This window comes from Centroberyx affinis, unplaced genomic scaffold (assembly GCF_046629955.1).
Source record: "Centroberyx affinis isolate AG114_WGS23_722 - 3 ecotype Tasmania unplaced genomic scaffold, CSIRO-AGI_Caff_v1 ptg000392l_1, whole genome shotgun sequence".
Taxonomy (NCBI): domain Eukaryota; kingdom Metazoa; phylum Chordata; class Actinopteri; order Beryciformes; family Berycidae; genus Centroberyx; species Centroberyx affinis.
The window spans coordinates 286500-860321 of record NW_027279060.1 but is presented as its reverse complement, the minus strand read 5'-3'; the positions used below and the strand labels follow the sequence as shown (position 1 = coordinate 860321).

Genomic DNA, 573822 nt, shown 5'->3' with positions numbered 1-573822 from the left:
TCTCTCCCTTTCATTACCTGGCCCGCTTCATGTGAGGGCAGTTGGATAGAGCTGCCTATTGCCTCCGCAGAGCAGCTTTGCGGGCCTCCCTCATGGTGGTCCCTCCTCCCTGCCCCTCTAAAACTACCCATGGCTACTTTTAAACTTGTGTCGGCTGATTAGACTTGGGCTGCATCCCAGTCCACCGCTCAGCCCCAGCAGGGATTCAGCAGGGAACATCGCATCCAATGCATAATTTCTCAAGATGGGGGGACTCACACTGTGCCAGTGAGCCCCACTCCTGCAATGGCAGACGTGTGAAAAGCTTCTTGAAGAAATAAATAACACAGAATTGAGCAGTAGAGAAACAACAAGATTGGTCCCTCTCTCCCACACACACAAAAATAAAGGAGTGACCAGCTGAGTATAATTCCATTTTAATGTTTTCTATTGGATACAGAGGGGTCAGATGTTCTCTGTTTTTTTTTTTTCCAGGGAATAAAGCTCACCTTTCTATTTCCCTCTCCTATTTCACCTTCTTTCTCCTTCCTCCCTATCTCCTCCTTCATCTCCCTCACTCTCCATAAAGGGATGCACAAAAATGCACTCTGCAATTCTCTCTTCTAAAAATTCTCTTAAGAGTACCACATCTTAATTAAAGGTTTTATGGCTTTCCTAAGTTTCATTTTGTATTGCTTCTTCGGTTATCTTATCTAAATGCTATAATGGAAGGCAATTTTCTAAATCTGAAGAGAAAAACTGCATTTATGGACCAACAACAACAGCAGAATAATGTTATGAAGATATTCGGCTGCCTCTCTATCTGCCAAATGAGGAGATTGCAGTGTCTCTTTCATCGAGTTCTAATCAACGCTGAACATGTGGGAAACTAATGGTGTTTTTCTGTTTTCACAACGGCGCCCGCTTCACCTCTGAGTGGGACAGTATGCTGGATTGAACAGATTATAGACTCTGCTGTACATAACAACAGGTCAAACGTACAAAATGTGCATCTTTTATTTTTAATGGCTTATGAATATTTAACTGCCAGGGTCACTCGGCAAAAAAATTCCACAGTGGAAATCAATAAATTGGATTTTTAAATGGAAACCAGGGTAAAACATTTGGTCTCACAAAAAGTACTATAAATTACCCTGAGCTTAATCTCTTGAGCACTCTGCCAGAGAGAATAAGCAGCAATTTGTGACAGCATTGTGTGTGTGTGTGTGTGTGCGTGTGTGCGCATGTGTGTGTGTGAGAGAGAGAGAGAGTGTTTACATGTATGTGTGCATGTACAGTATATGTACATTTCATTATCTGTTGTGGGCCTTCTCTTCTCTTTTCCGCTGCTGACTCTACTTTTTGGGTGACTGTCTGTACCTATATGACTTAATTCCAGAAGGCCTTATATGTACAGTATGTGTTTCTGCCACTATAAAGGCATCTCTTCTTCTGTCACGCTCATGAATTAAATTTCTAAGTCAAGAAACATGAAACAGGAATAAAAAAAAAAAAAACAGACTTCCACCGTGACTGGATGTGTGCCAGCATACTTTGAGCCATTTTTCCCCAGCTTTTTTCTTTATCCAACAGCAAAACGTTTTAACTGGGGGCAATTGTGCAGACCTATCTGCCAAGGGTTTTAGGGGGAGCGATGGTGATTCCATGGTGCTCGCACCCCCTCTCGGTGTTGTAAACAGGAGCCAGCGATTCCCCATTGGGATGATTCTGCATGCAGGTTGGAAAGAGAAAGCTGCCGGCCCCCCAAATGCATTCCATCACCATCGCCCCGAGGGTCCACTGCTGGAACCTTATTCCGACACATAGGAGAGAGGAAGGACAGAGAGGGTTGGGGGCATAGAGAGGGACGGGGGTATTAAAAAGGGAGAAAGGGTTTCAGAGGGACATGTTGAGGCGGATGAGAGGAAGGAGTGGAGCTGAGAGAGGGAGGAGACAGATGAAGAGAAGGATGAGGAAGGGAAATAGAGACCTGAGTGTGTGAAAACAGTAGGAATAAAAAACCTAGAGTGAGATTAAATGCTTTCAAGGTATTCTGTCTGAATTTACATACCAGCAAATGCTTACCCAGGATGATTGTGCCACTGCAGCCTTGAGGGAAAGGCTTTTGCGTGTGACTTCAAAAATCAGCCCAGCCCAACTGTAAGCAGTACAATCTAGCATCAGTGATTTCTCTAGTCAAATGTTATCTGAACTGTCCTCCACCTTCTTAGTGAGGCCCCATACAGAGCTGTGGGTTAGTGATAGGGGTCATACTGATGAGCAGTCATGATGCAGTGTGAGTTTGGAGCAAGCTGGTATGGCTCAGGAGCTGGTGTCTTATCTTGTGCGTGATTTTTTATTTACTTTTGGAGCCCAATCCTTTTATCTGTGATCTAACCTGCAATGACGAGATAAAGCTGCACTGACTTTTCCATAAATGCACTTATCAGAGCCGTACAAGCTCTCCACTGCCAATGAGACAGACAGGACGATCACTTAGCATTCAGTATGCATGCCTTCACCTGCACTGCCCTGTGTTTCACACACTCCTGCCCACAGATACACAAACAAACACAAACACACGCACACCTACACGCACCCACACACACATAAACACACACACACTTGGCCAGTTGTGTTGCTGTGTCTACAGGCTATTCACGGTAATAGCTTGGGCTTTCAGCCCTAAGTGTGTTTTTTTCTGTTCCAATCATACAATAGTGCCTGCTGAGCTGGCAAGTAAGAATATCAAACAGCAAATGAAATTCCTGAGAGCCGTCTGCACCAACACCAACTTGTAACATGAATTTTTCATCATTTGTGGTGGTAATATTACCTCATTAGAGTACTCAGGCAGCCATTCAATAAGCATGGTCATTCTCCCTGCCAAGACTGGATCAGTGGCTGTATCAAAACAGCTATTCACCCCCCTCCCTCCATCTGCACACACACACACACACACACACACACACACAATCATGGGGAACACGCCATGAGCTGACATATTATGAGGGCCACATGTATACAACACTCTGGAGATGTACATGGAGAAGGCAAATAGTCATTGGCAACATATTGACTCACATGCACAAACAAACATGTGTGTGCATGTAATAATGCACACACACACACTCACTCTCTCCCCTCTCTGTCTATCTTTCTCTCTTTCACTCATCCTCCTACTCCTCATGGGATCAAAAGGTATCAGACAGGGAGCGAGGCAGGCAGGCGGGGAGGAGGGGGGGTGAAAGAATTACCAGCACAATTGCGATATATTTACAAATATTATTCCAAGCAGGTTTTAGAAAGCCTAAGTCGCAGTGATCTGGTATATTCATTACTTCACCAGCTCTCCAGCCTTATGCTCACTGGCGGCCGACAGCTGCTAGCTCTTTTGGTGGGTTGAGCCCAGTCTCCTGGTGGAGTCAAGAGAAAACACCATTTTCACCTGGCTGCTATTTATTTGCAGGATGAAAACATCACAGGTTGGGACATTGCAGATCCGCAGCATCTAGCAGGTGTTCAGCACACGTGGTAGGGAAGGGCTAGCTGGTTATTTATTAATTTCCCTGCCTCGGAAAAATATTTACATATCTTTGCTGCTGTGTTTTCTGCGGGAGAGTATGTTGTTGTTTTCTTCTCTCTTCAGTAAGCAGTCAGTGTTTTTTTCTTTTTATGGCAAGCCACATATTTTTACACCAGTAAACAATAACATGCACGTAAGTTGCATATGCTGTTCATACAGACCGCAGCTTCCCAAACACAGGCTGCAGAAATCTCTTCATGGTGAGGAGCCATGGTGCAAGCAGAAAGCAAATAGCAACCATAGGCCTTGCCTTGGATGGCCTAATTTAACAATAGAAAATACATTTTAGAGTGAATAAATAAAAAGGTGAGTGAGTGAGTGAGTGAGTGAAATAGAAGGACTGACCATCTGACAGTGGGACTAAGTGGGAAATAGTGGGAAGCCGAGTCTCTTTATACAGTGGTGAGCTAAAGAGGAAAGGATTTGGTGGCATGCTGGGAGAAAAGCTTGCCCTAATGGACAGGAGGCGACGCAGGCTGCAGAGAACCTAGATTAAGTAGCATGGTGGATGCCTGTTTGTGCTTATGTGAGTGTGTGTGCGTGCGTGTGCACATGTCCATACAACTGTGTGTGTGTGTGTGTGTGTGTGTGTGCGTGTGTGTGTGTGTGTGTAGGTGTGTGTGTGTGTGTGTGTGCGTGTGTGTGCCCTCGTGTATCTACACATTTGAATGACTTTGCCTGTGTCTGTATGTGTTCTGTAATGATTGCTATTCCTGACCTTCATTTGGAGTAATTTCAATGTTTTTTTTCCAGGGCATACAAGTGAGGATTTATTTGGCAAGGAAGTCTGCCCCAATCTGTTCCTGTGATATAACTATATATGTTTCAACAGGTCTTAATCCACATTACACGGATTTAACATGAGATACACAGGGATTTGAGAAGATCAGCGTCTGTTCAGAGACAGAGAAACAGAAAAAAATCTCTTTTCCCCTCTTTTTGTCATCCCTGTATAAAGTGGGGGGGGGGGGGGGGGGTGCTCCAGACAGTTATTTTTTTTCGTAATCTTTTTTTGCATGTTCATGTCAAATATATTGTGGTAACACCACCCACATCTTTCTACTCTCATATATAAGCCCCAAATCCTTTATCGCTGTTGTTGTCAAGTATGCTTAGCACAGTGATGTTTCTTGCCCAGCCCCCAGCCCACATTATGTTTGCTCTTGTAATCATCTTATTTACCGGTTATGGTCCCATAAAAGCTGCCTCTGATGATCTCAGTCACAAGGATTCATCATGATGAAGCATGACGTCCATGATGGCTTTTCTCTCCATCAAGAATCACTCCCTGACTAACCCTGGTTCCTCATCTGTGGCGCCGCTCCACCCGCTGCCTCTGTGTCTGGTGGAGCCTGGTGCATTCAGCCTCTGAGTTCCCCAACCTTCATCATGCCCGGCCCTGCAGCGCGCGGCACAGCCTGCGGTCCACCTCGGTGCTAAGCTCCCAATCTGGCACAAGGCCGCTTAACGTCAAGAGGCTTTTGCGCTGTATCCCTTTACATTGAGCAAGACAATTAGGCTGGAATCTAGGCATATAGAGACCCAGTTAGATTTCCCCCTTTATCTTCATCAAATCCGATTCAAACTGATGAAAGCAACCACGAGCACACTGGCAGCATAGCTTTCTCAAAAGACATTGTTCCCGGCAACCTTTGAAGAGCTCCATTTTGCTAAGCTTTTGGGTAAGATTTACATTGTGATAGTATCAAGAAAGTTAGAGGGAAAGAACATGGGGATAAAACCCAGCTGGTTCTATGAATGAAGCCTCCCTTGCAACTCTAGTGATTCTTGATCTCTGATAAGGAATGATATTTAAAGCAGTACATGGTTTGTGCCTATGAAGAATATTTTTTTTGCTGCTAGGACATATAAAATATCACTATCTCTCCAGAACCGAAGAACAACAGCTAAGTCAAAACAGGAACTAGGAAGATTTGTTTGGAGGGGGAATTGTGTTCAACAGCCATGGCTGCCTGTGTCTTGGCCTCCGTCAACCTTATTGCTTTGGTCCTGTTTCCCAGCCTCCCTCTCTGCTCCAATATGATAAGATTTACTGGCATGTTCAAATGGGTAATCTTGTTTATTCACTGTAGCTGTTTGGATCCCAACATCACCGGGAGAATTAAAGCCTCCGAATCTCAGCAGGAGGTCAAGCGGAAAAAAAAGGAAATGTAGTTTTCTATCTGTATTCTGCCTCTATGTTGTTGTTCATTAGTATTATAACTATTGCAGGGCTCTCCAGCCCTGCGTCCCGATATGTGCAAATGTGTGTGTGTGTGCGTGTGTGTGTGTGTGTGTGTGTGTGAGAGAGAGAGAGAGAGAGAGAGAGAGAGAGAGAGAGAGAGAGAGAGAGAGACATATGAGAGAATCTTTCAGGAGCACAGGGAAACATGCTGGATGTTGTTTCCGTATTAAAAGGTTGGTAGTTTGACAGCCATGGGTCAGAAACAGCCTTGACTTCTGGAATCCATACCATTGATCCAACATCTAACCAGCATCTAACCGTAATTTCTAAATTGCAACTAAATTATTTAATTGATCTGTTGGAATAGCCCAGCAGTATTTGGGCCAGGAGGGGCAATGGAGCTGACAGCCTGTGGGTTAAGCAGGGAGGTGTGGTCAGTCACATGAGCACGCTCTCTCTGGCGGAGATCTTCGATTATAAGAGGCTTGTAATGCTTTTGCACCCCCCCACCCCCCTTCCATTCAGCTAAGCCCAGGCCTTTACCAATTGGTCTTATGAGGGAAATCTGCAGACATTGAGAGTTGATCTCATGCTTTTTTTTTTTTTTAACCACAAATCCTTTTTGCAAATCTTTCTTTTAGAGACATTTGACATATTACAATCTGTGTTACTTTGCGGACAGTGTCCTTCGCTAGCCCCAAGACCTTAGAAGGTAAAGATTTGACCCACATCGTAGCCGGTTGCTGGACCTAATGTTGTGAAATAGGTTGAGCTTAATCTGTGATACACTTTGACAATCCTTCCATGAGAGCAGCATGAAAACAATCCCGGCTGAACAGATGTAATCTTGGGATTCAGATAGCAGCAGCACATAACAGCCGAAACACTGGCACAACACGGCCCTGACATGGCAGTGTGCACGTCATGCAGCAAACAGAGTGGGCCTCTGTCCTCTTGGGGCCAGCAATCTCTCCATCAGTGAAGCGGTTGACTCACTGAATCCAATTCAACAGCAGGAGAGAAACAAACCGCATGGACAAGACTTCTTAGGTGACAGAGAGCTTTTATTTGCTCTGTTTCTCACTTTCGCTTCCTAATAGATAGGACATCAAGATACCCGCAGGGAATTGTTTGTGGTGGTGTGTATGTGTGTGTGTGTGTGTGTGTGTGTGTGTGTGTGTGTGTGTGTGGGTGGTGGGAGTGGTGGGCAGGGGATGCAGGTTTTCTATGGTTGCATCAGCTATAGTGCTGAATGTGGATTCCTGGATTTCACTCACGTATAGCGGGGCCATTGAAAGGAAACAGGTGGCGGAGTATGGCGGGGGTGAGGGGGGGCTATTGTAATTAATGCTGCAGATGCCGCTTTCTGCAGCGCATCTGGGCAGTGCTCTCATTTCCAGAAATCTCCTCCAAATTCTCTGCAAATCCCTGCGGCTTTCAGAATCCCTCTAAATCTCTCCGCAACTTCTTCTATTTCCCCTTGTTTCTTGATTTATTTTGCCCTTCTCACCTCCTCCTCGCTCCTGTGTACCTTGTTTCCATCCCTTTTTTCTTATTTTGTCTCTGATGGCACATTATTTCCTCTCCTCTCCTCTCCTCTCCTCTCCTCTCCTCTCCTCTCCTCTCCTCTCCTCTCCTCTCCTTCCCTGTCTCCTCCTTCACTGGATTTCACTCACTTGCTGTCTTGCTCTTTCTCCACTCCCTTGACTCCTCAGACCCTTCCAATGTCCATTTCCTCTTTCTTCCAACTCCGCACCCCACCCTCACCCGCCGCACCTCTGCACGGTTCAGCAGACCTCTGGCATGTGTGCGTGTGTTTGCGCGGCCCTGTCACAGCAGTAGGAAGCCCAGTCTCCTCCGATTACAGTGTGCTCAGGATTAGAGGGAATATGCTCTAACATATTCAGCCTGGTATTACGCTGATATCCCCTGACGCTGCTTCACAGGAGCACCACAGCCAGGCCAGGACGCCGCCTCGCCGCAAACGGCACGCGGAACACCAGGCGGAACGTGGCATCAAAGCTGACCAAATCAGGGACAACAGGGGGTTCAGTTCTGAGGCAGACATGGAAATACACTAAGTTTTTATGGATGAGAGGGAAAGTGTAGGAACCTTTTAAATAAAACATAGGGCAATTTAGAGGGCCAGAGAAAGCGATGACGGAAATGATATACTGTATGCAATATCATCTGCTCCATTCCACTCCACTGTCATTTTGTAAAACTGCAACATGCGATACTTTCAGGAGAAAAAAGTAGACATATTTTGATTTGCATTCATTCACACATCAAGGGCATATTAAAATAAGGGCAAAGAATTCAACGATCTTCTGAATTTTCTCCCCCCTTATCTCCCTCAGCTCGGCAAGCGCTGTGCCGATGGAGCACAAGGGGAAAAAAAGCATCTTTGCATAAAATAGCAAGTGAGCAAAATCTAAAACAGTTGGTGAGGAACTCTAAATAATCACGGTGCTTTTGGAGATGAATGCATTAGCATAACTTAGTCCCGGCGAAGTAATCACTCGTCTCAGGGTGAGAAGATCCCCTCCAGGCTCATCTCTCTCCTGCTGCTTCTATCCCCCTGAGTTCAGCCTCGGCAGAATGACTGACCCCCTGAGACTGAGGGGTAGAGGGGACGCGTGGCAGAGAGGAACAAGTTCGAGACCCCCGTCGATCTGTAGCAAAGTGCCTCTGGCGAGTGATAAGATCATAGGCTGCTAAAAAGCATCTTTTGGTCTTTCTTTATCCACAAATGACTCTAAGACACTCTATGACCACATGTGTTGAAGAGATGTTGAGTCTTCAAAAGAATCTAGTGGCCATATCTGCATGAATCCATGGTAGGGAATCTGCAAATGGAGAAATAGATTCATCTATTTCTTTTGAAATACATTAGAGAGAGCCCATATGTCTTAATACAATAATAGCACTACCCTTACTACTAACCCTACTACTTTCACTGCTACTAGTACTGCTACTACCAATACAAATACCACTGGTAACAAAATGTTTTATTTTTCCTGGGGCTACCTAAAAAAATAAAAGCATTTAAACAAGATTACAGTTGTTTTCTTATTAAGTCACTCAAATATACAGATGAAGAGGTGCATGTGTTTTGTTTGTTTGTGTGTGTGTGTGTGTGTGTGTATGGGGGTAACGGTGGTCTTGAGTATTTGCATTCCTATGGAAGTTGTCTTTATTTAGATGCTGAGGAAATCAGAGGGAGGCTAAAAGAGAACATTTCCACTAGAGCCAGGGAAATACAAAGCTCATTCACAGCTGACAGAGGGCCTTGTGTGCTTCCACGTCAGAAAGAAAAGTGCACATTAGCATAGTCGCATAGTCTCTCTCAAGTTCCTAAAGTGCCACATATGGATGCATTTCATAAAATACTGCATTTCAATCATGCCGCATGTTGGATACTGTCTTGTGGTACAGTGACATATTGTGGTGCATTCCCCCTCCTCTCTGTGCCTCTTGTGTGTTTTATGCTAACTGGCCCATTAGAAGAGTACCATGCCTTTAAATCTAGCAGCATGCTGTACTGTAGCTTGTGTTTTCTGCCCACATCACATCAATCATTTTCCTCTTTACCTCCAATTCCTTGCTTGTATTTGCTGATATGGCCGCCTGAAGAGCTGTTTCCTCCTTTAAGCAGAAACAGATAGTACATGAATGGCTTTTGATAAACCAGAAAAGTGTTTTTTTGACTTCTTGTTGTGGGTGTGTGCGTTTCAGAGGATTTTTTTGACACTGAGGCTATCTTCCATGTTGGGTGGAGATACAGCCCTCTGAAACACACACACATGCAAGCACTGACATGGTTGTGCATGCACTCAAGCATGCATGCACACATATATACACTCACACACACACGCACAAAAGGCAAGGAATATAAAGGAATCTGCTCAACAGTTATTTTGTTTGGCTCAACTTTTCCTGTGTTGAAATGTGAAACAAAAGCCCTTGAGCTGTGTTCAGTAGAATATCTGCCCAAGCGTCCTAGTTTTGGCTACAGACCTTACTGGCATTGTTGGCAGTTGGCCTCTCAGTACCATGGCCATGGCTGTGTGTGTGTGTGTGTGTGTTTGTGTGTGTGTGTGTGTGTGTGTGTGTGTACTGATGTGTTTGAATGCTCTCATGTCCGTGTGTTGGTTGTCTGCATGAGTTTGGTTGTGGGGAAAGATGATTTGGATGGGAATACGTGTTGGTTAACTGACTTTCTGGCAAGGCCTGAATGAGAGCAAATGAAAGGAGAAGCCAGGAATAGAAGCTGGGGATGAATGGAGATGGAGAAGAAGATAAAAGGGGTAGATAAAGGCAGTGACAGCCAATTCTCAGAGTGTGTGTCAAGCCCCCTGATGTTACAGGTGCTATGGACTTTCTTCAGCTTCCAGTTGCTAACACATCTCTCTCCCTCTCTCTTTCTCTCTCCCCCTTCTATCTTCTCTGTTTCCTCCAGCCTGAGTAAATGTCAGAGCAAGCTGCTGCACTTCCCAGACCACGCCGTGGGAGACAGACCAACCTCATCGCCGTGGCAACCCTCTGTTCTGACTCAAAGAAAGAGGCAAGGGAGGAGAAGAAAGGAACTTTTATGCCTCCCCCCCCCCCCCCCAGTAGTTTCCTCATCCCCCCTCATCCTCGTGCATTGTAGCCCAGGCCTGAACCATGTGGCCAAGCTCCCAGGCTTCACTCTGGCTGGCGAGGAGGAAGAGAGGAGAGAGGCGCTTACAAAATAGGTGAGGAGGGATTGTCCAGTCTCCTTGGTGGGGGATTAGGAAATGAAAGCGAGATGCAGCAGAAATATTGGCAGGTGTTCTATGGGACATGAAGCCTCGTTCATTCCCTATCCTTGATATGTACTCCATAAACTAATTTAGAAAACACAGCTCCTCAACTCTGAAAAAATCCAGCCAAAGAAGCTTCTTATGAGAGGTAAAGAAAACTTCACTGGAATTACCAGCAAGCCAGCTTTGCAAGGATAGGAAATGGTGCTATTAGATTTCCCAGAATACTTCCTTGGCTTGGAGCCATTGTGTTTGGTGGCAATTTATACCAGCAGGAGACTGTCTGATGCTTTCTGCTCTGGTAATGGCTTTCGTCTCCAAGCTGACCTGTCACCTCTAACAAGAAGTGTACCTGAAGGGACTTCAATGGTCTTAAGGAGTGGTCATAGGAACCTGGCCAAAGACTGTCAGTCATATCAAGAGTAAAGACTATGTTTTCCAGTGACAGCGCAGTAGGTTGTGGCACTACATTGAGTTGCTGAAATGACAGCATTTAGCCATGACCCTCCCTGAGGGAGAGGTAGCAGCCTGTTGGAGAGACAAAAAGTGAGGGGGGAGAGGGATGGAAGCGTTGGGGTGGCAGCGGGTCAGAAGTGAGGAACCATCTGGTTGTAGGTGAGGTACCATATTTAACACTGGCCAAGGCCCAACAGTGTCTCCAGTGCATCCAGGTTTCTATCTGTTTGTAACCCACCTCCCTCTGAAAATCTCTCCCTTTTACTCTGTCCTTTTTTTCCACTTTTCTCCATCCCTTAGGGTATCACAAACACACATACACACACACGCGCGCACACACACACACACACACACACACACGCGCACACACACACACACACACACACACACACACACACACACACACACACACACACACACACACACACACACACACACATTTTTATCCCATTATGTATGTCTACTCCATCCTTGCCACATCATGCGGCTTTATTTCTCTCGCTCTCTGTCCTTTGTTATCTGTTCATGTCTCCCCTATTCTCATGTCCAGAACGCGAGAGACTGCCTTTGACACACACGCACTATCCCCTTTGTCCTTTTGTGAGAGACGCATTTCTTTTCACCCATGCCAGCTTAACTGCAGGCTGTTAGGTGAAGGTTAGGGTGCATCTATGGAGGAGAAAGACATTATTCTCCTTCACGTTTGCCATGCTTACACCTACTGGACACACGTGCTCTCCCGTTTTGGTAGTGTGTGTTGGAGAGAGAAACATGTCATGCATGCAGAATTGTGTGTATGAATACGTGTATGTGAATGTACATGTGTGTATGTGTACAGTATTTGCATGCTATTGTGAATATTCATGTGTGTGTCAGCAGTTGTGCAGAGCGGTGCTACTCTCTTTATGAATCTTTTTTTGTCCATGATAATCAGTGGGTGCACATATATGATTATATGTTCCCTCATTAGACCTTATTATGTTATGTGCATGTGCGTGGAGGAGAGAAGGTACAGGCTATCTGTGTGGGAGCTGTGGCAGATGTGTCTGATTGACATCATTTTCATGTGAGATGTCCTGTTTGGGATGATCTTGATTATGTGATTTTGCGTGTGTGTGTTTTTGTGTGTCAATGTGTACGCCTGCGTTTTTGTGTGCATGCGTATCATATGGTGTGTGTGTATGGACTGTGTGTATGCATAATAGTGTTTTCTGCTCCACTGGCTGTGCCGGTGTGTGCCTGTGTTCAGGTTGCATATGACCCCAGCTCCGCTGGGAGGTCCGTGTCTTTCATGTCCCCTGTTCAGCTCTCCCTCGAATCTGGGTCAAAGGATAAAAGAATACCCCCCCTCTGCTCCGACACACACACCGACACACACTGACACACACTGGCCTCTTTGAAAAATGACTTCCTGGAGATTTGAGTGGTAAAAAGGTGGCAATGTGGAGGACACTGAGGGGAACAACTTTTAGAATTCACCTTATGCATAGGAGCAGCAGCCGCACACTGTCCTAAATCTAGAACCTGTCCACCTCTCCCCATAAACAATAGTTATTCACTGCATTGCTTACTCGTCCAATCCTTCCCCAGTTTAACTTCTCCCTCTGTCTCCCTCGGTTTGTCTCTGTACATCTCACTGTTGACATTGCATAGCCCAGATGAGAGTGCTGGATTTGCAAGTCGGCAGCAAGTCGATTAGGAATGCATTGTGGCTCAGTGTCTCCTGGCATCTCTCTGTATGTCTTTCTGTTTCTCTCTCACTCTTTCTTGCTCCTGCTCTCAGACTCTCCCTCTCTCCCTCTCTCCCTCACTAAGCTTCTCCAATAAGGCTGATGTTCTGGACCAGCTACAGCCCTCAAAGGAGGGAGAAGCCATGCTGGGGCATTTGTGTGTATATGTGGGTATGTGTGTGTGGGTGCATGCATGTATGTGTGCATGTATGTGCGTATGAATGTGTGTGTGGCAGTTAGGGAGGATAGCCTTTGCCAGAGAACAGACTGAGCTTTCTCAGTCCCCTGAGTTTCTGAGCACTGGCTGTCACTGAGGTCTTTTCTTTCTATAGTAAAAAGGACTGGAGGGAAACAGGGAATTGTTCCTGCACTGGGACACCCTGCCCTGCTCATAACTTCAGCCCCATGGGCCTGGGGCTCGGAGCAGGGAGGGTGTAAAAGACCCACTGGCTGCCCTAGATAAAGGCTGCAGACCCCCTACCAGCAGTGGGATACAACCATCTGGGAGGACCCCTTGCAGTCCCTTACATCCACCCAAAACCCCACACACCTTCATACACACACACACACATGCATAGCCTCTCCAAAAACCATGCTGGGCCAAGGAGGACACTGTCAGATTGATGGAGAAGCCCCTTTGGCACACTTTTGTCTGTGTCCCCAACAACTCTTTTATAATCCTCCACCACAGAGACCCTCCCCATGTCTCCCAACAGTCTGCACATTCTTCCTCTGCTCCCTCCATGTCTCCATCCTGCTCATTGTTGTTGGACCATTCCTGGTAGATGGTGGTGGTGATGGGGGGGGGTATAACTTATTTGTCATCATATGAGCAGTCAGCAGTGTCTGAATAAGGGTCCATAATGACAGAAAAGTGGTTTTCTCTTTCAACCAGAAAGTCGACAGTGGAAGGTGCTGAGGGAGTGAGGAAGGAGAATGAAAAGAGAGGGATGTTCTTCTTCAGAGGTTGCCTCAGCCATAACTATTTGATTTCTCCTCTCCAATGACTCAGGTTCTGATCTTCTCCTGTCTTTACCGGCGGAGCTATGCGGGGCAGGAGTGAGGCACCCTGGGAAATTACCCTGTCGACAGACGGCACACTGAGACTTCGTTAGCACAACCACCCAACCTCGCGCCTCTCCAGCCTGATCGAACAGAGCAACTCTCCATGACAGAGTAAACAAAGCAGAATCACAGGGATGATGAGGAAAAAGAGGAGTGTTTTTTTATGAGATGCAACCAGTGCAAACCCCTGAATACCTGTGTTTTTTTTATTTGTGTTTATGTGTGAGTATGTTTGGGGTGTGTCCATGTGTATGCAATTGTGAGTGTGTGCAAGAGTGAGTGCAATTGCCTTAGTGTGTTTATATTTGTTTAAATATGTATGTGTTTGAATATGTGTAGGTGTGTATAAGTATGTGTATCGTGTGTGTGGTGGTGGTGGTGGGGGGGGGGGGTTGTGTTATACATTTATGCAAGTATGCATGTGTATGCTAGTGTGAATGTGGCCATATCTGCATGTATTTAAATATATAATATATATTTGTGTGTTTGGGTATTTGTATTCATGCAAAGTGTGTGTTTGTGTGTGTTTATATGTGTGTCTTTCTGTCTGTCTATCTATCTGTCTGTCTGTCTGTCTGTCTGTGTGTGTGTGTGTGTTTCTTTGTGTGCTTTAGGCAGAGAAGAATGTCTGTGTTGTGGAGAAAGAAGAAGCAGAGGAGAAGTGTAAGTCAGAGCCTGCAAGTAAACAACCAGCAGTAGCTAACTGTCAGTCTTCCTGCCTCTCTTTCTCTGCCTCCCTCCCTCCCTTCCTTCTTTACTTTTCATCCCTGCACTTAAACAAACATACAGAGCGATTGTGCTGCCAAGCTGCTGAGGAACTCATTTACCGAACTTCCGGGCTTTGCCTTTCTGCTCAGCTTTTTGTGCCTAAATTGATAATTGAATCGACTATCGCCGTGTAATCAATTAGGGTGTTCATCCTTGGCTCTGAATCAAACAGTTAATTGGCTTGTGCCACAGAGAGGTTGAGACAGAGAGCAGACTGGTGCAGGAGGGACTACTGGATTACTACAGATGGGCTCTCAGACCTATTTGCATTGTGTCTGCCTTTAAATCCTTGATTGCCTTCCTGGTGCAGAAATTGCTTGGGTGCAGGCAGCACACAGGTTAGGACTGGACCTTAGTGACAAATCCAGCCTGTTTCAACGATGAGGGGCAAGAATAGATGGAGAGAACACACAGTGGGTCGTCTCTCTGCTTTGATCACAATCTTTCAGACAGATGCATGGAGGTTTCTCTTCCATTAAACATCCTTTGTTACTTTTTACCCAATGTCCGGAAAAATTCTTTGCCACCTGCAGTCAGCACTGCTTTGTCTGAGCGCACAGAGAGCAAAGCATTTCAGGTCCAAACAACCCTGCAGTATTGATCCACCCCACACCTTATTCCATTTTGTCCTTTAAAACATGCCTTTTCACTCGGTTGACTTCTATTCAAAGCTATCCAGTGAGACTTGTGTCAATGGGGATGCTTGACTTCATTCCATAGCTCTGGAAGCCCCCTGGGGGCTAAGCATAGGCTGCTAGACCACGGCAGGCAGGGGGCTAATAGGCCGGATAGGATTGGATAAAAGAAGAGGGGGGTGGTCGCAAAAAAGTTTTAAGACCAGGACACCACCATCTGCTTTTGTGGTGATGAGCATCAAAGCCTGAAGGAGCCCTGTTGGGTCCCCTCTTTCAGATGGCCGTCCTACATATGGGCTTCATATTTCACCAGGACAGACAGTCAGCTCGGCCTATTGGGCCAGAGCCAAGGCCGCTATTCTCTCTCTCTGCATGGTTTCCAGCCTTAGAGAAGAGCAGCGAGATGACTTTTATTTCTCCTGAGAAATGTGGCTAATAAATGACCAGGCTTGACCCAGAGGATTTGGGCCTGCACCCCCACTTCACTAAATGACGGTATGAAAGAAGAGGGGTTCTGTGTGTATCTTAGTGTTGAGAAAAAATGTTAGAGAAATGGGTCAGTGCATGGCTGCTACTACATGCTCCCAGGGTGATTAATTATTGAAGTGACTAATACTACATTTGCCTGGCAGCACCAGGGACTTCAGTCCACATTGGTGGCACCACAACCAGAATCGGCCCTGCAGCATCTTCTATATCTATCTATCCCTCTTCTCTTCTCCCCTCTCTCCTTTGTTCAACTTTAATTTACCCCACTTCCCCTTAATTTCCACTCATTTTATTATTTTGCCCTTACAGATTTCTCTGTTTTGCTTTTCTGTCTCTCCCACTTGACGACCACAGACCTCATTATCTAGCTACGCTTTTTCACTCATTCTCCTGATCTTTCTCCCTCCCTTCCTCTGCCTCTCTCAGCCCCTTCATTGTTTTCCACCTCTATGTCTGTCAGTGGCTCAGCCTGTATCTATAAGGAGGACTGGGGGATAAGTGTGCTGGTTGATGTGAAATGCGAAGGCCAGAGAAATATAATATCAGTGCTGATGGAAGCCAGCCAGTCTTGTCTGACTCTGCTTCTCCTCCGCCTCTTGCTAGACTTCGCCTGCCTCAAGGTAGCATATGGCATTCTCTCAGACTGCTGGACTCGTTGGCCTCCCACACAACACTGTGCATCCATCTCTCCCTCACTCACAGCTCCTTTATGGGCTCTCCAACGGTTATTTTCTCCCTTACCCCTCTCCCCTGATACTGTGCAGAGCCCCATCCCTCCCCATTCTATTTCACACAGCCACACTTCAGTGACGTTCACTGCGGAGATGGCTCAGGTCTGGCAGTTGGCGAGAGGAGGGCAGTCGAGGCTGGAAGGCACAGTCATTAGTTAAATATTAGCCAGACTGTGCTCTATTCCCCCAACATGGAGGGGAGGGGTGCAAGAGTCATACCCGTCCCAAACAATGGGCCATAAGGGGATGGCTTTGTGCCCTCATGCTCAGAAATACACGTACACACAAACCTCCTTACCTTCTGAACTCATACAGATGGTGTTCTCTTTGTTATATCTTGTACATAAGGTACATCTCACCCCTTGAGAGACGCCTTAACCTTATGATGGCACAACCAGAAGGTACAAATACAATGAAGGTGCAGTCACAAACAACAAAAGACAAGGCCCACAATTACACACAATTGTACAAGCGAAAACATGGACAGAAGTAGTGAGAATTGTATTGTGCCTGTGCTGTAGAGATATAAATACAGAGATGGGGGACAAAAACATAGGTGCCACAATAGAGTTGAACAGATGGTTTACACTGTGACTGTTCTGTAAATAGGTATTCTTGGCGCATTTTTTATATTATGGCCATGGGAAAATGCCATACAGCTCAAAGTGAAAAAGTATGCAATAACCGTCACTGTGTGCCCAGTGAGAGTCAAGGTAAAGCAGCAGATAAATAGACGGAAGTAGATTTGGGATACATCTAGGGTATTTCTAACATTTCAAACTGCAACATCATCATACATCAATTTCCAACTTTGGTGCTGTAATCACAGTTGTGCATGTTTGTCATACCTCTTACCTGATGATGCTGATGTTTCTGTATAGACAATAAAGGACAGTGCCATTCTCTAAACTACTAGTCTGAATGGAAAGCACGAAAAATAACCACCCAAGTTTTTATTTTTACTCTGGATGAAAATAAATCTGTGGTTATTATAGGTAGTTGCAATATATTGTGTGCAGTATACATTTTTCCTTTTTTTCCCTCAAGTTGATTTCCTTCATACCAGCACCAGTTGAGAATTATTCTTCTGGGATGTGAATTCTTTTCTGATTTATGGATGAACGATTATAGGAAGAACACCATGGATACCCTGTCAGTCAGAATTGCCGGTTTTGCTAGGAACCATGCTTTGTGTATGTGTGTGTGTGTGTGTGTGTGTGTATCTTTCTGTCTCCAAGCATGTTTGTGTGTGTATTCACGGTGCACGGTGTGTGGGAGCCACAAGTCGCGCGTGTGTAGCATGCAGCGTGCAGGACTCATGCTGGCTGCGTGGTGAAGGGTGTGAGGGATTCATGCTGCGAGTCTCAGAGATCATCTCTGCCCTACCCAGGAGGCCTCTGGTCAGACAACAGCTATCTCAGCACTCTCCCTCTCTTCTAATTTTTTTCTACTCACCTTCTTCTCCTATCTTCTACCTCTTTGCTTACCTCCTCTCTGTTGTCTTCTCTCCCCGTTCTCTACTCCAAGAATTATGCCCACCACAGTTATATGACCATGCAAGTCTTGATATAAAGCATGAAGACAAATGATGCACTTAATTATAACACACTTAAATAGCAAAGAAGTAATGATAACTGTTGTACCCCTGCAGAAAAGGTAAGTAAAGTAGAGGTAATTCTACAGATTTGGCTCAGCTGCTTTTTTTCTCATGACCTGGTTATAAAAGCAGCCATTAGCTATCACTATATTGCTCTAATGCCACACAATGACCACATTTATATGGACAGCAATAATCAGACTATTGGACTTATTCTAAATTAGACAATATTCTAATTAAGCTGTTTACACTGGTTGCTTATTCCTGGTTGTATTGTTATTGGTCCTATTCCATTCATATTCCTGTTTACTTGCTATGGAGCAAAGTCCGATTAATAGGACAAAGGAGAATCACTGGAGCTCATGGACAGTTTAAGCCTTTATTAAAAACTTCATGATATCCATTTCCCTCAAAATCCTGAGCATGGTGACAGTTTCAGTCTCACCCAAAAATGTTGGGACTTCTTTCTTTTTTTCTGCTGTCAGTCATCTTTTTCCTCTGTAAACAAGTTCACAACCGCTGGAAGGCAGAGCGTGTGTCACCAAGCAGTCGGATTGCTGCTTGTGTCGCAAAAAGCCGTGAATACTCCGATAGACAGTCATAGTCGATTAAGGTGTATACATGTCCAAATGTCCTTCAATAATGTGACTAAAATTGGAATACTTATGCTTACTCCTACTATGACTGGGTTAATATTGGATTATTGTGTGCAAATTTGTTTGGTTAATTTCCCTGCTATAAGCAAATCTATCTATCTATCTATCTATCTATCTATCTATCTACCTGCCATATAATGTAATTTATGTGTTACTCAAGCCAAGTGTTCAGGTAACTATAGAGAGTGCAGAAAACTGCACTGAAATTGCAAACCATCTGTTTCATGGCTTACCGATCCAACATGACTGCCTTGTTTCTTACCTACGAAGTCACCTCATGTCTTTGTGTGTCAATATTTTTTTGAAAAGAGGGAGGAGGTTGGGGTTTGGTATTTGCACTAGTGACAAAACAAGCCATTCACAAATTTTGTCAGCTCTCAGAGCCAGAGTGAGTAATAATATATGGTTATGAAGGCAGAAATAATTTAGAGGGTGACAATTCACCCATCTCCTATTACTGAGTGGGACCTGACGCCCCATCTCTTCCTGTATAACTACAACTTATGAACACTAATTTAGACAGGAGAAAAAACACTCCTGTCTTGGATCAACAAAGAACATGTTGAGAAGATTCTGTAGAAACACCTCAGGGTCTCGAACAACATGCACATGGATGACATCATGTGCCAGTTAACTGATGGATGAGAGTTGGTGTGTGGCTATTGGGTTAAAAGTTGATCGGACAGTTTGAGTCAATACAGTATAGAGAGTTAACTCACTGAGCACTAGGCATGATTTCAACATGGTACCTATGCTTTAGCTCTCATATAGCCCAGGATCATTTTGGCAATGTATAACCTAGTTTTAGACCAAGCAGTAAATACATTATTACATATTTAAACAATGCATAAACAGCTGTAATTATCAAAAATATGCACCAGAGTCCATATGTGCAAGATAATGCTTTATGTTTGTCATATACCCCTGAAGACTAAGTCTGAGTCTAAACTTTCACTTTAACAAGCACTCCTAAAAAACATCCAATATGATCTGCTGAAAACCTAAAGCCATAATGAAATGCATTTTTAGAGCATCTTGCATCCTTAATGTAATATATTTTTTGAAACAGGATATTTGGGGCGGGACATAACGTGGGGAGGCATTATTCAAAAGTATTAACCAATGGGATATCTGCAGGGAGAGAAAGGCAGTTTGATTTGATGGGAAGGGCGGAAAGCAGGATTGTTCAAAAATCTGTGATGGCTATTGGTTGGAATTTTTATTTATGCCTCCTGGTACACAATGAACTCACCACTAAAGATTTTCTGTTTTCCAGGAAGTAATGAGATTTTGATATAAAAACACAAGAAAATGTTTTTTTTGAATAAATTCTCAAATAGTTGTATGGTATAATAGTTAGAGTGAGCTAGACAGGCAAGAGTTGATACTCAACTTCTTATCGAGTGACTATAATGTATCACTCAAAAATCTACTGAGTTTCATGTAATAGTCATAACTGTGTGAAATATATATACAGTATATTCAGTGTCTGGGCTATGGTTAGGGTCGGGGCTAAATGGGTCAGGGTAGGGTTAGGGTTCAGCTAAAGTCAGGTTGGTAACTATCAGGTTTGTCACAACATTGGACTATCCAAATAAAGTGTTACCCATACCTCCTTTCTTGTGCAGCATTTGCAGTAGTAATGCTAAGTGGCCCCTCCCAACCGAAGTGAAGGCTGTGACATTGTGAGGAACACCAGCCTGGATGTTCAACTCCTGCTGCCACACCCATACGCTCCCAGCTCTGCACTTTATCGTTTTCCAGAATCCCCAGCAGAGTCAACCGGCCAGGCACAGGTGTGAGCAATTAGTCTGATTCGGTAATGTACCCGCCTGCTCTCGGCTCTTTGCTCTCCTGAGTCCCAGACAGGGTCCACTGGGCAAGTACCAGTGCAATTAGTTCAATTTGGGAGCGTCGATTCATCCAAACAGCAGCCTCCCAATGCACATTCTCACAACAATGAAACACAGCACTACTAAGTAATGCTCATTTTGGTGCAGAAGGTCTGTATACGAATCCACAAAGTCAGCCTCAAATACACTGTCAAATATGCAGCTCCAGAAAATATTTTTGTTTCAAGACACTTGTAATTAGTATGCAGCATCACAGCACACATACCTGGGGCAGGAGACTCAAATTGCCAAAGCAGGAATACAATCAAATATTTTATTTTTCTAATCTGTATTTTCATCATATGCGCCCTACAGCAAAATTATTTAAGTATGTTCATTTATGTTCCTAATACTCACGGTATTAGTGTTAGTCGTTTTACTTTTAGGCCTATTTATCCACGCTTCCCAATGTGACACCTTGCTTGCCAGCTTAATATTATCTGTAAATTAAATAAACAACAAATATGTACAACAGACGTAGATGAAGTTCTCTATCCTTTATAATCAGAAAAGGAAATAAGCAGTGAAGGACATCACTCGTCCTTTGTTTTTCAGTGGAGGAAAGCTAAGGTCTGTGTGTTCTGCTAATCATTCTGAGTGCAGAGCTTTAGGAGGCAGCACACCCCAGAGTTTCTGTATTATACTGTTCCAGTCCCTCTTGCACAAACCCCAACCCCCTTACAAATGCCCAGTATAAATAGACCAAATTGGACTGGAAGGAAGTGATCAGAAGGGTGAGCCATTAGTTGACCAGTTCAGTTGGCAGACTGGCCGCAATTTCCGTGGGTGTAATGTGACATATGAGAATAAGTGCATAGTGTGTCCTCTTCCCTTACTTTCATGGAAGTGTCATTATTTGTTTTTCATTTAAGTGTCATTATTTGGTTATGTAACAACAATCAGCTCACTCTAAACACAGGAAAGGATGCAATACTGATCAAATTTCATGTTTCCAAATAGGACGGCTATCCATGGCAATTAGCTAACATCAGCGCACAATGCAAAATGGCTTCAGTTCAGCCAAGTTCAGCAAGTGTTAAATCAGCAAGCATGATAGCTTGACCGCTTGCAAAACTAAATCTGTAGCTCTGTCTTTGAAAGTATCTAAGCAAAAGACAAAATAGCCAAAATATAAAAGAAAAAGCTAGGGCAATAATGTTGGCATTTTAAGCTAATGATGTTACTATATTGTACTTACTGTCAAAAGCAATGCTAATGTAAAGAGTTGTAAAACTTGCTAAATATAACATATTTTTGCAAAGATGAAGTTAAACAATAACACCAAGATAGTAAGCCTCAGGAACATAATTGAATGCACTTACATTATACTGCTGTTGCAAAAATGATGACAAAGAAGGTGAATTGCAATTTTTTGCTTCTCATAGGCAGAGACACTGAGCACAGATTTTTTGCCCCAGGGTTGCGTGCGCACCTCTTACTGTTTACAAACAACAAACCGCTCTATTAGTTCTCTGGATTCTAACTTCAGGAGGATGGATGGGTAGATTCCCCTTGAAATGTTAAAAAGTCATGTTTTATGCCATGTGATATTTTATCCTGCTATTTTGATTAACAATAGGACAAAAACACACAAATACTTAGTCTCCCATTGACTGTATGAATACTCACGCATGCACGTACACACGCACACACTCACACATACAGTATATGTATATTTGTATATAATGATGTTATATGATGATATATAATGAGGTTAAATCTATTTAATTTATCGTATTGTACATTGTTATACTTTATACATTCAGATTTTTTTCTAACAAATTACTATAGGATCCACAGATTTTTTTTCTTTTCTCATCAATGCTCCGGCCAGTGCTCTATGTTGCTATGCTATTATGAGTGTTGAAATATGTATTTGATGTGTCTGTGATTGAACACGGAGCTTGTGGCTTGGAAGTATATGGCATCCCAAAACGTGACTCTGTGGGTGCAAGAGCATAGTATGTGTGCCAAAGGGAGGGTGCTGATACACAGCACAGTTACCCCATTCACACTAATTGAGGTGCAATCCCTCGACCATATGGCATATATTTGCCATGCACACATGCACACTCAATAGCACCTCCATACACACACATTCATACCTCTTTAATCAATTAGTCTTTGGATTGCAGGGGAATGTCAGCTGGTAGCACTCATGAACCCTTTAGCTCCAGTTCCTCACACACACACACACACACACACACACACACACACACACACACACACAGGCAGACTAAACCTCCACCTCCACCCCCTCCATCCCCTGACACCCTGTTCTCCCTGTGTATATAATGTGTGTATTATGTATAAGTGTATTATGTAGATTGGTCCTAACTGTGCTGCCAAAAAAGAGAAACAGTTTTTTAAATCTTTGATTGAGAAGTATCTTTGAATGCTAAATGCATAATGTATGTAGTTGATATTGTAAATGGAAATGGAATATGTGAAGGTGTACATATTTCTTGCCAGGTGCGTGTGGCACATAATCATGGCTGTAGCGGCACTTGTGGTTACAACTGTGTCAGTGAATGGACCTGACGCGCCTACCCACAACCCCCCTCTCACCACCTTGCGAGATCAGGAATGCATAAGCACGTTCGGCCTGTAATGTTCTGCACCGTTTGCACTGTTTATGCAGCCCGCACACTCATTTAAATAACCTTGATTACTTTATTTCAATGTGTGTGCGTGCACGTATGTGTATGTGTGGGCACGTGTGTGTGTGTGTGTGTGTGTGTGTGTGTGTGAAAGAGAGAGAGAGAGAGAGAGAGAGAGGCTATTCCAACTACAGCAGTAATGTAACAGTGTTCCTTGGCACTTTTAATTTCTGTCGATTATGACAGTGTGTGCAGCCTGGCTTATTTGTTATTATATCATAAAGTCTGTGTTTATTCTAATAAGGCCTATAATGAATGGCACCATTAGACTGAGTTCAGGAATGTTCACCGGCGGAACAGCACTGATTGCCCATTCAGGTTTCCACCCTGTTTTCTTTAGGGGGGGAAGGAGGGGTGGGGGGGCTTGGGGCTGATTCTCATTATTATTTCTCATCCATGTTTCCCCTCTAATTAAAAAAGGCCAACCATCCATGTGCAGTTTGTTTCTCTATATGTTTAGCTCTAGGAAGGAACCATTCCGTGTCTGTGCAAGTTATTCTTATTCAAAGACTGTATAGTGTTTTTGCTTCAGCAGGTCACACTGGGAAAGCAAAACAAAACAAAACAACATTGATCAAGTTATTCAGTCTGGAAACTGTTTACCTTTGGTCTGTTTTCAGCCACAGCTGAATTTACTCTCCATGTTTAGGAGCTGCCAAGATGTAATCAGAATTGGGAAATAAAGACTGAGAAATAAAGACTTTCAATCAAATTATATGTTATCTGTTGTACTTGCATCCACTGAGGATTTTCAATTTACCTTAAAAACGAATGCACTCCATCGCTGTATGGAACTGCAAAGTGTATTCAATGCAACTTTAATCAGCTCATCCCCCCTGTTTTAGTTGGTTTTCTCACACTTTTGCAATTAAGCAAGAAATTCTTTTGAAGTTGATTGCCCCCTTCTCTTTCATTGCTTTTGTCTGTAGTTATTCAAATGAGAGCATAGCGACCTGGCATACCGCACTGTATTGTGCCTGCCTGCTGAGTTTATACCACTGCTATAGAACGTAAACAAAGACTGTTTAATTAGGTGCCTTACACTTTATTAGTCCTTAACTCATACTTAACACACACACACACACACACACACACACACACACACCCCACACACACCCATAAACACAAGCAACCCCCTTGTATACACACAGCGCTGCCTGGCCTCGGCTTAACTTATTGAATAATGAGGTCCTTGCTTGGCTTGAACAAAGGACAGTTAAACTGCAATGAGGGCCAACTTGTGTGTGTGTGTGTGTGTGTGTGTGTGTGTGTATACATGTGTGTAATTGTGAGTGTGTGTGCATAGCTGCCTTTGCATGTATATGTGTGTCTTTTGGATGCTGACAAGGGGGAAGAGCTTGTTAAGAAAAATGTTTTCTTGGCCAGAAAACACCAGCTTTCTGCTAACTGGCCTTTTTTGTCAAGATAACAAAGAGGAGAGGGAATATGCAAAATTTTAAATCTTAAAAGTGGCGAAACCACCCCCATCTTTAAAAACATATGCAGGCACATGCGCTGACATCCTTTGTCTTGACTGCTGGCTTCTCTCTATAACTCACTTGCTCCAGCCTCCTCCTTTGTCCCTTTGACAACTTTGGCCCAGTGGACTCTTCAGACCGGTCACCATGGAGACCCCCCCCTCCAGTGGCGTGGGAGTGGTGGGGGTCGGGGGGGTCAAGCTGAGGGACTGTTTTGGCAAACGGAGCACGCTTCATTAGGCCTTTTGGCTTGGGGTTCATTAAAACTGCAGGAGAGGACATTCCAGGAGACTCTATTAACCAAGCAGTCCTCTGACATGCTGTCAGGCCAACAGATTTCAAACATCTTGTGTTAAACCGCCCTGCTCCGCCCCTCCCCCCCCACACACACACACACACACAAAGGCACAAGTGCACACATAGACACACACACAAACACATACTTGAACACACATGCACACACACACATCCTCCCTACATCATTTACGTCTTTTTGCGGCTCGGCCACCACACTCTGCCCTCCCTCACCCCCCCTCACACAATAGCCTCCATCTGTTGGTCTGTTCAACTTTCCCTGGTGGCCTTCTGGGGCTTGTGAGTCTGCAGGTGGAGGAAACCACAGTCACCCTGCCACGGCTCCTCTGACACCTTCGGAGAGGAGTAGATATTCAGAAGGAGAGTGGCAGAGGGAGGGGTAATATGTTTTAGGAGTAAACTTGAAAGAATTGAAGTAAATACGGTTTATGAGGGATGAAGTGCTATCGATGGTGGGGCGGTCTGGGGTGAGATGATTAGGAGAGAGAAATGGGGTGGGGAGGAAGCTGTATGGTCAGGAATGAAGTGATGGAGGGCACGAGGGAAGAATAAAAGAAAGGCACATGCTCTCTGAGCCACCAGCGGTCCATATATTTAAGCCTCTTATTGCTCAAGTGGAGCACATGCTGGAGAGTGTGGCTAAAATGACTTGGTGAATCCTGTCAGATTGAGTCACGTGATATAAATAAATCAAAACACTTTGGTTAGATCAGAATGCAGAGCTGTGGCACTTCAGAGACCGGCCTGTCAGATCAGTGCTTTTGGCTGTCCACTGTAAGAGCAGGTATAACTGGATTATCCTTGTTTCTATTTCCGGGCCTTATCATGTAGGCTCTATGGTTGGACAGTTCAAACTGGGAAGATTACAGTCTGCAGAGAAGAGGTTTAGCCTCGTTTGGAGCTCTGATATGTTAATTAAAATGGATTTTCTGAAAACGGGATGGGCACGATGGCAAAGTCCACCTCAACAAAGCCATAAACCCATCTGTTGGCAGAGGTGTATTTGGGCCTGATTGTGTGTGTGTGTGTGTGTGTGTGTGTGTGTTCTTGTATTTCTATCCATGTGAGAACCAGCTGAAGTTTTTCGACTTTCGGAATGAGGACATTTTTGTGAAGTGAGGTAATTTTGGCCAGTCCTCACTTCTTCAAGGGGCTAGTTTAGAGTTAATTAAAATTTAGGGTTAAGGTTAAGGGGACCAGATTTTTTTTCTGGTCCCCTTAATCCAAAAACATTTTGTGGTTGCCTGGTAGTTATTACTCCAGCGGGGATGTGCATTCTGTAATAATCACAAATAACGTTGATCTCCACAGGATTGAAATCACTGAATTACTCCTGTAAAACTACATTACCAGACCTCCTCTAATGCGGGATAAAATTCCTAAGGTCCTGAGGTAAAAATTAACAAGATCTCCCTGGTAATACTGCTAATGCTGTTGGGAGAGGAGGAAATCTGCAGACATGCAGGGATGTCTGGTCACTCAAGTTAAGGCTGAATTAACATTAGGCTTAGTACAGGGAAAGGGTTAAGGTTACAGTAGGCATGTAGTGGTGAGGGTTATGGTTAGGGTTGTGGGTTGGGGAATGAATCTATGGAAGTCCTCCCAGAAGGTAGATGTACAAAGATGTGTGTGTGTGTGTGGGCCTGCACGCGTGTGTGTGCATGTATATGTGTGTGCATGTATTTGTGGACAGCAGAACATAAATAATAGAGCACTAGGGTTTTTGTTATTAAAGTGGCATTTTACTGCTTAATGGCATTTGTTAAAGGCTCCTTTTGGACCCATTCAATATTGTTTCTGTTCATGCCTTGTTTTTGCCCCCGTTTTTAGCTCGCCTGGATTTAGCTCGGTTTCATCCTCTAATCCTTCTGTTTTGTTAGTGACACTGGGAGAACAGCCTGGGCTGTGTGGCTCAGCCCCGCCTGTCAAAGCCTATAACATCTCTCACCAGGATCAGGTTATTGCCTCAGCTCTGTGTATCTTTATATTGAAGTGCCTGTGATAGGAGGCTCTGGTAGACTGTGTGTGTGCGTGCGTGCGTGTGTGTGTGTGTGCGTATTGTACGTGCATGCACATGTGTTTTTTTTATGTGTGTATTGTACGTTGGTGAGAAGTGCCTATGAATAAGTGAATGGGACACACAAGACTGGGTACAACAATTGTCTTTTCTGACCTCAAATTTCAATATTGTCCCCTCATCTCTGCACCCCCCCCCCCCTCACACACACACCTCCTTTTCCCTCCATTCGTCCATCACCACAGCGGGGTGATAGATGGGGCGGCGGAGACGGCGAGCGTTAAAGTTTGTGGGCCGTGGACGGACAGCTCGGCATGAATATCAGTGGCGTAGAGTAAGCGCTGGGAATTGGATGAGAGAGAGAGAGAGAGGGAGGCGTCAGCACTTTCCCTCCCATGCATTTTCACTCAGCTGGATTGAGTCTTATTATCTGACCCGGCTCCTCTTCCCTCAGTGACCTAATAATATTGTTTCAGTGATCCCGCCCAGCCTCTGACCTCGTGACATCACGCAGGAATCTATTAGAGTAAGAGTTCCACTTGCTCAAAGAAGCCTGACACTTTAACACTTTTTAGCTTTAGCTTATTTCCCGGGCGCTGGTGTGATCACATGCACCAGCAGCCCCTCTGTGCTATCCAGGAATCAATATTACTGTAATGGAATTAGTATTATACCGTCATCAGTTACAGCCTGCTATCTAATGTTATTAGTTTATTAGTCTGATGATGCGGTTTTCTACTATAGATCCTCTCACATTGGCTTAGCTGCTCTGACTTGTGTGTTACCATAGTAATCCTCTTGTTGTACTTTACCTAGATTCAGGTCGGTATAAAACCACGTCCACTGTCTGTAGAGAAGCAAAGGGCAAATCCTTGTCCTTCCCTCTGATTGGTCAGCGGCGCGGTTATTTGTTATTTACAGCTTTGTGCAGGAAATCAGAGTCACAATATCATTGAATTAACATGGTTATGTAGGAGCTTGTTAGGCAGCTGAGGTAAATGGAGCAGATTTGGGGAATAATCCTTCCCCAATCTGGACACCACAGCTGGTTGTCCCAAACCCTCCTCATCCTAACACACACACGTACACACACACACACACACACACACACACACACACACACATGCAGCTCTGAACCCCATGCCAACATGCATAGGGACACAGCGATTGGGATTGAAGGGGAGCAGCAGAGAGAGGCCCAGGGAGGGAGTGTCGATGTGTTTAATTGGGTTTTTCCAAATCCCTCTTAACCCCGATACACATGCTGTAGCATCACTCGGTCTGTGGGTCGTCCGCACCACAGCAGACCACCATGAGAATCTCTCCTCAAAAACTTGCTGGCGCCGGGATGAGGTTTGTGTCCCTATTCAGACTTCATCACAACGACAGACTTTTGAAGGAAGTGTTGCTGAAGGGGATTAAGCAACTATCTACGATGTCAGACTTATGAAAGTCCTCTTATCTCTGTTTGCTACTGTCATTTTAGTGATGCCTGTAATTGTCATTCCTAGTTTCTGGTGATGCGTGCTCTCAGTCTGCGCCTGCCTGTTAAAGCTCCTTCTCCCGTGGTCGACTGAGAGCCAGATTGGCGAGGAAAAAAAAAAAAAACATGTTGACCTTGTCTACAGATTTAGAACACAGAAGCATCACTGATATGGCAGCTGTACTGTGGCGGGCAACAGAAGCTGGAGCACCAATCAGATCATCAGGTCGGACGGCTGTAGTTAATGCCAGGGCTCAGAGTGTGGATGTAATACTCTCCAGCTCAATGCACAAAGACAATTCAGCAGGCCTTTCTCAAAGCCCTCCGAAGCCTTGAAGGGTTACCGAGGCCCTTTTTCATTAAACAAGCCTCTTCCTAAGAACTGTGGAGGCGCCGAACGAGTTAAATCCTCTTTTTTGGTGTGGATCACATACTGGATGTTGAATATCTGTGTCTCTCTAGGCTCTAAGTTACTAACCCCAAGCTGTCATTTGCAATTCGTAATTAAACATGTTTTTTTTTTTTCTTTTGACAAGTGCCATGCTCTGAGCTGCCACATCACTGACAGTTATCCAACTGATTCAGTGTGCGCCCACGCCTTCCGCACAAACACACACACACACACACACACACATACACAGGAACTCAGACACATACCAAATACGTCACATGCAATCTCCCCCTTGCTCCACTTTTCTGTATCAATCTCCTGGACGTGACCCTATCTTTTCCCTCTTCCTCATATTGTGTTGCTTTTTCATCGTAGCGCTTATTGCTTTCTTTGATTAATCTTCCTCCTTGGTTTCCCTGCTGCACTGGTCTGAGTCAGTAGACTTCCTGTTGGTTTTCAAAACAACTTTTCATGTCAGCCTTCCTTCCTCCCATCTCCCCTCTACCCCCACTCCACCCTCGTCTTCTATTCATCATTCCACAGCCCATTTTACAGTATCTTTCTGTCTCCTTCCTCCATTCTTTTCTCTCGCTCCATTACCTTGCTCGTTCTTGTCCCCTTCATCTCCCCTTCTGCCTGTCCAGCCTCCTGACATGAATTCTTTTTACCCTCCTACTGCATTTTCCTCCTCTTCCCCGCATTTCCCCTCTCACCATTCATCTCCAGGTCCTCTGTCCATCTCCCCTCTCTCCCTCCCTCCCCTCTCTCCATCTCTCTGTCAGGCCCGGCTCTCTCCCTCCTCTCCCTTCGTCTGGCAGTGGAGCGGCTCCACTGTTAGCCGTGTTGCTGACAGTGCTGTTTGTGTGAACTGAGTGCTGAGCTTCACAGCCCCCTCGCCTCCCATTGCCTCCCCCCGTTCTCCTCCTCCCCCCTCCCTTCCTCCTGCCTCCCACCTCCATACCCCTCCAGGCGGGGGAATTAACCTTCCAGCCCTGGGCTGCTGGGCTTAATGACTGTCTGCGGGGCCAGCTCCAACTACACAGCCCAGCTGCTAACATCTGGGCCACACACACCCACCCACACATACACAAAGAAGTACACACCACACACACAGTAGATACTAGACATTGACACACATGCAGTATGCACAACACAAGGTTACATTCCTTGAATCCTGGCACCATAAGGGCGTATGTCATTACCCTGCTTTCTTTATTGCCTGCAGTGTATGTGTGGAAGCTTATTAGCACTATTCTCACAGACAATACATGCACTGGTCTATCGTTAGTGCATGGCTGAGCCCATAGAGGAAGAACGGACACATCAGTATAACCGCTTCTCTACTTACATTGTACAAATAGCTTTCACTGAGTCAACACAGAGCTACAGCACAAGTGTGGGCTGTGTGAAGATCAAATGAAAAATATATGCATGTGGAAAATAAACATGACCTTTGAGTTGTCTTGCTAGAAAAGCTTCCAATACGTTTCACTGAGCAAATGCTGGTATTCTCCAGCCACCATTCAGTTGGAAGTATATAATTGACAAAAGTGTGAAAAAAAGCAATATTCAGCAAGAAATCAAATATTCAGCTGTTGAAAGTGAATTCTTTGGCCTGTCTCCGTCTCCATCTCTGCAGTGGAGCAGATCACCCCAAGAGTATTCAGTATAGGAAATATAGTTATGTGGATACTCTCTATTCCATTTATTATGTATGAGCATAAATGTTACAAACTAGCAGCTGTGAAGACATCCATGTTGCATCTGTATCTTTGAGGGCTGCTCTGCTCCTTCCAAGCCAGCACAGTGAAATGCTAAATAATGGGAGTCCTGAATACTCCCCAGAAAGGCAGAATAGAAAGAAGCCACCTGCATGCTCCTCTGCTCTCATTACTGGCTCACTACAATTATGTCAAGCTTTTCATTATGAATGAAATTATACTAAGACAAAAGATGCGGGCATCAAGAAGGTCCTGCGACTTTTGAAATGGTCACTTCTCTACTATGGCCTTAAAAATATAGAGATTTCACAGAATCTTTAAGGCAGTCACACACCTCTCTCTCCTCATTCTTCATTCTCTCTCATTGCCTCTCTCTCTTTTTCCCTCCCTCTCTCTCTCTCTCTCCCTCTCTCTCTCCCTCTCTCTCTTTATCTGTTTTTCTCTGTCTTAGAATAAGGAGTGAGAGAGGGGGGAGTCCCACTGGCATTCCTTAACATCTCCGTTGCTCACTTGTGTTCAGAGAGCCATCTGTAGATCAGGAAGACAAAAAGACGCTCCTGAGCCTAGGCGTCACTCAACAGGTAAGCACAGCTCTCTTTCTCTCATGCAAATCCACACACCTATTCAAAGATTCTTGGCTTTTTAGAGGGAGGTACGTCCTCTCTATGTGTCTGTCTGTCTGTCTCTCTCTCTTTCTCTCTGTGCACTCTTGGCAGACAGATGAGCGGGAGTTGGTGGAGGTTGAAAGAAGGTTTTGCCTCTCTGTCTCTCAACTTTCTCCTGGGGAGAGCGTGTGTGTGTGTGTGTGTGTGTGTGTGTGTTTGTGTGTGTGTGTGTAGTAAGACAGAGCGATCCAGTAAACTTGAAGACTTTGAGCTGAAGAGGGCAGAGACAGAAACAAAGCACACAAACACGATACTTGGGTTTCTGTGCTGGACATGCACAATGTCAAGCTGCTGCTGAACTACTGGTCCATGCTGATGTGATTTAGCCTGTCTGTCCTTGGCTGAGGTCTGCTCTGTCTGCGCTTAGCACACCCAGCCAGGCAACACTAATCAGACTGCCAAAGGAACGTCATATTTTCATGCACAATTAATGATTTGGATGTGATTAGGTTCTGTTGATAATCTAATCTTCATCTTTTGGAGAGCCTCTCTATCAGTGGTTCAGTGTTAAAGCAGTAATGGGTTCACAACATAGCTTCTATGAGCTACAGTAATTGAACCCACAGGCAACTGGTGAGATGGGTAGGGGGTTAGGCTGGTATTAAGATGTATGACCACATCTGAATTGCATGGCTGCATGGAGGTTGAAACTTCATTTTCTGCACATTGACTGATTTCATGGGGTTTCGCGTCAAATTGGTGCAGGATTGAGTGTATTGAGTCGTTTGATGATGTTATGAAAGAAGCCATTAAAAATCTACCTGTCGGGGTCACGCTGAATGGTTCAGCTGCCTCTAATGCCCTTGCGGGGAGAGTGGCTGGCTTGTCTCTGAAAGCGAATCAAATTTCAAATCAAACTTTCTAATTTGCATTTGTAAAAAGTTGGCGAGGGACAAGGTCAAAAAAACTTGTGGCAGCTGGGTACGGCTGTAAAAAATTTTGGTCTTTCTTATGGTTAAAGGATCCCATCTATTATATTTGATGATAAATTAAATTGCCTTTCAATCTGGCATTTATGTGTTTCATTTCTAATAACTGTTAAATGACACAACACAACTGTTCCACAAATCGTATCACCTAGAAACTGTTTTGGATACAAAGGAAGGAAAATATATAAAAGAACATGTATCAGCAAATCAACATTCTTGCGGCTGGCTGTATTTTTTAAGCGATTAAGGCAGGTATTTGACTAGGTAATAGCAGTGTGGGGAGGTCAGGCAGGCTGTATCTGTGCTCATTAAGGGTCCCCAAGAAAACGCTGAGTCGTGTGGCCAGCAGAAGCCCTTCATTGTTGACCAGTCACTTCTCTTCCTCCCAGTTAGGACCTGCAGGTTGAGCTCTAACCCCGAAAAGCAGACGGGAAGTTCTGGCTTTTTCATTAGAGAGAAACAAAAGAAAGCAGGTGCTTCTGATCTGGAGATGACCGAATGGAAATGATAGATGAGAAAAAGAAAAACAAATTGGCCAACATCAAATTTAGGCAGGGTAAAATACTTTTTGTGTGTGTGTGTGTGTGTGTGTGTGTGTGTGCCTGTGTGTATATGAGGCATAAAAAGAGAGAGACAGACAGAGAGAGAGAGAAAGTGAGAGAGAGAGAGAGAGGGAGAGAGAGAGAGAGAGAGAGAGAGAGAGAGATGGGTACTTTAAACCTCAGAAAAGACTTCTTATTCATTGAACAGGGAGGCAATTGCCCTTGTGTGTTCAAAGTGTATGTTGGGGGCTCTGAAATACACAAATGTTTTTGAGAGCGAGAAATAATTGAGTGTGAGTTAATTCTTATCAAAGCCTGTTGGAGTGCAACTAATCGACTGAGGGGAGATGCCTCAAAGAGCTGTTGCCTTCAATTCATTTTGTCTATTCAGATGAGAAAATATTTAGTTTTCAATTAAGTAAATCACTATTATTTGTTCCACCGCAGCAGCAGATAAATTGAAGTGATTACAAACGGACTTAAAATGCACAGAGGGCTCTTCCAGGCCAAATAAAAGAAGAGTATTTGATGTGAGAGTGGCATGTAATGGGCACAGACCCACAGAATGGTCTATACAGTCTCAACTCCAAACTGTCGATTCACAAAAAGAGCATGCAGTGATCCTGACAGTGCATCATAACACTTATCCATAGGACATTCATTGCAAAAAAAACATATGTAAATATCATCTCCATAATCCCATATCTTCTGTATCCATCTTTTCTAATCATCTTTATCTAATGTTTGTGGATTTTTCTTCGTGTGGTTGTTCCAGGACTGTCGAAGGTCAGGCATCAGAGTGGAAATGGACTTCTTGTCAGCTTGGATTGTCCTCTCCTCTGCAGCACTCTTGTTCTCTCGGCTCTGGGGTAAGAGAATCAGATGTCACACAATGGAGCTCTCATTACAACAGCTGCGGCCTTCTGAGTCACGTCCGTGTTCACTCCATTCAGCTGAGCAGTGGGCACCTTGACTTTGTTGAAGACTTCATCAGATTTTCTGTGTAACACAATGGCTGTGTTTACTTGCACAGAGAATTCTGTTCTCGCCCGTCTGCTCAAATAAACTGGGTTTTAAATTGACGCATGTAAACATCATAACTCAGTTAGACTAACCTGGTTAATCTCATACTCTGATTATGAGAAACCCAGTTAAAATGACTGTCTTATTCCAGTATTAAATGGATTACTATGGCATGAAAATATCGTTCTCTTTTCACTTTTGGTTTTTGCTGCCTGCACAACTCAGACTTGCATAGCGGCTACATTTTGATGTCAACAAAATCCATGTTGGTGAGCAGTATTTACCATTACTATCACCATTGGGATCACCCTTCCCTTCCCCTGTATTAGAAGTAACCGCTTGCTCAGTCAAAGAGGGGAAGCAGCAGCTGCATCTTATTAACACTGTTTTGCTGTGGAACTATTCTACCTGTGGACTGGACACCTCAGGTGGAAAGGAATATTCTGTTAACTTGTTTATTCATGGGAACAGGGAGACTCAATGTCAGGATATCAGATGTTCATGGAAACAGCCTGAATAATACCTTACCCTATAAGACTATAGTATGGCCAATAGTCAGGTCACTCCACGCCTGTAAACGTAGCTAGTGTTGCTTGCTGCTTTAACTCAAGGTAACTCTTGGCACCATGAATGGCATGGTGATGTGTTCATGTTACCCTTGACAGTTTTCACAAGCTGATCATGTCCCTTTCTCCCCGTTCATCTCTGGCATTGAATAGTCTGTACAAAAAAAGAAATAATATTGACACAATTCCACTTCTGCCACTGGCTGTTGTGTGCAGGGTTTTATTATTATTGTTATTATTATTATTATAATTTTGGAAATAGCAAGATTTTACCTAAAGAGCTGTTGTGAAAATAAGTTATTGTATGACTTGGCTAAGGAATGTGTCACTGTCATGCAAAATATAAAATCATGTATCGTTATTTAAAAGATATATATATGTCAGGTCAAATTGCAGAGGAAAACAAATAATTACATAGCATGTTATATAAAATCACCATAATTTATGATTACAATGGTCATTTTAAACCAAGCTAACTTGTTAACTGTTAACTGTTTATCAGAAACATTTTGTCACTTCCATATGTTAATATGTGCTACTACCTTATTACAGGAGAAGGCGGCTTAGCTCTAAATAGACATTTTCTTCAATAGACTCTCACCTTTGAGGTGGTAAATACCGTAAGTGGGCACACTACCAACCTCTACATAATCACTTGCGCTTCAAACACAGGGCCGACGGATGCAGAAAGAATAGTACAGAACAGCTGGAGCAGCAAGTTGGCGATTTCTTGGGATAAACCCCTGTCATTATCCAATCAAAGGTGTACAACCTCTGTAGAATAAGCAATGGAGATCAATATGTCAGTCAATCAATCCATTCAGTTAGCCCCACCTCAAGAAATTAAGAGATGAAAATTCAATTTGGCCCCTACAGTATTACTATACAGTTTCTATTACTAGAGTATTATTTACCATAGTAGTACTTCAACAGCCATTGTAGATCACTGTTGAGTATTCATTTATGTAAACTGTATGCAAATGTGCCTCTGTGTTTGGTTGTTTGCATGCATCCTCTATAATGGCCAATCTTGCCCTTCATATTTGACGTGAGGTGACTGGTTCAGCCTTGATCTGAGAGCTCTGCCTCTCACTCATGTTGTCAGGCGCAACAGAGCATGCACTTCACAAACAACTTGGTCATTGCTTCAATGAAGGTCAAGATTCAAGCAGCCTAGCGGAATCAGGCTAGCTTGTCTCTGTGGGGCATTTTTTAAACGAGATTCACGCTTAGATATTAGGCGCTAATTAGCCTAAGCAGTTGCATTTGGCTCCTTGGATTGAATTTATCCACAAACCCCTATGTATAATTATCCGATAATCCTGGCCCCAGCCTTAGAAGCTCATGGGTGGTCTGCTCTAAGGTTACCTTCCTGCTACAAGTGCAGCATACCACAGCGTGTCACCTCAGAGCCTGGTTGAAGGATGACCAACTCCACCTATGACAAACAAGGGGGATTAAAGTGATAATCATTACTCTCCCCTGGAGGAATTAGCTGGTGGGACATCGACAGTGAAGAAAAACCGCAGGTGAAACAGGTCTCAGATGCCCCGTTCTTCTCTCCTCCCCCCTTTCCCTATCTGCATGGCCGAGGGGGGATTTAATTCACAGTAATTACTTTATTGACTCATTTGCAGGGCCGTATCACTCCAGTTTCCCATCAATAAAACATATGCCAGGATGAATAATGTGGCCAGACACAATGGGGTTCCTTCTCAGACAAAAGACCATGAGACTGCCTCCCTGTGGTGTATGTTTATGTCGTCCTCCCTGCCCTCTTTGCTCTCCTCCTCTCATTTCCTTTAAACCACTTACTCCTCCGTACTCACTCCCTGTTCTTCTCCCCCCTTTAACAAAAATCCCACCAATTCCCCTTTTCTGCTATTCCATTCCACCCCTCCTGCTCCTTCCACCATCCTTTCCTTTCCTCCTCCTTCCTTTCTCATCTCCAGGAGTGGAGGCGCAGCAGGCCTTTAGGACCGAGCCCAGGAACCTCACTCTGCGCATGGGGGCCACAGCTGTGTTAAGGTGTGAGGTGCTGCGGGCCTCGGGGGCCGTACAGTGGGTGAAAGATGGCCTCCTCCTGGGACCCCAGAGGAGCCTGCCGGGCTTCCCACGCTACAGCATGATCGGAAGCCCCAAGAGAGGTAAACAAGGATACTTAGAGGAGCCTTTCACAGTGATGAGTATTGGGAATGAGGTGTCGGGCCTCTTGGGCTTTGCTGGACCTATTCAAGCTAAATTGATGAACTTTATGCAATAACAAGCCCAGAGGACAGACACCAGAATGACTCTTCATAACTAGTAAGCTGCCTAACTCTGTTAACCCAAGAGCATGATGGCAAATGTACTTCTTGACACAAATAAGATAACATAATAAGATGCTATCAGTATTAGATTTCTCTTGATTTTTCTCATTTTTATTGTTACATATGTTGTAGATCGCATGGTGTTAATTTTGGAGTGCTGCTGTCAGCTCAGGTAACATACAGAAACAGCACATATTGATGTACTCTAAAGTAAATGAGTTTATGTTGTTGCTATGGCTTCAAAGTGCTGTAATAAACAAACACAGAGATCTCAGGGACCTTATGGCACACTGGCTCTCTACACAGGGACCATCTGGGACTGAGGAGGTGACGTGATTGTCAACAGCCTCTCAAACATCCCCCTCACTGTCACTCACATGTGGAGAAAAAAAGAAAATTAAAACCTCAGATTGTCAGTGCATCAGTGAAATGTTGCAGGGAATAAAGTGTGTTGCAGTATCTGCACCACAGTCTATAAAAAGTAATTGCCAATTAGAAGGCAATCCTGAGTAAGAGAAGAGCATCTGTTCCTGATCAGCCGGCAACGAGACAAGCCGCATGTCACTGTTCCACAGAGTGGGAGCTTGCATACAGACGGCCACTGACACACAAACATTGACAGACACAGATGCCAGTGCACACACTGTCCATGCTTATTCATGCCTGTAGTGTACATACACACAGACAAACATATAAAACACAAAAACAGTTGCCAGCTGATTAGTTGCCAATCAGCCAATCAAGTATGACAGCAAGTACAGTGTTAGAAAAAAGTTGGAAATTGTCCAGACAATGACATAGGCAACACATACACATGTACACAAGGTCTCACAAACTGGTAAACACTCAAACATAAACTCATAAATAGAACATCCATCAACACAGGAGCACATTACCAGGAAAAGAAAATGCAGCGGATACTTAGGCCCGCAGACAAATGTATGCAATCACTTTACACAGCACAGTAAGGGCAAAATCACTTCAAGATGACACTTGACTGCACTTGATACCCTTCCAGTTTTCACTGATTGTCACCATCAGTGATGTTTATTGATACTTAAAAAAGCCTGAAATTACACATTCACACAGACCGGCGGTGATTTCAACATAGACTTACTGTAGCTGTAACACCCTCAGTTTCTCTAACTGCAGTAAGAGTGTAAATGTGCATAGACATGACTTTGTGTGCAGCTATGCAGATTTTACACACACACACACACACACACACACAAGCACACACAGATACAAATTATTTTAGATACTAAAGCACAAATGTAAGTGTATGTAAGTGTAAGTATGTTCACATGACATGGGAGCAATTGGAAAACAATCCTCCAACTTGTAAAACAAGCACAGATCCTGTACAGACCCACGGCGTGTGTTCAATTCTATGCACTGAAGCACTGTGACACAGTTAAATTAGCAAATTACACTAACGTTACTTAAATACCACAACATTAAAGGCACCTACCATTTAAGTCTGTATGGCAGCGAAGACGAGTTACTGTCTGCAAATCCCCGTTACTGACTGTGGAATGTGAAGTTTCACTTTTGTTTTCACACCACCACCTGTGTGGATTGAGTTCAATGCTGCTGGTCTGCTGTCTGTACATCTCCAAATTACAGACATGACGTGATGCGCATGTCAGGCGCATTAGAGATCGATTTAGATTTCTACTGACCAACTTTTGATTTTGTGCATTTTGTGCCTCTGTATGGGAAACACTGCATCTCACAGTCAAAAACGCCCTCTAGAGACCATCTGACGAAGCACATCATCTCACTAAGCGTTACCTGACTGACTGACTGACCTGAATTTGCCTCGTGATGCCCGTGATGCCCCTGGGAAAACACCATGTCAACTTCAAAATCATACATAGAACTTGAACATTTGGGTTTATGACGTGGCCTTGATTTGATCTACCTATGAATTCTCAACACAGAAATGTTGAAACAACAAATTAAAACATGGCATCAATTTATGCAATCAACTGCAAGGAATGAAAGATGTTTTAAAATAATAACATAAAACTTTATTAAGTAAATCATTTTCAGACTTGAACAATATCATGAGACATCATAATGAATAATTGCTGGGATTTCTTGCTGACATTGCAATGTTTTTGTAAATATTTTATTTTCAGGTTTTAAATGTTTAATAAAGACACAAGGTACAAAACCAAGAAGAAGTAGAGGCAAAAAAGCAAATTAGCATGGACCCAGTAAATACCAGTTCAGTTTGTTAATACTCCAGTCTCAGTAGATGCATATATAGTTCTCATCTATATATTATAGAAATGGTCCCTTCAGAAACCTGTTTTGTGATTTGGGCTTATTGAAACCTATTCTTTCCATCTGAATAACAAATATCATTTCATCTAGTCATCTTCGAAAACAAGGTGGATTTGAAAATCTCCAGTCTTTAAGAATCAGTTTATTGGCTGCAAACATGCCCAACATCTACTGCAATTGTTCATTATAAGATTAATTGAAAGGTAATGGTGGTTTCTGAGCATCTAAAAATGGCAAAGTTCTGGTCAGTCACTTTTGGAAGCTGTGAAAAAACATTCAAATATTCTTGACCAGAAAGTGTGTAATACAGGACAGAGCCAGAAAAAGATGTGATAAAGACCTTGCAGCTGCCTGATGTGTGAAAACTGTTTAGCTTGGTTTTTGAATAGTGAAGGCTGTGTAGTAGGCTACCTTATATTAAATCAGGTTGTACCTGGTATTTATAGAGCAGCACTGAATACATGACAATGCAAACCAATCTGAGATGGTTGGCGGTTACAGAGACAGTAAAAAGATTAACAAATTGGGAAACCAGGTTGTTGGAGTCAGGAGGGAGCAGGGGGAGCTCGTACAATGAATGGCTCTTTGGCGTAGTCTTAAATTGTGAAATGTTTCCTCTAACATAATGCCTGATTCGCAGATAACAAAACAATTTTGAGGCAAATCATATTTGGTACTCAGCTAACAGAATGATGCAAATTGGTTGTCTATGTCAGGATCACCAATAGACGCTACTCAGCTTCCCTCCAAACTGCAAACCCTCGATCTATCTGTGTAGGCATAAATGATTGGGTACTGACATTGCAATGTTATCCATAAATAATAAAGTTGAAATCTAAGAGGACAGTAATTGTTTAGTGGGAAAAAATCTGAGAATGATTGTCCCATTTGTCCATATAGCAAAGACTGCAGGAACACTCTGTCATGCTGTTACAGTAAGTTCAAGCAAATTCAAATATGAAAACTGTCACACAAAAAAAATGTGGCATAAATTTAGTTCTTGCAATGAAAACAAAGATGTTAACAATGATTTTCATGTTTTTGTTCAATTAATATAGATGTAGTCCAAACAAATACTGACAAAAAACACCATTCTGTCGTTAGAGGATACTACATGAAAAAGGCGTATCATAATTAATTACTTTGAACTTATAGTATTATTAGGTATTATTGATTTTTTTCCTAATTGTTATAATGAACTGTAATTAGATTAGGGTAGATTGTGACAAAATGCCTCTTTGGCTTTGAGGCCAATATACACATTCTCACTTGGGAGAAGATGGAATATATTTTGCCACAGACAGACATAACGGCTATTTAGACATATCCAAAATTGTTGAAGGCTGTAGCTGAAATAAACACAGAGTAATGGACAAATGAGCAAAAAGTGTTGCAACCCTCCGCCATCTCCCCTACCATAAATATACACTCTCTGCAACTTGATTGCAAGGGGAAAATGATTAATAACTTCAATGTCTCTCTCTCTCTGCACTCAATGATAACTTAGATGTGAAAATTGCTTCTGGTTGGTGTTAATTATGTTGCCAGCTTACTTGACACATACATTTTTAGGCCTGGGTGGTTGTCAGACCAAGATACTATTTTGCACATGTTAGTAGGCTGTGAGCCAGAGAATCAGAGCTGGAAAACCAACCCTGAACATCATCTAATCCCCACAAGTTATGGCAATGCATCAAACAAATCAAGCCCTGTTGGCATGCCAGACTATCAGGAGAGAGATACAGAGAGAAGGACTCGGCCTGGCATCAATTAATAGACAGTTTATTCAGTCAATGTTTTGAATCTGGGATTGAATTTCATTTACCATACTGGAAATTCATTCTGAAACAAAAATGTCTCTGCTATGAATATACACAACCACTTGCATGTCAATGCAAATGCCTGCAGCAGGAGGTTCTCAGCAACTGAGATGTTTCCATTCTACAGAAATAGTCTATTCAGAATCAAATACCCTGACAAAAGTCAACAGTCTGTTCGAGAATAGTGTTTTCAGTTTATGGAGATTTTCAATCTGACCATAAAGCAATATCATGGGCTACTGCAGAGTTCCAAGTATTGAATAGCTCACTACAAAGCATATCATTATAACAATTAGACAAATGCCAGACTTTCATTGTACAAACTGCTATTGTTAATTTCCCCATATTTCACAAGTTGAAAATTGCCTATAGCTCAGCCACTCTAAAATCAACACAAAAGAATTAGGGCGTACAGCAGGTACTTATGGATATACATACAATAGATCTGAACAAAGAATGTTATTTTCAGAGGAGTGTGAACAAGAGAAATAAATGGACCCATCCTCGTTGTAATTACTTATTTATTGTGCAAGTCCTCACAATCACAAGATAATGTGTCATTATAACAAGAATAAATCTCCCCATCTCTCTTCCAGGACAATACCATCTCCAGATTGAAAGGGCCGAACTGGAAGATGACGCCCCTTATGAATGTCAAGTGGGCCAATCCGAGAGCAGTCGGGCAATCATTTCCAATATAGCCTGGATCAATGTGCAGAGTGAGTAAAACCATGGGGTTGGAATGTGGGGGTTATGAGCGTTTATTTTATGGCAGACCATGAAAATAATGTATGTATGTACAAAGGCACAGTGAACATCCTCAGCACCCCAGAAAGATACAAGACCTCCTGACCTGTAATCTGCATATAAAGAGCTGTTAAATATTCATTTATATTGATAAAGAGCTTTAATCCGGTAAAGATAAGGCAGTTACTGTTGAAGCAGTGCATACTTGAAGTTAGAGAGAGACATTTTAATTCAATGTGTCCTTGATACAATATAATTCAATAAGATTCACTGCAGTTTCTATTAAGTGCAGTTCATTGTTGCTTTGAAGGTGTATGCTGCGAACACTGCAACAAACACAGTCGTCGTCACATTGCCACAAAAGCGAAAAACGAGAAGCGAAAAAAAGAAAAACGTAGATTTTTCGACTTGACTTCTCAACCAATATTTATTTCTTGAATAGGAAAGCACTATGCCATCCCTACATGTCCCAATAGGTCTATGGCTTTAACCAGCAGCTGCACAGTACATAGTTTCAGTAGAGCCTCCTTTCCCTGGCAGCCTCGGGGTGATCCGTGTCTCTCCCTTGCACAGGAATAAATTATAACAGAAGTGATTGAAAAGTTCCTACTCAGACATACGCTGGTATAGATGTAATTGTGCGACTACACCAGACCACCTGTTGTCACTTTATAACAAACAGCGTCTCTCTCTCTCTCTCTCTCTGTCTGTGTCTCCCTCTCTCTCTCTCTGCCGTGCTCTCTCGCTCTCTCTTCCTATCCCTCTTGCTTGTGGGAGCTAGCCCATATGTGGTGAGGAGAGGACTCTAAAAGAACCTTTCTTCTCGAGGCACAGTTCATTTACTTACATCCCCCTCCCCATTCTCTCCGTCGCACGATTTCTCCCTCCCTCTCTCTCTCTCTCTCTCTCCCTCTCTCTCGCTCTCTCTTTCATGCTTTCTCTTTGGTGACCATGGAGAGTCTATTTGCTGGGGGGTTGAGGGGTGGGGTGTGTGTATGTGTGTGTGTGTGTGTGGTGGTGGTGGTGGTGGTGGGGGGGTGTTGCCGTGGCGATTCTAGCGGCTTCACACTCCTCTGGGAAGAAAGCAGGTTTTTCTGACATCAATGGGGCGGTGGGAGGGATGGTGGGTGGTATGGGATAGGGAGAGGCACAGACCCAGCAGTCTCATGTCCTACAGCAGGCCTACACCTGCAGCCACAGCAGGCCTCACTCCCACATTTATTACCACTGAGAGGCCTATTGTATGTGCGCCCCAAATTCACAAAGTCCAGAGAATGCTTTTGGGTGAGTCGAAAAGGTCAAAAATGTGTGGGAAATATGTGTGTTGCATCTGGTTTTTGGTGGTGGTCGTACTTACCGTGACCGATACCTACTGCTGTCCTGTGTTCCCGACATGCTCAGATCTGAAAGCCCTCCGCACTTCTCAGCTGGTGTGTTTGTCCTGCGTCCTGGGAGTAGTTTCCAGCTGCTGGCCATTCAGGATGGACAGTTGCAGCTGTACTGTGACAGGAGGCGAAGAGTGAAGAGACTGACGTTAGAAGTTTACTGCAGCCTTGGTCCTAAAGGGTCATTTGTTCCACCCCACCAACTCCACTGATTCAAATACGTGACTAATCTGGGGCTTGATAATGAGCTGATGAATTCAATCTCTTGTTAGTGCTGAACTGGGACTGGAAACTGTGCATCCTTTTGAAGAGCACTATCTCTGATGAGTTCCCCACAGACTTCTCCATCACTGAACTACAGCTCCCAAGGCCCCACACCCCTGACCAGTCAACCATGGCCACATCCCATCAAGCCTTGCATCAAATCAAAACACTATAAACTCTTTATGAGGAGATAGAGTGGGGGAGAGGGGGAATGTGAAAACAAAACAGAGAGTGCTGGTCATCTAATTGGATTCCTGGGTCAGAGGGAGCGGTATCATGACTGGCTAATTCAAGATGGATCACCGCAGGCAGTAAATAGCGGAGATGGAGGCAAAAATGTCAATAAGCCCCGTCCACGGGCTTACAAAGAGATGTTTTCAAGACATTTCTATCGGTGCAACATAACTCCTGTGTGTTTTTGCCTTCCTGTGGAGCTTAGATAGGGGATTACTGCAATAGGCAGATCAAGTGGCAGAGGGTAATCCATGACAATAACAACCTCAGCCCCCCCTCCCCCTTACCCATCCTCCTGCTAAAACTTACCCCGCACTGTGCCCGTCACATACCTGACACATCCTCTGTCTCGGTTTATACCATTAGCTTTAGCATTTAATCCTATTAATGAACAACTCTCTCTCGCTGAACTGCATGCCTGTACAGATGCCTCCTGCAAATGCTCAAAACACTGTTATTTGATGTGTCCTGGTTTTAGACTGTTACTCATTCAGTTGCCATGGCTGGGTCTCATGGAGATGTGTATGTCTGTGTGTGTGTGTGTGTGTGTGTGTGTGTGTGTGTGTGTGTGTGTAAGCTTATTATCAGTGTTGGTTGGAGGTTAAAGGACATTTTAGGAGCCAGTGCTATGGTGAGGTTTTTGCGGTAGCTAATGAGTTTAGCACTTGAAGAGTATATAATGAGCCTTCATTTTATGATTCCCTGTTATGAATAATGGAACAACTTATAAACGGAAGGACAAGCAACATAGAACATGGTGACTTTATTCATCTTTGTTCATGAAAACGTTTTTTTACAGTTGCCCAAGATATAACCCATCAGACGATGGCATGGTGTACACAAAGTAGTGTGAATACTACAGCGCCATGTCTGTGTTAAAGTGGTCTATACAATTAGCAATGCAGGCAGACACTGTAAAGGAACAATTGAAATGTCTTAAATTGTCTTGTTTCTCTGTGCTCCTGTGTGTTTGTGTCCTGTTTGTTTGTGTGTGTGTGTGTGTGTGTGTGTGTGTTACTTGCTGTGTTATGGTTGCTGAGGAAGAGGGATACTGTTAACTATGATTTTAACTGTTATGTAATGGACCCAAAACAAAAGACAAGGGGTGAGACGGCGGGGGCGGGGGGCGGGGGTGGGGGGATGGGTAGAGGGGATTGTGGGGGTTATTTCTGTCCCAGACACCTGCTCCACTTCTTCCTCAGAACAGAGGAGAAACAGACGGAGAGCTGAAAAAGAGGAGGACTGTTTCAGAGGCGTTTATTCCCAGAGAACATGCACCTGAGACCTGCAGTGTATGTGAGAGTCACAGAGAGAGAGAGAGAGAGAGAGAGAGAGAGATGTCCATGTCTTTATGTACATACTGTATGAGCGAGTGAACACATGCTTGTGCGTGTAAATGTGCATGCATGTCTGGTTTGAGCTCATCTGCGATCATCCATGTGTTCCAGGGATAAAACTGATCTGGCTGTCTAGTGTCTGTCTGGTGCTGAGAAGTCTGATGTACTGGTCTCTATAATTTTTCTCTCCATCAATTCGCCATAATCAGCTTCTTAGAGACTGTTTTACCTGCTGGGTCTTCTCCAATATTTTCTAGAGAATCCGCTTGGTATCACATGTTAGACCCTGCATACACTGTAGTCTGTTTTTAGATTTAACTGAGATGAAGGTAGCTTGTCTGCACATTCGCTCATCTGTGTCAGTGTGTTTGTGCGTGCGAATCTGTATGTAGACTCAAGTTTATCTTTGGGTGTTTGTGTGCAAGAGAGAGAGAGACAGTGTGTGCATCTGTATGTGAGTGAGAGAGAGACAGATAGGTGCAAAGAGCTGCTTATGCATATTGATGTGTGTCTGCTAATCTGCTTCTTATCTGCCTTATCCATCCATCCGTCTGTATTTGTCTAATGAATCGAATTTTGCGGCTCACTGTTCCTTGTCTGAACGGCAGGAGCAAGCCTTTGCGTGCCTGTCTATTTTTGTGTTCATATATGTGACTTAATAAGAGAGAGGGAGCAAGAGAGAGAGAGAGAGAGAGAGAGAGAGAGAGAGAGAGAGAGAGAGAGAGAGAGAGAGAGAGAGAAATAGATAAGCAGACAAACAGGCAAGCAGACAAAGAAGGGGGAGAAAGAGTTAATTAAGAGAAGGATGTGTGCACTCTGCTCATTGCCTTGTGTGCATGTCTAGTAAATTGAATAGAATGTGTGTTTTGTTAATGTCCTCATGTGCTATTGTGTCTGTATATATATATATATATATATATATATATATACTGTATATATACATATATATATATAGCCTGTGTGTGTGTGTGTGTGTGTGTGTGTGTGTGTGTGTCTGCGTTCACCCTGACTGGGCTGATTGGGTCACATGGCTTGCCTGAGTGGAAGTGATGGATGCAGGGCTGTAATTCCCAGTCCAAGCTGGAACACACCTTCCCCCGCACTTCCGCAGTTTAACTGCAGTGGTCAAGAAGGATAGCATGGGGAGAGGGGGTGGGCTAGGGCTGCTACAGAGAGATGATGGAGTGAATGAGAGATAAGAAGAGCAGGCGAGCATGAGCGAGCGAGGAAAAAATTAGATACCTGCCCGCCTCGTTTGCGAACATGTCATTTTTCTCATTTTAGGATTTGTTAGGCCGCCAGACGCTCCTCAAGCACAACAAGTGATGCGCCTATGTGAATCGTGGGGGCCTGAGTAGATTGAGAGTGCAGGGGCTGTCAATAGATGCATGGCCCAGTCATCGTCTCAGGGAAGAGGGGGGAAAAAACAAACAAATGCATCTCATTATTGCAGCGCGCGCCTCTGCAGTGCTCTGGGTAACCCATCACGGTCCACACAGATTCAATTGCTTCTTTTAAATCAGTTTGAAGCTGCAGCCACATCTCATCTGTCTCAATAGCAGACTAGAGCCAATAGGCCACTCTGCACACAGCAACAGCTCCTCCTAGTGGTGGGGAGTTGGCCAGAGGAGAGTGGAGAGTGGCTGGCTGGATGGCTGGTTGGTTGAGTTGCTGGTCCGGTTGTGTTTATCCACACATAAGCAGTGGATTAATGTCAGCATTCAGCACTCGATGTCTTCTGCTTGATTATGAGGTGATAAACAAAGATTGCCTCTCTTTACCCTTCCACTCCTCTCTCTCATTCCTCTTGACTCTCCTCTGCAACCTGTCTTACTCTCACTTTTCATTCTTGCCCCATCTCTCTACTTCTCTGTCAAAGTCTTTCATCTCTCTCACACATACTCTTTTCCTTCCTTTACTTTCTAACTCCCTCTTCTGTCTCTGAACTCAGGCAGCCTTTGCAGTTGATCTCTGCTGAAAAAAAACAACCTTAACAGTAACCTTAGTTTCTAATTCTGCAGGCTCACCCACTCACTGAAAGCTGGCACAATATTGAATATGTTCCTTTTGCTCTACTCTATCAAGTTTCTGTAGTGTGTGCATGATTGAACTGATAGTCTTGGTAAAGAGTGGCTCACAGATCTGCTGAAATCTCTTTGATGATTAGTTGGTGACAGATTTCTTAATTCACTGCCAAACAATTTCCTGTCCCTTGTGTTAAAAGCTATTTTTTTCTGGAATTCCTATTTATGGTCAGATAAAAGGATTGTGGAGTAGAACAGTGGAGAAGTGAAGACTGCTTTGATCAGTCCAGAAAGCACATATTTAGCTTGGGGTGATCTGAGAAGAGAAGTGTTTGGTGTTTGCTATGATAGATTAGCAGTGGCTTGGTTTCATCACCATTTCATCTCTGTATTCTCCCCCTGTCCACAATTTGTATTCCAACTCAACAGAACATCAAACCTCACTGTAGTAAATCACTCAAAAGCTGACAGCATGACATCCCAGTCACTCCCAAATGTTATGAGAGCTTATTAACATATCCTTGAATAAACCCATCTAATATCCATCTGTGATAGCACCAACTTCCCAAAACTGTTGTGATGAATATTACTGCTGTGATGAATGTTAACTCTTGAACTTGTGTCACTCATTCAGTACCCCCTTCCAAGCCATACTTTGTAGTGGACATGGCAGCACCTTGGGTGGCAGGGAAGACGTACACAGTCACCTGCATCGCCCCTGATGCGAAACCCACGGCTGAAGTCACACTTTATAAAGGTGAGTCAGCCTTTCAACTGCGGTAAAGTTATCACATTACAGAAGTATGACAGAGCTGGTCATGGTCTGGCCACCATGGGAATAAAACATGGATTGAGAGTTTAAAAATAGTCAACAGTAGTTGATTCGAAGGACTGACAGGTTACAACAAAGGGCAACAGCCTTTCCCATATATTCTGCATTGTGGCATCTCTGTAGATCACACCTTGAATATCTAAACATAAAACAGTGCAGAGGATAAAATGTGAGTTCAGTGAGGATTTCTTATTCCACATTATTCATAATAGCAGAGAGTTAAAAGGAGCAGACTTAGTGTGGGAGGAAATAGCCTGAACATTTGAAATTCCAATTCCACTGTGTTTACAATGCCACATGTACAGTGGATATATCACACATTTCCAGTAGTTTACAATAATAGCCACTATTTTCTGTTTTTGCTTTTTGCTCCCAGTTCACTCTTAGTATACTGTACCTTCCCTAGGGAGAGAGAGAGAGAGAGAGAGAGAGAGAGAGAGAGAGAGAGAGAGAGAGAGAAAGAGAGAGAGAGAGAGAGAACAAAATTGAAATGAGTAGTATATATAAATATACAGACAAACATATAATACTCCAATATTTACCACTGCACAGAAGAATTACACTGATGTTACTTCAGCAATCACTTCTGATGTCACTTCAGCAATGCCATATATATCTATCACTCTCTCTCTCTCATTCTCTCTCATTCTCTCTCTCTCTCTCTCATTCTCATTCTCTCTCTCTCTCTCTCTCTCTCTCTCTACACACATATATATATATATATCACCATGTGTATCATATATATATCACTCTCACTCACTCTTACACACACAGGCACATGCACACATTTACAGACAATATTCCTCCTTTTCTGTGTGTCCTCCCCCCACTGTGTCTTTCAGACGGAGTCGAGCTGACAGGTGCAGAGTCTTTCACCATGTCTGGCTCAAAGGATAAGCTCCTGAACACGCATGCTGAAGTAACGTATGTGTCCGCCCGCCTGCCAGACCCATTCTCCTCACCGACCTGCTCAATCTCTCCAAGTCTGTCTTCGTTTCTTGTATCTCTTGTTTTCACCCCCCTCTTATTTTCTCTTTCTGTCTTAGTGAGTATAATGAATGTCTGCACACACTGAGCTGTTACTTGGCGCCGTGTGAGTGAATTAGCTTTTGTCAAATACACAAAATTACATTTCAGCAGCAAGATAGATCCGATCCTTGCTGGTTCGCCAGGTGCCTATACATTAAACAGGGCCATAGATTAGTTTAATCCTGCCTGTCTCCTCTATTTCAAAGATAATAACCTCTTGTCATATCCAGAGATAACATTGGTACTGAGGTGCTGCAACGCTGTTCAGCTCTATTGCAGAACAGCCAAGGTCTTAAGCAATATTGATGCACCTTCTTCCTATTCACACTGAGCTTACACGCCAGTGGGCCATGTTTGATTGTTACGGTAGACATTGTACTGTAATTTGACATTGAAGACATAACACAGAAAAAGTGAAGTGGGCTGACAATAATTCCAGGTTATTGCTGGTGGTTGTATGTCAGGGACTCGTTAGTGGACCTTACACCACAAAGGGCATTTGTGAAATTACTGCCACGCGGCTCTTGCAAGTGGCCAGACAGGACCGCGATGTGATGTTTTTAGCTTTGGCACTTTGTATTGCCCGATATGAACCTTCCTTTATTTTATTTTATTCCTCTTCTCCCCTTTTCCCTCCACAGGGTCACGACTCTGAGCTCTGACAACGGGAGGCAGCTGGCATGTCATGCCAGGAGCCCCGCCCTCGCCCAGCCTCTGGAGACCACAATGACCATGAGCGTGTACTGTGAGTGTCTCGACCTGTCTGGAACCTGGCAGTCAACACCCCACCCCAACCCCCCCACCCCCCACCCCCGACCCCCCACCACACACACAAACACACACCGACCCAACCTCGGGGAGGCCCAAGGGTATCCAGCCTTGTGTGCTCAGTCTGTGTTAGCAGTCCAAGGAGAAACATTCAACCTGAGGCAAACTCACACCTGCTGTGGAAAAGCAGTGAGTGTGGCTGCCCCCGGGTCACAAGGCTGCCCCTGGAGGACAGAGATTGATACGACAACAGCAGCAGGCCGAGGCTGCTGTCACTTTAAACACATAACACTGCCTACTGCAGTGGCAAGCAGTGGAAATCATACACTAAACCTGGCATAAGATTTGAATAAGTTTAGTTAGATTGCTGTTATTTACAGTCCTAGACACCTCAAGTCTTATTTCCCCGATGTTAAACAAAACACATAAACCAAACATTAGACTAAGTGAGAATGATTATATCAATGAGGCTTCAAGAGCAAGTAGCGGATTATTTTACAATGTAATCATAATGACTAATATGAGAAGTTACAGCAACCACAGTTAATAATAATGGATCATACAAAACAAACCAACTTTCATGATCATCAGCTCAAATTAAATTTAGAATCCACTGAGGCGGGAGCGGAGGGGAATGGGGGGGGGGGGTTCTATTGCTTTATCTTTCATGTTGGTATCACAAACCCTTTGAAGTTATATAACAAGATTATGTGACTGTAGGTAAGTTTACATACATGCTCTCTCTCTCTCTCTCTCTCTCTCTCTCTACATTTGGCCTTGCTGTTTTTCTCTTGTGTGGCAATGCAACAATATGAGCTAGTGTTGCTGAATGCACAAACTGTCTGACACCCCAGCTACTGTTTACCAGTTCTTGCATTTTTTTTTTCTCCAGACTCTGTTGATCAGTTGAAGTAATTGATTGTTTAGGCCTGAGAGTCCGCCCACCTGCTTCTCCTGGGCCTAAATCATGTTGTTGATTAAAGTGGAGCAGGGCTGCTGACACCTTCAGCAGTGAACACAGTCGCTCTCCCTCCAGCTCTGCTGCCACCCCCGTATTATCCACAGGCTGACTAGACACCTTAATGTTGTCTCTATCTATACTCCTCCACATTAGACGCCGCTGCTGCTGTTTTAACCACCACCAATAACTGTGAACACTCCTCCCGTCCTCACTATCTCTCTGCTCTGTATTAAACAACGGGGCTCTGCGCTAAGTGCTAATGTTGCAGAACGTGGGACCACCGCAGCAGTCTTACTCAGCACACCAGCCTATCAAAGCCAGCGCGGTGGCCATTTTCAGCCAGCCAGATTGTTAGCAAGGTGGCAATTTGTCACGCTGGCCCAGGGTCTGCAGCCCGCTCTCTGAAACTGATTGCAGCAATAACAAAGGCCCGTCGTCCCCTAATTTATTTTACTGCGTATATTTTATTCAAGGAGGCTGTAATTTATTCATATTCCATGTTGCCTTATTACTGTTTAAACATCTGTTATTTTGCTTTATGGACTGGATCCAGCTCGCTGCTCCCTTAATACTTAATGCTTTCATCAGATCTAGACCTCTTATCCCACAGTCATGTTGAATGTGCCCAATTTATCGGCCCTGTCTCAACAAATAGGGAAGCTCCCTACTCAATTGCCAAGACTGTTCTCATCTTAGTGCATATTTTTTACTCTTCTCTCCTTTTTATATCCTTTCTATCCTATTGTTGGTCACTCTGTCCCCCTCTTTCCCTGAGTCGCTTCATCACTCCATTTCTCCTCACTCACCTTTTTCTCATCACTTTACCATCACCCTCCTATCAATGTCATTCCCCTTAGTCTTTCACCATTCTCCACCTTTGCAAATCCATTTTGTGTTCCTCTCTTGCTTCCTGGCAGTCCCACCTCAGCCTCCAGTTATTGAGGGTCTGGAGAGAGAGGAAGTCAAAGCAGGGAGAATGCTCAAGTTAGTGTGTGTATCTCAGGGTGGGAACCCCCTAGCCACTCTTCACTGGACCAAGGTAAAGCTGCTGCATCATCAGCTCCAGGAGCTACTCATAACACACCAACAAACTGGGAAAAATGAGCAATAGTAGATCAAGAACTTACAGTGTAACCCATAGCAACTGTACTGTATTGACTGTACCATACAGGAAAATATATATTTTGATTGTCCAGATATATTTTGGATATACTTGATATAGATGTCAACAGCACAGTGGAAGAAAATAATTTCCCAAATATATTTTGAATATACAGTACATCATCTATATGTAGCCTACAAATACACTTTTGTATATTTTGAAATAAATCAAAACATATCCTGAAGTATACAGTATGTGAAATGTGTGTGTGTGTATGTATGTGCATGTGTGTGTCTGTGTGTGTGTGTGTGTGTGTGTGTGTCAGAACGGGGAAGTTCTGTCCACCAGTTGGGAAGAAGACATTGAGGCGCGGAGGTCCAGCAGTGTGCTGTACCTGCAGGTCGCCCCGGAGGACAACCAGGCAGTGCTGCGCTGTGAGAGCGTCAACCTGGTGTCCCTCAAGCCTCTGGCTCTCAGCCGCAAAATCACTGTGCTGTGTGAGTGAAAATAACACTTAACATAGTGCACAGTGCTCAAACACACACACACACACACACACACAAACAGACACAAAGCCCTGGCAGGACTCACAGCTATGGATTATTGAGGATATGGACATGAGGCAGAGGAATATAATTTTGGTCTTAACTCCAATACCAATACTTTTGCTGTCCCAGCACAAATTCTAATGCTAATATTGTTAATGAAACTAATGGTTATTATGGCTGCAGCCCATATTTCCGTCTGCATTAGAATCACGGCATGCTCTTTCATAGCCAGCTAATTTAGCAGAATTGCTTCAATGCACAATCCCGAGGCAGTAAAGGCTACACTTTGTGCGACGATAACGCCAACGGTTAATAGATTATACTTTTCTTCTCTGGATATAAGATGTTTGTTTCAGCAACAATAAAACAAATACAGAATTAATATTCAACAGCTTTGGAGCATTGAGTCTAACAATAGTCTGATTTCCACTACAGAGCCAGATGATGTAAGCCAGATTGTTAAATGCGATTCGATGAATGCACTTATTTTATCTAAATATGTTTTGAATTGGGATTGGCCCTGGCAAAAATCTCTTGCCCATGCTGTGAAAAAGTGGCTGAAATTGCTCCAATGCTCCTCCCTTCCTCACTAAGCCCCCACCAAGCCCTGGTGCCGTACCTCCCAGCCATCCATTCAGGGATGTTGAAAATGAGCTGCTGACTGCCTGTCTGTGCTTTAGGCGCTGGCAGAAGCTGGAGGGCACAGAATGAGTCTCGCTGGTGTGATATGAATATGCCTCTTTTGCCTTACGGTGCCTGCGTCATTTCCACGCTCTTTGTGTGTGGCATGCACGTATGCGCCCCCTTTCTGTGTCTCATGTGGGATACACTCCAATACGCATATGATTTATACACATGACCCCCCCCCCCCTCCCCCATATCTCCCAGCTTAGTCCCCAGCCTTTGTATTCCCCCCAGGGCTTTATGCAGCTGCATCACTTTGCCTGCAGCTATTGTACCCTGTCTCCCCTTGTGGTTGAAACTAAGCAGACTTTAGAAACCATATTGAAAACCTCCAGAGAAGACAAGTTGCCACTCAAAGTGATTTTCCTCCTCACCCCTAATACAACTCTGCTTTTCACATCCAAAAATAGTTGCACTGCCACTGTGATCAGAATAGGTAGCTGTTCCATGTGCTATTCACGGGGCGATATTTTTACTGACTCGTCTTAACATATTTGTGTATGTGTGTGTGTGTATGTGTCAGTTGAGCCAGAAGAGGTGATGGTGTCGGGTTCCTTCGGAGCCATCGAGGGGAAGGAGCTGACTCTGTGCTGCTACACCACCTCCAGTAACCCTCCTGTCCAGATCCGCTGGTGGCTGGGCTTCAGGGAGCTCAACACCACTGTTGTCACCATGGAAGAGGTGGAGCTACGCAGTACACACTCAGCGCCAAGCATAGATCTTTAATTGGACAGGCAATAACATATTCTGTCAAGAGATGATGTACACAATGGGTTACGGCTGCTGATCATGCGTGCATTTTAACTGAATATTGAAAAAGGGCATGCTTTTGCTTTTGTGAACTCAAGGCATGATTTGATGAAGTGCAAAAGCATTGCCCTTCAGTCAAGCTTGCCTTCGGGGTACGAACAACAAAAAACTATTACAATGCTTTCCACTGAATTAAAAGCATCCTTGATATGAAATTTGACCTCATGTGAACCCCTATACATAGATGAAAGAGAACAGCTTGACCATGAGCAGTCTCTGAATAGGCCTGCTGCGGCTTTGCAAATGAATCAGCATCCATTCCAAAATGAGTATTCAGCTGCTCTTCTTCTCTTTTGTGTATGTTAATAAGATCAAAGTGAATAAAAGCTGACACGGAAGATGAGCATTATTAAACAAGCTCTTTATTCATCTGGCAGCAGCATTTTCATTTGATCTTACACAAGGCACTGAGTGTGCCGTGTGTGAGCTTTAATGCATCTGAAACAGTGTGAGGTTAATGAAGACTGACACTCCTGTCCAGTCTCTTTGTTAGAGCCTTCCTGGCTGTGGCTTTTACAGTAATCACCACAATAATAGCCTTAATAACCAGATGTGCTGCATAGGCATGACCACTATAATGCAGGTGCAAAATGCTGCTTTGCTCAATTTATAACAGTGTGCAAAGAGGAACAGTCAGATGAATTTGCTTATTTATTATAGACCATGCACAACATCAATTATTACAGCAGCTAATTTGCCATCTGTGTTCGCCAAGACAATACAGTGTGGGTTGTTTTTCTTCTGTAGATTTTCTTCTCCCTCCTTAGACTGAGTATGCCAGAGCCCAGAGGCTGGCTGTCCCCAGACTGAACTGTCATGTGTGCTTTGTGTCTGCAGGGAGACAACGGTGGGATGACAACCATGTCCAACATGACCCATCGGGTCTCCCGGGAGGAGAACGGGCTGCCGCTCACCTGTGAGGCCTTCAACAAGGGCACACGCTTCTCCAAGACCCAGACCACCAACTTAAATGTCTATTGTGAGTGAGCTTGAGTCTAGTTTCTTGAGACAGTTCTATTTTTAGGAGGTGTAACCACCACGTAACCACCAATTCCAAAAGGAAATTTGTCTTTCACTTGAAGTGATATTTCACTTTGGTACAATATTTTCACATTTTAGCAACCACATCTCCATAGTAGTTCAGGAGCAATCACCTGCCAAGGAGATACTGTCACCTCCAGCATTCAGGGATTTTTCTTTTGCCATCTCTTCATATGAATAGATGCAAAAGTATGACCCTGGGCCTACTTTGCCATGTTTTTGTTAGAAGAAGTTTTTAAGACCACATTTTTAAAATGAAAACTACAGGTCCCTAGACTGGCCAGTATTGCTGGTTGACCTTTGATGGACTCCTATAGAGGTATGTTAACTAAAAATTTGAAAATATTCTACGGAATATCACTCCAACTCTCTTTGATCCCACCGCCTTTATCTCAGATCCTCCTCTGAAGGTATGGCTCGACGTTCCTCCCCAAGAGCTTCCCCTGCGCTCAGGAACCACAGTCCGCCTCCTCTGCTTCTCTAGTGGGGGCAATCCCACTGGGACCCTCACCTGGCTCAAGGTTTGTGTGTGTCTGTGTGTGTGTTTCTGTGTGTGTTTTGTGTCTATTTCTAGATTTGGGTTTACATTTAGAGGGTAACAGCCATTTCACTAGTAATTAAAAAAATAGTACATATAAAGTTCTCTGTATAACTTCTGTTTTAGGATGGAAAGACTGTGCCAGGTGCATTGAGGCAGATGTCCTTTGATAAGGGTGTGTCTCGAGAACTGATCCTGGTCTTGAGCCCCAGTGACAACATGGCTACCTACCGCTGTGATGCCAAAAATGAGGCAAAGAAGGTCATCTCTGCCCAGACCAAGCTCATGGTTCAGTGTGAGTTATACTGGAGCGCTAGCCGAGATATAACACATAAACATAGCCTGACCTTTATTCCAATCTTTAACTACAATATTGGATGAACTGAAAAATGGATTTGATATAAACTCATTCACATAGATTTTCAGCCACTACATTTTATACTCTTGATCTGATATGGGAGTCAAAAAAATATGGTCAGCAAAGTTAGACTTTTCTTGTTTACTCCACTGGTCCTCAGTTCCAGCAGTGAGTGTGAAGATCATAGCCAAACAGAAGGAGCTACGTCGGGGCCAGATCATCAGTCTGGAGTGCCTGTCAGGAAGCAGTAACCCCAAGGCCAACATCTCCTGGAGCTTGGGCTCGCTCAGGTTAGGCCTGGATTTGGCCTGTGGGTAGAGAGGCCCACAGCACAGGGGCCATTGGCACAGACATGATGGGGGCTTTTTCATAAAAAATAAATTAACTGCAAGTCAACATTGAGACTGAGTGATCTTTACCATGCTCGATGGGATGTGTGTCCTAGGCTCAAAGGGGTGGACCAGCCACCCAGGAGGGCAGAGTTTGGCGGCGTGTCGGTCCGCAGTACCATATCCCTGAATCTGGCTTCACAGCACCACAACCAGAGGGTCGTTTGCCAGGCTTACAGCCCTCTGCTAGCTGAGGGGGCCAACACCTTCTACACACTCAATGTGCTGTGTAAGTAAAAGGCTGAAAATGTGCTCTCTCTCTCTCTTTCTCTTTCTTTCTTTCTCTCTCTCTCTCTTTCTTTCGCATATATCTTAATGATACATAATAATAATCCATAATGGCATGGATGTAAGCTACTTTGCTGGTGTGCTTTTGTGCGTAAATGTCCATGTATAGTATGTGTATGCATGTTTGTTGTTTACTGGAAACCTTTGTTGTGATTTGCGGGTCTGTTGAGCTCTGCAGCAGTGTGTCCTAATTGTGCATTTGCTTTGCTGCATGGCCATGTTTGTCTTTGATGCCATTTCACAGGCAGCAGCCAGCCCCTGCTTCAAAGCTTGGTGCTGTGTATGAGCATGAAGGAATGTCACTGTGTGTTTGTGTGGAGCTGCGGTTGGACAACAGTACTGTCATTCGTTGTTTTAATGCCTGTCCCTCTCCCTCTCGCATTGCCTCACTCCCCCGTTGCCTTCGTGTGTGAAGTTGGTTAGATCTGGAATTATTGGTGGGATGTCGACTTTTTACTGGTTTGACTCTCATTAGTGTCTCTCTCTGCTTTCATGCTCAACATGTTTTTTTGTGTGTCTTTGTGTTCTCTCTTGCTGGTTCTTGTCTTTCCGCACGCCTGAGTTTGTATCTGCGCCTGTCCTCGGGTGTTTTTAGTGTAAATCAGAATTCATTCATATCTGTGTACTGTATCTGTATTAGACCCACCAGAGTTCAGCCCAGACCAGCCGAAGCAGGTCCAGGTGGTGGAGGATGACATGGCAACCGTCCCACTGTTGGTCTCAGCTAACCCAGAAGAGGTCTCTTGCATTTGGCTGCACCGCAGGGAGAAGCTGGTCAAAGGTGATCCTGGGCTCTGTGATGGCTCTATAACCGGGTCCTAGTTGAGCTGAGCCAGCAACTAAGCACTCAGCTCTGCCATTCAGGGTCTGAATAAAACATGGCAGGTTAGCCAGCATGGGAGCCTGCCAAATGTGATTCTCATTATGGCTCTAATGTATGCAGTCTAAATGAGGATTGCTGTCTCCCTGAATACAACACAACCATTCCAAACCTGGCTTCTGCTCCACGTCTGTGTCGTCAGGACACTACTGTAGCCGCTTTCTCTCTCTTCATTAACTCCATTACCTCCATCGTAGCCCCCCACCACAAACTTCCTCTATCCCCAATGTGGAAACCCACCTATTAAATTTTGAGTGCTGTGGTACAGAAGGTGTCCCTCACACAGCCTATTGTTGGCTTAATGTGGGAATCCTGCCAGGCCAATCAATAATGCAGGATTAGATGTCACTTAGAGACCAGTGGCCAGAGGACATGCGGTTGATGAGCGTGTAATGAATACTTAATTTACCATTTGTGTGTGTGTGTGTGTGTGTGTGCGTGCGTGTGTTTGTATGTTTGTAAAGAGAGGAATCCACGCTACTACTGGTCAGAGGATTCCTCATTGGAGATCAAGAATGTGACAAGAAAAGACGCCGGGGTTTACAATGTACAGTGTACGAATGACGAGGGTGTCAACCACACCTCCATCACCCTGGACGTCCAGTGTAAGTACCTATACACAGCGAATGGACAAGAGCAGACCCCTACACACTCGCACCCATATGCATGTCCCCAGTTTGCCAAGTTGCCAGTGTCCTCAACTCAACTTATATGCTGTGCTGGAGCCAATGTCCTATTTGTTAGAAATAGAGAAATGTTCCATTTGCTGATGAAAACAAAAGAGGAAAAACTAATATTTTAAATATTTGAAGGACATTCACATATGCAAGGTTTTCCTGATGGGCATAGAAAACTTGTCTTTCACATACAAAATTGTGCCAGAATTAATCTGAAATGGAAACTGAATGCCCTTCAGCTGTAGCCTACTTACAGAGTTTCAGGTCTAAAATAATGTCATGACCAAAACACAAGATTGAGACAAATTCAGTCAACAGCAGTGACTCATTCTGTCCCAGTAAGATTATCTGCTAGAACCCTTGACCCAGAGCAGAGAAAGACCAGTACAGGACTGGATCCTCAGCTGTGAGAAATGGCCTTCTGTAACAGAATACAGTGAGCTTTGTTAGTTAAACAGCCCCATAGCACTAAGTGCCAATAATATATCTGTGGGGGGTAAATGGTTGTTGACCAGTACGAATGACTGAATGATTACTTGACCTAAAGAGCACATACCGTAATTCTCCTAAGCACTGGCTTACATTGCTCTTTACCCTCCCACAACTGCCCGACATGATGATGATCGTATGTTGTTTTAAACAAACATTGCTGCTCTCTGCACCAACATAAGACTACAGTTTGTTTTGGTTTGACTGGCTGGATTTTCCTTTTCCATGTACATGCTGTGTCATGTTTGTTACCTATCATACAGGTAGATTGGTTTGCATTCATTATTAGTGGCACCAGCACCATCATCTGAAGTTTTCCCCAAGTCTTGTTTAATTACAAGTGTTTTGACGGTTTGTTCACAATTATCTTTGCAAGCTTGTTTAATAGTTTAATTACAGCAATTTCTAGATTGGCCTAAGGACCTCAAGGCAAGGAGCCATCACACATGCCTGAGGAAAAATATAGAAAATTAACTTATATAGCCATAGATATATGGTACTTTTTAAATCTATTTTATTTTCTCCTGCCCACAATCCACCCACAATAATTCATTATTTTTCCTGAACCTAACCTGCCCGATCCACGGGTATACTCAATACTTGTGACCTGTGGCTCACAAGTCATCACTAGTCTCCATTAAATAATAATAATAATTCCTTTTACTGCAGAGATAGAGCAGGGTTTTGCTTGTTAATTGTCCATTTTTGCTATAATAGGCTTTGAATCTGTAGGCCTGTAACAGCAGGTTTATGAACATGTCCATGGCTGCTAAGTCCAAAAAGTGAAAACAGTATGCTCAACTCCCAGAGAAGAATTCACTCGGTGCTCAGTTCAAAACATCACAACTTGAAAGGGGAAACCTTTCTCATTGACTAATGTTTAACAATTTATTTGGGCAGTATCAACGGACATTTCGGCCTTCATCTAAAGCCATATAAAGCCTTCATCAGCATGTAAACTATAAAACATACAAATCACATGAGTTCATATACATGTGACCGGGCCCAATAGAAATAGGAAATTGTCCTGTACCACCTATGGCCTAGGACGTACAGACCCAGCCAAATACTTGGGCCTTACCACAATGTTAGATTTAAAAGGTTAGAGACAGAGCGGGAGACGTGCATTCGGTACACATAAAATATTTATTTAATTTGCTGTAGGAAAAGAGAAAAACTGCTGCAAAGAAACTAAAAGGAACAGGTTAGTCCGACAATAATCTCTTTATTACAAATCATAAATATGGATAAAATATTTGACTAGCCTAATGCAGGTTGTAACAGCAGAGAGCAATAATTTAGAAAAGCCACCACTAGGGGGCAGAGTGAGACAAGGGCACGTACTGCAGGGAGATACTACAACCCCAATAACGACACACCACGTGCACAATACACACTAGGATACAGCAGATCCAATGAACGCTAGGTGAAGAGGGTTAACTGCAAACTTTAAAGCTCACCATACCAAAAGCTTACCACACCGCATGCAGTGAACACACTTTAGGACCCAGTCTACTTCCCGCAGCACGGTCCCTCTGCTCAAAAGAAAGAAAGATACAAATGCAAGGTCTAGTACACGATGAAATAGTTGGTTCATGGACAAGCTTATTTTTAACAATACGGCGTCTTCAACAATATAAAATTCCAGCACAAAAGCAGGAATGGTCTCATACACAATATAAAAACATATAATGTCCAATGCTCTTCAGATAAAACAGTTCAAATAAAACAATCAAATAAGTTGCTGGACAAAGTCACATTAAGCAAAACAACACTAGGCAAAACAGCAGCCTGACATGGAATCCTAAGGGAAAAGAATGCAGGTGTCAATCCTCTATACTGGAGGGATGATGTTCATACATTACCTCGGAGGGATTAACCCTCCTACTCTTACCACTACCAATAGGTACCTGCATGGAGCGTAGGATATGCTTGGTGTAACACCGGAAAGGGTGACTGGCCTATCGCTGCCTGGAACGTCTGTCAAAGGCCTACAGCACGGGACCAGTCTGAATCCTCACCATATAGGAACACACCTACAGTATTGAACATGTGCATATTGGTAACACATTCTTATATGAATGTTGTGGAGGGGCAGGTATAATAAACTCACCGCCTACCTCATAACCACTGGGCTACAGCACAGGCCACACAGGAATCACCGAGGGACAAAGCCACCCTAAAATCTGAATCACCAAAACAATATAAGACTATGAACTACATACTACAATTTCTCAATCTCAATCTTAGTCTTGCATTACCTGCATCAACTGTATTGCAGAGGAAGGAGAAGTACCCTACACACCAAACTTTTGTCAGGCTCAAACAAAGGAAGGCTAGCTGACACACCTGTCCTTATGAGGAGAATGGACTGCTAATCAGTTCCAATGGCCCGCCTACTAAAGGCGGTGTCCTCTACCTAAGGTAGCAGGCATCACATACAGGTGACAGGCAGTCATGTGACTAATCATTTAGCAATGTACATGGGGTTTCCTACATAACAATGACATTTCAACAACAAAATACTGTAAAATGTTAAAAATACTGTAATATATATATATATATATTTTAAGACAATATAAGGCAGAGCTTTTAATGGATGACCATACTAAAATCACTAAGCGGCTCTCTATAGGCTGTTGACATACTGCCCAAATAAATTGTTAAAGATTAGTCAATGTAGTCAATGAAAGTGCTGGTTTTCCTTTTCAAGTCAAAGCTGTTAAGTATTAGAACTATCAGTGTATACACACACACACACACACACACACACACACACACACACACACACACACACACAAACATACACTTTCAGCCACAACCCAGTGAACCTGCTTCATTCATTAGCCCCACATGCAAGGCCCTCCACCTCTACAGCTGCCCCAGGCCCAGCCTCAAGCCCCAGGCCCTCTGCCCCCACTAGTAATGATTTAATAATAGCAGTGTTGAAAATGTAGGTCTGACTGTTCCACCAAAGCCCACAGTACAAGCCTAATGGATACCGCTGTCCTGATCTGATTGGACTTGACAGTTGTAGATATTCATTATGTATGGAGGATTGTAATAGCTTTTATGGGTGGCGGTGTAACCCACTTAACAATGTCGTTCATGGTTAACAGGCAGACGCGGGTGGATCCCACCAACCCAGAGGTCTGTGAGAGGACTTGTATGTCTCTCTGGTGTTTCCCGCCGCTGTTCTGTGTGTGTGAACATAGGTTTAGACAAGCAGGCACTAATGGCCTTATTGTTGTAAGTACATCACACCCACGGGAAGAATAAAAAGCCTCTGAGCTGGAGAGGGATGAAGACAAGTAGAGGAGCCATGCAGCCAGGACATATATGATGAGGAGATGGGACAGAGGGATGGATGGATGGATGGATGGATGGATGGAAAGAAGAATCAAGTTAGGGAGAGGTGACCAGCCAGTCTGCCTTAGTTAGAATGGACAAGTGCTGTCAGTGGAGGGCATTCTGGGTCATATGACTCATTCTCGGCTTGGTTAGAAAAGCATCCGTACTGCTCCAACATATCGAGAGGTTAATGGCTTTGTATTTCCAATACAGAGGCCAATTAGGATGGGGTTATGAACAAGTTGAAAGGCAAAGGAGTGGATGAGTAATTATAGCAATGCGGTCTGCCTGTGTAATGGGTTGGCAAATGGTTCGCCCCGGGTTGGCATGTTAACCTTTCTGCCTTACCTTAACCCGGTCTCTTTGTTTCTCCCAGATGCCCCCAGTGTGAAAGCTGAGAAAGACCGCGTGCATGTGAACTTGGGGGAAACAGCAGACCTGATATGTGTGGCAGACGCCAATCCCATTACATCTGGCATGTTCTCCTGGAAATGGCTGGTGAGAGCTGCATACATAGACACACACACACACGCACACACACATACACAGAAACACGATCAGCCCCTGAATTGTATTTCCTTTATCTGGCTTTCTTTCTATTATTTTATCCGTTCTTACCGTTTATCACTCGCCCTTCTAAATGCACAGATGCACCATATTTCACTGGCTCTAACTATCCCTCCACCCCACCTCTCCCTGTTCCACACTCGGCCCAAATCCAGAAAAATAGCTTTCATTACGGCCGCGCGACTAAAGGGCACATTCGTCAACGTGGCGTGGTCTCTGCGTCTAGTGATTCTCGCTCCAGCCTCTCCCACCCCCTGGCTGTGTGTCCTGCTCTCCACCTGCACCCCCCCCCCTCTCCTCTCCTCCTTCCCCCTGGCTCTCCAACTCTTGGCATTATCTCTCTCTATCTTCCTCCCCGACTGGCCCTGATGGTTCTGCGCTCTACTCTTGCTCTCCGTCTACCTGTCTTGCTCTCTTTCTGCTCCCCATTCAAGGCATCGCTCACTGCACCCCCCCCCCCCCAACCCCTTCAGCTCTCATCCAGGAGGAGGGAGGAGTGTATGGAGGGATAGCTGCTGTCCGCCTCTCATTGCCCCTCACTCTGTCTTCCACAGGGGGAAGGGAAGATGGAGATGGGAGAGGAGACGCAGGAAGAGGAATCTGGCCTCCTGACCATCCATGATGCGACTCGGGCTCATGCTGGACGTTACCAGTGCACAGCCAGTAATGGTATAGCGCCCCCTGCCAGTGCAGATGTGCAGCTGGTGGTGCACTGTGAGTTCCTAATGTTGGTTCTCTAGGTTAAAGGAACAACATGGAAAACTGTAGGAGGGGAGATGTTTGTGGGAACATGCGCGTGTTTTTGTACCTGTCAGTGAATACACGTGTACTGCATCTGTAAAGCATTGTATCTGTTTATGCATGAGTAACCTCCATGCCTGCTCTGCCTTGTGCAGTCAAACCAGAGCTTCAGAAGGGAGCCCAATGGAGGAAGGTGGCAAGTAGAGGGGATGGCACCAGTACAGCTGAAGTAGTCTGTCAGGCAGAGGGTGTCCCTCGTGTCGACTTCTCTTGGGCAAAAAACGGCATGCCCATGGATTTTGCAAATCCCAGGTTGGAAAATAGAGATAATTCTACAGTAATAATAATAATTCTTTCACCATTAACACCGGGGCTACTGTCAGCATTTGGTTGCATATTGATGAATCCTCACAATTAGATTAGGTTCTACCCTAATATTATATATTCTTTTGCTACTAAATCCAGATTTAGTGCATTTTTATACTTTGCTTTTCACTATGCAAATACCTGTTTAATGCTTCTTTGATGTGTGAAATTGGGTGACTTAGTGCAATCTGCAGGACATCACAATCCCTGCTGTCTGCCTGCTAAGGATTTATCTCTTTCTTTGTGTGTGTGTGTGTGTGTGTGTGTGTGTGTGTGTGTGTGTGTGTGTGTGTGCTGTAGGTATGAGGAGCGGACTGTGAGGGAGGGCTCCTTTCACACCAGCACAGTCCTAGTGGTGAATGTGAGCGCAGCGCTGGACTACGCTGTCTTTACCTGCACCGCCCGCAACTCCCTGGGGGAAGACACTCTAGACATCCAGCTTGTCAGCACAAGTATGCCTGTGTGCATTTGCATTTATGTGTGTGTGTGTGTGTGTGTGTGTGTGTGTGTGACTGATTGATTGATTTTATTTTACAGATTTTAAAACATACATAACTTTGATATAGCCCCTAGGCCGCAACCACACACATATAGTAAAATTATCAAGGAATTTAACACACAGTAACGTCACAAAGACTTATTGCCATTGTGGTCCTCATACAAAGAGTGAGTGTCTGTGTGAACGAGGTTCCATCCATAACACTTACAGCATATTAAATGAATGGCAAATGACCAAGGTTAAAGGGTTAGGTCACATAACATCCAGGGATCATGCACATCAGTGGAGCACAAATTTCCCTTTGGCCCTAATTTGGCAGCATCTCAAAATAATTGTGTCTGTGTTTCCTTGTCCGACATTTATCAGGCTTTTCCAGCACCGTTACAATAGTGTGTGTGGGCCCTTGAGCATGCTGAATTCTCTCTGCTGGAGAGAGACGGTCCTCCTGAGCGTCAACCCTTTAGGGAACTTATTCCATTGCCATATCTCTACCTTATCATTGAGCCTATAGCACTACTTCGCTTCTCTCCCAGATAATGCTGCAGCGATATGTTTCCCTCTCCCAGCATGCTTAGGCTTACTTGCCTCCAAGCTACCAGTGTATCCCTGCACCACCACCATCATCAACACACAGTCCCGCTCTCAGCAAAGCCCCACAGCTGTCATTGGACACATTTAATGTTTACCATAAAAAGCGTAAAATACAATCCAATATTCGCCCTGTTTTTTCCCCACTCAGTTTTTTTGGCGCTGTGAATATTCATAATTAATCTGACGCAGCGATAATACATTTTATATGCTTCCTTATCATTTGAGAGCCTGAGAGGAAGAGAGAGTTTTTTTTTTCCATTGCCTGGTGCTTTTTGGATTTGAAGGAGCCAGAGATCCAAATAAGGCTGACCTCTTTGCCCTGGAATCTTATGAGTGGAGCTGATAGTGGGAATTATTTACTCTGCAAACTGAGCTGCAGCCTGGAGCCAGAGACGAGTAGAGCGTCCCCTTCTTATGTTGCTGCTCAACTATCTCTCCTCCTTCTCTCCTTGACTATCTCTCTCCCTCTGCCCCCAAAACCACCCCTCTTTTTTCCATGCTCCAAATGCAAAATAATCCACTTTCTCCTCACTACCCTGACTGAAGCAGTGCCCTGTGTCAGACTGAAGGCCTTGTTAGCCTCTTTGATCTTTGTCCACAAATTTGATAATAATCATGCAGCTGCATCCTTCAGAGCAAGACCTTGGTTGGATAAATTGAACAAATCAGCCACTTTGTTCTGAGAGGGATCGGCTTTTAGCTCTGCTCATGTTTCCCCTTCATTCATACAACAATACTATCTATGTGTAGAAAATAGGGGATAAGGAGTGCTGCACTGTTAAAAAATGCAAAGTTGCTGCTGTCAAAAAGGTGCTCTTTGGAAAACAGGAGAATAAATCATGATGAAAATTGGCAGTGGTCTCTATTTAGAAGTGATACAACAGTGAAAATGTGGAAAAACAAGAGCCATTCTCAAAAACATTAACCAAGCAAAAAACTAAGAAGCCTTTATTTAGATGACTCACAGTGACATCTTTAGATCTGCATGCCTTGACTAGGGGACATGTGTCAACTGAGCAAAGCAGCAAACACACCCAGTCAGCAATCAATTACTACAACCACTGTGGCAGCATGGATTTTATAGTATGAAAAAGTCCAGTCAGCAATATCACAGGAGACATACAAAGCCAAGTAATCAGTGATTGCTTGTTTTACTGCCTCACTGTCTACCTGTCTTGCTCTCTTTCTGCTCCTCTTGCACGGCATCGTTCACTGTGGGGGGGGGGGAAGTGACTGTCCTCTCATTCCCCCTAACTATGTCCTCCACAGGGGGAGAGGAGATGTAATCATGTAATTATGATTATGTCTCCTCCTTGATTACATTTTATTCAGTTGTTGTTGTTGTTGTTGTTTTTACCTGTCATTAGCAGTTATTTCCAATTTTCTTTATTAAATCTTGCACACTTTTAATTTTTAACAACAAACCTGCTGTAGCACTTCTAGGAATGTGTCCTCTGAAGCAAAAATAAATGTGTGATGAGCGTCACTGTCTGATACTACATAATTAGGCTGACTCACAGACACTCACAGATCAGACATTTTACTGAGGTGAACAGTTTAAGGAAAACTCTTAATAAGATGGTGTAGCCTGGCTTTTTGAGACTTTATTAACATAACTGATGAAAAAGATTTCTTGAGGCACAGCAAAAAGAAAATCAAGTTTTCAATCAAAATAATAATATTGTAAAAAGGTAAGACACATGTGCACTATGTTTGAATGGAACAGGGGTGTGAGGTAGCCACAAGGGTAGCTGCACAAAACCTTGTAAATGGGTAAAAGACAATAAAATCTTTTTTGCCAAAAGGATAGAGAGAACTGCATTCACCTTCAGCATTTTTATTTATTCAGTTTATAACAGTTGCGAAGCAGAAGGGAGACAGTAGGGGAGACACAGGAGACAAAGTTCTGTATGGACTCGATTCTAGGCCAGCTGGGGCACATGTGTGACTCCAGAGGCAGCGGATATAATATAATCAACTGTCCCTGGGCACATGGCTCAGTTTCTGAGCACATGAAGTGTTTTTAAATAGCCACTGGGGGTGTTACACTCCTGGTCAGCATTGTTGCAACATCCAGTGTACCTTTGCTTTTAACACCTTTTTTTCTTTTCTTCTCACACCCAGATCGCCCGGATCCTCCCTCATCATTCCGCCAAGTCAGTGTCACCCATGACTCGGTCACTCTGGAGTGGATCCCTGGCTTTGATGGCGGTTTGGAGCAGCGTTTTCGTATAAGGTGAACTGTCATGAAAGGATGTCAATTCAACAATGACATCCTTTCATCATCAAACAATACTCACAAGGGGAGTAACTGGAAACTGTTGACAGTGCCTTTTGCTTGACAGATACCGCTGGCCAGAGTCAGACAGTTTCCTGTACGTGGACGTCTTCCCTTCCAGAGCAACTACCTTCACTGTCACTGGTCTTTCCCCTGTCACCACCTACAACCTCTCTGTAAACGCCCTCAATGCAATGGGAGAGAGTGGCTATGCTGACAACAACGCAGTACTGACCATCACCACCGAGGGTCAGTTTGGAGTAACCCCGACTTCACACTGACAGGACACCATGATCCATTCCATTCCATGATCAATCTTTAAATCTAACATAATGTTGCTGTTGGGTGAAAACCTTGTATGTTCATAAGGCCAACTTTTTAAGAACTACACTTTCAGTTTGGCCACCATGCATTTTTAAATTTATCCATTTAGGTTTTAAAAGGATTTCAGTAGCCCGAGGCGGTAGAGTTTCCTCAACACATAGAGAAGCATGGAATCCTTCAGTTGAAGTCAAAACATGAAAAACACAAACATTGGAATTATGAGGTTTTCGCAGGACAACAGCGATAAACTTGCTCATTCCATAATGTTTTGTAGCAGTGTGTTATGTTATTTGTGCAATTCTCTTTACTGTGGTCCTTCTTTACAGAAATGCCAGAGCCAGAGGAGGTCCCAACAGACGATGACTCAGGCTCACAAAGTAAGTCTTTTATCACAACTCCCTGAAAAAGCTCTTAAGGGCAGTTGGAAATTGCTGTTTGCACAGCAGCTAGCTTCATTTGGCTAAATCATGTTAATGTATGCACCTCCAAGGCTGTTAATGTTTGCTCTTTGAGAGCTAGCGGTTGTCATGGCACCCACCCATACCTTTCCCCATCTGCTAGTCTTTAATCAATAAAGACAATTGAGAGAGTGGTTGGGTCTGCATCAATCAGTTTTTATTATCATCACAAATTTCCATCTTCCTCCTTCTCTTTCATTTACATTATTATGCATTCAACTAATGTCCCTAATCTTTTGGTTGTTTTGTGAACTAGGTGTAACCGGCCTGCCAACCTATTTGACAATAACGTTCACAGTGGTGTTTGGAGTCCTGCTGGCATTGAATTCATTGGGTTGCTTCCTGGGATTGAGGTGGAAAAAGAGGCGGGGCCAGACAGGTAACCATAGTGATTTTCTCATCTATGAACGTGAAAGTGTTTTCTCCCACACTCTCTGTCATTACAATGTCCCAGGCCTTCAACAAGACTTCAAAGAGATTACTCTGAACCTTGGTGCAACTGTCACCTCCACCTCTCAGTCTCATCTCATCTCTCCTTGTCCCTCTCTCTGTCTCCTCTGTCTCCTCTCCTTCTGCTCTCTCTCTAAGTTTCTCCCTGCCTCCACATTCATCCTTCAAAGCTCTCCCTTCTGTGTTTCTTCTGTTCCTTTTATCTCATTTGCTAGCTTTATGTCCTTCCTCTATCTCCCCATCTGTCCCTTTCTATTTGTTTTTCAGCATAACTGTCAGGTTGCACCCCCCCTCCCCCCTCCCCCACTATCTTTTATTTTGCACTCCTTGCCTTCTTCTGCCCTCTGCCTTTTGCATAGACTTTTCACCTCTTACTCCTCTGTACTTTGCTCTGTCTTTATCTCTCACTCTCTGGCCTCTTCATTGCTCTGACCTATTTCAGTGCTTATAAGATGATGCCCCTCTCTTCAAGTTCTAATTTCCTAATACTAAGCCTCTTTCCCCCTGTTTCTCTTCCCCCTGCAGGGGGTGGAGAAGGCAGTGTGTTGGATGGAAAGAAGGGTGAAGAGGAAGGGTAAGTTAAGGTTCTGCAGTAGAACTAATAGAGGCCTGCATCCAATCTACTCTACAAAGTCTGAGACCTGACCCATAGGCTGATCCAGCTGCTAAAACAGCCGAACAGGCAAAACAACAGGCTTCTGTCAGTTTCCATTTAGATTAGTGTCATCAAGCAGGCACCGCAATCCTGCATTAATTGGTTACATGTATCACAAGCTAAACGCATTCTCATTAAGACCTTATAATGTGTATAAAGGATGTTGCTATGAGCTCTTTGTGTGTATCTGTGTTTGATGTTGGGGATTAACAGCTATTGGAAGAAGAGAGCGAAGAAGAGTGTGTGGAACGAAGGAAGGCATAGGAAAGTAAAAGGGGATGTTATGGAAGAATCTGCCCTCCCCTTTCAGGTCCAGCCAGTCCACTGTAAGCAACTCCAATAGGTATGAGAGCAGAGAGAAGATCAACGCCGCGGCCCAGCGCACCCTCCTCATCGACTCTGGATCTGAAACAGACAGCAACGTGTACGAGAGCTACGCTGGTGTAAGAACTGCGAGAGGTGGAGGAGGGGGGAGGAGAGCGGGATGGGGGGAAGAGAAAAGGGCAATCGAGAAAATATGTAAAGACACGGAAAAGGTTGAGTAAACAGGTGAGGAGAGGAGAAGAGGTTGGGCCGGGGGTGAAGGCATCTGCCAGAAGAGGAAGTGGAGAATTCAGGCATAACAAGGGAAATGGATAGATAAACTAATGAAAACCTTTAGCTGTGCTCAGGGATGGAACACAGATCAATACCTCACAATTAGCATTCAAAATACACATCGATCTCAGAGAAATTATCATTTTGCACTTTGTAAAAGGCCAACGAGGATTTGAACCTTGAAGAAAAATGTTGAGTGAGGTATAACAAGACAGATAGCACTGTTGTATCAGGACGGGGTCTAATGAAACCATAACTCCCCATGGAGGCGGGCTTTAGCTAGCCGTGATTTAAAACAATTCACACTTTATGCACTCAGTGCCACGCTTCTGCGGGGAGTTGTCATGTACATTGGTGTTAAAACACATGGAATTATAATTCACTTAAATAGATTAGAGATCAAAGTTAACCTAATTCTATCTCTTGTTTCTGTTTTACTTATTCCAGCAAAGCTCCCACTACTATTACCCCACTAGTGACTACTGGCCTCCTCTCTATCCACACCCTGAGGAAACTCACAGGCCTGGTGAGACACACCCAGACCACAGAGGCAATCAATGACCTAAGTTGTTGTTCACATAACATAAATGTCACCAAAGGTTATCCTCATCTAAAAGTACAGAAATAGACCGTCTCTCATTTAATCGTCCATCGTTCAATTCCATATTATCTTAATATTTACAGTATGATTAGCAACTTTTGATTTAGAGGCACATTTTTTCAAGTTCAGGTTTGTTCATTTATATAGCCTGACTGTACAGATAATTAGCCTAACATTGGATTGATCAGGACAGATCCATACAATTAGTAGAGTTAGTATCCTTCACGTCAGGAGCTCATAACATCCCTTTGTCGATCTTCAGGTTGTGATATGTGTATTTATTTATTTCTGCTCTTGCTCTTCAAGATGTCACCCGCTACCCAGTGGAATCTCAAGGCCATGTGTATGAGGATGTAAGAGACTGCGGTCTGTATCAGGCTGTACTGGGGTCCTCTCTCCCTTCCCCTCCTGCCTTGTTTGACCACAGATTGCCACATAAGAGGAGCGACTGGATACCACCTGCCTACCCTCAGGTCTGTAGCAATAAACCAAAACACTAAGTTATGGTGGTGCTATACATGACTTAAATGTCTTAATGCAGTCCAGAAAATATACAGCTCAGCAAGGTAGATCATATACCTTCAGCATTTTAGCACTAATGCTGATGCAACCTGTCTATCAGCAGGAGACTGGCAGAGTCAAGGAGTCCATGGATCATCGTCCACCACACAGAGATTATGATCTGCCTTTTGAACTTCAAGGCGAGTTAGTCTAGAACGAGAAGGTCAGAGCTTTGTTCAGCAACCACAATGCAGCACTTCTGACTCAACAGCAGACCTTCAGTTCAATGTTGTACAGCAGATGTCCAGTGCAATGTTGTATACACTTATTTATTTAATTATATTTGAATGGTATCTTTCAAGCTGTCTTGAATGCAAGTTTTTTTTTTTTCCATTCATGAACGTTTTCTTTAAAAGCTTTGGATGTACCTAAGAGGTGTGACAGACTGAACAGGCTGAACAGAAGCAAGGCAGAGTGATTTGAAAGCTTCAGAAAGCTCATACAATCAAGTATGTCAGAATATGAAACCATATGGGGTTTTTTTATGTGATACCCACTACACAGACTCTCACTACCCTGTCACCAGTTCAATTTCTTTTCACCTCACTTTTTTCCTCCCACTTCCTCCCCCCGAACCTCACTTTGTTCTCTCACCTCCATGCTGCCCCTCCACCCTGCAGCCCAGTCAAGGTCACTACCCACAGTTCCCCCTGCTTTGGCCTGCAGATACACAGTCAGACATGAGTCAGTCAGATAGAGAGACAATGGTAAAAGTCGGACTCATATCGCTCCGGCTGGCACTGGGGTAGAAGCAGCACAGAGTCATTGTGCCACCCAAGCGGAAGGCATCCTCTAGATGCCCTGCTGCTATCCATTGCCCTTTTGAACAATCCAGCGTTGACATGTGTCGCTCCAGGCATCTGACCGAGCCGGAGAGACGAGGGCCTACCGACAGTGGCCTTTCCCTCCTCTGGCCAATACAAAGAGGTTTAGACCTCCCAGCTAGCCGCTCCAGTCTCTACAATGGGCTAATAGAGAGCGCTAATTGAGCGTGGTAATGTGTTCAGAAGGTAAAGCCATATCTTGGGCCAGACTCCTAATCCTGTTTTCTCTCAGATTGAAGTTCAACTCCCAACATCAGTGAGAGAGAGAAACCATGCAGGGAATTTGTCTTAGTGAGAGAGAGAGAGAGAGAGACCAAGAGAGAGAGAGAGAAGTGCAGGGGTTGAGCTAAGCTGCAACTGTGGCTATTACAGTAAGTGTACTCTTGTCCTGTCTTTGGTTTTCATTATTGTGCAAGTGGTAGTTCAAGGAAAAGTAGTTCATTGCAGGATTTTGCTCCTCAGTCAACATAGATCTGACCAATATAAATCTATTTATGATGTACATTTGCTTACAAAGAGTTTTGTTGTTACACATTATATCACCCTGACAACAGACAGTATATGCATAAATATTGGGTATGTTCTTGTATTCCAGTAACAGGGTCTGCATGCTCTGTGTGTCAAATTTGAGTCAAAAAATACAACTTCCTCAAAGTTTCCATTGCTCCTCCAAGTTCCCTCTGCTTCATTGTATGCTAAAACAGTAACTGGGCTCCTATATCCATACACAGACCCACTATGCATGCACGCTGTTTCTGCTTCCTCATTCTCCCTCAAGCTCTATTTGTCACATCATTCTCATGAACACACACACACACACACACACACACACACACACGCACACATACATACAATGACACACACATATACAGGGACAAAAGATATTATCTTTATTTACTGATCCCAAGGAGGGAAATATAATAAGCCACAGTTTTTCTATTTTAATGAGGATGATTTGGACTGCTTCAGGAGTTGTTCTATTTCTGGGCCAAGGTTCCCACGAGATCTTACTTATTTGTGTGTTATTACTGTACTACAATAGAACACTCTCATCAAATCATTCTCAAAGAATAATTGCTGCGGAAATATTTACTTATGTGAGAGGTGATATTGAGAGATGGCTACACTGTTACTGTCCACGCATTTCTCCACACCAAAAAATTTTGTTTCCTCAGTGGGGCCTGACTGCTTGGAGATAAATCTCAATGATTCACCGAACTGGTGGTGCTTTCTCTCAATTAGGCTTGCTATTCTCCATCATGAACTGTCAAGGCATGTTTGTCTCATTACTGAACAATTGTTTAAGTTCCTGTCAAGCTGACTGCTGTGTTTCTACCAAAGCCTGCTCTCGCTCGATGCATCATTTCTGCTCAGGGAGGAACAGTAATCTGCTAAACTGAAGGTTTGACAGCTCAATACTGTACGTCAACATCCATTTTTCTTCCCTCGTTTCATGCACATTTTGATATGTTATGTACAGAAGGAAGATCCCAAGGGAGCTGGAACACACAGCCTGCATGAGTGCACAATTAAGTCAAAAGAGAAACAAATAAGAGACTTTAATTAGCTCAGCACTGTTTCCACGTGCTTCTTACCCCTCTCCTGAATGTTTTTATTTGAAACAACAAAAATGAGATTGAATAATACTCCTTTATCACCATCACGGGATGTGTTATCTGTAGGGAACTAACTAAAAATTTGTTTGAGTTCTGCAATTCTGTCATTGCTCTCATTATTCAGATATTTCTATTTGAATTAAAGAGAAATTAAATTAAAAAAACAACCCCAGGTCTTAGAAATTAGAACATGAATTCATTGGCTAATATTATTACTCTGTCTCTGGCTCTGCTCTCCCACTGTCAGTGAAGAGAACATAAATTGCCTTCCAATATGGATGAAAAAATAGACCTGAATGAGTATAACGTTAGTTCATGAAAGACAACTTTGAAATGAAAACACAATGAAATGTTAATATTTGATGAGGACCGATTTGAATGCATGCTGAAACTAAAAGAGCATTGTGATCCTCTTTAAATATGGATGTTGGTTAATGGTTTTGATGGCCTGGCATGGATACTGTACCAGGCCACATGGAGAGAGAACACCAAATAAAACCATGGGTTCAAACTGTACTATAGAAGACTAATGACATTTGCATGTAAAGCCTAATGGCCCAGGGGGATTGCAAATAAAAGGAGTTGAGTTATGGTTATCTATCATATAATAAACATTGCACTCTTACACACCACATGGGTCTCTCCAATATCAGATGCTGTATTGTTGTGTTGTTCTTGTTTTTTGAATTTGCAATTTTATTTCCATTTGACATAGCAATCCGTACATTCATTTTTTCCTCATGTTTTTGCCCAAAGGTTTACATTTAACAAAAATATATAAGAAAAAAAAGTTAATGCTTGTAATCCTATATCAACCTGAGTGTATTGAATATTTTTCATAAACACGTTTGCATTTGTTTGCATGTGTTGAGATACGTATATTGTAATATATTGTTGAATGAAGACCCTATATATACACATATGTATTCATAAAAATGCATTTGCATGCGTATGTACCTATCCACATATCTACACTCATACATATTAATATGCACTGAGCGGCAAAAAAGGGAAATAAATAAATAAAATAAATATGTAAATCAATTAAATTAAATCAAATGGAGAATAGTCTATGTAGAAAAGACAAAAAAACACAAATAATTAGATAAACAGGTAAGTAAACAAATGATTATGTAAATAAGTTGATAATTAGAGATTGAGAATAGTGAATGATAAATTATTTGTTAAAAAATACTGTGATTGGTTACTTTTAGCCTGTCAGCCTAAACCTCACATTATGATTGGCTTGAGGGTGGGACTTAGCAGAGTGTGATGGGGAATGTGCTTTGAGGGTGTGAGCAGTTAGTTCAGGTTTTATAATTGAAAACTGATCTGGGGGCATTGCAGATAATTGTGAAATAGTTGATAGCAAGGTTCTTGATGTTTTTGAATATGTCAAGTGATTCAGAAAAAGTGATAATATTTAGCTTTGGCTAAGTGGATAACCCCTCCTATTCAAATAATTAATTTAAATACATTTTCTGATAACATTATTTATAGCATTTACTAATCCTTAGTAAACTGTTAAGCCATAAAAATAATTACTTGATAGTTAACAATAAAATAATAATTAAGTAATGTTGAATAGTTATACAGTAAATGTGTTAAGGACGGTTATTGTAAAGTTCTTTGGAGAAACCATAGAGGTGGAGAACGTGACCACCGAGACAAGCTGATCCCAAAGCTCCCCCGACTGCTGTGACAAAGACTGTCCTCTCTGTTTGGCTGCTGAATTGCAGTCTTTGTCCATTGTAACAGGCTGAATTGTGCTCCTCTGTTGGGTAATGCTGTAGGGTCACAGTCATACACACCGCTCCTGTGGCCTTGAACAATCTGCAAATATTCCATTTAACAGCTTTGCAATGCCACCATTTAACTGCATTTCAGTGTGAGAAACATGGAGAACTGAATATCTGCTTGATCTTCTCTTTCCAAGGGAAAATGTAATAGAGTCAGGTGTGTTTACAAAACAGAGAAATTTAATTTATGAGGTTTTAGATAAACAGAGCTGGACCTCTTGAGGGCAAAAAAGAAAATCTTTAAAAAAATAAATAAAAAAAATACTTGACAAAAAATGCTGGAGTGGGTATTTAATGTAGGGAATATACTTGAGTGCCACAAATATTTCAGAATAAACAAAGTCAGTGTGTTCAAAGGTGGAAATTAAATTAAATTTTCCACCAATAAATCTTACATTGCTTAGTGAGTGTACTTTTACCAGCTATCTCCAATTACCACAAGGTCATTCATTTCTAATTTGTTGAGATAGTAGCATTCAGGGAAACAGATGACAGATGGGTTGTGAGACATACAAACACAGAGAGAGAAAGTCAAATAGACAGAGTGACAGGCAGGCAAAGCCCAAAACAAAGGTGAACACGCACATACAAAAACACAGAGACAGACAAATAGGAAATACAGAAATAGGAAGACAAGCTACCATGCTGAGAGCTGCAGACAGAAAACCTCGCTGCTGATCGTAACAGAGAAAATGAAAGACTGGAATCTGAAGGACAAGAAGTACAGCTGCTGCATAAGAGAAAGACAGAGGAGGCGGCCATGTCATGAGAATGAGAGTGGGTGAGCGAGAGACTGAAAGAGAGTTCAGGCAGTTGGATGAGGAAGTAGTAATGGTGAGCACATGGGTGTGGTTGACTAACCGTTGCCCCATCAGCCATTAGAAGTGACATACAGAGGAAAGCACCGTGGATGATGAGGCTGTGGATACAAATCTGGAAGCAGACACACCCCAGGATGGATACTAAGGTGAGCATAATAGCCTGGATGGATGACTAAATATCAGAGGGCTGAGGGGTGTTTTGGTGGAGGGAACTGAGAGGAGATTGATGGAGGATGACAGACAAATGGACGAATAGACAGACGGAGAGTGAGTGAGAGTGCTGGATGTGACAAACAGGCAGGCGGGTCAGGGTAGGGGAAGGGAGAGACGCTTGTACAGCCCAAGGGAAACAGGCCTCATCTTGACATATGCTCTGGAGTGAAATGAAGATTGGCATGACCCGCTAATCTGAGCTGTCACAGCTCATGATGGCCACCGACGCTCACCTGTCACGGCGTCCCGAGCCCCGAGGACGAGCTGCCACCAGGATAGGTCAAAGATCGAGGTTAATTTCTGCCGGGGATGGATTCAAACCAAGCCGCTGGCCCAGACCCCCGTCTAGCTCTGTATCCTCTGCATGTGAAGGAAATGGTCTGTACCTGTGGTGTTTGACAGTGCTGTCTGTGCTGCTGTGAAATAATATAATATTGGACAGGTTTTTGTTGTTTATAGTTTTATTTTACTCTAAGGGCAATATATTTTGAGAGGGAGGAGAAATGTTTTGTTTGCTCTCAGAATGCTGCTCTCTGACTCAGAGCATTTTGATTACTGTATAGGGTTTGTTTTGAAGCGTCCTCATATGGCAATATGATTTTAATTTGTGGCAGTGGCAAACTCAAAAATATGATCAAGTTTGATCAGTAGTGGAGCAAAGTTCAAAACATAGACGTGTGTGGGAGGATTCCAGATATACATGTGGCCATTCTTCTTTGACAAATGAGACAAAGTTGGTTATGATGTTTGGTTAGTTATACTATTTGACATTCAAAAAAATAATCTATCTTGCAATCTTGCTGTGTGAGATATGTGGGTGATTGAGGCTCTGCACATTCAGAGTAAGAAAAAGCGGCTATGCAGAATTAACCTCAACGAGTATGTCTTCCTGTCTGTTATAGTCACATGTAACCTCAGTAACTGAATACGGAACAACAGGGTTTTACAGTACAAATTGTTCCATGGAGAATACTCTCTTAACCATCTGACTTTTAATCTACCATTTACCTTCACCTTGTACTCCTGTCCTGGTATAACAACTGGAAAAACATTACTGTGGCTATAGAGACAGATTATAAATCAACATTGTCTTTATGTGCTAATGAGAGTTGATAGATGTCCGGATGTCGTGTGTCTGCTCCAATCCACTGTAACAGATTCACCCTAGTGGCTGCATTTATGTGACCTGTATTCATTATAGAAGTCACCTGTGTTACTCAAGGGGCTTCGGATTATTTTGCAGATTTCAGTTGAAGTAGCAGAGGTCAGCTTGCATTAAACACAGGATGTGTTGCAACTGTACAACAAGTTGCGATACAATGGAGAGTCTGTTTTACTCTTCTGCTCTCATTGTTTCTTCCCCCGTTCCTCATCATATGTTTTGTCTTTCAGATTCATTTGGCTTACATGACTTTTTTCATGTTTCTCATATTAAAAGGTGAGAACACAAAATCTCTTTTTCTCTCCTCTGCACTCAAACACCTACAGGTGAATTCACAACTTACCCTCTGCACAAATCCAACAAATCTAAAATAATAATAATAATAATTAGAGTCAGCTATAAATCATCAGCCCCCTCAGTAAAATCTTGAAGTCAGCTTACATGGGTTCATTAATTTAGTTGTAATCACAGTAGTAGCTTGAGAAACTAGAGGGTTTGTAGTGCTTCAGCATTAATTGGAAGGTGCTGAGTGAGTAAATGGACAACGGCCTCACTGTCCCGTAGCCCCATACAACAATCTAGCTCTGTTTTAGCCAGAGGTTTTCTGAGAGCTACTTCTTTGTAGCTGTGCCGCTCTGCCCCACTCACAGGACTATTATTATGACATACTCTCAGTGCGACTGCAGCCCTCTTTCCCTTCCATAGCCTGGCAGACACATCCTCAAGTCTGGCCTCCGCCAGGAATACATCACAGCATTGTTGGAGAAAGTCACTGGGATAAACAACACTGTTCTTTGTTCTTCCTGCAAAGTAACATTGCCACACTATGAGGCTTAATCTGTGTTTTTGGTTCTTAAAATGTATCTTTTCCTCACAGTGTCGAAGGCTCAGAGCCCCACAGTCCCAGATCCAACGATGAATATGACCGGCATTATGGCACGCTCAGCAACGCTCACCCCTGCTCCTCCTCCCACTGGTACAGTCCTCTTGGCTATTCTGAGATGCCACTTTGCAGCCTTTAGAGTCTGCAGGCTATTTCATATTTTCACAGTAGCTTTCCATGATCATTAATCTCAGGACCTTGTTCTAATAAAGGCTGCTCTTAAATCTGTGTCGCCAAGACGATGAATAGAAATCAATGTCCATATTGCACTATTGGCTTGCACACCCGTGTTTTTAATAGGTCTTGGTTTTCAGCGTACTGTCTGTAGAGTTTTTTTTTTTTTGCCTATTTGTATTTTATTTTATTTTTATTAAGTTTCAAATTCATATTAACCCCTCTTGGCCCCATGATAACAAAACAATTTCCTTCACAGCACCTTAAGCATAACAAAAGGACAGAAGTCTTTCAGTCTTCCCTAATACGGCAGCTACCTTTGTGTAACAGGAAGAAGAGAGACCAGAGTCACCAGAGTCACCAGAGAGGCGGACCCCTCCCCAGGAACTTCCCCTCCTGAACTGACCGCAGGCCAGAACATTACTGCCAGCAAGCCAGTGAGCGACAACGGCACCACAGCAGCAACTAAGGCTCCAACAGGTACTGCAAGAGTCATTTAGTCTTAGTATTATTGAGTCCTAAAATCGTACTTTTCTTAAAATAAGTGACGAAATATGCCAGTGGGGTTAGATAATTTCACTTGTTTCCAATGCAAATCAATTTGTTTCAAGAAGTTTTTAGAATCAAGTGTCATTTTCTTGATAGTAGTGCAGTGATCTGCCTTATTCTGACTTGTTTCAAGATATTGGCACTAATTTCTAGAAAATTCCTGAAACAAGTGAAACTGCAAGTGGAGTTATCTCACCCCATTGGCAGAATTTTTCTCTTGGTTTACGAAAAATAAGATTTGAAGGATGAATATGAGACTAAATGACTTGTTAAGATGGACGTTTTTTTGTAGTGTAGTCTGGTCTCTCGTTAGCGCTGTATACAAGAGCATCTAACGTACTGTAATTCCAATTAAACCAATGTCATTTTCATGTTTCTGCCCCTTAGCTCCCAGCACGCAGTCGACACCACAAGCCAAGCCCACAACCACTCCAGGTACGAGCATTTCCCTCTCATTGACTTGCCTGAACACCCTGTTGGTGGAGCCATTGAGTTTGGCTGGAAGATAGACCATGAGCACTCTGGTATCACATCCCCCTCACACCAATTGCAAACACTTAAGCTTTCACATCAAGGATGCAGAAAGCTTAAAAACTAATTATCAGGTAATTAGAAAATGTTAAACTCCCTGTCCTTGTTGAGATATACAGAGGAGTATTTCTGCTGCATTTCACAGCACTGGGGGAGAGAGAGTGAGAGAGAGAGAGAGGGAGGGGGGGTGCTGATATGCTTTAAAAAGTGTCGTTAGACTAAATTTCCTCTGAGAGTCGTACTATTGAAATATGCAGAAATTCAATTAAAAAAGGAGTTAAACGTGGGAATGCACCTGGAATTTAATGAGAAGTAATTATGTATGGACTCATATGGCAAAGATAAGAAGTCAGTATGTCCCAGAAAAAATATATGTTCCAATATGTGAAATTATGCTATAACATTATGAAACTGGGTATTAGATATTATAAATGTTAAAGACAAAGGGAAAAGAGAGCGAGAAATTCAAATAAATCAGGGAAACTAATGTTTTTATTGTCTATTTTTTCAGCATCCACAGTGACATCCTCCCTATCCATACCTAAAAGACCCACCAAAACGCCAGCCTACGGTAACTCAAAATTTTCCTACTCCATAGATACCTTAAATGCCACAGGCGTTGCGGTTTTGTTGTTATCTCATGGCAGACTTGACAGTATCACAATTCCCTGTCTCCCAAACAAAACCCACGGAGGACTGGGAGAATAGAGCACCTCACTTCCTCTCTTGCCAACAGATTAATGCTTGATTGTACCTCACGCAAGAGATAAGATATTTATGTCCCCATGCTGTGCTGGTTTACGATAAATAGGTTTTTGATACACCATCAGCAGCACGTCAACTGGGCCAGTAGATCTGTCACGCCATCTCTGACTGTTGTTCCCTGGTGAACATCTGTTTCTGTCTTTTTCTCACTGTAGAAGCTTCCTATGTTGTACAGTCAAAGTTAATTCAATACATTTCTCTATACTTTGCTTCTTATCATAGATCCATCATGGGATGAAGATTTCACCTATGGTAAGAGGCTCAATTTGATTGTGTCTTTCCCCAAAGCTTTGATACAGCACAGTGCAGCCCATTAACAGTATTGTGTTTCACATGTCCAGATTATGATTCCCTCCGCCTTGCTGGACTGTCCATCGCAGGAGTGCTCTTCATCATGGGCATCATGGTCATTAGCTGTAAGTGCGACACTTAAAGCCACCTCTGTCTTTGGAATCTCTTGCATTTTGAACCATTACTGTATTATTACTATTATTATTAATATGACTTTTACTGACCTCTCCACCACCCTCTCTCTCTCTTTTGCCTCATCACTCGTTGTAGGTGGCAGGGTCTGTCGAATGCCTAAGTGTCGTGTGGGGTCAAAGAAGTAAGTATGCACATTACAGAGATTGTAATGCTTAGGGGGCATGGTGTACAGTACTGCAATATTATTCATTTGTACTTCAAGAACACTAGATAATGTTTACATTTTGTAACTGCGCAGTGTGTTTGAAGGATGAACGACAAAAGGGATGCTTTAGTAAATCAAACAGTCCATTGTGCCTGAAGGGTAGCTGCGTTTATATAACGTTGCTGTAAATTGCAGTTGAATGAGTTAAGTAAGTGAATGATTTTGAGCTCATATGATACTGGATAATATACAGTAAAGAATTAGTCACTTCAGACACACCTAATAGCTCAATAGACTGCTGACTAAAATCTATGTGAAGATTAATGGATGACAAAAATTACGATTAAGCAATTTGTTGGGCAATACTGTAATGGACTGAACTGCAAACCAAAATGTTTATCATTTTCCTGACTGTGTGGTACATTTAGGCTTGACTTATTGTTTGATTAATTAGTTTTGTATTCTTCAAGTGTTCTGCGTGTTTATTTTCCAGGTCATACCAAGTGGGCAGAGCATAAGCAGAGGACAAGTGTACAGTGAGAGATGTACAGAGCCACAGGAAACCATCAGAGTCCATCAGGAGAAAAACACCAATCTGGCAGTGTGTGTGTGTGTGTGTGTCTGTGCACGCACCAGTGTGCACGTGTGTGTGGGTTAAATGACTGTACCTTGCTTAGGAACAGCGAGATGGAAAAACACTGAATAAACAAAGGCAAAATGAATCATGCTGACAATGAAAGAAAGAGGCATTATCACCCGGTTAATCTTTGTTAAATGTTATTTCCATTACTTGGCAAAACTGAACTGAAAAGTAAATTGATTATCTATCCTGGCGGCTAATGAAGAGATGATTCATATTTTAATCACACCTCCAGCCATGAAGAAGGCTAGTTTCCTATCCATATTGTTTCTTTGAAAATCTTGTAACCGATAACAGCTGCGGGCAGAGTGTCTCTTAGCCAGGATTATTAAAGGTTATGAAAAACAACCCATAACATCCCATATTTGACAATCTCGCTAATACCCTCAAGTTCTATCAGGATCTAAAAACGAAGCTAGGCCACTTCCCCTTCCTGATAGTTTCTGCATGCTCTTTACACTTTTGATCTCAACTAAAATGTGATGTTTAGTAAAGGGTGTCTAAGCCTCTTAGTGGCTCTGTGCTTGTAAGTGAGTAAAGCCCTAGATTAAACAAGATCCACTGGCGCATTATGCTTATGTCCATATGGCACCAATATGATGCAGACAACAAAATGAGAGAAACACAGCAAATTTTATAACGGATTTAATGTCAAAATCAACACAATCCAGAGTTCAGCATATCTAGCTACATAATATAGTATTCACTTTTCTAATTGATATCAGAATAAAATTGAGACTGCTGTACAAAAGGAATTAATTCAGGATATACCTACTGTAATTGTTTAATGAGAAATATGGTCTTGTATTATTAAAACACTTAAAGTTGTTACATATAAATGAAAACCACTGTGAATGTCCTTGGCAAACAATATTAGACATATGGATTAATCTGGATTAATGAGTGCATATGAGGATAAGTGAGTACTTAAAATCTAAGTCCAAAATTCAACTTTGTTATTGCAATAAGACACACAAAAACACAAATATCGTACATAGAGACTTTTGGCAAATAAAAATGTATTTTTTTTAAAAACACTAAATACAAAGTGTGCAGAAAAGGCATCATCCCTGAAACTGATCAAGCATATAAAAAGTCCTTTTAGCCAAGATATTTTTTCATCAAAAGGCACATTGCAAATGCATAGCTTGGTTGATTAGTGAATACATACAATGATACAGTTTTCTAAGCCCTAGTACAAATGAGGCAGGTAAGACGGCGTCAGGGAGTCTGTGCCCTGTAATGCTCCTATCTTAACCAGAAAAGAATCAGCCCGATTTAAAAAAAAAAGGCATGCCCTTTCCACATACATCATGATGAGACAGAAACAAAGCACAACAGCTTTTGTTAAATTTACAAGAGCAGCGTCACAGCGGAGAGGTTTTACAGGAAGAACAGTGGAATAGAGAGTGGTCGCTTGTGTGGGGCAGACTGGACAAAATATTTCTCTTTGGATTTCTGCACATTGTTTGGTCCTAGGCTCATTCCACAAATCTGTTTGCTTTGTACTGTACATTTTGGAAAAGCATTCAAAGAGAAGACATTCAGAAGTTATTGCATTGCAGTTTGTTTGTCCAACAGAAATAGCATTTTCCATGAATAGCATATGAATATGAATGGTTAGACTACAAAGACTGAAACTGAAATGTTTTGTACTGCATTTGTCAAATTATACTCCCTTTGAAATGCTGACACATAGGGAAGACTTACTGGGCTACACTATGCTTATTAGAAATACCACATACACATATACACAGTGCTCAAATGTGAACACTCAAACATACTGTACATACACAAAAACAAACAATCACACCTGGGATGCTTAATTGTCACGAAGGCACTATAGAAAAGATCTTCATCCAGTGTATACACTACAGTTGTTTTTGCTCTCTAAAAGTCTGGCTGGAATCAAGCCAAGCCCAGCCTCCAGTCATGAGATTAGAGTTGCAAGGAGCTTGAGTGTAGGAAAAACGTGTGATTCTGTTTTGACAAATCCAGTGGTTTCAACCCCATGTGGCCATTCCCAGAGTTGTTGACTCCATAATAACTGCTCCTCATGAAGCTACAAATGAAAACCTCCATCATGCCAAACAGGACCATGTCCCCTTCTCCTTTAACCTTTGCCAAGGCAACTTCCCTTCTCTGTAATATGGGAACAAATAAGCCAACCGGTGCCTTGGTCCGAAAGCTTCTGTTCACAGGGCACAATTGATTTCCATTTAAATGAAAAGGAGAAGCAGCGATTGTGCCGTCATACTCAGTATGAATGAAACATGGCCATCGTGGGTATTTTCCCAATCATCCCCCACACTTTATTTGATTCTCAAGATTTCTGCCCCCCTCCATCCCTCGCACACACCCAGCCTCTCTGTACCAGCGTATGAGGCATTAATCTAACTCTCCCCAGCCATCAGAGAGCTATTTACAATCTGTGAGGCTGTGGACGTTAAAGTGAAAGCCTCTCAAACGAAAAAGAGAAGGGGAAAAGAAAACATCATCATTCATGGCGGTCGATTAATTCGCTGCCTTGCAAGAGGGTGTTCAGACCGGCTTTTTCCACTTGTTTCTTTTTTACTGAGGCTGAGAAGAGGGGGAACAAGCTTTATCTTCCTACTGCATTGCCTCCTGTCACTCCTAATGGGCCACGAACAGGAGATGTCAGACAACTGAATAGGAGAATGAAGTGAGAACTGGGCTGGCTTAGCATGGATTAGTATGGTTTGTCTTATTCAAACAAGACCCATTCCACACAGGCAGGTCTGTTCAAAATGCACCAAATCAAACACAAATATAGTTTCACCAAATAGCTGGTGGAATAATTTCTTGTTTCAGGTGGTAGAAAATGGGGAGTTCTGGCTGTGCTAAATTATCCCTTTAAACAAAGAAGCTTTTCCACTTTAAGCCATATTCAATGGCTTTGATTTGGATTCCTCAAATAGAATCCAATTAGAAGGTTTGAACGTGTTCCAAATGTCCCAGGCTAAACTGTGCATATATGCAGAACAAATGTCTGGGACAGAGACAAAAGAACACAACAGCAATATTTAAAAAACAAACAAACAAACAAAAAAAAACCACACACACACATTACATTTTAATTGACAGGGAGTGGTGTAGGAGCGAGGAGCAGAGAACCGTACTGTGAGAAGCAGGCTGTTGTGCAAAGAAGTTTGCCCATCCTGAGTCAAAGAGTAGGATATGATAGAGCTCAGTGCATTGGTCAAATTATACTATCTCTTGCTGGTGTGCTGTGGCGGTTGGAGCTCTTCCAGGGACTAGACTGCCCCTTTCTGGCCCTGCTCTGTAGGCACAGAGTAGATCCTGGAGAGAGGGAGGACAGGCCACAGGAAGGAGAGAGGGAGAAATAAAGAAGAGAGACGGGGTGAAACAGAATTTATTTCATCTTTTAGATATTGAGGGTTTTTCCACAGTTTTGTTAGCAGGAAGACACAAGCAACATCCCTGTGTGTCAGAATTGAGGAAATGCATGTCTGCCTCGTGCTGCAGGCCTCTGACAGGTACACGGTGACTGCATCACCTCAAAACACAGCTCATCCCCAGGTGGGACTTATAAACCTGGCAAGGCACTGTTGATCCAACAAGCTAGGGGTTGCTGTGCGATTAAGCCTCTTTTCAGCAGAGCGATCAGTCAGCACCAAACACTGCCAGAGCTGACTGCAGCCCCGGGAGGCAGCCAGTAATCCTGCAGAGGAATTTAACCCTTACAGATTGACTTGGGTGTCTGCTCCACAATGCCGGATCTCCTGCCGCTCTGAGATCTCTGGAGACTAATCTGAACTCCGTAACCCCACTAACCCCTAACTGGCAGGTCACGTACTGTATTACTGCACCCCATAACAAAAGAAACTGATTACTCCGCAGAAAGCTGACCCACAGAGCTAACCATGGTTACACAAGCAAAAAGGGTGGGAGGGAGGCAGAGAGACGGACTCTCTGCTCAACTGGTTTAGGCTGTTCTGCTTTCTGATTGCTGTTGGCAGATTGTTGTCATGAAGCCAGGATGAGGTTTACTGCTTACAAGTTGGTTTATTCTTGAGCAGAGTTGTCTAGTCAGGCCTCAGTTCAAGGGGTAGACCTTGGGACAGGTTAGCTCTTGTCCCATTGGGTCATACAGGCCCGCAGGCAATCTCTCGAGGCTATTGTCTGATGACTGAGATGGAGAAGGTGATGGGTGGAGTGGGTGCACTGGTGGTGGTGGAGGGCCCCAGGCTGTGATGCTAATTGCTGTACAAGTCCAGACGGGCTCAGCTGGGTGGATGCTCACAGTTGAGTTTTGCCACATGACTGTGTTTTCTGGTTTTGAGGCTGACAAGTTGGGTGAAGTAGAGCAAATTGGCAAGGACTGTTACCCACCAGACTGGTTCTGTCACCTGCTGACTGACTTAGCGTAAAGTGGAGCATACATACAGTATCTCTGTAAGACACTGGTATGTGCAGACGCTACAGGAGGGAAGCACTTCAACTTCTGAGAGTGCTAGTGAAGTAAACAAAAAATGGGCAGTGTACCTAACAGCCGTGGGCGAACACTATGAACAAAACCATCTTAAAAAAAAATAAAAAAATAAAAAAAAACTTTTTGCAAACCAAAGACAAATACAAACTTAACTTTGAGAGTAGAAAAGTGCATAGAAATGTGACCTTACCCTTGCTGCCGGTTGTGCATGTGGCGTCTCACCAACACTACAGCTGCAAGAGAAAATGGAAAAGGTCACAGCTACACAAGAGAAGAGTTCATATTTGCTTAGGTATTAACAGAGCTTTACGGGGCACAGGTGAACTACAGCAATTCAGGTCAAGCACCACAGGGCTTAACAGCAGTGCGCTCATCAACTGTGGGAATATAACAAGCAGCATTTCACAGATAACTAAAAAGTGTGTCTCATCAAGACATTGAATACTTACCGACTATCGCTGCAACTGATAGAGCCACTACACTCACAGCTACGACGATGATGATTAGAGTGAACTGATCTAAAAGACAACATCAGTAATGTTAGATTAGCTTGACGTGGAAGAAATAAACAACAAAAGAAGCAAAAGAAATTATAGGATAATAGCTGCACATTATACTATGAATATTTGTACCATACAATATTACCTGGGAGACAAACCCTAAAAGAATCAGTTCAAAATGAAAACGGATTTATATCACCGATTATAGTTCAGATATATTCCAACCTGAGGTTTCTGCTACACCTGTAGTTTTGTCTACAATAGAGCCAGGATCACTTTCGACCAAGATGGATTTTTGGCCTGGAATCTCTGTAATAGGCAATGAGAGAAAGAGATAACACAAGCTATTATGATTTGTACATTAATAGTATGTGTACCTTTAGAAAATGCAACCAGTATAACCAAGGTTATGATCAAACTAAACAATGGTCTGCTGACTTCATGACAAACATTGACATTTCAAAACGGTGAGAGTTTGAACAGTAAAGTCATTCAATTCATCAGGTGATCATCTTAACTGTGTTGATTGGACCCATAAAGCAGATCGTTATTCATCAAGAGATGCTTTCAGGTAGTGCGGAGAATGAGGATCAGAAGGGTGTGTGTGTGTGTGTGTGCGTGTGTGTGTGTGTGTGTATGTGAGTGGAGGAGGACGGGGGTTCATCAGAGGAGGCCTGGGTCCTTGCTGGGAGGTTGCTGCTCCAAGAGCCGACTGGCTGCAGCCCTGTCCTAAACAGATCAGTAATTCTATCAAAGGTCCATCATAGAGAAGATGAGGAGTGACGGGGAGAGGTGCACAGAGAGAATGAGAATGCCAATGTTGATTAGCTGACTGGCAGGACGGCGGAGATGTCGACGTGTTCATTGGCCTCTCGGCAGAATCCACAGGACTCCTCCAGGGAGCTAATTGATTCCATTCTGGGTTTAATTATTGGGAGGAGGGAAAGGCAACAGGGGCCACAGCCCCTCACACGTCTCACTGGGCTAGAACACCCTATACACAATGCTGACTGACTGACAATAATTACAGAGGCCATAACCTCACATACTCTCCTCTGGACAACTGCCATTACAAGGTTTGTAAGAGTGGTGCAGAGGCAACTGGAAATCCCACTGCTTCCTCTCCACGCTAGGACATTTAGGTAATCCCATATAACTCACCAACTGACTTGAATAAATCCTCATCATCAAGACCTGTGGAACAAAGAGAAAAATGATGCATGTAAAGGCATGTACACAAATGTATGTACACATAAAAACTAGTGAAAACTAGCTTAGCGCTACTTAAAATGCTTGCCAGCTCTAAATAATAACAACAAATGCATGTGTTTTTCTATGACAGTCATGGATACAGAAAACACTTCTAATCTTTTAGCAACACTACTTACTGAGATGACAAAGGCTTTGGGGTAGAAAGCGGTTATAAGTCATTTGTTTACAGTCTTGGATAACACCATGGCTAGTGAGTAATGACATTTATAGGTTGGGCATAGAGAACAAGACTAGAGAGTCTAGACAAGACACACCATTGAATAAAGGGCTTCACAGATCAACGTGCCTCTGTTTTTCTTCATTTTACAGATAAAGATGCATGACATACCTTCAACAGCTGATCCTTCACTCTCCTCCGATGAAGCTGCATGAAGGTGGGGAGTAAGGAACATTAACTCACAATACAATTTCACAAAAGGTTATTCATTACATATCTGCTCCAGAGCACAGCCACTCTCAGAGGACCTCTAGACAGACTGTGCTGTATGATAGAAAGACTGTGTGAGCTACAGTCAGTTTAATGGTATACTTTCTCAATGTGTTTCTTTGTCACTAGGGGCATTTAGTGGAGTCTATCTATAGCAAACCCATGAATAATAGTTTCCCCAATAGCTTTTTGCCTACTTATAGAAACAGACAGTTAATGCCACTCATATTCAATATGTGTGTGGTGCTACTTATCTACAGGAATAACTCAAAATACCGTATGGGTTGGATTTTCCTATACAAGGAAATTACAGTAATGTGAATATCATTGCTCATTTCTTTACTATTTTTCTTGTATGTACTAACAAATTGTTTCCACCACAGTAGCACCTTCTGTCTTAGGTAGCTGTATGATTCAAAAGTGAGTGCATACATTTATCCTGTTGCACACAGTACAGGTACTGCACGTACGTAGGTGAGGAAAACATGCAGGCGTAGAGATGTGTTGAGCCTGATTAGATGTTCATCACCTGAAAGTTGCGTGGAGATGAGAACGTACCAGTAGCAGCTGGCAGCAGCAGACACAGGAACAGCAATCGCATCATCTTCAAATGCTGCAGGGGGAGAAGAAACTAAGTTAAAAATATCTGCTATTAATATTCAGCCATTGATGTGGGTGAAATCTTGGTGTTGTAGCTCATGTGAGATCCCGCTCAGCAACAGTCTCTATTATTGGGGCTTGTCTGGCTGGATATCCTTTCTAAAAAATACACTCCTGGCTTACAATTTCAGAATCACATACTGCTAGTCAGTGGAAAACTACAAATTCCAAGGCCCACCAGCTGCCAACCAGTCCATGCACTCTGTCAACTGGTATAAGGTCTGCGTGTAAATCTAGAATGTAATCTGAGGTGGGTGGAGGCAAGGGGGTCAGTGAATGAGAACCGCATTTCCCACAGTGCTCAGCAAAAACCTGTTCTCTGGGCAGTCCGTCACAGTCAGCTGGCAACAAGTGTCTATTCAACATTTTCCTCTCCCTGTGTACGCAAAGCCTGAGTACCGTGCCAGGTGCTGATTTACATAAGTAAAAAACAAAACAAAAAAAAAGGTAATTAATTAATTTAGTGTATCATGCTAAGTGATAATCCTGTTGTGATGCTTCTAGACAAAGAAAAAAAAAAAATGTATGAACTTTATGGTAACTTAAACAAATATCTCAGTGTTGACACTTGATGACCCTTTATCAGAGAGACCAAAAGTCACATTTGCTTTGGCTGTGGGTGATTGGTTTTCCTTGTTCTTCTTGAGAAATCTCACAACTTCCTCATGGCGCAGGGCCCAAAGCAGACCTGCCTCTGCTCCACATCACTACCACACAGATGTGAAACACAGATGTTCTTAGCGCACTAAACAAAGCCCCAGCAGCCAGCTGGGCGAGCACAACACAATCAGCGGTATTTTTAAACGTGGAAACTTGGGAATGACCTCTTCTCCAGTGGAGGTCCCGCCGGACGGATGAAGTCTCATTGGTCAAATTTAGCCAGTGAGGCTGGCACAGAACCAGAAAACAATACAGACCCATGGCACACTAGATAGACTAGGAGAATTCTCCTATTGACATGTGTGCCAAATGTTACAGGCGTCTTTTCATTGTTAGCCATGCCCATTGTGTCCTTATTTCCTCCATAGTTAATGACTATGTGGAAAGAACGGAGGTGACCTGCATTGTTAAGGGACAGACTATCGAGCACAGCAGCAAACCACTAAGTCACCCACCCCACACCACACTCATCGACTACTGCTCCATACTCATTACTGTAATCTACGGAAGCGGAGGTTCCATATTTGGTTAGTGGAAGTGAAAGAGAGGGAGGTAGGGGCACTGAGCTGGAGAATCAGTTCATTCGTTCAGTAAGGGATTTGATGCCCGAGAAAGGCCTGACATGGGGAATCTGGGCATATAATCTCATTTGTAAATGCCGCCTTGGTAGCTAATGTCTACAAACTTGCATGGTACACAAATGTCCATGCTGCAGGGCTGCAGAGGGAGTGAGTCTGGCCCAGTCCACAACAAGACTGTCCGCCTGCTAAATCAGCAGAAGAGCGTGCCATGGAAGGAGAAATATGTTGGTTAAAGATGTTAATCAGACGACTGAGGACTGATTTGAGAGGGAGCGTAGTGTGGGCTGTTCTGGCCTCACGAATAGCTGCAGTAAATCTCCAAACCCAAACAACCTAAGAAGCCGCAAATAAAATCCCCTTCTGTATCCAATTTGCTTTTCAGAGTCGCTTTGGGTGAAATAATAAGCTGATCCAATTTGGAAATATTTATCAACACAGTCCACCGCCTCTGTATCAAAATGGCTCCTGAAGCTTGTATTATTTTTCAAATTGGGTAATATATTCTTGTACATTTGAATGCCGATTGAATTTGCTCTTTAATACCAGACCCAATTTGCAACTTATGATAACCAGTGGCTTGCTTATAAAGGAGACATGCCAGCTATCCTCAGGCCAGAGATTCAAACATCATAGATCATGAATCTAAAACCCTACAAATCATAAATAAGGAGTGCAGCACTGCAAGAAAGACAGAAAGTGTACTGCTAGTGCAAGGTGAACCGCTCCTGTTTTTGTTCCTTTTGTTTCCCAAATGTAGTTTCTCTCTGATAGGATTAACCCTGAGCAGCATACCTGTCTGGCCAGGCCAGGCCCACAGAACACCTAAATCTTGTTTACCAGGCTTAATTTTGAATGATGAGCACTATCCACTCCTCCCACCCCACCCAGTAGAACCTATAAACAAAACACACACACACACACATAAACAGTACTGTACACAGCAACATAGACTATCTCTTTCTTATCTGCTCACACAGATAACAACCTCTCTCCTCCACTGCACACTGCTGACATGACTTTGACATGAGTGATAACAATCACCAATGTGAATAGATATTAGAATTACTGTAGACTGGGAAGTACACAGGAGAAGACAAGTAGAGGGGAGGGGGACTGGAAGAGAGAAAGAGGGGGAGAGAGAGACAGAGAGAGAGAGAGAGAGAATGGGGGGTAGATCAGAAGACAGACAGTAGCAAAGAAAATTTTTATGATTATCATGAAGATGTGTGGCAAAGCTGAGACAAACAGGCTCTAAGAAAGATTGAGAACAGCAGACAAAAGACTGAGTGAGAGTGAGTGAGGGAGACGGAGACTGAAGGAGAGCGGGAGAAAAGCTCCCAGATCATTTGTTATTCATTGCCATTCAATTTCAAAATGTGGTAGCTTTCTATGGTTCAGTGAAGAGAGAAAATATTCTTATTGAAATGTTTACTCAACTCTGTCATCTCTACAGGGGCTGTTTATCTAGGTGAGGTTGATGTAAATGTTTTTTGTTTTTTTTCCCCGCTATATCTCTAAAGTAACGTATTCCACCGTGCCACTGGGCCACAAACAACAAGGAAACTCATAAAGAAAAATATAACAAAACTCACAATACCTCTATCGGTGCCAAGCATATCAGTGAGCAATCCACCATCAAAAAACAATGAGGATGACATCTGAGTTGTTATTCTCAACTCAAATATAGTTTAAGAATGACACATTTAGCATTAGGACAATAAGACCATCAGTAGAACATAGTTCAGAGGATATGAGGCCGTTTCTGAGAATATCTTGGAGACAGATATCCTGTCTGTCTCCTCCTCTCTGTCTCTCTTCTTTGCTACTTTCTCTCTTTCTCTTCTTTGCTTCTCTCTCTGTGTCTCTCTGTCTCTCTCGCTCTCTCTTTGTGGTTGTGTGTGTGTGTGTATGTGTGTGAAACCACAGAATAAACGAGAATTAACACAGAATTGGTTCTACAGGGGGCACTAATGTGTTGGAATTACACACTGGGTAAACTTTTTATCAGATGCAGACTATGCTGATGTTCTTTGTTTTGTTAACACCACTATCACAAGAGCCACGCTACCTACCACAGTCACACACTGAGGGCTTTCTTGCTGCCGTCTTTCATCCTTACTCCAAGAAATAAGCAACACAAAGGGTTCAAAAAGCTCTGCATTGACTAGATGCAAAAGGTTCCACAGAATTATAGAAATTTGGTGTCACTGCTTCTCATGTTAAACTCTTTTTGGGAAGCAGCTTGAGTGACAACAGCAGAACCAAAAAGGTCCGACAACACTGACATTCCAGAGAGACATCACACACACACACACACACACACACACACACACACACACACACACAAAAGAACAAAGGAAGTGAGATGACAGTTCTTGCCTCTGCCAAGTCAGACAACTTGAGTTTCAAATTTACAGCAGCGTCACCTAACAGATTACCATAAACCTGCTTCCTTATGGAGCAAGTCTGAACATTTGAATGGCAAATTCAAGTTACTGTCACGTTGACTCGCTCTTTTGTATAACAGTCAGATCTGCATTGTTTCAGATATCCCTCTCCATGAGTTACAGTCGCTGAATGAAACAGATGACGGTGATCAAGGAGTTTCCTGAATTTGGGTGAAATTGTTGATAAGAAAGCAAAGGAAAGCTAAGAAAACTATAACCATGATAGCATATGAGGAAACAGCATCAAAGAGTGCAGCTGTAGCTACATAGTGATGCTAATTTTAAAAAGTCTCGATTACCATTCCTCGTTTGTTTATTGATTATTTCCATACTGGCAACATGCTAGGTTATAGATAAATAGATTAGGCTATACATAACCTACCAATACAGAAGAGAAACACAAGTCTACAGTAAAAAGATCCGCACTCAGTTAGTGGAAGTCAAGAGATTCTGGATTAACATATCCCCCAATTAATGAGTGTCTCTTTCTCCCCTTCTGTCCTTAAACTCAAGGCACTCACCACAAGTGTGCAGCCCCACAAGACCAAGTGAACCACAGCGGTGAACTCTCCGTTGACAGGAAGCTCTCTGCTCTGAGGGCCAGGCTGAGGAGAACTTATTCTCACCGAGTAGGGGATTCACAGCCAACTCATTACCAAATAAAAAAAAATTAACAATACGTCGTTGCCACATTTTTTCAGTCAAACTTTGCCGCAGCGGAAAATACCTCTCTATGTCGACTCTGCTGTTTTTTTTTATATAACTGCTACAGTTTCCTATAAATATGTGAAAGTTTTTAAAAAATAACAAAAATGGCAAAGTCTCTCCATGTAATATTATTTGCCACAAGTTCTGGGGATAAGTGGCGCAATATATGACTGACAATTTATTATCAGCCTATTTCATCTATTTGATAAGTTATCGGAGGTGGGTTTCCTGTCTCTCTTAGACGTGGCTTCCAAATAGATTTCTGGTGGTTTTTCGCTTAAATATAATGCTAAAAGTTACAAGATCAAATTTGGACCCCCTAAAGTATGGCAAGTAATATCTTAATGATGGAAATGAAAAAGGCATCTGCTCCAACCTTTTTCAATGGAACTGTGATGGATTGTAGGCGCATATGTGACTTGATGCAGTTACTGATGGGTTTAATTTGAAAATTTTTGCATATATTTGACTGTATGGTAGTTTTATATCATAGGCTAGTCTAATGCAGATCACCTGGCAGCTGCAGCCTACTAATTAGTCGACAGATGATGACGTCCAAGTGGACTGATGAAAGGTTATAATTGGCTTGAGAACCGCGTGTTTCGGCGTGCTGCTATCTGTTTCTTTATTTCTTGTCCCTGGCGTTGCTCTATTATCACAGCAATAGGTTTCGGTGTTTGGCGTTTCCCTAGGCGTGCAAATAGCCTTTAAAATATCAAGTTAGGGTTAGACGGAAACGAAGCAATCGTTGTGCACATGTAATCAGTAATCAGTAATCAGTAATCATGTTTCCAGTAATGCAGTTTGTGCTGCTGCTCCAGGTGTGCCTCTTAGGATTTGGTAAGTGGCATAACAGAATAGGCTGTTCCAATTCGTGTTTGACTGGAATGTGATAGGCTACAAAGATTTTTTCCACAAACTGCAATATAACTAGGATACAGTCAAAATCTTCTTCACTCAGGCCATGTCCAATTTTGACTTAATAGTGAATGATTAGCAACAAACTTGCATCATCGTTTGGTTATTCCTCCCTCACCCTGAAGCCTCTCAAGTCTCAACAGTTCTGCTGTCTACCTTTAAGAAGCTTTATTTGTCTAGTTTTGAGTTATGGCTGGGGTGTGGCTATGTCTCAGCCCTTGAAACAACAATGACACTCATCTGGATAATGTTAAAATGAATTATTGTCAGGGATAGGTGTCTTGAAAAAGCTTTACCCTCGTGTTTTCTCTTCATTGGGATGTGATTAGGAGGCATTAGTGTTTGTAAAAATAAAACAAAACACACCACAGCAACACCCACTTTATCTTATCTGTCAGTGCTATCACTATAACTTACAGTGAATTGTAGATAGGAAAATAATGCAAGTTATGTGTCAAGAGATTCCTAAGATATTATTTACATAAAAATGTATCTCTTCAATCAGTGGCATACTGACTTCTGAGCAGTATAACAGCATTTGTCTTTGGAATCCTGCTTCTTCCTTTTGCTTTTGTTTCATTACCACACATGTATTGATATCCTTAGCTATTAGTTGCTATGGCAATCCATGCAGCTTATGCTTGTGCTAATAGACAATTGAACAGTAGGAGATAACATGATAGTCTTATGCAAGTCACCCTCATACACATTTACAATATTGTATTGGTTGAAAGGTAGACTTACATTTAGATGTTGAGCTGTTGTGCAGAGTTGATTCTATACACTACTGGTATGTCGTTGCTCCCACGCCAGGATCCTTGTTATCATGGAAACTTCCTGAGAGTGAGTGTGCACGTTAATACAGAGGTACTCCAGTCAGGAACTAGGAGCCGTGTTCTTCATTGGCTGCTGAGCTTGTTGAAATCTGACACCACCACTCTTATCTGTTACACAGCTAGACTTACTCACTGCACATGGTGGGAAACATAACTCTGCTCACAATGGATCGATGTAATCACTTAACTGCAAGTGTATTATTTCCTGTCATAAAATTGTCATCTGTTGTCAGAGTAGTTTATCTTTAGCCTAATCATATGTTATGGTTCAGACTTTCTTGCGAGTACATGCATATCTCCTGCAGTTGTGATGTGGGAACATCCTAAACATTTGTTTTATTTTGGTTTTATTTTCATTCAACATTCCATAAACAATGTCACTCAATTTTATATTGTTCTTCTGTAGGCTTGTCCTGGGCCAGTCCTGGTTGGAAGTTTCTCATGATGTTTCCCCCACATAATGACCAAACACCAAATGTCAGCCATCAGATCACTATCACAGCCACAGGTGTTTGGAGCTCAGTCACTGTGAAGGTTCTGGAAAGCAGCTTCATACAACACATCTTCCTCTCTGCTGGCCAGTCTAAGACCATCCCCTTGCCGTTGTCTGTGGGAATGACCAGTGCTCGCTCCTCCTCTCTCCTCAGTGTTAAGTCAACACGGCCTGTTTCAGTTCTGGCCTCATTCTGTACCCAGAACGGTTGTGATCATAGCCTCCTTCATGATGTGTCCTCCTGGGGGACCCACTACTATCCCATCACCCCGAAGTTCCCTGACCAGACTGCTGTCAGCCAGATGGTGATCACCAACTCGGACCACAAGACATCTGTGGATGTGGCCCTCTCAGGGGAAGTGGTCTTCGAGGGCAATTTGTACCCCAGGGGTAGTATCCTTAATTTAAGTATAGGGGCGCTGGAGAGTGTTCATCTCCAGAGCAACACCACCCTCTCTGGCTCAGAGATACACTCCAAAGAGGCTGTATGTGTTGTGGTGGGTTTTACCTGCTACAAACCAACCACTGGAAATTGCTCTTATGGATTTGCTGATTTGGAACCAGTCTCTCACTGGGGTTTTGATTACATTATCCCTCCCTTGGTAAACACTGGCATGAGCTCCAATTTCTTGTTGGCAATGGCTACTATCAACTCTGAGCTGGATATCACTGTCGGCATTGGGCGAAAGAAGGTGTCTGTTGTTAGTGGTGTCATGGACGTCATCCCACTGACGAGCTCGGATGAGATCCACATTACTAGCAACAATCCTTTTCAACTTGTTTATTTCACACATGGCAATGGACAGCGTTACTCATCTCTAATAGTGCTGCATTCAGTAGATGATATCTGCCAGACTCTGCCCTTGTTCGATTCAGTTGATATGAGTGAACAGCTTGATGACAATACCCATAGCAGAGAGAACTTCTTGTCTTCTGCTAAATTATCCTGGGGGCCAAACTTTGCTCAGCCACTTGATAATACAAAGTCCAGCTCTCTTCACACAGATACAGATGTGGGACTCTACCTGAGTACTATGACCAGAGAATTGCATCCGGCAATATGTGAGAAAAGTATGTATTAAGAAATATTTTTGAGCATTTTCTGACTGCCTTTTCCTGCAAAGTAAAACATTTAATTGTTCTATGTTTTTATGTTTTAATTACCTGCTCTGTGCTTACTCTGAAGCTGCAACATCTTGTGAAGAATTGCACTGTGGTCACAAAAGGAAGTGCATTATGAAAGATGGAAAGCCACTCTGCTCTTTGGAAACTAAAGTATGCTCTGCATGGGGAGACTCTTACTACCGCACCTTTGATGGAAGAGATTTTGTCCTTCAGGGGAACTGTAACTACACCCTAGTACAGACCACCTGTCCAGGCTTAAATGCTTCTGTTCCAGTACAGATCAATATAGCCAGAGCGCACTTGAGCAGTGTTACCATCTCTGCCATCTACACAGTGCAGGTCTACATTCAAGGGTTTAATATCTCCATGGTTAAAGAAGACAAACATCAAGTCAGGGTAAGTGTACTGTACTTATTCAAATAAAACATGCCGTTCTTTGTTGCTCTCCATGTTATCAGGGGGGCCATTCACATACAATGTGTTAACCATTTTTGCTTTTACAATCACAGATTGATGGACAGAAGAGAAACCTACCTCTTGCCTTAGGAAATGGGTCTCTGAACTTATATCCAAGTGGCTCCAGCATTGTCTTAGATACTACTTTTGGCCTGGTTCTGCAGTATGACTGGGACCACCACCTCCAGGTTGAAGTTAGCCCAGAGCTATATGGACTCCTGTGTGGTCTGTGTGGAAACGCCAGTCACAACTCCACGGGTGACTTCATTGGCCCTGATGGGACACACAAGACCCAGGCTTTGGACTTTATCCTCCCTTGGAGAGTGGACAGTGATACAGGCTTCTGTACTGAGGATTGCGGAGGTGGTGCCTCATGTCCAATATGTACTACAAGCCAAACCAAATCATTTCCTGGTGACATTAAACATGGCTCTGTGGGGGCTGGTTGCACTCTCCTGCAGAGCAGTGATGGACCTTTTGCTGAGTGCCACTCCTATGTTGATCCTGAGCCATATGTTCGTAGCTGTATGACCAATCTGTGTGTTGCCAATGGAGCTGCCTCTGCTATGTGTAGGGTCATGACAGCCTATGCCAACATCTGCCAGAGGCTCGGGGCCAGAGTTGCATACTGGAGAAGCATAGCCAAGTGCCGTGAGTCTTAAAATTGTTTACCATGGAGTGATAAACAACATTGTCCATAAAGAAGGCTAAGAGCATGTTCTTTCTTTCACAGCCATGATATGTCCTATGAACAGCCACTATGAGACCTGTGCCTCTGCCTGCCCTGCTACCTGTGGTAACCCAGATGCCCAGCTTGATTGCTCCTTGCCCTGTGTGGAATCATGCCAGTGCAACAAGGGATATCTGCTCAGTGGCGGCAAGTGTGTACCATATAACAAGTGTGGTTGCATCCACCAAGGTTCCTACTATCACCCCAAGGAGAACTTCTGGATTGACCAGCAGTGTCAGAGGCAGTGTGTTTGCCAGCCTACCTCCAGGAAGGTGATGTGTGCCCAGTCCCGTTGCCAGGTTGGGGAAGTGTGCAAGGTTCAAAATGGAGTCCTGGGCTGTCACACAGATGGGTCAGGGGTGTGCATAGCCAAAGGAGATCCTCATTATACCACCTTTGATGGGCGTGACTTTGACTTCCACGGTAACTGTACTTACCTACTCGCTGCTCATTGTCCTAGCTGGGGGGACCTGGAGGACTTTAGTGTGGAGGTGCAGAACCAGATGAAGGGCCCTACCAACCTTTCCTTCTCTCGGCTTGTTAAAATGTTGGTCTCTGGTTATTCCATTGAGATGTCGTATGACTGGAGTAACATGGTTAAGGTGAGTTCACTCATTTAACGAGAAAACAAAAAATGCACACCAATGAGGGAGGTGCTGGCTATAAGAATATGCTGAAGCCAAAGAAGGAAGATAACCGCACACTCAAGGCGATGCCATCAAATGTTTTAATCGACGTGAAACCCTAAAGGGTCTTTTTGAAAAAGACCTTTTAGGGTCGAAACGTTGATTAAAACATTTGATGGCATCGCCTTGAGTGTGCGGTTATCTTCCTCCTTTGAGTTCACTCATTTGCCACAATACATCCCACCAAGCTAATGTTATTTCCACATGTAAACATTCTTCCAATTGTTTCAGGTAAATGGTCTACTCCTGAGTCTTCCCTCTGTGTTAAGCCAAGGCAAAGTAAAGATCTACATGATTGGGCTCTCAATGCTTATAGAGACTGACTTTGGCATTGTTGTGACATATAACTCAGACCTCCTGACTGTCCACGTGCCAAGGGTCTTCTCTGGTGGTCTCTGTGGCCTATGTGGGAATTTCAACGGTGATCCGGAAGACGACCTGATGGCAGAGGGGGAATCTGACATGTCTGTGGCTGTCACACGCTGGCGAACCAACAGCGGACATGGCTGTGTGGATGTGCCTATGAACACCTCCCAATGCCATCCACAAGAGAATGATGTTTATCGAGGAAAAGACTTCTGTGGAAGGTTACTGGATACAGAGGGAGCATTCCAGAGCTGTCACAAAGCTGTTGATCCACGTGGCTTCTTTGACAACTGTGTTTATGACCTCTGCTCTGGCAATGGTAACCAGACCACCCTGTGTCAGATTCTGTCCAATTATGTTGCTATATGCCAAGAAAATGGAGCTATAGTGGATGAATGGAGGGCTTCTGATTTCTGTAGTGAGTAATTTTGGTGAAAAGAAGTTTCATTGCTTTTTACATGTCTAATGTGTATAGGGATACAAACATTTAGAATTGAATTGCTTAAATGGTGTTTAACTAACATACCTCCCTCTGCTTCTGTAGGTCTCTTCTGCCCATCTAACAGTGAATACCGCGTATGCTCCAATCCTGTGTCTGTCTGCGTAGAACTCCCCAGTCCTTTAGCAATGACCTGCAAGGAGGGCTGTTTCTGCAAACCTGGTTTCTTCCACAGTGGTGGGAAATGTGTACAAATCTCTGAGTGTGGCTGCATTTACAATGGAGTTTACCATGAAATCTATGATAACTTTTACCCTGATGAGCACTGCCGGGTGCACTGCGCCTGTGTTGGCCATGGTCAAGTGCAATGTACCAACCACACATGTCCAAATGGAACAAAATGTGCGATCCAAGATGGCCACCGGGCATGCCATGCTTCACAACCTGTCAAGTGCACACTCATGAGTGGCAGGCACTTCAGGAGCTATGATGGACATAGCTTTGACTTTCATATGGGAAGCTGCCGTTATGTTCTATCCCAGTTTTGTGACAAGGAGCAGTCTGACCCCATCATTCATATCCAGCAAGGCCGGCTGTACCTAAGGGTCTATGGAGTGAACATGACTTTGGAGATGGAGCACTGGGGCAAAGTAAAGGTAAACAATAGCACATTTACCAATATGAGCTTTTCAGTATGCCTTGATTGTGTTTAATTGTCCTTTGTTAATTCTTATTTTCCAGGTTGAAGATGTTTTATGGGGTCTTCCTGCTCAGCTTGAACACATGGCAATTGTGCAGTCTGGTTTACTGATTCATGTGGTGGTGGACACTGGGGTCACTGTCACTTATGGTGGACCTAACCTAATACAAATAGTAATTCCTGCCTCTCATGGAAAAATGTGTGGGTTGTGTGCAAACTTCAATGGCAACGCTACAGATGACACACAGAACCCCAATGGCAACCTTACGAGTGATGATTCCATCTTTGCCTCCTCCTGGGCACTTTCACCATCTGGAACCAATTGCTCTGAAGGATGTGGGGATTTCTGTTCAGTGTGCAACTCTACCATGGCAGCTGAATTTGCATCTGATAACCTCTGTGGCATCCTGTCAGCTCCTACTGGATCGTTTAGTGGTTGCCACTCCACTGTGGATCCACAGCCTTTCTTTCAGAATTGTGTGAATGACTTATGTATGTCTAATGGGGATGTAGCACTGTATTGCAGTAGTTTGAGAGACTACTCATTTGCATGCCAAGAGGCAGGAGCTGAGGTCCAACCATGGAGGGGCGTAAAGTGTTGTAAGTATTACTGCTCTTGACTGTCTTAATTTCATCTATTAATCTGTCATGATGTGCCAGTACATGTAAATCATACTGAATGCACATGCAGCTTGTTAGAAATTTAACAAGCTGTAACAATGATGTTGCCAAATTCATGAAAGGGTGTCTGGTGTGTTTGCTTATTTTTCCCCCAGCACTCTCATGCCCTAAAAACTCCCACTACAATATATGTGTCAGTGCATGTCCTGAGTCCTGTGCTATTTTATCTGATATCCCCTGCCCATGGCCCTGTGTTGAGGGATGCCAGTGTGACTCTGGCTATGTGCAAAATGGGAATGGCTGTATCAAAGCTGAGGAATGTGGTTGCTTCTACCATGGGCACTACTATGAGGTGCGTGACCGCAAATTATTTGGTTTATATCAACTAGCAGTTATAAATTTTGCCTTCATCAGTGCAGTTCATGTGTGGTTTTACAGCCAGAAACTAAATTGCTAACATGCGGTCTGGCCACACGATTGCAGCTTTCCTTCACTTCTGAGAAACCCATTTGATTGCTGAGGGTGTATTCTGTTATGACACATTGGCACATTTACATCTGACTCCACTGCAGGTGCAGTCATGAACATGTTGCCACAGTCAAGCTAAACAAGTGTATCGTGCCTCAGTTGGCCCATGCACTGTTAGTAACATGACTCATTAATGGCTTGGCTGAAAGTGCACGTCTCTCACCTGTACATGGTGCATGACTAATCCCAAAATCCTAGGCCTTTGTGTTATCCTGGGTTGTCAGTTGGATGTTTGGTGTTTAGAAAACAGTTGAGTAACACACACTAACAGTGACTCATTGTTCTCTGTAGATGGGGGAGACATCTTGGGCTGAGGGATGCTCTGAGTGGTGTAACTGCTCTGCCCCTGCTACCATGTGCTGTGAGCCGGCCTCTTGCCCTGAGGGACTGAGCTGCACCCTTAACGATACCTGGGGCTGTGCAGGGAAAGGTAGGCCATGCTGGTTCTGCTGGGTTGGTTGACATTTCCTCACAGGCTAAGCGTTGTTCACCTAGCTGCACCATGCATACTGATGACTTTAAACACCTTTTTGTTCACAAATTTTATATGTACAGTTGATTTGTGCATCTTATCAGGGATTTTCTGAAACCTGTGATTGACACCACAAAGGTGATTCATTTTTGCTCCCCACGTCCTGTCACTTAACTGAAATGAGGTCAAAGACTTTCCCCCTCCCCCTCATAGAGCACATTACATCTTTACACAAAATGCCCTACCTGTCTAGTGGGAGTGAACATGATTACACTGCTTGTCAATCAATCACAAGTAATAATGCACCTCCATAATTTTGTCAAAATTGTTTTGTCAAAAATTGTATTTTAAATATGTTGTATCACTAACTATTGAATGTGTATTAACATTGGAATCCCATCCGAATATAAGGCAGTTTTTTTCCACTTTGGAATGAATGTGGCGTGTTTGCAGTTGAACTCAATGTCTTTTAATTTATTATGTTTAAGAACTGGCAGACCGTAATAATCACAAAAATAATGGGTAGACTAATATGATTTGCAAAATTTAATTCATTCATTTAATTGGTGAATTGTAGTAGTCATTACATCTGTTACTCAGAACAATCTGGTCTGATAAGGGCTGATGTCTGCAGATATTCTGGCAAGTTATACACCCCCAGCTGCTTGTGCTTTCTTCCTAAACTGTAAACATTAATCAGAAGCTTTTTTCCCTTTTTATTTTTCAGATGAAGAGCATAAACTCTGTGAGAATGGAGAGACCTGTGGCGTCCAGAGCGAACCTCAGCAAACCCAGTGTTGGGTGTTGGGAGGTGCCCACTTCTACACCTTTGATGGAGAGATGTTTGAATTCCAAGGAAACTGTACCTACACTCTTGTCCATATATTGAATAATAGCAGTGTGAATGATTCATTTTGGGTCAGGGTACAGAAAGACAGGACCCACAACAAAGCTTCCTCTCTTAAGGCTATTCATGTCAAAATGGCTAAGGACCATATTGCTATCTACAGATGGGAGAAAGGCTATGCTTGGGTAGGTTTTGAATTTGGAAACTTGCACAACCACATGTCATCGTCACAGCTTTGTACTCGATCCAAGATTTTTTCTTTTTTTTTTGTTTATAATTGCAGAGTAGATGTGTTCCAATTGGACATCATTCAACAGCATTAGCACCTGGATAATGCCCTCTTATTGATTGGCAGGTTTTCATCATGGACATTTTAAAATGTTATTTTCACTACATAGAATCTGAAACATTTGTTTGGGTCCTACTCATTTTATTTGCTCAGTACATTGCCAATTTTCTAGTGATAGAAATAGATTCTAGTGCATACATCGATAAACTTCCATGGTTTGAAATGTCACTGCGTAACTACATGTGAAATGCACTTTGCATTGAATTGTACAAAATGTCTCTCCTGCTTTCCTCATAGATAAATGGTTATAAAAGGCTCCTGCCTGTGACTCTGCAGTTTGGGCAAGTGAAGATTCATCAGAGTGGCGTTTTTGTCGTTGTGGATACTAATCTGGGCATCCAAGTCAAGTATGACTGCTTCCATTATGCCACTATCCTCTTCTCTAATAAAACTGAAGTGCACGGTATGTGTGGGAACAACAATGGGATCAAGGAAGATGACCTCAGCACCCCACAGGGTGTAGCTGTTAATGCTACCACCTTTGGCTGGAGCTGGAGAGTTCCTGATCAGGAAGCCTACTGTACAGCAGACTGTGGAGGAGCCTGCCCAAACTGCTCTGCTGACCAGCTACAAGAGAACAATGTTGCCAGTCATTGGATCTCCTTGCGTGATTACTTGTGGTCACTAAATGCTTTCTACCTGTGCCGTGAAGTGGTAAACTACACTGAAGTCTACTCTGTGATTAGCGTCTTTGACCTGTGCACCAGTCAGGACCCTCAAAAGGCCCTCTGCCTGGGCATAGAGGCCTACGCTGCTACCTGCCAGAATGCCCAGATCCAGATCGGAGAGTGGAGGAATAGTACTTTCTGCCGTAAGATAAGCTTTGTGTTGCCGTGGGGGAAATAACTGAAGTTGCTTGGTATTTAAAATGTCTCCCACAACTGAATGCTTAATTAATTTGTTGCAAGTGTCTTGTTTCTCATCATTATAATGTGTAGATATGCTTCCACGCATGATTACACCCTCAAACCCCCATAACATGTTCTTAAATACAACTGTTGGATTAGCTTCAAATCCCACTTATGTAGTGATACTATTCATAACCCAACAGTTGCTTCTATCAAAATGTATATGCAATGTGGCTGAAAATATACTAGTTGATGTGTGTAGTTATCCTTCCTTATCACTGATCATTCTCATGTTCCTCTCCCACTTTCTGTCTCCCAGCAATGTCCTGCCCAGTGAATAGCCATTATGAGTCCTGTGGCACAGCCTGCCCTGCCACCTGTGAGAACCCGTCCAGCTCAAGCCCCTGCACCCTGGCCTGTGTGGAGACATGCCAGTGCGACCCAGGATTCGTCCTGGACGGTGATGTTTGTGTCCCCTACCCCCTATGTGGCTGCATTCACAACGGCTACCGTTACCACAGCAACCAGACCTTCTGGGCTGATGAGGGATGCACAGAGCGGTGTGTTTGTGACCCCCAAACCCACCAGACCCACTGCCATGTGGCTTCCTGTGGCCCTGATGAATACTGTGGTCTCCGCGAAGGAGTCAGGAGCTGTGTGCCACACCCCTGGCAGACCTGCATATACACTGGTCATCACTTTACCACCTTTGACCAGCATGACTATGATTTGCAGGGCACCTGCCAGTACCAGTTACTGGGCATGTGTGGGCAGAGGCAAGGCCTTGCTGCTATAGAGGTTCATGTCCAGACTGATGGACATCTAGAGTCACCTCTTCATGTCTTGGTCAATGTGAGTGGTACACTGGTGGAGATGAACAGCAAAAACACTGAGAGGATAGAGGTGAGTGCCAGTATCCTGCTGTTGCCATTACTTCTGCTTAAATGTTCTAGCTCATAAATTTTCATGCCACACAAAGCATTAAATGACTGTCACTCATCTATGAATTCTGGACACTGCTAGAGAATCAAATTATTTATGAACTATTACAATCAAGGCAGCCTTAACAATTATGGAATTAGATATGAAAGATTAATTCTGAAAATGTGAGTGTTGAATGCAATGTTGGCACCCCCTACAGGTGAACGGTGTCAAGAGGAGCATGCCCTATCTACTCAGCCCCACTGCAATGGCTTCCTCTATGGGGATGCACACTTACATTCACACAGACTTGGGCTTTGTTTTCAGCCTCAGCGTACAGGGCAGAGTCAGCATTAGCCTATCTACTAAATATGCCAATGCTACCTGTGGCCTGTGTGGTAACTTAAACTCTGACCCTGCTGATGACCTCACGGTGACTGGCACCCAGCAGCATCTTAGTCCTGAGCAGTTTGGAAAAGCCTGGAGAAGTGGACACAATCCTTGGTGTGTGGAGGGCTGTCTAGGAGGAAGTTGTCCAAAATGTTCCTCTGAGCATCTGGCTGACTACTCTGACCCAGGGGCTTGTGGGAAGATTCTGGAGGTTAATGGACCATTCAGACACTGTCATGGCAAAGTGGACCCCTCTAGCTTTTACAAGCGCTGTGTCAGTGACCTGTGTCTTCATGGAGGTCTCCAGCCTGCACTGTGCAACTCCCTGGCTGACTATACTGCTGTCTGCCTTTTCCACAAGGCTACCATTTATGCCTGGAGAAGACCTGGATTCTGCTGTGAGTCTTAATGTGCTTCCAGCTCTGTTACGCAAGTGAATTAAATGAATATTCTCTACAAATGTAACTGTGATGTTCGGAGTTCAGCATCATTGCACACCAAATGAAATGTGGGGTGGAAGGGGGGGAGGGTGCAGAAGCATGTGCGAGCACTCAACATTTCATCATGTTTGGTTAGTTGTTATTGATCACATATCAGAAGGAATTGCCACTGTGATTATTTGCATATGAATCAGATACATGCCTCTAGGTACACATTTTAATGTGGGGTTTGTTTCCTTGTGCATTTATGACTGTTGAAAAATTTAGTATGAATTAGATACAGTACCCTGTGGCTGAACAGCTATTGGTATTGAGGCCACAACCTCCCAGCTGCCATTGTGCCACTAGATGGTACTAATGCATCACTGGTCAACCCTAACCTTGTCTCTTACTTTACAACTTTTTCCTGTTGTTCTGCCCATAGTGACGCATGTCTCTTTCTACCTCCACAGACCAGTCCTGTCCCTCCAGTACCAGCTACAGCATGAGTTCTGCCCCTGTTCACTTCTGCCTCGGCTGGCAGAATAACACAGTAGAGATGCCTCAAAACACTGGGGAGAACTGCCTCTGTGGAGCAGGCTTGGTTCACAGTGGCGGCCTCTGTGTCCATCCAGAGAACTGTGGTTGCTCTCACCATGGAGAATACCTCAAAGCAGGGCAGGAGCTGTCTACCTGTGAAAAAAGCTGTTTGTGTCACACTGGGGGTCACATGACTTGTCGTAATGTGTCCTGTGGGAAGGATGAGGGATGTACACTTATTAGGGGTGTTCAGGGTTGCCACCCCAAACCCAAAGAGGCACGCTGCTCTGTTGATGGTAGATCCCAGTACACCACTTTTGATGGACAGATATTTGAATTTTATGGTTCATGTAACTACACCCTGGCCCAGACCTGCTCTCTCAAGGAACTGGATGTGGAGCCTTTCATAATAGCTGTACAGGGCAGCCATACGGGAGTCAGGCAAATATACCTGCAAGTCTATAAGATGTATTTTAAGATGTCAAACGATTATCCTGGAAAAGTTCAGGTAATTCAAGTAACAGTTCTACAATTTTTACAGTAACTGCTTAGAGATAAAGCATTGTAGAATAATTTTAATTATTTTAGCACAATATTCACTAATTGTATATTATGTATAAATATGAATCATTTCTCTTAGGTAAATGGAGTTCTAGAGAACCTGCCGTTCTCCCAGAACAATGTTACTGTGCTTCAGAAAAGTGGATGGCTGACCATCAATGCCTCATGGTCCGTCCAGCTTATTTCAGACCTACACAACCACATTCTGGTCAAGATCCCAGACATTTACGGCCAGACCACCTGTGGCCTTTGTGGGAACTACAATGCTAATCCCTCAGATGACCTCCAGCTGCCCAACAGCACTCTGATCTCTGATACTGACATCTTTGGGCCATCATGGAGGTTGTTTGATACTGATTCATCTTGCAGCGACATATGTGACAATGCCTGCCAACGCTGCCGGTCCCCTGTACCCAAGTACACCTCGGACCTGTACTGTGGCCTCCTCACCCAGCCTGTGGGACCTTTCTCCCACTGTCACCAGGTGGTGTGCTCAAAGAACTACTATTCATTCTGCATGGCACATCTCTGCATGACAGAGGGGCAAAGCGGGGCCCTGTGTGACGCACTGCAAGCATATGAGACAGCATGTCAAGAAGCTGGAGTGAAGGTTGGCCTCTGGAGGAACATCACAGGCTGTGGTAGGTCTGACATCTTAGTAGTGTGGCAAGTCAGATAATGACAATATACAGTTTTTGTTTTTTGTTTTTTTGTTTTTTTAAATGGGTCAGAACTATTCATCCAGATTAAAAAAAAAAAGATGATGATTCAAAAATAATTTATATAGCACGTTTGAAAACAATTTACAAAGTGCTTCACAAATAAAAGCATGGAGTAAAATATAAGGTAGTGTTGATAAAAACACATCTAAAATAAGAATATACAGTATGGGAATACGGTATGGTATTGTATACAGTATTGTACTGAAGTAGTTTTTTGGGGGTTTTTTTCTTCTTTCTTTCTTTTACAGCATACCAGTGCCCCCAGTTCAGCCACCACAGCCAGTGTGCCAATGCCTGCTCCTCGCTGTGTCCGGAGGTTGGACAGGCAGTGCAATGCCCAAGAGAGTGTGAGGAAGGTTGCCAGTGTGATGCTGGAAACCTCCATGATGGCCATGCCTGTGTGTCAACAGGGCATTGTGGGTGTTCACAGGATGGGAGGAGGTTTAAGGTGAAAGAATAAACCATGACTCTGTAAACAGTCTAACAATCATGCTGATGTGCTTGGCTGATAAATGCATGAAGTCATTAAGTCATCAAAAAAAAAAATATTTGCATATCGCAAATGAAAACCCACTGAATTCAAAGACTCTTACTTAGTTTTAGTGAGCATTTTGCCTCCTATGTTTTAATGAGCATTTTGCCTCCTCACAAAGTCTTTTACCTATACACTGTTTGCATTGGCTTTATATTACCTTTGGCTCTACTGTGTTTCTATTCAGGCCTCTGAGAGCAAAATTATACAAAACTGCACCATGAAATGCACCTGTGGGCCTCCTCTTGTGTGTGAGGACTATTCATGCTCTGCCCAGCACAGCTGTGTAGTTTCAGATGGAACCATGGGCTGCAGCAAGGCTGGTAAGTATTGGCTATGTTACAACAATTACATTATCTACAGCATGACATTTAATATAGAATAGCAATTTATATAGGATAGCTCCTAGTGCAATTAAAGTACTTAACATTTGTGGTGTTAACTGAATTAATTATCCCTTTCTTTGAGTAGTGGAAAGCCCAGATCCATGTGAGGAGAGATGTGATGAATCAGAGAAATGTTCCCTGAGCAATGGTGTGCCTGTCTGTGAGACCCCTCAGGGTATGTGCTGGGCCTGGGGACACCCACACTACCACACCTTCGATGGGCTCGACTATGACTTTGAGGGTACCTGCACCTACCTGCTTGCAGCCAGCCGAGGGGCAGCTTGTGGTCTGACACCCTTCAGTGTGTCGGAGAAGAGTGACCGCTATGGCAGCACAGGAGCAACCTCCACACGGGTGGTGACCGTACAGGCTTATGGGCTCATCATCAAGCTCAGCAGCGAGAAGGGTAGAGTATGGGTAAGTAGTGGTGTGTTTCTGAATGACAAAATTGCTCAGGTTTTGCTGTTGGCATTAATGTGTTTCCCCTTCATTTCCAGGTTAATGGTCTGGTGGAATATCTCCCTGTCAGTTTATTACAGGGCAAGATCCAGGTGTCCCACAGGGAAGGAAAGGTTCTACTGAAGACTGACTTTGGCATGCAGGTCGTCTTCGACTGGAGCTCCACCGTTGCTGTGACTCTGAACCCACGCTACAAGGGCAAAGTCTATGGGCTGTGTGGCAACTTCAACGGTGATCCTCTAGATGAGCATACTGTAACCACACATGGCTCACTTCCCATTCAGAGTGTGGTTGACCTGGCCCAGGCATACAGGCTGTTTGATGGGGACCACAGATGCTGTACTGATTGTAAGCAGACAGCAGATAAATTGACCTTGGCCCCAGATCCTGTTCCCAACAACACCTCCAGCTACAGGAGACTGTGTGCAGTCCTCATGGATCAGAAGGGGCACTTTGCCCACTGTCATGGCAAAGTCAATCCAGATTCCTTCTACCAAAGTTGTGTAGTTGACCTCATGCAAAATGGAGAGTCGAAAGTTGCTGTTGACCAGGCTATGAAGTCATACTCTTTGGTTTGTGAACAATCTAATGATGACTACCACAGTGGGGTGATAAGCGGTGAGTAATAATGTTAAGATGTGCAGTATATTGTAGCTACAGTAAACTTTAAAATTTTGACTATTGTGTTATAATCTATGAATGACAAACCAATAAATCATTTCAGATGTGCACTGCCCGGCCAACAGCCACTACAAGACCTGTGGCTCAGCCTGTCCTCCATCGTGTGAGTTTAACATTGCCTACTGTAATAAGATCTGTGTGCAGGGCTGCTTCTGTAACTCTGGCTTCGTCAAGAGCCCAGAGGGTTGTGTGCGTCCGAAGCAGTGTGGCTGCACAGACTCCATAGGCAAATACCACAGTCTCAACACAACTTTCTGGACCCCTGACAACTGTGGTCAGCTCTGCGTCTGTGGTCCAGCCACCAGAGAGATCCACTGCAAGCCGACCGAGTGCCCCAGAGGACAGTTCTGCAAGCGGCTAGGACACATAAGGGTCTGCCAGCCCCAAAAAAATCTCAACTGTACCATTGTCTCTGGGCTGTATTTCACTACCTTTGATGGGCATCATTTTGAATTTAGAGACAGTTGTGCTTATTCATTGGTTCAAACCAACTCCAATCAAACTGATCTGACACCCTTCAACATCACCATCTCTGATGCAAGGTGCCACAAAAGGCTTTTTCACAGCCTTAACTTGAAACTCTCTGTCTATAATTTGGAGTTGGTAGTGAGCAAAGATGACCCAGTAAAGATTTTGGTGAGTGTTTGGCCAGTTTTTATTTTTTAAGATGAGCTAATGTATGTAATTTGTGTAATGATTGATTGGTGTAACTAGTTAGTGTTGTAATTGATGTAATCTAACCTAGCGATATTTCTCTTCATTCACAGGTTAATGGACTGCACAAGCCCTTACCATACTCTCATCAAACAGGCCGTGTAAGAGCCTATCACACACCTTCATCCCTGGTAATCCACATTGACATGGGATTACAGCTGGTCCTCTATAAAATGGGCACTATAATGGTTATCCTCCCCAGCACTTGCGGATCTTCTGTCTCTGGTCTTTGTGGGAATGCCAACGCCAACCCACATGATGACCAATTGATGCCCAATGGAGAGCATGCCCAAAACACACTGGAGTTTGCCCACAGCTGGAGGTCTGGAGGGGCAGATGCCTGTAGGTCCAGCTGCGCCTCCAGGTTGAAGCATTGCCCTGCAGAGGAGCAGAGGCTTTTTGAAGGCAGTGATTTCTGTGGGGTGCTATTAAATGAGCTGGGGCCATTTGGAGACTGTGCTTCAGTGTTGAGTCCCAAAAACTACTTCCACAGCTGTGTGGCAGACTCTTGCTCTTATGGGGGCCACTCCTCAGCCCTCTGCAGTTCCATCGCATCCTATACTGCAGCCTGCCAAGCAGCTCAGCTGCCTATCAGGCAGTGGAGGAGTGATACATTCTGTGGTGAGTAAATGCATTATCCATTATCAGTCAGTTAAAGTTGTATTTGCAAATGTATCACATGATGATGGGGGACAAAATCTCACAATTGAATCTGCAGTATTAAATATTTGGGTTCGTTGAGGTAAGACAGGGGAGACTTAATACTTCTATGTGGCATCTTGGTGTGACCGGTTAACACTCTTACATTAAAAAAAATAGGGTCTCATGATTAATTTGTTGGTCTGCATGATTTGCTTAATTCATTAAGGTAAAGTAAGACTCTCTGACCATTTCTCCTCTAGGTATGTTGTGCCCTAAGAACAGCCACTATGAGCTGTGTGGACCTCGATGTCCTGTTGTATGTGCTGGTCTGTCTTCCCCAGCCAATTGTAGTGGAGGTTGCGAGGAGGGATGCCAGTGTGACCCTGGCTATGTCCTAAGTGATGGTCGGTGTGTGCTGGTTTCGGATTGTGGCTGCATGCATGATGGGCAGTATTACCCTGCTGGCTATTTCTACCCTGGGCACAGCTGCCAGAAGTGTCACTGTAGGAGAGGAGAGGTGACCTGCAATCCTACACCCTGCAGTCCCCTGGAAAGCTGCTTAGTAAAGGATGGTGTTGCCAAGTGTAAGCCTCTGGAGTACGGGGTGTGTCAAGTGTTGGCCGGCTTTGGCTACATCACTTTTGATGGCTTGGCTCTGCCTCACCATGGAGCTTGTACCTATGTAGTGTCAGATCTTTCCTCTAAAGCCATACATGACTATACTCTGCTCCTTAGCTTTAAGGAGAGAAATGGCATAACTCATAAAATCAGCAGAGTAGTGTTTCTGTGGCATTCATTAGAGTTGTCAATTGACCCTGAGACTCCATGGAAAATGCAAGTAAGTTATCCATGTATGTATGTGTTGATGGTTTATCTGCAAAGATTTTATGATGCTAACATTTAATCGGTCTGTATGCTTTCAGGTCAACAAGGAAGAACTCTCCTTACCTTTTGACATGGGTAAAATTAAAGCATACCAAGATGGCAGCAGCCTGACTATTACAACAATGTCGGGGGTGAGAATTCAGTTGTCCTCCACCCAGTACCTCAGTTTGTCTGTACCACAGGGTTACGAAGCCACGGCTTCTGGCCTCTGTGGGAACTTCAATGGGGACCGGTCTGATGACTTGGAGCTCCGAAACAATCATCTGACCAAAAGCATTGCAGAGTTCCTGTACAGCTGGGCAGTAGTCACCCCTGGACAGCCTTGCTACAAGAATTGTGGAACAGCCTGTGATGGATGCAGTGTGTCCCCTGAAGCCATGATGGCCTGTGATGTACTATTGGCCAGGAATGTTGTATTCAACCATTGCTGGAACAGTGGCGTGGAGCCCCATGTTTACAGAGATGTATGTATCAGAGCGGTTTGTGCTGGGGCAGGGCACATGGAGGCCACATGTCTAGCACTGGAAGCATATGCTGCAGCCTGCCAAGCCAAAGGAATAACTGTAGGCCCATGGAGAAAAAACACTCCCTGCTGTAAGGCAATAATTTTTGTCATAATTTGGATGATGAGTGTAAGATCTATTATAAATAGTTTTATATCTGCACAGCTCTCCAGTGTCCTGACCGCAGCAGCCCAAGTGACTGTGTTGACTCAAGCTCCAGCTCGTGTCCTGCTCTCCTCCAGCTTGGTTCTTCAGCAGTGGGCTGTTCTGAGGGCTGCCAGTGCCTCAATGGAAATGTGTTTGATAGGGAGGAGTGCGTACCTCACAGTCGGTGTGGGTGTGTTCTTCATGACAGATATATCAAGGTAAGCCTACATGCTTACTGTAGGCAGTATATAGTGACCAGTTTTCTGATTTTAGTTATTTTATACATCAGGGTGATATGGTGTATCTTTAATGATGAGCAAAGCTCATGTAAACTGGTTAAAGTAACTTCGGACTTCCTGTTGTTTCTCTGTTCTCCCTTCCTCAGATGGATGAGCAGCTGTACACTGAGGACTGCACCCAGAGGTGCTGGTGCCATCCTGTGGGTGGGGCACTGTGTGAGAAGGCAGCCTGCAGCCCTGGGCAGCAGTGTGCTCTGAGGAATGGTTCCTGGGGCTGCCATGAGCAGCCAGGAGTTTGTGAGCTCAGGAGCAGCCTCCAGGTCTCCACCCTCAGTGGGCAGCAGCTGAGCTTGGAACCCCAGTTCTCTTACCGCCTGGTGTCTCTGTGTGACGAGGCCAGTGAGCAGTGGTTCAGCCTGATCTCCTACCATGGACCCTGTCATGGCAGCTCTTCCAGGATTGTCACGGTATTGCAAATTCTCCTAAAGGGATCATCAGTTGCTATCCAGGAAGGCACAGTGAGGGTAAGAATCCACTGAGGATTTTTATTTGCACAAAGTGAACCACGTATTGAATGTTTGCCATCAGCAAGGTTTCTGTTTGGTAACTGATTGTTGCACCCACAGGTGAATGGACACTTTGTGTCCCTCCCTTACATGCTGCCATCAGGTGTGTCCCTGTCACCTGGTGTGACCCAGGACAAGTCAGAGGTCACAGTGATCCTGAGGAGAGATGCTGGGATGGAGTCGGAGCTGGAGATGGAGATTGGTGTCACCATGGTGACTGTCAAGCTCCCACTCTGGTACTCAGACAAACTGTGTGGTCTCTGTGGAAACCACAACGACCTCCACTCGCATAAGTCTGTCAAGTCATGGGTCCTCCCAGACTTTCCTGGCTGGTATGTGAATTTCTCTTCACAGCAAGAATGTGTGGCTTAATTTTATTTACGTTTTATTGATGTTTTGTGTATTTTCTATGTTGTAGATTAATAAAATTTTATTCAATGTTCTCTTTTTCTCTCTCAACAGTGGCTTCAGTGGATGAAGACTGACCATTTTAATGTTTTCAATAATGTGTGGTGTTCACTGTGTAGTGTTGAATACAAACTTTTGATAAAGACAATTTTGTATGGTCTGTCATTCAAACTCCTCACATGGTGTCCCCTTCCCATAACATAATTTCACCTATGGTGGGTGGCATCCTTATGTGATAAGCCCCACACCTTTTTTTTTTATTTTTTGTTAGATAAAGTCCTCTCCCAACCTTGTGTTCCTTGCGAAAGAAAATGTAACAAGGGCACACCTTTTTCTAACTCCACAATATGTATACAATAACTAAACCAGACTTACTGTGGCCAAGCCCATGGGTTTCTGACTACATGCAGATCAGTTAAATATTTGACTTGTCGTTTGATAGGCAAACTTACAATGCAAACCTTTTGAGGGTCAAGTTGTTTTTACTTTCTACAATACCTGCTGCCTTGTGTACATTACAATAAAACAATGTAATGAGGGCACACCTTTTCTAAGTCCACAATATGTATGCCGTAACTAAACCAGGCTTACTGTGGCCCAGCCTACAGGCTTCTGACCAAATAGATTAGATATTTGACTTTTAATCATTGTTATTTGGAAAGCTAATGTAAACTTCTTGAGGGCCAAGTTGTATTTACTTTCTACACTACAGTATCTGCTGCAGTTCTTGAGTGACACACAAAACTAACAGAAACCTCATTAGGCCAACTAATGCCACTCTTTACACCAACATTAGTTTTAACAATATTTGATTAATCAATTCCATTTCTATTGACTGGGATTATCCACCTCTTTGTTTACATAAGTATGGGCTAGTTTAATGGACACTGGGTCTGATGGGCTACCTCAGATGTGCTTTTTCCAGTGAGGAAATAACTAAACTCATTCATTTAAACATCACCTCTGGAATGTAGCATGTCTGCCTGCCTTTTTACTGATCAATTAGAAAAACAGTAGTGCCCCAGGGCTGTAAAATAGAATCTAATGAGCCTTCCCTGCCAAATAGGTTAGATGGACATTGCTAGAAATTCAGATTGGTGTATTATGAGTAAGTTCTTATGCGCTAGCATCATGATGCATTGTTGGTGGTGTGAAACTAATGTTTTCCCTAACTGATCAATAATATCCTCATCTCTTCCATCAATTATTTATCCCTTGACACAAAATGCTGAGTGGAAGAAAAGTGTTTGAAAGTCCAGCAAAAAGTTCAGGGCATTGAGTATCCATTAAGTTTTCATGTTGCATCACATTTTTACAAAACGAAAAAATGATTTACAAAATGTATCATTATGTAACATTTATACATGACACTTGCTATTCTGAATTGCAGGTGTCAATGTTGGAAGAATCCAACATTTTGGAGCATTTTTATACCTTTAAAATTGATGCTGATGCCAAATATCAGTATGGTACCAATATATACACTCACCGAGCACATTATTAGGAACACCTGTACACCTGCTTATTTATGAAATTATCCAATCAGCCACTCATGTGGCAGCAGTGCAATGCATAAGATTATGTAGATACAGGTCAGCAGCTTCAGTTAATGTTCACATCAAACATCAGAATGGGGGAAAAAATGTGATCTCATTGACTTTGACCGTGGCATGGTTGTTGGTGCCAGACAGGCCGGTTTGGGTATTTCTGAAACTGCTGATCTCCTGGGATTTTCACACACAACAGTCTCTAGAGTTTACACAGAATGGTGAGCGGCAGTTCTGTGGACAGAAACGCCTTGTTGATGAGAGTGGTCAGAGGAGAATGGCCAGACTGGTTGGAGCTGACAGAAAGGTTTCAGTAACTCAGATAATCTCTTTACAGAAAACATCTCAGAATGCAACACATCGAACCTTGAGGCGGAGGTCACTTTGGTAGCCGGTTGACATTGAGCTGAAAGCTGATATATATGATATATAATAATGATATTATATATCATATATATATATGTATGTATGTACTGTATATATATATATATATATATGTATATATGTGTGTATATATATGTATATATATATATATATATATATACACACACACACACACATTTATTTATTTATTTATTTATTTTTTGTTTTCCCCAATACCCAGCCAGATTATGAAACTACATTGTTTGATGTGGGCTCAGAGAATCCTGGGGAAAGTCTGTAGATAAGCTGTGGTTTTGGTCTTATCACACTCTTGCTTTGCCCAGTCCAAAATGGATAATGTTATTTGGTTACACCAGAATATATTGAAAGTGGGTGACTATTCTATCAAGATTGACCTATATCTGCCTGGTGTTGCACATCCTGTGGCATTGGAATTTGTGCTGATTAAAAAACAAAACTGGGTCATGTTACATAAACATTAAGAATGAAAATCATGATCAATGTGATATTAATCACTATGCTATCCAAATACCTATCTCAGTATGTTCTAAATTTTCCACATAAACTGTTCAAATTGCATCCAGGAGAAAAGGTACATGGGCTTCAAGAGAAAGCTATAAGGGATGATGGGATGATTTTATTTTTCAATAGAGTACAGATCCATGGGGCAGGAAATGCTGATACCTACAGTATCAATGCGTCTCACATGCATGATGAATTCCTGGATGTCAGGACGTACAGTTGGTGTGTATCTGGGTGTGTTCTGACTCATTCAACAGTGCAATGGTATATTGCAAAAGTAGTTGGTATTGGACCTCACACCCATGTAAATATACAGCAGGACCTAAATATCATTTCCAGGTTCTGCCCTAGTTTGTTTAGAGAAAGAGTAGGTGTCAATTTCCCTCTCATAGCCCTGTTGGACTTGTGATTGGCTGTTTGTTTTCGTTCATAACAGTATAAATAAGGATGGAATAATGTGGGTTTCATCATGCTAATGTCCCTTACCAGGTAAGCATTGTTTTTTTTTAAGTCAGAGATGAATTATATTGGAAGTTATATCATATTAAATCAATTATATTACTCAAAAGTTATTCACAAATGCTGCTGTAACTGAAATTGAGAACTGCTGTTTTTGTTTTGTGTTTTTTTCCCCCCTTTCTTTCAGCCATGGGGACCCAATTGTTGCTGTGTGCTTTGGTGGCTCTACTCAGCTGTAAGTGTTTCTTTTGTTGTACTGCGGAAATTTTATAACTGCGGCAGTCAATTTATCAAGTTTAAATTTAACGGGAATCTTTCTGGGCTTTCGGGACCCACTGCAATGTTGCATATTTTCACTCTAATGTGAAATAACCACTTGTGTCCTCTTTCCTATTTGTCATGTAATTTAATAATGTTTTTGGCATGAAGCCATATGAATAGTGATGTAAATCTTATAATTATGGAAAATCTTAGATAGTTATATCCAGTCCACCAAATAATCCTAGCTACCATTAACCACTAATACTGAACCTGATTCAACTTGGCTAGCTCACTTAATCAATTGCAGCGGCTTTCCTCAAACCATGGTGTAGAATTCCTCAGCATGACATGTAGCCAAGTGATCGCTCAATTTGAAGCAATTTATCCATGTTGTCAACCCTATCAATTGAGAGCATTGCTGTGCAGCCATCCTAGGTGCATGGGTGAATGGAGTAGAATGTTAAACAGGTGAAGAATTTGAGAGTGCAGCACATAAAAGATGGGCATCTAAATTGAGATTTGCTTTTGTTAGGAATAGCATTTACCTTCAGCTTCTATTGAGTTGAAACTATTATACTGAATGGGTGAAACAGAAGTGTAATCTAAATCCCTCAGGCCCTGACTGAGCCCGGAAAATGTTCTTGCCACAGCAAAAGCGCAGATATTGATAAGACTGCCATTATGCAATTATATTGTCTGCATAAGTGACTTATTGAGTGCTGAGGGGAAGCAGCCAAGTGACTATTCTTGAGTGTAAAACTCTCACAACTGTTATCAAGGAAAAAAGTAATCCATCCATTATAGAATAGCATTCATCCCTCTTTTTAACTCTGAAGTAAAGGTATTTTGCAGTGAATTTGTCTTTGGTGTCATATTGTTTCTTTGTACTGTGTATGCGATCCAAGAAGTCTCAAGCCAAGTTTTGTATTGCCAGTCTGTGAATCCTTTTGATTGTCTTGGCACAAATAGTCTTATTCATTTCCTAATGCTTTTTGACATATTTTCTTCTTACATGAGCTTTGAGAAGCAGTGTTTTGTACCTGACTACCTACATTTGGGTAACTTGAAAAATAGTTTTCTTTTGACTTTTTATTTTTTTCATCGTATGCTTCCCTGCTCTTTGTTTTGTCTGTCAGGTCCATCTCATGCGGAATGGTCAGGGCGGGAGTTTGCTGTTTCCTTCATGCAGAATTATGCATCACATTACGATACCCCTCGCTTCCAGGTATACATCACTGCCCTCCAGACTGCTGCTAAAGTGACAGTGAAAGTGCCCCCCTTAAACTTCAAGCAGGAGAGAACTGTGAAGGCTGGGGAGGGGGTCACCATCAGTATTCCTACTGGTGTTGAGATGTACGGCTGCCAGAAGTCCTCTAACGCGGTGCGCATTGAGGCGTCAGCAGACGTGACTGTATCCTACTTAAGTTACAAGCTGTACACAGCAGACACCTCTGTGGTATATCCTGTCACTGAGTGGGGCACAGAGTACTTCCTCTTTATACCTGCCCATTCTCCCACTGGCACCCCAGAATTCTCTGTGATCAATGGAAAGGAAAAGAACAAAGTAGAAGTCTTCCCAAGTGGTTCCATTAAGTTCCAAGGTCGTCTCTATGCCTCTGGCAGCCGGATGGTAATTGATCTCCAGCCCTATGAGAGTGTCCAGCTCCAGAGCAGGTATGTTCTGTCTGGCTCTAGAGTTGCCTCTCAGCACCCTGTTGCTGTTTTCACGGGCCACACCTGCACCATGCGCTTCTCTGCATGTAACCATGTTTTTGAGCAGCTGCTGCCAGTGAGCAGCTGGGGATCCAACTTCATTGTGCCTCCCCTGAGCTTCCAGACACGAACTGACAGTGTCTACATCCAGGCCTCCCAGCCCACCCGAGTCACTGTCCAGAAGGGGAAGCATGAAGACATTTTGTATTTGAAGAGGGGGCAGTCAAAGGACATCAGCATACACCATCCCGAAACTCTGTCCATTCAGGCTGACCATGGCATCCAGGTCCTTCTGTTATTCAACGGTATCCGCAACTTGTTCCAGTTCTATGACCCTTTCTTGATGACCATCCTGCCCACCAACCGCTTCTGCTCCTCTTACTCCCTTGAAGCTCAGAAGGGCTTCAAAAACCAAGCCCTGATTGTGGCAAAAAACAGTGCATTGGCAGAGCTGCGCATTGATGGTGTGACCCTGCCCCGCACTGTCCAGTGGAGAAAGGTTGCAGGGACAGATTTCTCCTGGGCAGAGATGTCCTATGAGCCGAGTCCTAACAGCAGACACACCGTGTCCAGCTCTGGGTCCCGCTTTGCTGTTTACAGTATAGGAGTCAGCCAGAGGAATGGTTATGGTGCCCCAGCACAATGTATACAGCCAGGTACAGTGAACTTATAGCTGTTAAAGTATTTCTCAGGCAAAAAAAAATCCAACTCCATGCAAATTTTGTTCATGACATATTAACTATACAAAGACCAAACATTTGACATTATGCATAATACAACTGGGACTATGTGTGAAATAGGCATTGATTGCATTGTCTTTCTAATTCCCCAGGTGGATCTCAGTCCTGCAACAGTGTGACCTGCAGTGCCAATGAGGTGTGTGAGATGAAGGGTGAGAATCCCTCCTGTGTTCCCAAGCCAGTGACCTCCAATTCTGGTACCTGCTGGGCCATGGGAGACCCCCACTACCGTACGTTTGACGGGCGACGCTTTGACTTCATGGGTACCTGCACATATGTCATCGCTAAGAACTGTGCAGCCAATGATAATCTCCCCGCCTTTGAGATCCTGGCCCAAAACGAGAACAGAGGAAGCCTCAGGGTGTCTTATGTTGCCCTGGTGACAGTGAAGGTGTATGGTGTCACCATCACAGCGGTTCATTCTGAGGCAGGTCGTGTGAGGGTAAGGCTTCCCATTTCTGTTACTACAAAGGCATATTACAAATATGATCATAACTTTATGTTATTGTCATAGAACAGTTTTCATTCATGTTTCTTTGATTGGGAAGATGGAATGATCATGAAATGATTGCATTATGACTGGTAACATCAATTAAAATGGCAATTATAATGGCTATATAATTGTATTTTCTCACACCCTCTTTTGTGCAGATTGACAACAGTCTGTGGAGTCTGCCAGTGACCTTGAAGAAGGGCAAACTGATTATGTTTCAGAGCGGTCGCTCAGTGATCATCGAGACCGACTTTGGTCTGACTGTCCGTTATGACTGGGAACACCATCTGGTGGTCACTCTGTCCAATACCTATGCTGATAAGACTTGTGGTCTTTGTGGCAACTTCAATGGCAACCCCAATGATGATTTCACCACACCCTCAGGCTCCCAGGCTGGAGGAGCTCTGGCATTTGGGAGCAGCTGGAAGGTGCCAGGACTGGTGAAAAATGCTCTGTGTAGAGATGAGTGTGTAGGTGGATGTGAGCGCTGCGAACACGAGCAGCGGAAAATATGGGAGGGTGATGCGTTTTGTGGGCTCATCACACGTGTGATTGATGGACCATTCAGCAAGTGTCACGCCGCCATTGATCCCCATGCATACCTGGAGAACTGTAAATATGATGTATGTATGGGAGGCGGCCTCCGGCAGTTCCTCTGCAAAGCGTTGGAGGCTTATACTGACGCCTGCCAGAGAGCTGGTATCCAGGTTCAAGAGTGGAGGAAACTTGCACACTGCCGTAAGTGATCTTAACAAGCTGGATAGTGTTGGTTAATCGACATACTGTTTTTTTATATGTTCTTCTTAGCATTCATCTCATACTCTCCATTCTATTTCCTCTCTCAAGATACTCTCAAATGTCCAGCCAATAGCCACTATGAGCTGTGTGGCAGTGCCTGTCCTGCCACTTGTTCTGACCCTAATGCTCCCTCCAAATGTAAGCTCCCCTGTGTGGAGACCTGCACCTGTAACACAGGCTACATTCTAAGTGGAGGTCAGTGTGTGCCTGCTGCTCGCTGTGGGTGCACCTATGAGGGTCGATACGTCCCCGCTGGAGAGTGCTTCTGGGCTGACCAGGCCTGTGGGCGACGGTGTCACTGCGTTGCTGGAAGTAGACGCGTGGAGTGCCAGGATAAAGGCTGCCGGGCAGGGCATCAGTGCCAGGTGGTCGAGGGCGTTAGAAAGTGCTATCCTGTCTCCTACAGCACCTGCCAGGCCACGGGTGACCCCCATTATGTGACTTTTGACAAGAAGAGGTTTGACTTCCAGGGGACATGTGTGTACCAACTGGCTGCACTCTGCTCCAAGGACCGGGAGCTGGTACCATTTGAGGTCCTGGTGCAGAATGACCACCGGGGCAGCAAGGTGGTGTCCTACACTAAGTTAGTGGAGATCAAGGTCTACTCTCTCAGCATTGTCATTACTAAGACACACAAAGGCCGGATCATGGTAAGGGCTACATCAGGCTTACATATAACAGTACAGCAATGAGCAGTTAATCTTTCCTGTGAATCACTTACACTAATCTCAGTATTCAAATACCATGGTGTCTTCTCTCCCAGGTGGATGGTGAGCTGGTCAATCTGCCAGTCACCCTGAGTGACGGAAAGGTGTCTGTGTACAAGAGTGGCTGGTACGCTGTGATCACCACAACCTTCGGTCTCAAAGTCTCCTTCAACTGGAACAGTGCTGTGTTTGTCAAACTGCCCAGCACCTATATGGGAGCTGTTTGTGGCTTATGTGGCAACTACAATGGCAAAGCCCAGGATGACCTGATCCCAAAGAACGGTGCCAAAACTGTCCGGCCAGCAGACTTTGGTGCCAGCTGGCGAGTGGCTGAGATCCCAGGCTGTGTCGAAGGCTGTAAAGGAGTCTGTCCCGACTGTGACATTAACCAGAAGAGAACATATGAAACGGGGGAGTTTTGTGGTCTTTTGACGGACCCCGAAGGGCCATTTCGTGACTGCCATGCTAAGGTGGATCCAGTTGGCCACTTTGAAGACTGTGTCTATGACGTATGCCTGTACAAGGGCAGGAAGGATGTGCTCTGTCAGGCAATCACATCATACACATCTGCCTGCCAGGAAGCAGGGGCCAAGGTATACGACTGGAGAACCAATAAATTCTGTGGTGAGAAATGTATTCATTCTAATAACATGATTTACATAGAAAGGCCAAGTGAGTATTATTTACTGACAGACAGTACATACAATACAGTACAGAACTGACATTGCAAAGCTGGAATGCAATCAATGAATTTAAAGAATGACTTAATTTTTATTTTAACTGCTCTGTGAGTCTAGCCCCTATTTCTATCCACACTTGACTAGGTGTTTTCAGAGTAGTAGCTTTACAAACCCTTCCTACATTTAAAATCTGCATTCTAAATTGAAATGTCACTGGTAGTTTGAGGGTATGTACGTACCCTAGTTTTCAATTTACAATGGTAATAAAATCACCTCATCTTTAATTAATGTCTCTGTCTACAGCGGTGAAATGTCCACTCCACAGCCACTATGAAGTGTGTTCGACTGCCTGTCCTGCCACTTGCCAAACTCTGTCCGCTCCACAGGGTTGCCAGGCCCACTGTGAAGAGGGCTGTTCCTGTGATGAGGGATACATCCTCAGTGGAGATAACTGTGTCCCTTTCTCACAGTGTGGCTGCCTATATAGTGAGCGCTACTACCGCATCGGCCAAGTGTTTTATCCCAATGGGAAGTGTGAGGAGGAGTGCAAGTGCAAACAGGATGGAGAGGTAATAAATATTAGAATGGATTGATACTGATTAGTGTAAATATGCAGCATAGCAACCTTATTCTTATTTCTGAACATCTGTTTTTATTAGGTTGAGTGTAAGAAGTTCTCCTGTGGCCCTAAAGAGAAGTGTAAGGTGGAGAATGGTGTCCAAAAATGCCACCCTGTTGGTAAGGGTGTGTGCCATGCCTCTGGTGACCCCCATTACCTGTCTTTTGATGGGCTAGCATTCGATTTCCAGGGCACCTGTACATACACACTCACCAAGAGCTGTGGGCTGGAAGGCACCCACCTGGTGGCCTTCTCAGTTCAGGTGGAGAATGTGCAGTGGAACCGGATGATGAACCACAAGGTGGTGTCTGTCACCAAGCTGGTTGCCCTGGAGGTCTACGGCTTCACTCTCATCATGAGGAACAACATGTTCGGAGTCCTGGTGAGCAAAGGCACCTGTTCCTCATTTGAACAAAGCTCTATATCAGCCTGTAATACATGATTAAATGATATCTAGTGCTTTTATCGTGTAGTGGCAGATAGCAGAAATGCCTAAGAGATGTAATGCAAGCCAGATAAACAGATTTTAATATTCTTGATATTATCAGTTCGTCATTTATTTTAAACAAGACCTGTGCCTTTCTTTCAGGTGAATGGAGTGTTCAACTACCTCCCTCTGAATCTTAATGATGGAGCAGTGAAGGTCTATCAGGAGGGAATCCATTATGTTATCACCACAGACTTTGGCCTGCTTCTCACCTATGATCTGGTTTACCATGTCAGGGTCACAGTACCTGGTAACTACCGTGGTAAGACCTGTGGCCTGTGTGGAAACTTCAACGGTAACCGCAATGACGACTTCCAGATGTCCAACCGTCAGCTCACCACAAACGTGAATATGTTTGGGAGATCATGGAAGGTCACCATCCCTGGTGTGGTGTGTGATAACGGCTGTGAAGGGAACAACTGTCCCAAATGTGACCCAGCTCGAAAGGCTGTGTTCATAAAGCCCACTTACTGTGGTGTTGTCACAGCACCCAAAGGTCCCTTTGCAGCCTGCCACAGTAAACTGGACCCACAGCCCTACTTTAATGACTGTGTGTTTGATGTGTGTGCTTCCAATGGGGACGGAAAGGTCCTGTGTGACAGCGTAGCGGCCTATGCCTTCAACTGTCACATGGCAGGAGTGGACATCAAAAACTGGAGGACGGCTTCATTCTGTCGTAAGGAGAAATTCAATTCCATATGAAACATGTTGTTGTTCTTGTAGTTGAAACTTATTACTGTTTGTGTTAAATGTCTACACAGGTTTATAATATCCTCTTTCTCTATCTCCCGATTATTTATCTCAGCCATGAAATGTCCAGCCAATAGTCACTATGAGGTGTGTTCAGATGCCTGCTCCTCAGCCTGCCCAGGCCTCTCGGAGATAGTCGAGTGCTCCACCAGCTGCACAGAAGGCTGTGACTGTGATGATGGCTTCTTATTCAATGGACAGACCTGTGTTAAGGAGACTCAGTGTGGTTGCTATGACAATGGAAAGACTTACACGGTATAGTTAAACACCTCTGTCTATACAAAAAAAAAATCATCAGTCATTCCATACACCATACAGATGTTTAACTCGGAGAGAGCTTCACAATGAGAGGATGAGTGACTTAATTGCTCTGATGCATTCATTTGCACTATTGTTTGTTTTATATGTGTTGTATATAATTTCATCTTTATTTTATGTATAGCCCAAGGCAAATTTCCACAGTGGTGGACATTAGACAAATTGATCTTTGACATGTGCACTGAGAATTCCCCCTGGGAGTTATTCAGAAGATTGTCTAAATTTGTCTTTGCCTGACAAAGTGGAATAAGTGTGAAATAAGATGAGCCACTTGTTATCCTGTAATTTCCCCTGTGTAATGAACACATTCTGTGTCCCCAGCCTGGTGAAGTGGTGTATGAAGAGGACTGTAAAAAAAAGTACACCTGTGATCCAGTGAAGGGCCTGGCCTGTGAAACTCACTCCTGCCCCAAAAACACCAAATGCATGGTCAGGAAAGACATCAGGGCATGTTTCAACACAGGCAAGACACACTAACTCATCCTGGAGTACTGAGTACCCTCATACTGTCTATCAAATAAGCTATATCAATTATGTATAATACTTTAATCATCCATAGATGGTGAATACTTTAATATCTGTGCTTTTGAGTACAATTGTAATTTTTGTGTTAATTTCCCTTTGTTTAACCTGTGTAGATCCTTGCAAAGATGCCAACTGTCGTGTCAAGGAGAAGTGTCGTGTAGAGAAGGGTGAGGCTGTGTGTGTCCCCGAGTACACAGGCACCTGCTGGGCCTGGGGCGACCCCCACTATCACACATTTGATGGTCACAACTACGACTTCCAGGGCACCTGCAAGTACACCATCTCCACAACCTGTGGGAATCTGGCTGGCCTAGTTCCATTCTCAGTCACTGAGAGGAATGATAACCGGGGAAACACAGCAGTTTCCTATGTCAGGGAGGTAGATGTGACCGTATACGGGTTCACCATCACCATACGCAAGAACCAAATTGGTCGGGTCACGGTAAGAGTTTAGTTGAGCTTCTTGCTTTAAAGGTTCAACTGTATTTGACCTGTAGTATTTTTATAGTATATTGTTCTGATCTATTTCCCTCAGATGAATGGGGAGCTGCTGAATCTACCTCTACAACTGGGTCAGGATAAGGTGTCAGTTTCCCAGCGTGGTCATACCGCAGTGGTGCAGACAGACTTTGGCCTGCGCGTCACCTACGACTGGAACTGGAAACTGGTCATCCAGCTGCCCAGCAGTTACTACGGCAATGTCTGCGGTCTGTGTGGCAACTTCAATGGTAACAGAGGTGATGAGCTGCAGAACCCAGCAGGCAAAGCTGTCGGATCAGTGATAGAGTGGGGCAAGAGCTGGCAAACGGCTGACCAGGACAAGGCCTCTCCATGCTGGAACACATGTGAGAAAGGCTGCCCCACATGTGATGGTAATCAACGTAAGCTGTATGAGACTGAGGCCTTGTGTGGGGCCCTCACAGCCAAGACCAATAGTGTGTTCCAGAGGTGTCATGCAAAATTGGACCCCCAGGCCTTCATGAACAGCTGTGTGTATGACATGTGTTTGAATAACGGAGACAAGAGGATGCTGTGCCAGGCGTTAGCCTCCTACAGTGAGCAGTGTCGTGAGGAAGGCATTATAATCAAGGACTGGCGGAAAAAGTTTGGCTGCCGTGAGTATCTGACTGTGCAAAACTATCATTTTAACTTTTTAATCAATCAAAGATACATTTCAGTCAATAAATAATTGAGAGTAGCATTGATTTTTTGCTTAATGGTCTTTGAATTCAAATTTGCTCCTCTTTGATCCAGCGATGAACTGTCAGCCTCACAGCCACTATGAGGACTGCGCTAGCCCATGCCAGGCATCCTGCCCCTTCCCTGAGCAGCGGCAGGCCTGTCCCAGCACCTGTGTGGAGACCTGTGTGTGTGACAAGGGTTATGTCCTCAGCGCTGGTGTCTGTGTGCCTGCTAAAACATGTGGTTGCTCTTATCAGGGCCGCTACTACAAGTCAGGTCAGCGCTTCTGGGCTGACGAGGCTTGTGGTCGCCTATGTGAGTGTGATACCACCCTGGGTATGGTGACATGCCGAGAGGCTTCTTGCTCTGCCAACGAGAAGTGCGACCTCGTGGACGGAGAGCGCACATGCCGACCAATCAGTTATGCCAAGTGCACAGCCTCTGGTGACCCACACTACCGGACATTTGATGGGCGGAGGTTTGATTTCCAGGGCACATGTGTGTATCAGCTGGTGGCACTGTGCTCCAATCAGCCTGGGCTAGTGCCATTCAAGGTGACTGTGACAAACGACCACCGGGGAAGCAAGACCGTATCCTACACCAAGACTGTAACCGTAACCATCTACGGGGTCTCCCTCACCATCAGCAGAGAGTACCCCTTCAGGGTCCTGGTAAGTGTGAACATGGACGTATGGATAGGGATGATTTGATGAGAGACTGAATGGGTAACCTGACACATGTAGTAATATGCATTATGGAGGGAAAGGAATGGGACACAGCACATAGTTACAGTATTAAACATAAAAACAGGACAGATATTCTGAGCCTCATTCAAATGTGCGGGTGATAATGCCTTCCGTCATTGTGCTAATTCTGCTATCCCTGGTGCTCTTTCACATATATATTTAATTACACATTAGAATTTGTGATCCAGGCGGACTTAATTAAACTAAGCTTTAACTGCACATTAGAATGGATTAGCAAGCACTGGAGAATTATTAAATCTATAATCTCCTATAAATATTCCTCCCTCTCACGTTCTCTGCTCTTCAGCTCATTGGACAGCTCGTTTCCTTGCCATTAGACTACAACGGTCAGCTAAATGTGTATCGCAGTGGCCGGACAGCTGTAGTGGAGACAGCTGCTGGTATCACTGTGACCTTTGACTGGCGTAGTGTGGTGACTGTTACTCTGCCCAGCAACTACCAGGGCGCAGTCTGCGGCCTGTGCGGCAACTACAATGGAAAGCCTCAGGATGACCTGGCCATGCAGAATGGCCAGGCCGCCGCTGATGTCACCAAGCTGGGGGAGAGTTGGCGGGTGGCCCTGGTTCCAGGCTGTTCATCGGTCTGCCAGGGGGCAGGGTGCAATGGCTGTTCAGACTCCCAGAGGAAAGTGTACAGTGCCCAGAAGTACTGTGGAATTATTGCTGACAAGAAAGGGCCTTTCAGAGAGTGTCACAGCCGTGTGGACCCCGCTCCCTACCTGGAGGACTGCGTGTACGATGCCTGTCAGTATCGTGGTCACCAGGGTTCACTTTGCAGTGCTGTGGGAGTCTATGTCTCTGCCTGTCAGGCCCTTGGAGTCACCATCCACTCCTGGCGGTCAGATAGCTTCTGTCGTAAGTCCGGGTTTGCGTTTTCATATTTCAGGAATGTTATCGTAACATAACCTTTTACCTATAAAATTAATAAACTAATCTCCCAGGCCTAAATGCCTCTCCCATGCTTTACCTCATTCTTCTCGCCCCTCTCCCTCTTCTGTCCCACAGCAATGGTGTGTCCAGCTAACAGCCATTATACTCTGTGTGCCTCGGCTTGCCCTACCACCTGCGCCAGCTTGACCTCCATTACCACCTGCCAAAGGCCCTGTACAGAGGCCTGCCTGTGTGACAGTGGCTACCTGCTGAGTGGGGATGTGTGCGTGCCTGTTGGAGACTGTGGCTGCTCCTATGGTGGTCAGTACTATAGGAAGGGAGAGGTCTTCTACCCAGAGGCCAAGTGTGTGGAGCAGTGCACCTGTGGAGAAAATGGTGCTGTGTCCTGCCAAAAGACTAAGTGTCGCCCAGGAGAGACCTGTAAGCTTGTAAAGGGAGTAAAAGGTTGCCACCCTGAGGGACAAGGCAAGTGTGTGGCTTCTGGTGACCCACATTACATTTCCTTTGATGGGCGGAGGTTTGATTTCCAGGGTACCTGTGTCTATACGTTGGCGAAGGTGTGTGATGATGGCAAAAGCCAGCTGACACCATTCACCGTAACTCAGGGGAATGAGAAGTATGGAAATGGAAGAGTTGCTGTCACCAAGTCAGTCGCAGTGACAGTCTACGATTATGTCATTTACATCCAGCAGAGAATGGCATGGAAAGTCATTGTGAGTTAATCAACTTTTTCCAACTCACTTCTGTGATTGTGTTTTTACATACTTTACATATTCACAGAAGCATGTATCATTAGTGATTCTGTTCTCCTCCCTCCTCTGTCCAGGTGGATGATGAGCAGTTGAACCTTCCTCTCAACCTGGATAATGGGCGTATCACAGTCACCCAGGAGGGTCGTAACATAATCCTCCAGACAGATTTTGGCCTGAAAGTCCTCTATGACACTGTCTACTACGTCGAGGTGATCGTACCATCCACATACCAGGGTAAGATGTGTGGCCTTTGTGGCAACTACAACAAGAACCCCCGCGATGACTTCAGACGTCCTGGTGGTAGAAATACGAACAACGTCGATGACTTTGGGAAGGCGTGGGTGCTGAACCTGCCTGGGTCGGTGTGTGGGGGCTGTGGAGGGCAGTGCCCAGTATGTGACCGGGCCAAGGCTGCCCTGTACGGCAAATCTGACTCCTGTGGCATCATCAGTGCTCCTAACGGGCCTTTCAAAGCTTGCCACAGTAAGGTGGACCCAGCGGCATATGTTTCCAATTGCGTGTTTGATGTTTGCGCCCTGCGAGGGGACAAAGAAACCCTGTGTAACAGTGTCCAGGGCTATGTTCTGGCCTGCCAGAACGCTGGGGTTCAGATCCAGTCATGGAGGAGCAGCTCCTTCTGCCGTGAGTTAAACACAACACTATTTCAATAATCCACTGCTGAAGAATTGTCAATGTTTTTATTATGTTTTATACTATTTGTTTAATCTAGGTGTGTCTTACAAATGCCTTCTTCCCCTGCAGCTGCTACCTGCCCTGCCAACAGCCACTATGAGTTGTGTGCTGACACTTGTGGGGCGACCTGTGCCAGCCTTATCTACCCCATTACCTGTTCTGACAGCTGCTTTGAGGGATGCCAGTGTGACGCGGGCTTTGTTTCTGACGGCATTCAGTGTGTTCCCTTGGACAACTGTGGGTGCGTCCACGATGGCAGATATCTGACGGTGAGACTGCACTCAAATCAATTTTACACTGTTGTCATACATGGGTAATGTGAAGAAATGGAAATTAGAGTCATGGTATAACAAAGTACAGTCGGCATATTTATGGCAATAGATGGCCACCTACTTCATGTCATAGTATTTACACATGAATAGATGTAAAATTCACACATTCCATTCACAGGCCTGGAAGATAATCATTTTAACACGACACACAATTTATGTTTCCAGGTGGGCCAAGCGGTGGTGAACAAAGACTGTAAGTCCAAGTGTGTGTGCCAGGCCTCGGGGCTGGTGAAGTGTGAAGAGCTGGCCTGTGCCAGTGGGGATGTTTGCAGTGTAAGAGACGGGGTCAGAGGTTGCCATGTCAAGCAGAGCCACTGCAAGGTCTGTCCTACTGCCCACCTCACCTCCTTTGATGGCATGTCTGGAGCCATAGGAGCTCTCGGGGCATTTGAGGTGGCGTCTCTGTGCGATCAGACTGCTACCCTGTGGTTCCGTGTGGTTGTGGACGTCAGGGTCTGCAGTAAAGGCGCATCTCCCAATGTGGCCACCGTCTATGTGTTCTTCAATGACACCACCATCACTGTGACCAGCCAACATGTCACCTGGGTGAGAGGGGCTGGGAGGGAATAGTTTGTGTTTGAAGATGACGTTAAACTTTTTGATATTCATATACACTATTTGTTTAATTGACGTCAGTAATTCCATTGTCTTAATGGGTTTTGTTTTTCCCCGTTCTTTCTCCCTCTTTATATTAACCAGGTAAATGGCAGGAAAGTGTCTCTTCCCAGCAAACTGACCAATGAAATATCTGTCCAGATCGCAGACAGAACTGTGATCATTGAAAGGGCATCTGCTGTGCGAGTCACCTACTCATTTTCACAGGCGGTCACCGTCACTGTTGACGGTCATCTATCCGGTAAAATGTGTGGTGCCTGTGGCAACAACAATAATGACTCCAAAGATGACATGAGGACTGCGGATGGGAAAACCACCACTGATGTGTCTGTGGTTGTTGGCTCTTGGACAGCTGGGGACTTCTCTAGATGGTGAGTATTTGAAAAGCAAAGCATCTCACCTGTAGAAATTTAATGGGCAAAAATACATCACTACATTTGGTGTTGTGCCAACACAACAAAATGGCCTTTTGTGGGATAGGGGTGCTTGTCAGAAATAGTCAGATCTGCATGAAACAAAAAAAGAATTCTAGGGAGTTGCTGTCTTCTTATGTTTTTTTTTTTTTTATATACATCACTACATTGCAATAGCTGTGTGACTAATGATGTTAAGAGTAATTGCTGTAATACCACAACCACTTTGCCTCCTTCTCCTGTGCTTTTAATCTTAAATTCTAGTTAAAGCAGAAGTTTTAATCTTGAACTCTATCTTACCCTTTATTATGCAAACTGCAAACTTAATTTGACCACTGAAATTATCAAGCACAGATCAGCGAGAGATGGGACGGTGCTATGACCATTCAACCGCTTATTCTCTTAACAGCAAGAACTAAACAAGGACTCCACAGAGCCCTTTTAAGGGAATGAGAGTGTGGTTTTTAATTGCATTTGGTCCAATTTAATTAAGAAATGCCAGAGAATCCCCTATGGTAATTACTGATTAAAAAGCAGGTGAGGCTGACAGGCATGGCCATCAAAAGCTACCAAGCTTGCAATCCAATCGCTGCTTGTCATCCAAGGACAGTTAAGTCTCATCTGGGTGCAATATTAATTTGAGCCCTCATCTTCAGTGCTGTGTGCCAGCCTTAAGTCAGTCCCTTTAGAGAATGAAGTTTTGTGCATCACCTTTCCTCTCTGCCTCCAGTGCAGTTGCTTTTTTGGGGGGCTTTGTCTCATCACTACACTCTAATCGCAAACTATGGACCGCTTAGTTATCATTAGAGGTATTTTGTTCTATTATCATGGATCCACAGTTGCCCCTGAGTGCTTGCATGCGCCTTTAAAAACAGCAGTTGCCAAAGTGTTGTTTGTAATCCCTTTATTCTGCCTGAATGAATGTGACTTCACTCTGTTCCCATTACCTTTGACGACAGTCTTTCTCTTTTACATTCCAGTGGCCTGTAGAGGTGCTGGATCTTTGGTGATAGACAAGCATCTGGTGCACAGGTAAAAACAGTCCCTTTCCTCCAAAAACAGTGGATTGATATTTCCTCTTCAATGAAGCGGCCAAATGTAGCTGAAAGCCTTGTTTTTACCCTCATTAAACAGGATGAAGAATGTGAAGTCATCAGCTGAAGTTGTTTACAGCCATAATATTAGCCATATTGCCTATATTTCTGTATTTCCTCTTGATTCTTGCAATCTATTCCTCACAACATTCACTTTTCAACAATAGAAAGATACTTATGAACTTACATTATTTCTATCATTCTTAACCAACAACTCCATCTAGTGGAGTAAGAAAGCATATCCTCTCTGTGTCTGCGTTCCACAACACTCAGGAGCTGAGCGTAATGAGCTGTCAAAACTAACTTGTCTTAAACTTGTCTTTATACTTGTCATGTTTTGAACCTGTGTATGTTTTACAAAATGCTATCTCCTTACTGTTCTGAACAATAAACACTTTTTCAATATGGTATGTGTAATACATATTTCTTGCAGCTAAAGAACTCATCTCTAACAGAGCATTCTGAGTGAAAGAAGACTCCTGTGTGAACTTGACTAGGCAATATCGGCACTCGATGGGCCTTGGTGTAGGAGGAGAAAGATATAAAACTATGAAACTATGAAATCTTAAAAATAAAGCGCTTTCCGGATTCACCAATATTGTTGAAGAGGCCAAGTCAGGCCGTTTAACTTTCTGTAACCTTGTCTCCAAAGGCCAAGTGGCTCTGCGTTTGCTGGTGGAATATCACAGAAGGCTGAATGTGGCAGTGTGGTGTGGGTTTAGCTTGGGAAGCCAGTTCTCACACTGCTGAGAATACTGTAGCTCACTGACAGACTGTGTGTTGTTGAAGACCACAAGCACACTGGTGTTTTTTTTTTGTTTTTTGTTTTTTTGGTTTGAGTTCACCTCACTTACCCAGTCTCATAAGCCTGTAATCTACAATTCAATGCAACAGCTTTCTGTGTTTTGATACTGCGTCTATTTCATAGTTAGGGGTTGAAAAAAATTAAGGTTTTCATGATTTACAGTTCATTGTGAAATAATGTTTTAGTATCAATTGTTTGCATCGAAACTACAGGGAATAATTTATCTGCACAGTAGCTCTACTGTAGCTCTCCTCGTGTTGTTTACCTCGGTGCAGGGCAGCCTGGGGTAATTTTGGGGTGTAACTCTGTGGTGGAGCGTTCACACCAGCAACCCCCCCCCTCTCATTCCTGAGACAGATTACAAGTAAAGACCAAGGAGGAGCATTGACTTAACACAGCCGAATGCTGAAGCAGAATCTCCATAGAATGCAACAATAATTCACTTTTAATCTGTTAGTTTCATATCTACGACCCGCAAACTAAACGCAACTTTTGATTTCACCGCTGTTTTCTTGGCTGAAGTTCTACAGTTGAAGGGAAACTTTTTTTTTGCAAACATCAGGAGTTCGGCGCACTCGGGCGGGGGAAAAGGTCAAATACACATAATTAGAGCGTTTGGTAACTCATACACGGTAAGTTTATCTGATTCTCCGAATTTATGCTTCTTAAATTATTTCCCAGAATGCATGTATCATACCACTGCGACGGTTAGAAATGTGCATATAATAAAGTCTGGATTCCAAGATGCAATTCATCTAAGCACTTTAACTTGCATGATAAATAGGTTTTTTAACTACGTTTCCCCGCAAACACGGCTTCCAACCCCCATCTTTTTTTACAACTTCCATCTGAATGCCTTTCTGAACATGTGACCATGTTAATTCCACCAAACCACTGGTTCAGTGATGTGGTTTTCCAATTCAACCCTTTGACGCACAAACTAAATCTGTTGTTTTCCACAAAGGGGGTCAGAAAGATCAGTATGTTGATTATGTACCAGTGTTTTCCATTGTTACTGTTGTGGTCTGTCCTGCCTAGAGTTGCCACGCAGTCTGGGGAGATCCAATTTGTATTTCAATAGGGAGTTTAGTGTCACATGTTTAAATTGTTCCGTTAGTGCCCTCTCCTGCCAGCCAAATCAGTGGAAAACATCAATATTTGCAGGATACATTTTTCTGTATCACTGCGTTACGAGAACAGCTGTCTGGACCCGAACAGAAAAAAAGGTCATTGTATGCGGCTAAGACACCATACATGGTATCAACTGGCAAGTTACCTGAAAAGTCCTGAAAAGTTGTGGTTGCGTGATCAAATGTAATTGTACTCCTTCAGCAAGATTCTCTAAATTGTTACATTATTGTTTTTTCACGCACACATAAATAACCTCAGTGGTCATAAGTATCAATGTAGCCTAATGGAAGCCGAGTCAACCAGTCTTTTTCTCAAAAATGCAAAGTCCAAAACACATCTAACTTTACACAAACACGTCTCATGGGCAACCATGCCCAAAACTTGTTTGAGAGAGTAGAGGAAGTTGAAATTGTTCTCATCAGAACCTGTTATCTGCGACATAGTGATAATCCATTTCCATTGTTTAAATATTGCTAAAAGGACAACAGGGCGGGCCTATTTGACCTTGCGTATTTATTTAAGGGTTAATGTAAGCCTGTCTTTTTTATTTAATTACAAGCTGTGTCCATGTAAATCCCACTTTATGATAAGCCAAGGTAATTAAATTTTCAAGTGTTGCTTTATGGGCTTCTTTCCTGTCTCCCCATTATATTCAACTACATCAGTCAGAAGGCTAACAAACAAGATTATTGGATTTGGTTCTTTTTAGAATAGCTCGCCCTGTATTTGTTTGATTAAACCTGATTGGCAGGCCTTTGTTGTTAATCCTGCTCTCAGGGTTGGACTGTTCATTTCTCTCCACTGCAGCTCCACGTTCACACCCCCACTCTAGTCATGCATGAATCCCCAGCAGTGCTCTGTGCTTTGGGTAAGGGAGGAAAACCTTGGCACCTAATGTGGGTTTTTATCTTTGCAATGCAAAACATTATATTCACTGGCTTCTCTGTCACTGCCACCCATTTATAGAGCTAAAGCTGCATGCACCTATCTGCATGAGACTGGTGTCATGCCTCTGTACATGGGATTCTATTGGTGCAATATGGTCAGATACAAAATCCTGACCAATATGCTCTTTGGACATGCATTGCGGTACTACTGCAGTCCCTGTACAATCATGAGTGGGAGTCTGGTTGTGGAACCGTAGCCTGGTGTAAGAGAATCTCAAAGAATGTACTAGATAAAGTGTAGAGAGAAAGCTGTGTGTGCATGGGAAAAACAGCCCCGGGTGGTTTGTGTCATGACACCATGATCCATGTGTAGACTAGTTGACCCGCCAAGCGAATGCTAATGAATCATGCCTGTGACCCACTGACCAAATATCAAATGTAACTCAACACTGGCCTTGCCTTGCACCCCTCTACTGCCAAGCCCCATGTTCTGAGCCTGAAATAGCTGCTCTTCTCTTACCCGGAGTCAGGAGGTCACTATAAGACATGCTGCATATCTAATAAGATGAATGATTGTAAGAATAAAATGTATCCTGTTATGTAGTGCCTAGCCAAGGCAAAGCTTTATGTCAGACAGGTATGCAAAGTCCCACAGATTCATCAATAATGTCAATCCAAGCTTTAATTCAATATACAATATATTAACAGAGTTGATAAACTAAGAGTGGCCTCATTACTGATCTCTAATGGATCTGGAAAACGAGAAATAGTTCCCCCTAACCTAAACTTCCTCTAAGCTGGCTGGTTGGTAATGTTTGGGAGAAGCGAGTAGCTGGCGTTGATTTTGAAAACAGACCCTCTCTGTTAGCAAGGGAGTTAAAGTTGCTGAGTTTTCTAAGGTTGGAGGGAGTCGGTAAGTTACAAAGTTTCATCTGTAAATCGCATAACAAGGCCCCACTTTACCTGTCAGTCCAGCAGATCTCCTCCTCAAGACGCAACCATTGTGTACCAAATATAAGCAAATCTCCAGCACATAAACAAGTAACGACACTTAGTACTTTTCTTCAGTTTATTTTTGTGCTATTTTTACTTACATCCATGCCTGTTTGTTTCTTATCAGCGGGTAGAATGGAACTTGCAGTGTTGGTGGCTTTCTGCTCCTGGCTAGCTCCTGCATTGGGTAAGCATCATTTTCACTAGAGGTTCAAAGGCTTTACAGGAGGCTGTTCCCCTGTAGGAATAGACCTGTGTCAAGCTTGTGGTTCCATAGTTGTTTATTCTGCAGGCTTGATTTTTGGTTTGTCCTAAGCTCCCGCAATCCTAAATGAGCTGGTCTGTCTATATAACAGGATCAGCGTTTGGCAGGGAGATGCTCGGTAAGTTTACTGCATCAGAGCGGTCACTGGCAATGCATGGCCATTGTTTTGGTTTTGGCTGCTCACTTGTTTGGTATGGCTGCTTGTGATACACTCCTATTGAAATATGTCACCTTAATATTACCTTTACAATGATACTGATTTCAGCATAACTCTACATACAATATTGCATCTTAACTAGCTCACTGCTGTGAGAAAAGGCCATGTCAAACTAGTGTAAACCATTCTTCATGCAAGGGATTTGAGTAGCCTAATCATTTCTCCGGACTGTTGCCAAGTTGCTCATGTTATTGTAAGGCTATGGCCCTTAGCTGTTTTTCTGTGTGCACCGCATGCCATCAGATCAAACTTGATCTTGAGCAGATTGCCTACACTAAGCTTTTTTCTTTTTTACAAAAGCAAACTATACTTCCTGCCACTGAAACAAGAGCAATAGCTAAATGGTCTGTATGATACTGTGGCTAGGAGAGTGACATCAGTATTTACTGCCTGGTAATGAAGCCAAAGTGAACTCTACCATCTGTAACTCTGTATGTCAGACAGACAAAGACAGACATTAAGTCAGCTAAGTTAATCACATAGATCAGTGACAGACAGCTATTGGCCCTCAGGTCGTATCCAGACCCCATATTGGACCTCATAAAAGTCTCTCACCTATGTGCAGTCATATGTGTCAGCACCCAAACTTATTACAATTGGAATGTACTTGTTTTAGCTGGAAACACAGACATCTCCATTTAGTGACATCTCTGTAGACAGAGGCCACTGGAGCTTTCTGAAGTGACTTTCCATGTCATCATTCCCATTTTCCGCTGGATTTTCATTTACACTGTTTTCAACAACCAAACTGTACATCAGTACAATCATAAGAGTTTGCTGAACATTAGAACACTATTCAATGAATATTTTAAGGAAAATTGTAAAAAAAAAAAAAAAAGAAGAAAAAAACCTACATAAATGTGATTAATTCAGTGTGCAACTACAATGCTACATTGTTCTCAGTCCAAAGGTTGCTCATATAACCAATGTCAAACTAATCTGCATTGTGTCATTATTACCATAGTAATAATTTGTCAAGCTTTTCTTTGTTATTCTGGTTATTTTCCCAACACATTACAATAATATCCTACCAGCAAAGTTAAAAAGACTTAAGCATAAAATGACTGTGGAACAAAAGGACGTGCTCTCCACTGTGACAGTATATTAAGGTTTAACAATCACTGTATCATGTTCAACAAAATAGAAGTTGAGTTTGAAGGTAGTGCACATATCCACCCATTTTTAACCCATTTTAAGTTGTTTTGCCCCACCACCATCAATATTGCCAATTGCTGACGTAATTTCACTCACACTACCAAATTGAATGCCTTATAAATGCTAATGGTCTCCCTGCTTTTTTTCACAGCTTCAGTAGCAGATCAGGCAAAAGGTGAGGGTTTTTTTTTATTGGCATGCTTTTGTTTCAATTGAATAGTAGCTTATAGAATGTATTACAGGGTTAGATCATCCACTTAGCTGAATGAAGCTAAGTTGCATACTCATTTCAGCTGGCATGCACATTGCAGTTGGCACTTGACTCCAAGCAGGCTTATATGACTAAATGAATGATGCTGGCCCCAAAACTGCTGAATAGCTATCATATCACAGGCAGTATATTCTCTGAAGTGTGTCAGTGGGTAAATCTGCTTCTCATCTGTTTCCCCTCTCTCTCTTCTCCCCTGCCAGATTATGACAGTGCTTTTCATTATGGTGAGTGTTGAGCAGATCGACGTGTGCTTTTAACGTCTGACCCTGCACAGGAAACATCTGGGAGGTCAAGACGGGTTTGTTTTTCCAGGAGCGATGGAAAATATTCACCCTGGGGCCAAGCTTCCGGAGTCCCACTGCCAAATATTTCTGATCCTGCCCACTATGCTTTTTGAGTCCATCTTAGGCACCAAACTGCACAGATTGATTGAACATCGTAATTTAGATTTGCAAATACCCATCATGGTAGTTGTGTGCTTGTGTTTTTATCAGTAGTTCTAAGGGAATAGGCCCTTTGCAGAAGTCTTATAAATGCCATAGCACATATACCCGACGCCCTGTTGGAAGACCACTGAGAGCAGGTGGAAGACCAGCAGCTCGTCAGGGCTTCTGGTGAACCTACATGAATACTTATAAAACTAGTCAATATAACCAATTTGATGACACCCATTTCAGTTTGTCTTTCACTCTGTTAAAAATATCAGTTTTATCTGATTAGAGTTAAGAAAAACAATCAGTTGTAATCAAAATCTTGCAAAGTAACATTATAGTCATGCTAAAGCCTTACACTAAGGCCAGGCCTAACGCCAAATAAATCAACAGCCATGTAACCAAATTTGTGATGCCTCTTTTGCGTAGCTAAGCAATGAGAGCAGTAGATGGTGCTCCATCTACTGTTCCATCCATTCTTATCCATTATAGTCATCGTTTTTTTTTGTTTTGTTTTGTTTTTTCAGCTTGATATGTAACACATTTTTGGAAGTCTATGGTTACTTCTCTGCCGTTTTTCTTGCCTTATTGGAACAGCCAGCCTCACAACAAAAATTGACCATGATGTTTGCAGTGTTGACAGCAGCAGTCGGACTAGGTAGCTGCGTTGAGTTATGTGGTGGTCTTCCAACATGGCTGCTAGGGGGCTCTAGAATGCTTTGCAATGCCTCAGTTGAATCAAACTGGTCAAATGTCTCAGAATTATGATCAAAATTTCAGGGATTTTGGAGATGAAAGCTTTGCAAGAAATGTGACAGATTTTGCACAGGTTAAGTCTGCAGGTATTCACAAACCATGCAAGGATCATTAATGAATTTGTTCCATTTCAGATTATGAATCTCTGAGAATCGGTGGCCTGGTTTTTGCAGTGGTACTGTTCCTCATGGGCATCGCCCTCATCGTCAGTAAGTGTTTGACCGCCTGAAGTACACAGCAGATGTGTTATGCCTAAGTGTCATTGTCATCACATTGCGTTCCCTGTATGTCTCACGATGTTCCTGATTCATACGGTCCTGATCTGATCTTGCACAACCTCGGCGCTCAACACCCTCATGCTCCATGTATCATATCGCTTTGCCCTACATACCGTACCCCAATTTTCACTTGGAGTATATCTTTGTCCTTCCAAGACTTCCCCTCGTACTCTACCAGCACATGCCGTTACTGCCAGTGGTAGCCCTGTAACCAAAACCAAGCAATAAATTATTAATGGGGACACACGCACACACACACTGTCCCACTCCAGCTCTGCTTCTGCAAGTCATGATCAGAGTGAATTCCCAACTACTCCATTTGAAGAGTTGTGTGTAAGGCCTCATGGAGTATTAATAACAGGTTAACCTGCTATTCCTTGCCTATTTTGATTAACATAGAGGTCTCAAATAATAGCAACTGGTGAAAGGGTTTCGTTAGATTAGCCTACATAAAGTGGCAGCTTTAGACTAATATAACCATTTCTTATCTACATTTTCCCCTTCTACAGGCCGAAAGTGTACCTGTTCAAAGAGTGAGAAGTCAAGGTAAGTTTTTTTGGAAAAAAAAAAGATTAAACATTAAATAAAGCAAATGTCCTTCAGGCTTTGAAAATATTTCAAATGGACAGACCCTAAGTTCTTATTGTGTAAATGATTTGGAAAAGATTGTTAAATTGTCTAAATTGCTGTTAATTTTCCTCAGGCCCAGAGGTCCTGATGCAGAATCAGGAGTTCCAAGGGGTAAAGATTTTCCTTTCTCTTGTGTTCACCCTTGCTGTATTCCAATAATTGAATAATAATATGAATGTTAAATGTCTATCAGGTAGATTCATTATCGTTGTACCATTTTCTAAAACAGTCATCTTAAACTGTTTCTGCAGCTGAGTAGTTGAGACAGAGACATAGAGGGGCGGATGACTGGTAAGTATCTTAAAAACATCCATGAATCTAATGCTTGTAGTAGGAATCTTAAGGAAGTATTGTTGCAGAACAAACCAAGCTTTTTCTCATGCCCTCCTCTCTTTTCTACAGTGATGCTGACTCTTGCCATTAGATGGCAGCAAAGGACGCGATCAGAGCTGAGGACAATCTCCCAACAACACATGAAGCTTCTTTCAATTTCACCATGTTAATGTGCTCTTTTGATATATTTTTGCTTCTCTTTTTTTTTCAATGTTTTTATCTATAATGACTGTGTTATTAGACAATCTGCCAGTTTCATATGGTAGTAATGATGTGATTGTAAATTGTATTTTTCTTGACTTTCAAATAAATTGATGCAAAATAAAGCCAATCTTTTGAGTGGTGTTTTTCTTGGGTTTGTTTTTTTTATTTTTTGTAATGATTACTATTATTAGGCTACTTTGTTTTCTCTGCCACTGGTAGTAAACAGTCCTGTACCAATGCAGCACATCTGCTTCTGCTGACTTTGCAGTTCAGTCACACATCTAATAATGGTCACCAATAATGACAGTGTTACTGATCTATGCGCTGCTTTCTTCTTGGAAAATTATCTGTTTAGATATTTCAGCTCAGTTCATAAATCACTGCGTTCAGTCATGTTTATGGACCTATTCTCGTCCGAAAAGAGTTTAGCAGCCATGAATTGGGTAGCCCAGTGAAAGTGCGGAAAAAAGCCGCTTATGCAGATTTTCTCCATGGAGTAACAGGGGAGGGTGACTGCACTGCACAAAACACAGTAGCCTACACGGGAAAACAAGAAGCTGGTGCAGTTTGAGCACACGTTTCCACATTTCCATAAGCTTAAACTTAAATAGATTTTCAGCATTACAAGCCACGAACAGCAAGGAGTGAATGAGTAAAAAAAACACCCAGAAATGCCCAGAAAATATGTACAAAATAGGTCTATTCATATGGGCTAAGGATATCCATTGGTATTTCATCTGTGTGCTGCATAGGAACTGAGACAACACTAACGCCAAATTACTAAAAGATTCCAATAAGGACTTGCTCTATAGTGAGTTTCCATAGTGATCTCATCGTACTTTGTGATTTTATGTCCTATGATATTCCTATAATATTCCTATAGCGCCATACAGTTTATGATAGGCCTACAGTTTACAACTTATTCCATGATTATGGTTCCTTTTCGTTAGGGAGAAAGCATAGGCTGCTGGGTGAATCACTTTGCCTCTCATTGTACTCTGGGAAAACCATCCGCATTGCTTGGCAGCCTGTCACTACGGGGAATACCTAAAGGCTGGGCAGCAGCACTCACTGAACTATGGATGCAATGCCTGACTTTTGCCACCAGAGGGCCCCTGCTAAGTTTACATTGGAGGTTCACATAGCGGATAGACACGCAGTTGTGTCTCCTGTCCAGCTCCCGCATCATATTGTTTCCATTCTGCACCTGCGACCCAACAAGCCGCTAAATTTGAGGAGAAACCGAGGAGACAGAGCGCCTCTACATCTCTACACTGCAGTCATGACAACTACGGGAGGTTTGTGTCTTTTTTCCACATTTAGGGGATTTATAAGGGTGTAGAATGGCTACATTACAGTGTTTTAAGTTTGATAAGTTGCCTTTAAGTTTGATAAATTATGTTTTTGGTAATTTGGATGCACCATTTCTTCTAGATGAATACAAATATTTGTTTTAGCCCCATACGTCTGTCATTCCTGTAATTGATTGTAAATTGGTGCATTGGTGCACCGTGCCAAGAGCCACTTCTATTTACTGCTGCGGCATTCTTATTTCACTATTGTGAAAGATGGTGCCAGTTCTTCTATAAACTCACTATTGGAATGGACAAATATTTACTTGTAAAAGATATTTACTATTGGTTTCTTTCAAACTGACCACTCCGCATTTCTGGAAGAGGGAGGACAGAGTAGGGAGAAATGGAAAGCGCACACTAAGCCATTACAGAAAGTGGGGGTTCAGCAACATACAAGCCGCATTGTCGACGCCCAGATAGTAATGTGGCATATAGCCTGCAACGCTAAACCTTCATAATTGTAACGCCGATACTCGTCAAGAGTAGCCGATCATGCTTAGCAGTATTAATATGCATCAGAAATTGCTTGAACACAACCAGTCAGCTCGATTGGCCCCGTGCTCCTCTGTGGAGCATGATCTGTCAGTCTACAAACTCAAACTTTTGTTTTTTGCTCCAGATGATCGCCCCATATGTTACTGCTGGCTTGTAACCCACTTTCTGTGGCGCATCCTTTTCTGCTGAGCAAAGGTGCTGCAGTGAGCGCTCCTCAGTGGAAATCTCTCAGAGAAGAAGGCGCTTTGCAGTTCTGCTGGACAGCAGCGAGGCTTGCTGTCCATGGTGCTGAACCCGACAGACACGCACATTAAAGGGTCTCATTAAAGAGCCTATTACTAATGAGAGTCTTTCTTTGCAGAAGCGATGTTTCCAGACCAAAGTGACTTTGACTATGGTAAGATTTACACTCTGAATTGATTTCAGGACATAATAATTGTTATTGTATGGTTATTTTGCATTATGTCTGATATTACGTCATTTTTTATTTACTACTGTATGTTTTAAGTCCATGTCAAAGTTTGATGGGTCTGTTTGACCATGTATAAGTTCCATGCTGTTGTGGCCCTTACAGATTATGAGACATTGCGGACCACAGGAGTCGTCCTTGCTATAATCATGTTTGTCTCTGGCATTTTAATAGCCCTGAGTAAGTTTAGACTCGTTTTTTCTCTCTCTCACATATCCAGTGTATACATAGGCTACATCACTTATACATTAATTTCTTTACCTATGTAACTTATGTAATTTATCATTCCTTAAACAGGTAAAAAATTCACAAAATGTGTAAAATCCTCATCCAAGTAAGAGTTTGCGCAAGGCTTGGTGGATGATCGGCCTGTGCATGCTGTATGAATTTGACGTTTGAGGAGGACACCAGTGTGGAAAAGGATTTTTCAATATTTCTTCTATGACTAAAACACAATGTTCCTCAGTACCCACAACCCTCCTATCCCTGCCTTGGATGCTTCTCTCCAAATGCCCCTTCCCTGTTCTCCATACACAACCCAAACACACTTCCAACACACTCAAGAGCGTAACCAGTATATTATCTGACAGAAATACATCTGAGATAATTATTTGTCTCCCTATATGGTCTTGAAAATCACATTTTATTTAGTCTGTATTGAGGTATCCTCATGAATGTGTTGGTAGTGAGTGGGCGGTGTCACTATATTGTTAGCTGATGGCATGCCGCTTGTATGGCAACTCAGAGACAACAAGCTGCTGTTTCAACAGGACAAGCTGAAAAATCTGCATTTGGTCTGTAGTTAAACCTCAATCACCTCAGAACTCTGTGGCTTCAACTATTTTGGTACCTGGATCTATGTAATCCAGATAATGGATTAGATCCACTTGATCAAATGCAATTCCCTGTGTACAACCGAAGTTGTGGCCACAGTTTTCAAACTGCACTGTCTTCTTTTCTTGCACTTGGTGAACTGATAAGTGATACATTTTTACTGCTTTCTTCTCTTCTTCCCATTTGCAGCTCCAGTTCATCTGGCACCCAAATTCCAAAGACAGAAGGTAAGATCATTTTGCTGGAGGGAACTGTAGAGGGAGCCCACTGAGCAAAAGATATGATTTCAACGTCGCCTAGACGGCTATGGGCCATTTAGGTGTGTTTTAAACATCTAATCAACGTAAGATTGTTCAGTGGGAGATGTGTGTTTGATTGCGATTGTAATGTGTTTGTCTGTGTAACTCTGTCTGGTTTGCTTTCTTTTACAGTACCTCCACAAACTGTATAGGAAATACTGCTTGAAAGAGAGAGAGAGAATTCATCATGGGATCCATGCCAGCGAATACACACACCCACACCCACACACACACACACACACACACACACACACACACACACACACACAGAGACCATCTCGTCACAACCATCAGTCGTTTATGGCCATATGGCTGATATACAGGTGCCAGCTGGGAGATCAGTGAACATGGATTTCCAACACATCCTAACCAGTGTTTTTGAGTCTACAACTGAGTCCATCAGAAAGTCTAACATGTGCTAAACATCAACTATCTATCAATAGACTGGTAATTGTCTTTGTGACAGTTGGGGCTGATTTCGCAAACAAAGACAAAAACCTGTCCAAGACTAAAATACATTTCATTCAACTTGCACTAGGATGCAACTGTCTGCGAATTTTGCCATTGACATTGTTGGTGCTTCAAATTTAAATACAAGGGAGGAAATGGCCTTTAGTGCTGGCCAAGTTTCAGCTGCATTCACTTTCACCCCCAAGACCAGAAGCAAAAAATTATATGGCCTATGGCAAATGCTGTGTGAAACTCAATCATGACATTGGACAGGGTACTTTTGATCAAACCAGTTCAACAACTGTTCTCTCTCTCCCTCATATTTTACTCCTAAACAATAAAAATGACTGCATGAATACATAATTAATAATAGAGTTGCATACTACTTACTGCACATTTTAGAAGCCCACAACTTTGTAATGCAACAATGAGCCAATAAAATCTTCAGGTTTCAACAATGAACTGCATGCACTGATCAGTTGTAGCTCTTGTCTTTTCCCTCTGTTTATTATTCAGTTGCTGTCAATTTCTCTGTTTGTTTGTTTTTTAGATTTCCTCTTTCAACAGATTTAGAATTAGCATGTCAGTATAGTAAAGAAACCAGTAGAAGGTTATACCAAATTAAACTTGAATGATCAAGCATAATATCTTGATGGAAATTTGGGTACAAAATTATTTTATGTAATACATATTAAAAGTGCTTTGAAATCCAGTCTAATGGATGAAATGTATGTATGTAATTATAGTTTGATTTTGGATTTTATTATTCAATTTCTTCTATTTTTAAGCTGTTTTCATCTAAGTTACAAGGCCTGACTCTAACAAAAGGTATAACCAAAAAAAATAGAATCGTTATCTGTACAGTCTAACCAATGAGTCCACTGCTGCAATTAAAAAAATCATGTCTACCCAAAGAGATTTTCATGTCATTGTTTCAAAATGTTTTTAATATTAATTTGTTAATTAGATCATGTTGTTTGAAAGCAGCTTGTGCTTGGTGTTGGAGTGCAATGCAGAAATCAGAGGCAGTTAAATGAGAAAATATAACGCTAGTGCTAGACTTTAGTCCAATTCATAAACTAAAAAAAGAGGCTCATGCACACCCTCCATTTTATGAAGGCGAAAATTGAGTAACAATCATAATGAATTGTTACCTATGTTTTCCATGTGCGGTCCAAGTATTCTCAACAGTCTAATAGCAACACTTGACACTGCCCAATATATCTATATCTAGGCGTGGGGAAGAAGGAAGGAATCCTTATTTACTTTGAGGTCAGACTTAGATATTGGATACTACAATACTGAAATCCATTGTTTGTAATGTAATTTGAAAGTGAATTGTAGATAGACAATGTTTTCAGCATTGTACCTTTTGTTTGATCACTTTGATTCACTGTCTTGTAAGTCCATGTGGGCTGGGCACCAGTATGACACTATCATAAAATGACACAAGTGAACCTCATTCACCCCTCATGTTACAATGATGTCAAAACAAAACAGACATCTTATTCCACCTGTGACTAAGGCTTCCTATAATGTCACCAAAGGTCAGGGGAAATCAGGCTTGAAATGTAAATACTACTATGTGATTGTTGCAAATAATTACCAAAGATGTTTTCTAGTGAGTCTATTTTCCATCTTGCTAATTTCTGCAATAAAATGTCAATGTGACTATATTTCAAAGGGCACTGTGAACATCAAAACAATCAGATGGAACTTTGAATTCACACTGTGGTACTTTTATTCATGACTCATGACTGAAATGTGTGATTAGTCAGATAATTTGTCACAAGTAATTTCTCTCTGATAAGAAAACACATTCTTTGTCATACAACAATGGTTCCAAATACATAATAGGTTTACATAGTAAAATGAAGTTTCTCTTTCCACAAAGTAAATTGGTCCATAGAGGATAATAGCATTCTATTGTCTGTTACATACACAAGTATGATGCATACAGAAAGAAAAGTTAAGTTATATGATAGAATATAAGAGTTTACAGACATGCATTCTTAATATAAGCACACATGTTGATTGAAATCGTGACCATCATTCAATGAACCAATATGATTACTTCTCATGATGGGGAGTTTTGACAAGGGATTGAGAGGGGTTTCAGAGAGACTGTCCCTGAAGTCATGTTAATGATTTCATAGAAATCAACTTGAGACTGGGAGTGTGACCTACTAGGAAAATGAATATTACAACACCTTCCACAGCACATAAACCTTTAAATTTTTTCCATTGTGGTTAGTCCACCCGTGCAAGTCTGACAAGGTAACTTGTGACTCTAATTCCTATTAAATTGAAGAGTTTCATTTTTGGCAATGTGCTTCTTGAACATCAGTCAACATTGCAGAAACGCATGCAAATCTATCCTCAAAAACATGACTGTTTTGTGAGCAAGGGTTGATGGCGAATATCTAATTTTGGAATGAAACTCTTCAATTGCAGATGGACACTTGATAACCTGCAAGTAGGACAGTAAAATAAAGTCCTATTTTGCCAGCACTTAATTACAGGTAATCCAGGCTTTAAGGACTAAAGCATCATTTCATCATTTCAATATGAATTGTCAAACTAGTTGTTAAAAATAAAATGCTGTGACAATATACAGGCCAGAGACTCCCTAAAACCTCAATCCCCTCCTCATCAGAGGAACAATAGACAGCATTTAGACTCATTTCCTCCCAGAGGCAGTGGAACACACGGGACTATGAGTGATTGAAATCACTCTTGGTCCTGTACGCGTCGACGAGTCGAAGCACTTCGTTTCTTCAGGATGAGCTTGAGCTAGAGATGAAAAGACAACAAGCAAGACATTGTGAACAAATAGCTCCTGAAGGATCCTGCAAGTTAAACTAGACCCTGCTGACCTGACATGATTGGCTGTTAGACTGATTGGCAGCTCACCTGCTCTCCACGGTGGCCACTCTGCAGGAGGTGGGCGGGCTGGTCATTCTCCAGGTTGCGGATACTGGGGTCGGCCCCTTTGCTCAGCAGCAGCCGCAGGATGTCTTCCTGGTGGAAACTACCATGGAGACCAGCTGCCATGTGTAAGGCTGTGTGACCGTGAGCCTGTATGGGAGACGAGAAAACATGACCTACTCTATTTGCATCCACAAATACACAAAAACACGGACATGAACATACAGTAAAATCCAGTTTTGACTTTCATGCCCTCGTGGGACTCACCTTCATGTTGACAAAATCTTTCATGTTTGGCAGAGGAATCCTCAGCAGATCACGAACCAGATCAATGTTCCCCTCCTTGACAGCCAGGTGCAGGACAGTCTTGTTACTTTTGATTTCCTGGAATTGGAGCCCATGTTAATGAAAACACTACGAAACCACGATAACCCAGAGGGAGGCAAATAGGAGTCAAAGGGAAACAAGAAGAGAGAGTAGCAGGAAAATGGCTCACTAACTGACAGCACCACTGACAAAAGGATTCATTTTCATTCCCAAACTGTCTTTAGAAGACAGAGATAGCTAATTTTCCATTTCCAAACACAGATGCACACACAAAGCTTCCCATATCTATTTCTTTATCTATTTGATGAAAGGTGAGGGTTAACAGATTAGATTTCAATGCCTTGCTCGGGGGCTTCCATCATGTTGGTTGAACCAGTGACCTACCAGTTGCTAGTTGGCCTCTTGCTCACCCTTGTGAAGGCTAATCTGCCACCAGTTTCTACAATAGCAATGACACTTTTCTCTCTTTACCAATTAACTGTACTTACGATAACTAGCACATAGTAACAGCAACCTCCTCTGAACTACCTTTGACACACCAGTGGATCCAGACCTACCCCTCATCCTAAAACTGCTCCTGTCAAAGCAGCAGACATTCAGCAGTGGGAGAGCTGTACTGTACCTGGCTGAGCAGGGACGCCCCTGCACTGAGCAGCATCTGCAGACAGGACAGCTTCTCCGCAGCCTTGGCCTGAAGGCTAACATCTCCCTGCCCACTGGCAGACAGAGCCTTCATGGTGGCACTGTGGGAAATGGCTGCACAGTGCAGAGGAGTCATGCCTGTGGCAAGGAAGGAGCAGACACCATGCCGCATGTTAATTAATAATAATGTAATAATGCTTGTATTGATGTGAAGTATTGCAAGGCTTTACACAAAATAATGTCCAAATCATACTTTAAAAACATTCTAACACCATCTCTCTACATGGTTAATACTTTATTCCCACAGTTATTGCAATTGGTATGACATAAAATTACCTTCAAAGTTGCGGGCTTCCAGGTTCACTGCAGGTCCGCTAGATAGAATAACCTACAAAGACAAATTTACAGTTTGGGTCTGATCAGTGCTACCATCTCTTTTTGACCCGCTGTGGAAAACATGCTGAAGTAATTCAACCTGAATGCTGCTTTACCTGCAGAACCCCAGGGAAGCCATAGTTTGCAGCCAGATGAAGGGCAGTTTGACCTTTGACATCACAAGCATTGATGTCTGTTCCAAATGACAGTAGATCCTGGACGATCTCTGGCTGGTTTGCTGTCACCGCCACCAGCAAAGCAGTCTGGTGCACAAGCACATTGATTACACAACTTTATTTAGAAAGAAATTATAGTATTCTGTTTGTATTTGTCACAAAATACTTGTGCCATAGAAAGCAAAAGAGCAATTCAAGCGCTTTGTGTCTTTGTGTCTGTACCTTGCCCTTGTGTTCTTTGGCATCGAGCCTCCCTAAATCGCTCAGCCTCTCTGCAGCAGCGAAGGCACACTCCCTGAGCCCCTTGGCAGTGTAGATGTGCAGGATGCTGACAAAACAAAACACATGACAAATTGCTTTTAGATGATACTTAGGGTTGAAAATAGTGTAAATCCCCATGACCAATTTTACAATACTCCCTTCTTAGTGAAAGTTATCTTTCCATGTTATCATAGTTTGTCATCTAAGTTTCTAGTCATACAGATATAACTGGCTGACTCATCCTCTCACTTTTTCTTTGAAATCTTACTAGGATTGCCAGATTGCACACATGGCTCTCACATTTAGCTCACTACCAAAAACACAGGAAAACTCTTAAATAAGTAAACAAACACACACACACACACACACACACACACACACACACACTAATGCCAGCACTGGTGTTTAAATGGTTTAAATGGTGATTAAATGAATCCAGCAAGATGGAGCATATCATTTTGACTACTATTTACACAAAATATTATGCTGCATAAACAGCATAATATTTGTGTGCTAAGATGACTAAATACTGAACTAAATAGTGTGTGTGTGTGTGTGTGTGTGTGTGTGTGTGTGTGTTTGTGGTGTGTATACAATACATACTGTATATACAATGCATATTTATTAATTTACTAGTCTCTCTTGCAGTATGGACTTTTGGTAGTGAGCAAAAAGTGAGAAACATCTTTGTAATGTGGCATCCACAATTTTAAAGAAGAAATCAGAAGTTAAGTAAGTCATTTATGTCAATATATGCCCATGAAAATTTGTGTATGTGCTCTTTTTCTTGGTGCTCACAAGCACACACACACACATACCTAAACACACAACACACACACATAACAAGCACTCACGTGTCTCCATCCTCGTCCTGGCCGGTGGTTCTGCTGTAGTCCATCCCTCTGAGCAACATCCTGGCCTCCTCCAGCTTGGTGGCGTCCAGCTGAGAACCAAAACTTAGCTGTGGGTTCTGACTGGGGCCAAGAAATGACCAGGATGATGACAGACCAGGACTTGACACTGTCACAGGGCATTCCTGCTCAAAAGAAAGTAGGACAAAACTGAAGGCTTTTTGACAAACAGAGATAAATAGTCAAGATAAATATCAGTATATGGTTCCACACTTAAATATCCAGTAGGGAACTTCTGCAGATGTAGATTCTTTTATCATATAATGTAAACATTATCAAATTCCCAAGTGTATTTGCATTTAAGATCTAACATCCATAGTTATCTGTAGTTTGTGAAAGCCTGTATCATTTCAATCAAACACAGTTTGTTCACAGCACATACAGCAGCAACATTTGATTGGCCCACAAATGAGTTGTTTGACAGCATTGCATGCACATGCACTTTTTAAAAGCTACATCACCAGATAACCAAAACACTAAATATGTGTAAAAAATAATTCCAAGTTAATGTGCTCAAAATGTTCCCACCATGCTAAAGATGAAAACATAGCATTAGCTCGGCTACTTTTCACTAATGGTCTCCAGTTCTTTTTCATTCTTCCCTCCCTTGTCTATTCTTGCCTCTGTGTCAGGCCATCATCTCAAACAACAATCTGATTCACTATTAAGAGCAAAATCAAAATCTACCCAACCTGCCAATCAGGAATGGCTCCATTTGGCACAAAACATTTCTCTGTAACGATACACAGTTTGTGATGGCCTACTTTTTGCTGTAGATGGCTGAATTTGAGCCAGTGTTGAAAAATACAGTAAAGTTACTTGAAAAGCTGAGCGCATCTTTAAAATGGTAGAGTGTGGTGCCTGATTGCTACAGCATATAGTCTTTGCAAATAAGAAGTATCTCTTACATATGTCTGAGACATTGTATCAAATCCCTGCATCTGCTGCTGTGTGCTGTATACAGGCCCCACTGGGAGGCTGTAGTTTGCAGCATAGCTGACGTCTTGGGAAGAGGAGTAGTAATTGAGAGTAGACTCCGGTGCCGGCGTCCAATGCTCATAGCCTACTGCCATGTCCGAGTAGCTGCTCGATGCACCTGGAACAGAAAGGAGCGACTGGTATTCCTCATCAGTGACTTGATCTATGACCATTATTACATTTTTACATCATCAACATTATGATCAAGATTGGTGAGTTCATGAAAGTGTTTTATCCAGCTCTCACCTGTACAGATAGATGGTTCTGGTGTTGACACCTGCTAGGAGAAAAAAATGGGTGAATCATAAGCAAACATGCCCATATAAATCTCTGTGGTGATGCAGAGCCCCCCTCTGTGTGGTGCCTTACTGGAACAGTGGTGGGAGGGACAGGACTTGTTCTGGACGTCTCACGCTTTCTCTTCTGCTCCAAGAGTTTCTTCACTGTGGGCAGAGTGTAACACGGCTTCTCCTTTTGCGCTGTGGAAGCAACATTAAGCCAGAATGACTCCAACATGATTTGTAGAGATAAGTTTTGGTCACTACATGTGATGGAAATCTGAGATGGATTTCATTTCCACATATTAAGACAAAAACTATTCATGTTATTGCCGTCAGAACATGATCAATCACTAAACCAAGTAATCTGTGTTATTTAAAGACAAAACCCTCCAGTGACATGGAGACAGACTTTGAGCTTTCACTTCCAAGTGAGTTCTCTTTTCATGTAATTATGAGCCACAAAATATGCCCAGATCACCACAGAAATCTGGATGATAGATAATGTCTAGTCTCTTATTCACTGTCAGTGGAGCAGCTCCAGTATTCAAGTCTCAAGAGAGGCTTGGCTTTATTGTTTTTAGGTTTAGCAGAGGCTAGTTTAAGTCAGTCACAAATGTAGACTGAGTTGTTCAAGACCATAGAAGTAACAAATATAAATTATGTTATAGACTTGGATTATCCATTTTAAGTCATGACATAGGCCTATATCATAGGAGTAAGATGATAAAATTGCTACAATTGTTATCACTTGGGTGATGATGATGCCTCCTCAGTTTCACCATGATGGCATTTTTCTGCTTTGCTTGGGACATATATCAGTATCAAGTCTATGATATCATGAGTATGTTTTCCCCTACTGTTTCACAAAAATAGCATTTCCATTAAGCAGGTACAGGAAACAAGAAAATAGGAAAAAAAATATTACAAAACAGAATTCTCTGATGTTTCCAGTTGACATGATGTGACCAGACAGGTTGTTTCCTCAAAGACTTCACCCCACACGTGAAAGATAAAGTGATATTTCCACCCTGTATGTGGAACCAGTACACAAAGATAACACTCTGAGGAACCTCCTCCATTAGGAACAGTCTGAGATTGTGTGGCCATGTTACCCAGAGAGATTCACCAGAAACCTTTGCATGGGATTGCCACTACTTATTTTCTATGACATCTTCCTGTCTCGCTCCGTTACGCTCAACGCAAACCACATCTTCCTGCCTTTGGTGTGTGTCACAGGCGCGTCACCTCAACACATGTGCAACTGCCTTGTGCGCTCTACCAAACCCACACAGAGACAAAGCAGAAGAAGACAGAGAGTGACATCTCCCTCTGTCATTTCTCAGTTTATAGCGTGACACTTTTGAAGACTGACAGAGGGAATACCTTCCAAGCAATGGTACGCTGCACCAGACAGCTCTATCCACTGTAGCAAATGAAAAGCAGGTGCACCTCCACAAAAATATACTCATGCAAATGTACCCAGTGATGCATAAAGGGAGAGAATAATGAGTCCACCGATTAGGGGTGAAGGTTAGATTTCTGTCGGTTAGTCATGTCTTCTCTCTACTATAATGATGTTACCTTGGGATGGAAACCTGCCCTTAACAATAAGCCCTTGTGCTGCTGAGTATGATGTGACCCACCACAACATAAAGGTCACTTTATCAGAATGTTGACATCACTCAGTGGTACATAGTTTCACTTTCAAATTTGCAAGGTGTTACTATACTGTAAGTTACTCAACCCTGAATTTGACTCATTTGATCTTTACAATAGAATTTCACATTTGGCATTTGGTATGTTGGTTGATGATGTAATGTTATGTAACTAGCCCTACTATATTTGGCGTATCTATATTAGGAGCCAATTCTATATTAAACAATAGCTGAGTAAATTGCAGTTTGATGATTGGCATCAAGCCTATATCTAGATCATTCAGTTCTCTGGCTTCTGGTCTGACACATCCGTTGAGAGAAAGTACAGATAAGGAAAAACTGCTTGTCTAAACCATCACAGATTAAGAGGGCAGCCTAGCCCACGTATAAATGATGGGTTGACACGAAATGCCCCCACACTGCTTTGGGCCACTCTTTCTAATGTGCTATATTCAAATAGGGGTTGTGGAAACCCCTGGACACTGACTCATGTGCGTGGGAGGTGGGGATTCCGAAGACCTTTCTCCTCGCCTTTTGGCTCCGAGCTGAGAGAGAAAAGCAGCGCGGGGCCAATTTCCTCAATTTGAGTGACGCGGCCTCGTTCAGCAGAAACGCGACGAAATGATAATAGTTTTTAGGCCCGTGTCAAAACAGTCGATATTCCGTCTGACTGAGCACACAAAGTCGTGTCTGATGTGTAATATCCCACACGATACAGCTAGTAGGCTGTTGTTAAACGTCAGGTTTTCCACGTTACGTACTGCTCGTCTCTTGTATCAAAACGGGAACTGAAAACAGCGAGCTGGGCGGGGGGGCATCAGGGTTTCCCCAAGAGCCGTCCGGACTCCTGGATTCACCCGAGGCACAGCGTCATTAAACCCCCAGAGACATCACATGAACATGGGCTACACCCAAACAAAACTAACTCATATTACCCTTAAAGTGCTTAGTTCAGTGACGGATCATGTTGTTTTGAGTGATGATTTGAAATCTTTAAAATAAAAAAGTAGACACGAATATAAGACAATAGCCTAGGCCTACAACAGCTTTTCTCAACAGTAACCGTATTCCAATCCTCACTTTCTTTCTTTTTCTTTTTTTTACCAATTAGGTTTCATTCAGCTTCAGGATCCAAAGTCCTTATCGAACCCATTAACTCTCAACCAGTTTCAAACAAAATCAAACTGTAATGTTTAGGGGTTTGGGACCAGTATTAGGCTAATAAATTACATATTTATATGTACATATTTATATGTGTAATGGCCCTTTAAATATACATATATATATTAGACCTTAGCATATATATATTAGACCTTAGCATATACAGTATATATTAGACCTTAGCACCCATTGATTGAGTGCTGAGAACAAGATGAATGATGTAATAATGTGTCATAATATGATGTCCAGAAATGCAGTAGCCTCATCAATCAGTTTGTCATCATATCATAATCACACCATTGAGGAATATTACGCTACTCTCTATACCGTTAACAAGGAAATCTATAACTTCAATCCTGTTATACGTAATAAATCAGCACCATATCCATACTCACATTTCTCCCAGGGCATATCAGAAACGGTTTTGCTTTGAAACCCTCAACAGGTTGTCCGCGTGATCACCAGTCTGTTCAAAACGGGATTGACTGTACAGTGTAATTTACAGTGCAGGAAGGATCTCCGGTGTTCCCCGCGGTGATGTTCAAGTGGCTTGTTGTGTCACGGCTGCAGCTTGTATACACGGAGCACGTTGTTCCCCGTCGCCGCCCCTGACGCTACGCCCTCTTCACTTCTTGTAAACCTGAAGCCACGCCTCCGCTGTTTTATTGACTCTGCTGGTGCGGGATAATGTCAAGCCAATAGAATAGAATAGAATAGAATAGAATAGAATAGAAGTGATAACTTGATCGAATACATATTCTCGTAATTTACAGAGGGCCATACCATACATACAGTAATATAGCCTAGTTATATAGTTTTATATTGCCTACTTCATATAGCCTAGGCTACTATAAAGATTGGACTGGTATTACAATAGGCTATGATTTGAGAAAAAATAAGTTGGAAAAACACTTTGAGTGGTGAGGAAAGAAAGAAAGAAAGAAAGAAAAAGAAAGAAAGAAAGCTCCATAACTCAATAATTATAGATTCAGTTCCAGTATTAGGCTACTAAAACACCTTAAAGGGTTAAAGCCTCCGGAAACTTAACCCTTAAATATTAAAAATGTACAAACAATATCACAACTGACCATAACATTAAGTATCCACCCAAATATGAGTTAATCACTATTATAAAACAGAGTAGGCTACTGAAGAGAGAAATTATATCACACACGTTCCTAAAACATTGTGCCGTCTAAAGTTGAAATTGAGTTTATATCTGAAAGTATGAAGAAGATGGATGACCAAGATTGGCCTGAAGAGTAAGAAGCAGAAATATGAGGAGGAACAGGAGGTCGCGAAACTTGTACACTATACAATGTTTCAAGGCACTAGTGCAGTGCCCGTTCGCTTTGAGCCCCGCTGCTGCACAGATAGTTTATTCAAAGTTTATTAATATTGAACGTGTCGCGTGTCCAATCCGACACTGCGCGTCCTTGGGTCCCCAGCAATACACCCGCCAATCGGACGAACAGTTCTCGAGATATGCAAAGGACACACATACAGACCGAGATTCCTTGCTTTATAGTATGATTATGCTGTAATGCTATTTGCTTTAAAGCGCCATAGCCCCCTCTACTGTTCACTGGAATAATTGATATAATCACTGCAAGGGCCACTGTCTAATGATGCTGAGGATGAATCACGGATAATGTCTCAAAGACAGTTTGACCATTGCCTGACAAATCATAAAAACACAGTTGCACCCTTGAGGATTTTCAGAAGTGGCAGGTTAACTTGACAAGCAAGGAAAGTTGGCTCTTCTGGGCATGGAGGATGGAGCAGAAATGTTTAAATCTGATGCTTGTGCATTGTTGTGCGAGGCTTTGCTAAAAAAAAAAAAAAAACGTAAAAAAAAAAAAAAAAAGCCATGAAAACTTGCTTCCATCATCCTGAATGCAGTGTACCAAACAAAATGCAGGTTTATGTTGCCTGGCCACTAAGAGGCAGCAGTGACTAGAGGGAATTATTCATGGGCACATGAGTGACACTCAACAACCTAAACACTTCTGCATTACTGTTGGTTTTCAGCGATAGTGTGAATGCTGAATCTGGTAGAATTTGGCAGGTAGTGAAAGTCAGTACAGAGTCATTTAATTCTTAACCCTACTACTCCTCAAATGAGACAGTGTTGGGTTATTTTTGTGATGAAATGCCTACAAACAGGCAGTGTTTCAGTTACTTTCTGGGCAGGGGAAGGAAGACAAAATTGACGTCAGCACTCAAAAGTGAAAACTAGTGGTAAGCGCCAGTCACACACATCTATCGGATCCCAGAGGACAGACAGACCCGTAGCAGAGCAGGTACGAGGATCTTAACTGGCGCTGATTTTCTCTTCCTCATCCTAGCCTTTTAACCACCTAATGTCTGGTGCATCTGGGAAGTCACATCCAAATGGTTGTATGTCTAGCTTTTCAGTTACTTTATACAACTGTAAAGACAGCACATTACACATGAAATGTAATTGACTGAACTTCATTTTCTTCTTGACTTATATATGGCTATATATATGATATATATATTTAATGATTTCATTTTGGAGAATAAGATAAGGATTTTTGTGATTTTTACATTTTATTTTTTCATTTTAATGCCCACACACCAACATATGACTCATTCTGATACAGGCGTACTTCATGTGGCTTTGTAGGTGCAGGGACAAAATAGGTCAAAATCTTACACAGTTGGGTCCGCCGTTTCAAACGGTTTAAGTTAGTTTGGCTTTGAAATCAAATGAAATGAAATTTAATCCCTTTCACTTTCAGGAAGCAAATGATTGAGCTGTCAGCCGACTATGGCAGACAAAAAAGTGTTTATGGTTCTCCTGCTTTCTCTCTACAGTAAGTAAACGTCCATGGTGTCATGGCTCGCTCTCTCTCTCTCTCTCTCTCTCTCTCTCTCTCTCTCTCTCTCTCTCTCTCTCTCGCTCTCTGTCTCTCACACACACACACACACACACAAACACACTAAGGTGGTCTTACACAGGAAAATGAAACCACAGATATGTTGCAGCTGACGGAAACTTAACTTCATGCAACACCTCTATAAAAACAGAGGCGTTCCTGCATGCAGTGAATTCACTAAAATGTATGTTTTATTTTTCTTCTCTTTCTCTGCCTAAGACTTGGCCATGGCAGATGCAGGTATGTACAACAAACTGTGGATGTAACCCTAAAAATGAAGTTTTTCCATAGTAATTTAGTAGTTTAAGTTTTAAATAGTACAATAAGCAAAACACATACAGACGATAGCGAGATAGGGACATGATGAGTAATTATTTCCAGTCCTCTCTCAGTTCAGACCTCTTTTCTTCCATCCCACTCATCTCTGCTGTCTGTGCATTCACCGTCCCTCTGCCAGATAGCGTGTCTTGCTACAGGATCGAGCCTGGCACAATGGCCGGCATCATCTCTGCAGACTTGGTGTTGACTCTCATCATTGTCGTTGTCACCTACCAGTGCGCCAGCTCTCGGCGTCAGAGGAGAGAAAACGGTGAGGAAACAGGGCCATGAAGTGCACAAAAGCAACCATGTTGTCATATAGTGTTTAAATCTTTTGTGAGCTTTTGGCCTTTCACATCCCCAAGGATATTTTTAACATGTTGGCCTCTGTGTCCCTGCTAAGGGTGTGTTAGGTCTAGAGGGAAATGGGAATCATTTATAACATATTTATTTTATCCCCTCAACATGTTCTTGGTGTATTTGGTAACTTTATATTTTCAAATAGTAATTATCTCTCTCTTCCTGTCTCTCTTCTCATCTCCTCACAGCTGATAAGGTGTATATGAATGTCAGGGCAAACTGCAAGACTTAATCTACAGAGCAACATTTGAAGATGCTACAGTATATTAAGAAGTGATGTTCACATTTTTGTAGATCATTTATTTTTATCAGAGTACAAAATGTCAACTAAGATAAATTGAACTTACTTGAACTTTAAATCAAACTCTTGTATAATAAACCCTTTGGTTTTGGACTGATTTGCAATAGTGTCTTGAACATATTTTTAAACCTGTTTAGGAAAGACCAAATTGCTGGAGTTCTGCTTAATTCATTACACATGCAATAAACACACTGATGACTCCTAATTCATAGAAACTGTGTGAAAAAAATAGGACTGTCAGATTCCAAAGACATGAGAAACTGCAACTGTTACAGAGAATGCATTTAGTGCCGTATATAAAAGCTTTAGCAATCCATTTTTTATTTAAAGAGCATGAAAATGTATTTTACATTGTGCCCCACTGTGTGCTTGTGTTTCTTCAACTATCTGCTTGGAGTTGTTTTGCAAAGCCTGATCAATAAAAGGTATATCAAATTATATGATACAAATTCAAGTTGTGCAAATCAAATTCAGTTTTTCAGTACAATGATGAAATTTTGCATGACAAACTCAACTGAGTGTTATTCATTTTCAATCAGTGCTGGCACTAAACCCACATACAGCGCCTGCAGTTGACTGTATTTTTAGGCTAGCAAGATGTCCAAATATTTTAAAAGATCTTGTATTAATACTTCCATGATCAAAAGCTGTATATTTCATGAGCTTTTTTTTTGTAACCCTGAAAGACAGTATTCTTAATGGTATTTCTGAATGTGGGATGTTTTGTGGATGGGTGAAGGCTTCCAGTTTCTTCTGAGCATCAGAACTGACTGACTGACTGACTGAATTGTTAACACATAAAGATAAGTGTTGATAAAACTGCATTTTGAGCCTCAACTCATTGTAGATCAAACAAGCATAAAAAATAACTGAAACACAAATCACTGCCATCTCGTGGTGAAAGTCGGCTATAGTTGAATTATGTTGAGTCGTATTTTTCCCATTCGCTGACAGAAATAGACTTTTGTCACTGCCATGTACATATAATTATTTGCTAAATGTCTGCCTGCCCTTTCAGTCAAACAAATAGAACATGCTGACCCAGGCTTCTCAGACATGATAGCCCACACACACACACACACACACATAGTTGTCTAGCCCGCTCTGTATGTCTGTATCATCTGTCTGATCTACCTCCTCTGTAGCTCTATCGTGTTGCGGCGGTAGTTAATCTATGTGCTGTAGCTCTGGGTAATACCCTCCTGAAGAGATGACTCTGGGCGTACAGTTTTTCGAGAGGCCAACCGTGGGATGGGAAGGCTTGTCGTTGAACCGTCTGTTCTCAGCTTCACACAAATTTGGGAAGTAGTGGCAGGGGATTTGTGCAGGGAATTTCCCTTGAGTTTATGAATGCTCTCTCTCTCTCTCTCTCTCTCTCTCTCTCTCTCTCTCACACTCTCTCTCTCTCTCTCTCTCTACACGTAGAGATATGTATCAGGCCTGTTTAAGAGGTTTCATTTCAGGCATACACATTCCTTTGTATAAGGAATTTAAGAAAACTTGTTAGGAAACGTTTTAAATCTAGTTTATATGTGTTTCCTTAACCAGTTTTTAAAAGCATTTTGATCATTCATTTAAGATTATTAAACATTGAGGCCTCTTTTACAAACACAGTGGGTGTTACTTTCATTTCACTGACAGTTTAAACTATCATTTCAGATAAAATTGTGGTTAAACAAAGGCTCAAAGCAGCAGTGACTGTGGCCAACCCACAGCAGCAAACCACAGGTCAGAAGGAAACGGTCTGCTGGAGATGATATGATCACCAGCTAGGCTTATTTCAGCAGAAACTGCGTATGTGGTGAAACAGAGGTTGTATCGCTTCTCATCTTGGCATCGGTTCAGCAGGTTACTGTGAATAATCCGTACACTGTTAAAAAGTCACGTAAAAGCCTGAATGCCAACTGATCAAGCATATCAAATCGGATGAGGAGCCTTTCATTACAGCGCGAGAGACCAGCCACACCCACGCGAACATGACAGATTAACAGAGTGTAACACATTACAGAGAAGAAACAGAAACACTGGCTTCCTCTTCTCTCACTGGGCTCCCTCTTCCTCCTAGCACGGTCACATGCTGACACCCTTCGCACCACAGACAGCCTGTGGACAGTCCTCCATCTGCATGTCTGCTGCTGCTTCTGGTTTCCAACCACTTGTTTACAGAAGCAAGATCACAGCCATTTGGAAGAGAATATAAGGACCAGTGACCCTCAACCACCTCGACTCATTTCCTCCTCTAACAAACATCGACATCGAGGAGATGTCCAGCACTCTTTGTATTGTGGGTTCATTATTTGGTGAGTGGTTTGTGTATGGTGGCAGGAGTGAATGATGCGACTGAGTACAATAGCAAGAAAGTCTAGGTACTCTCATGCCAGTTGTTGTTATCATCTGATGTTTTCTTAACTTTGCCTCTTTCAGGTCCTGGAGAAGGACAGCAAGGTACTTGGCTTTCCTAAAACTGTTCTTAAGCTCCTGGGGGATTATGGGATATGGTGTTGTGTATCTTTGTTTGTGTTCCCATCCTGTGTTTTTACACTGTCGTTTCACAGAGTGCGGTCCCTGTTACCAGATAGATATGGGGTCCGTAGTGGGCATTATTGCCTGTGACATCATCCTGACCCTCCTCATCACTTTCTGTGTATTCTGCTTTGCAACTTTCCACAAGAAAAGAAGAGAATGGGATTCTCGTGACGGTGAGGACCAAGTGTGTGTGCGTGTGTGTGTGGTGGTGGTGGGGGGGGGGGGGGTGTAATGGCAGGAGGTCGGTGGGAGAAGTCATTTGCAAACTTGAAACTATCCCTGCACCTTCTCTATTTCCAAATTTCAACAGGTCGAGGAAATCTAGCTTCAACAATGTCAAAGAAGAAGACAGCAGAGATCGCAGAATCTCCTTATCAGGTAAAGCAGAGGCATATTGTGATTCAATCATCAAAGACACTGAATATGGATATGATATGGTCTTGGGTAAATGTCTTAGCTAAAAAGACAGGCATTTGTGCTTCCTAAATGAATTACTTTTACTTTTTTTGTAGGAGTTACATGGAGTCCAGTCTGATGTGTACAGTGAGCTTCAAAACTTTAGGAAATGAAACGGTGGAATTGAAACAACGCCAGTCTTGTCTTGGATTATTTGCTGGTGCCAAAATCTGAGATGGATTGGATACTGAGCTGCATTACATTGGTACCAGACACTCTGCTACAGACAACCCGCTTTACCAGCTGCTAGACATGTGTACAGTGTTCTACAGCATTATAGGTAATATTATGTGTATTTTACATGTAATGGAATTATATTTCATTCAAGCATTGAATTGTACTGTGTTGTGCTATACGTAACGTTCTCATTATATTTCTCAAGTGTACTTGTTATTTTGTAAATGTTTAGATGTCTCTAGAAATTTGTTATTGTATTTAACTAATTGTAAATTTAATGATTACATTTTATAACCTGTATGTATAACCACTTATTGTATAGCAGTTACAGCAGTTGCACATATTGTAATAAAAGCATCAAAATTAGAGGCCTATGTGTACTTGCAGAAAAATTCAGACTTGGGCAAAGTGTGGTTGTGCTCATTTCAGTGGTAATGTGGCTGACAAAAATATGCATCGTACACCATTGAAGTTAATGCAATCCGACCCCCATCTTAAAATGGATGCAGTGGCTCTTATGAACCAATTTTGTGACATTTGATATCTGACATCTTTTTTTATAACATATCACTATTTCCATGCCAAACATGACACTTTTGTAGTTTCCATGAGTAAGCCTGACAAACAACTGAGAAAACCTAACAGTAAGTCTTTCTTTCTTTCTTTCTTTCTTTTTTCTTTCTTTCTTTCTCACATTTGTTCACATGATCACATCACAAAATAAATCTAAAATTCTAAAGTAGGGTGAAAAAGTCCCAGGAGATATTTTGATCCAGCCTGCCTGTTTCCTATGAGTCAATAGATGGCAGCTCCTGACTCATTATGAACATCAGTGTGACTAGAATCTGAAGAAAAGAGAGAAAACCAGTCGCCTTGTCGTTCAACAATGCATTCACTATAATAGAAGAATGATGATGAAGCAAATACTAGGAAATATCTTTATTAATCATATGAGGTTGAAATTGAATCATCACATGGAACTTATTTCTCTTTTGTCTTGTAACTGTAAACACGTAAACATTTCACGGAGCTGTTTCCTCAGCCAGGTTGAGTGGATACAGAGATGCAAGTACAGACAACACCTGTATGACTCACAGGCAGAGGAATGATGATCTTCTGGGAGGTTGTGGTGCTGGCTGGCACAGACGAGCTACTGACCATGAGCTCCGGGGGGCGCTACAGCACAAAGAAGAGAGAAGAAGAAGGAATGAAAGATTTTTTCAAAGAGGCAGTTACTGCATGCATCGTTGGCCACACAGCCCATTTACACAATTCACTAATATAGCAAACACACTGTGAACTCACCTATCGGATACCTCTCAGCGCTGATAAATTCTCTAGTATCTGTGGGGAAATTGAGATGAGCTGATCAGACTTTGATTGCTCCGAGCATAATAATTCTTGGAACGATCAATTTTACACAGAATCAGATCTTACCATCATAGTCTGTGTCTCTGCTGTTGCCAGCAGCCGCAGCAGCAGGTCTGCCATTCAAAGCCTCAAAACTGTCCCGGTCCAGCTGTTCTCTGCTCCAGCCCGGGGCCAACATGCCATTCAGCCCGTCAACTCCATGCAGGAGCTGACCTCTTCCTGGTGTCGCCTTTCTTTGCAGATTGATGCCTCGACGAGCATTGTCAGTCACTCTGATAGCTTGTTTTTGTGTCAAACTTCCAGCCTCCTGACCATCCACCGGTATTCCCTCCTCACTGTTCAGATCAATGAGCTTTCCATTGTGTGTCTCCACCAGGGTCCTGTGTGTCCCGCTCTGCTCTGGGCTCCCATAGCCTGGAACCAGTCTGCTGGTCAAATCCATACTCAATGTGTCCACTGTGGCCTTCCCTCTGGACGGCGCCTCATTTTTCCCCACAGTATTAGGAATCGTGGTCTCATGGCTGTCAAGGTCTGTAAACACATCTGGGAAGAATGAAGGTTATCGCTTGTTTCTGTGTTTTGTTTTAGTAATAGCCTTAAACTGTTAACATTCATTTGTTCAGAACATTTTAGGGCTACAATTACAGCATCTGCATCAACATCTTTTCTTTTTTACATTGTTACCGCCTCCTAGAAGCAAGAGAAGTAGTTGTGCACACGAATCAGGCTACATCTTATAGACTATATCTTATATTTTTCTCACCCACAGAATTATTATCCTGTACTAACAGTACACTATTGGGATCAAAGTTTCATGTTTGTATTGTTGTATTTAAAAAATAACATGTCTGTCACTTGTGTCCTTGCTTTCAGGCTCAGACAGACAGGGGGATGTTAAGACATATTGATTGACCCTGTCAGTATAGGTTATAATAGTAATATAGGCTACTTTACCGCTGCTTTCACCTCCAAGGTTCTTTTCAGGTAGTCCTGGATCTGAAACATTAAGAAAACTAGTATTATATCTATTTGTATGAGGTATCTTTTCTACATTTGCTACTGAACGGTAGCTCGCATACCTGTGAACCCATCGGTGTAACCACTCTCTGTAGATTTTTCCTCTGAGATATCTGTGAATGAGCAACAATGCAGGTGAGCACTACTTAAAATCAAATACTAACAATGACAAACCCCTTTAATCCGCCACTGTTTTGACCTGTGAAATCAGCAATCTGTAGCCGTTGAAATGTCCAAATCTGAAGAAAATTAGGGAAAGGAAGCACTGTACCACATTGTACCCTAGGCTACATACAGTATATTAATATCAATAGAAAAAAAACATTAAAATGTACCTTCTGAATTTTCTTCTTGCACAGGTTTACTTAAAGGGTTTTGATATACTGTGGAAAAGAGACAATATATGGTGATGATGACCATTGAGATGGTTGTTGATGGTAATGATATTGTTTTTTCTTTTATATAAAGATTAATCTGAACAATAAAACAACATGAAGGCAAACAATTTCTAATTCTGCTCCTTCCTCTGCTCTGACTTGGTCTTTGTATCTGTGGTGTATATGTTTTTGGCAATCCAGAAGTACTTACAGCATCTGGTAAAGTATGTAAGTTTAACATGGTTTAATTGGATCTACCTGTTTTAATACTGTATGCATGTGGGAGTAGCTGATAAGACAACTAAAGTTTGAAGCACAGACCTGTGAAATTTCCAGGTACGGTCTTTTCAGTAGGAGTCACGCTGAGTGCATCTATAACAACAGTAAAGAAAGGGTTCTATTATTTCACAGAATTGATTTATACAGTACAATACACTTATTCATCTCACGAGAAACAATAATATCACCGTTTTGCATGTAGGCCAACATATTGCTCAGAAAATGCAACATATTGTTCAAAAATATAAACCTGACATAAAGACTCACCATTCAGGAAGCTTAACACATTTTCTTTTTGCTCTTGAAAAGAAAAAGAAAGAAATATAGTTATTCCCAGTGTGGTATTCAAGAAAATTGAATGACATGAATTGAGTGCATTACAACACTTAAAGTAAGCCTGTGTAAATAGTATTTGAGATATTTTCTCTCTTTAGATTAGTTTACCTCTTATGGGGCTCGTTAACACAGCCGTTGCAAATGCAAGAAGTAACAGACAACAAAGGAAGCTAAAACAAATAAAATCACAATCATTTTTAGATTTAACCAGGAAATACATTTTAATATCATGACTTATATCATTATGTCATTTTCTTCTCTGGGAAATAAAATGAAGTTTCAATTATTATAATTTGAAAATATGAATCAACATCACAAAATATGAAAACTTACAGCTTCATTGTAGACTTCAGTCAGCAGCAGTGTTCAGTAGGGCAGCAAGAGTGCCGCTGAGCTTTTATGTACCGCTGCTTCTTCACCTCTAATAGGTCTCATCCATGTTAATGATAGCTTTTGACAACATTTATCAGATTCAGTTGTAGCCAAAGACTGTTTCTATGGGTTTAACAGTGCATGACTTTGGGAATTCTTTAAGAATGAGCAGGCGGAGGAGCAATGATTACAGGCCCTAATTGGTTTACAAAGGCTTATTCATTATATCAATTCAATTTGAAAACAGATGTCCTCAAAACACAAAAGGCACAAGAAAGGAACAGTCTTTCTCTGCATTGTGTGTTGATTACAGGTAGTTGGTTATTCAAAGAAAATGCCCCTGGCTTTTCCTGTGTTATTGAGATAGCCTTTTAATGACAGCACAGAGTGTGCATTGTATTGTCTGACTATCCAGTCTAGTCCTATTTTTTGCCTAGACAAAGACCTTTTCAAATAGGTCCTATAGTGAACATTTTGGAAATTTCTCCTAGAAGACTAAAATAGAGAACACAAGAATGTATTGAAGAGCCATTGAAAAGGTGTTGAATATGTTGAAAATGTAGCAACTGTGTTGTGTAATTTTAACACATCTTCAACTCATCTATTTTTCAACAAATTATTGTGTGTGTGTGTGTGCGCGCGGTAGGTGTCTAGGTGGATAGGCTATAGTGTGGATATTAAGGCAGTGGTTTCCAATGTGGGGTCTGGGTCCTGGAGGGGCTTTCAGGCAGTCATCAACAAAAATGAGGAATAGTTTAATTTGACTGTTATTTAGTACAGTGAAAGAATGATTATACCATGGTTTTCACTCTCCCCACTGTAATCTGTCCACCTACAGTAGGCTGTAAACAGTTTTTCACAATTCTGTACGGAATCATAAGTGCCAACACAAATCTTCTCAGATGAGACTCCTTGACCCAGTCTCACAAATGAGAGCCCATGGTCAAACATGGTTCTTTATATGAAAAAGTTTAGAAGTCCCTATAATGCGGCAGATGAGACTCACGAATGAATTATGAATGAGCGGATGAATGGATCAGAAAGGGGTGGACGTAACAAAAATAAATGATAAAACAGATAGAACTGAATAAAAACAAATGCAGTTCTGGAAAAGTTTCTCCCTCGAGCAGACCTGTTGGTGGCAGCAAGCGCTACAATCTCCCCCGTGAAAAAGAAAAAGTAGAGCGCCCTCTGCAGGAGAGGCTGTTTGCACTAAGCTCTTGATCCCAAGCATCGCCATATTGACGTCCCAACAACGTTGAGAGGTAATATAAATTGTGTTATTTAACCGTGAATCCCCCTAGGTTTGGAAGTACCGATGGATGATTTATATACAAGGAAATGTTGGAAACATGTAACATAACTGCGTTGCCGTACTACTGCTCGATAACAGTGTTTGTAGGATGTTTTCTCAAGGCGTTGTCAGTCAGTTGCCTCGCCAGCCAGCAAGCTATTCACTCCCCTAGCCTGCTAGCTTAGCACTTTTTAGCTTTGGGAAATAAATTCCTCGAAGCTAATACTCTATCGTTAGATTAATCATCACCACCAGAATGTTGCTTTGACAATTTTGAGATGGGCTGTTGTTCTTTTCCACCATAGCCACGTAATATGGCCGCGAGTTAGCTCGCAATTTCTCTGTGACTTTCCACCCGGCTTTTCCCTCTGCTGTTGATGAGCTAATGCTAACTAGCTAGCATCCCAGCCAGCTGCCCAGTTTGCCCGATAGCTAGCTCCACTACACTTGTGCAGGCCTTGGGCCACTGAGGGTCTGTGCGTACACTAACCGTAAAGTGCCAAGCGGGTTAACTGGCTATAAGAGAACGAGGAAGATCAGTGTTTTGGACCTTAGAGGCCATTTGCCCTTTGGATGTTTGACGCACAGACGCATATAATTCACCTAACAAATTAGCTAGTTCACCGTAGCTAACATAGTTTGCTCCTGTTTGATTAATTGGCAGTAATGACCCTTCATCAACCCTTCTTTTCTTTATCTTTATCTTTTTCCAACAGGAGATACTGCCTTGGTGTAGACCCCAGTGATGACTGTATTGAACCCTGTACCTCCTGATTAGACTGGTTGGATGCCCCGTTTTAACATTCAGGTTTCTCAACTTCTTACAACACCATATTCAGACACACGTTTAGATTTTGAACAGACGCATTCATACACCACTAAATTAGTTTATAGGCAGTTTTTTTTTTTTTTTTTTACCGCGTTTGGTCCTTTGACTTGTGCCACAGTTTCAGTTTGTGTCATTGCTGTCTTCCATTTGCATCTCAGAAACATTTGCATTTACATTTGAGGCATTTATTACTTTTATCCAAAGCAACTTGCATCAAGTGCAACAGTGAAGTGAATTTAAATTCTCAGGTCAACATGTTTGTCTGTGAGACTTTGATTAGTGTTTTTCAGTCCTACATGTAATGTTGAACTAATTACAATAATTGGACTGTAGTATGCCCTAATTGTGTCTGTTTCATATCTACACCCATGTAGTTTTCTTACCATAAAGGCGTCTCCACCACTCCAGTTCAAACTCATCTATCACCATCATCCTGGAGGGAACCTCCAAGGTATTTTGTTGTCTAATATTAAATTAGACATCCTCATATCACCTAAAATGATGTATTATTTATTGTTCTGAAGTGCACTCCATGCTACATTTGTATGAGCAGTGCTTTAGAAATGACTATTATTTGGCAATGAACATAAGTCATTGTGTTTTTAGTTGTTCTTGCTCTAATTTTGACTCAATTCCTCTATGTTGTTTGTCTTTTTTAGGAGATTTAGAGAAGATCCTGTGTAGAATATGTCTGGCCCTGTTCCAAGCCGCTCTCGAGTTTACCCTGATGTAAACACACAGAGGCCCCGGGAATACTGGGATTATGAGTCCCATGTTGTTGAATGGGGGTAAGGCGGATGGGAATTGCTGTCCAGTGCTTCAGTTATGTTGTATTTGGTTTACATTGTTGGTTAAAGACAACTCAGCGATGTTCACCATGGCTTTTTGCTTTTCAGGAACCAAGACGACTATCAACTAGTCAGAAAACTAGGCAGAGGCAAATATAGTGAAGTGTTTGAAGCCATAAACATCACAAACAATGAAAAAGTGGTTGTGAAAATACTGAAGGTATGGAAATAATCACTTGAATATCCCGGCAATTTTTAAGTTGTACACATGGTTTGAGTACTAAACTCACCACACTTTGAGCTGATAACTCCGGACACAGCTGTGTTGGCGACACACACAAAACATTGTCAAAACATTTAACAATCACTTCAATGGAGATTTCCTGTGATCTCACAAGAATGCTTCTGTCCGCAGCCGGTGAAAAAAAAGAAAATCAAGAGAGAAATAAAGATCCTGGAGAATCTGAGGGGTGGTCCAAATATCATCTCACTGTTAGATATCGTCAAGGATCCTGTGGTAATTTTGTACTCCTTTGCACTAATCACTTTGTAACAGACTAAGAATTCATATATATTTGCGGTGCCACACATAAACACACCGTTCTCTGATTTTTCTTTTCAGTCCCGAACCCCCGCTCTGGTTTTTGAACATGTCAACAATACAGACTTCAAGGTAGGCATGAATGCTTTTTTGGTATACTTATGTGGCATTTTAGATGTGTTAATACACAAAAATGTATCTAATTGTACATGCTTTTTTTCCAGCAATTGTATCAAACCCTTTCTGACTTCGACATACGGTTCTACATGTACGAAATCTTAAAGGTAAGAAACTCAGCTTTTGTTGTTGATTTGTTCTGCATACTCTATTTAAATATAGTTGTGAAATATTTGCCAGAAACCTTTTCACAAATGTGGGTGACATCAGTTGCACATTCAGAGTATTGTGTGCTAATACTTACCTATACTCTAACCTGCTGTTTTCTCTCCTCACTTGGTTAGGCTCTGGATTACTGCCACAGTATGGGGATTATGCACAGAGATGTCAAGCCACACAATGTCATGATTGACCACGAACACAGAAAGGTATACTATTACCTGCTCTCCACGTTTTTTAATAGCCGTTGTGGCTGCAGCGAATTACAATCTATAGAATACATCCAACTCCTTTTTCTTAACTTCTAGCTCCGCCTAATCGACTGGGGCTTGGCAGAGTTCTACCACCCAAACCAGGAATACAATGTGAGAGTGGCATCCAGGTACTTCAAAGGACCTGAACTGCTGGTAGACTACCAGGTGAGGCCCCCATATTCTTCCAGAACTGGATGGTCAAAATGTAACCGGGATTTGTATTATGATAGATGAGTTTATTTGTTTAATAAAAAATGCAGTCATGTAGCAGGATAAAGGCTTTTCACTGTTCTTTTTTTGTAGATGTATGACTACAGCTTGGACATGTGGAGTTTGGGCTGCATGCTGGCCAGCATGATCTTCAGAAAGGAGCCCTTCTTCCACGGACATGACAACTACGATCAGGTATGAAGAATCAATTCAAATATTTGAGTTATTTTTTATATTATTATTTTTAATGGGAAGTGGCATCTTTTGTTGCTATGGTAACCAACCTTCTAGCTGCATGAGACTTAAGGGCAACCAAACTGACTTTTAAAAAAATATATATATATTTTTACTCATCCAGGGAAACATTAAATAAGCTTTACATTTTCAGCACTCCTCTGCTTCCCACCCACAGTTTCACACAGTCACACCTTGAATGTGACCAGTACGACCACATTCTTCGACTGGGGGGGGGGGGTTCTCATTCACTTTTTGCCATCTGTCTACTGAATGTCAAACCGAAATGGGCAAATGTCAAATGCAGGGCTGTAACAGTGGACAACGCTTATAAAGCATATCACCCCTATGGATGATGTCAGTTCTTTTAGCTCATCCCACAGTGTAACTTTCACCATGCAGCATTTTCCGTTTTCTTCCGTGTCTTATTGCTGGCCTTGTTTTGTAAAGCCTGTCTGACACTCCATTTGAAATAGTGTATTGTTGCTATTAATTTGATCGTCACAAAATTAGGCTACGTAAATAATTTGCAATGACTAGTAAACAAAACTAAACTCCTCTATCCATAGTCTAATGTTATGTTAACATGGAAACTAGGGCTGCAACTAACGATTATTTTCATTGTCGATTAATCTGTCGATTATTTTCTCGATTAATCGATTAGTTGTTTGGTCTATAAAATGTCAGAAAATGGTGAAAAATTACGATCAGTGTTTCCCAAAGCCCAAGATGACGTCCTCAAATGTCTTGTTTTGTCCACAACCCAAAGATATTCAGTTTACTGTCACAGAGGAGTAAAGAAACCAGAAAATATTCACATTTAAGAAGCTGGAATCAGAGAATTTTGACTTATTTTTCTTAAAAAATTACTCAAACCGATTAATCGATTATCAAATAGTTGGCGATTAATTTAATAGTTGACAACGACTCGATTAATCGTTGCAGCTCTAATGGAAACATGGCTAAAGACAATTGATTCAGTTTTGGTTGTTTGACAAAACATAAATATGCAGCCAAATTTAAATATTTCACAAAACTGTGTTGATGTTTAATGAAACTTGCACATTGTTGTTGATTAAAGGAGATTTTTATTCTTTCTTTATTTCCTTACTCCATTCTAGACCTCCTCTATAGTGTAGTAATGTGTGCACTATTGTGCCTGACTGTCTGAATTAAGGCCCCACAAACCCCACTACCTAGCTGGCTATAACACCACAGACTGCAATACAATCCATACCCTTGAAAACCTAGAAAAATGCCATTTCACATGTGATTTCACAATGACTGATAGTGCTATTTTAGTTGTTTTATTCTTTTTCTTCTAATTTACAGCTTGTGCGAATTGCAAAAGTCCTCGGCACTGAGGACTTGTATGACTACATCGATAAGTACACATTGAATTAGATCCACGGTTCAATGACATTCTGGGAAGGTAAGAATCTCACATTCTTTGACCTAAGTAAAAGTATTGTAAAATATTTTGCCAACTAAATTATTTTTTTTTCTATCTACATCCCTGGTCTATCCTTTAGACACTCCCGTAAAAGGTGGGAGAGGTTTGTGCACAGTGAGAACCAGCACCTGGTCAGCACAGAGGCCCTGGACTTCCTGGACAAACTACTGCGCTATGACCATCAAGCCCGCCTCACAGCTAGAGAGGCCATGGATCATCCCTACTTCTGTAAGTTTGCCTTTTCCCCCTTTTTTTTATTATCTCTTATTTATTGCTGGAGTTTATTGCCTCTAACCAGTATTGTGAGCGCATTAATTCATGCGGATGGATTGTGTCAACATATCCACTGGGTTTATGAGGTGTTCGAATGCATTTCTATTCTCAGATCCCATCGTCAAAGATCAGGGAAGGGGGGCCACTCCTGGAGGAATGGCTGCCAGCTCTACACCAGTCAGCTCGTCCAGCATGATGGCCGGTAAGTCTTCTTGCACTGAGCCTTGGGTCCTCAATGAACCTCCATCAACAAAACACCTGTAAAACATCTGTATCTTGATAGTGATGACGTGTAAATAATATTTTGAAATAATCATTAAACCTCCTGTCTCCTCTAGGCATCACCTCAATGTCCTCCACACAGCCACTGGCTAACATTGCTGGATCACCTGTCATCTCTGCCCCCAACACTCTGGCCACACAAGTCCCAGCAGCCACTGGGGCCCAACCCTGAAGCCACCTCCTCACCTGTGTTTGTGTGTGCTCATGGCCATGTCCTGCCCAGCTCTCAGTGAAGGCCAGGGCCATGGCTCCCCTTTTTTTATGTTGAGAATAACAAAGAAGAAGATTTAAATTGCTTTTCACATTCAGTTATATTTTGACATCTGGACTTGACAGAAATGTATTGTTGCACCTGTCAGGATTATTAGAATTAATTTGGGTGTGTTATTTCACAATGCCAGTGTCTAGAAATTCTAATAAGATGTAGACATGAAGAGAATGGATAATAAAATTTATTTTGTATGTTCCAAATATACAGTCTTGCTTGAAACTGTTTGTTGGGGGATCCTGCTGTTGTATTACACTGTGAACCTTTACACGACTTCACAAAACAAGTCAGGAGTCTGGTGTACCCCACTTAACAGTGCTCGATGGTTGCACACACACTGTTATGTGCAGGAGTTGTTGGTGTTTTGAAGTTGTTAGATGCTATCATTCTTTAATTGGACTTTTGTAGATATTCTACAGTTACTGTCAGGTTGCATGCACCCAATGCTGAGTATCACAGGGTCAATAGTTTGTGCCAATTTTATGTTACTTTCACTTCTGTATGTGTATGTATGTGTTCATGTTTGTTTTTTATGAAGTCTCTTACACATGATTTTGATTACATAGACAATTTTGTAACTTTTTGTTTTATGTTGGGAGGAGTCTCATCACTTGCAAAAAACAACTTCAGAAATAAACAATTTAAACAGGTCTTTGCGGGCACTACATGTTATTGATTGTCCCGTCTGTTGACTGGTTTGCATCAGAGCTATGAGGGGTGTATTCTGGTGATTATTAGGCCACTTTAACTTTTTTGAAGTGCAGTTACTACAGGGTCGATTTTGGCACCAAATGATATACAGGGCATCTGTAGTGGTCGAAATGGATTCCTCATAGTTTGTGAGGTGTGTGTACATTTCTGCTATTCTGGTAAGCTTTGATCAAATGTGTGTGTGTATTCTTTTTTTTTTTTTTTTTTTTACCATTTTTTTAAATCATTTATTTAAGGATTTGTGTTTGAGAGGGCATGTGAATGTCAATGCACATCATCAACCATTTCAACATGTTTGCAATTAAGGTTTTGTGTGTGTGCATATGCACATGTGCCATATTTTGACACTTTGGTGAGCTTGAATTAAAACCAATACTGCAAGAGTATGTGTGAGAGAAAGCAAGGACAGCACCCACCTTTCCTATCAATGCTCACCAAAATGGCAGGGATGAGCACATGTACAAACACATCAGTAAACTTTAGGGTACAATCAATTCCCAAAACACCCCTAGATATTTAACAAAAAAAAAGAAAATTCAATCAAATATCAAAGTCAAATAGCCTACAAATGACTTCTGGCATTTCATGTGCACAGGCCTGATGCCATGTGATTTTTCCTTCAGAAAGCTGATATGTCAGTTATGTAGTAACTCATTGCAGTGCTGTTGTACTTACAAACGAACTCTCATGAATGCCCCCTAGCCAAAAATGAAGAAAGAGAAGACAGTTTCGTGAAAAGAATAGGCCTTTATATGCAGCTAAAAACACCGAGGATCTGTTACCAATGCTGACCTTAAACTCATTCTGTCATAAACCCGAATATTCAATGAGGGACTGGCAGATCCAACGCACAGCTCACCTGTTTTTCTAGACTAACTACACAATTATCGTGTCTTCATTGGTGTTTAGAATGTTGCCATACATTGGCTGCTGTAAATCGAACGTTGGATCTGGCAACAATCTGATCCCAGATCTGTTTTTGGTTTCATGAAAAGGGAGGTTCCGGATGTAGCTCCAACCAGTCGGATTGATGCTGCCTTCAGGTGCTTCTCGTAAACTCCCACTTCCGAGGTTGGAAATCGTAAACAGTGCATTTGGTAGCTGCAACAAACCTTTTTTTTGCTGCTATTTTATTTTAGAAAGTAAGTGGTACAGAGCTACTTGCTGCAGCCACAGAATGAAGAGGATAACATGTGCATCAATAGGCTAACTGTGTTAATCTGTTAGCCAAAGGTTGTTGTGTAGCCTACTTGTATGTCCAATATGACAACATATGCACAGAAATGCGTGACAACTACAAGTTTAACAACGAGTGATAACAGAAACACACAGCAATAAAAAGTAACATACAAGGCCAATAACATAATAAAATACCATCAGTTGCTGGCTCTTCGCCCCCTAAACGTCTCACCCCTGCAACGCCGCCGCTATCATTGAAAACTTGACTTTCCCACTCATATTTACCGCTTTGATGCGTGTTCATGCTCAGATATTTCCGACAGCACTGGAAGGCAGCATTACTAACGCCCTCTGTCGACGCTCCGGCAGGAGGACGTGTTGTTGTTTATATGGAGTTTGATACAGGCTATAAAAAAGAGTTAGGCAACGCTTGCATAAATTAGATTAGCGCGGTTTGAAAATGGGAAAGCTAGTCTTCATTTCGCTCTTTGTAGCTGCTTTAGCGGCTCTGATTGGAGAGAGAATTATAAACTTAAGGTAAGTTCAAAAGCAACTCAAAGACCGTGTTTAAGCGAGAAAGTTGCATGGTGCAGCGTTGTTGGTGCCCGTAAGTTAAGTTATAGCCTACACCGCTTGTCACATTAACGAGAAATTAATAACTACTATTGTTTGCCAATGCCCGCTCTTTAGATGATAGGTAAATCACATGGTGGTCATGCAACCTCATATTTGAGCTGAAAACTTTGCAGGAAAAGGACCCTTGCCTCCAGAGAGCTTATCCAGAATCACCTCCCCAACTGTGTCCTACTCAAAAACCTTGGTAAGTGCAAAACAAAATGCAACTAAAATCTAACATTAAAGTAAATTTACATTAACTTTCCAATTCTTTCCAGAGTATGGGTCAGAGGATATAACCATTCTTCCAAACGGGCTTGCCCTCATCAGCACTGTAAGTATAGGAGCATTTGAGTGAAGAAACATCAAACTCACAGTGCCAAACACTTGCTTAATATAACTGAAAATAGATGCAACTTTTTCTTTCAACATAACCAGCCACAACCATGAAAACTCATTTCCATCCACCTGGTCATTAACTTGACTTGTCCTCAAAATCCAATTTACATTCATGTTATTTCTTAAAAAGTTTAACATTTCCATCTTACTGTGTGACCTAACATTATCAAGCCTGTGTGTGTGATGTAAAAAAAAAGAAAAAAAAAAAAAGGAACCAAACTATTGTTCACATTTCAGTATATTATGGATTAATTATTAAAAGACAGTCAAATGGCATAACCTGGATAATTACCAATAGTTGTCAGTTCAGTTGAGCCATATTTGAATTCACAATAATCTCCAAACATCAGTATTCTTAAAGAGCATCTTTGATCCTGCTCAAAACAGCATGACATGCTCATAAAGGTAAACATGGTCATTTCATGTTTTCTGCATTTCTCCATACTTTTTTTTAGGCAATGTAGTCTCTCAAATTACACCAAATTGATGTATTTAGCAACTGAAAATTCAAAACATTTCCATTTCACTGCATCTGGGCTAAACCCCAATTATTCACCAATCCTCGTCTAGCCCCTGTTTCATTGGTCATTTTATTATCTTCTGAAGTATTGTATTTTGCAGTCTAACTATGTTGTAATATTCTCTATATTCATATATTCTCAGGGTTTGAAATACCCTGGAATGCCGTCATTCTCAGATGATCCAGGAAAGATCTACTCCCTTGATCTGCAAGATTCTAGAATGAAACCTGTGGAGTTGCGCATGCCGAGGAACTTTGATCTGGACTCATTCAATCCCCATGGCATCAGCGTTTACACCGATCAAAGTGGTAAAAAAGCAAGATCACTTAAATTCTACCAAAAGCAAAAGATTCACAGATGTCATTCCTGTGAACTTGGTGTGGGTGGTAATTCAGTGGTTTTCTACTGGCTTTGCATTTTCCACCCAAATTTATTAGGGTGGAATTTATTTATTATATGTTCATGAAGTCACAATCAGTTCCATTTAATAGCACAATGGTAATAATAATAATAATGTTTTTATTTTTGTGACATTAAAAGAAACACCTAAAAAGCAAACACTTAAGTTCACTTGATTGAATAGCTGATAAATCCGGTTTAGATGCAGAAGATTTTTTTTTTTTTGGTAGGGTGTGCCGTATTTAGGAAAACCTGTTAGGTTGTTACTTCATTGGCAGTGAATAAGTGGGATGATGTGGGAGTAATAACTTTGTGGGAACAGAGAGCTGCCAAGGTGATTTTCTGGCACTATATCTACATTTTCTATACGTACAATTTCTTCAAAACTGATGGTGCTACAAAACATATGAAGCTCATTTGTATGTAAAATGCATGGAAATCTTTACCTCACTGCTTAAGTGAAGCCCACAACTAGAAATCTGATTCTGATGTAAATTGGAATGTGTCAAATAGGGTTATTTCATTTACCAGTTAAAGACATTCCTACAAAATATCATTCATGCCTCATCCTATGAGGCACGAATAACTTCTTCTGAAGTTTCTCATGCCTCATCTCATGCTCTTATATTTAACTACAGCAGAATACAGCAGCTAGACCTTTAACAAGAACTGAAGAGTATATTCTGACTGTAGTCCCTGTTCCTTTTGTTGATTCCATGATTTTTTTATTTAAAATTTTGAGGCAATTCATGTATTTCCCCCATTAGGAGAATGGGCACTTATTGACAACTGGAAAGCAGAGAGGGAGACAGGATGGGGGAGACACCTCTCGCAGGCCAAGGAAAACACTCAACTATCTCTGGGCTCATATCTAACCTTGTAACTCCCTATTACCATGATAGTTTGTCTTGGAAAAAAAACCCAGTGGTCAAAACATCGCCATACAAAACAATCAACTGCCTTTTCACATTCCAGTTTCTAATTCTAATTCTGCGTCCCTTCTATTTAATACATTGTACAGTTCTGTTGAGCTGAACAGAACATCAGCTGATGCTTGTTGAACCTGAGTGTGTTTCTCTGTCAGTTTGGTTGCCTGTGTTGTCTCATATGCTTAATGTTAATGCTTTTACCCTTGTGTCTCATCATTTTTCAGATGACACAATATACCTGTTTGTTGTCAATCACCCTCAACATAAAAGCCAAGTGGAGATTTTTAAATTTGTTGAACAGGACCACTCCTTGGTGCATCTGAAAACCATAAAGCATGAACTTCTCCACAGGTACAGTATGGTGACAGAGTTAAATTGTAACTGTACAGTGAATTGTAGGCATTTGACTTGGTGAACAGAGGGGTGTACTTGGGAAGGAAAGGTACTTCTGAAACTATCAACACATTTATACATATCTATATTGTAATTATTTTTATCTTTCAGCGTGAACGATATTGTTGCAGTGGGAGTGGACAGTTTCTATGCAACCAATGATCACTACTTTAACCATGAAATCCTGAGACATGTGGAGGGTCTTCTCAGTCAGCCCTGGTGCAATGTTGTGTACTACAGTCCTGAAGAAGTGAAAGTGGTTTCTGAAGGATATTACTTTGCCAACGGCATCAATATCTCACCAGACAAAAGGTACGGCAATAATCTACAGGGCCATGCTCACTGCTCACATATGCTCCAAAACTCCTATACAGTTACCAATGTTCTTTTTTGTTTATAGGCATGTGTATGTGGCAGATATATTTGACCACAATGTGCGTGTTTTGGAGAGAAAAGCCGACAATGCGTTGGTCTCTGTGAAGGTAAATATGAGAATATATACACTACTAAACTATCTTTGCCTTGATAGAGAGGCAAAGGCTTTGGGATTTTGCACATTTCAAGAACTTCAGTTGTTCCATTGATAGAACAGTATGCCTAATCAACATCAAGCGATTAAAGCTTGGTTATTATATCATCAGTATTTCAGATAAACTTGAGTATTAATGTGTGGAAGAAATACTATGTTGGCATTACTTTCAGTATGGTTCATATGGAGAAAAAAAGTGTACTGTTAAATTGCAGGGTAGATATGCAGAAATGTAGTGTGACGGAAGTGTTCTTTGACATAACCCAGACACCATGGCATGAGTTTAAGCTTTGTAGTGATGATAACCTTCTCTACTGACACCTCACCAGTCTGTAGCTGTCGGTTCACTTTGTGACAACATTGAAGTTGACCCAGAGTCCGGAGACCTGTGGCTAGGCTGTCACCCTAACGCATGGAAAGCTTTGCAGAATGACCCCGAGGATCCACCTGGCTCAGAGGTTTGTTCATTCACTTTTACCAGTAAGAACAATATGGAAGGCGAAATGGAAATGCTACAGTGCCGTATCTATTGAATGGTCTACATCTGTGTTTTCCAGGTCATCCGGATCCAGAACATTCACTCAGAGCAGCCAGTGGTGACCCAGGTGTACGCTGACGACGGCAGTGTGCTCATAGGCTCCTCTGTCGCAGCTCCCTATGGAGGAAAGTTGCTCATTGGCACAGTCTACCACAAAGCTCTGTGCTGTGATTTGAAGTAGTGTCTCTTCCCGTGATTCCCAACAAGCAAGAGACTAAAAAAAACCATGTCATTTTAAGTGACGTGTAATTCGCCAAGGAACTCATGATGTACTTACTTCCTTGCACTTTTTGTCTAAGCACTGATTGTGATCAAAGGGCAGTCAATAGGTAGATAGATAGGTTAATGATGATTTGAGCACATAAATGCGTATTACAACACTGGGGATCCCTCAGGAGGAGCTGGGGGAACTTGTAGGGGAAAAGGATGTTTGTAGTTGGTAGTAATCACACCTGGGTAACAGTATATTTGAAAATGGTTGGAACCAGTTCAGATTTAACTTCCCAGATACTTAAAAAACCTGCAAATATGACAATGTAATCAAGGGCTTCTTTATTCGTTATGGGATGAAGATCACTGGTCATTTGAACAATGTGAAATCTTCATAGATTGAATGTGTAACTGAATGTTGTTTTATATTACTGCTATTGATGAAACAAAATTGTCACGACTGCCTTATTGATTTGATTTGTAATGAATCAATAAAGAGGGTCTCTCTGGGATACACTTGGCTTCCTCTGTGCTATGGCACTCTCAAGTTTTTATGCTTTATGCTGATGACTAGAGGAATTTTGTAGGTTATAGACCGCAAAAAATAAGGGTTGTTGTTGAACTGTGTGTCTGTGCAAGTAACCAGATTTTTTTTTTTTGCTGGTGATTTCAAGTGAACAAATGAGAAGCCTGGATCACCTTTATGTTTAGACCCTCTAGTGTGTCCTACCTCCCATCCAGTTGGAATAGCCAAAAGGCAATGTGTCCGCAGACTTATTTTTACTGTCCCATAGCATATAATGACCACAGTATATCTGCAGGGGTTTGACAGGGCTGTTGATCAACAATGACTCAACAATTACTTCGCCAGCTGCTAATATAGCTGGCTTTCAACACGCCCGTTTCTTTGTAGCTCATACTCTGTGTTTTGGAACAAAAACCTCGCGCCCACTGGGATTTCAAGACATTCCCAAACCTCCTCCTCCCTCACTGCATTGCAAGACAGTAGACTCAAGCCAATAAATTATATTGCAGCACCCTAGTAGTATTTTGCGTGGTGCATTACCTCTTCCATACACTACACTGTTGGATATCTGCTGTAATTAGTGAGATTACTTGTCTCTGTTGTGAACATGTGACTTTATTGCTCCTGTCAGTTACAGGCCCAAGGGAATAGGCAGGGGATACATAATCTGGGTCAAAAATGACTGATGCTGAGGACCAGATACCAGATCAACAGATAATGGATGGCTATTGCTGGTCCTGATTTCTGATGCTCCTGAGTCTGGACTATGAGAGACAGGGGCGAGCTGGTTGTGGATGAACCTGGGAGTCAAGCTGTCCTACGTAAACGGACAGAGGACTGTTCTGAAGAGGGAAGTCAGAATCAGTCAGATTGAGTTGAAAAGACCTGAACCAGGACCAACTGCTGTGACTCCAGAAGATGCCTGGGAGATGTTCATCATTGAAGAGCTCCTCAAATGCAGAAATTTAGAGGAGAGCAGCAACAACACAGCATTAACAAAGAAGAACTCATGGCCTCTTGCTTCGACATTCCTTGCTGGTGGACAAAAGAGCTGGAATATGTCTATGTAGGAGATGTTTCTAGATCCACTGCAAAATACAATGTAACAGGCCACAATGAGACTCAACAGATATGAGGATATCTGCTGCCTTTTTACATTGAAATATTATGGAAATTATTTAACTGGTATGAAATGTGCTCAAAAGTCAGATAAACATATTTCAAACATCAAAACATTCTTCCAAATCACAGCTTGTTGTTACAAGTTTTTTTTTTTTAACAAAATGGATAATATAGTAGGCCTTTATTAGCAAGAATAACACTTTGTCAATATGGGTAATTTTTGCCCCAGGTTATGGGGTTTGAATAGGTTATGTATCAGAGGGTTAATTAATATTTGACTCATTAAAAAGCAACAAAGAGGAGAGATATGCTGCTTGTCAGACGCACTTGGCTCCATCTTTGGTTCAGCTATGTAACTGCACTCTGAAAGTATTTTTCTTCCTGTACAACCTTTGACTCACAAGAGGTCTGCCATGAAGAAGGGACTTGTCGCTGTTTTCATTGCTGCTTTTGCAGCTTTAATTGGACAAAGATTCCTTAAACTGAGGTATGCTCTGTTCTTTTTAGAAGTAAATCAGAGAGTATAGGCATAGGCGATAGCATTAGTGCTTCTCATTTGATATCCAGCGCTGTTCCTTACAGTGTTTGTGTGGCCGTGTGGGCAGTGAATAGTTTCTAAACAATGATATTGCTCTGCCGATGACAGTAATGGAAATATCAGAAACACAGAGGGTCTGGTTTTGCTTTCATCTTTTGAAAGATTTTATGTTAAGCTTTATTTTTTTTTCCAGGGAAATGGCCCTTGGTTCCAGAGAAGTGTCTCTGAAACACCTCAACTGTCAGCTTTTAAAGAATATTGGTAGGCATTGTTGGGTATATGTAATTCATGGAATCTTTAACAACGTTTTCATTTCTGAGTTTACAATATCAAATCAGTTTGTGCTTCAAACCCAACCTAAACATTTTCTTGGATTTGGACCAGTTATGTGTGAAGTCTGGTAGTACATAAAGAGTTTGAGGTCCAGTTAACTGAGATATTGAGTAGGTAAAGTGTCAGCAGCCGCACCTTAGGATTTGTCTTTAAGTGTAAAGAGCAATGGAGTGAAAATCATAACCTCATGTTTCTCATTTTGTGCAGAATGTGGTGCAGAGGATCTCACAATACTTAGAGATGGACTGGCCTTCATAAGCTCAGTATGTTGGTATTTTTATGACCACTGTACAGCCATATATTCCGGTTTACAAGATGGATAAAGCCGAGTTGGATGATCAGGGTGATTTTGGGAACTAGATTACCTACTAGATCACCTACATCATGTTAAATTATTACTTTTTTTATGTTTTCATTTGTTGTGACTACCAAACGATTAACTCAATTCTGGACCAAGTGATTTTGTAATTACTACCTCATCAGCTTCACCAGCCTCTTACATGTAGTCTTTTCCACCCAGGGGTTAAAGTATCCTGGAATGCCTTCGTTCTGTGACGACCCAGGAAAGATCTACATTCTGGACCTGCTGGACCCTAGGTTGACGCCTGTGGAGCTGCAAATCAAAGGACAACTGGACCTCAGCTCTTTCAACCCACATGGCATTAGTGTATACATTGATGATGATGCAGGTGAAGTACAAATGATCCAAGACATAAAGATAAATCTGAAAGGTGCAACACCACAAGAACTTTAAAAAAAACAACGCAAGGAAAGCAATTATGTAGTTCCCAGAAAGAGAGAATTCTCTGAATTACGACGTTCTGCACCAGATTAAGATTATGTGGACTCAATTGAAACACTCCATTGGATCAGTGCATGTGCACAAGCTGTGTGTTTGTTGGAGTTGGTCTGAAAACTGTTCAGGTAGTTATGATGGATTTCACTCTACTGTCCCAGAGTTTTTGGAAGTGGACCATTGGGGAAACTCTACTCTTCATTGCATATTGAAGTTTAAGTTGATTGATTAACTCTTCTTTGTCTGAGTGCTGATGATGTTCAACCATTCTACGAGGTCCAGTGGGAAATGTGCATGTTTTTTATCTTCTGAAGATAAAAGGGCAGAATAATGACAACATACTGTTCCTTACCTCTACAGATAACTCTATATACCTGTTCGTTGTCAGTCACCCTCAGCATGGAAGTACCCAAATAGAGATCTTTCAGTTTGTTGAGGAGAATACCCTTGTGCACCAGAAAACTATTACCCACCCCCTTCTTCACAGGTATGCAGAATAAGGCCTTTACAGTATGAGATATACCACATTGGTGTTTTTTATTTGGCAGTCTCTGTATGCTTTGTGTCTCACTCATCACCTCTCTCAGTGTGAATGACATTGTTGCAGTTGGACTGGAGAGCTTCTACGCCACAAATGACCGCTCCTTTCACAATGATGCGTTGAACTTTGTGGCCTTCCTTCTGGGTCTTCCTTGGTGTACTGTGGTTTACTACAGTCCAGAAGATGTGAGGGTGGCAGCCAATGGCTTTCTTTCTTCAAATGGCATTAACCTGTCCCCTGACAAAAGGTTACTCTGTTTTATTTCATATTTTTCTGTCTTATTGTCTGGGGGGGGGGGGGGTGATGGGAAGTGCACAAATCCAAACTGAATATATTTCCACAACATGTTTCCTATATAATGCTACAATAATAAAACAAACATGCTTTTCTGTTCAGGTATTTATATGTTTCAGATATCCTTGGCCATGAGATAGACGTTTTTGAGAGACAAGAAGGGGAACATTTAGTGCTTGTTAAGGTAACACAGTGACTGTGTTTTCTCATTTTATAACATCAGAAAAGAAAGAAAACAAACATCATTGAACTAGTTTTTTCACTGATAAAATCTACAAATGACATTTTGATCTATTTGATCATATTTTATAGAGGACAGGCGATCATTATCAGGCCTCATATGTGTAATGTTTCCCACCAGTCTGTAGGTGTTGGGTCACTGTGTGATAACATCGAGGTGGACCATGAGACGGGTGACTTATGGCTGGGCTGTCATCCAAATGCCATGAAGTTTGTCATGAATGACCCTCAAGATCCACCTGGCTCTGAAGTTTGTATTATTTTTGATAAATCAGTTATCTACATTATTATTTCAGTTTGCAGGCCTGATCATTTCATTAATCCATTTATATTTCTTTCTTTCTTACTATCACGCACGTTTCCCCCAGGTCATCCGGATCCAGAACATTCACTCCGAGCAGCCGGCAGTGACCCAGGTGTACGCTGATGACGGCAGCGTGATCATGGCGTCCTCCGTCGCAGCTCCCTACGCGGGAAAGTTGCTCATTGGCACAGTCTACCATAAAGCCCTGCGCTGTCATTTGAAATAGTCTGTGTACTCTGCATTCTATGAATAGAAAAATGTTGTAACAAAATGTCTTGTGTGGATACAGTATGAAGAAAATAAAATCTTATTCAAAAGAAGAGTAAATTTTCACCTGCAGTACACATTAGCTCAATGAGAGTAGCTAACCATGAAGAGATTGTATGAAAGTACTTTTAAGGTAAGAAATTATCAGACAGTGCAGCCTTGCTGTATATAAAACCTTAACACAACATAGTGACCTCTTGACATAACAGTATTCATAAATTAAGGCTTGCTATTGATAATATTGTTCATAAATATGCCGGTCTTGATCAAATATTGTCACACAAACATGCCTCCCCACTACACAGCATACCTGACATGTTTGTCTACCTGCCTGGTTTATTAGACTTTGTAGACGTGGTTCCACAATTTCAGTAAAGGAACTTTCCATAAAGATCTTTTACCCTTTTTCGTCTTTATCCCTGATCAAATCCTCCTCCACTACCTTGGATATGGTAAACCTAGTCTCCCCACCATCAGGATGCTGGACACTTTCCTCTTCTTGGATCTCTTCGTTAGGTCCACCGCTGATGACGCAATCTTTTTCTGAGTCAAATGCACAGCTGTCTTCCTCCTCCTCCTCTACAAAATCCATCCTCAGACATTCTGCTGGTTCAGAGTCTCCACTGCTGTCCTGGATGAGAGAAAGGCCCTCCTCCTCTTCAGCTGGGTCCAGCGCCGCCTTTGCATTAATGAACACTTCGCTGATTCTGAGTCTGCGTCTCTGCCGCGGAGAGTGATCCAGAGTCAGGAGGTGAGTCGTCAAGATGTCGCTGCAACTCTTGGAGCGACCAATGCTGTCGGACAGCTTCCTCGCGGACTCTCCGATCTCCTTGATGACGGTGCTGTAGTCCTCGTCCTTGTCAGACATGAAGTTGAAGATGTCGATGGCGGTGGGCCTTGCGTGCGGGCTGTGCCGGTCCTCTACAGGCTGGGCTTCGTCCAGGAGGAGCTTGTGCCTCTGCCTCCTTTTCTTCAGCACCTTGTGGGCTTCCACTACCATGTGGACGTTCCAGCTGAAGAACAGAGAGAGCCAGGCCAAGCCCATGTAGATCCACACCTCCGCAAACACTCTGTACAGCCTAGGGTAGTCTATGTTGGGATTGACACCTGAAATGAGAGCAGATGGTGTGACCTTTTTGTAAAGTGCAACAAAATGTTCAGAACCATGAATGACCTCCGAACATTACTTACAGTGAATTGAGTTATATTAAGTCCTATGTAGTGCTGAAATGATTGATTAATTGATTAGTCGATCGACTGAAAATTATTATTTTTTAGTCATTTATCAAGTAAAAATATCAAACATTTGTTGGTTACAGCTTCGCAAATATTAAGATTTGCTTGCTTTTCTCCATTTCATTTCATAAATGAATACTTTGGGGATTTTTTTTGTCTGCTGTTCAGATTAAGTAAACATTTTAAGACATCACTTTGGTATCTTGTGATGGGCATTTGTCATTATTTTTGACATTTTATAAACCAAATGATTAATCGAAAAAATAATCGATAGGTTAATTGATAATGAAAATAAGTTAGGTGTAGTTGTAGTCGTTAGTTGTAGTTCTAGTCCTATGTATAATTTATATGATCTTATCATGCTAAATCCCTCCATTTTAAATTCCAAACCACCTGCTACATAGTCTCCAAAGCCGACAGTGGTGAGGGTGATGAAGGAGAAGTAGAGGCCCTCCAGGTAGCTCCACCCTTCCAGAGACATGAAAACAAACGGAGGGATGACCAGGTGCACCAACAGCCCCCATGCAAGAAATATGGCTGTACAGGTAAACTGGACCTTTCTCTGACAAAAGGGAGAAAATAAACACAAAATGTCTTGAAATCATATAATAATTGTTATAAACAATTCTGCCCTACAAGGGTAAAGAGCAGTAACTTTTTGCATTTTTCAGAGGTGCAATGTCATAACTCAAGTTTAGTTAGTTAGTTTTGTTAGAATGTAACAAAAATTAGACCCATATTAGGCGCTACTAAACAACATATCTTATCCACTTCTGTGCCAAGAATAGGAGATAATGAAATAAGGATAATGCAGTAATTTTTCTCTGTCTTGGTCTTCTGCAGTTGCTGCCCTCCAGCTTTGTAGGGCACAACTGGACCTCCCCATTTTTGTGCAAACAAAACAAGACTAACTCAAGCTTTGGGTCAGATTCTTACCACTGAAAGGCCTTTCCGGATCAGGACCTGGGACAGACGTTTGGCCCGGTCTCCGAAGAAGGAACCCAGCTCACTTATCCATACCAAACACAGTGGGATCCCACACAGACCATACAGGATGCAGAACAGCCGGCCACCAATAGTCTTTGGTGCAACATTACCATAACCTACAGATTGTTAGAGAAAGTGTTAAATCATAAAACTGAGAGGTAGGAAGGGGGGAGGGGATTAGAAATGGAAAATGAGTGAGGGGTTTTCTCTACACAATCTAGAGAGGAAAGTTTGTGTCTTAATTTCCTTTTGCAAAGTGCATTTAGAATGTGAAATGCCTGAACCCACGTTTCTTACCCTGCTTCTACAGCGACTCACCAACAGTAAACCTGATTTCAGCAGAATTAATACTTGTGTGACCTAATTAGGTTTGCCAAATTCAAATTCCAGGAAGTAATTTTGTCCGAGTAGTATACAATATAAATAAAACAGTTGTATGAATACAACAAATTATATAAAGCATATTTTATGTCAGTATAGATGATGTTAGTGCCATATAGGCCTCATACAAACCTATAGTAGTGACAATAGTGGCAGCAAAGATGACAGAGTTGGACCAGTCCCAGGTGTTGATGTGCTTCTCACCAGTGATAGTTACACCTTGGCCAGCAGCCTCTGACACCACCTAGATGTGGAGTATGACAAGTCATAAAAACAATCCTGACACATCTGACCAAAGGAAAGGTTATTTCAGAATATTTAAAACATTATTTTTCTGTCAGTTATTACTATTATTGTAATTGCTACCACTACTTTCCCTTGTTAAAGCATCTCTGTATCATTATAGGCTTATTACAGACCTTCAGCGTGGTTCAGCCTATCAAAATCACTACTGACTCAAACAGCCATTACAGCTGAAACACACCTTATGCAAATATTCAAACATTTGTGGTAGAGTTAGGCAGTCATGACATGTAAGTAGAGACACTCCCTCAGGTTCAGAACACCACCATGACGGTAACCTGTGTTGCTTCAATTATGAATGTTCCTAACTTTCCTGTGCTAAAACGAACATGATCATAACATTTTTGACTTGTGCAAAAATAAAGCAGCCAACAGCGATTTGATTGCTACATCCAATGATCTGCTGGTTGTTTTCTCACTCCTAACCAGCAAAACTGGTTCTGAGGTGTCCTGACACGCAAAGGCACAATGCACACTTCTCTTTTGCTCTTTCAGGAGCTTGATGTGTTGCCTCAGTTTTGCTGTGATTATCAAGCTATAATCTGCCCCTAAATCTGCTGGAAATTCTTTGACTCCATTACTTTTTTCATACAACTAAATTAGAATTGATATGAGCTGTTTGGTTAGTCATTCTGTTTCGTTACATGAGTTCTAAACCTACTTGAGGTTATTTACCTCTGTTGGATAAATGGCCAAATCATCTCTAAAAGGTGCAAACAATGTCAATAGGCTATGATTGCTTGCTTGTCATATTGTTAAAAGTTGCTATAGCCTACCTCCAAAATGTAATCCAGATCCTCCTTTGTTAAACAGGCATATCTGTTCAAAATTCTCTGCTTTTCCAAGACATATTTGGATTTGGCCGATTTCCAATTTGGCTCTTCAAGAATTTGGAATATTGCTGCCCCGATCGATAGATAAAAAATAATACATGAAGTTAAAAGTGGACCCTTATCAGCCATAGTAAAGTCATAACTTCAGTATTGCGGCAGCCGAGTAGCAGTGTGCTGCAGGGCTCAGAGGGCTGTCGTACCTGTTCTCTCTCTTTCTTCCTGGTCGAAAGATTGGCCCACACTCCACTCACTGACACAATAGTCTGCTCTACGTTCAGCTTTGTTCACCAAGCTCGCCCTGACAGCTTGAATTTCGCTGCAAAAGAGATATTTGGTATTAAGATCATATGGTTATTACAATGTCCGAGTCTTCGTGTTGGGACCTCCTATTGATGACAAGCGGCATGAGACACATATAGAATGTACTTCAGAATATGTTTAGAGTTTCAAAATACACAAACATTGTCCAAAAGTATGTGTTTGTAGGCTACATGCAGATGACATTCATTGGAAATATATTTTGAGGGGCCACATTTTATAGATTCTTGCCATATTTTGGATATAGTCCTAGGCTACCTGCAGATCTTGTCAACAGTGCATACCTATAATAAAATGTAGGCTAGATATCTGCCAAAATTTCCATGAACGTCATGAACATTTACTAATACGTACCTCTAAACATATTCTCAAGTATGAAATGCCTTTTTTTTTTACAGTATTGACATTATTTATGCATTTTGGTCCGATTATGGAATTATCATTCATTGAGGGAACCACAGCTACTTCACGCGTTTTTCCCAATTTAAAGCAGGAAAAACGCATCTCCGATCCCCGATGACAACTTTTATTTCTTGAACATGTATGTGTTCGCACGCACGCGCACGTGCGTGTTTCGTGGGGGATGCTTGAGTGACGGTTGCTCTTATCTTTGTGCACGGGGTAGCAGAAGGCTGGTGTAAAGTTAATCTGCACACTGGGTGGATCCTGGCTGCTCAGCGTGATAATAGCGAGAGGTGTTGTCTGCAGTGTGTGAATATATGTAAAAACTGCATGTATATTGGTCTATACTCTATAGTGATATAGTGTGTGTGTGTGTGTGTGTGTGTGTGTTTCTTTCTATCTATCTATCTATCTATCTATCTATCTATCTACCTATCTATCTATCTATCTATCTATATATCTGTCTGTTCATGTGTGTTTTTCAAATACACACACCCAGAGAGTAGAGAATAGAAAACAAAACATTATGTGCTCCTCTTGGGTCAGGACAGAGAGATGTGTGTGTTTGGGCAGGCTACTGGGACATTGCCAACACTGGCCAGTGGGTTTTAAGTAATACTGAGACAGATGCTCCAGCTGCAGCAGCTGTTAGATTCTCTCTGTAAGGTGTGAGGACTGAGCTCCAGTTCATCCTTTGGGATTTCATGCTGTTTTTCAGAAGACATCCAAGGTCATCAAATATATGGAGCCAGGGGCGTAGCTAGGAATTATGGGCCCAATGCACAGGAGGAGACTCTGGGCCCCCCTCCACTTTCCTCTCGTTCCCACGCCACCGTTGCTCCATCTATGACAAACATCTATGTCTACCCATCCACACCTCAAACACACCTCCACACATTCATCACATCCCTAATTGAGATTATGTGTTTTGGGCACTACAGTAAAAGCGCTAATTGGCTGTCATAACCAAACTTTCTCCAGCAGCCCCCGTTCAAAATCTGTCTGTTTTAAAAATGCAAAGAGCAGCTGTGAGCATCACCTCTAACAGAGAGAGCAAGAGTTCAAAGGGCGCAAGGAGCGTTACATCATTTTCTTATTAGCTACCCTGAATTAAAAAAGGGGATAACGTTGAAAATACAAATAGACAAGAGAAAGTTAGTGATAGCTCTGTTTGCGCTTAAGAAGAGGATGAGGAGCCTATTCCTCATCCTCACCGGGAAAACATGTTTTTTATTCTCTGGCTGACACTGACGTAGTGTGTAACACAGCTAACGTTGAGACATGATCAACTTAGAATAGATATGTAAATGTGTAAATATACACTTGAGGACCACAAAAGGCATTTTAGTCCAGACCCAGCTGGGGGTCCTGGTCCCCCCCCCCCCCCCCCACTACAGCGCCCCAGTGTGGAGCCATAGTTTAAGTTTTTCCCTTTCAAGCTGTGTGAGACATGGATAGGGCCTATGTAATTTTAGGTTTAGTATTTTTCATATTAAGCTCCTTGGGGCTGGTCACAGTAAAGAAGCAAAACTGGCAGAAAGCCCAACAAAGTTGAACAAAGGCTTCTTTGACCACACAGTGCAGGCATGTGATGTCCGGCGGCACCTGATAGTATTCAGGTAAATATTAGCCAGTATAGAAGCTGCACCTGTTTTCATGTTAGGCTTCAGTACCATTTTGTTAAAGGCAAAACCCTAAAAACCATCCTGACTGTTCTACCCGTCGTGCATAGCGCCTCCCTAAGTGATTCCCCACTTGTGTTGACGGGTAACGCGTTACTCAAATTACTTTTCCCATTAACAACTAGTTCGTTCGTATTAAATCGTATTAAATACATGTATTACAATAAAAAATAAGGCGTTGCTTTTATTATAAATATCAAATTAATCCAAGGTGAATTAGCAAAAAACTATATCCCAACCCCACTGCACGATTAGGCTATCTTCATTAGGCTATAGCCTAATAAATAAATTATAAGATAATTTATATGAGAAAATGGCAGTAAAGATTATCTTCGGGCGGAAGTATTCTCACGAGTTTGATTTTATCACATGGCACAAGGGTTATATCTGTTTACCCTTTTCCTGATTTTTGAAGGTAAAAGAAGAACCAGCTGATAAATTTGGGAGCTCAACTCTGACCTCTGACTGCAGACTGCAGCATTATGCAGGCTGCCTCTATCTGCTGCAGGCCTCATCATTGTAGGTGTGCCAACAATTTTGGGAAGGAAATGTAATGTGATGAGTTGTGTAATGAACTACTGGGCCCTGTGGTAATAACATATTTTTTTTTAAAATACCGAGTAACGAGTAATCTATTACGTGTCTGAGCCCAACTCTGATCTCCACCCATCACTACTTAGTGCTTCGTCATTGCGGCTGCGTCACCACCTGCGTCGCTGGAAACCTGAGGTCGACAGTCTGGAACTTCTGAAGGGAATCACCGGAATTATGGGACCGGATTAGGGACAATAAACACACAGGACACATCTGCCTGCTCAGGTAAGACTCGCCTATTCAGACAGCGTTGTTTTTATTTCAACTCCAGCGAGGTTTCGCTTCCCCTTTCCTGACGGCAGCAGTTTGCTCAGAGTTCACAACAGCACTGTAGTCTCCATTTAGAAGGATTATGTCAAACACGACGAGGTCAGGGATATTTATGGTCTTACTTAGGAAATAAGAAGCAGGTCTTTTGGCCACACGATAAAAAATTAACACAAATGTCCGAAAATTGTTTACTGAAAGGTTGAGCCTCTACAAACTCTCAGCCCGCGAGCCCAAAATAGCTACTTCATTTTCAGGCTAAATATACATAATTTTCCGAAACAACAGAAGATAGTCACAGTTATACAGTAATCCCATAGCAACTATGTAAAACTGGTAGGCCTGTTATGTGCTGATATAGCCTACTTATTATGCTCAGAAACAGAGGTGGAAAATATTGATTAAAAACGTTTGATAATTGAATGCACAATTACTTTGACCTGCAGTTTGACTTGATGAGGAGAGACTATAGCCTAATTGTTGGACCTGGGAGCCCAATAGTCTCTCTCTGTTTTGGTCACTAAAACTCATAAGGATGTCAACATTAGACACATTCACAAAAACTATTCACACCGTGAGTCAGGCCCATCAGTTTCATGATAAATTGGCAGTTGATTATGTACTTAAACTACCATTTTACAGTGCAATAATCAAGTAATTTATGCAAAATATCTCTGTCTTTGTCTCTCAGTCTCCCTCTCTCTCCCTCTGTGCCTGTGTGTGTGTCCATCTGTGAGTGTTCGCTAATTGTCACTTTCTGATTTGATTCTACCATGTACCCATCTACCATATGTCCTGTTACTGAGGGAAAATAATTATTCTATTGAACTGACACTCACTCTCTCTCTGTCTCTCTCTCTCTGGGACCTGGTCACCCTGTCTGGGACGGACTATGCATTGTACAATGGCCTTCTATGTGAATATGTGGTGAGTATCAAATACCATTTTAGTTGCATGAGAATTGACACTGTCTGTTGTTCATAAGGCATTTGAGCTATTATTATGGTGGTGATCAGATGGGATCATTGCATTCGAGGGTTTTTTTTTTCTGAGGTTGTTGCATTGCTGGGAAGCTTTCCATGTGATACTTCCAGACTAGAATCATTTTATTTCATCAGATGTACTTACATATGACTGATTACCCCTAGTGCATTAGTGGTAATTAGACATTACAACTGATAACACACAGAGAATGAATGTAAATCGAACAGTCATGCCCTCAGCTGCAGATAAGCATTTAATTTATATTTATGAAACAGTTCTTTCAAGATATAGCTCATCAGTCATCAGCCTTCATAGAGACTATAAAATATTCAGTCTTGATGACTCCGATGCTGACACTCCTCCTTGGCTCTGAGTGCAGTCTTTGCAGGCTCCTTCTCTATCCTCTGCATGCATGCATTCATTATAGGTGTGCCAGTTTGGAAAGCTTCTTCTATTAGGATATTTACTTTCATTAAGTGGAAGAAAGATGCTTCTCAGTCTGGACCGGTTCTCCATCTTTCAGGACAAAATTGTAAAATAAAAAACTACACCCTTTCTTAAGTTCAAACAGATGGGAAATGCCACAAAGTTAAGAGGTCTGAACATCACTGGGTATTTTTGAAGCTGGTGCTGTCCACAGCAGAGAAGTTTTGGGAGGGGTAGTGGGACTGTGTGAGTCTGAGGCCTCTGGACGCAAAGACATCTTTATCTCTCCCAAACACCTGCTGTCCCAGCATGCATTGCGGCTCTGCGTTGTAGTAGAGGAGAATTAGCGGGAATTCCCTCTCTCTCTCATAACAAATATTTATGTTGAACAACAGCGGCATGTGAGGATATTTCTTTCAAATGAATGGATTTATCACCATAGAATGCTTTGATGATAAGACTGAAAGTGTTATGTAATTTTTATAAAGGCTTTACTGGATGTGGCAAAGGAGTATAGAGAAGATGTGAAGTGTTATGATAGAGTAATGTTTAAAATGTTGTAGAGTATGTTAGGGAAATTACATTTTGGACAATTTATACTCCAGTCCATTCACATTGACTGTCAAAACAATAAAAATATGTGGAAAGTTTATTCTTAAACAATTACTGTCTTTCCACCAGGTGGCAGTATAAACTAAGACAACATTGGCATTTACAGTAGCATCAGATTATCAATGTACCATGTACTTAGGCGGCATAGAAAGGTCCACAGCAATCTGTTTGACATGCTATGAGCCCCAGGCCTTGATACAGCTTCTTTTAAAGAGCATTTTAGCGTACAGAATGCGTAAAACCACATACATATTCATTTAGCAATGTTCAATCTCAGCCTGACTCGTCACTTTGCATTATCTGTGGAAGTAAACATTTATGGCACTTTTACTAGCCGCAGATAATCCATGGCTAAAATCTTTTGTAAATCATTTGTTTCCATTGGCTGAAATGTTTATTTACCTTCAAAGAAACATGAAGGTGAGAGGGATCCTGTCTTGGCCTAAGAAGGGATGGGCGATAGAGCTACATATCAACTGGGAGAAAGGGGCAGAAACATGGAACATTCCTGCTTCATAAATTCTTCATAGCATAATGGTGCCCTATAAATATTGATGTGCTGTTACCATCTATCCCGTTAGTGCTCTTGAGAGCTTAGATCCTGAGCACAAATAAAGCCCCTCAAACCATGCCTCCATCATGCGGACTCTCAATTCTATTATTCATATTTAAAAGCAGCACATGTAGTTTTACATAAGATATGGGATGGAAGGCAGCGCAGTGTGTGATGTGTACCCAGATGCAGCATTGAAGAGAGCAAAGTCAAAGGGAGATGAATTGGGTGGGAGGGGTATGGGGTCATTATGTAATCACTCAGTGATGGAGCCGGAGAGGGATAAAGATGTTCGAAACAAACATACCCCATGCACTCAGCTGGAGCGACGCGCTGCCCCGTAGTATCTGTGTTTTTGTCCGTGTTTTTGTACGAATCAGCAAGAGCGAAGAGGAAGCAGAGAGGAGACACAAAGCATGTCGGTGTTGACTTTGGGCGTGTTGACTTTCTAAGTGTGTGTGTGTGTGTGTGTGTGTGTGTGTCGTCTCAGAGTCTGTGGTTCCAGTCTGTCATTGTCTCTGGGGACTGTGGGTCTGTGAGTGCTGCTCCTCCTCTCCTCCCTCTCCATTCTGTCTCTCCTCCCTCTCTTCTTCTTCCTCCCTCTCCTGGGTCCAGCTCAACACCTGCTCCTTGGCAGGCGCAGGGCAGGGCAGGGGTTCCTAGGCAACTGGAGGCGACGTATAGTGTCATATAGTCTTTGTTTCTCTCTCTCTCTCTCTCCCTCTCTCTCTCGCTCTCTCAATCCATCCCAAACTAAAGAAGAGGAAAAACATCTCAGACCAAATAACTGCAATATCCACTACTTCTCCCATTCTGTTTGTACCTGATTGGATTTAGTTGGATCGTTGTATTACCCTGTGGTGAATAGTTAACTCCACTAGTGTTGAACACTGATTGACACACCTGATATGTCGTCACAGCGCCCTGCGATCAAAGTCTAAAGGGAAAATGATTGCGCTACCATGCTAGAAAGATATTTTCCCCATTTTCTCTTCCTTGTCTTTTGACATCTCCCTCGTCTCTTCACATTTAGTCTGAGCTTCATGAGTCAGTGTAAATCGTTGGATTTGTGGAAACGGCTTTATATTGGTAAGAACGTCTTCGATAAATAGAGCATAAATTCCCCAGAAATGACATATGACATAGCTGTGCATGCCACATGAACTTGGCTCAGAGAGACAAAGGTGATGGTGGCCAACTCTGTGTTCTTGGGAGAATAATGAACTCCTTTGCCCCCCCCCCCTCCTCCTCCTCCCCCCCCCCGCCTCCCTATGAGCCGTATGGCACTAATGGGGTCAGGCAGATGGGTGGGGACCATGTCGGGGTTCATAAAGACAGCTTGTGTGTGCATGCGTGCATGTGTGTGCACGCGTGTGGTGTGCGTTTGTTTATTTTTGAATTTTATATTTAGGCAAGATTGTCTCGGGTGGGTGTGTTGGGCATTATGCTTTCAAGTGGTACTGCTTTTCTGGTGAGGCTTGACAATTTGAAACTGTGCCTGTTTTACCATCTCACCAAATGGCACAGGGTTATGGGCCTGACACCATCATACTGTGCTTATGAATGCACTGGGCTGCTGGCTGTTAGGAACTGAGCAGTACTCCTGTTGCTTTTTCTGCCTCCCTCCTGTTTCTGGACATTGTACTGTGTTAATGATTGCACGCTTTGGCCAGCCTTGCTCCATGCATGCTGGGGGTTTTATAGCGCGGCTTAATGTTGCCTATTGGACGCACATGATAATTAGTTTGTTGATAGCCCTAATTAAGAAGTGTGGGTTGGACCAAGTAAATATTTGCTGTTATTTGGGGAAAATCTCATTTATCACTATGTGTGCTTACTTTTAGCGTAAATTTCAGCAGCCTAGAATAGTTCTCCGCTTGCTGTTTTGAAGCTTATATCACTGCAGCACTCCTATAAATAGCCCAAAATAACATATATTTTAGTGACCTGGAGCAACCCTAATCAGTATATTAGGATAAAAGTTAACTACAGCGCACCGTGTCCGGCTCCTTGCTCTCTCCACGGGTTTCTGAGGCGTGCTGGTCCGCGTTCAGCTGGTCAGCGGAGTCCGAGCCTCAGTTTGAGACTCCACCCCTTTACGAGCATCGGACACCTACAGCACAACAAAGCATGTGTCGCTCTGCAGCATTGTTTCTCCATTGAACGTGCGGAATATAGGATTTTGTTGGATTTTGCGATAGCCTATTTGCTTTCCCATTGATGGTAATTCTAGAGTAGGTAAGACAAATTTAAGATTCCTATTTATCAGAGGGAGGGGGTGAGTTTGTGTTTATTTGTTTTGTTGTACATTCGGCGCCATTTTCATACACAGATTATTTAAATACCCTGGCACGTTGGCCCGATACAGCCTATTACTGTTTTGCGGTTTTTAGAAAACTTGGAAAATGGTAACTATATTTGGCTTTATTCCAGTGCGACATTTGAATGATGAATAGTTTGGGCAAAATAAAAATTAGAAAGCCCAATCAAAGTAGCCGTCTTACAACATCTCAATGAAGCAAAAGTGGTTTGTAGTATCGGCAGCAATAACGTGTTTTCCAAATGTGTGCGGTTTGTTTTTGTAAAAATGAATGGGCACGGAAGTTACCTCGCTGCTGAAACGGCGCACGGTATATGGGCATTTTAGGGAAAACTCGCGCTTTCTGAAGTTGCTCGTGTGGTTTTGTATTAGGGCTGAAATAATCATGCTTTAAAGCCCAATGATACCAAATAACATTTATTTAAAAGAGTTGCTTATTTCATCCCGATAAAATGTGTCTGTTGGTTAAATAGTGATGTGGTAAATAAAAAGGTGGGTAAAGGCTATATTATGTTTTCGGAAAAGCACAAATTTCTGCTTTTTACCTTTAAAATACCCCAAGCTTCACATAACTTGCATCAGTTTGATAATACTCAGTATGATGCATAGTATGAGTTTGTGCCATAAAGATTCATGTCAAGCTGAAAGATGGGTAAAATTGTGCAAATCAAGATGTGTGTAAACTGAGCTGAGGTGGGTTTACCCTCCACTACATCCCTGAGGCTGACTGATCCTATTGCATTTAATCAGAATACTGATTTAGTTTCCTACGGGACTAATTAGGCCTACTTCACACTTGAATGTCACTTGATGATCCATGTGACATAATTAAGAATCTGATTTTCCCTAGTTCCTTCAGATGTTGAGATGAGCACCCCTGCCTCTTAATGTCAGAGTTACTGGTCTTGAACGCTTTGTGAACTGTGTTATAAAGCACAGCTATTTTTTTTCCATGCTGTTTCAGAGTTGGCATTGCTTTTGGTTTTCATTTTCTGCTTGACATGACTTGTTCTCATCCCAAGAGGAGTGCATGGGTTAAAAATATCCATCTTTGCTGGAGGGTGGCATATATGTGTCTGCTTGTGTGTGCCTGCACGCATGTACTTCCTATAACACACTTAAGGGAGACTCATCCAATAAGCCTCGTCTCCATTGATGATACTGCTGGATATATATAGTCAGATAATCTTTTATGAAGGGCTGCCAATATGACGTGGGAGGGATGAGGGAGACACAGAGGTAGTCTTAAGGCATTAGGACTGGCAAGTGGCAACGGCTGGGGTTGGCAAAAAAAAGTAAATATAGAGGTAAAAAAGATGAATGACAGAGATACGACCAGGGTGTTTCCTATCTCCTGTTCTGCTGAATCAGCAGTGGAACGAACACAGAGCCGCTGAAGGATGTTTGTGGCTCTGCTGTGTGAGAGTGAGGTCACCGCGCTCCCAGAAGAGCTTGCTGGTGTTAATCCTCTTTTGGGAGTTATGATGCATTCGTGTAGTTAGACTACTACTCTGCTGTGTGAGCAATACCAAACAGGAAACAGATTCCACATACAGAGTCCTTTGCTGTTTTCTTAATGAATGAGGTAGCTTGCAGCTCGGAGATCATGCAAAACATGCAGCCTTCCTCTCTCCTTCATTTTCATGCAGATAATTCTGAGATCAGTCAAAGTGAATAACTATTTTTACAAACGGGTAAATAATTTACAGGGTCACATTCCTTTTGACTGATGAATCGTAACTACTAGACACAAAAATTGATCTTGTTTCTTGTCCAACATGAACTGCTTCACAAGAAAGAGCACCTCTTTCATAATGTACACTAATGTACAGATATACTATACAATCAGTGGGCCTTAGCTAAGATGATGTGGGAAATGGATTTAGAATTGCTTTCAGGGCAACCACAGTAAATCAATCAAGCTACTCCATTCCCTTCCCAGGATGGTTCATGTTGCAGCACCAGGAGCACAGACCATCTGTGTGTATTGATTAGTTTGGAACTGGGTTTGGGATAGGCTTACACAGAGGAAGGCTAAAATAAACCTGTGTGTAGCCTAATACCTTTTGGTTCAGTGTCACCCAGTTCACCAAGAACTATGGTAAAATCTGTGATTACAGTATTTCATTCAAAACTTCTTTCATGTTTTGCATTTGTTCACTGAAGAGGTTAGAGTAGTGGTGCTCTTTCTTTCTTTCTTTCTATCACTCCCTCATTCACTCTTTGTTAATATTGAAAGCACATTATTCACATAGCAGTATCCCTTGAAACGAGTAAATGTGAACACAAGAATGACTTGTGTTTAGGACCTGCACATGTGTGTATTCATTCTGTGTGTGTATTCTGTTGGGCAAGCTCATGTGCATTAATTGAATATATGAAGAGTTTAGGCAGGCACGTGTTGGCCTGGATGTTGGCGTGTGTCTATGTTTGCTTGGTGAGGTTAACAGGAGCCGCCATGTGGCCAGAGGACTGATATCTTGGCCTTCAGTTCATTTCTGTTGAGTTTGAGCCAGGTAGGCGGAGCTCCACATAAAACCATGAATCAGCAGCACAGCTCATCACCACTGTGCTTCTGCCAGCTCTTCTCACTCACTCACTCACTCACTCACACACACACACACACACACACACACACACACACACACACTCAGAGCGAGAGAGACAGACACACAGAGAGACAGACAGAGAACAAGAGTAGAGAGAGACAGTGAGATAGGTAGATAGATGGAGATAATCTCACTTGGTCACTTGGGGCCTGATTAACTCTAAACTCCTTCTAATTCCTTAAGCCTACTCTCAGTACCCAGGAAACATGTTTTCTTTACGTCTTAGTTTTCCTATAGGCCAATGTCCTTTTATATCTCATGTGAGTCAGTTGCTAAAGGGAGGGACAGTGCTAAATGAATTCACTCAAATCAAATCAAATGATCCTTTCCTGTCTTAAAAACTAGGCTATAGGTTAGCTTATGTTTATGTTTGTGTGTGTGTGTGTGTGTTTGCGGATGTATGCACATGTGCATCTGAGTGTTTGTGTGCAGTACACCCTGAACATAAATAGATACAAGCTTGTCTGTAAGGCTAACTAATGAGTCTCTGCATCCTGAACACATGAAGCTATTTATATACCTCCTCCTCCTCCTCTGCAAGCTCTTCTCCATTCAACCCTCTCATCTCATCACACACACACACACACACATGCATGCACACACACACACACACAGTGCAGCATCACTGACAAGTCATAGGACGGCTTTGGTATCGAGAGGAAGCCCTCAATATGCCTTTTAAACCAATCAGAGACGTGGATTCATGGGAAATCAGTTTTTGAGTTTTAATGTCAAAGGAAACATACACTTAACTTTTCCCTTACTAACAGTGAGCCATTTTGCTGTGATAAAGTTGGGATCAGTTCAGATTTTGTGAACAAAGTCAAATTTAGTTGAATATAGAATGAATATAACTCATTTATAGTAGAATGAGTTGGAGATCAGACCATAGTATGAATTGAATTCAAGGGTATAAAAGTGAAATTGAATACGTCACCCTCAACTTGAAGCCCTCCTGAAATAATAATCCTGAAACTGAAGTGAAGTAAAATGTGAACTCGTAATTTCTTTTGTGAATCAAGTCAAATTATGTTTCCTTGAAGTAAAATTCATTCAGCCAAATCAAATCTCTTTAATGTAAAATATACTTCCTGTGGGAAAATTAAATTAAATTAAAATTCACTGAAACTCAAAATCAAATTCTTATTCAACCTCAACCCTGGTGTTCGCACCTGATCCAGCAGCTCTTTATGAGCACACTCTTGCTAGAGGGTAGCCTACTTCATATATTATTTATCTCATTAGAGGCACTAATTATACAGTAACAAGGGCAGTTTTTTTTAACTATACAGCAGCATTTCACCTCATTATATCTACCCCAAAGCAGAAGTAGGCCTCATATTATGATTGTGATGTATTGAGAGATTTTGTCATTTGGCTGCCGCTATCTCAATCGGTCATGATGCAGGTTAGCCCTGCTCAGCTGGCCACTAGCAGAGATGTTAGATAGGCAACACAAAATGGAGGAGGCAGCAGACACAAGCTCAGCTGGTCCATTAGGAGCACGTCTGTTTCCTGACAATCAGAATTGAGATGACGGGGCATTAAAAGACCCAGAGGAGCCTGTGAGCACTGATGCGTACCGGTGTGTGTGTGTGTGTGTGTGTGTGTGTGTGTGTGCGTGGTGACCTAGGGAATAGGCCTATGGGGGGTCTTGTGGGGGGAAGGGTAGGGCAGGATTAGTTATAGTGTGCAGCACAGTTATTGGTCACTGGACACAAACAATGGGAGGGCTAAAGAGGATTTGGTCTCTGTGAGCACCCCCTCCTCCTCCTCCTGCTGTCCTATAGTGCCAGTAGGAAGTCTATGGTATAGAGGAGCAGGCTGCACCCTTTGGGGCACGGACAGCCCTGTACATCTGGAAGATTGGCCGGCCTGCCTGTCTGCCTGCTACACTGTCTAGCATTGCCCCTCCCCCACCCCATACAAGGCATGGTGAGACTTGAACTACATATGGAAGAGACAAAAACGCAGCCACATTAGTCACCAATTAGACAAGACCTAGACCAGACAGGATGGCATATCTGTCTCATCAGAGATGAAGTATCGATGCAAGCCGCTGTTGCTGATGCAAGGCCCGTTCACATCTCATTCACGAGGGATAACTGTAAAGATAACTATAAACTATAACGATACGTTGTCGCTCAAGCATTCATACTACAACGATATCTGTGATAAGCAAAAGCAGCATCGCTGCAGTGAAATCGCTCTGAGATCAAACCAGAAATATAATTATTGTTATCGTTTTGGATGTTTTTATAGTTATTGTTGCAGTGGGAACACAGACATTCTATTTACTTTAAATCTTTTTATAGTTACAGTTACCTTTTATAGTTATCATTCTAGATGTGAATGGGGATTAACTGCTATACCTCACTTGGGAGAGGTGTAGCATGATTGCATAATACCTGCAGTATATTTTAGTCAATTGTGTGATTTTGCCTGTGGGTTAGAGGTTTCTAAATATACCAGATCCCTCTTCCCACTGCCATACCGATGAATCAAAGCAGTGTTCATTAAACTCCAAGGCTCTCTTAATGTGAATGTGAACCACATTATTGGATGATAAGTAATTAGGCAAGTATGCTTGCTCTGTTACATATTGACAGCAGTCTCATTCTGCCAGAGCTACAGTCAGGTTGACTGGTAAAATGTTTTGGGAGTACCTGCTATGTTCTGAGTAGGCTGTGTCTAAACCAATGTGCTGCAGCATGTTACCTCAGTACATGAAGGTGTCCTAGCTGACCCATGCAGACTGGGCACTGGAGGTGGAAGAGCTGGACTTGCTTGGTGCGGATGATCCTGGCTGTGCTAATAGGCAGCCGCAGAGCAGAATGCCTCCTTTGTGTCAGAGAGTTTTAATGAGCCTGTGATAGACACTGTTGTGAGCTTTCTCTCAGAAGTCCATGTAGACATATACACACTCTCCAACAAGGGAGGCCATTGTGTGATGAAGTGGTGTGTGTGTGTATGTGCATCTGCATGTGTGTGTAAGTGTTAGAATATAATCTGTGGGCGGCAGTTGGCTTCATGTTTAATGGAATAAGTCTCAGTTATGCCACTCAGAGTGGGACACTAACAATAACTTAAAGCAATAACTTAAATTGCTCATTGTAAAAATTTCTCATGGCAAATTGCTCTTGATAAGAGCATCAGCTGAAAGGCTAAAATGTAAATGTTAAATGAATAATGAAGCATGCATACAAATTACCCTATTTGCATGATAAAACAAGCCATTTATTTTCTATTACACCATCACAGTGGTGATGAGAAAATGACAAGAACAAAATTAGGCCTATTCTAGTATCTTTTGTTTTTTATGATCATAGATTTAAGATTTTTTGATCATAGTCCTTGAACATAATGGATGATAAATATGTCATAAAGATCTGAAAATGTTAGTAATTGATAGATTGTGTCAGTATAGAGTATAGCATTTCTGTGAGCTTGAATTGTGTATCCCTACTGTGTTGGATTTACTCTGTGGCATTCAGAGTAAAGAGAAATCTAACGTTTCCTAGACAGGGCGAATGAGCCCACTGCTCCTAATCTTGTTTGTTGTGTTCCAAGTATAGCTGTGCTATGCACTGTCACGCTGTACAGCACAGTGACCTTTCTCCATCTCTGACTCCCTTCTGTTCTCCTTCCCAGTGGCTACCATGACAACAGAGGCAAGTGCGGTGAGCGAGGCAGACACTGAGGGCAAGCAGAAGGCCAGCGGAGCCCAGCCCGAGCCCGAACCAGAGAACAAGCAGAAGCCCTCGGCGGCGGCGGCCAAGCCAGAGGGGGGGCAGCCGAGCAAGAAGGCCCGGGAACAGGCCTCCGAGCCTGGGCCTGCCGACGGCGCTACCTCCCCCGAGGAGGAGCAGCTGAAGCCTCGTACCCGGACCTCTGCAGGCAAAGGCCTGTCTCGCCTCTTCTCCAACTTTCTCAAGCGCCGCTCACAGTGCTCAGAGGGAGAGGGGTTTGAGGCAGAGAAAGCCAGGGAGGAAAAGGAGGACAAAGAGGAAAAAGTACACAAGGAAGAGGAGGAAAAGGTAGAAGAGGTGAAGGAGGAGGGGGAGAAAGAGGCCAAAGCAGAGGAAGAAAAAGTTGAGGTAAAAGAAGTGAAAAAGAGCGAGGAGGAGAAAGTGGAACCAAAAGAGGAGAAGAAAAAAGAGGAAGAAAAAGTTGAGAAGAAAGGCAGTAAGAAGAAAAAGAAAGAAGCTAAGAAGAAAGCAGAGGAAAAGGATGAGGAGAGGGTGAAAAAGAAAGAGGAAGAAAAAGGAGAGGAAAAGGAAAAGAAGAAAGAGGAGGAAAAGGAGGAGAAGGCACAGCAGACAGTAGAAAAGGGGGAGGAAAAATTAGAGACAAAAGAAGGGGATCAGGAGGAGGCCGCTGAAGTGAAAGACAAGAAGCCAGAAGTAGCAAAGGAGAGTAAAGAAGAAGAAAAGGTTGACAAGAAGGTGTCAAAGAAAAAAGAAAAGGAGGATAAAGCAAAGAAGAAGGAAGAGGAAAAAGCAAAGAGGAAAGCAGAGGAAGAGGAAAAAGTAAAAAAGAGAGAAGAAGAAAAAGCAAAGAAGAAAGAAGAGGAAAAGGCGAGAGAGGCAGAAAAATCCAAGAAGAAAGAGGAGGAGAAGACCAAAAAGAGGGAAGAGGAAAAAGAGAAAGAGGAGAAGGCAAAAAAGACAGAAGAGGAGACACCAAAAGAGGCAAAAAAAGAAGAGAAGGTAAAAGAAGAGGCAAAAAAGAAAGAGAAGGATAAAGAGGTGGAAAAGAAGGAGAAAGAGGAAAAGGTAGAACCAAAAGAGGAAAAGGGGAAGCAGGAAGAGGAGAAGGGGAAGAAAAAAGAAAAGGGGAAGAATAAAGGAAAGAAGGAGGCGAAAGGGCCCAGTGAGGAGCAGGTGAAGGCGCCCATCGCTGCTCCAGAGCCTGAGCTGAAAACGGAGCTGGAGACTGAACAGGCTCCTGATCAGCACTCACTAAGCAGCGCGGAGACTCAGGTGAGTGTGCGACATGGACAAATATTAGACTTAATCACGGGTGTGTTTGAATACAGCACAGATTTAAGTATATGAGTAAGTAATATGGCTTTGAGACATTAGGGCAAACACACTTAGATTCTCAGATGAGTGAAGGACCCAAAGGAGTAAACTGTGAAACAGGCGAAGGCTGGGACACTGGGTTTTGAGAAAAATGGGAAACACTGTTCTCATTTTTTGGCAGAGACCGGCGGTCATTTGACCCAGAGATGCAGCCAAAAACAGAGCACTGCTCTGCACAGGTTCACACTGCAGATTGGACTGTACTAGAGGAACACACGGCTTGGATCTGCTTTATTATTGCTTCGGGTCCATGTTTTTTTTTTCTTTTTCTTCTGATGAATTTTTTATTTTGCGGGCTGCTTGCTCAGCGAAAGTAACTATGCTGGTCAGATGTGAAAGCTTGGTCAAAAACAAAAATTATCTATGCTGGTCTGAACTGAAAGATCTAGAGTCCTTCTGAACAGCAGTTGCCTACATGCAACACATTTGTTGTTAGTAAGAGCCTATTTATCGATGCGTATTCAGGATAATGCACGCACTGTTATCAAATGAAGTAAGTCCCGTATCTTTGTCATTTAATTCACATGCTTTTCAAATGTCTGTCTTCACTCACCTAGCCAGCTCAAGAGGACCAGAAGGAAGAAGCTGAGATAAAGCCGGAGCCCGCGGTGGAAGAGGGGCAGAAGGAGGACACAGAGAAAAAAGAGGAGGAACAAGTAGAACAGGAGGAAGAAGCCAAAGGAAAGGGGGCGAAGGCAAAGGAGGACGCAAAGGAGAAGACAAAGGAGGAGGCAAAAACGGAGAAGCCTAAAAAAGAAAAGAAGACCGAGAAGAAAGCAGAAGAGGCGAAACCCTCCAAACGACAGAAAACCATGCAGTGCAAAGTCACCTTACTGGATGAGGCTCAGTTTGAGTGCGAGCTTGATGTAAGAGACTTCCCAAGTTCTGTTCCCTTCTCTTCTGTTTGTGTAACGGCTATCATCCTAGTTCATCTGTGATCTGGTTATGAGGACTGAACAAGCTCTTTGTCTCTCTCTGTCTCTCTCTATCTGTCTCTCTGTCTCTCGTTCAGAAACATGCTAAAGGCCAGGAACTGTTTACAAAGGTGTGTGACCACCTCAACCTGATGGAGAAAGATTACTTTGGCCTGGCCAACTGGGCAACCCCAACCAGCAAGGTAGGCTTGTTCTTCTGCTCTATACCTACTTAATTCTAGTCACTGTACAAAAACATAACCAGACATTTTACATGACACACAAAGTAGTTTTGCCACACTGAGAAGAAATTGGTTGGCATAGGTTTAATTTTCAACCCATGTTTGTGCTCCACAGACATGGTTGGACTCCACCAAAGAGATCCGGAAACAGGTTTCAGGTGCCGTCTATGAGTTTACATTCAACGTGAAGTTCTACCCACCTGATCCAGCGCAGCTCACTGAAGACCTCACCAGGTCAGTGTCTCTGCCATTACAGCGGATGCTCCTCTTGTCGCTACATACTCAATCACACCATGTATTATCACGGATGAAGAACAGTATGAAGTTTTTGAAGTGAACCTCTTTCTCCTCACTCCTCCTGCAGGTATTATCTGTGTCTCCAGCTGAGGAAGGACATCATGCGTGGCGTCCTGCCCTGCTCCTTCGTCACGCTGTCCCTGCTGGGCTCCTACACAGCCCAGTCCGAGCTGGGAGAGTACGACCCAGAGCTCCACGGAGCAGACTACGTCAAGGAGCTGAGCCTTGCCCCTGGACAGAGCAAAGAGCTGGAGGAGAAGGTGATGGAGCTGCACCGCACATACAGGTAAGCGCTGGGGAAGGGCAGGAACCAGAGTAATGCACTTTAACACTACGTTGCATGGTGCAAATAGTTCATGTCAATCTCTGCTTGAGAGGCTTGATAGATAAGAACAGGGTCAGATTCCTCAGGTTTGATTAAGCACCATTCAGAAGATCCAGATTGTGAAGGGTCTCTACATGTTTGGGGTTTGTAAAACTGCTTGAAGAGATTATTTTTAAAAAGCTCTTCAAATGATCTTGATCATAAAACATATCTCTGATGTTAACACTCTTTCTTTCCCTTCTCATCTTTATGTGTCCAGGTCAATGAGTCCGGCCCAAGCAGATATGTTGTTTCTGGAAAATGCCAAGAAACTCGCTATGTATGGAGTGGACCTACACCAAGCTAAGGTAGGGTTTTGTGTGCGTTATGTAACCTATTTGGGTTAATACTGTGTGGGTTAACTGTGGGCGCAAGTCTTCTATGTAAATTCTGAAATGCTATCAGAGAAGGGACCATAGTAATTCAGGGAGTACCTAAGTCTGTGTTGACAGTGACTACCTTTCATTTTTAAAATGCATTACATGATTTGGTAACGGCAAGCTTGTATAACATCAGAAGCATCCAGATTTTAATTACAAAATTGATGTCAGCCCCTGTTCAGTAAAAAAGGAGAGATTAATGAAATTTGAAAATCCATGGCCTCAAAGTGTGGGAAAGTCTGCCTCCTAGTGACTATCTACTGTAAGTGAAAATTATCAGAGAAATGGTGTGCAATGCTGTTGTTTTGTTTTTTTTTGTTTTTTTTTTAAATTGTGTGCACGCAGGATCTGGAAGGTGTTGACATTATGCTGGGGGTTTGCTCGAGTGGTCTGATGGTTTACAAGGACAAGTTGAGGATCAACCGTTTTCCTTGGCCCAAAGTGCTCAAGATCTCTTACAAACGCAGCAGCTTCTTCATCAAGATCCGACCATCAGAGGTAAATCTAAAAATGACATTTTCTGTTCAGTCTTTCCTGTCTTTGAATTATCCTATTGTTCTTGTCTTTTTGCTCAGTCAGTAGGGCTGGAGTTAATCCACTTTTAGTTAATTCAATTCAGACTGTAGAATAGAAACTGCAGTTCATTTTAATGATAGAGCATACTTTGTAGATTATGTCTTAACAGGTTGGATATGACAATATTTCCATGCCAAAAGTTTTTCAATATTTGTGTTTGAATTGTGAATAAAATTACACTTTCTATTCTTTTCTTCACCTATAGCAAGAGCAGTATGAGAGCACAATTGGCTTCAAACTGCCCGACTACAAAGCCTCTAAGAAGCTGTGGAAGGTTTCTGTTGAACACCATACCTTCTTCAGGTGAGGACAGGTCACTCTTACTCTGCCCTGAATGGACATTGCTTCCCTGCCTGGCAACAGATCCCCCATCCCCCTAGATAATTGGCTCACTGGTCTCTGCAGCTTAGCCTCTCAGAGTAATTATATTGTCTACGTGGCAGTTTAACCACGGAGGAAAAGCCACATGCCCATGGCCCTGAACTCAATTAAACCTTGAAATTTTTTTATACACAATAAGTCAGGGGTCAAAGTTGTCGCTAACCTTGTTACATGACATTGGCCATTTGCGAGGAATGCAAAATGACTTGTGACATTGAGTCACACATGACCTGAGTGGAATTTACAAGACCAACTTGAACTCCCGATATGTGGGGCTGCCGCTTTGATGAGATTGTCTCTGAAACCCCCCATGGAGACAGATTTTTCTTTTAAATTGATTAAATGCTCGGTGGTTGAAAATTAAATTAGTGTGTGTCTGTCTGTGTGTGTGTATGTGTGTGTGTGTGTGTCCTGCAGGGTTTCAACAGTAGAGCCCCCCTCTTCGCGTCGCTTCCTTGTCCTGGGCTCTAAGTTCCGGTACAGCGGGCGCACCCAGGCCCAGACCCGCCAGGCCAGCTCCATGATCGACCGCCCAGCCCCACGCTTCACACGTTCTGCCAGCAAGAGGCTGTCCCGTAACCTAGACGGAAGTATGCGTAAGTGTGTGAGCATGTGTCATGTGTGTTGGTGGTTGGTGTCTTTAAATAAATGCACAGCCTCCAGATCAGCTGTTCTCTAACTTGTCCTGCTCTTGCAGCTGGAGATGATACTCTCCAGTTCCTGCAACAACTCTCAGTCTCAAACAGGTCTGAGGTGGATGATTGGTTCCTGATGCTGGAATCTGACAAACCAGCGCCTTCTCCAGAACTGTCAGGTACCAGGAAATGTGTGGAGCCACATCAACGCTTTTTGGCATACTTACCAAATTGATTTTATTCTGGCTTGCTAACAGCCTTATTGCATTTAACATAACCGTCCGCTCAGGTTCATTTGCTTCATTGCGGATTGAACATAACCGTCCACTCAGGTTCATTTGCTTTCATACCCATAACGCTTGAAGACACTGGCTTTCAACTGCAGCACAGATGTTTAACTATCAGGAGAGCGAACTAATCTGAACCGTGGATGATGACACCCACCTTGTACTTTCCCTGGCATGATCCCAGGGTAACTTTGGACACCATGGCAGAGAAAAGAGGAATTTATTTACGCATATCTACACATGTGCATTTCCAATCTTGAGACAGCTGTTCTTCCTTTTTTTTTTTTTTTTTGCATTTTAAGAAGTTGCTGCTTCATGTGTGTTGCACACCGGGTTTCAGTTGCCCCTATGCTTGTAGCTATTTATGTGCAACATCTTGACTGACTCACTCACTCATGACTGATCCGATGGCTGCCATGAAACATAGGATAAATGACCTTTGAACTGTCAAAAAAATCAATAGGCACATTTTGCCCTTCTAATCTTCCTTGTTCTGAAGGATTTGATGTGTGTGCTAAATAGACCGCGCAGACCAAAGAGGCTTGTTGCGGCATCTTTCATTCAGCTTTGTGCTAACCTCAGCTTACTGGACTCCGAGTGGTCTGGTGCAATCGTACCGTACAATTGCTTGGCATCTGGCTTGGTCAGAAACACGCCTAAAGCGCTGTGAAGTGTTGCCTTCATCTCTTCAGCAGAACCGTGACATAACAGCCATCACCTCGTCATCTCTCCACAGCCAGAGGGGAGTCTGTGCAGACATTCACACAGTCCTGGGAGGAGGGGCAGTATATTCAGACAGACTCAGTAACCTGGCAGGAGACTGAGACTGGCCAGACTGCCTCTCATACCTTCATCCAGTCTGTCAGTCAGCAGTGGCAGGGACTGGCATCTGATGAGCAACAGCAGGCGAGAAAGGAAGACGATTGGTTTGTCCTTGTCCATCGTCATCCTTCTCTTCCCTTTGTCCCATCATTTGATTACGTGAAAAAAACAGGTATCTGCCGTTGTAACACCTGCTGGTGTCTATCCACATTTTGCTCACTACACCTATGCTGCATTATCCTCAAAAGAAATAGACCTATGCTTATGTAGGAGCTATTATACCCTGTGTTTTCCGCTGTTTGCAATTTGTATTAGCTGTGTATGCTCATCTGGTGTGAAAGAGTTACAGAATTGTTTCTCTGATGTTGTCAGCTAAGCTCAGCTATGCAAAAATGAGCTCTGTGGACAGGCTATTGAAGCCAGTCCTGAAACAGCAAGATGATTGGTTCCAGTACCTTGACCAAACCTTCACCACACCTCCATGTGAGTTTCTTTGCGAGACTTGGAATATATTTGTGTGAAAATGTGACAACCTTTCTCTGTGATGCAAAATCATCTTATGTTGTGATGAATACAGCTAGTAAGAAAGCACTTAAACAGCTTACAATACGTAACCCCTTTTAGTTCCACTCATAGTTTTACTCTACTCAGTACTCTCTACTCTGCTCCTCCCAGTCTCTCCCCCAGCTCAGCTCCAGCGCCAGGAGATGGATGAGCAAGGCGAGAGTGCGGCAGAGCAGGAACAGACCGATGCAGAGGTCATTGAGAGGCTACAGGAAACAGTGACCTTGGTAGACAAGCTGAAAGAGGCAGAGGTTTTGGAAAAGAGGCTCAGGGAAGTGAGGGTTCTAGAGGGGAGGCTCCAGGAAGTGGACGAGCTGGCAGAGAGAATCCAGGAAGCAATAGAGGAGGAATTGGGGAAAGAGGAAATTGTTAAGATAAGTCAGGAAGCGGGAGACTTCTCGGAGAAAGAGATGAAACAAATCAGAAATTTAGTAGAGACAGTGGTGGAAAGATCAGTGAAGGAGGTACAGGCACAGGCACATAAGGAGGATGAAGTGGATGAATTGGAAGAGCAAATAAAGCAGGTGTTTTTAAAGGGCTTGTTGCCTGAAGAGGAAGAGGGAAAGGAGGAGGAGAGTAAGAAAGAAGTGATTGATGAGAGTCTGAAAGACGATGGACTGAGAGAGAGGCTACGGCAGATAGAAAAGGAATGGCAAGAGGAGGTTGAGGAGAAGTCTGGCTCTTTAGATGCCACCAGCACCACCTCTGTAGTGGTCCAAAGGGTGGAGCGCAGGAGTAAGAAGAGAGTCACTATTGTAGAGGAGAGATGGCAGCAACAGGAAGATATGGAAGAGGAGCAGGTGCAACCTGGTCTGATATCAGAGGAGAGGTTGGAAAAAGAGGAGATATGGCGTAAGACAGAATTACTGGAGGAGAGAATTGAGAGAGAAGTTATACAGGGGCGTCAGGCTGGGGATCACAAGGATGTCTGGTTCATACATTTTGACCGCTCTCCATATAAGGCTGTTTTCAAACCACCAGGTACAGTATGCCTCTGCAATCAGCTTTCCACCCCCCGCTCCCCCTTCCCAATGCTGCTTCTTTTCAGCTTTGTAGTACTGCATGTTTCCTCCCATGTTCAAGGGTTCTGTTTCTTCACTCTCATCATATCAGTTGCCATGGTGGAACGTGCTCAGATGGATGCAGGAGCACATTTTACCTCAGAGATTGAAATTACAACAGTTGTGGAGAAAAGGGACGTCTTGGTGGAAGAGAGAAAAATAAGCGAAGAGGAAGAAAGACGTGTACCAGAGATTCCACCACCACAGACCGTCAGAGAAAGAGATGATGACTGGTTTGTGTTGCTGGATGTTGTTCCCAGGGAAACATCTTATGTACCACCAGGTACTGCTCTAATCCCTCATGCTGCTTTTCAAAACATCATTGAATCCCTACTGTCTTGCACTGTACATGCTTGCCAGTGTTATGGCACTTTGTGTTGCCGTTTGTGTTAAAATATTTTGTTTCTTGACTTTATTTGTATCAGTTACCTTGAAGGAACGTGGCCAGATGGATGCAGAAGTTTTTGCCTCTGAGGTTGACATTACAGCAGATGAGGAGAGAATGGAAGTCATAGTTGAAGAGATAAAGATAAGAGAAGAGGAACCAAGATACTTACAAGAAATCCCACGACAGCCAATGAGAGAGAGAGATGATGACTGGTTTGTGCTGTTGGATGTTGTTCCCAGAGAAACATCTTATGTACCACCAGGTACTGCTAAAATCCCTCACGCTGCTTTTCAGCCCTGTCAAAACAGCATTGTCTCCTTTGTGCCTTGCACTGTACATGCTTGCCAGAGTTATAGCTCTTTCTGTTGCCACATGTGTTAAAAGGTCCTGTTTCTTGACTTTATTCATATCAGTTACCTTGAAGGAACGTGGCCAGATGGATACAGACGTTTTCGCCTCTGAGGTTGACGTTACAGCAGATGAGGAGAGAAGGGAAGTCATAGTTGAAGAGATAAAAATAAGAGAAGAGGAACCAAGATATTTACAAGAAATCTCACGACAACCAGTGAGAGAGAGAGATGATGACTGGTTTGTGCTGTTGGATGTTGTTCCCAGAGAAACATCTTATGTGCCACCAGGTACTGCTAAAATACCCTGCACTGCTTCACAGCTCCATCAAATCATAAGCAACTCCTTTGAGCTTTGCAGATGCTCATGTTCTTAAAGCACCTCTATAGTTTCTAATGTCTGAGGATTTTTATCTCTTTTGTGTTAGTTGCTGTTGTGGAGCGTGTTCAAATGCGTCCAGAAGAGCATGTCACTCTGGTTGAAATGACAACAATCAAGAAGAGAGAGAAAAGAATGGAGGTTGTAGTAGAAGACACACAGATGAAACAAGATCTGAGTCCCAAGCAAGAAATAGCACCGCCTCAGCCTGTGAAAGAGATAGAAGATGACTGGTTTGTGCTACTGGATGTTTCCCCTAGAGAACCATCATTTGTGCCACCAGGTATTGCTGAATCCCCCCCTTGTTGCTTCTCAGTTCCACCATAAACACTTGCATGCTTATTTGTCACCTTTTTCGCTCTAGTGTCTTAGGATTCTGTCTCTGTCATTAGTCACCAGGGGGGAGTATGTTCAGGTTTATCCAGAAGAAAGCATCTCTACTGTGGTTGAAGTGATAACTGTAGAGTCCAAGAAGGAGGTAACAGTTGAAGAGATCATGGTGCAGAAAGAGGACAAGAGGCCTCCCAAGCAGATTATTCCAGAGCAGAAAATATCCCAGCCAGTGAGGGAGAGAGATGATGACTGGTTTGTGCTGCTGGATGTTATTCCTAGAGAAGTGTCCTATTCACCTCCAGGTACTTACTACCATCTAAACTTCCTCTTCTTTCCCCCCATCCTATCACACCAAAATAAACCAAACTTAAAATAGAAATTAATTTTGCGTTAAGTAAACTAACCAAAGACGGCATCCGTTGTTGGCCCAATCAAAATTTATGGCTTCTCTCGCACTTTCCGCTCTGGCTGAAGTATGAATCCTGTTTGTTTTCAGTTTCTCTGGCAGTACCGAGCCAAGTTTATCCAGATGTCCTCCAACCTGTAATTGAAGTGAAAACCATAGAGCAGAAACCGAAGCTGGTTCTGCTGGAGCAGATTAGACAGCAGCCTTCCCAGCCACTGCCTGAGAGAGATGATGACTGGTTTGTGCTGTTTGAGGCTATGCGTGAGAAGGCAGTCATAATACCTCCAGGTATATCTTTTATGGTATCAGTTGCATCACCATTGTCACCATAATTTACCCTGAAATGTGTCATCTTTCACCACACTTACGATATGTCCATTGCTACATTGGCTCAACTTTTAACCAGCTTTTCTTGTCAAGCTTAACATTTGTTTCATGGATATGTATAGCGTCCCTCAGTTCCTTTGACACTCACTCTCTCTGTGCCAGTTGCTCCTGTTGAGCTTATTCAGGATGTGAGCAAGACCTTTGTGGTTGACGTGATGACCACAGAGACTAGAACATGGAAGAAGGTGATAATTGGTGCGGACAGCGGGCAAGATGAGACACGTCTGTCTGAAATTAAACGGGTCCAAATGGCACCGCCATCAGAAAGAGAAGAAGGAGATGATTGGTTTGTCGTGTTCGACATCATCCGTGAAAAGCCTGTTGTCATACCACCAGGTACCTTTCATTACCAAAGGTTCTCCATACACTCCCCTGTAAACTCACCTCTCCCCCTGCTAATAGGCTTATTCAAGTTGTGTGTGACACATGGCTAGCAAACAAACTGTCCTGAATAGCTGATGCTTTTTGGTTTGCTTTTAACTTGAAATGGCTGTATCAGTAATAAATTCTTACATCAGTTTTCAGTTGCTTCCAATGTTGAGGTTGCATCACATTTTAATTACCCATATTCTTCTGTCAGTTGTATTGGCTGAGCGTATTCAGGATGTGGTGGCAGCCATTGAGCCAAAACAAAAGTTCCTAGTGGAAGATGTGATGTGGTACTAATCTGTTTAACCTTGGTTTTAACCAGGCAGGATGATTTAAAAACAAAGTCATAAGCACACTTTTATTTACAATAAAGGCCTTAAAAATGCATTTCAAGAAAGATGTAGGATTTGAGGATAGTTTAAGTTCTTTTGTTTGATTCAATGGAATTGTTAGGGATGGTTGTTACAATTTGGCCCACATTTTAACAGTCTCCTAGTCAAATATTCAGAAACCATATCGTATATTATTAGGTTTATGGTTGCTGTTTGGTTGTTTCAGTGCTCCCAGGAGCTGCAGAGGCTATTAAGCAGATACCACAGGAATTCATAACTGTGGAGGAGACTAGGCAGCAGGAGAAGGTGATAGTGATAAGAGACATCAGTAAGCGATCATAATGGGGCAAACACTGTCTGATAGAGAAAGTGGAAAGAGATGATTGGTTTTAGCTATCAGATAACAGCTTAAGCCCAGATAACAATAACGTATTGCATTTCAGTGAATGGCAAAGGTTGATTATGAGTTTGATTTTTTTTCTTTGTGTGTGCTCTGCCTCAGTGGCTGTGGCTGAACGTGTCCGCATGTATCCTGAGGTAAGACCCTCTAAAGAGTTTGCAGCCGTAGAGCAGAGAGCACAGAAGAGAGTTACTATAGTGGAGGAGATGTGGCAACAGGAAAAGATCCTACAGCAGAGACCGCCTCAGCCACTGAGAGAGGTGGAAGATGACTGGTTTATTCTCCTGGATGTGGCCCCTAAGAGATCAGGTATCATCACCATCCTAAGATTCAATCCACCATGATTATTGTGCTAGAATTCTCTTGATCGTCGGAGATATGTGGTTTATTTGTGAATACCAACATACTTAAATTGGAATAATGCACGGTAAATACTCACTTTTTGATATCATGAGTATGGTTTTCAATGTTAAACAATTATGTAACATTAGAGCTACCCTCCTAATATTGATTTGCACTCAAGGCTCAACAGCCCTTTTATCAGCTATTATCTAAATTCAGTCAGTCAGTCTGTTTCACTGGAAGGTCAGGTGGTCTTAATATTTTGTACTGGTGGTCTTGTATATTTTTGCACAGTATCACTTGAGAATTGTTATGTATTTCTGTTAGTTGCCGTCCATGAGCGCATCCAGTTCTACCCAGAAGTAAGACCTGCGGTCAAAGTTCCACCCATTCAGGCCAAAACAAGGATTGCAATTCCAGAGAGGAGACCGCTGTTTGAGAAGAGGATCCTGGAGGAGAGACGTCCACCAACACATAGAGATGATGATTGGTTTGTTCTGCTCGATGTTGACCTCAAGGAGTCAGGTATTTTCGCCTGTTCTGGTTTATCTTTTCTTTCAGATGAACAAGCTCACACATGGTCATGCTTTTTTTGGCTCCATGGAAACCGTACTAACATCAAGTCAAAACTCTGCCGCCTTATTGTAATATACCCTGACTTCTCTTCAGAAAAGGATGTGTCCGGAGATGGGAATGCATATTCAGCATTGTTCATGGATCTCTCATCATGCTTTTGCATACTGAAGAAATTGCGCTTTCTTTATCTCAACATTTCAACATCTCAACCCAGCCTAACAACATCTGCCTTTGCATCCATCATTGGATGGTAGCAAGAACAAATAACCACGCTTTTGCTCTCATTCCACATTGTGGATATTCGCTTCCGGCTCACATCAAGTTTTGCCGCGTGCTACTCATTTTAGATCAGAATGAACTAAGCAATGAAGGTATAGTACTCTCCTGCAGTCGGCGCACTTATATGATCACATCAAGGCTTGAGACTGACTGTAAGTATGGTGTGGCTGTTTGCATTTATGCTTTCATAAGTGATCTCAAATGTGCATACTATCTCACCCCACCAACTGTGCTGAAGTACACTGCCTTTCATTCACACTTCCATTTTATCTGTGTTTTGTCCAGTGGTGGGCACACACAGGGGCACCCGTCCGGTCAGTGCCCCCGTCTTCTCCCAGGCTGCCCTGGCAGAGGCAGGGATCCCCATGGCCCTGGACCAGCCACAGACCTCCACTCCTATCAAGACCAGCCGCCAGGAGGAAAGGAAGCTGGAGGTCACTATAGAAGCTGTGGAGCCCTCAAAAACCGAGGGTGTGGCTGAGGTCAAGGTATTGAAGCTCTCTAATCACTATCTGAAACAGACTATTTTGTCACATAATTTCAATGAAAGTGTAAAATTAGATGTTCAAGAAAAGGGTAGCATCATATATGTGTAGACCTTCTCTGCCTATTAGGACAGCTGGTGCCAGTGCAATAGAATTGTCAGTTAATTCATGCGTCCTCTTGCTGATCACATGAGTATTTTGATTATAGTTAATGGAAACTCTTTAAATGTAAACATTTCATATACGTCTTAAATAATAAAAGATGCTGAAGTACAGAGCAGCGATTTCTCTCTGTGTCTGAGTGTGAACTGTGTCTCTCTTGCTGCTGTAGCCAGCAGTGAGGAGGGACCAGAGAGAAGTAGCCTCTACGCTGATACCCACCGTCAATGGGGACATTAAGCTTCAGGTTGGTGTCAGACACTGGCCTCATGCATGTCGCCCCTCAGTGCACTGGTTTCCACTATGGTTAAACTGTGAATGTCGAAGCCAACGAGCAGAGGATGCTAACATGTGTGCTTCTCTCTCCTCCCTGGGGTAACACCAGTCTGAGGAGACGAGCACGGAGGTGGTGCGAATGCGCAAGGTCAGATTCTTCGTCTGGTATTTCAGGCGTGTTTCCATAGTCATCTCTCCACCCCCATTCTGATAACACCGAGCCTCTCATCCAACAGACTAATCTCACCCTCTCCTCATGTTGTGCTCCCATACCGCTAGGTCTTTAATGACATCCACATCAGGTTCGATCCAGATATATTTTAATGGGTACAAAATGTGAGAATGGATAGACTATGTGAGCGGTCTATAACTGTAATTGTTGTTTAGAAAATTAGAAAAATATAAGTTTACAGGGCATTAATGTCTTCTCATTGCTTGCTGTTGTAGTAAACCCTGGAATGCACGTGCATGATGATGGATTAAATGCATCGTACTAAAATGGGGCATGATAACTACAGTTTTATCGCGTTTCTATCACGCTACCACCTCTTATTTCTCCCACTTTTTAAAAATAGAAATCTTCTAGAGCCCCAGGTTCCCTGCTTTGTTAGCGTACCTGGGGTTATGTGTTGTCTTTGGTCCCTATGGTCACTTGGCCCCAAACTATACTGCATGCAGACTCTTCTCCACTCCTCTTGTCTACTGTATTAGCACTTTAGTGAACAGAGTAGCAATGCATGTCCAAGGTGTGGCAGTTTGCTGCTGTCACACAAGGAAACTAAAACAAACCCACACTTTTTTTGTTCTTTCATTTTTCACAGAAAAGAGCTAAGAAAATTGAGGGTGACTCAATTTATATCAGACATAGCCTTTTAATGTTGGAGGTTTGTATCCCTTCTGGAGATTTCAGTCTCTAGCTGTATTTTCTTGCTCTTTGGCTCACTGGCTGCTGTTCATTATCACGCTTGCATGTGGCATGATTCACAGTTTTTGCATCAGCATAATTGATTGGCTGTGTAGATTACTTTGATGATGATTTTCTTTTTGTGTGGCAATATAACTCTAACCCAATCACTTGTTTCAGGAGAGTGCTGTTGAGCTTATTACAAATAAGTATTGATTAGGATCAGGGTCCCTGTACTTGCACACACTTACACTTACACAAACCTGAGGATGCTGTACCTCATCCGTAAAAGTGTCCCTAATGATCAGTCCAGTTATGTGGTGGATAAGCTAAAGTGTTAATGTCAGATAGCTTTTCCAGGTGGTTTTCCCTTTCTACTCAGGATTCACAAACAGCTCCATTTTTAATCAATGATTTAGTTTTTTCAGATCATCAGTATTCTCCTGTTCCTGCTTTTGCTCTGCCTTCTCCATCTTTGTTCCTTCTCATTGTCTTACTTGACTGTAGTGCATTAAACTTTCTCTGCAGTTCTACAAAGTAAAGCTTTTGACTGTAGGAATGTAAATGTAAACAATTCTGCCCAGTCATACATCTTTGCTGTTATGTATGAAATGAATGAAATTTTGATAAACACTTAGCATGAAGTTGCTCATTAGCACTATAGTAAGTTATGATTACTTCAGTCGTTATTTAAGCAGTTGCACTTCTATTCAGCATAACTTTGAGAGCGTGCATTTCAGTATAATTGTAAATACCATGCTCTCTACTAATTTAAGTCCACAAAGAACAACTTGGTGTTAAGTGTTGCCAAACACATCAGTGCTCCTGTTGTTGCTTTTGTCATTCCCATCAAACCAGAAAGGTCTCCATCCATACTTGGCCTGCATCTATGACAACTTGCACCATGTCTGCTAACATCACCTCTCTGCTGTTTGATTTGCAGCCTGTTTTCAACAAGTTTTTTAATGTTAGCCTAATGCTATGAAATACACCCATTACCGCTTTGCTGTGTAATACTTTATAGCCCCTACCCATCCAGAACTCAAAATAATCTGTCATAATCAACTTTTGTAAATCATGGCATTGACTCCTCATGAATCTGTGTCCTCTCTCTTGTGAATCTGTGTTTCGTCTCATGATTCAGCAACCAGAGTTAATTTGCCAATTTGCTTCGCTGATAATCTGTTGAGAACCTACAGTATGATAATCTATCCAGAACCTATCCAGAACAATTGAGCTCTGGCCCATTCTAAATAACATCACCTTTCAGAGGTCTAGAAAAGCACCAAGTAACCCTGCTTCTGCTTTGATTAAATAATTTATTTAATCAGCTATAAATCAACACAAATTTTGTAACTGCAGCAGAAAAGCTCCATGGTCTGACATGTTTTTTTTCTATCTCACCTTTCTTTATTCTCTTCTATTTGTTACTCTCCCTCTCTCCCAACCACAAACATCTCCTTATTCCTTAAACTTCCATTTCCCTCCCCATCCAACCTCCACTATCTATCCGTGGATCTCCCCTCACCCTCACCTTTTATCTTTCCTCCCCTTACGGCCTTTTTGCTCCATATGTCTCCTTGCTCAAATTACTGGGCGCTCCCTCTCCCTTGCACCCTACCCCCAACTCTCTCTCTCTCCTCTCTCCTTTCCTCTGTATAGGAGTTCGATAAGCCTCAGGAGGATCTGCTCAAGCATCATGCCAGTATCAGTGAGCTGAAGAGGAACTTCATGGAAGCCGTCCCCGAGACCAAGCCTAGTGAGTGGGACAAGCGCCTGTCCACACACTCTCCATTCCGCACCCTGGGTATCAATGGTCAGCCTCTGCCCAGTGCAGATGGGGTAAGTGTCCCACACCAGCCACTTGACACCAAATCCCTATATCTTCATCCTAAGTCAGTTCAGGAAATGGAGTAAACTATACAACAGATTCAATTTAATTGGAATATTAAAAAAAAATCCAAATAACTCATGAAGTTTATTATTATTATTATGATTTATTAATTCCTGAGCTGACTTAGTTTAAATGGATTTTTTATATACCTCATCTCATCTTGTGTTTTCCATTTTGGCTGTACATCTGCTTAGATGATTGGATTGGATTGGAAACCATCGCTGCACTTAGTTTATGTGGCATTGCAGTGTGAGCAATCTGCATGGATTTGTGACGGGACTGAAGAACCTGAAATTGTAACTAATGTCTCATGTTTGAGCAAGATTTGGGAGTTTTTAAATCCTATGTCATCTTGAACCTTGAGGACAGTTTTATAACAGCCCATAAGATCTGATTCTTTCAATGATGAAGATGTAAATTGACGAAATTAATACGATTTTAGAGGGGATCAGACTCCAGTTGTCATTCTTGGTGCTCTGCTATTTTGCACATATTAGATTTTGTATGCATGTGCAGACCTATTCAAGGTAACGGCATGTGGTATGCAACACATGCATGTGTATGAAGAATGCAGTTGGACTTGTTGAATAGTGTCTGTCCTTTCACTTTGGGGAGTGATTTGGATGAGATGTCTTTGGAACAGGCTCTCCACTCTCTGCATCCAGTTGGATCATCTTAGACCCACTGGATGCCTCTGAGCCCAGACTTGTCCTTACATGCATTGCATGACCAACAGACCTGACGTGGAAAAGTTACTGCATGACCCAGTGAAGAACACTCTCCTGAATTTTTGCACGTTTTCACTCTGAGCAGAGTGTGGATTTCACCGGTCTTCCTCTCCTCTCCCTGCCTCATTGCTTTTTTCCCTCCTACCTTCCATGCTCTTTGCTTTGTACACTTTCTTTTCCTGCTGCTTTTACTCTTAAGCTGCTCGCTTTCTCCAAGCCTTGGTTTGTTTCTCTGCATAGAGACAAGGCCTCGTTCACAGTTGTATCACAACTGTCTCAGTCAGCTCTGTACCCCGCTCTTCCTATATTAACACTAACATAATTGTTACAGGATTCTAGAATAATTTTAATTCTAGTATAATTATATCATTACTGGTGTTAATGTAGTAATGATTACATGACACCTTTTCAATGGCTAGACTATAATCACAACCCCCACTTCAGGTGCTGTCACATAAATAACCAAGTGTAATATACTGAGGTTTATTCTGTATGCCTTTTGGCATAATATTCAGTCAACTGCAGCATAACTGCTTGGACAGAAACCACTTTTACACTTTCAGATTGTCTCCAAGTACAGCACATCATCAGGACACTTTAGAGTTGTACTGAAATCAAAGCAAAGCAAAACTGACAACTTAAGATTCTGTAATGAAGAGATTGATTCAATTTTGTTCTGATTGGAATACATCCTGTTTGATTTGAGCAATCACTGATCAACTATTTGACGCTGGTCAAATGTTTCTTGCTGAGTGGAGCGGACACAAAGTGTCACTGTTTGAGCTCAAATTATTTACCAACCAATTTGTCATAGTGCTTAAGCTTCAATCAGAGTGAATATGATTGGCAAGAAACCAAGATCTGGCTGTACTGACTCCTACAGTTGACTATAGCTGAGATATCTCCAATTTAAAAACTGTGGGAAAACAAAATGCACCCCTTGTTTAAATAAGGTACTACAAGTGTGGATGACTTTCTGCCTTTTTGAAGCCTGAAGTGTGAAGTGAATATACCAAGGGTTGTAGGAAAAATGCATGTTAAAATGCATGTGTTAGTAACACTAGACAAGAATAACAATAATCAAAATCTAATTTCTGTTACACTTAAGCCATACTACTGAAACCTGACTAAGAGTTAAAAAGAAATGTTATTGCCAACTTCAGTCCACTCCCGGTCATTGCAAACATTTCAAAATTCCCCCTTCTCATCTCTCTTCCCTCCTCCCCCTCCCCCCTCAGTTTGTCATCCGCCTCCCGCGCGGCCCCCTCCTAGACTTCTACTCCAAACGCAGCTGAGGGGCCGTCCTGACCCTGCGGAAGTCCCACACAGGTGTGAGTGTGAGCCATGGAGACCGCACCCAGTCATCTATCCATCAACCTCTAGCTTCCTCTTCTCCTCCTCTCCTTCCTCCGCCTCCTCTGCGACACATCACTGTCACATCCTTCCTTTCTCATCCTCCTCTGCTCTACTTGAGAAGCTGCCCATGTTTTTTTTTCTGGCCTCTGTGGAACTAGACCTTCACTTCCTCAGTGCTTTTCACTGCAAAATGTCCTTGGTTTCTCCAGCCAGAAACAGACCTGTTCTCCAAAGACTGGTTAAGACTGGAAATAACAATGAAACCACTTCTCTTTCGCATTTTCTGTGATGTCTGTTGGACTATTCATTGATACATCTACCAATATTTATTCACACATGGCTTTTATCTAGAGATTTTTTCATGTCTGTCTATATCACTTAGAGCCTGCTTTTATACACATTTCAAGGTAAATTTATGCCGTCGGTTGTCTTAGGACATTGTTTTAGGATTAGCTGATCGGTGACACTGTGATGTTTTTTTATATATACATGTGACCCTGAAACCACATGAATTCAGCACATGAAAACAGCAATCAAAGACTTGATATCTTTTTCCATAAAGTCTGGTTACTGGGTAATTTTTCAATATTCTTTGTCACAGTACATAGTATTTTCAGAGACCTTGAGGCAGCTTAATAGTAACATATTAACCTTTGTCCTTCACCAGTATTTGGCAAGGCATTATATAGCAATTGCAAGAGATTCCTGTTGCATGACTTTTTGACAATCAGTTTTGACCAAAAGAATAAAAGGCATTCCATATACAGTACATATGATTGTTTGTTCCCTTCATGGAGCCTGGATTTTGTTATTTAGATTTCAGATGTTTCATTGACGCGATCTTTATTATGTATTAATGAAAGGCTAACTACTGAGAGTGGTGTAAATGGCACAACATGTTTGCAATCCCTCCCTCTTAAAAAAACACACCAAAAAAACACATTCCATTCTGACACATATGCATGGCATTCATGCTTGTACATACCTGAAATATATGCAAGCACTACACACTCAGTATCTACTTAATTAGGTACACCTAGGTGTAGTACCCCCTTTTGCCTCCAGGACAGTCTGAACAAGGTGCTGGAAACAGTCCATGCTGACTCGAAAGTGTCACATAGTTTCTGCAGATTTTTCAGCTGCACATTCATGCTGCGAACATGCCGATCCACCTCAGGTGTTCTATTGGGTTGAGATCTGGGGACTGTGCTGGCCACTGCAGGAAAGTAAAGTCACCATCTTCAGACAATGTATTCGTGACATGCCGCATTATCCTGCTGGAAGTACCAATTTAAAAAAGGGGAGACTGTGGCCATGAAGGGATGCACCTGGTGTGGCATTCAAACACCCGGTGTAGCTTTCAACCAGCTGGTGTAGCTTTCAAATTGTTGTGTTCAATTGGTAATAAGTTGCCCAATGTGTGCCAAAAAACATTCCCCACACCATTAGAGCACCACCTGCCTTTATCATTGACACTATGCAGGATGGATCTGCGATGTTTTTTTGTTTATCACTCCAATCCTGGGTCACTATCTGGACGAGTGATCTGTTTACGTAAATGGGGAGGTGTACCTAATAAGTGGATACTAAGTATACATACTATATACATGAACGCATATATATTTAACTCTTGTGCATACATAATAAAAAATGTATGTAAATGCAGATTACTGGTATTATGTCAGTAGTAACATTTCACTTATCCATTATCATACAGTGACTATGTTATGTCTTTTTTAGAGTTTGTGCTTTAGTCCCATACGGGACGGTTCAGACACTAAGGCTGCACATGAGGAAACCAGCAGCAATTTGGGCTTCTCAGGCGTACCCAGCCCCGCTGCGAGCCGAAAGAGCGAGCCTGATAGTGTTGAAGCCCATGATGCCCCTGATGTGGCAGAGCCATGTGATCAGGAAGAGGGTGTAGTTTCTGAGACCTCCTTGGTGCCTATCGTAGAGGTGGAGATGGCAAAGCTGCCTCCCTCCCACCGCCCGCCCAGTACGGCTATAGATGAGACCCAGTTGAAGGAGGAGGAGGAAGAAGCTTCATATCCCGGGTTGGAGTACTCTGGGAGGATAGTTGGATCTTCCCCAGCCTCCTATTTCGTGAGCGGTGGTCCCCATGTCATACGCTGCTTCCAGGTAGCCCACCCCCCACCTCAGGGTGATGCTGATGCTGATTCTCTGTCTGCTTGGCCTCTGTATGACTCCGTGGCTGGCACACTTGCTCACCCCTCTGCAGCATCATTAGGACTAGCAAAACAAAGCTACGTCTGATCTTTGAATCTGTAAAGGTAGTTGAATTATGTGTGGGCGGCGTGGATTATGTTCATCATCAGCATGTTTGAATGTAACAGGATGCTGCAGAGGTGTTGCATAGTGGTGTGATAAGTTCTCAACTATGGTGACGGGTTGCCATAGCGCTAGTACATTCTTCTCTACTCAATGTTGTTTCTGACACATTGACATGACTTTCATCCTCTATCCAATCCACTTATGGCTTGGGGATTTTCTGCTTCCCTTTTCCTTTCATAATAGCTGGTGGTGGGAAGCATTATTGATCCCGATAATGGTAACAGTTAATAAGTAACTCGACTGTTGTGGTAAGAGTTGATTTACACAGGCAATGGCTTATAAGGGAATGCATGGTGTGAAATAAAATGGTTGCTGTGAGAGGTGTGAGGTGTCTGGTCACAGCCACTCATGGGGCTATGCTCCCATCCACAGCCCCCTCTGGTGCAGACCCAGACAGTCACCATCACAGCTGTCTCCAACTCCCTATCCAGTGACATCTCCACCACAGAGGTCCCTATCGTCCCGACCAAGACCATCACCTATGAGTCTTCAAAGGTAGGGGCTCCGCCGCCTGCTCAGCCCAGATCTGTCTTAGCTATGGACAACCCCCATCTATCGCCATCATTTTGCATAGAGGGGATAGATATAGAGTAAGCAGGTCTGGGAGGACCAGGCCAGGGGCTCCAAGCTGAGCACGAGGCAGCACTGCGCCACACCTCAACTAATTACTGAGTCAACCTCGCTTGGTCTTCTCCTCAGGTGGCAGTCGATGGGACAGACGAGGACAAAGATGGCACAACTCTGTCCAGCACCCGCACCATTACCTCAGAAACCACTAGTGGCACCACAGTCACCACCACTACCACTCACATCTCCAAGGTCAGCAGTACAATCTCTCTCTGGCTTTCTATTTATTTTATTATCCTCTCCAACCTCTCTGGTAACCCTTTTTCCCTTCCCTCTATCAGGTAGTGAAAACTGGATCTTCAGAGTCTCGTGTAGAGAAGAGAATTGTCATAACTGCAGACTCTGAAGCTGACCAAGACCAGGTACAGATAAATAAATCTCTATAACCCTCTGCCCGTGACACATAACAGCAATGGACAGAATATTGAGGGTTAAGCCTCATTTTGTCTTTACCAATTCATATTAAGACTAATACAAGTACACCAAATGTGTGTCTTCCAGGAGAATGACGGCGGAGCATCAGCAATGTAACTGAATCACCACCTACATTTCTACCAGCACCCTCCTTCCCCCCCACCCCCACCTCTACGTCAGACTGCAACGCTCAGTAGGCCCTGGCCAACACACACACACAGTGACCAGCTCTATCTACCACACACACATACCTGAACAATATCTCTTGAATCCACCTCTGCATCTAAACTTAGTGGATGACTGATTAGATAAGTCTTAGTAGAGGATCTTTTTTTGCAGTCGAGCTGCTCGTCGTAGGTAGAGAAGGGCTCCACACTGCTCTCCAGCTTGATCAAACGCTTGTTTCTCATCCTGGTGTTCAAAAAGCCTAGTTTATACATTTGTATTGTTTAAAAAAAAACAGCATTTTCAGTTGAGTGATTTCCCTTTCATTTGCTTTTAAACGCTTTTATTTTCCTAGGTTCTTACTTTGAAAATTATTCAACGTTTTTACATTGTTAATTTTATAAAAACGCACTGTTTTCACTCTAGTTTAGATGTAAGTTTCAGCATTTATTCCCTCAGTGCTGCTAGGGGAACATAAGACCATATTCAAGGGAACTCCTTTTTTGTTTACTTGTTGTCTTTTTGAGGAGCAGACTTTTGTGAAATGAAATGACATACCTCACATTAACCTATGTGAACAAAGATATTCTGTGCTCAAATTTGGACAGCTGTTTGGCTTTGTTCACTGCTCAGGTAAAAGGAAAAACAAAATCCTAAATATTTTCTTCCCCAACTAGCCAAGAACTAGTAGCCTACACATTATTGTAAAGTTTGAATTGAAAATCGATCTATTTTGAAATGTTTCTCTATTTTATAGAATTAATGCTTTTATAGTATTTGTATAAATTGAGGTTTTTAAGTTATTCATGTCCATTTACTTATTGAATGGTAGGTTACGATTTTGTTGTTTACTCTGAATTTTGAGAGGTCCCTATCAAAGACCTCCTTACCTGTCTTGCCTGACACCCTGAATCATTGTCTTATTCGTTTCCTCTTGTAATCCACCACTGAGTAGGCTATATCAAACTTTTCAGAATTTAAAAACGACAAAGGAGTGCTTCCCTCTGCCCTACTTTTTGTTTGATACCTTCGTAAGTGATTTGAGTATATTGGGTTGATAAGAAAAGTCTAACAAGCTTTGGTCTGTTTATCTCAGGTTTTGATATTATTTGTAAGACTACAGACCTCCGTATGATTGTATGAGGAATGTCCAAATATGTATATCCATCCTTACCTTAAATGTACATTTTTGTTCAGCCAAGGAGGTCAATAAATATGAAGCTTGACTGTCACAGTAACCATGTGTATGAGGTGAAGGCAGCTGTCCCAGTGTATGTGGCTTTTCTCTCATAGGGGCACAATTTTTGTCTTTTTTACATGTTCTACTATACAGTAATTTATTTGTAAAGTAGGAACTGTTTTATGTGATTCGTTGTACTGTGATGTTTCAACACAAGCCAGTTTCCAGGCTTCTACTAAAGATGTCACAATGTTAAATATTGCATTATTAACCAAGTTTGTAAAGCCTTTTTACCACATAGACAAAGTAGATTGCTCTCACTTGCTGTATCCTGTATTTTTCCGTAGGAGAAGAAATGCTTAAAATATAAGAAAACCCTTTTAGCATGTTTAGCATGTTTGGTAGCAGCCTTTTTTTTTTTTTTTTTTTTTTACCTGAAAAAGCGTTTGGTATTGTAGCTACATGAACAAGGACAACCCCCTCCAGAAGGAAAAAATAGAATTTCACATGAAGAAAACTAGTTTTTAGACATTGGAAAATATTGCTTTCTTGTGACCTATCCCTGTCTTTTTATGAAAAAATAAAATATGCATAATTTTGCATTTTAGCAGGCTCTGTGTCTATGTGAATCCCACTTCACTAAGAACTGAAAAAGTATCAATGAGATCTTTGTAAGAAATAAATATTTAATGCCATTCACTTGTTTCATAGTGGATGTTGCCACATATTTGAAACCAGTCAGTCAACAGGATAATTGTCACCAAACTCTTAAGACAGAAAAAGATTGTAACAGTTTGTAGATTGTAGTACCATAATGTAAACAAAGTATAGCTGCAAGTAGAGAATTATCAGGAAAATGTTGATGTTACAGGTGTTTTAACAACGAAGCAAGTGCACAACCACTCATTCAGTGAAACCGGAGACTGTAACAATGAAATGGAAACCAAGCGAAGGTGCATTTTCAAGAAAACCTGACTTTTACCCTCTAATCTGGTGTTCCTTGTTTCTTGCAAACAATACCTGATCACATTTACATCCATATGTTGCTGTTAGTGACAAATGATGCCCTCACCCTGAGGAGCAAAGCTTACGCACATTCCAACATTTTTTCTGCAGCACAGGTAAATGTGATTTGACACAATTCAACATTATCTTTCAAAATGATCGAATCACTGATATAGGCCACAGTCGCTATACAACTAAACCAAAGCTTATATTGTCACTGAATTAGTCATTTTTCTGAATAAGAGAAAACGGCCTTAAAAATGTGAATAAAAAACTGACATCAGTTCAGGTAAAACATTGTATCAGGAGATGGATCCTTTGGGAATAATAACATTTAACACAGGAGAACCAAACTTTTGCTAAATTGTAACAGTGTTTTACGACATGAGAGGAAATGGGTGGATCTAGAAAAGGACTTAAATGTGTCTATCTGAATTGAGATGGGTTGGGAGTTCTGTACAAGCCTTTATTGGGATTACAATTAATCCATCGCTTGGAACAAGTAGTAAATGGCAAAAAAAAGTCTCTGTATCCACTGTCTTGGTCAAGGGTAAGTTCTAGCGAATTGTCTTCACTGGGCTCTTGAAGCTTGAAGCAGCCTGAAGTTGGAGTTGATAAGCCATTGGGTGTATCTTGAAACCATATAACCTAAAAAATATAAGAAAATACAATCATCTCCCGTTTGTTGAAATTGAAAGGGAACACAAAGAATTCTCTTATTAAAATCACTGTCAAAATCAGTGCAGAAGGTACATTAGAAGGCAAGAAAAAAAATTGGCTGTTGTCATGGCCATCAGTAGCCAATAATCTGCTTCATGCTACCATCTGAGACAATTCAGGGAGTTTATGGTTGGATATTCTGCAGAATCTTATAATTAATTTCCTATAGACCTTGCAAAAGAGCTAAGCAGCTATAGAAGGTCATTACTACATCTCATTTGACAGTTATGCATTGGTGAAAACTATATACATCAATATCCTACTGACTACAGCATCTCTAAGTTTTGTACTATATTGTCAGGGTCCTGAAAAAAACTTGGGTCTCCATTTTTATGCTTCTTTTACTGTAACTAACAGCTGACATTATCCCCAAAGTGTAAAAAATGGTTCATGACCATGGGCCAAGCCTAGCTCTTGAAAGTCAAAAATACACAAGCAACAATGAGATGATAAACCAGATTTGCTCAACATCTGAAAAGATTATTTTCTGAAGACATATTTCAGTCAGAACAGAGGATATGTAAATCATACTGTCAATAGGTTCATGCTAGCAATAAATGACAAGCGAGACAGAGTAAGGCAAACAAACCTTGGCACAAACTGGTTGGCTGGTCGTTTTGGACGGTACTCTGGGTGCACCATGAACAGCATGTGAGGGAATCCTGTCCCAAAATAGGCCCCGTCTGTATGGTGGTGTCTGGAGGATTTCGGGGTGTACACATCCATGCACTTTGGGCAATAAAGCTTCACCATGGCCTCACCTGGGATGTCTGACAAACCTGCATAGGACAAGAGATGACAGAGTGGAGCATGTCTTCATAAACAAAGTTCAAAGGTGGAGCATGGCTCTTATGTAAGGGAGGCCATGTTTAATGTGAAGGGAATGAAAAGAATCTGACTTACCAATGGGAAGCATGGGCTGATTCTCACAATAGACTCTGGGGCAATAGCCAAAATCCCCTTGTTGATACTTTTCCAACTATCAAGAACAATAATTTCAGAAAAACCATTGTCAATGCTTGTCATGGAGCACATAAGAATTAGAAATGAGAATAGCTAACTAAAGCATTTGAAACACAGACTGATTCTGTAATGTAGCATACCATCTGTGCAATGCCTCTGTTTGTGAGGATGTAACGTGCATGAATAAGCCCATAGAGCATCTCTGCTGCCTGCTCTATCAAGTCACTCTGGTTGGGGTTGTCTTCAAGTTCCTCATCTGTCAAAATAAAGTGATTGTAGGGCTGGGCAATATATCAATATTATATCGATATCGTGATGTGAGACTAGATATCGTCTTAGATTTTGGATATCGTAATATCGTGATATGGCATAAGTGTTGTCTTTTCCTGGTTTTAAAGGCTGCATTACAGTAAAGTGATATAATTTTCTGAACTTACCAGACTGTTCTGTTCTATTATTTGCCTTTACCCACTTAGTCATTATATCCACATTACTGATGATTATTTATCAAAAATCTCTATATTTTGTGAAAGCACCAATAGTCATCCCTACAATATTGTCGCAATATCGATATTGAGGTATTTGGTCAAAAATATCACCCAGCCCTACTTACAACTGAACATTTAGCCCACTTCGTAGAAAAAAACGAGGTATATATCGTGTATCGCCATTCAGTACCGAGATATGATTTTTGGTCCATATCGCCCAGCCCTAAGTGATTGAAGTAGTTAAATCAGTGACAGTGCTTGATCTCATTTCAAGTGGGAACGGCTACTTCCCTGATGTTCTCACCTGGCTCCAGGTCGAGAATCATATCCAGAGCCTGGCGATAGTGGGGCACCTGCTCATTCAAACCTGTCAGGTTAAACTTGTCCTGTATGTAGTCCTCATCAACCTGTAACATAGGAACAGAAGACAAGGCATGGCTATCCATAACATTGATTAACTGTTGCTACAATGCGTTGCAACGGCACACACTCTGCTACAACACACTGATGTCAAAGCACTGCATAAGAGCTTAAAAGGATTAGTCAGATGTTGCCAACGAAGAAAGCAAGGAGTTAAAATTAGAATTGGGTTGTGTGAGCCTATGGGACAATCCAGGGTCACACACTAATGCCAACATGACATTAGCCACACAACTCCCAGTCTTGTTATTTTAAGTGAACACTTTCGCATGTCTCCTTAAGGTGCTTCTTGAGTGAGCCACTAATACCCAGAATACACCAGTGGAGCAGCTTAGTAGCAAACACTAGAAGGAAGAAGTTGTACTGTGCAGCTCTTGTGCGTGAATGAGTGCACCGCATCCCCTCCCCCCCCATCTGTGCTAAAAACTAAAAATGTATGGCACATGGCACTATGAAGCACTTTAGATTAAAGTGTCTACCAAATGGCACACATGATTATTATTCATTGGCACAAAGACTTATGTGCAGCTTTTACCCTGCAGCCATTATTAAGCATTAACCAGGTAGACTATGTGTTCAGGCCAATAAAAAAGTGAGATATCATGTGGGAAAGCAGAAGTCTTCATTACAGCTGAATGTGGACTGTGCTCGTCTGGAAGTCCTGGAGATGAAAACTGTAAATTCAGTCCTGATTGTTGTTCCTGATTGCTGTGGCAGTAAGTTGGCAACTATGCCACTTACTGTCATCTTTCTTTATAGAGTTAGAGATGCGATATGGTTTCATCTGGACTTCAGCCTACTTTGAAATGACACCAACAGCTCATCACAACGACCAGGAGGACGTGAGACTTTACACTTAGCAGGGTGAGGGTTACTACAGACCAACCTCACAGAAGAACTCATTTCCCCTCAAGCCGCAAAACCAGGATATCCATGACACCTCTTCTGAGCTGCTCATCCTCCTGACAAATCAAAACAAAGTCAGCGGTGCACCGTGATGCATGTAACGTCTAGCTAGCTAGAAACCAGCAGCCTTAAACACTAAAGTTATGAACTTTACAAACACGGATGAGGAAATTGATTCCACCGTAGGTACAAAACTATTCAAATGAAACTCAATTCTCTCAAGTACATTAAACATTCAATTTACTTAAATATAAATAACCGTCCCTTTATCTTGGGTAGCTAGCTCCTGATTTACACGCTAACTTGCTTGCTGGCTAACGGTAGTCAACACGTTTAGTATAGCTAATACGAGATTTTGTGATATTTAACTACCATCTTAAAGTAGGTACAACATTATCTGAAACGTAAATATGACAGTTTACAGAAAGCCACTTTTACTTACCCTTATATTAATACATTAACTAGCAAGCTTGTCTAGTTTACGACTCCCTGGTTGACAAAATAAGAACTCTTCCGGTCTTCCGGAGTTTTCAAAATAAAAGTCCTCATGATGCACAGTGGAAGCATAGATGAAGGCTAACTCGGGTGGCAGTAGCCTACCAAAGTGAAAGATAGGTCATATTTATGGAGAAAATATGTGCGTTAAATAATAAAACAATAAGAAAATGTGTGTTTTCACTTGAGATCCTATTATATATTTTCTCTGGTCCGAGAAATGTATGGAATATTGTCTTCGGTGTAAGGAGAAGGGACTCAAGGATATAGTGACAAAATAATGTCCATTTGATAAAAACACATTTTAATATATTTGCCATCCAAACAATTCCGACATACAATTGGTGATAATTTCGTTGGTGCAAGGTGTCTTTAGTCTACATTCTAGCCTAGGCATGTAGGTCTGTATCTGTAGTATCTGCTTAGCCTACTATAAAACCAAAAGTCATTAAAGACAGACAGGGCAAGTTGGAATGCAGATGCTTCAGGGCAGGTCTGAAAAGGTCTTGCGACAAGGTGGTCCAGTATTTGTGGGCTCCTGCTCCTTACCCTTGCCCTCAAACATCAAGATCCTTCAACAGAGAAAGGGACATGTCAACTGCTGATAGATTGCAATGCACTGCATGCTGTAATATAGGCTACTTTAACATTTCTGCATTAAACAGTCTTCATCAGGCAGATCTTTAAGCAAAGGTTTTTCAAGCTTTTTTCTCCATGGACCCATTTATTGTCCCCCATCAAAGGGGGGGACTATGGATCGGTCTCCGTCCGTCCGTTCGTTCGTTCGTTCGTTCGTTCATTAGTTTGTTAGTCACACTGTAACGTTGACTTTGTGCCGCTAGGGGGCGGCATTGACAAAGAATGAGGACTCAGTAGTAAAGCAGGTCATACAGTTAAAGTTATCATACAATGTGGGGGACAATGAATGGGGACTCAGTGGTAAAGCAATACAGTTAAAGTTATCATAGGTAACATAATAGTCTACACACGCTACACACTTCAAACATCAGACTGGGTTGATGTGTTGAAGTGAGAGTCAATGGAGAATTTTTGGGCAAACCTCTAACCACAAGACACTGTAGTTATTGTACAGTTGTGGGACTGTGGTACTGTTATTGCACTCATCACTGCACTACTGTGCCGTCAGTGTTGACTATATAATATTACCACTTACCTTACTGTGCAATACCAGATATCAGTTATCATTTAGCATTCATATTATTCATAACACTCACGCTCCTGGTGTTGTATGTTATATTGTACATTGTATTATAAATTGTATTGTAGTGTACATTGTGTAATGTACGGATTGTATTTATTGCGTATTGTAGTTCTTATATTTTGTACTCTACTGAGTAAAAACAGGACAATTACAGTTACTACATTTCAAGATATAACTTGTAAACCTAATTCTGAGGAGTAGGCAACAGACATATATGGTCAATCTGTCCTGTCATTGTCCCAGACAAAAATGCTTATACAATTTCACTCATATTTCAAGTACACTCAGCAATCACTGACTGACCCCAAGGGTGGAACTACATCACTGGTGGGGGACAACATGTTTACTATTTGCTTGTTTGTTTAATTTTTTTATAGGTACTGAGTAAGTACTAACTAACTTAGACTAGGCTACAGAAGCCTAATTTTACAGAACCAGTCAATGTAATATAACCGGCAGCTTCATAAACAATAATGAATTTTCTATCAAAAACTATCAGCTGTTTATTTTGAATGATTTGGGGACTTATTTTAATCTTCCCTTGACCCTAATCCTCCTGTGACCCAACTTTGGGTCCCCACCCAGTCTCTGAAAAACACTGGCCCATGCCTGTACATAGATGCAGATGCAGGCTTTACTGGTGTGAATCAAATACTATTGAGTGTTGTGTAATTGTTTTACAAACTCACAGTTTTAGAATTGCGTTTCTTTTCCCCAGCATCATGTTCAGGAAGTCGTTGTAGCCGATGGGCCGGGGCTTGGTGTCCTGCGCTGACCCACCAACCACCTCTGACATCATCTTTTTCAGTTCCAAGTGAGTTTTGGCCACTCCTAATTTCTCCAGCATTCGCTTTAATCCCATCATGTCTATGAAATTGATAGTTCAAAGAAGTGAAAATTTACCATACCTATAATCTGAGTACACATCTTTGTGAGTCAAACTGAGTGAAGGCTACAATGAAAAGAGGTGTAGTAGAGGACACAGATGGCTTATCAGTAATCATTGCAAAGATAGGTATGATGTATTAGGGTTATAAGACTCTTGTGGTCAAATAAAGATAATGGTGCAATTTTACCTATCTCTCCTTGGTCATTAAGATCAAACTCCATGTATTTATCTGTAAAAATAAATAAATAAACAAATTAAAATTCATGGATGTGCCCATATTGATAAGGGAATACAGATTGTTTTACAATGCATCATGTATTTATAAGTTCTTGAATTCTCACTTTTAAACATGTCGAGTTTTGAAGCAAGATCTTCCTCTTCTGCATACTGGGGATCTGAGAGAAAAGCCTTTAGAAGTAAGAAATCAATGATAAATAAATCAGACATCATTATGATTATTATGATGATGATGATGATGATTATTATTATTAGTAGTAGTAGTAGTAGCAGTAGTAGTAGTAGTAATATTATTATTAGTAGTAGTAGTAGTATTAATATTAGTAGTAGTAGTAGTAGTAGTAGTAGTAGTAGTAGTAGTATTAATATTATTATTATTAGTAGTAGTAGTATTAATATTAGTAGTAGTAGTAGTAGTTGTGGTAATAGTGATAGCAGCGAGCAGTAGCAGTTGTGTTTGGATTGAGCCATTGATTTGATGTATTATGCATTGCAAAAGGCAAGACATTGATGTCTGTTGTAATCGGATGAGTTGACCTAAACAGGTCAGCCATCAGTTCCACTCACCTCATTGATAGAGTTCAGTTTCTCTTCCTGTTGAGACTTGATAATGCCATATGCTTTACCCCCTGTGAAATGAACAACCATACAAACACACAAAAATATCATATTTCTTTCTGGCTCTGGGTTCCTACTCACAGAAGGAAGTCTTGAACATCATTATGCAAAGAAAAAAAGATAAAAATACCTGTTTGTCAACGACATATTCATACGACTAAATATGCTATAAGCCTATAGGCACAGAAAGTCACAAAGGCAAATAGACATAGCAGAGGACATAGACTCACCTTGAATATTCTTGTCCATTTCTCTCCACTATGAGTAAAACAGAGAGTGAAAACTGGAGTGGGAGTGCTGATACTGACAGTGTGAAGAAATATGATGGTGTTTCTCTAAATGGAGATAGAAGAGGAAGTGGGTTGTCAGAGTTTCAGTGAGCATGTGACCATTAGTGAAGTCCCCTTGTTACATTTAGCCTGCACACAGCAGACTGAAGTCAAATGGAGTTTGCAAAGGGGACATTTTGGTCCATCGGTGAATTCAAACAGTCTGACTTTCACCAGAAAAAGAGTAGATTAAGGAGGCTACTGTTGTATCATCCAATAGATACAGTCTGAATGAGACACCTAAAACTTACATACCTCAAATAATGTCTAATATACTTGATTGGCGCATTCAAATTTCTAAGCTTCTCTGCAAAAGTCCATCTGACAAAACAATGTACAAAATAAGTTGATATTTCAATTATGGAAGGAGGGATGATGTTCAGCAGCATTTAAATAGGCAGAAATGTGATGTGTCACTGTTATATTGTCTTGGAAACCAACAGTTTGCTTACAAGTCGTGTTTTTAAAAAGTGAAATTGTGTGTGAGACTAATGAATAACTTAACTGCAACAGGCTCCTATGGCCACTAATTTTCTGTACCCTTTTGTTCTTGCCACATGGTGGCACTATTTGCCACAGATACACTAAAATGAAAAACTACAGCTGTAAGAAATGTTTGCCTGCCCACTTCATGTACAGACTTCTGTATGACTTAGAGCAGTGTTTGAAAGATAATTTGGGGAGGTCACAAGATGATTTGTGGGATAGCTAGGGAAAAAACAACATCTTTCTAATATACAAATGAATTATCATGTCTATTTCTTCTGTTTCTTCTCAAATTTTTGCTTTTTTCTTGTGAAATACTGAATGGTTTTCTGCCTCTCTGCCTCCTCTGATAAACAAATGAAACGACCTGAAAAGGGAAAATCATTCTCTGGTTGGTTGTTCACTCCCCTGTGCAGCCTGTGACGTGGAGGGGGCCAAAGGTTTTGAACTACTGACTTAGAGAACTGAAATGAGGTGGAGAGCAAGCCACAGCAGTTCAGTTTCTTAAATAATCCATCTGTTGTCCATCTGCTGGGTTACATTATAGACACAGATAATGGCACATTTTTATCTTCTGGGTCTTTCTGTATTGGTTCTACTGATAACCATATCAGAATGCACAGGTGAGTAGGTTATTGAGTATTTTCTTTACCAAATTCAATCAATGAATATCATCAACATATTTTACATGTTTAGTTTCCTGTTTTATTGTCAGTAGACTAAAGGAGTATATATGCCAATTGAGTGTGATCTAAAAGATGACATAATTAGATTACCTATTTGATAATAAATTTAATAATATTTCTAATGTTTATAAAAATGATGAGATTTATTTTAAAATTCTGATTTACACACCATGCATTTGTTTCTGAAACAGTTCAACACTACAGAAATGTACTCTGACCATCAGTCTCTGATTCTCAGACTGATTCTCATGTTAGTCTCTTCATTTTAAATTAAAGAGAGTCAAGAGATTGTGTCAGCCAGTCGAGAAGAAGATGTAGTTCTCCCTTGTTCCATACCGACCATCATGGGTCCAGAGAGCTGCTACAGAGTCAAATGGACAAAACATGCCACAGATCGTTCCACTCAAACGAAGGTTGTCCTCGCCAGGCCTGAAACATCCAAACTCCAGGATGCTGAACGTGTTAAATTGAGAGCCGATGGGAAGGGAGACATGTCTCTGTCTCTGACAAGATTAGGCAAATCTGATGAGGGACTGTACAGCTGTGAAATCTGGCAAGGATGGGACTGTATTCTGATCAAAAACACCACTCTTAAAGTGAAAGGTAACTTTATCCCATTTGCCCATATCCCCCTCCCCCTTCTCGCTCCTTTCAATTACACCCCATTAATAATGTATTACATCAATTTTATCACCCCTCTTTCAGACTGCAGAACCCTTCAAGCAGTAAAGGCAGCACCCGGCACACCAGCTACTCTGCAGTGCCCAATAAACATAACTTCAGCACAACAACCGCAAAAGGTCTCATGGGCAATGTTGAAGGGAGACAGTGAAAGCCCAATATTTCAATACTCTGATATCAGCCAGCAGAGGGAAAGGCTTGAATATTATGGACCATCATTATCTATCCCATCTGTGGAGCTCAGTGACAGTGGTTGGTACAGATGTAAGTACTTACTTGGCCAAAGTCAGCGTTGCTTTGAGATCAAGCTACAAGTCCAAGGTGAGATATTAAAGTAGGCTATTATTTGTTATTATCTCTATCAACAATTGATGTAATACATAACTGCTATGTAACTATTCCGTTTCCTTTATAAAGTGGGAGATGCCATTGTTGTCACAGCGGATCCAGTTACTGCAACAGAGGTTGTGCAAGGTCTGACGTACAGCAATATGTTACTTCTTAATTCAATCGCATCACTGAGCTCATGACTGTCAATAATAGTGTTAATTGTGGGACTGCTTGCTGTGGGATTATGATGTTCAAATAAATGCTTAGTTTGACCTCACATTTTCTTCAGCAGGTCTAACCACTGACAATGTATTGGAAACCAAGCAGAGAGGGAGCAGTGGAGCTTCTACTGGAGTCGTGGCTTTGGTCATCACTGGGGTTGCCATTGTGGCTGCACTGATAGTGGGAGTCGTCATCTACTGCAGACGTAACACCCAGAGACCAGAGGCACCCAGAGCCCAGAGGCACCCAGGTCTCATCTACCTAGATGCTATTTCAATTAACCCCTATAATGATACTAATCTAGTTTAGAGAAGTATTATCATAACTATATATCATGTCTCTCGCTGTTAATCAGGTTCGCTTATGGAGCTTAATGATGACAGTTATGAGAGTGTACATTTTCCAGCTCTAGAAGGTGAGCACCATGTTCTTCTCTGAATAGTTTTAGTCCAGCCATCATGACATTTTCCACTTCAATGATCATTTCTGACTTCACCTCACAGAGCTTACAGAGCCACGAGTCAACAGTCTGTACAGACATTTCCAGGAGGAAGGCATGTGTACTTGTGAGTATTTTGTTTAAATCGTTTGTAGTTATAGAATGATACTTTGTTCTCATTATAGTCAAAAGTAGTCAAATAATTACATTTTCTTCTTTTTATTGCAGTTCAGCGTCAGTAATTTCAAGCCAAGATGACTTGCCTAGCTCAGAAAAATTAAGTATTATCATCCAATCTGAATTGCATTCTGTTCTCTCGTCACACTTCTGTACAATGTAGCAACTTGTAACATCTGTTTACTTTTAAAACATTTGAGTTATGATTGCAAAAGAAGAGTAACAGTGACTAATGATGAGTAACTGCTATTGGAAAATACTTGTCCTTAGACTGTTGAAAACACTCTGCCTCATTACCCTGTTTAAATCAGTACATCTAACCAGCTGTCATTGTAAATATGTATATATATATTTTTAATGAATAGAGATGTTACTATGTAATCTTTCATTTATATCTATAATCCAATTGCTTAAATTTCTGCACAATGATACGATGATGATGATGATGATGATGATGACGATGATGACGATGATGAATAGTCATGGGGGAGGGAGGGGTGTCAGTAGCATTGATGTATGTTTTTTTTATTTTTACAAGAAAGGAATGGGGGGTTTTTTTTTAGATGTAAAAGTGTTTTTTGGAACACAAGTGATGATATTCTTGCTGTACTGAGGTTGAAACTACTGGTCAAAGCTAAAATGGAGTCGATATGACACTTTTATTTAGAACTAGTTTACAGCCTGCAGTAGATCATAGAAACTGTCAGTTGTGGTGGTTGCTCCTCTTTTGGGTTGGCTTTGTCGGAGTACTTCCCCATGATCTAGATCCTCAATATCCGCATAGACATGAGCCTGTGATGAAGGATATTGGAGTTATTACATTAAGGAGATAGTCAAGCTAGAAAGAATATTAAACCATTATTTTATTGCACATCTCTCTTGTGGTTATTCTTACCATTCCAAAACTTGACAGTTCATTTCCTGCAAAATAGAGAGGTGGGAAAATCAACCATTTAGGCAAAATGGCTGTACAGTAGTCATCTAGGTACTTCAGTCATGTGCAGTACCTGCATCCTTATTGCTCTTCCTCTTCACGTACATGTAGAGTCCTCCAGCAATTGCACATAACAAGAGGCCTAGGGGAAGGGCAAACCACGCAGCTGCTTGCAGAGCTGTTCACACAGAATTATTATCTTTTTTTCTTCAAATCACTATCAATAACTACGGTGCAACTTCTCATATGTGGATTTCAGTCAAGAGAAAAAGCTGCAATGCAGTGTTGCATACTTACTGTTAATAAAGGTCCACATTTTTGCAGCCATTACAACACCCTCTCTAGACACAGAACAGGCAACTTCATCTCTTGTGATTTGATGATCTAGGAGGAATAACTTGGAGCTGAGGGTGTTATTGGCAATAATTAAACTGCTCTGCCAGCCATAATGGCTGCTTCCAGTCCAGGTTAAATTGAAGTCTTGTTCACATTTTGTAACAGCACAGGTAAGCAGACAAGTCAAGGTGAGATTATGTCCTCCTGGCCCATACTCTGAAGTAACTGTGGAGACAAAAGTGAAAATAAAGCAGTGACATTAAACACTGCACATAGTCTGTTTTGGCATTTTTGGAGAGTTTTAACACTCACTGTCCAGGGTGTGCAGGCGGACTTTGCTGATCACTTTTCGTTCACCGACGGGCAGCGAACACTGGTAGTCCCCAGAATGCAAGGCACTCACTTTGCTGATGACCAACGAGGAGTCTTGGTTCACATGAAATGCCTCTAACTGGCCCTTACCAGGTGTGACATCATCCGTCAGTGACCTTCCATCCAGATCCCACTGCACCCTGCCACCCACACCAAGAGAGGAAGTGTTGCCACAAGGGAATGACACTGACTCACCCACCACAGCAAACACTTCCTCTACACCATCTGGGTGAAAGGGAGCCCTGGTTACACTTTGTACATAAAGCGCATATTCAATTTATAGCACTGTAAAGCTCAGTTTAGTACCTGGTAGTGTTGTGGTGTAACTGGTGGTGGTTTTAACAGTGTCTTTCTGAGTTAGTTGGCATCTCCATTTTCTGTGATGGTCCGTCGGCTTTAGCTTGATGGTCAGTTTAGAGAAGCAGTCAGACGGACGTTCGAAGTGAAATCTACTTCCATGTATCTCTGTGTTGGCCTCAGTAAGCCATTTGATATGTATTCCACTGTGGTTACAAGATGGGGCAAGTCCTTTATATAAGTTCAGGGAACAATGAAGTTCTATTTTTTCCTTATCTGCAGCACTTTGTTGAGTAACTGAAGAAACGCAAAGAAAAAACAAAGTGATTACATTGACATTGTTATTCATTGTTTTTCAAGAGCGTTTTGAACTAGTAAGACAAGTAACTTACCAAGGAGAATCTCCAGTGAAACACTTGAATTGAATGTCCCATCATCGCAAGTGTAACGCCGTGCATCATCTAATGCCAGATGATCTATGTGTAGAAAGCAGGCCTTTGCCACCGTGCGCCCCTGGTACCGTGGCGCTGTCACCATGCCTGCCTTGACCACCTGAGTGACTGAGTCTCCAGCCATGTTCCAGTTGACAGAGGAGCAGGATTTGATGCCACATGGTAAACTAATACTGTCTCCCAGTGAAGCAAACATGACCAAATGACCTGTTGGAGAAGATGGAAAAAGTAGCACTTAACTTTCCAGGTCACTTATATATTGGTAGTGATATTGGTAATGAAAATCAAGAAATCTTCAGTAATAGAACTGTGAAATAAAGTGACATTGAAGCAGTGTAGCTGTTTTGTATCCCCATCCCCAACAGTTTACTGGCTTTGACTATAAAATATTGAACTCACTAAAGTTGTGAATTCAGTAACCTATTAATAGCCATGGTTATTTAGTTTTCCATTTTAATTTCAATTTCAATTTAGTTTGAGTTTTGTTTTTTTATTTATTTATTTTACAATTGTTTAGTTTTAGTTTTGCTTTAATTTAATTTCAGTTCTAGTTTCAGTATTTTTTGTAGGGGTAGTATGTTTTAAAGGTGTAATGATATAAGTTTAGAACAGGTGTTTTGTGTATGTTTGCAACAGGTATTTTTATACAAGTAACAAGCTGAAGTTACAAAATATATAAAACACAAGAGTTGAAAAACAATCGTTAAGAAGTAATCATGAACTAATGAAAAATGCAACCAGTATTAAACAGATAGGAGCTCCCACACTGGGAAAACGTAATGCTTAAGGCTTAAACATTTTCCATTTGTGCATTCATTGTCTTTCCCCACTAGCCTATCCCAGCATGCATTGGGCAGAAGGCAGGGAATCACACTGGACAGATCGCCAGTCCATCACAGATACACAGAAATATCTTGTTTAAAATTATTTGTTGTTTTAAAGCAAGAAAAGTAAGTATTCAGTTGAATTAATTTGGGGGTGAACATGGTGCAAGTTAACACTCCTCTATAGTTTGTTTTCTTATTACACTGCCAAACCTTGGCAACCACCTTATGAACCTACAAGCTGCCATGACGCATCTGTGGAGGACAAGCGACGGGCGTCACAGTCGCTCCCATTGCAGATGTAACTTTATTTTACAGGTCTAGTCCTGACTATTTTATGTATGTTTATAGTACATTTCCAGAAATTTTCTTTTCTGAGAATTATGTAGTCTTACTTTGATAAGAAATCTCAAAATAGAGTTCAGTAGTGTACTGTATGACAGAAAGTAATACTTAAGTGCATCATATCATTCATATTATACAACAAGAAATTTATAGTACATATCATATATTTTCATAATTACCAGATGGCTGAAGTCCAAGTGTTGCCTGTACAAGAGAGAAGAGGCAGAGTCTTAGCAGTGAAAAGGAAACCATCTTATACTCTCACAGATTTTCTTGCTTATTGCTAAATCCTATGGCAGTTACATTTTTCTAACTCTCATTTTCAGGAAGTTACAGGCAGGCAGCTCATACCCGTTTCATCCAAGGCCAGCCCACCAGAGCATGAGGCCTTGGGCACAAGTATCTGTTGGACCCCCTGATTTAACTTAGCCTGTCCTTAAATAATGCTTAGAACATTACAAATGATGTGTCTCATGTTGTGTGAATGCTTCTCACAACCTGATGAATGATCTACAAATGATCTGACATATGAAACTGTTCATATGTCACAAATACAGGCAGAGGATCTATGATAACCTATAATCCCCATCCATTTAGGTGTTTACAATTATTATTATATATATAAAAAAGATGCAATTCTGCCATGCCATTTGTTTAGTGGTACCCCATTTTAAATAATCCAATAAATAACCTAAAATGTCACTTATAAGATCATGTGTTGATTATATGTTTTGCCAGTTTCAAGTTCACAGATTAAGTCTTTTCTCACTGGTGTTTTTAAAGTTGTATAGGTGCTAAAATTGCCTATTGTTCCCAATTAAAACTGAAATGAAGTAAATAAATAACTAAAGGGTTGTCTTTGTTGCACAGGGCCATAAGGTGCATGATGTCCACACCGGCTTACCCCCTGTTCACCTTTTTGCTGGTGCTGTTGTGTTGTTGCTGGGTAGTGACTCCTCTGCCAGTGACTGCAGACTTATCAACAGATGAGTGTCACCAGCAGGTAAAATAATATATTATAATGTTGCTATTCATTGGCTTTGTTTGAGTCATTGTATATCATTTTTTTCTGTTGGACAGCTAATGAATATGCATATAATAATGCCTTCTACCTAGTAAAGATTCTCATTACTGTGATCCATCACAGTAGATCTATGAGATGGCCATTTATGGAGAAAACTTCTATACTTCTGCTAGACATGTCGCTGAAAGCGAGTGCTTTCACATCATCGAAACATTACCATTAGTTTCACATCCTGTCAATTGTTGTTAACATGTTTGTCCACAGGGTGGTGCTATTGGGCTGTGTGACAGATGTGCACTTCTTATTTTGCGAGCTACTGGTGGTTGGAGCAGTTGGACCAGTTTATTGTAAACTATAGAAACCCCAGATGATAGTTCCTCCTGAAGTGAACTTGTTCATGCTTTCCTTCCTAGGGGTGCTGTCTCTCTATTTCCTCTCTAGGAGACTATGACTACCTGCTTGATAATATTCATGTATAGAAATTCACCAGAATTAGCATTAACAGTGCAGTTTGTTTTACCTTATCAAAGGTGAAACAAATCGCTAGTAAGATTTTGTACCTCTGGTTTGGGTTTCATTTACCAAAGACATGTTATTTAGTGATGAGCAAATACAAAGCATGTACTAAATTCAATTGTTGCTGCTCCTTTAATTCAATACTAAAGACAGATACAAATATTAATGGTAAACAGACATGTGAGGATTCAGTAATGATTTATTATTTATTTATAAAGTTATAAATGCACATAGAAGTATATAAATGCACATTGTCTAAGCAACAATAACACATTACACCGTCCTCAGTTTAAGGTTAGGCCGCAGGTCTCGGATGTGCTATAACTGTGTAGGACTTGACCTTGAGCACCACACTAGCGACTCCTCTCAGGTCAGGCAGAGAGGCCTCGCTTTCAGGAGGGACGAATTGGAAATCTCTCAGCAAGTACGCGGTGAACAGAAAGAGCTCCATTTTGGCAACAGACTCCCCCAGGCACAGCCGAGCCCCCCCTCCGAAAGGCAGCAGTGCACGCGCGGAGCCTCCCCCACCCTCTAGAAAGCGCTCTGCAAGAGAGAGTGGCTACTGTTAACTTTATTTGAACTCTGCTGAGCCAAGTGAAAGGAATGCGCTGCACCCAACAGCTCAGGAGCTACCTGGTCTGAAGTGGTAGGGGTCAGTCCAAACTGCAGGATCGTGGTGTGCTCCGAAGAGATTAGGAATGATGACAGTGTTCTTGGGGATGAAATAACCTGCAATACTGAACATGTGCAATACACACTGAGTAGAGATTTTATACAGTTGAAATGCATAGCAGGTAACAGAGTTAGCAAGAAATATGTGGTGATAGATTTCTAAATCAGAGCAGCAGTAACTTAACTCCAAACAAGTGGTCTTTATGTATACCTGCTCACTTACATCAGAGTTTCTCACCCAGACCCACATTCCTTAAACATTTCACTATTCAGGTAGATTCACTGTGAAATAGTCTGTATAGCCTATTATAGGTTTGAAATGACTAACTAGTAATGCACAAACCCATTCTAGCTAGCTACATTTCTGCCTGGATCCTGATGAGTTCCAGGTTTACTATTTGCTTTGTGTTTTTCTCTCATGGTTTTAGGTTGGTTGGCTACTGCTTCATCAAATGGGAAATCCTTGTTATATAGTGTTGTTTTAAAGATTTTTTTTTTTTTGCATTAACATAGGGCCAAATGGAATATTTTACAATCCTGTCATTGTGCTTCCATAACGTTGACACTGGGCCGGCATCAGACCACATTTCTAAGCAGTTGACCTTGGGCTAAACAACATTTTTGAGCAAAACCTTGGAGGGCTGTTGTTTCTGTGTCAGACCCATGCATCCTTCTGCTCTTAACAACACCCAAATCATATCAGCACCTATGTTGCTTAAATTCTACACTTCGTCAAATGTTGTCAACTGTATTGTAGTCACTGCCCTGTTTGTGGCATGCTCTGTCAGTAGCACTGCTTGTTGTAGATCAGCTGACCTGCTGTCTCTGATGGCTCTGTGCGGCACTGCCAGTGGGGCTACAGGCCTGAGTCTGAGCACCTCGTTGATCACAGCACACAGAACAGGGAGTCTGTGTCTGTCGCTGTACTTGGGGTAGCGTTCCTCCAGTACTGTACGCAACTCATCATACACCCTGCTCTGCACCTGAAGATGAAAGCAAGAGAGAGAAACACAGTGAGTTAAAATTCAGTGTTTGCTGATTATGGTATGTTGTGGTATTTTATGACAATGTGCTGTACCTCTGGTCTGTGCAATAGGAAGGCCACAGTCCAGTTTAGCCAGGCTGCAGTGGTCTCTGTCCCCCCAATGAGAAGGTCCACAGTGGCCATGTGGACATGAGTATCTGTCAGGAGCTAGAGACAATACATATAATTCAGTATAGCAGTGTTATTTATTTTTGATAGCCTAAAGGACTATGAATTTGTGAATTTGGTTAATTTCGGTTCAATAAATTTGAACTTGAGTTTGGATTGGAAATCAAAGTCTAAAATAGGTGGAAAGGTAGTACATGGCAGCAGACATTAAATCTGATTGAGGTACAATTCATATTTCTGGAAATTCCATGTAGTCAATGGTGTATCAGTATAGTATTTACTACTCCATCTGCTGTGCTGTGACGTTGGTCCAGGCCCTGGAGCAGAGAGCCTGTGATGGCGTCTTCAGATTTCTTGTCTTGCGACTACACAGGGGACAACACAACAACTAGTAAATATAAACATTGCAGGAAATAGAAAGAGTTGGGGATTGGCTGATTCAACTCACAAATTTTATGATTTGAGACTTGACATGGCAGAAGGAAAAATTAACTTGGACTTGAAATGCAATTGAATTGAAAACATGTTTTAAGCCTTCTGCCTGTTTCCATGGTGTCTGATATGATTTCTCCCAGTGTTATTTCTTTTTCTGCTCTATAATAATTTATCCAAGTTGACTAAAAGAAGACGCAGAAGTTTTTTAATGCCTGTAATTTAGCAAGTGGATTGAGTTTCAACTTGACTACTTGATTTGACTTGGTGTGCCACATTGACATTTGGACTTAAACATGTTTTTTGGGGGAATTTATTGCACACATATGCTATATTACAGTGCGATTTGGTATTTATTTATAGACATGTGTATGCATTTCACCAGAGGGTTCACGTGCAACGTCAGGCATTTGCTACACCAGCAGGAAGGGGTTTGGAGTCTTAACACACTGGCTGCAAGTTGCATTTACAGGACTGTTTCTCTAACCACCAGGCCAATCTACTGTATTTTTGACCTGTCTCTTGACCTGTGACTTGAGCAAGATGGCATAGGTGAACTTTTGGAAAAATCTAGTGAATGTTAATTAAATTAGTGAGACATATTTTCAACCTTTGTATTGCATTTGTTATTACAAACCTTGTAATTGTCTAGGTATGTCCTTATGATTTCATCTCTCCTGGCCACCTCTTTCAGGAGACGGGCAAACGGAGGATTGGGTAATTTCTGTGAGAAAAGGGAACATCACATACTGTGTGAAATCCTATTCTGAATGTGTTTGTTAGTGTATACCCTGTTAATTATAGTCATCATAGTGAACATCTACTGACTCTGAGCAGTGGGAAGGAGTCCAGAGCAGAAATCCACGAGGAGCCCCACAGAGCAACGATCTCATTCAGACAGCTGTGCAAACGCTGCAGCTCCACTGAACTCTTGTCATACTAAAGAACAAAACAGGTTTACAAGTTATTATACCCTACCACTGATATACTCTATCCACTAACAGTGTCATTATGAATTTCCAACTTTGGTTATTTCTTATGTAACTCAAACTGCTAAGATTGGCAACATAAAGCGACCTTGCCCAGTTCTCAACATCACCAGACATCCAAGCACATATCTGCCTCAACCACACGAGAAATCCACCACTGTTCATTGATGAAAAACAGATTTTTCCATCTCTAATACTCTCCTTTTCATTTCCTCAGAGGGCACACACTGCGCTGAGGGGAGGACAGACACTCACTTCTTTTCCAAAAGCCAGAGTGGTGATGACATTACTGGCTGCCACAGTGAAATCCTCAGAGAGATCCACAGCACTGCCTTGATAGCCCATCAAAACCTAAATGGTAAAAGATTAATTTTCAGCAATGAATAATAGATAATCGTTTTAAATATTTTATTTGTTTATGTGACCATTTTGGAAAATACCCAACATTTGGGATGATGAGTATAGTGGAATGGTAACGCTGTCTGGATCTCTCCTTTTCCATTTCAGGCTATTACTTTTTAGATGAGGCACTGTTTTGTCTACTTATTGATGCTGGCTATCTGTTCCTTCTCTTACAGTACACCGAGTGTCTCATGTTCTGTACCTGTCGCAGGTGCAGCGCCTGTCTCTCAATCACATCATGCAAAGACCGCTGGGAGCAACGCTGCAAAGCACCGTGGACTAGACGCCGATGTGCCTTCCATTCCTCGCTGTAATCCCCCAGAGAGATGGAGTGTCCGCCCCCAGACACAATATCTCCTGACAAATGTATGGAATCGAGGGGGGAGGAAGAGGTTGAGGACAACACAATATTTATCTATAACACTGTGGCAGAAGAAGTTTGAGTTCTTTACCTGTGTAAGAATGTGGTCTCCCAGCAAAGTCTGACCATTTCTTGACCAGTGCTTCTCTTATGACGTCACTACTATTAAGCACCACCATGGCTGGAAAAAAAAACACAAAATACACACTAACGAGGCATTTTGATACAGTGGAGAGTCCTAATGTAGACATATTGATAAGACATAAGTAAATACAGAAATGTTCCTAAAAGCCTTGACTCGCTTGTTATTTCTGTCAAAATCTGACAATTGGGTAAAATCCAGGAATCTGAAATTGACTGATTACTAGTGTTGCCGCATTTAAGGCGGTAGATGCTTCCATAGCGTTGTGCCAGGTTGGTCAGGTGGATGGGCAGGTGGTCGTGTGTCAGCTCCATCATATTGCCTAAAAGAAGGAGGCTGGGAGGACCTGGGAGGGAAGGAGAAGAGGAGCAGGGAAGAAACTGATAGAGATATTGCAGTAGTTTAGATTCAACTATTGCGTGGAGGAGTTAGGAAAGACAAAGATAAGAAAGCAGAAAGAGGATGATTAGTAATTAAGTCCAGTGGATCAATAATTAAGTCCAGTAGCGTACACGGTTGTCCATGTGTTGAATATCTGTCTCATTCATATCTGATTGTGGTGATTTCAAGTAAGCTAATAAAGCAATAAAAGTAGATGGCTACCTGTAGACTTACTTTCCTTGTGATCTCCCTGTATGGATCTGTCTCTCTGTCCAGAAATGTAGATCAATAACGTCACCAGCACTACAACCACGAGCACAGCTACCACACTTATCACTGATATTTCTACAGCCATTCTGTGTCTTATTGCTGTCCCACTTCAAAAAGCTGTTCATCTCTCTTCTGGCCCCTTTTATAGTCTTCTTATCCACGCCTCTTAGCTTATGATGTTAGTGTTTCACTGCAATCAAGGATGGCAACATATTTTTTTGACCTGATAGGGGTCAAGATCGCTGACGTTAAGATTAATCCAACAAGAGGCAGATTTATAAGCATATAAAGGTAGTGAAAGTAGTAATTTATTACAATTCAACAGTGTTTATGTAGAAAGTGCTTTACTCTCTTTTTGTTGTTGGAAATAGGTTGGGAGCAAAGAAGAAGTTTGATAATCCACAGTTGCCATGGAAGGGACTGAAGGACATGATAATAAGTCACTTGACAGATATACTTGCTTTTGTTTATGTTTTAGAGAAGGGAAGGGGGGGAGGGGGTAGAAGAAACACACTTCAGACCCACTTTAGCCACATTTATTCCAATAGAGTGAGACAGTGCATACTTAATTACAGTAGTAGTGGGGTGGCATACCTTGGTGGTGCACATTAGAAGTGTTTTAGAGTCAAAACAAAACCGTGTAGACATGGAAGGGTCAGGCAGAACAGCACAATACAATACAAAATGTTGCAATAAAAAATATCTCTCCTCTCTATTGGTACATTTCCTAAACAAACAGCTGATGACGCACAACAGCCAAATAGAACAAATTCCTGGTGCGTTGCATCACACTTATCGATAAGCTGTCATTACAGCTGCCCCAACGAATGTACATGCAACTTTAGTTAGATAGTAAGATGCAGCAAGTGTGAGATCCACTCTCTTCTGGATTCCTGGAGCCCTTTGATTCTCTGTTTTTCAGATGTAAGGTTTTAGGGTCGGAGAGGTCATAGAGATTGCACTACATCCTTAGCCGTGAGTTGCAGGGGAGAAGCCAGACGGTCTGAGCTTCATCTCGGTGAAGGGAATGGAGGAGTCTTTACCTTTCCAGTCTATCCAGACCACTCCCTGCAGCATAACAGAAACAGTTGAGAGATTACATTTGGGTAATGTGCTATAACAATAGCTGTTTGAAGTACATTAGTCTTCATTAAGATAACTTCAGGGAGGTAGATTGTACCTGATTGTTACTGTTGATGCCATAGAGACCATTGAGATTGGTCTTATAGCAGTTCTTGTACCACCAGCCACCCATATAGGCTCTGGCACAGTGGATCCCCAAAGTATCAGGGTCCTTGTCCCGGGTGGAGAATGGCCGCCCATTGTGGTATCTCATAGAGTCACCTGATTGGGAAATACAGTAAAATTAAGATGTGCTTATCTCAAACAAGCCCTATCAGGAATAAAGGGTAGCATATACTATACATGTTCAAGAGAATTCTTCTATTGTCCAATTTTAAATATTGTACCTGCTGTTCCCGTGTAGCCAGACGTCATGATGGTGTAGTGCTTCTCCTCTGTGTCGATGGTGAAGTTGGAGTAGTGAGCATAAGCTGTGTCATTTCCTGCTCGCAGGTCCACCCTCAGACTCACAGGGCCAACACTGGTCAGGTTGTGCAGAAGCTCATTTCCTGATGGTGGTAGGGAGAAGGAGTGCACAGTTTAGTCAGTTTTATTGAATAATGTTTTGATGTAGATTTGATCATAATCAGGATGAACCCCAACTGTACCAAGCCAGAACTCTTCGCTGAGGTTTCCAAAGCCAGTGCTGTAGTCACTCCAGGTTCTGTAGAAGTCTGTCTTTCCATTCATCCTTCTCTGGAACACCTAGAAAACAATCACAGCACCGGTTGGATACTGTCTAGATCTGCCATTGCGTTAATGCAAAGTTTAATTTGAGTAACATCAATTTCTCCCACCGTCCAGCCGCCTCCATCTGTCTCCATGTCACAGTAGACTCTGACTGCTCCTCCCTCTCTCCCCTGGGGGTAGATATCCACCTCTCCTGACTGCAGCGCTCCATTCAGCAGCTCCTGGGAGCACTCAGTAGGGAAAGGGAAACGCAGCTTCCCTGAGAGATTATAAAAAGGTGTTAAAAGAATTACTATAAAATAATGAGTTGTATTGAGAGGACAGGTAAAATAGTAGAGGCTTGTCTCAGGGAATGCAGTATTTAAAATTCAATACCTGTGAGGAATTCTGTGGTGACAACAGATGTGTACTGTCCATCTCTCACTCCTTGTACCAGAACAATGTACCGGGACATAGACAGCAGCCCTGTCAGCTTATACTCTGTGATGGTGGAGTCCAGGATCACCTCCTGATATATACACAAACACACACACATAAACACACACACACACACACACACACACACACACACACACACACACACACACACACACCAAATCTTTCCACCAGTGCTCTAAGTGTTAAGGTTCTCTTTTCGTCTATGTAAGTATCAATGCTGAGGGCCCATTGCTCACCTTTGTCTCCTCTCCTACCACGTAGTAGGTCAGTCTGTAGCTGTGAAACGCAACAGTGGGTGCTTTCCACGCTATCACGGCAGAGCGAGCACCCACTTCACTGGCTTTAACCACTGAGGAGCACAATAACGCATATCTGTTTAGTTTATATTATACCCAGACTTTGCACATAACAACTAGAGACGCCTAATCTTTATTTATTCCCATTCTACTCACCGTTAGCAGTAGTGAATGTTGTTGAAATGGCTGTGCTCTGGAGACTGTCCTTCTGGCTCAGGGCCTTGACTGTGTACAGGGTGCCTCTCTGCAGCCCTCTCAGCTGGTGCTCCACTGAGTTTCCAGACACCATTACTGTCACAGTCACATTAGGAGCTGTGGCAAAAGGGAAAAGTAATAAAACAGCTTAATCCTTAGTCCTGGGTGAAACAGCTAGAGTAGGGGGATTTTGTTGCACTCACTCTTTGAGGACTCATAGCTGATGATGAAACGGTCTACTTTTCCCAGACTGGGTGTCCATTGCAGCACAGCTCTGGTATCTGTAATACTGACGGCTTGAAGATGGGTTGGAGGGGCGGGCACTGCAGTCAGGAGACAATCAATAGTGCATTATTTTTTGTTTTTTTTCACAGACCAAGACAACCAAATCATACCAAAATCCAGTTTAACTGGCTGTGTACCTGTGGTGATAGTGGATGTGAGGGCATCACTCTGGACCTTGCCTTGTGTGGTAGTTACACTGATTATGTAAGAAGACCCAGCAGCCAATTTTGACAGAACCAGATGAGACTGCTGGGAGTCCATAGTCACAGAGCGGCTCTCCCCTGGTAGGATGATACATCACCAATATTACACGTTTACACTTACACACTGCAAACTGATGAATAAGCCACACAGACTGATACTGTGATCATTTACAGGCATTACATTTGTGAATTCAGCATGAAAATTGTGAGAGGAGATATAGTAGATAGGAAACCTTGGACAGACCTGTGACAGAGTGGGTGTATGTGACCCTGAAGCTTGTGAATGTGGTCTTTGGTTTGGACCAGGACACTGTGAGAGAAGACTCTGTTACGTTGCTGAACACTAGCTCTGTGGCTGGCTCAGGACCTGGCGAGAGGAAAAGAAAAGACAATATGGTATCAGAAGATTTTTATTTAATTTCTTTTAATCAGTAACCCGTGAATAAATATAGCAAAGTGAAAAAGGGGAGAAGAGGGGGTGCATTTATTGCCTTCAGTACACTCACTGGCAATACTACAGGAAATACCCATAAATTATCAATGCGGTATAATTTTAATTACCTGTAGTTACAGTTACTCTGTGAATCTTGGACCTCTTCCCGGGAGCAGTACCATAAATGAGCAGGGCATAGCGTGTCTGCGACCGAAGATTACTGAACTCCACAGAGCGTACACTGCCAGGGAGAACCATGGAGACTCTCTTGCTTTCAGCTTTACCTCTGGATCCAAGAACTTTAGCAGAGGAAGCCGTTCCATTGGTGCTCTCGCTCTGTATCTGTATCTCAGTTGTGTTCTTAACTGTGCCAGCCTTGTCTCCGTCAAGAGCTCCATCTTCTACCTCTTCATCTTCCTCCTCCTCACCCTCTGCTCTCTGCTCTCTTCTGATCACCGTGAAGTTCTTGAACATCCCTTGCGGAGCTGACCATGTGACAGTGAAGCTGTAGGAGGAGATGTTCACAACCTTCACAGAGCCTATGCCACCTCCTGTCCTCCTGGTGGTGTTCCCAGAAGTCTGGACAGCTGTTTTGTCCTGAAGAACTTTTGCCTCATCTGATGTCGCTGCGATGGTCGTATTCACTAGGTACTGACTCCTCTGTGTAACTTTCCCTTTTCCAGACCCAATCTTCCGTGCTTCAGTGTTTTTGCTCTCAACAGATTGCACCACTTTTGTCACATTTACATTCTCTGGTTTGACCTTTTTGATGAGTTTATTTCCAGATGATTGGGTAACATTCTTCTCAGCCAAGGTGGATTGCTCCAGGGTCTCTTTCCCTGCCCTTGTCTTGTTGTTAGATGTTTCCATGACCTTGGTGAGAATGGTCAGAACTTTAACCGTACCATTAGATTTCTTCACATTGCTCTGGGTAATATTGGTTTGAGGTTGGTCTTTCAGTTGGTCAGATTTAGAATGTACTTTACCTGCAGCTCCTTCCTTAAAAGTAACTAGCTTGACATCAGTTTTTGGGAGGGGCTTTTTAGAGGTCAGGACAGTAGTTTTGCCTTTGCGTGCCTCCTCTTGCTTTCTTCCCTCATGTTTCAGCAGGACTTGACCAACAGTTGGGCGACTGGTCTTTGTGGCACTTGCAGAACCTTTAATAGTTATTTTACCAGCAGAAGCTCCTTGTTTTGCTACTGTTTTAATAACGCCCCCTTTTACATTAGTGGCCACTTTGGGTTTGGTGTCAGTCTCTTTGCCTTCAGTGCCCTTCTTCTGGTCCTTCTTTTGGAAGAGTGTCTGCTCAGCCTTGGTGTTCTTCCCCTGTGTATTTTCCTTGATGGTGTTACTGTCTTGGTTCACCTGCAGGGTCACTGTCTCCACTGTTATTTTGACCTTCCCTTTGGCAGTTTCTGAAATTGGATAGCAGGGGTTTCAGATCAGGAAATGCATAAGATATTCTAACCATGACAATATGAAAATAACTTGACTCTCTCTGAAAAAATCTATATCCTGGACTGTACCATGTCCCGATGACAGCTACACACTCTCACTTACTTTTATTGCAGTCGGCTCCAGGTGCACACTTACTGCAGTCTGGACCTAGGAATCCCTGGAGGCAGACACATTTCCCCTTCTCACATTTTCCATTGCCATTACAGTCATTTGGACAATTTTCTGAACATGGACCTGAGCAGAAACAAAGAGAACCACAATTAGAGGGGCTGCATACCGTATTAACAAAATAGTTTTTAGTAGTGTCAGTTATAAAATCCACTTCCCTGATGAGTTGTGTCAAAAATAGTGCTAATCTGATTAATGGAGCAGAACAATACTAAATGTGAATGATGAAACTGTACATAATGAAACCATAATGATGACATAATGATAATGAAACCATACATTTATCCTTTAGGGAGGACATCTCCCTTTCCAGTCGGGCCACACGTCCTTTTAGCGCAGCCATCTCAGCCTCACAGCCCCCAGTGCAGCCTCCAGGCACCAAGCTGATCTTATGAGTCATCACCAGAGGAGAGCCAGGTTTCAGCTTCAGCTCCTGCTCTTTGGCGTGGCTGGAGTCACAGCCGTCACTTATGACCACCTTGATTGGCTGTGAGGGGGCAGGCTTGTCTTTGGTGCTCTTCACAACACCAGTTGTAGGCGATTTGATCACAGCTGTCTGACTGATGGAGGCTGCGGCCTTGTCTTTGTTGGCTATGGTACCACTAGCTGCAGCAGCTTTTATGGGTGTTGACAGAACAGCCTGAACTACTGTGGGGGCAGGCTTGTCTTTGGTTGTCTTCATATCACTGGTTGAGGGAGATTTAATTGAAACAGTCTGATTGACTGAGGCTGTGGGTTTGTTTTTGGTGGTTGTGCTACTTCTAGTTGAAGTAGGCTTTGTGGGTGTTGACTGAACATTTTGAACTGCAGTGGGAGCAGGCTTGTCTTTGGTAATCTTCCCATCACTGGTTGAAGGAGATTTAATTGAAACAGTCTGATTGGCTGAGGCTGTGAGTTTGTCTTTGGTGGTTTTAGCGCCACTGGCTGGAGCAGATTTTGCAGATGTTGACTGAACATTTTGGACTACTGTGGGGGCAGGCTTGTCTTTGGTAGTCTTCACTTCACTGGCTGATGGAGATTTAGTTGAAACAGTCTGATTGACTGGGGGTGTGAGCTTGTCTTTGGCGGTTGTGGTGCCATTGGCTGTAGTAGGCCTTGCGGGTGCTGACAGAGTGGTTTGAATTACTGTGGGGCTGGGCTTGCTTTTGGTGCTCTTTGGAGCATTGACTGTTGGAGGTTTTTGGTTGGTGGTTGAAGTGGGTAAAACTGTCTGATTAACTGTGTTTGGCTTTAGGGTGGGGCGAAGGGCCTGTTTGGCAAGAGTAGCAGTGGTTTTTGGTTTCGAGAGGGTGAAAACGGCATTGGGTTTGGTCATGTCACTTCCTGTGGAGTTTCTCTTCTCATTGGTCGTGGCTTGAAAGGAGGGAAATGGGGTGAGCAGGAGGAGAAGTCCTAGAGTAAACAGCATTTTTAGCCAGCAGCTACCAGCAGTAACCAGAGAGGGAATGGCCTTTGCAGGATCTGTATGTATGCTGCTGGAAAATTATGAACTCCTTCCTCTATATTTCAGTGACCAGGATTCAAGGTGATTTGCCAGCTCTTTCCTACAAATAAAAAAAAAATGAAAGAGTTGAATCATGAATCAAGTTTAATGCTTGAAATTTTATGCAAAGACATTTTTAACCTTTATTTATCCAGAGAACGGTTTTGCTGAGCATACATGCTCTTTTTCAGCGCTGCCCAGCTTCACACTCATAGAGTTCCCATTCACACTGGCTGCACCCTGGTACAACCACAGTCTTCTACTGCTGGCCACTGAGTAGTTACACTGGAGCAATGTTGGGTTCAGTGCCTCACTTAAGGGTTGCTTGATGACAGTTGTTGAGGGAAAGGAGAGACTCAGATTCTCTATTCTACCTCTATTTTCTCTACTTTCTTCCAAACACTTTTCCCTGTGTACCACCGTAAAAGTTTGGGAACAAATAAGCATCGTGCATGAACTAGTTACTGAGTTGAAATTGCCTTAAATTCTTTACACTGAACAAAAAGATTATGGAAAATGCTATTTTTTAAATATTTGTTCAAAAGACTCTATGCTCATTGCCCATAGTAGGCTACACTAGGCCATGCTAAACCTTACAGGCATTCAGTCACCTCAGAATTAATTATTTTTTTAAGTAGTGACTATAAACGAAATGTAAGTCCAAAAAATACAGCAGTGCCCCAATCAACCAAAATAGTTGATTCAATGGCTTGCCAGAGTAAGTGAAAACTAAATTAAGCTGATTGTGAGCAGGAAGGAAAAAGGTGACTTGAGCAGGAACTCTAGAGAGCTGCTGGAGAGACTATGCAGAGAGCTAACAGAGCTTTATTGTATAGAACTCTGAGACACTGTACGTCTTTCACTATACAGAGGGTTACATAATCTTCTGCACCCACATCTCATGAAAACCACTAAAAGAAGTATGTCCACAGTTGGTTTTAAATCTCTAGAGAATTAAATAAATCAGGCAGCATGTTGAAAATGCATAGAAGTGCTCTCACAGCAAGCAAATACTGTATATTTTCAATGCTGTATGGGGGTGCATGGATTAACTGACTAAATGGGTGCGGATCTGACTGAATTAAAGCAGTCACACCCTTTACTTTTCAAATGTAAATTGTCATGCTATCACAGTAATCATTTTAGTGAAATGAAAAATGATTGAAGCTCAATTCTATATTCATGCTACCATAGAATGATACCTGGTTAAACTATTCATGCATGTGCATCATGCATGAATAGTTGAACACCTCAAATATACATGAATAGTTGAACACCTCAAATGTGTTACACTGCAACCCAAATTTCCCCATGGGGACAATAAAGTTGTTATTCTATTATGTTCTATTTTGTTCTATTTATTCTGCACACTATTCACCAAAACCAGTGCAGTGTAATTGCTTATGAAATCAAATGTATGCAGAAACTGTTCTACTTCTTACAGCAGAGTGTTCAGCAACAGGATGACTTTTGTTTTCACATTTTTACTCACTTCTTTTCATTTATCATTCAAAATATCATTCACTGAGAAAGAGTTTTCAGCTGTGCTCCATGAAATACATTGTAATATCAAGCAATGAACAGTGATATACAGTCTGCAGACATCTAACTAGAATATATGAATCCATACATTCAAATGATTGCAGTTACCACTATGATACCATGGCAGTATATCATGCATGGAGAAACATAATTAACCTACCAGGATAATGATTTCGTTCTTGGCTTTATGTCTTTCTTTGTGTTGCTCCCTCCATCTGATTGGAAAAGCTCACATAGACTTGCTGGGTATGAACTAGGAGGAAAGAGGAGAGAGAAAGGACCCCCACTAGAAAGGAGGAGAGCGATAAAGTCCGCTCCTACTTAAGGACCCCCCCTCCACCCCTACAGCTCCCACTCTCTCAACCACCATGGAAAATATTTGTATTGGACATACAAAAACAGTGGCATTTTCAGATAGATTTGTGCATTGAATATGGTCGACTGCCCTCCTATATTCTGTAATATCAAGAAAACATATCTATCTTTTTGTAGTCCTTTCATAGACCATGGCTAGTAGATTTATCAATGCAACTGATCCAAGGTGAATCTATTAAGTTAATTATATTATTATATATTATATATTATATTATATTATTTATGCATACCATATTTTTTGATAACATATTGAAAGTCATAATTAAAATAACCTACTGAATTATTAATCAGTTTGAATAGATCACCTTTTTAAAAATATGATTTAATATCTAGTGAAGATTCTTAGTCAATATAGTAAATTTGCCCCTTTGCTGTCAAACTATATGCATGCACATTTCTCTGAATAAGGCAATGCTTTGTCATGTAACACAAAAAGACCACAGCATATCAATTCCAACATGTTTTACCTTTGCAAGGCTCATGACAGTTATGTGAGTTACTTGACTTTTACCAGACATCGCTAACACCTAGACACAGTCTTTGACTGAATAACGTCTTGGTCTGAGAATCATGATTCAGCGGGAATACATAGCATAACACTGCAGGTATTCACCACGGACTCTGGGGGACAGGAACCTCTCTCTATATGAATTGGCTGTTTGTTGGAAGTAATGAGATGTAACTACGTGGGAGTTATGTAAGTGACCAAATATCCAGCAGATTTAACGAATGCTCTGTGAAGGCACTGCATCTTTGACCAAATGGCCACCCACCTTCCCACCTTTTGTAAACCACATGAAGACAAGTATATCAAGGGTTTCGAGCGAAAGGGGCTTAAGTGACATTTTCCTAATTTCACAGGAGAGCAAAAATAAAAGTTTAAAAGATTGAAAAGTTAAAATGCTTAAAAAGTTTTTCTGGTAAGTTTCAACAATCATAGCTATAGCACATTATAACAGCACTCATAATGAATTATAATTCACTCATAATGTGTTATAACCATTCTTTTAAGAACACAATAATTATTGATGCATTATAACTGCAATCATGAGACATTATAGATGTAACTTATAATGAATTTAAACACCAGTGTCTTACAAAGACTTTTGACTGTTTCTATCAGAGACTGTATGACAAGAAAAATAATGCATTATGAGTCCTTGTGTTTCAGTATAAGGTCCATCAGTCACAGACAGGCCAGTCTGAACTAGGAAGTGTTGTAGGTGTTCATAGTATGCTAAAATGGTCCATGTAGCATCATAAGTTATTATATGTAAAGTGAAATGTAATCATCTAAAATGAACCATACACGCAAGGTATCATAATGCGTTATAATCCCTGTCACACAATCTGATACAAAACATGAGCATAAGACACGCGTGCATATAATTCATGTTATAGAACAGTTAGTTCCGGTCGAGTAATTTGATTGGACAAGAGGCATTCCATGAGTGCGATATACACAGTATAGCAGGACTGGGACTTTTTACTATACATATCACTCCGCTTCACAGGTGTTCTAATACAACCTTGATTAGGCTAGCGTTTCTTTGTGTGGAGAAAGCACTGCCTGGAGCTTCTTGCAAGGAGAAATAAAAAACGGATCACGACAACATCATCTGACGTTAGCTGAGTAGCTGGCTAGCTCACTAACCAGCTGGTTAGCACTTCTAGCAGATATTCCAAATACACGGCTACACAAAACTTTAACTTCATTCGCACCTCGTAGCGACAGCGATATGGATACATTCACCTTAATTATGAACGGTCGTCAGAGGAGGACGATTGGGAAGAAAGTAAGCTGAATTCGTCTGTGCAAACCTCAAAGTAGCTAGCTACTTTATGCAAAGCTACTATGCTAATTATTTTAGCAATATCACACTTGAGGTCGTGCTGCTGTACTGTATATCAGCACAGCTGTAATTATCTTCGGCACGAGGTCGCAGCGCTCCCTCTTGTGTGATATTGCTTAAATAATTTGCATAGTCATACAAAGCGTTAGTGCTTTTCTTACTAATGCTTGAAAGGGAAAAAATCTAAAAGCTATTATTCATTATACAAATGGTTAATGTAATGGCATACCTGTAGCATTAATGTGTAATCCGCTATGGTTAGGCCTATATGTCCAGATAGACTCATCCAAATTCTTAAATATGCAGATTGATGACATATTTAGCTGTGTGGAATTTATTACGCTTGGACAAGGCTAACAAAACATGTCGGCAAACAAGCTATTGAATATTAAAAAACCGTACAACTACAGCAACAGTTGATGCTGCACACCTAGGCACCATGGGACTGTATAGCATCTGTAGACCTACTTTTTTTTTTTTTTTTTTTAACTTTCCTTTGCCCAAAGAAAGGAAGGCCCATCAACAGTGTCAGGTTGTCCTTCAGGAAGCGGACTGTGGGGAGCTGGCTGCTGCTGGGTGTGTGGCATGGGAGGAGGTGTGTGTAGGAAGTCTGATTCAGGTAGGTCACACCTGGTCTTATATCAAAGCAGGGCCAGTCGTGGAGGAATCACTTTGTAGATATAATTAAGGGAGAGGGAGGTGACAGAGAGAGACATACATGCAATGCCCCATTTTTCAAAAATATAGTACAAACAAGTAGCACTACTAAGCCAAATCAAAAAGTAATTGATAGCATGCGCTTATAACATGCATAAATCACTATCAACATGACACAAAGTAAATGAAAGTAAATGAAAACCACAAGCAACAATACACACGCGCACTCGCTCAAACATTAATCTCTATGACAGTACAGACCGGACCTCTTTATTCATTACATGTATCTTTTTATCACTTTGAATTTTAAGGCATGCTGTTGCTGGTTCAACTTACCCCTAGAAAACTTTGTGACCTGAACTAGGAATCAGAAAAATAACAACACGTCTTATCATGCACCCTACAAGTATGATATGGCACTGCATTAAAACTGACCCCTTGCATCTCTGGTCTACAATCGAGTCAATCTCACATTGAGATGAAAAAACAAAGAGCGTTTGTCGCGTAGTGTGGAGTCGTGAGTGGGTGGTCCCGTCTCATCAGTGCCTCCATCTGGTGGCGGCCTCCAGGAACGGCTCCGCCCTGCTCTCCTCGCTGCATCACAGACCACCCTCGAGCCACTGACCCTGTCTTGGCCTTTGGAAAATGGCTACAGACAAACCTTCAGCAACTAAGGCTAATGCACACCTAACAAAATACATGTGGTCACGTATTCATATTTCACAGTTCTTCAGCCAAATTTCACAGCAGCTACCTAAGCATATTTGTTGGGAGGATGTATTCCTTGAATGTGTGTTTTTCGTCTCCTTAGTCAATCCTCAGATCTATAGGTCTATATTGTCAATCTATTTTCATGGCAGGAAATATTTGCATGTGTATCCATTTGCATAACATACAGCAGCATTTTTATCTGACACCCTCTTAAAGAACTAACCTGGAAATATATGGGGAGCCAATAAAGGGAGGTGCAAAGTGTAAAATATTGCTTGTGAAGAGGTTTAGCCTCATCCGGTATTGTGATTGCTCTTCACTGATTGTGATTGTAATGATAACCACAAGTCTGCACTGCTTAGTCATCACAAAACATTGATTACCTGGAGTGGGCTACAGTAAAAAAAAAAAAAGATTACTTCTTCAAATGTGCTGTTGGTGTTGGCTGCTAACGGTGCACTAAAGTAATCCTGAGATGAAAATATGTGATGTTGAAGTCTGTGTATTTACTTACCCTTTATTGATTCAAATTTAATGAAATGTCTAATGGCAAAGGCAGAAACAGTGCAGGCATTGATCTGGCTGTGATTGAAGTGATGGTCAGTACTCCCATGTTGCTTACATTGGACCTGGCCTCAGAGATTAGAATAATATAAGCACATAAGCCCTTGCTTGTTCCTTGCCTCTCCACCCATACCCCCCTCCTTCTCTTTCTCTCCTGCTCCCTCTCACTACCCCTCGTTTTCTCCCATTACCTCTCTCTCGCATAATTACTCTGATTATCTTTTGCGGTATCTTAACGTTTAGCATATTTGCGAATCGCAGTTGATAGAGCTCTTATCTTTATGAGCTGATGATTGATCCGCTGCCTGTCACTTTGTAACTCCACCAGGAGCAAGCAAGCCAGTCTTGTGGGCATACTGCTATGCAACTTGATGTGTATGCACTGTACTAAGCCTACACCACTCCACCTCTCCCCTCTCCCTCACCTTGCAGATGTTAAGGAGGGAGGGGGTAGTGAGGGGGGTTGCTTTGAGTACAGAGACCTCTCTCAGGGCCTTTACTGCCAGCAACAGAAAAAATGACATCAAAAATAAATACATTTGGTAGGAAAGCTAAATCATACCAGTAAACCCAACTGAATCTCACTCTTTGGCTGGACATTAAAGAGAGGAGTGGATGTTTGTGGATGTACTTTTCTCCCCATCGTTGTGTTCTGTTCTTGTACAGCCAGAGATTTGTAAAACAGGCAACGCTGTGTTCCATTTTAAATATTATCTTACCTTATGCATCCATGGTCAAAGCGATGACCATTTATAGATACACAGGCATTTGCTAGACAACATTAAGAGGCTTGTTTTTGTTTAAGTATTTGTAGGTGTATTGATTAACTGGAGATGCGAGTTATACATTGTAAGAAGTGATCCTTTAGAACAGTGGTTCTCAATGAGGGGTCCGGGGACCACCAGGGGTCCTTGAGGGGGTTCCAGGGGGTCCCCAGTAAACTGATGATTGTTAAACTTCACCATTATTTAATTTACAAGAACACAATTAAAGAATGCAGAAAAATGACTATTTTGATCATAGTTGCACTGTTATCTCTCTATTTACAATACAGATAGTCATGGAATTCTGGACAAAATCATATCTATCAATAAAAGATATTCTCAGATTTGGGTCCGAGAGACAAAATCTCAGCAAAAGGGGGTCCGTGGCTCTAATGTGGACTAAATTAGGGTCCTTGATATGAAAAAGGCTGAGAATCACTGCTTTAGATATTGTGGTGGAGCAGTTTGGTTTATATATTCTTGTGTGGATTTAGTCAGGCTGAATCAGTCAACCGCCTACTGTCTGTCTAAGTTACCAATAGTGTCTCAGTAACCAATCACGTGCTTTTGCTTTGCTTTCATAATTCTGATAATCATAGTTAACACATACTGTAGAAATAAAATAAAAGACAAAGTCTTTTGGGTGCTGTTTTTGTCTTCTGTAATAAGTAATATTTGAGTTTTAATACAGAGCCATTAATAAAGAACACAAAATACACCTCAATATCCATGGTGACTGTATATTTCATGGGTAACTAATGAGGTTTACTGTTAATAGAGTTACAGTGAAATAAGCATGCTGGAAAATTAAAGTTATAGCAAAGATGTTTGTGAATATTCACTGTCTACAGCCGTTTATCTTGTACTCAGATAAGAAATCATTCAACCCTTTGCAGGCGGCTCTGTAGGACTGTCGTTTACATTTTCTTTCGTCAGGCCTTTGTTCAACCCAGGTGTTTGACTCCAACAGATACTGCATCCTACAGAGAGAGGGAGAGGGCAAATGTGCATAAGGAGAATGAATCATTGTAACATTTTAGAGATCATAATCTTTTGCTAATATGATTAACTGCACATACTTTCCGTTTGAGTCAGTTGTGGTGCCATCTTTGCCCAGGATCAGATAGCGTTTGCCCGTCTGTAACTGTCCTTTACACTGAAGCCTCTTGACAAACACTCGAACATCATTGACATTCACATGCATATCTCCATCTGGAAGACACAGAGCATATAGTCATTATGTTTTACAGCAGGTCATCAAAACTTAATGTAATGACACATTTATTTCACCTGTATATTACATAATATAAAGGTTAGCACTATAACATATGCTGAGTCTTGTAGTTATACTTACGTGCTCTGAGTACCTCAGTTACGTTTGTTGTGTAAAGCTCAAAGTTGCTCTTCACAGACACACTGACAACTTCGACAGCGTATCCTGAAATAAAACAAGCATTCAACTAAAAGTCACACCATTTAGACATACAGAATTCATTTTCACCAAATTAATTTTAACAGTTTCACTGTTAAAGCCCCAATTGCCCCCAATGTACTTATTGTACATTTATTTATTATTTTTTGTCATTACTAAATGCAAATGGGACGTGTAAGAATATCTCCTTGTGTGTATTTATGTTGTATGTTGCTGCAAAAAAAGCCCCAATTGTAATATAGTACCCCTTTTGAAGCATTGTCACCTTTTTCTTTGTTTTATGTTTCGCTTCATTTTCGCTTCATTCACTTCATCAATAAAAAGACCAGTCTTTTAAATTACAACAGATTAAGTAAATTGCAAAACATAGCATTTTCCATGTTCAAATTCAAACTGTTGAAGAATCTCTATGAATGTATGTGAAATTTCAAAATAAATCCAACAATAACAATAACATAACATTCTGGATTGGGTCTTTAAAGTGAACCAAAGCATTGTATTGCCTTGTGCAGTACTGACCGTAATCTGCAATAGGGAAGAAGCAGGCATGGTTTGAACGGTCTTCCAGTGTGATCTTCTTACCGTTGACTGGTTCAAATACACTTTTTATTTTATGACAGGGTCCTAGAAAAAATTGCATGATATTTCTCATCATTTGCACAGACCTGAAAGATATTACTCAATTTGTGAGAGCGTGTTTGTCAGTATAGGGCTTGGAATAAAGGCTTACTTTCTGCACATTGGCACACATCCTCTGAACACAGCTTGGAGACCATCTTGCTTCTTTGGGGGGCAGAGTAGAACACAGTACACTTTCTGTCTGCGAGGAAAGCACCAATAGTCCGTTAAATTCCTGCTAAATTCAACAGAGATGCCCCTTCTAGCACAGATAAACATAAAAAATAATATAAATAAATTCTGTGCTTACTTGGTTCATAATAATCATAGAATGAGGCTGGAGCAGGCTGTAGAAGGCCAACTGGCACTCTCTGTATAGCGTCAAATGCAATGCATGTGTCTTGTTCAAGCTAGAGTGAGAAAAATAAAACTGTAAATTTTGTGCATTTAACATTCTTCAGTGTGTGTATAGATTTCAGCCTTACGTTATTGAAGTAGATCAATACTCTTCCATAGGAGATCTCATAATGGGAAATGTATTGTTCTGGCGGCAGTTTTAGCTGTGAGGAGACAAGATTTATATTGAGATGACAGTAGAAGAAAGGCCAATGCTTGAGTTGGTTCCTCCAATTTTTACTTTATTTTGCAAGTTTCAATGTTGGTGAAGTGGAATCATGCTGTTGATGTCGACAATGATGATGAGGAGGAGGTGAAGGAGAAGGAAGAGAGCTACTAACCGTGTCCAGGTCCTCGGTTACGGCCTCAAAACCACTCAGAAGTGTGATGTCAGCAATGGCCATTCCTGTGAGATTCCTGCTCAGGCTATAACTGCACACAGGTAAACATAATAGGCAGAGTTAGAGGCTGATCAGTTGACCCATTTTCACAAAACCACAGCTGAATATTTGAGACTTTTATTGAATAAAAGTCTACACGCTTTGTGAGGGGCAAGTGTGATTTTCTCTTTAACTAACCTGACACAGACTTTGTAGCTAACAGTATTTTCTGAATCTGGGCTGGGATCAGCATCTCTCCTGTATCGGGTTCGAGCATCAAACCACTCAATTGCTGATCGTGGGACTCGCCCCTCTTTGGCCTCATCGTTACTGTAGTCTTCGTCATAGTAGTCATAATTTTCCATGATCCTAGCTGATGAGACAGCAGTCAAAATTCTCATGTTGCTTTTTTCAACATTGCATACAGTTTTGATTTTTGAATTTTTATTAGTGGCTAAGGCTCACCAGTGTACTTCACTTTCCCCTCGACTGTGACTTTGATAGACAGTTGCTCACATTTGTCCATGGGTTCCAGTAGATGGTAAGCCTTTACAACCTGCCAAACAGACTGGTGATTTACTGTACATTTCGGATCTCTTTGAACATTTACGGAGAAATTAATTCAATCCAAACTCACTTTCAGCTTGGCCTCCCCTTGTCCTGTTAACAACACATTGATGTTGTTCCCTATCATTTTCTAAGACAGCAAACACAAGAGAAAAAGTTAATGTAAGTATGAGGTATAGACATTTATGTGTGCATTTAAGTGTGCTGCTGTCAATACTCCTGACTACCTTCAGCTCTTTTTCCACCTTCTCCTTCCTATTTTCCAGTGACAGATCCTCTTTCTCTCTCCTTCCTGGAATAGTGAACTGTGCTGCCACTTGTGTGAAGGTCCTTGAAGGCCTCTTCAGCTCATACTCAGACAGGGCTTCCAAGGCCACAATAGTATCCTGGACGTGGTATTAATTAAGGCACATTTTGTATTATGACCATTAATTAGGGACCACACAAGGAAAATACGGTCCATGTATTTGGAATAGTATTTCAGCTACTTCTCAATCTAGCATCCCAATCACCTGAGTTGATTTGAAGCCTCCTCCATAGTTTTCTTGTGAGGTCAACCAGCAGGCTGCGCCTTCTGCCCACTTGGACTTCTCAAGTGCTACTGCAGCTAGCAGGGCATAGGCCGTAGTCTCCACTGTGAAGGCGTCCGCTACCTTTTCAGCATTAGCTCCCCACATATGGCACCCATCTTCCCCTGATTAGTCAAAGAAATAGAAAATAAATGTAAAAGGGAAAAATGGTAACGCATTTCAAATAATATATTGTCATAGGCTATTTCATTTCAACCACAATGGGTGTGTTTGCTCTGATGGAACATGCCTACAGTTGCCAATCCTTCGAGTTTCGCCCAGGCACTTAAAGCATCTTCTTTCACTGACAGGCAAACTGAGAGGCAGTAAGTTGTAATGGCAACAGCATAGGGACTCTTAAGCTCCTCAAGGTGTGACAGGAGGTACGTTGTTGATTTAAGAATGCTTGCTTTCTGGAGAAAAGTAGAACAAGGATGTCGCTCAATTCTTTTCATCTAATTTTCTTTGTAAATTACACATTACATACAGTCTATTAAAACACATTAAAAACAAAATAACAACAACAAAAAAAACATTGTCACCCTGGAGAGTGTGTCTTTGTATGTATTATCTCACCGTATTATTTTGCTCTTCCACTTTTAGGAACTGAAGGGACCGGTACAGTGCAATCGTTATGAAAGCTGTTGTGGATGCTTCTTCCTCTTTGCCTCTAATACCTCCCTACATTAAAAACAGAGAGACAGTATTTCACCCAGATCATAGATACTGACTTTATTTCTAGATCACTCCATACTGTTGTCAAATATACTTAGCTTTTGAAAGTTTACCTGCATGTCTCTGTCCATCACTGGATGTGGGTCAGTGAATGACCCATCATCATTCTGCACTGCGAGCAAGTAACGGACTGAGTGACTGATATCTTCTTCAGATACAACTTTAGCCTGCCTCCCCTGTTGTCCGGTAATCACTGCCTGGCGCTCCGCCAGCAAGGACAGCACTTTCACTACAAGGCCAGTCAGCCTGAGTACAAGATAAAGAACAACAGAGAGAGGAAGAAAAGGTGGGGAAAGGAAAAAGCTGATTTACAATTTGAGATATTGGAAATAATAAACCATTATGGCAGCATAAAACATATACTTACCAAGTACTAGATGGCCAAAAAGTCCATGCTCCATAAGATCCATCAGCTTTTTTGAAAGTCAAAATTCTCATGGAACCTGACAAAGAGATGGTTTTCTTTCTTTGTTCTTTATTTTACAGCAATTTAGAGCAATCAACATGAACAAATACCTTCAATGATGTTCTTAGAAGTAAATCATATTCAAATGATAACACTCTTATCTCCCTCCAAATTTATTGTACATGATCACATAAAGACAAAAATGTGGGCTATTGACAAAATAATAAGCAAAATAGCTGATTAAATTTCTCACCTTCCTCAGTATTCTGAAGGGCCACATCTCTGGTACCAGCAGGCAGTTCAAACCACTGCTGATTAATGTCAAGGTAGCGGAGGGCTAAAGCTGTAGGGGCCAGTATTCTCATCGTCTGTTCTCCACATCCACCAGGCAACTTAAGCAGGGCAGCAACCCCTTCAGGAGAGAGAAGTCTCAGTGCACTTGACTCACCAAATCCGTCCCCTGCGCGTCAGATGAGAAGAGAGAATGGTAAACGACATGAATTGTCATTTACACAGTATGGAAAACTACAGTGTCTAGTTGTACATACCCTCCATCTTAATAAAGATATTGGAGTTAGAGTCAGGGACCGTGTTATCTGGTAGATTTCCATCAATGGTTAAAGACTTTGTGCCGCTCCCTATCAAGACAAAGAGAAGGGTTAAAACAATGACAACTTTGATGTGACCACACTATGATTGAGAAATACTGAAACAACTCACCATCTAATTTAACCACAACAGTTTCTTCCACTGTCTGCACTATACCCTCTGTCTATAACATGAGAGAAGAGTGTTGAATTATTGTGTGTCCCTTGCCTTACACATCAAAACCTGCTAGTGGAAAAAGTATTGATTCATTGATTGAAATATACTTAAAGTAAATTCGAAAGTACTTTAAAGACTCAGCTAGAGCAAACTGTCCTCACTGGACAGAATTTGAATTGACATGGCGACTAGGTTGCCCAGTGTGACAAAGGCCCAATTCCTTAAGTTGGATACACTTTAATTTTGCATTGACATACTGTATGTCCCACAAAATAATCTTGATTGTTGGTGCAACTAAACTACACATTTATTTGTATGTCGTTTGTATATTGGTTTGTCAAGATGTATGGAATATCAGCACAAGCATAACTGGTTGTCACCACTGAATATTGATATATATTAATATTGATAATATTGAAAATATGAACAATAAGTAATTTTGACAGCTACCAGCTTCCACAATTATTCAGGACAAGAATGCTTGTGTTGATAATCTGCATATAATGATAGGCCAACTATGTTTACTGAAGTTTAGACTCAACGATATATACAACTTTGTTGTGCTTGACAGGTGTCTATGACGGAAGTACAACAATGTGACTTCCCCTTTTCCTCTACTAAATTTTCCTGTATATATTTGTACATGTCCTCCTTGCAGAAGAAATAGGCATATTTATTTATTACTCACCCAAACATTCAAAGTCTTTTCAATTGCATCTATTCCTCTCTCCTGCTCTATATCATAGAGACGTATTTTGATGGGTATTGTGCCTGTTACCATCGGGACAGCAGAGAAACTGACAAAGCTGGAAGACTGGGGCTCCACAGTAATGTTAACAAAAGCTGTAGAAGTGGCTGAGCCGGGGGAACAAAGCCCTTTACTTTGTTCCATATGAACTGCCAGCTACAAAAAATCAAATGTTTAGAGAGAAGGAAAAAATGAAGAAAAACATTCAGCATTTTGTGTATTGTATGTGCCACTGCATGTCCCAATTAGGCTATACTGTATGTTGGATGTATGTACCTGCACAGGATTGTCTCCATAGTTGTAGATGACAGGCTCAATGGCTATTTGCTCATATTTTTTTACTGAATAAGGCAGCCTCAGAGACACAAATACCTCCTTAAATGTTCTGAACTCATACGGTTCAGCTACACAAAATCCTGCAGGAGACAGGGAGTAAGACAAGTGAATTGCAGTTATTCATCAGAAATTCCTCAATCAAATCTGACATGCATTTGCGAGGTGGGAGGCTGATATTACCATGAGTTGCAGATAAACTGATAGCTTGAATCTCCCAGGTGGTGATGGAATCAGGTAGAGACAAAGAATAACTATAAAGAGTTTTCAGACACAATACAATGAATTAACCAGCTGTAATATAGTGTATCTGAAATATGGTTCAACTACATTTACAATTTATACTGTAGACATTTAACTGCGCTGCTGCTGTACTCCAGAGAGTACAGCAGCAGAATAAGCTGAATTTCCTCCATTGCCAATATTACAAGCAACAAATAGTAAGGGGTAAAATATATACAAACAACACTACAGGGAAACAAAGGACCTTATGACAGTGAATATCAATTGTATTTCATTGAAAAAGAAAATATTACTTAAAAAGTAATCATGGGTTATTATCAATGTCGACTATAATTCTTTGCCCATGCTTTCTACACTGATTGTCCACTTCTTACCTTTTTTTGCCATTTACATCAAATGTTGTAAATGCAAAGCTTGGAGGGAAATATCGCCGAATGTACTGATTGGTGGTGTCAAAGAAGAACTCTTCAATTTCCAATGCATTTGCAGCTAAAGGATTAAGAAAATTAGAGGTTTTCATTTAAACCCTCACTGATAATCAAGCCAAACGTATGAAATGCTATTTCCCTTCATGTTTAAAGTGTTTAGTATCCACAATGACAAGTTATCCTCACTTCTCCCAAGTCCTTTCTTGGCATCCTCTTGTCTCAGCCTCTGTCTCAGCTTTTCTCCTTGACGGCAGCATTCAAGGAAGGCCTCTGCACAGAGAGGGTCTGCCTTGACCTGAGAGACCCTATTAGCTCTTTCTTCACATGTTCGCCTCATAGGTATGAGAGAGAGGCCACGGACACAACATTCTTGCAGCTTTTCACTGGAGAAGTTAGATTCTGGAAGTGACAGATAAAGGATACATGTTTACAGTACATGCATACCAGAACTGGCATACATTCTCATAGGCAGCAGTTGTAATGCCAGAATGCTGTCTTACTTAGGATCATCATTTCCTGTTGTAGGTCCAAAGAACGTCTTTGCCGCGCAGAATGTGAATGACAGCCAACCCCTGGAAAAACAATATATCAGCATAGGGCTTACTCTAATGTCTTAGCTCAAACTGGGATAAGTGTAAGTGTAAGTGTTTTAAATAAAATAAATAAATAAATAAATAAAAAAGCAAGTGGCTACAACTAGATGAGCTACTTTTCAGATCGTGTTGGGTTGGTTGCTGTTGTTTGTCATACCCTTTATCGTTGACACGGACTGAGATATAAAGACAGGCCAGCATCATTTAGTGTGGAATCTGTGTTAGATCCTCCGCCATATGAGCAACCAGTATCATATGACTGCATAGAGGAAAACACCTGAAAAAGTGAGAACAAGAACTCTGTTTGACCATATTATCGCTTGGATTAAATTAAATCTCTCCATGTATTGTGAAAGTGAGCTTCAGAGGAAACTACATAATGCTGTTGGGGGTGCTGGGGTGTGAGGAGGCAGTTACCTGCTTGGCTGTGAGTTTGTTATGGGCATTGAGAGCGTAGATGGCCTTATCCACAGCCAGCAAGGCCACTTTGGCTTTCTGACCATGTAAATTAAATTCTAGCACAGCCTGTTTCCCAGGATAAAACTGATGCATTTTTGAGGATACCTGGATTTTAGAGATTTTAGAATAAGAGTTGAAGTTTTAATTCAGTAAATCAGTAAATCAAAATGAAATACTAAAATTGTAAATAAACATATGTACTGTAGTATGAGTTCGGTAAAAGTGGGATGTCATATGGTTTTTGTATATACTCCAGGAATGGAGTTAGAATTTACCATGCATTCTCAATTCAGTTCATGAATGGGTCCAACCCTGTTTGAAAGTCAGTGTTTTTTGACTCTAGCTTTGTCTGATAAAGGGGGACAGCATGATTTGGATAAAGTTGAACAGTCTTTTAGGTTTTAGCAATAGAGCAAATAAATGCAATATGTTGGGTTGAGGTTGATAGATAAAATATATTTTTGGAAAAAAAATGCACATTGTGTCCCAATTATGCCGAATTTACTCATGTGTGCACAAAGACAGACACACACACACACACACACACACACACACTGACACAACCCACAACCACTACAATCAACAGAGGTAAAGTTCTGTTTGTCTACAGTATCACTCATGGTCAGTCTGCACATTTATCTACACTAGCTGTTTACTCACCTCGACCTTCTTCTCACACTCAGCCTTGACATCTACCCACACAGAGTCAGCAATGATGTCACCACGCTGGTTGTAGTAGTAGCCAATCAGACGGAAGGATGGTACCATATCAGGCGTTATCAGCAGGTTGTCTCTCGTTGTAGTTCCAGCTCTGAGAAAATCCTGTTTTATTAGGCTCCCTCGACTAAAGACCTACAACATAGACAATTTCTTTTAAAACACTGTCACTAGTCTTTGTTAAAACAAATCATGTTACATTTACTTAGATATGTCTCACCATGTAGTATATAAACCCATTCGGTGGACCATTGATAGCTAGGTATGTAACGGTAAGGGACTCGCCCACAGAGTAAATCCTGTTGGTAAAACTCAGGTACAGGAAGCAGTCACTCGGTGATGAGGCACGTTGGATTACTTTCCTCTGTTGCTGGCCATCTACAGACACCTATTGAAGACATGGGTGAAAACAATTGACAGTGAACTAAAGCATGGCTGAGACTATCCACACTAATTATCCAATGGTTGCTCAGTTTTGATTCCACCTTTAACTGAGTTGTTAGGGGATACTAACTTCAACAGCAACCTCAGCATCAGGAATATTAAAGACAGCAAACACTGCCCCCTGCTGGTTGGTGGTGGCTTGACTAGACTTCTCCTGGGATGTTGGTACATGAATCTCTACTGGCACACCAGCTGCTGGGGAGCCATCTGGGAGACGAATGACCACCTGTCATAACAACATACAAATCCTTAACATACAAAATCATCAAAGGTACATCCTTTATGTATGTATGTGCTTGCTTATTTGTTTGTTTGTTTGTGCCCATTTTATTTTTCAGGCTTACCACCACATCTAGCGGAACTCCAGGGATGAAATGGGAGCGAGTTCGAGACAGATCAATGGTGTAAATATGAGAGATGATGGGAATGGAAACTTCTGCCTCTTGTAGTTCACCACCTGGGCAAATAATACAGACAGTTTTATCAACCCTAATGAAAAAGCACCATAATATTCCTACAATATTCCTTCCTAAGGACTTATAGTGTGTCAGTGATACTCAATATTAGGTTTATAGTAACCTTATCATAGGCTACTTTATGGCATTTTTGATCTGATATGGTGTCACCATTATTCTTCCTATTATTCTTTTTATTATTCCTGTATTTTATCCTACCCTGTCCTTGCCCATAACAATGAGACTTCTGAATATTATGAGCGGTTGTGTAAGTCTTGATTCAAACTGCTATGTTTCCACACACTTCTCATAGATATTGCAACATCCCTTTAAAATCCCTTCTTGGGTTCCAGTGTGTCCTTTACTTTGTATGTTGGTGACAGACACGGCCAAATAGAGCTCTGCTCCACTCTGCTCTAAGTCAGAGAGGGTTTTTCCCTCCAGCTGGTCTTGGAGGTGCTTATTTAACTCAGCTGTCTGGAGAATAGCTGTTGCTTTCCCATCCTGGACCTGCAAGAAATGGTTTGGTTTTCAAATAAGAGGTTTTGTAACAAATGAGTTGTCTAATAAAATTTGGATAGGTATATCTCTTCTCTCACCGAGCCAGTCAACTCCAATCCCCTGATAAAGACAGGCTTCATTTTTTGGCCATCTTTAAAACCCTTTGTTATCACTCCAAATCGGCAGTGGTAGGCTCCTTTGACTGTCTCTCCATATGAGTACCTGGAAATAAGCATTGTAAATGCATTGTAAACATGAAATATGCATTGTAAAAGTACCAGACTCCACACTAGTACTTAAGATGAGCACACCAACAGCAAGTAGGTCTATAAATGATTACTTAAATAGGATCTCTCCACTTTTTTATTGATAGTAGAACTTGGTAGGACAGTCAGGGATTTATTAATAAATGAATCAAAGCTTACAAGGCTGAGATGGTGAAGTTAAGCTTTGGGGCATTCAGCAGAAGATAGCTTTGCTCCATTCCGATGGTCACCTCAAAACTGGGCAAAACTAGCATGTAAAAATAAAAAATATATATTAAGAGTGAAGAAATATTATATATTATTGCAAAATTTATAGTTTTCATTTATTGGGAAAAAAATGCATGATATCAAGTTGTTAGCTCACCAAATTTCTGGACTTTGAACTCTCGTGTAGCAGCATGTGCTTCATCGCCTTCATAGTGTGCTACAATCTTCCACGTACCCATTCTATGTAAACAAAATATACATGTATTGTAAATGTGACATCTATATTCCAAATGCAATTTTGTTACTGCAGTAAAAGTTGTTTGTGTGTTATCAGTGTAGTTACAGTTACTGGCGAATCTCTCAACATACTCAGAGACATCAGGTATGATGAATTGGCCACTCAATATTCCTCCGTTTGCTGTCTTTAAGGACTTCATTATTCTGTTTCCAGCAGCATTCTGTCAAAGACATGGAAATCACTTGCAAAGGTTTTTTAAAATCCTTTTAACATCAGAAATTGCATTGCATACACTACAACTCACAGCAACTTAATCCATGCACAAAAATGTGTCTACTCACAATTATCGATATTTGGAAAAATTCCACATGAGGCCTCAGTGTATGGTCAAGAGTGAATATTCTGTACATCACTAGCAGAGAGAGAATCCACATACCGTATGATTAATGGCTATAAAATATTCAGCTATCTGTTCCAAGTACTGTATTTTTCACACAAATTTTACATTCATTCACTCTCTTTTACCTTTCTGTGTTGGGTTGTAAATTGGTTGATCAGTCTGAATAAAGATATAGCCCCTGTGTTGAGACACCAGGACCCTTGTTGACTTCTTACTGAGGGATGGGCTCTTTGCCACCAGCAGAAGGTAGGGGTGATCCTTGAAGACTGGAAGCTTTGACATCTCTTCCCTATCTATCTGTACAGATAGACATTTGAAATGGTAATGGTAAATGACATCTCAATCCTGTATAACATTCTTGTCTTCTAATATGAGTTGGGAAGTTTCTCATACCATGAGCTCAACTGTTTTGATCGGTTCGTTCTCAGTACATGTAATGGTAATTGTCTCAGATACCACTTGTCCACCAATCTCATTCTCCAGGTGGAGAGTAACAGGTCTATTCAAGAGAGACTCTCCCATCTGGACAAACACTTTCTCTTTAACACCCACATGGAACACATTGGGGGCTGAGATGAAGAATCTGTACATCAAGGCAAAAAATGTCACATATCTATCCATTACCCCATTTTGCATTTAATATTAACTATAAAAGATCTCTACTTCTATGTCTAAAAGCAGATACACATCAACAATGCTGCAATTTTAGTTAAATCCAACTAAAATACCACCTTAGTGAATGGCAGAATAATAACTACAACTGTAAATTTGGCATGCATTATACTGAAAAAAAAAGTAAATATATGTATATTTGTGTAGCAAGTCTCACAAGCCAGAAAAAATATTTTAAGACATCTCTGCATTAAACAGAAATAGGCTGACATTACATGATGATTACATGTTGTAGTTTCATGCAGCTATTCCAACATTTACCTGTCGTTTGCACACACAGAGTCCAGAGTTAAGATGAGGAGCAGCACAGGACAGATGTGGCACTCCATCGTCCAGCTTCTGTTTCTTTGCCTGCTCTGACTCAGGCTTTTGATTATCTAAGGTTTTATAAGTCATCCACCCCTGTATTTCTCAATCGTTTCATTTGTCAAGACCCTCCCCTTGTTCTTTCCCCCAAGGTCTGACGGGAAATTTCTAGCTTATCACAGCTCAGAGTGATGTCCTGTGTAACTCATGATAATTGTCAATACAAAAGCTGACAAAATCATCAGATTGTCAGATATAGTGCTTGTGCAGATATGCATTTCTCTGGCCATGCTTGTTGGTTCAATAGAGTGTAACTGGCTTGATAAGGCTTAAAATATTTATATCTAATACATTATTACATCTAAACAGATTTATCAAACATATGAAGCTAGAAATAGAACAGATCATATTGGACTTGAACTGATAGATATATATCAGACCACAACATTTGTTTTGATACTGATTTGATGATAAGCCTATATTATATCACTGCTTGGCTTGCCTGCATGGAAAGTATCTGGGAGCTGTGTCTGTTGTTTCGTAATGCTTTCCCCTGAATCACGTGATTTACAAGAATTCTGAAGCCTGGGCTCTCAGTTGGAGTAAGTACTGTTTTCTCTGCAACAGATGGTTCAGAAATGATTTGCAAATTAGCCATTAAGATGTTTTAAAGGGTTTAAATTTCTCTCACTCTGCACCCTATTTACCACAGTTTTCCTACTGCAGTGAATCAGACTTATTTTAAATATCTTATTAACTGTTAGTATACCTGCCATATAAGTAGGTTAATGCAATAGTATGTTATAAAACAGCCACATGCAGTTGTGTTCACTTTCTTTTAGCTTTTATACTGTTCATGATCCTTGTATTCATTTGGGCCTTTTGCCTTGGTGTGTGCATCTCTCTCTCTAAATCTCTGTTCTTTTAAGACAGGTCCTGAGAGCTGATAGTGTGCAACTGGTGGGAGACTACAAGAAGGGACCAGTTTGGCTGATCACTCTCTCTTCTCCTGGCCAGGCTGGTTGGTGTCCGGCACCTGGTTTCTTTGATTTGTTTTTCTTGGTTTGCACCCAGCAACACCCACTCACGTATCTCTCCCTCTCATGCAACACCCTCCAATTCACACTGACCTCATATATATTGCTTGAAGGGGTTAATTTTACTTTTCAATAAACTTTGGTTAACCATTGATACTGCTGTGTGTTCTCCCTCTTTTTGTTATGACTTGAATGAGCGGTCAAAGCTAATTTAACAAGCTTACCAAGCTTTGGGAATTATGTATGTGTTCTGGTAAAACTGTTACAGGCCTATGGAGGACAGGAGGATACGTTATTATTATACAACTGCATCATTTATGATACTCAGACACTGATGACTATTTTCAGGTTTGGAACTCAGCTTGTAATGAAGATGTAGAGACAATAGTCATATTGAAAACTTTATTTTTTTTCCCCACATCAAGAACCTGATAGTGTTTGAAGATGCAATAAAAATAAAAATAAAAATAAATCATCTAACCCTAATCCTAACCCTGTAGCTGGATACATTTTGCTATTCAGTATTAGGCTTAAACACATTGATTGGACTGTGAAGCAGAGCAGCATCTGAATAGATTCATTCAAAACAAATCAGATCTGGAAATGAATGCATTGGTATTAGATGTTAAATGCTTTTGATTGAGGGTCTGAGAGATTATCAACACTAATACCAATATTATACTTCATACCCTTTCATAAATATGAAATATGAAAAAATATGAAATAGAATTGTCATTTTAGTTAAATTCTCGAGAGGGCACTGATGCTCTGAGAAAGTCTTTGCCACATGAGATTTCCACTATGCAGGGGCCTTTTGTAGACGTGTATTTGGTTTGTTCACAATCATTTTGTGTCCAACTTGCTGTGTAAAGTAGGCTACATCTACTTCAACTTATTTCCCATTACTCATATTAAAACAATTGTAGCAATTTTCTGTGGAAAGAGATTAGTGAAAGCAGAGATTTCCTATGAATTGCATACATTCACAAAATAAAACACAAATTAACAAATCAGAAAACAGTAACATTTCATGAAACAATTTAATATTTCACAAAACAAATTAACAAATCACAAAACAACTTGATTTAAGAAAACAAATTAACATTTCACAAAACACATTAATGAATCACAACACAAAGTTAACAAATAATTTGTCATAATGTGAATGCTAACATGCTAATACTAACATGCTAGTGCTAACTCTAACATGCCAAAGCTAAATGTGAAAGGACCTTTGCATTAGCATTATCACATTAAAATTACCATAAGCATGTTAGCATTAATCTTTATTATTAGCTAAATTAGCATCATCTAATTCTGACAAAGTAAGTATATAGCATCATTAGTATATATTCACATTAGCAGTAAGATAATTAAATGTCACTGTTTTTTTTGATTGGTAACTTTGTTTTGTGAACTGTGAACTGCACTTCCAGGTCATCATAAGATTTAGCTTCCTCACTTACAGGCATAAGAACTTTTTATTCCCTGAGTGACGACTGGAAGGCATTCGCCTCCTCCAAGGCTGCAGCTCCACTCTACTTAGCCAACCACAAACCATGTGGCCCGGTGGTTTGTTCATCTCCTCATCCACTGATCAAGACTTATTCTCCCCACTTGGTGAAAGAGTTGCAAACTTTTTCTATAGCTATTAGTACCAGGCTTTATTGAAGGCTCATCAGTTTGCTACCTTGCAGACAGCTAGTACTGTTTAAAAGCAGTGCATTGTAGCCTGCCAGGCCTATAATTGTTAGCAGCATTGTCATATTAGGATATTTAACAGTGAAGTATCTGGCATGTATAATCACTCCAGTGATGGATACAACACAGAATGTTTTTTATTGGTAGAAATCAGGTAAATATTTTATATTTTATCATTGCATTTTTTTCAAGCATTTAGCTGTCCATCAATCAAGTTAAGAGCTAGCAGCTAACTAGGCCACATGTTCACGTTTCACATTCACAAGTCAATTTTAGCTTCATTCATCAAGTTGATATGATGTTCACTAACCTCAACAAAATGACAAGATTTGTAATCCGTGTGAGCAGAATAAGTCTCAATCATTGGCTGTGGGATGATGTGTCACATGGCTTGTAGGTGACTAAGTGAAGAGTGTTAGCTTGCTGTATGCAGCCTTGGAGAAGGCAGCTGCCTCCCAGTTTATACTCAGGGAATAGAAGTCCCTTGTGCCTAGATGTGTGCCTCAGAAAGCTGAATTAAGAAAACTGACTGTTAATTGTGAAAAACAAATTTTAAATTATAACTAAAAGTTAAAGTCAACAATAGTCACATCACTTTCAAGTATTGCATTCAATTTCAAATTGTGCCTTACAAATTCCATTTTTAAATTAATTTATTCAACAAATCCATTGTTTAAAATTTGATGGTTCAATATGTGGAAAATTCAAATTTATGCAATCTGATTTCAATATCTGCTGACAGTCTATTTCCATAGCTTTCCTCCAAACCCAACTCCATTTTAACACACAACTAGATGACATTTAATTAGTATCCATTTGATCTCTGTATCATTTCAGTATCTGGGCCTAAATGAGAGTCGGGGGTATGATGTCCATCCACAACTCCTGGATATGGAGAAAAAATACAAGAATTGCGTTTGGACAATCAACGCCAGACTCCCTGTCACATGTGGGATGAACAGGCATCTCTTAGCACGATGAACATGGCATCTCTTAGCCCTGGGAGAGAAACCTGCAAAGGATGGATGTATTGATAGGATGATGCCATGGAAGTTACAAAACAGAAAAAAAAAATCTCTATGATAAACAATTTCTATTCTACATATTCAGTCCTTTTGTTCAAGCATACCTATATATAATTCTGCGGGTGTGGAATGAATGAATTATCAAAAGAAAGTAGGCCAATCTCTGAAAAATGTAATCCAAGAATAGTTATCTCTCAAAACTAGATTTTGTGTAATCCACTAGCATCTCTATCTTTTCTTGAGAAAGAGAGTGTGTTCCAAAGGTTTCTTTCCCTAGATGATGAAATTATCCTTTTTATGTAAGTGCAATTAAGAAAAAAAAAACATTTTTAAATTGTTGGTTGAAAATACAAGAATATTCCTTGGCTATTCATCCTTGTCTTTTCAATGAGTGAATTTGTATTTGCAAGTGAAACAAAGTACAAAGAGGTTATTTTCATACTTACATATTTATGCACCATCAGTAATAACATAATGATAGTCCTAAGGAAGTATTCATCATGTGCCCCTATGCACATAAAACAAACAAACTCATATACTTTCTAACTTTTTTCTCCCATACTGTTAAGTCCACACTCCTCTGCATCCATCCTCAACTGCTGCTTGTTCAGTTTGCCTGTCCATGTCCCTCTCACCCTCTTTCCCTCTATCCATCTCATTTCATGCAGGACTGGGGTTACCTAAGAGACTCGGCCTCAATGGAGAAAATCTCTTTTGCTACAATTAACTGTGAAAGTGACAGAGGGAAAAGAAGGAGGGATCTACAGAGGGGTGCAGGCAGAGAGAAGAAAGAGAGAGAGAGGGAAAGATAGAAGTGCACATGGCAGGTAGAGAGATGGAAAATTAATATTTGCACTAATTTGAAAAGCTACAACTTCAAGATTCCAGGATAAATAACGATAGCTGACCACAGTTAAAAAATAGTTTAATTTCAATTGAATGTTTGGAACCTTAGACAGCATGATTTAGTTTGCTGCATTCAACATTTTGATGGAGTGAACACATTCTGTTTGGTATTGAGTGAGGCCAAATAATTTCTATGATGAGCTGATATACTATAAAGGACTTGAGTTCTGTTTTTCTGCCCTGCATGTAGACATTTATCTCATTTGCTACTACACTTTTAATAAATATAGTTTATCAGGTTTTGTAGCTTCTCACACTTGAATTGGGATTAGGGCAAATTAGGTTGCATTACACTGATCCCAGTGAAGGTGAATTATGTCTATCACCATAATCTCTTAAACTGTGGAAGGAGTGACCACTGGGTTTCCATGGAGAGGTATACACAAAAGGGTGTGGCGTGGGAATGTCTCCAGGGGTCAGGAGTGAGGGTGAAGGGGTCAGAGGTCAGAGCCAGCTGGACAGCACACAAGAGGAGACGAGGGTGAGAAAAGGAGGAGGGGTGCTGGTCCAGAGACTGACTGACTGGACCCAATGGGACATTAACATTGAACTGATGGGAGGCTCACTGACCAATGCCTTTTCAGGGAAAAACTAAGCTATAACACACTCATGTCTAATGGTCCGTGGTAATTGACAAGTGACAAGACTCTCATTGTGGATGCAAAAGCAGTGATCAAAATGCAGTGGTGGATTACAAGCTATACTAGTATTTCATGGTTATATGGAGTTAGATCATGTTTTATTCTATTATGCAAACATTGTATATTAATAAAATTGTTATAAGAACTTTCATTCAAAACTGAATATTGATAGCATATTGAAAAGTCCTGCAAAGCATTAAAGTCACTTTTTCCCATAAAGGAATCCTTATGAATGTGGAATGTTACAAGGGATTTCCTGAATAGACATAAAATTTAATATTGCATCAGTCTGTTAGTTTAATGCTTTGCCTCAGAATATACCAAATATCTCCATTTGAGGAATTGGAATTGACAGCTGATGTAACTGAACATTCATGATCACGTATGTTAAATAAAATACATACAAATACATACACAAATAATCTTTTTTATTTTTTAATCACTCATCTCAGGGAACATGGACTTGAACATGTACCAACTGACATTTAAAACCCATTTAAATATGGAGTCATTCATTTCAGAAGCAGATTGTGTAAATGGGTATGTGCGTCTTTTGTCTATTGTATTGTCTCTATTGTGTTGTGTGCTGTAGATGTGTAAAATAAAAGTTTAAAAAATTGGAAAAGTTAAACAAAGGATTATGTTACAGGCAACAATGATCAGTGTTTTCTTTCACAACAATCCTATGCAACAATCTGTCTGATAACTGCAAAGACAATCTATTCACAGTTTAATTAATGCCATGCAGTTCTTAGTACAGATTGTTGAAATAAAAATTGTAACATTCAAAGTATTATGTCAGTGCCACTTCCTATGGGTATCGATGCCCCATGTACCTCAACAGAGCAGACAGGAAGGTGAGCGTCTGTGTGCTCTGTCTTCCATGTGGCTGCTAGTGAAGGTCAGGTCAGTGAGGGCAGCAGGCAGTCTGGATGGGGGGCATACTCTGGTGGTCTAAAAAAGACAATCTAGGGGCCCAACCCAGGGGGTCAATATGCAAATAGTCACCCCAAGTGAAAGGCATAGAGCAGATCAATGTTCTCACATTACTCTTGCTGCCCATGACTGTGAATGTGCACGCCTACACTCTGCATGAGGTTTTCATATTCAATGAAATTCAATCAAACAATAGAAAAGGCAGCTGTATTCCGGCAAAGCTATAGAGTATGATGCAATAAGTGATATATAGCCTACTAGATGCAGAGGGCTATGCTAAATGTAAAAGCGTTAAAATAACCCCTGACATCTGTGTATAAGTGCATAACAATCCACTGAATTGATGTTACAACAGTCAAAAAAACATTGTATTGAATGTATGATCAATGACAGCATAAATATCATGATAGTTGGATGAAAACGCAAACAGCACAAATAGGTATTTTTTTCAATGGAGCATGATGAAAACTGCAACAAAATCTTCATAGTCTGAGGTCTCACTGGGCCTCCTCACCCGTCTCAGCACACATATAGCAGATGAAATTGAGTTTTTCTGTCTCGGGCAAGCCTACCCACTGCTGCCCCCCAGTGGCCTCTATGGCACCTGTAATGCCACAACCATATTGTCCCTCAGGTCCTTGTCCTGGGGCCCAGTTCTGGTAGCAGCCAGCATACGACTTGATCCAGAACCAAAAGTCGAAGCTACAGCTGAAGCGTAAACCCAGCCAAACGTGGGATGATGTGGCATTCTTTGCCTTTTCAGCCACCCACTCGTGAATCTCATTGGCAGTAATGTAGACAAGGTCAACATGGTGCTCCCTGCAGTAACTCATGGCTTCATTCCATGTCATGTTCTCCCGGATTAATATCAGGTTTTCTTTGGGACGAAAATAGAAAAGAACAATAGGAAAACACTATTTTGATACTATTTCACATGGTAAGATATTTGTGCAAAAGTGAAGAAAAAATGTTTTGCATTTGTGAATGATAAGCAACGTACCCGGAATCAAACCTTGAATATGCACAGAGGGCATTATTGTTGAGGACTCTGCAGTGCTATAGGTTGAAGTCCCCTCCAGTGTTGTTGATGCAGAAATATCATCTGTAGTTATTTGCATAGTAGTCGATGGGGTTTGATGCTGTGTTCCTGTCACAGGTGCAGTCTCTGTAGTTACACTGAGCTCAGTGCTTGAGTTCAGAGATGACACAAGATCTGTGGTATTCAATGTAGTCGGTTCGAATGTTGATGTAACATTTTGATCAGGGCGACTGCCAGTTATTACTTGCTTAGTGGTCACGTTAACAGTGTTGGATGGTTCAGTAGAAGGAAGCACAGTGGTCGTTTGAAATGTTGACGTTATGACCTCCGGAGATGAACTGTTTGGAAGAACTGTCTGATTTGTGACCATTTGTACTGTTACAAGTGCTTGCTGGGTACTTGTCTGTTTGGTGGTTGGTGGTGTTGCAGTTGATTTCCTTGCTGTAAGAATGAGTAATAAATTAACATAGGCATTGAAAAGAGGACAATGACAGTTTCATGTTGTAAAAGATAATGCTACATAACACTACAATATAACTTTAAAAAATCCAAAGTCATCAGGTTGCTGACAGAGAACGCGTATGATACACTAAGTAAAGGACACCAACTCACCCACCATGACAAACAAATTTGCGTTTGATATCGCATCTCAGGTCATTCCACTGCCCTTTATCTCTGAATACAGCAGCAACACAATCCTGATTGCCCCTGAAGTAGTTAGGTTGATTGGGCTTCCAGTAACGGAATGATGAATTGCTTCCATCAGACCACTTCCAGCGATCTTTGAACAGGCCGATCCACACAGTCTGTGACTGGGACACTTTCTGCACTGCCTCATTCTCTTCTGCTGACTGTATGCTGACCAGGTCAGATGATAAAATGTTCCTGCAATGATTCTGAGCCTCCCTCCATGATTTGCCCTCAGCAATGAAAATGTGACCAGTATCATTACTACCTGCAAGTGCAAAGATTTATTATATTAAACATATAGAAATGGTGATATTCTGCATTGAGGCACAATGTATGTTTCCATCCAAAGTGAATTTGACTAATTGCAATATTGTAATTTTACTCACCATCACAGACAAAACTTTGTCGAGTATCACAGTCACTCACAAACCACTCACCACCTGGATTCATTGCTGCACAAATATCTTGATTGCTGTTTTGTGGCTCTCCTGCTTTCCAGTTAAAAAAATCCAGCCCCTTATCAGGCGAAGACCAATGCCACCTCCAAACATCTCCAATCTCCATTCCTATCCAGGCTCTGTGTATGTTACTTGGAACTGAAGCAATCAAATTATCCATATCTGCCGCGTTGTGAACTGTTGCCAAATCAGTGTACTTGTCTCTGCAATAGCTCTTTGCATCTGTATAGTTCTCAGCAACATTAACAAAGTGAAAATCTGAGGAGCCCGATGTGAAGGAAGAAAATCCTGTGGAATTTACATAAGCAGTATGTTTAGCAGAAGCTGATTAGACAGCAGTTACAACATTGGCAATAACAATAGCAAAAACATCCTGTGAATAATTTCTAACTTCTATTATACCATTATATTTCAAGCAGTATTCTTTCCTGAGTATTTCAAAGGTTCATAGCTATACATATAACCAACTACCATTTATGCCAATAAATGAGATACCAGGAAAACAATATAGGAAAAAGCACATTGCACACAAACCTGAGAAAAACAGCAGACACAAAATTTGAGTCCCTTTCATCGTGATGATTCGTAGTTTTCAATCTTGTTCATGGTAAACTGCAAAACAAGTATGAACTTTGTTAACAACTAACTTATATGATCTAATGAAATCATATTGTTCTCTCTGATATAGTAAATCATGGCGAACAAAGTGGCTAGCAACAGAGGGGCTGACGAATAAGAGCAACACACTATTTGTAGGTGTGTAAGAATGTCACTTGGCTTGTTTGTAGACCTCTACGAGCATGTGTCGTAATAGACAAAGCAGTTTTGCAAGTTCTTTTCCCTCATACACATACAGTACATGCCACTGTGGTTTGTTGCTGCACCATGTCATGAAAAACAGTGATCACCAGTGAACAACTTTGTGTAATGACATTATGAATCTGTCGACACATGAAAGATGTTATTTTTTTTATAAAGCAATCTCCTGCAGTATGAGGTTGTGCTGAAAATTGCAATCTGTGTTAGATATCTCATCCATTAGTGACATAGTTAGTTAAGAATGAAGGTGAGCATGACTTGTGCAGTGAATTATACCCAAAATGTGAACCAATGGCTATGGTCTTTTCCTCTGTTCTATATCGAAGTGAAATAAATAATTCTGAAAAGGGACTAGGCAGGGCTGGGTTCAAATAATAATTTACTCAAGTGAGTTTGCAACCCATTCTTCACTCTGGAGAATGAGGAAGTTGCAAGATAAACTAAGCAATATATATTTGTATATAAAATCTGAATCCCAACATGTATATATATTTATATTATATACCTGTGTGTGTAACAGGTGTGTTAAATATGTTAAATAGGAAAAACAAGACTGTATAGTAGTAGTTGGATCAGACACAAGTTCTGCAATATTCTACCTCTCTTTCAAAGGGTAAAACATTTTAGCACTTAGTTTTCCTTGTAGGTATAGTTGTTGGCTAATTCCAAAGGTTTAATGTCATAATTGCTCACATGTATACCACACATCAGCATCTATCTTTAATTCACTTCAGCTTACCATCTCGCTGTCCAAGACTAACTGTGTTGAAGTCTGATGCAAATATTTGCTGCTACTTCCCCTTCCTATTTTGAATGCATCTGCAGTTTAATCTACTTCACAACACAGTCCTTTGTTCACTGAATAGTTTTATGTATTCATAGTATTACCATGATGTCACATGCATTTCATACCAATATGACGCTTTACAATACACACAGCTCATTGGCTGTTTGTCATTTGATTGTAATCACCTGTTAATTTATTACAATCACCTGTTATTTTCCTATCAAGATGGCCGTGTGGTGATGTAACAGAATACTATTGTATGAATAGTAGCCACACTACTTTTATTTTAATTAGCTACCACATTATATGATAGGCCTGCATTGATGCTAAATTTTAGAATATGTGCTACAAATGGATTTATGCCCTACAACAATAGGTGTACCTTACCATCATTTTCAAGCCGTGTAGACTAGATGTTCAAATTTGTCCAAGAATTAAAGAATTATTGACCAACATACAGTTGAGTTTGTCCCATTTGCCAATGACCACAATTACATTGCTTAAAACACTGTGTGTCATAACCTTTAGAATAAATCATGCTGAGGATTTATTAATTGATAAAAAATTAAAGCAATATCATTATTATTGTTCTAAGAGTGCCATGTGACAATGCTGTGATGGGTGGTCCCATGAGACATTTTGGCTCAAGGGACACTGGCATTGATCCAACATGGCTTCCTTTCAGTGTGTAAACAACAACAGCGTCAAGTTGAAGTGAACTGGGTTTGAGTGTCGGCCTGTTACCTCGCGCCCCTGTATCTCAAAGAAGACACAAACAAAATTAGTTATGTGGTTTTTAACGATGCGTTGAAGGTGTACTTGGTAAGTATACTGTATTTCGACCAACTAGAAATTGTTAATTACTGCTTTTCGAGGCCAGCAACTTGAACCAATCCAGATAGCTAGCCATAACCGTAGCTAACAAGCTAATGCTAGCTAGCTCAATAACGTCCGTTATTGTTCGGATTTGATAATCTGGTTAACTTACTGATATCTAGTACCATAAACGTTTAAAACTTGATGACTAGCGGCATATGTTGTTTACATGCCGATATCATCGTACTGAATGCAATATCGACCGGAATTCTGCTAACCTAAGCTAATGTAGCTAACGTTAACTATCCAGCTAACGTCAGCTAGCCAGGTTCGCAGCTAACTAGCTAACGATAACATGCTCAGTTAAGGTGTAAGCTACGTGATACGTTCAATAAAACGTTGTGTTTAACGTTAGTCAGCTAACGTTAACATTAGTTTATTTGTTCACTGATAATAAACCGAACTTTCTGTTCGCAGTTGGTAGTAGCGTTAACTCTTGTTATCTAGCTAGCTGGGGAATATAGCGAATTGTTCGCAACATTTACGATAATCTAGAAATCGTGTGTTTTCGAGATGTAAACAGTGGCTAGCTAACTAACACCAATGTTAGCTAACGTTAGTTTACACGAAAGAGCAGCATACCGTTTGGTCTGCACGATTTTGTTAAGAGGGATGTAACGTTATATACATCGTGTGGACTATTAGTAACGGGTGGTTCCCCTCAGTTTCATCACCCCATTCCCGCAATGAAAAAGCGTGTAAGGTTAACTTTAGAGTTAGCCACAGTATTTTGTTTTTGCCGGTTGAAATGTCTTCAAATAACGTTAGCGCTTAGTAGTCCTGTGGAGGACATGGCAACAGCAGGCCCATTTCCCTCTTCTGTTGCAATGAGATGAACGTTACCTAGCTAACTTGGCCAGCTATTGTAATGTGCAGGATTTATAAAAATCTTGTATAAGCTTGTTTGCTGGATGGTTTCTTAGGTATTATCAGCCCCAACAGCCTCAATGTGTTGCTGCAAATATTTGTATTTGCTGTATCTTGAGTCCTGTGCGATACCTCCCTTCTTGAGTATATGCACAACACACACATGTGAAAGAGACCACTTTATGTCTGAAGTTCATCAATTGTCCTACTGCGCAAGCTCATTGTCTGTGACCCTGTGGTGTGTGCCAACGCTGCCTCTAGAACATGCAGACCAAATTTTGAAATAATGCTGATCAAACGAACACAACCAACTCAATAAATAGCATTGCATGGTGCAGTATTGTGGTCTTCGCTATTAGGATTTTCACGTTGGTCTATGTATTACTCTTATTTCAAACTTTGATCTGCATGTGCTAGAGGCAGCCCTGTTGCACACCACAGGGTCGCGGAGAACAATGCTTGCACAGTAGGGCAAATGGTTTACCGGGACAAGGAATAGTCAATTTCTGAGATGTACTAAGTTGATTTTAACATTGACACCAGAAGAGCAACAGTGTGCAGAAGACATATTTTGCAAGCAGTGCCCACTGCAAATATGTTCCCAAACTTTTTCATGTCAAGGACCCCCACAATAGACCATAGAGAGGATTTTACCCTAAGGAATCCTCTTTTTTTTGTTTTGAAGATTTTTGTTGTTGGTTGGGGAGATCACTTTAAATTATGATAAAAAACAGTCATCCCTATACATTCCCTCTTTGTTCTAACTTCTAGGGAATGTAATAAAAGTGAAATTCATCTATTCCTTCTTTTGCTGGGAACCACCTGGGACCGTCACAAGGGCCTCTGGTAGTCCCCGGACCCCATTTTGGGACACACTGTTCTATACCATTGAAATTTATTTGACATTCTACATGCAATTTAAAAACTGTAACTTGTAATAAGGTAGAAAACAACTACAGAATAGACCAGCCTTTTGTTAGGTCATCAGATTTCAAGCAAAGTTCGCTCTCAGAGTGCTTAGATGCTTTATGTGATGTATGCATTAATGTACAAAGATGGAGGGGAGACATTCAAAAAGCCTATTGCATGGCAACATTTCAGCATTCTTATGGGTGTACCTCTTTGAAAATTCAGCAAGTACAAGAGACAATTTGATGATTTTATATCCCCCACCTTCCTGCTACCATGCACTCTTCTCTGATGGGGTATTGACAAGCCTACACATGCCCTACTTAGCGGTGAGCACACTGCAGAACACTCATGTGTGGGCACCTTAACTAGTCCCCCTAACTTTCCGTGGGGATAAAGATTCTGCAGGTCACCTGTTAAAAACCAGCAGTTAGAAAAAGAGGTTTTCTGCAATATTCTGCTGAGACATTTCAGTTATCTTAAATTATGTATTTCTTTGGCTGCATCAAGAAATCCATGAATAAACAAAGACATTTTGTTGCCAATGAAATAATAATCAAAAAGCTGCCAAAATGTAGCTTTTATAATTGAACAAATAAAATAGGCCTATATAATAAGACACACCAATAAAACATATAAATACACACAAATAAAACACACAGATAGGCTATACACTGACTCATAAAAACATGCAAATATACACATCTAATTTCACATGAAACCTCATGGATAGATTAAGCATTGTACAAAAATACTATAATATGAAATCAAGCCCCAGTGACCTTTGAACATATTCCTTGTATGTTTTTTTTTTTAATTTCTCCTTTGGATAAACTCCATAAAGATACTGCATGTTAGGAAAAAGCTTCTCTCCCCACATTCAAGTTTGAATCTTGGGATAACATAGTTTGAAGTCTTAACTGCTCTGGTGCCGAATGAGTGCCTACTCTTTACAAGTTTGAATCTGTTACAGGTTAATCTGTGTCTACTATTCTGTTGTGTATTATAGAATAGATTGAGCGTGCTTCTGTCCATTACATCTCTAACACATGTTCAGTACAGAGCAGTAAAACTGGAGTGTCATATGGACACCTTGACACATTTTAGGAATTGGGAACAAAATATGACACATTTCTAGTGCTTAGCCTATAAGAGACAGGCTATAATTTCAGACTCTTTGTTTATTGGAAGTTTTACAGAAGATTACACATCATTACACTGCTAATTGCTAATACACTACGGCTGTACAGAGAAAGAAGCAGGTTTTCATTTGAATGTAAAAGCATCTTGGCCACCACTGTTCAATCATTATTTGTTAAAGGCCTCTGTGTGAGAGGTAAAGTTGTTACAGATCATAGCCAGTTTATATCTTGAATATTATGGCATGTAGTAGAAATAGTTACACTTATTTTTCTGATACAAACAAAACCACCATGCAAACAAAACACACAGTAGAACCCTAATAAATTGGTTAAGGTTTGGATTAACATTAGTCAAAACTTCTGCTAAACCTTTGTCAATGGTTGGGTGTGATCTTGGCACCTTTGGCATTTTGGGTCCATAGGCAAATGCTTTTGCTGTCCCCTAACCCATCCACATAAGCTTAAGGTGCTTTGCCACTGATGAAACTTTGAATGCTATCATGCAACACCAACCACCAACAAGCCAATACGACGGTGCTCTTTGTAGCACTTTGGCCCAAACACACAGTGTCAGACATGGGTTGGATATTAGTTGATTTAGCTAACCTAAGCTATCGTGGCACTAATTTGAATTCTGCACTGGACTTTCACATCCTGTGACAAAGACACGTAAGTTTGTTTCAACCAAGCTCCGCCATGAACTGACTGCAATGCTAATGATGTCCTCTTGTGTCACCCACAGATTGTTATCCTTCAGACGGGTCGTCATCCTCTCCACTGGGTAGCTTAATAGCCATGTCCTCACAGCAGCCCATCAGTTCAGCCTCCAACAGCCCCACCAACGTCTTGGGTTCCCCTTTCTCAGTCATCAGTCCCTCACTTAGCTCCCCAGGGGTCACACCTTCTCTGGGCTTTGGACCCATCAGTAGCAATCAGGTGAGAACAGTGATTCAAGCCTTGACAGCCATAACCTTTTTGTCTTGGTGACAGTGTCTTACTCTTTCCTTAAAGGACTACATCGACTTTTTTGGAGTTTGGCCCATTGATCACTTTACTCAATACGTGACGACAGGAAAGGCACCAAAATCATCTCTGTGTGTCTGGCAGATAGCTCTGTCCGGTGCGCATACTAACGCTTTAGCACGCCATAATGTAAATAGCCGTAGGTGACGACAAGCATTATCCTAAAAGTGAGAAAATGAGAACTTGGGATTGGTAAAACGGACCAAAAAGAATTCACTCTTTGGAACTAATTTCAGTGCCAGAAGATATCTCTTCCTGTAAGACTTCGAGCATAACTTGTTTTGTTTACACAGGAAGTGAGTAAAGTGAGCTAGACAGCTAAAGTTTTTGCACTGTTCATTCGTAATGGACTTCACTAATGATTGATTTTGTTGTCAGAAGTTATGACTCTATAGGGCACAGAATAAAAACCAACACCAGCTTAGTAACAGGTCTATCATATTACGCTGGATAATGCTTGTCACCTATGATTACTTGACATACTGTATGCTAAATCAAATATTGGGTAAGATGGGCCAAACTCCGAAAAAGTCAGTGTAGTCATTTAACACTGTATACAATAAACCAATCTCAGTATGATTTTTATCATACAATGTATTACTATTGTTTTCTCTATTGGCATCCTGTGCGACAAGGTTTTAAAACGGGATCATTTTCTTTGTATATTCAGATCAATTCTTCAGTGCCCGTTTCAGGGATGCACTCGATCAGCAGCTCAGATGATATCAAACCCCCGTTTGGCTTGAGGCCCATGTCTTCTCACAGCCCTGGAATAATGCTGTCTCAGAAACGCCTATGTGCCATCTGTGGAGACCGCTCCTCTGGTGAGTGGATGCACTAAGAGCATGTTTAGTAGAGGTGAAACATCTGGATACAGCTGGATACTTGTTTTAAACCTGTGGCAATTTCAGTGTCAGGGTGTCCGCGGGGTCTTAAAAAGTATTAAAAGGTAATAAATCAATTTAGCGAAAATTAAGGCCCTTAAAAAGTATTAAAAAGTCTTAATCGCCATTTTATGAGGTATTAAATTCTATAGCTATTTTTTCACTGTGAATAGCCTATTTGTCCAAAGAGTTTGTGTGCTAAAAGTTTGCGTGAATTTATTTATTTTGCTCCTCACAACTACTACAACAAACTACAACCGGAAACAGTAATGCATAACCCGGAAGATAAGAGAAGCCCTCTTGTGCACCGGGCGAATTTGGGATTCTTCTGTGTAGGCTGTCACTAAGTGGAAAGTACTATGGAAAGTGAATGGGAAAGAGAGCAAAGCATGCAAAGACCACAGAGGTTTTTGTTAATGACAGTGTTGTGTGTGTGTGTGTGTGTGTGTGTGCGTGCGTGTGTGTGTGTGTGTGTGTGTGTGTGTGAGGGTGTTACTGTTATTACTTTTATTACTTTTAATAAACCTTGCCTTTGGGTTAGTCACTCTATTTATTCTCTTGAGCTTTGTTCCCTCTCGGCCTATCTGTTGTATTGATACAGTAGTCCATAGAAGTTATCGCAAACTAAGACTGTTTAGTTTTGCAATCTCAAAATCAATGTATGGTAAATGTAACTTAAAGGTGTGTCGCTGATGTAACTGGTTACAGCTGGCGTTGAGGTCTTAAAATATATTGAAAAGGTCTTAAAAAAGGTCTTAAAAGGTATTGAATTTAACTTCAGGATTCCTGCATATACCCTGAGTGTACATAATCCCTCATTGTCAGCTGTCTTTGGCTGTGTTTCTTCATCGTCATTTTAAGAAATGGACTTCAGAGGAACGTAAGATGACACTGTTGCTCATAGAAATACAAAATATGTGTCTTTGCACCGTTGCCATCACTTTCATTTTGAACTTGATCTCCCTATTAGCAACTGTCTTTTCTCATTCATGTTTCTAATTTACAGGCAAGCACTATGGAGTGTACAGCTGTGAAGGTTGCAAAGGTTTCTTCAAACGAACTGTGCGCAAAGACCTGAGCTACACCTGCAGGGATAACAAAGAGTGCCTGGTTGACAAACGCCAGCGCAACCGCTGCCAGTACTGCCGCTACCAGAAGTGCCTGGCCATGGGCATGAAGAGGGAAGGTATGCAATATTGAGAGGCTATATGGCTTGTGGAGGTTTGGGGACATGCTTTTGTTGTGAATTGACTGACAAAGAAGGAAAAATAAACATTGATTGACAATGTATTAGAAGGAGGGAGAGACCTACCAACCTTAAAGTATTATGAATATAAATCTGAACTCAACTGACACTGGAGTTATCTGCTTCCAGGAGTTGAGTAGATGGGATATTTTTAGAATGGCTTGAACCACTATCAATTAATTAGATTCCTTTGGGATCACACAGACCTAGTCTTAATTATGCTGAATGTGGCACAATTAATTGTTTAAATAATACTGGATTAGTGTGTGTGTGTGTCATATGTGGGTGTGGGTGCTAGAATATTAGAATTAATTCAACTAAAGGGTAGAGGCTGGTGTATTGGGGCAGGTTTATATAACTAACCCCTCTCCCTCTCTTCCCTTTGTTTTCTCCTATTCTTTCTCTCCCTCCTTCAATAGTGATCAAAAATGTATGGATGAAAGAAGATGGAAAAGATGAGGGGTTGATGAGTATGACTCTGAAATCTTAATGAGATTGTATTTCAATATAGGGATGTCCCGATCAACATTTTTTTTGTCTCCGGTCCAATTCATTTAATATTGAGTATCTGCTAATACAGAGTCCCGATACAAAATGTGTCATTCATTTTTTTTTTAACAATAACACAGCTGCATACTACAAGCATTACTCGATGTAATCGGTATGTAATCAGTATCAGTGAAACCAAACCAGGCGTGGTAGTATCAAGGGGGTTGATAATGCCCGTTTACATCTGATACACTTGTTAGGACAATTAGCATAAATGGAGTGGAGGGGGAGAAATTAAATAAATAAATGGATTGGGATTTGATCGGGCGCCATGTAGCCGATATGATCAATCAAAATATGTCTTGATTGGGTCAGTTCCGATCTTTGATATTGGCTCAGGACATCCCTATTTCAATATGTAACTTAAAGAATTAGTTGTTGTGTTAGACCTTTGTGTAGAGTATCAGACGGGTTATGTGTCAAAAGTTGACTGGGGAAAAAAGGCAGGCCACTTTGTACGATATCACTCCTCTTCTGACCCATTCTATACATCAATGCCCCCTTTTCTTTTTCACGCAGTCTTTTTCTTTCATCTAACCGAACATTTACCACCCTCTCATTCCTTTTCCCCGCCACCTCTTCGTTGCCTTCCTGCATTGGCCGGTGCAGCGGTCCAGGAGGAACGCCAGAGGAATCGAGAGCGTGAAGGAGAGCTGGAGTGCAGCATTGCGGTGAATGACGAGATGCCTGTGGAGAAGATCTTGGAGGCAGAGACTGCTGTGGAGCAGAGGACTGAGCTTCACTCTGATGGAGGCTCTGCAGCCAACTCTGTGAGTGGTTGGAACATCACAATCAGTAAATGACTGTTTTCTTGGCAGCTCAGTGGATTGGATTCCATTTTAGGATAGCTTATCTGTTTTGGTAAAAAATGTTCTTGCAAGTACAGGGTTAACATAATTACTGGAAGTATTTATTTTGGATGTGTCACCGGAGACTCATGGTTTTGTATTGTTTGGTTTCAGCCCCATGATGCAGTCACCAATATCTGCCAGACTGCAGATAAACAGCTGTTTGCCTTGGTGGAGTGGGCGAAGAGAATCCCCCACTTCTCTGAGCTGCCACTCGATGACCAGGTCATCCTTCTGCGTGCAGGTATGACCAAGCACTTGCAGCATTGATGATTCACATGTAACATAGCCTAGCAAATCAACAAAGAGCATGTCGGTAGAAGTTTTCACCATTTATAGAAGAGCGAGATAAGTTCTACAAAATGATGTCTTTTGCATGTTAGTCCTAGGGGGGAAAAAGGAGGCTGCAGCTTGTTGAATATTGATATGCTGTGAATCAGATTTCTGAAAAAGCAGCATGGCCAAGGCAACTTGCCGAATTTTTCCAACTGACCTACAGGACTTGTTGGCTGACTGCTGTATTGCTCAGGGGCGTTTTGGATGAGTAGGTCTCTTATACTGACCGCATGTTTACTTACTGGTCACTATATATGGTCATAATAATACTAATTTTTATTTTAAAATGTAATTAATTTCAAGTCAGATTGATTATTGCTCAAAAAGTTATAGCCTAATCCTAATTATGGCAATTAGTTGATTATATATGGCATACAGGACTAGTAGATTGGAATATGATTTAAGGCACATGCTGGTTATCTCCTCTATTCCTTTGCATCATGATTTGTGTGGCTGTAAGTCCTCTACACACATCAGTTGTTGCAGATCAAACAGTTGTCACTACACTGTGCCAGACATGTCAGTGAATATATGTGTGAGAATTGTCATAACCCGGCCTGTTAGAGAGAGCCCCGCTGGAAGCTGGGACTTTTATATCCTGCAGAGCACTGGGCCCAGGTGCTCCAGATCTGGATGGACACTACCAATCAGCTCCTGCAAACAGCTACTGCAATGGTAGACAACATGGTAGACACAGTAACTGACACAATACACAAGCAGGCAGGGGCCATCACAGAATATTATGTAAAGCCAATAAGCTTTTTGTGCATCGTCTGTTTAATCCAAACGAATATGGTGTTTTACTGAAATCTTTACAATGCTTACAATTATTACGGCCTGTGATCCCACACAACGTCAGGGGTAATTATATCTGCCACTTACCAACACACATCCCAATGAAATCCACATGAAGACATGAAATACAGGAAGATGTGACTTGGCACATTCAGCTCACCCTTCCTACTGAGACAAATCCTGGATTGTTATTGTAGCCATCCAGAGACATTCACACTTTACCAACTGTACCAATAAGGGCTGTTCAGGATGGACTGAATGTTAACCATTAAAAGCTGTTAATTACAAGAATGTGCCCTAAATCCTCCCATAGCTGCACTCAAAACATTGAACTGATCATCAAAATTAAGAGTTACATGTTATCATTTTACCAAATAAATTAGATTTATTTAGTAAATCTAATTGTTGTACCTTGTGCTTAGTGGGCGTCTGAAATTAAGTAGGCCCCTACATTCAGTCCACATCCCACTAAAGAAATGCACAATTTCATGAAATGCAGGATTATAAGTCTTTGAACACTATGGCTCACCCTTTGTCCCTGCTGTTTTTTCACCAAGCTGACCTGAGAAAAGGTAGAAGCTTTGCTTTCACACACTCTCAATTGAGCTTTGTGACAGACATCCATTAGGAGCTGTGAAACCAGTAACAAAAATGTCAGCCATCAATAGTGCTACTCTATTCCAGTTTGTTGGAATAGAGTTATTAAGTAATGAACATTAGTACAAAATTTTGCCTTGTCCTTGAACTTAAACTTAATGGCTTGACAACAAGCATTATGTGAACAGTTAATTTCCCATTTCATAAGAATCAATGAAATGCAGGTGTGTGCGTTTATGTATGTAAATACAAATACACAGATAAATATAGAGCTAGAGATGTATAGATAGATATTCAAAGCAAGGCCTATGGTCATCTAAATGATAGCAGATAATCCCATACGACTTTAGTATCACAGAAGGTAGGCAGGCAGCTAACTAGGCCAATGATTGTCTGAACAAAATAAGTACACAAACATTACTTAAGCATTCGCAATTTAGGTAACATCACAATTACTGTTATAATCTCTGTATTCACTATTATAAAAATAAATCTATGTACACAGACCATGCAGTTCGGTACTGTGCTTGTTTGGGTCTGTGGCACCAAATAGGACTTTTACTCATAAACCACATTCACTCAACATTTAAAACTGCATTTAAAGACAAAATGTTCTTAGTTTAGGTTTATACCAAATTTTTCTTTTTTAACCTTCATCATATATCTATTATTCAAAACATCTTGGTCTGGTGGAGTCTGTTGCATGTGGTTCTATGTTGATTTCACCAGTAGAACTACTGAAATATTTTCACTTAAATTATCACTCACCTGTATCTGATTATATTTTTTTTGTCAGGGTGGAATGAGCTCCTGATTGCCTCCTTCTCCCATCGCTCCATTGCTTTGAAGGATGGGGTTCTTCTGGCCTCTGAGCTGCATAGGGACAACGCACACAGTGCAGGAGTTGCAGCCATTTTTGACAGGTACATCGATAGGGCAATAGTCAATACTGCTAAATGTAAATTGTACCTCAATTTAACATATCTGCTTAGTATTATATACTTAATATCTGCATAATAACCAACTTTATTTAATCCAGGGAGAGTGTGCAGAGTGCAGAGGTGGGCGCCATATTTGACAGGTAATTAATTACCTTTCTGTTAAAGCTGATTTTACACAAACTTTTATTCTGACTCAGGGGAAATAAGAGTAGTGTGTTAGCAACTGAGGTGTTATTACATGTTGATAAATTGTGAAGATTTTTTGGTAAATGCTACATATTGTCTCCTGAAGCATCCTCCTTTGTATTTTGCTCTCAACCTTTTTTATCTTTACATTATTTAGGGTTCTTACTGAGCTCGTCAGTAAAATGAGAGATATGCAAATGGACAAGACAGAGCTTGGTTGCCTCCGAGCCATCGTCCTCTTCAACCCAGGTGCCTGACAGTCCAAAGCATTATGCTGATATCTAATTAAAACAGAATTTTACTTTTTAATGAGGGAGGAAGTGTTCTTGGGTTTCCAGTCCTTGTGAGAGTGTTTTTGTTCATTGTCCTGCAGATGCAAAAGGGCTATCCAACACCAGTGAGGTGGAGCTCCTTAGAGAGAAGGTCTATGCATCACTGGAAGCCTACTGCAAACAGAAATACCCAGAGCAGCAGGGAAGGTAAGTCCTGAAATGGCTGTGCCACAGTAGTAACCATGTCAGCTATGACATGGTTAGTGTACACAGATGGTCATTTACTGTGTATTCAGGATGCTCTTTTACTGCAGCCATATTGCACCTTTATCAAACATTAATACCATTTAACTCATTAAGTGTCATTCATGCATTGTATAACTTAATCATGTCAAACTAAATCATATCTTCTTTGCTCCTAACAGGTTTGCAAAGCTCCTCCTTAGACTGCCAGCACTGCGTTCCATTGGCTTGAAGTGCTTGGAGCATCTCTTCTTCTTCAAGCTGATTGGTGACACACCTATTGACACTTTCCTTATGGAAATGCTTGAAGCTCCCCATCAGTTGTCGTAGGTAGGAGATGTGTAGTGTGGTTGGGGTTAGATAGCTGAGGTCTGGGAATGTGCTGGAGTGGGACTGCACTTTTAGTTCTTTGAAGATTCGTCAATTTGTCTCACTGCTGTCTGGGTTACACTATTTTAGTGCATCACAGATTTGCTCTTTAGACCAAACCCAAGACTTGCCATGATCTACAAGCTGGTGCTATATATTGAAATAAGTTCATGAGTAACTAAGATTAAAAAAAAAAGTATTTTTAAAAATTGGAACATTTAGTTCCCTTACTGGAGCTAAAATTTGGGTATACATTTTTATATAACTGTACGCTTTTTAGACACCCCAAATGATAAGCTTCAATTATGTTTCTCCATGATCTGTAAAACCTATTTTTAAGATGAAGGCAACCTGGATCATGGGTATGCAATAAGGATGTAGTCTTTTCTCCTTTTTATAATTTGTAATTCAAACCAGATCTTGGAAAAAGCAAACTGTTTTATTGTCAATTCTTGGTAAAAGTGTAGTACTGTACCAAACACTCACCGGGTGCTGTGTCCAACCATAGCTCCTAGTGTATTTGTATCCCTTTCAGATGATAAAATGTAACATCCTAACAGTGAAGCTGGGATAAAAGACAAGTGGGTGGTTGCAACTGAACAAGGCCAGACTTGTCTGTGTTGATTGAGGATTAGCTTTATGTATCTGGTAATATACAATTAGTGTTGTTTACTTCTTTGCTGTTTTATAAATCTAATCACTTTGCAGTTAATGATTAGACTGCACTGCACACTTGCTATGTACTATTTCTAAAACATACTATTGTCAAATGTCTGGCCAGGAAATGGTCAAGTGTCCTTTGGTGCTATTTGAGAGATAATTTGACATTATTCGGTGCAGCCATACACCAAACCACAAACATAAGAAATTATGCAAAAATGAAAATCCCCCTATGTTTAAAATGTAGCAATACAAAATGTAAACTGCATAAGCTCTCTCTGCCTGTCAGCCGTTCAGGGGTTTTACAAAGTAAATCATTGTCTGGTGGAAAGGGAATACTCCATTGTGTAATTTATCTAAACAATTCTAAGGTACTGTGCAAAAATAATTGTTCAGGGAAAATGTTGTATATTGATAAATTTGAGTAATGAGATCAGGAGACAAATTATGTAATTCTTGATATGTGCCCTTGTTTTTAGTTTTCAGCTAGTATAAAGCAGAACGTGTTTTGGGTTGCACTGGATTTGCTGAGACTCTCATTCAGCTGAATCTTTAATTTTTTTTTTTTTTTTGCTTTTTTGGTGCTTAGTTGTATTTCCTACCCTTTCCCCCCTTTTTTAGGTAGTTGTCTTGTTCATCTTAATGTTTCTGCAATTTATTAAAAGCAAACCATAATCACATTTAGATCCATAACACCTGTGCACATATAGGAATATTAAACAAGACCAAATGAGTTCTGTATGATGACCTTGTGTAAACATCAGATCAAGTGTATTGATATATTTGTCATCAACCTCCATACGCTCTAGAACATAAAGTGACTTGAAGCATGGGTTGTGTTGGACTAAAATAAAGAGGCTGAACTTTTTCTTCTTTCCTGATTTGCTTTCTTTTTCCTAGTCATGTGAAATGTGATAAATGTTAAATGTGAAAAATGTCTGTGTGATTGTCTGTATCTGGAAAGATGCTCAAAATAGATAGTCCAAAGATGTTTTATTTTTATGAGCCTTTTTATTGTAGTTATGTTACATAGTTTTTGCTGTGGGCAAAGACGCAAGAGAAGCCTGGGTTGTATAGCACTTGTGTCCAAGTTCCACAGTGACGTTATGGCACAGGCAGCAATGTACGTGGTGGGCTAATATCAAATTAGAGGAAAAACTGTTGAGTGCAATGAAATCAAAGGCTTCTGAGGGATTCCACAGGACTAGTTGGTAAATTTGATCACTGCTTGTTTCACCGCATTTGTTCACTTACATGTTTCAAGTCTGCAGTAAAAACATACAATAACACAAACAAAACAAAAACAAAAATACAGCTCTGAGAATCAAAATGAACCTCCCTTTATATCTAGCAGAAGTGAGACACATCTGTAGACAGATTTTTAAACCATGCATGGCTTGGTTTGCTTAAATTATACTTAGAATAATACTGCTTTTTGTCTATAATACACTATTCTACACACCTAGCAAAAAGAAGATGAACATAAAGACATTGTCATGACATTTACATAATTTTACAGCATTCTCCTATAATATTACTTTACATATAAGTATTTCTGTCTCTTTTTTTTTGACAAAACTCAGACAATCTGAGAAAAAGGATGAGCTCTCCCCCATAACCTAAGTTCTACTTTTCTTCTGACAGAAGTTGCATGCTACACATTGTCTCTAAGGTGCTGAATAGTTTTCAGTAAATTCTCAAGAAAAATGTGAAACGAATATGTGCTGCTGGTGCAATTTAATGTGGCTTTACCAAGATGACGCGCTAGATTCTTGTTTTCCACAATGGCTGTTTCCAGCATAGTGAAAATTTGCGAGCGGGTAGAGTTATCTTGCAACTTGCAAACAAATATGTTAACTGGAATTATGCAAGTTAGAAGGTTAGCCAAGGCCATTCCAAATTAATTTATAGCGCAATGAGCTCAATAATACTCAAGGAATATAGACCTACATAATTACAGAGAAGCTTTTAAAATGCAGGTTCTTCCTCTCTTTTACTTCATTTCAGAATTTGAAAATAGATAAATTATGGAGATTTGCATGTGTGCATCCATATTACTAATAATCACATAACTCCTGTTGCTCACATTTGAAGTTCAAGAAAATAAAAAATAAAAATACATCCGCTACAAATGACAAAACAGTCTCCAATGACGCCAGTTGAACTACACATTAATTTGGCCTGGCCTGATGTGGTACATTTTACCAAGATCTTGACTAGTGTGGAAAAAGTTCAGAGGAAATGCACACCCAAATTCTACAGTAAGGCAACAGGATACAGCTACTGTGCATAACCAATCCGTAAATCGACATAAATATTTTAAAGCTATCTTTATAACAAACTATTTGATCCAAGACATAACATGGAAATAACAGAAATTTTACCAGGACAACACGTTAAAAACACTGGTTAAAAATGACAACTCACAATCACAGTTCGTGAATGATGCACATTGCAATATTAACCTCACTTCTTGCAGACTGCACATCTGTTATAGTAACATTTTCTTGATTATATGTCCCTGAAAATGTCTTAATAAATAAATGTCTCTGAAAGGCACTCTTAAATTTGCAGCTCATAGTTTCTATAAAATAACCATATAGCATAATGAAGATTGCTCACCTGTAACATTGCTCCTGCCTTTCTCCAACTATTTCCAACTCTTTGGTCGTATTAGAAGTACGACCATGGAGACAATGATAAGCATCAGTGACAATAGTTCACATAATGCAACATGTTTAAATTTGATTAGGCTAAAAAAAAAAAAATCAGTTTGCATGATGAGCATCAGTCTAAAACTAGTGGTATCATCAGTCCTATTGATCCATCAGTAACTTAACTATTTGCAGTAAATCAACATTCTCTTTCTCCACATCTGTCTGTGTCCCTTAAAAAAATGTTTGCACTTTCCTGATAGCTAATTCCTTCTCATCCAGCTTCTTGTGACAAAGCCTGGTATGCACATCTGCAATGATGGAATCTGCACACTTTGATTAGACATCATGAAAACTGTGTGCTACTGTTTAATTGCTGGTTAAACTGTATATTGGATTTTCATATTCAGATGTCTGAGTGGTTCATCAGTGTCAAGGATTTCACATTCCCTCGATACCCAACTTCTACATCCAGTGCAATTATTCCTCATCTGAGCACCTTCTTGAGCATAAATGAACATAAACACAAAACTACCACAGTAGTATACAACAGACCAATAACCTCTGCACAAAGCCAGCTATTCAAATAGATAGACAAAACGTCTATCAATTTAATTTGTCTATCACTAAAGCTGCAAGGCTGACACCAAACCCAAGCAAACACAGTTAGTGGAGAGTTTAGTGTCTGTACCAAGCTCTGTACCGCAGACCTTTCAGCCCTTTGGAGTCAGTCAAGGCCACAGTGATTCAAACACAATGCGTCCAACTCTTTTGATGCCTTAAAAAAATAGCGCTTTTATGTGGGTGACCTACTATGTAGTGTTTGTATGCAATGTCACGTTCAAAGGGTGATTGCGATTAAGCCTTGCGAGTTCAGATCAACGATGTTTGTCCAGCAACAGCAAAGCTTAGTGGTTTGAATGCAGCGCTCTGTTCCTGAGAGTGGAAGATCAGTCTACTGCCCTCTCTGCCTGTCAGCACATGGGGAAAAAAATCTTGTTGAGCCTTTTCTGAACCTCTGCAACCACTCTCTTCAGGAAGCACTCGTGTCAAGCCTGTGTAAACCAAACGCATAAAGACGAGATCAACTCATCAAAGCTGGAGGGGAGGGGGGGGGGGGGGGAGTAGTGCCAAGCCACAGTGGAGTGGGTTGCCAAGTTGGGTGTGTGCGTGTGAGGGGCAGTGGAAGGGCTTCCAGATGTCTTTATGTCCAGTGGGATCCAAGTCCAGCTCACACCTGCATCTCTGAACCGCTGGACAAACCAAGAGCGTTGGCCTCCTCCGTCGTCAAACCATTCTTCAGTGTCCTTCTCACTGTGCAGCAAGAGAGGGAGCAAGGGAGGAAAATGTAATATAATGATAGAAGCTTTTGATAAATGTATCTTTTTGTGCACTATGCTGTTTAGGATCCTCTTGGCTTATGATATTTAGCTGTGCTTGATAATTAATTATGCCACTACTCCGATCGTGCTACAACTTGCATTAAGGGAAAACACAGTTCAACATCGACTCACATGATTTGCGGTTGGCTCGGGACCGTTTCCTCTCACGAGGCTGTGTCCGCTGGCTGGGCCCCTGAGTGGCTGACCTGACAATTCTCTCCATGATCTCATCAGCTGTATCATCTGTGCAATTCACTGGGTCGTCATTTGTAGTGCACCATGGGGGAATACGCCCTGATAAATAAGGTCAGAATGGATGAGAAAACAATCAGTATATTGTATAGTAAAAGCATGGAAAGGCAAAGTTTAACGGCGATGCATATTGTATTCTTCAGGTCGGATTAACTTAAATGTTTGAGGTAGAATTATTTTGATAAAACTGATTGATCCCCCGCAAGGGAGAAATTCACCGGTTGGGGTGCGAGGTCAGCCAGCTAGTGCGGCGCTCCTGCAGCCGGTTTGGCCACACAGGGGATCAAATCCCAGTTCTCCGGTTGAGGGATGACTACGTAGCGGCTAGTGAGGTCATCCCTCTACTGGACGATGATGATGATGATGATGATGATTATTAGGTTGCTGCTAATCTTTATTTTCATGATCAATTAACCTAGCAATTATTTTTTCAGTGAATAAATTGATCATTTTGTCTGTAAAATGTCAATCACAAGTTCACAAGCAGCCCAAAAAAAATTTTTTTTTATAATGATATTAAACGGAGAAAAGAGAATCTTAACATTTGTGAAACTGTAATCAGCAAATGTTTGGTATTTTTACTTGATAAACGACTAAAACGATTAAGGACTAAAATTGACTAATCATTTCAGCACTAGATGATGGTGATGCTAATATCAAAGCTTGGTAGGGGCTATTTGAGGTAGAGTATAGGATGTGTGTGGTGGTGGCTGAAGGAGACTGACCTCTGGTGCTGCTGGCTCTGGTGCGTGAGCGGAGGCCAGGCACAGTGGACGTCCCGCTCTCGCCGCCCTGCAGGCTGCTCCTCAGTACCGCCTTCATGTTCTCATGCTCAGCTGCATCCTCAGCATACTGGATACCCTGAGGCTGGCTGTCCTGCCCGTCTGACGAGGCTCCGCCAAACTTACCACTCTGCAGGGAGGGACGACACACAGCAGAAACAATGGAGCCAAAGGTTATCTGACTTTATGAGTAAGAGATGATGACATTCAGGGTCATGCTCTGGCACCAGTAGTATTCTGAAAAACATTAGGAGAAGCTCAAAATGTGCTCAAAATCTCATTCAAGTAAATCAATACTAGTAACACAGCAATCTCCAGCCTAAAATATGAAAGATTAGTCATTTCAAAGCATCACGTTTCCCACATTCGAATTTGAAAACGTGGTTTACTCTGTGTGAGTAATGATCATCCTATGACAACTAACACAAACAAAAGATTGGTATCAGTTAACAGTTAAAATCCCCCAATTTCCCCATTGTTGAGTGTGTTTCTTGCATCAACGCACATAAGCCAGTGTGAGCCGAGTTGATCCCGACCATCAGGTTCTCATGTGGACCTCATTCAGGTTCAAGAGATGAACCCCCGTGTCCCCCTGAGGTCCATTACCCAGGATTAATTTCTACCAGGAAGTGCTGATGTGTAGACGGTGACTCCCTCCTGTGTGATTCACTCAGCAGCTCCACACACAGCATGCAGCCGCCTCCCTTTCTCTCCCTGTCATCGCCTTCTTGCTTCCTCATTCATGTGGGGTCACATACACCCAACCTGTCAATCTTACTAATGACTCATCTTCTGCTAATCTAGTCATAAATATTTCATTTATTGTTGGAAGTTATGACAACATAGTGGAAAAAAAAGATAAACTGTCATTGTGACTTTGCAGTTTGGTTCAATGTTAGTCACAACAGAACGTCGACATTCCCATGCACATGTTCACACACACACATTACCCCTACCTCACTATCATCGTCATCCTCACTCTACAGAGATAAAGATGAAGAAATATAAAAGAAGTGTTGTCAAAGGTGTGTTATATTTGCTGATATATCGCTGTGAAAACCTTGTTTCTCCAAAATGTCAACATTTCAGTAAACAGCCTTGTTTTTAACTTTGTGATCAAGCTAAAAACAAGGCTGTTTACTAAAATGCTGTTTACTGAAATGTTGACATTATTGAGTTTATCTAATTGGTTTCATAAACCCAAGCGCTGTAAAATCAAGTCATAGAGGAGCATGTGATCCTTCAATTGAAGTTAAAACATGAAAATCACCCTACATCGACAACATGATATATGATATATATGAATAATACAAGAATAAAGAGATTGGTTTTGCAAAACTATAAGAAATAAGCATAAGCAATAAACTATGGAAACAAAGCATATTTTACAGTGTGACATCTATATACCTGCATGTCTCTGTAAGAAGAGCATGGTTATGGTGTGGAGCTTGTTATTTCTCCTACAGGACATCCAAAGGTTTGAGTTTTCACACAGTGATTGAATTAGGGTCCTCTGAGAGGCCCTGCCAAGGCCGGCTGTGGATTCCCTCTGAGCAGCAGGCTGCTAGGGGTTTAAGGGATTTTAATCATGCAGGGAGGTGTTTGGCCTGGCCTCAGCCTGCTGCTACACTGAAAACAACTCACTGATTGTTGTTACAGTAACCAACTATACATGTGAGTACCGAGGAACAATGCTGATGTCATGACAAATGTATGTGGTGTCTGAAATGGCCACTTATGGTGGGATTTAACTAGTGTCTAAGGAATTGAAATTCAGATTGTTCCATAAAGTTGAGACAGTAGAATCTAAACAAGGAAGAGGATCAGGGAAAATGGAGAAAGTGTGCGCTGTGACCATCGCACCACTTACATCTGTGATCATTTTTCCTCTGGTCTTGTTCCTCTCTCGGTGGTTGGCCCTCTTCTGTTTCTGCTGTAGCACACGCTCTCTTGTGGTGCGATACTCCAGGGCAAATTCACTGAGGATCTTGCTAAAGCGATGGATGCTGACCTCACGTACTGCATAGGTCGGATGGCCCAGGAACAGCAGGAAGGCATGAAACCTGCAGGTGAGTGGTGAAACATTACATCACTTTACTGGAATCCATTAGTGGTCCCACAGTACACTAAGTAAACGTATGGGTCACGCTTCAGAGTATTATGTAAAATGGCATGTTGTGGCAATAAATCAACAAAACGAAAAAGAATGGCAATGAATTATATTGGAAACAGTGGAAATCAAAGACACCATAAGTTATGTAATCAGTAATCTACAGCTGAACGTACCTGTTGATTATTCTTCGATGTACAATCTTCAGAATAATAATTCTTTCCGCACAGTCTTTTAGGAAGTCTGACATTTTTTGTTTCAGTGCTGGTTTCATCTCATGCTTCGCGATGACCTTGAGGTGATCCCAGGATGCTTTGCACCTTCGCTCCATCTGGGCCAGATTGTCCTGAAGCTGGTCGAAGTCCACCTGAGGACGACATGACGGACAGAATTCACATCACACCGCTGGCAACTATGATTAATAATAATGAGTGTATTAGCACAAACGAATGGATAGTATTTAGGGGTTTAGCTTAAGCTTATGTTCTTATTCTGTGCTTGTTCCAAGCTACACATAATAATGCATAATACAAAAAAAAATGAGACAAACCTTTGCCAAGCGGGTGATGGCTCCTATCTCGGAGTAGAGATCAGAGCTGTCTGGAAACTTCTCGACCACAATGGAGCAGGCGTGGTGCAGCAGCGACTGCTTATGAACTGTGTCCTTCACCTCTGGAACCTTCTCCAAGTAATTCAGCTCAAAGCCTTTAGCCTAGAGATGCAGGCAGACACAGCAACACACTCATGATGTGAGACGGAAAAAAACAAAACATAAAACAGTCTGAAATGAAAAAATCAAGAGCCCGTACTTAATTGCAGTGAATTTCCTTTTTGGCGGGGTCAGAAAAAAGGGGCTCAATGGAGTGCGCAGAGTAGATATGCAGATTCATTAGGCTGTGATTATCAGAAACCACAATCAACTGCAGACCCAACCAATTGTTATGCTCGCCGCAGCAGAGCTAAGAAACCCAGAATATATCATGAAAGACATAATCCTAACAGGAGCTCCCTTGTTCCTCTGCCAGTTTTAAATGGGTTACTGTAAAATATAAATGCAGCCATTATTTACGGGAACTTGTTTTGATGCTGATGACTTATGTTTCCCCCGTGCATGCTTGGCTCTCGGGATATCGGAGGTTCAGACACACACACACACACAGATATGCACATGCACACAGAGGCAATGCACACACACACGCACAGACATACATAAGGCCAGCAAACACATACACACACGTGCAGCCACAGAAACCCCCAGCACACACTGACAAACACGCAGACGTGCACACACACACACACACACGTACAATCTCCCTCCCCTTTTTTCTTCTTTTTCTCCTTCTCAGACAGACAGAGCCAGGTTCAGCAGAGGCCTTGACAAACTTTCTACTGTAGAAGGATAGTGTCTGGAGCAGACAGTCAGGCAGCACACAGCACATTCTTTTACACACAGAGAGCCCACTGTTATCCTTGCCAAGTAAATATGGCGGCGGGGGAGGGGGGGGGGGGAAACTGAGGAAGTGAGTAAAGGAGATTGAGCGAGAGAGAGAGAGAGAGAGAGGAGAGAGAGAGAGCAACCTCCAGGCTATACGTCTTGAAGGTTACTCACATTAGTGCCGTTGAGGAAGTTGCCTATAGCCAGCAGCGTGGCCAGGATGTAGCGGAGTGTCTTGTTCTTCTCTAATTGGTCCATCCCTTCCTTCAGGTCCTGAAGAGGCTCTGCCACTTCCTAAAAGAGCATGACATCCAAATGTAATCAGGCTCCTTTAGTGACTAGATTAAGTCAAGAAACACATAATAATCACCAAGAATCCTGACTGTTATATGGTAACGTAAGCTGCTGAGGACATGAAACACAAATTCACCGTGGCATGTGCATTATGAAGTATTTTCAATATTTTCATATTTCTGTTTTTCCTTATGTAACTGAAGTATGATCAAAGTGCGGCTCAAGGTGCGATGTAGCTGCAAGTGATATAAAGCAAACAGGAAAGGGCCTGACCTTCTCGACGACCTCGTAGTCCATCTTGAATGCCCACAGCTGCAGGCGGGCAGACAGCTCTGTGATGGAGGAGAGGGTGAGGAGGAACTGCTCAGCGCTGCCCAGGGGAATATCGGGGTTGACCAGCTGAGCCTCCTGGATCCTCTGCTTCTCCTCCTCCGTGGGGATCATCGTAAGGATTTTCTAGGAAAAGGGGATGAAGAGAGGAGGGGGACGGGTGGAGAGAGGAATAGGCTTACTGGATCACTCGTAGAGTCGATATATCAAGAGTCTGGGTAACATTTTACGTAATATGTCCGGGAGTTAATAACGGAAAGAGGGGAAGCAAATTGTGTCCGGTATTTCTAGTTCTGCTTTATCTAAGATCTTTGCAGTTGAAAGAAACAGTCTGTTTTCCGTGCAAACTTGTGACACATCTGAACTTTCCACCTTTTGTTGTCTGGCTGAAAATACTTCCAGAGACAAAAGGTGGAGAAGAATACTCCTCCTCTCTGTTGAGAATGAACTCAAGGAAAGGATTTGAAAACTGCAGGTTATGTAATACCAAAGGGATGCAACATTAATCATTATCTGCTGATCTGAAGTCCTCCAAAAGTCTATATTTGGGTTTTAAAAATGACCTGAAAATATGCATGTGTTGCTAACCTTTAATCATCCCTGTGATTAATTATGTGAGATCAGCCAAAAAGCCAGCCATTCAGCTAGAAAATCACATGATACGTCAACATTGTGGGCAATCCCAACTAAGTGAAACCTTTTTCGAGACAGATCTCTCATTTGGGGAAATCCGTTAGACATGTATTTTAGTGAGCTTGGTAAATATCATTCAACAAAACCATGTTTGCTTTGGACTGAGTCAACATGAATGGGTTTTGTTTGATGGGTCAGCAATAGACAGGATTTAAAATATACAGTGCCAATATGGATATTTATTTTATAAAAAAACTGCTTACCTCGATGCCCTCCTTGTTCAATGCATACTCATCAAAGTTGAGGATGGCAGTCTTGATGGTGCGTGGAGGAGGTAAGACGGTCAAGCCAATGTTTATAGCGTTGCTACGTTTGGAGTCCAGAACTATGATTTCTTGTCGTTTGCCATCAACTGCTGTTTTCTGTGACAGATACCAAACAGAATCAGACATCAGGGGTTAAACTTTGCACATTAGATTATGTTTCTTGGGTAATGGAAATAGTTCCTAATGATTTAAAGCTGCATTAGAAAATATTCTTATGTAAAAATACACCAACTCATCAGCCTACACCACAAAGAGGAGCTGTGACAGAGAAGAGCATCCCATTATCCCTAATTGAGACGCTGTAGATTTGCCCCGTTTACCCAGATTTCATTCTGGTTTTGAGTATTGTCAGTGGCGGGAATTCTCTGCACACAGGAAGCAATGAATCAAAACTTGAGAGCCAAATACAAAACTTTGTAATGAACAGCAGAGAGCAAGCCCTTTGTCCAGAGAAAACTGGACTCACCAACGATGGCTTAATTTGATGCCAAAATATTTTCAACCAGCAGCTTCTATGAGGAAGAAATGTAGGTCCAAGGAGAGTGCAGTTTACTGACATTATGTTACAAGACCTCTGGGTATGGAGTCTCAATTCAGTTATCTCTTGCTTCCACTTGCTGCCACCAACGTGTTAAATTGACTGGTGCAAATTAATGAAAGGACAGAGATAGGCTAATGGTGAAAATGCCATGAACATCAGATAACAGCGAGGAACAAATACTGACCAAATAGAGTTTCAGAGACCCAAGTGAGGAAAGAGAACTTTATAGATGACAGACAGCACCTCCGATGGGGTTTGATCCATCGCCTTCTCCTTCATACTGTCTACTCCCCAGTTGAGAAGGGGTTGACCTACATCCAAGACAATCTGTTCTGCATCCTGTGCTTCCTCATGTACGGTGAGAGACCCAGGGGGACCGTGGTTGGGCCAAGTCTAGCGCTACACTCACCAACTGATCCTCTCAAATACCCTTAAACTTCAACATGCATCTCACCACAACAGGAGATATTAAGCTATGGGGTGTAAACTGAAGCACAGAAGAAAAATAAACCAGCTTTCTCCAAGAGTGTATATAAATACTGCATGGTTATACTGTAACAGCAGTACAACATTAAGTTACCTTTGTAACAGGCAGCTCCTTAGATTTGGACTCAAACAGCTGCTCCAGCTTGGATGTATCCACTTTGACTGGCTCCAGTTTGGACCACAGAGACTCCTTGCAGCATTTCTGGCTCTTATACTGCCAGTCCGTGGGGCGCACCTCGTTCCAGAAGAGACGGATGGTCTTCTTCTTCTTCTGGAAGAGAGGGGCCTCCCCTCGACTCAGCTGAGGGGAGGGCGGGGGGATAGGGGCCATGAATGGTGGCGGTGGGGGCATCATTGTGCCAAGGATGGGAGGAGGTGGGGGGCACCCAAACAAGGGTGGGGGTGGTGGCAGGGCAGAGTTGTATGGAGGAGGGGGTGGTGGTGGTATGAGGTCACTAGACCCCATCACACTGTCCATATCTAGAATGTCCAAGTCATCCTCATCTCTTAGGTCTGTGAAGTCCATCTCTTTGATCCGTAGCTCCCTGGGCGCCGCCATCAGCTGATCCCAGATATAGTCTGACTCCTTCTTCGGTGGTAAGGGCGATGAGATGGCAGGTGTAGCTTTGTCAGTCTGAGGCTGCTGCTGGTCTTTTGAGGCCTCAGTCTCAGGAGGAGACGTTAGGCCTTTGACCAAATCTCCAAACTTCTCTGCCACTGCTCGGACGCTGCCCTGGTTGTCCAGATGTCCCACCTCCATTTTTCTCAAATTTTCCTCTCTGGCCTGTCTGTGTGCCTCCAGTGTGGAGATCCTGCTGGCCAGGCTCGCCACAGAGGAGTCGTGGACTTCCGTCTCCTTCTCACATTCACATTTCTCTTTCTCTGTCTCTCCTACTTTCCCTTCATCCTCGCTGGGCGTCTTCTGAGCATAGAGCATGTCCAGCATGAAGCGCTTGCTATTGAGTATCTTGCTGCACTCATTTACATCTGCCTCTTTAATGCACTGTGTCCACTGGCCTGTTGTTAAAGAAAAAACGTGGAATTTTAATTCAGAATAACTTTTAACGTAGATTAACTGATTATTTATTTATCTTTAATATGCAATAAATAAAATTAGCAGCAAACCATACCTGCTTCAATGTCATTGGTCAGCAGTTTCTCCTCACGCTCCTCCCTCTCTAGAGTGCTACTAGCCGAGGAGATGCTGGAGGCAGAGCAGTTGTCCTTTTCATTCACTTCCTCATTCTGTCTCTCCTTCTCACTCAGCAATACACTGTCCTCTACATCCCTTTCCATTGGCTGCTCCCTCTCTGACTCCTCCTCGACCTCCACCTCCACCTCCACCTCCACTCCTTCTGGATCCACATCTGTCTCTCCCACCTCTGCTACCTCCTCAACTACCTCCGCTTCTTCTACCTGCTTCTCTACCGCCGCCTCATCCATGGACTGTCTCTTTTCCTCAAGCTTCTCCTCCTCTTGCCTCTCTTCTGTCTTCGTGCCCGCCTGTTCGTCTAACACTGGCTCTACCGCTGCATTCTGGTGGGATCGAGTCTCAGCAACATCCTCTGTCTCTGTCTCTGCAGGCGTCTCTGTCTCAGTCTGCTGCTCGTCTGGCTCGGAGGGAGGTATGGGGGAAGGTTCTGATACTGTTAACTCTGGCGCTGGACTTCTGGTTCTGGTCTGTGGGTCAAGGTTTGGCTCTGAGATACGTTCTGTTCCTGGAAGAGAAATCAAAACAAAGCGCAACAAAATGTTACTTTAGGGATTTAAGTTGTGTTCCTTTAAATGATCTGATGGTCTTCAGAAACATTCTTGTTTACAATCAAAACAGCATGAAATAGCTTCCTGACATATCCTTAATTGGAGTGATAAATTGTCTGAAGTTAACGTAGCATTTCAGACCTTGGAAGTAATTTACAAAGTCATCAAAGTGTATTGCCATGGTTCATGGCCATACAACATGACTGTAAGCCACAATGCGAGTGGCTCTGAGAGAGAGTGCGTGATATGAGTTACAACTTGTATAAGGAAACTAGTTTCATTTGAATCGGCGTGAAGTAAAGTAGTATGTTCCATCATATAAACTTCTGTAATACTGAAGGTAAGGTCAGTGACACAAAAGTATTTCGTTTTTCCTGCAGAATACTTCACGATTACACAAGAAAACACCTTATTGGTTGTAGCCAAGACAAACCATCTACAAATCAATGAGGCTGTCTTATTCAAACTATTTTACCAAATCTATGTAATTTAGCTATCTATGCACATGACCGGGGGGTCATGTGCATAGACCCCTACAATAGCCCTGTTTCACATATATATATTTTTATAAGGATTTTAAGAGTCAAGCAGTTATTCTCAATCAGCACTTGCCAACAAAAGTCCAGCTGAATCTAATTTCAGTGTGAGAATCACCCGCCAAGTGTTAATACCAAGCCCAGCATGTTTGACAGGTGGGCATGAAGAGCACTGATGGCCTATATTGTCTCTGCCAGCTCTCTAAGCCAATGTTACAATCCATCCATGCCCATATCTCCGGAGCACTAATGTCGAATAAATGGTTGGCTAAGATCATTTACCCGATGTTTGGACTGGACTGGCAACTACGTCTTCCTGTGAGATGATGGATGAAGGTGTGACGCAGCGAGACGCAGAGCGGCTGGCGGGGTTGGGACTCAGACACAAAGTGATCTCTGTCCGGCCTCTTGTCGGCGCTCTGGTGTGCTCCCTCTCAAACTCCTCTGCAGCCAGCCTCTCCACAGCCTTGTACCTGCAACACAGACGGACAGCTATCAGAAGTGTGCACACTATGTTTTAGGCTGTATGTTGATCCACTGGAAGTTTTAGTAACTCTTCAAATTTCAGCTCAGTCATTTTTGTAATTATGGCATAATTAGCCGGTAACATAATAAGTGTGAACATAGATTGGGCATTGTTTACGGTATCTTTACTGATTCAGAATGTTTTCAAAATGGCGCCAAATCTCATCAGTAAATCGTGTGTGAAACCTCGTAACTCCAATTTTGGTGATTTTAATTTTTTCACTTGTGAAGGATTAGATCGTCTTCTATGGGCTGAGAAAATTCTACTATCCTTGGGATTATAAAACCCTTTCAAACCTCATTGGATAAAAACAAGCTCCTGAAAAGATGACATTTAGATACAAGGTTTTCAGCTGACAGCGACAAAATATTCAGTCAAGTTGTGGTGAATGATAGTTGTGGTCAACAACAAATTTTGTGACATTTTTATGTTTTTTTACTGGGTAATTATGGAACAATGGAGTAGTAATCTTAAGTATTACTAAAAAGTCTCAAATGAAAGTTATTTCCTCTTCTTTTTTGAAAGTGCTAAATTGCTGTTCAACATCTTTGATTATTGTTCAGCTGGTAAAGGCCTACATATATTTCAACACAATAAATGACTAACAAATGAAACAAGTGTTTTCTGATCTTGATTTGCACATTATTTACAACTAAAAGAGATGTATGTTACAATTTACAATTCCCAAGATTGAAAAAGGTGAGGCAGTATCTATGAAGTCTAAATACTGTACGATACATTGAAAATATTGCACAATGTTTCTTGTGCATGCATTTGTATACATAGACAGACAGACAGACAGACAGACAGACACACACACACACACACACACACACACACACACAGACCAGATCCATGCCAAAACGCAATTACACACCTTGTCCTGCTAAGTTTGGGATGTCTTAATGCTGAGCAGGCCTACTGGGGCCCTGACACCTATAATTCAGCCTGAGGCAAGGTGCAACTCAAGTTTACATCTGCTATCAATTTCAAAACAAGATCTCAAAGCATTCACAAACTTCCTTTGGGTTTTATGGTCTGTATTGTCACTACTGCAGTGTTATTGTGAACCCATGAAAGTAAACTCACCTATCTTCTCTGGCTTGTCTTGCTTCTTCCCTCTTGTCTGCATAATCTCGGCTGAAAGAGAAGGAGAGAGAGAGAGAGAGAGAGAGAGAGAGAGATGAGTGAGTGAATAAGAGACAGATAATTTAAGACCTGTATTTCACTGTACATACAAATTCATACATAATTCATATATAATTAATGTTTGCTTTTGCATGCATACAGTATTAAATGTATCTGATGAGCTATCTAACTCAAAAGGGCGATGTGATAAGGGCAAAGGGATAAAACAGAGCAACACATGGCTAAAACTAGACACCTGAGCCTCGTAGCAGTCTGACATCCTGAAGTAGCCTTTACATGACCAAGAGAATAAACAAAAAACATTTGCATTTGCCCATCTACACCTGCCATGACCCAGTATGTCTAACTGATGACCCTAATAAAAAAGAGACAGCCCAGCTCTTATCAGACTCGTGGGAGATTTGTGAATATCTCCCAAGAGTCTGATACGACCGGAGCCAACTCAGTATTTCATCCAACACACATTCCAACATCAGACAGCTTAGCAGTGCAGTATGATCTTTTAAATTCTTTGTTGGCTGTAGAGCGGCCTATGGTACAGTGTTAAGAAACCTTATTGTCTCTCTGATATGAAGCCATGCAGTGCAGGTGGATGTGTCCGACTCACTTGAAGCGGTTCCTCTCTTCCCTTTCGATCCTCTGCAGGCGCTCCTCTCTCTCCAGGCGTCTCCTCTCTCTCTCTGCAGCCAAAGACTCCTGGTGCTGTCTGTAGGAGGAGGTCAGCAAGCCCCCTAAAGCAGGTCTACTCGCCAAAGAGAGAGATCAAATGTGAAACCACTGAGTGGTTGTTCTGTGTTTTGGTAGATATTTGTAAGTTGGCTCAAAAGGGAGTTCTACAGGTGGGGTGAGTAACATTTAATCATCCATATCTTCCAGATTTTTTCATTTAGTTGTGGAAAAGGTTACACACTGACCTGTCAGGCTTGGCGTCTGGTGTACAGTTAACTGAACTGGTGAAGCGATGGATGGGTGTTGTAGAAGCCTGGTGCCTGCCAGGGTATGGAGTGCCATTGGCGCTGATTCTGTTAAAAGAAGGGCAAAAAATAAATGCTTTTTTCTCTCCTGACGGAGGAGAGGGTATGACTCAACAGGTGCTTTGATGTGCCTGAATGTGTGATATCCAGTGACACAACAAAGTGTTAGATAATGACACTTTCCTTTCCAGTGTCATATTGCTGGACAGTTCAGACTGAGCCGTGCTCGTGTTGAATAAAGCAGCACAGCTTTTAGGCCAGGAGGGAGCTAACTGATGTGAATAACCTTGATATGTCATTCACTCGCATTTGAACAACCCTGTGAGGGAAGCCATGCCAAGACAATCTGTGCTTTCTCTGAAGGGCATCTGCAGGTGGCATGCTCATCCCTGCCTGCGCATGTGGAGGCAATAAAAGACGGTAGACATTAAAGCCAGGCAGGCAGCAGGGTGTAAAGGGTTCAACAAGGCAATCCTTCACAAGTTGACCTTTTAGAAAGCCCTGCTTCTTTTTTGGGAATTCTTTTATGGCTATGTCGAATGCGATTGTAAATCATGCACATTTTGTCCCGGAACAGTTTGCATTGCACAATATATATTGATTAAAAACACAAAACACTTAAATACATAATATCTGCATTATCCTTGCACACACTTCTAACAGTTGACTCGATGACTGCCGGCCTTACCTTTCAGCCCAGCAGGGCTTTCTAGCTGTGTAAGATGTATGGGAGTTGTTTGTATGTGATGCATCTGTCTGACTGCAGAGAAATGGCACAGTGAGAAGAGAAAGAGAGGGACAGTCAGGTCAGGCTGTCCAAAGATAGAAGAATATGCAAGTGTTAGTCACAGAGACAGGGTAGTGAGACAGTAGTCGGAGGTAAGAGGGCTGCAAGACAAACGGCAAGCCGAGCCAACAGGAGCAAAACGATATCTCTGTCAATCTTACCAATGCAGTGTGTTCTATAGAAAACAATGAAACCAATCTAAATCCTCACAAAGCTGACTGTTTGAGGAGATTTAATTGGCTCACTTGCTATTGTCCTCTACATAGGGAACAGCAGATCATTTATGCTTAGATGGGATCAGGGATACACGCTGAGGCACTGCTGTGCCAGTCCAGATTTGGCAGTCCATCCTGTTTCTATTGCAACAGATCTCTATGCAGAAACATGAACAACTAAGAGACAGTCAATTATAACTTATGTAGCCCTTTATGCTTGGAACTCATTGATAGACTTGTCTTGGATTAACTGTGGTGCAGTGCCACAATGAAAGGCAGATGAGCAGTAAATGTCAGCAAAATGTAGTGTTTTCCACAGGAACATCTTTCTTTCCAGCAACTGAGCAAAGGAAGTAATATGTCTTTGTTCAAACCTTCTGCTGCTTTTTTCTGTGTACCATTGGAGATGATAGATGCAACATAAATCACATCTGGTGAGAAATGTATCAGTTTCTGGCCACTGTGACCTTTAATAACTAAAGGACCAGGATTAGAAACAAAACAAGGTTTCCACTTGTAGTATTACTGTATCTTTGCTTTTACTCTGAAGATGCTTACAGGTACGGCCGTATCTCTGCTGGGTGTACAGTGAGCTACCCGGGCAAACACAGACACAGACACCAGTGATGTGGAGGACAGTGTTTCAACGTTGTGAGGCTTAATGGGAGTACAGATGCAACGTGAGTAGGTGAACTGTAGCTCCTACGCTCTACCTGTAGCGCCTTTCTCTGTCCTGGCCCTTCTCACCTTCCTTGGCCCCAACAGACACCTGGCTCTGGTTCAAGTCAGGGGAGAGAGGGAGAGGATGGGGGAGAGAGGTTGGGGTCGACTGACGTCCTCTCAGGGGGGAGGAGGAGGAGAAGGAAGAAGAGGCTACAGAGATGCACTGGCTCAGAGGGCGTGCAGAGCCCGGCACTCTCCTCAAAGCAGCAGGGAAGATGCGGTCAGGTTGTTGGGGAGGGACAAGGCAAGGACTAAAGGCCCTGTGCTTAGGTGGGGTGGACACAGGAGGAGACGCCCTGGTCTTGGAGCTGAGATATTCTCTCTCCCCTTCAGGCTCACTGGCATTAGGGATGATGTTGACCACACACTTTAAAGTCAAACACACGTTAGAGGTGTCCGCTACAGCTGGAACCACACTAGGAGGACAAAATACAAGAATAGGAGCACAAAGGGAAAGTGAACGGAATAATCATACTTTGAAACGACAGAGAAACTAGGGAAACGATAGGGAAATCACTCGTGGGAAACCTGTTGGCCTAAAATACCTGTGAACGCCCTGTCTAGAGGACTCAGTGACTGGATGACTTTCATCGTCTGCCTCTTCCTCGTCCTCGTCCTCCTCATCCTCTCCCTCCTCCTCCTCTTCCTCCTCTTCTTCCTCCTCTTCCTCTTCTCTGTGATGAGAAGGAGGGGTCGAGGATTGGATGGAGGGAAGGGAGGATGTAGGCAGGAGAGAGGGAAGAGAAGAGAAATTGGACAGAGACAACATGAAAACACACACCGGAAAATGGCCCAGCAGAGACAACACAGAAGTGACAGACAACAACAAAGCGAAGGAGTATTAGGATAAGAATAGACAATGAAAGAGACTGAAGAAGGTTAGTAAGTTTTAATGCCATTCTCTCCTGATGATCCCTAAACACTTTGGTTGAAGTGGATATGCACAGCCAAGTGTTAAAACTACATTAAAGATAAAATGTGTAGGATAGTGGCATTTTTACAGATGATTCTAATGAGGAATATTCTGAGAAAAATGGCTAATTCAATAACCAGTGTTGTGGCAGTTGTGGTGATATCTTGAGTGTTTGAACCGATACGGGAGTCTGGCATACATCGTCATATGTGAGTCTGTGGCCAGTTTGCTGTTAGGATCCCTCTTGGTTGTCTGGATTTCATTAACAATATGGAAAACAGCGATCTTCAAAGGTGGCTTGAATTTCCTGTGGTGGACTGGAAGGAGCTTGTCTGGTATCATATGACCCGCTGGGTTGAATTCAACTCTACCTGAAGACCTGAGTGCTACCAGAGATATTAGTAGGTATGCTACTTAAATAGGCTTTCCATTAATGATAGGGGATCAGATTGTCTGGAAGGCATCTATCTGTGGTGATTTGTAAAGACAAAAGGCAAGTCCCTTATTAATCCCCAACTTCAAACAATTCAAGCCCAGTTTTTGTCCACTGACTTTAGAGACATGCTATAATAAAAAAGTGGGACAAAGAGTTCACAAATAATAATTTCCATGAGCAGGGACTTTGGGACCAAGTTTTTTTTTTGTGCCTGTACAGGACACAATCCAATCTAATCAAGCTACTGTATAATTAAACAAGATTGCAATTTGCTTCTTGTCTGAATCTCCAGTTGTGGTTTCTCTGAGTTTGTGTAGTCACGAAGGCTTGTTGTACATAAAACAGATCATGGCATGGCAGAGTTTTAGTTCAACCCACTGTCTTTGAAGGAAGCATTACTAGTGACAGGCAGAACAAAGCTCATATCACTGTGTTTACAGAAGCTTCCTATTTCCATCAGCTGCAGACGTTGAAGAATTTCTTTGACAGTGGGAAGATTAATTTAAATGTCACTTTGCAACAGCAGCCCCTTTGCCTTTCTTTTATTACTATATAATTAAATTCTCTACATTGGCCCTGGATAGAATAGACACATCTGTCCAAGAATGAAATACAATACAACACTGGCAGTCAAGATGTTTCCTGTGAAACAGGACCAGAAATCCTTTGTGATTTTTTTCCCTCAGTGATTTCTTAGACTCGTTCACAAAGACTGGCAGAGAAAAATTAAAATACACAAGATCGAACGAAACCCTCTTGGCTGACCATTTACAACCAAGATCAGGCCAAGTTCAAGTAAAAATGGAAGCAAGGATAAAGTTCCCTTTCCTCTCTTGAACATCTTCCACCTTTCCACTCCTCTGTCTCCTCTCCTCACCTTTCACTGACGTCTTCGATGCGTTGGCCGCTGAAGGGCAGGAAGCTGCTTGTGTGTGTATGGGGGCTGCAGGGGGATGCTGGGGCAGATGCGTGGCCTCTGCTGTTCTGGAGGGAGTGTCTCCGGCTGCGTCTCCTCTCCAGGCCCCGCCTCTCGTTAGTGCCGCCAACACTGGCCCGCCGGCGGTCCTTCCGACCGCTGGGAGGCAACTGGGTTTCATCGTCACCATCCTCATGGCGTAGAGTCATCTGGGTCAGACACACAAGAACAGCTATAATACACAGTTTCATGACCCTCGGGCCCTCGAACCCTGTTAAAATCCCATGGTATCATTACAAAAATACATGGGCGTCAATGAGAAAATGAGTAAAAAATATTTTGAGAGTTAAGTGAGATATGTAGGCCTATGAACTTTAGTTTAAGATTGGTTTTTAGAGTGGTAGCGGGTGGATGTGTGGGGTTCCTGACCTCATAGATGTTGAACTGCTCCATGAGGTCGAGGTCCGTCCCCTTCCTGCTCAGGTGCCTCTGGGCCATGGCTTCAATGCCCTGCTCCTCCAGACAGTCCACCACGTCGTAGTAGGAGTCCTGGTCTGGAAGGCCTGCCAGAGTCTGACACACACATGCGTGCACACAAACACCCATGCATACATAAACACATGCAATCCAAACATGATTATAGTTCTGTCATATTTTAGATTAACAGTCAGAGAGAAAAATGGTGTCAGTAGAGAAAGTGTGGAAGGATGACTTGAGAAAAAGAGAGGGAAAATAAAATGGAGAGAGAATAAAATGTAGAACGAGGGAAACCCCACTGTGAGGAAACTGAAGCTCCATTTACACCTGGTATTAAAATATGATCTGTAAAATGATCAATCTGATAACATCCTTTGCATTTACATCTGGTATTGATATGCGTTCACGATATCTGCATTCTGTCCACATTGTGATCGGATCTCATTTTTTGTGCGCTCTATGCAAAGCAGGTGAATATGTGGGGAATTGGCACTGTCAACAAACAAACAAACAGACAAACAGCTGCGTAAGGTCAGAAGATGTGACACTCTACAGCCTGGATTTAGATTTCATTTGAGGCAGACAGGTTTGTTTTTTACGACTGTCATTGCAGTTGCTGTGAACTCAGTGCCTGAAATGGGCCGGTACTCACTGAGTACCGGCACTTCTGATTTTTGTCCACATGAGTACCCTTACTTCTTATTCCGTATCGCCACCTCCTGGTACGCCTTACTTGAATGAAGAGAGTATCTCCGTATGAAAACAGTGTGCCATAGACTTGATAGAGCTTCATTTAAGCAGACAGCATCCTACAGACTGAAGGCAGCGCTCCGCTCACACACGGTGAGTCAAACTGCAGCCGAAAACAAAGCTGCATAGATCAAGTGAAGAGGTGTCACTCTGGCCCTAAATTAAATAGCCTCTTGTAATTATGTGTTCTGCAATATTGAAACCATTCTGCTGACGTTTTGCCCCACAAAGGCAGATTGTAAAGAATATAATGGCTTACATTCTGATGCAGGGCTTTTTATCATTGTGCTTGAGTCCTTTGGTGAAATTCAGTGGATCAGTGCCTCAGAGGGAGTCATGATGTTTCTACCCCATGAGCAGTACTTTCTCACAAATGTGAACACACTGTACAGGTTTGCATTTACACTTGGCTGAGATCCGATCGCAATGTGAGCCAGATCACCCCTGAAAGTGGTTTGGCAGATCTGATAGCATTCTGATTCTAACCCTAACACTAATGCGTGCGTGTGCGTTTACACCTTGCATTTACATGCGATTTTCCTTGTCCAGATAAGATGTGCACATACAGATCACATTTCAATACCAGGTGTAAATGGGGTCTAAAAGATAGAAGTTAAGAGAGGAGAGAAACAAAAGCAGACCAATAGGCAGGGTAAATAAATGTATACTGCTGGTAAATACACTAATAACATTGAAAGCCCTAAGTGGTATTTACTGACCTTATTGATGAGTGTCATGGCATACACCAGCAGCTCTGTATCCACTCCATCCTTCTCATCCAGGATCTCCATGGCGTTTGACCACAGTTTTGTGCCTGCAGCACCATGAGACATGCAACACATTGTAAGTCACATGACAAAAAAAGCTAGACACACCTATCAGTGCATAAAAATGAATGTTAAATCTCTGGAACTAATCTGTGCACTCATCTCATGGCGTAAAAAAATATCTGTCACAAACCGTGCAGCTCCACCAAGGTGCATGAATCAAAAAGGAACCAAAGGAATGAAAACAATTCAGCTATTCTTGGGGAACAATTGCTGGCTCCTGTAGGAGAAAAGCAGTCACAGCATTCTTGTGGCGGAGGAAAAACAGAGCAGGACAGTTCAGCGGCCGGCGGCTCTGTGCCCCAGCCACCAGGGTCAAGTCCGTCTCCTTCTCACCGGGAGACTGGGGATCAGGTTTTAGTCTCCTTACGCAACAGCAGGAGTGATGGGGTAAGACAGAGCTGAGACAGATGGCTACCCGACCCCTCCACGCCACCGCTCAACCCCCTACTGCAGGCCGAGGCACAATGTGGAGCTTTTAGAGCGGCAGGTAACTGAACCCCACCAGGGGCGAGAGTTACAGTCGTTTTCAATAAGCCTCGTTCCACGCATGGCTAGGGAGCTGCTCAGGACAGCTGATCTGACTACGGTAATGTAATAGGAGCCTGTTTGTGATCTGCGGTCACCTGAACAGCACTGCTACCACCATGGTGGAATTAAAAGTGTTTGCAGAGCTCTGCCTTGAATTATCTTATACATCTGTGTAGATCTTGACATCTGAATGAGTCATTTCAACTGAACTGCTGGCTGGTTAACTTGTGTTCTTACCTCTTTTGGTGTCCACAGCGTTAACAGCCTTTATGAGCAGGGCAGCATTAGCCTCAGTGTACTCCACAAACACCAGCAGCAGCTTCAGGGCCGTCTTCACCACCAGACGAAACTACAGCACACAAAGAGGAAAAACAGTTCATGTGCTGTACCGGCTCCACACACAAAGCACCTAACACGCAATCCATTTCATTTTAACTGCAAACTACAGTATATGAGTTTTACAGCACAGCCACTAACCAACATGATGCAGGATGTGTGCCAGCCCGTGATACTGCAAACACTAAACAGTATCATATTGTCTTAAAAAAGCTTTTCCTGTCTGAATGGTCTTGAGCTATATGATAAGAGCCTCATGATGACATGTGACAGTTCATGGGAACATACAGTACTCTGGCCTCCTCATTCCTATATTCCTATATTCCTGTATTCCTATCTATTCCTCACAAGTTTACAAAGGCAAATAGCACAAATGTACTAAAACTTGAATGAAATAAATTCTTGGTAATGATAGTGAACTGAGAAGAAAATATTGCGAAATGGAGAGTGAATAACTAATAGAGAGGGGAGTAATGGATCTTATACACAGCAAAATCAGTGTTAATTTAATTCACAGTCTGAAAATCAACAATCTGCAACCACAACACACTATCTAAACACTTTTAGATAGTTTGGACACCAATCCCAGAGCCATATCAGCTCCATAAGTAGACAAGCAGCTCTCTAATCAACAACTTGTCAACAACTTGTCACTGAAAAATCAACACTTGTTAACACTGGAAGATTTGCTGTGTAAAGTGACTGGGCAGACATGGCTTTGAGAAAAAAACATGGTGGATGCCAAATATGTCAATATTTACAGAGGAGGGCTGAAGAGGAATTAGTGAGAACAGAAAAAAGAATGAGACAATCACACTAGAGGGGAGAGGAAGACAAGCCAGTGCTGTTGTCCTGTGTTGCTTATCCTCAGTGTGTGTTTCTGCCATGATGCAACCTGGCCACTAGAGGGCTGAGGTGACCATGTTGAAATGGCGGAGGCTTGCATGTTGAGACAAAGTGAGGCATGACATTTTTCAGAGTAGTAAACTATATAATTATGTCAAATATGTCAATTATGTCAATGCACAGATTGTGTTGCTGGGTCGATTTTACTACACATATATGGCCGTGGCAGGGATTCATGCATATTCATTACCTTGGAGCCAACAAGTGTGTAAAGCCACTGGACCGTTTCGTTGTGCGATATGAGGCCGTTCATCCCATCCACATACAGCATTATCTGTCCAAGGGCTGGAGAGAGAGAGAGAGAGAGAGAGAGAGAGAGAGAGAGAGAGAGAGAGAGAGAGAGAGAGAGAGAGAGAGAGAGAGAGAGAGAGAGAGAGAGAGAGAGAGAGAGAGAGAGAGAGAGGGGGGGTTTGGTTAGATACACATCTGCCATTCTAATTCTGTTATTTTCTTTTCTTCACTGCAAATCTGCCAATACCCTTGCATATGTGCGTCCTGCACATCACTGTGTTTGTGTGTGTGTGTATGTACTGCTGCATCAACTCGTTTAGAAAATGTACCACATTGATCATGATTCACAGTGGAACCCTAGCCTTGCAAAGCAGGTGAAATCTTGAAACTTGATCCGCAAGGTCTCATCTGGCTTGCCGATTACTGTCACTCCTCAAACAGAGCTACTGAAATCTGCCCCAGAGATCCTCCTTCATCTTTGTTTGAGTTGATTGTGAAGCCTTTGTGAGAAGAAGGATACAGTATGTGCAGCAGATTGCTAAGGAATAACATATATAGGAGAAACCAGATGTGATAACAGATGTGATCTGACTGACATATTTGCTCAGAGCGCTTCAGGTCCTCACTAAACTCATTTGTCCTATTTGACCAAAAAATACATTTTCACAGGATTTTCTACTGTGCTAGTGAAAGATGTACATGTACATGTGCACTCATACAAATACACACACACACACACACACAAATATGTGAAAGAGGTCAGTGAGGCTGTTCTGCCCATATTGGAGATGGACCTTGAACAAATCACAACATTTGGTGAAGACGGTGAAAAGGAAATCGGTGCCTGTCCACTCATCTCTCAACTCACTGGACACAACTGGAGGGAAAATATTTGAGCAGACTGACTCCGTTGTCTCTGACATGACTTCCATCTGTAACAGGATACATAAATAAGAACATAATAAGAGCCAAGGGATCTCAATGGGGGGCACTAAATGTGTAGGGCTTCTGTTAAAAGAAGGGAGCTGGGGGAGGGAGACAAATACCGCTGGACAGGATCAGAACAGACAAAAGCTCCCTTTAAAGCCTGTAGTGTTTTTTACAGGCAGAGAGTGAAATGGTCTGTCAGTGCTTAACAGCGTCTCAGTGGCCATCTCCACACAGCAGAGCACCAACAGGATGAGCTCAGCTTGAGCCCACTGTGACTATATGTGATACATTAGCTGACAAGGAAAGAAAGTCAAAGTATAAACATACATCTGAGGTGGAACAGTTGTTTTTTTTTGAGGGGGGGAGGTCTGTTTGACTCTTTCTGTTGACAGATGCCATGGTCTTTTGGGGAATTACACATTTTCTGGAAAAGTAATAAGCCACTCGCTACCTCAAACTATCCAGTTAATATCTGGAAAACATGAGAAAGGTGATGAGGTTGTACTGATTAAGTTCCTCAGAGATTAACTAGTAGCTTGTGGATTCTCCCTGGGATGCTATAGTTGAAAGGCAAGCTGCTTTGGACTGTTAAAAATCCAGGAAAAAAAGAAAATACTAGATTGGTAGACAGATATTCACTGAACTTTTCCCCATGTCAGAGATTCCACCATGACCAACATCTAGCTAAAATACTTGAACAGACAAGTCAAGAGCTCTTTAAATGAGTCACATACTATCTCTTCTTGGTGTGTTTTTTATTTGAGATTCTCATGACGATTCTTATGACGAGGGGACTGCAGCTTCTGTTATCTATTTTTTACTTCTCCTCTTCTCCTCTGTAGGGGCATAAGCATTGTCAATATGCTGTAGATAAGCCAAAATTCCCAGGTGCAGCTGTGTGTGCATGGTGTGCGAGTGTGTGTGTATGCGTGGGTGCGTGGGTGCGTGCATGCAGATGGCCCACTGCTGCAGCAGCGGCAGTTCATCTTTTATCAATCAGGGTTAATTACTCACAACATGTCAGGCCAAAGCATTCCAAACAGTCGTGTCCTGCTGCGCTCTGAGGAGTGTGTCGGAGCAGGCGGCGGCACAGACAATATGGCATATCAAAGCAGACCACATCAGAGTGTGTTTATGAAAACATGATTAACCCCCTCAGTCAGCGGAGGCCAGAGTGTCGCCCTCTGCTGCAACTCCCCCACTTTGTATGACACCACTGTTGATGGATGAGTGGCAGCAGTAATGACTTGCTGTACAGCTGGTCTACTGAGAGTGACTCCATAACACATTCCTACAGCACATGTTTTGCTATGAAACCTAACTAGCATGTGAAAAGTGGCTAAAATAGAAAGATGCTGCATTGTGTTTATATTTTCTTTCAATGTACACTGTGAATACACTGTAAGACAAATGACAGTTGTGACTGCTGCTGGATGAGTAAAAATCTTCATGCTTCTTTTCAACTTGGTAGCCGATGTCTGACCAGCAGTATCATCACCGCACAGACTTTTATCTGTCGGGTGCACCTGTGTACAGTATCTGCCCCGCTGCAAGGAGGTTTTGTGGAATGTCCACTGAACACAGGGGTGAGAAAAGATAGGCGGCCTTAACGAGTCTCTTAAAAGTTGTCATTACACAACATCAATGCTCCGTTGATGATAGATCAGACATTAGTGATTCTTCACAATGTCAACAACAAGCTGAAATGGCTTTTAGATCATTTTGACATGTTATCATAAGACAGTGTATAAAGACATTATTGATAGCTTATGAGGTGGTATTTTACTATAGTATGTTACCAACTGAACTAAGGTCAGACAGAATGGGCGTATCCTAAGTGGATGAAATTTTCAAATTCTAATTATGAAGTTAAACAGAAACCACACAATCATGACCTTTTCTCTCAGATTCATTAAAACTGCTACTTTATGCCATTATTCAATGCCAGCTGCCATTTATACAGAATTCTACGACTTACTGTAAGTGCAACAAACCACATGAATTGCAATTACCGCACGAACAGTGGAATAAAGTAAAAGGATCCCATAACTGTTTAAAGAAATTAAAATTGCCTTTCATTATGGGAAACTACACCCTTCAGAGTCTGGTCAGGAACAGTATAAGGAAACATCTAATCAGTCTCTCAGCAATCACTTTTGTTAACTACAAATGGAACTTATTTCCACACAATTGCGAATAAATTAGTCATGAAACTGACCTGGAAAATGAAAGGTTGCCTCTTTGTTGCAGTTCAGGCTACGACTTCAGAAACTGTGATCCTAATCATTTTATTATGCCATGCTTCCCTCTCCTTGTACCTGTGCAGCATATTGTGGACAATGGAAAATAGCTGAGAAGCTAGATTGCAGGTCTAAGATTTGTTTTTAAATTCTAGGGCAGACAGTCATCAATAACTTTGGGAGAGGGTTAATAAGAAGAGCATGTGAGGGCTGAGTCTGTACAGGACACCCTCCACTTCAAACGCTGATGCAGAGCCAAAAATGTGGGCCTCCATTCAAGTAATCACGAGCAGCTCTACAGTACCTCACACAAAGAACAACAATAACACTGCTCAGTCCCTTCGCATGTATGTCACGTAATGAGATGTTGGCAGACAATGAGCTGCCTTCAAAGCACAGTGATTAGAATTTAAATGTAAGCCATTAAGGCAAAGGATAGCCGGAGAAGAGAGATGAGAAAGATGTGGCTTAAAGGAAACTTGGAAGTGTTCAATGAGCGGCCGGGCATCTGCTCTTCACACTCACATTTCTTTCTATGCTTTACATACGTTGCCTTAAGAGTGAGTACAGTGAGCGCACACACTTGAATGGTATCGAGCTGGACCGCAGACCTACAGATTGGAAGACACAGACCCTGTTCCATGTGTGTGAACCAGAACTTGGGTCTGAAGAGAGAAGTAGGGAATCAAGCGGCTGAGTTTCTGGTTGAAGTCTTGTTTCAGGGCCTCTCCCTGTCCTAAACCACACCAATTATCTTCCTCAGCCCCAGGAATGCACAGGAAGGGCTGCTCCCTGACCGCTGCCGAGGTGCGAACCACTCCGAGGCCTGGGTGGCAGCACCGACCTGAGCCAGCTGACTCTTATGCAGCTGTGAAAAAAACAAACAAACTCAACCTTATCTGTTACGATGCACGAGACCAGCTCAGCGGCTCCCCCTTCTACAGAACCCTTCCTTTCCCCTCCCACTCAGCGCTCCGCTCCTTGGTTTCATTTACATTTTGGAATTTAACAAAACTGGGTCAGCCAAACTGTCTGTCAGCGTGCAACATTTATTTTAGCAGGACTTTGGGATCGGGGCCAGATCTCCATCCCTTGCAGTACAACTTACAGCCTCTTATCTTGTTCTGCTCTGCATTAGGCATGAGCTGCACTCATAGCTCTGAAATGTTCCCCCCTGTACCCACATACAGTATGCTCCCCTAGCAGGCTGGACCTCCTTTACAGCAAGGCATACCAAAGATGTTTTATTTACATTCTTTCTTTATTATGCTCCAAGATGGACTAATAGACTACTGACTATTTGGTTGGTAACTAACATGAATTTCTACAGTGGATATTAGTGTTCACACTACTCATCAGATGAACAATCAACAATGACCTATGAATCCTCAATTCCTCATATCTTCTTTAGCACGTACTCTTTATCGATAGTGAGTTGTCACATAAATCAAAGAAACTTTGCATCAGACTTTTACCGATGAAAGAATCTGGTTTGGATCAGGCTAAGGCTTGTCGGAGAATCTTAAGAAAGAAATATGATTCATACAGGTTCTGCCTACACAGGTTTGAGACTGAGAAAAAAAACTATGCTGATCATACTGACTTTTCTGCAGTGAATCTAGATTGGGCAGTGGGGTGTGAAGTGTGTTTCATGACACTGTGATTACACTAAAAGCTGACAGATTTCCTTTTGGCACTGTCTGTAATCATTGCTACTGCATCCATATTTTTCATGCCCCTAGTTAGATTTTGAGTCTGTCTCCAGTAGAAAGGCAAGTTTATTACTCAGGCCAATTAAATAGCTCTTATGTGTTCTGGATTAGTGTGACATGTTCATGGGTAACGTTTCATTTGTTATTCAGCAGCCACACGTCTAATCACCCAGGCCATTAGATCCAGACTAACTACCTCAGCCAGACCAATTCCAATCACCAAGCCTTATACAGTAAAACAACAGGGGGATGCTTCCATTTTCAGACTTGAATATGCGTCTGCCAGCATTTTGACACAATTTACTGTGGGCCTGAGCCCAAATAAATTCCCCAAAGACAAACAAACAAACCTAATGGAACAATAGCATGAAGTAAGGCAGGGGAAACTCTCCAATGCTTGGCTGAGCCAGCTCTACTGGCACTAGGGCTTTAAACTACCGCAGTGCTGTACATACAGATTAGAGTGAGTTGAGCAGACTGTAGCACAGTAAAGAAAGAAGTGAAAAGGCTAAATATGTACTATCTTGTGTATCCTACAACCTTAGCTACTCTATTTTCTCTGTATTCAAAGTAGTACAAAGCTGAAAACCAAGAGGGCTACTACAGAAATCATAATTTTGCGAACATCTGATGTGCTTTTCCCGTTCCATCCAAGTGGGGAAGACTTTGGAGAATAGCAGCATGACATCCACCCCCTTGTAAAGTGAACTGAAAGATGAGCTGTGGTAAATTGTTACTGCTCTTGAGAGAATAGTGGTGTGATTCGCTCTGGTTCTGGCCAGCCATATGCTGAATTCAGTCCCAAGAAACAGTCAGCTCATAGGAATCAGCCGTAAAAGCCCACTCACATGCTGAGCGTGTAGATCCATCTGCCTGTGTGCTGCATTACTGCAAAAGATTTGTTTTTTCCAAATCATAGTTTATGTATCTTAGGCTGCAAGGTCAGAGACAATAAAATAAGAGCTGTAGAAATGAACCAAATCAAACAGTCCTCATAATATAATTGGCTTGTATACTGATTCTGATGTTACAGTAAAACAGGCTCCAGAGCGTGGTTGTAATTCCACTGCCCGCGGTTTGCTAAGGCTGAAAACATTCTCTTTTTTTTTTTCTTCAGTTGCCTATGGATGAAGGGAGAGGAAAGGGGAGGCAGAATATAGGTCAGGCAGGTGGGGTTGAATTGGGTTCAGATGCGAGCTGTCTGCTCATGTGAGGGGGATCTGAGGGGGTCTGAGGGGTCCGACACAGGAGGAGGACAGGGAGGGGAGTATCCGGTAGGAACAAGACTCCGAGCTCAAGCAAAAACACGACAAGCAGTTTAAGTTTTTCCATTCAGTTGAAGATTGAATGCCCATATTTTTTTTTGTGTCACTTTCCACTTTTCAATCGTTATCGTGTAGGTAAAATGGTTTACTGACTAAAATGACCGTGTTGTTCATGTTCATGTAGTCACGAACTGAGCCAGTGTATAAACTGCAGACTTACAGTTACATGATGGTGATTTGACTTAATAGAGAGAGGCCATGCTGGAGGTAAAGACTAAATGTTGCCAGCGGAGCAGGGTTATTAAGGGTTGTGGGGTGTGTTAGTGTTCATTTCCTAAATTTCCTCTGACTTGATGAAGTAATACCTGAAAGAAAAGCACATGTCATCCCAAAACAGACGAGGCTCAGACAGGTAAAGAGGCTGATTTATGTATGAAAATATTGGTTTCCTCTGGACTACAGAACCTCATAAGGCTGCACTGAAAATACTCCAATTACTAATTCATATTCTGTTTTTGTTGCAATCTATTTCTTTTGTTTGTTTTTGTACCTGTAGAATGACCTTTGGATCAAAAACTGCACAATAAAGCATGAATGTAAAATATAAATGAGTGCTAACAATATTTTAGTAACTGGACTCCATACAGCCATAAGTCCCAGCTTCAAACACCTGAGACAGCAAGCATCCTCCCTACTTAAGTGTCCTTGAACAAGACCCTCAATCCCTACGCTGCTCTGTAGGTGACCCTGACCCCTGACCTCTGACCTCACTATGGAGGGGACAAGCAAAAAGAGACTTACACCTTCAGGGATTTTTGTTGTTGATTTAGTACTGAATTCTATAACCGTCTACACTGTACATGGGAGATTATAGCATTATACATATTCTCTAATGGTGATAATTTCTAGTGAATTAAATTATATTGATTTTAAACTATTGATCATTTTGTTGGTGACCCCTTGGAGCTGGCAGTTTGAGAACCACTGCAAGAGACTATCATAAAAAGTAATGATAATAACAAACATACATTTGTTAGTATGTAAGTAAGTGGGTATACTATTGTAACTGGGTATACCACTGTATGCTATCTGGCTCAGCAGTACCATATCTGCCTGATCTAAATACACATATAATAACAGATAACAGATAAGGTCATAACACCCTGACCATCTGGAGTGAACCAAGTTCTCCTGACAAACAACTCCAGAGCTGCGATGTCATCGGCTGCCCAAAAAAGCATCATGCTGTGTGTATCCCAAACCATTATACATAAAGAAACACTTCCCACCTATCTGCCTTGGAAAGCAGAGGAGTGGTATTGTGTATGTGTGTGTGTGAGAGAGTGTCAGTGTGTTTCAGATTGAAAAGCTTTGCACAAAGGGGCAACAGGAGCTGTGGTTGGCGAGAGTTGCAGGAGATTGGGTGGAAAGTATGCATGTGTGACTCCCATGGGATCTCATTAGAAGCCAGGAGTTTCAGGTTCTATTGGTGCAACATGGCCATTCCTGGAGATACCCTTCTGGCTCCAAACAGTGTTTGTCCACGTGTGTGCGTGTGTGTGTGCGTGCGTGTGTGTGTGTATTTCTTGGGTCTTCCTTTTCAAATTTCCCTCATCCTAGAGGATTTACCAGAGCATTTCCACCAAGGTTGGTTTGCAGTGACTCATTTTCTCCTGCACATCATTCTTGCACGATCAAACACACAGAGGGAAATTATCACACCCATAATAACCTGCATATACATTGATATATTTGCACAGAGCAGGTCAGCACGGATCAGACAGAATGGAAATGTTTATCCAGACGATGGGCCACAGTAAGGGTCTCCCCCCTCTAGAACAGACAACCTATAACACAGCCAGACAACACAATACACACTGTTTCCAACACAGGCTGCCAACACCACTGTTAACCCAACCACGCCTGGGCTTTCACTTAGCGCACAGCGAAATGGTCAAACCAGCAAGGGGAGGAGAACTCACTTACTCTCTATTGAGTATTTCAAGAAACTGTGTCAGGGCATTTTACAGAAATGATGATCACATGGTCCGGTTTGTGTTGATTCTGAACTGAGAACAGTAAAGTAACCCCCTGTGTCATGTTGGATATTCACTAACAAGTTCATAAACTTTAACAAACTATTAGCTAATGGTGAATTAAATAACAAAAATAAGTTACTTACCATGTTATAAATTGTAACTGAGTAGTAGACCATTAGTGATGACATTTAGCTAAAAATGTATCTCATTAGCTGATTGATAAGTGAATACTTACAAGATAACATCATTACCTAATGTTAAGACATAGTTAGACCTGCATCCAGACACAAACAAATGATATATCAATTATTTGTTGATCATTATCAAGTGATGCTTAAATGCTTCACAGATTATTTATTAATGTTAATGGTACTGCTGTCACTGGTATTAGTAAAACTAATAATGTCATTAGTACATTTGGTGATAACTTCCTACAAACAGTATGTAGGTCTAACTATACATGTATTAACATTAGATAATGATGCACAAATGATGTACTAGCAATAGGAATCACATATAACATTCTAAAAAATGTCATTACTAATAATGTACTGCTCAGTTAAAAATATTTATAATATATAATAAACACTATTGACACTTAATGCATCATTAACTCATAGTTTGTTAAGGCTTATAAACTTCCATTATTCTAACGCAGCGGTTCTCAACTATATGCCATGAAAACCCAAGAGTCTGCAGGTTTTCAATCCATCCAAACACTACAGCAGCTGATTTTACTGATTAGCACACCTTCCACAGCAAATCAGTGAAATCAGTGTCTGTAGTGTTTAGTTGGAATGAAAACCTGCAGACTCTCGGGTCACACACTCTTGGCACACGGTTGATAACAACTGTTCTACAGTGTTACTGGATACTCTAGCTTGCTAAAATGCTAGATATAAAATGATATGCCAGTACATTGAAAATCGCTAGAGGGCAACTATAATTTTAACAAAAGGTTCTTCTGTATGAGGTGCACTTGTAGCTTTGTGAAAAGGGCTGTTGCACAATAAAGTTACTGCTGTGTGACACTAAAAGGCAGAGTGAGCGCTGTATTGGGAGCAGTGTTCCAGGTCCCAGACAATTTAAGAGGCAATGAAACACTTGACTAGAGCACATCTCCCTCTCCCGCTGAGCCGCTGTGAGCAGCTCCCTCTGGAAACCAGGAAGTCAAGGTGCTTTAACTTATGGCATCCTAACGGCCGTGTCATTAAAAACAGGAGATCTCACAATGGTAGCAGAGAGAGAGAGAGAGAGAGAGAGAGAGAGAGAGAGAGAGAGAGAGAGAGAGAGAGAGAGAGAGAGAGAGAGAGCGAGAGAGAGCGAGAGAGAATAAAAGAAAGGATGAGATAAAAGCACAAAATGAAATATGGGCATGACTTATTTGATACCGTAATACTTTTGGACTGTTCACAACATGACTCCCTTTTTCTGTGGAAGCAATAAATTCACGAGTATAAGTTACAGCGTGTAAGTCTGTGTATATACAATACAGCATGCAGTGAAGTATGGCCTTCTGGATATAAAGATCATTTATCCAGTGTTTAAGAATGTCTTTTCCAAGCTTGTATCCAACACATAGATTGCTTGGAGACGTGTGAAAAGAATGTTCCAATAAATTCCTACAGATGCAAAACTTCCAACTTCACTTTGGTACCAATTTTTTTTCACAGCAGCCTACAGCTGGTCAGTGTTTTGCAAACACCAAGTAATGGCATGGCCTTTGAGGACTGCAAACAGAGAAAGTGTAGCTAAAAACATAGTTTGTGCTGAGGAATGTAAATGATGAACATTTCAAAGCAAAGAGTAATCGCTTCAAGTTGACTGTAATTGGTTTGTCTTAAATCTGCCCTGTGTTGTCCCTCTCTCCCCTGCTGCTGGCTGTCCTGCTCCCATTTGCACTGTTGGAAGCATTATTCAGTAACATAATGTAGTAATATTAAGAATTTTGCAACTAATTAAAACTGTATTTTACAGTTACAACAAAAAGACAAAGTTTTTTACTTTTGTTAGAGCTCAATCCATAAATCCTAGAAATCCAATAAAAACCTTGTTATTTGCTCTTGCACCTCGTCTCCCAATTTGTGTTTGTTATAATTGGCAGGGCTTTTATTCTTACCGCAGTGCAATAGATAGAGCTTAGTGCCTTGGAACTTGTTTGGACAAGCTGTTTATTTTAAGGCTGTTGAAGCACTTACTGTATATCCTGAAAACTGATAACTTTTTAAGTGACATACTGTACCTATGCTATGTGGCATTTTTTAAAATACATAGGTTATAAAGTCTTGTCATACAGTATGATGCAAAAGCCTCTATGTTAAGAGATGGAAAAAGCAGAAAAACCTGGCAAATGACAAATTACTTTGTCTGCAAACCTAGTTTTTATTGAGTGGTTTGGCTTAAACAAAGGATTGTGTGCCCATTAATAATTGTAAGCTAGCTGCGTTGTTGATTTAAAGGAGGTCCCAAAGACCTACAGTGTAGCTTAAAACTTAATCAGAATAATTCATGGAGAAATGCTGATTAATCAATATTGAAATAAATCAATGTGAAATATAATATAATTTTACTACCATATGAGACCTCTGCAGTTTGGCAAAAGGATCTTCTTAACTACACAAATGTGTATTGCGTAACCTTCGCTCAACTGTTCACTCCATCCGTCAGACTGATGAAGAGGAAAGAAACATTGCAGAAGGTTTCTACATGAGTATTTTTTACGGTTTTCCAATGTGAAAAAGAACCTCTGTGTTCACATAATTTATGAAAATGAATGGATGCAATTGCTTGCTTTTGAGATGAATAATGAATAACTTAATATATGACTTTTTGAGTAATGAGCCCTGCATTGCCTTTTGGCTCCTGTGTGTTTGCAGCAGGGCAGAATGTCGGCCTGTGGGGGGACCAGATGGCATAGGCTCCTCTGGAAAGGTGACCTCAGACCCGTTCCCACTGAGGGGGTGATAAAGGCACACAAGCTTTCCTCTGGGCCTCCCAAGAGCCAAGTCCAGGTCTGGAAGCCCTCTGAGCCAGGTGTGAGGGGCCCGCAGAGGGGCCCCGCAGCCAGACCCAGACCCTGCCCACAGCACTGAGGGAGCACTAACTGGCCACAGACACCTCCGGGGCTTTGAGCAGAGGGAATGAAAAAACAGGAGGAAAAGAAAAGGAAAAAAGTGAGATGGCGATGTAGATTGCCGAGAGAGCTACGGCGACCGCCGTTTACAATGACGGCAAAGTTCCACAGAGCTACGGCTTACTGGGAACCTGTTCTTCATGTAAAATGCATACAGACTGGTGTGCATGTGTGACTGCGCCTTTTTCATCTACAAAAAGCCCCATAAGATTGATTTTTATTCATGAAAGAGAGCGAAACTGTTTTGTTGGGAGGTTTTTAATGCACTCCAGACAGATGGGTTCGAGGCTGCATTCCAACTTTTTCTCTGCTGGCCTTGACTTGAAATGCAGAGAGTTTACAGCGTAAACCCACAGGAGAAGTGATCAATGTTTAATACCAAAACAATTACTGCTGTTGTGCTTGGTTCTCTCTCTCCCTCTCTCTCTCTCTCTCTCTATGTGTGTGTTTCCATGTGTGAAAATTTAAGGCATCTAATTTACTCGCCTCCAGGGAATCCTTGCGACATAGCTTCTCTTGGAAGTGATTAGCAGTAAAGCAGCCAGATCTACATACATGTTTTGTTTGACCCCGTGCATGTGTGCACGCCTGTGTTCAAGCATATGGTGCGTTTGTGTCCTCGAACATATGGCCTCAAGAGGGAGGGTGATCTACACTCCACATTTCCTCAGCTGGTCAGGAGAAAATAGGTCAGGAGTTGAAACAGGTTAAGGAGGCTTTTGGAGAGCGGTAGTTTGACGTTCTCATGGTGATGATGCAGAAATACAGACGGAGAAAGGGTAGAGTCGGCAGAGATGAAGAGATAAAAAAGAATAAAAGAGTCCCAGAGAAACACACTGACACAGATATTATCAGAGCTTTTGAAGAGGTAAAGAAAGAAAAAGGGGGAGCACAATACGGAGGAGTGAAAAAATATGGGATGCGGTCCCATTATTCACAGCATGACGACACTAACAACTGTTACATGTGGTGAACTCTTTGGTTTCCGAGAGTCTGTCGGTCTCCTTCTCTGCCTTGTTTGGCCATTTAGCCACCGTGATTTATCTGTCTGAGTCAGAGACCGGGCCGAGTTCAGATGGAGCATCAAACGTTAAAGATCAGAGTCCTGCAACCACAGAATTAGTGCAGGCAGGGGTCATGTTCATTTTTAGAACCCGCAGGCAACATCGGTGTTTCCTCACAGACAGCCCCCCTTTACTCCTTGATTCATTAAATATCAGAAAAGGTCAACAGGTTGCTCAGCTTGGAAAATTAAAGAGGAAGCATGTAGGAGCATGCTGAAGGTAAATGAATAAACATGTGGTGGCGGACATCTGATTGAAATGCAAACCAAAATCATTACGGTCAATTACATTGCTAAATCACAGTGAGCTATGACTCTCTTCTTAGCAATCCTTAATGAAGTAACAGCAAAGAAGTGTCTCTGCTATGTAATTCCAAAATGTATTGAAACATTTGCCTTGATCAGACTAACAATAGTTTTATCTGACGGTGTGTATTTTTATGTGTGTGTGTATGGATGTACATTGTGTATGTTGTGTGTCTAATTGCACAAAAAATGGATGAACTCCCCAACATATTGGCTCAGGTTAATCAATACACGTGCAATAAAACGTCTTTTCACCCAAAGGCGAGGGACAATATGAGGAAAAAAGAAAGGGCGGAGGCAGAAAAAAAAAGAAGAGGAGGGGAAATTAGTTTTATGATCTGCAACATCCTGCCAGAACTTTTATTAGCCGCTTAAGCATGTGTGACCTGCCCCCTCACAGCAGGCTGTTAAATGGTAGTGACCTTGTGGCGAGAGCTGTGAACCCCCATAGTCCTCTAGTATCCCCGAACACGCCGCTCCTGCCGACCCCAACCGTAACGCAGATGATCTTTTACCTTAGCAACATGGGACAGATAAATTAACCAGCTGCTACAGTTGGCCTAATATCCGCCAGAGTATCTGCGGCACACATTTCAGTTTGTTTATGTGCCTTTAAGTGTGTGAGTGCGGGAAGGTCATCAAGCGGAATCATCAATTTACATGGCGTATGTAAACACATGTGGTTCTGGATAGGTTTATGGAAAGTGAAGTGTTGCAGGATTGATTAATAACATCCTTGATTGGCCTGTGCTGTAAATTGAGGGGTGAGAAAGCAGCGGACAGGAAAGTATGCTGTTAGTTAGTGCTGCGCTGCACTGAACATACCCCTGAGGATGTAGTTCTGGTAGTTCTGGTCGGCTTCAGCTCCCACTTTTATCAAACATGTCAGTCCTTCGGCCACCACAAACTCGTGCACCAGGTCCTTGTCATCCTGGAAAGGAGGGAGAGAGAGTATTTCAAATAGTCAGGATCCATCATACACTATAGACACAGTCAGAGAGGATATTGAAGTGGAGGCAGAGAGAGTTCTTTAATAATCAATAATAATCTGATTTTGCAGTCTACTCCACTGTCACTGCACATAAAACCATATGATCTCTGAATTTAGTATGACACTCCAGTAGATTTTGAATACAACATGATAGGCATTAATAAGCTATGAGGACTGTTTACACCAAGGCCATGAACTTTTAATTGCAAATGATAGACTGAGAATCACAGAGCATGCAGAAATAATAAGCTGTAACCTTTTCTGGATAGCACAGACAGCTCTTTCCTATTAGCCCAAGGAGAACATTTTGAATGATGAAGCATTAAACTAACTGCAAGAACTGCTGGGAGGATTTACGCTGACCTTTATAGCCAATATTTCTGAGGGAGCAAATTGTACATGTAACTATCTTGTAGACACACACAGCGGACAAATTACCCAACATGCTCAAAGCAGCAAATTTCCTGTACTCATGGCAACCCTGTGTTTTGTGCTACCTTGCATGTTGCTAAGTGCCTGTTGCTCCCTACCATTAAGAAGTCAGTCAAATGTGGAGAGGTGCTAAGACTGTGGCTTCTTTACTGTGGTGAATGGTATGGCAAAAAGCAGTGTGAGCGCACTTCACACTCTGGCTGAAGAGATAAACCCTTTTCTCACATCAACATCTTCAGCTGGAGAAATGCCATCTGTCAACTATGTGACTATATTTAACGGATAACTCAAAATGGGTGCTAGTTTGCTTTTGTGGATGGAAATACAAAGGCCGTTTGACAAGAACTCAATAAAGCTTCTCAGAGGAAACAAAAACATTACATTTTTATGTTGCACAACTCATAATATTTGGAGGGACAGCTAAGGCAACTGTAGCATTCCATAATATTAGGACACAAAACAAAATATTGGCTATAAATTAAAATCCAAAACATGTGGTGGAGAAACTCTATTTTATCACAACCCTGAAATACAGAAGACAGGCTACAGTTGCACGTTGTTGTTTCAATGTGGCTTTTATCATCCGATCACACCAAGACGTATTAAGTGACAGGTCTGAATGCACAAAAATCTGATTTTGGCTGTTCAAATCTTTGGATCTTTGAAACCAGATTGGCAAGTGGCTGCACACAATCCAGCCACAGTACAAATACAAGCAATGTAAAGAGATAGAAAGTGGGAAAAAGCAATGCTGCCACAAAAGATGCATACTACAGTAAAACAGCCATTTTCAGACCTAATGTAGACATACAGCGATGAGATCTGGTCAAAACCAATCTTTTAAATCAGATCTCATCAGTGCTAATCACATTGAAATGACAAGTGCAACCACAAAGTGTGCTGCAAATGCTGAGCTTGTATGTCAGCTTGCAGTTTGCTCAAAGGGATTCCTGTTGCTTTGGCCTCTCCACTTTATCCCAGTGTCCTAGATGACAAAACCACCTGCGTCTCTCACACCTGTCGATGACTCAGTAATTTAAGGCTAAGCAGGAGGTTTTCAGCAGGATTTAAGCATTCTGTGATACGGTCTACTGTTCAGGTGGGATAGAGAGGAAGAGAGCAATAAACACTGTAGGGTGGTCAGCACTCCTTCTCTCCCAGGAATACGTCTGAGTGCTTCCAGAACAACTTTACCAAAGATCTGTGATGGAGACTCCAGTCATTTGGCAAACACTCTGGAGATACAAGAGTGAACTCACATCGAAAGAAACAGAAGGACGGACAGCTGCTGTTAGACTCATACATGTACACTACACTACTACAATGTAAAGAAGCCATACTGATATCCGTAATTGGGATGTCATGAGAGGAGATTGAGGGAGAGATTATTTCCTAACACTGAATGATCAGTGCTTCTCTTCAGCTGACACCCATTCCCAAAGCCATTCCCATTCCATTATTGAGTGAGGTATCCTGATCTATTCTGGGCCTGTGTCAACCTCTGTTGCTCTCTTTTCCATCCAAGTGTCTCCAAGTCTGATGGTTAACCCTCCTCCTCCACACAGGCCGGCCCAGTGTGTGAAGTACTAATCCAAAACCAGACCAGAACACTGCACAGCTGCCACGGAGGCAGCGTCTTCGCAGCAACTCTGCCTCAAGAAAACATTACTGGGTCTCAGTGCTGGTGTATGTGTGTGTGTGTGCACAGATGCATGTAATGTTTGTGTGTGTGTGTGTGTGTGTGTGTGTGTGTGTGTGTGTATGCACATGAATGTTCAAAGCCCAGGAGAAAGCATGACAAGGAATATTTCATATGATTAGGATATGGAAATTTTGAAAATGTCGATGAGATCATGAGGAACAGGAATGGCGATGGAAGCCACTGAATCTTTCTAGCTGTAGTTTTAATACAGATATTCTTAAGGGGCTAGTAAGAGGTAAAGGAGGGGGGGAAATTACCTGAAAAATCTGCTTGAGGGAAAAGAGGGCTCTCCGCAGCTCCCGTCCATTTGAGTTGTAGAGTTTCTCTGCAGGGAGAGAGAAAAGGAAAAAAGGGGAAAAAATGAGCTGACTGTCACAGGTGTGGTACTTTTCCTTGTCAGTGATAAGGAAAAGTGAATATACCAAAGGGACAAGAGATTGAGATAACAGCTTCATGTGAAAATTAAAGTAACTCTCTATTGTTGTACAGAATCACTTAAGCCCACGCATTACTTATCACACATTATGTATCCATGGACTACAGATTGCTCCTTCAAAATCACTTCCTTGTGTCTAATTCACATATCATTGACAGCAATTATCCCATGTAGCTAAATGTGAAAAATATGCTGCGAGAGGAATTGTGGGAGAAAAAGAACAGTAGGAGCAACTCAAAGCACATCTGTGGAGAGTTAGAGAACACTGGACGTTTCCTGCTGACAAAGCCATAGCTGCAACTTGCCATAAAGTCAGGGCAGCAACTTCAGCCAATAGCCACCACAATGGCAAACAACTTCCATTAATCAGTTACGGAAACTCCACAGGGTACCGCAGAAAATAGACGGCAGATCCTTGTGATGGTGGCATACATTTGCTGCAGCTAGTTTGGCAATGCTTCACTGTCAGTGCTGTTTGCAGTGTCTGCCAGGGAGTGGCAGCGTTGAGCAGAGTGCTGCGTAGCTCGCTTGCCTTTTTGCTGTGTGAATTCTTTCTGACTCAGCAAAACCTGCATTGCTGCTGCAGATACAGCAACATACAGTACAGTGCTCTCTCTCTCAGCATTTTCTGCACTGACAGGAGACCTGCATGTACACAAAGAGGCAGGTATGCAGTATGCACTCTCTCCCTCTCTCTCTGTCTCTCTCTCTCTCTCACACACACACACACACACACACACACACAGGGACTACATAAAGACATGACTAGCACTTTGCCATGTGCCTCTGGTCTGTCTGTTCCCCCCCACCAAACAGCTCACTGCAGTCCTGACCGAAGAGGCAAGAAGCAGAGAGATTTATTACTGTTGGTGCATGAATGTGTGTGAGTTTCAGCTTGTATACACACACACATACACCAGAGAGAGAAACTGTAAGCACACAGAACATACTTATCCTGTGTTGTCTGCCCACCACCCATCACACAAACAGACACGCGTGCACACACACACATACACACACATGAACAAACCCCTTGTGTCCATGACCTCTTTGTCTTCATAAACAGCTGCGACTAATTCTATTCAGAAGTGTGAGAAACACACACAATCTGATGAGTGCATATGCTTGGGATTCAGAGCAACAGGCTTCTATTCATTATTGTTGTTGGCCTCCTCGGCCGTAGAGTAAATCCCTTCAGCTGATGAACAGAGGAAGAGAGAGGGGGAGAGAGAGAGAAGGAGAGGGAGAGAGAGAGAGAGAGAGAGAGAGAGAGAGAGAGAGAGAGAGAGAGAGAGAGAGAGAGAGAGAGAGAGAGAGAGAGAGAGAGAGAGAGAGAGAGAGAGAGAGAGAGGGTGTGTGTGTTGCCTGCCAGTTCTGTGGGCACACACAAGACTCTTCTAGACACTGGAACAGACAGAGAGACTAGTGGTGGTCTGATATCTTTGGGTGCCTTCCACTTATACATGCAACATTTTCACATTACACATAAAACATCAAGCACAGCAACAACCACTATACTCTGACCACTATCATGCAACATCATAAAACCCAAACCTGTAGTGTGTCGAGAAAGGACAAATCTATTAAAAATCTAGACATGAAAGGTTTTTTTTATATGCACTACGAGTCAAAAGTTTGGACACACCTGATTGAATGTATTATGTTTTTCATTATCTTAAAGCCATTTTGATCTAAAGGCTTATGCTTAAATGCTTGAAATTTGTTTCTTAGACAAATATGAAGTTGATACCTCTGTATGAATTTCTTTCCAAAGCCTTTGCCTCTCCATCAAGGCAAAGGGCGGCTACTTTAAATAATCTAAAATATAAGATAGTTTTGATTGGTTTAACACTTTTTTGGTCACTGCATAATCCCATTTGTGTTATTTCATGTCTTTACTATTATTCTAAAATGTGGAAAATAGTACAAATAAAGAAAAATGTGGTGTCCAAACTTTTGACTGGTACTATATATTTAACCTATATAGAAAAACGTCCGCACTCATGTGCACTTTGTTTCACTATATATTTAACAAACATACATTTCTCTTAATGGCCCTTCAATCCAGGTTAGTGAGACAGTGTTGAGGGAGAAACAAAGCCTGATTCAGATTCAAAGCTCTAGATTTAAACCATAGGTGAAACAGCCTGGTGCCATGTCCCAGGACACATCTAGAGAAGGTTTTGTGGGACCAGGTTGTGCTAACAGTACACACCCCATGCTCCTCTCCTTCAGAGGCAGCGGTGGGGCATCTGTAGTGCAGACAGCCTGGGACTGGGCCATATGTGGTTAAAAGGCTCACATTTGATGAAGATACACACTGAAATCAAACACCTCCCAATCCAGGCCAGCAGGCTTCCTTATCTTTAGAAGATGCCCTGTTTCAAATTTATGACTGTGATGTTACTCCATATGAGTGGAGCACAGCTTTAAATGTTAGGGGGGGGGGGGGGGGGGCACATTCCCTCTTGTGCGTTGAGTGCCATACTGTACATAGCTCAGATGGTGATCAAGATTAGTGTTGGTCTTTTACGGAAGAGTCCCAGCAAGTCACTGGCATCGACACCCACAATAAATCTGCAGAAGTCCAGAAGTATTAAGATGGGAAACAACAAGATTTTGCTGTGATGCCGATTTATGACTTTATGAATCATGGGAAAGAAATGTGACGCATTCTGTTTTGTGACTGGAAAAATACAACATGGATAAAAATATATAGATAGAACAGCACAATGTGTTTTCCCAGTGTTTCTATGCAGAAGCAATCTTAATTTTGTTCTGTCATTTTCTATCTATATAATGAAATACTTATGTATATTTTGAAGTTTCTTTCATGACCTTCATGCAGCTGGCACCACACCGCACCCCAACACAGTGTTTCTGTCATGGTCAAGGTGAGAGCTCGGGGTACTGTGGATGTTCCACACTCTGTGGAGAGGAACCAGAGCTTTCTGCTGTGGCAGGTCAGGACAGGGTCATATTCATGGCTCTGTGCCTCAGGAGGAGGATGACTCGAGAGTTTAGATTAGGGATCTCTAAACAGCCCACTTCTCTGATCACTGGAGTGGGGAGACAGAGGATGACACTGTGGGTTACTCATCACACCTTCCCCACACATAACAAAGTTGATTTGTAGTCCCACTTCAATGTTTAAACCCAGGGCTTGAATCAGTGTGCTCTTTTCCTTCCCAAACCCTTAACTACACTTCCTTCCAGACATTAAAAGGATAAGACACTAATATCTTGAGTGTGGTTGTTTAATATCAAGAGACTACCAAACAGCAGATAAATTGCATCCAGAATTTATGATTCAGCCCAGATCACAGCACCATGACAGTGATGCAGTCCTACCAGCAACTGGGCTGTAAGAGAGTTTCAACTAATCCCAGAGGGGCATGTTTTGTGTGTGTGTGTGTGTGTGTGTGTGTGTGTGTGTGTGTGTGTGCGTGCGCGTGCGTGCGTGCGTGCGTGCGAGAGAGAGAGAGAGAGAGAGAGAGAGAGGGCAGGGGGGGGCAATCAGCAATGGCATGGCATAGAAATTCCTCCATGCAGAGCTCCACTGCCATTCACACAAAGGACCTGTGCTCCTCCACTCGGCCCTGTAGACCGGACCGCAATAAAAATGTCAGAGAGTTATTCCTGCCCACCACTAAATGAAGCCCATCTGCAGGAACAGACAGTTCCTTCCCTGTCCCTGTCCACAGTCCGCACACCGACGCACCTCCCAAAGAGGCCCATCTCTAATGAGAAATAGCTCAGTGCGGATTAGTTCCATACCAGCTGGCACAGATATGTACCCTAAAAGTATGGGCCTTCTGCATTTCCCCGTTTAGGAGGGAAAATAAAGTAAAAAAGGGAGGGAATCTGGGTATTCATCTATTCAGAGGAAATGTATCTGGATCTCAACTCTCAAATCGTGTTCACCTCGAACCCTGTCTTCTCAGAGGGAACACGTCACACACTTCAAACTCAGTGGCCCGCTACATTCGTCATGGATTTCTTACTGTGCCAAGCCAAACCTGAGGCTGGTAGGATGCAGGGAGAGATGGTAGATAGTGGATATTGAGGCACTGCCACAAATTCTGGACTGCAGAGAGGCACCTATCAATTCAGACTGGAGGTGCAACAACAGCCAGAATAAAAATGGAGAACAAATTGCAGCAGCCAACCAGTTCTCCACAGCCTGACCTTGAGATTCAGACAGTACACCATTAGCAGTTCACACCACGGAGCCATCTAGTCACGCCATGTATTCTTCACAAAAGAACACAAGACACATCGAGTCCTCTATTCTCTCCCCCATCCAAAACAGCACCGTTTTCCTGTCATCTTTACATTTACCTTGGGCATTTACTGACAAGAACCTGAAAGTGAGATGACTCAACAGAGTGAAAGCTTGCCTTTGATACCTCGTATTAAAGTACCGTAGTGAGCAGCTGTTTTCTGCTCCTAAATTGCCATACATATTCACGTTTTCTCAGCTGGAATAGCTACAGGGATGTAATGGTCTCATAATTATAACAATCATAGGAGTAGTAGCGGGTGAATTCCTGTAACCGTCTGGAATCTACCCTACTACCCGGAGGAGGAGAGTGAAGAGGCAGGCCAGGAATCCATGGTTGGTCTTCCTACTACTGGGATAGACAACTTTTAGAGATATTTCTGTCCAGCGCTGCTTCAGATACCTTCTAATTCTCTGTGTGTCAATGCCAGTACACAGTATTGTTACATTCAATACCAGCTATTCAAAGTGTGAGTCACTGGTCACTTTTATGTATTTACCCAATCCCAACCGCGCCCGAACCCACACCACCCATTGTTGGACAGCTATCAGAATTTGTTTGCTAATAAAACCCGACAACCTTCCACACTTTCCCTGGACAAACACTTCTACATGCTCAGTTACTTATCTGCTCGCATGCCTTTATTTCCAGAAAGCGCCATAAAATGAAAAGGATGACTACCACTGCTCATGCTTTGCACAGCAGGCGGAACACATAAACCACATCCAAAGCACAGCCAGGAAACCCGCAAAGACCCCACTGGGCAGGACAGCCCCGCGAACACTGCTATAAATTAAACTGTGTTTGCTTTCAGGAGTGGGGCTGTCAGACAAGAGGCTGCAGAGGAGGATCTCTTGCATGTCATTGTTGATTGTGTATAAAACTTCCTTACAATGCACAATCGACTGAACAGCTTTCATGTGGGACAGGGATGCTAAGGTTGACAGGAATTTGACACTGTACAGTATGAGGTCATGTGTGCAAAAATGGCGTCAAAAGATACACTATTTATTACATGAAGTTGCTTTGATCAGTGAGAATCCCTCAGACAGATATTATAATCCACACAGGATTTTATTTAGGATAGAATTAAAAGCAGCTTATCTCAGGCTTTACAATGTAGAAGATAGCAGCTAATGGGCTTATAGCTGTGGCCTATTGTGAGGAGTTGTAAACAACAATCTTGGTAACTGTAACCAACTAATAAGACACACTTTAATAGCAACAGAGGTACTGTGTTACTGTGCTACCCCATAGGAATAACGTTACACACTGCAAAAATCAACCATCTTAAAGAGTCATTTAGTCTCATATTCAACCTTGAAATCTTATTTTTTGTAAAGCAAGATAAAAATTCTGCCAATGAGGTGAGGTAACTCTTGCAATGCAGTTTCACAAGTCAGAATAAGGCAGATCACTGCATGGGATCAAGAAAATGACACTTAATTTTACAAAATTCCTGAAACAAGTTGATTTGCTTTGGAAACAAGTGAAATTATCTAACCCCATTGGCAGATTTTTTCCACTTATTTTAAGAAAATTACAATTTTAGGACTCAATAATAGACTTTTTTGCATTTGTGCTACAAAGCTTTGGCCTAGTCAAAGACGGACATTAAGAGTGGACTTCAGCCCCAAGCCAGCGCCCTGCCCATGGCTGCATTTAGCCCCGTCGTGGAGCCTGGAGCCTGGAGCCTGTTCCACCGGTCAGTAAAGGCCGCGGAGTCTGTGAGAGGTGACGGCGGTCAGGCTGAGGTCAGGCAAACTGTAGCCATCTGGGAGAACACAGTCTCATGTATGCCAGCATCGCCACATCACTGCCTGCCATGTGTAAGGATAAACGGACCCATCTTTCATTTTCGTCTCCTGGTATTTTCATGAGAAGCCATAGAGTTTACAGTACGGGCAATGGCCCTCTACAGTCACGAAACACAGCAGCACAACAATAAAAAAGTGCTTCCTTCTCTTTCCACTCCTTCTTTCTCACTGGCTAAAGGAAACCTCCTGTTCCGAATTTATGAAGAGAAAACAGAAGTAATTAAGGTGGAAGACCTCCCAACATGTGCATCAGCTTGTAACATGCTACTTTGTGGACTGGGATTTCGTCTTTTCTTTCATCTTTTTCCCCCTGAACGAAAACATAAGGTGAATGATGGGTCAATAAAAGGAGATTAATGCACTCGGGTGGAAATCATTAAGAGGGAATGCAGGTAAGAATGAGATCACTTTCAATGTGTTTGGGTTTTGAGTGCAACCAAAAAGTGGATCAAGGCAATTAATGGCAAAAATGTGTGTGTGTGTGTGTACACGTACTTGCACGCTTGCCAGAATATGCACACACTCACACAGACCGTTTACAAAGTGCACAGAGGAATAAAGACATTAATTAATTTGTTCCTGTCGCCTGGAGTTTCTTCAAATGCTTTGGAAGCCGTGATGGGAGACATATGGAGATGATGGTTTAGATTAGAGAAAGCCGAGCCTGGCCACACAGACTGAGGAAGCCTCTGTCATTGGGACCAGGCTTCACAGGAAGGCCTGCATGGACCCACAGGGCCTGACCATCCTGCCCTTCCTGTCTCTGAGGGGACAAACTGCCGAGGCGTAGGACAAGATCAAAATCATCATAATAACTCATCCTTCTTTATACAATATGGGGTTAATCCGGTAATCAGGAAACACTTAACAAACAGCACAGTATTGTAAACACTGGAAATCAAATGTGGATTACTCTTGTGCCTATTTTGCTATACAATCACCTCATACTATATTAATGCAGCTAAATGGTATTATTTATCATCATTAGGTGCTCTTACAAAGGATCTTGCAAAGTCCACAGCAAAATATGCGTGGACACACATGTTTTAGTGTTTTAATTATAGTGGGAGGAACATGCAAATAAACCACACTAATAGGTTCTGATTTGATTTCCTTCACGGATGTTGTACCTGGACTGTTTCTACACAACAAGGGGAGAGAGCGGTGTCAATAAAATCTCACGGGAACCGTGGAGAGATTAGGTTTCTGGGCTGTGACACACTATCCTGGCAGAGGCATTGGATACCAAGGCATACCTCCGCCAAGTTCCAATAAACACAAAACCTGGCCCACAGAGCTCAACAGCACTCATTGTCCCGCATGGAAACTGTGAAATCGGATCGTCGTGTTTATTGATGTGTTTATATAAGATACTCAGGAAAAATTTATGCTTTTGTCAGTCATAATAGATCCTTTTAGATAGCATCGGTGGCATTTTTCTTTTAGCCTTGAATAGTTTGTTTGGAGCAAAATCCTCCGCTTAGCTTCATACACCCTCTCATTATTCCTAAGAGAGGTTGAGTATGTTCTGTAAAGCACTTAAAGAGCATTGCAGGCTAATTATCCCCTGGTAACTCTCTTCAATAAATCGCACGCTAACCAGCACCCATCAAGATGCTATCTGATTGCTGTCAAAGAGAAAACATTAGTGGAAAGTGAGGGTGGAATCTGCAGAATTCCAGGGACGGAGAAAGACATGACAGCAAGGCCAATGTGAGGACAGACAAATCTTTCATTAGTGCCTGCCTGTCTAATGAGTCATTCCTTAGCTACCAGGTGGGGTGACCCTCACAAAACCGATACCCCCACCCCGATACCCCCCCCCTTTCTTCCCCCTGCTTACCCCCATAGCTCTCATATCCCTCCCACCTCCTCACCAGGGTTTCCCCCCACTCTCTGACGCTGACACAGATAAGTAGTGGAGCGGAGAGCAGAGAAGGCATGTACTCATTCAGCAGACCAGACAAAGGCCTGACACAGATATAAACTAGGGGATCAACAATGGAAGTGGGTCTGGTTGGGTGTGGTGACAGTCTGGCAAGGCCGGCTATAACATATTTAAAGCATGTATCCATGCGCTGTGGTATACAGTGAAAATCTTGAGATCAACTTCTGTTAATTGCTGGCAGTGGTGAAGCTGTGAACTGATGCTGTTCACTGGTATTAATTCTGTGACTCTGTGGGTGATTGCTGTTCTGATAATCTATATATAATCTATATGCTGGGTCGGAAAGAGGCTGGGGCAAGGCCATTCCACAAGAGTCGCTTGGCAGCTACTGCAGCCCAGCAGCTTTTCTTACTACAGTAAAAGCAGCCACGTGCTTATAGATGCAGGACCAGATGCTGAAAGGGTACGATTTCAAGTCCCACTTCATATATTCCCACACTATCACACATGTGCACATATGCTACAGTTCTTTTTTTTATCTAGGGATTTTTATCCTTTTATCCAGGGACTCTCATAAAACACTCACAGAGCCAGGTGCTTTTCTCAATCTAGGCTTTATGATGATCAGAAACAACACGTTTTATTTCAAGTATTGCAATTAATTTAGGATTTTTTATGTTTTTTCTTCCTAAGCAAGCGCTGGAAAATATTCTGAGCAATGACCTCAACGACTCTCCCCTAACCTACTTCAGCTCCCTCTCTCACTCCCCATGGCTGCTTCTCTACCTCTTACTTCCTCTGCTGCCTCCTATTCTCAACAACCTGACACGTGTGGAAATGCAGCGCTGCAGACTCCTTCCAATAAACACAGTTGTGCTGAGGCCACATCTATTTCGGACTCTGCTCTAGGAATAGGAAGCAGCCCGATGCGGAGGCACACACACAGCTCTGACAGTACGCCACTCCATCTCATCTCCATGCCGGCCACACTGCGGCTGTGAGTATTGGAAAACAGATGTTAAAAAGCTCTCCCATCTCTGACGCAGCCTCTCTGTCAAGACACCTGGTTTCTGCACAAGCGGCCCGGGGATCCCTGAAGATCTCCCTCTCTGGTTTATTTTCCAATTTCTGTCAGGGCAAAGTGTGTTTCCTCCTGTCTCCTCAGTGAGGAGGAGGAGGACCTTTGGCACCTGTCTGTCAGTGGCTTAGCTAAGGACACAATCTAGTTAACCTGACATCCAGTCTAATGAGAGCAGCCCGCTGTCATCAGAGCTGCTCCCATCCCATAATGACCATGGGTAATTACTTCCACCAGTCAGAGACAGACGGACCCTTAAATACACATCTGACAGGAGAGACAGGAAGAATCTGATCTCGAGCATTCGCAAAAGTGGTGTAAAAACAAAAACGGCATCACAAAACTCATGTGGGATCAAACAAGTTTTAGAATTTTTAGAGATCAAATGTGTTGAATTTGATTTGGTGAGTAATGCACAGGGCATATGACCCAAATCCTAAAATGAGAAAAAGTATGAACTGAAGTATGTGCAGAAGCATGGAAGCTAAAAAAAAAGTGGACTCCTTTCTAGATAAAACAGCAGATAAGCAGCAACCCAGCAGCAGATAAGAGTCAGATAAGTGGAGAAAAAGAATGGACAGACCAAGTTTTCTCTCTCTCTTTCTCTCTGTGAGCACACATGTTGACTTCCACAAAATGTGTAGCACTAATATCCTCAACACCCCTCATTTCTTGACTGTGTGACCCGCGTCTTTGATCCTGATCCATAATCAACTTGGCATAAAAGTTACTTACAGTACAGTCATCAAACAAGCTAGTGCATGAGTCGACTTTTATAGTGTCTATTTTTTCCCTCTGGGATTTGGCTCTCAAACTCTTCACAGTGAAATGGAGTTCAAGTGAATCCATGAAGGACGCACAATGAGATTCAACAAAGCATTCTCCCACTTTAGTCGATATGGGTGGATTTATAATGTGGCAAAAATGATATACTGTAGCTGTTTACTGCTGCAGTATTTTTGTACATTTCGAACCAGAAATCTGTCATCAACATCAGTTACCAGGACTGTCCAGGCCTTGTATGAGCGGACTGTCAAGAGAGGCTGTTAGAGCTTGGCTGTACCTATGCTATGCCAAGCAGGGTGAGAAGTGCTCCGCAAGCTGTGGTATGATCTGACTGCTGACAGGTGGCAGAGCCTGGGAAAGGGTCAAATCTCCAGCTATTATAGTCAACCAAAGAGATGTGACACAATAGATCAATGGTCCGCACAGAGCCATGAATATGAACAGCATAATTAGAGAGGCATGGTATTCTTGCATATGGCTGACTTTGATATTGTGTGGTCTACAGCATAGCCAAAATCTGACATTGTAAATATAGAAGAGCATGAAATATCAATTCAGTCCAATCCAAAACACTTTTGTTTAATAAAGATCCAACACCATAGAACAGAATATTTCTCATGGAACAGAGCAGACAGTTCAGTACTGACTTGTTAATTACCCTCTGTTGTCGAGGAGGTGTTTTGTTTGGATAGACACGGCTTTATTCTGAGGTGTCATTGAAATGGATATAATCCACTTTTGGCACAGACCGTCAGAGGACTGAAAGACCTGTTTTGTCCCCTGGGGCCAACCTGTTTGCCCAACTGGAACAAACTCACAATCAACATGACTGACTGCTTTCTCTTCGAAATCCTACTCAACAATGCCAAATGACTGATGTGTTGACTGTTTTATTCCCCATGGACCATATCAGAAATTTCCCACTCATGTTAGCGCTGGCAGATAAAGATTAAATATTTGCTTGGCAAGCCAAACGAGTGCAGTTAATGACTGCCTATTGGCATACTAAAAATGTCTAATTTGTTCTTGTGACCCTGGACTGAACTTCTTACTGCTTACCTCCTCATACAAATTGACTGTGGATCTCAGATAAATACTGTTGCTCAACATCTACCTCATCCCCTGGCTTTAAAAGTGTCAATTCTATAGCTGTTTACTACAGCTGCAGTTTGACTTCACTATATACTGCACACAGTACTAATGCCATCAGAGGCCCATTAAGTTGCCAAATCACTGTGAACCCCCGGCCCATTCTGTCTGGGGTACAGTGGTAAGAAAAATATGATGATACCACAAGCTTTATTGATAGTCCAGCATAGCAGGGAATCCTCCCTGTCACCTTGTGGGGGAGAGTCAACTGTCATTTTTCTCCTGTGTCACTGGGCCTCTCAGCGCCCCCAGGTTTATTTGGACTGGTCTGAAAAAACATGGTGCAGGAGATACAGTATCCTGGACTGTACCACACTGGGCCTGCCTCAGAGAGGAAGGGCAACTTCAGCGCAAATCCATCAAACAACGAAGTACACACACACACACACACTCACTCACAAACAGCCATATATTCATATTATGAGGAAAAAGGCTACAATGTGATTCCACAAATTCATGATAATCCTAATAGATGAGTGCCCTATGAGCTTTTACGTTACCTCTAGCTTTTATGTTGGAAAATAAACAAGAGATAGTCCAATATATTTCAGTAGGCTCCTCTCTACCTTTTTGAGTGATGCACTGGGCCTCTTGCTCATCATTCATCTGTCAAATGAGAGGTTATCTATTCCCCCAACTGTGTTGTTCAGCCATGCTCAAACTTTAAAGCGCTTATTAAACGTTGACCTTCATGGTTGGGGCGGGGCTCATTTTCCAATAAATGTTGATGAGAAACAGTTTAGAGTGAGTGTTTCTAAAAGCATGACTTTCCCCAAATAAACATCTGTTCAATTTAACCAGTAAGTCACAGAATATTTATGAGGACCCTTGGCACAGATTATTTTCAACAAAAAAGTAAATCTCATTTCTTTTGTTTACAAAGTGCAAACATTCATTGAAAAAGAACAGCTATGGGTGGTCAGTCATAGCTGAGAAAGAGAAACATAGAGAGAGAGAGAGAGAGAGAGAGAGAGAGAGAGAGAGGTAGAGAGGTAGAGAGAGAGAGAGAGAGAGAGAGAGAGAGAGAGAGAGAGAGAGAGAGAGAGAGAGAGAGAGAGAGAGAGAGAGAGAGAGAGAGAGAGAGAGAGAGAGAGCGAGAGCGAGAGCGAGAAAGATCTGCTGCTGTATTTATGAGCTTCTCAGTCTGACGACCTGACCAATGTGTTTTCCTTCCCAGAAAAACTTTATTTTGAAAAATATGCATGCTTGGGAAATTAAACACACCCCATATCTTCAATGAAAAAGGAGGGGAAAATGATTGCCTAAATGAAAAGTGAGACAACTGCAGCCCATTTTGTAGACAGACATACCTGGCTTTCAGCAGACATGTCCTAGCAATATAAATCACACCAAGAGATTTTTGAAAACCACCATTAGGAGCCAGTCATGCATCCTTATAGCATGACAGTGTCAAGGTGGGGAAGGATTGGCTGGCACAACTAAAGCACCCTCAATTTCTGATAGGATAAAAAGGCGTTCTGGCTCACAGCACTACAGAGGATCTGCAGTGTTTTTGGCAAGAAAGAATGTAAAGTGCTCTCTTACCTTATTTAGCCAAAGCCAGCCGTCATATCGCAAAGCATGCAAGGGAAAAAGGGAGAGATACAGCCAAGATTAGGATCCAGAGCTATAAAAAACAATGTCAACAAAACATACCTCAAAGTAATGAAAAGATATTCATGGTATGAAGATGACAAGAGGTGTGCAGAGCTCAACACTCCAATTATTTAGGGAGGAACCACATGCCGTAGGATAAGAGAGTCTCCTGAACATTTATTTTGCAGCCAGGGGATGGAGTGGACATGCTGCACCTCCCATTACTCTAATAAGAGCACTTCATGGGATAGTTTTTCAAAGATTAACTCCAGATTAACAGTCTGCTACTGATTGCATGAATCTGACAATGTCAAATAGGACAAGCAACAGAACGAGTGGTTTATCCATGCCTCTATCTCTTTTCTTTTCCTGCAAATGATACATTAGACACCAACACTGATGGCTACAACAGCTCCCACAAATCACACACAACCTGATCTCCACACTGCATTATCTTATTATTTTGTCCATGGCGCCAACAATTACTCGGAACAAAACCTTTGAAGAGATTCAAGTGTGTGCGTGCGTTTTCACGTGAAGACTGGGTGTTTGTGCGTCTCTAAGGATGACAGAGATAAGACGTTCCTGGCAGTCTTTAAAACGAAAGTATTGACATATGGGAGTGTGTGCTATCATGCAAGGGCAGGGGAACAAAATATGTTAGAGTAGATCAAATGAAAGAGAATTGACATTATAGATATAGAGCCTCAATAGAAAAGATAAGAATGCAACTTGTTCTGCATTGTAGAATATCAGCTACTCAGGTAACTCAGTTATAGTTCACTGTTGATGGTGATTAAGACTGTAGAAAGTGGGTGTCTTTACCCCCCCAGCCCCTAGAGGTCTCTGTCTGGTTCTTTTCCAAGCATGACTGAGTTTGCATGGGGAGTAGAGTTAACAGGTTTGACAAAAAGGGAGACCAGTGGAATAAAGCTACTGTGCTGCATTATACATGAGTTAGCACAGCTTGTTAATGATAAATTCAAATACCCCCCAATACACACACACACACACACACACACACAAACATAAAAGGACTTTGCTCTCTTCTCAGCAGGGGGTAAGCTTGAGAAACAGAGAAAGAGACGGAAAGAGAAGGAAGGAGAGAGAGCATGCATGGTTGCATCTGAATCTATGGAGACACAGTATCTAAAAATGTGTCTTGTCTGTGTTATGAAATTCAGTATGTAGAAAATATACACAAAGTGTGGATTTTGCTCGGTACATGACCATACATATCTTTGCAGTGTCGGTGTGCCAGTGTCTTTCAAAACAAAACATTTCATAGTTAGGGAGAAAGAATTTTCTGTGCCCAACAGGGATTGTTGTAGAGAGAGCAGGATGAGTTGTTCATCTTAAAACTCACCTCATTTGTCTTTCATCTTGATCGACCCTGGCCTACCCATAAAATCATCCAGATTTAAGAGCCAAATCTTGAACATAATATTTATGACTTCACACGACCCACATACGCCTACAAAGTTCATTCCAGAATTCCTAACCCTTCGCCTCCCAAAAAAAGAAAAGAAAAACGCAATAATGCTGAGTTTGGAGGCCTTTCTGGGTCTGGGTGAGACCAAATTTCAGCAGGCAATAGCCCTGCATGATCACACCGTAACAAGTTCAGACACCTTTAGCCTAACACTTTGGTACCAGATTCAGGCCGTTTGATGTTTTTACATTAAGCAACTCCATTCCTCTGGTACCCGGCCCGCTCTCGCTCTCGCTCCCCTCCCACTTCCACCCTGTCTTGACCCTGTGCCAGCCTCGCCAAAACCTTTCAAGCACACCTGGTAGTGGTTAAGCTCAATCACAGCACAATGTCAAAACTCCTGAGCGCTGCTGCAGAAGACAGGGAGAACTTGACCAAAAGGTGTTCTCAACAACACACAGAGAGGGAGACCTCCACGTTATACCTCACACAACTGAGTAAATAATGTGGTTAGGTGTGTGTGTGCATGCACTGACACTGGGCATGTGTGCATCCCTGTTTATCCACAGTTACTGCATGTGCATGTGTTTATGCGTAGTGCAGATTATTACTTTTTACTGCACCAAACTTGAGCAGCACATTTCAGAAAGGCCTAAATGTATCCAAGTCTGAATGTGTGATCTACTGTAGGAATGCAGATCTAATTATTTTTTACTTTTACAGGACTTCTGTGAGACATAATAGTCCTGCAAATAGGTTTGACCCACATTCAGAAGGTAGATTATCGTGCCAGTGATGAACAGGAGTCGCTCATAATAGAATAGGGGCGAGATTCCAGTCCAATTTTGCCACACCTGGCGAGGGGTGTTTGGGAGCTAAAGTACTTTAGCAAGGGTGTGTGTGTGTGTGTGTGTGTGTGTGTGTGTGTGTGTGTGTGTGTGTCTGCTGGGGGGGGGTTACAGTTTCATACTCTACCAGCTGCTATATCAAAGGCTTAATGCATGGTGTAATTTCACTGATTCAGATCGAATTTCATGGTTCGGGACCTTTTAAAACACATTTTATTGCATATTTCGATTACCTCCTTCACCATCTAAGACTAGTATCAGCAGGTACAATAGATATTTGAAAGAGAACAACTATGATCTCAGTGTGCATGTCTAATCATCACAAACGTGTTGATGTTCTCTAAACAACGTAGCAGTCCTGAAGAGTGCACTGGGTGTCTGACTGGACTATGTTTGGCTCTGATCTGGTTCAGATAAAAGTGGAACTTTGGAAATACTGGACCGAGCCAGCTGGATTCCATAAAGGCCTCAAAGCAGCCTTTGCACTCTCTGTAAAAGCCACGGGATTTAACCAGCGGACAACATAACCTCTATATATTCTAAATATTACATGATTAGAAAGAGAGAAGGTTAGATAAGCGGACCAGAATACACCACACAATTACAGGCTTACAAACACAAGCTGTATTTGGACTGAGAACAATGGCGGCTCGTGAATGAATGCTATGATTTGCATACTATTGAACTATGAAGAGGGAGGAAAGAACACATTTTGCTCAATGACTAAAACAAACATTGAAGCATTTCTAATGGTATCCAGAGGGGGAAAAAGACATGTTTGTTTACAATGTCAGGGTAATGGAACTGTACTATTTCATTTGGCCTACTCCAAGTGGGCTGTTGTTGATACGTTTGATCATGGGGTGGTGGGGTGGAGGGATATGATTTTTCTATTTTCTATTATCGTTCCATATTCTAAATACTGTATGACTGGAAAGTGAGGAGGTGAGATAAGCTGACTATAGACTATAAAAGGCTAGGAAATATTATGAATATGGCTTATTGACAAATTTGTCAAAATAAAGTCAGTTGCCTCATTTCTGTCTTCAATGACTGTGGGAGTTAAAGTGGTAATCAGCGAGAGCCTCATTTTTTTCTCTTCATTCTGCTGACATCTTTGGTGATAAGCGCTCATTGCTGTGGTGTTTTTGTACTGCACTTCCCAGATATCACTTGGCAATCAAACAGTGTGGCCAGTGCTGTATTATGTCTTTTTCCCTGGTGCAGTTTGAGTTTCTGTAGCTACCGGTCTTTTCTTTGTCTGTTCAGCCACAGTGGCTATTGCTGCTCATGCTAACTACCCAGTTCTTCTGTTTCTTCCAAACAAACCGCTGTTGCTGCTATCAGAAACGTAAAGCACATCACTTTCTGTGCACCAGAGGGTTTTTCCTGGGAAAGCCCTACCCGACACCGGGTGTTTAGATTAGGAAATATAGCAAATGTAAAACGTTTCATGACCTAGAATCACTACTGTGCGATAGAGAGATAAAGAGTATAGAGGATAGCAAATTGGACATTTATTTATATGAAAATGTCACAGATTAGGCTATTCCTTAAGTGAGGAAGGGCAAAATAAACCATGAATAATAAACATCCATTGATTGACAGCCAATTATCCTCTTGGGTCCTCATATACAATAAGTCTATACCACAAAGCACTACTCACATAGTCATAGGGATCATAATCACATGGACTTTGAGTGAACCTAAAGTATGTTACGACATGTAGTCCAATGACAGAGAAGTTACACATCTTCTTTCAATTAATTAGCCTATATGGGCAAAAATGCAACATCAAGTCAAAGATTCAAAAAGAATGATGATGTGCTTGAGAGCAAAAGACACAATTATCTTTTCACTTTGAACCATGTATTTGAATGTGTCGCCGATACATTTACAATGAACAACATATCAGCATCTGGTATCCATTCTGATGAGCTGAACACACAAATAAGAAAAAGCCCGGTAATGTTTTCCCATTGGAGGTGCAGGTCCATGCCACTGGCTTTTCCACTTCAAAAAGTGACCTTTGACTCCCTGATATCAACAGCTCCTAGAGCTGCGCTGCCTCATCAAGAGCTAATTGTCTCCTTAAAGAAAATACACTGTGGTTGAGAACCTGCAGGGAGATGGATCCTTAAGTCTGGCGGAACAGTTAGTCATTTGTTACCAATCATGTCAGTGAGCTCTTGGCCCCCCACATCTTACTCTCAACACTGTAAAGATGTGATTAAAAGAGCTTTGATTCAGCTTCTTAGTGACACAGCCAAGGGATTTCCCCAGGAGAATTCTCACCAAAGGTTAAATGTAGAGACAGTCAGGATTGTAGTTTCGACTTTTAATGTCTTCCTATTTTTGATACTGCCAAAAAATGCTCTGCAATCACTTAAGTACTGGATGACGTCAACTGACTGGTCCCTCAAAGTTAAAAACAATTCAGGCGTTTAAGAATAGCAGTATTTACAAAGGTCGCAGACTTAAAACCTGATCTGAAACTGGAGTAGAGTCAGCAGCATTCCTCAGACTGCTAGTTTGAATTTGAGAGACTCGCTTTGGGAGACTGGCTTGCATAAGTCCCCTCTCTCCATTTGTAGTCTGAATGCAACAGACAGAAAGATTCTAGACCATGTTTGAAGTCTTTATTTCTTACATATTTTCTATTGAATATCCTCCCATGCCTCCATGCTTAGGTTAACCCTTGACCTGGATGTAATCTGTTTTTTTTATTTTTCTTTCATCCTAATGTATGTTAACACAGCTACTTGAAGCCACAAAAAGTTTCTACATCTTAAGTTTTCCCTGAAGCAGCCGCTTGCATAAATATAAAGAAAACTGTCTCCCCTGCTGTCCATGTCAAAATGTGTATATTTGCAGCAGAGTTGAACACTTTGTGTTTGCATTGCGGAGAGGGAGTCTGTACTTAGCATGTTGTTTTTAGCTAGTCTTAATGTCTTCCATGTCTGGGCCCATTTGTCCCTGGGCTGACTGGGCCACATCAGTGGGGAATGAGGAGGAGACAAGTGAAGTTAGTGTGTGTGTGATGTGTGTGACAGCTGCAGGCCTGGTTCGCAGGGCCACTGTGGCCCACTCCGTCACACCAGCCAACCGCCCTCAACTGTAATTAACAGATCTGTGGTAGGATTTGTGTTTTAATTTGTCTGCGTTTGCACCCGAGTCTTGCAGTTCCTCAATATAAATATGAACCCAACTGTAGCACATGCAGCTATATAGTATGATTTTGTGTTATCACTGCTCATAGTGAAAAATAAACAGACTGACATCACTGTGGAAATGAGAGAAAGACACAGACAGACAAAGATAAAGTGCTGAGTGAAGTTTGAGGTGATCCATATCAGTCTGTTTGACAGTGGGGTCAGCCTGGGTTCTCCACTGTTTATCCAGCCTGCCAAGCAGAGAGCCAGTACAGGTGACTGTCAGATCCCTGGACCTTAAACCCTTCATTCTGCCGACTTCCCTCTCCTCTGTTTACTGCAGATACTGAGGGATAAATCTGTATCCCCTCCATGGACTGTATAGCTGCTCACATACACACAACAAAAAGCCGTAACAGCATGGAATAATACAACATCCTGCCTCTGTTATATGACCTAAAACAGCTACAAGGAGATTTGTTCAGTTAATGCCTAGCCTTGGTCACACTGATGTCAATATCCGCTGCAACACAATATTGGTAAAATGAGAGACAATGACAGAGTATTATGAATATAATCATGGCAGAATAAAGAAATATATTTGCCCAGCAGTATCATGCTGTTCTTAAGACTATCCAACAGAGATCAAGAGAAAATGAGAACTTAAAATATTCCACAATGGATGGAAACATAGTGCTACCAAATATGTCCAACCCCAGCAATCTGTGACCACAATGGGAAAACAAACAATAAAATCATATTCATTACATCCAACTGACATTGTGAGTCGCCCACAAAGACAGCAATAAGATCCCAGGGAACTACGCAGAGAGACATGTGACTTCACTTTAGTGTGAATACTGTTGCCTTTAAGCTGGTAGATGAGCTGGGCTGGCTGCCAAAAAGTGTCCTTTACACCATACACCTCTCTGCTGCGGAGATGCTGATGACCTTGTCACCCAGATTGCCTGATGACAGTCATTTATAGACACTGTTGTTCTCCTCTGGTGCTCCTTCATTACAGATGTGTTACTCTGTAGCCCAAAGACAATGGATTTTCTCCTTTTTTATTACACCATTTCTGTCTTTGTTGTTGGAAAATATCTCAATTGTTATAAATAATCAGTCACTTATAATGACTTAATGCAAGTGAGCTCAAGGGTTAGTGATTGCACGGTCCAGAGCTGATTTCAAGTAACAACGCAGTGTCAGCAGCATGGAATCTGAGTTTGTGTCCCATCATTTCCCCTCCGGACTCCACTGACTTCTCCGAACAGCTGTTTTAGTTCATATGACAGAGGCAGGATAAAGGTCTATTATAATACTGCTGGCCATGGGGCATAATCTTATGATTCTTCTGACCCACATATCACACTTGTTTTGTTTGATTGTCTCCCATGATGAAATTGGATCTGTTTCCATCCGTTCACACTACTGACTGGACTTTGACAAACGCAGGAGAATAACGCATCACATCACTGCATTCTGGCATTCAAACTTGACCCAAGGGGGGCGCTACAATTACAGGTGCTATATTTGTTGATTGGCCCCGAGGCAGATTGCATCATTCTATAGGTGACAACATGCTTACTGTTGTCTTGTGTTTTTGTTGTTGTCAAGGTGATGACCTGATGATACTGGGGGGGTGGACAAAGTAGTGGGAACACCACATGAAAAAGGATTTTAACTTTGAAGTAACTAAATCACAAAGGCAGCTACATCGGTTAGTCATGTTAAATTGAATGCCAATTACCAGTGTGTGTCAGATTAAAAAGAGGTCTGATAATTACCCCTTTAATATGTGAGTTTTTAAAGCAATTTAGGCTTCGCAAAGCCCGCAACATACAGGCTGCCATTCGGAAACCAAGGTTAACACACAATGATATATAACCTGGTGTAAGGAGCACACAACCTGTTGCCAACATGGATCAGTAATGTATGGGCAGCCATCAGGAGTCATTAGGTCTAATGATTGCTCTATATGGTTATGTAATGGGAAAGGAATATTAGGCCATTTTACAGCACCAGGTGCGCCTTATGATGCAAACACTGTTCCCTCATGATGTTCAGTGATGATAATGCCCCCATCCACACTGCTAACAAAACACAAGGATGAATTCAATTGTCTGAACAGGCAAATTTCCCACTACACACAGTTCAGGACTTGTATAGCAGCAGTCCAGGGAGAATTGAAGTTGTTCTGAAGGCAAAGGATGGCCCTAGTCCTTAGGTATTATTATTGGGTAATTGATATATATTGTTAGGTGTTTCTGTTATCTTGTCCACCCACTATAGTATCAATGTAGAAAACAATCAACAGATTCCAATGTAGAAAGAAACACTGTGCTGTCCTCCTCGCTCTTGCCTGAATAGCACACAAACCTCATCTGGACAGACTGAATGAAAGGAATAACAATGAAAAAAACAAAAGTGGGTTTCTTACAGAAGTGTGAGGGGTTTAAGCAAAACCACTTTTGGACACCAGCAAAGAGATAACTGATGACTTACACACAGGTGCCATGTGGCATGACACTGTGTAGACATTATGTAAAAATAAAGAAATAAATGATCTCCCCATTTACTGAGCGTTCTTTCACGTTGCATTCTGTTGAGCATGACCAAAATTCCTTAGACATCCTTAAAAGCCATCAACCTGTGTTCCCAGCATGTTACATGTTAATGGGTGGTGCAGCACTGTAGCATAGCGCAGCAGATGGCTAAGCTGGCTTTGTGGCCTCTGCCTGTGTAAATCATCCAGGCACTGAGGAAACGCTGTCCCTAACTACTAACAGCATGATTTGCAGCATAAGCAACGACCTGCTGCACCTGAGGTGGCTGAGGTGGCAGACAGACACTGTGTTATATAACACTGAACATGAGAGAGGACAGATATGGCTTCACCCTAAGTGTAAATACAGTCCAAGAAGTCAGACTCTGTCAACAGTTATCAAAGGGTGAGCCTTTACTAAACAGATCAATGGATTAGAGCTGAAAAATTAATCGAAAAAGAAACATTAAAATTGCCATATGAACTTCTGCAATTTCCAAATCGCACGGGCTGCAATTAATTGCTTAAGACAGAGAGGCGTCCAAAATGTATTTCTGAATAGGGTGTTTTAGAGCTCCAGGTAATCTTTGGTTCATGAATCAAGTACAGTATTGGTGAAACCTTTCATCATACTCAAACTCAGTAAATCCTGCACACTGACATCTATTTTTTATTTATTTAATTTTTTTTAACAATTTTAAAGTTCTATAAAATTTAGGGCAAGAAAAACTTATATGAATAGCAGTTTAAATCACAATTGCAATATTCTGTCAAATAATCACAATTACATTTTATTTCTTTCAGCCCTACAATGGATTTGACCAAATAATAAGCAATTAATCCATGACATCACACCACACACATACATTAATTTTAGTGGACCTCCAACATTTGGGATGTGCACATTAACTGTGCACATCTCCATAAACTATCTTTGGTGGATTGATTAACTCATCCTAAACATAGAGCATGTTACTAAAATAATCAGCTGGAGAAAGCTGATGCAGTAGGTTAGTGATGTATGTAGGTGAGAGGAAAGTGAGACCTTTCTCCACCCAGAATATATGTGGGATAGATCAGAAAATAAATCAGCTCCGTTGCAAACCATCCTAATGAGTCACCAGCTGATCTGTTAAAAGAGAAGGGGGTATGCTAAATATAAACATAAGCACATGTCTATGAAAACCATGATAAAAATACAGTGTAGAATTAGGCATGGGAGCACATGGCAGCTGTCAGAATGACAGTCTAAACAACGCGTCGATCCTTTTCCCTCCTGATGATTACTTATTTTCTGGAAGGGTGACAAAGCCCCTCAGTTAAAATTCAGGTCACTCTTTCATTACCACTCTTTATCTAACTTAGAATATCTATGTGGGTACAGCTGATATGATATTTTAGTCATGCAAGTAGATCAAGTGACAGAGAAAGTGCTTGGTCGGGTGATGATAAGAGTAATAGTTGCCCAATTTAATTGCCCACATCTAAGATTTCAAATAATTCCTCCAGGAAATAATTAAAGCTTGTTGTGTAACAGGGCAAAGCTGCAAATAGATTATTCTTGTTTTTTGGATGTTTTCGTTTTTTCCTTCAAGTGATATTTAGATGGTTATTAGGTGTCTTGAGAACCAGAATTGGAATGCATCGTTTTGTTTCTGGTAATTGCTTTACAAATTTTAGTAGCTACTGCCAACGCTAAATTAATCAAGCAGAAAGAGCAAGTTTTACATATTTCACAATCTATGTGTAAAAAATTCAACCAACGCTACATTTTGTTCAAAACGAGGATGTTTCACCATAACAAGTACTATATTTAATATTACCAGTAGCCAAATTTTGTAGATATTGTATATCGCTATATGGGAATGCACTTCAGTTTGACCTGGGTCTTAGAGCACCAAAGGCCAAAGAACCTATCCTAACCCTAGAATCTAAATACTACATTAAAAATAAGAATCATCCTTTGAAAAATGAGTAGAATGACAGCAGATATGAATGGTTAGATGCAAAAAGGCACCAAATAGGATAAGTGGCCAGCTGTGGTCCTCAAAATGAAATGAAAAATGAAATGTATAAAATTCTATAATAACAGTGAAACGAGCCCATCAAAAGAAAACAGTGGATGCAATGAGAAACTGTCCCTGTCTACAAGCCTTCCGAATGTTTCTTTATGCCAGAACTATCCATTTGCCAAGTCAGGAAATGGACATGCTGTTTTGATGAGACAAACATCTATAGAAATTCAGCATTTCTGTAGGGTGCTAATTTGTCATGCCCCACCACAACATGTAGAATGTATGGGAGGCCATCCAATCTCCTGCTGGCCCTTGGGGGTCATTATGACGGGAAAATCACTGCAATAAAGGCAGACAGAATGAGATGGATTCCTGCATTAAGTGGATGAGGCCCTCCTCACTACAGGACTTGGGTTACACTACAGCCCACTACACATATGGAGCTCTTTGTCCCACATCGCTTCAGTTTCATGACAAAACCCCCTAGCTGTGTCAGCTAAAAACAGCGCTCCATCTCAGACCATCTCAATGGCGAGCTCTCAATGTCAAAGAGCGCTCATCATGTCCCCCCATCTGGTCTTTTCAAATATGGCTGTGGTCTTTGTTGGTTGTTCCAAAAAACACTCAGTAAACTACAACACTGATCAGGTTTCCTTAGGCGCAATCTCCAGACTTTGGATACATACAAACATAACTGGGCAGGGAATGTTTTCTGTTTGGTTTGCTGCAACGGTATAGATAATCTTTCGATACTCCTCAACTGCAGTCCTCTTTTCTGCTGCTTTCTTCAACTCATCTTCATCCGGGTGCAGCACAATGTCTCCCTCTCTTTCCTTAGTAATAGTGAGCCTGGGACGTCTGGCTGACACTGGACTCCATGCTCCTGGGTTTCTGTGGACTCGACACTTTCCAAAGATAACACTGGCCAAAGATTTCCACTCACGGGCAGGCTGAGGCCCTGCTGAGGCAGCCTGCCTGATGGGGAACAGACCAAAAGGAGCTGGCTCAAGACATCGTCTCAGATCCATAGCACTGTACTATGTGATACGCCTTCAAGGTCTATAGTTAGTTACTACAGATGAGAGAAACAGGGGCCTTCAGTGGGAGGCGAGAAAGTGACAGATCAGTATGATTGTGAGGGGAACAGTGTGGTTTATTACTTTGTATACAACGTGCAATATAAATGCATCCAGACAAGGGATGCATGTCATCAATTGTGTGATACAAAAGGATACGTACTAGTTGATAGCTACAACTGTGATTCTATTTTCTCAGACAATTCACATTGTCAACAGAATTTGCGGGCAGAGGGAAGACCAATAAGGATGTCATCAAATGCAGAGGAAAGCAAATCAAGTGCATGTGGTAGAGCATTGCCTCATCTTACCATAACTCTTCACTAATAGCCCCTGTGCCCCATGAACTCCTTGTTTCAAGCAGACATACAGGTCTGTGATATATTGTCCCTTTTCTACTATTCAGAGGTAAATTGAGATTTCCAGGAAAGGCTTGTCCCTCAGAGAGCGGCCTGGCAGTGTGCACAGTCATACACCACATGACGTCTTAGCAGGGGAACATTCCTCCATGTCTTTTTCTCTCCCTCTAAAACCATCTTTCTCGATTTAGAAATGGGGGGCATGAAAAGTGGTTTAGCGCAAAATAGGGGCAGCAGATTAATGCAAAATTAAGCCATAAAAAACCTGACAAGTGGGAAATGTCCCAGACTGGGAATGAAAAATCATTTCTCATATTCAGGAACTTTCCACAGGAAGAAATGCATGAAATTGAATTCCACTTAACCTCTTACTTCTGCGTGCCAATGAAAAAGGAAGGAGAAAAAAATGGTTTAAAGTTTTACCATTGCCAAACATTGCAATTACCTAACAGGATCTCTCTGAGGGGAGCTGGTATCTACAGTATGTCAAAAAGGTAATGTCTTGGAAGGAAGTCAATACAACTAATGCCATAGAGTCTCTTTAAAATACTTTCTTTACAACTATGCTCTATCAAACACCACCATATAGAGGACTGAGACACACAGTAGAATGGCTTCTTTCAGGCTCCATTGAGTCAGTATCGGCCTTTCATATACTCAGATACTTTGATGAAGAACAAGTGAAGAGAAGAGAAGAGAAGAGAAGAGAAGAGAAGAGAAGAGAAGAGAAGAGAAGAGAAGAGAAAGCCATCAGTATTCACTGTAGCTTACAGGAGCCGGGATTGCGTCTCCTCTCCATAAATCACTTCATGGTGACAGGAGGAGGTTCTCCAGTCACTCAGCCCGCCCCCGCCTGCTGACCTGTGGGGCGATGGCTTCCCTCAAGGGTCAACCCAAACAAAAAGAGGTGCAGCCAGCTCCCATAGGCAGAGCTGTAGAGGTCACACCGCCCTGTGCCTAGCCAACCCTTTCATCCTGTAGCATTTACAGGATCAGCATCCTAGGGCACAGGCATCAAAGGCACAGGGAGGAGGGGTGAGAGAAAGAGAGCGAGAGAGCGAGAGAGCGAGAGAGCGAGAGAGAGAGCGCGAGAGAGCAAGAGAGAGAGATTGTCAGAAAGAAAGAATATGACCTCTATGACCCGTAATATGTGTGCAACTGGTGCGTGGGATAATCCTGGTGAGCTGTGCTGCGGGGGTCTCCAGGTGGCCCAGAGGGTGAGACAGGGTTAACCCCAGTTGACCCCGGCTCTCTGGCTGTCAGGAGCAGGAGATCTACCCTTGGCCTGCCAAGAAAACCAGAACAATGTGGCATGTCCATCAAGTAAGACAGCGCCTGAGCAGAGCTGAAATGGCCTTATTCCCTTATACGCCTCATTTCCTAAAGCAAATGTGCCTCAGGAAGACATCCACAGACTGTTGTGAAAGTAACAAAATCTCATTGTTGATCAGCGTCAAAATCGTAGACCTTGGTTTTAAACACCTGGTGTTAAGAAACCACATGACTGCGCATCCACACTTGGCCATAAAATTCCTTTATTTCTGTGTTAGTTTAGATCTGTGTCCAAATTACACATATTATATTCATATTGTATTGCAAGTATTAAGTGTCATAATGGTACCATTTAATCATAAACAAACTAACCTTTTTCTTTAATCTAGTTCCTATTATTGTATGCCAAGTTTGAAGAAAACACCAGTTGTATTCGTTCCAGTAAAGTGAAACGATAGCGTCTGTCCCGGGGCAAGCCTCGGCAGAAGCACATGGCTGGCTGGCAGGTCGGGCTTAAGCACTTCCTCTGATGCTGAGACACAGAGGGCTCAGATGGCAGCACATGGCAGGGTCTTTCTCTGCTGCTATTTTAGCTCCTAGTCCAGGAGTTCCTGCAGCCTGCAACAGCTGACACAGGGAGGTAGAAGGTCACCCTTCTCTCTGAGGGTTAAATTAGACTGGTGGTGGGAAACAATTATGGCCATCGTGCCATGTAAACATATTGGTGCGTTCAGTCATCCAGGTGAGGAAAGCCAGGTTTTATCACTGAGTTATGGTTGATGACTGGGAAAAACTCCTGAAAGAGGAAAACTGTTACATTTGTTCCGGGGAGGATGGATGGATCCAGAAAACAGGAGATTATGTACACACACTGTAGCAGGAGGTACCTGCAGCTTTGAGTCACAGACCGGGTAAAATAACAGTTACTATATTGTAACTATATGTGGTATATTATATTATACTATGCTAAACTGTGTAATCTCCCTCATTGGGATCTAAAACATTGGCTCAACACACACAAACACAAAGCACTTCATGCTGTATTGACAATAGACCTAATTAAAACAAGTGCATCGGGTGTATTGAAGTGAGTACAAAACCTGCCTGCACAGTGCAAACACTTACTGCCATGATGTTGTTTTCACATCTTCATATGAGTGCATCTGTATGTGTGTGTGTTTTTGCGTGTGCAGATTTTTGCATGCATGTCACCATATATATACCTATATATACTTGTAGTGCATTTATATTTACTCTACTGTCATATAGCATGTCATGTCTGCACTATATGTGAGGTCCTATTATGTTTTGTCCTGCACCTAGTGTGTCAATACTGTATTGTTTAACTGTCTTGTAATGCGTCAGCACCAATTAAACAGCTCCAATTCCTTGTGCGTGGTGAACAAAAGCAAATCTGATTCCAATTGTGAAGTAAACACAGATTCAGAGGCCTGGGGTGGCTGGAGCAGAGATGAACAGAAGAAACCATACCCTTTTCCTCCATGACACCATTCCAACACAGCTGCTCCCGTTGCCTGCCACTGTAGGCTGAGCTCAGCTGCAGGAGTGGAAAGTTAGGAGGGAGTCTGGGGCTAATATGTGGTTCATGATGACACATAAGATAGAACAAAATGTGCAGTTATTACATTCTTCGCCTGACACACACATAGATAAATCCAAATCAAACTCAAATGATTGGAATCATGAGGTATGTTATAGCTTACTTGTTATAGCCAGCTTTGCCAAATAAGGTCACTAATGGTGTATGGCATGAAGTAGATGTGCTGCCATGATGTGCATATGGTGAACCTTCTGAGGCCGTATTGGGCTATATTACAAATTACTGTAAGTTACTAAATGTTACAATTTATGTTAGGCATCCTCTGGCTTCGTCAAATCATATATACTGGATGTAGGAATATGGGCGAAAGACAACTTGTCATACCATGTTACTTTTTACCAGCGGTCCAAGATTTGTGCTTCTTCAGCTCATGTGTCTTGGTGCATTGGCCTTGGATCCATCTATCATTGCCGATGAGCTTAAACTTGCAACCACTGTTCCTCTTTACTGATGTAGTTTGTCAATTTTTTGCTTGTTGCCCATGCCACATTAAATCAATTTGCAGTTTTTGTTACCAACTGACCTGCAATTTAGACCCAAACTATTGGGAATTTAGTTGTTGCCTCATGTTACTTTGAAAACTTATAAATAAAAGTGGTGATTGTCAGACCTCTTTTAAAGCTAACTCACAGCTAATTGGCATTTTTCAACATTTTTCATGTGGTTTTCCATTATTTTGTAGATAGATAGATTTATAATACATATGCATCGTGTGTGTATATGTATACGCTTTTTATATGTGCAAGTGTTTCATATATTTATGTGTGAGTATGAAGTAGTAAGTGTGTATGTGTTTCATACAAGTATGTGGGATTATTTTGTGTGTGAACAGTTGAAGTTTGAATGAAACCTTATCCGGCCTCTCTGAGCTTTGTATTGAACCTTACTAATACAAAAGGCATTTATCATAGAAGAACTAGCAGAGAACAAGTAGAAAGAACAAGCACTGATGTCATTGAATTCTGAGGTCCAGACGCTTCGAGATATTCAAACATTTTTCACATTTCCAAACACGGAGATTAAAGGCTTATATACAGGCTTTTATCTTATAAACAAGAGGTTCAAGCAAAACATTTTAGTGCTTTGTGTGTTCAATGATTCTTAAGTGACCACTGAGAAAACCACCATGCAACACACATGAATAGATCTGAATGGATCACAACAGTGTCTGACATATTCACTGAAAGATGAGACTTAACTTTACACAGCTTAAACCACAACAATGATGTAAACATGCCCCATTTTCCTCACAACTTCAGGAAACATCACTTCTGGTTTATACCAATAGAGATTTTCACTCCTCTTTATAACCCAGACTAAGCAAAAGCAGAAAATGTTTCTTTAACTCTAACCAGAGAGGAATATTGGGTAAACTGTTTGTTCAAATGTGATTAGTGCAGCATTTCTTTACCAAGTTTGGCAATTTACAGCTGAATTCAAGGCTGTTTTCCAACTGCACATTTCTTCAGTTCCAACTACGCTGTATCAACTTCAGCTGATAAAAGGTGCTTTGATGCACATGTTCTTTGTATGAGCACTCTGTGTTTGGAAGACACTTCACTACCATGTGCTCCAAGCATTTCAGGCAGACACCCTGGATCCTCTTGTAACCTGCAGTTCAGATGGAGCCATCCCAACATCCCAACATGACTGAGCTGATTAAACAGGCTCTTGGCCGATGTTCACACAAGGAATTGGGGCCTCTTCTCTTTTTTCCCTATCTATGGTGCTTTTCTTCTGCTTTGAAACACGTAACAAAGGTTGCCCAATCTTCTCCTGCTAAGGCCAGTCTGAGTGGACCCCCTTCAGAGCCATGGGTGGGCTGCAAGGAGAGATTCTCCTGGTGCTTGAGCTCTTTATTTCAACTGGGCTCTCCAATCCCCAAACAATGTCTGGAATGGGGGTGAAAGGATCGAGTATTTCAGCCTCAGTTGCCGCCACAATTAGGAGCCAAGTGAGAACACTATAGCTACTTTTGTCGTTTTGTTAACTTAAACTTTACATTGAGGCTGATTAAAATGTGGCTAAACTACCACACAATATCCCCCTTTGTGATTCTTTACAGTAGTCTGATATTTGTCAAATATTTCCTTGTGTCTCAAATTATACTGTAAAATATTGTCTTTACATCACGTACTCACTTGAGTGTTTTTACATCTTACACAACTCATGAATCCTTCCCTGACAGCGTGTTGTGTGGTTAACAGTGAAGAGGATATTAAGTTTTATTAAAGGCCTACAGTATAAATATCACTTATCCCACTTCTGGCCTGGACGAGGGCTTACATCAACTCTAAAAATAACAGCTATAGTTGTTCCTTGGCCTTCAACATGTTCGCAGCTGATAAAGAGAAACAGACACCTGATGGCCTGGCTAATATTTACAATGGATCACAATGTGGCCTACAACACACTCATCATTCCATAGCTATGGATCATGTCTGCCTTCTAAGTGATTATATCACTGTTGTGGACCAGGACATGGGTGACTGGCCCTCAAATCATTAACCCATCGCCATAAACAGTCCTCCACATACTCTCTACCTTTGCCAAATGGCTCACACAGAACATGCCGAAGTTTCTATTGGCACGCGGCCAGTTACCACAACACAATGTGTGACATGGGAAGTCACAGGTGTTCCACTGCTACATTGAAGTGAGGAGTGAGGCTGAGATAAAGAAACAGCACAGGACATTGTTATTCTGTCTTACACACCCTGAAATGAACTGGCTACACCTGATAAGAGAGCAACATAACATCTTGCAAGTTTCCTCTGGTTGCAACCAAAGTTTCTAATAGGCCCCCGCTTGCAGTGAAGGATACTGGGGATGAAAATAGGCGAATATTGACTCTAAATAAGGAGGGAACAAAGATTAAACATTTCAACACCACCAATCTCATCAAGCATTTGAAAGGTTGTCACAATAAGGAATATAGAGAGCATGAGCAAGTTAGAAGTAGGAAGCTAGTAGGTCAGAAGGTAGGGATACTACTCTCACCCAGTCTTCTATTTTAAAAGATGCAAAACATGCAGGAGAGCATGATAGCTAGAGATAATAGCAAATATTATGGAGTTTATAGGTCTTGATAACCACCCTTGGTTGTGGCCACAATGAGCTCTGGACTGAACTTTTTGGTCATTTCATTCTTTATTGTTCTACACCACCAATGTCAGTTCAAAGACTAAATCGGTCTCAGTGTATGATAGCGACAAAAATCCAATAAATCCTCCTTCAAAGCAAGACAGAAACAGTAAGTGATTCAAAGCTTGATCCACATGAAAATACAAAAAAAACAGCCCTGTCGTAGAATTGTGTCTAAGCAACAGTTACTGTAACGACAAACAAAGAAAACATGAAATGCAATTTGGTTCTCTTAAGCATTTCTCATATTCTCCTGGTAGATGCAGAGAGGGAATGAGACATGTTTCCTTACTGAGACATTGACATCAAAGCAGGAGGAAAGAAAAGGAGCCAGCATGAGATGAGAGGGAGGATGTGAGACGGAATTCCATGGCACACTAGGATTTGGCTGAAGGCCAGTGGGGTACTGAGTTAAAGTTCAGGGGACTTTGCTAGTCAATAGTGTAACTCTCAGTCTTCCTACCCAGACCATAACCCCGACCCCAAACTCACATCTCTAATCTCAAAGACGACCAAGACTCACATAAAACAGGGATTGACTGAAACGTTCAGGAATGGGAGTCATACCCTATCAAATTTAGTCACTCTAGAATGTAAAAAAAATAATTAAAAAAAAATTATATTTGCCAGAGTAGCAGGTGAAATGGTGGAGTGACTGGGTGGCAATTTAAGTAAATTAAGTCTAAGGGGAAAAACAATATTCACTGGAAAATCCTAATCTACTATAATCTAATTTCTGCATTCAGTTAAACATAATTGTATTTAAAACTCTCTGTAACGTGTCAGATGGATCACTTAAATTAAAAAACTCCATGCCTGTGTTCTCTCAATCTGCTCCTCCTCCTCGTCCTCCTCCATTAAGGACACAGAGAGAGGGCAAACACTGGCTGTGTAGAGGCAACTCAAACCTCAGCACTAAAACAGCACAGTCCCCTATGTAAATACACAATAAACAATCCTCTGCAGACATCAAATAAATGCTGGTTTGAGTAAAAACAAACTCAGATTCCTTCCAAGTTTCCTTCCTGTGAACAGTCAGCTGTTTAAAGTCTGTGGCTACTGAGGTTACACACCTGTCCAGTTTAACAAGGTCTGCTCCAGTCTCACAGCAGCGGTAAACCCCAGAGAGGCCTGGTTCATATGGCATCTACTCCACAGAGTCTAAGTCCCACATCATGGTGTGCCAGTTTTAAAAATGACATTCAGTCATAAGCACACAATTAAATGTAAGTCATACCAATTTTCACATCCAGTCAACAGCTTTTGTGGCAGAAATCTGGCTGGTTCTCATCAGTGAATGGAGTAGAATAAAAGGGCAAGAGTATCATTATTTGACACTCAGACACAATAATAGGGTTAGAGGATGCCTAGATGTCCAGAGCCACATGGCTTTGTTCCCTGGTCAGGTTTAAGCTGAATGCTCTCCTCCCTCTGCCCTGTAAGCAGAGCAAGATAAAAATACTTCCCTCTTGGATGAAAACGTAGACAGCTCTCTTCTTTTTGGATGGCTGAGGAGCAGCGCTGAGGGGCCTTACAATTGGAACCAGATGGCTTCTTAATATGCGCATGCCTTCGTAGGAGTGTGTGCATGTGTGCATATGAGCATGTGCATGTGTATTGATGTTGTGTGTGGTAAAACTTTACATACAAAAAGAGCCAACAATTAGCTGTTCAATACAGGTTTTAATCCTACTAAAAAAAGGACAAGTTTGCTTGTTAGATGCAAGGGCATCTAGGACAAAAATAGGGAGAAATTATCCTGTTAATGAGGAATTAACACAACCTATGTTATTGCTCTGCATGGTGCTGTCTGCCCCAGCAGAAAGTATATGAAAAAGAGAGAGTGAGAGGAAGTATGAGGTCAGTGATGCTATCAATCCATCCACTGATCTGATCCACAGAGTTTTGCTATCAGCTGCAATTTGGACGGCAAGACCCATTCTCCCCTGTCCTCTTCCTGAGATGTTTGCTGCCTCGGGTTTCTCCTCTTTGGCACACTGTTGTTTAGGTTGGCCTCCCGGTGTGACTCTAACTCCATGATCCCATTTTGGGGTCTCTTTGAGGGGAGCCAAAGAGATGAGAGACCGGGCCATTTGATCTGCCTCTGTGTCTCACGGGCTCCCCATGACATGCATGTTTTTAATTATTCCCCTGCTTGCCTGGCACTCCCTGGACACTGCAACATGACTTGATATTTGATTTGATTGCTGGAATGTGACTCCAAAGTGTGGCGTGACCCTGAGGCCTGCTCAGTATGTGGTACTGTAACAAGGACTAATCCAAAGCTGCATTGTGCGAGAGCTATAACGTGGATATTTATTAAATCAGACTAAATTCTTCATTTTGTGATATTTTCTCTGCATTAGTTTTAACTGTAGCAAAAAGCTGGATATGACCCACATCTTGGGTTTAATTGGCTGCATCGCCCAAGGATTAGCTGTCTTGGCTCCATACAGAATGACAACAGACATTTCAAGCTGTGATCTTGTCTCTAACAGGCACATTAACTACTGGAATTGTTTTCTTTATGTGCGCTCGCAAAAGTGCGGATGGCTTAGCGCTGATCTGGCAGAGTGTGTGGAAAAGACAGGCACTGTGGTTGGGAAGATGAAGATAACCTGCAGATGATCTTACCGTCTTAAGTCATTGTGCTGACATGCTGACATCCACGAACACACACACACACACACACACACACACACACACACATTAATGTGTTAATTAGCCAAACCAAAACACTGAAAGCCCACACTTAATAGTGCTTACTTCCATGCAATGAACTTGTTAGCTGCCAGACATTCATCTCCTTACACTGTTTACAGACTTAACTGACAAGGGGAATAATCACAGAAAATTTACGGCTCAAAGTCTTCCATTTTAAGAACCACAGAGGTTCTGTGAGATCAAAACTATCAATTTGACAAAAGTACAGTATGAAAGAGAAACACAAGTCAACAGCGGTTAGAGTGAATCATGCCCTGTGCATAGATTATAAGAGGTTATAAAAGAGAAGGGAGATAATCCACTAAGAATGTGTCACCTCTGATTACAGCTGTCACCCCTCAGCTGGGATCAATGTGTTAACAGATGAACCTGCTCTTAAAGGGGAATACCAACGAATTTCAGTTTTGAAATGTGTTATTTCTATGTTTGTGAACATGTGCTACATGCCACCCATAACCAGAAACAAAGGAGGTTGTACCACCCACTGATCTGCGATGTCTGGGATGTGAAACCATTGAAAATGAATTGCAAAAGTTGGTGACAGTGATAGTATTCAAGATTATTTTCTGTGGATCAGGGCACATTTTCTGGATTGTAACTGATAGCTTTACTGCATGAAATTTCACACAAGCATTACATGAATTGCCAAAGATGAATTCAAGAAAGTCTTGGTTGGAGTCTTGATTCTTTGATTTGAGAGAGTTGTTGATGAGCTGTCCTAGTACCAAACAGTGACACATGTGAATTCTTAAAATAAGTGGTATTTCCCTTTAAACACGCTGTAGCCTTTAGTTGGGCATCTCTCTCTCTCTCTCTCTCTCTCTCTCTCTCTCTCTCTCTCTCTCTCATCCATTCATCCATGCCGTCACAGCACGGCAACTCTGGCAGCTTCGGAAACAAAATGGCACAAACAAACGAGCAATCAGGACCTACTGCAATTGTATTTGCGGACGGGGCTAAAATAAGCACAAGACTGCTTTAATCAGGCCCTCTCCACCACATCTAGTCCACCGAAAACAATAACAGTCCAACAATCGAATTAAGCTGCTTGTGGCCAAGGCTAACACGCAGAGAAGGACAAGTTCAGCTTATTTTCAAAATCCCAGGCTATTGTGTTGGTCAAACAAACAGAGACAAAGATCAAACCAACTCTACCACTGGTTATCTAATGACAAAAACACAAAATTCATTCAAAAGTAATATTTTTTCTATCCCCCAAAGACTTCCTAAATATGTAATACTGTATATCACACATACAGTATAGACAAAGCAAAGCAGTTTCATACCACCATGACACAGCAGCTTAATTCCTCTTCAGGAGGGGAGGTGCATGTGTGGAATTAAAATTTCCCTCTAGCTTACTCATTTTGTCTGAGAAAACGTGACACTTTTACAGTTGAAGTCAGTGCCTCATTCATTTTTTATTCAATACCGTCTGCCTGGCTATTGTTTTTTTTTTTTACCAAGCGCTTCTCTGTTATAAATAAATAATCCAGGGAAACAGAAATATCTGTCAGTCACATCTATTGTCTGGGAGCGCTGGCTTTAACCCTCGCACTCTAGGAAGGCTCATACTACTATTGCACTCATTGTAAGCCACTATGGATATGAGTGTCAACTGAACGTCAAAAATGTAGATGTAAATGTTAATGTAAGTCATTAGGACTTCATTTGTGCTAAAGGTTAATAATCACGAAACAGTTCAGGCTAATGAGGCCACACTCTGCGCAGAACACCCAGAGATAAATCGTCATGCTGTGCCTGATAGGCGCTTTTAGGACACAAAAAGCCTGGATTACTTCACTGTGATTACAACGAATCGCCGTGTCAGAGGGCTCGGTAAAGAGCAGTTTAATAAACCATTAGCTCTTTGGGTGAGCACTTTCCTTCCTCCGCTGACTTTGTTGCACAGATTCCCCCCTGGTCTATGTGGAGCCATATGTATGTGTGTGCTAATGACTATGATTAGGGAAGCCTGGATTAGGTCTTGCTGTGGTTCATGACACACACACACACACACACACACACACACACACACACGCACACACACACACACACACAGGCACGCAAACTGAAAGCTAGCCATCTGATGAAGATCTATAGGGTTACAGAAAACCAGAAAACATAAGCAAAGTTGTGTACATTACAACTTAATTAAATCTTGAAATACAACCCTGAGGTTTTCCACAAAATAGTGCTAAGTGCCTAAGATTACATATAGGATTTTAACCAACTCATCAGTGTTGTTTATGGGGGGGGGCTCTGGGATAAACAAAATATATATAAACAACTCAGATGTGTTTAACACTTGGACTGATTTAGCACCCAATTTCTGTGCACACAGCTCATAAAATGGAGATAAAATTTAAACGGGGGAAGGCATTCAACAATAATCTAATTACATCCAACCAGCACTTCCCTAGTGATTTCGATATGAGTATTTTTGGACTAAAGGCTAGCACAAATAAAAGCGTAGTGTCTTCAGCTCAAGCTTCTCACACTTGAACCAATGGTGCTTTTCCAAAGGATGTCCAGACAAAAGCTGTATGATGCCTCTGTACATCTTGTACTGGGGATTCTCCAATGGTGCTATATGGTGCATGGGACAGCTTTTTTTCATTACATAACATCTCTCATTAGAGAAAGACAAAACAGCAACAAAAAACGCTCACTCTTTGGGGACATGCACTTTTTGAACTGAGAGTAGACAGCAGGGAGCAATGAGGGAAATGCTCAATCCCTTAAGACAGAGCAAGTACACAGCCTGAAGAATACCATGCCATTTGTCTTTGGAAGACTAACCCTACCTTTATCTCCTGTGTGGAGCGGGCCTGCGATCAACAGTAACTCTACTACACATGGGGCTACAGGGTAAGCCCTCTAGTCGGATAAAATTAGGCTCAAACGTCTGGACGAGTTACAGTAACAGTGACCACCTCATCTAGAGCAGATAAATCAGCCGGCCATGCGGATAGTCACTGAGAGAGACTATAGAGGGGCAACAGGTGGCTGTCAACTTAGAGAAAAAGAGGGTCATCATCCACTTAGAGAAGGGCGGCAAATCTGTCTGCTACTCTCCAGGATCCTCTAAACTAAGCCAAGCAACAGCAGGGGCAGAGAATAGGGTGAAGCCAGGCCAGAGTCCTGTGGAGTCGGACGAGGTTCGACCCAAATACTCTCAAACGCAGCCCTGTTTAGCATGTAACCTGTTATTTCAAGGTAAAACTGGAAATATCTTTCGCCTATCCAGTGTTGTGAAATCAGGGAGCATCTTGGAGACTATGGAGGAAAGGAACAAAAGAAAGAAAAAAATCAAAGCATATTTCAATAGCATAAGTAAATTTGATAAAACTTAGCCTCAGCATGTTCTTCTTGCCTTCTTCATAGCCAACTTATGGAATTTAAGTAAAACATTACAAACAAAAGGCCTGACAGTAAAATAGCTTGGAGCTATGTATCAACAATATGATGAACAATATGAATTTTGCAATGCTTAAAGAAGATTCTGGTATAATATATGATAGGCCTACTGTATCAGATTGCATGATTAAAGTGTCAAGAGTAAAAAGGACATACTGTGAAAGAAATCCTCTTTGTAATCAACATGTGCAAACAAGGCCTCGTCAAGTTCAAGCAAAAGCTGTCTTTCTCATTTCTCATGTCTTGCCAATAGTTTAAAGAGTTGTCATGGCAGAACAATCCCAGTAAAATATCCATTGGAGTTTCCCAACCTTTCCATTACACGTCACGCATCAGCAGGTAGAGTGAATAACCAGAGACAACTATCAGAGATAGTTTTCGGATCATAGTGACTTCATTCAAATAAAAGATGTCTTTGCCCTTGGTTTACTTCTATTGCACTACAGAAAACGATCAAATTTAAAATCTGACAACTTCGAGCTTAATGGCTTTTCCAGACCCTGGGTTATTTTTGCCCTTGCAGCCTGAAGAGGAGGCAGTGTGTGTCTTTGTGTGAGCCGCGTGTGTTACTGCACGTTCTGCCACTGACAACTGGCACTGGCCATAGAGCCCATTACTAACAAACCCCACACAGAGCGTATCTGGCACACCAAGGACTTGTGTATAAATCACTGTGCTGGTTAAACAATATTACACGTACACTAAATAAGGTAATAGGGTAATTTACGATTATTTGTCAGTACCATCTTGCCACACAGTTGCAGGTACAGGGACTGATGACATGTTCACTTCAGCTCTCAGATGTGATGAGAAGTCTGACAAAGTACAGTAGTTAGCAAAAGGGCAGGCATGCATTTGGCATCCTCAATGTAATCAAAAGTCAACCTCTGATGTGTGTGTGTGTGTGTGTGTGTGTGTGTGTGCGTGTGTGTGGGTGCGTGCATGCCTATGTATGTGCATGCATGTTTGCATGTGTTTTCACTCAGCACTCACTGCTAGTTGCCTCACATTATTAGAACAAACCATGGGGCCCAATAAAACAAAGTGATAGAATATGGTAACTCTATAAGAACATAAATGTTTTTTTTTGGTTTTTTTTAAGAATCTGCTGGGTGCTTGTGCTTTGTTGCCAGGTAGTTGTTAAGATGCTGTTTAGTCTCACTCAAAATAAGATTGAAGCTATTTCCCCAAACTGCAACTGTGGAGGTTCAACAAGGACAGCAATAAAATCATCCACAGCAAGCAGAGGTATAATTAAAGCTCATATCTATCTGGTGACACAGACTGAGGAATACAAATTGACCATTGTGATGTATACTGAATGAGACATGATAAATAGACAGTTTACAGTACTGTTGGTCGTTTACTCACCAATGCAGGCATGGACTCTAACAGATAGCTGTGTTCGAAGTATAATGCTGTGTTTCTTGCCTCTTCTGTGGAGAGAGACAGAGGGAGAGAGATTAATGTTACTTGGACATGAAGCTATCTAAGATTATTTCAGTGTGTGTGTATGTGGGGGGGGGACTGCATAGTATCAGATGGGACATGGGCATACACAAAGATAAAGACACAGAATTTCTCTCTGAATCTAAGTGAGCCATCAATATCTCTGAGGCAAGTGCTGACAAGAAAATATAGCTGAAAAGCTACTGTGAGAAAGTGCAAAATGTGATCTTCAAGCTCAGTTCTTTTCAATGGATGATATTATTCAGCCTTATTCAAATTCTGCCCTCCCATAACAAACTTTTAGTAATGTTTTCTGGGAAACAACAGTGGAGTGAACAAAACAGGACAAAATGGGTCTCCAGAGGTGAAAATGAAGGATGGGAGCTAATCAGAGGTCAGCTCCGCCCCCTGTGTTCATGGAGAAATGCCAGGACCCTATCACTCTCCTGTCAACAGCGTACAATGTCCGAATGACAATCCAAAACAAAGGTGACAACAATGCACGCCTATGCAATTCAATCGTGAGGTTGAATGTGAGAGCGGTGTAGTTGGTAGCCATAATGAGGAGAATTTTCTGACTCCAACATCCCAACTAGCTAAAGGGGAAGCATACAGACAAACCCATATTCACTTTGTCAACACGCATGACCACGCTGCACAGAAGAGCACAGCAGGTAGGTTTGCGCAATACCCCCCTCATAATTCCGCTCTCTGACAAACGGGCTTTTGTGCCGCCTGCACAAAGGCTGTGTGATGCTCCCGACTGGCCCAGCGCCAGCAGCGGACTGTCACTATTAGTGACAATCAGGCCGTAGTGGCTCCGACACACAGAGAGAAAGCCTATCAGCCAGGAGGCCGTATCCTGCTGCCCCACCATAAACAACCAGCCTCACTGCTCCACACAGCCAGACAGACAGACACGACAGCATCCTCCCTGCCCAAGCAGTCAGACGGAGACACTGAGCTGACATGCACACCAGCAGATCACATGGCAGGGGAAGTCTGTATAAGCTCACTATTTATCAAATATAATATCTCGCAACAAGCAGAGGCGACACAGGAGCAACATCTGTCAACATGGGCCCACGCTGGTGAGATGAGACGGCAAACAGGAACTTAATCCTCTGTGATGCTGTTGAGGCAAATGGGTAACCAGAGCCATTTTGTCATGAACTTCTGCTTTCTCTCTGTCTCGCTGCAACTGTATCCCTGTGCTTAACCAAGACCTGAGGCTACACAGGCCAACATGCTCATTATCAAATTAAACAAAAGTGCATGGAATATAAGTAAGGCTTTCAGACACTCCTTACCAATTAACTATGGAAATTTGAAACTGCCACATACTACAGGTCTGTAGAGGGTGGAGCCCAAACTTAGAGAAATAATCATTACAGTAAAGAATGCTAACTGAGCAACAAATTGGCTACATGTTGGGATATTATACCTTCTGATTTCCCAGGTCTTCTAAATATCATTCTCTTGGTAGTATCCTCCCCCAGAATGTTCAAGCTTCTTCCAGCGATGGTATATTCATGCCAAGGCAAGTATATCTCCTCCTATTAAATCTGATATTGCTTGTGATGTGGGACATCATGCTTCTAAAACACCTCTTTTGATACCATTCAAGTAAGCATGACTAATCCTAATAATCTTGTGAAATAAATGGAATAATGCAGCTTACTCAATTTGATGGCTTCTAATAACATACATATATACAACATACATACAACATATGGCAATCTCTATTCATTCTGTGCATGAGAAGCAGGAGAAATCTGCCATTTGTCATCATCACTTTGCATATCATACGTTACAAACAAGGATGCAGCTCTGGAAACTTAACATATACCTGCCAGTTGTACCTGCCAATTATACCCCACACATTATTTCCTTCTCTCTCCATCTCCATTCTCTAGCCATTGCTCTGCTCTATAGCACCCTCATAAAGCTGTGTCTTAATCCTAATGCCCGGAGCAGCAGCTACCGGACCAGTGGACGCCTGCCAGCTCCACGCTCTCATGGCTTTATCTGACGGAGCATTACCAGCCTGTTTATAAAACATCACATAATGTGTACCCACAGAAAGCGAGCTGGGGAGGGTGAGAAGGGAGCGTTTACCTCAACGGCACACATACTTGGAATACAGTCAACCCAGCACTTCCCCTCGAAGGCCAATTAATGCCAGACAAGAAGGCCCCACAGAGGCCTACTGACTCAGCACTTCTGGATGAACAGTCCTACTTGGGGGGGGAGGGGGGAGGGGGGTATTCAGCACTCCTATATCAGTCTCTATAGAGCCCTGGGACATATAGTGCCCAGGCAAGCCAACAAGGTAAGGAGGCTGAGAAATTAGACCAAGATTATTCACAGGGTTCATAACTAACCATTGACCAGGTCTTACACCAGGACATGCACAATACATGAACACACACACACACACACACACACACACACACACACGCAATAAACAATCACCAAGCTGTTCTGCTCTGTTAATAATACCCTTATACTGCTCTACAAACACTGAGGGGACAACCTCCTTGAAGAAAGTTAAAGTGGTACTCCGTTTGACAATTCCTCTGGTTCTTTTCAAATGTGCTTTTTCTCTTCAAATGGAGATCTTGTGTGCTGAGTGTGAGTGTGTGAGAAACTATGTCCAAGTAGGTCAGAAAAAAATGAAAATAATGAAAGTGGAGCCGTCCTAAGAGAGATGAAAGGATGTGATGGGAAACTGTGAATAGCTGAGGCCAGTTGGATTTTAATATGCTTGACTTCTAACTGGTTGTCAAAAACATCATGAACACACAATAAAACAAATAAGGGCACATTCAGCACAAAGTTTTTGGCTTTCAGATGTGCTTTATATATATATCAAAGCAATGAAATGAAGGGTCTTCTTCTGTGCTACATGTCAGCTACACATTTCACATGCTGAATCAATTATGCAGTCAATAACAGTACCCTATGTTATCGTTCAAAGACAAACCAGGGAATAAGTCCTTGAGGAAATACACATTTGCTAATCATCTGTCAGTCAACGTCACATGTCCGAGCAAAAACAACATGGAGCCCAACACCTAATTCCACACATGCGCTCAACGCAACACCTTTCCCACAACATCAGACAAAAATTCCCCTACAAACACTAAGACAGGCTCCCGCTCTACAAAATATGCAAAGGCTATAAATGTCTATAAGCACATGTCAGGTCATCTGATCTTTACTACATCCCCCATACTCCACCTCAGAGCAGGACTACAGATCCAGGAAATTGTGTGCATGGGATTCAATCAATCTGTCATAGGAAGAAACCGTCGAGCGAATGACACACTGACCACTTATAACTGTGTGGATGTGTCTGAGCATAAATCGGGGCTACGGTCAGTTTATAGCCACTAAGTAAGACTGTAGCAGAGATGGGATGGGGGTTGGGAGGCACAATCTCACAAGGTTGAGTCACAATCTCCTATAGCTGAGCTTCATAACACGGTGTGGAAGTGATTATGGCCCTTAAGCTCCCGTGACATGGATATCTCCTGGCTGTGCGCCGCTCTGTCAGAGGATCATACTTTAATCTGATTGTAAAGACACTAGGTATGACACAGGCGCCTCTGGAATGTAACCTGTCATTAATATCAATTACAGATGGATTCAATGGTCACTGATCAGGAGCCTTCAGGAACTCAGGCTGCATATGAATGGAGTACTATTCTAGTTCTAATGGATGGTGGCTGGGCTTGAAGCAGGCCCCATTTTTAAAGCATGTTAATGTGAGTTAGTGTGGGGTTGTTATTTAAAGAGCAATTGGATCTTGTAAAATGCAGGAAAAAAATGGGAAATACACAGATTATTTTCTGTGAGTTAAATGTCTTGGAGTTGAGACTGCTGTTGAAAGACCTCATGCAGTAAAAGGAGAATGAAAATAAAATAAAATGGAACAAGTAAAGGTGAAATGCCTCATCAGACCTTTTATTAGCTCAATAATCATCAAATCAACAATGCTCAGCAGTGGGGGATGTGATCCTGGGCACATCAGCACCATAAAAAGCCAGCACGCAGAATTACCCTATTTTTACAAAATAATGGCTAACCACCTTCACCCCCAGCCTGCTCAGACAACACTGTGTGGGTTTAATGACACACATCCATACCAGCCCGCGCCAGCTGGCACGGCCCGGGCCCTGGCAGGCTCGGTCTTTGACGAGAGAAGAAGTGGACCACTTTAACCTCACAGCTCTCAATAGACTCCCATAAGCTCCTAACAATTTCAGATGGAACTGGGAAAGGACGGCACTCGCAACGTCCAATAGAAACACCAAGCCAGAGAGCAGCTTATGAATTCCAAGTTAGACAAATAAATCCATAGATGTTTGTGGTCCAGCCGACCAGGGACTCTCATGCCAACCTTCGGTTTGAGATCAACCGAAGTGGGCGGCACATGGATGATATATCAACATACTCTACAGTACATGAAAAAACATATGGAATTAATAAAGCAGTTGGCCATAGAAACTGTACGGAAACGAAATAGAAATGAAACTAACACAATTTTAGACCTTTCCATTCTTCATCCAGGTCTAAGAGTTATGTCAAGGCAAAGTTCAACGACATGGCTGAGCTATATTACAGGGCAAATATTAGAGCTAAATTAGAAGCTCAGAGGTGTATTTGTAGCAAGTGTGGGATTGTAGTTTGGCCACCTTTACTGAGAACAGTGAGGTAACATTCAATCGCGATGAGGGTGATTACTCATGAGACTTGTCCACGCGTCTTAAGTGGTTTAGATGACATCACTGCCGCCACTGGGCCAGGGAGGCCAGGTATTTTAAGTGACATGAATGGATGAATGCCATGGAAACTCTGAGGCGTTTAGACTGGTAAAAAACAAAAGGCGCTAATGCCACTATCGCTTCAGGAGAACTGATAAAAACATATCGAGGGCTGACTCATATTCAAATGTCACAGAAAAGTTGGGTAAAACACAATTATATCAACACCACATTTTAAAGACATGTTTGGAAAAATTAGAACAAATAATAATTTACCAACAGATTCCACTAACTTGTCTTATTGTCTTAACTTATTGTTAGCTGGGTGATTCGCAGAGAAATTACTGGTGACAATAATGTTAAAATTTGACTCTTTCTAAAAAATCTCAAAGCGTTGACAGAGTTTTGAGAGTGAGTGTGCCTCAAGCGGGGTGAAGCCCTCAGCTCTTCGACAGACCCATCCACCTCCCGAGAGCAGCTTATGGGCAGGATAACTCAATCAGCTGAGACAGAGGAGGCCAGGAAAAGGGATTATTTCCCTAAATCGCCCTGAACCAAAATGGGTATCATTATGATCCTGATCACTGTAATAGAATCAAATTAGGCAGGGGAATATAGCAAGCAGGAAATTAATACATATCCCCACGGCCAAGGATTTAAATATCTTTTTCTCTTATCTCCCCTGCATTTTTATCTCCCCTCTCTCTCTAAAAACAATAATCACATTGTACTGACTCTTGTTAAAGCAGAGAAATACCTTTTACCTGAAGTCAGAGGGTGCTTTTCAAATCTGGTTTGTGCAAATCAAAAACTTTCAAGTCACTCCCCCTTGAATAATAGGTATAATCTCTAGTCCAAAACAGCTAATTTGACCATAAGAGCATGAAAATCTATTCTTGGACAATCTTGGCAAGTAATATATGCACCTGCTAGGCAGTGCCAGTGCCTCTTGTGTTTTCAATTCGAGCCGCTCTGGCCCAAGTCCCAGCTGCGTCTTTTGAAGTGCAGAGAATATATGACCAGCCTCTTTAAACAGGTATACAGATTTATTTCAAATTGTACCTTTATAGTGCAGTAATTCAGCTTGCCTTTAATTTCAGTACACTGTGTACATGCAATGATTTGCTTTTGAAGCATAATGATGGTAAAGGAAAACCAAAAAATTAAGAGAAAGAGAGAGAGATAGATAGATAGAGAGAGAGAGAGAGAGAGAGAGAGAGAGAGAGAGAGAGAGAGAGAGAGAGAGAGAGAGAGAGAGACAGAGACAGAGTAGCGCTGTCTTACCCTCCTTCCTCCTGAAAACCCTCAAGTTCATCTCTCTGTTCTGCCAAGGTAGACTCCAAGTCCAGGTAGCTTCCATTATGGGACAGCTGAAGGGCACAGTCATCAGGCTAAACAGGAAGGAGACACAGTAAGACATTAAATAGGTCTTGTGGTAACTTCATATCCAGAATCACATTATCAAATTTTTGTGAGATTCTATCTTTTCACAACAAAAAAACCTGTCCATGCCTGCTGTGTGAAAAAAAATACCATAACATTTTTTTTTCAATTTCAGTTATTTACAAGTACAAACAACTGTGTTCTTGTTATGGGTCCACTGGCCAAATTCTAGATGTATGTGGATGCAGTGGATAGTGGAGAGGTTTTTTTTTTTTTTTTTTATCAGCAACTGTTAGCAGTCCACAACGTCAAGCTGAGAAAGGATAGAGAGAAGTCAGGTAGATTTGGGGCAGCTTGGCAGTCTGGTGCCTCTTATCCTTCTGCTCTCTCTATCTGATAAGCTATCACCACACACAAGGTGATTCTGGAGAGGCGGTATAATTTGTTTGTGCTCGACTGAACCTGCTGACTCAATCGGTAGTTACCTAAAGCCTAAAGCCCTTTTCGGAAGGAGAAGATGGGAAATGAGAGTGTCTGTTCAGTGGTGTGGTTGACCTCGGAATTGGAGAGATTAACCTATTTATATTCAGAGCCTGTCAACTCCGCAGGACAGCAGCTCCAACAGAGGAGCAGAGGGCAGGAGCTGAGGATGGGAAAACAAACACCGTGATGGGAGGACTTAACATATGACCAAGGTGGAGAGAGCTGCACTGCTCTGCTCCATCAACCATGTGTGTGAGGCGTCTGAGTCAAACAACACAGAACCAATTAACACCCATTAAATGAATTTGTCTTTTCTTGTCACTGACTTTCATTGAGGCTTTTGCAGGGTAGAAGAGATAGATGATACACTATAAATGACTATTTATATATATTTCAAATAAGCACCACAAAAAAAAAATTCTCTCCACGAAAGAACAGCAACGCATGTAAACAACGTCACCAAACCAAGTGTTTTTTAAATCAGGACCCTGATTGCCAGGTCCGATGCAGTTCAATTTCCTCCCACATATGACAGTAACTTAATTAAATGTGGAGGGAAAAGGCTGGGAAAGACATTACGGGTCTGACGGCTTTGATCTGTTCAGCCACTCTGTTTGTATTACTGCACTACAGCGCTCAAGGACTGTGTCATATTTGAGAACTGAAACAAAACATGTGGTTGGCTAGGATAACGCTCTTGCTCTCCCTCTCTCTCTCTCTCTCTCTCTCCCTCTCTCCCTCTCTGAGATAACTGTGCTGTTTGTTTCCTTTGTATGGTAAAACAAAAGCTTATTGGTAATATGATAGTCCCAGGGATTATAGGGCTGAACATCTTCATCTTGCGAGGACACCGGAGATAAGGCTACACACAAGGACGATGGTGTAAACATACAAAGAGTTCAATCACTTGGGAAATCCAATTGTTTCAAGGACAGTGACAAGTCTTATTTAGATTGTTCTTGATGTTCTCACAGTAAGACAGACAGAGAGAGAGAAAGGGACAGACAGACAGACAGTCAGACAGACAGACAGGGAATAAGGCAGACAGGCAGACAGACAGACAGACAGACAGTGAATAAGGCAAACAGACAGAGGAGGAGGGAGGAGAGAGAGTGTTTCTCCAGATTACAGGACAGATTCTGGACTGACAGGAAATCCAGACATGGAGGCCAAAGTTAGACCCACTATATTTATGCCTATGGACTGACATGCCTTGGCTTGACAGTGATATGAAATTTAGCATGAAGGAGAATACACAAAGAGTCCTGCATGCTGACCGCTATCTGTACTGTACCTTCCTTTGTGAGACAGTAAACAAAACTGCCTGGTTTTACATAGAACATTTTCCTCAGCAGGAATCTCCCTAGTTTCTAAAAATTGTTGAATGATCACAGAGTATGTATTGTATAATTTTAACTTTTAATTGGTCATCCTAAAGTTCCTTATTTATTTTTATTTTGGCAGCATCATTGGTGCTAAGTGGTCATTGCTGTGGTGTTTTTGTACTGCACTTCCCACTTGGCAATCAAAAAATGATTGACTATCGCTGGTCATGCTAAATGCCCAGTTCTTTTTCTATTTATTCCAAATACACCTGCCTGCTACTGGGGATTTAGAACAACAAATGCAGCAAATGTAAAAGCCTTCATTTCATATAGGCTGAATCACTATTTTGGTATGCCAATAGCTGATAAAGAGAAGCAAAATGGACATTTACCTACAGTATATGAGAATCTTGTGGATTATTACTGGACTGAATATTCTTTGTGCTTGTCTGTCCATTTTACTCTCTTCAAAAATATATTCTTTAAGTACACTTGTTTTATGGATTGGGCAAAAGGAGCAGAAAAGTGTTTGTTCTCTTTCACCAAGATTCTTTACTGCTTTATGCTCTGTATCACAACCTGAAATAGACAAAAAGCATGCGCCTGAAGTTGCAGCTGTACCCAGTAATTAGTCCACTGTGGAGCCAAGAAATGCATTTCCCCACACAAGGTTGGGACTCCCAGACCAGACCTTTGCCAGACCAAATCAAGCCGGTAACTCAGTGTGAACGACACAAATCTATCCATCAATCTATCAACCCATCCACGCATCCATACATCAATCTGTTCATCCATACATCCAACCATCCATCCTCCAGCCTGTGTCTCTTTTGGTTCTCATTATATAATCAAGATGGATTACTGATTACAGCTCCAGCCCTATATAACCAGGCCAGGGCGATCCACAGAAATGGCCCTTAATCCAGGAACAGTGCGACCAGATTATCAGTAGCGGTGGCTTCCTTAGCTGTCCCCCGCCCAGGACTTGAACCCGCGGTGGCCCTGTGATGGCCAAGTCCAGAGAAGTAACCACAAGTGCTCTGCTCACACACTGAGGTCTGGCCTCTCCCTTCGACCACAATACCGTGGTCCACTGACCAGAGAGGCAGTTAAGGCAGTCAGGACTAAAAATAAACACCATGCAATTTCCAATTTAAAACTGCTATCTCACTCCAAATTTCTTTGTACTCTACAGAAGAAAGAAATTTGGAGTGAGGTAGCATATACATGAGTTGCATTGTCTTGTACAAGAGTTAGTGCAAATGCCTATAGCCTAAGTCTATAGTGTCAAACCTTGCACATTTCTGTCTATAAACTGCATTGACTGTACTCTAAATCAAATACAGTGATAGACTAAGCCTCCTTGATAGTTTAAAGTGCATTTGATAACAGTGTATTGTGGATGGTATTTGTGGTCTTTCTCTGAAGGCATGTGAATTAGCACACTCATTAAAATACACTTGATGCATGAGAGACAAACCACAACAGTAATCTTCAGCTCCTGTCAAGCATGCAAAGGATGAGTCTGTACAAGGATCGCCAGCAGTTCTGCTGAATGGAGCCCTGTGCTGAGACAACAATCTGAAATACAGAAGAGGCCGGCAAAACCTCAACTCTACATAACAATGTGTAAAAGAACTCAAAAGAGCTTTGACAGGAATGAAGGAGGAACCTGTATTTTACAGCATTTAACATAACTTCTCATTATGGGACTCTGTAATTTCTCCAGAAAAAAAAATGCAGGAAAACAACCAGCCCAAAAAACTGAAATTGGTAAAGTGAGAATCCATTCTCCAAGACTTTTTCCCTTCCCACATTTTCCCTTCCTTGGATTTTGCTTTGCAAACTGATGCAAGGCCTCAAGGCCACCAAGCCACAGAACTACAAAGCATTGATAGAAGAGAATGCATTTGAAGGTCTAAACTTGTGCTGAATTGTGTTGACAGAGACAGCAGATTTGCGAAAAACTTTGGCAGATTCTGTGCATCATGCCTTTTCAGCATGGACACGCAGTCGTCTGAAAAGGACAATGAATTATTCATTACAGAATTGAAAAGCTGAGTCAGGTAGTGACGAGTCATACTTTCCATCTAGAAGCAAGATAGAGGCCCATTTATAGATGAGGTGCTGAGCTGTACACTGTAGTGATAAAGATACCTGTCTCTATCAAAAATGTTCTGGTACAAAGAATTGTTTGTATTTTTCTGATAAGCTTGTACAATATTGTAAAACATCTATCATATTGCTATTTTTTGTTTAATACTACAATAAATATTTGCACTGTGATACATTGTGGCATGGCGTTTTCCACAAGATCTTTTGCCGGCAGAGGTTGGGGGTTGCTAATGGTTAGTATTGTCTCTCTTGGAATATGATGAGAGGTTTTCTCACCTGTGAGAAATTTGATTAGTTAACAATAGCTTTTATTAGCAGGCTGTTTGGAACACTTTCCCCCTGCTTCTTATAACTGTAATTCATAATATTGCACCAGTCAATATCGCACTTAGATTTTTTTTTCTATTAATTGTACAGCTGCCAACCATGAGAGAGTCCATACTACCCTACAAAGTAAGTAACTGCATGAGTAGTGAGTAGACTCAGCATTTATCTGCTGTCCTGCTACAGAAGTGGATAGTACATCCTTTAATAGCATGCAGGGTAGAATTTTTGTTGCTACAAAATCTAAAGCCTGGTCATGACCTTTGACATTTAAAATGCACAAAAAGTAGTTACTGCTGTTTGACTTTGTACAGCAACATTGCCCAGGTGCCCATCCCCATCACCCCAACACACACACGCATGTACGCACACACCCACCCCCACACACACACCTCCCCTCTAGAGACTGCAGGCTGAAACTGACAGGAACAGCCCAGGGACAGCACATGCTAGCTGTGTTGGCTCCCTCGGCACCATGTGTTAGCACCAGGCTATTTATACCAGGCTGACCTGCACATCCTAAGACATCCACAGAGACAGAGCTGGAAGGCAACAGGTTCGTTGCCAAAGGTAATGACAGTCAGTGTCATACCAAAGCCACTTCTTCAAACTTCAACCACATATGTGGGTGTGAATAGGTGAATTCACTGCCCAAATGTGGTGTTTCCCTCAGACGCAGTCCTGTGGCATCTGACTGTTTCTTTTATGAAAAGCACAACAGCGGCTGCTCCCTCGAGTTATTGCTAACCACTAATGCCCATGTGACTGTAGCTCACTACCCAGGCACTGCAGAACCTTCCGCTGGTACTCCCTCCCTGTCTAGTTTGTGGTCCAACTGGCCTACTGCTAAACTGAGACCAATCGACTGTGCAAAGTACATCAAGTCTTTGTTTGTGTTTTGATTTCTGCCCGCTTTCCTCTCCCCTCTCAAACAGTGGAAAGCGTTCCCATCCCATCATGCTGGTCAGACTGAGTGGGCTGGAGAATGAGAGCCAGGCTTGTGGTGATCCACAGCATCCTGAGGCTTCCGTGACTTATCTTACCAGCTCTACTCAAACAAGATGGAGTACCATTGATCTGACAGAATGAAGAAAGACCCAAATTAACTTTCTATTTGCGTGACTCCCCAACCAGACTAAGATGACTGCTCAATAAAGACTCAACCTCACATTCAAGCTCACTGGCCCCTTTACTCTGTTTAAATTCCAAGGTCAGTAGATGAGGCCTTTTGAAAATGTGTTTGGATGCACGTGGTTTCATCAGAAGGACAAAACCGGCTACAGTATATCTCAAGAGGTGTAGTCCTCAGAAACAGAAAATTGGTTACAGGTTTAAATTATTTGTCACTGGCTTTCTATGGGGAAGCTGAAACACTGCAATCATACCACACTGAAGAGGAAAGTTCAGTTATTTTGAGCTGTTTAAAACCGGCAATGGAGTTGTGGATCTTGGGATGGCCAACTTTTGCAACCAAAACAATGTGTACTGTACCACCTCCTCAAACAGCTACAGCAGGTTCAAATGAAGCTCGACATGATGCTGACCAAACACAACAATACTGAGGTGCAGTACAATGTATTGTGCTGATGACTAGGGAAATGACAGAAGAGGCCAAAGGTCACATGTCAAATTGCAATACTATAGAAAAGTATGTTAGAACAGGATGGATACACATGGATTTATCTGACTGGGGGATGACAGTGGCTTAAAGGTTAGAGAACCTGTCTTGAGACTGGATGGTTACTAATTCAAATCCTCAGATGTGGGAAAATCTGGGTGGTTGAAAGTGAATAACGCTCTACCCTCCCTCAACAACTGACCAACCCTTGAGCAAGACACTTAAACCAAGACACTTAAACCACAAACTCCCTTCTCCACACTGAATGTGTGGAGAAGGGAGTTACTGAAAGGAGTAGACATGCAAAGCAAAGCTTCCCTGGAGAAATAAAGGTTTTCAAAAATGCTGAGAAGAATAAGTCAAAAGATAAATAAAATGCATAGAGTGCAATAATTCATGATGTCACAGCGTTCATTCATGATGTCACATCCTAACAAGCAATAGCCAGCTCCTCCATAAGGACAAGAAGAACTCCATTACAAATTGGAGAGTCACATAATCACTCGCATTACATATGGAAATTATTCCATGAGCTAACTTTATGTTTTAACTTAGCTTGTTTGTTTGTTCCAGCCACATGACCATATTACTTCTCTTGGGCACAGCAACTCTGACGTTTTTGAAAGATCTTCCCAAGATTAGGCTAGTTGGTCCAAAGTAAGAAAAGCAGGTTAAACTGAAAAGGGTTCACTGTTGTGGTTGTGGTAAACATTAACAGATGCCTGCCTCCTCCCCTCAGCCAAAGCATGGGTGCCTAAAGCTTTCTGTCCACTCCACTATGAACTTAAGCTGCCCAACATTCCATAATGTCACACTGAATACTATGCTAACACCCTGCGTGCAGTAACTGTTTGACTGCATGTTGATGCTTTGTCAGCATCCCACATCAGCAAACTGCTTCACTGGTGGTAGCAACCCTACAGCATCATGTCAGCAAATTAGTTTATCATTTTGTGAGTGTATTCACTAGGCAGATCTACAAAACTGCAAGTCTCTTCACTATTTTAAAGAATTGATGCCACAAATATCATAGCTGCTAAACAGCCTGTGTCCAATCATCAGATAAAAAGCACTGCATACCTTCTGTGGGGCTTTCAGCAGCCTGTGGACTCCAGCAATCTGATTTATCAGAGGAATATCTTCCCTGAAAGTGTAGTGAGGTGGCCTGGTGGGCTCGGGGAAATTGGTGCTGTTGAATGGATCAGTATCATCTAGGAACTGTACCCTGCATACAAGCGTAGCCATGATGTATCCATGCAAGACGATTTCAGATGTCTGTCAAATAAAGTAGATGCGCCACGAAGCCCCTTAATATGACGCGCAGCCCCCCGGCAGCCGGGCCACAGCGACCCACCGGCAGCTCCTCTGCAGTAGCAAGTCCTGCACCCTCTGTTATCCTTGGACCTTCTCCATTCGCTTCATGCAGGCGCAGAGGATTCAAGGCAATGAAAACAGAGAGTAAAGATCCAGGATACCTCGTTGTGGGGTATGTTTGTTTTACTCTAAAGAGTATCGGAGTTGTGTTGAGATGAGCGGGGCGGCAGTATCCAAGGGCATTGCGGGCGGTGAAGGTGCTGAGACAGACTGCGGACGGGACTGCTGCTACACTTGGCGCCTGGTCAGTGGAAACGATGGGAAAGCGGCTCCCTCCTCCAGGAGAAACTCTGCCAGTCAGTGGCGAGGCAGCCAGACTCCAGCCGGCGGACTGGCCTCGTATTACAGGCGCAATGGCGGCATCCAGTGGTGAATGTGAGAAGCACGCAAAACGCTCTGCAGTTGAAGCAGACCGACAGACAGACAGGCAGGCGGGCAGACAGACAGACAGATAGATAGATAGATAGATAGATAGATAGATAGATAGATAGATAGATAGATAGATAGATCTCTCAGACAGAGAGAGAGAGAGACAGACAGACAGACAGCAGACAGACAGGAAAACAGACAGACAGATAGATAGATAGATAGATCTCTCAGACAGAGAGAGAGAGAGACAGACAGACAGACAGCAGACAGACAGGAAAACAGACAGACAGACAGATAGATAGATAGATAGATAGACAGACAGACAGACAGACAGATAGATAGATCTAGTAGCCTTATCCTTATCCCATTTGTATGTGTAGTGAAAACAGTTATTGCTGATTTTTGAAAGAAGTTACAAGACAATAAATCCTATAAAAATGTTCCCATGTTCACAAGAACAGCAACTTCTGTGCATTGACCTTTCCCCATCAGATAAGACACAAATAATTGTCATGTGTGTTGATGCTCCTTGACACCACAGCTTAGTCAATCTATTACAGAGGTTTCTGGCACGTAGGCTCTCCTGGAGTGTGAACCACAATTCACTCCGCCACTGTACAGTGCACCATTGTATCAAACAATACCACAGTGTCCGACGGATCATGAAGCTACAACTCCCCAATCCGGGCCTGGAGGCCAGGATACTGTCCCATCAGCAGCTGGAGAAGCTGGAGAAGGAAGAGGCTGGAGACAGACCAAAATGGGACAACAAGGCCCAGTACATGCTGACCTGCGTGGGTTTTTGTGTGGGGCTGGGAAACGTCTGGCGCTTCCCCTATCTGTGTCAGAGCCATGGAGGAGGCAAGTGATGCTTTAATGATCATCTTCAGTTATTCCCTTTTTGGGCATTTTCACTAACACAGCACAGCATAATAATTCAAACCGAATCACGCCCACTCTAGACCCACCATTGGTCAGAGGAGTGCAGGATCATTAGCTATGTAAAACAAAAAAGAAAGGGTTATTAGCATTTAAGTTCTTGATTCTGCATCTTTTCATTTTTGTGGAAAAAGTAAAAGTTCTCTGGCCAACAATGTTCTCTGGCTACAAAGTTAGTCTCATAGAGTAGAGATAATTTGTTGTTTTTTTCTAGTGCACCATTTCATTTTTGTGGGAAAAGTAAAAGTGCTCTGGCCAAAAATGTTCTCCGACTATGATGTTTGTCTCATAGAGTACAAATATTTTGTACTTAGATGATATCTAGTAACTCCTACTAAATTCACAAAAAAAACTCTAAATCAATCCCCAGGATCATTTAATGTCTAACTGTCATTAACTGCTTGACCACTGACCGCCCGTAGTCTGGAGATCTTCTGGATCACCAGGTATGGTCAAGTCTGGACAATAGTGGACATTCTTCTGCTAGTTAACTAGTTAATGACCAACATCTCAAGACCACTGCCCCAGTCCTAACTATACCCTCGTTAGAGTTGTTAACAAGACAAGAGGTTTCACACCTGCTGACTGCACTATAAACCTAACTGCATCCAATGCTTTTGATTTTATCTTTTCTGCTCACATGCATCTTAAAAGGTGGAGTTCACTTGCGTTTTCCCTCGAATATAATGTCTTTTATTAATAAGACAAGACAAGACAAGACAAGACAAGACAAGACAAGACAAGACAAGACATACTTTAATTGTCCCCTTAGGGAAACTTGTCTGTGCTGTAGTTTTAAAGTACAAACAAAAAACAACATAGCGACAGACACCCTTATTCACAATTATTTCTCCTCAGCTTTTCTATTTATGGCTACATTTCATGAATAGTATGGGATGTATTGAATCATATAAAAAATAAAGAGATATTGTTTGTGTACAGTATGATGACGTCATGGACAGCTTCTTTCTTTGGCTTTCAGGTGCATTCATGATACCCTTTCTGATCCTGCTGGTTCTTGAGGGAATCCCGCTTCTCCATCTAGAGTTTGCTATTGGTCAACGTTTAAGAAAAGGCAGTTTGGGAGTCTGGTCTACAATTCATCCTTATTTGACTGGCATTGGTAAGCGACCTTTTTCCCAGAAAATTTGTCATAACCAGTTCTTAAGTGCTTTGAAAGACACACTTTTTTTTTCAACATTAATTGGCAGGTATTGCATCCATGTGTGTATCTCTCATGATCAGTCTCTACTACAACACTATCATTGCCTGGATTTTGTGGTACTTCTTCAACTCATTTCAAGAGTCTCTGCCGTGGAGCCAGTGTCCCTTGAATGCCAGTTTAACAGGTAGTACTACAATTAGTATTTGTGCAGATCGGAATTGAACTCACAATGCCTGCTAAGTGACACATACTGTTATTAAATTCTGTCAGGCCTAGTCTCTGAGTGTGAGAGGAGCTCCCCCGTGGATTATTTCTGGTACAGAGAGACCCTGAACACAACCCCAGGGATTGAGGAGGACGGTGGGCTACAGTGGCGGATATTGTTATGTCACGTTTGTGCCTGGTGTGTGCTTTATGTCTGCATCATTCGAGGCATTGAGACCACTGGGAAGGTACAGCATATTCTTTCTCATTGTGTCAACAGTAATATTAAACATTTAAATTCAGCTAAACAAATTATTTTTTTTTCCCAAGGCTGTGTATGTGACTTCAACCCTTCCCTATGTGGTGCTAACCATATTTCTGATCAGAGGATTGACCCTCAAGGGCTCTTTAAATGGAGTGAAGTTTCTCTTCACTCCAGATGTAAGTTGTATGTTTTTTCTTTCCTTTTATAGATCACAATGCTGTTATCTCAGATAACATCCAATCAGAATGCATGAAATGTCCAAATTGTACTTTGACATACTACTATTGCACACCTTGAGAGAGAGAAAAAAAAGGTCAGAATACATTTTGACACCAAGAGCAGGCGAACCCTATGTATGGGTCACAAAACAAGACAGAATGTCAGTTATTAGTTTTCTAATAATTGTTATTATATATAATATGTAATAATAATAGTTTTCTAAAATGAAGGACATTGGCAGATTTAAATGGATAATATAGCCACATACCACGATAGTAGGGGTTCAAGTGCAAAGATGAAGCAGAAGAAAAAAGCACAACGTAAAAGTCAGTTGCCATTTATGACATTTGGTTTAGCACAGTCAATGATATGAATTTAACGTCTTTAGATAAAAATGTATCAAGTAGCCAAAGTCTAATACCATATAATCTGAATACAGATTCAACATATTATTTCCCATGACAACCTATTCAATCCCAGACACGTTACTGCTGGGCAGACTGAATGTGTTTATTTTATGCATGAAGTGTGATGGACAAACTGTAACCAGACTTTGAACCACTGACCTTGTAATTGTTAGTCATTTTAAAGAAGTGTGAGGTAAATCATTTTCAAGTTTTTCAAGTGGCTTTCTATTGGAAAATATGACTATTGTTCTTGGCAGTTTATGACTTTGAAAACGACAGGTCTGAATTTCAACCCGCAATCTTCAGTTTGAGAGGCAGATTACCTATTGAGCCAAACACATGTGATAGTGTTCTTCAGGACAAAAGAACTAAAGGGAAAAGTAATACTGCAGCCTATGACTGAAAGGTTTAAGAACTCTAATAATATCATCACAGCTTTACAATCATCTTGAGAGTATTGACGGTACTATTCATTAGTTTAATGAAGACCAAGATCAATCTATGTCAAACATTTGACACTGTCAATTCATTGGAACATTTACAGCTTGACATTTTGATCAACTGTACACTCAGTGTTTGAGATATCAATTACAATTTTTTCTCTCTTTACTAATTGCAGCCGTTATATTGTTTTTTTCAGCAATGTGCAGTAAGACAATGCTATGGGATCATATCGTTGTAATAAAATCATTCACCATAATAAAATCATTACAATGTTTTTTTTACTTTCATTATTATATATACATTTAGAATAACCACATTTCTATCCATTTGGGCATCACCTGCCAGTTAACTATGTACTAAATTAATACAGTAAATACATAGGTATTGGGATCCAAACGCCTAGATATTTTGGTTCCACTGCATAGAGACATTAACCCTAATCTTTCATTAAAGTACTCTGTATCTCATACAGGGCAATTACCAATTAATCAATAATTACTAATACTTATTCTCCTAGTTGTCAGAGTTGGCAAAGCCATCAACGTGGCTGGATGCAGGTGCTCAAGTTTTCTATTCCTTCTCTCTGGCTTTTGGCGGTCTCATTTCTTTCTCCAGCTACAACTCTGTGCAGTAAGTCTGTAATTTTGTTCAACCCCTACATCATTTAGGCTTACAGGTGTACACACTGTATTGTCTTACACAATTAGCTTTTCATGTTATAAATATCTGAGATTAAATTAAAACAACTTTTTTCCTTCAGTAACAACTGTGAACAGGATGCAGTGATCATCTCTGTCATCAATGGCATCACCTCTGTCTTTGCTGCTACAGTCATTTACACCATCATTGGCTTCAGAGCCACAGAGCGATTTGACAGCTGTCTTGGCAGGTACAGGATGCCTTTTGAGCCTGATTATGCATTCTAAGAGCCCCTCCAGGTTTTTTCAGCAACACAAGCAATATGATACACTTCTCTTTTTTTTTTCTTTTTTTTTTTTACCTTACTTTTGCTTTTAGAAACATCTTAGCATTACTGAATGCGTTTGATCTTCCTGAGGGTAACATCACTGACAGCAACTACGATCACGTTGTTCAACGTTTCAATGAAACATATCCTGAGGTAATTCAGGAGCTGGATCTGCAAACCTGTGACTTGAACACTTTCCTCAGTGAGGTAATATTTTGTCAGTTCTGTGTAAGATGTGAATTTATGCTGCAAAACACATCAACTTTCCTATTGTTTTTTATTGGCAAATTAAAATAAGTTTACTTTAAAGTAATGTTGGTGATGCTTTGCTGTAATATTGTGCTTTGTTTTGGCCTAGGGAGTTGAAGGAACTGGTCTAGCCTTCATTGTCTTCACAGAAGCTATCACCAAGATGCCCATCTCACCTCTGTGGGCTGTCCTCTTCTTCATAATGCTCTTCTCTCTTGGCCTGTCGTCCATGTTTGGTAACATTGAGGGAATTTTAGTACCGCTACAAGACCTCAAAGTCTTCCCTAAGGGATGGCCGGAAGAGGCTGTCACTGGTAACTCCATGCCTTCTCTCATTTTCCATCTTAAAGCATTTCTAGTCCATTTCCTTTGTTGCTATCAGAGTTGTTCTTCATTCTGTTACAGGTGTAACATGTGTGTTCTGCTGTCTGGTGGGGCTGATATTTGTCCAAGGCTCAGGAAACTATTGGCTTTCACTCTTTGACATCTATGGAGGATCCATCCCCCTGTTGATTGTTGCATTCTGTGAGATGGTCTCTGTTGTGTACATATATGGGATAGACAGGTAATGAAGAAATACAAAATAATGTTGTGAACTATATGCTAGTACAGATTCCCTGTAACCATAATGTATCACATACAGGGATGTGCACATTATAATGGAAATGCCAGCATGCCTTCAATATATGTATAGTTCTAGTGGTTCTGCACTGTTGTGGGTTGCATTTCCAGATCTGAATCAATCATCCTTCAATCATTCTTAAGAGGCCTGTGCAAATGTTAACCACTTTCCTGAGGGGGGCAATGTCTTCTAGGATGCCAATATAATGATGCCATAGGATGCCATATAAACAATGCAGGAGTGATCACCCAGTGGTTTAAACCACTGATAATGATGTTAGCTACATACCAGGAACATAACCCCTCAATAACCAAATGCATTATAATCATTTTGAACATATAGGAGTTTCTGTATCAGCATCTCAAACACTAATGGTTTTCACTACCATTTAAAACAGAGAGTACCCATAACTATGCCATAGTATCAAAAGCATCCCACACTATTATAGAAACATCTTCATTAAGGGAAGCCTCTTTGTTAGTATCGCCGTTATTTTGTCCACACTGTGTTGATAATGCACTTCATGTGTGTCATTGTCTCCCTAGGTTCAATGATGACATCACGTTCATGATTGGACACAAGCCCAACTTCTTCTGGCAGGTGTCATGGAGAGTAGTCAGCCCACTCATAATGTTTTTCATCTTGGTCTTTTATTTCATCACTAAAGTTTCTGAGAAGCTCTTTTACAAAGCTTGGGATCCTGAATCGGTATGGTAGTTTATGAATTCATTTGAGATAATCTCTTTAGAGATCATGGATATTGGTCTGTCATTAAAAGTGTACTATTTCACTCTGTGTCTTTGCAGGAGAAATTCCCTAGATTGGAGGAAAAGCCATATCCAGTCTGGATCTATGTGGTCATCTTTATATTGGCAGGGATACCCAGTATTGCTGTACCTTTAGTTGCTGTCTATAAATGTTTAAAGATGAAGAAGAGTGGCAGATGAAGAAAAGTCGCATCTAGAAGATCTGTACACTGTCTCAAATGTGCAGTGAGCCCTGCAAATCCTTCACCTAATGATCTTCAGAAAACGTTCCCAAATCTTTGCAGAAGTTAACACATCTTTGTCATTTACATACTTTTAGTATCTGCAGAGAGGTGCAGCATGATTGATATCAAGGTCTACACTATTACAAAACTTTGAAGCAGGTTTTTGTTTTCTAGTACTAGAAGGTGTTAGGCATTAGTATCACTCTGCTGTTATTGATTTGCCTGGTCTTCTGTGCTCACAGGACCGGACAAGAGTGAAGCAGCTTCATGCATGATCACTTTCTTAAATTTACAACAAATACAAATGGGACAGTGAATATGGTTAAGCTATGCAAATGGACATATTTGTGTGAAAATATTTTAAATATATTTTTTTACAATGTTAATCTTTATGTATAAATCATGATACACATAAATCATGATACTCAAAAGTTTGGACACACCTGACTATGTTTTTCATTACCGTAAAGCCATTTTGATCTAAAGGCTTAGCTTAAATGCTTGAAATTTGTTTCTTAGACAAATATAAATAGTGAAGTTGATGCCTACTGTATGTGTGAATTTCTTTCCAAAGCCTTTGCCTCTCCATCAAGGTAAAGGGTGGCTAATTTAAAGAATCTTGTTTAACACGTTTTTGGTCATTGCATAATTCCATTTGTGTTCTTTCATAGTTTTGATGTCTTTACTATTATTCTAAAATGTGAAAAATAGTAAAAAATAAAGAAAACTGTGGTGTGTCCAAACTTTTGACTGGTAGTGTAGATTTACATATCAATTTTCAATTTTTTTTCAAATGTTGGGATACAAATCACTCTGCATATTTTTGTGCAATGTGTTTTAAACATGTGGTGTACTTCTCCATACTTCTCCATCTTGTGACATTTGTTTTTTGCCTCCTCATGTTTGATCTCCATAAAATTGTGGCATCCACTGTCAATCTTCACACATTCTGGTGTGTGTATGAATCCAATAAGTGTGTCTGTGATGAGCCTAATCTTGGTCAAACTTGGTCAAGTTTGGTTTTGGTCAGCTTTGGTCAACTTATGAGAATGCATGCTGACATGAGGTGTTTGAATGGGGGGGAAACAGAACATAAAGTACAAAAAATAAAAAAATAAAAATCGCCAAGTCTGTAAACACTTTTTCACCCTTCCATATCTTCCATTATAAAAGTATGAATGCATCCACATCTATTCCTTTGCAGCCGGCAGACAGGGTCATGAGTGGCATCTTTCTCTACTGTCATTAATGACCTCAATACAGTCATTGTCTACAGTCATTGTCTATGTGCAGAATTTGTGGCACATTTTGCATTAAGGTGAACTTGTTTGTGACTGTGCATCAGTTGTGGTAACAGGTGAGAGACACTCCATTGGACTTGAGATTGGATCATCAAAGTCAAAATGTTTTTTTGTTTTTTTTAATCTCTAGGCAGGCAGCTTTTAGAAACATGTGGCATCACAAACATAAGTCAACGATGGCAGCAGGAGGAAGACAGGAGGAGGAAGTGTAGTCTCTATAACCATAAGACCCACACACATTGCACTGAGTGGTAGGGCCTTCAAATTGTTGGCGGGGTTCATCTGGCCGATATTGCTGTGTACAATATTAGCTCTTGTTCATAAAAGACAAGAGGAGATCTTTGTATGCGTCACACGTCTTTTCCCACAAAAATGTGATGACTAGCTTTTCACTTTGAAAATGCTCATGGAGGCTAGTGAACTTTGGCAGAGCCCACTCCAAAAAGTAGAAATATAATCTAAGTGATTCATTCAGAGCATCCTTCAGTGCATTATTTATGTTCTCTGCTGCATTTAATCTAGCTTCCAGCCACTGATCAGTGAAAAAAACTTCAGAGCATCCCACTGTGAGCGTGTACAGTTGACAACTTGCTGGCAAGAAAGCCAAAAAGGAAGGAAGGAAGGAAAGAACCCATGCACGCACATGCACACTCATACGTGCAGGCCTAAAACCTTATTAGTCAGTCTCTAAGGCTGGTATTCAGTCAATTTAAATCAGCCAAATTGGATTTTAACCCCTACTAAATCAGAAAGCATCAGCCAACAAAATTTAATTTTTACTAACTACATGTTTAGGAGGCTGCCATACTATCAAACTGCATTAGAGGAAAATGCTATGTAATCAGCTCAAAGACCAGAAATGGAAATCAGCATAATAATAAGTAGTTTTCACTTCCTTTACCAGGTTAAATGGCAACAAAGAATCCATTATTGGCCAAAAACCCAACTTTTTTGGCAGATCTCATGGTTTACTAACCCTTCTGCTGTTGGTTTACATTCTTGTCCTCTGCATTGCCAGCACAGTAACTAAGACAATCTACTTCAAAGTCTGGATAATTTCACAGCATCTGGCTTTATGCTAACCAATGTCCATAGTTATATGAATATAAAAACATATTATTCAGTTAAGAACAAAAGTAAACTTGGACATCCCTGTGGCTCAGCTGGGTAAGACACATAGCTGTGACGCCCTGGGAGACACAGGACTTACAATACATGTTTCTTCACTATTTTGATGTTGTCTTACCATGGGATCTGTAAACATCTTAATTGAAATAATCTCAGTGGCCACAGTAAGAAAGAACATTTTTGTCCTCCTGACCATGGTGAAAAAACCATATCCAGACTGATCTACTTTGTAATTTTCAAGATGGCTGCAATGCCAAGTTTGGTTGTGTCTTTAATTACTGTTTGTCTGCACACGCAGGACTCCTGCTCCAAAAATGATGACTGTTTTAAACAAGAGAGATTCAATTCTGTCTGGTCATTTAACATTTCATGAATTTATGAAATCAGAGAATTGGTGAGATGCTAACTGTCTGATGCAATATTACATTTGCAGGTGCAACTGTAGTGGCCAAGGTGGTTACTCACTCCTCTAGTTGAACTACTATGCCTTGTCCAAATCAAGGGTAGACGCAGTCTATCGTGCAAGCAAGCACATGGGTTCACAGAAAGGCAATAGTCTTTGGGCCAATATAACTACGGTGGGCCCTGCTCTCCAGCTGGGGTCACTGTTGTGATGTGTGGAGTGTGTGAAACAGACATGAAGTCAGTCCTTTGGTGGAAATGCTATCATGCTGGCAAGTGTGGGAATAGGGTTGGGAAATTTGGAAGCGGACTCTCTTATACAGTGATGTAGCATTGTTTTTAATCCTTTAGCATCCTTTAGTACTTGCCTATAATCTGTAAAGTGAATTGTGTGATATTGTCTTTTTTGCTTTTCAATGTACACTAATGGATGCAAACATTATGCTGAATGTATAAGATAGAACAGAGACGTATAGCAAGACATGTAAGGTAATTACTGTTGGTTATTACTGTTGGTTGGTGTAATTGTAACCTTGGACTGTGTGTAAATAACAGTAATGTAATTTGTGTGCAAGGAAGAGATTAAAAGAACCATGTCTAGTATCATAGTTTCATTCCAATGTGTTCATTATTTATGTTTCATAGTATTGCCATTTACTATTATTGCCTCTGTTATCAACATCATATCATGAAGCTTTACACAAGGGCTTTTGATTAAACAAACGAGACACATTGTTCCCTTAGCTCTTAGCGCCAACAAGAAGTATTTGGCTGATAATGCAAACGTTGCCCCTGCGTCTCCTGACACACACAGGTACCAAGTAACCAGGTCCTCCTCTCCACTTTAGAAAGAGTAGACAGACAGAGTCAGACATACAGGATGTGTGTATGCCTCATAATCTATACCTAAACTACAAAGGACGAATAGTAGTGCTTGTGAAAAAATGATGGCTATTGAAGCTGGAAGTGCTGAGCAGACCCAGGTTCATGGATCTAAAGAGATAACTGAAAGACCAAAATGGGACAATAAGGTTCAATATCTGCTTACTTGCATCGGTTTCGCAGTGGGACTTGGTAACGTGTGGAGATTTCCATATTTGTGTCAAATCTATGGTGGAGGTAAGAGCATTTCAGTAACAGTGTGTTTTCTAATGTTAACACAAACACCGTATTTGGACAGCAAACAGTAGTGTAGCAACAATCAGGTTTTCTACTTGGAAGATTAATCATCGTCCGTTATCCAATGGCTATCTCTTTATAAAATGAGAAATGATCAAAAAGTAAACTGCATAGCACAGAAAACAACACATGTAATGCAAGATAGAGTACGCTTATTATGAATTATTCATGATTCTTTGATGATTTGAATATTTTTTGAGGATCTATCATTTAGAGAATGTTTTTTATTATTTATAAATAATGAACAATTACAAAGAATATGGATAATTAATTGAAATACAAAAAAAATGATGTATGATGTGTAATATTCTACATTAGAAGATAAACCTAATGAATAGGGTTTGTTTGTTTTGCTAAGTATTTGAATTAATATTTACCTTATTTCTCATGTTTTTAATCAACTCTTTATAGAAGTCAATGTAAATAATCATGTATTAAATATATGTTAATATAAAATCTAAAAGTTTCCATCCATATACATTTTAAAAGCTTTATAAGCTATCCAAATGATTTCTTGACAGTGAATCTATTGTGTTTTTGCTCTGAGAATTGATTCAGATCATTGTCTGCATGTTTGTTTTTCCACTGAATGTGAACCTAGTATGATGTCTGACCAGGGGGTTATTACAGGTTGCTTGCACTTCATCAGTGACAGAGAGAGGGAAAACACTCTACAGTGGTTGCGTCATCTTATCATACTGTCTTTGTTTCATAATTTATTTCTATTCTCCAAATCTATGATTGATCTACTTTAAACAATTCCTAATCTATAGTTCACTATTATGCAAAACAGATACTTCATTTATAAATGGGGCAAAATATCTCCACCAGTCCACAGTGGTACACAAAATCAAGATTAGTCAAGTAAAAGTCAGTTGAGAGAAGGGGAGGGAAAATAGTTTTGTGAAGCAGGAAATTCTGTTGCCTTGGCTCCGCTTTTTTGCTGGCCTACAGCTTGATATGAGAGAGTGTGATAAAGTTCTGATTGTTGATAATAAAATGCCCAATGAACATAAATTGAATGACCTTCAACCATATATGCAACACCTATACGTGCCTATAAGTGAAGTCGATTGCTTACTGATTAACCGTACTGTAAGAACTGCAAGAACTTTAACTATTATTATCACTGGCAACTTTGTTTTATTCCAAGGGGCTTTCCTGATTCCTTATCTCATTGCCTTGGTGTTTGAGGGCCTTCCTCTGCTGCACATGGAACTGGCCATTGGGCAAAGGCTCCGCATGGGAAGCATTGGAGTGTGGAATTCAATCTCCCCGTATCTAGGAGGCCTAGGTGAGAAGGTTTGCATTCAGTTAAGCAATATGCCAAAAAGGGGAATCGACAGTACCTACCTAGTGTCATCATTATGTCTGATTAACCTGAGATCACTGACATGCCATCCATACTATAAATTAATTTTGGTGGACCATGACAATGTGTACACAGGTGTGGCTTCCTTGCTAGTATCCTTCCTGGTCGGCCTGTTCTACAACACTATCCTGGCCTGGGTCCTCTGGTACTTCTTCCACTCTTTTCAAAATCCACTTCCCTGGAGGGACTGTCCGGTTAACTTAAACCTTACTGGTAATTTCTCTGTTCATAATACAAATAAACATGCTTACAAATAATTTAAATAATAGATAGCAACCTATTTCTCAAGGTATGAACATCTCTTTGTTTGATGCAGGTTATGTGAGCGAATGTGAAAAGAGCACATCAGTGAACTATTTTTGGTATCGTAAAACACTGAACATAACACCAAACATTGAGACCAGTGGGTCCTTACAATGGTGGCTGGTGTTGTGTCTGGCTACTGCTTGGTGTCTTGTGTACATCTGCTTCATACGTGGCATTGAGACCATTGGAAAGGTAATTCAGCTGTTTGAAGCTATGGTAAAAATGATCCTAATCTTTATATCTACCTTCAACAATCCCTACATAAATGTGCCCACATATTAGCAATTCATGGCAAAAATGTAACACCCCAGTTTTTAACACAAAAGCTTTATATCAGCTAAATGACACATTCATGAATACAAACTTAATCTTAAAGCTGCACTCGGCAAGATTTTTATGTAAAAAGCACCCGTCCTATCAGCCTAAATCACAAGCTGGGGCTGCAACAGAGAGGAATGTCCCATCCCTCTTGTTGTTGGAACGATTTAGGCATTCATGAATTAGGCATTATGAATGTGTTCTAAATCAGAGTTCATGTAAAGTGTTACGAAACTTTTAAAAAAAGAAAAGGAAGCAAATACAATGCATGTCTTAGGAGTGACTCTGAAATGTTTCACCAGGCAATTTATGTGACAGCCACCTTTCCGTATCTCGTATTGACGATCTTCTTAGTCAGAGCCTTGACTCTGTCTGGGGCAACCGATGGCCTAGTTTACCTTTTCACTCCAAATGTAAGTTTGTAATTTGAATTTCTTATTTACACAATTTCAAGAATTTAATGAATAAAATCTGATATCTAACTAAACTTAATATGTTAATTACAGTGGGAAACCCTGAAGAATCCTAAAGTGTGGTTGGATGCTGCCACTCAAATTTTTTTCTCTTTGTCTTTGGCCTTTGGGGGACTTATTGCTTTTTCCAGCTATAATCCTCAGAAGTAAGAACATTTTGAACACAATAACTTTTCATTCATGAAAAAAAACAAAAAACAGTACAGTACAGTACAAAATAAATACATAATTTCATTTTTGCAGGAACAATTGTGAAAGAGATGCCTTGATAGTTGGTCTTGTCAACAGTTTTACATCGATATATGCTTCAATTCCTATTTTTGCCATTCTTGGATTTAAAGCAAATACAAACTACAATGACTGCCGAAATAGGTATGTACCACTCAGATGATTATGGTCTGCCATAGTATATCCAGCTTGTCTTGCTATATTATTATTAGTAGTAGTAGCAGTAGTAGTAGTAGTAGCAGTAGTAGTATTAACTGACTAATTTGATCTCTTCTCAATTTTACAGAAATATATTGACACTGACAAATGCATTTAACATTGGAAATGAAAATATAACTCTTGAAAACTACGATGATTGGTTAGGCTATCTCAATATGACTGATCCCTCAGAGGTTGAAAGCCTCCATCTAAAGATCTGCGATCTACAGACTTTCCTGGACCAGGTATAATATATTTTTTTTTCATTTAAATCAAGTGCTTGATGAAGTTTTGTGAAGTTGTATATGAAACAGCATTTCACATCCTACCTACAGAGCGCCTCTGGAACAGGACTGGCCTTCATTGTGTTCACTGAGGCTGTGATAAATATGCCGGGCTCCCAGGTATGGGCAGTGCTCTTCTTTGTCATGCTCTTCAGCCTGGGACTGTCCTCAATGTTCGGGAATCTGGAGGGGGTCCTCACTCCTCTGCTAGACCTGCATATGGTGCCATCCTGGATGCCTAAGGAGATGTTCACAGGTAAACAGACAGACCTGATGCATCACCTAATATAATATTCTCATTGTAATCAAAGCCTTTGGGGCATTACATTGACTAAGACCGATTTGCTAAGGGTTCCATTTGAAGTAAATTCTGCAAAAATCTGCTAAGTAAATTCATTATAACAAGTAACAATGTTAGAAATTCAGCTTTCATAATTGCGATGTAATATTCTCTCCCCTTTCACTCACAGGGTTGATGTGTCTCACCTCCTTCGTTGTGGCCCTGATCTTCACTCTGGGCTCTGGGAACTACTGGCTGGAGATTTTCAACAGCTACGTGGGATCCCTGCCTCTGCTCATCATAGCTTTCTTTGAGATGATCGGTGTGGTGTACATCTATGGAATAAATAGGTGATATTTCAATTCATTTCATCAACAAAACTGTAATATTATGAACTAAATGTCGCTGATTTGTTGGAGTGTATCCATGTGCCCACAGGTTTAATGATGACATTGAGTGGATGACGGGTCGGAGGCCCAGCATCTACTGGCAGGCCACTTGGCGGTTCATCAGCCCTTTCATGCTTCTGGTGGTTTTTTTGGCATATGTTGTGATTGAGGCTGAAAATCGACCCACATATAATGCCTGGAACCCAGATTATGTAAGGCAGATTTCCTCAGTTCTTCCACAACAGTACTGTGTAAAGTTTGTTAAATCTAACAGAATTTTTTAAAACCACTGTACGTATTTCCACTCCATCACCCCTACAGGTGGACTTCCCCCTTGCTGAAGTTCTGCACTATCCTCGATGGGTGTTTGCTATCTGTGTGCTCCTATCTGCCCTTCCTGTTGTCTCCATCCCCCTTGTGGCTCTGTACAAATTCATGGGCTTCCTGAAGAAGCGCATCATGAACAGGCACAATCAAAACCCATATGAAAATGAATGCAATCACGGAGACTTGTAAATGAAAACTTTCATCCGTTTCATCAGATTGGGGGTCAGTAGTTGTGGACTAATGATTCATGTGAGAGATTTTGTGTAAGTTGCAATATGATTTCATGACTTACCGTGTACGTTTGAAAAGAGACAATTTTTGATTGATTCTCTTCATGTTTGTATATCATTTGTATGACATGGCATTGCAAGCCTTTATGTACATTACATTTGTAATTGTTGTCATTGTCACTCTAGTACAGTATATTGACAGTAGCAGCTCTAATTTCAGATCCATTTTGTCTTCTTTTACATCAAAGTGTATTTTTATTGGTGAAAGAAATGCAAATAGGCCAGATCAAATCAATGAGAATATTCCTGAGAAAAATATTAACAACAGAATACCAAAGGCTAGAACTGAATAATAGGCTTGTGCTAATATTTGATTAAAGGAAGATAACTGTTAATTTCCTGTGTTGATGTTTTGAATGAGTACACACTCAAAATAATGGATTGCCTTTCCTGAATGGTTTGCGATAAGCGTATTATTAATTCTTTAGACAAATATATTGATTTTCAGTAGAAACATGGACAAAGATGCAACAGTGATGTAAGCAATGCTGCATTAGTTGATATTTATAGTGTAAAATATTGTGTAAACATCATCGCTCATTGGTTAAGATTATGTATCATCCTGTAAATCACAGTAACTTCTACCAAGTGAATAGCTCTATTCTGTTATCTGTTACTCTTCTTACCCATCTCCTGTTACCTGCAGATGGGTAAGAAGATGAGTGAAGTAGTGTTGCATGATAGTGTTCTTTATCCAACATTTTGCAAGCTTCATGTGTTTTTTTTTGCATGTAATTGCAAGAGGGTGTGTGTTTGTGGCTGTATGAGTAATGAGGACTACGCTTATGTCCATGTGTGGGTGCATGCACGTGCATGTGTTCACTGACCATGCGCATATGTGTATTTTGAGTCATACGAGTTACACAGTTGTCCTTTTTGTAGTGTGGGTGGACAGTGATATTGTCCTCTCAGTGTCACGTGCTTTGGAATATGCTGGCTGCCTTTGTTGTCCCTCTGCCTGTTCTGCTTTTCTGGCACTTTCATACAATGGTGCACTTTAACACTGTGATGTTATCAAGCCTTTCAAACTACTACAGCTTGAATTCCAGCTCTCAGGAAAGACTAGCATCCCAAAGTAGGATACATGGCAAAAGATACACCATCGAGGAACAACAGCAAGGATTGAGTGCAACACCAGAACAAAGGTGATGAGTGACCCTGCTTTGACTTTCGATTGAGTGCTTTAATTTAATTCAGGTTATATTCTGATTGCATTTATAAAGCCATGTGAGGCATCACGCTAAAGCTATTTTTACTACTGTCATATTTGAATGTCATGAATATGTTTGACATGCTTTTTCTGTTTTACTTTTAAATCACATGTAATTGTGAAGCAATGTCACCTATTGACCCATGGGAGCAATCATATATGTATCATCATTTGAAAAGCAAATTATGATTGATAGATCTGCAAGTATAGTAGACTACAAGTAATGTAGACTACTTCAAATTGATATAATGTAGCACAGACACTACCCTCTAAAAGAGGTCATAGTATTCCCAAAGGGCATGGTGTTCAAACTTTTCCTGCTGAAAAATGCATGCTTGGTGAAATAACAAGTTTATTTCATTAAATACTAAAATATCTATAGCCACATGTTGCTTTTTGGTGGTGTTGTCTTCTAGAATGGCCTCCTTGTATGTGAATGAAGAAATGACCAGTAATCCTGTAAGTGGTCAACACAATCCTGTAGTTGTAAACAACAACAGTACCAAAGAGGAAGGCACTAAACCTTCATTCAAAACATCCAAGTGATGTTGTAAAACCTTTGAGCTATAACATTAACACACCGTATTATCAAAAAGGTGGGACAAGTTCAGTAGTTTTTTGACCTATGACCCTACAATAGGCAATGTCCCTGCGAGCAGATGCCTCACGGTGTGGCGGGGTGGTGGTCGAGTTTGAGTCTGAAGACATCAGGGACGCTAGAGCCAAAATGGCTCGGAGTATACCAGGTGAACTCAACTCTGATTAAAATACAGTGGAGTGCTAGCTTATGGATTGTTTGCTTATCAGAATAATTTTCATCTGTCTCCTCCTAAGGGTCGGCTCTCTTCTACCTCAAAGGTCCAAAGTTTCTGATCTATGTCAGTGGCGCATTGTCAATGTGGGTAAGAATAATTTCTTGAAATTACTGGAGTAATAGATAAGACATCAAAACTTCCATAACTGCAAGGTAGTCCACTTAAATTGTATGACAGCATTCAAGAAGTGCCTTGCAAAACAACAGATAATACTGTACTGTAATACTGTGTCAAACAGGGTGACCGCATGTGGCACTTTGCAATCTCTGTGTTCCTGATTGAGCTGTATGGTCGTAACCTGCTGCTGACTGCAGTGTTTGGATTGGTTGTGGCTGGGTCAGTGCTCCTCCTTGGGGCTCTGATTGGAGACTGGGTTGATCGCAATCCCAGGAATAAGGGTAGGCACCAACAATTTCATTTCCATTTGAAAGTCTTGACGTATATCAGTGGTCTCAAACCATGTGCCATAGAGGGCCAAGAGTATGCAGGTTTTCATTCCAACCGAAGACTACACCATGTGATTTTACTGATTAGTTCCTCTTCTTTGGTTGAAGTTGTGCCAATCAGTGAAATCACCTGGTGTAGTCTTTGGTTGGTACAAAACCTGTATACTCTCAGCCCTCCATGGCACATCGTTTTGAGACCCCTGACGTATATCATGGGTGATATACAGTAGATCAGTGGTTCTCAATCCTGATCCTCGGGGCCCGGAGAACTGCTGGTGGTTAATTGCATTCACATTGCATCTCAGGTGTAAATCAGTCCCTGATTAGATGGCTTGAATCAAAACCAGCAGGACTCTGGACCACAAGGATTGAGATCCCCTGATATGGTTCACAGTCTAGGACTATTCTCATATTTTACATGTCGCTGCTCTGTTTGGAGAGTTTGAAATTGTTTTTGTTTTTTTGTCCCCTATTTTAGTTGCACATGCATCACTATTCATTCAGAACATCTCAGTGACAGTGTGTAGCATTGTGCTCATGTTGGTGTTCTCATATAAGCAGTGGATTGAACAGATCTGGGATGGATGGCTTACTGTGAGTAGACAGTGCATATTTGCCTAGTAATTGCATCTGTTATCATTTGATACCATGTCGATCTGCAAAACCATTTACCCACCATGATTACTACACAGAGGAGTTATTGCTGCTGTTGTTCCCACTGTCCTGTGTCCCTGTTGTCTCTGCTGCTGAGCCTCTGGCTACTCTGTGCTGTCATGTGTAGTAACATGTTGCATCACAAAACTTACACAAGGTGGTTTGTTATACGGTGGTGATCGTCCTGGCAGATGTGGCAAACCTTGCAAGCACAGCACTGACCATTGCCATTCAGAGGGATTGGATTGTGGTTATCACAGGCTACAACCGTGGTCACCTTGCTGGTGAGACAATTCACTCTGTTGCTGCACTCACTGGTTTGTTTCCTATTTTTGTCATGTGTTTCTGTCACTGTCTGCATGTTCTTGATTTACTGGAACTGTTGCAGAATATATCATACTGATGTCAGGTATTGGTCCATTTATGACATGCTCTTGTTAATAATAATTTATTAGAATACAGCAGAATACAGTACAACATTAACCACTGTGTCTTTGATCCTGACAAAAGGAATGAATGCGACCATGAGGCGGATTGATCAGGTGACTAATATCCTGGCCCCACTAGCAGTGGGACAGGTCATGACCCTGGCCTCCAATGTAGTCGGCTGTGGCTTCATCCTGGGATGGAACCTTGTGTCTCTCATAGTGGAGTTCATCTTCCTGTCACGGGTGTACCGCATTGTCCCTGCTCTCTCAGTCAAACCACCAGTGGAGGAGGTGGATCAGGTCTATCTGCAGAGCAGGGAAAGGACAAGGTCACAAGGTATAGACTGATCACAGTATGGGGTGTTGTGCCAGTGTGTGGTTGTGAATAATTATACTAGATATAGGCTATTAAACGCACTTTGTATAGCCTGTTGACAAGTTGTTGTTTTTTTATAAAAAAAACTTTGTGGCTTTACAGTCACATTCCCCACAAAACATTTATTTAAATAAGTAAAATAAAACATCATAAGAGAGATAAAGGAAAGGGTAAAACTACTGTAAACATAAATAATTAAAACATTACATGCTGATTTTGTCTATGTTTCTCTGGCGGATTGTGATCAGTGAGTTATTGATGATAGATAACCTACTAAGACCAACTGTATTTAATAATCCTTTTGTTGCATTTTTGAGATAAAGTCTTTTCCTCTAGGACCAAAACAGGATAAAACAGGATAACACTGCAGAAGTTTCAGAAAAACTGCTCAGTCCCAGACAGAGTATGTTCACGCCAAACATGTTTGGAGCAGTTCAATTGAACTCTGGAGCATTTAGCCTACTCCTTCAGTTTAGTTTGTTTGGCCAGGTGACAACAGTGCCATTCGAACTTGGGTATGCACCAAATATTCACACCGAGACCGCCTGAAAAGGCAAGGTTTGGTCGACTTCTGTGCAAACTCTGGTGCGATTCATTAGGTGTGAGAATGTAGCCCAGTTGTACCAACTACAGTAAACAACCCCAAAACATACCGTTTTATGAGTATTTTGTTTGTTGTTCAATGAACCAAACAAACCAAATATAAAAATGCAACAAAATGGTTTGGACCAAAGAAAAGGGACTGTAGGTGGGATTGCACCTTTAAAGACTTTTTTCAGAGTTGCTGAGTTTGGAGTGGTTGAATTGAACTCTGGAGTGTTTACCCCCTGTTCATTTGGGTAGGTGAGAACACCTAAATCGACCATGGAGTGCATCAAACACTGCATGGTCCACCTGAGAGAGGTAGTCTCGGAGCGCTTCCAAGTGAATGCAGCAGATCGCTTTAAGGGTGCGTTCACACCTACAGTTTGCATAAGTCCAAATTTTGCTTTGTTGCATTTTTGTATTTGGTTTGTTTAGGTTCACTGGTTCGTCCAAAGCGAACCAGGGCTTGTAAACCAAAGTGACACGGACTCTCAAGTAACTCGTTTATTGGACAGTTTTGGTAATCTGTCACCCCACAAAATTAGACATTTTGCCAGCCAGGGAGTGGGGAGAGTCAAAGCAAATCCAATTCCAGTCCATGTATCTTTAGCTCAGGAAAATTGTCTGTGCTTGTTGCCGTAATGTACCATCTCTGGTCTTCATACCAGGTAAGAACAAATGAAGAAAAAGGTGAATATAAGCATCAGCCCAGATTGCAGTTTGCCCTCAGTTAATTTTGTTATGCTAGGCTTTCCAAGCATGAGTAACTGCTGGTTATCTGATGTCAACATCCATATCCTTATACCTGTAAAACCATATGAAATAACGGTTGAACAACAAACATCATCATAAAATCATGTTTTGGGGTCGTTTCCTGCAGTTGGTATGATTAGGTTCCCAATCCTAATGAACTGCACCACAGTTTGCTTGGAAGAGGACCAAGACCTGCATTTTCAGGCAGTCTCATTGTTTGGTGTGCACCCAGGTTAAATGGCATTGTTCTCACCTGCTCAAACAAACCGAACTAAAGGAGTAAGCAATCCAGAGTTTGATTGAACCCCTCCAAACATGCTTGGTTTGAACACGCCATGTGGACTAAAACACTGTGCTTTGTGGGTCGACTGTGTAGTGATATGATGTCATCAACAGTACTGTATAGTACTGTTCTGTATCAACAGAACAGTACTATACATTTTTCATGTGCAGTTGTCAGAATGCATTATAAGCTGTAGCCTACCTCACTCGTCTTCCTTGTAAAGCAATTGTGAACAGGTTATGATAATGTTGCATCACTTCCAGCCATCTTCGCTGATATCGGCAGCATGTCTTCTTTGAAACGTATGTATCGATATATCATTTACCACCCGGAGCCGTGACAACGGTTCATATTCAGCGGTGTCCTCAAGAGTCAGAGATCAATGGCAGTGTCCAAAATTAACATTTTGGTTCAGCTGCCAAGGGCTGGTAAACTAAAAATCGATGACACACTGGTTCAGACTAAGCAAACAGACTATTTGGTGAGAGAGTGCCCTTAATCAGCCTTTGACCTCAGAACCTTTCACCCTATTCTGCAGAGCTCCAATGCTAAGGGAATGATGGTTCAAAAAATAGACCCTATCACACTGAAAAAGACATTGGCAATTCTTTTAAATAAGATCTGAAAAAAATGCTACTACTTCATCCCTAATTGTTCTCCATTAGGGCCTCCCAGAATGTCACAAGAAGCATTTGTTGCATTGTGATGCTGTAATTATTGTACAACTGACTACTACTGTGGGTTTCTTGAGTACTGTGGGTTTTTATAACATCTATGGGATACAGAATACTGAGCAGACATTGCATTGGAAGGATTAAAGTCATTATAGAGCAGACCGAAAAGATGACACTAGGCATGGGACGATATGAAAAAGATTATCCTGGCCAAAATAATTGCGATTCACGATATTATCCCGATAATCATCAAAATATCCTTAAAACTCTTAAAATGGCACTAAAACATACTGGAATCACTTTACCTTACACTTTAAGAAACAAATATTTTATTGCATCATAGGACACATATCTTTTTTTTGTGAACATCCTTTTTAGTGAAAAACAAACAAGGACAGATTCAGACTCTCGCCAACACCCAGCAGGTAATAACAATGAGAGAAAAAAATCCATTAATAAAAAGAATCTACCTATCAACCTGATATCCAAGCATTCACATGGTTCAATTAGTTATGTGTTGTAAATGTGGCATATGGCAATTCAAAATAAATCAGGAAATCAATAGGACTGTACGTTAGTGAGCTAGACAGCTTTTTCAAGTCACTCTTGAGGATATTCACGCTCATGTGAGGACATTCACAATTATCCCGATAATGGAAATTCACCAAGATAAAATTATCTTGAGATAAAATCTTATATCCTCCCATCCCTAGATGACACCTCTGATTAAGCTCCAGAATGTACATCAAAGGGTGTGAATCATTTAGCGTTGATAGCACTGACAGATGATATTCCTCTTCCTCATTAGGGGAAGGTAATGCTACAGAACCCCCAGCTCTAACAGAAGACAACTGCAACATGAGTCTGAACCTGAAAGAAATCACCAACCTGCCTCTGTGTTTCCGGAGGTTCCAGCGGCTGCTGAGCACCTGTAAAGATGGCTGGAGGGCCTACTATCGCCAGCCTGTCTTCCTGGCAGGCATGGGCCTGGCCTTCCTCTACACCACAGTGCTGGGCTTTGACTGCATTACTACTGGCTACGCTTATACTCAGGGCATAAGTGGCTCTCTCCTTAGTCTGCTGATGGGAGTGTCAGCTATCACAGGGCTGATGGGCACCGTGATGTTCACCAAACTGAGAAAGGCCTACGGCCTGGTTAACACAGGCATCATCTCAAGCTGCCTCCACCTGTGCTGCTTGCTGCTGTGTGTGTGCTCTGTGTTTGCCCCCGGCAGCCCCATGGATCTTAGCTTGCTGATGCCCTATATTAACACTAACTCCTCTTCTGAGGTTGGAGGTATGGCAAGCCAAAGGCAAAAACACACCTATCCTCTGAGGGTGGGCAGCAATCAGCCACTACTACCTGACCGCTCTTCCATCCACTGGACCAACAATACTGTTCTCTTTGACAATGTGCCCTCTGATTCAGTGCCAGAATCCTACATCTCCATTATCCTGCTGTTCTTGGGTGTCATCACAGCACGTATCGGTGAGTAGACAGACACCCAAAGCCGACTGGTTTCAACAGATTTCAGAATTGAAGCTATATATGGATCCACAGACACTATATTGATATTCAATGCATGGGAATAAGACAATTCCCTACTTTTTCAGTTTTTGTCTAAATGGATTGCTTCAAGAACTGTAAACTAAGAGCTTTAACTGTTGCCATAAAAACTATTTAATTATGGATGACCTACTCCTCTTTTTGTAGTGATTGCAACAGCTGCATAACCAGTCGTTATGACAGTTCTAACTGTATTAATAGCCCGATCAATTTTTGACCCCAATGATCTCTCTGCTGCATGTGTTTCAGGTCTGTGGTCCTTTGACCTGACAGTGACCCAGCTCCTGCAGGAGAATATCTGTGAGTCAGAGAGGGGTGTGGTCAATGGGGTGCAGAGCTCTATGAACTACCTGATGGATCTGCTCCACTTCATCATGGTCATCTCTGCTCCACAGCCACAGCACTTTGGCATCTTAGTCATCATCTCGGTCTTATTCATCACCACTGGACACACTATGTACTTCCTGTATGCACGCAAAGCCAAGAGAAAACACCGCCTTGACACGTAAGGAGCGGACACAGCCCATACATGCAGGCACGTGACCCTCACGTGCACAGACTCCACTCTGCACCTGTGAGATGAATGTCTCCCTCCTGTTCCTTCAGCAGTCTCATTGCTAAGCAACAATGCAACAGTCCACTCCCCATTTAGCCATTCATTTCAGCACAACACAGCAAGTGTCTGTCCCCACCTTGGTTGCTCTCTTCATGCATGGCTAGGTGCCGTGGTAGCAAACCAGAACTCAGGTGAACTAGAGTGGGAGACACCCTCTCCCTTCATGTACATAAGCTGATGTGGCCACAACAGATGCCGCGTTGGTACCTCCATGGGAGATGCAAGATGGGAGCTCTAATCTAAGATGCAGCAGGACACAAAGGTAACGCTGAAGCACCAGCACATGCCTTTTTGAACCCCATAGGATTTCATCAAACAAGCCTGTTATCTCACACAGCTTTTTAGATGGGAGGGTGGATGGATGGAGGGATTTTTCTAACCATCACACAGTAAAGAACTGGGTGTTGTGAAGAAAACTTAACAGTGATATTACATAAAAACAGAACAAGACAAGACAGTACTTTTACAAGTGGCATAGATGTTACTGATCCGTCCACTTGGAAATATTCCAGGATGTCCAAAAAGGAACGTAAAGGGAACTTGATGTGAGATTGTTTGATAAAGAAAATCATAAAGGCACCCCCCCTTTGATGGACAGAAGAGGAAGGATATAGCATTTTCTTCCCCTGGTTTGTTTCTCTGTGGATGAATCAAGCAAACATTTGCCTTACTTTCGAATTGTTAATATGCATGTATACCTGGTTTATGGATTAAAACATGAACATTTGTCTACACAGTAAAACTGCCAGCTCATATCAACCATACTCTTTACATACACTTCAATACTTTAATTGCTTGTGTACTTAAAATAGCTTCAAAATTGTAGGTACTTTCCTTCATATAGAAACAGTGTGGTATTAATAGTTTTATAGAAATCCAAAAGGAAAGCAATCTTCATTTTGTGCCATGTTTGAAATCAGTGATTGTATGCTGATAGCATATCTGTATGACTGCAATGATGGCAGTATTGTATTACACTTTGCTTCATATTGTTTTAGTTATGATAAGCTAAACATTACCTTACCTCAGCTAAGAACTAGAAAACTGTTGGAAAAGTGACTGGACATTTCTCTCAACTACTGTATGTTTTCATATCTCCTTTCTGTACAGTGAAAATACCATCAAAGTTTAAATTTTTGTCATGCAACCAGCACCACATCTCAATATATTTGTATAATTTTCCTGTTACGTTTCAGTATTGTGTGTTGTCCTCTTTCAGACTGATACTTACGAAAAGACAATAAAGATGAATGAAGATTATTTTCTGCCTTGAATTTACAGAATCATCAACAAATAATCTACAATAAATTCAAGATTTTAATCTCCACTGCTTTGGAATTGTACTTGTTATACATCCTGTGTCTAGGTCATCCGTACAGACTATAAAATGTCATTCATGCCACTGCAAATAACCAATCCATGTGTCCCTATTCAGTCACAGCCTATTACTTAAATAAAGCCACCAATTCAACCTTCATGAGTTAATGTTAAAATTGGAATCGTTCCCAGAAAACGGACAACCTTAATACTGCCTCCCTTGTGAACTTTGCATATTTAATGAATAAAATTTCCAGAATCCTTGACACCCAAAGGGGCATTAGAGATTCTGCTGACAAGCTCTTGGACCTTCCTAAACTTGCATTTCCACAGCTGGAGAGCATATACGATGCTGAGAGATATAGCAGCACAGATGGAGTTAGTCCCTTATTAATCATAAAGTAACTCTGCCTCTCACAAAGCTATGGTTTGTGGTAGAAAGAACTGTGGAGGAAAGGGGAGAGTGCAAGAAGAAGACAACAGCAAAGGTGAAGTTGAAAGAGGCTGACAATAGAATAAATTGAAGAGTTTAATATATCACTTGGTAAATGTGTGTAATTTACTTTTTGTCCAGCAGGGGTCAATGTCACATTGAACTGTCAAGAGAACACCACCATGCCAATATGGGAAAGCTTCAGGCCTTTGGGCATTATTACCCAGATGTAAAACCAATACTTCAGCAATCCTCAGATGTCCTGACTCAGAAGCTGTCAACACCATCCAAGAGGGATTATGACGCTTATGGCATGACTACCTTCCAGATGAGGTAAGAACATTCAGGACAAAATAATGGAAATACATATATGAGTATCAAGTAGGCTACATAATATGGAGTAGGGTAGCCCTTTGCCTTCAGAAGGGCTTCAATTCTTCTTGGAATACTGTCATACAAGTCCTGAACTGTGTGTACTGGGATATTGGACTGTTCTTCAAGAAGGAAAGCCTCCAATTCTCAAACAGGTGGAAATCTAGTCCACACTCTGCGCTCCAGACCTTCCCATAAAGTTCCAATGATGCTTAGATATGTTGATTAGGTGACAAGGACGGAGGACGGACAAGGACAAGGACGGATAAAGATCTAAGACAATGAATGAGATTATGAGAATGAATGGGAAGACCCAAGACTCACTGCACGACTGAGGCATCATGCACAGTCTATAGTACGACAGGTAGGGAAATTAACAGCTGTGCATCTTTGATCATGTACATCATGTACATTGATCATGTACAGCCCCCCAAAAAAAGTTTCAAAATCTCCTGAAAGCATCATCAAACTGTAAGGATGCTTGTTTTCATGAGAAGTTTGTTCTCTCCAAGACAACCTGGAAACATCAGTCTCCACATTCTTGAATTTGAGATTCACCTACAGATAACTAGACTAATACTGAAAGTAGGGCTATTTGGTTTTCAAAATAAAAGCACAAAATGTAAAATTAATGAATGAAATGGAAAAAAGGATTAAATAAGTATTTGATTGTACTTATCTTTACATTAAATATGGAGTGAACCTCTAGTTGTAAAATACAGTACATGCAAAAAGATTATATTATAGTACATTGTGTTAGAATACCTTATGGCCAGTGGTAAGCTAAATTCCAGGCTAAAAAAATTAACAGTGGATGACTACACACCCAAAAAACATACCACCATTTTAACCTATAGCACTGGTACAATTAGCTATATTAAGGCTAAAACTAAAAAGGCCCTGTTTTGCCATATATTTTCACAAAGACTCAAAACACGAAAATTATATCAGCTTCAACTTGGAACACTTATTTAATGAATCTGCAAAAGTTGCCCCATCACACCAGCTATGTGCCACTATGTCAACATGGTATAACCTGGAAATGTAGGGACTGCATTGTGCTATAAAAAAACACCATATTAATCCTTGAATAGTAAATAAAACAATTCAAACATTGAATGTGAATTTGCCATCAACCTGCCATGCTAGTTTCGCTGAATGTTACTGCAGACTATATCCAGTCTCTCACACTGCATCAATTTAAGAGGTTCTCTGCCTTCCATAAAGCCTGAGGAAAACCTGCAAATAGGTAAGCCACTGTACCATAGAGCACTGTACCTTGAAACATGGAAAGAAACTAGTCAATGTAGTAGCATGGATATGGGATTGATAACTAAATCTGTTTAGCCAAGAAGCTAAATGGAAGTCCATGAGCAATAGTGTTTTCCTCAAATGGTGTAGGCTAATTTACCCTTTTTCTAACTCAGGCAGCATCAAAGGGAAGGGCACGCTAGCTTAATTGTATGAAACCCAATTCTGTTAATGTTAACAAGTTGTAGGCCTGTAGCCATACGTCATTTTCTTCAACATAAGCAAAACATAATATTGAGCCACTAAATACAGAAAAAAAGACGTTTTTGAACTTAATATGAGAGGACTGCCTGGTTAGCTTAGCTTTTCGCCGAAGTTCTCCGTAACGTTACAGAGGTTAGCCGTGTGTTTTCACTCGGTTAAAAAGCACATAAATTCACACACACTTAACTATTCGGTACTTACCTGTACAGCAGGATAAAGTGCTTTCAGCATCTTAATATTACTCCAGGAATTGTAAGACACCGCAGCCACCAATTTTAACCTGTGCGCAAAGGCTCCGCCATGTCAAGTGTGAATACATTTTGCCAATGAAAATACCAATCTTCTCCTTCTTTAGTTTTGAGGCGGTTGGCGAAAATACGCATTCATGTCCGATAAACAAACGCTCGCGCACAAAAACAACAACAAACTCCACCGAGGTTAGAAAGTATTTTTTCAGTACCTTTGAGCTTTGACTTGCACTGATACTCTTTGCCAATGGAGTATGTGTTTGAGCCTCCTTGGAACTTTTTTAGTTGCCTTTTATTGAAAGCTCACATATAAAATAATTGATTAGATTTCTAACGTCAGTCGCCTGCGTTGCCGCCACATTTATTTGTGGTTAGTTACTTAAAATTTAAATGGGAAATAAGTAACCTGGAGTGCCCTTTACTGCCCCATAGCACAGAATGACCATAATATAGGCCTATCTGCATGGGGTTGAGTGTTGATCCAATGACTCAGCAATTAGCCTACTTTGCCAGGTGCTGATATTTCCCCCAAGAGCACCTGGCTTTCAAACTGTCCACTGACTACATTTCTTTCTCCACACATTTTTAACTGCTTGTGTGATGATGTTGACGCACAACAAGCAAGAAACTGGCATCTCAAGACATTTCAGCTACGAAGGCTCTAAAAACCTTTGTTCTCAAGCCAAAAATGAAAATGACAAAGCAGTATTTTGTCTTGCCTCTTCACTAGATATTTCTGTTTTGATTTCTAGTCTAATTAGCTAGCTTACTTTTCTGACTTTGTGTAAACTAAGCCACTGTAGCTCAAGGGGACAGGAGGGATGAGAGGTGTAGGGGTGAGACAGAGACTTGTGTAGAAGACAACTTGAGCTTGTTGCAATTTCTACTGGTCCTATAGAGGTATTATATTACTTAGTACTCCTTTCAAGTCCATTTTCACAAGGGGTTGCCATTATTTTGTTCAGCCTGCCCTTATAGCTGAGACACCCCCACACATGCCATACACACACTCACAACAAACACAAACATTCACACAGCTCCACACTCCATAGTAGATAGATTTATACATCATACAGGATATTATTGATGCAGAACAAATACATTCATCATTCTTACATTATAGGGTAATGTTATTGTTTCTGTTTATTTTGCCTTGCATTGCTTTTACGTACAACAAATGATCTACTTCTCTTCCAAATTGTACCTCAAATTAATTAGTTGTTTGGATACTGTTTTGGAAAGTGCATACTGTAACAAGCTAAATAGAGTGTCATCACTTCTGCCCTTTTCAGCAATGCTGCAGGCCGGCAGCATCTTACCTCCCCTGGTTGTCATGGTAGTCCCCTGGTTAAAGACAGCGGTATTAGAACAAGTCTGACTTTAGGCATTCTCACTTTGCAATTCATTTACTTGAGAAACTGGGTCAGTGGTAGCACATTAAAGCAAGAGCTGTCCTTGTAGCTTTGTCTCACAGAGGAACCTTCTCTAGGAAGGAGCGGGAAGGAAGACAGGGTTGTTTTTAGATATTCCATAGGCCAATTGTTTCTTTAAATAGTTCCCTTGCCATGATGAAGCTGTATTTTTTGTAGAAAAAGACAAGATACAGTAGTAGATTCACTATAATAATCAAAGCATCGATATGGTTAGATGAGTGTTTTCTCATCAGTCACCAAAATCCAATATTATGACAAGCCACAAAGGTCAGGATGGCTTTAAGTGTAACTGCTAGTTTTAGTATTTAACATGGTCATAAATTTGAAATTGATGAGAAATGCTACACTAGCTCATTTGCATATAATAGCTATAATGCACATGGAAGATATGGCCCACTATTTTCAAATCTTACGCAAATTTAATTTGCTGTACTGCTTACTCTTTCCTCTCATTACACCACTTTCATAATTCCCATGTTTTCACTGAAAATGTTTCATCCATTAACTTCTTTGACTTCTCACTCATACTGCGTGCCATCTTGCACCCCAGCAAACGTAACAAGGAGAATTATTCTCTTCTTCCAGGTGCTATTAAATCAATTTTCACGCCTAGATTAAACCAGTTCATCATTTCTTCTTCTACTATTAAGCCCAAACTGCCATTAGTAGTATGATTAGAAACTCCTGAGGACGTAAATATGAACACAGACATTGACACAACACCTTCCACACACACACACAAACACACATACATACACAACCTTTGACAACAAACATACAAACCGTTTACCAAGATCCCGCACCTATCCCGCACCTTTGTATATATACAAACCTCTTCTTCTTAGCCTAAATTTGAGATGTCTTCACAAACAGCCTTTGGGAGTTTGGTCAGCCTGGTACAGTGTTGTTGATGCCAGGGTTTTGGACCAATGAAGAGTTGAAGGATGAAATTAATTTGTTAAAGTCCTGGGGAAATAGGTGGATATCAACTTTTAAAGACAGATATTGTTTGTGGGGACATCCTCCCAGTCAATTATTATCTTCAAAGAACCAAAGAGCACAGTGGAACGGTGGAACTCAACCTCACATGAAAGAGACGCAGGCAGCACCTAGAGATGGGGACCTTTTCTCATTCGTCAGTTTGCTGTATCAGCAGTTTTGAACAGCGGCACAATTGAATGGCTTTGCTAGGACCCAGTCAAGCATCACACTGCTGACAGTGGGGAAAAAGATATAACGGTAATAGATAAAGTGTTCATACAAAGAATTACTGTCCTTGCTTTACCTTGGTCATACGTGTAGAGTATGTTCACGCTGGTCTAGATATAATTATGTCAGGCTTCATTTAGCTAATGTCTGACAAGTCCATGATCTCCTGTAATAAGAACAGTCACTTGTGTGCAGCAACACACAATTCTATTTTTTTTTTTAAGTTGTTATAGCAGTAGTCTATTGCCCCAAGTAAGATTCTGAGAAAACATTAGGGGGAGCATATCGCTGTTGGCGGGTAAAAAAGTTGTCTCTCCAAAATGTCAACTTTTCAGGAAGAAAGAAAAAGAGCCTTGACCACCATGCATTTTTGAGTTTATGTAACTGGCTTTGAGAAGGTTTCACAAACCCAAGGGCTGTAGAATTTGCTCAACCCATAGAGGAGCATGTAAACCAGAGAGGACAGAGACGATATACACATAAGAATAATCTGCGACGGCAGTGTGTTCACACTTAGCTCACACAATGAAATGAAGGAGAGCAACCTTGATCTCGAATGTATTCAGTGAAAGATGAATAAAATGGCATTGGGGAATTGTTTCACAATAAATCCCACAGACAAAAGGTTGGGTGTATTACCCAACCAATCAGGCTACAGTTATCTAACATTATTATATACCCACACCAGGCCTAAAAATGGCATTTATGCATCTATGGCTGTAGATTTAAATGTGCTATGTGTAGCATTTTATGTGTAGCATCAATAAATTATTACCACACTCATTTTGAGACATTAGTACAATTACTGTAAACAAACAAGACCATCGCCAAGAAGATTAGCAGCCTCTACCACACTGCATTTTACTCTATGTGCCACCAGTCAAAGACCTGACATTCATCTAGTTACTGTACTGTACGCATTCTGATAGGACACTTCAGTATCACTCAGCGCCTTTTGCCATAATTACCATAAACCTACACACACACACACACACACAAACACACACACACACACACAAACCCACCAAACATGTCCCCAGCCCAACTAGTGTTTGACCTCCCAGTGTGCACACCCTGTCCAGTCCCAGGCTCTCTCCTGCTTTCAGGAGATTTTGAAACTTCCTCTCTGGGGCTGTCCGGCTTGCCAGATGTTTCCTGATCCCCACCACGTTCCTCGCTCACTCCCCTCCCCGGTGGTGAAAGGCAAAGGGAAGGAGGGAGCAAGGGAGTGTGTCGGTCACTCTCTCTTTAAAGCTAAACACACACACAGAGATACCTGGAGTCCAACCTCTATAGCCATCTCTTCATGTGCTTCCCTGCTACAGAGGCAGAGCGAGGCACACGACAACTGGGATTTACTTTGGCCGCAGTGAGAGGAGGCTGTAACTCACCTCCGCACACACACACACAAACACACACACTATACACACTAATTTTTGAGCTGCTCGTCCCCCTCACACACATTTGTAAGAGTAGTGAAGAAAGCTCCCAGGCAGGACTTCTGGTGTTTTGCCTGGTGGACAGCCCTGCAGGTGGTGAACCGGCGATGTCGTGGGACTGTGGCCTGAGGTACATGTTCTCTGTGTCCCCCGCGCTGCAGCAGGGGGGCATGTGTGTCCTGCATGACAAGGAGGACCTATCCAGACTGGAGATGGTCCAGAGACTGGCCAAGGACGGCTGCCGCTTCCTCCAGAACCACAGCAAGGGCCCAGAGAGGACAAGCGAGGTGAGATACACAACGCTGCTGCAGTCAAAACATTCAAACATTCCTGTGAGTTTCAGTGATCGTAAGGTTAATTGCTAAAAAGTCTTGTTTTCAAATATTGTCATTTTCATTTCATTTTCACAAGAGATACAGAGGGACTGATATAGAAATGCAAACCTTAATGTGCAACCCAGCACTCTTTGGCACATTTCAAGGAGCAGCTATCTGTGGCCTTCTCACAGTGAAAACATCAGTCAAGCTCCTTATCAGATCGTCCTCTATATCCCCATTATGTATCTAACTCAATTAGCATACACTCTCCTTGAATATTCAGTTAGAGCACATTAGGTAGCGTGTTTGGCTCTGGGCTAAACAGGGGTGTTGTGTATGCTGCAGTTGTGTGAGGATTCATTGTGCTTAAGCAGCCGCTCTTGTACTCCCTGCAGAGCGTCCCATTCATCAAACTGATGTTAATGTGTTGACTGTTATTATTGGCCTCCATGCATTCTGTAATGTCTCTACTCTCTCTCTGAAGATGAATGTTGCCATTTAGATTCTGTCTACACTGCAAAAAAAAAAAAAAAACTGTCTTCAATTTGATGGTGTATCAACAAACTGAGTAGGACATGGTATAATAGTTGTAAGGCTTTTATGCAGCATGTAAGGCTACAGGGGATATCGTGACAGAATAGAGTGCATTGAGTTTGTTGATGTTTTGAATCCATAAAAGCAGCGACACTTTTTAATGACAACTGCTTTATCTGTGTGCTGATAGCCCAATTGTTTTTCAGTCAAAGCATCACACCAGCAAGTTACGGCCATGATACAAACTAAACATAGTTTTAACATTCAGTTGCACTTGGTCAGTATGGCAGCAGCCTCATCATCCATCAGTTTTTAATTTCAAAGTAGTGCCACTCCAACCTGTTATAATTAAAAGTATGTTCAATTCAATCCACACACAATTACATTTACAATATTTGACCAGTGTTTAGGATTGCCTGCCAATTAGCTGCTCAAGAGAAGACTGATTGGCTGACCTCACAGTGGGCTCAGTTTTCCCCTTCCTGCCAGCTGTATCAGTGTGCTGAACCGCACAACAATGGCAGGAAGAGTTGACGCAAGCGGCCCAGGCCAGACCACCGTGCCAAGACATTGTGTGGTTTCAGGGTGGATTCCAGTGCATCAGGTCCCTGACCTTTTCTCCAAACTACACTGGGACTCCTTATCTATGTTGTAATTCAACATAATGACCTTTCGTCTGTACTGTAGGTCACTGCCGTAATCTGTTTATGATCAAATGTTAGTGCAACATAATACAATATGCTGTTTTACCATTGTTGTTTTAGTGGCACATGCTCTACCAAGTGCCAACCAAGTTTCTTATATAACTGGGTGGTGAATTCAAGAACTGGGAAAAACGTGTACATTGTACCTTAAGTGTGTGTGTATCATTTGTAATCCTAGTAGTAATGGCCAGATATGCTGACCTTTTATTTAATGCTTGACATTACTGGGGATGTTAAGATTATCTGACCTTATCTAGGAGTGTTTCCAGATTAAAATAATCCAATGATGCTACAATGCACATATTACATGTTGGCGTTGCTCATATAAATATCTAAGCCCCAGACATCAAAGAGTTTAGAAAGCAGTTAAATCCCTGCTGGTGGAAACAGGGATGCTTAACATACAGTAGGCTCCACTGCTATTAAACTGTGTTAGAGACTCTGGTGGAGGGAGATGAACATTATGCAATCCCCTTTAATCTCCAAATAATGTTTAGATTTTCTCACCCAACACCAAACATGTTTCTAGGTCCGTTCCTTTGATAGTTGCATGCTAAATTATGCATAATGTACTTGGCTGTAAAAGCTGAAGGACTAGTTTAACTGTGATAGTTTCTGACTTTGAAGAGAAGCTCTTGTTCATGTCTGCCACTCCATGAAGTGTAGCTGCTTATGTGATGTACCTCTCTGCCTGCACTGTTATTATGGAAGGCAGAGCTTGTTTTTGCTGCTGCAAAATAAATATCCCACAACCAGGCTTCAGCTTCTTAGCAAGATTAGCAAGGTTGACTGGATTCTTTTATTGTAGAACAATTCATATGTACATTCATAATACATTTTCTTAGACTAGATCGTGTCAACAAGTCATTGGACTTCTTTTACCCTTATAGATTTGTTTTCAAGTCTTTTTTTTTATCGTAATGTTTTATAGACAGCCCTCTTGTCTTGTAAAGCAAGAATGTCAATGATCTGCACATGCTCATGTTAACATTATATTACCACAGCCAAATGATATACAAACTCGGTAGCTCAGCACTAAAAAAGGAATTTGAGTGATTCACTTTTGGAGAATAACAAGGCGCATCTGCGTCACAGAGATTCTTCAGAGACAACATACAGGGCTGATTTATGCATCCATGGTCTTCTTCATTCCATTCCACACTTTTTCTTGAGAGAAATTTAGACCAATCCAGAGGATCCTTGGTGTCTGTGTGTATCGGCACCCTGTCAGGACCGACACCTTCCAGGTCCCTAAGTGTTCCACACCTTGCATGCTGGACCTGCCTTTGCTGCACAGAGAAGTGCAGATTATCAGTGTCCCTCTAGCCAGTGAAACTGTCTCTGGAAGCCTGAAAGAGACAGAAAACTCTAGACTGGGCCGCATTTGGCTGGACAGGACTTCATGCAGAGGACTGATAAATAGTGTTTACTTTGCCACTGACAGTGTCCATGTTGGGAGGACTGCTGTGGTAGCTGCGAGTCGAGGTGACCTCCAGGCGAGGGTAGGAACAGTGCGGCCCAGGCACTCTGCCTCATTAAAAGCATCCACTCTAGAGGACCCATTGTTTTTCAGTTGGACACTGGTGACCACAGAGCCCACAAAGTGGTGGCCTGCAGCTGCACTGGCAGGATCAATAATTCATTGTGAGAAAAGGTTTGCTGCTGTTTGACCGGTCAGTGGGACACTGAGACACTCCGTTAAGTATTTTCAAGAATTCGCTGTCGGGTTCAATGATACATATACAGTATATACTGTACAATGTTTTAAAAATATCAACAAAGAGCAAAGAGTGTACGTCACTTCTGGACAAAAAGAGAACCGTTGATGTCTTTTTCCCAAGAACCAGGATGCTAATCAGCACAGCCTTCCTTTTCTGGGAAGTCTCTATTTCTTTGCTTGCTGTCACTCCCCTGACCTGATGTCATAGGTCCTGTGACAGGATAACACAGTCTGTTACTACATAGGACACACCTTAAAGGATAAGGCTGGTGTTTTTAATGCATTGCTTACTGTCAACAAATCCTATGAAAATAACAAAATCAGCAATGATTTTGTTTTGCCAACAAGTCTCGTCCATGTAGCCGGTGCCCAATGAAGCCATGTCCCAGCAGCAATAGAACCCCATTGTATTAAAAAAACAATTAAAAACACATCAAAGAGCCATGCCGTTGCTCTAGGAAGCATATTTCATCATCGCGATGCACCGGGCCAGCCGACTTTTTCCTCAAACAACTTAATAAGCCGGCTGTAAACACGTTGGCGATCTCAGGAAAGTAGTTCCGTAGCACCAAAAAGTCCCCGGCGTAATGAAGAATTTGTTCCCATTTGAATTTGATTTGGTAATAACTACAACAGCTTGACTTTTTGTGGTAACAGTTAGGGATTTTTAAAATTGAAACTATGTCTTTGTGAGCTGTATTTCAAGGTTTTTAGCTTACAATTGGAGCCAATGTCTTCCGGGTTGAATGCTAAAAACAGTACATAGGAAGTCAGAAAGTAACGGGAGTAGAGCAAATGCATTGTTGATTTTGTTATTTTCATAGGATTTGTTAACGGTAAGCAATGCATTAAAAAACACCAGCCTTATCCTTTAAGTATGAAAGCAAGTGTGAGTGTGTGTGTGTGTGTGTGTGTGTGTGTGTATGTGTGTGTAGGAAGAGAGACTTAATTTGTGTAATGTCACTTGATTTTAGCAGGCAATATCCAAACTTTGGTCAGAGTCATGAATCACAGCACTAAAGGAACGAAGGCCAGCAAACATTGCCATTAATGGTCCTGTCTGTCTGTCTGAAAATATCTCTGCTGCTTAAAGACGTGCCTGTCCAACTGTGTAATGTCTCTGCTGGAAAACAACCTGCCCAGTGATGGACAGCTTTGTGCGTCTCTGTTGCATTATATGTGTGTGTGTGTTTGCATACTGTGTTGATGTGTACATCGTGTGTCTGTGTGTGTGCATATGTAAACAGATCACAGATCAGTGTAAGTGTGCCAGGAAGCCCTGCTTTGCTGAAGGTCCCTGGATGCCTCTGTGCAATAGGCAATTAGAGCAGAAAACTGCAACCACTTCCAGCCTGTCTGCCTGGCTAATTGCATGCACAGAGGCTTGTGTTGCATTGAGTGATGGCTGTGGAGAGGGGGGTTGAAGGGGGGGGGCTGGTGCAGGACCAGTGTGCGTGCAATATACAGTGGGCCCCTCATTAAGAACCATATCTCCAAACCCGCCCATGCACTATCAAGCAGTTACTATCTTTGCCCTTTACTCCCATAGCTACTGTAACAGATATTACTCTTTTGTTTTGAAAATGCAAGTTGTAAAAAAGTAACACCAATCTGGGCAGTTCATATTAACCATTTCTGAATTTTAACAGTCTGAACTACCTCTTAATTAGCATATTCATCAAATTATGTATTGATCTGGAAACCAAAATATAGGTACTATAACATCAGCACAGCTCTAAATTTCAACTTTTCAATTTCCCAATGGTCCTCAAAGTTTGTGTATGTGCTTTTAATTCTGGATGTTTGGTTAATCTTTTAATTTAGACAATCACAAACATACTGGGAAAATAATTTCATTAAAACAACACAACCTATATGATTGTTTTTCTTTTCTTCTTGCAGTTCTCAAACCATTAATAGAGGCACATTTCACTAATGTAGATCCCATATATCCTATATGGAGCATTGTATTTTAATTGCCTGACTGCTGAGGATATTATATATTATATACATATGATATATAATATTTTAAACCTATATATGGTCCTATATTATAGAAAGGAGAGTGGATGAAAGAGAAGCATGGACTGTTGACTGGTGAGGGTTAAAAGAGAGAGGGGGATGGGGTAGAGAAGGCGAGTATAGCAGTTTTACTTGAAGCTGTGAAAGATTGATAATATGATGATTAAGTGACAATGTGTGACTGTATGACTCAGAGAGAGAGAGGGAGGGAGGGAGACAGAGAGAGAGTGTTTGCAAATTGTGGATGAATTTATGAATTTTTACACTTTTCTTTGGAAATCATTCCTAGCAGCCAGAGACCACAAGACTAGAACCAATCATGTGAGTCAAACTCTTAACCACTAAAACCCCGGCGATTCCACAAACTCTGCACACCAGAAGCAAGGCCACACATTTTAAATGTTTAACGGTTTGAAAATAGATTGTCTCTAGACACCACCAATAATTTAATACTCTCTAAGTAGGAATTGGTAATTAAAATATGTATGAGTTTTTTTTATGTTAATCCCTGAATGGGCTCCACCGATAAGGAATGAATAATGATATATGGAAATGCTCTTTCATTTACAGTGCTGGCTTTGACAGAGTATTATGATGGAAATCAGTGGTGATGTGTGTGATTGGAAGAAAATACAGGGGAATCTCCTTGGTGATAACACGCTCCCTCTCCCTCCCTCCCTCCCTCCCTGCCTCTCTCTCTCCCTCTCTCTCCCTCTCTCTCTCTCTCTCCAGCACCAGAGTGACGAGGCAGTCCGTGTGTGTGTGAGGGAGAGGGGCCACAATGTGCTCGTTCTCCAGAGAGTGTCGTCAGAGCAGCCAGCCCCCTCTACATCAGCGAGGGGAGGAGGGAGCACAGAGGAGAGGCACAGGAGGTAAGCCTCTCTACTCCACTCCCCTCCTTCCTTCATTCCCTCCCTCCCTCCCTCTCTCTCTCTCTCTCTCTTCTCTCGCTCTCTCTCTCTGTATCTCTCTCTCTCAGCACTCTCCCCTCTCATCATTCTCCTTCTCTGCCTCTCTGGATCACACACTCACTCAAGCATGCTTACATTACAGCTCCCTACACATAAATGACCAGATTGAATACATATAAGTAAGGAGCTTGGGACTGTGAGCCACAGCTCTGCTGGCTGGCTTCCTATTCAGCACACTCAGGCTGGGTGTGGAGAGCTTTTTCACGGGTAAAACACTCCGGGATACCACGGTGTGCTTGAGGGATTGACAGTAGTGGACTCCGGGCTGTAGCAGCTGCAGGTGGATGGATGGATGGGTAAAGGGGGCATGCAGCAGTAACCACGGCAACGGTGCCGGTGCGAGGGCACGGGGACTCTGTGAGGATGGGCTCTCAGCCACAGCCCCTGGACCTGCGACGAGAGGAGGGCAGGCTGCTGCACGCCGCCTTGGTGGAGCAGGAGGAGGACGAGGACGACGAGGAGGGCTCCGAGGAGAGCAGCAGCGACAGCACCAGCCGGGCGGAGGCGCTGACCATGCCCACCTTCGACGTCCCCTACTTTCGCTACATAGACGAGGAGGGGACGGAGGGGGAGGAGGAGTGGAGCAGCAGCCGCTCTCTGTCCTCCATCGAGGAGGACTCGTCCACTGACTCTGTTGTGTCCGACAGGTACATGGTGGTGTCGGGGACTCCGGAGAAGATCCTAGAGCACCTGCTGAACGACCTGATGCTGGACGACGACCAGGGGACGACACCGGGCAAGGAGTCAGGTCAGCACACGTTCCATTCTTACAGTGTCTTGTCAGTGTGTAGATAAGTCATGTCAGCATTTTATTGAGTAAAAACGTCACTGAAATGTGTGTAGAATATTCATCTGGTGGGTGAAGGGGCAACTTTATGTCTACAGCATTAGTTGGTGGCTTGCTTGTGAATGTCCATTGATATGTGTGTGTGTATATGTGTGTTAGAGAGAGAAAGAGAGAGACAGAGATCCCTTTACTTTCCACTCCACCCCTCCCCTCTCTTGCAGATGAGCTGGGACAGCAGCCCCCTCTGGGCAATGGTACTGGGCTAATCATGTGCTATCATTCCCAGAGTGGCACTAAGTTTGGGCCTGTTCATTTAACAGGCTGTGACAGAGATGGGGTTGCTCATATATTTTTTTGAGTGAGGGGGTAATGGAGTGTGTGATACACAGAGCAGCCTCACTGCCACAAGAAATCAACACATTTCCTCTCATCCCAGCAGGTAGATGAAAATGTCGTGCTGTTGCCAAGGCAGAAGAGACTTTCCGTTGCCGAAGCCGGGTAGATGGGTAGATGAGACATGAAGATAGAGAGGAGTTACAGTCAGACAAGGGGAGAAAGAGAGCACTGGAGAGAAACGAGGGACACTGTAGAGTGAGGGAAAGATAGGGGAAAGAGGGAAGGGAGAAAAAGAGAAGATGCAGAGAGAGAGAGAGAGAGAGAAGATGCAGAATGTTCCTGGGAGATGGATGTGGTCACAGATGATCTCCCGTCAGGATGTATGCAGGCTCCCCCCATACCAGAGATCATTGCTCATTCTGATGAGGAAGTGAGTGGGATTGATCTAAATGTCCTCTCAGGAGACCTGTCTGCAATTCCAGCTGGTGCACTGCACATGTACCAGACTCGTTATGTTTCAGGTTAAATCATAATATTTCATGACTATAGTTTAGCATGTAATATTGATGTAATGTTGAACATAAAGTTGAATTATTTAGATCTCTGGGAGAAGTGGCTACGAAAAGAAATCCCTTGTGTCTATTCCTGCGGTTAGTGTATTCGCTCTCACCACATCCACACAGTACATCTAAGCTAATTACCTGTGGGGTTGGTAGGCAGTGGGTTGTTGACAGATCATTCAGGATTAGCTCACCTTGCAGTGAGTGTACCGAAGTCAAGCCTCCATGGGGAGCCGGGGGCCGGGGCAAGATGCTGAGTGAAGTCCCAGGGTCAGTGTACCACAGACCTGGAGACGAAAAGGAAGGAGCTGAGTCCGAAAGAGCAATTGATCTACGCTCAATGATGCTTAATAGTCTGACTCCATTTGGCCTTGGTTCACTCTATTTGAATTCGGAAGCTCTAAATGCGACTACTACTACTGCTGCTGCTGCTGCTGACAATGCACTGGGAGGGTCACCGCAGCGGAATAACAAGAAGGATGATAACGTGAGAGATCCCAGACTTCATCAAAAACAGATTTACTTCAACATCCACCAAGCTTGCCTCATTGTTCTGTCTCTCAAAGAAACTCCATGATTGTGAAAATTAATGAATGCATCAATATGACCGATGAACGCAGACACATTTTGATGTTGTGTTTACAATTATGAGTACCGTACATTATATTACAAAGGCAATTTTATATTATATTGCGGTGGCACTTGCCCTCCCCTCCTCCCCATATAGAGCATACAGCATTAAGAATGCAGAAGATCTTTCTATCTTTCTGCAAGAGATGGCACTTTTTAAGAGCACCACAGGCATATTGGAGGAAAAGCAGACTTGAACTACTGCACTGGTGTACACTGTGTAGCTCTCTAGCACTCACAAGTGTTCAATCTTGCCTTCTTTCCCTGTACACAACCTCTGAGTGCAGCTATTGATTCTAGCTCTGCACAGATTCACACTGCACACTGCCAACTCTAAAAAACACCTAATGGAACATTTGTGTGCTAAATGAGAGGATGTTCCAGCTCTCTGAGTGATGCACTGTGTGGGGAGACGTCAATGCTTATGTGTAATAGAAAACAGTCTCAGTGAGTAAGCGGATACAAGTATTTAATTGAATTACACAAATTGCTTCATGTATAGACTATCATGACAATTTAGTGTTTTTATACACAAAAGCATGGCTTGTGATGACTGCTGCAGCCTAAACATGACAAATTTACATGCTTATCTCAGAAGCTGAACTGATCAATTTCAAGACTACTTATTAAAATGCAAAAGGTCATGGGTTTGACTGGCAAGTTGATTGATTGCACAACAGTTTGAAAGACTAGATCAATTAGATCAATTAATCCATTCTGGGATTCTTTACAATAGGAAACTAAATTTGATTTGATGCGAGTGTGTGATTATAGGATTCTGTGCGATAGAATACTACAGATTAGTTTGGACACGCTTTTTAAAATACAGCTGTCTAAGAAAGAAAGACGAGACTGAAAGCATCACAAAAAGGAGAAAAATACATCAGCTCTCCTAGTTTATCAATTCAAAGATATGGGCCATGGCCTACATTCACTTCTCTGGCCAAGGCCAGCATAGTCTATTAATGATACTGTAAAAAAATAAAATAAAAATGGAGTGGCAGTGACAGCTTCCACTGGACCTTAAGGTTTAAGGTTTTTGGGTTAACTAACTTGGAACACAAAACTGTCACAAAACTTAAAAAACAGGCCCTATAAGTTGTGTAGATTGAAACTTTACTGGAGAGGCTTTTCCCTGCTATTTTGCTCTAGTGGAAAAAAAACAACAACTTTAGAATTAACCTTCAGGTCTTCCACACAACATAATGAAATATTCATTCAGTTTTCTAACTTCAATAACATAACCTGCAGAGTGTACAGCTTGGGGAGAAGTAGTATATGTGCTGTTACTCCAGAGAAAGGCCTTCAGTTAAGAATATCTGGAAAAAAGACACATAGTGCGTGATACAGTATAGTGCATGATGAATGTGTGTGTGTGTGTGTGTGTGTGTGTGTGTGGGGGGGGGGGGGGGGGGGGGGGTAGGTATGTGGTGGGTGACAGCAAGAAGCCCATGTGTCATGTGTGTTGTTTGCTTGCTTTGTATTAAGGCGTGTTACTGTGTGTACTGTACTCTTCATGTGTGAGCTGAATGTGTAAGAGTGTGTAACCGCTCATAAGCAGTGAGTGATGCATCTACAGCTGCACCGTGCGGATTAACATAATGATGTCAGGGAGTTCTGTGGACCAGAACGCACACAAAGGCCCTGGGAAGCAAGTGTGAAATTAAAGGGGAGAATTTACAATTCTGGGTGTGAGGCGCACTTACAGAGAGGAGGAGAGGAGGTTGGCCCTAATAGGATTTGTAGAGCTTTTCTTTGTGGCCAGGCGTCATTTCTGAAGACGTTGTCCCTCTCTTGCTCTTTCTCTCTTAGAACTTATCATATCAGCACATTTGTAGCACTTATTTCCTAATGTCCACTGAGTAATTGTCTACCTTTTACTAGCAGATACTGGGGCACAGGGGCACTAACAAACCTTTTATGTGATTGACAATAATTGCTTATAAATACAGTAGATCAGGCAACATCTTTTAATAATGGTAAAAACCTTTTAAGTTAGAAAATGTGTCATGACGATGTAGAGTGTGACTGCATTACATGTTAAGTGGAATTGTCAGTCAGTTGTTCACTGACAACAACTTATCTATTTGACCAGCTAATGATGTCATCCACCCATTTACAGAAACGCTTAGCTATGTGTAACCTTGGATGGGAATCATACAAGGACACAGGCGCTGAAAATGCTGCTTGTAAACACATTAAGGTGATGGCTAGGCAATATCAGATCGGCATTTTGTTTGCAAAAATAATTAGAATGAAAACATAGACTCCACCGGAGGTTAGAGAGACAGTCAAGTGACACATTGACACTATTGGCTTATCTTCAAGGATACAGCCTGCAGTAGAGATCTTATGAGATTGAAGATGATGGTATTAAAGGAATGTATGAACTCAAGTGAGCATGGAGCAAATTACAAGTGAGGAATCCTCATTGGTTTCAGCACAAGTCATTATCTATAGACTGACCAAGAAGGATGATGACTCAATCTAGGGTAAAGTGCAATTGAAAGGTCATTCACATTAAGCTCGCTCTGAAACGACTCTGCCTAGCGCTTGCTCATCGACATTGCTCAGCAATGGAAGTTCTCTCATTGTTATTGTTATTAAAAATGGGATAGGAACAACAGAAATCATGTCTCTAAATTGCCATCTCAATAAAATGCATGCATAGTTACAAGCCTTAACAGCATACAGTAGGTCACAGTATATCAGCATTCCAGTATCCTGTATTCAAGAGTGTTTTAATCCATGTGTCTTTAATCCAATTTCTTTATATTCAGGTACATTTCTTGTATGTTATATAGCAGTTGGACTAATTTCTAAGCTTTTTAAGAGTCTAAAAATGTATTTTAAACTTATACTGCAAAAATATATAATTTTGTATTCATTGTCAATGATGTGTGTCCCTTTACAGATACACTTCTGGATGACTTTCTGCTGACCTACCCAGTGTTCATGTCAACCAGTGATTTATGTCACGCTCTGCTGGGACAATATCCTTGAATGCAGGCGTTGTTACAGGAACAGCATCACAGTCTATCACATAATAACCATCTTCAGTGAATATTACAGGCATAAATAGATAGTTTTACACACATTTATGACTGTTTTATTAACTCTGACCTACTCCACTTCACTTAACTGTGTCTAAAACTGCGGCTCAGCCTAGTCTCTCTTGGTACCTATCCTCTTGCATCCACATCCTGCCAATAGGCTCCATTCATGCTTCACTTCCCTGCAGGATATTCTATACGGCACTTTATGTCAGCAAATTGAACTCCCTCCCTGTCCGTGCTGAAGCCTTAACTGAAGCCCACCTATTGCGGCAAGCGATACAGAGGGAAAGAGGACAGGAAGGAGGCTCTAGAGAGGAAACGAAAAGTCCTGCACCTGGTGATGCAGTGGATTGCTCTCTGCAGAGACTTCCTGAGGGAAGACGAGCACGTCAAATTGTTTATGAAGGTAGGAAAGAAGTGACGAGAAAGGGTGGAAGCTGGGTGTGAGGGGAACTAAATGTGGGTGTGAGGGGAAATAATTGGGAAAAAATTGTTGTTTCCTTCCAGACCTTGTATCGTTACGTGTTGGATGACCTTTATGAGCACCCAACGCTGGAGAAGGATCTGAGGGAGCTACAGAAACTCCGACAGCTGCATCGCAGGCAGTGAGTGACCATATGATAACTTACTATGTGTGTTATCATAAGGAATTAAGAGACAGAATAATTCAGTGAATACATACATAATATATAATATGGAAAAACTGATGTATTCATAAATATCAAGTCTGGGCGTATATAGAGAAGCAGGAAATATGTCTGTTGGAGTTCTGAAAAGAAGAAATAGACTAGCTGGGCCTTGAGCACAAAGGGGGAGCCTCTTCTCTGCCTGCTGCTTTTATTTAGGATCTCAGTCCCATCAATGCATCCATTCATAGATGAAGAGTAATTGCAGTGTTCTGGGGTGTTATGCATGAAAATATGAAGGTCACTTATCTTGCATCTCCGAAATTGAGGAGATACAGGGATTTTACAGAATTAATGACAAGCTGTCAGAAATGTCATGTTTATTTTTGTCACTGGCATCAGAATGCATTCCTCAAAACCCCAACTCAGAATTAAAGTATGGCACCTCCACTGAGACACTGTTGCTGCTGCTGTGTCTATGTGAATTTAATTTATTGAGGTGAAGTTATTAATCTCAAATTGGCTGGCTGAGCTTGTTATGGCAGTAAGTGCCAGCTACAGGATACACGAGTTTAAATTGTATATTGAATCTGCATTGTTATTGTTAACACTGGAACAGAAAGGTCATGCATTTTGAGTTATGTGACTTTAAAAGTTGCAATTATTTTACATCAGTTTATATCTGTATAGAAACCCATAATTAATACACTCAGAATCAAACATGGTAGAATCTTTAACACACATTTAGCTGATTCTTACTATATTTATGGGCTATTTGTCTCTTCTGAAAGAGATACTGTTGCTCAGCTACTGTTTCTTGCTGAATATCTTGGCTTAATAAGGAAAAGCACTACCCAGCACTTTGACATTACAGTGTAAACAACCCCCAGTCACCAGACACGCTGCCACACCCATGTCTCCCTTCCCCTCCTTCAGCCACAGCCTCCAATCAGAGCGGCTCCCAGGGGAAACTCCAACCTGCCGCCCATTAGACCAATGCAGATAATTCCACCTGACAGTGCTGCCATTATCTTGCCCTGCCTTATTCATGTTTATATCCAGGGAGACAAATCCACAACACCCACTCCCTCAGAGCTGTGGACTTTGTGTGGGTGTCACTAACAGGCATGCTCTACTATTTATGAGCTCTTCTCACTCAGGGTCACCCTGGGGGAGGACAGGGTTGACTGCTTTGTGGCAATCTGCTGCCAGGCAGGAAGCTAAAGGAGTCTTTTTTTATATAGAAAAAAGATTCAGCAGCTATTAACCTGTCTTAGCCTTTTGCTCTCATCAACCTCTATCAGCCCTCTGTGGAAAAAGAAAGCTTAGCTGGTATATGGGGAGAATGGCACATTCACCTACAACAGGATGGTCAAATGTTTTTGAAAGCTTAGGAATGAAACACTCCCCGTTCTCTTGCACTCTTTCCTCATATGGCATTATAATGCATGACGTGGGGTTCATTGACATTCACGGTGACTCTATTTTTGGAGGAGTGAGAGAGTGAATTAGATCATCAGCTCTGTTTTTGAGATGACAGTGGGAATCAGGTTTTTCATTAGTGCGGGGCCGCTGCTGCTGGCCGGTGAGGGGGGGATCCCCCAGGACAGGCTTTGTGCCAACATGCCTATTGTGATGCAGAGCCCAGTAGAGGCTGAGGGATGATAATGGACTTGGGGCTATCCATCACACTAGCTATAGGCCTAGCTGATGAGAATAGGGTGATTAAATGAAGGGATCAGATTGGAAGGTCTAATGTCTACACAGCACTCACATCTAGCTTTGACACTGAGCTTTAATAATGGACTGGATGCAGCAGAGGAGTGTATACATTCACTTTACCTTGATTATAGACTATGCGTCTGGTAAAGTTGATTTTATACTATAGTGTGGCTAGTTGACATATGGGAGCCTGAAGGAAAACACACTAGTGCAGATTGTTGAATTAATTAAAAAATACAGTTTATACAGACTTTCTGCCTGTATAGCTGATGCTGCACTTTACTGATTAATGTCTTCTACCTCTTTCTCCTTTCACCAGTACGGTGGATGAATCTTCTCCTCACAGAAAGGTAAGAGATGGGCTCCTGTGTGTGTTCTCTTTACTGCACTAAGACAGATCGAATTTTATTGAATGGGACCTGACTGGATACTTTGACACAGTTTGGGTGTTACGGCTATTGTCCTCACATTTCCTGCTCAAGACATTGTTCTGTAGTTCGACATTAACGCACAGCATTCTCAGACAATATGAATGTGTGAAGAATTCTACGCATTTCCCTTCTTTTAGAGCAAAGCACTTTTCCACCAATTGAGCGTGAAAGAGAGTGGGCTCCAGTCCAGAGGCACACAGAGGGACACCAAGGAAGGTGAGTCGTAAAACATGGCTTTCCTCACACATTCCTCCCATCATACGCTGTTTCCAAAGTTGACGTTACATTGTGCAGAGCGGAGACATTTAGGACAATAGGAATCCTTCAGAGGAACGCAAAGTCCCAACTCCATGTGCCTTTCTTTGCCACAAAGCATTCCCTTCCATTTGCCTTATTGATGGGAGGGGCTATTTTTGTCTGCATTTCTTTTTAACCTTTCTCCAGGGAAAATCAGCTGAGCACGCTTGCTCTTTTCCAGCGACATCCTGCTCCAAGTTCACACAGTTCCACACATTCACACCTGGGAGCTGCGCAGTACAAATGTTTTACATTGCATCTGTCATGGCAGCGCTACACTTAGAATGCCAGATGCAGTGCGTTCTATATTATGCCATGCTGAAATGGTATTTTCTCTCCGTCCCAGTGCTTTGTCATGTGTACATGACCATGGACTCTTACCTGAGTGTGAGGGCCCAGGCTAGGGTGGTGGCCCAGGAGCTGCTGCAGGCAGTGGCAGAAAGGATGGACGTCCCCCAGGAGGAGCTGGTACTAGTGGCCATCACTTACCCTGGAGGTAAACACCATCTTAACCAACCAACCACATACCAACCATCATTAAATTCTCACAATATTTCATACTTACATTTTAGCACATTTTGGATTGTAGAATATGCTCAGGCTGAGACATGAATGTCTGAATGTAATCATATGAGATTTGACCTAACCCTGACCCTAACATATTTTCTGCTACATGAATACAAGCCAGTCTGCAGACATGGAGAACAGGAAGAAGTGAGCAATCATTTGCAGTCCGGCAATGTAAAGTCATTCCCTGTTATCGGTGACTGAAGTGACTGGCTGCCTCAGAGTGTAGCATGGCACCAGGAGTCTTATCTCTATAAGCGATAGCTTGTGACATGCTGCCGGACAGGTTTTTAATGGCATTCCACTGTTTGTGATATTTTTCTCCTCTGCAGGTAGGCTCCTCCTCCAGCCGCAAGACAGAGTCTACTCTGAGTCTTTAAGGGCGGTGGGGAGGCTGCACGTGTGCAGGAAGGACCTGGGTGAAGTCCTGGTAGGAATATTAATGTGTCCCTTCATGGAGTCCATAGTGTAAAACTACATAATTTCTTCTGTCAGGCCTTTTGGTTCATTTATAACACTTATACACCAGTTCAAAAGTAATGAGTAAGACAGCTGATTAATAATACAACATATGCATATACAGTATACATGGGCTTATGTCAGGAACCTCACAACATCTTCAATACAAAATGTTTATCTTCTCAAATCTGTTCACATGAAATAACTTATATTCTGCATATAGGCATCACTGATCTTGTCACTGACTACTATTAATGCTCTTTCATTCCCCCTGTTCAGAACCCATTCACAGACAACTCAGAGCTACAGCAGAGGACAGCCCGCATACTCAGCATGAACACATGGGATGTGGCTGTTGCCCTCACCAACTTTGACTGGACCATCTTTGACTCGATACATGAGGTCCGTCCCACAGCTGTGAATATAGCTTAAGCAGATTTTATTGCCTCTAAAATGCCTGCTGCCCTCGACTTATGAACATAATGTTTTGTTCTTTTACAGCAACAACTTGTGTATTTCACCTTCAGCCGCCATGCTAGCAGCAGCCACACTGTGGCGCTGGAGCTGCTGCTGCAGCGCTGCGATGAAGTGCAGCTGTGGGTGATGACTGAGGTGCTGCTGTGCCCTACGCTCTGTAACAGGGTCCAACTCATCAAGAAGTTCATCAAGATTGCTGCCCAGTGAGTACCTGAACGCACTTCCTGCTGAAACTTGTCCAAGGCTTTACTGATTCTCATCCTATAAAACAGTTTTTTTCACACTGTTCTAAACATTGCTGGCCAACACTGCAGCAATACAGGCCCAAATCTCTCTGTGGGGTGAGACGCTAGCTGAGGTTTACATGGGGATGCTGCCCCCTCTAGTGGCAGATCCATAAATTACATCTATTGCTGTGCTGTTCAGCTGTGCACTTGGATATAACTGAATTGTGCCCTCTTCTGCTCTCTGATAGCTGTAAAGCACAGAGGAACCTCAACTGTTTCTTTGCCATTATAATGGGCCTGAACACTGCAGCTGTGAGCCGCCTCAATCAGACATGGGAGGTGAGGATTCTCCCTTTTTTTAACACAAGCATCCTTATTTGTTTGTACCAACTACTCTGCTATTAGTATATCTACAAAGATACAACCTGTTTTTTTGTCTCTGCAGAAAATTCCTGGGAAATTCAAAAGGCTGTTTTCAGAACTGGAGACAATGACAGTAGGTTTAATTTCGCATACTCACTGCAGGGCATCACAGAACCCAATATGTCTGTTTTCTAAAAAGCACGAAAAGCATTAATCCACACTGTAGTACTCCAGGGTTTATAATCATCTTCCACATCTAGTCTCTGGGTATACGAAACATATGGGGAAATAAATTGATGTATGTAATTCCCCAAAAATCAGGTGCTGGAGTTGTAGATGGTCATTAGAATAAAAACAAAAAAATGCTCCACATTGCCTCTAGTGCACCCCTCATTTATTTCTAATTTACACCACACATGCAAACAGCAAAGCATGCATGCACTCGCCCACACATTCACCTCCAGAGGATAAGGCTCATTCGTTTTGAAAATGTCTTCACAGGATCCCTCTCTCAACCACAAGGCCTACAGGGAGTCCTTCAAGAAGATGAAGGCGCCAAAGATCCCCTTTCTTCCTCTGCTGCTTAAAGGTGTGCGCAGTATTCTGTCACTTCACTGTAGTCTAACTAAAGGTAGAGAGAGAGAGAGCTCTGTGAAATATTTATTCCAACAGGCAGATTTGACATTCCTTCAACAAGCACACTGTTTACCACAAATTCTTCTGAGCGAATACTGATCAGATGTTTTTCTCTTTTAGATATCACATTCATTCATGAAGGCAACAAAACGTTTCATGATAACCTGGTTAATTTTGAAAAGCTGGTAAGTCAGTGACCCTTATAGCACAGAATGTTTCTGCACATAGAGAGCAGTGCTGAGCTTTAAATGTCACTGTTTAATTGAGCTTGTGTCCATCTTGTCTCCCAGCACATGATAGCAGACACAGTGCGGCTCATCCGGCAGTGTCAGAAAGATCACATGGGTTCGTATTCAGGTCTTTCATTACTCTGTTGCATTATGAGATAACAGCTCCATTAAACTTCTGTTGCCTGTTGTTAACATGTAATCAGTGTTGGCCCATGGTAAATCATAAAGTGGGTAAACTACCAGTCAAAAGTTTGGACACACCTGATTGAATGTACTTCAATGTTTTTCATTATCTTAAAACCATTTTGATCTAAAGGCTTATGCTTAAATGCTTGAAATTTGTTTCTTCGACAAATATTAATAGTGAAGTTGATGCCTACTGTATGTATGAATTTCTTTCCATCAAGGCAAAGGCTGGCTACTTTAAAGAATATAAAATATAAGATAGTTTTAATTTAACACTTTTTTGGTCACTGCAATAGTTTTGATGTCTTTGCTATTATTCTAAAATGTGACAAATAGTAAAAATATAGAAAAATGTAGTGTGTCCAAACATTTCACTGCTAGTTTATGACCTCCAGTTTGTGTTCATCATAAGGCAAACAGCCACTGATATGGACAAAATCAATTAAATTTAAGCTTTGTTTTCTTAAAATACCATATCCTCATGTAACTTAAACCAGGTTCATACTACCTGCTATGATGTATACAGTGAATTTACTTCATAAAGATTAATAGTAACAGGGAAATAGAACAGGGAAATTTAGGCTGAGTTTTATAAGTGGAAAGTCACAGTAATCTCCATTGTGGTACATAGACTTGTCCTATGTGACATGTTGGTGTTGATGGTCTATTTACTGCAGTGGACAGGACAGTAGATTTCACCAGGTGATCAATAAACGATGTGATATTGTTAACTGAGGCTCATTGGAATGGATGTAGAAAATCCTTACAGTGCACATTCATAGATAAGTACGAAGGACAGGGCAATAACGGTTAATGACCTGTCCTGCATGCTGCTGTCTCAGCTTTTGAAGTAACGGTGTGTGCTTTTCTGTTTTTCCAGGAAATGGCATTACCCAAAAGAGCAGCTCAGAAGTGCGAGCCTACATCGATTACCTTCATATCATCGACAATCAACAGACTCTGTTTGAACTGTCACACAGGCTCGAGCCTCGAGCATAGACAAAAAGCTCTTACTGTACTTCCCACTCTGTCGCCCATCTGTCAGATTGCCAAGGAAACAATCTACCGCTGTCCCATACATCTCTCAGGACTCAAGTCAGCATTCAAAGGACGCTGCGCGACCCGGGCCGACCACAGGAGGGAGCCAGTCAATCAGGAAAACACTGGCCACAGACAACAAGAGGCAGCAGAGAACAGATCCTGGCTTAGATGTATAAATCCCTGCATAGATTCACTAGTAAAAAGCTGCATACAAACATAACTATCCATCTATCAATTTATCTATAGAAAGATAATTCTATACAAATGATAAATTAAGCCCATAGAAGGAGGTGAACAATGCAGCAAAAAGTGTGTTGTATGGCCTAAATTATTCCCATCAGTTTATTTTTAGGCCAATCATATCCCACACTCCAATCCCCTTTAAAACATGTGTATGCATGATGGATAGCCACATTCAACCTCAAACAAACCAAGCTTGTTTTTTTCAATCATCCCAGACTTTGCATGGAGTTGTATGTACCTTTTTTGTATGTATGCAGTGTTTATACATCTGGCCTTTGGCAGGAGAGGGATGTCCCATCAGAAATAACCAAAGAGTATTTCAGCTAAATGGTCCTTTACACAAACTTTTCATTGCTCTGTGGTAAGCAGACCTTCACTAAAGCAGAGTTAACCACAATCCAAATGTCCACTTTGCAGGACTGAGGACATTCAGTAGCTACTGAACCAGTACAGTGTATGCACAACAAGATTTGCTAAACCGAAACAAGACTATAAAAAATAGTGAAAGTTGATTCCTAAACCTACAGTTAAATAGATAACTTTTTCATATATTATTTTCACTATCTATTTTTACATTGCAGAATGCTTAAACTGTATTTCCATTGTTTATCCATAAAGAGCAGCGTAGTAGATAAGGCTTTACCACGCTGAATGCAGTGTTGGTGTACCAGGAGATATGAGCTGGATGTATAATGCATTTCTTTGGCGTGTGTGTAAACTGATTATAGTCATTCAATTCTTGTCAGTTGGGAGCGAGTGAGTGAAAGTTGCGGAGAGTGCATCCATGTGTGTGAATGAGCTATAATCACATCATATGTTAGTGCCAAATACCATAAAAATTGCCATTCAAATTAATGTTAATTGCTCATCCTTTAAAAAGCATAGGCATAATGATCTCTATCTAGTTTAGCTGTGGACAATCAGTTAGTTGAAGCAGCAGACCCACATTATACGTCTCTGTATTTGGCATTAAATGAACAGCAATAGTAGAACCAAGTACTATGGCACCTTCTGGATAAAAATATGTAGAAAAAGAGGAAAAAATATAGAAGCCATTTGCTTATTTTATAGTGTGTAGTTATAGAAAATACAGCATTTATTCTCTAATTTGGTCATCTGAAAATATTAATTTCTGCCCTCAGGTTAGGCCATTTTAAACAGGCCTTGTGCAGTGTTGTAGATTAAATTTTAAAACTTATTTGTACATGTTGGAATTTAAAGACCATGATGAACATGATGAGATCATGCTTTAGCAGTACTTTTTGTCTTATTTTGAATTCCTTTTATCTCTAACAATGTACAGTTGATTCCATTTCTATATGTTGATAGACTGAATAGGGATACTTATTTATTTCAGAATTATTTATTTGTTCTACAACTGAGTCTATTTGTTTTATGTACGTGCCATTGTTGAGATTTTGGCTGGTCTGCATGACATGGCAAACCATGGATTGACCACCAGTGTCGACTGTGCATGTAATAAAATATTCTTCATAAACAATTATTCTGCCACACTGTTCATATTATATGATATTCATGACATTGTTTCACAAGCATCAAAGCAATACGAAGTCACAAGTTACTGTATTATCACTAACTTCTCACTTGCAATAGTTATAATATTGTTCAAGGATCATGATAAAATGATAGGACTTATGATAAATGTCAGCTTTTAGAGGAAAAACAGTGTATTATCTGCCTTCTGAAACCCACCCATGTCAATATCACAGACCTTTCCAGTCACTGGTGAGGCTTCACTGCCTCTCTGTGGCTACAGAAGGGAACTGTTCCTAAAAACTGTGGAAAGAGATTAGTGCCAGCAGAGATTGTATTTCATAAAAAAACAACTGTCTAACTAGGACAATCTAACATATGAATTATGAACACACGATTCTAAATTTGACACCAATCCCGCTAACAACTTTTATTAACATTTGTTATATTACAGGGAACTAGAAGAGATCTTACATTTGACTATTTGTCTAATTGACATGCTACAGTCTCACAGCTTGGGATCTGTGTTTTAAATGTGTCACCTGATGAGAGCCTGCTTCTTCACAAACTCAGTGATTTGCAAAATGCTGCCAACAGATTCCTCATTAAATTCACAGGATAACAAAACCATTAGTAAACAAAGTCCTTTCTTTGGTTCTCTGAGGCGGAGGTGTGACCCAGATGCCCTTGCTGACTTTAACCAGGTGTCCCGGTTGGCCTTTAACATGACTATCTGTGGCATGACCCCTGCTGTGCCTGGTCCTGTACCCTGCCATTTCCTCCCAAACACTCCTAGCACTGTATCATTTCCCTGTCACCAAATGACTGGCTAGCTGCTGTGGCGTGCTAATGAGAGGAAGAGAGGGCAGACGAAGAGAATCTACAGGAAGGCTTGTTCTTCATTTCCCCCCCGCAATACAATACACAGAATCAATCCTCCATCTGCCTGGGCCCTCACAATGCACTCGCCACTTTGGCTGTAGGAAGAAATTAAGAACAACACAACAGCTAATAGTGGTAGAGAAAATCTCATTTGAAATGAAAAGATAAGAGTGGTGATTTGCATAAAAAAACATTTTAGAACAGCTGTAATTTGTACATCAAAATGTACATCACTTCTTTAGCTTAGCAGATAATATTGTACCTTCCTTTTACTTTGATAACAGATGGTGTCAAAGTTACAGATCTGGAGATAACTCTCATTGTGTTTGGGTTTACCTCTGCTAATATCATAAAGTGCCTACTGTAACTGAGGAAGATAACCTATATAGAAGTGTTTAAAAAAATACTGAATGTTCAAAGGTTGTTAGCCATAACGTTTGAACAGTTTCTAGGAAAATAAATGTAGCCTACTCTTTATTTATTCGGTAGATACGGCTAATTTTCATGATTGCATAACATTTTAACCTTGGTAAGCTCAGTTTCTCTGTTTAGATTAAAAATAAATTCTTCTCAGTATAGTACTGTATGATCTTAACCTTGACTCTGGAGCGCCTGCAATATTTTACCATAGCTTTGACATACAGAAGACCTCAAAGGGTATGAATCATCCTTTGCACTGCACCCTGGGAATATTATCATAGTCAAACTTTAGCATGACTTCATCTGATTATCTTCTGTGTGGAAAATGAACCTGAATGAAGTCAATTTAACAATTTTAGATAAGATGACTATGTTGCCTCAGACTCATTAAATGTATGGTTTTATTTGGTCAATATTAAGTTAATCAGATCCAAACACAGAGTGCAGACAAATAAAAGGATGGATAATCTAATGCGTTGCTTTCTCATAGAAAGCTATCAGTGGGACTTTCTGAATAGGTTTCTCCAACAGGCCAGGCCGAATGAATTACACTAGTCTGTTAGTATTCTGCCTCTGCCGTACAAAAGGTCAATGTCAAATGCACCTCATTTAAAAGTCAATAGCAACCATGCACATCATCTCCTGGGAATTCTGTCCGGGACCCCTCCAGACGGCATTGTGTATCATTCAGTTAGCAGAGGGCAGCCAGAGAGCTTTTTTAATCTTGACCTTCCAATAAAATATGCTCCCTATCCAGAATTACATGGTCTAAAATGGAGACATAAGCTCCCAACAAATCATGCTCAGACTAACCCATCTCAAGGGAGAGGTTCAACACTGTTGGACACAGACACAACAGGTTCACCAGTGGCTAAAGATCCTCCCTATCTCCACTTCTTCAGTATCTCTACATCTAAAGCACACACAACATGATCATAGTATTGTCCAGTATTAACTCGATGTGATACAATAAAAGTAATGCTGGATTAAAAAATATCACTGTATAATTATTTCTGTCTTACACTGAGCACGTAAAAGAGTTAGTATGAAATATATTAATGTACATTATATTGATTAACTATTATATTAGCAATAATCACAAAATATTACTACAAGCTAAATTAATTGCAATAACTTGGCATATGCACTCACCATGCATATTTAAATACTGTCTCAGTGGGAGAATGATGCACCGCCCCCAGACATTCCCTCTTTTTTCAACACCTTTAGAAGAAAAAGTATGTAGATGTTTCAAAACTACCAGCCCCATAATGTCTCACACAGACAGCAGCAATGCCACTCCAGCTATAATCCACTTGGCAGGAGGCTGCTTGGTTCTGAGGTGGAGGGTCCAGACGTAGGTGGGCCCACGCAGCTTGGTGCGGTACACTGGGCACTCGTAGGTGTTCTTGAGCTCCTGCTGCTCGGCGGGCACAGCTCTGACATACAGCACCGGCATGGCGGGGGTCAGCTCCCTCAAAACAGCCTCTGAAATGACTCCACACTGGGTGTCCCAGCGTGCTCCTAGGAGGATACAGAGAGTTTGATTGACTGTGAGTTTGATTGGCAAAGCTAACAGAGAAGTTTCAAATCTCTTGTGTGAAAGCATGTGTATTTTAATTAACTCTATAGGTACACAAGGCTGCAAACACTTAAAAGTCCAACAGTCTTCAAACGTAGGTGCGTAGATTCCAGGAACATACCAATTCAAACAGCATGGGTTGTTTGAACAGAGCCTATAGAAGTGGTGGGTAGTTCTTTCTTATTTGTGTCACTGAGGAAAATGTGATCGAAACGTTTGACACTTGGGCACTTTGCACTTTAATTTCTTATGAGCATCATGTAATAAAATATTATATATTTTTGGATACCTCAGTGAGAAGGACTTTTTTCCTCTTGTTAAAGGATAAGGCTGGTGTTTTTTAATGCATTGCTTTTCCTCAAACAACTTAAGCTGGCTGAAAACACGTTTGCGATCTCAGGAAAGTAGCTCCGTAGCACTGAATATAGTCCCCGGCATAATGAAGAATTTGTTCCCATTTGAATTTGATTTGATAATAACTACAATAGCATTTCGTGGTAACAGTTAGCGATTTTTAAAATTTAAACTATGTCTTTGTGAGCTGTATTTCAAGGTTTTTAGCTTACAATAGGAGCCAATGTCTTCTGGGTTGAAGGCTAAAAACGGTACGTGGGAAGTCAGAAAGTAACAGGAGCAGAGCAAACGCATTGTTGATTTTGTTATTTTCATAGGATTTGTTGACGGTAAGCAATGCATTAAAAAACACCAGCCTTAACCTTTAAATAGTGTGCGGATTCTCTTCATGCTGGCTGAATTATTTTAATTTACTGACATACGGTATATGTTGAGAAAGACTATCAAAAATCAAAACCAATGTAACCTAATTCACTAGGATTTACTGTATTCCCTTTTAAGGTTTATTAAGGGGATAATTACGTCTTACCTTCCATGAAGAGTCCATGGATGTAGGCGCCCTCGCGAGGTGGATGACCAAAGTCCTCTTTAGTCTTCTTGGTTACGTCCACAGTCAGTGTCATCTTGTCCAATGGCCACTCATTCTTGCGAGCGATGCTCTGCAGCACGGCTGAAAAACTCTGCATGTAAATATTTCTGTTGCTAAAGCATCTAAATCATCTGGTTCATTGAGTCTGTGAATGCCAAATGTGTCAGTAGGAACTCACCAGTGAGGAAGGACTGGGGGTTAAAGAGTCCTGAGAGCCAGACAACTGCTGGCAGAACAAGGTCCTGAGTCCAGCTGTCCAGCTCACGACAGCTACACATCAAATCAATAAACCTGCAAAATAAATAATCTTCAATTAACCAGACTGCACATCATTGATGAAGGACCAATGTAGAATCTGGGTGCCCCACCTGTAGTGCCAGGATCACCCTATTCTTGGCTTTATGTCTAAAGACATTATTTTCAAATTCAAACAACTGAGCATTTCATACAAGGACAAATGCAGAATGTGATGGAGAAACTTTTTGAAATGTTCTTTTGGAACTGGGAAACATTTGGTTACATTTTTATTGTTCATTGGAACTAAATGGGCCTGTAGTTTGAACTAAAGTTGCCAAGATTATTTTCAATCAACACGTATTCAATAATCTATATCCGGAACTGATATAAAATTGTAGATTAGACCACTGATGTGTAAAGTTCTTAATTTTAGTTCTTTGAAAACAAAAAAAGTTCATTATAGGGCATAGTAGACGCCGTACTGCATGAGAATTACTGTATAATTAGTAACCTGTAGTTACCATTGTGCGAGTGTTTTAGTGGAGGGATAAGCCAGTCTGGCCCAGGAGTCTGGAACAGAATCGTTGAACAGAGCTGACTGCAGAGTCTCCATGTTGGAAGAGATAGTGAGCTCTCCCTACAAACAGACAATTCTCATCAATGTTGCAGGACAGTTTTCATTTGTGTTAACAGTTCATGTCACCATAGACTACTCTTGTACCTTCAGGCCAAGGTCGAGCTCTTCTAGGGACTTTCTTATTTCCACTAGCAGAACATTCATGCGTTCGCACTCCTGGAAGCAGACTAAGATGTAGGGGCTGCGCTCTGCCGACTTTGACATTATATCTGCCATGTTATACTCCTCAGGAAGCTTCTCCAAGATATCATCAAGGACAGACGTCACCTGGCAGATACAGTAAACAAGATTAGGTTGACTTTGAAATATTTGGTTCAATGTATTCCCAGCTGTTTGGAGTGGTTAATGCCTTTTAGAGAATAGTATTCAATAATTCTTGCTATCACTCCATACCTTCTCCTCTGTGCTCTGAGACGCCCCCTCTCCCCAGGAGGAGTCCTGGGGCTGCAGGTCCAGCAGAGTCCTTAAAAGGCTGTCTGAGGTGACAGTGAGGAACTCCAGCTCGGCATTTGGATGTAGACCATAGAGAGTGGGGTTCTCAGATGGGAGATGGTCATCAATATAACTGTGGTAACCGCTATAGTCCATGAATGGAGGGGCCAGGAACCCAGGACACATAAAGAGCTCCCCTTCAAACTATAAAATGACACATGCACATTTGATAATACAAAAAAACCCCAACTCTCTAGCACCTTTCTTAACAAAGTTATAAACTGCTGTGATAATAATGAATGTGATATTTATAAAACAATTTAGTGTCCCATTCTAACAGTTTTCCTACATAAAATATCATGTATATTCTACTTTGTTGCAAGAAACGGTATTTCATATACTGCAAAAAAGTTAAATATTATCAATTTGCCCCAACGCCCTCAACCAAAGAAAAAGAAAAGATCTACAAATGAAGTTCAAGCTTAGCCTATGTGTTTTAGCATCTGTATTTGGGTGGTAATCAATATGATGGACAACACAAATGTTGCTGAGCATACAGCAAAACACATTGATTGATGGCTGATTGTCTGTGGGCCAAATAGCATTCTGGGAGAAAGAGTGGCTGCATAGCTCGCTGGTAAATGTGAATTTGCAGAGGGGTAATCAGACTTCTGTGTGAGTGAAAGAGAGGAATTCCAATTGGAGCTTCTATCAAGTAAACACCCGCTGAACAGAAAAGCAAAGCACACACCAAATAATCACCTCACCGCGCCTGCAGTGGTGTGCCAGGCAGCAGCTGGCAGCTGAATTTGGTACAGTGCACAAGTAGGTAACATTATCAAAGGCAATCACTTTAACTTTTCTGTCAGAGTGGAACAATCAGTGGTGATGATGAGGTAAAGTGCAATATTGCAGTTTATCTTTATATCCCAAGAGGGCACCCTTTACCTTGAGAACAATACCCAGAAACCTTGGATGATTTTTCTTTACTATTATTATTATTTTCTTCTTCTTTTCTCAACATAAACAAACTGGTTTTTTTTTTAAATGTTATAATTAATGCCATCAAACAATTTAAAATGAATTTCTAGTGCAATAGTTATGCTGAAAAACAAACTGAGAGAAAAGGAATACATTTTTTTACCTGGCAGCATTAACTTTTACTCACCATTTTTGGATGCATGTACTCTTGCAGATAAGTTTGACACAGTCTTCTGTCCCAGTCATCAGTTATGTGTCCTCCATACATGATCTCCCCAAAAAGGTAGCACAGGTCCTCCCAAGGCACCTGGATGGAGTACAATTGACTAATTTGACTAGATCGATAGAGATATCTGAAATAAATATGTTCTCTCAAGATAACCAGGAGCATCGCATTCTATAAAGACAAAGGCCATGCAAATTATTTCCAGGATATATTTCAGAATAATTTCATAAACACTTTTCTTTTCAACAGTTTAAGTGCCGTTTTTCCATTGGATTCTTCAGTATCACACTATTGCCCCCTTGAAACTTAGAGCAGTGACAGTGTGATCTCTTCCTAAATAAGCTCTATTAATGATGATAGCGGTGGGGAAATAGAACAAAATTATGTTTCTTTACACACATTGATCTAATGTATGACTGAAGAGTCTTTTCCTCAGCGGGAGATTATGATCCGTGAGGGTGAAGGAGGAAGAAAAGAACCTGTGATTCATAACAAATTACAAAAGCTGGAGGTTCACAATCATTTGTACCTGTATTGTTTTGCAAATTGCTTCCTTCATCAGCTCTAATTGCAGTGATCACTTATGTAGCGTTGTGAACTGTCACACTGGCTGCATGTAATTACATTTAGGATAACGCTTCATTGCCCTCCTAATGAATTCTCTGTATACGCACATACAGGTTACTGTTTGGTTAACATAATGAAGGACATTCGTTTTTGGAGGGCAGAATACCCAGCAGACATAATTGGTTGTGACCAGAGTAATAGGAGTGCTAAGAGAAATGCATTAGGAGTTGTGAGGGGTGCAGCACCCCAAGAATGGATTTTTTGTCTTCCCGAGATAAAGCTAAATTATAGGTTGGGTGTTCATAGTCATGAGAGGAGAAACTGGAAAAAAAAAATTATAGGAACGAACATTTTTCACAAATAATAGTGGAACAAAAGATTTCGCTAAGTAATTGGAGGCACTGTAGGGTAATTCAGCACCACAACTGCTACTGGCTGCAACCACTATCACTATAATCCTTATAAATTTAAAAGGCTCATGGCAGTAATGATTAAAACAAAACAGATTAAAAACAGATTAAAAAAAAACTAAATGCTGATTTATTATCCTGGATAAAAAAAAATAATAATAATAATAATTAAAAAAAAACCAATGGTGTTAAAAATACTTTGGTGTTGGCCTCCAAGTAGTTGTACAAGACATTGGCTGAGATGGTGAGGTCTCCAGTGTTGAAGGGGTAGTTACGGTTCCAGCCCTGGGGGCCAAATTTTCGCCGCTCGGTAACACAGGCGTGAAAGAAGCAGAGGGAGAAGAACAGAGAGTTGAATTCCTGCTCCCTGGAGCATATCTCCAGAGTGTCCTGAAGAGAGAGAGGAAGAGAGAGAGATTATCATGTATGTTGCATATAAAAAACAAGTTTTTATAAAGGGTAAATCATTTCTACACAGATTGTTTTTTAATCATTTTCCTTGCACCTGACTGAAGTTGTGGAGCGCTGCATGCAGACTGGCGTTCATGCCAGTGGGTGGCTCGTTGGTGATTTTGATGGCATTCTCCAATATGCCTCTGGGGATAATGTGCTGCTCAGGGCTTGGTGCTGGTTCCCCGCTGATGAACACCCTGTAGTTGGGGTGACTGTTCACCCCGGTTGTCTCCAGAAGAGCATCCAGAGAGGGCAGCCAGCGAGCCACCAGGTGTACGTTCTGAAAATATCAAAAATATTATAAACTAAATAAAGCACAGGATTTACGATTGATATGCTAATTAAAAAGAAAATACAAAAATGTGTCTACTACTGTATATTCTAAGAGGAAGTGTTGCTTTGCTCTGAAATTATCAGAAAATCTCCAGTGAGTCAAGCGGCTGCAGGCTTTTCCCTTTAAAGTATCCATTTATGGAGCTGATTTAGCCAATCAGGGTTTTGATTGAACCAAATTGAGTTTGTTTCCCTCGCTCAGGGGGTGAGATAATTTAATTAGGTGCATTAGTGGCTGGCTGGAACAGCAGCCTGAAGACACTATTGTAACCAAGCCACCGCTGAGTATTGCTTCCTACCTGTAGAATGACCCAGTGTCCGAGCTGAGAGGCGTTCCTCAAAGTCCTCTCGGCTACCTCCTCCTGGCCCTGGCCCAGGGACACATTGTGCACAGTTCCCTGGTTGATGGAGAATCCCAGCCTCAATCCTGCACAAGAGAAGAAGTCATCAGAATATTTACTCATACCACGTGATATGTATAAATATCACTGATGGGCACAGTACCTAGTTTCTCCACATCTTTAAGCGGGTCCACTCCAGGTGAGAGGATAAAGAACACCGGGGTTGAGGGGCCACTCTCCTCAAATGACTTCTCAAATTCCAGCCCAGCAGCCTCGACATATTTTGCTCCCATGCTCTCCTCCACAAAGTCCCTGTCAGGCAGTATTATTCACAAGGTTAGTGATATACAGTACTAATAAATGTTGGTGTAACATATTTTTCTAGGTGTACATTGGTGATTTACTTGCCTAAGTGTATAGGTCATCCTATCAGGGCGGAGCGCTCTCAGGATGATAAGCTTCTGGAGGGAGCTCTTATTCTTCCAGTCCAGGGGAAGCCTCTCCTGCTCAGGACACTTGGATTCTACTATCTTCCTCCAGCGCTTGGGTGAGCTCTCCATGTCTCTGTCCAGCCCACTGAACTCCTCCATTGTAGAAATTGTCTACATCCAGATAACAGAAATTGTCAGACCTCCCTAACCATTGGAACAGGGTAGGTGGTGATGACCTGATAGCTAACAGCAATGAAAGCTAACTGAAAAGCTTTCACTATGTCTTTTCACCTACATTAATAGCTTCTCTTATGCCATACTGTACCTTGATGGCCCCCCAGGCTTGCGGAGAGAGGAAGGACATCGGACTAACTTTGTTTGGTTCCACAGGGAAACGCAGCAGAAAGTCAAATTCCTGAGCATCAATCAGGCCCTGTTTGAGCAGAATCTGAGGGGCAGGGACAAGAGCGATTTGTAATGACGTGATCAGAGCTTGGTATATTGTATTGATCTCTTTTCAATCATTTCCGCAATCTAATTCACAAGTGTGAGAAAACACATCAGCAAAGGGACTGGGCAACCTCATCAGCCTGAGCATCTGGCTGAATAAGTGTTTCTGAATGTGAAATAGCCATATGAAGGACAGCCTTCAGAGCCCCACAATTTCTAAGATGAAAACAGTTGGTGCAATGACAGATAATTGCATTATGCCATCAGAACCCACCCCCTGTCAGAACCAACTGGCTGAACAGCAGTCATGAAGCTAGGTGTGAGAGGTAATCAATAGCAGCGTATGGTCCTGCTGACTGCTTTTAATTGAAGTTAATGTGGGGGCAGAAAAGTACTTTGATTGATGAGGATGACAGGAGGCCCCACCTTTGAGGCGGCCCTGAGTCCCTCACCTGGAAGGCGGTATGTGACAAGAAGGTTAACTTGTCTCTCTCAAACAGGCCCTGGCTGGTGTACAGGAATACTGAATAGGTGATGGCCTCAGTTAGGGTGTGCACTCTGGCCCTCACATCCTCATCCCACTCTGCTCGCTCCATTGCTTTGTTAAACACTGCGTTAAAGGTCTGGAACACAAGCAAAGGGAGGACAGTGTCCCAATAGTGAATATTATTGCCTTTAATCAACATAATATGCAGCCACGACCCCAAATCCTGCACTGGATAAATAGCTCTCTCAAAATTTTTAGTATGTAAGCACAAATTTATGCTGATTTGTACAGGTAGTGCTATGCCTAACTGCATAATCACTAAGAGATACAACAGTTACAAATTGCACTATTTAAAAATCCAACAGAAAATTGGTCAAAGTTGACTTTAAGCATCTGCTGAAATACTGTCCATAATGGTGTGAGTTCTCTGAGAGCAGTTCAGGGGCAAAGGTTTCACCTTGAGAGAAAACTGGTACATGGGGTTAATCTTGCTGAGGTCATTGATGATGAAGAAGAGGAGTGACGCTCTCTCAGCTGCTGGGCGGTATAGTTCTCGAGCCTCGTTGATCTTTGTCTCGTTCTCTCTGGCCTCCACCACCTGTGTGTTCCAATTGCACAAAATGAGCTATTACGCTCTCAGTCATGCTCCAAAACCCTCCCATTACACATATTCCTAACTACACATCATTTGCAGCTAATGCAATAAAATGAGGCGCTTGCTGTTGTGTGACATTCAAAAACACTTGAGCGACACTTTGAAAAATAAAATAACATGCACTCAGCTAGTCAGCCAACTGAAGGGACCCTGTTGGTCTAATAACCTCACCTTGTAATGAATGTGAGCAGCTGTGGTCTTGGTGCTCTCAAGTTGTTCCACCAGGGAAATATCACCCAGAAAATTACCATGGGCTGCAGAAAGGCGGCTCAGCAGCTCATCTTCCAAACTCTTGAGCTCTATCTTGAAATGGTTCTGCTGTGTGGTGAGCTCCAGCTTGGGCAGCATGCACAAAACAATTCAGACTAATGGATTTTTCTATCTGGTGAATCACACGTCTATTTCAAAATGCTTTGTTGTATGGTTAACAGTCTTTCACAATGTGTAAAATATTCCTGAAAATACACTAATTATAAATTACTGATGCTACTGTGTTTGGAGATGAAGTCTTACCTTTAGGGCCTCCAGGTCAGGCCGCTCCCAGGTCACCACCTGTCCCAGCAGCTGCTCCTCCAGGCCCACAGGAGTCACTGTGAAGTTGATGAGAGTTGTCTGGGCCTGGAGCTCAGGTGGGAAATGGGGATTGGCCAGCTTGGTGTGGAGAATGAGCTGGAAGTTACTGTTGTACTCACACTCCTTACCCCCAATACGAATGTACCTGGATTACATGAGAACGCCAGTGTTTTTCACTTGGTGGGTGATTTCCTTCATTGTGTCACTAGTTTACATTAGCCACAGGCCAATAACCACTGTATGGCTTTGTTGTTATATTTTGTCCCTTTAACTGAAAGGTCACTTACTGATGATGAAGTTAATGAATGTAAGAGGAGAACATGCTCTAGTGGTTTATGTCGTTAGATAGATGGGGATTTCCATCAATGGGGTATCAGATTAACTTTCGAAGTGAGTGACATCTTATGAGTAGCAGGAGCTATTGAGAATATGAATTACATATTTATTGATACACAGTATGCAGAAAAGATTAGGTGCGTGTGAGAAATGAGTAAAACTATTCACTATCACTCATACAGCGCAGGTGATCTCAGAGACAGTTAAAATAAAATCCCATTTTAACTTTTGATGTGACTTTGATGATAATGATGGAGCTGATTTCAGATCCTCTAGAGCCCTTAAACTGTACTAGAGCAAACTCTCTGCATCTTGAAACAATAAATGCTAAAACCTATTTTGTCTTTATGCATCTGAGCTCATCCACTTCACACTTCTACACATTGTCACTCTAACAGAGAAAAAAAAAACAAGTCTGGCTCCAAATGTAACTTATACTGTTAGACAAATAATCTTGAATAAATATGAAAGATTATCACCATAGCAGCCAATATTTATCCGTTCCTGCATTTCAATTAAATTAGCACTGGCTTGACGAACCTGGTGGCTTTTCATTTTTCTCTAATTACCCCTTGGATGTCAGGCAAGGCCCCAATTTTACGGCACAGGTTCCTCATGGCCTGGGTCTGGTTCAACTCTATATCTTCACAAGCCAGAATTAATGTACTATTGATAGAACCATTACTCCACCAAATTAAAGTCCTTGCTGATGGATTGGCTTGTAGTCTTCCGTCAGCCATGAAAGGAATAATTAGTATTCATTACTTCACACTCTACAACATTCCAATTATTAATGAACTTCAGCTGTGGAGCCCTACCAGATCCATCATGGCTGCCCCAGCAGGTTGTATTAATCATCGACAGAAACAAGTGTGTGGGTCATCTACAAGGGATAAACTTATAATCAGATTTACTATGATGAATTGTTATGTGTCGACAGACAGGACTTCAGAAGAAGCTCAATGAACACGCGGCAAGATGCTCAATACTCATAGTCACACATAGATCAGAACAAGAAAGATGTAAACATTTTAAGGGGGAAGTCAAAGTACAATGTCAATATATGGTATTTTCATTTTTCTATTTATTCTACTGTTAGTACCCCAATTTTATGAAAATCGCTGGATGTAATATGTTGCCAGTACAGGGTAATGCCTTAGTAATTGAACAAAGATAATTACAGAACAACTATGGTATTGGTACTGTTATGGATATATTTGGGGACTGGATTATATTGAGCGGCAGTAGCCTAGAGGTTTGGGACACAGACTTTGGGAAACAGACAAATATGGATGGAGAAAATAAATGAGTAACACTTTCCCCTCCCTCAACAACTACTGCCGAGGTTCCCTTGAGCAAGGCTCTTAATACCAACTGCTTCAGTAGAGTTGCTCACTGGCCAACAGTAGACTGTGAATGTGAAGCAGGGCGCTACTAGAAAAGAGCAAGCAGTATGCTTAAAATAAAATTAAAACTTAAATTAAAATAAAAACAAATTAAAACAAATTGCTCCAATAATCCAGGCCTATGCAAAACAGTGACTTTGCATTGACAAATAGCTGAAAAATACACAAATATAACTAGTTTATTCTTCTTCTTACAAATTAAATGATGTCATGTTAACATCTCAACTGTAACCCAGTAGGTCCCAATCCTGTTCAATAGGAAAATATTAGACTAACATTATCCATGTAAAAACCTGATCATATTTCGTTACTGTATTGCTCTTTTGTGAAAGCACCCAATTGTCTTAATTTGTGTTAGATTGCAGACATAGATCGCATGATTAGTATTTAATGACAGTAATTTGGTTTGACTGATTTTGGTTTAACACCCTTTTTTGATAGACCTAGTATGCTTTTATTAGCCATAATAACAACATTACATGCTGCCTGGAATCTGGAGTGTGCATTCACCACCAATATATCGGCTTTGTTTCCGGCACACTTTATCAGTAATTGCAAACAGTAAAAAATATTTCTGGACAACAATGATCTCATAAAACGGGTATACATTTAATTTGGCTCGATCCACTTTTTATTGATATACTGTATGTGCAAAAAGTATGATTTTCAGATTATTGAGAGGAAAATACTAAAGTACTAAAAAGTATGAATGTTATAACAAAGTGAGTCAAAACTCCTCCTAACGTTTTTGTGTGTATGAAAAGTGCAGAATTTGAAAAAGCGGATGAAAGGATTGCTAAATTTACTGAATATATCAATATGTATAATGTAATAATCCCTGTCACTAGGAAGATTTTAACACAAAAAGCTTATCTTTAGAGCCATTCTTATATACATTCTAACACCGGTCGCATAACTGGTAGGTAGAAGACTTATATACTTATCCAAAGCTTAATCACACTAAATAGGTACTTCCAAAGGATAAAAAGTAAAGCACATGCCCATATATGGCCTGGCTATGTGCAAACTAGCAAGAATGTAATTTGGGATAATCCAGATGCAGCCAGTCATCATAGTCAGTGTTAAGCAGATACATTAATGTTTAACAATTGATTATTCTGTTTACAAATAAATGAATGCAGACAAATGCCTACAAATCACCTACACGTATAATGACCTCTGCAGAAGATTTAGCTTGAATTGAGTGTGCCATAATGATGGAGGACCATTGAGTTTAGTGTGTGTTATGTGCCAGCTCCTTGTGGGAGACAGGAAAAGTCCTTATACATAACAGTGGCAGCCCACAATTCAGGGCTTACACTGAGGCTCAGCTGTTCAATATTCATCACACATAAAGAATATGAGCACACAAATATACATCTATCACCAGCCTTGAGGGGTGGATCAATATGTTGGCCTCAGGGATTCAGAACACGCACTGCAAATTCATCTATAATCTAAAGAGAGGGCAATAATAATGCATTCAGTCATGTCTTGCTGGTGTTTCAACGCTCAGTGAGATTCAACCATCTGGCAAATCCACTGCCATTGTCTCACACCACAGACACATTTGGACAAGTTGTGGGCATATCGACTTGTGTATCAACAGGGATATAAAAACCATGCATTGATTTAAAATGTTTTTGGTGTGCAATAGCCCCATGCTAAATAGCTTTTAAACAACAGAGTATTCACTAGAGCTGAGGTTTGGACTTCAAGCATATTGGTTTGATGTTTCATCCTTGAATTTTTTATTCTTGATCTCTCCAAGTAGGACAATAAAAGTGTGATGTTGCTGCTTCAGTACTGACCTTCCTCTTTTGATAGTGTTTCTGCCCAGTAGAGGCTCCAGGACTGGATCAACCTTCTCCGCTAGATTCTCCATCAGAACTGTTTCACCACAGGCTAGGGCTTGTTCAATCACATCTAGGTACCTACTCGATAATAAAGGAATTCAGTGAAAAAAAGACATGGTTTGACATTCTCATTTTTATGCCATGCTAATTAAAAGAGGTGGCTGTGATTACAAACAGAAGATAGCCCCTTCTCACCCTTTCTGTCCAAGCTGCACCACCCTCAGCTCTGACCCCCACCGGTTTCGGATCCACTTGATGCCCTGCTGCTGCGGGTCGATGATGAGTGGCCAACGCTCACTGGTGGTCAGGATGGCAGCGTTCTCGGTGGACATCCTATCGTTTGGCAGGCCCTGGTTATGCCAGGCAGCCACGGTGGCATCATCTGTAAGCATGAGGATCGGGTCCAGGCCGTCTGTCAGGGGTATGGAGACCTGGAACAGAAACCAAGAAATGATGTCACTCTGGTCAGCGCTCTTAAACACACAGATCCTAGAGTGAATGTTTGTAGAGAAAGAGGAGTTACACCCTCTAACCATCTAGTTATAAACATGAAGTCTGTTACAAAACTGACTTTACCTTTTGACTCTGAAGGAAAGGGATCCATGTGTTGCTGAGCAGCTCCATGCGGTATTGCCTGGTGAAGTAACCCATGTAGGAGACGAATGCTGAAGTGAGAAGGACATCGCCACACAGGGTCTTCTGTTGCTCCTCATACTGAACCACTGCCTGAGACCAGCGTTCCTTCTCCGACTGTAGGGCACACAAAGATTAAAAATGTTAATGCATTCCAGTATCTGTGATAGTGACAAGACATGGGAGTAAATAAACTACATTAAAAAGTAGAAAGCTTCCAGCCCACCTCAAGAGAGTTCAAGCCAAAGAACTAAATATGAATCTACTGTACGTGGAAATTAGTGACTTTCCACTCCATTTATTGTGCAAACTAAGAAGATGTAAGCAGTAAAGTATAAAACTGCCATTCCCTTAAAATGGCTTTGAAAGTTTGGCTGTAGATTCACTCAGCATCAATTTAGCATTCATTTAAACCTTCAATACTATGACTGTGACAGCCCTACAACAATAAATCATGCATGGCATTTTCTTACAAGGGGCTGTGGATCTAGAATATGTCACATAATAAATTCTCAGACAGTTAAAAATCACTATAATTTTACTCTAATGCATTATGGATTGCCTGTAATATCACTCAGTCTGGGGTGAGACATTGTTAATTTCCAACAGCTGTTGAGGCTTTGAGGTAAGTTAATGATTAAATATAGACGGCCTGATTTATTAGTCTGAACACTATTGCTTCCAGGTCAATGCCATAAAGACAAAACATTTATCTTGATATGCTTAAAAGCCAAGCTGTTCCATGCAAACCACATTTATTTTCTGGAATAAGAAAGTCGAACTTACAAAACGGCCACTGAAATGGCCATCTTTTATTTCATATTAGCAACCATAAAGATAATAGATACTCTAGCCTGATAAGGGCTTGAACCTGAAAGCAAAAGAGAATGCTGCCTAATTTTTAGGCAAAACTAATATGTAATAACCCACATCTCTTTTGCAATTTTTCAATTTGAGGAAAATAATGATAGAGATAGGACTGTTAAAATTCTTAGGAAAAACTACAGATTGTGCAAATTCATGAGCACACACACACACACACACACACACACATACACACACACACACACACACAACCAGTCTGTTGCACAGACTGAGTGCACTGTTAGTGTAGCCTTCTCGCCATCTCTCTTCCCTTCTCCACTTGGAAACCATTCAGCCAGCCCGTTGCCCAGTTCAGCCATGCGTTTTCTGTGGTCCAGCCCTCTCTACCTGTCTCGCAAGTCCCCAATATGCTGCTGAGCCAGACTGTAAAATCTCCCTTTGCCTGAGCTACTCACACAACTGCCAGGCTATTTTGCCAGGACATAACAACTTCTAGTCCAGATTACTGATGCAATTCGATTACTAGCACCTCTCCATGCATGCCTCCGGCAAAATGACAGTTTGCCCTGCGCCAGGTCAGCCCCAGTGGCACCACCAACCCTTCTCTCTCCCTCTTTCCCTGTTTACCTCCAAGCCCTTGACCAGTCGGTTGGCCAGCTCTATGGTGTGGTTGGTGCGGGTCACCTCCTCCTGACAACTGATCTTCTCAGCTGTAGCTCTTTCAAACTGAACTGTGAGATGCTGGAGGCTTGCATCCAGGTCCTGGAGAAACAAACCAAAGGAAACAATGCAGAGTAAAGAAGCCATTCTGGAATTTTGGGTCATAGACCAAGTAACTTAATTAAGTATAATAATAACATTCAACTTACCATCAATTTCTTTTGAACTGCCAACAGTTTGGCTGTTGCTGTTTCCAGTTCTGCATTAGCTTGCGATAATGCTTGCCTCTTAGGAGTGACCTCACAGTAAACCTAGCAAACAAGGAGATAAAATGATCAAAAATGACAATCAGTGCTTCATGAAGTGAATTGTTTTTATTATATATACAATTTATAATAATTACAACTTGTTTGAGTCTGTGATAGCTTTCAAACTGACCTCATAGTATCTGACAATGTTAATGGTCCAGGCACAAAGTCCAGCTGCGGCTGTAGACTTGGTTCTAACTAGATCAGGGTGGAACTCTGGGTTTCTCAGATACTCCTGTTTCACCACACTCAGACAGGAGTCAGGGATATTCTCCTTGTCATATGACACCAGGGCCTGCAGGAAGTCATCCACCTGACAGAGGGAAATGCAGATATTAGTGTCTAAAATCAGGTGCTTTTATCAAGAATTTCCCCATTAATAGAATCTGATGACAACAGCAACATGGAACATATTAGAAATCAAAGCAATGTTCTGCTGTTTTTACTTTATTAGATCTCTCTAATAAAGAAAAGTGAAAAATCTCTTTTTTGAGTAACCCCAAACAAGATCTAAACACTATGTTGTTAAATTAAATTAATGCACTGAATTGGTACTCAGTATAGGATAATACTTAAAGTTTAGTTCTTGGCATTGGCATTGGTAAGTGATATCAGTTCATCCCTCGCAGACACTGTAAAGTAATATTGAATTGCATGCATTATTGCACAAATCATGATAGCTTTACACTTACTGCACGTTGGATGAGAGCAATTGGATATACATGTAAAAATATAAATATAAAATCCTGCATATAAGTATTTTAAATGGATGGTTGAAGTTTTTGCATTTGATTCATCATAAACAAGGAGTAATCTCAGTCCATCCAAATGCACTTACACCAGTGTTGATGGTTATTGAGAAAATATTTAGTGGCAATGCTAATGCAGTTCAATGGTTCAACACACATCTTTGAAAATCACATAAGATGATAAGAAGAAGATAAGATTTTTCTGATTGAATGCCACTAGCCTAAAAATGCTAAACACAGCTGCTTCTCAACAACTAATTAAAAAACTAAAAATAATGGTAAAATACTTTTGGGATGGATTGAATGAACTCCCATTTCACGATAAATTGGATAGGCTTCTTAAAAAAACAAAACTGTCCCTTTAAGGCACAGAGTAGGATAACAGTGGCTAGAGGTTCAGGAATGGGCAGACACACAGTTGCTCCCCTCGTAAGTGAGCATATTCATGGAGCCATCCAGCTGTAATGTGAGCATGGGAGAGACGCTGGGCAGGGCCAGGGTCAAGGCCCACACACAAATTAGATTGGCATTAATCAGGCAGATGTGATTGACATGATGACAGCTTAACCTTGCCCATGAAGGCCCGCGCCGCCTTCCAGCTCCGCTCCTTGGGCACTCGGCCACGGGGAGCTAGCAGAACCATCACAGCTGCTGCCACATTGATCACTGCTGCTGGAGGGTTGGGAAAGGTCTTCAACTCAGTCAGATTCACCTGAATAGAAGAATCATAAACATTACAAAATATAAGCCTTTTTTGTCCACCTCCATCTGACAGGACTTGAAAATGATAAGGTCTGGAATGATTGCAAATTTGTGGGATATTGCACAGCTTGACAAGATGAAGCACCTTGTTGAGGGTGTCCAGTGCTGCTGTGGCAGCTGCCAGTGATGGCTCTGCCTTGGCTAGGTCTTTCTCACAGTCCTTCTGTTTCACTGAGACTTCTGCCTGGATGACAGCAACCTGCACAAAAACAACAATCATAGTGAATTACATGGCAAAATGTGCAATATGAGCACTACTGTACTAGATCCACTAGATCTCTAACCACCACTGTGTGTGATAGGAACCTTTTGAGCCTCTACGTCTGCAGCCTCTCTCTTGCAGCTGACCCTCTCAGTCTGGAGTCCAATCTTTGTGATCAGAGCTTCAGTGTTCTGGTTTTTAAGGGTCAGCTCAGCTTCTTGGGATGCCAGTTTGGCTTTTAGATCCTCAACCTAAAACAGAGAAAAAACATGATGACACATACTTCACATAATTCAAATATATATCTATGTGCATCATGATATGAAGCCACTTAAAATGAAGAAACAGGAGAAGAAATAGAATGTTAAATTGTCAGTCCTCAGTGGCAAAAAAATTAAATTACGATTTACACAGAGGGCATTTCAGCATTTATTCAATGTTACGGAAAAACAAACACACTACACAATTCTGGGACTAAAACCACTGCTAACCTCCCTCAACCTTGTAAACCCCAATATTAACCACCTACAGTATATAATGGAGATGTTTACCTGAGTGGCAGTGGTTTGAAGCTTCTGAAGGCCGCTGTCAAGCCGGTTCATCTTGTGCTGGAGCTGAGCCCGGCTCTTCCCCAGAAGGTTCCTGTACAGGGTGATTTGCTGGAGAAAGCTCTTGGGGGTGGTGTAATTGTACCTCTTCTCATTGCGCTGGTATTTTTCACTTGCCTGGTTGACACTGGTGTGAACGTAGGCCATGAAAAGACTGATGGATTCCTGGACGGCAGGCTGTAAAAATAAGCAGAGAAGGGGGGGAGAGGGGCGCACAGGGCGAACTGGATTGAGTAGAGTTTAACATCCCCAAGCTGATGGGGGCTGAAATATTATCTTCATAAATTTTGAATTCATCTACAAGTTTTGCCATCTTACTTGGCTGGCCCTGACTTACTCAATCTGAAATTTAGGTGCAGCTAGCAGGAATGATTAGGCTTTGAAACCACTGTGAAAATAATGTGTTTAGGCCACTGACGTGCAGCTTGTAAAGCATGCACACTGTTTACATTATCCCTCATGTCCTCCAACTTTCTCCACACTGTGTATAGAGGCTGTTGTACCATATTCCGGCTAGGTATTTATCATATGGTGCTCAATGACACAGAGCCTCCATTAATCATACTGTTAGCGATCAATTAATGCAAAAACAAATGAGCAGAGAATACAAGGATCAAACCTGACCATAACTCACAAAAAGCCATTGTTAATGATCAAGGAGCCAGTAGGAAAAAATCATTATTAATTAAGATCTGACATAATGCTTTTTGACAAAGCATGTTATGTTCAGTTGAGACGCGAGAGAAGTTCTCATTGATTGGCCTTGTGTATCAGCTATTAGTGGGTTGTGCATTTCTAACTTAAAACAAATGACCATTTCATTTCTTGTTTCCCTGCCTCTTTAAGAAGATAAACAATCAGAGATTGGTGTACCATATCGATGTCTTTAGATACAATGCCTCACAAATTGTGATCATATGTTTCAACTTCTCACATAGGATGCATTTCCAATTGGTATGTGTTATTCATGCGCACGAAGTAAAGCAAAGCATGTCTTTCTTTAGCTTTTTTACATGCACAAAAATGGCATGTTTTATTTTACTACTATGAGTCCCACCCCTACTCCTACTATTACTCTTATTACTACTACTATTACTACTTTATTACTACTCTTCCTGCTCTGCTACTACCATTACTCGACTCCTCCTCTTCCTCCTACTTCTACTACAGTCAGTTCTGCTGTTGCTGCTGCTGCTACTGCTCAAGCACTACTACACACACACACACACACATAATTACACACCGGAAAGTAATAGTCTGGCCCATGTTCACATATGTGATGACACTTCCTGGTTGTGACAGCTGTGCCTCCTGAGAGGGTCGTTATGTGCTTATTAATCACTCTTCTCTCATTAACATAAATGATCCTGGGTTGTGATCGTTCCACTGCCATGAGGGAAAACAATGATATGCCTGCACTCACTGGAGTCTCCAGGCATGTGTTCAGCGATTTGTCAGCACCTCAGTAGAGAACTAATGATGAGGGATCTATGGAGAAGTTAATCCAGCTGCACTGTAGTAATTAGAAGGTGTTCATTAAAAGTCTAACCGAGTCTGGAAAAGTCTCATTATAGAGCACATGGCAAATATAGGGAAGATATGTCAAACCCATGGATACATCCCTGACAGCTAGTATTCTTACTTACAGTATTATTATTAGCACATCTGCTGTGCAGGATTTGACTATCAGGACGGGGGAGAAAGTGAGATGAAGAGAAGTACTTGGTTTCAAAGGCCTCACCTCAATGCCTTCAATCTCTTGGATGAACCTGTAGCTAACAGACTGCAGGGCCTCTGAGGTCCAAGCATGGAACCAGTTGATGGTGGTGCAATGGACCAGTGCCGGGAATCGACGGGCCCTAACACGGAGGGCACTGCCCACAGGAGACAAACACAGCACCACCTACAGAGAAGGAAGCAGGAAGAGGATGAGTCACACACTTACACAAGCTTCTGCATACACACACATGCATACAAAATATGCAAATATGTGCATGCATGCCCATACACAAACACAGGCATGAGAAGATGTACAGCCAAGGGCACATAAGCAAATCCAAATATACTGCACAGGCTGTAGATATGGCAGATGCATCCAAAAGGGAAACCCATCCTCCAATCAAAGAGAGGGAAACTGGCAGCCTTCTATCCCCCCACTTTCATCTCCCTGGCATGCGGACAGGCAGCCACATTCCCAGTTGGCTGGAGCAGACGGTGACGCTACCAGAGGCCCTGGCGCAAAGATTAGCTGGACCGCATACATGTGCACTGGGACAAGAATTTCCTTCCTTTTAACCCCCCTGTTTGTCTGGGTCTGTTCGTTCAGCTTGTCAAAGATATTTCATAACAGCTGTGTCTTTGGTTTTACAGTTTAAAGATTTTCTCATCAATATATTGTCGTGAAAATCAGTTGTGATGACACATTCCAATGCAGCAAAAAAATGTTTTTTAGCGTAACAAACGGTAGCCACAATGATCTGGCTTGTGTTTTCATTAGGTCCAATTTGTGAGTTCTCAGCTCAATTAACCATGGTATATGAAAAATGCTTTCTTGTAGGCTAGTAAGTATCCTATCAAAAGCAGCAGGGTGGAGAAATAATGAGATATGTTGATAGAAAGCAGTTCTCCTGGTTATCATCCCAATATAGTGATGACACTTCATTGAACACAGTGTATCAAGCAAAAAAACGCATAGGCAAAGAGAAAACATTTAATTTTCATCAACTAGGAACAATAGTGGATAACAACACTGTCTTTGGAAGGACGATTTGAAAGACTGGACCTTGAGCTGTAGTCGGACTCGGTCGATGAAGAATCTCCAGCAGTTCTCCCTGCTGTCCAGCAGTCCCAGCGCTCGGACCTCAGATCTCACCCCAGCCACAATCCCTTCAATCTCCTCCTCACTGAAGAGCTCAGGAATTTCACCTGGAGGGAGAGGAAGAGTCAATATCACACACTGACACGTTCTATTGATTAATATCTGCGTGTCACTCTTCATATAACATCATAACTTCAGAATGATTTCATAGAGACTGAATAATGAGAATAACAACATGCAATTCTACAACTATGCTGACATTACAACAATGCAGGTAAGACAATTTGGGGAGGATGTTGGCCTTGTGTCCAAGGGAGATGACTGATATTGATTTTGGCTCTCACCTGATGCCAGTAAGTCATTAATAATGACCAGAAACCGTTCATCAGGTATCTGCGCATCAGTCAGGAGCAGAGCAATGCGCTGGTTCTTCACTCCGGTCTTCAGGAACAAGCCTGCCAGATCCACCTATACACCACACATGGCCTGAATGAATACCTGCAGTGTTCACACTCAATAGAGTCCAATAAAGAATTTTGTAATTGTCCAACAATAATCAATGGGATAAAACAAACCCAGTGATAACACCGTGATCTTTTAACAGATGATTAAATTTACAATACTTGCTTCATCAATGAGGTATTGAAATATTTCCCAGGGGCCTTTAATAGCATCTGACAATTCTTTCCCGAGTCAGTGGAGAGGGTGAACAGAACTGAATTAGATCAATACGTTGCATGCAGCCGGTATTGCATGCAGCCGGAGGAAATATTGATCTGGAGAATTTTGTCTAAAGGAAACCTTGATCTCCATTAATTAATCACAGCCCTTTTGCATTATTCCTCCTTAAAGGATGTCACTCAAGGCAGCATCTAAGGACTGTGACTGCAAGTGGTGAGTGTACAGGTTATAAAGGTAAAGTGATAAAGTGTAATTTATAAAGTTGTATGATGCTTAATATTTAATTTGGCTGTTTTAACTTATTAACAGTACAAATATTTACCTTCAGGTCCTGAATGCTGTAACCCTTAGTCAGGGTGATTTGGAAGACTTCCACAGAGGATATGTAGGCAGCCAGACGGGTCAGGCTCTGCTTCCCACTGCCCCCGACCCCGACCAGCAGGCCGTGACCCCGTGGAGACTCCAGGATACGACTGATCCGACAGCTGATAACAACACAACCTTGGTTATACCACCAAATTTCTATAGCTCACCATTGTTATTCATCTATACAGATTTTCATCTCTAGATTCCACAATAGCAAGACTTTACACATATGCTAACAGATCACATCACATTAACTTCCCTTCCAGCATTGCCATCTTTATATTTCATAGAATTGCTTCTATCCATTTTTTACTTCTTTTATGTTCTGTTTATATTCCTTGCTCTAATTGACATGGTGTGTTTAGTATCTTTTATTTTGACAATAAAGCACTTCATGAATATTATTACTGAAAAGTGGTATACAATGTTTGCTATGATAATATAATCATAATATAAATTATGATAGTCATTTGGTTTTAAGATTAACTATACTCACACATGTTGCATGGCATCTTCAAACAGCACCAGGTTCATGGCTGCGTTGAGCTCATTGTAGCTCTCCAGGGCATCAGTAAGGATGGTCCTGAGCGCAGACCAGTCTGTGAAAGGAGTATAGGAGGCTTCTTCACCCACCTGGGCAAAGTGGCAATAGAGGAGGGGCTGCTTTGTCACCTTTTCATCTTCCACTCCCTGGCAAAGACAATAATCTATAGATCTTTATTAACTATACTAGAGAACAGCAATTTATACTGTTTACACTGTTCACTAGAATCTGTACCGCACCTCAAAGTGTTCGTGCATGGTCTCCATCTGGAGCTTGCGGAAGAGCTGCAGGTCCTTGACATCCACCAGTCTATCTGAATACACTCTGCAGGACTCATGGAGCCACAGCAGCACCAGGTCAATGCTCTCTTTCACACTCTCAGGCCCGGCGAAGAGAAGGCCCTGAAGAACAATGAGATTCAGATGAATATTTCATTTTTCATCCAAAAGTCGAATTGCAAAACTTGCTCGCTATCACCATTACCTGGAAGACACTAGATAGGTCTCGGAGGTTGAATATGTACTGAAATTTGACGGCAGTGGGTAGAAAGTTGTGAACCATCTTGTGATGAAGAGCTATGGCAGCCTGGACCACAGCTGGAGCGCTCCTCTGAGCCACTGGATTGAAGAGCTGCTGCTTCATGTGGCTACTCAGGATCTGACTGTAGATGGACATCTGGGCCTCAGGTGATGGGAAGTTCACAGCAAACACTGAGAAATGTCTCTGTGGAAAGCAAAGACACATTTCAGAACCATGTACAGTGAATAATAGTATATACTGTTTTGCCTCCTTAAAAGATAGTTCTGACACTAGCGATGACTTTCCATCTACACCCAACAACTTTAGTTCCATCCATTGCCTTGGCAAAGCATTTGAATTTGAAATGGACTAATCTAGTAATGCCTGATGCCTCAAAATGTATCTAAAACACACATCAGAGGCTTATTTTCTTTGTCTGTAGAAGCTCCATCATCTAATCTATCACTGTGGCAATCATACTGCCACTTGTGTGTAAAATATTGACTGGAAATTTGTTTCAGGAAAATGCCCCAAGACACTACAAATAGGAGATACGCAATAAGGTTAGTTTTGCCATTGGCACTGTAAGTGCTGGTAATGCTTCCTTCCCATACTAGTCCCTCCCTCTGTAAACAAATAAGTCACAATTTTGCAAAACATCTACACATGAAGTTTTGCTATGATGGTTTTACAACGCACGGAATGAAGACTCTTGACAGCGTTTTAGATGGATTTTAGATGTACTGTTAAACTGTGCTGCTGTCAATGGGAGCTGCAAGGTAACAAAAACCTGATACTAATACAGTGATAAATAAACCTTTTTAAAGTTAAACAGCAGGTGTTTATGTAAGCTTGTCAGCAAAGATGTTGAGATGAGTGAAGAATGTATGGAAATTTTATTGACAATTTTATTGGCAAAAAATACCTGAAGCCTGGGGTTGATGTTGAAGCTCCCAGCAGTTGGATTCATACAGGCGACATACTGAGTATTGTGTATTTCCTTTAGGGACAATTTCTGTCTGTCGTACCTGAAGTGAGCAAGAAAAGAAACAGGGCTTGGTTTGCAACAAAACACACTGTAGCTTACACAATAGAAAAAAGTGGTACTGAGCATGCAGGAACCTCTCACCAGTGCTTATAATCCAGATGCTGGCGTATGAGTGTGTGAGGCTGCGCTGTCCCATAGCTGTCCACAGCTGGCATGTTCATGTCATCTATGAAGTAGACCAGCCTCCTGCTGCCTACAGGGGAATAGCTCCTGCCTGCTCTCTTCTCTAATGGTCGCTCTAGGACCACTAAGAGAGAAAGAAAAAGTGATTTGTCAAGAAAAAAAAAAAGTTAAGTAATACTCATGAGACTGATATTTAGCTGTTATAATGAGCTCAAATAAGGAGCTAAAATAATATTATCCTAGTCAAACCAACTTTTAAAATGTAAGGGTGTCATATGTCTATAGCCAATATGTCAGTATATGATTATACTGACATATTAGCTAAGAGTAAATTTAAACAGAAATAAAAATGCTTCCCCTTCACCCTCTCTGAATCTGAATATTACCAGCAGATGGTGCTACAGTTTACTTGATGTGTGTGAGTAATACTCTGTGCCACAGAACAACATAACAACACCAACTCACTCTGCAGCATAAGGGAGGTAGTATAGTAGTTGAAGGGTACTTTAGTAGTCATGTAACTCTCGGGTAGACAATCTAACTTGTTCCTGACAAGTGCAGTCTTTCCCACTCCAGCATTCCCCACAAGCATCATTGGCTGTCCCCTCTCTAGCAACAAGTCCATGAAGTACCTAAGACGCACAGTCTCTGCCGTGTGTACCAGAACAGCCTGCAATCATACAAACAGCAGGAAGATGGAGAACAGAAACATACATGGTTATTATAGCTTTCTTTGAGTGTGATTTATTGACAGACATGTGTTCAGTGAATTGTGTGTGATTTATAATTTCTTGTATTTCCCCTGTACACCACAACTATTCTGTCATAATAGCATCATTTGCTCAGAACAAAACCCCACTAATTATGGCTCAGCAAGAGTCTTTGGAGCATTCGCAGCTGTATGCAGGAGCATAAAGAAAGACAATAGAGCGTGGGTGATAGCTCAAGCCTTGGTGCTGATGCCTTCACCCCCACACAGTCTGGTATGGGGTGTAGTAGACGGTAATCAGACACAGTGGCAAGCCTATCATCCATTCTAGGACCCCTGCCATAACCTCATGATGTGGCTTTACCCTCTCTCATTATGCTCACTGAGGCATACATTTTTAATATGACTGTATTGTTCATTTTTGGTTATTTTTTTTCAAAAGAAAGTTGCTTCCTGTGATTGTGTATGTGATTGGGTGTCAACATTCTTTGAGAAGTTTGTGGCCCCTATAGTGTTACATAAAGGGGCCTATTTCCCCATATTGGTTGTGTGTTCTCACCTGTAATGGCATACAAGGTTCCATTTCAAACGGTGGCACAGTGTCACTCCAGGGCAGGAAGCGTCTGGTCACAGGGTCCAGGTAGTAGTCAAACACCGTCCCCTGTGCTGGCAGCTTCACTGCCTTCATTTCTTTGGTCCACCACTGACTGAACTCCACCCGGTAATCATACAGCTGGACGAAGCATTAAAAATAATGTTCAAGTAAGGACGACAGCACTATTAATCCAATTGACAATCATTAGGACACTCAAGTATTTCATTGTCACGTCAAAACTCATGTGCCCACATTTTCCTTGTGTTTGTCAATCTTTCGATAAGCTAAAAGAATTGCTTTAGTCACATTAGTATGATTTGTTACATTATACTCATTTTCGTGCAGTTAAATTACACTAAGGCAGTACCTGATCTTGATACAAGGCCCCGCCAAAAGCCCAGATGCAGGCAAAGGTGAAGTAGGTCTCATAGAGCTCACGTGGAGAGTCGCAGGGGATATGTTCTGGTTTGAGCAGGCAGTCCAGCAAGGCACAGAGAGTCTGAACAAGGAGAAAATTATTATTTTACTGTGAGTTTCTGTCTGCATGAGCACACAAAAGAAAGAAAAAGATATGGTAAATGTTTGTGTGTTCTGCACCTGCACCATAGAGTTCTCTGGGATGGGAGTGATGGTTTTGAAGGTGTTTCTCATCTGTTCTATGCAACAAGGAACATATTTTTCAAACAGGATGGTGAGGTGGGCCCTTTCTGTCTGGCGTGCTCGTGTGTCAATCCAGCTGGCAACATACCTGAGTACCAAACAAAGACACAATTTTATACCGCTGAGCTGATCTGATCAGGAACAGAATCAGTGTCCCTTGAATGCCAAGTATAATACATTTGCAGGAATATCTTGGCAACACTGACACAGAGATATACAACCTTCAGAGTTTCACAGTACATACTGACATGAATGGTACAGAACCTGCTTTAGTATTGTTTGAATACAAACTGATCAAAGGCTCTATATGACTCACGGATTCCAGCCCAGGTCTTGTGGGTTGACATAGAGAATTCCTGCTCTGGACACAGTAGCAGGAGTGGCCGTCCTCAGGTGGCTGATTTCAAACACCAGTCTCATGGATGAGGAGAGAGGCACACGTTCATTACTTGCCAGAGTCAGGACCTGAGAAATGTTAAGCATTAAGATTTCACAATATTAAAACAATGGATTGGTCATTATGAAGCATAAAACACCAACATCAGGACCAAACAATAAGGAACACGCTTCCAAATCTCATCCGGTTTGACAGGCTTGTTTTAGAATATTTCAGAGGCGCACGATCACAATGACATGATCCATTGCACTGGGAAAGGACAGACAAGTAATTACACCACAGGTAGTGACTACTCAAGGAGGGGGAAAAACATCTTTCTCTATCCATACCACCCTGGTCGGTATGTGTTGTACACTAGGGTCTGAGTGAACAGGAGGGAGGTACCTTGTTGTCATCCATCACTGTGTTGAGTGATTCAATCCACATCGGATCAATGTCTCCATCCAACACAATCCACTTAGGTCCCGGGTGGGAGATGTTTGCCTGCTCCCGCATCAGCGACGACAACAAACCTTACACAGGGGTTGAAGAGTCAACAATAATTAAGAATGTGCCATGGTATAATAAGTTTTCAGTTATAACATTGCCACTATCAGTTAGCATTGTTTCTATAGTGTTTTAAATTTAGTTATTCTAATGGTCATTCAAACCCAACTCTATTTACCATCTTTCCACTCTCGAGTTGCAGGATGGATGAAGCCAAACAATTCATCTGTGTCCACTGCCTTTGGATTCAGGTCATTCCACACAGGCTTCCTCTTCAGGTTTAAGTAGGTCTTATTGAGAACTCTCAATATCTATTGAAAAGATGAATATCTGACATTTGACTTTCAAAATACTTCTGAGAACTTGTGCATTTACATTCACAGTACACAAGGCATACTATATTTGTCATTTAAGTCTAACCTGGCTCTTCCCAGTCCCGGCATTCCCAACAACAAAGACAGAATGACGGACTGCCATGAGCTCCTCCAACTGCACCACCTGACAAAATGAACAATACGTTTTTTGTAATTCTCTGATTCTAAATAATCTTTCTCATTGCTTTTTTTTATTTTAAGCAGTGAGAAGGTATCTCATGTCGAACCTTGAGGATGAACGTTTCCTCAGGCTGCAGTCGGAGCTCCAGGGTGGTCTTTCGGATGGCCTTTTCAAATTCACAGTCCCTCTCCCTCTCAACCTCCAGGCCTGGGAACAGATCTCCTAGCAGGCCCAGGAAGATAGTCACATCCTCAGTCACAATCTTAGGCATATTGAAGTCCCTCAGAGCACGCATCAGCACCTGGAAATGAATATGGCCGCTTTTAGATCATGTAAGACAATGCTTCCTCATGTAGTTGTGAAATGACATACACATAAGTCACCTGATCCTCTGGTCTAGTCTTGTCTCTTCTTCTCAATGCCCCTGCCACCACCAAAACAGACTTGACTGCACGCAAACCCCAGTCATAGTGATCCTAATAGATAAGAAATCATATCATATACAGTATTGCTAATGATTAAATGTTTTCATGTACTGCTGTGCTCCTGAGCTATAACTGAGAGAGCTCATGAATTGAAGCACTTGGCTCTGATTTATAATTAACTTTATGAGACATAAAGTTGCTGATAAGTGCATTTCTCCTACCTGCTTGGAGAGCAGTTCTTTGCAGAGAGTGTAGAGGGTGATGAACTTCCTGGCTAAGAGCTTAGCACTGAGGAAACCCTCTGCCACCAACATGATCTCACAAATGAGCTCAACATCAGGCACTACCATGGCACAGGGTCTACAGTCAGACACGGACAGCGCAGACAATGAGCTTTACGCTGAGTAAAAGCACACAGTAGAGATTAAGGTTATCATTTCCCACCTGAAAAGAGCCTTGAGGTTCTCAGGTAGCTCTGTCCTGCCTGCATAGCCAGGGTTCATAGTGATGAAGATGCCCACTGAGGGTTTCAAGGCAATGTCCGTATCTAGGAACAGGAACCTGTGAGGTTGCACTGACAGTTAATCCATGTTTAAAGATATACCGGTATATCATGCAAGCTCAACATGTCCAGCTTCGATTCCCTACCTTTTCTTCTTATTGCGAATGGCATCCTGTATGGTTTTGACCTGCACTGCCACTACTGACAGAACCTCCACAGCAATACGGTTGAACTCATCAAAGCAGCCCCAAGCTCCAGTCTGGGCCAGACCCTTGTAGATATTTCCAATTGACTAAACATAACAAAAATTACATTTTGTATTGAGACAGACATCGAATCTCCTTAAGAATTTTGATGTGGACAGAAAATATCCACTGAGGTAAGGAAATAATCATATTTAAAGATTAAATTTAAGGGTTGAATTTCACTTACCTTGTAGTCCATCTGTTCAGAACAGTTGAAGACGTACACCATGACACCCAATGCTCTGCCAAGATCCTTAGTGGTCTCAGTCTTTCCTGTTCCTGCAGGGCCTGCTGGGGCTCCACTCATGGTCAGGTGGAGCGACTGAGTCAAGGTGATGTAGCACCTGAACTTGCCCATGGCAACAGCACACATAGAGAAGCACAAATGTACCGTTTAGCAATGCTGAATGCAGTAAATGTGCTGAAATGTTATGTGTGTAGACTGAGAGCTGGCAGGCAGCAGCAGTGTTACCGGTCTGTGAGGGGAGTGATGACTAGACGCGGTGTATTTCCAAGATACTCATATGAGTAAAGGAACTGAGCATCGCAGATGTTAACAAAGCAGTGGCGCTGCTGCTCGTCCCAGCAATGTCGTAGCTGAGAAAGCCACTGGAAGGCCTGTGAGTTGGTGACCTGTGAAGAGAGGTGGTTGTCATGGAACTGTATTAAAAAGAACTAATATATCACATCAGATACAAGTAACTAGCAGTGGGCGATATGACGATCTTAAATCATAACTGGTTAAAATTTTGTCTTGTTTGAGTTTGAGTTTTACTATCAATACTATTCATTGAACTGGAAGCTGAGCAGTGTTTGTTTTCCTTTTTGAAAACCTACTGATCCTGAAGTTTTGTTTAGTTATTCTTTCACTTGATAAATCCAGATTTTAGTAATGTTCTTTTCTGCAAATGGATCGCTGTACTGTTGTTCTTTTCAGTAAATTGCAAACGAGACTGAGAAAAGCAAAATGAAAATTAACATAATTATTGTGACATGATCTTTTATCCATATCACCCCTACAAGTAACATTTATAATAATTGTAAAGTTTGTTATTTCATGATGATCATAGGAAGATTCAGTTGCATTAACCTTTTGAGCAATGAGGCTGGCTACAACATCTCTAGCATGGACATCAATAGTGCATATGGTCATGATCTTCTGTCTGTCTCCTGAGCTCAGCTCTCCCAGCAGCATGCTGATCAACGAGTTCAGCTGAGCAATCTGGAGGAGGGGAGAAAAACAGATTCAACACCAACCTGAAAAAACACATTGGACTTGAGGCAATTATGCCAATTTAAATTCACGCATGAGGTTCCTGCATTGGCAACAAATTGATGAAACATTGCTTGGTTTACGTTATTTGTTTCTGTCAGAAACTGCATTGCGTTTTCAATGCAAGGTTATGTATTCCACTCTGGAAGCAAAAAAAGCATGAACCACATTCATTAAAGAGCTTATATGAACAAAGTATCCCAAATCCTTATAACAGTAAAGACAATGGGAACTAATCTTACACTCTTATTTTGACTAAAACACCACTGGATGGCTTGCATTTGTCACTGGTCCTGTATGACAGCAGATCCAATCAGTGCAGTACAGTGGGTTGAAGGGAGAGAGAGAGATTATTCAAACAGCGGCCAAGGACATGCTAACCTTAAGTAGTGCTGATGAAACTGACAAGAGTGATAATACACCAACTATGAGCGTAGCCCCACAACATGGCTCCACAAACTCAGCTCAGGTCACTGACTCTAGTGTGAGATAATGGAACAGATTTCCATTCTCTTACACCAATTGCCACCCAATTGCTGAATTATGTAATAATCGGTCAAAATGTAATAAAATGTCTCTCTCTCTAAATGGGTAGAAAACCTGCTAATGTAATAAATTACTAGAATATGTAATAACATCTTCAGACTGAAAGTGTAATTTTTTTCCTGGTAATTTCATACATTGACTGTCAATTACATTATATGGGGTGTAACAGTTTTTAACTGATAATAACACTGATAGTAATAATCATCAAAATGTGATGGGGATGCATGTGTACTTTACAAACTTTCTATTATGTCTATAATGTTTTAAGTATCAACAATTAACAATATGAAAGTGCTATTTATTAACAACAATTACAGCTGTATACCCAACACCAGAATTGAATTCAAGCAAATAGGGTGAATCTAATGGGTCTATATTATGGGGAATTCTCTACTGCAGCCCCATTTTATGATTTAGGATGATAAGGCGGGTGTATTTTTACATACAAATGTTGCCTAGTGTTGTTTATTGGTGCTACAAAATTATATATTGGTGCTCAGCAGGGGGCAGAACACTGGATCCTGTTCCCTAGCCCTGCACCATGACACAAACATACCCTAACAGTTACCATACTGTTTTTGTTGATGGAGCATCAACACTCTGCCTTCAAAACCAATATAGATTTTGAAAACACTCAGTCAAAACCTATGACAAGATGCTGATCGTTCATCTTATTTTAAGAGTTTTAAAAAATATATAATCTGCCAGATGTGCAAATGACCAAGAAAAACACAAGATTTTGAGTGCTGTAGTGGTATAGGGTAATAGGGTTCTGTGATAATGGACTTTTCATAAAGCGGCTTCAAGCAAAGAGCCCCTTCAATTTAAAGCATTATAGTGACATTTGAGAGCTTAAAATCCTTAAAATGTATAATTGCTAATAGAAAGTTGCTGACAGAAAATAACTCTAAGGGGTTAACACTTTTTTATTTTGCTGATTCTTTAGCTGCATGTGAGAAATTCTCCTTCACTCTGTAGGCATTGGGCCGCACAATTTCAAGTGGAGTGTCAACAGCACTAAGATGAGCACTCTGAATCACCGTTTAGGATGGCAGCTATGTAATCTTTTAAAAAGTATATGTTGATTGCCAAAAGTGGTATTCTTAGAAATGTTTGTGGTTGCTATTTTGGCGCACAGTGCTTTTTTGTGCACCGTTACCTTGTTGAAAATGGTATTGCTAAATAAGCTGCATTTAACTGAAGTATTTAAAATTTAAATGTGTTAAATCACCATAACATGTACCTGTTTCTTATTGTAGTCTTTTAGTGCAGACTCAAAGCCTTCTTCCAGTCTTTCAAACACAAGGTCCATATCATTGCTCCACCAGATCTGAGATCCGGTGAGGGCCACTTGGGCGGGGAAGTCCAGGACCCACTGCTCTCTGGACCGATCCTCATACACAGACACAGCCTCCGACAAGTGACCCCTGACACATTCCCTCATGGTGTTCTCCAGGCAGGTCAGCCACACCTCCACCTGATGCAAAGTACACTTACCATTAGTTTTTTTCTAAATTGTGATAGCTAATGTTGATGCTTTGATATTGAATTTGATCTTACCGGCCCGTCACAGTAACACTCAGTCTGGAAAGGGACATATTCCCTCTCTTTGCTGTACATGCCCACTGCAAGTTTGTGAGTATCCGCCTGCTCATCTTTGAAGAACTCAAGATCTGACATGTTGTCAAATAATTTTGAAAGGTGGCAAGTTATCTGCAAAAGACATATAGGGATTCCATTTTTTATGAGACACACAAGCACACACAAAAATAGTGACATCTGATCAAAACAACAAAAATGAAAGAAATCCTACATAGATGTACCTCTCCGGGACGACTCCCTTTGGAGAGGATGTCCAATAAGTCTGCTGATGAAACAAAGTAGAAACGTGGAAAGACAAGTCTCTTTGTCTCTAGGTATTCAGCTAGAGCTTTTTCACACACAGCCAGCCTTTTAAAAGAGAGGAGGGGGGAGTAGTGAGCACAGAACTGTCAAGCATAAACTGAATGCCAAAGACTAAAATAAACATTAACCTTTTTAGTAGATCCTCTAACTTCTCATATAGATGAGGTTTGTTGGTGGCCTCAATGACATTTTTAGTTGTAGCACTGTCCAGCATTAGCTCCTGTAATAAAACAACCACATTAATCAAATTTGAAATGGTGGGAAAAGTGGAATTAGTGTATCTATGCTTCTAAATAGTAATATTGCATAATATAAATAAGTTGACCTGGAATTTGGTATGTATAGCTTGGAATCTGTGTGCATCTGCAGGCAGCTGGTGGCAGATGTCATCACAGCCTATGAAGATGCTTTCCAAGTAGGCCCAAGTCCTCTGGACCTCCATCCAGACCATCAGCACAGAGTCAGCCACAGTCAGCTGTTTCTGTAGCTCTAATACCTGGGATAGGAAGTGATCTACATGCTTACTCTGGCAGATGCCCTGGAGCTGAACCTGGAGGATGAGGACAGAGAGAGAGTTGTGCATTGTCTATCACTGGGCTTTAGTCAAACTCAAACGCACCAAACTGTCACACAATTTGTGGCCAAGAGAGATTAATATCTTGACAACCAGACATCACAGTAGATAGTAGTTTGAATATTTTAGTAGTTTGAATTCCAAGCTTATTCATTCTCTTTCTATATCAGCATGCCATGCTATGGAGGCCATAGAAAAAGTGGGGGAGGAGACATTCGGTTTACACAAAGATGGAGGCATTCAAGTGGCAAGACTTCTAATTGCTGGCTATAACCCCCCAACGCATCTGGTGTACGCATACAAAGACAGCCACAGTGCAACAATGCCCTCTGTCCTACAGCAGTGATAAATCAGAGGACTCAATAGGGACCTCTCTACTCTCAGCTGTGCTGTTAGACAGTCAGACGGGGCAGCCCCTCACTGCACTCTCATCTCTATTCAACACTGAATGATCTGTGCTTCTCACAGACAACTGATCTTGAGAACCAGTTCTTGTGTAGTACAGACAGACATTTTTCTAAGCTATTTCAGATGATTAAAAAGAATACAATTCATAAGATCGCATGTAAAATACACCTTAATATATATCGTATGAATCTACCTGGTGATCCTCGAGAGTTTCAAGGAGTTCCTCGTCACATTTAAGTAGAGGCACAGAGGTTTGGTAGTGATCTTCATATGAAAGCTCCATTGATGCCCATGTTTGACTTATCTCTGTTATAACCTGAAATAAAAATAATAATAATAATAAAAACTTTTGACTGATATCAATTGTATACTGTGGTAAAAAACGTTTACTAATGGACCATGCTCATATAGTTGACAGGTTCCTAGTTTGATGTCATTAATTTTTTCATACCCATCCGGCCATCCCATGGTGAAAGGTATCTGGACTTAATCCTTAACTAGACCATTTGTAATTCTGAGTACTGTCAGAAATCCTGTTTGTTTATTGAGTGCATCTTTCTCCAAACTGTTCAGAGTGCGAGTACATGCAGCAGTGTGTAAGAATGTTTCCAGCGGTAAGTTTGGTAGCAAGCTAATTCTCCTGCAAAGCGAGAATAATTTCCTCTGAACAGTCTTCATCAGAGCATTTTAATTTACATGCTAGCAAAACTGAAAATATTGAACACATTTTTATCTTCCTTTGTCATATCTACCATCTGATGCAGAATGTTCGCGTTTTTTTGAATGGAGTATCAGATTGGATTCATAAACACACCTAACAAGACTTAACCAGAAATGTTGTGTGGTGTATATTGCATTATGGGATGGGTCTGGAGGACTGAATGACATCATTCAGGAGGATGACAGGCTTTATGATCATGATCCATTGAGAACTGAAGAAGAACCTTCTCTATGGCCGTTTCTTTGACTGCCTTATCCACTATGTTGCGAACTTCTTCTTCAAACAAATGGAGCTGCAGAGCCAAGAGGTCTTCCAAGGTGGTACTATCAGTCATGGTGAAGTCCATCTACTTAAAAAGAATTAGTCATTAGGAAAAGTCTCAGATTTCCATGACTCAAGCCAAGACATTTAACATAAAAAAAAAGTTATTCAAGACCTCTACTGTGTGTATTTCTGCACCTTAGTTGTTCTGATGAGCTGCACCCAATGGCGCTCTCGTATTGCCAGGTTCTGCAGCTGACTCACAGCCCGCAGTGACGTCAACAGGTTCTTCACATAAAGGTCTAACCCAGAATACACATCCCACATGCGGGTCTCTTTGTCAAGCTTCCGTATGTCCTACACAAACAGAAGGCAGGTAAACATAATTAGTTATTGGGGGCATCTGCTCCGAACAGCAACGGTGCATGAGAGCAAGACAGCAGGAGAGATGCGCTGGTGTGATGTAGCACTGTTGGTGACCTCACCTTGGCAAACCTCCTCAATTCTGCATCCATCTGGTCCACGTTTATCTGCCTCCATTTGGTCATTGTCCAGTTTTCCACACTGCTCTGTATAGATAAAGACACACAAGCAGAGGGGTGAATGGGCTGACGGTGCTTAATGGGGACATTTAGAGGCTGCAGGGCAACGCTGCTATTCAAATAATCAATGACAAACTGCAAGAGGACAGGCTAGTCAAGTTATTGAGTTATTGTAGACAAGGTGATGAAGCACTCAGCAGTATTTCCATTCCCTCATGAACAAATAGGGACATTTAAGTAAACAGTATACATTAAGCTACTTACCTGCACATATACAACAATGTCCCAGAGTTCTTTGAGGACAGCGATCTCTCGTCTGCAGAGTTTGATCTCTCGGTAGTCAGGGATGGTAACGTCGAATAGATTTGTGGACTCCTGCAGCTCTACTACCTCTTTTTCCAAGTCTCTGATTGCTTTTTCAGACTAGGAAACAGCACATGGCAATTGTTTTATCCAAAGTGTACAATACAGAGTTGGAGATTTGAAACCTATGATCAAGAAACGGTTAAACTCCTACTTTCTCTAGAGTGATGTAGGGATCCACTGCTTTGTAACTGAAGGGTGCCTCTGTTCTGAACTTCTCCCTGAATTTACTTTGTTTCACCTGCAGAATGAGACATCAGTTGTATGGTCTTTAGATCAGTCAATGCTCATATATAATTTCTGTGAAATTGATTTTAGAAAGGAGAACCAGAAGTGTCTTCTCACCTCAAATGCCATGCATCGTCTTCGTAAAACCATCACTTCTCCATTCTGCATGGGTCCCACCTCATGCCTCACTGATAGGGCCAGTTTCTTAGCCCCACTCCATTTTTCAGGAAGTTCCTGAAAAGAGAGTTCATTTCTATTCTTAAAGGTGTAATGGCCACAAAACATTTATAAATATTCTGATTGCTTGCATGACAATAAAATCAAATGTTCTTCTGTTATCGTATTATTTAATGTTGTTATTTGCAGTTAGCCTTGGCAGAAAATGCAAGCATTAACTCATTCCCTTCCATCCATACCTCCAGCTGAGAGTAGACCTGATCTGGTATGGTCTCTCCATATCGTTCCAGCAGGATGATTGTGTCCTTGAGAGGCTCAAACATCCTGTCTGTCACTGTTTGTCTGTCTCTGACCGCCAGCAGGTGACTCATTACTTCCACCAAGCCATGGTGATCTCCTTTAGACACAGCCTGGCCTAACCCTTCAACTGTGGCTCGGACAAACTCCTCCAAATCATCCAGACTGTGTGGGAGCGCATGCAGAGTGAGAACAGGGGATTGTTAAGGTATGTTCTGTCTTTAATAGCCATGCAGAAAGGAATTTTACCTGTTAGTGACATATGTCATGAGATGCTCCTTGAACAGCCAGCTCCACTTTTTTACGGTGTTAAGAAGACTGACTTTGAAGAACTTAATATCCACCCGGAACCATCCATCGAACACTCTGAAGTCTTCAACCTTGGAAATTTTAGTGTAGAGGTCCTCATAATAATCGATCTGTAAAATTAAGACCACACTAAATTAGAAACACAAGGCATGCATGGAACATATAATGTGATTCCTGAAATATGAAAGATTTTCACCTGTTCTTTGAACTTATGAATTGTGGGTGGGCTCTCTGGGAGTACATCCTCTCCATAAGCCTCCATCTCTTCATTCGTTAGCACATGTCCATACAGGAGAAACTGACAGAGAAACTCAGCCCGGTCATCGAGCCAGAGATGGGTGTAGCAATCAAACGTTCTCTGGTAATTTAGTGCTTTCTTGAGAATGTTCTCCACTCGCTCCATAATCTCCTGTCTCAGATCCAACAGATCTAGCATGTCATCCATCACATCCTGTAATAATTATATTACATTATATATTACCTCAGGTGTATGACACACATACCTGTTGCAAATAGTTTTTAGTTATTTGTTTTAACTTGTTTGGAGCATTAGATGGGTGGGGTTTGCCACATAGGGCAATATAATCAGTACCAGAAAGTTTAGGAAATCAGAGTAAAGTATAGATTTTGATTTAGTTTTGGCCAATTTAGTTTACTTTGTTGTGACTGAAAACTTTTTTGTGATCAATTATTTTTATTATTTTAAATTAAAAGATGTACAAATACAGTATTTTAAATATAAAATTTGCCTAATACCGCCCATGGAGTTAATATTACCTATACAAATGTACAAATTCAATCAGGCCTCAACATGGACATATAATATAATTGAGTAAATTGGAAGAAAATCTGTTGTAATATCCAAATCGTTACAAGAGCAAAATACCTGGTAGCTCTCCATGTTCAGGTGAGCAACCACCCTGTTCACGTTCCTTGACGTCTTGAAGATGTCTCCTACCAGTCCCTCTACCAGCTCATAGAGGCCGTCCCCTGCATCTCGCTCCAGTGAGGGGAGGAAGGTCATTGCTGAGCCTTTCAGCAGCAGGTGAGCCTCAAACAGAGGAGCCTGGCACGGCCACGACTCCATGTTCTCCACAAAGAACTCCAGAGAGTGGCTGATGGAGCTGAAGAGCCCCTCCACCACCATCTCATCCACATACTCCAGGTAGAACTGCCATGCTTCTGAAGCAGGGTCAGCACGGAAAAGGACCATGTTCTCCTGATGAGATTAGAGAATATTGGAGAGGTGGTGGGAACCAAATGCATTTAGATAGTGACACATTGTCCAATGTTTTGGCTTTGTACTCGTATTACTTTGGATTTCAAGTGATAGTGACTATGGGAAAGTATAGGTAGTAAGATTTAATTTGAGTATTGGTATTTTCATCCATTTCAGAACAACAGTTGAACAAATAGAGCATGTTTTATACACTGTGTCCATGATGAAGAGCATCCAAAGTATTTGGGCAGACAAAATAATATTCCATATGAAGCACTCATCTTTAGGATGTCATTAAAAAACATGAAATTACTTAGAAGAAGTAGAAGTAGAACTAGAAGCTTGAAAATTATTTGCATAAAAAACGCAAAACAGAACGTCAAACTTCACTGTCCAAAAAGAGGTTAAATTTGGATGTTATCTGCTCAAACCTGCAGTAATCAATTAAACTGAATCCAAAGACAAGCACATGAAGTAATACAAAATAAATATAATATGAATATTCTCCACTTCTGTGTCCTGTGCATAGAAGTGTTCTTTTCAGGTGCTGTAATCTCATGTTAGATAATAGATATCTTATCTTATGTTAGAGCAGGAATAATCATCCATAAAAATATGAAAATGCTCTACCACACCCTGAAAGGCTTTGGAGCTAACCCATTACTTTCATATTACTTTCATATACTTTATATTCTTTACAGCAACAAGTCTATCTGAAGCAAATGATAATGAACAAGAGTGAATAATATGAATATATTGTGAAATGTATTGTGAGAATCCAGCCATACACACCTGCACCAGCTTGTGAACAGAGTCTCCATCCGTCTGCATGGAGCTGTATTTCTTGTTGACACGCTCTCCCCTGTCTTCCAGCAGTATGAGAGCGCCTTTCTTGTTGTCCTTCCTGCAAAACATGGCCTGTTTGCTCCATCCCTTCATCAGCGACTGGATGGCTTCACAGTTGTCCTTGGTTCTCTGGACTCGCCACATGAGGTTGTGGACCAGGTCTTTGGTGGAGCTGATGAAGCTCCAGCAGTCTGGGTCCTGCCATGTCAGGTCGGTCTCTGCCCTTGTCAACTGCAGATCTATGGACACCAGCTCAGCTCTGATGAGAGGAAATTCCACTTCCAGCACTGTCTGCTTCAGCTTGTTGTACCATTGAACCAATAGCTGCAGACTGCTCACATACTGGAAAATACAAGTGTGTAGAGAGTGATGGGGCATGCTAGACAATGGGACAGATACGCAAGAGCTAATAGGTTTAAGTTTGTAATTCATGGAGTAATAAGTTTGTTTCTAACCTTTATGAACATGTCACTCTTCTGAAATACGGCCATTGCAGCTGCAGGGATGTTGATCTGATTGAGAGTCTGAATATACTTCACATCTTTCAAGACTTCAGTCAGCTAAGGTGGCAAAGGAAATGGTGATTAACTCAACATAGAGCGTCACAGTGGGAAGTTGGTAAAATGTTTTGTCTGAACTAACAGAATCCCTTTGAGAATACATTAACTAGATGAAATAATGCTAATACATAATAATTAGCTCCACCAAGGAGGTTATGTTTTCACCCGTTAGTTTGTCTGTTTGTCAGCAGGATATCTCAAAAACTTATGAGCAGATCTCCATGAAAATTGGTGGAGAGGCAGGATTTAGGCTGAGGGACAACTGATTAGATTTTGTTTGTGATTCAGATCTGGGATTCACGCCATTAGATGATTATTGTTTTTTAGCCATAACTATGAAACTAATGGAGATAGAGACTTAATTCAAAATCCTACAGGTATCTTTGCAGGGTCAAGAAATCAATTTAAGTTAAAATGAAGTGATAGGAATGATGGGTGTAACAGCAAGTTGGAGAATTGTTCAGCATTGGTGGAGTACCTGCTAGTTGGTATGTAAATTACCTTTGGATTGAAGTTGACTGAGATCAAACCAGATGAGATATTTCTAGAGATGAGGGGCTGGTTCAGGTTGAACAGGCAGACCTGGTCCAGACCATTACACCAGTCAGAGTAAATGTCCTCCTCATACTGGTCCAGGAGAGTCAACATCTCCATGTACATGTGGTACTCCTGCACCATCTCTGCACCCTCCATAGGCCTGGAAACATTACATGAATTGTGAAACAATGATCACTCATGAGCCTGCCACAAAAGTCATTGCATCTATTAGTTGTTTGTTTACCAATTTACTTCATTCATTCATTCACTGATTGGAACAGTTAAGTGTTTGCACTGACATGTCAAACAGAAATCTGAACTTTTCCCATGGGGTTTGAATGCGTTCCCTGAGCATTTTTGCCCACTTTAAGGCTCCAGATGTGTGAGCCATGTTCTTAGTCAGACCAGTCTCCATCTGTAAACAAAAAAAATTATGAAAAAGGACTGAATGACCTCTAAACAATGCATATTTTGCCTAGATTACATAGTATACTATATTCCATTTTTCATACAGTACCTGATTGAGCTGGGATTTATACAGGTATTTACATTTCTCCAACTCTTCTCTGAAATGTTGCTGCAGGATAGGGAAGTTAGGAGTGAATGTCTGCCTGATTTGTCTTCTCTCCAGGAAGGGTCCAAAAATAACTAGCAGCTTAAGGACAAAAAACAAATGTCTGTTCAGATGATGTTGGTCTTCCACTTAGTAGCTCTGTCGTTCATTATTCACTTTATCAACATTGTCATCAGCAACATCATCCCCACTAGCCAGCATCACTTACTTTGAATGCCGATTCCAATCCTGAGCAATCCTTAAAGGCCAAGCAAAGAATGGTAGCAAGGCGGCATTCAAAGTCCACAATCTTCACTTTGAAATCCTTATACTCTTTTTCAAAATCCTTTGAAGAAAGTGAACAATTCATCAGTACTCAATGATGGATGCTGCAATGTGAAAGGCTACGGATTATGAATGTTATTTGAATTTGCTAAATCTATAAAAGTCCTTGCCAATATTTCCTGAGCAAGGTATAATTTTGACTGTAAAAATCATGTTTACAGCACATATTGGAGACATGTCACAATACCAAAAATACCAATTGGATGTTTGACAGTAATTAGCGTTGCTAGGCCTTACCAAAACAAACTAACCAAACATTTATGACCAGAAACACTTGTCCTGACATGGCCAGCTAATTACTCACCTTTCAGCAATTATGTTTAATTTCTACGAGGATATCTTATCTAGGTATGTAGACCCAGTTGATATATGGCTGTGACGTACATTACTCTAGAAGAGTGGCCAACAAAATTTCCACAGCAATAAACTGCCTAAATCAACACACCACTACGATCTTTCCATATCAGTGTTAGATGAAGGTAGCAATAGGCAATTATATGCTATAAACATATTTCAACCATCAAACTATAATCATTTTGATACTAGTAGTTATGGAATACATCTGGAAAAAGTCAAACACAAAGTGATTTTTAGACAAATATCACCTGTGAGTTGCAATCAAGCAGGTTGTTTTCACTGTGCTTTAACACCTGGCAGTGGTCGCTGAACTCTCTATACATCTGAGCAGCCTGCTCACTGTAGATTTTGCCTTTGAGTCCACCAAATTCCAGTTTTTCCAACCGCTGAAAGTCCAGCATAATTTCAAACAAGTCCTGAAAAGACAACGTATTGTAAAAGAAAACAAAACCAGTTTGTTCACAAATTCTATGAAGATGATATTAAGCAAGGTGAAAATGTGACCTCACCTCCAGCTGTAGCGCACGATTAAGGAACAGGTTGAAACGTGTGAAAACCATGGCAGACGGGAAATCCCAGGGTGCATTTTTCATGTGGCGGCCCAACTTCTCCCTCTGGGTCTGGTAACTCTCCCGGAAACATCTGAAGACTCTTACCACCCTCTTTACCCTTTGTAGACCTTCGTCTGCATCCTCTCTGAGTAGCAGATCTGCAGAGAGGTAATCTGAAGCCTAAAGGGTGAAAGATGGTATATATTTGTGAATTATTGGTTTGTTTCAGACAATTAGTGACGTTAAAGTAACACAAACAGACTAACATCAGCAAAACAACATTCAATTGAATATTGCACAAAAGAATGATTATGCACTTCATTCTAAACTTTTCCACACACCATGCCCTCCAACAAACGTTTACATCAGCAGAAATGTCACAAGGCTGTGTCACTTGACGTAATCCATCGCTATGCTACAAATGAGGAGGCTAACCTGTTGAATGAGCAGATTGCAAAGTTCCTGCAGCAGCACCACGATGCGTGCTGGCCTCCGATAAGACGGGCAGTGGGTCCAGATAAGGAAGAGCATGTGGAAGAGCGCAGGGATGAACGGCTCAGTGTGAGGAAATCCTTCCTTTTCCAGTTGGGACAGTTGTGCACGCAGTGGCCGTAGATGGAGATCAATGTCCTGGGCCTCTTTTAGCGCTTGTAATTGCACAAGAAATTCCCATTGCAAATATAAACAAAATGCTTAGAGACAACTAGTTTTGTTAATCACATGGGCTGTGTTGTACATCCTACATTTGACAAAACACCAAATGCATTATGTATCATTTGGCTACTTCTTACCATCAAATACATTTCCAATCAGAGTTTTGATTGTTGGATGATAGCTGCTCTCCATATTCTCCAAGATCTTCGCCATCTTCTGCACAATGGGACTCTGAAGCTAAGAATGAAAGTACCAATAGCTTTAACATTGAGAAGAAAATCAGGAGATGAAAAAAAAATGAAATCATAGTGTGTATTATGGAAGATGCATGCCTGCTCATAAATGTTCTGTATATTGCTCTTCCTGGAGGCCCAGAAGTCCAGCTCTACATTGGGTCCTGGATGAAAGCCCTTCATAAGTAGCTCTGCTGAATCCTCCTTCAAAACCCTCTGGATCAGGTTGGTCCAGCTGATGACCTGGGACTCTATGGTGTGGGCCAATGTCCTGTCATAGCTATCATACCTGACAGGAAAAAATATAGAGGCCATTTATGGAGAACACTTATATACTTATAAAAAAGACTAAGATGCTAGTCTCTGATACAAAAACAAAAAGGGGGTATTTCCTTACATTTTGATGGTATTGTCAGAATTCTCTATCCAAGCTGTCGCTGTTGGAATAGGAAGGACAGTTTTCCCTAAAATCTGGCCCCGGACAACTGACGTCTTACTCCTCATGTTCTCAACATGTCGAATAATGTCCTCAGACATTAGGTTTGGCCACATGTGATGGTTTTTCTTGTTTGACAGCAGTGGAATGCATACCTTGAGTAGAGATACAGAATGAATTCACTCAGTTCTCCAAAAGGCAAGCTATAAAACACAACAGGTCATCTGCATAACCAAAATAATTGACGCCACTTACAGTAAATTGCTTTCTTTACAGGACCAATTAGCTCACTGGTGTGATATTAGATAGATGGCAGGCTAGAGGGTATAATAATCACCTGTTCAACTGTGTTTGACAGCTGCGGCAGTGGTGATGGAGACAGGAGGCCGAAAAGTAGAAGTTCCCTGCAATTTTCAGAGTTGAGGGGGACAACTCTCTTCTTAAGAACATAGACTTCCTTGTTTTGAGCAGCAGGTGGGCCCTGCATTTCAAATAAGATGACAAGTTTTTACTACAAAACATTTAGATATGGCAGGTTCAATCAATATCTACGAAAATAAAATCAGTCAGGTCAAATCCAAACTGATTTAGCAAGTGGTCTACTTGTCACAAAGGACTACACAGATAATTATCTTAATTAATGTATTGCAAATTCTGCAACAGGCATACCTCTTTTGAAGCAATCAGAGAGCCATTCGCTGATGGAGAGAAAAATATAATACTTTGTTTTTCAAAGAAATCTTTCAGAAGTGTCTGGACCTCTTGGCTGACTGCACTCTTCTCCCATGTCTCGCGCTGCAGTCGCAGTAACCGACAAACCTTTTCCTCGATAAACTTTACTCTGTCGTCCTCCAAAAAAGAAGGCACACTTTCGTCGTCGGACATTGTTGCTCTATGACCTTGACATCTTTTAACACCGCCACTTTCTGCAACAAACTAGCTAGCCCCTACGTGAATAATTTGGTGTTAGCATAGTTTTATCTTCTGTACTCTCTGCCCACAAGACTGGCATGTGCAGTAGAATGTTGGGGGCGGTTCAGCGTTCCGTTGCTTAGCGACAGCCACCATGCTCAATCACTGCAAGTTATCTTTATACGCCACACAAGGTGCATTCAAATTGTGAAGCAACTTATGATTTCATGTAGGACCCTTATCCACAATGACAGTCAAGTTTAGTTTCTCTATTTTAGTATTTACTATACTGCTACTACCCCTAACAATGTGTACTATTTTACAGAATTTCAAGTGAACCAGTATATCAATCATACCAGTAGCCTATCGTTGTTTGCCTCCTTGAAAAATGTGAAAAGTGTAAAATGCACAAAACATTTCCACATGGATTTTTAAAATTACCACCGACATTACAATACCCTACTAGTACAATTCATGTTGTTTTGCTAGGTCACACCCATAGTCAGTACATAGGCCATGCTCAGTCATTTGAAATTCAAAGAGCTGCAATAATTCAGTTTAGGCCTAGAGTAATTCTTTCACGCCATTAAATAGTTTAGCTTGAGAGACATTAAGCACCTGATGTAGAGGAATACCAGTCTATTTAGTTTAAGCCTGGCAAGATCAGCAGGTTCTTTGCTCCCAGTGTGCTCTTTCTGCATTTTGATATTATTCCACTGTTTTTGTTTTTCTTTGTAAATACTGGGTCTTAATCATTACATGTTTGATTAAACTAGGGCCTACATGATGATATTTTCTGATATTTACCATGTCATGGCCTATAGTTATTTGATTGGACAGCAGCCTACATATGACACAGTATAGAGCATGTGGCATATGGTAATCCAAAACATTCCTATAGTATAAACAGGTGCAAACAGTGCCCATGTACGTACTTCATCTTTGTGACAGCAATGGACCTGAATTATAGGTTAGGAACTAGTAAAAAGTGTGTGTGTGGGTGTGTGTGGGGTCTCTTTTGTAGAAAGGCTCATCCTCACTTTAGTTTTTGTGTTGTGTTAGCAGCGTTGTCCCAAGCAACAGTCTTTTACAAGGGTCGAACACCTCATCTTGAGAGCATATAGCCCAGTGGTCGGAGTGCTTTAAACAAATAAAATAGCTTAGGGGTATATTTACTGGTACACTGATCAAGCAGAGAAAGCTGAAATGAATTATTTCTATACAGTATATAAGCCATGCTTTTGGAGATAGTAGTCACTATGCAGGATTTGTCTAAACCACTGATAAGCCATGGTTTACCAAGAAGCTCAGTGGCCTGAATAACATCAAGAAAAAGACAAAAGAGTCTGATATGCTTTGTAGGTGTGGTGACAATGTGCTCTTTACTGGCTCATCTAAATCAGGTGGAAAAGAAAGCCACTGTACCTGATTGAGTGTGCAATGAGACTGAGCCTCTCCAGAAATCATGGCACTTTTGCATGGGGAGGAGGGGAGTAGTCTATGTAAGAGTCTTATGATGCATTTCAACCATCTTGGCCATCATTGGGGTGCCACTTCACTTAACTTCTCTTCGACGTAAGACTCTGACAACAGACACATACAAGAGTGTCTTAATTTCTGGAAAAGCTCAGCCTCACCATGCTCGTTTTCAGGTACAGTGGATTTCTTTTCCACCTTTTTAGCCTCATAGAATAGACTCCCAGGAAGGGAAACGGAGAGGAGACTGAGTGAGACAAACTCCTCAAATTTGCAGGTGGCACCACTGTATTGGTCCTCATCACTAGCAAATGACAAGACCACCTACTCAGAAGAGGTTGCTTGCCTGTTGCTATGGTGCTAATAACAACCTGGAGGTAGCGCACTCATGCAGTTAAAATGAAGATGACTCCTGATGTAATCCACACGCTCATTTTACTCTGGAAATCAGCACAGATGTTAACATGCTTGAGAACAAGATTCACTCAAGTTGCTGAAGTCCTGAACCTCTTACGACGTCAAATGGGATGAGAACGTCCCCACTATCATCACAATATGGAAAGAGAGGAAGGTCACCATCTCACAAACCAGGCCCAGTCCAATTGTAGTGATGCATCATGAGGTATATCCTTCCACCCTCCATCACAGTTGGTTTGGCCTTCACAGGGGGAAAAAAAGCTTTGCACTATCTACGCTCAGCGGGTCACCGTCTGCCAGCTGCCTCTGATCTAGGACCTGTAATGTCAGGGCAAGAAAGTGAGCAAGAAAGATTACCCCGATCCTGCCCACCCAAGCAACCAAAAACTACCCTTAGGAAAAGATGCCGTCAAAGTTGGCACTATACCCGCCACCTCAACCATTTTCTTGCCAAGGCTTGTCCACTGCTGAACTAGCCCTCCTAATACTCCGTCCATCACTTGACACTTAAACACAGTCAATCATCTAAACCCCCCCCTTCCCCCTCCCACCCCTCAACTGAACACTCATACCCGCTGTGCAACATGCCACCAAAAAGACAGACTGTGCTGCAATCTGCCTGTCAATATTTAAGCTCATTTATCTCCTACAACCATTGAAACTGCACAATGTTGGAAATGAAATCTGTATTCTGCAGTAATGCATAATCCATTTACTAATAATATTGTAATTTAATACATTTGAAATGGTTTGTGTGTGTGCGTGTGTGTGTGTGTGGCATATAGTCTGTCTTGATGCTCTCTTAATGCACGTGTTGCACTTTATCTTTTGCCTTTACACATTGCACAAGGTAAATGCATATTTTGAAGCAACTTATCCATGCAGTAACGTCAGTGTTTTGTTGTTCTAACTCCCGAATTGACTCCCAAAACAGCATTATAACTACAGATGATACAACAAGCTTGAAGTCCTTGGAAGATGTGACGTTTACGCTCTGCCACCAACATCACCGACACCACAAAATTCTGCAGATAAACTCCCTGATCTGTCATTTCATGGTATATGCATATAGCTTATTCACAACCCATCTCTTTATTCTGGTGAAACCCTTAAAGCGTTCAAAAGTGCCAATGCATTTCGGTGTTTCAGATTACCAGGTGTTTCAGGTAAGATAAAATTACATTTCTAAATTGCTGTTACCGTGTCACATCTCTCTGTATCATGTCACCCCCTCCATCCTGACACACTTATTAGAACTGACAGCACAACACATGACAGGCGTTTTAATTGGTACTCTGTAAGTAATGTGTTAATTAATAAAAAAGCAATGCTAGGCACATTCTCTCACTGTGAATGTTTGTTTTGAGAGTCAATTTGGGAGTCACTATGGCGACAGAACAGTGACAACACTGCAAGTCTAGACAGCTTCTTCAAGGTATCATCTGCAGTGACAAGAATCAATGCAGAATTTAAGACCTCACAGTTCAAATTTAGTTTCTCTCTTTCAGTAGGCTATTTACTATCCTACTGCTACCTCTTATAATAATTTATACCATTTTACATCATTTCAAATGAGCCATGATATCAATTATTGTTTGTTTCCTTTAGTGAGATCTGACGTACATATCAGATCAAGAGTAGAATTAGGAAGGACAGGGGATAACAAAATTAAAGAAAAACATATGGGTTCACTCACAATATGCATCTAAAAGTGGGAGTATTTGTTGTGTTCTTTTAACTTTCTATTTCACTTGATTTGAACTGCACTAGTTTACTTTTTAGGTCTTTTATCTTGTGGATCTCTTGTCTGTACTTTTTAAATGTACATTTTTTACCTTTACTGTACTTTTTATTACTATTATTTTTTATTACTTTACTGTATTTTTTATATACATTTAAAAATGTATATTTGCAAAGGATGCTGTCAAACATACGCAAATTCTATTTGATAATTCACATTAATTTTTTTTTAATTACCACCTCCATAACAATACTTGTATTATCCCTGTTGTTTTGTTAGTTCACACTCATAGTTAAAACATGTTCAGTCATTTGAAGTTCAAAGAGCTGCAATAGTTCAATTTAGGTCCAGATAAGGCATAGAGATTTTTTTTTCATGTCTTAGGCTATAGTTTAGCTTGAGAGACATTATGCTTCTGGTTTAGATAAATGTAAATCAATTTAGTTTGGCTATATCCTAACTAAACTCAAACCTATTTGAGAATCACATGGATTTTAAAATTACCACTGCCATAACAATAGTCTTATAATTCCTGTTGTTTTTTTTGTTCACACTCATAGTAACATCAGAGGTTGTGAACCCACTGGCTTAAATACATACACGAAACAAGAAACAAGTTCAAATTCTAAAATCAAATAAATCCAGTATTTAGAACTACATATGACATTATCACAAGACTCCAAATAGATTTTAACAAATAGTTTTTTGAAAAACAGTGGAACAGATTTATATTAAATAACATCAAACTAAACCTAAACCTAACCTTAACCTGCTGTGTGTGTAACAACACATGTGACCCCGGGATGTGAGAAGGTCCACACCACAAGGACGCCCTCTACAGGACTCAGTGGACCGGAGAGAGGGAGGCAGGGCTACTTTCAATGTAGGTCAGGCAACTGAGAACATGTTTCACATATCAGTTATATAGCCTATCTCTGACAGAAATTACTACAGATGTGATAGGCCGCGCAAAATATCACAAGCAAAAGCATCGTTGATACTGTTTATCTGATGGTGAGGCAAATCATTGTTATGTTGACTCATTGTTTATCATAATTGTTTAAATAAGATGCTTAAAGAAGCTGAATGAAGTCCTGCAGACCTGTGCAAGATGAAAAAAAAAAGATGAGAAAAAACAAATGAATATGAATTAACACACTGGATCGCATATTTTCTCGGGGATCTTGTGAAGTTGGTGACATGTGGCCACCGTGACTGTCGTCGGCGTCCTGTAGAGGGCGCTGGCTTTTTTCTTTTGGCAGAGCTTTACACAGTCGCTGACCTGGGAACGAATTTGATCTCGTTGTTATTTTTCTAGAAAGGGAAGTCATATCTAAAAACACACACACACATCAGGGGAGCACTGTGATAGTTTGGTACGTCTAGTAATTTATCACATTGACGAAATAATAATATCTTGTCAGTCATTAATCATTTGCCCCCGAAATGTAGTCCCTATAAAGCAGTTTTGAAGTTTTGGTGGTAAATACTATTTGTAGGAACTTTTCCACAGTTAGGGTTTAATTAATTGACGCCCCTGTACTGACTTGTTAAAAAAAAAAATAGACTACTGGTAGGTGCTCGACCTGGCAGTGGAATCTGTGTCAGATCACACAAAATCCTGCCCGATACTCACGAGCCTCTTGCTGTGTTATGTAAGCCCCAGAATGAACAAATTTGTTAGCCCACACCCGAGGGCATCTGCTGATGGATATGCTGTCCTGGGGGACTGGGGAAGCCGCAGTACAACAGCCGGCCGCTTATCTTGAAAGGCTTGTTTTAAGTGTTCCTCTGTTGGGATACAAAAGCTTTAAGGGCACCCATTACCTTACAATTGTTGTACAATCCCCATTGTTTGGTTAGTTCACACTCGTAGTTAGAGCATATGCCATGAATTAGGCTTAGGCACAAACCCACCGGTTTAAATAGCCTATATGGATGAAATTACTTCAAATTATTAAAGGCTTAATAGTGAGATAAATCCAACTTTTGGAACAGAAATATGATGTTTAGATTGGACCATTATTTTCTTCCAGTTAAACAATTTTGTAACATTTCTGTACTGAAGTGCACCAAACTAAATTTATTATTTTAAAATGGCATGTTATCAAAAGTCACCTGTGTGTGTGTATGAGAGAGAGAGAGGGAGAAAGAGAGAGAGGATGAGTGTGTGTGTGTGTGTGTGTGTGTGTGTGTGTGTCTGCGTGACCAGGCCGTAGGTAGCGGTGAGGACTCCCCTGAGGACGGCCGGGCCACTTGTGTGTGATGGGCTGGTTTATCCCACTTAATCAGCATCCTGAGAGACTGGCACTGCCCCCATGCGGGTCATAATGCCTGGGGTCACTGTGGGCTCCTCAAAATGAAGTGAAGCCCCACCAGACAATGCTTCTGTCAATCAGCCTTAATCTGAGCTGGGACCTTTATTCCTCATATAGTGTACTTATGTAATCATTCACTCCATAAATGCAAATTAATCTCACCAATGTTTTGACTAACATAGGATAAGGATCCATAGAAGGCTTTGAGTACATCGCATTTCTCACAGTATAGTATGGTTTCCAGGACAATGCAGTTGTACAGTAGGGCAACTGATGAATTTGTACAATGCTTATCACACATTCCCCTGCTGAGATGAGGTGATAGCATTTATTATTTTGACTCAAACATTTCCAGATCATCCAAGATTATTTTACCTGCATCATGTTTAGTGAGACGGCGAGTTCTGCCTGTCGCAGTGGGAAAGAAAAGCCTTGTTAGGTTCGTCATCACAGCAACATATTTCTTGAAAATACATTTATCTCAAAAGCTAACAAGATAATGAAGACACAGGAGAACGCTTCCTGCAATTTGCAGTAACTCTTCCGCTTCGTTTGGGCCATAATTTGTACTTGTTTGGATGGCACACACAGGCGGTGGTTTGGGGTTTGTAGCGGTAATGTCCCAGGGGCTTCTGTCAGTCCGGCAGCATTATAAATGACAGAGCTGAGTGAGCCTCCTTGGCTGCTTCTCAACACCCTGGCTTCCTCGGGGCCTTGTGTAGCGTTTGCAGAGCGTGTGCCCTTTTGATTTCCTAATCCCAGCACGAGCTGTGGAATGCTGGCCCTACATGAGATATTCCACTCACAAGCGGTGATTTATGTTCTTGTGGTGCAGGGCTCAATGGTGAGGGGATCGCAGGTGTTGTGGAGCCCCAGTAAAAACTTTTAATATGCACACCTCGTGGTCTCTGGCAGAGCCCAGCGCAAGGATTACTGCCATTTGGTGGGGGGATGGGTCAATAAATGTTTAAAATGCATCTGAGACCTTACTGTCTGATAGCTATTACACAAACACCCATGTATGAGGGAGTTTTTTCTCAGCAGAGGAGTACAGTATCACACTAGATCAGCAGGATACAGTGCATCCTGAACTCCAGGTTTATTTCAATATTGTTAGTCTGAATGAAACAGGCGAGAAGAAAATTAATTTCTAAAAGTTTGTCCAATTTCTTAAAATACGTTATTCTGGTACCTTTGCTGAGTGTTGAGAAGATAAAATACAGTAAGAGAAATAATATTTAACTGCAGCCCTTACGTGAATGAAATAAACCAGTGAAGGCATCTGCACTAAATTCAGTGTGGCTGCTAATTACTGAATTGTTAAGTGTATAGTTAATGCCCACTTGAAAGTGAAGAGGCTGACCTTTGCTCATGTCATAGTAAAAGTCTCAACATAAAATCAAGAGTGCAAAGTGAATGGCATTAATTCGCAGCTCAAGTGTTTGTCCTCTCTGCAGCAACCACATTATTTGGCATCTACTTGATATTTTAATTGAAGCTTTGGGAGCTCATCCTTTTCTCATGCAAAGTGTATTGAAATCAAGGGTTTAGCTTAAGTTACTATTCTAAATGCTTTGAGAAATGAAAAAAAAAAAAAAAAAAGATTCTGTTGTGTTTAATTCCCCACTGCCGTTGTTGTCAGACTTATGATTGTGTGAATGAAAGGCTGACAGTTTAGAAGATAGATAGCATACTATCACTACATTTCATTCATATGTTTCTTTGAAGCGTTTGGCATGGTTTATGACAATAAACTGAAAATCAATGCCAACCTCTGTAGGCTACTATGGCAGCTATCATTGGACTATTACTATAACCGGGCTTTTTTCTGAATAACGCTGACACGAGGAACAGATGTAGTTCACCATTAAATGTGATGACACCAAATTACACTGCATCTGCCCGTCAAAAACTTTCCATTCAGAGATTTATTTGGGTTCTTCCTGCCAATGAGCCAGATTTTGTCATGACATGTCACAGACAACTTCATGTGCGCTAACAACCTTCCTCCCTGGTTTAATAACAGTGATCTGTGCTAATCACAACCCCCTTCTCCCCTTTCATACGCTGCCAGAGGGATTGCTGTAAACTGCACCAACTTACCTGACTCTAGCTATCTTGTTTTCTAATGGATGCATTAGACCCCATCCCCCTCTCTTTGCCTTGTTGTATAGGCGCAGGGGTCAGGAAGGTTTTCGGCCGTGTGGCCGAGTCTGTGCTGCAAGTGGAGTGACCTTTTCAACTCTGTGAGTCCCTGAAGCTCCTTGGGGTTTGGGTTGTCTTTCATTCTTGTTTGTCTTCACCCTTATACATGTTTGTTAACACTTAGATGGGCAATGTGAGGATGGGAAATTTAACAGTGTCACATGTGTTCTTTAGGTTGATGTTTTATTATTTTTAGCTCTTCATATGATAAATTATAGTCAAATATGAAATTGTAATGTTTAAATTGTAATTCATGTAGCCTAGGTTTTCTTTAATGGCTTGCCGAAGCAGACATTCGTTTTATTGCAATTATGTGGAACTCTTAATTCAATTAGTATTTGTCCATGCTAACTAAGCAAAAATATAGACACATATAATAAAAATAAATAATAAATGCTGCTTGTTTGATTAGGTAAAAAAAAAAAAAAAAAAAAAAAATGGAATTGGGATGAGTTGCTCTGGATATGATAAATCCTAAAATGTGAATGTAGATCCTGGCCATGAATATAAATATTAGTTATACTAAATACAGTATAACTGATGTACTAGTTACCCCCCACACTACAACAACTACTTGGCTGCAGTCTGATGGATCAGTGCAAAGAACCCTTCACCCTTCACATCACTTAAGAGCTGCAGGTAAACATAGTGTATAGTCAAACACATAGAGCATAGTGTATATTCAAATTGTCACTTCATACGTCACAATGTCTTTATTTCCTTTCGTATGGTAAAATATTAATAAATGAGCAGTTATAATGTGCATTTGTTAACTTTTTATTAATTTTTGTTAAACAGAAATTGTAACAGCTCAAACACTGTCACAATTTCACCTCTGAATTTATGCTAAAAAATTTGCCTCCCCAAGGTTACATAGCAGATTCATTTAGTCCTTACTGTGCCATCCCCCTTCTCCCTCTCCTTTCCCCTCCTCCTCTTTCTTTCCCATGTCCATTAGACCTTGCAGACTAATCGAGCAGCACCAATTGCTCCCGTGGTGAGATCATTAAGTAAATTATTTTAAGATCAAACGGTCAGCAGCCACAATGAAGTCCTGTGTAATGGTAAAAGCCTCAGAAGCCGCCACCCACCCCTCTCTCAAATTAAAGCCCAGTGGGGAGAGCACTGCACCTCTCAGGTGGATGCCCCCACCATTAGGCTTTTTAGCTGCAGGCTAAGGTAGGACCCACTAATTGGTCCCTTGAACAAAACTAACCCACTGACAGGATCTGACTTGCTTGCAGCTTAGTGCAAAATTGTTCTTGGCCAAAGACAGCAGTTTCAGACCACTGTAATAGTCCACCTAGAGGGAGAGCCAATATGGATTTCCCCTGGCAGCGTGGCAACACACAGGTTATCATCCTGAGGACGATTCATACCTAAAATGGTATTAAAAACTTTGATATGTTTTTTTTTCTCTCTGCAGTTCTTGTACTTGACAACAACTCCAACAAGAAGGTCATTGTTGTAACTGCCTTGCATTCATTTCAGGGTTTTCTTTGACAGACTGAGCTAAAAAAAAAAAAAAGATTGATATTATAGGCCCCTAAATTAATATGAGAGCACAAATCTGCGATAGTGCCAAATTTAATCTCCTATTCAAATAATGCAATATGTTTGATAAATCGGTGGGTCTAAATCTCGACGTAAACATTTTTTTACCTAATAACTGTTGTAGATAGTTATGGGGAATCATTTACAGTGTCCTGCTGTCTGTGGTCTCAGTTTCCCCAATTAAAGCAGTGCCAATCCTGCTTTGGTTAGTCTGTGCGTAGGACACCAAAGGAAAACATGGCTCTGATCACGAGAGAAGACTACAGGTTGAAAAGATTAGAAGCTTCAGAACTGTGTGCGTGCGTGTGTGTGCGTGAGTTTGTGCGCATGTGTGTGTGAGTGCATATAGGTTTGTGTGTACCATGCATTGACTCGGTTCAAAAGCCATTAGACAGCGATTACTCACAAAGTGATGTCCCTGGATGGATAGGTTGACAGCTTGCCTTTTAAAGGGTCATAGTTTCACTTGGCGTAACATAATTAAGAGCACGTATGTTTATGGCAGGTCAAAGTTATACACATTAGACAGAGATTCATACACTAATGTTGGCCTACATAAATGACTATTTCTTTCTGAGATTATCTCACATAACAGACTAAGAAGCTGCACTCTGAAGGACATAATAGACATTGAAATTCTTATCAAAACAAAAGACTCAAAACAATCCACAGGTTTTTACAAAGAGATTCTCTTCTTGTAATTATATATTATATATATATTCCTCTCAGCTGAGTAAGTGTTGAACTTACAGTAGCCTATGGTGTGGAGACAGAAACCAATGCAGCAAAGTGACTGTGAGAGTGATTTATCCTCCTTTGGCATGAAGCGTCACTGTCATCAATCACATGGTTTTAATTAGTGATGGCTCCCCTTTGTGGCTGAGAAATGTGCATGTAATTCAATTTGGGACTCACTGCTGCTCCAAGAACCCCATGCAAAGATTTGTCAATCCAGTGTAAGTTCGTACACAGTTCTAACGGTTTGGGACAGAGGATGACCAAGCTGCCATCACTGACTTGCATTACATTTTGCAGAATACGATGCAGTGAAAGAGTCACTCACTGTAAGGCATCATATAGGTATTGTGTCATTTTAAACAGAATTATGCTATAGTGTTACCCTTCTTGCGAAGCATTTATAAAAATATATGAAGTAAGGCGTGAATTAATTGATGAATTTTTGGATTTATTTGACCCTGCTCCTGTAAAATATTGGTCATTGGTAGTTTACAATTTCCCCATAAGAACCAAAAGTGACGAGTACAAATGATCTCATAACTGTGACTAGCAGCTGACTATTCTGTATTCAGCAGAGTGAATCTACATAATCAGAACAAACTATGAGCTGTGATGTCCACATGCAAATTTACACTTTGGGCAACACAAATTGTATGGAAACTGGATAAGGTGAAGTGATCCGCACTCAAAAAGCAAGATGTCTCTTTTAAAACGTCATTCAGTGGAGGATAAAGAGACAAAGATAAACATTTCATCAAAAGGCCATCATCACCTTTATACCACTGATGATGCCCAAGTGCAAATGTCTGTCTTTGTCTTGTTGTCTTTCCCCGAATGAATAAACCGCTCCACCTCAATTCCATCAACTTTTTTTAGTAGACGCGTTTCATTCTGAAGTGTCAATCAGCGTGGGACTGATATCAATTATGCAAAAATGAATTGGGTAAGGGGAGGCCTTTTATTAAAAAAAATATTCATTAGGTACACAATGTGAGTGCTGTCACTATTACTTTGTTTGCCCTTGAAGTAATTCATTGAAATGACAATATAGTGATGCAAGACAAAACAGGTCCTTTTAGCTCTTGACATACAAAGGCCTCTTATCCCTCATTTAAATGTTGGCCTTCTGATTTCCTCCTCAATGGGAGACTTAACTGATACCAAAAGTATAAGGCCTGAGCCTTAAATAAAAACAATGACAGCTTTCAGAGTTAAGGTGGCCATTGAAATGCTAAAATATCAATAGCAATTATTTAGTTCTCTGAAGACACTTGAAAGTCTCTTATCTGACACATGTTAATGGAAGTCACTGTAGTGATGTTGATTTCACAGCAGTCGTCCTCTTTATTGGCAAATGAAAGAGGGGGAAAGGGAGGAAATATAGCCAAGCCTTTGAGAGTCCTACTCTAACAAATCAGTGTTCTTTCTGTCTGAAATCTCACAATGTGAAATCTGATATTGCATCTAATCCCTGACCTTATTACTGTAAGAGAAAATGGTTTTGTACTTATTGCACTACACTGATTTTGGCTGAATCATTTTTTTTTAAAAATACAAATATCTTTAGTTAGAGACCTTAGAAGTTATAGATTCACTATTAATTCAATGTAATAATTAATTATCAGATTCAGTTAGTGAGTTGTTTATATGCCTCAGTACATTTATATGTTGGTTCTATGAATAGTCGCTCAATATGTTTCAGTTTCAAGGAGAAAACTGTCCATGTCGTAGATGGAGACTTGGCTATACCAGAGCAACACCACACCAAAGTGGTTTGCACAATTTGACCTTCTGCTGTGTATGTACTGTCACTTCTGTCTCCTCACTCATGGTATCCAGAAAATGTAATGTGTGTGAGTGTGTGAGAGAAAGAGAGAGAGAGAGAGAGAGTATGTGTGTTTGAGAGAGCGATAGTACAAAATCTTGGGAGGTGACTTGCATGCACATTCATTAATGACTGTTAATCCTAAATGCTCAACCACAGAGAGTCATGTCCAGCCATGGTGAATGTCACAGTTGGAAGTTTACATGGGTGCTTAGAGTGTTATTTTTTTTATATATACTGTATATTGTTTTAAATAGAGATTGAAAATATTCAAGACATGAAACAAATACGGAGCACACAAGACAAAAATAATTGAACTGAATGTAATTCCAGCAATAGGTAATGGATCTCATCACATATGGTGACAAAGGAGCTAAAGTAACCTTGACATGCCAATTTTGGCTTTGAAAATATTGATGACCTTCTGTCAGAATGGAACAAAGTTGTAGCTAATGTGAAAATCATTTGAAAACCGAACTGATAACTTGTAAAATAACTATTCTATTATAGTCTATTCTATATTGCTCTAGCTAGATATGTGTGAAGTGTGGGGCATAAGTGTGTACACTGGACTGCTTTAATTGTTGTTTTAATTTTGTATGACAAGTGCAGTTTTATACAAAAAATAAAACATTTGTGAATAATTCAATTCAACACTAACAGGGATGTTTTCAGAAACAATCCAAAGTGAAACAAATAAATAATATTTTTTGTATATGAGTGACTATACAAAGATAAGTTTTTACTTTAGTTTTAGTTTTTATTGATTTTCATAAGCTCTGCAAATGTGCTGATGACTTCACCTACATTGAATTCCCAGTCCTTATTACCTTTGGCATAACTAATATTTATCAAGTGCTGCAGATATTTCAAAGCAAATGTATGACCAGACTGGATGCTGTTGATTCAACAATCCACTGATTGTACTGCAACACAAAATGTCAGATTTAAGTCTGTTTTCGCTCTTGGGACAGATCAGCTCCCTTACGATATCTCCCCGAATCAATTTGTTTGATGCCTGCGTTCTGTTTAACTTTTAGAGGTGCTGATTATGTCCTGCCTTTTTTCCCTCGGTGTCCCCTCTAACTGCACCAAATCAGCAGTCCAATTCCAAATGAAAATGCTCCTTGCAATCAGGCTTTCATTTGCTCTATGAAAATTTGGCGGTGCCATTATCTGATGTCCTGAGAGGAGAAACTCTGGGCCTCTGATCTGTGTGGTTGTTTTGAAGGAAATGTTGGTTTTGACCCCTGTTGATTGACTCTAATCAGCCGCACCGTGCCAGTATCAGTCTGTCCTGACGCTCATGTATACTGGTGGCTGATTAGGTGGGATGCTTGGCGAATTGAAAAATATATAAATATTTAGTATGCCTGCCTGCATGCTCTATAAGCATCGGGAATGCTGCTTTTCATAATTTTGTTGATAAAAAAAAGTTTAAACTACAAGTTTTGATGTAATGTATGTAGATATTTCTATTTTCCATTCTCACTGTCAGTCGCTACTTTAATGTAAACAACATGCTTACTTTAAAGCGAGGGAAATTGTCTCTTAATAATTGGTGCCAGCAGCAGTGACATTAAAGATTGCTGTCAAAAAGAGCTACAGCCAAACAGATCACAAGTATTGGCTTGTGTTTCTGTGTTGAACAGGTCTGACAAAGACACGTCCCTGACGCCAGGCTCATGCTGTGCTGTCTGGGTTCAACCAGCACAGTGCCACAGCTCCAGGCGATTCACATACACTCATGTTTTAAAGCACCATGATGCATTCTGCAACCACTACATTGTGTTTTTTTAGTTAAATATCTTTGATTCACTTGTAAGTGTTCATGTATAAGCAGCGGGGTCCAGCACATTGAAACATAAACACGATGTTGTGCATGCTGACATTAAACAAGCCATCCAGGGGCGATGACCAGGGGCTACGGGAGACAGGTACTTCCTATATCCTGTAGTTGATGGGCTGTGCGAGGGGCCTCACCTGGGCTGTAATCTGGGAGGGCTGATCACAAAGGACTGGAGTGGAGTGAATTCCGCCTGTCCTACTTCAAACGCGACGGGACAGTAAATCAGGCAGGTAGACGACACCAGGCGGCCCACTCATCCCTTATGTTCACTGCTTCTGTCCCCCAGGGCGCAGGAAGCAAGTATGCCAACAATGTCACCTGACAACACTGTGGAGCCATTCAACCACTTATCCATTTTACAGACGCTGCTAAGGATGTGTGCTGAGTGCCGTGTGAAGTTATGTGTACGGAGAGAAAAGATTCTCCAAAGCACAGTAAAAATGCCGTTTTTTGCACTGCATCATACAGATTAGATACATACAGGACAATGAGGAAGTTGACTTTGAAAATGAAAATCTGCATGAGACACAAAATACTGTTTTCTCAGCTAGCTACGTTGTCAAATGTTTACTGTAAATTATGTATTAAAATAACAGTATGACAGTAAAGTTTTCAGCAGTGGTAAATTTATGTAACTAAGATTTAACCACGCCTATTTTTTGTAAACAAGTTCTGCTTTGTAGCTTTAACCTTACCAAATGACTGGGGTATTTGCATATTATATCTGCCAGTAGAAACTTTACATCAGGAAACAACACTAGAATAATACATTTAATCCTTGATCTAACTGGACCAAGTTCAAACATAATTTTAACAGATCAGCATAATCATTTATGTGAGCAAAGGGCCATGGAGTTTTAGTTTTCAGGAGGGTGAAGAATCACACAAACGCTGTCCCAGAGAATCATGGGTAAACAAAATATTAACTGGTTTATTGGTCAGAAATATGTGTTCTGACATGTGCCCATTTAGTCTGATAATCATTTTATATAATGTTTTTGCAAAACAACCGGTAAAAATATATATAAACATCTAGCATATAGAACACATGCTGTCTAGTGTGAAATGTCAAAGCCTTTAATTATGTCAAAAGCCATGTTGATAAAATCCTTATGGGGACCATTTCACACAAAATCATTTTGATATTTACTTTGTTCTCTGGCTAATGAGATTCTATCAGCTCTGTGTAAATTTGTACTTTTATGCAGAATGAATCACAGCAATGCAGAGTATTTACAACCATAATTCACTATACCACACAAAATGCATTTACTATTTTACACCAAGGAATAGAAAATCAGAGTGAGGCACTGCACAACAATTTTACAGTATTTCATTGTTGAACTATATTTTAAAATTACGGGAAGAGTTGCAGTGCAAGTACATCAGTCAGATGTCTAACTATTGAGAAATCCCATCTGAAGAGAGGGTGTCAGGGAAAAATGAATCAGAAAGGAACACCAAGGTCATTGTGCTATTTCAAGGCCTCTACTTTACATGGCCGCATAGCAAATGAAGGCCTTCAATCAAGTCAGATTGGGTGGATGGACTGTAGGTACACCAACTCAGCACTGAGAGTAATGACAAAGGAATAAATCCATCAAAAGAAAGAAAATAAAAAACTACGCAAATTTCATGGTCAGAACAATACAATTTCTAGATAGACCGCATAAATACTCCGCAAAATGAGGCTTTTTGGATTATTTTTAATGAAAGAAATAGGTTTGGCTCTCTCTCATTTCCTAGTTCTGTATAAAGGAACACTATCGGAATACATATCTGCAATCTTCAAGAAGCCACAAACTGATATGACGGTAAAAAACACATCCTGTGAATTAGTTAAAATTTCCGATCATCCTCCTAGAAGTGAATCCGACCTAACTGCTGTTATAAGCGTGCTTTTCCTTTATTTTCTCAGCAGTGCCTCGCCCTAAATAGTCGTTTCCTCTGTTGAGAAATTCATCTTTCTTGCATGTGCCTGAGGATACGGATGTAGATATGACTAAGATAATGCCATTTATATTACCACCTTGTCATTATTGATAAATGTTAAATCTTAAACAAACTCTGTCCTTTTGCTCTTTTCTTTGTACAGCCTATTTGAATTTGCACTGAAGGGATTTTACAAATTACAAGTATTAAGACCCCTGATGCTTCATATCTTTGCTGCCAAAACGGAATATATCCAGGATATTAATAATATAGAGGTTGATCCATCTCCCAGGGATCATTTATCTAAAGTTTGTGCTATCTGAATATGAGCCAGGAACCCAATGCACCAGTGCTTTAACAATCAATACATTATCTTATGTGCAAAGTCTAAATGTTCAGACGTTTTTTCCAAGTGTGTGAAACAAATTAAAAGCCTGGCCAGTCAGTAAAAGACCAATTCATAAAGGTGAAAAAGTGAGGCTGCTGCCGTGACGGGGAGGACCAGTGAAAAATCTCTGCTGACCCTCTCATCCCTCTGCTCATCTATCTCTCACTACTGTCCACTGATAGATTTCCCCTCGCTGATTTATGGGAGAAAAAAAATGTCACAGTGGAATGGGCTTTTGATAAAATTGTTCAAGAGATTCTGGGCAATAAATCCTGATCTTTACATCCAGGTTGCGAGCTACTTTCACATTCTTGTGCCATCAATAAGAGCCGCCAAACATGACAACTAATCAATAACTTTACAATATTCTGGGCAGTTTGGGAAAACAGTAACATTTATATTTAACAGGAAAAAGCAAGTCACTCTTTTATACTCAGGAAACTATGGTTAAGAGCAGATTGACTGAAACTTGGGCTGAAAATAAGTCACATTGTGTTTGCACTGCCTGCTAGAGAGAAATTGTTGTCCTTCACAACAGCTTGTTCCTTTTCTGACTAGGCCTGTTTTTCTACCAGAAATTGACAGAATTACATACATTTTCCTATATATTTGGATTGTGTGCACAGATGCACTAATTCCTGTTAATCCTGCAAATCCTTCAAATTCCTGTTTAACAAAATATCTTTCAACTGACAGATAAATATTTTGCATTTTGTCCCATGGGCAATTGAATAATTAGGCAACAGTAATTTAACAATCAAACTGACTTTATATTATCAATATGCCAAATTTTGAAATAGAGTGCATCAAGCCTGAGTTTCCACTAAAGCAAAATATGAATGGTAGTAGCCATGTTTGGGATCTAGTGTCTCTGGCCCAACATATCTCATGATGGAGTGTTTCTGACAGGAACTCTTCAGTCAGCCAAGTGGCGCCAGGAAGGATGAGTGATTCAGCAAACCTGCCTGGCGTTGTCTCTCTGGTCTCTCAATCTTTACTATGTAGGCAAGAGGAAAACAATGAGCCTGTTGCTCAGTACAGGTGTTTCTCAGAGGAGATGACTTGTAAAAACAGGTAGATTTCCACTGAGACGAGGATTGACTCACATAAAAGGCTCCTGCTGCAATAACTCACAACCTGGGTCTGGCCGTCTGCCCAGAGAGACTGAAATCATAGCAGTGTTTAATTTGCACAGCACAAATGTCCTCACAAGAGTGAATATAAAAAAAAGTCCCTGTGCAATTGAAAGCATCTGACAATGTTTGTGGTAATGTAATCCATTGTTGACCAGGAGATAAACATCAGCACTGTAACCTCAGATTGACAAAGACAAATAGGGAGCCACTTAACAGGAAATGTTTTTAAAGGACCTTTGCAATCTCACTAAAGAGGAAGAAAAAAACTGGAACATGAACTAAAGAAGTTCTAAAGACAAGGTTGTCACAAGAAATGAGGAAGAAGGAGAGCAGAAGACAAATAGAAAATGGGGGAGCTAACTGGCTGACTTTGTCTTTCAGATTAAAGCCAGAGCAACAAGCAGCAACAAAGACATTTCTGACAGGATGAGGAAATGAAATGTTTACAGTAAGGGGGGGGGGGGGGTGTGCTGATAAGTGAGGCCACATAAGACATTGGAGAGCGCTTCTTTGGACTGTCACCGCATGCTACAGATGAGGAGCGGTCATTCTCAAAACAGGTGTCATTACAAGGCAGTGAAAAATGGGAAGTTCTGAGCGCCCCCATTTAATTCACCCCATCTCTATGTCAACCAGCCCCTTACAATTTCAATTCAATGCAGCACTCAGATCAACAATTTTTGTCTTCACTATGAAATTGAAATACCCACAGCATGTCAGTGATTCTTTTCCTGCTACTGAAACATTGAGATTAAATTTGCTTTGCTACAGAAATCTTTCATGTTTATACTGATTCAATTGGAGCCACATGAGATGCTATATCGCTTCTATCATACAAGCTCTGTGTGGACTCAAAACCTGAGAGGCTAAGGGCGTTCAGTGTAGTGCACAAAAATATATTCTGTTGAATTATTTACATCAATTGTCACCGACTGGTGTGATTTCAGAGGAGAACGTGCTCCCATTATTCTGCCCTTGTTTGCAGGGGGAGATGAGACATTTTCTCAGTGATAGGCTGCTCTTCTGATTCCTGGGGCTCCTGCAGGGAGAAAAACACTATGTTAATTTAATGTGTCCTGGCCCAACACGTTACACCAGCGCAGAAAAAGATGCCTGTTCTCATCTTTGTAATCACAACGGCAGGAGCAGAGGGCACACGTCCCCAGTGCCTCATTTCAGGGCTAATCTTTCATTTCATAGCCCATCTCTCCATATCAAACAGCACAAATGGCTCAATTTGCATGACGGGATTTGTAACATGGCGAATCAGGTGTCAGACTCGATTAAACATTACACCGGCACGCTATCATAATCAGCCGTCTAATGAGCGCGGCCGGCGGTGTGAGAGGCTTGGATGGATCAGGGAGAGGGGCTTCTCCACGCTGCCCAGCGGGGGGTGAGTAACTGAGGGATTAATCCTGAGGTGCAGTCCCTCTGGTCCTGACAGAGGGGCTCCTCTGGGTGGCAAGGCTTGAGCCCTGTGATGCCTGCGAGACAAGGCGACGCAGGCCACACACACATAGGGAGGATTGAGGGGAGAGCTGGTCTCGAAACACACAGAGAGCCAAGAGGCAGCATCTGAGGACTGCTTATTCCTGTGTATCCGCAGCTTTGAATACTAATGCATGGGGCCATTACAGAAGAGAAGCCCCAGTAGAGTGACCCCGGCCCTAGATCACATCAGGCTATCACTAAAATGAGGCAACGGGATCATTAAGATGCAAGGAGATTCTGGACCAGACATCATTTGTGTGAGCGGGAGCTTTGACAATCCTTTTTAAAGGCTTTTTTTCCAGTGAACATTTACATACAGATTGTCAGGCTGATTATCTTGGATGGCCATTACTTCAAAAAAGCAACCTTTCAAAAGTGAAAATATTTTTTTTTAATCAGTAATACAGATAGGGTTCATTTATTTTTTATATTTATTTGATTTTCAGCATGCATTAAGAATCATGTGGAGAGAGCATGAGCAGTAATTAAACTTTGCGAGTTACGATACTGGCTGTGCCTTTATTGCATGTAAATATCACCTCACATGATGAGTAGATGTCAGAGTCAGAGCCGCGCTGTCCTCTTCACCCTCCTCGCTGTGTACAGTGCGCCCCTCCCATTGTCCAGCCCTTATTGTTATCTGCTGAATATACACTGATGCTAATTCTACTGTTGGCTGTGTTGATGTGCAGCTTTTGGTTCCTGGTCCACAGAGAGTTCCCTATTGCCACCATCCTACCACCCTCAGCATCAAGGTCCCCTCCCCCCTACTCCTTCCCCCACCCTCTGCCCTGCTCCCCATTTGGGGTGACCCGGGTGCTGTTCTGAGGGTTCCTCACACCCCAGAAGCTGTCAGTGGCCTCCTTCCTTCCCATGAGCGGAACACACAATAGAGAAAGGGCTCCGGCTGAGAGGTTCAGTAGCCATTAACCCCTACCAGCTGTTCCTGCCGAGGGTATTCTGTGCCACAATACGTGCCCCCGAGGGGGCCCTCACGTCCACTAATCTAGCCATTGTTGGCCAGGAATGCTGACAGAAGAAAAGAAATTTTTCTTGTGTCCATGCAAGCGTGTGTATCCATGTGTGAGAGCCGAGAAACGTAGGGCTAATTTCTATAGTTGCCTGTGAAGAAGGGAGACCATGAAGAATACCCTATTTAGCTGCTTGACAAAATTCTTTTGCTTAAAAAATGGAAAAACAATGGCAATTGTTTTCAAGTGGACTTCTTTTGCACTGTCCATGTCTCTGAATTTAACTAGCAAATATTCTGTCTGTAAAGTCGGTATAACTTTGAGACTAGAATTAATTTAGCTATCCTTGATTCATTTTTAATGCATGGACTGACAAACATTCTAAAATCATGATCAGTTCCAAAGCCATTTCTAAATGGATTAAATTTTGGGAAAATTATTCCATTTTGGTACTTTGCTCTCAGAATATATTAACAATTAGTCCATTTCAATTAACATGGAAATTAAAACAGCATTTTCCAGTCAATTTAACCATGATGCAGCCATTAGGGGCTTCTGGTGTGCTGAGCATGTTTGTTACTCTGTCTCCATGTCTACAAATGAAACAAAAAAAAAAAAAAAAAAGATTCCTGCTCCATACTAGGAAAGTGATATAGTCTTCCAGTAGTGGGCAGTTCAGCTAGTTGAATTTATCCTTTTTTAATTGCTGCAAAGTAGATTTCCACCCAAAAACATGAATACAAAATCCAACAATTCACAGTTTCTTTTATCAGTTTCAATGACACTGTAACCTGGGATAAACGGCAATGAACTAAACAAAATCTTCTGTCAAATAATACAATTCTTTAACGCACTGGGCTAAAGCTCAAGCACTGTAAACACGACTCCACACACCCAAACACAGTTTCTCCTATCTGTTTTTCTCTTCCCACTGAGTAAAGTCACTAGATGTGATATCAACAGTGTTGACAGCTAGAGGAAGCAATGCTCCATAGCTGTCAGCAGGCTGCGGGATGCAACATTAGCATGGAGGAAGTAAACACAACAGCACCTAAAGAAAGGGGGAGGGCACCTCTAATGGAAACTGTTAGGTGAGTTTTGAAGAGGAAAGGTATTTTTCTGTATGTGCTCCGTCCCGCAGCCTGTGCTGTGTTGTGACAGGCGGGGGATCTGCGTCAGTCAATTATATGTCCCAACAGACTTTTGTGCTAATGAGCTGGTCCAGCCATCGGCAGACTTCCCCTGTCGTCCAGAAAAGATCACTTTCATTGCTTGCAGAACTAATTCAGGGCACAAAAGTGGGAGCTTCACCATTGCAGCCTCTTTTACTGCTCCTTTTGTGGGAGCTTTAGAAGTGCGCTGAAGAGAGGGCCTAGCGCTCAGGCCTCTTCATCTCCAGTCCATTGCCTGTCATTAACATACATATCCATATGAAAAGTGGGGTAAGGCCTGAACAGCTGTCCAGTAAAGAGGCAGTGATTCCCTCTCCCAAATGCTGACAGAAGCCTTTAGCCTTCCTTGGGCAATAATAAACCAAACCATTTAAACAGTCTTTCAGGGAGTGAGAAAGAGATTGGGCCATAATGCTACATTCACAGGCATCGGTGGCCCTCATTGGCTTGCTACAGTCTCTAGTGGCTTCACAAAAGTTAAGGGACTAGCCAGGGAAGAAATCCCAGAATTAAGACAATGTGAATATTATCAGATAACAACAGCACTAGATTTGTCTCTTGTTATGAGAAGAAAAAAATGTAGGTCTCCTTTTTTAACAGATACAGATTGACTTATGGTTCAGAAGATTCTACAAGAGCCAAAGTAGCTTTTGTAATTGTTTGGGCAGCTAAGCTCTATTAGAAATAGATATAATTATGCACAAATGTCAGCATTTCAGTAGGTGCACATTATTTATTTTAACTTCTGATGTGACTTCTTAAGTGTTAGCAAAGGTTGGGGATTTTAATGGATGTAGGATATTTGTTTACTCCTCCTGGAGCCTGGAGATCAGGGCTTTTCACCCTGAGCAAAATGATTTGGTCCAAGAGGACTTGAGGAGTGTATGGGGATGGAACTGAGCAATCCTCTTGTTTAAACTTGGGTGGTGGGCATGAAGACAGGGGTTAAGTGACTTGCCCCAGGTCACATGGGAAGTCATTTACTTAGGGTGGATTTTCTCACCTAAATCCTAATGCCTCCACTTGGGCCAGAAGGGTTTCTTTAACATTCTTTTAAACTGATCACTTGTGCATACTGAATTATAATTCTGCCTCATATGCAAAATAATGTACTTTTTACAGTATGCTGTTCATTGTTGTTGTTTGGTTTTCTCTGAAGTCTAACAGTGACTTTTGGGGGTTTGCAGAAAATAGGAAATTACATTTTGATGGTGATGATTTGTTTTATGACAATTTGGGACCTCTTAGTTTTTACTCATTTGTCTGCTTATGTGTTTTGTATGTTCTTTTATGCTGCTTGTAATGCTTCTTGTTATTGTTTGCATAGTTTTTACTCATTTGTCTGTGCTTATGTGTTATGTATGTTCTTTTATGTTCCTTAATGCATCAGCATGCCCAGAGACTACAGATGTCCCTTTCTTAAATAAAATGAACTTAAACTTAACTTAAACTCTTGGACTTGATTTGCCTAAAACATGAAAAAATTGCTATCAGCTAGCAGCTAACAGCGTCTATTTAGCTGATGGACATTACCACAATTCAATTGTGATGGTAAAGAAAATCTTATAGGATTTACCTTCAGCTGTCCTGTATCAGTGGAAAAGGCAGTTTTTCACACTGCAACTACCATTCTCATGTTGATGGTTGTCATATTTCTGTCTGTTTAGCAAATAGCGTGATGACAAGTGAATATCCCTTATGTCAGTGAACATCTATGCAAAAGGAAAACCTAAAAGTGATTGACAACAAAACAACAAACAACTAATGATGACAGGCTATTTTCTAAATTAGGATTTACTTCAAAACATTTTTCTTTCTGTGTATCCTCCAATATCTACTGTCACAATATTTTTCTTACACATTTAGGAATATAAACATTTACAGAATTAATTTGACAAGTGATAAGTAATTTAAAAGTGACATAATGTTATTGATTAAAAAAATGTTGGCGGAAACTGCCTATGACGTTATCCTAAACCTTAGTTCAGAGATCCTTTTTGAATTTTGTCTCCTTCCACTGAGTGGTTTTCTATGCTTGAGATGCCCTGTTCTCTAGAAAAGGAGGTAAAGGGAGAAGCCAGAATCCGGATCTAATGAATAAGAAAAGCCTTTGGTTAAAAGGGGACTGGTTTGTCTCTTCATGGGTCGCTTTTTATTCAGCTTTAGAAAGACGAGGAGTCCTGATTGATAAATCCCCTCCCCTGCCCCCCTTGGCGCTTGTGACCCCAGAGTCATCAAGTATAATGCACAGCACCTTAAGTTTCTAAATCTCCGATTGAAAAATAGAAGGAGCGAATTTGTGTCCATTGAGGGAGCTTTGACGTGCTTTTACAGGGATGATTATTCTGAGGCTGCATGCCCAGCGGGCTACCAGCAGCTAACTGCATGGAGGATTTATTTTCCATCTGATCCTCCTTCCCCCCACCTCCCATGCATCAACAGCATCCAAAAACCACTGTAATGGCACTTGTTGCATGCCCTTAAATCTAGCGGAAGTGTTTTTTCATAGATAACCAGCCAACACCTCAGGCCCTTACCTATCACTCTCCCCGCCTAGACTCGCCTTTATTTATCACGATTCTGTTGTTTGTTGTCTCTGTATAGTTCCACAATTCATTAAAAAAGGAAAAGGGGGTGGGGAGCAGCAGAGAGGGGCAGAGTATGGAGGAGCGGAGCTGGAGGGGGTGAGAGGGAGTAGGGGGTAAAGGGGAGGGATTAGGATGACTTCTTGAACACATTTTCTCCCTTTTGCCGCAATTAAACAAAGTAGGCCTGTGATTAGTGCAGCGCAGGGAGCAGAGAAAAAGACACCCTTGAATCCCAATGGAGGGACCTGACTGAGCATTATTGCCTGACAATGCCTGAGTTTATTGCTGAAACCTGCTTACCCTCCTGCATGGCAAACCATGGGAACTCCAGTCAGGTGGAAACTTTTTCTCCTTTTCTTTTCCCGCTCACTTGTTTTTCTCCCCCCTCTGACCACGGAAGCCCTCCAGGAGCTCACAGTGCGGTTGAAGCCACACAACTCCCCCCTGGTAACTGAGATGTTTAGGATAAGCTCTGCCTGGTTTTTGTGCATGAGCTCACACTTGTCTGCTGTTGTTCGAACACAGTTAATGATGAGCTTCCTCTGTTTTTTCCACACCCCTTCCCTCTCTCCTGTCCTCCTCCTCCTCCACCTCCTCTCTCCTCTCCTTTTCTCCTTTCTTATTTGAAGCTAAGCGGCTGTTTAAGTGGAGTGCCTCCTCCCTCTGGCTCTTGGGAATGCTCTCAAGGGGCCCTTGCCTGGCACTGTGTGCATGACACATAATGAAAACAATTTTACGCTGCAGAGGGAAGTATCAGGCAATTACGGATGTGACAGCCACCTGCAGACTCACCCCCCTACAGTCTCCCAACTGCACTCTCCCCGCCACCGCACCATCGCCACAACCACCGCAGTGTCACTGGTAACCCCCCGACCCCCCCCACCCACCCATCCGCACCCCTACCCCACCCTCCCAAACACACACTCCACCAACCCACAGCTTCATGAATATGTGATGGCTTGATGATGTTGTGAATGGCTGGGGCAGGTGAGGAGGGGGTGAGAAAGACCGGGGCTGTAATAAGTCGCCCAGCTGGAGGTGGTGTTGTGGCCCTGTCGCCCTGTGGCAGTCCATAGAGGCATCTCTCCAGGAGCGCTGACCCCGGGACGGGCCTCCTAAGGGGAGCCAAGAGATGACGTGACAGGGGCGTGCAAAGCGCTCCCCCAAATCTCTTGTTGGCCAATTTTACACATGAAGCCGGGCCCAAAAGCCCGAGTGGCAGGCCTAACAGAGCCCTGATTTAATTTGATAACCCGCTTAGTGAATGTGAATTAAATGAGTATTTCACATACAAATTATCTCTTTGCGCCACTATGGCTTAAAGAATTACTCTTTTGGTTTGCAAAACACAGATGTCTCTTGGACTCTCTTTGGCATTTCTGATTTGATTTGTTTTATGTACATCCAGATAAATCTAGTGTAGTTAGTCTTGGTCTTGGCAAGTAAGACAGATATGAAGCAAAACAGTATGTACTATCTGTCTGTGGGGTCACACCTTTAAAATTCCTCACGGTCTGTAAAGTGACAAAGTTGACCCACACACATGATGTGTGAGTGTTAAAGCCTCCGTTCTGTCAGATCCCTATCCCACAGTACTTGGTCTAAAGCCCCCAGCTATGCTAGCAGCCCCATTGACCTGGAGATTATTCAAAGTGAGGCCACAGGGTATATATAATGCCTGCCAGTCCCCAAGAGCTGCCTCCTGATAGCCTGATGTGTCCTTAATGGCCCTGTTGAACAGCAGAGACAGCAACGTGATGAGTGGATCCTCAGCTACAACTGACACATTAGAGAGCACCTGATAAAAGCCACTGGGTAGATACACACACACACACACACACACACACACACACACACACACGCTTGCTCATACATACACAGCCCCAGACGATGATGTCCTACATGACACAAAGCACAAGGGTATAAACAAAGACACACACACTCCAGCTGGAGCTGTGAACATGGAGCACATCATGAGTACTGATCAAATGAAACATAGGTGGGCACATGGTGAAAAATGGCCTACTGAAAGTTGATATTATGCAATGGTTTCTGTAACCATCAATCCAATAAGGCTATGAAGACTATATTCTCTCAGTGCTCGGAAGAAGTGTAATATAATAGATGAGAAGATCAAGGTGAAACAGGAATGAATAAGTGAAAACAGCATATCTAAGCATGAAAAATATCATAGGAGACATAGCAGACAGTAAACTGAGGAGGTAAGAGATGAGAAGTAGTAAATTAATCTTCCTGCAATATCTTGCGGAAGAGAAAAGTGCACCAGTCTTTATTTCTTATAACAACTCAAGACAAATGACCACAGTCGGTACATTAGTTCTGATAAGGGACATGCAAGAAAGACAATGGCTTTCAATTTCTGATTTAATCAACCCCTGGCGTGATGTATTTCTGAAAATAATAAAATAGATTAATCAGGAATCAAGACGCGGAGGGGGTGCAAGGGCAAGTGTCTGATTTCTCTACATGGCTGCAATGAAATATACATAGCATAATAAAGGGCCTGCTGTTGCCAGCACACCCTGCCACGGCTAGGCACCTGTGAGATTGAAGCTGTGGACACAACATTACCAAAATACAGACTGCGCTGAATTAATGAGGCCCAGGCTTCCGTGTGCACAGCCAGCCCGATCTGGGGAGTCTTAATTTATTTTCCCTTTCCCAACTCATCCTTTACAAAAATGACAGTGTCTTCTTATCGATTTTACACTCAGAGATCAATCAGCTTTGCCCTGACTCAGAGAAAATTTACAGCCCCCTCCCCAACCTCCACATTCCCATTCAGTGAGCTCCGGTCTGGTAAAACAGCAGGCGAGGTTATATATACCCCCCCCCCCTTCACTCACATCCACACATATACACACTACACCCATCCCCTGTGTCTGTGTAAAAGCCTGACCACAGTCAAAATAAGCTAATCTACAGGAGAGGAGGAGACCTCTTCCTTGTTCAGACTGATTTCACTCGTCTTTCTCATCCCCCCCGCCTGCATTGCGCTCCCTCACCTCAGGCATAGACATGAGCACAAAAGAACTGAGGATGAGAGCTGTTTATCTACGAGAGATACTACATGCGCTTTGCAGAGCGCTGCCAGAGCAGAATCTGACGGGACTAGGATGTAGCCTGTCATGGCTTCAAAAGTGCCCGTTTTCTGTTTTCCACGATGAGCTGTAATATCTCAAAGTCATGCTAAATGTAGTAGTCCATGGTAGATGGATTTGTATTTGTATCAGACATCACTCTGAGACATAAAAGGGAATCTGCTTAGGTTTCCACTGTGTAACTGAGTAAGAGCATTATCCAAATAAAACCTTCAAATCCTGCCTAGTTTTAACTGTTGACCTAAATATAAGATATCTCGTTGGATAGGAGAAAAAAACAGATCTTATTTAAGGTGTGTTCACTCTAATTCTGTCACTTCTAGAAAATTATAATATCATTCATGTTCCCCCAAAGATTCCTTTCCCATGTTTTTCAAGATTGGAACAAGGGCAGAGAGCGGTGCTCCTTATGATCCTGCAGGGACGGCATGGCTGGGCATTATCCTGCCTGGCAGTGGCACATGGACGCCAGCTGTACAGAGATGGCCATGCTGTCACACTGCCCCTCAGATGGAACTAACAGTGCCAGCGAGAGTCAATGGTACCTGGCATTAGGCACACACAGCCATTAGCCAAGGCCATTACCTTGCTCTCAGGCCTGGTGGGTTAATCCAGGGTTAATTCTATTGGCCTGACTGGCGGAAGAGATGTGAGCAGACTGACAGCAGTTCAGTACATTCAATTCAGGAATACCAAGTCCGTCTGGGGAGGGAAGCACTTACTCATCATCATGAATCTGAGACTGTAATGAATAAAGATGGAATTTTGTCTGGATTGAAACAGAATAATTGTGAAATGAATGTCACAGTATTCAGGAGAATGATCAAACTCCTGAGCCCGGCTGTGACTTCTGTACAGTGATTTGTAAACTATTAGGCATGGCATGGGTTTAATAAGGCCATGCTTAACATAAGACATGTTAACTGCTTCTGAAGAGTTTTAGATTGCTGTATTCACAGATAAATGTCCAAAACATGTCAAGGGATGCTAATTATTCAGCAGACTGAGTGGAATCTCAACATTAGCAATGCTAAGTACAATTCTATTTACATCCCATGACATACAGCAGTTTAAGAAATCTAACTCCACAACCAATTGCTATAATGCCTAAAACTGCCACAAATGTTCAAATCTAAATGGCTGCATCCAAATTTTTATGAATCCTAAGCAGTAAATAAATACTTACAGAAAAACCACATGTGAGTGTTCCCACATGTGATCTTGAACCACATGTGGTTTTTGGACACATGCGTTTTGGTTTTTCACATGTGATTAAAACCACATGTGAATATTCCCACATGTAATCTTAAAAGCACATGTGATTCAACATGTGGTTATCCACATGTGATCTGGAACCACATGTGGTTTTTGGACACGTGTTTTGGCTTTTCACATGTGATTCAAACATGTGAATATTTCCACATGTGATCTTGAACCACATGTGGTTTTTGGACACATGTGTTTTACATGTTGGTTTTTCACATGTGATTCAATTCTGCATGTGAATATTCCCACATGTGATCTTAAAAGCACATGTGATTCATCATGTGGTTGTCCATATGTAAACCATATGTGAATGTTTACATGTGGACAACCACATGATGAATGAATGAATGAATGAATGATGAATCACATGTGCTTTTAACATGTGAACATGACCACCTATCTACCAAAGCCGGAATTCAGAGAACTAAGAATTGACATCTTCAAAATATAAAATCTGGAGCTGGAAGTTGGCTGCACAGCTAGCATTTTGCTTTTGTGTTACCAAATGTAACCCACATGGGTCCCAGAAAATTTATCAGCAGCATTCATCATGACAAACTCCGACAGCCAGTGGAAGGACATGCTTGTTTTTAACACCGGGGCGCTCAGGCTTGACATAGGAAGTTAGCCAATAAAATAAACGTCAACCAGAGGAGTAGGTCAAAAATCATTAATAAACAGGTCTAAATCTTACAAGCACCATCTGTGTTTGACAAAGTACAGCAAACCCTGACACAAGTCCATGTAAATCTGACAAACTGCATCTACGAATGACAAGGCAGCTGAGGATGTCCTAAAATGGCCACTGTACAGTTGGTTAGATAGACAGGTGTGTTAGACATGTCTGTAGTAGCAGCAGTAGAACAAGTGAAAGCCAGTGCAAGTCTTTAAAACGGCTAGAGTGGAGTAGAGAGACGTCTCAGAAGTTGAAGGAGCCATTCAGAACAGCAAGATTTTGAATATTGAAAGCTGATTGGCTGGGAAGGCGTGAATTGTGAGTAAGATGAATAATAATAGTGTTCTTGCTGAAGGAAGTAGACTAATAAAGAAGTAAATAAGAGTTTATAAGTGTGATTTGCTGAAGCAAGCACACTACTCACCAGAATGGTCTTTGACAGTGAAGCCAAATTTCTCAAGTAAGGAAAGACCCAGAAGAACAGTAGATCTCCCGTGTGCAGTTAAGTCTGTAGTCTGCAACAAAGAGAGATAGAAAGAGAAGGAAGAGAAGCAGAAAGAGAGACATGTCCAAGCTTGAGAAATGATCTTGTTTGAAATGAAGCACAAAGAAAAATGCCAAAAACTAGTTATGCAGAGATAACGCCATGAAAATCAATCTTTCTTTGATTGACAAATTGAGTATTTACCTGTGCATCCAGTTTCTCCAGTAAATCTTCCATGTAATTTTGTCCTGCTTGTCCTGGTTTGGCTCTGTATATCTTCAGCAAGCCCCTGGTGTGATTGTCCAACGCTGTCAGGAGAGTTGACATAAGATCAACACGGTTAATGCGTGTAAATTCTGCATAAACCTGGGGAGGGATAGAGAGAGAGAGAGAGAGAGAGAGAGAGAGAGAGAGTGAGTCTCTGGGTGCAGGTTACAAAAAGTGCAGGTTACATCAATATCCTTCTTGAATCTCACCAAAAATGACTTGAAACCTTTTTGAAACCTTTTTGAAACCTGTGAAAACCTTTTTTCACATACGACTATCACATGTGAAAAAGTCAAATTCACATGTGACTTTGTGACACATACTTTATTTTCACATGTAAAAAAAATCAGGTCACATGTGAATAGATACAATCACATGTGAAAATGTCACATTCACATGTGACTCTGGGACACATACTTTATTTTCACATGTAAAGATTTCAGTTCACATGTGAATAAAGCCAATCACATGTGAAAATGTCAAATTCACGTGACTTTGTGACAGACTTCGTTTTCACATGTGAAAACGTTTTTTCTCATGTGAATAGAGACAATCACATGTGAAAATGTCACATTCACATGTGACTCTGGGACACATACTTTATTTTCACATGTAAAGATTTCAGTTCACATGTGAATAAAGCCAATCACATGTGAAAATGTCAAATTCACGTGACTTTGTGACAGACTTCGTTTTCACATGTGAAAACGTTTTTTCTCATGTGAATAGAGACAATCACATGTGAAAATGTAGAATTCACATGTGACTTTGTAACATACTTTATTTTCACATGTAAAAATTTCAGTTCATATGTGAATAAGTCAAACTCACATGTGAGTTTGTGAAACACACTATGTGAAAACTTGTTCACATGTGAGTAGATACAATCACATGTGAAAATGTCAAATTCACATGTGACGTTGTGACATACTTTATTTTCACATGTTAAGATTTCAGTTCACATGTGAATAAAGCCAATCACATGTGAAAATGTCAAATTCACATGTGACTCTATGACACAGACTTAATTTTCACATGTGAAAATGTTTTTTCACATGTGAATAGAGACAATCACATGTGAAAATGTCGAATTCACATGTGACTTTGACACATTTGACACACACAGGAAGACTATTTTGACATGTGGAGATTTCATTTCACATGTGAATAAAGTATAACACATGTGAACGTGCAGGTTTCACCTGTGAAAGTGCGGTTTTTCACATGTGAAATGGAAGATTTTACATGCGACTTTTATGATTGACAATGTGACCAAATATTTCTGTCTTTGATAAGTCTCTCACACGGAAAAGGTTATTATAGGCTTATTACTGTCACACACAGACAGGGTGCAAATAAGAGAGTCCATCTCTTTGACAGTCCTTTCTACAAAGACCCATGCTCAACAACATCATATCAAACAAATGACACTTTATTCTCTGTCAGTGCAAAAAAACCCACTGAAACCAGAAAGTTCATTTACAAAGGACTAGCTGTTGCAATCACAGCTCTAATGTAGTAGTGAAGAGAAAAAAAGGGTAATTGGTTTGGTAAAGATCGTTTTCCATCGCACCATAAAGCACTACACAATAGAAAAGGTCGCCAATTAAGCAATCATGAATACCAAGTACCATAGCTGATGAAAATAGGCCAGTGGTTTAAATAGATTTGCAAGCAATTTACCTTTTCACAATGTTGGCAATCTGATGCAATTTGCTTGCAATTTTGTCTGCTTTCAGTAGCACTCTGAGCTGACACTACACAGTGCAAATGGCAAAGAGGACCACATAGAAAATGTAAAACTATCTTGGCCACATCAAGGTATCAGAATGGCGCTTCATCAGGAAAATTACAACAATTAGCATAAGTGCTCCAAAATCAGCACTTTAAATGTCAGCGCCAAAGGTTGGCCACAGATGAGCAAGGGTGCGCAATGTCCTCCAGGATGGACTTGCCGTGGAACGCAGAGCAATCACCCATCATCTCTTGCCAGTGATGGCCCCACAATTGCTGTGACATTCTCTCAGGCCTGTCATTCTTGGTCACAGACTGTTTTTCCTCTCTGCCTTGATTTGCTTGCAGCAGAATTGCGACAACCTTGCATCTACTCCAAAGACATAATTTTTTTTATCTCTAATTTTTCCTTCATCATCTTTCTTCTACCTAGAGGAAGACTGCAATATGTTACATGGTGTCTTAGGGTCAGGTCCAGGTTTAGATTTTTTCCATTTGGATGTATGTGTTTTCAAATGAATAAAAGGTTTCTCACATAAAATGATGTGAAATGGAAATATAGAAGTGATAGCCTGCAAATGTTATGGATCTCATGATGGCCTGACTGTTTTTTCCTTGAAAATGAATATCCTTTAGGTCTTATGCAGTCTAGCAAATTTGAATATTTTGATAATTTTCAGCAGCTGAAAACAATCAAATGCATACTTCCAGGGGGTGTGACAGTGGTTTCATCACAACCATCTTGGACTTGGGACCGGAAAATGCTCGAAATACAGACCTTTAGCCAGGATAAAAAAGATTTAAAAAAAAACCAAACATTCCTTTTCTATCACATCATGTAGGTTTATACTCACTGCATGAAAACAACGTCAAATCTATCTCAAAGAAACATATATCTGATGGATTTAGTTTATCTAACTATATGACTAAATTATTACTATAACTAATACATTTTAGGAAACATGTAGTACTCAGTGAGGAAATATTCATGAACAAATCATATGCAGAAACTTGTGTTCATTCTCAATTTGTGAGTTTGATGCTGTTTGTTTTATTGACATGCTTTAGCTGCACTGTCAGTGGCAACATTGTGAACTGGATAAGTTTTCTTGGACTGTGTATTGTCAGTGGAAAGGTGTGAAAACAACTAAACAAGTCAAGTGTCCAAGTGCCTGGCTCAAGAGCACAGCTGAAGTGCAAGTTACTAATGCTCTACATGACAAGTCATACCTGTCAGCTCTTGAATTAACACTTGCAACCATTTGATTGTGATTACTGGCATGCCCTGAAGGTTGCACGGTCAAGATGTTTCTCAGCTGCGGTTAGCTGCAATAACCACTCTGCATTATCTTTGTGTCTCATCTGCTGCCTTAAGGCGTCACTCAAGCGGATCGTCTGACTTTGCCCAGCAGTCCCTCCCCTTGTCTCGCTGGCTCTCCAGTTGAACTTGTCAGAGATTGCCAAAGGGGACAGATGTGTACACTGTCTGACTATGTCATGATAAGAGATAAAAACAGACTTAGAGGCTTAGGAGTGGAAAGAGGAAGTTCTACTGTGTTTTAGTGCTTTGAAGACTATGGAATAGGTTTAGGACTTTATGGACAAGGCCGCATGGTTTGAGGCGAAATGTAAAATGCTACCGCTTCCTCTCTTCCATGTATAGACTGCAGGAGTCTAACGGTATGTTCTGATATACAATCAAAACGAACAACAAAGGTGTCATTCAGAGCAATGCACCATAAAAGTATCATCAGTAAAAAAAAAGATCAGTAAATCAGTAAAAAAAAAAAACTAGACTCATCAGCATTAGTGGTGGCAAAATTTCCTCTTCAATTTTTTTGCTTATGTTTGTGTACAAGTGAACCAAACCATATAGTCTAGTTTTACCTGGTTTTTAGACTACTCTCAGGCCAAAGACTCATCTGAATGCCACATAAAAAAAACACTGGAATCATCCTTTAATGTTGTTATTGACAAGCTAATCAGAAGATGTGTTGGCAGTGTTTTTTTACCTCGGAAGACTCAAACCAGAATTATTGACTAACTGCTCAAATTAATTACCTGACAGATAATGTGATGACTGTTATGAGAGTTGGCCTATAGCAGTGGCATCTTGTGTACACAGTTGGTGATGATTTAATGAAACTGATACTGTCTAGAAGGTCAATGAGATGTCAAAAAATAAACAAATGCTACAGTTTTTTTGTTTGTTTGTTTTTAGTGCTTAATGTGTTTGGTCATACAATACTTTCAAATATTAACAATAAGAGATTTAACTAAATGGGGTTTGATACTAAAAGACATATGACTTTATAATAACAAGGCACAAAGTACTGGAGTCAAAATGCCATCAGTTGTATATGTCTGTTTGAGGCTCCTGTGTTTGTTAATTTGTCCATATGGATTTCAGCTCATTCCATCCCTCTAAAGCTGCATTTTGTCAATACCTGGTAACAGTGTTGTCTGTTCCTCTCTGTAGTGTATTTAATATTTACCAATGTCTGCGCCTTATTAAAGCAAGATGAATTAGCCCAGTTGCAATAGATTTTCTTTCAGTACAGAATGAAAGAGAGCAAAGTGGAAAAGAAGGATAAAGGGAGGGAGGAGGGAGGGAGGCAGCGGTGTTAGCAGGAAAGTTTGTGCGTTCAAACGATCAGCTTGTGGGGGCCTAGCTCGGGAGCGGCCCCCAGTGTTGGAGGTGTCGTGAGCTCGCTGATGATGGGGTTGCACAGATGGGCTCGAGCCTGGCTCCCAGCTAGCTCCTTTGTATGGACCCTGCTCTCTAATTACAGCTGATGAGTGTGTATGTGAGAGAGAGTGAGGGGGAGCGGGGGAGGAAAGGGGAACCGGAGGAGGGGGGGGAGGACACAAGCAGGTGACAGGACGAGGAGAGGAACCTGTGGCAGATCCTCGGCACCATCAGGCACAACGTAGCCACAGCCTGACAGCTAATTAGAAACGACACGGATTTCTCCCAATGTAACAGATGTTGCCTAATCAGTCCAGCTCGGGAGAACCCTGCGCCAGCAACATTTCATGCACAATTTAACCATCTAAAAGGGATGAAATACTTAATGCATTGTAAGGCCAGCACAGCTGTTTCTCTCGTCAGAAAATTTCCCAGTCAAAAATATGCATGTTTTATGTAACTCTAACCGAGTGTTTATAATGCTATAATAGCTGAGGAAAAATTGCTACCACACATCTGCCAAAGATTTCAGCTCTATTGGTTACCATAACATTGATAGAGCAAAAGACCAAATGCAGATTTGACTTTTTTGAGACTTGGACAGGTTTTCTCCCTTACATACAACATACAACAGAAAAGCTTCTCTCTGCACAAGATATCTGAAATTGCCATTTTAAATATGCCACTGATATATTTGAAAATGTTTTTATCTGGTTAGACAAACCATAAATAAATATATATTTAAAATAAAAATAAAAAATAAATATATATAGATTGTTAAAAAAAAATCTTACAAATAAAAATAAGTTTTAAAATCCATGAAACCAAAAGTGTTTTCACTTATAATTCAACATCTGATTTTAAACAAACAACATTATTGGTTCATACAATGTTGTATTTCTAGTGTATACGTAGGAAATGTCGATGGTGGACAAACCAAAAGGGCCAATTCAGGGCCAAACAGTGAAAACATTTTTTTTCCTATAGCAGATTCATTCTACATTTACTATAAACTGCTAAACATATGATTATGTAGCATGTACACCATTTAAAATCACATAATATAAATCACACACACACACATCTCTATGCTAAGAGGAAACCATATGTGATTGTGATGGTAATAATATGTTCTATTGTGCCACACTATCAGATAAGTGTAAATTTGTGTCCTGCTGTTCCTTTCACATCCAACATTCTCCATCCAGATCTTTTTCTTCCTATCTGCTCCAGTATTGGCTGTATCTCCTCAGCTCTGCATTTTTATCTGATGCACTGGATGACAGGTAATCTAGCTGAAAGTTCCAACAATTGCACACAAAGAAAAAAAGCCCTGGCTGATGAAATCTGAGCAGTTATCACACTAACCATTACCTGTCAAGCCCTCCGCTTCAATTTAAGGGTGCATCAATTTTCTGAAGAGGAAATCAAGGGCGAGGAAGAAAAGCAGTCCAGATAAACAGTGACAAAGGCCTCTTTTCTGCTGCTTTTATTTATGATGGGATGTTGCTGTGCAGGGACCGGGGTGAGGGCTTTATCAGACCAACTGATACATCTCTGATAGCCAGGGAGTCTTCACCCTTGATGAAGTGTTGCACTTGCCAAAGAAGATTTCTAACTCGAATGACTAAACAATCGCTCAAAAAATGGGGCAGTGGTGTTTTCGATGGCATGTTAGTGGGCAGGCCGCTCCGTATTTGGGTGGGACTTTGCCCATTGTGCTCTTTGCTCTGCTCTCTTCTGTCAAGGACTTTCTGTCTGCTTGAGGACCTGAGGGTTTCCTGTTATCTTTAAACCTATTCCTGATCTGAGCTATAACCATGTAGCGGGGCAAAGTTTAAATGATCAAACAAATTAAGAAAAAAAAAAATTCTGTTTGGTTAAAAAGTGTGTAAAAAGAGTTTTAAAAAGAGTTTTTTGCGTAACAGCCTTGTGTACAGAAACAGCCAACAGAAATAAACTCACGTATACACATACATTACAGGTGTTACAGACTTACTGTCATACAAGACAGATATTGCTTTGCTCTGATGATCTGATGAAGGCTTAGAGCTGAAACGTGCCTGATGTAGCAAAACTAAAAAGAATGGGAAAATGAGGTAAAGTCTTGCTTGTGTCACTATCCCATGGTCTGCGTGTTCCTCTGTAAGACAGACACATAGATCAGTCAAAACAAGGAGAAGTACTTTTAACACTCTTGTTTCTGTTCTCCAATACTTAGGCCTATTTATTTTTAACGGATGCATAGACTCTGTAGGCTGTCGTCCCCTGCTGTGTTTTACCTAACAGCACCTCAGAAACAAACAAACCTGGGATCTAGCCTGATAGTTAATTAATCTGCTGTGGAGTAGTGATGTGAAGTAAAAAAGGCAGTTTGGGATGGCATTGTAGACGAACAGATGGCAGCGTTGATCCTTTTTTTTTTTTAACATTGAGGCCTGAAACTATAATGGAACCAACTACATATGGAACTCTCTGCCAAGGATGCTCTGTGTTTGAATTAAGACGTAAACAACAGTGTCCTTTCTCATAGGAGATCCAGAATTATCATCAGGACTCAGAAATGGTATACTTCATTATGCTATCCCACTGTAGACAGCTGACTAATGTATATCAATGCAGGTGTCATGACAGTGATACAACTTATCATAAGCCAATATTGTTGCTAATGGTTTAGCAACACTGGGCTTTATGGTAGGAGGCTGAAGAGGGAGGTGGGAGTCTAAGTAAACTGTCCTAATGTTGTGATGGCTATTTGTGTGTGTGTGTGTGTGTGTGTGCGTGCTTGCGACCACATGTATGTCTGTTGGACATAGCTAAGGGTTCCCATGGTGACAGTTAACTGAGTAGACAGAGAAGAACCATAATTAGATTCATCTACTGTTATTGACAGACAAGACAAGACCCCAGACTGATCAATACACACACTGACCATATTGTTCCAAACACCAATAACTCAGAATATCTGTCTTAACTGGATTAGTTACAGTCAAATAATGAAATGTACCCTTTTATAAATGCGTACGCCTTATGTACCAATGCACATAGAAAGAAAAATATTTTTGTTCCACAGGAACCCGCTAACCTTTAATAAACAGTGCATTCAACCAGCAGATCATTGCAAATATTTAACTGACTTTGCAAATTTCACGGGTCTTCCCATTTTTACTACTTAAAGAACTGCTATGACTGAAAAACAGAAAACCACAAAATCCTGCAGGGATTCAGGGAAAGGACACAAGAAAACAACCAGTTACTATTCTATTACTGAGAAGGCTTGAGAAGGGCTGATTGTGGCCAGTGGTTTGGTAACCCTTCAGCTGATTTGGATCCGTTGATTGTTACGTGAAAAGACATCCTTAGATTGCTTGATTATGATGGCAGATATTTTGAAACATCAAAATCACCAGGTTCCAAAGAATATATATAGATTGACAGATTGTGACAGACTAATCTCACTTTTCCCTTTTGCATCACCTAATTTCACACAGGAAAGGAAGGGGATACATGCATGATCTTAATCATGTGTTTGCTTTGCCATATCTCTATGTACATGATATAGTATTCTTGCATGAATGACTTTGGCCCACCACATCCCGCCCACCAAAAGCTTTTTACGCAGAATCTCCCACCCTCAAACAGAGAAGCCATTATTGACAATACCAGCCGCTCTCCTAGTCCCTGCCATTGACGTTTGACCCCTTTAGTATTTTCTTTCTATTCAGAATCACTGATAGCTTTTTGTTTGCCATAACTGCCCCACTTATATTTCCACAGATGTAGTCCTGCATTGACTGACTGCCTGGGAGCAATGCAGATAGCTAAGTAGCATATACCACATAATAGCCACCATCTTTTAGCGTTTAACACTGCTGTTAAAATCAGCTCAATGCTGACATCTTAGCAGCTGTTAAGGATGTCAATACATATTTGTGTAACTGGAGACAGAACCTAAGCTAATTGTTGCACACCGAAATGAAAGACACATGATAATTGATACCAATCAGCCAAAGACAGGCATTGTCCTTACAACCATGTTGGGCATGTTGCAATTTATTCTCAGCGATTATTTGTGCCTTAACTAATGACTGAGCTCTGCACCGGCACATGAAACTGTCAAATCTGATTTTGTTAAAAGGATCTGTCATCTTCCTGCCTATTGACTGAGCCATTCTTACCTACAAGTGTCAAACAACAAGCTCTTTGAAAGTTACTAATACTTAACAGCTTACGCTCTGAAAAATATACACAATACATGGCATCTGGGAGGTTGTCATGAACAATTACGTACTTATTTGCAGCAAAAAACTTGAAAGACTTGAAAGAAACTAGAACGATTGCTGAAAAAGAAAATAATACTAGCAGTGGTTCCAGAGGAAGAGATGAGTGAGTGTACTCATCGCTGACAAACTTGGGGCTTGATGGTTCACAAGTTGTGACAGGTAATTACTCACACTAACCGGTCATTGTGAAAGAGAGAGACGCTCATATTTGATGAATGATTCACATGTGTTTTAATTTCTTCTGACCTTTGACCTACAGGGCAGGCTAATGTCTTTAGGGTCAACCTAAACACACACACACACATACACACACTCTCACTCTCTTGCTCTCTCTCTCGCTCCCACACACACACACACACACACACACACAAAGGCACGCGCGCACACACACACACACACACACACGCACACAAAGGCACACGCACACACACACACACACACACAGACACACTGGGACAGCGGGCCAGAGGAGTCACAGTTAATGGGATTACCCCAGCAGTCCTGAGCCATCCCTAACCTCACCTCCAGGTCCCACTGTGGCAATCAGAGGCATCACCATCCTTAACGCATCATGGAGAGTGCTTGTGATACCACGCTGTGGGGACCTCTGCTCTCTAACCTCTTAACACCGCAGCACTCTAACTGAAGTGACCTCTGCAGCTATAGCGCTGGCCCCAGAGGAGACCTAAACGCAGCATCCGCCAGGTCACCGTATGAGACACCATTAACCCAAACCCCTAGTCTGGACTCAGTACGTTTAAAAATCTCTCCTCCGGCAATCAGAGTGGCATCAACACCCTGTAGGTTGACCCCGTCACATCTCTCTGACATTCATGTAGCGGAACAGTCCAGATACTAGATCTGTAATGAGAGGGTCACATCTCTAATGGATCTGTACTCGTGCCTCTGTGATATGTGTAGTTGACAAAAGAAAAAGAAATGCTAATTTTTATGCTGCTTTGATACTCAAAACACGGGAACGGGTACACATTCCTTCCTATCCACACTCCCAACACGATTACTTAGAAATGAAGCGGAAAATGGAAGCGATTTATTAACGAGACATTAGAGGCACTTTTAATAACCTTCCCATCCTGCTCAGCAGGGAGCTGCGGATTACACCACACAGGTTTCGGTGACACCAGAAAGGAAGTCCCCCGCCGGGTGTGTGAAGAGCGCAGAGGGACACAATACCCGGCCTGGGGTTCTCACATCCCGCTCTGGGCCCTCACCCCAGGGGGAAGGACAATGGGTTAAAAAGGCATGAATGTCCTGCCTATCCAGGATATAATGTAGGTGGCTGCCACTGGGTCTGAATGGCCTGACAGAGCAGCGGAGGGAGAGGCACAAAGAGCCCATAATAAAAGAGATTCCTCGGGTCAGTAAAGCATTGCATTCACTTCGGCCTCCACAGCTCACAGCCTCTCCTCTCACATTCACCTTTAGTCTAAACCACTTGCAGCAGCTAGCTATATATTTGAAAGAGCCAATGGCAAATTTGTCTCCGCAGTATAAGCCTTGTTGGTAAGGAAATTTGAGGATTGTCTATTAGAAACTTTTTTGGAGAAAAGAGTTAAGAAGGTTAACATTACAATACTTTGTTGTGCTATTGATTACATTTATTTTGTTTGTACATTTAAAATGGAAGAAAAGGAAAAAAATATATCCAGAAAAGCCACTATTATTATTGTTAATATTATTATTATTAGTGGTAGTACTAGTAGTGGCAGACGCAGTAGTAGTAGTGTACTATATATTCTATTTTATAAGGAAATGTAAGGTGTTTACCAGAACTTGTTTGAGTGTACTTAAGAAAAAGGGATCCAGTTTAAAAGGAAAAGCGTCACTCCCACCAAAAGCAGAGGAAGGATTAGAGGAATTCCATAGTATCAGGTGACATATGTTCGTGCAGAAGTGTGAGAAATCAACAGCTTGATTATTTCCTTTTAAATGCCAGTGAGATCACAACATGTCAAACGTTAAGCCTTTGGCAATATGCTCAGTTTAACTTAAGAAAAAAAAATCTATCACTGATCATGTGCCATCTTTTCCAAGCAAATCAATAGTTAAAAAGTGCATTTATCGAAATTTCACAAAAACTCATCCAATCTTAGATGTAAGTGTCTCCCTTGGCTGCATGGAGACAGAGCGAATAATCATTAAAATGCTTAACCATTGTCCAATTCACTGGCTGGGACAATCAGATAATGCAAGGAGACAGGGGATGATGCCCACACAGACACACGCCTTTACTGCACCCTTAATCTAATTAAAGTAAATAAACTTATAACTGATCTCCTCAGTGACAAAACACTGCTGAGAAAGCTAATTTGCTTCCTTGTTGTGGCTCCAGAAACAGATAATACTGTTTTATTACACAAAGGTCACCAGGGAAATTAACTTCTGGGCCAGCAAATAAAAGAAAGGCCTGGCACTCAGAATAACAAGTACATACTGATTACATTCAATCATGAGAGTCCCAGTTGGATAGGACACTGACCTTTCTGCTGTCTTGTCAGGGAATAAGATATGTAAACGCTGGATTGGCCATAGACACAGGACTATCTATATGTTGTATTGTGAAAACAATCCAGCAAGGCAGCCACTACAAGGTAGATTGTGCAAGTTATCTGTTTGAAAGAAGTTCAATTTTAACAGTTGAATGGAAATTCATGGCTTTTTTCAGACTTGGAGAGCACTAAATTGGATTAAGCACACACTGCTGAATTCACAATGAGAGAACAAAAAAGTTTCAATTTCTTTGTCTCGTTTTTAATACACCCTAAGTCTAAGGGTGTTACTGTATTAGTCATCCTCCACACAAATTGATAAGACAATTCAAGTTTTGTTTTTTTCAATTGTTTTACAATATAATTTACCATCAATCCAGAATCTAGCAATCATTTGCTGATTATCTAAATTCATTACTGGAATTATTTGTTTCTGAGATGCAGTTTCTCTAGCAAATGTCAAGCTAGTATGTTTCTTTTATTGTACACTTTCATTTCATTTCTTTCCTCTCCTGCTGGTGCAGTTAGTCACTGTCTCCCTCTTTCTCCGTGATTGATGTTTACAGGTCATAGTAATACTCTTAACTCATTAGTTAGAAAGGGAAAGATGGGAGCACTTGCTGGAGTGAGATATTGCTGAAGAACAGAGGGAGCTATTTCAATGGGAGACAGAGAAACTTAGCGTCAGTGTGATAATAGCCCCTGAACTATTGCATGTTTCAATCAATGGAGACAGAAGTAAATAAAAACCAGAGGGGAAGATTCACCGGCATCGATCCCAGCTCAACACAGACCTTGCTGACAATCTATGGTCTGGGCCAGTAATGCTCCCAGTCATCCACAAAATCAATGAAACTCATCCTTTCAATAGCATCCAATTATTAGCACAAAGTAAAGGCAGCCTTCCACAATAAATCAGAAAACTTTATTGAAAAGCGACACAGACAAGATAAATGTTAATTGGAATGTGAATAATGCACAATACTGTGCTAAAACAGGCTCCAATTGAGATGGTCAATTTAGAATGTTTCCAGCTCGGGTTCAGTTTGATAAAATGAAAATGACAATTATATGTAACTTCATTGTACATAAATAAGCAGGATTCATATGACTAGTACTTTTAATGTAGTGTCTAAAACATACACTTCTACATGACATAAATATCTGATAGATCATGTGATTATATAGAGACAGAAACTGTTTTCCTCAACAGAGCACAGTATGCACCTTCACACACCAAGAAGAAAGGTGCATAAAGCTTTATGTCATGACTGGCCTCATGCATAGTTGGCAGCATGTCCATAACTTTCAGGGCGGAGGAGGGCTGCTGTGTCACACTGTACGACAGTTTTCCCTGCACATTATTTTTTTTTGCACATGCTCAGTGTGTTTTGCATAAGGTGAGAGGGACATCCAATGTTCCCCTCTGCTGGCTCCCCTCTAATAACCATTAATTTCCCATCATAGTTTGTGTTAATTAAAAAAGCTACAAGTTTAATTGCCATTAAATGTAATGATGTTAGATCTAATGTTCATGTGCTCAGCTCCACCCATCACCAGCTCGTTATTCAGACTTGGTGGATTTAATCAGATAGAGAAGGAAGTCTTGTCTCCCTTGTCTCTAATTATCTGCTCTGCTTCATCATTTAATCTTACTAACACAGCACTTCACGTGTGCTGTAGCCTCAACTTGACAATATTTGTCTTTGGTGGGCTGAATGTTGACGAACACTGCTATAATGTATTTTGCCAGTTTCATTATTTGTTTACATATCCTTTATTGTGTGTTGACTCAAAAATAACACTAGGCTGTGCAGTCCCTATGTATTTATTGTATATAATTTGGTCATCTCTTTACTGTTTTTTTTATCTCTTGGCAAAGAAGCTCAGAGTGGGAAAGGCAACAAAGGACCTTAGCATAACAAAGATATTATTTGTGCATTACTTGCTGCTTCATTACAATATTCAGACATAAGTTCAAGTCCATTTGGAATGTTGACAGTAAGGTATCATGTAAAATGAGCAAGTGGTTAATGGGGAGATCAATTTGAATTTGGCTTATCAATTCACACCAAAAGCCACTGGCATCACTGGAGTTATCACAGTTTCAGATTCTAGCTGTGAGGCAATCTATGTCAAAATATAACATGAATCCAATTATGAATCCAATTTTGTTTCATAATAAACAACATTATAATCATGAATTTAAAAAATCGTCACTCTAAAGTCTCATATTCACGCTAGATAAGCAATCTTTTTCGAGTTATAAAGTGTACTATCGAGAACTGGGTCTAAGTACTGTAGACAAGTACTGTTTGAGGAAAGATATAAGTTATCCCACTGTAACAATTTTGGTAAATGAGCCATAAAAAATTTTGTGGCTTTGATGCTGACCCACTAATCATAAAGTATTACAGGTATTAAAAAACAATTATCTGCCATTCTACCAAAATAGCTTCCCAGTGCTATGTTCTGCATTGTAATTTAGACTGTGTGCTGCAACAGAATATAAAACCAGCTGTTGTGGAATAGCACACTCGATGGGACGGTTCCTGTAGGGGAGGATCATGGGTATTACTGTGTTAATTTATGAGCCCTCTCCAAATGTCATAAATCTGCTCCGTTCAACAGCTCATCACCACCACCGCTGTCACAGAACAGTACCTGGTTACAACACACGCAAAGATCAATCAACTCTTCTCCATGCAAAAGTGTCAAATACTTCATGTCCAAAATTATCCAGAGAATGTTGCACTGCACAGGTACAGTTAACACACAAAATATTAGAGAGGAGATGATTGAGAGGATGCCAGTGGGGCTTTGGATATATCGCCATCCATAACTTGTAATAACTGTAAAGAGTAACTTATATATCCTCAGTCCTGACCCACAAATAAATAGTTGATATCAATAATGATGAAACTACAATAGTTGTCTCGTACTGTGCGAGGGAAAGAAGTGTGCTTCAACAAAGGAAGTCTTATGAGTGCTGAGCCAAAAACCTCAGATAAGTAGCTCATCCAAAATTGGGCAAAAATGCACAGATGCAATTCTCACATTTCACTTATTTACTATGTCACACACCACGAAACATGTTGTCCAGTCATTTTTTTCCCAATTGTGGATGTGCAACCTTACTCTTTTTTGAGCAGTCATAATATAATAAGTATACTGTTTGAGAAGATATAAAAAGATATAAAAACAACTTGTAGAGCCTTCTGGGTTCCCTAACCATCGCCACCCAGCTCAAGCATCTCATATCAAGAGTGCAGGCTTCTTTCAATGAAATGTTGTGGATGAATGCACCGGTGGACCAGACTTGCTTGTGGTATGGAGGGGAAGAAAATCTGATTAAACAATTAGTGTCAATTAGCCCCGACCAAATCATTCTACAAACAATTGGTCTCTAGTGCCCGGCTTAATTACAGGCGACTTTCAGCTCCTTATCACGAGCCATGTCGCCTGTGATTCATGTCCGACTCACGCCTGTCCCTCAAGCACCATCAATTATCCACCAGTAAACAAATCCACTAGGAAAAAAAAAAAAAACCCTACAGCACCAGGTCCCAGGCCTGATTAGCATACCTCTATGTATGCTCGTCAGCTGCAGAGCAACTACAAGTGATCAAAGCAGCACTCTGATGAGATGAACGGTGCACTGATAAAAGGATAAGGAGAGATGATGAACAGGATCAAGAACAGGGCCTTGTTATGATCTGGTTCGATCGCAGTTTATATCACAAACTTCTTGGAATTAATTGATTCTGGGAAGTTGCGTCTCCACAATGCTCATATTGTTCTGCGTATAATATGACATAAATCTTGATATTAACGTGTAACGTATTAACGCTGCAAATTCACTGATATCTTTAGACAAGTTGGCCTACAGGCTGAGAGTTGAGAGAATTAAAACACATTATGCTATTTTATGTCATTATGTTGTGCCATTATACAGCATTAGTGATTCATTTGATGTCAATCTCTGGGCAGATGCTGTACAGCTTAAAGTGATAACCGGGGGTTAGATGTTAGATCATGCAAACACAAAGGGAGAAGGCATGAAGAAGCACAACCAAGCCACATGTGAGGTGGGAGCACTTGATTTCATACACAATCAAACACATACACACAAATACACACACACACACACACACACACACATGCATATACACATAGGCGTACACAGAAGTGTGAGGAGAGCGACAGCAGGCGTGATGACATGTTAAATTACCCTGGTGATGTATAGCTTAATGAACCCCTTGTGTTGATCACGCTCCACATTAATCAACAGCCATGAACAGATTCCCTTATTTTCTCAATGCTGCCTTGATAAACTGCAATTTCATTTAACCTTGGACAGCAACTTTAATAGCTTCCACAGGACAACTGTCAATACTTCCCTAGGTATACAGTGATTAAATTGCAAGGCGAGAAGTGTGTCCCAGCTTCCTCCTCATGCTCATCCATGTCTCCCTCTCTTCACCCCACCCCCACCCCTTTACTTCAAATCACAATTTGTACTTTCACACTTGCACAGTCTGCATTTAAATGCCAAAGTCAAAACAGACAGTTTGGGCTCCATTGTGCAATCATCAGAATAATCCAGTGATATGGGTTGTGGTTTTCCTTTTGACACACTAATTATTTTGTCATTCCAGAAACATACTTTTACATGACATTAATGCATTATGCACAGAAGAGTAACAGCCAGGGAAACCTGTTGATTGTTTTAGTACATCAGTTTTGCTAATTCCTGCCTCAGGAGCTGGGTACAGACATCTTTCCCATTGTAACGTGAAGTCTATGGTTATATTTTGTCTCTGTAAATAATCAACATATGATTTCTACCAATTGAAGGCTATCCTTGTCTCACTGGTTCTCATTTGTGATTGCATCTCTGAATGTATCCAAGCCTTTCATGTGCTATATAAAATATATATTCTATTCCAAATAATAATATAGAGGTGTTGAGACTGAAATGAGCAATCTCAAACACTGAAGTTAATTCTTCCATCAAGTTTATTTGTCATTTTGGAATTTGTTGTTGTACATGAGCTCAATGGAGAGGATAAAAAAAAGCTGGTGACAGCCAGTGACCTGAGCCCTGTCATAATGATTTTCTGTGATATCCTCCACCCTTGTCAATTTAGCATAAATTATCAGCCATGAAAGGCCTGCTGGCTGATTAAAACCAATTGTCTGGGTAGGGAAGGACAAGGCAACCTCTTTATTGTATGATAAACTAACTTAATGGAAGAAGACAATCTCCCCTCTGGGAAATCGCACTGACTCTTAATTAAAGCATTGTGTTTTCTCTGCTAGATAGGAGGACCTTTCTATTATCCCAACATGCACTTGAATAAAACTTTACGGATTATGTGATGGATAAAGTGAGACAACATGTCAGGATTGGCAAAAAATAATTTATTCTTTCTTTGAGAACATCTGACAAGAGAACAGGATCACATATTTGTTTAACTTGCAAATTGAATCATTGCCAGCCAGATGATACTCACTCTGGACAAGTGATCCAGCTACAAGTTTTAGACAGATTTGTTAATCAAAAACACATTCCTGACATGCGGTATTTACACTTGATCTGAAAACACATTATCACCTGTGGAGAACACGGTTCATTATCACATCCTAATTTGAAAAGATCCAAAGTTGTGTGTCACATGTTAAGCTCAGTAAAGTCAGTGTTAGTTTGAAGATTCATCTCCTCTCAGTGAACAATACAAGTTTGCCCGTACTCTTGTGCTCTTTGGATGACATAACAGAAAGGCAAACATTTCTCTGTCCTGCGCCTCTCGTTGGCTTCCTCCACCCACACTTGAGAGGTGACAGGCGTACACCCGGACTTCCATTATTATCCAACACAGCGAGAATGCCTCCAGGAGGATAATTACTGAAACTTGAAGAGCCAGGGCTAATCCTAAGTACTTCACTTTGTATGACTGCCTCGCCCGCCTGTCTCTTAGACTGCCGCTCACACTGACAAAGTGCAACGTTGGGCTCGGTGAAAGTCAATAAGAAGACCTCATGGCCTACAGATGCAGCAGTCAAGCCAAATGGCAGCAAAATACACTGTTATCTCTGTTTATCATAAACAGCCTGTGTTTGAAACATTGTAATCTATCACCCTAGCCACACAAACAAGTGGCCCGAGAAATATTGAACATAACATGGATAGCAGTAGCTATCCAACATGCAAAAGCAAATCACACATGCCTAAATAAATTATTCAGCTGTTCTATTTTGATCGTAGATAGACAATCTTTGTCAGTAGCAGGAGTGCAGCAGTGACAGCCAGTAAGTGACCTGGAGTTTACAAGTAGACAACGGGCCTGGCTAGAGAATTTAGCTGCTGGTATCATGCATGCACTGACTGACAGGTGCTAAGAACGATCATTAGCACTCCTTCTCTAACATCTTTGTCTTACACCACCCATGGCACTGACACTGCCTGCACTTCTGAGGACGTTCGTTATTTAACATGCAATTATCATAATATATGGAGACAAATTATGCTCGTGCAAATTACCGTATGCAGTGGTTTCCACGTAAACCAATGACGTGGCAATTGTGTGGTGAACAAAGTAGCCTACATTACTGCCATGGGTTGTTAACTACAACACTAAGCAACGTAAAAGTAAAGCTTTTGAAGAGGCTGGAAAGTCAATTACAAAATTGTAGAAAAAAAAAAAAAAAACATCTTTATTTTATTTTGTGTCTGGGACATTGTTTATTTCCATCTGAATTATAAACAGCAAAATTATTAGTTATAATTGACTCCAAATTATTTTAAATGGTGTCCAGCTATGTAGTCAATTTCAAATGCTGGCAACCTACTGGTGATGAATAACTGTGTGCTGTTTGGATTTTTATTTCAGCAAAAGAGAACTTGAAAGGAGGAAGAAAGTTTTTTTGCGGCTCTGTCCATTCATCCCCAAACCAGAGGCTACCCTCCTGCCAGACAAAGCCGGGAACAGCTGGTTGATCGATACCCGACAAAAGCTCAGAGGTTAGAGCAGTCAAAAGATTGTTAACTAGCCATTTTATTTGCCAGACATTTATATCATTGTTTATGGTCCAGTGCACCCCTTCAGTGCAGGCCATGCTGCACACCTGTGCTTGGAACACTTTCAGGGCCTCTTCGCCCACTTTTCATGACCTCATGGCCAAGAAAAAATGATGCACAGTCTCTAAGTTAGACAAGTGACTGAGACAAAATTTGCAAACAAACTAGACAAACTAGATAGATAGATAGATAGATAGATAGATAGATAGATAGATAGATAGATAGATAGATAGATAGATAGATAGATAAGGATTTATGATGGCCTGTGTTTATTTACAAATTTCTCTGGTCTATTTACATCGTTAATATTCATGTCACCACATTTTACATCATTGTCAGCTACAGCAGCTCATTTGAAAGATAAAAGTGACCCTGAAAATAGCTGACTGGCTGGCTGCATGATGGTGAAAAAAACAAGGCATTAGTGAGTGTGTGTTTATCTGTCTGAGAATGAGTGTGTACAGCATGTATGCACGTGCAAGCGTGCGTACGCCTGTGGGTGTGCACTGGGGGGTTGTGGGGTGGGATGGGCACGTATGTGTGCATTCCTGCATATGCATGTGTATTCATGTTTGTGTGAATTTGAGTGTTAGTGTATTATGCATCATAACCTATAACACATGGCTTTACTGCCCCCACTCTGGCTGGTGTTGTGTGTGTCCCTGCAGGCTGGCAGAGGGGAGACCCTCTCTGTGGCTCACCCAGGCGGAGAGGGGCTTCCTGCACATCTTTTGTCACACCATTTGGGCCCTTGTGTCTGTGGCTGCCCTGCTCCGGACCCACTTGGCAGCTCACTGTGCAGACGGACATCTGCTCTTTCCAACCTCCTGGTGAACAGAGAGAACAACAACCAACACACACCCGGCTCTCCTACTCTCAACTACACATACTACTATAAACCATGCACTAGTTACACAGTGCCTGTAAAGACTGCACCAATATTTTGATGCTTCCAGTAACAAAAACAGGACAAAAACATCTATCTATCTATCTATCTATCTATCTATCTATCTATCTATCTATCAGAACAGGGAATTGAAGCTAAAAAAAATAGAAGTGGGGCATTAAAGTACATTGTTTCCTTAAGTCCTCTGTTGTTATGGTCATGTCTGTGTAATGGCAATAACAGTATATGATATTGAATTTTCCAGCAGATCAGCTATTTCTTCATTATCACAATTTAATGCCAGTGTCTTAACGATATCAAACGCTATATATTTCTCTTGTCCATTTCTTTAAACAATTACTGATAGGATTGAGTGTAGAAAAAAATAGAGTAATACGCTGCCCGAGCCACAGCGGTCTTAATTGCTGTGGAAAGCCACAAGTGATTACCCTCAGTTTTCTCCAGAAAGGTCTTTAATAGGAAGGCCTTCAGATTATCGAGTTGCTTTGTAAATCTCCACATTAAAGTATAGTTCTGCATCTATGGCTTGACTCTTTTCTCTAGGTTCTCTAAGCAGAATGATTCTAAAGCACGCAATATTGAACACACTTTGTTCGTGCTCAGCGGCCCAGAATAACTCGGTCATTATGGTGGCGAAAGGGACAGGTTTTGAGTTTGATTTCATGATGGTAATATAGCCCATGTGTGTAGGAGAAGAAAGCCTTCAATGGGGACATCTGTTCAATGCGGCTTACAGTTACAGCCGTGCGATAAGAACAACCTGTGCACACCATATGAACTAAGACCGACCCTCTCTGGGCAGAGTTTGTGAACGCAATAGGCAACAATAGTCGTTTTTTGGGGGGGGCATTTTTTGTAGTACCCCCCTTAAAAGAAAATAGACTATAGAGGTAATCAGACTGTTTTGAAGTGCACCTGGATTAAATATTGCACGCACCTCTGTTCCTTTAGGCGCAAGATGTTTCGTGATTAGGAGTTATCACACTGACCTCTGACATCAGTCTTGCTGTATGACCACTAACTGGTCATTTGTCACCAGAGGAAAACATATCCCCTCCAGCCTATACCTTGCTTTTCAAACTGCGTAAAATCACTGTTGCGCATAATTAAACATGGCTATTCCCCCTAAGAAGCAAAAAAAACAAAAAAAAAACAGTTTTCATCACAGCTGGCTGTTTTAAGCTGAAAGGTAAACTTTCGTGTGCAATTATTTGGGAAAATATTGTGTCTTCATATACCTGTTGGGAGTTTGAGAGCATGGGGTGGAAAAACGGGGGTCAGCGGGATTTTCCTAAGTTATTCGTAATTGAACTGAATTCCCAGTGTAACATTTATCTCGCATGGTCCACAGCCACACCGGCAGCAGGAGATGCTGTGTTTTACTCTGCTGAGAGGAAACGTCGAGGGTCAATCAATGCACTGCGGAGCGGAGCACGGTATGTAGGTTTTATTCACATCATTACATTGTCACTTTTTATTCGCCTCAAACGCTGCTACATAATATTGTTCGCGCTTGCATCATTTTCGATAGCTTATATGTTTGGTTAGTTTGACGAAAAAAATAATGATTCAGCAGCAAGCAAATCAATACCGTTTCTTTCTTATCTTCAGCATCAGTAGGCTAGATCTGTGTTTTTTATCCTGCTGATCTAAAGTGCTGAATATATTCTTATTTTTATATAAATTTACATCGTGATACTTGTTTTTTCCACTAATATAGCCTAACTGATTGCATGCTTTCCGCCGTGGTATTCCCGTCTGAGAACAAGTGTAAAAACATTAATAGAATAACTTAGAAAGAGAGAGACAAATTACCCGTACAATAAAATCCAGAAAGTACATTTTGGGAGTGTCTCTAAATGCATTGGTAACTAAAGGCATTGGTAGCTAAACAACACGTAGGCAACACTAAAGTTAGAGCAATTATTAAGCGTAGCCTATTCTACAAAAATACCTAATTAATTGCATGTACAATGTTACTGCATCAGGTTTGGAGTTTTTAATACAAATACAGCTAGAGCACTTTATGAATAATTTTGTCTGTTTTAGTTTTTCCAGTCCTACATTTCTTACACCTGGGGTTAAAGCAGAGTAAATTAATCCAAAAAGCTGTTGTCCAATCCTAGAAACATAAGAATTAATCAGATAGTCCATCTATCACGCTGTGTAATAAAGGAAGCGACATGGGTTAGGCAGATGATGTGATGAATAATCCCTGGTCGTTTTAATTAACTTTTCCCTGTCCTGTAATGACCAAGCTGGTCAACAGACCCGGTCAATAAGCATGTTAATATCAAACAAATAAAACTGCGGATGATTAAAAACCTCCTGCGTTATTAAATTTGAAATTCAAATGAAATTTATGCTTCCAGTGCACACTGCATGCTAATAGCGCCCACAGAGCGTCCCGAGGTTCAACACACGTTTGGCCTACAAGTTCTTATTATGTAACAGGAGGTTCCTCATGGATTTAGGTAGTAACAAAATGTCAGTAGGCAACATGATGAACCCATTCGATATCATCAGATTATCATCTTATTTTTACAGAGAGCGCAATCACGCACTTTAATAAATAACCTCTGGCAACCTGGTACCAACAGTGTCTTACATTTAAAATGTCAGTAAACCTTCTACATGAAAAAAAATCTATTTTCAATTTAGTAATTTCGTGTCTAAATATGTTCCAACAACAATGTCAACTGCATTGACCCCTCTTTTTCTGTCTCTTCTTCTTTTTAGACTAATATTACCATAAAGCGCATGATAAAATGAATAATCCGTCTCTGGAATGCACCATACCAGTTTTAATCAAAACTGTCAAGATAATTGAACGCAATTACAGTAATGTGAAAGTTTGAGACGGTATAATATAGGTCTAAGACAAGAACAATGCAGCCTTTATATCTTGTGTAATAGTTGTGTATATTAACTCTTAAGAAGATAAAACATGCAAAATTCCCAGGGTAATTTATGCCAGACCCAGATGGAGCCAGAACTTTCTCATATGAGGCAAGTCTCATAAAATATAACACCTGAACAACTTAAAAGGATGAAGTCCTATGACTCTGAATACTGTAAATAGAAACGTATAGGCAGGGATGTAGTGGGTGGTAAACGCTCCTAAACTTAGTTTTCCCACCTTTTTATTTGCGGAAAAGAGTTTATCCATCTTTTTACACATAATAGTAAGGAGTATCAAACTGCTGTAAGTTATATGAGGATAAGGTCTTTTAAAGGAAGGAGCATAAATTAATGCTTTTCTAAAAAGCTACTTTATTTTTATTTATCATGGTGGCTGTTTTTCCTTATGATGATCACCGACCGGGGGTCATAGTTTACCCACCTTTTTATTTACCGCTACATCACCCGATACAGGTCGCCATCTCATTTTTTTTATATTTATGGAATGCGATGCTCTGTAAAATTTCAATAAGTGGCCCCCTAATTCCTCCTTCCTAATTCACTCTCATTTAACTTTACCTTCCTTCCGCTGTCTTTTATTATGGAGGGGGCGGTGGGGGGGTGGCGGGGGGAGGAGAGCTGTCTGAGGCGCTCTATTGATGACCTCACGGTAGAATGTGGCAGTGCGGTGGGACGGAGCCGCTGATTGGTCGCCCGTGTCACAGCGGCACTTCAAAGCCGGAGAGGAGCCTACAATTGTGGTGGAATGGGCGGAACACATCATTGTATTGCACACCTCTAAAAAAACAGTGCTCTGATTCATAAATATAAAAAGATCCTCTGAGGAGGGCAGTGTTTTGTGTGATGGCAACTTCACTTCTAGGGGTGAGTCTAAAGGAGTTTCTTGCTGGTTTAATTAGTTCTTTTCATTGTCCAGCGGAGGGGGATTAAACTTACTTCGGTCACAAGCAGTTGGAAAGGCAGTGCGTTGGTTATATTTTAAGCAAGCGGTTCGCATCAAAAAGCTGAAGCTCTAGACGGGATAGAAGTTTCATTTGATACGCTCAAAACTCGCATGTTTTCCTTGATGTCCCATTTGGCATAAATTTGTGATCGTTATTTGCTGCATTTCAGTGCTTTCTGATCGTCCAGGTAGGAAATATCAATCTGTTGTAATGATTTCCAAACTTATGCAACTGAAACCAGAAATGTGTAGCTTATTAAGCATTTGTTTTATGTGGCAATGCTCTAATCGCCTTCTCATTCCCTGCCCGGGAGTTAAGTTTTCTCTGTCGAGTGTAAATATTGTATAGAAAATGTCATTGCTAGAGTAATGAACCTGTTAAACTCTGCTGTTGTTTTGCATGCGTCGTTAGGCTGACCAGTCACTTACAGCTCTTCTTGTCCTTTCAGGAGGAGCCGAGGTTAGGATCGACTCCTTTAGCCATGTTAGCTGCAACATGTAACAAAATAGGGAGTCCGAGCCCTTCACCGTCGGCAATTTCGGATAATTCTTCATCGTTTGGAAAAGGTTTCCACCCGTGGAAAAGAGCTACTGCGAGCAGCTGCAGCCTGGGATCTGGCCTGTCCGGCTTCGGGGTGTCCCGTAATGGATCCGGCATATCGGACTCTTTCGGCACCAACAGTTCACCCGGATCCAGTGCTTTTTCCCTCACGTCTGGTACCCCATCTAGTTCACACTTTGGAAACGATTACTCGGTTTTCCAAGCTTCTGTTTCAAGCAGCTCTCAAGAATCCAGTCACCAGCCAGTTTTCATCTCGAAGGTGCACACCTCAGTGGACAGTTTGCAGGGCATCTATCCGAGGATGAGCGTAGCGCATCCCTACGAGTCCTGGTTCAAATCGTCTCATCCTGGCATCCCCACCGGAGAGGTCGGAACCACCGGAGCCTCTGCTTGGTGGGATGTGGGAGCGGGATGGATTGATGTTCAAAACCCTAATGGAGCAGCACTACAAACGTCCTTACATTCCGGTGGACTCCAGACCTCCTTGCACTCTCCTCTGGGGGGATATAATTCTGATTACTCGAGTTTAAGTCACTCTGCTTTCAGTACAAGTCCCTCTCCACACCTGTTGACAACCGGCCAGCACCTGATGGACGGTTTCAAGCCGGTGTTATCCTCTTATCCGGACACAAGCCCCTCTCCGTTAACCGGGGCAGGGGGGACTATGCTCTCCGGACCTCCACCTGCATCTTTAGCGGGGTCTCCGAGGTCATCTGCCCGGCGGTACTCGGGCAGAGCCACCTGCGACTGTCCAAACTGCCAGGAGGCGGAGAGACTGGGACCGGCGGGGGCCAGCCTCCGGAGAAAAGGTCTCCACAGCTGTCACATCCCCGGTTGTGGGAAGGTTTACGGGAAAACGTCGCACCTCAAAGCGCATTTGAGGTGGCACACCGGCGAGAGGCCGTTCGTGTGCAACTGGCTCTTTTGCGGGAAGAGGTTCACGCGTTCCGACGAGCTGCAGCGACATTTACGCACACATACCGGTGAGAAAAGGTTCGCCTGTCCCGTTTGCAACAAGAGATTTATGCGTAGCGATCACCTGAGTAAACATGTAAAAACTCACAGCGCCGGGGGATCCGCCGGGTCTGGCTCCGGCGGCAGCGGAGGGAAGAGGGGGAGTGATACCGACAGCGAGCACAGCGCACCGGGAAGCCCTCCGTGCCATTCCCCCGACCTGTTGCACCCACCTGAGTCTACCCCAGGAGTAGGCATGAACGGCCTCTAATTGCCCTCGATGAAGTAAAATGGGGAACAACAGCAGCAAAAGCGTTTTGATGGAATTGTCCGAGGTGGAAATGAAAGTGGACATACTTTGGTGTATGCGAAATGCTTCATCACGAGTGCTGTCATTGAACAAGAAAATAGGCCTACGTTTCTTTGACTTTTTCAAGTGTTTAAGACTACTAATTGCATAATTTCATAGTTGTACCATCAGAAACTTCCCATTAATACATCTGCGGTGTGAAACTGTAATCAAGTTATTGTGGGCACACTGGGACAGGACACAGCTGAAACTTTTTGCAGCCTGATCCAGAGTACCCTTGATGTTTTTACCAGGGTATTAGAAGCAAAACATAGAAAACATTGCTCTGATAAATATGTGGCCTGCAAAGTTGTGCTACTGCTGACATACATATTCTTCAAAACCAAACTCTGGCACTTTATTATTGAGCAGGAGAAATTGTTCATTTGTGTCCCTCTGGATGGACTGCTCGGTAGGAACAAATCACTGTAGAGTATGGTAAAGTTTTCGCTATATCCTTATCTGTCTAATCCCATCAGTCGTTTGATAATGGAGGAACAGTTGTAGGTTTATATCACATACTGCTATTCACTCCACAGCCTATATGTGCGCCAAGCCAAGTTTGTAAGTAGGCCAATCTAGGTTACTTACATTTCACGTCCCTGCAAAATGTGTTGTATATAATGAGAAATGTAGGTTAGAATATAATTACACCCCAATGTAAAGGTGAGTTATGTATTTGTCCAGGAGACGATTTTGTATAGTTATTTCTAGTTGTATATGGACTCTAGTAAATATTTGAAAATGTACGGAAATGTACTTGGATTTTTCTTTGACATGATATAAAATGTATTGTGGGGAGTTATATTTAACCACGAGTTTTCTTGTATTTAGGGGTCTATCATTAGGCGCACTTTGAATTTATTTGTAAGGTTTTGAAATCATTTACTGTTTACCCACTCATTTAATTTAAGTAAGCATGTTGTAAAGTGACGTTAATTTTACAATGGTATTTTTTTCCGAGACTGGCTTTTTATGTAAGCCACTCAATAAAGTCAGTATGAATTCAGAATCACTTGATCGACTCAGTTTGTTTGATTATTGAGTTGACAGAATCTGCAGTATTTTTTGGACAGTAGACTAGAAACTTTGAGATTTTCCTTCTGCTTAGAGTTGGCGATTTTGTATTATCATGCATTTTATTACTATAGCATATGTTATATGTATCATTATTAAGATGTGACAGAAAATATATACTTATATCGCGTTGCACATTTTGTTTTGTTTTAATAGGGTCTTTAGGCCTCTAATAAATAGCCAGGAAAAAATGGCCTTCATCAAGAAGGCCTAACCCAGAAATTATATTTAATTTAATTTATCTTTAATCAATTTTAATGATAAAAAGTAGGCTACAAAAAAATCAGGCAGTATTTATATTAATGTAAATAGGCCTAAATCACGTATTCTTGGTCTAGGGCTGTTTTTGTAATAGACATGAAAATAAAAACCCAGGCTTCTGTAAACCTAAAGTCAGCGAAGGTGAACCTACGCCTAACTGTGCTAAGGTCCCTCACTTTTTAATGAATAATTTGTGGAATGTGTTGTGATGGAATATCATGTAATTTACTGTTTTAATTGTGCATCATTTTTTACGCAATTCCAAAAGCTCTTAATTTATTTATTTTTCCATGCAACCAAACTTTCTTGCTGTCACGGGACGTTCTTCCAAAACGCAGACTTTTAATGTCCTGCGTTTTCCTAATTTCAAATTATATTGTGCTAGTGATAAATAGCCTATGATAAAGACTTAGCGTTTATAGGCTGACAGATACATTTTGAAATGCAGTCTCTAAATATTTAAACATTGTGAGCTCACACGGAGAAAAAGGAAGAGCAAGAAACCCTGTAGTGAGAAAAAGCCATGTCAGTCAAGCCAGTCTTGTTTCCCCGTATGGACCTATTCTTTTCTCTTGGCCCAGCTAACATAACACAAAATCATAAATATGCCATCCCTAAAATGGAAAATTATTCGTTCATAATTTTAGCAAATAGGCTAGAGCAAATTTCTGAATTTTATGAAAAATATGTTATTAAAAAATATGGATAAATTGTATATGGTCATGTTGTGTTGGATTGTATTACCAATGGACACTACAGCCAAGAAGTCACATAACTAGGCCTTTTTGCTTTACATAAGTGTCTAGGCTACTGTAAATTCCTTCAATTAGACCTACCAATTAATTATGAAGCTATAACTTGTTTTTTTCTCTTTCAATTAAAGTGTCTGCGCTATGTATTTATCACATTTATACGCACGCAAAATTAGAGTTAGGTCGCGCAAACTCCTACACTTGCATGATAATCTGCACATTGACTACATACAGTTTGACCCACTTAAACTGAACGGGATGATAACATGCATAATACCAGCTTTAGCTCACTGTTTCCTACAAATCTGTCAAGGGATGTGTTTTTTGTTTCTTGGGCTCATCGTGAAGCGTAAACTCAACTAAAGCCAATAATGTCTTTGAAAGTTCTCTGTTGGGATACTTTTATGTTTGGGTTTGTAGCGCCATCTAGCGTCTCCTCGCTCTTCCAACAGCATTTCAAGCCATAATCCTTTCTTCCTGAAGGATGTCTTAGTATTACCCGCAGTTTTGGTGTTCACATTTTAGTAATTGTAATAACAATTTTTAATTAGGTTATTTAATTAATTGATCATTTTGAAACGCATTTTTTTTACACAGTTTAAAAAAAATGCAGTTTTGACAAGATTTACAAGACATAGGAATGGGCTGCAGACTAGTGTGTTAAAAGCCGGGCTATAAATGACCTTACATTGCGTAATTACATAAACAGACTTTTTGGGGGTGGGGTGGGGCTGAGGGAACAGAACTCTCTTTCAGTGCTGCTTCAGTGTCCCTGCATCCTAACAAACCATCTTACACTTACTTTAAATGTTTCAACAGTCGACTGAAACTAAGAGTAGAGGCTTATCTTTTTTATCACATCCATCTGACAGGTCAACACATCATGACATCATGACACATCATGACATCACCCCTGATGTCTGTTTCCTCAGTGTGAGATGGTGTAAGCCCCTTCTTTAGCCGTCAGCTCATCATGAGTCCCCAGTTCACCCATCTGACTATTTGTGAATCACAGCTATTAGCCTATACTTCTGCATTCTGGATGGTGGAAAGACAATGGGCTGTAACGATGCAGGGCCGGCCTGGACGGGCATCATCCAGGGCCTGCTGTACAATCTGGGAATAGAAGCCCATTAGTATTTCCTAATCTTGTCTGCAGTGCCATTGATAATACTTGATGCAATCAGCAAATTGGTTGTTGATGTAAAGACTAATATTGAAAAGAATGGCACTTACCTTCTCACTCTGTGTCCAATGCAGAGGAGGCCTCATCCAGCCAGCAATTTAGGACGTCTCACCAGGGCGATGGCTGTTCTCTGTAATCCTTCAACTGAAGTTAAAACATGAAATTCAAAGGACAACAGCCTTATGATATATTGAACATTTGATTGCCTTAAATTCACCCCTGTTCCCGCTTTCTCTAACTCCCTCTCTTTCTCTCCCTCTTCCCCTCTATTTCTGTTTCTCTCTCTTTCACAAACACACACACACACACACACACACACACACACACACACTCACAGTACGATACCTCTGGTAGTGTGAGGACAGAGTTGTGGAAGTTAGCCGACTTGGCAGCGTCCTCTGTCTCTTCCTGACAAACCTCTCTGCTGTTGTCTATACTGGATCTTCTCTGCGATGGTGCTGTCAAACAAAATACGCTCCTGGGACACCAGTCCAAAGCTGAGAGCAAAGCCATGCCAGGTTCAGGGTCTTAATTTCTAACCCATCAACAAACTGCAATAGAGTAGTAGAGAGGCTTTGACTAGACAAAATGTAAGTATTTTCCAACATTTTGGATTTTTTATGTAATAGTCATAAACCACTTGTCCCTCTGCTGGGTCATAGAAGCACTCTAACAACAGTGATGTACTTTCCCCACTGCCACTCCCTCCAGCCGGGGCTACAGACACACTGAAGCCCTGCAGGAAAATTACATTCTGGCAGCATGGATAGGCAAAGTTGACTCCTCAGAACTCAGTTTATCCTGAAAACTCCTCCTTTAAAGTAAAAGAATGAAACAAAGATAATTGTTATATTCACAAAATACTAATTACAGCCAGAGGTCAAGCTCAAGGCAGGCTACTAGTTATGTGGCTTGTTTGCTCACTGGCTTTCTTCCTTCTTTGTTGTACATAAATGTCAGTCTCTGGTTGCTTCTCCAAAATGCCGTTGTTTTGGCAAAGTCAGGGGCAAGGGAAAAAGAAAAAAGTCCAATGTTCATGGCAGAAAATACAATTACAGAAAATACACTTTGAAGAAAGAAGGAAGAAGCGGTTATATAGTCGTGTTTTTTTTCTATAGCGGAAGGTTAGAGATATTAAGTGGTTTAACATTTTCAAATTCAGTGTAAGAGTGAGCAATTAGCCAGGAACCAAAACAAAAGACTGCAGAATCGGCAAAGTAGGGAATAGCTAGAGCAAAGGCAAATGCTATTCCATAAATAGGTTCCTTAAGCAAACTGGACCTATGATACTGAATTAATTAAGATATTTGTCAGCTAAATTGCTTGACTTAGCACCTTTAACTGGTATTAAACATTTTGCAACATTTTGATAAATATCGGTGATTTTCAATGTGAAATTATACAGTATATGTCTTATTGATATGGTTTACTCAAATTGGGCATGAACTGTGTCAAACCAAAAACTGTCTTTAACTTTTCAACAAAAAAAAAGTAATCATATTTTAATATTAGTGGCGTCCTTACAGCCTGATGTCTGAGTCTAATGCTCTGTGCTGAGATATTATTGGCACCTTCCCAGACTGCTCCAGTGTCGCCCGGTCCTTAGAGTCCTGCCATTGCCCTCATTTGAATAAAGCTGGCTCCAGTGAGGAAGGGCACACTAGCCAGGATGAGGAGTGTTAGCTGCCAAGTGTGGATGAAGGCCACAATAACAGCTATGGTCAGAGAACACAATGTTTTGGCAGCCAAACCCATTCTCGATCCAGTCGCCTAAAAAGCAGGAAAAATAAATATTATCCTATGCTGGCCATTAGAAATGGCAAAGCAAAGTGCTTTGGAATCTGTAATGTATGTACCAATGATTTTATTTGTATTGTATGCAGCAATTATTGTTCCTTTAAATCTGTATTGCATATAACAACTAGTGACATTTAGGCAGAGTCACAGTCTTGACTGAGATTGGATTGAGGCTGGGTGGAAATGCCAGCTGCTATTGATATGATGAGATATATTGGATTCCTAGCTCTATGAGCAAATCACAGTGCAGTCTCACCAATGATGCATCTGTGGCCAATTTGGTGGTTAAAACCCCTACTGCATTGTCATTGTCATCAAACCAACCAATCTCCTGGGAAAGGCAATTTGACAAGGTTCTGAGGTTAGTCAAAATAATTGACAGTAATTGCTGTAACACTGACAGAGCTGCCCTTATACAATGCTTTCAGTAATTCAGATTCAGCTGCATCACAGGTGGTGTTTTACCTGTCTCATCACTGCATGGATACCTGCAGCCTCAGCCTCATTGTGAGAAGTTCCCCGCATTTTCCAAACATGTAACCCTGAAAATATACAATGTAATATACTGGGTTAATCTGATTAATGTCTACAAAACATAAAGTAAATATAAGGTAACCACAGGATAAATGTAAAGTAGTACACATTCAAACAAATTTGCAAGAAGTAACAAAGGCAACTCCTCCAATATTTGTTTTTTCTCTTTTCACATCAGGGTGAATCTCAGCAAAAACCCTGAGATTGTTGGAGACAAAGGCATACTAACCAAAAAAAGAAAAAAAAATACATGATCACATTTAATGCAAACAATTTCTACCAAAGTATCAGACACGTACAGGTTCCCCATGAAACTCGAACCAGCAGGTAATGCCACTCAGGTTTATTCAGAGCCAGCATCCTGGTGAAGGAGATATGTGGAGCTTTCTGTTTTCTCTGCTTTCTTGGCTTTCTGAAACCAGAGATTAATTATAGTGCTTTTTGTTTATGTGCTTTTTGTGATATCTACAATGTGTCCAATCAAATATCTGGAGCTTTGCAGACTTTTGTTTGTTTGTTTGTATTATATAATTTGGAGACATTTACACAGAAATAGATGAATAATAACATGAAGATTTATTAATGATATTAATAATTCTGAGGAAAGCTATAGCATGTTTAGCAAAATATTTCCTAGGTAAATCCTGCCTCACATTTGCTTACAAAGTACATAAAGGCAAAGAGCCCAGTTTTCTGAAGTTACCATTTTAAAGAGTCTTCAACAAGTGTACAGTCATGAGAGCTCACCTTACCCAGAGCAGCCTGGACAAGACTCACAGCAGAAGCTGAATGGTGGTGCTCTTCCCATACCCACTGGCTCCTTCCAGAGGAACAATCTTCCCATGAGGCACCCTCAAATTCACTACATAGAAGAGGGTTAGTTACCTTTTAAAATGTGTCAAGGAAGGGAAGATACAAACTGACACAGAAAAGTAAGTTAAAGAAAGTTAAAAGGTAAAGCTCTGTATCTGCTTTGATACATTTTTTCCTGAGGGGTAAATGAAGTGGACATTTTTTTAACTCAATGTCTCCTCTCACAGAATCTTCCTTGTGTCCATCCTTATTGGACGGGGCTGTGAGAAAATGTTCAGCTCATATCAGTATCTTTCTCACATGGTGTTATGCCTTTATAATTAAAAGTTCTAGAAATATATTTGAGCAGATGGACTCATAAAAGTACCATGTCTTGTAAACTTTCCAAGCAGCGCCACAAACCTTGGCAATGCTCTCCAAGTTCAGAGCACCTTGTCCTAAGAACAAAGCCTCTATCATCACTGAAATGAAAACCTAGACAGTAATATGATCAAGGATGAATTATTTTTAATCCTCTTTAAAAGTTTGATGATGAGAAGGCCATGTTTGTTCTGAATCTAAGAAAAATAAACTCATCTACAGACAGCGTTGTCACATACCAGAATGCCAACGCATAGGTTCTAAAGAACTGGGTGAGTCCCATGGAGACATTGGTAAAAAAAAAAAGCCCTCTTCACTCCAAAGGTTGTAACCTTCTGAATTATTTTTACATCTAGAAATACTTAGGCAGTGAGAGTCTAATCTAGCTAACTTTCCAACAGTTCTGACTGCCACCCAAATTTCCTCAGCCACTGCTCCTGCTTTGGCATAACTAGACAGTTCCTTGCTTGTCAGACTGACAAGAATCTAAAAGAAACAGAAATGGCATCACTGTTCTGCTCACTGCTTTGGGGAACATATCCTGACATTGCCAGCGGTTAATATCCATAGACTTAATGGAAACTAGATTATTCAAAACTATGTATTTCATCTACCTCAATGATATCTAATGACTTGCTTATCATGAAAACACTTATGAAAAATGCAGAAAAAACATTGTAACATCTCACCATATGAATGGTAGAGAAATGGCCCCACCAAGTGGCAAAAAAATGTATGTTTCAGACATATGCAACATAGCACTTTAAACTCCATCTATACCTGTAGAAGTAATGCAATGAGCATAATGCTGCTGTTGGGTGAAAAATCAAATCTCTAAATTGTCAACTTTAACTAAGAAAACCAGCCTTGTTTTTAGCTTGATGACAATGCATTCTGGACATTATCCAGTGGGGTTTAGAAGGTTTCATAAGCCCAAGAGATCTGAGACTTTTCTCAACCCATAGAGGAACTGAAAACATGACACCAAAACTGGAGTTATGAGGTTTTCACTCAATAACAGTGATATGCAAAGTCTAGAGTGCACAATTTTAAAAGAAGGCAGACATTCCATTATTTTGAATTATAGGAAATCTGTCATGCTAGCTATCTGGGAAATTTTAACGGAACAGAACAGAACAGAACAGAACAGAACAATTCTACTTTTCCTGAACAAATAAAAAGATTTCTGAAGCTGAAGATTTAAATTTCTGAAGCTGCAGTCTTACTTTGGATCACACAGCTGCTGATCCTGCGAGAAATGGACTGACTGCCAGAATCACTGGGGTCAGCTTCCAGCCAAAGATGAAACCAATAATGATGCCTGCCAAAAATGTGCAGAAAAACTGCACAAATGCACAAACCTCAAAGTCCATCATTCATTGTGTTAATGTCCCTGCAGAAAGTAGAGTTAAATGTCATCCGTGAAGTAAAATGTACAGTATGCTCAAGGAACAAGAGTTTTTACCACAATGTAAATGTAACATTAGCAAGATATAATGTCACTGAAGTTAGACACTGTTGCTGCATTTGCTATATCATAAAATGGTCTGTCCAACAACACAATCTGATTAAAGTCCCCAATCTGATTAAAGTCCCCTTACTCTGTATCTCTGTAAAGCACCTTGGTACATTCTACTATTCATAAAATATGTTGTTTTGTAAAGCACTTTGGTACAAACTTGCTTTGTTTTTAAAGCACCATATAAATAAACTTAAACTTACTCTGGTAACCTGATGTTGAGAAATCTGATGGTCTGGGTATCAAACCAGGCGATCGGCTGATCAATATGGTATGGAAGAACCTCTCCTTTTTGTCTGCTTGGCGGCTTAAAGTACAAACAGCATCACCGAAAATGTCCCAACCAGAATCAGTACACAGCCAGTACCAACAAAGTAATATGCATGTCTACAGGGAAAAACATATATAAACAAATACGTATAGTTTATTTATTTATTTATTTTTTACCTTTTTATCTAATTAGTATTCCAAGTCATGAGGACTTCAATGTCTACTCCAGGAACTGTGACACATTCTGAGATGAGTTCAACATCTCCAATGTTAAATTCCCTGTGGAAAATGATGATGTTAATAGGTGCCAATTAAAGTATAAACCCACAGCCCATAGTAAATCATGAGAACCGTGCTTGAACAATAGATTATCTGTGCACCTTGATGAGTTGGAATTTTATCAGTTTTCTATGCGGCACCTATTAGGTTCCCTATAACAGGTCAATGTTGTTCAAAAAAGTAACCAATAAAAGGGTCACAAAAAGCACATAGGTTGGGTACCACTTTCCAAAAGTACAGACAAACTAAACAGCAAAATACTAGTAAAACTGTTGTCTTCCTCTGATGTGTGGGAAAATACATTAGCTCTCCAACTGAAGCACTGGGCCTATGAATATACACAGCATAATCTCTTCAACCAAAGAAGCCTTATGTACTCCACCTGTAAGAGGGAGCTACTGTCCACTATGCACAAAGCTGTCAGTCACCTGTTCAAAGACATTCTCTGTCACTATAGAAAACATGCTCTCAAAACAGCAACCATACAAAATTGCACAACCATGCATTCCAGATTAAATTAGAAATTGTACTAATACTGGGCATATAAATTTAGATCCTGCGTAACAACACCAGGCCTCATATTCACATTTCTGTCAAATTTTGAATTAAACAAAATATGTTTCTCACTCATTCAGAACAAAGACTCTCTCAAACCTTTAGCATCAAATGCAGGGAATCTCATCTACTATGTTTACTTAAAGCAAGCAAGATACTTCCCTTTGTTCAAGTTATACCCACATCATGATTTCATCTACATACAGGACTTTGACATGTGTGTCGCTATTCATGATCTGCAGCCTTTGTTCAGTTTACTGAGGATCAATAAAGAAGATCAATAAAGGAAACTGCCATTTCTAGTCTTAGCCAAAATATTTCCAATAATAATCCAGGGGACAAATCTCTCTGGCATAACAATGGCGGTGTGAAGATTGGTTAAAGTATAAACTAAAACTTTACTTTATAATGTACTAACCTGTGTAGCAACCTGTGAAAAGTATTGTAAGCACACAATAATACTGTGTTGAAATTCAGTGAAAACCTTCCAATACATTTGTACTTCCAAGTGTGTAACAACACAATGTAAGTTCATACAGTTTCACTTTGTAGTTGCATTGTTTTGTTACACCCTTGTAAGTACATTATGTATAGGAGAGATTTTATTACTGTGTACTGTGTACTGGTAACTATATGTCTTAATACACTGAAATAAGACTATTATACATAAAGTGTTTTGGTGTATTATGCACAGTATATTGTATTTCTCAAAACAGGCACTAGGGGGCACAATTTAGTTGGAGATTCTGTCTTACTATCAGCATTCAGATACTTGGCCTTAATGATCAGACTTAGTAATGATAATGAAATTATTGAGACTGTACTGTAGGAGGTATACAGGTATACAACTATCTGGATCCAGTCCTTCCTTGTTTATTTACAAAGTTAACACTAACATCATTCATGCATAGCCCTGGATCATGATGAATATGCAAAATAGTGGGACATGTAGAAAACAAATCAACACATTTAAAATGGGAGTTTACTCATGCCAAATCATACCTTTTACAAAATCCCTTCACTTCTTTAATAAGGAGTGTTTAACAGGGTGCTAAGGTCCAGGCTATTGTATGACCGTCTTTTTCACATAAAAATTAACATTCATAATCTACTCAAGAGTGCTTAGTCGCATTCCTTGAGCACCAATTGCTTTCAGATGCCAAGGCCAGCAAAGCTCTGGCCACAACAGATTTAAAGAGCCATTTCAACTTTAGCCTGGATATTGCTCAGCAAAGATAGTAGTTATAAGAATACATCTGCATTTTCCCTAAGGGGCATAGCACATTTGTAGTTATTGCTTTGGATACACTATATGCAACTGTTGTACGTTCCTTGTGAGTTATGCTGTATGCCATCTCATGAAATAGTGGCCTCCTTTTTACTTACATCTATGAGGATTAAAAATGATATAACAGTCTAGAAATGAATGATTCATGTAGGCATTTATCACAGGAACTAAATGGAAATGTTTGTAACTTGCTCAGGGAGATAAAATGATAAGTTTCCCTGATGAGATTATGGAACCTCACAGTTCCTCGGCTTTGATCTACAGTTACTCAAAACAGCAGTGATAAAAAACTAAAACCCAGTAAACTATCCCCATAAAAGAAGTAGGCTACCAAATGAATGACCCAGTAAGAAAATATTGGGCTAGGATAACTGGCCTCATCAGTTGTAAAATATAAATATATACATTTACAGGCCATAAAGATATTTGTCATTTCTGATCAGCTAATTGACAGATTTAAACTAAAACTGAGTTCACCACAACAGAAACAAAATCTATCATTATATATTTTAACTGTCAACTTTACTTTGGGCCAAGGGCGTTTTAGATGGATTATAAATCTAAACATCATGTTTTGCCATGCATGAGATAAATAACTGACACTGTTTTGCAAAAGCCTTTTGCCGCGTGCTTATCACCACACTTCCACCACAGCTATGACCCGTATCGAAACTGTAGGTATCGCTCAGTTTCAGGTGTTGCAAGTCTCATGCGTAAACAGAGAATGGCATTGTGGGTATGGTAGTTACTAAATTTAAGAGGACACTCCTCCCTGAGGGCGCTTGCATTATTTTAAACTTCTAGTCCCAAAATGCTTCGTGTCGCAGAGCAAACAGAGCAAAGACCTGTAACGTGAGGAGGCGGACTTCATAATCACGCCCTAGAAAAAAGTGTAAATGATAGTGGATTGGCCTCTTTTATTGCCAAGGCGCCGACGCAAAACTACAAACATCCCGTGCCAATGGTGAGTCCAAACTTTGATTTCTCTTTCCGTCTTAAATGTATTTGATATGGGACTACGAATTTAAATAGAACGACATATGAAGGACATGTGTTACTGATATCTGACTCCTCAATCTACATACATCGCCACCTATCCAGACGTTTCTGATGCTATTGTAACTTTAGTTAATCAAGCTGCTGAGCTTATTTTGTCAAAACTTGTGCTGTTGATTATTTATTTCTTTTTTTTCTGTTGCATTATTTCTATAGGATTTGTTTGATAATAGGTTCACCTGACATACAGTAGGCTACTACTGTCACGCAGGCTATGCAGTTTGATAATTTTAATAGTTTATTTATTAGGCTTTACTACAATAAGTTACATACACACAGTAGTTCATCAGAATAGAGCAGTTTACTGTCAAAGGTACAGTCGCACTATCATAGCAAGACCTGAAAGAACTGACTGGTGTGTCATAGACAAGACCAACCTGTTTTTGTGCACTGGTGTAACAAACCACATCATTAATGACTGACTCACTGTGACAAGTCATGAATGGGTAGTGTCCTTTTACGCAAACAAGTGACAGACTGAAGAGTTCAGGCTTTCCATTCTCTGGAACTCTCAGTCTCAACTTCCTTTAACAGACAGCAAGAAGCTGTGCAGAAACCCCCGGGCTCACAGTGTTGGAGGAAACTTAGTTGACACAGAACAATAACTTTACGGACAGGTCTTTTGTTGTGTAGGTATGTTGTTTTTGTGTGTCTAAGCTTTTCAAAATACATGGCTGTTTATAGATCAGTTATATCACCAAACACTAAATTATATATTTATATGATACCTGTGGAATTATTTTTAACTCATTAAAGAGCCCTGGCTACACTCCCTTAAGGAATAATGAACATGGATTACATTGTTGACTGACACAGTGACATGCTGCACATAAGGGGAGACAGATATGTTATTTGAGTATATGCTGACAAGTAATATAGTTTTCATGTTTACAGATGTAAATATGGCAGCTGGAAGAGCAAGGTCCTTCCGTCGTGTTGGGAGTCTCATGCGGAGCAAATCTGAGGGGACATTGATTGATCTGGATGAGAATGCCTCACTAACAAGCAACAACCTGAATGGTGAAATTCTCATTTTGAAACATTAAGAGCTTGCGTTCATTTCTGATTGTAAAACATGCTGTTAACACTGACTTATTGTACAAATTTCAATGTTTTCACAGGTAGATATATTTCACAAGTGACAAAGCATTCAGAGTGGCCAGTTTTACAGCCAGAAGTCTCACATTCATCTCAAACAAGCAATCCATTCTGGAACAAACTATCTGGATCCAATCCCTTCTTAGATGACATTGTACACAGCAATACAGAAAAGCATATTCCCAACACATCAAATCTAAAAGAGGACCCCGCAAACCCTTTGGACACAAATAACGATGATGCCATCAGCACATCTTCAGATGAAGGCAACCTGGGGAATTTTTTGGAAAACAAACGCAAGGTCACCAACAGATCTGGGAGATGGAGGAGCGCATCAGACATTCTGGATGACTTGGAGAGAAAGGAGTCCAAAAGGGAAAAAGGTCTCAAACCACCTGGGCCAGTTTTGAACCCAGATTTTGAGTGGCTAAAGAATGACAGGGAGGCCTATAAAATGGCCTGGCTGAGCCACAGGCAGTTAACTCGGTCATGCCTGGACCTGGGTCTGATGAGCCAGAGCCCCGGATGGGCTCAGACCCAGGCCACTGACTCTCAGGTTGTCTGCAAGATAGGTCACACTGGAGGGTCATTACAATTACCAGACTCAGAAATTAGTATCCATGTCCCAGAAGGCCATGTTCCTCCTGGAGAAGTTCAGGAGATTGCATTGAAAGCAATGCTAGACCCTCCTCATGGACTCAACAACAACTACATGACAACCATGAGTCCACTTCTGGAAGTGAGCCTCAGCAACCTCAACACAAAGGAATGTATCTCTCTCGAGATGAAGCTAGCAGGACAGGTTAAGAGTGACCCATTAAGTCAGGTGATGACCACCCTGGTTGCGCTAGTGTCGAACAAAAGAGAGGGACCTTATCACAAAGTAAAGGACTGTTACATATACAAGAACATTATGCAGATGAAGCTGCAGGATCTGAATACACACTTTTATGTTATTGCAGCTGCAGAGGCCACTGTTATCCAGTCCCCTGCCACATCAGTCTGGGATTACCTTGATCGTCAAATCACTGTAGCAGTTTATGGTCCCAGGTACATTCATCCGTCCTTCAAGGTTGTAATGGTTGTCTGCTGTCATGATGATATTCCACCAAGGCTTCCATTTTCAGATATCCATAGGGGCAACAAAAACTTGCCTCCACTTGTGTTGCAGCTCTGGGGAAAACGTCAGTTTAAACCAGACAAACTGAATGACCTGCACATTGCCATTAGTGTCACAGACTCAAAGTTTGAAATCAAAGCTGAGGACAAAATGAAAGATGTGAGACAAAATCAACTCAAAATCGGGAAAATTTTGCATCTACCAGTTGCATTATCTCATGCTGGTAATGCACATATGACTCCCTTCAAATTAGATCTACAAGTGAAGGAATCAAAAACTGTAACTATCGCACATTTCCAGGTGTCTTCCCCTGAAGCTGCACCCATTCGGTCAGAAAAGCGAGCACCAAGGCAAATGGACAGGCAAAAGGAGATGGCAAGATCCTTACCCATTCCTGAAGAAGCTGTTCCAGATTTCCCCAAATTTCAAGATAGATCTGTGAACCTACAATGGTATGGGGTAGCCCTAAAGTCAGTGCTCCGTCAGCCACGAGTAGAGTATCTTCTGGAGTACTTCAAGGGGGACACGGTGGCTCTCCTGTCCAGAGAGACTGTTAGGTCAGTGGGCAATTCAAAGGTAAAAGAGTGGTACATTGGATTCCTCCGAGGCAGGACTGGCTTGGTCCACTGCAAAAATGTCAAGCTCATTACCAGAGACCAGGTGATTGACTTCACTGGCATTCATATCACCACAGAGGTTCTCCTGAACAACATGACACTGCCCTTCAAGAAGCTTACGTATATGTACTCAGCCATCCAGACATTGGTTACTGAACACATAACCAGCTGGAGAGGTTTTGCTGATGCCCTTGGGTACTGCAATCTGTCGCTGGACACCATCACACGGAGGTATGCTGAAACCGAGGCTGATAAGGTGGCCTGTGTACTGGAAAAACTGAAGGAAGACTGCCACGCCGAGAAGAGCAGGAAAAAGTTCCAACATGAGCTTATGGTTGTAAGTAGAAAAAAACAATACATTTCAAATTAGGATAAAATTAGCCTGTTATTGAAGGAGGAAGTTTTTTTTATTTAACTTTTCAAGCAGGCAGGCAACATTGGGAAAAAAAAACTCTTTGGTTGCCCTACATTCAGGAGAAATTACTGCAGTTACTGAATCTTCAAAATAAAACAAACTCACAAACAATGGCCATGCACACAACCCACCACTCATACATATAGCAATTTAAAAGCCTGTCTGCTCCGACTTAGTCTTCATCTGCTTTCCATGGTTGTGCTACAGCTTTTCTATGTGGTTATCATTGTAGGGTCTCTTGAAGATGGACACTTTGAGTCTTGTGGCGCAGTTGATTCAGAATACAGTCATTCTGTCCACCGCAGTAGAGCTGGGTAGTCGATGGCGGGAGCTCGCTGAGAAAAGTGGAAAACTCTCCAGTGCTCAGATAGCTGGCTATGAGGCACCACACCGAGGGAAGAATGGTGAAGTCAGTGCCCAGGTCAGTTTTTTTATGTAACTAAAGTATGAATTGATACAGTAAATAATGGATATAAATGACACAGAACTCTTTGAATTTTGCATCAGCCATAGTAACGTGCTGTGAGTGTGATGCAAATTTAGTTTACAAATTGATTCAGTATTTGGGTCTTTCCTGTTCTGCTTTAGTCAATGTGGAAACCTGCCTATGACTTCCTGTATTCCTGGAGTCGGCGCTATGGAGACAGCTACAGGGACATGATCCAGGACCTCCACCTGGTCTTGGACAAAATGAAGAACCCTGTAACCAGACAGTGGAGGCAGCTGACCGGAGCTCTCATCACAGTGAACTGTCTAGATATCCTTCGAGCTTCTGCTTACCCCAAAACCTAGTCCTTTGGAAAACGTACTCTAGTGATGACCACCTTCATGCGCTTGGGAAAACAGAGTTGGAGTCTTTGTTACACAGCAGATGTTACAGTGCAGAGGCAACATTATTTTGATGAAGATGTTACTAAGCTCTTTCTATTGTGCTATAGCCTTGCTTGCTTTGATTCACTCACTTTTTTACATAGACAAAGTATTAGAAGGAAATATATTCAAATTAATTCAGGTACTTGCACTATAATGAAGGTCTCACTTGGTGAATGGACATTAAGCTACTTCACTCTGACATTATTTGAGTTGTGAAGGAATGTCACTTCATACTGATAACAAGAAAATGCATTGTTGCTTGTCACTTTACTCTGTACGTCTATGCAATGTGATAAAGCCTTAAAGTGAAATTTAGAGATTTGAGATTTGGTAGAACATTTACAGTTTTGGAAATGCATGCAATTTCTAATCATATGTCAAATACGTTGGAACCTATTTTTCTGTTCTTTTAGATTTCTCATAGCTATTAGCTAGCTAACTAGTGTCTTTACATGCTGTTCACATCTACGGACTTGATTATAGGGTCTTTTCTAATTCCTATCATTTTAACTACTAGAATACCAAGCAGACACTGAATTCAGTTCTCGTTTTTCTTTCCAGGGTCCACATCACCAGTATGGACCCTGGACCCTATTAATATATGTGTTATTTGGATTTTTAGACTGTTTTGAAAACATATGCAGATGAATGGAGAGCCAAGAAACCAATAAGCATGAACACCTTTGGTGACTATCCATTCCAAGGGTAGCTAATGAGCGTAATTGACAGTTCATAAATGTAAATTGAGGTTTGTGTGCTAAAACTGATAATGTTCTACCAATGACTTTAAGTTTCCTGATGCTAGTAAAACAACTAGTAAAGATGCTACCATGCACGTGTCATAAAATATAAGTAATACTGTATTTGCTATTTTTATACTGTGATGTATTATTTTAGATATGTACTAAGTAGATAATTTCACAAAGTATATGATGTAATCAGTACATCTTTTGCAACAATTCATTGTATTGATGCTCGTTACATGATGATGTTTTTACTGCCAAATACAAACCTCAGTGTTTAGAATGGTGCCATGTAGTCAGTGGCTTCAGTCATTGATTTATAAGAATATGATTGTTATCTTTGATACTGAAATGGTGTTGTGGTGCATGAGATATGAATAAATATTAACTGTAATGTATTATTTAGACTAATCTGTTTGCATTTTACAAAGATATTGTAGAAAGTCTGTCAGTGCAATGTGTGTTGGTTACATTGCCACATATGTTCAGAGATAAAATCCTATACAATTATTTTATTGTTATTTAAATCATATTTAAATACTTAATATATTATGTGGCATAGTATCATCTCCAGTATGCATTTACAGTTTTCCAAGTTAAATCACGTCATTGAAACAAATGACTTTTGCCAAGTGTTTTCCATTGATTTTCTCTGACTGTTTGCTTTTCCCTACTCTATTTGCTCAAGCCAGTTTCAGCTGAGAGCATTGTGTGCTGGTTCCCTATCAGTGATATTACCAAACAGAGAGCACAGGATGTTGAACCTACTCTACGTCAGCTGAGTGAATGCACCTGCAGTTTCCTCTCACAGAAAAGCAAATCAAATATGTAAAAAGAAAAGATATCAAACAACAGAATCAATTGACCTAATGTCTGACCTCTCAGAGAGTGAGTGTATGTAGTTTTGCTTCCATATTTAAAAATATTTTTGTGAGGGTTGAGGAGAATGTAGGATCATTTTGTATAAAAGATTTTAAAGGGACCATCAATGGCAGTTGAAAAGCTGTGAACCAAGTATGTCCTGTCAAGACAAGGACTGGCTCAGTGCATTCAAGTTGCAAAAAAGAGTTGAAAAGCTGTGACATTAAACATTGTGTTTGATGTATTTATGGTGACTAAGAATCCTTTCACAGGCCAGAGTTGTATAGTGAGGAGACAAAAGGGAAATAATCTGCGCTTCACTCCTGAGATGTTATATTTTTTCTCAGTAAAATAACAATAATTTTAAATAAACATCCATCAGACAGAGGGGCCATATCCTTATTTGTTTTATATCCCTTTTATAAACCTCTTTGTCAGCCAGAGATATGTCATTGCTCTGGCAGTAAGTGAAAATCAATTAGGGAACTGTACCACATAATTTAGCGGGATAGTTCTCAATGGGAAAAAAACATTTTCTCTGACTGATTGTAAAAACCCTCCAATTAATTGGACAGTGTAATTTCTCCTGAACCATTAAGGAAGTCCAGTTCTAGCACAGTCAGAACGTCTTACAATGAAAGGGGGAGATGCAAAGAGCAGTCAAAAATACCAGATTGAGAGTATCATGAAGTCAGCTGTATGAACTATAACTTTGACTGACTTCAAAACCTGATTATATACCTTGACCTTAAGCCGTTGGTAGAACAGTTACAGTCGACCACAATTACTGTGTTAAATGTTATACGAGCAGGGTAATGCTGAAATGAAACTAATGTTGAGTTTGGACTCCCTCTGGTCTGTGGAGTGCACTGCTCTGCACTCACTCCATCCTTCCAATTCATTAGGGGACACGGGACAAAGGGTTACTGTTTTGGTGAGTTAAGAATGGGTGAGGGGCAGTTCAGAGGAAGGATTCTCAGTTCAAAGCCAGATTATCTAGATCCTCTGGCTCAGAAATGTGATTCATCATCGTTAAACAGTTTTGTTTTACGTTTGGTTAAGGAGTCAAAGGTTAATGATTAAATTATTAAATATCAGATATTGAACATTACTGCTGTAGCTGTAACAGCTAAGATGATGAACATAGTCTGATGTACTGAAATCAATCTCAACTACAGGATGAATTCTCTGTCATCCACACTTATTCAACTGAATTAAAGTATCTACAGCATGCACCTGTGAGACCCTTCAGCTAAAGTGGATGTTTGTTATTAATATTGCTCTGCTGTCTGAATGAAAACACTACCATAAGATGACTGTGAATTAATTAAAATGTGATATAACTTTCAGATCCTTTCAGGATTGGGAAGGTCAATTAATTATTACTGATTACCTTTACAGAGCTCAAAATCCAGTAGATTGTAGGCTTACAAAATGTACAAATGAGCTCTTGTTTCAAATGTCATCAATGATAGGAAAATGAGAGAAGAAGGCAGGCTGTCAACACCTAACTGTAGGCTGTGTCAAAATGTATCTTGTGCTGTCACAACAGGGGGTGGACTCAGCCGAGGCACCCATTACTGTGAAACGAGGGGAAAAAAATGAAAAATGCCCAAGGCAACCAAGGAAAAAATGGACACTGCCTTTTTAGGTCCCCCTTTTTTCAGATGCACTGAGGCATCACACTTTGTGGCTAATGAAATATGACCACTTTTGTTGTGGGGGCCTTTTATAGCATCCGAGGCAATGTTAGAGTGGGAGAGCAGATAGCAGTTTATTATTATGAATATCTATGCCTGTACAAGGCATTACATTTTTGTAAAGACTGAAGTGAATATTCCACCTCTTACCATTTATTATTTTGGTCATCTAGAGACCTTGCCAGCTATACACAAAGGACTGGCTACGCAATGTGATTACATCTAATTCTAAATTAGACAATATAGGCCACCCTAAGAAACTTCAAAGTTCATTTCAGTCCATCATTTCAGATAAAAATAGCTGCTCTACTAATAACAGCATCTATCCAAAATATACCAGATTGTTGGCTAATGTATAAATATTCCATATAATCTGACCTACTGTGAGTCCTATACCTTACAGTATTTGTAATGTATAGAAAAATCATATTATTTGGTATTCATCTTTAACTATATATTGTACTCTCTACAGGTATTACATTGTTCTTGAACATTTTCATTAACAGCAAAAGAGGATTTAAAGATTCCCTTGCCAAGGAAAATTCAGTCAAACATAGAGAGTTGGAGGATTACATCAGGACATCAACACCTGGGCAACAGGGCCCTGTCATGTTCAGGTGACCTGTGTATCATATGGATTAATGCTTTTCCAGCTCAAAGCATAAACTGTCCCAAGATTGAAGGTGATATACAACTCTTACCCGACTTCATCTGAAGGAATGATGAAATGATGGAAGATAACCTGGAGTCTGGTGGCACTCTCAGTTTTGGAGGTGGGATTTGGTTCATCCACTGTGCGACACCAGGCAACAAACAGGATGCATTTGGCAGATGTTTTTCCTATATGGAGTGGAGTGGGTGTATGTTAAAACAATATAATTACAATACAAAACAATACTTTAAATAAATGAGGCAATTATTTTATTAAAGTATTATGAATTGGTTACGCATGTATTTACAACTTTTTGCAGTTTTTAATCTGTGGATTATGGTGTATTATGTGCCAAAAAAGAAGTCAGGACTGATTGTACATATTACTTGCAATACCCTTGATCATAAATGTATATTCAACATGCCATGTATAAGCGTTTGGCTTATAATAAAAATGGCACAGTCAAGTATGACCAAGATGGGTCTGAATGATACTTAACTCAAGCTTGATACAAATTACACATCATGGTATATCCTTCCTGTCTCCTTCCTCTGGACTGCCAGATGATTCTATTTTCTGCCTGCTGTATCTGTGGACTCATCAGTGGCATCGTCAACATCCAGTTTGTGTGAGCAGAATGTAGATGTCTAGACACCCTGCCAGCCCTCCACCTAGCCATGGTGGTGCTGGCCAGTGTTAGCGTTGGAGGCAGCCCTCTGTTCACCTGGCTCACCTGTCGACTAGCCAATACTGAACAGCAGAGGACGTTCCTGGATTTTTCACCGCACCGCTCCCGCAAAATGAGCGAGACGGTAAGCTCAAAATGCTACTACTAAATATGAAAAGCAAATTGTACAACTGACATAACTACACAATTACGGGCATGAAACATGTTGTCTCTGTTCAATAGGAATTTACTGAAAGATCAAGCACCCCGCAGGTCTTATTCATTGAAAAGTCATCATCATCATCACTATGTTGAAGGTTGAATCAAAGTCACCAAGATCAGTTCTGCCTCCTTCTAAAATAGTCTATAATGATGTGATTGTTAGAACACCAAGGGGGTTTTCTGCAATAGAGATATAGTTTTCTGGACATAAGGGTGCATTCTCTGGTTCAGGACTCCAACATTCCAGATTTTTTTTCTAGGTCTGATCAGATCCAATAGGATCAAGTACAATTTCTCTACTGGTTACTTTCATGTGCACAAATATTGATTAGACTGTTCTAGACCCATACTATATTCCGTGTCATAGGAACACAAATAGGCTACTAAGTCTGACATGGAACTTCTAAACTGTATTAGTCTAATTAATGCTATTATTGCATTACTGTCCTATAAATATAAACAGAAATTAATATTAACATGAACAATAGGCAATTTCTTGTACTGAATTTAAATATAGGGAAGCTTACAGAAAGAGGAGCGCTACTTAGGTGTCTCTGGCATCTTCCACTGGTGCTCTTTGGTGACAGGGATTGAAGTCTTCAAAAATGAAAAAGGAGGCCCAAGGCACTCAAGTGGATTAAGAGTCCTGTATCAGAGTCTTTATTAAGTTGGGCTAAAACATTATCTTGGCTGGTGACCCATGCCTTGCAGCCGCAGAGGCCTTCATCAGGGTGTCCCTGATGAAGGCCTTCTTAATCCACTTGTGCCTTGGACCTCCTTTTTCATTTATGGGGAAGCTTATGCTTTAGAGATTATTTCAACTGTGATATCCCTAAACAAATGGCATGGCAGCATTTTATCCTATCTTACAATAGAAATCACAATAACAGAAAGCATTACAGAATAATAATGTTCTATGGATTAGGAGCAGTGCTCTCTATATAAGGTGAACAGGGGTCCTACAGATATTTGTGCCCAAACTAAGATGGGCCATCTGAAGCCTGCATATCATTTCCTGGAAAGAGTGTTGTAAAAACTTAAACTAGTTTCAGTTACAACAAAAAGCAAGAAAAGACAGTTAAGACTGCTTCATCTGTCTTCATACAGGCAACACTTGGACTTAAACCATCTGGTTATTCTAAAACAAAATTGATATGAACTGTAATTGTCTGGTTGTATGATATGTATTTGTTGACATGTAGTGTATTTATGATCTAGTGGCTTACACTATTTTTTAATAAAAACCCTCTTCAATGACGCATTATGCACTTAGTCTGTTTATTATATTTAATGTATCTTGTCAGTGTCCTACAAAACGTATCTCCAAAAACATTGCTGGAATTGAAAAAAAAACTGGTCTCATAAAAACCTTTCTCATGGGCACTCGCGCATATTTACCATGCATTGAAAATGAAATGAAAATATACAGTTAATGCAAAAAAACATTTTCAAAGGTTAGGTATGTCACATGTTCTTCTTGTCAATTACAAAAAAGACAAGACTGGAGATTTTGCAAAAGTCTGGCAATATGTTAGCAAAAGACTACATCAGAGCACTTCTCTCTACAGAGAGTGGTCAAACAGATAACACTGAGAATTTTTTATGAAACTGACAGAGAAGACCTGGGTACGGAGATGGAGAAAGGGTTAGGAGAGAGGTGCAGCTTCTTGTTTTATGGTCTCCCCCTTGGGTTTGTGAAGGAGGGTCATCAGGTTTCTGGTGGAGTAATAAGGCCTCTCCAATGATCCATCATTCCTCTCCAGGTCCTCCACTACAGAATGGAGAGAACAACGGTTACATTAATGACGTTGAGAGTAACAATGAGATTTTGGTAACTGGTACATAGAGATGATTCAGTAATGATGCACTGGGTCAGTAGTACTCACTAAGACAGATGGAGAGTGTGTTAACACACATGCTGTAGACACTGAAAAAGCCCTTAGCAATGATGTAAGCTCCCACCATCACAATCTAGACAAAATATCATTAGCACACAGCAGAATTAAACAGTGTGTTACATGAGCAACACTAGAAATGTGTACACCCCTGGTATTTGCTCATTAGTAAATAGCATGTCATGAGTACATGACCCCCCAGATAACCAAATTTTACTGTTTTATTTCAACTTACTAATGATAAATATTGAGATGAAACCATCAGCAATATGAGTGCTATGATCGATTCCAGTTTGGCTAGAATGTGAACATTATCAAACACAATTGAACTCACAACAATTTGCACCCAATAGTAGTTCAGCATCTCCAACTGGAAGGCATCAGGCAAGCGGATTCTCCCAGAGAAGACATAGAAAGACAGCACCCCTAGAAAGAAAGAAAGAAATGAAGATAGGAACTTGAGTCATAAGGCAATATGATGCGTTTAAATCCCGTATTTGTAGTTTCTGATAAACTGATCACATTAGATTACAGCTATATTTCCTCACCAACTGGTCCAACCACCAGTAGTTTGCAAAATAACAGCACCACATCTGTCACACGGTCCAATAGCACCACCCTGTGGATAAACGTTGAGCATGTCATCAACAACTGACAATGTGAAAGCACTTTCCTCCTATGAAAAATGTCCAGCAGACCTACCGCTCAACATTCCTCATCACCAGGTCAGAGGCATGTCTAGCAGAACTATAGAAGTTTTCACCATAAATGGCCATCTGATGATAGATCACAGTAATAACAGACATTACTATAACACATTATTATATGCACATTCATTATTTCACTAACAGAACAAAGTGATACATAATTACTGTATTAGTGTAATGAATGGCAACATTAACAGGACTTGCCATGACAAACGCATTTTGGTTGAGGATATTCATAAAGCGCCCAAAGCACCAAGATCCAAAATGGAGACGGGAGAATACAAACAGTCCACATGACCCCTCAAAGTCTGAGGAGACATAAAAAACAAAATGTGATCTGTTTATGAAATACAGATTCACATAATCAGAATTTGCATCAAATATGAATTTTAGGACTGGCCTCACCCTTAAACTTGTGGTAAAGGCACTCCAGTATCATCCTTGGCAACTGGAATATGGTGATCAGTAGTGAACCTAATGCCAGAGAGCCAAAATGGAAGCTTTCAAAGGGAGACACAACAACAAAAAATTAGTGCCACATAAAATGTTCAGGATCACATTATGGAGACCACTATACTGTTAAGTTTTGCAGCTCTTACTATAGATTCCTTATGAAGGCCTGGTACACACAGCAGGCAGGGATGTCTCCCTTGTTGAACACCCAGTAGTATGAGGCAAAGGTCCCTGCCAGAGTGGACTGGCCAAGGGCAATAACAAAGACAACACTCCAGAGGAAAGCAACAGTGTTGTAGACATGCAGGTAGACGATGTTCTGCTGGAATAGCCCTTCATTATCGTACTTATTGAAGATACAGCGGACAGAGGGGCATTGAGGGTAGGCCGAAGATTCAAATGTCTGACGGAAAAAGGAAGAAAAGGAAAAAGAGAGTAAAGAGATGGAAATGGGAAGTTGAGAGGGGAAAACTCTAGTAGGTTAGAGTCATTTTGAGATGCCCCTTACTTTATTTGTGAGTTAGAAAGCACAGAACAAATCCACACAGCACACACATTGTCAAATTATTTTACCTGTGGGTGACACTCTGTGCTGTTGATAAGTCTGCAGCCACTGGCAGAGGAGTTGAGAGCCACCACCCTGTACAGCGGAGCTCCAGAGGTTGCCAGGAACAAGGAAGTCATTGCCCAGTAGCAACCACACAACAGCACCAGCAAAAAGGTGAGCAGGGGATAAGCCATTGTGGACATCATGCACCTTATGACCCTGTGCAACAAAGACAACCCTTTAGTTGTATTTCGGTTTTAACCAGGAACAATGGGGAATGGTAGCACTTATTACAGAAACGTTAAAAACACCAGTGATAAAGACGTAAAATGTGAACTTGAAAGTGGCAAAACATAATCTACAAATGATCTTGTAGTTGTATTGGATAGCCCTGTGGCAGGCATAACAATAACTATCATGTGAAAGTGGAAATCTCACTTGTTGGACTCATCTAGAAGGGCCACAGCAGTACAGAGTCGCTTCCTGAAGCAGTCTAGGATCACCACCAGAATGACTTCAATCACAATCAGCATAATCACTAAAGACAAAGATAAGTGTTTGTAGCATCCCAACAATACTAACCACAACCAAAACAATCCATATTCATGATAGAAAGACATAACACCACATAATAGTTTATGAAGCTCACAGAATACTAGCCAGGTCTCCTTCACTTGAAAGTAAACGGAGACGTTTGTTCTGAAGCTGAGATCCATGATGGACAGTTTGGATGTGCTGAAGTACTTATATTCTGAGTAGCAGTAAAATATTCCTGTGTGAGAGGAACACAATCACATGGAATCACAAATCTATCCTAGAAACAGATATATTTGCATTCAAATCAATTGCATTATATGTTCTGTATTACCGTAGCCCCCTAGAGCTAGCACTCCAACAATGAATATCGAGATCACAATGAAGGGCGGATACATCAACAGCAGCATGAAGAAAAGACTGAGGACCATGGCCAACATTAGACCACTGAAATAACACAACAGAGACCAGTGTCATACAAATGGATGTATGTTATTTGGTAAATGAGAGTTATTTAGATCACACTTACAGTAGTATCCAATACCAGGAAGAGACAAAGTCCTCAGAGATTTGCACAAGTATGGGCTTGGCGTTGTAGACCGTGATTAGAGAGCTGAAGGACACACATGCACACACACAAACAAGATGTAGAATTTTTTTTTTTCTCTAGGCTGTTCCAACATAGAAATTATTTGTCAAGGATGCAGATAGGTACCAACCCGATGGCATCTGTGACGCTTGCGAGGGTGTGGTTGATGGAGACCATACCAGGCAGAGTAAAGTTAGAAGGGATGTGGTTCAGAGCACTTAGACTGGGCAGACACTTTCCTCGAGCTGGAACAAAGTAAACATCAAATCATCAGACTAAAAATTACAGTAAATATTTCCAGGATATATAAGCATTCTGTCTTTACCCTGTGCACTTTGGTTATATGTCATGAGAATTAAGCTAATTGATGTTTGGTAGGAATGCAGAGATTTGGTAAGTATACAAAGGGATTTATAAAAGAGGGGCACTTTACTTGATAAACTTGGGACATAAAAAGATGGACATAGTTCTTCATCAAGGATCTTTTGGATACTCTGAAAAAGAGGAAGTGTAGCGTTAAACATGAGAATAGGAAGCCTGTGACTTTTGATTAGGGTCTTTTTCCAACAGTTTATTATAACATTATGTGCTTCACATGCTTGAATTATCTGAAGAGGCACATACATCCAGTTAATGCACTATGAGGTCAAGTCCACACAATACAAACTATGCTATTATTGTACCAGTTCAGTGGTGGCCAGGTCAAGGCTGGGGTCACAGTACCGCTGGTCAAAGACGTTTTTGGGCTGGGAACCAGATTCATAGGCATCAGGGGGCAGCATCCAGAACTCAGAGGGACACTTACTAACACAAATCTACAAAGGAGAAAGAGAAAGACAGAGAGTCATTAAAAAAAGATGAGGGGGAAAAAAAAGGGGGGGGGGGTGTTATCTGGCAAGCATTCATGCATCATATTTGTATTGTGTCTTACCTGCATTGTTGGTTTTTACATATATGAGATAGGAAGAAGTAAGAGTCTACCTGCAATTGTTGGGCATTTTATACCATCAACCCCAGCAGGCATCACTTTAGTCTTCGTTTCACACTTCAGCAAGTCCACATATAGCATGTTGGGGCGGTCCCTGACAGTGGAAGGGAAGGATTTTCATCAATGCAATCGCAATTAAAACCTTGTAATAACTGTATTACTCTTTTGTGTGTTTTTTGCATGTAAAGACAGACAAGATACTGACAAATATTTTCCAGCTCCACAAAACATTCCACTGGAGTCCCGGGGTAACAGAATATTGCGAGAGTCTCCAAGCAGCCAGGCTGTCAGTGAGAGAGAGCAAGTTTAGTTTAAAAGAGTGTTGACTAAAGGGGGGCGTTTGAAATAGATGGTCACTCGTAGGAGTAGCAAAATTAGAGCACTATCTTGGCAATTTTATATATATAAGTTTATATAAGCCCACAACTTGCCATAAAATGTCTTCAACTTGAGAGAAAGAGAGGGAGGGAGAGGGAGAGGGAGAGAGAGAGAGGTGAAATATTTCTTACCAATAACTCCTAGCGCTATAAAGGCCGTGACAGCGAGGAGGAATATAATTGAGCACAGCAGATCTGTACATGTCCTGGGACAAAATAACGTTAGACATTTAACGTTAGGTCTACATGCTATAACTGAATTTTGAAGAGATTATCTACTAACTTAAACGCTTTATGCAATTAACGTTACATTCGGGACCAAAAATTAATCATAAACTTTAACCTAGGTTCATCATTTAACCTAACTTAGTATCTCGAACTTTCTGAAATGTCATTTTATGGGAACCTTAAACCAAAGTGAAGTGTAGAACCCACACACTATGTTAACTGATATTTTTTCAAATGAAAGGCATAACGTTAGCTAGCTAACGTTAACGTTATCTACTTCGGTCTGTTGTACGTTAGAAGACAGCACAAACCTTTTGCGTCGCGTTAACAGGTCCAGCACCGGTCCAGTAAACTCGGCAGACCCTACAATAATATTAGAGTAATATGTTATTAGGCCATTCTCTGCATACTCGAGTTTCGACATTTTGCTAACGTATATTTTCTGTTGCAATGTGACCAACACTTGATCTACAGGATCCAAACCGATCGGCGTAACGTTAGCTAAATTGCACTCGAGATACTCACCATCATCCGAGTAAATCATTTTAGTAGCTTTTTTGCTGAAGCAAAGAACCACCCTTCAGTGAAATTCAGTTCAATTTACATTAACGATATTTTCTTATAGGTTACGTTAGCTAATACACATACAATGTTAACCAAAGGAAATTTGGAGACGGTTTGTTTTCAAATTCAAAGCTAAACATTTATGCGTTGCTACTGGAACTTTTAGGCGCGCGCTTGTGGAGTGGACGTGGAACAGTGGTTGAAGTACAGCAGGTCTGCCACTGCTAGGCTATTCTCAAACTTTATAAAATCAGGAATTTTAGTGAATTCTCACAAATCATAATCTCCAATATAACTGTCTTTGTGTGGGTTTAAAACAATTAGATTTATCACTGCTGGCAAGTGGTTTTAATTAAAAAACCGTATGTGACTAGCAAATAACTGAAATATTTCAGAGATTCAGCTAAATCGTAGGCACTATAACATAGGAACTGGGGCCTTTCTAGGGTTTGAATTTAAAGGAAACCCCCACCCTAAAACATTATAACACTGTTAAAAACATGGGTTAAAAACAGCTATTGGCTGGGCCAAAGCCAAACAAATGATGTCACGTCGAGATGTTTCCAGCTCAGTTACAAGTAGCCTTACTAGACTTAACATTTTGCACAATGTTCAACAATCATACAAAGGGAAATCCATTGTGCAAGAGGCAGAGATACCAGTTTCTCCACTGATAGTAGCCTCAATAGACCATAATGCAATGCAGCCACGGGACTTTTGAGTAAGGCCGCATTCACATGCACTGTTGCCAACTTGGCGACTTTGTTGCTAGATTTAGAGACTTTTCAGACCCCCCTGGTTTTCCATCAGTGCATATGTCTCATTGAAATGCGTGGGATATTGTCAGTTTTTTGACAAATCACAAATGCTTATGTGAAAGCCACCTGGGTTGCAGCCCTGATCATAGACACTATAACTCACAGCTGAATAATCACACTTACAAGCTATATGCCCTTACGTCCACCTTTGATTGAAAGCAACAAGTTCACATCCCTTCTCTGGGAGTTGTCAAAAGGTATCCTGGGAAATGCAGGAAATCACTAACTGAAGTAGAAGTAGACAAGACATGCAGGGAAAGTCAGGGATCAGGGATGCTATACCAAGAAAGTAAATTACAACACTTTATCACAAACCCCTGGAATGCATTGAACTTCTTTTTTTTTTTTTCAAAACTCTTTTTATTGGTGTTTGTCCACATTATAAACAGTAGATCCTCGTAAATCGTTTCAACATGTTTTGTTGCATTGAACTTCAAAGATTGATGATATCTAACAGTGTAAAAGTATCTGAGGGTGGAATAAGGTTTTATAAGAGAGCCGAAGCCTCTCTATAATGGGCCTGGCAAAAGTGTGTTAATATGACTCTGTTCTTGCACAAGATACAGATTTGGTGTTTTGATGCTGGTGGTGGAAAATTATGTCTCAGTCGCTGCTCTAGAATCTTGCATACTGTAAATGCTCAATTGTGAATGAGATATGGTTTACATTGTTTTCCTACTTATGACCACCTGTGCATGAATATGAATGGGGTCATTGTTATTCTGGAAGACTCCACTCTCATCAGGACAGAAATTTCACCATAGGATGAACATGATCACTCAGAATGGCTTGTATTTGTTGGCATTTACATTGCCCTCTAAGGCGTTGAGTGGACCAAAATATGCCAGGAAAATGGGCCCCATACCACAAGAAACCAAAAGAAACAAACTTCTTTTGACATGCCACACATGTACTCATCCACTTGCTGAGAGGAGGCAGAAGTATGACTCATCTGACCATATTTTTGTGTGCCTGTGTTCTTTTCACCACTTCACTCGCAAAAGTGCATTTTTACAGTAATAAGGGCTGACCATAGTGTCTCTGTGAAGTTCTGAATGGACAGTTCAGTGGTTTGTCTGTTTTTCCTTATATCCCGAACCAATGAATGGACATTATGGTCAGAGAGTATGTGCTCCTTTCCACAGCCAGTCCAAACCGCCTATGTCTTTCACTCAGATTTACATGCCAACAACATCACCTTAGTCACTGTTTCTCATGAAACATCAACAGGTCAAGCAGTCTTTGTCACTGAAGCTCCTGCCAAACTTGTCCCAACAGTGAGTCCTCTCTCTAAGTCAGTGATTGCTTAATTATCTTAAGGGTTGCACATATGGAAGCACCTTCTTTCAATGTACTTTGTATCCTAGTGTACTCACGTGTGTTCTTTATTTTGGCAGTTACCTGTATATGATAACTGTACTGTATGCCGATGGTGGAGAGGAGCTGTTTTTTAGCAGTCTACTTGAAGGCATGCTGTGTTTTTGTTACAGAAGAGGAGGAGGCTGCTGATTTGGATGTAGAACAGAGTGTGACATGTTGATTGAAAATGTTCTGACTTCTGCACTCTTAAGTACGCCCCTCGACTGGAACATATAAAATTGCATTAATGGATTTAACTAGGCCTTCATCCAAGAGGCTGAAGCTTGTTCTACTGTGGAGGGAGATACCTCATTTTTTTTTACAGCACACTTCATGTATATTCCCTGGCTGCTTCATCCATGGCAAATTTGGAATACAGATTGTGTCTTGGGGATCGCTCAGAACATCCAGAACCGCCTGTATAAGGTGAAACTATTCGTCCTAGGCATCCTAGTCTTCATCAGGACACTGGACAGGGTGAGACCTCACAAACAAAGCTCATCTCACCAAATCTGTCACATAAATCTATTGCCACGGTGATCCAAGTGGGTTTGGGGAGCGGTTGACAGGCTGTTTTTCATTTATTTTCTTTTAGAGGAAAAAATAGCTGAAAATGCTGTTTCATCTGGCTCTCATCCCAGCTAACTGACTGCCAAGAAGAGCTTAATCCATTACTGCATTCCTTTCTTTTTCTTTTTGCTCAAGGATATGGATAATGGATTAATTAAAAAGATGTTGACTATCCTTTATATTTTGGAGATGCATTTTATGCTGTCCTGTCTTCCAAAGATGACTTGATGCTTTCCTCGTAACATGATTGATATGAAATGGTGACATGTTTTTGGCCTATATTATATAACTAAATGTATAACAGTTGGCTGCTCTGATGAAAACATAATGTTTAAAGTAGCCTCTGTCTTTTTATCATTGAGAACACATACATTAATAAAACCATTAATACAAAAATGTTTTACTTTTTAAAAGGTTTTATTTTTAAATCCTCAGTTTGACTCGTTTTCATGGTTATTTGTCAGGGCTGTGGTGAATATCAAAATAATCCTTAAACTTACAAGGAATTTCTGTAATATCTGGTGTTTTCATTGTAGGCTAAAATGGAAACACTATAAAGCCATCACAAACATTCAAAGCAGACTTCAGATTTTTGACCAGATGTTTTCAATCCAGGGGGTGGCGCCATTGCATTAGTGTTGAGTTAATTTGAATCCCCACCACAAATTAGTGTTCTCTCTGATCTGCTATTGCTAACTAACAGCTATTTAATGAATGAATAATAGGGGAGATAACATTCCCATCAAGGGAAGAACTAGTACATAATCTCATATGATAGCGAAGCAAATCATAAATTGCCTTCTGTAATAATATCATACCAAAATGGAGTGTGAATATGATATTTAACAATGTGAAACATTCATTTTCAGATATCATGTTGCTTTTATAATGTCCTTTCTTCTTCTTCTGCCACCTCTTAACTATCTGCAAATTTATGAGATTAATGTTTTGATTTTATATATATATATATATATAGTTTTATTGCCAGAATTCAAGTGGAAACACCATTCACATATCTGTCTTAAATCAGTAATAAAGTTGTCAGGAAGTTTTGGTACTGGTAAATTTTAAATAAAAGTATATTATCCTCTTGTAAAAGTCAATATAGCTAAAGATAGCAATTCTTGGAAATGTTGGGGTTTTTTTCAGTTAGTAAAAAGATCTAAATAAACAAATTAAAACATGCATGCTAAGTATGCTCAGCCCTTCCTACACACAATGTTTTGCCTTGTTAGTGTAACTGAAGTCCAAAGAGTTTGAAATCTTTCTTCAAGCTCTGATTTCTGAAGCCAACAGCCATGAGAGCCATCCACAAATCACTGTTATGAACAGAAGCATTCCTCTGTCCTCTAGGGTATATAAGGCTTCATTTGGTTTCCCTCCATGATGTATGCTGAGGGCAAGAAGTCATTTAGCTTTCAATTTATTAGCCTGTTGATTTATGCATGCTGTAAAGGTGCTGGTGGTGTCTCCTACACCCCGCACCCCCCACCCCCTTCATATTGGACCCTAATAATTTGGTAATAGATGATGTGAAAGAAGAGAAAGTTCAACAATTAGAAAAGTCAAAACAAAAAAAAAACAAGGCTTTACTGTTTCTATGGCCACACTTCATTTATCACTGCTGTTTTAGTCACTAGGTAATGGACTAATGCTGAGAACACTGCCATAAGACTGGAATCTGAATATACAGCAATGGATACTCCACCATAAGAGCACAGCAACACCAAGATGAGTGGCTGAAAGTCAGAGATTTATTGACTCACTTGTCGGTCCCTTCTGGAATTAACACCTACAGAAAATCAGTTCTCTTTCTTCAGTGAAACAGCTTGGATCGGGGTGCATCAATGGCATTTTTCAACACATATTCTACGCCTCAAAACAAAATCTATTTTAAAATAATATAATCAAGTATCCAAATTCAGTGCTTTGTCCTTTGAAGTTCTAAAAAATTCTGGTTCTGAAAGATAGTCTTTCCCCCCCGAGCCACAAATCCATCACAAAAAATGTAGACACTGTTACTCATAACAGCATTGCATGTTTCCTTTTTTAGTAGAAATCGTTATAAGAGAAATCATTTGCAGTGTACGTTACAAAGGTGTCGATTCTTGCCCAGAGTTCAATGCTTTTCTTCTGACTAACTGCCTGCTTGGAGCCTCTTCCCATGACCACCGCTGGGAAGGAGGAAACTCTATTACCAAATGACTCACAGGGAGAGAAAAAAGCCTGAAGTGTTTGGAAGAGCAGCTTTGTGAGTAATCACTATGGTTTGCTGGGCTCCATCCACATCCTTGGACACCTCACTGTGCTCTCACTCTCACTTTTTCCATCAGCCACCCTTACAGAAATCAAATTTCGTCATTGCAGAACCCTGTGATAAAGGTCGAAGAAAATTAGAACACACAAATAAGCCCGATCTTCTTGATAAACAACAGAGAACTCATCTGCACCCCAGACCACAACATACTGTCTGTTTTACTGAGATACATGGCAGGTAGGAATGATGGCAAGCCAAAAGCTGTCTCTCTCCAATTCCCCCTGTTACTAGATGGGTTTATTTTTGTTGGTGCGATCACATCCTATGTTGCAGTGAAAGGTTTTGTCAGGTGTACTGTGATGGCGTGGGGGAGGTGCAAGTAGCGTGTCTGCTGACAGGACTGATGTACCAACCGTGACACTCTCAGTTCATCAATAATCTAAGAAACAGATGGAGGAAAGCTGGTGAGGCATGGGAATGGCAAGGTTTTTCAGCAGAGGATTGCTTCAACCTCGCGATAGTGAGCACTTCACTACCGGGCCTCGAGTAAGAGGTTTTCCATGAACAGTGTTTTCAGCATTCTTACTGATCCACGTGTGCCATCTTCAAATCTCAGGCCATATTACTGTATGAGTAATCAATATAAACAGTTGGCTAATTTAAATCATTCTGAATGCTTCAACATAGAGGAACCTAAAATAATGGTGCAGTCGTCTGAGCCACCGCTTATTCTTGTATTGAAGACACATTCCTCTTACCTACTATGACCTTAAGAATGGCCAACAGATGGTGAGCAGAGCCATGGGCTGCAGGTGTCCACACTTCACAGCAGCAAGTAATGTCTTCAACAGACTCTATATCTGAATAAAGCTAAGAGGATGCCCCTTCATTCTGTCATGACAGTTCTGCATGCTCCTTTAGTATCTGGTGCAGGTAATCCTCATAAGCAAATCAATCTTCTTATGTCAACGGAAGCAAAGACTTCAAATGTACAGTGACTGCAATCTGGCTGATATGCATAATAGAATATGAATACTCTATTTGCTTATCCTGATCTAACTGGAAATATTCCAGGTGAGAGGTGTGCAAGCAAGCTGAATGACTCAAATCTTGATGAGAACTCCAGCTGGGTGGCCATGATGAGTCAACTGGCCACCGGCCACTTCCACACTGATGAGTACAAGTAAACAACTTTCTAAGAACACAACGCGAGATCTATGTAATGAGTGTGAACTGAAATTAGGGGAGATAAAGCAGTCAGAAGGGTGTCTTCTTGGCTAATTTCTGTCAGCCAAGAGGGAGGACAAGAAGGGCTGAAGGGTTCCCATTCCAAAAACAACATAGCTGGAGAGGTAGCCTATTGTGTCCTGACAGATTGGTCTGACTCAGGGAGGAGGAGGTCACCTCTAACTGACACACTGGGAAGAGCGGAGGTGAGCAGAATTCAGGGGGAGACGGGAACACAGCTGCAGTTCAGAGGAGAGTAATCGTTGTTACTGCCCCACATAATTTAAGATTGACTGCCGGCAAAAGCTGTTTGAATCCCTTTGAATTTATTATACTATATGCTTGCCCGGTTGAAAACTACCTGACCTACCTTTGATAGAGGGGGAATGTGGAGTGCCGCAATTATAAATCATCACATGATTCTATAAAGTAGCCTCTGCTTTCATTTCACATTACTGTTTTTCTGCTCAACAATGTATATAATTCCCAACAATGCAGGTAAGACTTGCATGATGGTTGCCAGGTCTTTCTCTGTCTCTCTCTCTCTCTCTCTCTCTCTCTCTCTCTCTCTCCTTCTCTCTCTCTCTCTCCCTCTCACCCCTGTCAGGAGTCTGTGGTTTGGGGATGAGCAGCCTGCGGGGAGCATCCATGCTGCTCCCCTGTTGTTTTTGGCCAAGGCTTGGAGACCCTCCTCTGTCCTGAGCATTCCCCAGGTCCTCACACCCCGCCCCCACACCTCTGCCCATCATCCCCCTGTATGCTATTCATCCTCGTGTGCAGCTGGAGCACTCTGTTTGACCTCCTCTCTCCTCACAGAGCCCTTATTAACAGGGACTGTGGTGGGAGTCCTCACAGCGCTTGTGGTTAGAGTGAAGAACCACACTGGACTACTGACATTATGCTCATCACTTGCATAAGCCTATGTGACATGGCATATTATGCTTCTTTCTGAAATGTGCTCTGACAGGATTATTTTGCTAGGCTCCATGCCATAGATGCCAGCATTTTAGGGCTTTGGAGGAAGGAATGGTTTTAGATTGGCGCCAAGAGTTGCTTGTGTTGTTGTATTCTGTGTGAGGAGTCTTCTTGCATTGTTTATTTGAGTATATATAATCATTATTCTTGTACTATCAGTAACATATCATCACTGTCATCGAGTGAAAACCTCATAACTCCAATTTGGTGATTTTCATGGCAAGTTTTTTTTTTTAAACTGAAGGATGACATGTGATGAGAAAATTCTACAACTGTTGTTAGGTTTATAAAATATTTTCAAAACCCATTGGATGAACTCAAAAATGTCTCTCTCTTTGTTCCTGAAAAGTTTATATTTTAAGGTTTTCACCCAATAGTGAGGATATGCTGTTCACCATTGATTATATATACTATGTACTTGTGAAGCATTTGATTGTACTGGTCACTGTTTTTTCCCCCTCCATTCTGCTTATGTATGTAGACTTCTTTTCATTATACACATGTATGTATGTGTATTTGGCATGTACTACATTTCACACCCATTGCATGTCTTGTGGGTGTTTTAAATGTGACACTGACAAAACAAGCACATCACTTCATGAGGCTGACCAGGTATACACAGACACAGTACTTTCCGAACTTACAATAGCACCTGTTGAGCTCCTGTTGTGAAAGCGGTCTGGCCAAAACACGGTACAGCTACTGTAACTCTGTGAACAGATATTTTCTTTGCACGGGTCACTGCCTTGGTCTCCACGCAGCAGTGGCCTGGGTGGATGTGTGTGGTCTGCTGGGTGGCAGCCTGGTTTATAAGTAGCAGGAGGCATGGCTCAGTGGTCTTCAGGTCCATGTTTTGGCAGTGGTGAGGACAGCAAATGTATTGGCTGGCATTTATCTTATGGTGTTCTTGGTCAGAATCAATGGGTTGAACATAAATATCTGAAAATGAGATATATCGTTAGTGATAACCCAAGCTTTAGTTTTCACAATCCATATATTGTGTTGTTGGAGTAAAGTTATATCGTGAAAGCCTTTCTGAAACCCTTGGAGGAAAGCCTGTGTTTGTTTTGTGTGTGTGTGTGTGTGTGTGTGTGTGTGTGTGTGTGTGCGAGTTTGTGTGTGTGGTTTTAAACAGAGATTATACTGCTGGGATGCCAGTTCTTCCCTAGACCCCACATCACCTCTAGCTTCCAAGCTGTGAAAACAAACTGGAGGTTTGTTGGTTCTTAGTGGCTAATAAGGTGTCATTGTGCGGTAGAGCTGTCTGATATCCCACAGAGTTATTACGATGACATGAATGGATTTAGCAGTGCATCTATTACACACACACACACACACACACACACACACACACACACACACACACACACACGCACACACACGTTTATATATGTACATATGTAGATAGACACAAACACGTTCTATTAAGATCAAAACAGATCTTACTTTTTGTGAGATGAGACTTGATATTTTGTGACTCCAGGAATGGGCAGGTTTTGTTCCATTTACTCAAACAAGGTTAAATTGTGCTCTCTTAAAGTAGAACCGTGGTTAGAACCCTCAACATCAAAGCACTTTGGTTTTCAAAGGATTTCTTTTACAGCTAACTTCAGGAGTCCTGGCTCCTCATGTCCAGACAACTTATAAAGGGCTGTTTTCATCCTCACCTCCCTAATCAACACTCCAAATCCTCTCTCACCACCACTGGACTGCTGTTATCGAAAACCCCTGATATCATGTCTGGATTTCTCTCCAGGAATGGGACATTTTGAGGCTATTGCCGAATCTCAGAGGAAAAATGCTGTCATCCAACAGTGGTGCTTGACCTTGTTAGTCCCGAGGTTTGATTAGAGGCTATCTGGGACTGCTCTTTGAAGAACGTACCCCTGTCTTTTCTCATCCCCGGCAGTTGATCCATCTTGACGTGCTGGCATCGGACTCAGTGTGGTTAAACTTAATGGAGTGAACATGAATATCACCGTCAATTGTGGGAGACCCGTGCATGTGGAGAACTGCGGTTTGTTATTTCAATAGATATGAGTAGGCTGATAGAGAAACACGGCCTTCCATGGCTGTAGCAGAGAAAATAAGGCAGATCTCTGTGGACCTAGCTCTGGCTCAGAGTTAGTGAGTGAGAGCCGGAGTTGTGTCTGCCTTGATGTGACCTCTGGGAGGGGCGGTTAATGACGCTTTGGGGTTGCTCATGACTGGTGTGTCAAGTTGCATGAATCACTATTAAACACTTGACTTTATCATAACTCCCACTCACTGCCCATTGATAAGGACAAAGGCTTACTTCATCTATATTTACCACCTTTAAAGGCCTATGTGGGACAGCAGTGTAAATCACACTGTAAACAATCAGCACTGTTTCAAATCATCTCCCCTTCACCTATTTGTCATTGTTAGGGCTATACTCTTGCCCAAAGTCTTTGTTCTTCCCATGGCGACAAAAAGCATCACAATTTGGAGTCTGTAACTGACTGATGAAGGTTTTGTCTTTATTAAAGATCAACACCAGTGGGGTCAATGTACACTCTGATGACATCATATTCTCTAAAAGCAGCTGTGTTTTCTCAGAGTCACTTCAGCAGCAATGAGTGCAACACTGCAGGGCAATCTGCCAAAAAATGCAAACTTACATAGTGGTTTTAGATACTAGCCTATGCCATTATTTAAAAAAAATATCAAGTGATATCTTTGTGCTGTGGCAAAGCATTTGTTTTCATGCTGTGTATGAAATGTTATATAATTTTCTCTGATACACGACTTTCATTCTAAAGAAACTGCAAACCAAACAATCAATATTAGACATCATTATTTTGAAAGTCATGCAAGTAAAATGCAATGATTCTTGTCAAGCATGCATGTTTCATGCAGATCTTTTTGTTCTTTTTAATAGAGATAGTGAAGGGCAAATGAGGGCAAAGTAATGAGGGACTAGAAATGAGAGTGGTTATAGTGCTGATTTTATATTTGTGTGCATATAAAGTTATCCAAACAAGTCGATTGTAGATGTTGCTGCTTTACCTGTAAGGTGAACACAAAGTAGTGCATGCTAAAATCAGCACCATGGACAGGGCCGCCAGCCAGGTACACTCACCTTGACAAGCCTGAGGCTGCTCTTTCTGGTGTTTTTTATCCTTCAACGCCATCATCTACATTTTTGGATACATGCAATTTCAAATTTCAGCATCCAAATTTAAAAAAATGTAACATCATGTTT

At 41.4% G+C, this 573822-nt stretch overlaps 33 protein-coding genes and 1 long non-coding RNA gene across 53 annotated transcripts; 19 read left to right on the top strand and 15 right to left on the bottom strand.

Moving 5' to 3' along the window:
* Positions 1-29909: 29909 nt before the first annotated feature.
* Positions 29910-71137, top strand: nphs1 (NPHS1 adhesion molecule, nephrin). Its single transcript, XM_071516053.1, has 31 exons — positions 29910-29995; positions 31142-31202; positions 33533-33626; positions 36299-36493; positions 41364-41486; positions 47393-47515; positions 48433-48514; positions 49261-49364; positions 51266-51387; positions 51776-51947; positions 53206-53363; positions 54330-54471; positions 54930-55054; positions 55198-55366; positions 55590-55719; positions 55875-56047; positions 56747-56887; positions 57451-57591; positions 61880-62001; positions 62625-62784; positions 62967-63123; positions 63478-63629; positions 66392-66503; positions 66613-66794; positions 67196-67246; positions 67584-67706; positions 68303-68351; positions 68743-68875; positions 69477-69555; positions 69937-70103; positions 71048-71137. Exons 1-31 carry the CDS (start codon positions 29910-29912, stop codon positions 71135-71137), a joined length of 3918 nt encoding a protein of 1305 aa, XP_071372154.1.
* Positions 71138-75118: 3981 nt separating this feature from the next.
* Positions 75119-80795, top strand: fxyd5 (FXYD domain containing ion transport regulator 5). The gene is made up of 10 exons (XM_071516077.1): positions 75119-75397; positions 76857-76902; positions 77504-77602; positions 78014-78163; positions 78620-78667; positions 79275-79334; positions 79751-79780; positions 79870-79944; positions 80090-80135; positions 80653-80795. The coding sequence occupies exons 1-10, from the start codon at positions 75341-75343 to the stop codon at positions 80675-80677; spliced, it is 636 nt and encodes a 211-aa protein (XP_071372178.1). The 5' UTR covers positions 75119-75340; the 3' UTR covers positions 80678-80795.
* A 3185-nt stretch (positions 80796-83980) lies between these two features.
* LOC139641600 (uncharacterized) lies at positions 83981-94311 on the bottom strand. Its single transcript, XM_071516078.1, has 8 exons — positions 94191-94311; positions 88031-88085; positions 87374-87409; positions 86935-86967; positions 85999-86082; positions 85723-85791; positions 85464-85506; positions 83981-84120 (listed from the first exon to the last, which is right to left on the bottom strand). Exons 2-8 carry the CDS (start codon positions 88074-88076, stop codon positions 84075-84077), a joined length of 357 nt encoding a protein of 118 aa, XP_071372179.1. The 5' UTR covers positions 88077-88085; positions 94191-94311; the 3' UTR covers positions 83981-84074.
* Positions 94239-99323, top strand: LOC139641580 (IgGFc-binding protein-like). Its single transcript, XM_071516052.1, has 7 exons — positions 94239-94289; positions 94979-95260; positions 96410-97007; positions 97090-97688; positions 98004-98475; positions 98683-98814; positions 99319-99323. Exons 1-7 carry the CDS (start codon positions 94239-94241, stop codon positions 99321-99323), a joined length of 2139 nt encoding a protein of 712 aa, XP_071372153.1.
* Positions 99324-115590: 16267 nt separating this feature from the next.
* LOC139641593 (IgGFc-binding protein) lies at positions 115591-130806 on the top strand. The gene is made up of 23 exons (XM_071516066.1): positions 115591-115599; positions 115757-115804; positions 116967-118199; positions 118376-118725; positions 118935-119514; positions 119623-120224; positions 120338-120905; positions 121265-121530; positions 121621-121962; positions 122170-122743; positions 122873-123072; positions 123457-123598; positions 123774-124102; positions 124196-124775; positions 124915-125513; positions 125896-126463; positions 126614-127212; positions 127326-127893; positions 128014-128213; positions 128442-128822; positions 128976-129262; positions 130285-130336; positions 130439-130806. The coding sequence occupies exons 2-22, from the start codon at positions 115759-115761 to the stop codon at positions 130292-130294; spliced, it is 9024 nt and encodes a 3007-aa protein (XP_071372167.1). The 5' UTR covers positions 115591-115599; positions 115757-115758; the 3' UTR covers positions 130295-130336; positions 130439-130806.
* Positions 130807-131568: 762 nt separating this feature from the next.
* LOC139641631 (FXYD domain-containing ion transport regulator 6-like) lies at positions 131569-138856 on the top strand. 2 transcript variants are annotated; one of them, XM_071516133.1, is made up of 10 exons: positions 131569-131835; positions 134342-134401; positions 134571-134597; positions 136003-136026; positions 136323-136346; positions 137444-137518; positions 138097-138133; positions 138291-138328; positions 138469-138508; positions 138620-138856. In XM_071516133.1, exons 2-9 carry the CDS (start codon positions 134350-134352, stop codon positions 138474-138476), a joined length of 285 nt encoding a protein of 94 aa, XP_071372234.1. In that variant the 5' UTR covers positions 131569-131835; positions 134342-134349; the 3' UTR covers positions 138477-138508; positions 138620-138856. The 2 variants fall into 2 exon arrangements, with proteins under 2 accessions (XP_071372234.1, XP_071372235.1); XM_071516134.1 differs by lacking the exon at positions 134571-134597.
* A 6392-nt stretch (positions 138857-145248) lies between these two features.
* Positions 145249-152876, bottom strand: nfkbid (nuclear factor of kappa light polypeptide gene enhancer in B-cells inhibitor, delta). 2 transcript variants are annotated; one of them, XM_071516144.1, is made up of 12 exons: positions 152747-152876; positions 149624-149733; positions 149501-149534; positions 149185-149372; positions 148220-148401; positions 147327-147432; positions 147045-147191; positions 146890-146941; positions 146534-146691; positions 145852-145968; positions 145570-145734; positions 145249-145449 (listed from the first exon to the last, which is right to left on the bottom strand). In XM_071516144.1, the coding sequence occupies exons 1-12, from the start codon at positions 152760-152762 to the stop codon at positions 145387-145389; spliced, it is 1338 nt and encodes a 445-aa protein (XP_071372245.1). In that variant the 5' UTR covers positions 152763-152876; the 3' UTR covers positions 145249-145386. The 2 variants fall into 2 exon arrangements, with proteins under 2 accessions (XP_071372245.1, XP_071372246.1); XM_071516145.1 differs by having other exon boundaries at positions 149501-149531.
* Positions 152877-154517: 1641 nt separating this feature from the next.
* On the top strand, positions 154518-157025 carry hcst (hematopoietic cell signal transducer). Of its 6 annotated transcripts, none has more exons than XM_071516126.1 (5): positions 154518-154654; positions 155117-155191; positions 155474-155494; positions 155716-155843; positions 156121-157025. In XM_071516126.1, the coding sequence occupies exons 2-5, from the start codon at positions 155124-155126 to the stop codon at positions 156162-156164; spliced, it is 261 nt and encodes an 86-aa protein (XP_071372227.1). In that variant the 5' UTR covers positions 154518-154654; positions 155117-155123; the 3' UTR covers positions 156165-157025. The 6 variants fall into 6 exon arrangements, with proteins under 6 accessions (XP_071372227.1, XP_071372230.1, XP_071372228.1 ...); XM_071516129.1 differs by having other exon boundaries at positions 155712-155843; XM_071516127.1 differs by having other exon boundaries at positions 154619-154751.
* Positions 157026-158332: 1307 nt separating this feature from the next.
* On the top strand, positions 158333-159745 carry tyrobp (transmembrane immune signaling adaptor TYROBP). Its single transcript, XM_071516143.1, has 5 exons — positions 158333-158533; positions 158658-158678; positions 158789-158932; positions 159070-159137; positions 159272-159745. Exons 1-5 carry the CDS (start codon positions 158497-158499, stop codon positions 159326-159328), a joined length of 327 nt encoding a protein of 108 aa, XP_071372244.1. The 5' UTR covers positions 158333-158496; the 3' UTR covers positions 159329-159745.
* A 4609-nt stretch (positions 159746-164354) lies between these two features.
* On the top strand, positions 164355-170343 carry LOC139641590 (casein kinase II subunit alpha-like). The gene is given in 16 exon segments (XM_071516063.1): positions 164355-164409; positions 165155-165246; positions 165642-165718; positions 165927-166055; positions 166164-166275; positions 166471-166572; positions 166678-166728; positions 166821-166880; positions 167058-167141; positions 167241-167351; positions 167490-167591; positions 168963-169020; positions 169023-169062; positions 169163-169311; positions 169469-169558; positions 169695-170343. Coding segments are annotated over 13 exon segments (1176 nt in total). The 5' UTR covers positions 164355-164409; positions 165155-165246; positions 165642-165718; positions 165927-165954; the 3' UTR covers positions 169811-170343.
* A 1809-nt stretch (positions 170344-172152) lies between these two features.
* Positions 172153-176836, top strand: LOC139641595 (serum paraoxonase/arylesterase 2-like). 2 transcript variants are annotated; one of them, XM_071516073.1, is made up of 9 exons: positions 172153-172333; positions 172546-172616; positions 172690-172745; positions 173474-173636; positions 174884-175010; positions 175164-175364; positions 175453-175534; positions 175911-176039; positions 176139-176836. In XM_071516073.1, the coding sequence occupies exons 1-9, from the start codon at positions 172257-172259 to the stop codon at positions 176298-176300; spliced, it is 1068 nt and encodes a 355-aa protein (XP_071372174.1). In that variant the 5' UTR covers positions 172153-172256; the 3' UTR covers positions 176301-176836. The 2 variants fall into 2 exon arrangements, with proteins under 2 accessions (XP_071372174.1, XP_071372173.1); XM_071516072.1 differs by having other exon boundaries at positions 173474-173639.
* A 1501-nt stretch (positions 176837-178337) lies between these two features.
* LOC139641604 (serum paraoxonase/arylesterase 2-like) lies at positions 178338-181249 on the top strand. 2 transcript variants are annotated; one of them, XM_071516085.1, is made up of 9 exons: positions 178338-178464; positions 178709-178776; positions 179056-179111; positions 179369-179537; positions 180005-180131; positions 180232-180432; positions 180582-180663; positions 180841-180969; positions 181088-181249. In XM_071516085.1, the coding sequence occupies exons 1-9, from the start codon at positions 178391-178393 to the stop codon at positions 181247-181249; spliced, it is 1068 nt and encodes a 355-aa protein (XP_071372186.1). In that variant the 5' UTR covers positions 178338-178390. The 2 variants fall into 2 exon arrangements, with proteins under 2 accessions (XP_071372186.1, XP_071372185.1); XM_071516084.1 differs by having other exon boundaries at positions 180841-181247.
* A 422-nt stretch (positions 181250-181671) lies between these two features.
* LOC139641603 (potassium channel subfamily K member 5-like) lies at positions 181672-185236 on the bottom strand. Its single transcript, XM_071516082.1, has 5 exons — positions 184974-185236; positions 184027-184138; positions 183463-183629; positions 182920-183088; positions 181672-182397 (listed from the first exon to the last, which is right to left on the bottom strand). The coding sequence occupies exons 1-5, from the start codon at positions 185157-185159 to the stop codon at positions 181688-181690; spliced, it is 1344 nt and encodes a 447-aa protein (XP_071372183.1). The 5' UTR covers positions 185160-185236; the 3' UTR covers positions 181672-181687.
* A 7778-nt stretch (positions 185237-193014) lies between these two features.
* On the top strand, positions 193015-223090 carry LOC139641597 (uncharacterized). Its single transcript, XM_071516075.1, has 33 exons — positions 193015-193106; positions 199449-200779; positions 201439-201747; positions 201894-201998; positions 202153-202271; positions 202402-202620; positions 202919-203006; positions 203424-203576; positions 203860-203957; positions 204453-204631; positions 204733-204861; positions 205694-205951; positions 206152-206262; positions 206455-207324; positions 207457-207687; positions 207830-208054; positions 208206-208430; positions 208568-208801; positions 208911-209153; positions 209348-209545; positions 209747-209980; positions 210848-211054; positions 211415-211612; positions 212228-212430; positions 212759-212833; positions 212972-213010; positions 213684-213746; positions 215429-215608; positions 219485-219883; positions 220469-220591; positions 220796-220915; positions 221005-221085; positions 221225-223090. Exons 2-33 carry the CDS (start codon positions 199457-199459, stop codon positions 221252-221254), a joined length of 7269 nt encoding a protein of 2422 aa, XP_071372176.1. The 5' UTR covers positions 193015-193106; positions 199449-199456; the 3' UTR covers positions 221255-223090.
* An 87-nt stretch (positions 223091-223177) lies between these two features.
* On the bottom strand, positions 223178-227501 carry LOC139641598 (casein kinase II subunit beta). The gene is made up of 7 exons (XM_071516076.1): positions 227427-227501; positions 226965-227040; positions 225963-226065; positions 225311-225426; positions 225111-225186; positions 224797-224986; positions 223178-224135 (listed from the first exon to the last, which is right to left on the bottom strand). The coding sequence occupies exons 2-7, from the start codon at positions 227034-227036 to the stop codon at positions 224045-224047; spliced, it is 648 nt and encodes a 215-aa protein (XP_071372177.1). The 5' UTR covers positions 227037-227040; positions 227427-227501; the 3' UTR covers positions 223178-224044.
* Positions 227502-227768: 267 nt separating this feature from the next.
* Positions 227769-230813, bottom strand: LOC139641611 (allograft inflammatory factor 1-like). Its single transcript, XM_071516098.1, has 6 exons — positions 230676-230813; positions 230395-230456; positions 229932-229998; positions 229778-229819; positions 229391-229568; positions 227769-228051 (listed from the first exon to the last, which is right to left on the bottom strand). The coding sequence occupies exons 1-6, from the start codon at positions 230692-230694 to the stop codon at positions 227964-227966; spliced, it is 456 nt and encodes a 151-aa protein (XP_071372199.1). The 5' UTR covers positions 230695-230813; the 3' UTR covers positions 227769-227963.
* A 951-nt stretch (positions 230814-231764) lies between these two features.
* On the top strand, positions 231765-233971 carry LOC139641620 (cell adhesion molecule Dscam2-like). 2 transcript variants are annotated; one of them, XM_071516112.1, is made up of 8 exons: positions 231765-231883; positions 232223-232549; positions 232652-232948; positions 233045-233101; positions 233250-233429; positions 233535-233594; positions 233683-233745; positions 233847-233971. In XM_071516112.1, exons 1-8 carry the CDS (start codon positions 231817-231819, stop codon positions 233858-233860), a joined length of 1065 nt encoding a protein of 354 aa, XP_071372213.1. In that variant the 5' UTR covers positions 231765-231816; the 3' UTR covers positions 233861-233971. The 2 variants fall into 2 exon arrangements, with proteins under 2 accessions (XP_071372213.1, XP_071372212.1); XM_071516111.1 differs by having other exon boundaries at positions 233247-233429.
* Positions 233972-234453: 482 nt separating this feature from the next.
* LOC139641619 (uncharacterized) lies at positions 234454-237661 on the bottom strand. Of its 2 annotated transcripts, none has more exons than XM_071516108.1 (8): positions 237535-237661; positions 236127-236393; positions 235744-236031; positions 235378-235662; positions 235027-235290; positions 234803-234907; positions 234691-234716; positions 234454-234587 (listed from the first exon to the last, which is right to left on the bottom strand). In XM_071516108.1, the coding sequence occupies exons 1-8, from the start codon at positions 237605-237607 to the stop codon at positions 234465-234467; spliced, it is 1431 nt and encodes a 476-aa protein (XP_071372209.1). In that variant the 5' UTR covers positions 237608-237661; the 3' UTR covers positions 234454-234464. The 2 variants fall into 2 exon arrangements, with proteins under 2 accessions (XP_071372209.1, XP_071372211.1); XM_071516110.1 differs by having other exon boundaries at positions 234803-234871.
* Positions 237662-239190: 1529 nt separating this feature from the next.
* Positions 239191-243518, bottom strand: cyp21a2 (cytochrome P450, family 21, subfamily A, polypeptide 2). Its single transcript, XM_071516106.1, has 11 exons — positions 243270-243518; positions 242996-243085; positions 242746-242900; positions 242397-242492; positions 241981-242091; positions 241790-241876; positions 241002-241085; positions 240646-240759; positions 240384-240550; positions 239529-239632; positions 239191-239438 (listed from the first exon to the last, which is right to left on the bottom strand). Exons 1-11 carry the CDS (start codon positions 243361-243363, stop codon positions 239191-239193), a joined length of 1350 nt encoding a protein of 449 aa, XP_071372207.1. The 5' UTR covers positions 243364-243518.
* Positions 243519-244223: 705 nt separating this feature from the next.
* Positions 244224-250147, bottom strand: LOC139641618 (tenascin-like). Its single transcript, XM_071516107.1, has 14 exons — positions 249265-250147; positions 248920-249051; positions 247488-248774; positions 247171-247293; positions 246861-247004; positions 246642-246761; positions 246400-246555; positions 246184-246296; positions 245885-246017; positions 245617-245768; positions 245428-245524; positions 245167-245328; positions 244878-245041; positions 244224-244765 (listed from the first exon to the last, which is right to left on the bottom strand). Exons 1-14 carry the CDS (start codon positions 249665-249667, stop codon positions 244667-244669), a joined length of 3285 nt encoding a protein of 1094 aa, XP_071372208.1. The 5' UTR covers positions 249668-250147; the 3' UTR covers positions 244224-244666.
* A 7437-nt stretch (positions 250148-257584) lies between these two features.
* On the bottom strand, positions 257585-269840 carry c4b (complement C4B (Chido/Rodgers blood group)). The gene is made up of 41 exons (XM_071516064.1): positions 269768-269840; positions 269228-269417; positions 268960-269131; positions 268776-268846; positions 268566-268654; positions 268354-268436; positions 268149-268236; positions 267822-267945; positions 267588-267732; positions 267112-267224; positions 266838-266993; positions 266544-266711; positions 266267-266458; positions 265565-265711; positions 265325-265424; positions 265055-265126; positions 264741-264953; positions 264501-264615; positions 264067-264137; positions 263827-263966; positions 263491-263706; positions 262758-262809; positions 262586-262675; positions 262291-262497; positions 261999-262074; positions 261685-261877; positions 261473-261577; positions 261147-261309; positions 260840-261021; positions 260555-260713; positions 260398-260457; positions 260226-260316; positions 259959-260133; positions 259722-259812; positions 259470-259544; positions 259295-259394; positions 259097-259186; positions 258886-258990; positions 258289-258372; positions 258014-258146; positions 257585-257914 (listed from the first exon to the last, which is right to left on the bottom strand). The coding sequence occupies exons 1-41, from the start codon at positions 269833-269835 to the stop codon at positions 257773-257775; spliced, it is 5106 nt and encodes a 1701-aa protein (XP_071372165.1). The 5' UTR covers positions 269836-269840; the 3' UTR covers positions 257585-257772.
* A 5693-nt stretch (positions 269841-275533) lies between these two features.
* On the bottom strand, positions 275534-279916 carry LOC139641607 (C-type mannose receptor 2-like). 3 transcript variants are annotated; one of them, XM_071516092.1, is made up of 6 exons: positions 279804-279916; positions 278780-278857; positions 278174-278533; positions 277714-278052; positions 277059-277538; positions 275534-276935 (listed from the first exon to the last, which is right to left on the bottom strand). In XM_071516092.1, the coding sequence occupies exons 2-6, from the start codon at positions 278817-278819 to the stop codon at positions 276556-276558; spliced, it is 1599 nt and encodes a 532-aa protein (XP_071372193.1). In that variant the 5' UTR covers positions 278820-278857; positions 279804-279916; the 3' UTR covers positions 275534-276555. The 3 variants fall into 3 exon arrangements, with proteins under 3 accessions (XP_071372193.1, XP_071372192.1, XP_071372194.1); XM_071516091.1 differs by having other exon boundaries at positions 279699-279833; XM_071516093.1 differs by lacking the exon at positions 277059-277538 and having other exon boundaries at positions 279699-279833.
* A 616-nt stretch (positions 279917-280532) lies between these two features.
* On the top strand, positions 280533-293462 carry rxrbb (retinoid x receptor, beta b). 2 transcript variants are annotated; one of them, XM_071516054.1, is made up of 12 exons: positions 280533-280673; positions 284388-284581; positions 285339-285492; positions 286559-286738; positions 287218-287268; positions 287957-288117; positions 288310-288439; positions 290720-290846; positions 290963-291004; positions 291208-291299; positions 291424-291529; positions 291748-293462. In XM_071516054.1, the coding sequence occupies exons 2-12, from the start codon at positions 284441-284443 to the stop codon at positions 291893-291895; spliced, it is 1332 nt and encodes a 443-aa protein (XP_071372155.1). In that variant the 5' UTR covers positions 280533-280673; positions 284388-284440; the 3' UTR covers positions 291896-293462. The 2 variants fall into 2 exon arrangements, with proteins under 2 accessions (XP_071372155.1, XP_071372156.1); XM_071516055.1 differs by lacking the exon at positions 287218-287268.
* A 140-nt stretch (positions 293463-293602) lies between these two features.
* fhod3b (formin homology 2 domain containing 3b) lies at positions 293603-383981 on the bottom strand. The gene is made up of 28 exons (XM_071516050.1): positions 383817-383981; positions 376773-376879; positions 370642-370706; positions 332884-332951; positions 330327-330432; positions 316773-316867; positions 315578-315689; positions 314702-314796; positions 313185-313328; positions 312717-312964; positions 311036-311164; positions 310732-310906; positions 309454-309521; positions 308706-308813; positions 308399-308533; positions 307732-307782; positions 306399-306589; positions 304945-305537; positions 303914-304831; positions 302730-302888; positions 301777-301959; positions 301384-301503; positions 300325-300486; positions 299951-300141; positions 299535-299727; positions 297608-297794; positions 296763-296924; positions 293603-296562 (listed from the first exon to the last, which is right to left on the bottom strand). Exons 1-28 carry the CDS (start codon positions 383979-383981, stop codon positions 296480-296482), a joined length of 5013 nt encoding a protein of 1670 aa, XP_071372151.1. The 3' UTR covers positions 293603-296479.
* A 1148-nt stretch (positions 383982-385129) lies between these two features.
* Positions 385130-390907, top strand: slc6a19b (solute carrier family 6 member 19b). Its single transcript, XM_071516043.1, has 12 exons — positions 385130-385340; positions 386401-386541; positions 386630-386767; positions 386854-387035; positions 387118-387228; positions 388640-388752; positions 388883-389011; positions 389140-389296; positions 389448-389652; positions 389744-389903; positions 390506-390668; positions 390767-390907. Exons 1-12 carry the CDS (start codon positions 385142-385144, stop codon positions 390905-390907), a joined length of 1839 nt encoding a protein of 612 aa, XP_071372144.1. The 5' UTR covers positions 385130-385141.
* A 3822-nt stretch (positions 390908-394729) lies between these two features.
* On the top strand, positions 394730-399325 carry LOC139641578 (sodium-dependent neutral amino acid transporter B(0)AT3-like). The gene is made up of 12 exons (XM_071516049.1): positions 394730-394901; positions 396115-396255; positions 396409-396546; positions 396650-396831; positions 397260-397370; positions 397464-397576; positions 397674-397802; positions 397945-398101; positions 398192-398396; positions 398611-398770; positions 398859-399021; positions 399131-399325. The coding sequence occupies exons 1-12, from the start codon at positions 394730-394732 to the stop codon at positions 399323-399325; spliced, it is 1866 nt and encodes a 621-aa protein (XP_071372150.1).
* Positions 399326-401279: 1954 nt separating this feature from the next.
* LOC139641623 (ferroportin) lies at positions 401280-407726 on the top strand. The gene is made up of 8 exons (XM_071516117.1): positions 401280-401382; positions 401471-401538; positions 401690-401849; positions 402376-402491; positions 402709-402835; positions 403062-403316; positions 406459-407139; positions 407467-407726. Exons 1-8 carry the CDS (start codon positions 401280-401282, stop codon positions 407724-407726), a joined length of 1770 nt encoding a protein of 589 aa, XP_071372218.1.
* Positions 407727-415906: 8180 nt separating this feature from the next.
* On the top strand, positions 415907-436318 carry LOC139641622 (rap guanine nucleotide exchange factor 5-like). Of its 3 annotated transcripts, none has more exons than XM_071516116.1 (18): positions 415907-416086; positions 421835-421968; positions 422715-422815; positions 427295-427373; positions 427698-427842; positions 427944-428041; positions 430104-430134; positions 430353-430431; positions 430859-431008; positions 431412-431509; positions 431818-431940; positions 432040-432218; positions 432491-432581; positions 432688-432738; positions 433107-433194; positions 433362-433426; positions 433532-433586; positions 434538-436318. In XM_071516116.1, the coding sequence occupies exons 1-18, from the start codon at positions 415907-415909 to the stop codon at positions 434654-434656; spliced, it is 1866 nt and encodes a 621-aa protein (XP_071372217.1). In that variant the 3' UTR covers positions 434657-436318. The 3 variants fall into 3 exon arrangements, with proteins under 3 accessions (XP_071372217.1, XP_071372215.1, XP_071372216.1); XM_071516114.1 differs by having other exon boundaries at positions 421829-421966; positions 422698-422815; XM_071516115.1 differs by having other exon boundaries at positions 421829-421968.
* LOC139641625 (uncharacterized) lies at positions 423960-431263 on the bottom strand. The gene is made up of 3 exons (XR_011694981.1): positions 431078-431263; positions 430894-431002; positions 423960-424037 (listed from the first exon to the last, which is right to left on the bottom strand). It is a non-coding gene; the product is annotated as an uncharacterized lncRNA (long non-coding RNA).
* Positions 436319-439013: 2695 nt separating the features above from the next.
* On the bottom strand, positions 439014-481213 carry LOC139641632 (dynein axonemal heavy chain 11). 2 transcript variants are annotated; one of them, XM_071516136.1, is made up of 82 exons: positions 480982-481213; positions 480666-480793; positions 480290-480483; positions 479992-480181; positions 479797-479896; positions 479441-479652; positions 478964-479185; positions 478703-478870; positions 477982-478098; positions 477693-477854; positions 477499-477608; positions 477164-477359; positions 476558-476662; positions 476049-476444; positions 474924-475256; positions 474234-474488; positions 473978-474147; positions 473671-473893; positions 473372-473488; positions 473181-473267; positions 472928-473086; positions 472607-472690; positions 472320-472478; positions 472084-472206; positions 471333-471455; positions 470483-470707; positions 470286-470377; positions 470076-470202; positions 469813-469965; positions 469496-469729; positions 467524-467655; positions 466906-467066; positions 466621-466777; positions 466335-466480; positions 466131-466247; positions 465908-466046; positions 465645-465737; positions 465368-465562; positions 465187-465264; positions 464945-465077; positions 464665-464792; positions 464200-464348; positions 463821-463971; positions 463591-463722; positions 463188-463361; positions 462385-462589; positions 461878-462043; positions 461674-461776; positions 460713-460952; positions 460469-460630; positions 460182-460375; positions 459642-459804; positions 458983-459106; positions 458603-458745; positions 457562-457723; positions 455764-455997; positions 455317-455463; positions 455096-455209; positions 454817-454960; positions 453630-453812; positions 453401-453502; positions 453159-453293; positions 451650-451823; positions 451269-451504; positions 451029-451151; positions 447416-447620; positions 447074-447238; positions 446705-446845; positions 446213-446383; positions 445636-445758; positions 445288-445481; positions 445043-445191; positions 444838-444965; positions 444258-444485; positions 443951-444142; positions 442737-442856; positions 441530-441772; positions 441221-441403; positions 441021-441136; positions 440441-440553; positions 440203-440343; positions 439014-439261 (listed from the first exon to the last, which is right to left on the bottom strand). In XM_071516136.1, the coding sequence occupies exons 1-82, from the start codon at positions 481211-481213 to the stop codon at positions 439014-439016; spliced, it is 13395 nt and encodes a 4464-aa protein (XP_071372237.1). The 2 variants fall into 2 exon arrangements, with proteins under 2 accessions (XP_071372237.1, XP_071372236.1); XM_071516135.1 differs by having other exon boundaries at positions 458603-458810; positions 458961-459106; positions 477499-477614; ... (1 more) ...; positions 480666-480809; positions 480998-481213.
* Positions 481214-533828: 52615 nt separating this feature from the next.
* sp8b (sp8 transcription factor b) lies at positions 533829-535715 on the top strand. The gene is made up of 2 exons (XM_071516119.1): positions 533829-533849; positions 534378-535715. The coding sequence occupies exons 1-2, from the start codon at positions 533829-533831 to the stop codon at positions 535713-535715; spliced, it is 1359 nt and encodes a 452-aa protein (XP_071372220.1).
* Positions 535716-540589: 4874 nt separating this feature from the next.
* abcb5 (ATP-binding cassette, sub-family B (MDR/TAP), member 5) lies at positions 540590-544624 on the bottom strand. Its single transcript, XM_071516048.1, is given in 17 exon segments — positions 540590-540677; positions 540679-540839; positions 541123-541219; positions 541353-541441; positions 541535-541598; positions 541651-541812; positions 542178-542262; positions 542362-542416; positions 542418-542473; positions 542561-542687; positions 542755-542882; positions 542936-543059; positions 543800-543938; positions 543940-543966; positions 544296-544367; positions 544369-544479; positions 544587-544624. Coding segments are annotated over 17 exon segments (1623 nt in total).
* Positions 544625-547320: 2696 nt separating this feature from the next.
* Positions 547321-553256, top strand: macc1 (MET transcriptional regulator MACC1). 3 transcript variants are annotated; one of them, XM_071516080.1, is made up of 5 exons: positions 547321-547448; positions 548435-548560; positions 548662-550712; positions 551023-551211; positions 551379-553256. In XM_071516080.1, exons 2-5 carry the CDS (start codon positions 548443-548445, stop codon positions 551580-551582), a joined length of 2562 nt encoding a protein of 853 aa, XP_071372181.1. In that variant the 5' UTR covers positions 547321-547448; positions 548435-548442; the 3' UTR covers positions 551583-553256. The 3 variants fall into 3 exon arrangements, with proteins under 3 accessions (XP_071372181.1, XP_071372182.1, XP_071372180.1); XM_071516081.1 differs by lacking the exon at positions 547321-547448 and adding an exon at positions 548164-548169; XM_071516079.1 differs by lacking the exon at positions 547321-547448 and having other exon boundaries at positions 548425-548560.
* Positions 553257-558154: 4898 nt separating this feature from the next.
* Positions 558155-570367, bottom strand: LOC139641626 (choline transporter-like protein 4). The gene is made up of 21 exons (XM_071516118.1): positions 570220-570367; positions 563138-563189; positions 562731-562804; positions 562427-562505; positions 562219-562315; positions 561917-562048; positions 561667-561727; positions 561364-561478; positions 561174-561257; positions 560979-561091; positions 560760-560882; positions 560549-560648; positions 560137-560329; positions 559710-559966; positions 559516-559610; positions 559315-559418; positions 559106-559179; positions 558952-559022; positions 558738-558829; positions 558395-558479; positions 558155-558279 (listed from the first exon to the last, which is right to left on the bottom strand). The coding sequence occupies exons 1-21, from the start codon at positions 570365-570367 to the stop codon at positions 558155-558157; spliced, it is 2274 nt and encodes a 757-aa protein (XP_071372219.1).
* Positions 570368-573822: the final 3455 nt, after the last annotated feature.

What these genes read in the sequence shown, in the direction of transcription:
- LOC139641607 (XM_071516092.1), bottom strand. Translation starts at nt 278,819, where the DNA reads ATGAAAGGGACTCAAATTTTGTGTCTGCTGTTTTTCTCAG. An exon ending in ACGCAAATTTGTTTGTCATG is followed by an intron (nt 277,539 to 277,713) that starts GTGGGTGAGTTG and finishes TCATTCTTACAG; the next exon opens with CAAGGAAATCAACTGCAACA. An exon ending in TATTCAAGGTTTGATTCCGG is followed by an intron (nt 276,936 to 277,058) that starts GTACGTTGCTTA and finishes TTCGTCCCAAAG; the next exon opens with AAAACCTGATATTAATCCGG.
- LOC139641595 (XM_071516072.1), top strand. Translation starts at nt 172,257, where the DNA reads ATGGGAAAGCTAGTCTTCATTTCGCTCTTTGTAGCTGCTTTAGCGGCT. An exon ending in CGTTTACACCGATCAAAGTG is followed by an intron (nt 173,640 to 174,883) that starts GTAAAAAAGCAA and finishes ATCATTTTTCAG; the next exon opens with ATGACACAATATACCTGTTT. An exon ending in AGGATCCACCTGGCTCAGAG is followed by an intron (nt 176,040 to 176,138) that starts GTTTGTTCATTC and finishes TGTGTTTTCCAG; the next exon opens with GTCATCCGGATCCAGAACAT.
- LOC139641631 (XM_071516133.1), top strand. Translation starts at nt 134,350, where the DNA reads ATGGAACTTGCAGTGTTGGTGGCTTTCTGCTCCTGGCTAGCTCCTGCA. An exon ending in TGACAGTGCTTTTCATTATG is followed by an intron (nt 136,347 to 137,443) that starts GTGAGTGTTGAG and finishes GTTCCATTTCAG; the next exon opens with ATTATGAATCTCTGAGAATC. An exon ending in GGGCATCGCCCTCATCGTCA is followed by an intron (nt 137,519 to 138,096) that starts GTAAGTGTTTGA and finishes CCCCTTCTACAG; the next exon opens with GCCGAAAGTGTACCTGTTCA.
- LOC139641604 (XM_071516084.1), top strand. Translation starts at nt 178,391, where the DNA reads ATGAAGAAGGGACTTGTCGCTGTTTTCATTGCTGCTTTTGCAGCTTTA. An exon ending in GACTGGCCTTCATAAGCTCA is followed by an intron (nt 179,112 to 179,368) that starts GTATGTTGGTAT and finishes TTTTCCACCCAG; the next exon opens with GGGTTAAAGTATCCTGGAAT. An exon ending in AACATTTAGTGCTTGTTAAG is followed by an intron (nt 180,664 to 180,840) that starts GTAACACAGTGA and finishes GTTTCCCACCAG; the next exon opens with TCTGTAGGTGTTGGGTCACT.
- LOC139641593 (XM_071516066.1), top strand. Translation starts at nt 115,759, where the DNA reads ATGGGGACCCAATTGTTGCTGTGTGCTTTGGTGGCTCTACTCAGCT. An exon ending in ACCAAATTGGTCGGGTCACG is followed by an intron (nt 124,103 to 124,195) that starts GTAAGAGTTTAG and finishes TATTTCCCTCAG; the next exon opens with ATGAATGGGGAGCTGCTGAA. An exon ending in AGTACCCCTTCAGGGTCCTG is followed by an intron (nt 125,514 to 125,895) that starts GTAAGTGTGAAC and finishes TCTGCTCTTCAG; the next exon opens with CTCATTGGACAGCTCGTTTC.
- slc6a19b (XM_071516043.1), top strand. Translation starts at nt 385,142, where the DNA reads ATGAAGCTACAACTCCCCAATCCGGGCCTGGAGGCCAGGATACTGTCC. An exon ending in GCATTGAGACCACTGGGAAG is followed by an intron (nt 387,036 to 387,117) that starts GTACAGCATATT and finishes TTTTTTCCCAAG; the next exon opens with GCTGTGTATGTGACTTCAAC. An exon ending in AGTTTCTCTTCACTCCAGAT is followed by an intron (nt 387,229 to 388,639) that starts GTAAGTTGTATG and finishes TTATTCTCCTAG; the next exon opens with TTGTCAGAGTTGGCAAAGCC.
- cyp21a2 (XM_071516106.1), bottom strand. Translation starts at nt 243,363, where the DNA reads ATGATGGAGCTGACACACGACCACCTGCCCATCCACCTGACCAACCTG. An exon ending in CCTTAAATGCGGCAACACTA is followed by an intron (nt 243,086 to 243,269) that starts GTAATCAGTCAA and finishes TTTTTTTTCCAG; the next exon opens with CCATGGTGGTGCTTAATAGT. An exon ending in CCCCTACCACTTCAGACCAG is followed by an intron (nt 239,439 to 239,528) that starts GTAGCTCCTGAG and finishes TCTCTCTTGCAG; the next exon opens with AGCGCTTTCTAGAGGGTGGG.
- LOC139641580 (XM_071516052.1), top strand. Translation starts at nt 94,239, where the DNA reads ATGTCGTTGCTCCCACGCCAGGATCCTTGTTATCATGGAAACTTCCTG. An exon ending in ATCATGGAAACTTCCTGAGA is followed by an intron (nt 94,290 to 94,978) that starts GTGAGTGTGCAC and finishes TTCTGTACCCAG; the next exon opens with AACGGTTGTGATCATAGCCT. An exon ending in TGGTAACCAGACCACCCTGT is followed by an intron (nt 98,476 to 98,682) that starts GTCAGATTCTGT and finishes CTGCTTCTGTAG; the next exon opens with GTCTCTTCTGCCCATCTAAC.
- LOC139641603 (XM_071516082.1), bottom strand. Translation starts at nt 185,159, where the DNA reads ATGGCTGATAAGGGTCCACTTTTAACTTCATGTATTATTTTTTATCTA. An exon ending in ATCTGGATTACATTTTGGAG is followed by an intron (nt 184,139 to 184,973) that starts GTAGGCTATAGC and finishes CTCCACATCTAG; the next exon opens with GTGGTGTCAGAGGCTGCTGG. An exon ending in TCCGGAAAGGCCTTTCAGTG is followed by an intron (nt 183,089 to 183,462) that starts GTAAGAATCTGA and finishes CCCTTTTGTCAG; the next exon opens with AGAAAGGTCCAGTTTACCTG.
- rxrbb (XM_071516054.1), top strand. Translation starts at nt 284,441, where the DNA reads ATGTCCTCACAGCAGCCCATCAGTTCAGCCTCCAACAGCCCCACCAAC. An exon ending in CATGGGCATGAAGAGGGAAG is followed by an intron (nt 286,739 to 287,217) that starts GTATGCAATATT and finishes CTCCTTCAATAG; the next exon opens with TGATCAAAAATGTATGGATG. An exon ending in CATCGTCCTCTTCAACCCAG is followed by an intron (nt 291,300 to 291,423) that starts GTGCCTGACAGT and finishes ATTGTCCTGCAG; the next exon opens with ATGCAAAAGGGCTATCCAAC.
- LOC139641597 (XM_071516075.1), top strand. Translation starts at nt 199,457, where the DNA reads ATGACAACAGAGGCAAGTGCGGTGAGCGAGGCAGACACTGAGGGCAAG. An exon ending in ACTGTCAGGTACCAGGAAAT is followed by an intron (nt 204,862 to 205,693) that starts GTGTGGAGCCAC and finishes ATCTCTCCACAG; the next exon opens with CCAGAGGGGAGTCTGTGCAG. An exon ending in GCCTGTTGTCATACCACCAG is followed by an intron (nt 209,981 to 210,847) that starts GTACCTTTCATT and finishes GCTCTGCCTCAG; the next exon opens with TGGCTGTGGCTGAACGTGTC.
- LOC139641632 (XM_071516135.1), bottom strand. Translation starts at nt 481,213, where the DNA reads ATGTCCGACGACGAAAGTGTGCCTTCTTTTTTGGAGGACGACAGAGTA. An exon ending in TTCATAAGTTCAAAGAACAG is followed by an intron (nt 474,148 to 474,233) that starts GTGAAAATCTTT and finishes TTAATTTTACAG; the next exon opens with ATCGATTATTATGAGGACCT. An exon ending in AACACTATCAAAAGAGGAAG is followed by an intron (nt 447,621 to 451,028) that starts GTCAGTACTGAA and finishes CATGTAATCCAG; the next exon opens with GTACATTCGTATTGGGGGTA.
- sp8b (XM_071516119.1), top strand. Translation starts at nt 533,829, where the DNA reads ATGGCAACTTCACTTCTAGGG. An exon ending in TGGCAACTTCACTTCTAGGG is followed by an intron (nt 533,850 to 534,377) that starts GTGAGTCTAAAG and finishes TTGTCCTTTCAG; the next exon opens with GAGGAGCCGAGGTTAGGATC.
- tyrobp (XM_071516143.1), top strand. Translation starts at nt 158,497, where the DNA reads ATGTCCAGCACTCTTTGTATTGTGGGTTCATTATTTG. An exon ending in AGAATGGGATTCTCGTGACG is followed by an intron (nt 158,933 to 159,069) that starts GTGAGGACCAAG and finishes AAATTTCAACAG; the next exon opens with GTCGAGGAAATCTAGCTTCA. An exon ending in TCGCAGAATCTCCTTATCAG is followed by an intron (nt 159,138 to 159,271) that starts GTAAAGCAGAGG and finishes CTTTTTTTGTAG; the next exon opens with GAGTTACATGGAGTCCAGTC.
- LOC139641598 (XM_071516076.1), bottom strand. Translation starts at nt 227,036, where the DNA reads ATGAGCAGCTCAGAAGAGGTGTCATGGATATCCTGGTTTTGCGGCTTG. An exon ending in GAAATGAGTTCTTCTGTGAG is followed by an intron (nt 226,066 to 226,964) that starts GTTGGTCTGTAG and finishes CCTATGTTACAG; the next exon opens with GTTGATGAGGACTACATACA. An exon ending in ACAGAGGCATTGCACAGATG is followed by an intron (nt 225,187 to 225,310) that starts GTATGCTACATT and finishes TGTTCTTGATAG; the next exon opens with TTGGAAAAGTATCAACAAGG.
- LOC139641578 (XM_071516049.1), top strand. Translation starts at nt 394,730, where the DNA reads ATGGCTATTGAAGCTGGAAGTGCTGAGCAGACCCAGGTTCATGGATCT. An exon ending in GTGTCAAATCTATGGTGGAG is followed by an intron (nt 394,902 to 396,114) that starts GTAAGAGCATTT and finishes TTTTATTCCAAG; the next exon opens with GGGCTTTCCTGATTCCTTAT. An exon ending in TACATCTATGGAATAAATAG is followed by an intron (nt 398,771 to 398,858) that starts GTGATATTTCAA and finishes ATGTGCCCACAG; the next exon opens with GTTTAATGATGACATTGAGT.
- LOC139641611 (XM_071516098.1), bottom strand. An exon ending in AAAACTCGACATGTTTAAAA is followed by an intron (nt 229,820 to 229,931) that starts GTGAGAATTCAA and finishes TTATTTTTACAG; the next exon opens with ATAAATACATGGAGTTTGAT. An exon ending in TAATGACCAAGGAGAGATAG is followed by an intron (nt 229,569 to 229,777) that starts GTAAAATTGCAC and finishes TCAATTTCATAG; the next exon opens with ACATGATGGGATTAAAGCGA.
- LOC139641620 (XM_071516111.1), top strand. Translation starts at nt 231,817, where the DNA reads ATGGCACATTTTTATCTTCTGGGTCTTTCTGTATTGGTTCTACTGATA. An exon ending in GATCAAGCTACAAGTCCAAG is followed by an intron (nt 232,949 to 233,044) that starts GTGAGATATTAA and finishes TCCTTTATAAAG; the next exon opens with TGGGAGATGCCATTGTTGTC. An exon ending in CAGAGCCCAGAGGCACCCAG is followed by an intron (nt 233,430 to 233,534) that starts GTCTCATCTACC and finishes GCTGTTAATCAG; the next exon opens with GTTCGCTTATGGAGCTTAAT.
- fxyd5 (XM_071516077.1), top strand. Translation starts at nt 75,341, where the DNA reads ATGATGAGGCTGTGGATACAAATCTGGAAGCAGACACACCCCAGGATG. An exon ending in AGCAACTAAGGCTCCAACAG is followed by an intron (nt 78,164 to 78,619) that starts GTACTGCAAGAG and finishes TCTGCCCCTTAG; the next exon opens with CTCCCAGCACGCAGTCGACA. An exon ending in CACCAAAACGCCAGCCTACG is followed by an intron (nt 79,335 to 79,750) that starts GTAACTCAAAAT and finishes TTCTTATCATAG; the next exon opens with ATCCATCATGGGATGAAGAT.
- macc1 (XM_071516079.1), top strand. Translation starts at nt 548,425, where the DNA reads ATGTTTACAGATGTAAATATGGCAGCTGGAAGAGCAAGGTCCTTCCGT. An exon ending in TCCAACATGAGCTTATGGTT is followed by an intron (nt 550,713 to 551,022) that starts GTAAGTAGAAAA and finishes TTATCATTGTAG; the next exon opens with GGTCTCTTGAAGATGGACAC. An exon ending in ATGGTGAAGTCAGTGCCCAG is followed by an intron (nt 551,212 to 551,378) that starts GTCAGTTTTTTT and finishes GTTCTGCTTTAG; the next exon opens with TCAATGTGGAAACCTGCCTA.
- LOC139641619 (XM_071516108.1), bottom strand. Translation starts at nt 237,607, where the DNA reads ATGGTTTCCTTTTCACTGCTAAGACTCTGCCTCTTCTCTCTTGTACAG. An exon ending in TTACACCACAACACTACCAG is followed by an intron (nt 235,663 to 235,743) that starts GTACTAAACTGA and finishes CCTTTCACCCAG; the next exon opens with ATGGTGTAGAGGAAGTGTTT. An exon ending in AACTGTCAAGTTTTGGAATG is followed by an intron (nt 234,588 to 234,690) that starts GTAAGAATAACC and finishes CCTTCATCACAG; the next exon opens with GCTCATGTCTATGCGGATAT.
- LOC139641626 (XM_071516118.1), bottom strand. Translation starts at nt 570,367, where the DNA reads ATGGGCAGAGGTGTGGGGGCGGGGTGTGAGGACCTGGGGAATGCTCAG. An exon ending in CTGTTAACGCGACGCAAAAG is followed by an intron (nt 562,805 to 563,137) that starts GTTTGTGCTGTC and finishes ATTTTGTCCCAG; the next exon opens with GACATGTACAGATCTGCTGT. An exon ending in TGTGGAGCTGGAAAATATTT is followed by an intron (nt 562,316 to 562,426) that starts GTCAGTATCTTG and finishes TTCCACTGTCAG; the next exon opens with GGACCGCCCCAACATGCTAT.
- nfkbid (XM_071516144.1), bottom strand. An exon ending in AAGATTTTGTCAACATGAAG is followed by an intron (nt 145,735 to 145,851) that starts GTGAGTCCCACG and finishes TCTCCCATACAG; the next exon opens with GCTCACGGTCACACAGCCTT. An exon ending in GTGGCCACCGTGGAGAGCAG is followed by an intron (nt 145,450 to 145,569) that starts GTGAGCTGCCAA and finishes TTTCATCTCTAG; the next exon opens with CTCAAGCTCATCCTGAAGAA.
- LOC139641623 (XM_071516117.1), top strand. Translation starts at nt 401,280, where the DNA reads ATGTCCCTGCGAGCAGATGCCTCACGGTGTGGCGGGGTGGTGGTCGAG. An exon ending in TCGCAATCCCAGGAATAAGG is followed by an intron (nt 401,850 to 402,375) that starts GTAGGCACCAAC and finishes CCCCTATTTTAG; the next exon opens with TTGCACATGCATCACTATTC. An exon ending in CAACCGTGGTCACCTTGCTG is followed by an intron (nt 402,836 to 403,061) that starts GTGAGACAATTC and finishes TCCTGACAAAAG; the next exon opens with GAATGAATGCGACCATGAGG.
- LOC139641600 (XM_071516078.1), bottom strand. Translation starts at nt 88,076, where the DNA reads ATGATGCGATTGCTGTTCCTGTGTCTGCTGCTGCCAGCTGCTACTG. An exon ending in GCTGCTGCCAGCTGCTACTG is followed by an intron (nt 87,410 to 88,030) that starts GTACGTTCTCAT and finishes ACCTTCATGCAG; the next exon opens with CTTCATCGGAGGAGAGTGAA. An exon ending in TGAAGGATCAGCTGTTGAAG is followed by an intron (nt 86,968 to 87,373) that starts GTATGTCATGCA and finishes TTTGTTCCACAG; the next exon opens with GTCTTGATGATGAGGATTTA.
- LOC139641622 (XM_071516114.1), top strand. Translation starts at nt 415,907, where the DNA reads ATGTCGTGGGACTGTGGCCTGAGGTACATGTTCTCTGTGTCCCCCGCG. An exon ending in GCCCAGAGAGGACAAGCGAG is followed by an intron (nt 416,087 to 421,828) that starts GTGAGATACACA and finishes CTCTCTCTCCAG; the next exon opens with CACCAGAGTGACGAGGCAGT. An exon ending in TCTTCCTCTGCTGCTTAAAG is followed by an intron (nt 433,195 to 433,361) that starts GTGTGCGCAGTA and finishes TTTCTCTTTTAG; the next exon opens with ATATCACATTCATTCATGAA.
- c4b (XM_071516064.1), bottom strand. Translation starts at nt 269,835, where the DNA reads ATGGAGTGCCACATCTGTCCTGTGCTGCTCCTCATCTTAACTCTGGAC. An exon ending in ATCATACCTGATGTCTCTGA is followed by an intron (nt 268,437 to 268,565) that starts GTATGTTGAGAG and finishes TTGTTTACATAG; the next exon opens with AATGGGTACGTGGAAGATTG. An exon ending in ACAGGAAATGATGATCCTAA is followed by an intron (nt 264,954 to 265,054) that starts GTAAGACAGCAT and finishes TGTCACTTCCAG; the next exon opens with AATCTAACTTCTCCAGTGAA.
- fhod3b (XM_071516050.1), bottom strand. Translation starts at nt 383,981, where the DNA reads ATGGCTACGCTTGTATGCAGGGTACAGTTCCTAGATGATACTGATCCA. An exon ending in ACACACTTGTTGGCTCCAAG is followed by an intron (nt 315,690 to 316,772) that starts GTAATGAATATG and finishes TGTGTGCTGTAG; the next exon opens with TTTCGTCTGGTGGTGAAGAC. An exon ending in CCAGACGCCAAGCCTGACAG is followed by an intron (nt 308,534 to 308,705) that starts GTCAGTGTGTAA and finishes TTTGGCGAGTAG; the next exon opens with ACCTGCTTTAGGGGGCTTGC.
- hcst (XM_071516126.1), top strand. Translation starts at nt 155,124, where the DNA reads ATGATTGAGCTGTCAGCCGACTATGGCAGACAAAAAAGTGTTTATGGT. An exon ending in TCTCCTGCTTTCTCTCTACA is followed by an intron (nt 155,192 to 155,473) that starts GTAAGTAAACGT and finishes TCTCTGCCTAAG; the next exon opens with ACTTGGCCATGGCAGATGCA. An exon ending in GCGTCAGAGGAGAGAAAACG is followed by an intron (nt 155,844 to 156,120) that starts GTGAGGAAACAG and finishes ATCTCCTCACAG; the next exon opens with CTGATAAGGTGTATATGAAT.
- nphs1 (XM_071516053.1), top strand. Translation starts at nt 29,910, where the DNA reads ATGACTGTCTGCGGGGCCAGCTCCAACTACACAGCCCAGCTGCTAACA. An exon ending in CCGCAAAATCACTGTGCTGT is followed by an intron (nt 51,948 to 53,205) that starts GTGAGTGAAAAT and finishes TGTATGTGTCAG; the next exon opens with TTGAGCCAGAAGAGGTGATG. An exon ending in AAGAAGGGTGAAGAGGAAGG is followed by an intron (nt 68,352 to 68,742) that starts GTAAGTTAAGGT and finishes CTCCCCTTTCAG; the next exon opens with GTCCAGCCAGTCCACTGTAA.
- LOC139641618 (XM_071516107.1), bottom strand. Translation starts at nt 249,667, where the DNA reads ATGAAGACAACCAAAGACAAGCCTGCCCCCACAGTAGTTCAGGCTGTT. An exon ending in GTCCTCCCTAAAGGATAAAT is followed by an intron (nt 249,052 to 249,264) that starts GTATGGTTTCAT and finishes GTTTCTGCTCAG; the next exon opens with GTCCATGTTCAGAAAATTGT. An exon ending in TGGCTACACGGGAACAGCAG is followed by an intron (nt 245,042 to 245,166) that starts GTACAATATTTA and finishes TTTCCCAATCAG; the next exon opens with GTGACTCTATGAGATACCAC.